This window comes from Phasianus colchicus, chromosome 16 (assembly GCF_987193195.1).
Source record: "Phasianus colchicus chromosome 16, bPhaCol1.hap1.1, whole genome shotgun sequence".
NCBI lineage: Eukaryota > Metazoa > Chordata > Aves > Galliformes > Phasianidae > Phasianus > Phasianus colchicus.
Window position 1 is genome coordinate 4454593 of NC_143451.1, and position 576716 is coordinate 5031308.

The window sequence follows — 576716 nt, forward strand, 5'->3', positions numbered from 1 at the left end:
AGTCCTGGGCTCTGTGGCACACTGCATGTGTACAGTGCTTGCAAACTGGTTCCCCACAGCTTCCAGGATGTGCAGACAGCAGATCAGCATGAAAGCAGAAGAAAGCTTAAGGGAAGATGTCTAAGTTTTCTCCATGTAAGATGCCAAAACTTTCGTGATATTTGTGGAAACAGGATTTCGTGTTCAATTAGAAGGACACATGAAGTCAGTTCCCTGCAGTCACTTGCCATGGCCACATGACTCTCACCAGGATTTGCAAGTCAGCTGCAAAATTTAATGGGCCACCTATTGAAGAATTCTTGTGGATGAAGGAGTTCCAAACAGCATAGGGATTTTATGACATCCACTCCTGGCCTCCCGTGACATCCAGTCTTAGTTGCTGCTGCCTACTTCGCTTCAATTCCCAGTGTGTCTCGTTCAGAGCTATTCCCAGCCAGTGCCTGTTAGAGGTATGTACACATGGTCCTCAAATTAGTACCAGAGCTATCCAGCTACTGGATGGGGGAAAGGCTCATAGCCACTTTGGTATCTCCCACACCCAAGCTGAGCCATGGATCAAATATCTAGTTCTGTGAACCAAGCCCATTCAACTTGTTATGTAAGCAGATGTGTATGTTTTATTCTAAATTTGGTGACATCCATGATGGATGCCATTCCACCCACTTTGTACTCGGAGTGCAAAGAATCCTAGCAAGTGCATTGCATGTAATGGGAAAACAGAATATTAACAGACCTCCTGGGAACCTCAGCTCTGGGCCAGAGAGGGCAAGCAAATCTTATTTAGTAACATATTAATGGATTTTATTGGGTCTCTATTTTTGTTTTGGACACAGGACATTTTGGTTCTCTGACACGACAGAAATGTTTTGCTTTATGGGATCACTCAATGCAGAGAAACAAATAGAAAATAGGCCAGTCTGCTGGGTTTTGGTAGTGTTGATGTGCCTGGAATCTCTCCCAGCTGCATGGGGCAGGACTGGTGGGAAGCTGGAGACAGAAACCAAAAGGTTGGCTGTACTGACTGATTGTTGGGAGACATGAGATGGAGCTGCCACAAGCCAGCAGCCAGGCTTTTCTAAAAACTGCATTTTTTTTTCTGAAGGTGTTAAAGATGGTTTATTCAGTGTTGCCTAAATCAAGAGAAGTCATACTGCATGCTTGACGTATAAATACAGTGGGAAGGAACTGTTTACATATGTATGCATGTGTGTATATATGTTTGTATATAAAGTCAGAGCTTTGCAAGCCTAAGAGCTACCAGCCACCTCCAGCACTGCCCATCTGCTGAGAGTGCCCAGAATGTACTGGATGCAGGGAAAATGTCACTTCCAGTGCTCTTTGCCTCCAGGCACTTATTCTTGTCCCTGTCCTGCAGAGCAGCTTCCCCTCCACTGTGCCAGTACAATAACTTGCAGACTTTTGCTTAAACCAGCTCCTTGAACTGGTTCTTCTGAGGAGAGGAAGTGTGAGAGTGGTGTTATGGTGCAGAGCTTTCTACTTCTGTGAAAGCATGCAAGCGTGTCTGTAATCCCTGGACCAGCAACAGATCACTTTTGGCATACATAGGCTTGAGCAGTAAGAGGAGAAGCAGGCACAAATGAGACGCATCAGCAGAGCTGAGGTCAGGGTAACAAACTGAATAACGCTTTTTCTGCAACCTGTGCAATGTCAGCATGCAATGGCGTGGAGTAGTTCAGGTAAGCTTTAGCACTGTCTCCTAAGAGATGAAAAATGTGCAAACTAAGATGCAGCTGAGCTGCTTCTGAACATTTGTTTTTAGAGGAGTAATCCTTTACCCCTTTAAATACAGAAAAGCTGCAGGGAGTCATTTTGTTTGTGTCCACCAAAGGGAACTTTGCAAAGGTGATATTTGTATTGTGTGAGTGTGCTAGAATAAAGACTGGTCACCTACTGACTGGCTCTCCTGGGGAAACAACAGCATTTTCCAAAAAAGACCAGGTGCTCACCTCTTGAATGGGACTCAGTCTCTCACTGTCCTGGGAACAGTGAACAAAGACTGAAATGGAAGGAGCAGAATCAAAGAGTTCACACACAAGCTGAGGAGCTTTTTTATATAGGGCATTATGGATACAGAAAGTTGTATGGGTTCAAGATGTATGGACTCAAGTTGTATGTTTGAGTAAATGCTTGGTAGGAAGCTCAGTTCAGGGGCATTAAACACAGTCATACCATCTCCAACCCAGGACGTCTCTGAGCTGCAACCTGCTGAGTCTGTGAAATATTTAGGAGAAATATGACAATCTGACCTGGTTTTGTACCATCTGTAAGCTTTGTACTTTGCACTGTTGGAGGCAGATATCTTCTGCTTCGTGGAGTTGTAATCTGACTCATCTGCTTGTAGAGGCATTCTGTGGGAGTCACAATGGTTTTGCTTATCCTGCTTTGTTGGTCCCTCCTGATAAGTCAGAAATCATCCAGGCAATGGTCTGAAGGTATAAGAAAACGTTCAAGAGCAAAAACGCCCCAAATCATCTTCAGTGAAACAGAGCTGCCCAGCCAGACCCTGCTGTTTGCTATCACAGACATCCAAATTTAGGAGATGTGGGCGTAGGCATATTTAGTCATTGACCACAGGCACGACATAGCGCTGGTTGCTAAAACTGACCTGGAGTTGTTTGCCTTGCAGGATATAGGAAGGAGGCCTTGGATTGAATATCGTTGACTAAGGTCAGAAGAGTTAAGCTTGAAATAGCAGAACTTGAGAACATTTGGGGTGTAAACAGGTGACCGGAGGGACGATGTCACAGGCTTTTTGCAAGGGATAATCATTGACCAGAGCTGTTTGTATGTGGGCTGTGATCTGAGAAAGAGTGTGCTGCCTGTGTAGCAGTGCTAGCAGCAAAAAGATGAGCTCTGACTTAAGTGTAAGTTAATGATATTCCCAGTGTTTGGTAACTCCAGCTGCGTGTCCCAGTAGATACAAAAAAGAAAAGATTCTAAAGGCTGCATAAGAGAGACTTATCTCAGGGCTTGTGACAAGAACCAGAGATCCTTCTCTCATGGGTTTTGTGTTTCAAATGTAGTAATTGTGACTAAAATTGCTGTTTCATCTACCTTTAAACGTATCCCAGGTAAGAAATCCTAATGCAGTCACATTGCCTTAATATAGGTGTCCTTCCCTTTTGAATTCTGCAGACTGAATTCCCATAGATTTTATGAAACCCAGTTTCTAGGTAGTGGGTACAGATCTAGAATGACATTTTCCTCTCTGCTGCATTAGAAAAACAAAGTGCTCAGCAATTCCCTGCACTGCTCCAAGTGTTCCAGGCACTCAACATAGGGGGTACTGGCCATCATCCTGTCCCATGCTGCCTATGGGGCATGGGGGGGAGGTAGCATATGGGGAAGTAGAGGTGGGGATGAGGGAGCAGGGGAGCTGATAGCATGATGAGGTCCTCAGGAGGACAGGAGGAGATGGAAAAAAAAGGGAAATCAGACATGGAGGTCTGTCATGCTTTGTTTCACTGCTCAGAGAGCAGCTAAAATGGGAAAGATCTGCTTCTCTCTGAGGTCTCGTTTTTTGGTTTTTTGTTTGTATTTTTTTTTTTTCCTTAAAAAGGCTCTTGAACTGTCAAATCTGAAAGAAAATCATTAGGTTTGATGTGACTATTGCCTGCAGTGGTGTGCAGGCTCTGGGGTGAGAATTCAAGGAACTGGAAAGCAGTGGGGTGCACCCTCTGCATATCAATTTTTCATTTGGCACTGGACTTAGTGTTCCAGTTCCAAGTACTGTCACTGAAAACAAATGTCTTTTTTTTGAAGAGATGGGAACTCGGATATTCCCAGGAAAAAAAGCAGTCCTGAGGCATAACTGCAATATAGGTGAAGTTTGCTTTTGAATGTAAATCACCAAAGCTTTCTGCAGCATTCTCTCATTTTTAACATCTGCTTCAGCCAGGACAGGTCTGTGCTGCAGCTTCGCTGTGGCTTTTACTTAAGGAATGTAAAAAGAAAAAATAAAAGATAAAATAAAAGGAAAATCATACTCTGACCAAGAAAAGAAAATTCATACTCTGACCAATGAAATTCTGTTGGGAAAATCCCAGTGTAGTTTAATTATTAATGAAAAAAGTCCCGTTGCTAAGGGATCTTACCCTGTTTGAGGTGGTAATTCCTCTCTACTGACAAGGAGAAACTTTTGGCACTATAAGAGAAAAGCTCTATGTAAGGGTTTTTAATGGGCTTTGAAGGAAGAATGGAGGTGTTGGCTTTGCCCCTGGAACCTGGCACAGATGGTGGAGGGGCTCTCACTCTTCAGGACTTCCAGCTTTCAGATGGCCTTGTGTGGGTAACCAGGATTAAATAACCAATGCCACATCCTCCTGTCACTTCTGTACAGTCTGGGGTGGTTATACAGAAATGAGCAATCTTCTAAAGCACACCCACCCTAACTAAAGGCCTTAATGCTCATTGAGCAGCAGGGTTAACTAGCACACTGCATCTGATTCTTCCCATCTGCTCACCCTTCCGTGGTCATGGGTGGGCAAAGAAAGACACGCAAGAACTGCAATTGGGAACATTTTGTGCCCTTGTAGTGGAACATATGTACTCCCTTCAGGCTTAGTCCTGGAGCTGGTTAAGATACGAATCACACCTGGATGCAGTGATCTGAAACATTTCTCCCTTTTCCAAGCAGCTATAATGGAGATTTTCTGTGCGTCTAACGTGTACATCGATGGTGCTTTAGTTGGAATATGGATTGCTTTTGGCTGTGTGTTAAAATATGTTGTCACATGGTGAGAAACAGAATTTTTACTGGAAAGTTAGGAACACAGAGCCAATATAAATATGCACTGACAAAATAGGAATGACTTTCAAAATAGCTAAGCTCCCAATTTATTTGTTCCCACTTCCTGAAAATTTATCACATTTACTTAGCTCATGGCTTTTTCCTACTTATCTGTTTTCTCTCTGCAAGTGCAGCAGGAGCTGTGCATTGCTACACGTTGTGGGCTGTGCTAGTTAAACCTTCACATAAAACTTGACATTGTGTCTCCACTGGAATTGTGGGTTGGCCACTTGTAGTCTTAACAAATGTACAGTGATATGGGGTAACAAAAGACACGTTAGAGTTAAGTCAGAATTCCAGAATTCCTCCTTGTGTCGATAAAATGACCAGAGTTGGGCTTTGGGGTTTGCTTTTCTTGGTCTGAGCAGATGTAGAATTTCTCTTTGTGTCTACAGTGAGGAAATAATTTTGAAGAATGCCTTAATGCAGCCGACTTGTTGTGTTCACAGGGGAGGCAGAATAGTTCGATGTGTTTGCTGCAGTCACCAACATCCACATAGCCAAGGTGTTATTTACACATGCTATTTACACATCTTACATGGGCATCACTAAATTCACTCACAAATCAGTTCCTGTTGGAATCAAATTCATTTTTCAGCTGAAAGGGTTAGAACTTGTTGTAGGATCCGTTTTTGGAGTCGGTGCTGTTTCTCTGGAGCAATTTCTGTGGGTAAGATGAGCCCTCAAAATGCTTTCAGGAAAGCAGTTATCTGGACAGTTTGAAGCACTGCCATACTGTTTTTCTCAGGCTGACTGGTTGAAGTAAAAAACAAAGTCTCTTTAAATCAAAGATAAACGAAGTGATCACGAGAAGGGAAATGCTGCAGTGAGTGACTCCTCTGCCTGTCCTGTCAGCTTTCAGCATGCTGTATGCCTGCCCTTTCCCAGGAGAAGGCTGTGCACATTGTTGGACCAACTATTTGGGGATAATGTAGATACCCCAGATTTGGTGCATTGAGGAAAAGGAGAAGCTGAGCTTCCCCATCAGCACGCTCCCATGGTTTCATTCAAGAGGAATCATTTCCCACGGAGTGGCGAGGTGCTCCCAGGGTCTGGCTTCACCCTCCCTGACTTTGGCACCTGGGTCTTTGGTGCCAGGAGAAACTGTACTTGCAGTGGGTGGTCTCTAGAAATGCAAAACATGCAAACTATTTTTGGGACCACTGGAAAGAAAGTCAGGGTGATTTCAGAACTGTGGGGGAAGGAGAGGACACCAGCAGAGTGGGATCAACAGATGTAGGACTGCAGCCTCAGACCTGGGCTATGGAGATGTTCCACAGCAAGAGAGAAATTGATGCTGACATAAAGGGCTTTAGTAGCCAAAATCCTGAGGGATTAAAGAAACTGGTTGTTGAGCAGCATTTTACCTCATTGTCTGTAGGGTGGAGGTGGTGCTCAGGGCAGATTATGAAGTGGCACTGCACTGGCAGACCACAACAAACTAAGCAAAACTTCACATTTTGACTTTAACTCTCCCAGTGCTGTCAAAATTTGTTGGTCCTCGTGATGATGTGTGTGGGGAAAATCCTTCTGTGTCAGAGACCCCTGTGAGCTGTGCACACGAAGGCCGTGGATGGATGGGGAAGGGCACGTTCCAGGTGTGCTGATTGGATTAGCTAGCAGATATTTTTAAGGGATGTATGGAAAACGTGCACTGCAGGCCAACTGGCTGTGCAGTCACCTCTCATACACCCTGAACCTGTCATACTTCTTGAAAGAGATTGCTGCATAAATAAGAGTGATGCCTGGACAAAAAAAAAAAAAAAAAAGCAAACAAAAAAAAAGTCCAAAACTGAAATCTCAGTTTTCTGCAGACAGCTGTGCTCAAGATGATGCAAATTGACAGTCTTTATCCTAGTCAGATGTATGGGAACTTGAAATCTGACTGCTGTGGACAGTTCCAACTGTGTATCCCCAGGGGCTTTTGGCATCCCCAACAACAAAGCCCTTGGGAGAGCCAGGTGCAGGAAAGCAGAAAAGCAGTGTGCTCTGTTGCTTTGGTCTGGACAGTCTTAGAGAATTTATTCAAATAAAGCTGCTCCCACAGCTGGTTTGGGAGCTGAATCTCCAGCTGGTGGTTTGAACTAGGTCCAGTTTTACCCTGTGGGAAGGCAGCTAAAGGGTTGCAGAGTGAAAGACGTGGATAAGGGCAGACAAAGCCCAAATGTCTGAGGATGACGATACTGCACACATCTGCAGGGATACCTGCAGGGAACCAGGACTTGAACCGTCTCTGGCTGTGGGAGATTGCAAGCCAGAGAGAAGCCATTCCAGCAGCCTCTGCCTGCCCCCCACCTGGGGATGGAGATCTCTGCCCAGGCTGTGCTGGGAACCCGGTGTGAAGAGTCCCCTGTGCCAGGGAGCACAGTGGGATGATACTTCATGCTGTTCCTCAGGGGACAGCATAAAGGTTTTAAAGCAGGTGGCAATTCTGTGGCTGTAAAATAAGATCAAACTTGCATATTTGGAGCTGTTTAACTCGAATCTTTCCAAACCTGTGCTCAAGTAATTGAAGGACTGTCAGATTAGGCTGCTATAGCAGAAGCATGTTACATTAGGAATAAGAAGGGATTTTTTTCCCCCAAGAACTTCTGCACGTATCTAGCCCAAGAAGCACGATCCTGATACGAGGTCATACTACATCACCCAGGAGAAAGAAATATGGATCAGTCTCATCAGTGTGTTATAGTTACAGGTCCACAGCTCTCTGCTGAGCTGAGGGCTCAACACCATGGCACAGAGGGACTGTGGAGCGCTCAGGGAGGACTTGGTGCTGCTCCTTCCTGGTCCCAGAGCAAGCTGAGACGAAGCCCAGGATTCTTGTGCTACTCTGGGCACTAAGCCACTGGCCTCCTTCCCATTAGCCATAATCACTGGTTTGCTGGATAATTTACGAGACTTACTGCAGTAATATTCATAAATATAGAAGCTGCTGTAAATATAATTTGTTTCTACAATTTGACAGTGTGTATTCAAGCGACTTCAGGCACCCATCACTCACAGTGGCTAATGACAGTGCTTCTGCAGAACGGAACAAGAGACTTGTGAGCTTCCATCAAGTGTTGCAGATTATTCCCTGACCCTCCTGGTATTCAGCTTGTGCCAAGAAGCATTGCAGTTAGTGACTCTGGTTTAGCGTTATTGCTAGAAATGTTATTGTTAGCCATTAAATTCACTAACCCTATTTTCAGGGTTATTACAGTATTTAACTTGGCTGCTCTAGGGTAATTTTAAAGTTATGCTTCCAACATATGATATGGGCTAAAAATAGCTTGTGTCTAATTAGAATATTCCCTGGAGAAACTCAGATTCCACACCTTCCCAACGAGTTGTTCTCCTCTCAACATGGCAGACACGTTTTAGCTCAGTAATGCCCCCTTCTCCCCAAGGTGGATCAAACTAGATCCCACGAGCAAATTCCTGAGAAGAATCCAGAGATCATTTCACATCTCAGGACGAAGCAGCTTCACCAGGCATCCAGGCCTAAGTAACCCTACCAATAGCTTTACATTTGTATTTAGCTTTTTGTGTTCTGAGTTCCTGTGTGGGTGTGTGAGAAGAATCCCCTGTCTCATCAGTCACTGGAATTTCTGGGAACTGGGCAGGCTCCAGCTATAGCTCTCTGGTTTGGGTTTTAGGCTGGCGATGGTGCCAGAAATAGTGTTCTGCAAGCAGCAGCATGCAGCAGTCTGGTGGGCAGTGAGATTCCACAGCACTATCATTGTCCCCTGAAGCATTCCTGGGGGCTGCAGCAGGACACCAGGGGTGATGACCAGCAGTGGCCTGTGAAAGGAGATATACAAACAAAAATCTAAGGCAGATGCACCAAAATCAGCGAGTTTTTCCCAGGGCTGATGGGCTATCTCCTCCATGCACTCCCCATGGCACTGGGAGATGTCCTCAGCCAGCCAGGATCCCTCATCCTCCAAGTGAACCCTTGGTGCTCAGAGCCATGCTGGGGATAGTGATCTGTGCAGGACATATATTGCCTCCCACCCCCAAACAGATGGAAATATTTCTGTTTTCCAAAATTAGTTTCTAAATGTGATGGAATTTCCTTTCAGTAGGAATTACTGACAATCTGGTCCTCATTGTGAAACTGAATGGCAACTTCTCCCAAAGCCCCTTCTCTGGAATTCCTCTCCCAAAACAAACAGCAAATTTCAAACACTTATGTTTATAGGACAGCTCTCAGTATTACCCTGCTGAGAGGCTGAGGCGAGGGTTCTGAAGGACTCTCCCAAGGCTCACCCTTTGCTACGTGGCTGCTTGGATTTTCTTAAAAACAGTGCTTTAGCTGTTAAAGCTAAAGAAAATCATGGGGATGGTTTGGACAGTGCCTCTCACCTCCTCCAGACGGACTGGACTGCTTGGGTACCCTGGTGCATTGCACTGTGGTTCAACACATGGACACATGCAGCCCTGCACACATCCCTCCTGCTGAGCACAACACCCTGTGTTTGCAAAGGACTGTAAATCCAAGGGTTATGCACTCAAACTACACTAACACAATGACAGTATTTTACTGCAAGGCAGGACGTCAACTATCTTACTTAAGAATGACATATTTTGTTTTCCATGTCTGCTGATACCATCTGGACCTCTGGGGAAGTATCTGGAGCAGCCTGGCAAATTCCCAATCATACATTTGTAAAGAGTTGTTTTCAAAAGGCCAGCAAAGCAACTGTTTGTGAGGGCTGACTTCAGGGTCTGACTTCACTGTGAGCAGTGGCTTCGCATCAGTTTGGTTACCAGGGTTATGATTTTTTTATTGTTTTTAACAAGCTCCAGCTTTAGACAGAAAACACAACTGCCTTTCAGTATTAATGTGGACTCTTTAGCCCCAAACAAGGCAGATAATTTTATTTGAAGCTCCAGTTACAGAAACTCCTTCTTTGAAACTCTTCCACAGAGGCATTATCCCATTGCATCAAACAACCAGCTTCAGAGGGCACCAAGAAAGCATCTATGCTCAAGCCTATTTTGAGACGCTGATTCCAGTGGCACTCTTGCTCAAAAGTAGGTCAGATTTTATTCATTTTCCAGCAGGATAATTAAAAGCAAGTTCAAATGCAAGATTTCCAGGAAACTAGAAGAAATTGCTGCTTCTATTTCTAGAAGTCCTGCCAGAGACAAGCTCCTTTGTGCTAAGGTTAGCTCCAATCCTGACTTTACCGTATGACTGATGACTCAAATTATGAGGTTTCGTTTCCCATTTCTACCTGAGATTTCCTGTTTGGGCTTTTCCCAGATGCAGTGAGAAACATTACCACAAAAACATTTATGGACATATAACTCTAGCTGCTAAATTTGTAATTGCCCAGCCCCAGGGTGGAACATCCTTTCAGCTGAATTCGAAGGCTGTAAGAATATATAATATACCATGGAAAACTGGCCTTGCTTACGGCACCATTCACCTACGGTGTGCCAAAGAAGCTGGCTGCTTTGGTGTGATTACGTGCAACAAAAATATATGAGATATTGTGACTTCGTGTTTGTTGAGCCTAAGTCAGCAGCACCAGATGTCACATTCTGTCTGCCTTGCCAGCTCACCAGTATGGAGGGACTCCTGGGCCCAGTGCTGTGCTGGATCCTCCTGTCCTTCAAACATTTCCTTAAATGTTTCTTTCAAACCCAAAGATAGCTGAGAATTTACATTGCTTCTTTTGGAAACAGTGGCACTTTTCCTTGGAAGTAGCCATTTAGAATCAGTACTAGCTGACTCCGCACACAGCACAGCCTGGCACCCAGAGCCTTACCCTGTGGATCAGCCGAACAAGTCATCAAAGTACTTTTGCTAATCGACAACTCTGGCTGCAGCTAGATTCAAACTTAAGCTGTGTGTAATGGCACAAAAACATTTCTGTTGTGTTCTCCATGGCAATCACATGGAAAGGATGTTGATGTGGATAGGCCCGTTTCCAGAAAGTAGAGATCCACACCTTGCAATCTAAGAGGACTGTAATAGCTCCCATATCCCAGGCTAGGAGGCCCGAACCAGAGGATGCCCAGGCTTGGGTGGCTCAGAGCCAGACAGCTGCAGGGTCAAGAGAGAGCTGAGCAGAAGGGAGAGCACAAACAGCTCAGGGAGAAGAAGGGGAAATGCTGGATGGAGGCTGGCCAGGAGAACTCAGGTCCCAGTGGTGCCATCTGTGTCTGAAAGATGTGAGCACCGACGTGCCTCGGCTCCATGCCTGCAACACCCATATCCTTCATCTCTGGTGTCTGAGCTGCCAAATCCCTCCTCGTTCCTGCTCTAATCCACTCTTGGCAGCAATTGTTGCTCCTTCCAGAGGCACTTCTGATCCTCATCTCAGGACCGCACTGTGGCAGAGCGTGGTGCTGTGCACTCCCATGGGCAGGTCATGCAGCTGAGTGCAGGTGGCAGCAACTGTGGGATCCTCCAACACCATTGCTGCTGTGGAGGCTGTGTAGGCAGGTCCGTGGGGCAGGGGGCTGCCCTGAGAACAAATTCCCAGGTTGGGAGCTTTTTAAGGAAAGGTGTGAGCAGGGACTGCAAAGGGATGTGGAGCTGCTTTGCTGGCCCTGCAGAGATGCTCCAAAAGAGCTGTGGGGCCTTGTGCTTCATGGGGCTGTTTCCCCAGACCCTGCCCCTCCAACATAACTCTTAGCTAATTCTGCATAACTAAGGGCTGGCCTAGAGGGTGTGTGATACAATCATAGATTTCAAATCCAGAAGAAATCATTTGACTTCTCAGTCTGACTTAACGCTATGAAGATCTCATGATTCCTCTGGCTTTTAGATCAAGGACTGAGTTTTCTTTTCACTGCTCTGATGCTGGCTCTCTGACCATATGTAATTGCATACATGTGCACATGCAGGATATGCTTATGAAAGCTAGAAATTCATTGCAGACTTTCTTGATTCATGGCCAAACTCTCTGGGACCTTTCCACAGCCATTAGGAAGCTCAACATTCCTCCATGCCATCTCTTTTCTTGGTATCACAGTAACTGCACACCTCAGTTCTGAGGAAGATCTTCCTGATCTTTATCCCAAATACAGAAGGGTGCCAAACTCTTGGCTCTCTCACTGTCAAAATACCAAGAAAGCACTTGACCTTCAAAGGTCTCTGTATTTCTTGGAAGCAATGGAGCAGTGTTTATGACCCACAGCCAGGGTCAGGTATGACCACTTTCATTCATGTACAAATAACCACAGCTGAAGGGGCAAACACGCAAAGAACAGGAAGGGTTTCCTTGCTTCCTGGAAACCAGGTAGGAGCTCATTTACCACTGAACTGCAACAAATGATCATCTGTGCATCCATTCTACCAGCTTTTGTAGTCAGCATATCAGCATGCTGCTGAGAAAGTAATTCCATCTGAGGACAGCCTGAGCTTCCACTGTGTACAACTGTGAAAGAGCATGGGGCTGCTGATGCAGTCTTGCTGCCTTACATCACCAGCTTGGTGGCCATGAGGAGCCAGCTTGCTCGATTATAAGAAGTGAGCTGTAATGGTGGTGACACTTTAGAAGAAACACACCTATATCTGGTAACAAAAGGAATCTTTCCCATAGGCTGTGACATGCTCTTGGGAAAGCCATCTCTTGTATGAGGCAAGTCATTTACCAGAGACATCAGTGGACTCGCATATGCTCTCAGTTCTCCCCTGCAGCCTGAGCAGCAAGCGTGTGTATGGGACCCAAACAGGCATTTTCCAGCAGAAGGCCATGTTGGAAGCTGAGAGGAGAAACCATGTTGCTGGCAGTCATGCTAAAGCCTCACATGGTGAAGAACCCACATAACCCAAGGCTGCCCTTGAGAAAACCTCGTGGTCACCTCCCCCTGCAAACAGGAGCTACCATCAACACGCTCACAGCAGACACGGGTTTTCCCATGGGCTGTTCACCTTCCTTGAACAGACTGAGGGGTTTTTCTCTTTGGTTAACCAATGGTGACCCCAAAACAGGGACATCCTGCTATCCCAAGCCACTGGGAACAATTGGCCCACCACTGAAGAGAACCTGGACAGTCCTACAGCCTGGCATCTCTGCAATTCCAAAGTGTGATGTAGGTGAGCGGGTACCAGGAAGGATCCAGTGCAAAGATGGCACTGTGTTAAGCTTTGTGCAAAGCTTGTCCATTTTGCCTAATCTCCCTGCTATAAAGGAACCTAAGAGCTAAGGGATAGCTTTGTCCTTGTTCCCATAATGTTTTCCTGTAGGTTTTCAGACAAGACATTCAGTCTCTTGATCCCAGGGAGTATAATAGCTTCCATGGCTATTGGCAAGGGTAGGAGCTGGCTGCCCTCAGTGCTCAGTAGCTTGAGGCTGAGTATTTGCTTCATTCCTTTGGAGACAGCAGGAATTATTTACTGCCGAAAAGATCCTCATTACAGCTGGAACATGTCCCAGGGAGCTGCAACCTCAAGAAAGAGCAAATTTGGTGATGAAACCAAAAGCAAAGGTGAAAAATCCAGTGTGATGATGGGGCCTGTACCCAAACCAAGCCCCACCAGTGATGGCTGGCAGGTTCTCCAGCCTGAGGGCTGTCCGAGGAGCAGTGTCTCCCCATGGCAGCCTGCACAGTGTATGGGCTCGTGCCCTGGCTCCAGCTCCACTGCTTTGCAAACAGGAAGCTGGCGAGCAGCTGCTGAATAAGTCATTTCGGAGAGTTTGTACCAAACTGGCTTTCAACTCCTGAATGTGTAGGAAGGAAAAAGCCGTGAATACGTCTTTGTGACCAAGTTTGGCACCAGCTGCACTCTGCAAGTGGGACAAGAATGTGGCCATTTAGAGGGGAGTCAGCTGCCCTTTAAGAAATGGAATGATCCCTTCCCTTTCCTGCAAGGCTTTATTCAGGGGAGAATAGGATTGAGACAGTGAGCAGCTTCTTTCACTTGCTAGCACTGAGGGCTGCAATCCAAATAGACATCAGAACCTAGGAAAGGCCCCACTGCTGGAAAGATGCACAGAGGGCACAACCCATCTGCTGCAGGAGACTGGGGCAGCGAAGTCGCAAACTTGTCCTTCCCCAGAGAACTGAGTGTGCCCTGTGGGGATTGCAGTGGGATACCAGTAAAACAGCTCTCCATCCCATCCACACGACTGAGAGATCTTGGAAGGGAGCAGTCTGGAAGGCTTTGCCCTTTTCTGAAACAATTCCCCACCCAGTTTTTCAGATGTTTCTGTAGGTTACATTAAAACTGGACTGTGTCGACACGCTGGTGTTTTGGGGTTTATTTTTTGAAAGACTCAGACATTTTGTACAGACGTTTTGTGGACAGCTTGAAATCCTGGGGCTTTGTAGCAATCTGGAATGAAGACATGTTCTCTATTTTTTTTATTTTTTTTTTTCAAATCCTGCAGGATGTTGGCCTAATTTTTTTGTTTTCTGCCTAACTGACTCTTTGACCATATTTACTGGTACGATTGTCATGCCCATTAAAAGAAGTCTCTGGAGCAGATGGTCTGCCTTAGCCAAGGCTCTGAGAAGACCTCTTGGTCACACATAAAACCAAAAGTATTCCAAACAGCAACATGGGACTTTTCTGAATGACTGGCTTTGGGGCTTCACAAGTCCTAGAGCAGTAGGAAGCTCCGTATAATTTCAAAATGCTTCATGTGCCAGAATGTTAGGGGAGGATAAACAAGCAGCATGGATAATTGTAGGCTGGCTGGTGCTAAACCACTCCACTGGGATCAATCCACTGGACTCATCTGCTCCAAGCGAAGACTTTTTGAAATAAATGTTTATAATAAAATGTAATATATGCAGAGGTCTTGGGTAGGAGTCAAGATTTCTACTCAGTTCTGTTGTTGTCTTTTTCAGCTTAGGAATACTCATTCCTTACTTGCCTTCCTCCTGGTTAGCTAGTTGCCTTTTTTCCTTGGTTCCCATTGCAACTTGAAAAATGAGGACTAGTGCAGAAAGACCAATCTAATAAAGGACAAGGAAAGGGTCCTTTCCAGTTGTACCAAGAAACCTCTCCAGTTGTACCTTTTCCTGCTGTCAGGGAAGCACAGGGATCCATTGGTTTAGGCCAGAATCCCTGAAATTGGATTGTCTGAAATAGAATTTACATTAAATATTGCACCTTAACTCTAACTCACTACAGCGTATCTTGCTAGCTTTGATATGGTTACACTGGTTGTTGATGAAGGGTGGATCTAGGCTGTGTTGCAGAAATAGGGAAAAGGATTTCACTTTGAAATTTCAGCCTCTTATTTTGTCTCCAGTTTGCTTATGCCAAAAGTATTTGTCAAGATTTCTGTAAGGATTTGCTGGATTTGTACAAAGCCCTGTTACTTTGGCTTAGGAGGTTCTTCTCAAGTCCTTAGCAGAAGTTGGACATGAAGGTCACCATTTCAAATAGAGGCACTCCAGAATTACAAATCATTAACTCAGAGGTAATTTGTGCCATTTGAATTCTGCTTCTTGTGTTCTTGCATTGTGATAGCAAGGTTTGATCATGGGCTCAGTGAGTCTGCTCCATATTTGACTGCTTTGTAAGAGCCCTTGTGTGCCTCTGGAATAAGTCTGCCTAGTTTCGAAATTCTGGAGCAGTATGATTTAATCTCTTGCCAGCAGTGAATTGGGAAATGATAAGAATCTTTCATGCTGCATAGCAGATATTTTGGGGGTTTCGTCTTGCTTTCCCCATTACATTTTTCTTCTCTCATTGTGAAACATATATGCACATATGTATGTTCTCTTTATGTATATATGTTAAAAACTTTTTTTGTTGTTGTGGGATAAACTGGGGAGAAGGGAGTTACTTTGCTAAGTGGTATTTCCTAAATATTTTGGATATAATGGCCTTCCTCACACATGCTTTTTTATATATATTATTTTTGCCAATTCCCCCAATGGTTGACCAAAATGAAAATTGCCCTTTTGATCTGAATGGCTTTTCTGGGTGAAATGCAGTTCAAAATAAATATTTCTGTAAGGGCTGGCACTGAAATCATAGTTTTATGTTATTTCCACTCTTCCACCTCCTTCTGCCACTGAAAACACACACATTTCCCACAGCCAGAGCTAGGAATCATCAATTGCAATTAATTGGGGCAGGAAATGCCTGGGTAGAGTTTTGATGTGATTTCTTCATGCTCCTGCTGGGCAGCAGCTCCTGTGGCTGTAAGCGGTCGGGGAGACCACCAGCTTCCCACATTCTCAACATTTTGCCTCCTCACCCTCCTTGTCTTCAGGGAGAACTCTGGTTTTGTTCCCCACATCCCACACGGACTCACCAAACGTGCCTCGGATGTGAATGAGTCATCCTGGTCCAGGACAATGGGGCTTGGCTTTATTCTGGGGGCTCTTGCCTGGACCCTAATGCTTGGCTCAACTCCAGTCCCTGCTGTGTGCAGCCCCGCCAGCTCAGCCCCAAGGACACTCATCACTCTGTGAGCTGTGTGAAATTGCCAAGCTGGATCCACTTCCGTGCCCCTCATTGCCACATCATGATCAAACATAATGGTGTTGGCAATCTTTGCTTGTGCCTGAGGCTGACAGAGACTTCAGCCTGACATTAGTTTTTTGAATTTAATGTAAATTGAGTGGATTGTAAGAAATTCAAGTGGTGACAAAGCTACTTGTTAGTGGCCTTTACTGGTATTTATTTTGCATTCTAAAGAGTGTCAATATTATTTTTTTGCCAGTCAGAACCCCTGCTGTTGTATATCTGCCTGTACCAGGAAGGGGGTGGGAAGGTGCTGCAGGCACTTGGGTCAGCCATCACCCATTACTCTCACTTTCTTCTCTTCTGCCTTTTAGTGCCAAGCATACCCTGGCCATCAGGTCACCAGCGCCTAAATTGTGTTCTCACCTCTATTCCAACCACCTGCTAAATCCTTCATAATGGTGAAGGAGCAAAGGCTGTGTGCGCTCCCAGCGTGAGGCTGTGGAAGAAAGCAGATGCACATGCACGTAGCAAGGATGAGCAGGGGACAATTTCTGCAGCAGCCCTGGTGAGCAGATCCCGTAGTACCAGTCCCACTTCTGCTGGCCGTGGGATCTTCCCAGTGCTTGGGATACAAAAGCAAAAACCTTCCTGGCTCGAGTTGAAAACCCAACCTGACGTGGGTGCCCAGGAACCTTACAAGGGGCTGCATGTGACCTTGGAACTGCCATGGCAAAGCATTCTCCAAGGGGAATCCCCATCCTCAAGCTCCTGGCAGTTCCCTCTCTGGCTCCTGACCAGGCCACCTGTGTTTGAAAGTCCATGGGACTTTGCTTGGGTTTCTGTGTTATTAATCCTCCCCGTGAGAAATCCCAGGCTGTTCTGGACCTCTTCCCTCTGTGCTAGGCCAGCTGCCAGGGCTGTGCTGCTGCTTCATGTCAGCACAGGAGGCACTATGAAGCTGGTGTGCTTCCAGGGGGCCAGGGGAGCCCTGTTTTCCCCTTGAAGGCTGCAACCCGATGCTCTCAGCTGTGCTTGCCGTATACTGGGATACTTTTTTGGCCCAAACACTGAATAAAGCAGGTCAAAATCAAACCATCTGTCTAGATAACAAGTGATACAGATAAAAATAGACCTCTGTGTTCCTGATGTGTCCCAGCTGTCCTCATAGAGCTGCTGGGCAGCACACACAGGCTACAGAAAGGTGATGGAAAAAGGACTGTGCTGGCTCTGAGCACTGCGTGGCTCTGCAATGTGCCAACCAAGAGGGCTGTGGCTCTTATGAGCAGTCTCAATCATGTTTTGTGGCAGGAACACAGTTTCTCATGGATTTTAAGCAGAAGAGAGGAAATGCCAGTTTTCAGCAGAGAAGGATGAGGCAAAATCATGTAATCACATGTGCATGTTGACATAACCAGCACCAGAAGAGTGCTGTCCTTCAGCTGGTCCTTGGAGGCCCCATTTGAAACAGAAGCACTCCTTGCAATCTCTCCCCATAACATTCCTTCCCATAGCAGCCCTTTGGATACTGAGTCAGGCAAATCATCTCCCCTTTGCTGGCTGAGACATAAGCTGGGCATTTCCTTTTTCAGAAAAAGACCAAATACTCCTCTTTATTTTCAGGAGATCTCTTCTTCTTTCAGATAAGAAAACCAAAGACCCAAATAGCAAACACAGGAGGTATTTTTTGTCCCCCTCAGAAGTGTGTTTGCATCTGGGAAGCTCTTCTGGTCAGGGTGGGCATGACCAGCCTTGGACTCACACTGACTCTGATTGATTTATTCATGTGAAACGCTGCTGGAGGCAAACACCTGATATCCCATCCCAGTGCAAAGGGAACCATCCTCCCTGCTGGAGAGGGTTGTAGTACAGCCCTGCATCTTGGGGCCAACCTACCCCACCATGTACCAGGTTTGGAGGGGAATTTCCTAAGGCCTTCCTGGGGAGTGACACTCAATGAACGGAGATGAAAATACATTGATAACTCCTGGACCCACACAGGACCACCCAAACCCCCTATCTGAGAGCAGTGTTTGTGACTACTGCCCCGTGTAGCCTGTTCCATGCCCACACATCCTATGGACGTGCCTCATGTCATGACCACAGGCTGATTGTTGCTGCCAGAATCTGGCTTTAAGTCACCTCATTCCGTGTGTTTTAGGCTGATAAGATGTAGTGCACTGAAGAAGGAACACCTTAGTTCGGAGTGATGTGAGGAGTGCTGCAATGGTGTTGTATAAGAGTGAAAAATCATGTTTCAGGGCAAGAACTTTGTTTTCCTCACAAAACAACAGCAGGAGGCTGCTGGCAGGAGGCTGGGAGCAGGGGTGGGTCAGAGCAGCTCTGCCTCCAGTGCGTTCCTTCTGAGGGGCCTGCAAGTTCATCCCTTACGTTACCAGGCGCTCCTTCTCCTTGTTTGTGTGGTGGAAACATATGAAAACAATTTGTGACTGTTAAGTTTCATGAAGCTCTGTGGACAATTGGGGTTCTGCATGCAATTTGGTTTCCATCTTGTCAAAGGCTCTGTGGGCTGCTCTGTGCTGGTTTATCAGAGTGGCTCCCTGGGGACTGTTGAATGCAGCACTGCTGAGCTCCCAGTGCACGCAGCCCTCCCACTTGACTCCATCACCCTTGCATGATGGAGATGGCAATGTAGCAAAAAGATGCTCCCAACAGTGATTTCTGATATAAAAACCAAACGGAGCTGTGGTTTTGGGACTGGATGAAGGTGATGTACATGCTGCTGGCCTTATGGGAGCGTCTGATGGGGCTCTAGCAAACCTCTGTGTGAGCAATGTGTGCTGAGCAATGCTCTGCAAGGGCTGGATGGAGAAAGCGTCAGCAGCAGTCCCAGGACAGAGGCTGAGCAGTGAGATGGAGGGGGAATGGTTGGGCCGGGAGGAAAGAAACAGGGGAAGGGATGATACACTAACCAAATGGCTGGGGGAGAAGGTGTGAAGGACCTGATGGGAAACGCAGGAGTAACGGAGGGGTAGGGGAGACAAGAAAATGAGGCAGGGAGGTCAAGGATAGTGCAACGGCAAGAAAGAGCGAGGGGGCTGACAGCAGCGCAGCCAGTGCCAGCTGCTCTAGGGGCCGGCAGCATACACCTGTGCTGGGGAAGCCTCGAAGGATCCCGGGGTGGCAATGGGACCCCGAGGGCCGGCTGCGGTCTGAACACTGCCGGTCCCTTCCGCCAGCACAGTGCCGGCAATGCAAACTGCCCAACTCCTGATGATGGGCTCTGCAAATGCCCGTCGGGGATCAACTCCGCAGCCCCCGGGCACGGCCGCTCAGGAGAAAGCAGCTCCGGAGCAGCCAAAGGCTCGGAAGTAACGGGACCGGCTTTTCTGACGGCACCGCGGTACCGCGCAGCTCAGCTCGGTGCCAGCGGGGGGTTCCGCCCGCTCTCCGAGGCGGACCCCAGGAGGGGCTCCGAGCCGCAGCCCGCGGGCCCGGCCCGCAACCGGCAGCGGCGGTGCGAGGCGGGGAGCGGGAGGGGGGGCGGCCTCCGCGCATCGGGGGCCGCGGGCGGGGGCCGAGGACCGGCCGCTTCCGCCCGGCGCGGCGCATTCCAGCGCCGTGAGTCAGGCGGCGGCTCGGCGGGATGCGCCCCGCGGCCCCGGGCGCTCGCAGCTCCTCGGCGGGGCGCGCACCGCCGAACCCGGCGCGGCGCCCAGCGGCCATTTGCATGCCGCGGCTGTGAATGGCGTGCCCGGCCGGCCGGCCCCTGGCACGGGGGAGGAGTCTCCGCGCCCTGCTCGGGCCGTGCTCCGCGGCGGCGGCCCCTTAGCCGCACTGGGGCGGCCTGAGTCCGGCGGCTCGCCGAGGCGCTTCCCCGCCTTCCCGGTGAGTGCGGGGCAGGGGGGCGGCGGGGCGGGGGACGCCGGGCGAGGGGCGCTGCCCCGGCCCCGCTGCGCACGTGAGTCGCGGGCTCCGTCCCGCTCCGCGGCCCCGCCGCCTCCGCCGCGGCTCGGCAGCCCCCTGCTGGCGGCACCGCCCGGCCCGGCCCCGGGGGCACCCCTCGGGCTCCCCCCGGACTCTCCCCGGGCTCCGTGCGTCCCGAGCGGCGGCCGCCCGGCGGAGGAACGCCGGCGGGAGAAGGCTTCGCGGTGCTGCGCGCAGGTGCCGGCTCCGAGCGCTGTCCCGAGCGCTGCGGCTGGGCATCTCGTCCTCAGCCCTCGGCCGGCGTCTCTCAAACGGGCACCGGGGCGCCGTCGGGTGCAGCTGTCGGCCTCGGACTGCTGTGGATCCTCGGCTCGTCCCGGTGCCGCAGGGGCAGCCCGGTCCTGTCAGCTCTCGGAGTCCAGCCAAGGGCAGGAGCAGCGGCGCGGGACCCGTTCAGCCTTTAGGACCGGGAGTGACAGGGTCTGCAGCGGTGGTTTGGGGACCCGGTGACCCCTGTGAGTTTGGCTGCAGGGAAACGAGTGTGTTCATGGCTCGCTTCAGTTGAGCCAGGTCCATGCTTGAAAGGCCCTCCCAGCCCCATCTCGCCATGCGTTCCCACCCACTGCTCCCCTGGTGCTGGCACTGATCGTTGGGCAGCTGCCTGGTGAGCTGAGCGGGTTTCGTGGCTTCTGTATGTGAGAGTTTTCCTCTGCATTCAGTCCCACATTGATTTTTTCTCACTGTAAGGAGGGAATCGCAGTATGGTGCTGGTTGAAGCTCTTGCAGAATTGCATCCTTAGAGCCAAGCCCTTTTGGGCTTCTCAGAAAGCCATCCATCCTCTTTCCCCTGGGTACCAAAGGGCCCCCTGAGTGCTTTTTGTCTTGTGCTTTCCTGTCGTGTAACTCAAGTAATGGCAGGGGCACAGATGAGGGTTGCCCAGTGCAACGTTCCCTGTGGTGCTGACTGCTCGTGCTCTCGCAGGTTGGGTTTGTGGTGGTGTTGGTTGGGGATGTCTCCAACAAGCAGGAAGTTGGTTCTTTTCTTCCTGTTTTTGTCCCCTTGGCTGCTGATTTCCTCTGGGAAGAAAGCTGTGCATTCTGCAGTAAAGGAAGAAAAGCTATATGTAATGGGAAGGGACGAGGCTGCAAAAGCTGGAGGAAGGGGTCCGAAGGCGCTTTGAAACAAAGCATGGGCTGAGGAGGGAACACCGTGTTTTTGCTGTGGTAATGCTGATACAAAGACAATAAATGCAGGGCTGGAAGGGCCCACTTGGGGCTAACTGGGGAGCGGACCCTGGGAAGGAGAATCAGGTCTTTGCTCTGTGTGTGGAAATAGAAGAGCTGGAAAGCAACGTGTCTCTGTGATGCAGTGCTTGTGAGAAAGAGGTGATAAGCTGTGTTACATCAGTTGATACAGTTGGAAAGAAGAGGTGAGCTTTTAGGTGCTTCCTTCCTTCAAATTCTGATGAAAGGCTTTCAGCCTTGTGGCTTGTTTGCTGGTTGTCTCTCCAGTCTGTTGGTCACAGCTCAGATTCTCACAGATTCTCCTTCTCCTGCTGCTCTGCACAGAGACCCTCATTGCTACTGAGGTCTTTCCATGGCCAAAAGGGCTCTGCCATCCCTGTGCTGGGTGTGGGAGACCTGGTTTGGGCCGGGGAGAGGGGAGCAAGCTCTGCTGCTGTCCCTGAGCTCACTGTCCTGAGTTTCCTGCCAGGAGCAGCTCTGGTGTGGCCGTGTGTCAGTGCTGTGCCCGCTGCAGTGTGTTCCCATGAAAGGAGGTTAACACTGGGCAGTGTAAAAGCAACTCCCACAAAACTCGTTCTGCTTTGGGACTTCCCATGACAGACCTTTTTTTTTTTTTTTTTTTTTTTTTTTTAAAGCAATCCACTTGAAGGAGATCTGCCTACAAACTGGCTTTTCAGGTTCTGGGGAAAGCCGTGGCCCAGGGCTGAGCAACACCTTGCTCTGTGCAGGGTGGGCCTCAGCCGGGCTGCAGTCCCAAAGCTCGGGGCTTCTCAGGTCGGCCCTGGGGGTGATGCCCCATGGAGGGGAACAGCCCCTGTCGCTGGGCCGACAGCACGTTTCACTTCTGCAGTGGGGACTGAAAGTGCTGCAGCTGAGAGCGAGCACGAGGCAGGAATAGGAATTCCTTTTGGGATCATCAGTCCTGTTCCTCTGGAATCCAGCCCCAGAGAGTAGCCAGCAAGTCCCAGCATGTTGCCCTGAGCCAGGCAGGGTCTGCTGAGTGTAGCATGATAGGACAGTTTATTTCGGGCACGGAGCCCACATGCTTAGATATAAATAGTAAAGATTTGATTCCATTCAGTGTATTGGATCTTTCTGCAGTGTGAGCACATAGCCCACTTAGTCTGAAGGTCTGAGATGGGCAACATGAGCAAGAGTCCCGGGTTGTTTTCCTTTCCTATTCTGTGCACCCAACGACAGGGCTGGCAGAGCACCCTGTGTGCTGCTGGGGCTGCTGCCTGTGGGTGAGATGGGCTGGACATTTCTGTGTCTTCATCTCCAGAACTTTTTACCTGCCTTCCATAATCCTTGTGGCTTCTACCTTTCTTCCTTAGTTCTTTGTGCAGGCTTTGGCATCGTGTGGAGACAGTACACCCTTTGTGGAGATTCCACCCTTACTTGTGACCAAACACAATGATTATTAATGCCCGCAGCCACCTGCCTGTCACCATCATATGGCCCGTTTGTACTTAAAACTCGAGGATGGATTCCTTCTTTTTTTTTCCTCTGAGCTCAGATGGTGGAGCTTTGCAGCTGAGGAGGTGCCAGACCCTTTGTGTAACTTTGTCATCATCTGGTTGGAATGAAGCAGACAGGAACTGTGCAGATCTGGCACTGTTACCGTAAGGTTGCCTCCCTGCTGCTGGGTATATACTTGTTGTTTTAGGTAACCCGTGGAATGTGTGCATTGCCTGCCAGCTCACAGAGCTGTGTTGCATCCTCTCTAGCTACAACTTGCGTTGTGGGAGCTGCAACCTGGATTTAATGGCAATTACTGTGTCTGGCTCATGGGTAGAATGTCCCAGTGCGTCTGGAAAGTAGAACTGTAGATTGAATGGATGTTAGGACTTGTTGCTCAGTCTGTTAGTGTCCAGTAACTCCTCTCACAGGTCAGCACCCACCATGCAAGTGACAGAAGAGTATTTAGGGAGGATGTTCCCAGCCCTTGCAGCAGTCAGACCCCAGAGACAAGGAAGGCAACAGGCGAGTTTTCACCTTGGAAGTGAGTGGATCTATCAGGCACCATTTCCCATGGTTGTGTTCCTGTGTCCCTGAAGAGCCCTGAACGGATTCAGTGTGTGGATCACAACTTGCACTGAGATGCAGAGCCCCTCACTCAGCACAGGGAGGGCAGGGCACAGGGCTTGCCTTGTCTGTCAGACCTCCCTCTGGTTTGCAGGCAGTGCCATCGGGAAGGGCTGGGGCAGCTCTAAGAGTGAGACAGTAGCTGGTGGTGTTGGTGCAGGGTGTGTTGGTGTTGAGGTTACGTGTTGTCATGTCCTGTTAGCTAACTGTAGGGGCTTTTTGGTCCTGCTCATTTGGCTGCTCACCAGGCTAAAGGGAGCCCACTTAAGATCCCTGATGCTTCAATACTTGCAGCAATCCATGCTGCTCTAGGAATGAGGAAGTGGGTTTTAAAAAAATGAACAAAAAAACCCACAAAAAATACAAAAAAAACCCCCAAGTGTTGAGATGATACCACAAAGAACAAATCATTAAAAGAGTTTTTTCACCCAAACTCTGGTCAAATCCTTACGAATAACAAACAGTGGCTGATTGCTGCACGGTGAAAGCTGAGTTTATTCTTCGTATCAACCTCCCCAAATGTTATGTAGTGCAAGTTTATTGGTTGTGTGCTCTGTTTGCAGTAGGGACAATAAATGCCAAATTGACATATGGCTTGCGTGTGCTAAAATTTCCTTTGGGCTTGTTCTTCAGCTCTGTAGATGCACCGTTTGTTTCAAACTTAGCTGAAGCTATTTTGTGTGTGCTGCAGAAACGTTAGACCTATTGCAGTATAGAGCAGTACACGAGGGTACTCTCTGTGAGGTTCTGGGGCTTAGTAGTCAGCAGCTCTAAAACAGTGCTTATTAAAGGAAATTTGACTTCTCAGTGATCTCAGAAGTGTGTTGCAAAAGTCTTCCCAGGGGAGAAGAGATCGGAAGGCATGCCTGATCATGCTTTTCTGGGTAGCCTACCTAGCTGCCTCCTCCCCTTCCTGTTTCCACTTCAGAGCAAGGCAGCCCCTTGCTCTGGTCAGCAGCAGTGTCTGCTTGGAAGGTTTTCCTTTTAGAAGGAACAATCTGGATGAGATCATCCTGAAGCTGCACAAGATGCTGCTTTTACTGTTCTGCAGGTCTGGCGCTCACTCAGCTTTAACTTCGTGCAAGTTGTAGCAGCTTGAATTTTAAAATCTTGGGGACTCAGATGTCTGGGGTTGGTGAATACAGCTTCCATGTTTCAGGTGTTATTGCCCCGCAGCAATTGGCAGATGGGAGATATGTTTCTCCCTCACTTGAATGCAAAGATCAGTACTTTAAAGTGAGCTGCAGAAGACAGCTGGCTCCGAATTGCTTTGCCAAAAGGTGTGAGCATGCCTTCCCTTTCACTGGCTGCCCTGGGACTGGAAGCTCAGAGGGAGCAGTGGGGCAGGAGGTACCTTTCACTCAGACTGGACATTACATTGTAAAAAATGTTTCACTTTTTTTTTCTACTTTGTGAAACAAAGTTAGAATGTTGATCATTTTTCTTTACACTCTAAGTTGGGGCATGGAGCACACATGAATTTACATGAACACACACCTGCAGAGCAAGACCAGCTCTTCCCACAACTGCTTTCCCATTAGACAAGGAAAGAGAAGATGGATGGCCAGCTGTTGAGCCCCAGCAAGAGTAGAAATTGGAGCAGCAGGAGCATCTCCTTTTGCAAGAAGAGCCGTCCTCACTGCTGTGGGCATTGCTGGTGTGTGTGGGCTGGCTTTTCTAGTTGTATTCAGTGGAACAGAACTCCTGTCACGTTGGAGAAAGCAGATGTGTGATGCTTAGTGAGGATGCACTGCATTTCAAAGGAACGTGTAAAAAAATAGCCCGAATGGCTCAAATGCTGCTGCTTCCATCCCTCCTGAATATACAATGTCTTCTAGTGGCGTCTGTGTTTGTTATTTCCTCTAAGAATTTTTTTTTAGATTGCCATTCACTGTGAATCTATGTAACTTTCCATAGGAAATGTTGTCATCTGCAGCAGTTTTGATCTCATTTGCCAGCGAGATATTTTTATTTAGCGCAACAAATAGTGATTCTTAGCTGCTTTTAATGCTGAGGTTGGTGCATGGGCAGCAGCTATTCCAAATGCAGCCAGAGCCAGCAATCTCTCTGCCTTGAAATTCATTCTGGTGCCTTGTTCTTAGCTTTCCGTGTGTTTTGAATTGCAGTACTTGTAATGAATGCTCAGGGTGCTAGAAAATCATAGTTACAAATGCAGAATTTCAATGAATAAGGATATCTTTTTTAAAATACAGGATTTTGTTGTTGTTGCTGTCTTTTGCTTTCTAATGTGGGATTATGGCTGTGCTGACAAAACCATTTTTGAACCTTACCTTACTGCATCATTGAGGCAGTGACTGTGCCCAGGGTACCAGTGGGTGAGCCAGTCCCTCTCTGTGCATACCCTGTGCTACTAATGCAAACCAGTGCAGTGTCTTCTGGAGCCCCAGTGAGTTTTTGCAGTGAGTTAAATATGTACTAAAATAGTTTCTGTGATCACTCTTTCCTGCTTCTTTGTTTTGGTGAGCTCCAGTGACGCCGAAGTACACGGTCCCAGGAGCCTGCTGTGCTGCTGCTGGGGAACCCAGGGCTCTACTGCCTCAGCCTAGGCACTTTTGGGAAGGCTGCAAGAACAAGGCTTGTTTAGGTGAACCTTTCTCTGCATAAACTTCCAGTGTTAGCAGTCGGTTATTTATAATTGGATTTGTTAGTACTTGGGTTGTTAATGTGATTACGCTGTTATCCAGTCTGGCTGCACGCAGTGTGGCACTGGACCAGCAGCAGTGTCCTGATGTCCTGTATAAGCATACAGAGATGTGTCAGCTGTCTGGGGGCTGGTGGTGGATCTAGGTAAAAGCCAGCTCCATTTGGAGGATCAGGCAGTGGTCATTCACCAGGGAAAGGAGGTGCTGCTCGCTGCCAGCTGCTCAGCTACAGTGCTCAATGTGCTGTTGCTGGAGCTATGAGGCAGTCTTGCTATCAGCCCTTGCCCAGGTGCAGCCCATAAGTGGCGTGCTCTGAGCGAGGCATGAGGATGTGGCAGCAGAAGTGTGGCTATCACATGCCGTGCCAGGCTAGCATTCCCTATGCAAAGCTGCAGGGTGTGTTCATGGAGAAACACAAACAGGATGAAGACACCAGAGTGCTCCAGAATGCTTCCTGCTGCTCCCTTCTCTGTGTTGGTTGTGTTTTATGCTCGCTGCTCCCCTTGCTGGTTTCAGGGAAGGCTGTGGGTGGCTCTGTGTTGGGTTTACTCTCAGAGATAGAGCTGGGTGCCTGTTGCTCGCTATCTGGGCTATGTCTGGGCTCTGGAGCACATACTGCGTAGTGCCATGATGTCCTTCTGTCATCTGGGACACATATGCTGTAGGAGAATGGAAAAGGTGGTGCTTCTGCCCAGTCTGCTGTACTTGGCTGCTCTTGCTGGTGCTGCTGGCCTTTGGTTAGCAGGGGAAGCTTGGAAGCCCTTCTGTGGAAGCTCTCCGTGTGTGAGGCTTGGCTGTCAGCTCTGGAGAAGTCTGTGAAGTTGTTTTCCTGTCCAGCAACTCCAGCAAAAATTCACTCTGCCTCTGGTGAAACAGTAGTACTTAATTCCTGCCGCACTCAGCACCTGCACTGAGAAAATAATTTAGGCCTCAAGAGATGCAGAACCTACCACCTCTCCCTTGTGATAACTGCTAGCTTCCCACAGTGCTACAAATGTGAGTTTTTGGCCATGTTTTCACGATCACTTCAAACCGTGCTGCCTGGAGAAGCGATTCCATCATCTGGCTGCAGCTGCTCCTGCTGCTTCCCCTCTCTTTGCACTGCCACAAGTGTTCATGGAGCCACGCGGTGACTTGGAGCAGGGAAGGAGCCTGGGCTGAAACAAACCAATTTCTTTGCTGAGTGATGTGGGTTGGTTTCTACACCAGGCAGCTGCAGGGGTGGCTGTGCCAGCACAGGGCAGCAGCTGGGGACACTGCTGCTGTTGGCTCGCTTCTCCTAGTGGCTGTGGTGTCTTCAGAGCTGGAATTTTAGTGTTTACTTCTGTGTTCTGACTCCTGCTCTGCCTTTTGTATGCTGGAACTAAAGGACCTGGAAGATGAGAGCCTGCTGTTTTGGGAATGTTAGCAGATTGCAGCTGGAGTCATCTTCTAACCTGTTTATGGAGAAGTGCAGCTACTGATCCAGCAGGCACCAGCAGAAATCAGGAGAGCTTTTTGAGCTTTTTTCACCTCTTCTATATGAGGGCATCAGACCTGCATGCCCTCTGCATGTCCTATGCAGAGTTGCTTTGAAAGCCCATAGGAACTCATTTTTAGTTGGTTTCCATCGTGATCCACGTCTTCTGAAAATCAGGGAAATGAGTTGCTCAAAGGGACCTCGGATCTGCTTTCATGGTCATGTGATTGGCTCACGGCCATTTGCACCTCACTGGTAAATGTTCTTACAGCCTGTGTTTAAGACCCTCTGGCTCTGTGTAGCTGAACTTTCTCCAAGATCCCTGGTTCCCAGGTGAGGCTTTGCACTCCTTGCATCTCTTGCATACCAGTATCAGCCTACAGGGCTTTGCATGAAATCCAAAACCTTTTTTTTTTTTTTCCTTCTTTTTTTTTCTAATGCAGCTTTTTATCTCCAGTATTTCCTGTCTATGGGTCTGCCTGATGTCTTCCAAGACAGGAAGTTTCCACTGGTATTTCTCAGCTAATTACATTAAGTGGTTCAAAGTGAGATCCCTCAGTGCTGGCTTGGTTGCTTGTGTAGCCACAGAAATTAAAGAACTTCCCCATGGCTTCTGCATTCAGCCTGCCTTGCTGATTCTCACTGCAGCATCTCAGTAGTACTGCTTATGTTCTGCCTTTACACAGTCTGCTTTTAGAGCCATCTGCTCAAGCACATACCTTTTGTTTGAGCTCCTGCCATTGCCTCTGGATAGTGTGCCCTGAGCTGGGGTGAGGTGGGGCAAGCTGTCCTCCTGCTCTCAGGGTTTGACATCAGCATGAGTTGTCCCTCGCTTTGTGTCCCACGATTACAGCTGCTTCCTGGTCCCTGCTTGCTTTGTAGGCTGCGTTGTTAGCTTGTCCCCACAGCGTCTCAGGATAAATTCACCTGTTTTTCTGACCCCCTGAGGGCATTCGTCAGAGCTACCAGTGGGTCAGTGACAGCATATGTTTCTGGGAGGGAGATGGGGAGATGGTGTGCGGTTCCATTGGAGCCTGTCTGAAAGCTGTTCTAGCTGGGGGGTGTTTTGGGAGGCAGGTGACAAAGGCTCACACTTGGTTTGGTGTTTCAGCTAAGCTGATATCACAGTGAGCCATCACTGAACAGGCAGGTCCTACCCTTCCTGTCTCAGGTTGCTCAGAGCTTATCTGCAATTCTGAGCCTCTTCGCAATGTCAGATCAACAAGAAGTAATTTACTTTTGGATAGGGTTAGTTTTGTGCTGGTGGAACACCTTGAGGCTCACCGGGGTAAATCTGCCCCTTGGGCAGCAGCTCTGTAAAGCCTCACAACATCTCCGAGATCACTGGTGAGGAAAGCAGGAGAGATCCCACCAGGACAAGGTTGGTGCTCTTGCTTTATTTCCAAGGGGGTTTCTTAGTGTGGGATGTAATGCAGGTTGTAATTCAGGTCTCAGCCAAAGCCTTGGTGGTTCCTCAACAGCTTTCTCCTGGCACACAGAGTCACGAGCCTGCTTTGTCTTCTCCATCCCTGCCTGCCCTCAGCCCTGCATCTGGCTTGATTTAAAGGTCTGGCTTGCGCCTGGTGTTTGAGATAATCCTTGTAACTAGTTGGGTCTGATCCATGCTAGATGATGTTGTTGGCAGCACTGAGGCTGACACCCCGCTGCTCCGCTTCTCCTCAGACTCCCTGCCTTCCCCCTGTTAGCTGGGCCCACAGCAATCCTGCTGCCTCCCTGACTGCTGTCTGGAGAGCGTATCGAGGATCCTGACTTCCTTGCTGCTGTTCTGCTCAGAAGCCTGCTGCTTGCCTCAGCCAGGACAGCGAATGTGCCAGCAGTGCAGGCAGGTATAGAGCCCTTCTGCCTCTCTCCAGCTGTTTCTGACAGCCCCGGAGCTTCTGTCCTACCCAGTGTGGTAATCCCAATGTGTGTGCAGAGAGGATGGTAGGAAGAGCCTGGAACAGATCTGTATAGCCAGGATTGGAGTGGAGAAGAGGGTCAGGGAAAAACTATTTGCTCGTCTGGCCCAAGAACTGAGGCATCAAGTGAACACAGGAAGTATTGGGTTTAAAGATAAACTGAGGAGGACAGCTCATCACACAGCATGTGTTTCTGCTCTGCCACAGGCAGTTACGAGTACTAAAAGGCTGCAAAGATTGCATTGGTTTCTAAAGGGAGTTTGATAGATTCTGGAAGGAAAATCATCGGGTGGATATAAAGATGAAAACAGAATGGTTAAATGCAAAGACGTCTCTGGCACGAGAAGTCCCTGAGTTATTCATAGCTCATGTAGTGGCTGTCCAGGAAGACATGACTGTCAAGTGATCCTGTGCTCTGTACTGATTGCCAGGCATCCTCTGGTAATGAGATACTGGATTTAGGCAGACACTTGGCCTGACCTTGCATGGCTATACTGTGTATGATCTTATCCTGCTGCTTTCAGCGATCTCTTGAAAATACTGATTAGGGCAGTACTGAGAAGTAGGGATTGTTTGAGGATATGTGACCATTCAAGTGAAATATGTGTCAATGCAATCAGCTCTGAAACCAAGCCTACTGGTCTGATTAAGTACATGGATACTTTATCCTGGAACACCTCTTGAAAATAGTCATGGGGTCAGTGTGAAACTCAGTGTTTTGTTGCCTGGTACTGAGGTATTTGCTTGCTTTGTTGCTCTTTTAGGTGATGCTTGGGCAAGGGGCAAGTGTGGGCACCAGCAAATCCCTTTCAGAAGTGCACGCGAGCAGGCAGGAGCCCTCCTAATATCCTCGCTATCTGCATCACGTAGGAAGTTGGAACAGATGCTTTTAGGCACCTCTGCAGCTATAAATGGAGGAAAGTAAGGAATTGTGACCTTTTGTTGTGAGGCGTTGCATCTGTGCATGCAGGATGGTGGTGTGTGTACAAAGAGTATGTCTGTACAGGCCAGATTGTGAATTCCCAGACTTTTGGGGGCCTGTGGTATTTGCTGAAACCCAAACCTTCATCCACCTACAGCTGAGTCGTCCCTTCCCCTCGTTCCAGCTCAGCTGAGCCTTGCTCTCCTGGCAGCCAGCCCAGCCTGTGTGACTGCTAGCAGCTGGTCGTCACCCGCTTTTAGATGAGATTCTCCTCTCCTAACCCAGTCCAGGTCACCCTCCTCTCCCTTTTGTTGACCTGCTCCCCCTCTCCACCATGTACTGTTTGCACTGGTAAGCCTCACTGTTTGTGTGGCTCCCTTTCCAGAGCAGTTGGGGTGAGTTGTGGGAACTGGCAGAAGTGCCACAGAAGGCAGGTGGTGTCGGAGAACCAGAGCCTAATTTAGCCTGGAAGGGCCCTTGCAGGCTGTCTGGTTTGTGTGCTGCACTGCTCAGGGCCTTGTTTAGCTGAGTGCTGGATGTCTCTGGACAGACAGAGGTCTCACTGCCTCTCCAGCCCTGCCCATGCTCAAGGAAGAATTCCCACCTTACGTGTTAGATTTGTTGTGCATTCAGAATAAATTGTGTCAATGTTTTAACAGTGCTGAGCTTTAACCCAACGAGAGCTTTCTTCTGCTCCCTCTCCAATTGTGCGTACCTGCAAAGTTACTGGGATGCTCGTTCCATCTGTTTGCTTTGGGGAGAGAATAAGGCTGGCACCCTGCTGGGTTTTGTCTCCTGTGGGATCTGTGGTCTGGGACAGCACGGGGAAGCTGGGAAGGAATTGGATCTGTTGGCCCACTCAGCACATGTGCTTCCCACTGCAAGCCTGCTATTGTGCATGTGCTAGGAAAGGAAGAAAGAAATACGTGCTTGTGGAGTAGCTTAAGTTAGAAGGCACTTCTGGAGGTCTGTGATCTCATTCCTCCAGTGACATCAGTTTTCCTAACCGTTTCTATTAGCGTGTGCAGCAAAGTCATTACTCTCACAGCCTGGAGAAGTTGCTCAGTCTCTGTCTCACTGCATGCTGGAGAAGGTGGAGAGGTCGCAGAGTGGGCAAGGAGTCCCTCTGGTTCTTCAGTGTTTCTGTAACTCAGCTTTATTTAAATACCATATCATCATTATTTATGTATGAAAACCACTCTTAGAAAGCTGGCATTAATGCTGAACTGACATTCATGCTGCATTTGCATTACTCTGTGTGCTACTCTGTATTTCTGGAAAATGATTACATTTTAAAAGAGATTAGAAGAAGCAGTTATAAGTGGCCGCTTGCTAATTTCCAAATAGCAGTTAGTAGGGAAATGGTTCTGCTTGGCTTTGGGTGGGCAAGGGAGCCTGCGTGAGTCACAGGCTGTTTTTAGAGAGAGGTCAGCAGCTTTTAGCACTGCAGTTACTTAGCTGGTTGGACTGGCTCCAGATCTAATTAAGATATAATTATGACTGTTTCTTCTGGAATCTGGATTTCACAGTAGTCCCAGAAAATCTTAATGGGGAGTAACTCTGAAACTTGGAGCTGTGATCTTTGGCACTTGGCGTGATGTCCCCCAGCCTCAGAAACACTGCACGAGCTCTGATTTCTGAACCCTCTCCAACACTTGCAAGTTGTCCCAAGCAAAGCTCAGGTCTGTGAATGGCAGCCGGGAGAAGTTGGCCTGGCCCTACAGCGTGTGCTGCATCAGGGATGTGTCTGACCCTTCCTCACATGTGATCTTTTCCCTCTCCTAGGCCTGAAGACAAACGTGGGACGATGTCGGAGGCACGGCATGACAGCACGAGCAGTTTACAGCGCAAGAAGCCACCATGGTTAAAATTGGACATCCCAGTGCCAGTGCCTGTGCCGGTGCCAGAAGAGCCAGTGCAGGTATGGGGACTGCGGTCATGCAGGGGGTGTGCAGAGCCCTGCTGTGCTGACAGCATGCCTCTGTGTGGTCACCAGCAGCCCTGGCCAAGAGAAAGGCAGTGCTGTGTGTGACAGGTCACTGGGATCAGTAACAGGCTGCCCCTTGAAGGGGATATTGAGGGAAGATGAGTGTGTTTCACTTTAGATCAGTGGATGTGGCCATTTGGGTGCGAGGATTGTAGGGGGTGGATGTGAGAGTGAGGTATCTAAACAAGAATTCCTTAAAGGAACTGAGGAAGTGAAGGGCTTCTAGAGAAACACCAACCTGAAAGTGCTGGAGTTCCTGCTGAAATGAGCAGGGAATTAATCTGACTTATGAGTAGCCAAGATAATGACAAGCTGTCATCAGTAACAGCAAAGAAAGAACAGTTACTGGCAACACAAAGTTGTTAATAGCATGAGTGCAAGAAATTCACATTTGAGGAGAAATAAGTGTTATTGAAGAGTGGTGGACTAGAGATGAAGTGATAGATTATTTGGGACTTCGCAAAACATGAGTAAATCACCCATGTTTCTGCTGGGAATAGGAGGAATAACAGGAATCTCTGCTTCAGAGTGGCAAAACCTCTTACGTGTGGGTGAGATGACTGCTGGCTGCTCATGACCTTGCTGCGGGATAATAGACTGCCTGCACCAAAAGCAGGTCCAGGAGTGGAGTGTGGTGTCTGGGTTCAGAGAAATTGAAGGTTCTGCAGCTTCCCTGGAGGGGTATCGAGGGTGTGCTTGTCTTAAAATGGCATTTGTGCTGTTCTTGGAAGAGTGTGAACTGGCCTCTGCTGTTCTTTGATCCAGGGACAAAAATGGACTTCTGGCAGATACATCTTCGTCTTGGTCTTCCTTTGGAAGGAAAGAGATTGGGGTTCTTTTTGCAAGGATTAAAAGAAAACACAGGGTTTTAACTATGTAGGTTGATTCTGAATTGCTTAAGGCTTAGATGGATGTTCTCTTACCTGAAATCTCTAAATCCAGCTAGGCTTCTTCTGGAGAGGCACTATATTCTTACAGTGGAAGTTGGCATAGGTAATGTTCTCTGAAAGCCCAGTGTGTGGGAGTGCATACATGCTCCCATGGCTTAAATTCTGAGTGTCTAGGAATTGTTTTAACATAAAACTTAAAAAAAAAAAAAATAAGAATTACTGAAAGTTTTTATCTCTCTGGCTGGAAGGACTAGAGTTTCAAGCAATTAGAGATAGTGTCTGACCAGAGAAGCAGTCGGTTCACTGGCAAGTGAAGCAGAGGGGTAATCTGCTCAGTCTGTGTTTTAGAAAGGGGATGGTATCTGCCAAGCTAATGAAAAATTCATGCAGAACAGCCTTGGGGCGGTTAGTAGGATGGGCTGAGAGCAGTCTGGTGATTTGTGTCAGGTTTGGCAGGTGACATTCAGCCAGGAGGTGCTAGGAGCTTTCAGACCTGAGTGCATCCAGACAATTAGGTTATGAACAAAGCTGATGTGGCTTTCCCAGTTTGCTTAGCCTGTGCCAGGCAGCAACTGCAGCACAGACCCACCCACGACTCTCATAGTCTTTTAGTGCAGATGCAGAGCTATTTATAAAGCTAATTTCACTTGGCCCTGCTTGGTGTGCTTTACTTTGCATTGTGCAGTGGTCTAGAAGCTCTTGATCTCTGTTCCTTCTGGCTAGAAAAAAAGCCAGAAGGATGCAGGAGCTCCTATAACACACCCATCTGCAGATGGACATCAGTCTGTGGGCTAGGCTAGAGCCAGTCTGCACTGAAACTAAGAAAAAAAAAAACCTCTGCAGATGCCAAGTTCAAGTGCTGACTGCTCTGTTCTGCAGATCCAGTCCTGTTTCTTCACATTAGCCAGTCATGAACTCAGTCCTTGTTAGGCTGCATGCACCCAGCTTGTGGCTTGGGCTGGGGGCAGAGGGGGGTTGTTGTGCTGCTGACTGAGTGGTTCACACCGTGGCTGGCCCTGTAGATCATAGTTCTAAGAATGCTGACTCCCCTTCTGCTTTCCTTTGCAGCCAACAAGACGCCAGGCCTTTCTACGAAGTGTGAGCATGCCTGCTGACAACAGCCGCGTGCCCTCCTTGCCTCATGAGGTGAGGAGACCGGTGCTACAACGACAGACCTCAATCACCCAGACCATCAAGAGGTGAGCTGCTGAGCTCCTGCAGCCTGGTTTAGTGGATTCTGCCATCCGTTGCTGTCCTTTTTTCATGGTCTTCTCATTCTCCCATTGCCTGGCACTTTAAGGCATGCTGTTAAAATAGTACTGAGTTGTCTTCCTTGTTACCTATCATGAAGTTGAGGTGGAGGGTGGGTGCAGATAGGTTCTCAGTATATGAGTCTGATGGTGCTATATGGCTTGCCTTTAACAAGTGAGGAGCAAGATCCTGAGAGAAAAATAGTGCTGATCAGAACAGTGAATGGTCCTTGCCAATCAGAGATAAGTTTTGATTGCCCTTTGTCTGAAGAAGGTGGCTGTTTCAGGGCCTGATGTGTAGCTAACAACATATGGTGCTGTGTCCACCAGGATCCCCAGGGCTTTTCTCCCAAGCTCCTTTCCAACTGGGTGCCCCCAGCATGTGTTGGTGTCTGGGGATGTTCCTCTCCAGGTGCAGGGCGTTGCACTTCTCTTTGTTGACCTTTGTGAGTTTCCTCCCAGTCCATTTTTTTTTTCTATCTGTCAGGGTCCCTCCAGAAGGGAGCACAAGCCTGGGGAGTATCCTGTGCTCCACAGGTTTGTGTCATCTGCAGACATGCTGAGGGTACACTGTCCCATTGTCCAGATTATTAATGAAGATATTAAATGGGATTGGACCCACAACTAACTCTTGGGATACACTGCTAGTCACTGTCTTTCAGCTAGACTTAGTGCCATTGCTCACCACACTCTGGGCCCAGTCATTGAAGCATTTATTTATCCACTTCATTGCCCATCCAGCCCTCAACATGGCCTGAAATCAGGCCTCTGCAAGTCTTTGTGTCAGGACAATTAGACAAGAGCCTGTTGAGGTTGAGGGGATATCCTGGGAGAGTGCTTTAGGGGCCTTGATAAGAAGCACTGCATGGAAGGGCCAGGACAGCCTTCTCCCCCGTAAGTTCTTACAGACAGGGCACATGGAGCTATAGTAAGCAAAAGAGGGCTGGACAGTGATGGTGAAGCTCCTGGATACCAAGGGAGATGCCAGTGTTCTACTTAGCATCAAGGCTATGGGCAAGCACATGTGACTGATGCACTGACAGACTCTGTGTCATGTCCTCCATGCCTTTATGGCCTGTAATAGCAGTGTTGGGGACCAGCTGGTGGCAGCATCCGTGCCTGTGCCTAACAGTCTGGGTAGCAGTTTTGTAATCCTGAATGCAGGGGGTTGATGCCATTCTGCAGTGCAGAGTTTTCTCACGGAGGCTGTTGTACAACATGAAGAGCAGCCAAGACTCTGTCCAGAAGGAATTGCAGCTTGTACATGGTTTTTGCAGTGCACTGTGGAATGCAGGTAGCAAGGCAGGCGCAGCAGTGGGAAAGGCTGAGAGACAGAATTACAGGAAATGTGTGAGACGTGGAACTAGCAATAAAAGCATGAAATAAATGGATCAGAAGCGAAGACAGGGAATTGGAAATTACTGAGGATAGCCTAAAAACCAGCGGAGGTAGGTGTGCAGTAAAGAACTGCAGACCATATATCCATAAGGGTGTCTTTGGGATTTATTTTGTGAGTCCAGGGAGGCTGTCTTCCAGGTTTGTTGCTTAATGCAACCCCCGTTAAACACAGAATGTGAAACTATTCTAGCAGCAGGACTCCATCCCTTCCTTTTCATGGGGCTTGGAGGACACGGATCAAGTATGAGCCTAAGGTCAACTGTGTGTGGTCCAAAACATAGGGCCATAGGAGTGATTCAGCTGCTTGAGTGTTGGCATCTAACACTGTTTCTGGTCTCCTACAATGTCCAAGATGTCCACACAAGGCAGCAGATGTGGCACAGATCCTTGTGCCTGAGGTGAGACCCTGCCAGGGTCAACCAGAGTGGCATCAAGCACCTGTATCCAAAGAGATCATATCTCAGCTTGCTGACACCTCTGGTGTTTCACTCTGTGGTGTCCAAAGCCATCTTGTGATATCTGAAGTTGTATGTCTGGGCTGAAGAAGGCAGATTAAAGAGGTCTGGGGGTGGAAGGGGATTGAAGCATCTGTGGTGTCATCAAGACCAGTGGGAGATTTACATCAGAGGTGCAGATGCACCAATGGGATTCAGCAACCTCCTGGATCCTGCTGTCACGTGCATGGTGGCACAATTGCTGCTGATGGGGTTAAATAAAGAGATGGGGAAATGTTAGACATAGGTTGCTGCCTGCCTCCACAGCCCAGTGGGCTATTTCCGTTCAGCTTTCTTTTCTTTGCAGCAGACAGGTACGGTTTCAAAGGAGTCAGACCCTGCCTGTTCAGGGGAACCGGGTGGGCAGGAGTTCCCTGAGAAAGCGGCAGTCCCTGCCCCGATCGTTTTTCAGGTACTGGTAGAACTAAGTGTGCAACCCACCCCTGCATGTGTGTGCAAGGGCTATTGTGAACTGCACCGATTCTGGCTGTTGCTGAGACCACATTGCCTTCCAAGGCCTGACCAGGAGGCCTGCAAATGGATGGGAGTGAGAAAGTTCCCGTGTGCATCTAACAGAAAACAAGGTCACTCCTACTAAATACATAGGCAGATGTCAATAAATAGCATGGGACTAACAAACTGCCCACTCTCCAGCCTCACTTCTTTCTGTTTTTCCTAACAAGCTGACAACCTCCTGGTGTTCACCGTAACTGCAGTATTGCTCTGGGGCAGCCGCCGTGCAGCCTGTTCTTGCTAGCTTTAATGCAACATGTGAAATATGCGTATCTTGGTCCCAAAGCCTTCTTGGAGAGAAGAGGAAAGAGGGAAAGTTGCACCAAACAAATGTGGTTTGAATGAAGCTCAGAGCTGGTGAATTCAGTATAGCATCCACCCTTTTCCTGTCGACATCATGAATTTTCTAATCCTAACGTGACTGGCTTCTCTTTGAGGTGGAGACCTTTGGTTACGTAGCACTGAAGAGATGTGCCCTGGACTCTTGGAGTAGCTCAACAGCCCATCAGCCACCACCCCCAGACTAGAACTCAATGAACTTTTGAATGAGACAGACTTTGTGTTTGTCAGGGACTGGACCCAATGCCCAGATGTTCCTTCCCATCCTACCTTCCTCATCACTACCATTGCCAGGTGCCACTTTGATGGTGTGTTTGCATTTACAACTGCTGGTGTTTGGGCTTTAGCTTTCAGGGCTGCTTAGCTTAAGTTGATAGAAGAGCCTGCCCTTGGTACTGATTCATTGCTAGTTAGTTCTGCAGGATCTGTAGCAGATGATGGGGCTCCCTGGCTGGACAGAGCTCTCATTGTTTCTCCAGAGTGCTCCAAATGCTCTAAACTCAGTTCATAAGGTTCTCCTGGACTGTCTTGTGTATGATCAGAGTGGGACAGATTCCTATCCTAGTCCTGGGCCAGCAACGGTCCCTGGCAGTCTGGGAGTGATACTTGCTATGCAGAGCAGCTGTGGCAGTGCTTGTCCTTCCACACTAATGGGAATGCAGTTCCACAGAGCTCTGAGGCACAGCTCTTTGCACAGTGTTCATCAGCAGGCTAATAGTGGCCCCATGTACAGGCTTGTCACCCAGGGCTACCTTGGTGTCCAAATATTGGTTATGAAAGTTGGGAGTTGGGTTATAAGAATGTTTTGTGACGTGTGTTGTGCCTGCACATCTGCACAGCTGGCACATTGTGCCTGTCTGTGGACTTGGTTCAGGTGTAGCAGGCCAGGCTCTGACCTCAGGCCTGTCTGCTCTGAGCTGGGACAAAGATTGCTGTGGGTCAGTGACAGCAGAGCAGTGCTTTGAGATCTCCATAGCCCCTTCTCTGAGGGGTGGCACCCAGTGACTAGCTGAAGAATTCAAAGGTTTGTCTCAGCGAGGGCAGGTAAGGCTTGCAATGGCTCACTTGATTTTGTGCCTGCTGGAGGGCCTGTTCTGGGTCTCTGGGAGAATAAGAGTGCTTTTGGCAATGGTTGGTGGTTTGCATCTGCAAGTGTGAGCTGGAAAGCCTGCTTTGAATTCACAGTTTTTTACATAGTGGCAGGACGTCTTCAGTTGCTGGTTGATGATATGTATCTTTGTTCTGCAGGGTGCAATAAGTAAAACACAGGATTTAGTTTCCTGTCTCTGGTGCTTTGACTCAGTTCACCAGCGTGACCTACTTCTAGATGTAACCCTTGTTTTACATTAGTGTGTGTTTTGATACTCCCTTTGTGATTTGTGAGGTCTTCCTTCTCAGCAACTGGAAATCCTACCTGTAAGCAGTGGCCTGAGGTGAGATTGTTGGGTTTGGCTTGGAAGGGTTTTCAGGTTTCAACGCCTGGGCCAGCTGTAGGCTGATGCAACTCGCCATCTTCTAATGCAGGATTAGCCACAGTGGGAAAGGACTGGCAGGGCTGTGATGAAGCTCTCCTCTCTTTAGCTTCTCCTGCAGTACTTGAAGACTGTTAGTCTAACTTACACCTATCCCTCTGCCTTCCTTAGTGTTCTGCTTCTGACCCAATGCTCTTTCATAGCAGCAGCCACTTGGCAGCAAACCTGCTTTGTGGCTGCAGCCTTGTGCTCCTGCTTCTGCCACCAGCAGCTCAGAGCTGTGTGAGCCTGCTTCAGGAGAGCACAGGACCACAGCAAGCATTTGCCATTGATGTTACTTGTGAGCAGGATGGAGATCCTGCAGCATGAGATGGAGAATTTGGGGATATTCTGGGAGTGTGGTGGGAGGCTGGGAGAGAACAATGGATTCTGCTGGCCATTGGGAGAAGCTACAGAGAAAAACTGCAGCCCCACAATGGGGACCTAGAGCTGGCCTGAAGACGGTAAGTGTTTTCTGTGAGTGTCTTTCAGAGGGGGAAAAAAAAAGCATTTCACCAAGTTCTCTGAATTTCTGTTCTGTCTCCTCTTTTTTCTTTCTAAAAAAAGTCAGAGTTAACTATTCTTCACATACATTGAATTTGTTGTTGTTGTTCTAAGAGGGAAAAGAGTGCTGTTGATGGTTAAACATTTCTGACCAGGTCCTGTTAGGTTGTTAAAACTGGCTGAGGACAGGCTCTGAGATGCTCGTGGGGGAAAAATCTGCCTACGTTTGGATTGGGGTTGGCTGGAAGTGACCACCGTGGGCTTTTATCTTTTCATTTGCATAATCTGAGCGAATGTGATGCTCCTGCTTTACCTATATGTTGGCATTTTTCAGAGGCACAGCTGACTGGTTTGGAGTAAGCAAAGACAGTGATGCTACACAGAAATGGCAGAGAAAGAGCCTTCGCCACTGCAGTCTGCGGTATGGGAAGCTGAAACCTCAGGTCATCCGGGAAATGGACTTGCCCAGTCAGGACAATATTTCTCTAACAAGCACAGAAACCCCACCTCCACTATATGTTGGGCCCTGCCAGCTGGGCATGCAGAAGGTGAGTAGCCTGGGACAGAGTCGAGGCCATCATGAGCTTCCTGCACAGTGTCTTCACCATTTTTAACCCATCTATGGGCTTAGTTCTGCCTGAACGTGTCTTGTCCAATGGGTTACAGTCAGTGATTCAATATGGTGTCTATTGAATCTGTACTGGGACTGGTACTACTTAATATCTTAATCAATGACATAGATAGTAGGGTTGAGTGCAACTTCTGCAAGTTTGCAGATGTCTCCAAGAAGAGCAGTAAAGTTGATAGAAAGATGCCATCCGGAGGGACCTTGAGGTTTTGAGGAGTAGTCTCATGTGAATTTCATGAGGTCCAACAAGGCCAAATACAAGGTGCCGTACCTGAGCTGGGACACTCCTCTGTGTCAATACAGACTGGGTGATGAATGGGTTGAGAGCAGCGCTGCAGAGAAGGACTTTGGGGTACTGGTGAATGAAAAAATCATGGAAGCCAGCAGGGTGTGCTTACAGTCCAAAAAGCCAACTGTATCTTCAGCATCAAAATAAATGTGGCCATCAGAGCAAGAGAGGTCCACTCTGCTCCACTCTTCTGATACCCACCTGGAGTACTGCAGTTCTGTGGCTCTCAGCACGAGACAGACGGGGACTTGCTGGAGAGGGTCCAGAGGATGCCACAAAGGTGTTCAGAGGGCTGAAGCAGCTCTCCTACAAAAACAGGCTGAGAGAGTTGTGGTTATTTGGCCTGGAGAAGAAAAGGCTCCAGGTAGACCTTATTGCTGCCTTTCAACACTTAGAGGGGGCTTGTAAGAAAGATAGAGAAAGTCATTTCTGGAGTCGGTAGTGACACAGGATTTGTACTGACAGAACAAGGAGCAGTGGTTACAAATGGAAAACTTTATTATGTTATGGGACTTGGCAAAACATGTCTTGCATCAGCTGTGCCACAGCTCCGCTCATGAGTCCTCAGAAATTGGTTTGGGTGCCTGCAAAGAGTATCTGGTAGCCCTTCAAGTGTGGTCCTAGGGGACCAGGACCCTGTCAGTCACATTTGGTTACCAACACTTTAAAAGTAACCCATAATATTCCAGCAAAGGAAAGACTCCTTGCTCCACTGAGCACCTTAATCCATACAGTATTAGGGCATCAGTGAACACCACTGCAGTGTGGGCAAGTGTGAAATGAATTCCTTCCAAACCAAGTTGATCTGTGACCCAAAGCCTGTCTGCGTTCCTGAAACAGGAGAATATTATGTCTTTCAATCCAGTCTCAGCTTGTTGAATGCTTTGGTCACAGGATACTGAGAAATGATGTTGGGCTCTATGTGGACTACATTCAGTCAGAACTTGGTTTCAGTAGGTGTAACTCCATAAAGCTTCCTATTGAGTGTGCAACTGTGGATTAAAAAGGCTCATAAAACATTAGGATAAAGTACAGAAGTCATAAAGAAACCACAGCTGTGATGATGTAAGGACAGAGGAAAGGTTTGTAGCTGAAGGCAATGTTTTCATTAGGTTGATTCGTGTGTTTGGCAGCTTTGGTCTGAAGAGTCCCAGAGAAGGGCTTGTAGCTCCTGGAAGCTTGCCTGCTTTATCCAGCTGTTAGGATTAACAGAAACAGATGTAAATATACAGTTAAGCTCCACCAGGATACTGTTTAAATCCAGAGCTGTACACCAACAGAAAGGAAGCTAGCTCTTGAAAGAGCCTGGCTCGATTGAGGGATTTCTCCAAGTCCTGGTCAGATATCACATTCTCTGACTGCAGACTTCTCTGTCACAGGAGATGAATGATTCCAAGAGCTTAGAAAGGGCTGAAGGTGGTTTGAAGCTGTCGTGTGAACATCAGAAATGTTCTGGATGAAAGTAATCAGTACCAACTGAAACCCCCCAAAACAACGACAAACAAAATAAATGAGGAGGGCTTTGAGGACTTGAGCTTGGGACTCGAAAGTTGTTTCCTATCTCCCTAATGTAGAATTGATCGGTGTTTTTTTCAACCTGGCTCTTGTCTGGCCACTGTCCTGGTCTCAAGAGGGAGATGATGGAGGCTTGAAAGGATGAGAGCTTGGTAGGCAAATGTAGGAGGGTGGCTGTACTTACTGATGGGTTTTTCTTTGGCAGATCATAGACCCTTTGGCCCGCGGCCGAGCTTTCCGAATGGCTGACGACAGTGATGGCTACAGCATCCCCCACACACCCATCACGCCAGGTGCCACATCACTCTGCTCCTTCACCAGCTCACGCTCGGGCTTCAATCGCCTCCCGCGACGGCGGAAACGGGAATCTGTTGCCAAAATGAGCTTCCGAGCAGCTGCGGCTCTGGTGAAGGTACTGAATGTGGGAGGGCAGTGATCGGGCTGGCAGCAGGATGCGGCCCTGTCCTGGAAGAGGAGTGGGAGGGAAGGAGCTATCTTTTGTAGGAGAAAGCACTTTCTGTGAGGAGAGAGAGTGAAGGAAAGCAGTGGTGGAGGAGAAGAAACCAGGACAAGTCCTCTCTTATTTCAGCTGTTTGTCTACCAGACAGGATGTGCAAGAAGCAAGGATGCTGGCTGGTTTGTGGTATAGGCCTTGCTTGCTGTTTATCAGCCTTTGATTCCCACAGCCAGCAGCCTTAGAAGATTCCAGCAGGTCTGGTTAAGCTGGGACCTCTGGGTGATCTGTTGCACCGCTCATGGCAGAGTAGAAGTGCCTGAGCCTCTTGCTATGCAAGGTTCTTTTCTGGGTCTCGTAGGGGTCATATATGGGTGACCCTTTTGCTCTGTGACTCCTGTTCAGCCAGATATCATTGTACAATGTGTGGTAGAGGAGCATGCTGCAAGCCTTCATGGGAGATGTGGATCAAGAGGTGGGGTAGCACTAGGATTTATCACCTGGAAAGTGCTGTACATCAGTAGGATTGTTGTGTTTGATGGGTCAGTGTGACAGGGCAGCACTTAGGCTCCCTGTTTGCAGGCCAGGGTGACACTGCATGGGCCTGGGGCTGGGGTGTCTGGCAGTGACTTGATGCCATCCTGTCTGTCTGCAGGGTCGCTCTGTGAAGGACAGCACACTGAGGAGAGCTCAGAGGCGCAGCTTCACCCCAGCAAGTTTCATGGAGGAGGATACAGTGGATTTTCCAGATGAGCTCGACACTTCTTTCTTTGCTCGGGTGAGGGGCAGGGCAGTGGTATGGTACTGGCTCCAGAGACTTTGCAAGACTGCAGCTCTGGTAGGGCTGTATGCTGCAGTGTGGTGTTAGTGTCTCAAATGTGATGCCTCCTCCTTCTGATGGGACTTCTGTGTCTTTGCCCAGGAAGGAGTCCTTCATGAGGAGCTCTCTACTTACCCGGATGAGGTGTTTGAGTCGCCATCAGAAGCTGCAGTCAAAGATACTGAAGTGAAACCTTTAGACCAGACAGATCTCACAGGAGGTGCCTTGGACAAAAATGAGCTTGAAAGAAGCCACTTGCTACTGTAAGTATTTTCTTGTAAGGAGCCAAAGCTTTACATGGGGTGATGGCCTGCCCATTCAGAGTGGAATCTTTGATGCTGGGCAGCTGCTTGGGCAAGACAATTGCTCCTTCATGAGGGAAGTTGGGATCTTAGTGCCACGGGTGTTTGGAGCAGAGATCAAAGAGCAGAGCAGTGATGGAATTTCTTTAAGTCCTGCATGCTTCTCTTGATGTTTTGGGTGAGAGTCCTCCTGCCCCAACAGCCCCTGAAAGGTGGCTCTGAGGGCACCTCTCCAGCAGCTTCCTGATGTGATGTGTTTTTGAGGCTGTGTCATGGCTTAGGGAAACAAAAGACACTTTAAGTCAGCTGTGAGGATGCTGGAGGCCCAGCCTTCAGCTATGGAGAATACAGCAAAGGTAAGAAGGCTGTTGCCATTGCCACAGTCACCAGGAACTGTTGAGAAGAGTGGAGTGAAGCATTGCTGAGTGTCAAGCTGAGCTACATTCCTCACTTGAAACCAGAGAAAGGTGTGGCACGGATGCTGAAAGCCTTGCAAATATGTGGGTGGTACTGTACTGTATGCCTAGATTTTTTCCACCTGAGTAACTGGTACTGAGTAATTGCTCGGTGTCGTTTCCGAGTTAGCTCTGACTTAGCTGGCAGCTCACCCCAGCAGAGAGCAGTGCTGGGTGTGAATATGTAGCAGACAGGGAGGTCCTTGTTGTGGTTCTGCTACTCACAGCCCATCTTGCTGTGTTGGAGTTTTCCCTTCAGGTGTATCCAAGAACTTGACTCAGTCTTAACTGTGAAGTGGGAGCTTGTTGTCTCTCCACTGAGATGGTCTCTGTCTTTTTGGCTCCATGTGGATTTCCTCAAATCTACATTCCCTTCCACTTAGAGAAGTGCTATCAGAATTGCAGTCAGTTGTCCTTTTAGGTGGCCAGGTGTTTATTTTGGCATAGGCTGAGAGTCTAGCAGGAAAATACTGGGATGTCCATTACACGGAAATCACTTGAACCTCATCCTATTGCTTGTCCATACTTCAAAACTCTCTTAACTTCTCCAAGACACTCTAGTTATCTTTCAAAAAAAAAATATGGTTTCTGTGGCCACTTTTGACAACCATTGTCTTTGTGCAGAGTTGGTCACTTAGGAAGCCACAGGAGGTTTCTGTTAACTAGAGACCTGCTGAGGACACGTGCCTACCACAGTTCCAGGCAGTGGGAAAGGGGGAAATAGCAGGCAGTTCTCAGTGCTGTACCTTGCTTGTAGACTGCTTGTTAAGAGTAGTGAAATAAAAAGAACATCTGAAGATGCCCAGAGCAGGTTCTGTTCATCAGTAGCTTGTGCATTGTTCATTCATTTCATACTCTATTTTGGTAAGAAGGCATTCCACTGGATTTTTAGTGTGTTGTTGAAGCCTGGTTTTGTTTTTCTCCTGAGAAATTCATGCATCAGTGCAAATAAAGGGACGAATGGAAGACAAGTTGTGAGAAGTAACTGGCTTGGTTTTAGTTCCTGCTCTTCTTCTCGAAGAGGTTTAATGAGCATGAGGGTTTGACTTGCCAGTCTAATCACAGTAAAGTGCTTCAAGGGTTGGGATTTTCACTGTGGGGCTAAACTGCACTTCCATTTCATAGGAGAGAATGGAGTAAGGGAAATGAAGCAGAGGAAGAAATAGATGTGTATGAGTGTTAGCTGCCTAATAAGGCAGCTGATCCTGGAGACGCTGAGAGTATAGCACATGGCTTCCATTTCTCTCCATTTATTTTGGATCAGAAAAGAATTAAGGCTAAAGTTGAGGTTGTTAGAGGTAGTCACAACCATAGGATGCTGTTCTTGTTCCCTGCTGCAGTGTCAATGCTGGGAGGCTGGAAGTTGTGTCTCCCCAGAATGAGATGCTCAGTGACACCCAGCTGCAGTCTTCCCATTTTAACCCATTGCTGACAAAAAATTCTAACGCTGTGAGAGCATCTCAGCAGTGGGATTCAGTTTGGCAGCTGCCTTGTGCCACTTTCTGCACATAGTCCAGTGCTTTTTTCTTTTTTTGCTGGGGCTTTGTAACACTTGAAAATACAACTTCTATTTCAGAGCACCTTATCTGCCATTAGCTGCTGCTCAGCTTTTGGATACGGTAGGACAGGCACGAGGTCTGCTGCCACCAAAGACCAGAGAAGGGCTGCTCAATATTACCGTGCCATAGAGAAGGAAACCATTGTTATTCCACTTTTTATTCCAGCCCACTGGAGCGAGGCTGGAGGAAACAGAAGGATGGGGGCCTGGCACAACCCAAAGTCCGATTGCGGCAGGAGGTGGTGAGCGTCAGCCCACAGAAGCGTGGGCAGCGCATCGCCGTGCCGGTCAGGAAGCTTTTCGCCAAGGAGAAGCGGCCGTACGGCCTGGGGATGGTGGGGAAGCTGACAAACCGTACCTACCGCAAGCGCATCGACAGCTATGTGAAGCGGCAGATTGAGGACATGGATGATCACAGGTGAGAGCTGCAGTCATAGCTGGGGTTCCAATAAAACAGCGGGCACCGGGAGCACGCCCTGCTCCTCGTGTTGGGTGTCTGCATCTCTTCCCCACCACTGCTGTCTTGTGATGAACATTCCTGTTCAAGCTCTGGTATTCTTGCCTCTGATTGTTTCCATAAACTCGGTATTTCAGATGCATGACACGTTTTGGCATTAGGCTTTTGTATTCATGGGTGCTTTTTTTGGCAAAAAGTGGCTTGCCCAGTGTTTAGGGGAGTCAGTAAACAGAGGCTGTCTGCTGGCAAGATTATTGCTTCCAGTCGTCTATACCCTAGGTGATCTTGGTCCTGTCCCCAGAGTCTGCCAGGGTTCCTAGGGAAAGGAAGCAGCTTTTCTCCTTGCTCTGTGACTAGATGTAACACAGAGTGCTACAAGATGCAGTTTAGTAGCTTAGTTAGTAGTAATGGTGATAGGACAGTTGGACTAGAGGATTTTGCAGGTCCTTTCCAAGCTTGTGATTCTATGATTCTGTGCCTGGATTTCTGCCTCTGATCTTTTCCCTTTCCCTCCATCCAGGCCCTTCTTCACATATTGGGTCACCTTTGTGCATTCGCTCATCACCATCCTTGCTGTGTGCATCTATGGCATTGCCCCTGTGGGGTTCTCACAACATGAAACTGTTGATTCAGTAAGTAAATCACCCTGACTTGCCTGACTTGAAGTGTGATTGTGTCACAGCTCTCAGCACAGTGGCCACTGAGGGCCTTGTTGGCTGGACACCAGTGTCCAGGGCCTGTCTGCAGCATCTGTGAGCCCACGTGCTGCCTGCTTTCCCTCTTGCAGTTTCCCTCTTGCTCTTGACATTGAGCTCTATTGGGCGGGCTTTTGGTACAAAGCACAGTGGGCTCCTGGCAGGTTCTTTTTCTGACTGTGCTGGGAGTCCTTTTTAGCAACTTGTTCCCCTCCTGGTGGGGAACAGAAAGATGTTCATGGTAGGGAAATATTTCAAACCTCAGTTAAGTTTTTGTAACTGCAAGATTTTGCTTCTGCCAGGAGCAAAATGGACCTGTCTGACTTTGTGAGCTGATCTTGAAGCCTGATGGCTTTCACAACACTGTCACCAGCATCTGGATCAGCATCATGTTGCTGACAGCTGCTGCTTGTGTTGCTGAGCTGTGTGAAGCTTTATAGAGGATCTCAGCCATCCTGGGAGAATGTGAAGTAGCCAGGTGGACATTTTCAGAGGAGTCTTTAAATAAAGATGCCCAGACCTGCCCTCCTACAAAAGACCAGTTTGAGAGAGCTGTGTAGCCAGTCACCTGCTGTGGGGATTTCTGCTCCTTCTGGGAGCTGTTTTCAGAGTCCCTGCCCCTTGCTCATGGTACTCTCGCTTCCTCTCCTTGCAGGTTTTGCGAAACAGAGGGGTTTATGAAAATGTCAAATATGTTCAGCAGGAAAACTTCTGGATCGGCCCCAGTTCAGTGAGTGTTATCATCTGGGGCTGGCAGGGGGCAACAGCCAGATCTCCCCAGGGATCTGGGCCCTCCACTGCTTGGGGCTTGGTGCTAGCAGCTCTCATCAGCTGGGCCTCTCACAGGGCTCTGCTGTCCTTGGCAGGGTGCAGCAGTGCTCCTGCCCCAGCTGCCCTGCAGAATGGTTTGCTGGGAGCTGGGGATGAACCTTGGCACTCCTTCTTGCCCATGGTTCTATGAAGCCAAGCGTGAGGCCAGAGAAAATGCAGAAGTTATGTGGAGCATGACAGCTTTCATGATGCCATTTTCCCCAGGAAAGTCTGTAATGTCCTAGAGCTTCCTTCCTCACCACAGAAAAGGCCTTTCTGGGGCCACGGGCAAGCAAATTCTGGATTCTTGTTTTGAGCTCGCTTTTTGAGGACAGAGGCAAATACTAAGAATATGTGTGCCTGGTGTGTTTTGAACATCATCATGCAGTACATGTCTCTGGCCGTGCTGGGGGTACCCCTTGCTGTTCTTCCCAGCCTGTTCTGCCCTGGGCAGTCCTTGTGTACATCTTGACTGAGGTGAGCTTTTCTATCTCTCTCCCAGGAGGCCCTGATCCACCTAGGGGCCAAGTTCTCACCATGCATGAGGCAGGACCAGCAAGTGCATAGCTTCATTAAGGCCAAGCGTGAGAAGGAGAAGCACTCAGCATGCTGTGTACGAAATGACAAGTCCGGTTGCGTACAGACTTCAGAGGAGGAGTGCTCAGTGAGTGTGGTGTTCCCTTTCCTGCTGTTACTGCAGGCTCAGGGCCGCTTCTGTTAATGCTTTCTCCTGCCCTAGGATTCACAGTGACACTTCTCCTCTCCCTTCTCTTGCAGTCCACCCTGGCCGTGTGGGTGAAGTGGCCCTACCACTCCAGCACACCAATGCTGGCAGGAAGCAAGAGGCAGTTTGGGTCTGTTTGTCATCAGGACCCCAGGTATGTCCTGCCTAGCCCACCTGCCATCCTAGGGACACCAGAACTGCTGTGACATTCAAGTCAGAGGCATGGTGTCCCAGGTCAGTTCACTGCAGAGTGTGTGCGTAGTGGTGTCCTTACCTGCCCTTGTGGTGGCAGGAGAGCTGAGGCAGCATTTTCTGGGAGCCTCCCAGATCGCAAACTTATTTGTGTTCCCTGAAGTCTCTGTTGTTGTCTGCCCACGTGCACAGTGGTTTGTTCTCAGCTGTGGGTTCTTTTTCTGTCCTTCTCCTCCTTACCTGCTTACTTTGCTCCCTGCATGGGCCGCTTTCCCATGGGATAGCAGCTACCTTCCCAGCACAACTCTCCTGCAAAGCCCTGGCAGCCACCTTTGTCCTTAGCCACCACAGGCTGAGGGAGGGCTGAAACCAGCTGAAGGTCCATGTTCAGAGTTCCATTATGTTGTTGAGCAGCTGTGTGCTCTTTGTCAGCTGAAGCCGTGATCTCTGGTTGCGGGAAGCAAGCGGTAGCTTTGATCAGCACAGCCTTGACCTGAAGTAGTGTGTCACCAACCCCTTGTCAGGGACAGAGGGGACCTATGGGAGCATAGCATGGGGGCAGGGACAGTGTGGTATGCTAGGAAAAGTCATTTCTCTGGGTGATCTTTGCTTCCTGTTGCTGCAGGGTGTGTGAGCAGCCAGCCTCGATGGAGCCACACGAGTGGCCAGACGACATCACCAAATGGCCGGTGAGCATCACTGGTGGCACAGGGCCTGTGCTGGAAAATGGCATTTCCAACCCACTGTGCAGAGTTGCAGCACTGCCGGTGGAAAGGGGTCTTCAGTGCAGCCTCCTAAAGCCCTCCACAACAAAAATTCCCACTGCACCAGATAAAGCCCTAAGCCCTGCCAGGGTAATAGGATGATGGATACTTAACCACCTAGGGGCTGTTTTAATTGCTTGTGAGGGAGGAGGCATTGGTTTGGGCTCTGGCAGCCCAGGCAGATGGGGTGTCAGGTACCATCTTACCATCAGAAGAAACCCTTGGGAGGCTGTGTCTGTGGGACTGCCTTCCTCCCAAGTGACTATTCTGCCCTTACCCAGGCAGCAAGCCAAACCATGGATCTCTGACTGCAGCCTGTTGTCATTTTCCAGATCTGCACAAAAAACAGTGCTGGGAATTACACAAACCACCTTCACATGGACTGCGTGATTACAGGCAGGCCCTGCTGCATTGGGACCAAAGGAAGGTAATGAGTTTAATCTGTGTGGAGGGGGGCTGGGCATTGGAGTGAGAAATGGAGGGCTGTTTTAAGGTTGTAGGCACAGCCATTTGTCTTCCTTGTCCTTCCTGCATGCAGCCCAGAGCAGTGCTGGGGAGGGGAGTCCAGCAGAGAGCCCTGATGTGTTTCCCAGGCAGAACAGGACTCTGGAAAGAGCACGGGTTAACAGGCAGCTTGAATTTGATGTGGCAGGGTATCTCATTCAACTGATCCTGAAGTTTAATGGGATCTGAAGCCCTGGGGATTAAATGTATCTCTTGGGGAATTCAGTGCTTTTCCTTGGAATGACCAGCTTGTTCCTACCAGGCTACACTGACCCCAGACTGGCTTCTGTGTGTGTTCCAAGAGGAAATGATCTGATCTGGGTTTGCCAAGGGTGATTCTGTTCTTCATGCTGCTCCTCAGCTTGAGTTACTTAGTGCTTGGGCCAGGCTTCCCCTGCCAGGAAGGAAAATCAGTGCTGCTGTCCCTGAAAGTCATGGCAGGACACTTGGCTTAGCCCTACTTTCTGCTCTGTCAGTGTCTGAGGCACAGGGCTCCCCAAGCCCAGAGCCCTACATTCTCCAACCTCCAGTGTTTCATTCTCAGCTGTAAATAGCTCAATTTTATTACTTCTTTTGGAACCTTTGCAGAGGTGCTGTAGCATGTCGAGGGCATCAGTTCTTGTAGACTAAGTTAGAGGCCAGGGAGGGCACAGGATAATCTGCCATGTCTTCCATATGTGACTTGTTCTTCTTTTGATTGCTGTGCCTCTTCCAGGTGTGAAATAACTTCCAGAGAGTATTGTGAATTTATGCGGGGCTATTTCCATGAGGAGGCAACACTTTGCTCTCAGGTAGGTGCAGAGTAGTGGTTTGTAAGGTCATCGTTCTCACTTCTCACTTCTGTTCACCCATCTACTTGGCAGCATCTGCAGCAGTGTGAGTGGGAATGTTGAGTCCTAGAGGAAGTTGCTGATCCAGGATGTAGTGACAAAATTGCATCTATCCTTAGGAGACCAGTTTAGATCTTGGGGCTGGCAGCCACAAAAGTCCAGCATGGGACCATGGGTGGAAGCAGCAGGTGTCTGCAACATTCCTGCTCCGTGGGTGAGCAAATGTACATGTGTTGGGGTGATGAATAAGGGCATAATGCTGCCGTAAGTAATGGGTGGGGACATGTGAAATGGTGCTGCAGGCAAGGGCTGGATAGCAGATAAGTGAATGGAGAACCCCTTTTTCCGAGCTAGCTGCAGCCTCTGCTGTGGCTGTGATAACTGGCTGTGCCCAGTGGTGTTGGCTGGCACATCCCACAGCCCCCATTTTGTTGCCCTAGGTTCACTGCATGGATGATGTCTGTGGACTCCTCCCTTTCCTAAATCCAGAAGTCCCTGACCAGTTCTACCGTCTCTGGCTCTCACTTTTCCTACATGCTGGGTAAGCGTAGGTGCAAAGCTTGCAGCCTCCGGGAGGGAACTGTGGGGTTACATGGAGGGTGGTTCTAGCAGTTTCAGTCCTCAGAACACCGTTGTGGGGATGAGCTGTTGTCCCTGCTGAGGCTTATCAGGCTGAATTTGCTGGGAGGAATATTAGAGGCGTGGGCTGCACCAGCTGCTTTCAACAAGACTCAAAGAAGACAGGAGAGAAGGCAGACAAGCACACTATAGGGAATTTGGTGGATGCTGCTTCAGCTCCTGTACTCTGAACTTGGCAGGATCCTGCACTGTCTGGTTTCAGTCTGTTTCCAAATGACGATCCTGAGGGACCTGGAGAAGCTGGCAGGATGGCATCGCATCTCTATCATCTACCTGCTCAGTGGCATCACCGGGAACCTTGCCAGTGCAATATTTCTACCCTACAGAGCAGAGGTGGGTCTCCTGCACACTAGGGTCCCAGCAGCTTCAGTACAAGTCCCTACATGCTGTGCCTCTCTGGCAGAAAAATCAGAGCTGTGCTTATCTTTGTATTGTGCAGATTTGTAGTTAGCAGTCAACACCACACCATCATCTAGTTGCTGAGCACTAACATCCCCCAGAGCACTCTAGTTGGCTTTCCAGGTGACTGACCCATTCTGGCTGCAGCCCAAGGGCTGCTCCACAACATAAGATGGGGGAGATTCCAGCCACATGCAGGCTGGGAATTCAGGTCTATAGCTGACCTGTATGTCAGTCCCTTCACATGCAAGCAGAAGGTGAGAGCAAGGCTCACCGTTCCCACAGACTGTCCTTGCCCACATTGCACAGCTGGAGAAGCCCAGTGTGCCCGCCCAGCTTCACCTTAGAAGACTGCATGGCAGGACCTAGAGGACCACTTTCCAGATCCTTCAGTAAGGAAGAGTGTGTGGTGGGTGAAGGGACCAAGGAGATTGCCTCTAAGGACCTCTACCTTCTAGTAGTTCAAACCAGATTCATCTCTTTAAAAAGAACATCTGTTCTGGTGAGCTCACACCTACACTGATCCTCATGTCAGACCAGGCCTTGAAACTCATTATCAGGATGAAGTCTCAGGCTGCAGCATCTCTTTCTGAAGTAATACTGAACAGGGAGTTGAAATAACCCTAATGGAGCTGCTTGCAGAAGCCAGGCAGATGTGGGTGTGCCTGATGTTACCTGTAATGTTCTTCTTCTGCAGGTTGGCCCTGCAGGATCCCAGTTTGGGATTCTGGCTTGTCTCTTTGTGGAACTCTTCCAGAGTTGGCAAATCCTGGCACGGCCGTGGAGGGCTTTCTTCAAGCTGCTGGCTGTGGTGCTCTTTCTTTTTGCCTTTGGCCTCCTGCCTTGGATTGATAATTTTGCTCACATTTCAGGATTCATCAGTGGTTTCTTCCTCTCCTTTGCCTTCCTGCCCTACATTAGCTTTGGGAAGTTCGATTTGTATAGGAAGCGATGCCAAATTATTGTTTTCCAGCTCATCTTCATTGCACTCTTCTCAGGACTTGTGATTCTATTCTATTTCTACCCCATCAAGTGCGAGTGGTGTGAGTTCCTTACCTGTATACCATTCACGGACAAATTCTGCGAGAAATACGACCTGGATGCACAGCTTCACTGAAAGGCAAAGACTGGCTTCTCGAGCAGGCACTGGAGATGGACTGTCTTTGCATTTGCTGTGCTAGTTCCACATGGACAAAGCTTCTAATCCAATGACACTTCTAACCAGGGCTGTGGTTAATTTAAACCGTCTCTAGCACTCAGCAGGCGTGGTTTGCCTTATCTCAGAAGACTCTGAACAGAATGTTGGTGCCTTGTTCAATTGTACTGAACCTCTTCTGCTGCCATTATTTTTATTATACTAGTTTCAATACTACATTTTTAACTAGAGTTATTTACTACTGCTAAGGTGGTGATTAAATGGAAAGGTAGCGTTTTAGCTACTGCTAATTGTTTTGCATAGTCTGTGGCTACGTTTGTTACTTTATATCACCGATGCTGTTCCATGCACTAATAGAATCAGTATTCTTCTAGCACCCAAAGTAGCCCAACACACATTTACAGCTGGAAATAAGAGCTTTAAAAGCCTTAAAAGAAAATGAGAGTCTCTTTAATTACAAAAAGCACATTCTGCATACAGCTCAGAGGCAGACGTTTTGAACAGCAAAAACATGTAAGAGCATCTGTTCAACTGGAGTTCGCTTCTCTGTGAAATCTTTCAACCTCTTCCTCTTGGAGAGCACTGAATCCCTTATCTGATCCTGGCAGGAATGGATTCTCTATTCTACCTGTTAAAGAAAAAGAAATATTTGGGAATAGCAGTGTTAACTGCATACTGGGCTCTCCTATCACTGCAGTATAGGGGCTCATCCAGGGCCCCGTGGGGTAAAGCAGAGCTCTGTTGTCCCAGCACATGTCATATTGCACTGAAAGAGAATGAAAGCCTCTGTGGTCACAGTGACAGTTTCTAACCCAGCTAGCTGGAACCACAGAACATCTGGAAAGCATGCAATTACCCCTGCTCTCAGCAACTGATTGTGGTGAGGGAGACAGTTTTAAACCTACTGAGGTTGGGAGTCTTGGCCACACTGTGTGTTTGTACTACAGTTGTGATGTCTACATGGACTACACACAGGTAAATATATATGCTACTAATGCTTCCTGTGCTACAAGTTTTCTTCAGTGCATCAGCTGCACAAAATTACCATGACCAGAAGTTGTCTAGTGGTATTATCCCACCTTCTGGGAACAGCAAATCAGCTGAACTCGTTGTTGTAAACCAGAAAAAAAAGAAAAACTAAACAAAAGCTACAGGGTCCAGAAGCAAAGGTGCCTTTGGTAACTCCTTACAGCTTGCAGTGACTGAGGAAGATGGATCAGAATACACCCAAAGAGGAACAGCAACCTTTGCTGGTTGCATTTGGTTGCATGCAGCGATGGGATGCTTCAGGTGCTCTGAATGGTACAGGAGTGTGAAGAGCAAAGAGGGAGAACAAAGAGTCACTTGGGTACAGTGAGGAGGAGACATACAGGAGGATCAAATGAACTGCATGATGGCAAATCAAAAAAAACTTGTCTTCCTGGGCACTGGACTTCCAGAGTTGCATGAAGCCTAAAACCAAGGTCCAAGAAGCAATCAAAAGGGCAAAGAGAAGAACGGTGCATTTAATGAATCTCAGGGCATTGTGGGAACAAATTCAGAGCCTAAAATGCACAGTAGGGGGAGGGATGCACCACTGCTAGCACTGAGGTATTGCTGCTGCTCCTGCTGTGGTTTGAACCACAGTTCCCTACCCAGAGAGGAGCACAAGCAACACAACCAGGAGGCGGACATGGGAAAGAGCCAGGCTGGAGCCCAGCAGAGAGACAGAAATGCTCACAGAGCTGCACTGCGCTTTAAGCCTGGGTGCTGTGGCCCTGGGAAGGCAAAGCTGAAGAACGGGTATTCATAACAGGTATTCAGGACTTACCTGACAGGTCACTTTCGGAGTTTCTTGATGAAGCTGACCTCATCCCGGTTCCTGATGCCATACCTGAATAGAGTAGTGCTGTTACAGCCAGTTCTCCTCTAACCACAAACTGCAATCCTACAGCTCCCGTTGCCAGGGCCGGATGGACTCCTCATGTGCTCCACTGCCAAACAGGTGGGAGTTCCCACACATGCAGGCAGAACAGGGTCTGCTACTCTGCCTTTGTAAACACACCATCTATCACCCACCCAACCACCCTCTGTAACCCAGCAGAGAGGCTGTGGATGCCCCGTCCATCCCTGGAGGCGTTCAAGGCCAGGTTGGATGGGGCCCTGGGCAGGTATGAAATACAGAGGTTGGTGGCCCTGCATGTGGCAGGGGGTTGGAGATCTGTGATCCTTGAGGTCTCTTCCAACCCGGGCCATTCTGTGATTCTGTGATAAGGCAGTGCTGCCTCGCTATGGGTTCTCCCTCCTCCTGCTAAGATGCATCCCTGCAGACAAGCGTACAACCCCTCGGCGGCCGTTTACTCACTCTCTCAGCTTCTTTCTATCATCCGCCAGCTTCTCCCCGTTGTAAGTCAGGTGGTACGTCCTCCAGATGTACTTCCTGCGAGAGAACAGGGTTGGGAGCGGGGCTGTGCGGTGTCGGTGCTGCAGAGCCGCGCCGTGCCGCTCACCAGCTGAGATGCTGCACGCCGCCACGCCGCGCCTGCCGGAGCTGCACGTGCCGCCGCAGCGCCTTCTTCAGGTCCAGCACCGTCGCGTTCTGCACCACCACCACAGCTGCGGGGAGAAACCCGTTCAGCGCCCGCGGTCCCGCAGCTCCCCGCCCCGCTCCCCGCCCCGCCGCGCTCACGCATGCTCTCGCCGTCCGCCTTGCACACTCGCACCGTCATGGCCTGCCCGTACTCCAGCGCCACTTGAGAGCCGATTTCCTCCGGCGTCACCTGCGGGCGGAACCGCGGGGCTGAGCTGCGCCGAGCCGCCCCCGAACCCCAACCCGAACCCGAACCCCACCTGCGGCGGGAGGTCGCAGAGCAGCGGGTCCTGCACGAGCCGCGCCAGCGCCGCCTGGAACAGCTCGAGCACTTCGGCGTGCGCCAGCTCCTCCTCCGCCTCCGCCATCCCCGGCCGGAAGAGGCGGATCCGACGATGCTGCTTTTCTGCCCGGCGTGCGGCAACGTGCTGGTGGCCGAGGAAGGGCCGCGCTGCCACCGCTTCGCCTGCACCACCTGTCCGTACGTGCGGAACGTCACGAGGAAGGTGCGCGGTACGCGGCGGGCGGGGCTGAGGGGGGGCGATTTTGGGAGGGGGGCTGATCGCTGTGCCCGCAGGTGAGCAGCAGGAAATACCCGCGGCTGAAGGAGGTGGACGACGTGCTGGGCGGGGCGGCGGCGTGGGAGAACGTGGATTCCACCGCAGGTACGGCGGGGAAGGGGTCGCGTGGATGGGGTGAAAGTGGGAGGGGGCGGTTTGGTGCGGATCTCAGCTCACCGCCTCTCCCCGCAGAGCCGTGCCCCAAGTGCGAGCATCCCCGCGCGTACTTCATGCAGATCCAGACGCGCTCGGCCGACGAACCCATGACCACGTTCTATAAGTGCTGCAACGCGCAGTGCGGGCACCGCTGGCGCGACTGAATCCCCCCCTCCCCCCCCAACTCCCTGACCCCCCCACGGATCGCTGTGCCTTCCCGGCTGTCAATAAACGCAGCGCTGGAGCTGAGGCTGCACTGTGAGGTGCGGTGGTTCTGTGGATCTGTGCTTAACCTTTGTTCTCACCTCAAACGTGTGCAAAAGTATCAAAAAGAAAGGATAAAAAACTTCCTTAATCACAGAATGGCCAGGGTTGGAAGGGACCTCAAGGATCACGAAGCTCCAACCCCCTGCCACACACAGGGCCACCAACCTCCTCATTTCATACCAGCCCAGGCTGCCCAGGGCCCCATCCAGCCTGGCCTTGAACACCTCCAGGGATGGACGGGGCATCCACAGCCTCTCTGGGCAGCTGTTCCAGCACCTCACCACTCTCTCTATAAAGAACTTCCCCCTGACATCCAACCTAAATCCTCCCTCCCTCAGCTTCAAACCATTTCCCCTTGTCCTGCTGTTACCTACCCTTTCAAAGAGTTGATTCTCCTTTCAAAGAGTTGATTCCCCAGAAGAACAACCAGAACACGACACGAAAGGGCAACAAGTTACAGCATTTAATCCACGTTAGCATCTAAGGGGTAAACCAATTTAACAACATCCAGCTTTACCTCTACTACACGTGGATAACCTGCACCCATTTGTTCCAGTTCACTGCAGTGGGGAACACCCCCCCCAGGCGCAGGGTGCAGTCCATGGTGGGCTCATAATATGCTACAGAGGCCTCGCTCAGTTTGGGACTGTGCAGCTGCTCTGCTATGAGTGGCTGAGAGAAGAGGGACACTGGGGGTGCCTTCTTCATGTGGAACCTTCTGATACAACCAAGAGCTTCCAGACCCTGCAGAGAAAAATTGCATTTCAGCTTAAGCATCTGCAAAACAAACCAACGTAGGTCACGCGCTGCTGTTCCATGTTCAGTGTTCTGTTCCATGTTCAGTGTTCTCAGGACCTATACTTCAGATTTTGAATTATATTAGGAAAAAAAAACCCAATACCAACAAGGTTTCAATGGAAAATAGCAGTGGTGGTAATCAAATTTCCAGATGTGGAAGGAAAAAAAAAAAACGAAACTCAGAATTTCTCACCATATATTGTGTTAAGGATGTTTGCCTTCAAGTGGGTTTTTTCTAAACAAAATAATCTTAAGTTCAGGGGTTGAAGCAGACGGAGGTCACAGTGCTGCTTATTCACATACCTGCAGGATCTCCAGGACAGCAACGGGTTGCAGTGTCCCTGTGTAATGCTGCAGCAGCATGCCTTCTGTTATGCCTGGCTTTGTCATGATGTGATACAGCACAGCTTCCATCATTCCTTTACACACAGGTTTGTTCAGGTTCCCATCCACAATCCTCCACGGTCTCCCAATGAAGCAGACATTCTCACAGGCCCTGCAAAAGACAGTTTAAAGTCAGCTCTGCCAGCTGCTGATGTGCCCCATGTCCCTCAGTGCCATGGCCACGTGCCTCTTAAATACCTCCAGGACTCAGGACACCATTGCTGCCCTGAGCTTTGTTTCACCTCTTCATTTGCAATAGCCCTAATATCCTCCAGAAGTTGCCCAAGACTTAAATTCAATCTGCAACATGCAGCAACAGTGCTCAGACAGGTGAATTATTTGTAGCATTGTGGAGGGAAAGGATCGACACTGCATGGCAATCCACACTTCTCGTATCGCAGAGATTCTCTAAGGCCTTTCCTGGGCACGTGGAAGATGGGACCTACTGACACTGCACTTGTGAAATACAATTAGTGTCATTTCTCTGATGCTGCAGCTGGTTGTGGTATCAGAGCGTGTATATGACCACATGAGCAACATTAACAAGAGCAATGGGGGGAAATGGGGTTCATCTTCCATGCACTCTGCCTATGGGAATGTACGACTGAGTTCACCAAAGCACTGACTTCAGAAATTACTCTGGCAATGTGGAGCATTCAGTCACACTGCAGACATCTGTTACTCACCCATCTGCAGCTGCCTGGGACAGACCTGGCACAGAATTGCCTGGAAAGAAAAAAACATGCAGTTTTGAAGTTAATTAGCCCAAACTCTTTGGTGGATGTTAACTAACAGGTGGCTAAACTGTAAAAGGCAACAAACTGTGCTGGAAAATAACAGAACCAAGCTGTTGTTCTGGGTTGCATGGGGAGTTCCAAGATTCCACTCAGTCTTTACCCATCTCCAGCACAGCCCTTCTTCCCACACTGTTCTCAAAACCACATCTGGCTGCTCCAGCCACGCTTTTGGTGGTTCTGTTCCCAAATCATAGCAAATCATAAGCCTCATTGCATGACAGAACAGCAGATAGTTCTGGGTTCCAAAGAACAAAGTTTCACAGAGGGTGCAATGCAGGGGCTTTGCATGTAGCACTCACACAGTTCTTCAACTGAGTCCCACTGGCAGTCACAGTGAGGCTGAGATGTCTGAGTAACTGTAGACTCAGGGCTTGAGAATGCAAACTCGAGATTTCAGCAGAATTTGGTTTCAAAATGAAGGCTGCCTCTGCAACTTCCATGATCCTAATGGGTTTTAATTACACAATTACTTAACATTGGTACTTTTACTGCACCCAGAGGCTGACAGCTTTGGCTTAAGCATGTGTAAAACCACCTGGGCATCACCAGTAATGCTGGTAAGAACTCTGTGCTTGGTAAGGGCTACGTTTTTATCCCCTCTATGTTACACACAGGTAGAAGTCAAATCCTCAATAGTAGTTCTTAACATGAATCTGTTAAAGTTTGCCAGCTAGGCAGACCTGAGGTGATGTCCTGCAGGAAGGCTCTAACCAACACCCAACTCCAACTGATTCACATGGCAGGGTAAGGGCAGACTGTGGCCAAATGTCACACTGTGTGATTCAGTCTGAAATCAGAGCTGACAGAAATGAAACTAGAAGAAAATCCCCAACAACCTACTCAGTGTAAATCCTGGCAAGGATTATTAGCTGTTAAAAAAGAAAATTGGCAGTACAAAGGATGGGAAAATGAAGTCAGATTGGGTCACAAATTAGGCTATTAATCTTCTCACTGGCAGGTGCTGCATTCTGGTGAGTGGTTTAATGACTTTACGGCTTTTAGTCATGGGCATTCTAGTTAAAGCACAAGTAGTGCTGTGTTTTCTTGATTTAAAGATGTCAAGCCTTTGGACTGAAGCCAGAGATGGGAAAAGCCATCTAAGTATGTCTTTGGAGAAGATTAAAAGACATGGAAATAGGTTTTTAAGGAAAGCACATTCCCGGACTAGTCCCAAACATTCCAGGAATAGGCACAGGAAGGAATCTTCTGAAACTTCCAATACCTTCCAGACCAATCAGTGCAATGCTATGGTGTCTGTGCAAAACGAAAACCTTCCTCAGTGGCACAGCTTCATGAAAGATCTAGTAAGTGCTTACAAAATACTACCTGGTTGGGTGGTGATGAGCTGGTACTATTCCTTGGATGTAGAGAACTCCTACGTACCTTTAGAGACCTCTGGGTTCTCCTGCAATTGGGAAACATCCTCATGCTGCTCTGTGGCAGAGTGTTCAAGGCTAAGGATATGCTCGTTGTGCTCAGGGCTGAGATCATTGTTCCTTTCTTCAAGCTGCTTGTCCTCAGAATGTGGCATATCGTGATCCTTGGGCACATCCACACTGACAGTGCCTGAAGGGCCTTCAGCTGTATGTTCTGCCTGCCCTCCCAGGGACCCTGTTTCCCCATCTGGGATGGATGATTCCTTCACCGTAACAGGATCAGTAATATCTGCATCCAAGTTACTCTCATTTGCACTTAGCAAACTGCTTTGCAAACCCTGGCAGAGTTGGTCACCATCTTGAAGGCCATCATTTTGAGTCCTGCATCTCTTCCTTGGGGGTTCTCCATCACTGGGATGGTTTGTGTCTTCTCCCAGCTGCTCCTCCTCTCCTGAACATTCCTCACCCTTCTTTGCTGCTGACAGCAGGCAGTCCTGTTGTACCTCTGAGAGAGCTGTGTCTGCACACTGCTGACCAGAATCTTCTGCTTTATTCATTGGACACACTGAATGCAATAGCCACGGCTTGGCAAACACAATTGCAACCAGTCTTATGCTATTGCCTCCTACTTCTAAAACCTGTTGCATTTCAATCAGGTCCTATGGAAAACAAAACAAGAATTATCTCAGGAAGTTACACCGGAAAAACATCAATATAACCAAGTACTGTGGAACTGCCATTCTTAACTAGCAGCAAAGAAAGACAAATTGCTTAGTGGGATATTCAGTTTTATGCTCCGTCGTGTCCCTTAAACTCTTCTGAAATTACAGCCCAAAACATTTTTGTTCAGCTTAAATTAATATAAAATGTAACTGGAAAAGAGTTCTTCCCCTCCAGAGGTGAATGTTGGTACCTCTGGGCTTCTGAAAAAGTTAATTCTTATCTTTGACTAAGTGTTGCTTTAATTTTTGGCCTTCCTAATTATGAGGCAAGACTGCTATCAGACTATTGCTACGTTAACTCTTACCTAACAGGAATAGCTTTGTTCACTTTATATCAGCAAATACAACACACAGTCTAAGAGACTGTTCTGTTCAAGGGGACATGCAGACATTAAGGTATGGAAAGCTGCTGTCTGTTAAACCACCTGAATGTACTGCTGCAGGTTCCTGGTGCGTGCAGGTTCCTCCTCTTCATAGCTGCAGAACTGTTTGCCCAGCTCAGCTTTGCAAACCCCAAAATGGGAAGCAGCCTCTATTGCATTACGGACCTCCAGAACAGCAGCTACATCTCTGGGATTGTAGCCATAGCATTCTGTACACTCACGAAGAAACCGATCAACATTATAATTCTCTTCTTGGATTTTTATCAGCCTGGTAAAAGTTTTGGGAAGGGAGGAGACTCCCACAGCCATGTTATCAAGCGGAGAAGAAACTGAAAAATCAAACGAAAAACAAATGGTTAAGCAGTGATGCACTGTTACCATGCAACACACTATGGAAAGATAAATATTCAGAGACAGATCAGAGGTGTTCTGGACCGTTCTGATTAAAAACAGAGCTCAGCTTTCCATGTTCATTACTGCAGCTTCCTTCCTCCTCACGTATTTGTGGCTGACAAGGCCTGCAGAAGCAGAGCCAGCTGGTTTGAAGGGGTTTACTCTCTTATCAAAGTGAAGTATCACTGAAAGGCAGTGTAACTTGCTGGTTACTTCCCTGACACTGGGCCAGCTGAGCTTTAAGTTAATGAGGGAATCATCTTTTTTGAATGAACAGCCTAAGGAAAGGAAAGGCTATGGAGAACCTTATTGAAAAATCTGAAGCAGCTGATCCATGGCAAAGCTGTTGGCCAAATGTGAGACAGACTACAAATTCACAGTGCCTTAATACATACATTAAGTGTAATGAGAATCTCTGCGTCTGGGGACAGGTCCACCTCTGCATCAAAACTCCCCCCCATACTGAATATTACACAGAGTATTCAGAAGCTGAAGCAACCGAAGACCTTTCATTCTGCCCTGGGTAATTAGAGGTCAGTTTTGGCAGTGTTCTTATCTACTCTCTGCCCTTTTATCTGCAGGCTGCCCTTACATCATGCACTGACAGGCACTTATGTGACAGCTGCGCTTCTTTGACAGCCAAGGAAAAATGAGAACAACTGTAACGAGCTGTTAGCTCAGCAGAGCTGGGAGCCATGCGTGGTAACAGAGATATGAGAAATAATTTCTATTCTATCTCTATCACAATAATAATAGGAACGGACAGGGGACAGCACTATTCCACTATAGAGCCCAACTACTAAAGTCTTTCCTGGATTTGCATTTGCATTACAGCACGAAGGAAGATGATCTTCAAGAAGGAATGGTGTTGATACATTGCAAATATTCAAGCTTTAAATATTTATCAGAATGTTAAATTTCTGGCCTTTCAGCCACAGTAATTAAACACCACTATTTCAGGCACTTCTGAGAGACAAGTCAATGTGAATTTCTGTTCAAGGGGCCCTGGAAAAAGATTTTTTCCCCCTCTTTACACACGTGAAAGTCTGGGTGGGATAGTATTTTCAGTTATAGTATTTTCAGTTATAGCATAGGGACTGGAAAGCTTCCTGGAGGAGGAAAAACAGAGCATGGGACAAAAGAGGTTTTGTTCAAATCAGAGAACTCATGAGCTGAGAAAACATCTGTCCTGCTCCAACACATCTGTGCACATCAGGCCAAACAGAAACCAACCTGGAGAGCTGAGTCTTCCTGGGAGTGGTGTACAGCGCAGCTTCACCTTCACCTGGCAGGAATTGACCACGATATTGTCACTGGGACTCAGATTGCGTGTGCTGACAATTCCAGGGGCATAGTAGCCTCTCATCAGTAAGTAATTGGTATGAGATGCTTGACGAGCTTTTACTTCTATCCTCCGTTTGCCTCCAGAGCTGTCATCTAAGTCATCCTCCTCCTCTTCCTCCTCCTCAAGTCCTTCTTTTCCCAAACTATGGCAAACAGAGGGATTGTTTGGTATTTTTTCCCCCCTCAAAATAAAACAGTGACTCATTACACCGAGCAAAGCCAGAACATGTGCTGTTCTGCATCCCAGCAGTTAGTCACCAGCAGCTGCAGTATGCACAGCACTGAGAGCAAGCAGTGACAGAAAGCAAAGAGCAGCAAAGGTCTGCAGGAAAGAAAATGCTCTCTTCTTTTAAACCTTTTCTTCAGAGGAACCCAAAATAGCTTACAGTGCTGAATCTCTCTGGTTCAGAGGCTTCACCATGAGGGAACACCTGTCAGAGCACAAAGGCTCAGACCATAAAGGTGTCATGCAGGACAGACATGAGATGTGTCTCTCACATCCAGCAGGATTTATTTTTAATGCAAAAAAGGAGAGAACATTGCAGAATAAACACATCAATTACTTGGAAAAAAAAAGAAAAAATTAACTGTAGATGATAGATTTCCCAATAACAAATTTAGTCACATCAACACTACCACATTCCAGGACAGGACAAGAGCCACTCTGGATACAGGTGAAGCAGGTAAGGCTCTGAACAACCTGATGTAACTCTGAGGCTGTCATTGTTTTAAGCAGGTTATGTGAGAGACAACAAAAGTGTCCTTCCAACCTTTTTAAGATGACTTATAACTGTAGTATCTTCTCTTGAAACACATTTTGGGACAAGGCTACAGCCACTGGTCATCTTGGGATGCATGAGCAGGCACACCACCTGCATACCAAAATGTTATGAGCACAGACCTACCAGCCACAGCATGGCATTTGTTTCTTGATGTTACACTTCAGTGCAGAGGAAAGGAATGAGAAAAACACAGAGCTGGGTAGCACACAAGAGGTGCTGCTAACAGAACCAAGGCTGCTTATTTTAAAGAGCAGCAGGTTATGGGAGGAGGACTATGATAAACATCTTCAAAGAGGTAAAAAGCTGCTCTAAAGAGAAGGGGAACAATTTCCCACATATAATGGCAATTTAATAGGAAGCAACAGATTCAACACAGCAAGAGATCTTAGTTGCACTCTGACAAAACACATGATTGTAAGGATAACTATTCACAGGACTGGACTGCCTAAGGAAGGAACTTGATTTTGGTGGTATTCAATTAATGCAGGTTTAAAAAACACAAATAAATCAAAGAAGGAATCACATACAGAACAAATATCACTAAGCCAAGCTTCACTGATAAAACTGAAACCTTGTTGCTGCTAAATCTTTGTCAGTCCTTGAAATGGGAAGTTCCAATATTGATTAAAATACTGAAATGCCACACACTGCTCTCATTGCTGCGTTAGCTCTGATGGCAGGGAAGTGCCTGGCAATTTAAATGTCACACAGGTGAAGGCAAATGTAGTCCAGGGCTGTAATGATGGGCACTAAGTACAGCACCATTAAGTCTTCAGAAAGGTCCCTCAAAAATAGAAATCTAAGCAGTATCACAGTGAAATATGCCACGACACAGAGCAAAAAACAGTAATGCTCCCCAATTTCATTCAAGTTATCCCCAAACCTTATCTGCTAATAAAAGCAACAGTGTTTACCTTTTTATCACTTCATTTTCCACCATAGTGCTGTCCACCACAACTATCTGCTCTGGGATTCTCACATTCACAGATACAAGTCCCAGGGAGAACAAGGAAAGCATTGCCACGCAGTGACCACCAGGTCCATCCATAGGAAAAGTAATCATGCCTTCTGATGCTTTGCTTTCTTGATCCTTAAACAAGAAGCTATCTGGCTGGTCGGATTTTCCTATATCCTTGAGCTTCTGGAGGAACTGAAAGGACTCTGTACAAATGGTACTGGGAAACCGCCAGGTAAAAACCCTGGGGGGGAAACAAACAAACAAAAATCAGAGCATAAATCTGTCATCTCTTCAACTTCAGGTCAAGTTCTTTGCTGCACATACTTCACATGTATTCTCTCTCCCATGCCAGTTCTTCTATGTGCTCACGCATGCACGTGACCTGACACCCACCTGTAGTAACTCTGGGACAGCTGGTAGGACATGGCTACAAAAGGCAGAGCCCGGCTTTTCTTTGGGCCCAGCGTATGGTTTACACGACGACGGTTGACCAGGCTTCTCTTCTGGCACTCCAGGAAAGCCTTCACAAGGATGTCATCCCGGTACTCGCGGTACAAACGAAATGTCTGCAAAAACACCAATGTGAAAGGCAGCGTTAGCTCTGAATCCACTGTTAGGTCTCCTTAGTTGAGGTTTATATTAACTAAGTGAACACGCAGCTACAAGTCAGAATGTAAATGACACGTACAAATTCATTTAACTCATCATTTATTTCTTTTATTGGCTTCCAGGCTTTCGGCAGCAGATGCCAATTAAAATAACTAAATACTAGAGAACACTTGAAAGTCAGAATGGGATCAGTCTCCCACCAAGGAGAGATAGGAAAAATACTCATTTGCACCACGTCTGGATAGATTCTTCCCATCATTTTACCAGGCACACACGCTTCCATGAACTTGACTTCTCAGGCACCCCCTTGTCTGCTGATAAGATATTGAACTCCTTCTGAACTTCTAACTTTATTTTTTGAAATGCTTCAGTGATAGATGATGCATTTCGGTGGCCCTTGGTGCTGGAGGAGAGGCTGACCAAAGCCTGGCAGCTGGATACTGGGACTGCCTTTGTGATATCTCCTCCTGAGCATAATTCCAGCTGCTCAGGTGGGCACTAAATCGTGACCCACTGGAATGCATATGAAGTTCATTTCATACAGCTTTCAACCTCACATCTTGCAATCTCATCCTCTGAATGAAAGCAACATACTGAAAAGCTGCACAGAATGTATAATTTCTTAAAAGCAGAGGAGGACAATCTTCACAGAAAGGATACAAATCTAAGTTTCTGGGTTTCTTGTCTCCCATTTGAAAAAGGTGTACATCAAGTTAAGGAGAAGCTCTTTAGATCTGTATGACCAGTAAAGACTGGTCTAAATTTTGTACCTGAAATGACTGGCAAGATTTCATCTGGTTATCTGAGAGTGCCAAAGTGCTCTGTATAAGGTTCTGCAGCACTAGGAAATGAATGTCATAGACACTGAAAGAAAAAAGCAAGAAAAAGAACCATGGTTTTAATCATGATGATATTTGTGCACGAGGTACTAGACTGTTACATTAGCACAACAGGTGAACTGAATCACCTGCTCCTTTGAAATAGATGCCTAAGGGTCTGAGATCACTCCAGCTGAGAACTATGAATATAAAAGAGCCTATTGCATTTCCCTCAACCTTCCACCCTGAATTTCTGGATCAGCCCTGATATCAAAGTTCTCTTTGATAATATCTCTCCTTAAGGTACAAAAAACTGCTGTCAAAATGGTAACACGACCAGAACTATAGATTACTGTGTAGTTTTAGTTTGGAATATTCAAATGGTAAACATTTATGAGACAAGTATCTCAGGTCTTCAGTGCTGGCTTCATAAAGCACTCCACACAACAGAATCCTAACCCTAGGAGACAGCCTGGGTTCCAGTGAGAGCTACCTGCAACTACTTATTCCCCCTCCTGTGACTCTTTATCAAGCAGTTCCTACTCAAGTCTTATGCTAAGCTTCCAAAAAGTCATGCAATTCTCTGACTGATAAGACTTACACAACTCTCTCTTTCTTCCCAACACAAGTAACAAACATCACCTCAGAGATCAGAGAACAAAACTACTCGTGTAGAAAAAGTCTTTTGGATATAAAATTTTAATTGTTGAGGGCAGGTATAAATACTTAAACATTTCAATCTTAGTTTTCCTTCTCCATGCCTAGTGCTTCTACTTAGGAACAGATGCTGCTTTTTAACAGACTATCTGCATTTGGCTCTGGGAAAGTAATCAGAAGCATTGACCTGTACTGAAAAACTTCCCTTGTGTTCTACAGCTTTCAGGCACCTCTTCTGCACCTTTCTGCAGAGGGTGCTCTGAGAAGTACAGATAATTCTTGAAATGCTTCATGTAACATCAGTACAGTAGAATGATAATACAAGAGATGTAATGGCAAAGGGATCAGCACAACAGGATGATACCACAAAGGAAAAGTGCTCTGAAAATCTAGGCCAGCAGTGAAAACACCACAAGGTAGAGATCTCTAACCAAAGATTCTCCCCCTGTGGCAGTCAGCCCTTAAATGAGGTCTAAGAGAGGTGCAGCCAGTCTCACAGCTGAATTGCCTTCACCTGTGCTCCCAGGGCTGACCAGGTCCTTTCCCAGATGCTCAATCAGTGGCTCAAGCCATACACTTTGCAATGGTCTGACTACTTCCTAAGGTCTGGCAAGGACTGTAAGTGAAATAAATTTCTTTTGAGGAGCAAAGAAGATTGTGAAGATAAAAATCACATAAAAGCTGAAAATTTTATTTTCCTAATGGGGAAATTTTAAGGAGGTCATTCCTGCTGTCAGCTCATTCATTCATCAAATCCATGCTAGAAATCCCTGCAGCCTTGCAACTGTACTTTTCTTCTAAAAAAGTTTTACATTGGAAAAGCAAAAAATCAACCCTAAACAGCTGAAAGACAAATTGAATTAGAAGACTATAGATATGCCTTTGTAGTAGAAATGCTAAGTCATGGCCTGAAGCAGTGATTGAGCACCTGGTGGGAAGGCAGGGCCAACCCAGGGGAGCTCAGGTGCATGCGATGCACTGAGTAACCAGAAAGGATTGAGCCAGGATCCACCACTTCCCAGACCTCATTTAAAGGCTGGCAGTGGAGGTGAGGGTTTCTCACTCAAGATCTCTGTATGCCTGAGACCCTTCAGAGGTAAGCAGATTTTCTTCTTTTGCTTTTCTATCCATAGCTGCTGTACTGGGGCTTGTTCTCATTTACTACAGCCTAGGCTTGTGCCAGCCTGCTATTATTACTGTACTTTCCATCATGTTACAGCATTACAATCTTTCACAGATCTGAGGGCTCAATATCATAGTGGAAAAAAATGGTATTGCTGTTCCTTACCTATTAAGACTGTCTTCTTTTGTAGTCTGGTTTGTGTCTTCTCCAATTGCCATAACTCGAAATCTAGTCAAGGGCAGGGAAAAGAAAGCACTGTAGCAGAAGTGATGTGAAGCAATATGCCTTGTGCTGACTCTGTTATAAGGGGATCTTTATTTTATATCAACTGGGAAATGCAGAAGTTGACCATTGGTCACTGTAACAATACTGCTCTAGTTTCTCTCACTGTGTCAGAGAAAAAATACATGCACTGCAGACAATGCACAACTGTAAACACTTGGTATTTTACTGAGATTGTGGACTTGCAGTTATGATCTACAGCACTTCTGTGACATACAAGGTTAAGAGAGGGTATCAGTAATGCACATATGTGCTCTGAACTGCACACACTGTATGCCTGTGTAGAATCAAAACCACTGTCACTAAAATACCTGGCAAAGAGCTCCTGCAATGTATCAGGAATCTCCAGTTTGGGGTTTCCCAGAGTTGAACTGAATTTTGCTTTCAGTCTTTCCACAAACTGCTTGAACTCTGCTGCACAAACCTTTAAAAACAAGAGGGAAAATGTTACCAACCTCAATTTCTCAGAAATGAGAAAGATGCTCTACTTCTGAAGTGCTCATAGAAGAATGCAGCAGAAATAGCAAAGTGTTGAATTATCAAGTCAGAGAAGCAGTCCAACAGACAATAGTGTGTAAGAGCTTTTCAATTTGAAGTTGGGATTGATTTAAGACATTAGAAGCTCAAAACTTTTAACTAATCAAATCAAACATCATAAAACGTGCCTACAATTCTGCATTCACCCACACATGCAGAGACAACATCTCAGCAGGCAATTGGATTAAAAACATTATGTTACTGAGCAACAATGTTCACTTGCTCAGGTAAGAAGGAGGCAGAGAGGATTAAAAAATAATCAGTGCACATGGATGCTCAGTCGTGGGTACTGAGAAACAAACACACTGAAAAAATGTGGTTTTTTGTTGCCTTGTTGATGTGTCTTTGGAAGGCTGACTGTGTCCACCTCGCTGCAAAAACAGCAATGATGCTGCACTTCTACAATGATGCTATTTTTAAACACAGTAAAGAGTACAAGGGAGAGATAAGAAAGCAAATCACAGTAATTGAAATAGTGCAAGTACTCAGTAACACAAACTACTTCAGCACTCTATGACCTTCCAGATTGTTTCCCTCCTACCTGTGGTTCTTCATAGTTATTTTCTCTATTCATGAATTCATCAATGAGGGCTTTATCTTGGTAAACCTCAGCAAGGCAAACTCTGCAGTAGATAAAATTGAAGGTGTCACTGGTTGAAGCTTTCTCAATTTGATACTGTTCAGAGAAAATAACTTCATTTGAAAAAGAGAATGAATGGAAATATTCTGCCTAACTTGTCAACATCCCATCATTGTCAATGCAATCAAGCCAACTGCTCATTTTGCTACTTCATTACTTACATGCAAGTGTAAGAGAGTCACTTCTCACTGGTCTTTCATATCCCTATACCTCTAGTAAGAGCTATCTGACAATCACATTGATAACCCAAATCAGATTCAACTTGTTCTTCTGCACACATCTGTCTGTCTGAAGATTAGCAGGCAGTAGAACTAGATACTGTTTGATAATATGTTCACTTTTTTTTCCTGGCTTGTGGGGGGGGGGGGGGGAATTATAAACATTTGTAAGGATTTATCAGGACAATCTGGGATTTCTTTTCATGGTTTTGTGGAATTTCTATCTTAAGAACAAAGGTATAATTGCAATGGATCAAGCCAAATTTTCATTTCAGTCAGTGTCCTCTTGTAACAGACACCAACAGAACACAGACAGGAAAGATGGATGAAGAGGTGGTGCACAGAGTAACACCTTGACACTTGTGTCAAGTAGTTCTATACTCAGCTGTGTTGCATTGAAAACTGCTGGCTATAGTTTTTATGTGAAGGACCCAGTTCTTATGTTGGTTTGGTAACTGTTTCCCCTTAATAGCATAAAATAATGTAATATATTCAATGGTTCTTTAATATCTCCCCTCGGTTCTCTTTTTCAGCCACATGAATAAGTTCATTCAGCCAATTTTTTTTACATAATCCATTTCCATCTGATTGTGCCTTTTGCTTCTTTCTGATTTTTCAATTTTATGGCATCATTCTTGGAAGTTATGGGAGAAGGAATAGTAAGTAGACAGCTAAGATCAGAGGTGTGTAGGACTCTAAAGATGCAATTGCACGATGGATTCATATACAGCCACGTGCTATTTCTTGTACTATTCTTTATGCCTTTGATAAACCCTTCCAAGTGAAAGGACAGATTTGATAGCACTCTGCATGCAGAAAATTAGGTGTTTATATTCCCATGAAACAAGACATAGACATGGGAGGAACGTGGCCCTTAATTTCAGGAGAATTTAGTTGATACTGAGAACGTAGACAGAAACCTCCTTACTTGTAGTTAAGATAAGTCTGGGGATTTCTGACAATGTAACGAGCTCTTCGTCCAACAGAGTGGGAAGTTTTATCAAGGGACTCCTCAAAACTGGCATGCATGATATCCCGAACTACTTGCCATGGAACAAAGGGCCCTTTTACCTACAAAGAGCAAAAACATTCAGAGTTAAACTTCAGCTTTTATGGACACGAGTGATGGATAGAACCAGAAGATTTCCAAGCACCAAAGAAATGTGTTCAGTACACAGACATTAAACAGAGATGCTGGTGAATACCTTTGCATTTAGCACATGACTAGCAATTCGGCACAGCATGAGTAAGATGTCTTCCTGCACAGTCCAGGTGACACGCAGACGTGTCATTCTCTGCAGGGCACTCTGGTCAGCTTCATCGTGGTAGCGCAGCCTTTTGCTTTTTTCTACAGATTTTTCTTCTAACAAATCAAGAAAAAGAGAATTAACTCAGCATCACATATTTCAACGCATTCATACTCCTACCACAGGCAATCATAGAATGGCCTGAGTTGAAAAGGACTTGAAAGACCATCTAGTTTCAGCTCCCTCCCTGCTGTGGGTAGGGCTGCCAACCACTAGACCAAGCTGCCCTGAGCCACATCCAGCCTAGCCTTGGATGCCTTCAATATTAAGGCTTATGTGCAGCTCCAAGGACAAAAGCCAAAACTAGAGAATTACTGGGCTAAATATGTCCTCACTGCTTTGAAAATCAGCTTCAATCATGGGAAAAATAGGCTAAAGAATTCCACAAACTTGACTGGTATGTGCATGGTAAATGGTTATAATGTACAACTTGTACAATAAGCAGGTGCTTTGAAAAGAACAACAATTTTCTTTTCCCAGATCTCATCTTGTTTTAATTAACACTGAATTTTTTTTTTTTTTTGGACTAGGTGCTGCTTGAGAATAGGAAATAGAATAACTTGCTTTCAAAAGATATCTGAGGAGTAACCCAAAACATTACAACTGTATGTATAGGTGAAAACAATGGTTCTTGTCACTATAAGCACAATACAGCAAGAATTTTCAAGGTGCAGAAGGAAAAGGTGCTCACCATGACTAGGATGAGAAGGGAAAAGCAACAGCTAGGCTTTCAGTTCTCACCAATAGCTTCCCAGCCAATTCAGATGATAAAAGAGCTTTCTCTACTGTTGCTGTCTTTTTTTATCTCAACCTCATTAAGATTAAAGTAAGATAGAATGTCTGATAGGAAGAAATTTTAACTACAATCTTTGTTTTCTTTCTTTCCTTTTGTACTGCTTTGTCAGCCTTGGTTCTGTCATTCAAAAGTGAAAAACTGATTGTATCAGGGTAGCTTATTGTGAGATACAACCTCTGAAACAAGGAACAGTCTAAATATGCACAGACATGCAATGGATTAAATGATGTTTATCTGTCTGGATGTGAATTCCTAAGAGGACGATGAGGATTATAGAGCTAGGAACAATTCCAAAGTTGAGATTGTAGGAAGGAAAACTCGAAACAAATCAGGAAGAACCACACAGCAGCAGTCGAGGAAGTAAATGCATTAATACCTTGTCCAGAAATGAGAAAACAAGCCTGTAGGTAGCAAACGGATTACCTAGAGGTTCTTAATGATATGATGCTCTAAGCCAGCTGTCTGAGGGTATTACTGAATTGCAATAAGTCCATCTGCCTGAGGCACAATTAGAATTTCTTTAGCATTTACAGTAGTACAATCACATGTGTTAACAAGCTTCTGAACCTCTCCTCTAGAAGTGGCAAACCAGAGAGCTGGGCTGTAAATTTCCATTTTGCATGCTGTCTGTCACATCAGCTTTACTAAAGGAAACCATATTAGGCAGAGGCAGTAAAAAGAATGGTGCTTCTTGGTGGTGTGTGCTAGTTACTTACCTTTCTTCTTCTTCTTTGTTGTCTTTCCTGTGTCTTTCTTAAGCCTCTTCCTCTTTTGGTTCTTTCCACCTCTCACTCGTTTGTTTCGATCCTGGGTAGCTTCTTGACTTAGTTCAATACATTCCTTTTTCTGGACAACAGACTCAGGTCCTACCTTTGGTTCTCCCAGAATGTTAATTTTATTACCTAAGATGACACAGGATTAAGGTAATCAATCTTTATAGCAATTACATTCTCCAATACTAAGGTATAAAAAGCAAGTGCCATTTCTCTGTATTTAAAGGAAGAAGCTCTTTCCAGTGTGCCCTTTTCAGTCATTATGGTATTTCATGCTACTTCTCAGCAGCTTAAACAGAATAAAATCCCGCATAAATATGGAATTATCAAGTAATTAAGTCTTCAGTACAGTGCAAAAGCACAAGGGAACTGAACTGAGCCTTTATATTCAACCTGAAGCATTTTTTCCTACTTAACTTAGATATAAGGTTATGCAATTTTAACAGTACGTTTTCTTTTTGAGTGCCTTTGGACAATCTGCAAACTGCACATCAGAAATTACAAAAGACAAAAAATACTGTTCCTGATATTCAGTAACAGAAAAGGAAATTATTTACTTATATTGATTATATTGATATATAATATCAATATTGATATATACTATATATTGATAATATTATAATGATTATAATGCCCTAGGAAGCATCCTTGATTACTGCAAGGAGATGGAAATAACCCATGTCATCGATATGGGCTGTGACAAAGTCACTCAGTCCATTACAGCCCCACCAGCATCACCACCTTACCTCCAGTACTGAGTGGAAGAGGGTGTTTGGTCAGGAAGGTTTGGAGTCTTACTGTCAGTCTGTTCTCAGAAACTGTATTTTCCTAAAACAATACATCTTTTAAAAAGTTGATATGCAAAAGGAGTGCAGCAGTGTTATCATCACTATAAATAATTCCTTTGAGCAGTATAAATAAGTTTTCAGTATAAACCACAGAAAGATCTATGGCTACAATGAAAAATTCATTTGTCTTCTTACTACCACATGTTTAAATGGCTCTAGTTTTATTCTAAAATGACCACTTGATTATGAAGGTTTGAATTTCAGTAAATCACTTGCTATAATGGTTAGGGAGCTTAAGTCTTTAAGAGGAAGTAGTTGCACATAGTAGGTCTTTGAAACTTTTCACTACATGAAGTTGTGGCTACTAAAGATCTAAACAGGTCCAAAAATCAATTGTACAAGCTAATGCTGGATAGAAAGGCCTCAAGCCCCACTTGCAGTATTCCAGTACTGTCTGCTCAGAACATTAATTTAGGGAGATCATACTATAGATATCCCTTCCTCTTACAACCTTTCCAACCAAACTTTTATTGGCAGCCATCAGAGACAGGACATTAGCCAGAGCTGTGATGGCCATTTTTATGGGCTGGGCTTTCCAATATTATTTTATTATGGACTGAAAACAATCCTGCAGGGGACCTGGGAGCACTGGTGGATGAAAACACAACATAAACTGGCAATGTGTGCTTGTTGCCCAGAATGTAACATTTTGCAATCAGTGTCTCAATCCTTAAGTGAACAAAAATCTGCAACAATCACTGGAGTATGAGATAGTACCTTCTTAGTTTTATTGATGATGTAGCTTGTCCAGATCCAATTGCGTTTTAAATGCCCATAAAAGCTGGAATCCAGACCTGCAGCTCCTAGCCCATCCCCAGGGATAGTTCCATCATCAACCACTTCTCGGCTGCCTCTAAGACACAGTAATAAAACAGTGATTATTTGGTAAAAGCAGCTGAGAAAGCATTGCCCAGGTCATGTACGTGCAGTGTGCAGAGCTCTCCTCTTACCTTCCCTCAGGTTGGGAAAGAAGGGGACAAAAAGCTACTCCCTCCTTTAACTCTCTTACACAAATAGAGTAACAGCAAGGCTTTTCCATTAAGCATTCATGCCTGATATTTAATGTTTAAAAATGATACCTGAATCACTTTTATTATTGTTAACTAAGTTCCAATGGTCACGTTAGATGTAATCATTATCATTCTTAGCACAGAACTACTGGCAATACCTGCTCAGATAAGAAACTTTCTCAGGGCACAAAAGGCTACTGTGAAAATATGGATTCAGTCAACTACTTGTTCATGAAAACTTTACACCATTTGTTAAATCCAAAATCTGGTGTTGCAGTTTTTTCTAGCCAAAACCAAGATATCCCATTGCAAGAGACTGTTACCATGTAATATGCTTAAAAGTGGGCTGGTAACATAAATCACAGAATGGCCAGGGTTGGAAGGGACCTCAAGGATCATGAATCTCCAACCACCTGCTGCATGCAGGGCCACCAACCTCCTCATTTAATGCTAGACCAGGCTGCCCAGGGCCCCATCCAATCTGGTCTTGAACACCTCCAGGGATGGACGGGGCATCCACAGCCTCTCTGGGCAGCTGTTCCAGCACTCTCTGTGAAGAACTTCCCCCAACATAAATACCCATTTGATGGACAAGTTCCTTGTTATCAGTGACACAAGCATGAAGCAGACATACGTGGTATATTCCAACATTGCACACTTCCGTTCCAAATTGTGTTTATCCACTGCTGACTGTTGCTCCATTGCCAGGGCAGCCTCCTCCTCTTGAGGATTACTTCTCTTTGAACGAGGGCAGCGGACAACTCCTACACAACACACAAATGGTTTTGAGTATCAGGATGAGGAGTTAGGCTTCAATCAAACTTTAATCCACTGTGCTATGGCAAAGTACTGCTCCCACTGATGGCCCAAACAGCACTCATGTTTGAACTGCTTCTCAATAACACCTGCCACCTCCTTGCATGGTGCCCCAGCTAATTCTGAGTACTAAGCTCTAAACTAACTTATGGTGTCATCAGGAGCAGAATCTCATCTCTCCATTATGTTTGTGTTACACCTGCTGTAGCTGTATCCTATTGAAAAAGGACTAAACATGAAAACAAACTGAAAAAGCAAGGTGTAAAACTCCCTTTGCTTCCCAGCTCACTCAGGCTGTTTGCTAGAAGGTTTAGCAACACGATTATAAGCAAGAGAAACTCTGTTTGAACTAGATGACTACTATTTTCAAAAAGGTGTTTTTTTGTAGCTGGACTGAAATCTAACGGGGCTGTTATCACATTTGTTACTTCTAATATAACTGCAATAATTTTTCCTCTAACGGTGCTCTGAAAATTTTAAGTGTAGAGTTTGTAGTTCTCAACTTTCACAGAGTTAAAAGGACAGAACTCTAAGTTCCAGCTTTTTTTGGTGCAGCAGGGGAGCAGCCAAAAGAACAAAACACTGGCAATTACAAAACAGAGCCTGTATTAAGTTTAAGGAAAAATAGAGCAATCATGGTATAAGCAGAATAAGCAGCAAAGGTGGTAAGAAGAAGGTACAGTTATCATACCCAATGGTGTGTTAAGGCAGACACACTGCAGATCAAACCAGAAGTTCTCCATGTCCTGCATGGTGTTCAGGACGTACAGACGTCTCTCAAACGGGCGGCTGCTTTGAGCCAAGTTATAGTGGGGGTCACAGATTGTGGTATCAACAATCACAGCATTTCTCTTCATATACACAAACACCTGTTGAATACAGCGTGTTTCAGGCTGAGAGAGATCAGTGAAATAGCATAACTTACAGAACACAGCATTTAATATAGCGTAGGAATTAGGAATGATCAGAATTATCTCAGTCTTTGCTGTTTTGAGCCAATACTCCAATACTGTTTAAAGTATTGCATTGTATTTCCAAACCTCCTTTACCAACGATCCAGGAATTTCTCTTACAGATTTAGAATGATTTCTCTTCCCCATTGTGCTTGTGACTATTCCAAGTTTCCACAGAGAGTGACTACTTCCTACAACCTCTCATTTGGAGGCATATTTATCTATCTTGTAAAATGTACATAGGGACTGCCTCTGCCTTTGCATGTGCTCTTTATTTACAAAAAAGATGCTCACGAATGTTTTTATTTTATTACGATAAAGGACTTTATTCTGTGTGTTAGGCATCCAAGACCTTAATGAACAAGAATGTGGCATACTCATTTCTCATAAAATGCTGCCAGTCTGCAAACTCCCAAGTCATTATTTACTGCAACTTTTCAGCATTATACATCAGAACAGTATCTTTCCAAAGAAAGCCAAAAGATCCAGAGAAAAAGCAACCTAAAATGCTGGCAGTTGAACTGAAGGTCTGCATGTATGTCTGAAACATCAGTAGGTATCTACAATCCCCCAGATCTTTTGTTTGTTTCACTGAGCCATCATTATTAATATATATAATTCTTATCATTAAGAATAATGGTTAAATTTTCAGAAGATTACCTGATCTTTCTCTTGAAACTTCTCTGTTGGGCCAAACTGTATCAGCCCCATATAACACAACCTTTGAAGGTTTTCTACCACTGAAAAGATGTACCTCCTGCAGCAACATTAGAAGCATTACAATTAGCATTCATGAAGACAGAAACAATGATACCAGAAAACATGCAATTTTCATACAGCACCCTCAAGTTTCAGGAGGGAAGCTGCTTTTCTGAAACACCAGGTTTTAGAGTTTCTGAAGCTGTATTTTCTCTGAGTTGTCAGTTCACGGAAAACTTGGCAAGCAGAAAAGTTACAGGCCTTAGCTGAAGACAAGTCTTGACAGTTGATACTGTCCAATACTATTCACTCTCAGATGGCATGCCTGCAGATTTGGGAAACATTGTACAAGTCTCCGACCATCCAAATCCATGCCTTTGGCTGTGATTCTGTGTGATTCTGATTTTGTGTTAACAAATATGCATGGAAACTAACAGTGCTATTAATTCCATGTACCTAAATGAGTTTCCTTTAATGCTGCTTCCCCTTTACATCTGCAACCTCACCTCTATTTCTGAACCTTCTAGATGAGGAATGGCAAACGATGGCAGACATGCCAGTGAGAGCACATAAGCAGAAACTGAATGCTATGTACAAGAGGCATGAGCTAAGTAATGTGGCACCTTTTAAAAGATTTATGAAGGACAGCATCATTTAGACTCTATTAAATTTTGAATTTCACAGCAGTGAGGAGTGTGTTTTGAACAGAAATAACATCCTGCTGATGAGTTATGAAGGACAGTGCCTCCCAGTTCTCAAACACTGCCTGACAGCATGCATGAATGCCATTTATTAGTTTCTTATTACCTTCTATTTGGGAGAGAAAAATAGTTTGGCACACTACCCTTAGAAGATTGATGATCCTTGTCTTGGGTAACAAAGTTCTCTTTGACACAAACAGGAAATAACTGAGAAAACAGTCAACCACTTGTTTCCTCCCTAGAGGCATTTTCTTTGACTCCTCTGCTTACCTTTTGTAGAGAAGCTGCTGTCGGACTGACCTTGGCAGAAATCTGATCAGTGTGTGCTTTTTTACTGGATCGTTTAAAAAGTCCTCCAGACCATCAACCTAAAATTGTTAGTTAACCAAAATATGAAATGTAACTGCACTTTAAAGTATCAAGCTTTGATATCATCAGAGCTGTTTATTCAAATATTTTTTACGCAAAGGTTACTGCTTTTGTGAAATGGTTAAACATTATCCATTCGAGTCTATCAGATGGAAGATTCAGGTTACAGAAAGCTCTTTGTAAAATACAAGTTTCAGGATGTGCAGTGTTACACAGCTATACATATTTCTCACACAGCTGTTTGAACAGCTAGCTTTTTTGGAAAAGAGACTATCAAGAATTAAGATTTCTGCTTTCTAATGGCTGGTTGTGTTCAAATAGCCTAAGATGATACCTGCTACTCATAGGAACAGCTGAATTATCAGACTTGAAATTAAACCAATTATGAAATAACAAAAAAATGAAGCACTATACCTTGTAGCTCACTTGCACTATCTGAACAAAGAGTGAGAGAGGCAAGCAGAGAAGAATGTCACTAACAAGAGCCCATCCAAATCCAAACTCTCTGTGAACTGGCAGAGGAGGGACGTAGCGCATCCATGATGTGTCATCCACATACACTAGGAATGAGACAACTGGCTTAGATACACATAGCATGAACACAATTCTTACACTAGTAATTTTATTGGTAGAAATCTTCTGGCAGTTCATTGTTTAGTTACCTATGAAAATTACCCATCTCATGGATTTTTCATCCTTTTTTGAAGTGGACTTTTATATTTTTCAGTGTTGGGCAGGACTCTTGAAGAGCACATTAAAGTCTATTAACAGTAAGTCTGCTCTTGTTTCCTAGCTTATAGACACTTTAGAGGATGCCTGAAAGCTACTAATGCAATAAATTCCCAATATAATCTGTACCAACACTTAACTATCCTGTAAGTATATTAAAAATCTAAATATCCTATCCAATTCTTCTTCTTTTCTAGTAGTATGAAGTTTATCAACCAACTCTAATACCTGTTTTCCCTTTGAAGACATGCATCCTGTGTGACAATTTCTTTTTACATGAGAAACAGAAGATGGCAACATGCTGTACATTAGTATGAGCACGAATTATGCAACTGTGGCCTCAGTGTAGACCTAATAAAACAAAATCTAAACCATTTCTCCAAATTAAGACGATTTGGAATTCAAAACCTGCAGGTTAGGAATAGCAAACCTTCCAGCTTGTTGTCATCCATAATTTAAGCCTATTTTATTTTGTTATGTAAGTCATTAAGAAATAAGGTAATGCTCCTGTGTGATATCCCTTTCAACTTGAGAACAAGTCTTTAATAATCTCTCAGTACTTTTCCCAAGCGATTGTGTTCCTACCTTAATGTGTTGCCATTGAAATCATACTGCCAAATGGTCATGGAAATACTACACTGAACCTTAACAAAGCCTGTAGTGAAGTTGAGGTAGGCCACTTCTTACCTGTTTGATTAGACAATTCTACTTCTGACTCCTGTGCAGCAGTTTCAGGATTTGTCACAGTTTTCGTGATTTGTACGGTTCCATCTGCCTGGGTTTCATTCACACTCGGCCTTTGTTTGCTGCCTTTTTTCTTACCATCACCATTTCTTTTTCGGTCTGTTCCATTTAAAGGATGTCCATAAATTAAGTACCAGAGGAACATGTGGACTATCCTTAAACGGGGCATTTTGGGAAGAAAGCCAAGAAAACGCCCGAGTCCTGGAACTGGGAGGAAAGATCAAATACCAAGAGAATTAAAAAGTGAATTAAAACAGGAGAAATAGCTATCCCTGCAAAACTGATGTGAAGAAAACTGGAAGGCAAGGTGGGAAATCAAAGAAGATTTAAATCAGATTAGATATAAAAGAAGAAGAAAAACCAACCACTTCTACCTTAGGAGAGCCCAACGTCTGAATCGGATCATTAATAATAAATAGAAAAGTAAAAGATGAGAGCAAACAAAAAGTTTGATGTACCTGTAACAGGGTGATAGTTTTTTAGTTGTGTTATGCCCATTTTTTCATCAGTTTTCTGACTATTATTTTCATCTTTACACGAGCTTTCTTGTGTATCTCCTGACTCAGGAAATGCCTCTTGCCCCAGGTTTTCTTCCTCACCGTGGTCCTGGGATGATGGTGTCTGGGGAACTTTAACCCTGCATTAAAACCATACAGCACTTTGTTAAAACTCAGATAAGATATGATTGTCTGTTTCAGTTGGAGAGATGGCATCACTGCTGTTGTAATTAAAAAAAAATGCAAGTTTCTTTGCAAAAGGAAGACTGCTTTGAACACTTACACTGAATAAGAGCACTTTGATAGAAAAAGAGTTCCTTTTATGGGCTTATTTGAAAAGATAAGCTGGGTGGTGTAATTTAATGTGCACAATACTATGCTCTCTCGATATGAAATTTCTTTTTTTTTGTTTTAATCTTTTCAGACAAAAGGTAAAGGTAATTTTCATTTGAGAATGCATCAACAGTTCCTAAATAACGGACTGGAATATCATCTTAGAGAATTAGTCTCTTTATGAGGTTACTCAGTTGTAGTGGAAATACTAAGTCACAGCCTGAAGCAGTGATTGAGCACCTGGTGGGAAGGCAGGGCCAACCCCGGGGAGCTCAGGTGCAAACAATGTATTGAGTGACTGGAAGGGCTGGAGCCTGGAGGCACCCCTTCCCAGCCCTCATTAAGGGTTGGCAGTGGAGGTGAGGGTTTCTCACTGGAGATCTCTGCATATCTAAGGCCCTGCAAAGGTGAGCAGGTTTCTGTATCTATGGGTATATTCTGCATTTGGGCTTATTCTTGTTTGCAGCAGCCTATGACTTTGTCACTCTGCCATTACTGCTGTGTTTTCCATCACGTTATAACATTACAAGAGTCATATTCCTTTTTTTATGCTTTGTGTCCAAAGTCACGAATCTTATGCTCTCTGCTTAAATCCCAAATGAAACAGAATGGGAATTTCTTCCTCGCTGATCTCTACAATTCCCATATTTCTTTGTCTGTTGTTGCAGTAAGCTCTAAGTTTCCTCTAAATACTGCACCAAGATTATAGGCCTAACTTAGGTCCCAAATCCATTACTAACCTAAAGACATACAATTAAGAAGCTTAGTGTTGCCCATAGGAAAGCCCTGTCCTCTGTGAAGGGCAAAATTCTGTGCGTGATAGCATGCAAAACAAGTCTCTCTAAAATGTAAGCAAAATGAGAATGGAGAAGCCAAGAACTTGAAGTTAAGACAAGGGATTACTGTTCAGTTCCTCTTCTTTCCTGTCTATGGGTGATATTCAGCACCTTGCTTCATCTCTGTGCTTTGATTTCTCTATTATTAAAGAGAAGGCTAATAGTTCTTTTGCTTAATTTGTATTTATTTCCTGTTTGTGCTTTTGGAAGCACCAGTTATAATAAGCCAGTTTCCACAAAAACCATATAAACCATCAATGAAACTTGCCTGCTTGCTGTGCTTGAATTGGAGATCCGGAAACGCACCTGCTCAATGGCACTTCTTACAAGTGGGTCACTAGGACTCACTGAAGGATGAACAACAAACTCTACCTGTTCAAAGAAGAAGAAAACAAGTAAGAGATTTGTGGAGATATTAGCTTTTCTATGTTTCAACACAGAGGCGTACTTAAAGTTTCTCATATAATCTTTGTTGTCAAAATGAGATTAAATATAATTGTGCTGGAGCCTGACCCTGCAGGGAGAGAAGCAACAGAACCTCTCAGAAGGGAAATGCAGAGACATTGATCTAGGGACTCATCATGATTAACTGTAATAGAAGTAACCAATAATCTGGTTTTCACAATAGCTTAGTTTGGGACACTTCCTAAAAGGGCAGCTCACTTGTGGGTTCTTCTACAAAAAGTAAAGTTCTCCTTGTATATCAGTGAAAAGGCCCCAAATACTTTGGTAAATAAAAAAGTTATGAGAAAAGCTGCTTCTGTCACCAGGATTTAAGCTGTCACCTTTTTACTAATGCCATCCTGAATGACTGTAGTACGATAGATTCGGAGGAGTCCTTCTTGTGAAAGCTTCTGTACCAGTCGGATGATGGATTTCTTGCAGCATTTAGTGGAGACACCTTCTTGCTTCTCTTGATCCATGACCATTTTCTGAAGCCTACAAGATACAAAAAATGCAGCACTTTAAGCTGAGAAATACTATAAACTGCCTAAGCAGTTTGCTAGAACTCAGCCTTAAATTTAATCTATATTTTCTCTGTTATTAAGCTTATCCTTTTAGATGAACAATGCTATTCTATGCCAGGCTGGATGTGGCTCTGTGCAGCCTGGTCTGGTGGTTGGGGACCCTGCACATAGCAGGGGGGTTGAAATGAGATGATCACTGTGGTTCTTTTCAAGCCAGGCCGTTCTATGATTCTTATGACAATGCTGTTCTTATGTCAACCCAGGCACTGACATACTATGAAAGGAGAAAAAACTGTTAATCTCTAGAGTAATTCCAATCGATCTCAATAGAAATTCCTGTTCTGTTTATGTAACGTACACCATTCAAAATTTTGCTTTTTGTTTTTTAATGATCATTGTTTAATAATCTGCAAAGCACTATTACTGCTTCTAAACAGCTGACAAATTTTTAAGATTCAGTTTCATTCCTTCCCCCCTTCCCCGTTACAACGTCTGCATCCTTACTGTATATATTACTATTAGGGACAAGAAAAGCCAACAAGAGAAAAGGCAGATGGGACTACTTGTGCTGCCACAGCACGTCAGGCCCCAAGCACACAGCTTTCCATCACTCACGTGAACAAGCTTTCAATCAGCCGGAGGTTTCGCACAGCTTCCACGATGAGATTTCGGCGCTTCAGCAGTCTGTATGTTTCACGAGATCGCTCAGCTGCTGCAGCCCTGGAACGCTTTTCCTTCTTTTGGTCACACATCTTTTAGTGCACAGCATGAAAAATATTTCACGTAAACTATTAAATGTCCTTAGCCTAATGTTTCATCGTATGGTAGCATCTCGGCCACATCAGGGTTTTGATGTATTTATTTGAGGGAAAAAAAAAGTCAGTTGGGGGATTATCTTTTATCTCCCCTTCACAAGTATGGAGCTAAAGCAGAAAATAAGACTTCCATGCAGTTAGATTCACTTTGTCTGCCTATTCTGTATTCTGAGCCAACCTAATTTGAAAGTTTTGGCCTAGAGAGCTGGTAATTGCACTGACATAGTGCTAAGTCCAAGCCAAGTTATCCTGTCCCTCAGAAAAGTTTCTTGTCTCATGCTCTTGCTGAGCTGTAAGGCTATACAGCATTTATGCTGAAGCCCTGTGTTCCTCCTTTAGAGGAGACAAACCAGATAATCTGCACTAATTGTGTGCAGCAGCAGACATGTTAAGTCAAATGGGGAATCTGTAGAAACTCAGGGAACTAACCCAGAATGGTATTTTAGACATCACCCTATCTGCTTGAGTAGTTTTCTTTCAAAATTAACTATAATGCAAGGAAGATACAAATACGCTTTAAAATGAAATTTAATGTAAAAGATGATAATAAATCTTATTAAGTAATTAAAAAAACTATAGTTGGTAGTCTTGTGAACATGCAGGACCTTGCATAGACAGGCGTACTAAAAGGAAAACATTAAGACCTGTCATCTTACCTTAGGATCTTCAAGTCTGACCTCCTCAATCACAGCCACGTCTCCATCTTCATCAGTGATAGCAGGACAAGTAGAAAGACTGGACTCCTGCTTCACAGTTTCCAGAGTAGAACTCTCCCCTGAAAAGTTGTCTGGGAGCTCATCAGGTTCTTCAAGAATTGGAGGGGAAGGCAGCTTCTTCCCTAGGGACTTCACAGCTGTTGGCTTCGAGCCTGGTTTAAAAGCAGTCTTGTTATGCTCTTAATTTCCTCTAAATGTTCAGCTCTCTATAAAAGGCCTTCCCCCCATTCACATGGGTAACTGTACTTAAAAACATTCTGCTACGTTTTTCACACGCCATTTTACTCTGCTGAAAGCTGTGGTTTGATTGTGAATGACTGCAACTCAGTGTACAAAGCAAAGTTGTTTCTTTTTCTTTTTTTTTTTTTTTAAAGTGAACTCTGAAAGTGTGGTCTTCAAATAATCCTCTCCACCTAGAGGAGGCCACAAGGGGCCAGATCAGCTTATCTAGAAAGCTAGATCTGTCTGAAGAAAGAAGAGTCAGGGAGATGCTCAAGTTCTGCCAGAAATCTGAGGGGACTTTTCTGGCCCCAAAGCAGATTTAGGATTGCTCCAGGAACATGCAAATAGGTAAAATAAGCCACCGCATCCTCTTTAAAACATGACCCCAAAAGGCTGGCAGTTTTACATTAGGATATTTCAAATAACTCAAGGAAAAGATGAAGCAATTAGCTTAGGAAGACATTTTCTTTTTAGAATAAACTTAGGGTGATAAGGTTGTGGGTCAAGTCATCCCAAGATAAGATCTCAGACAAGAAATCAGTATTTGCCCATGTGTAGTCATATTACTTGAAGGCTGTGTTCAAATACATTAGTCCACATAACTGATGCAGACACTAGAACTCAATTCCAAACCTTTTCAACTAAAACAACAAACAAAATGTTGCTAAAGGAGAAATACATTTTTTAAAATATTTAACTAAAAAAGGAAGCTAATTTGCTGGTCTGTCAGCTTCTGTTCTTTTTTCTGCACCTAAGATAGCTGCATATCCAATGGAAAGAAATGATGATGCATTTTAATGAGAGTCATTTCTTCTGAGGAAAAAATGAAGCGTTTCAAGAAATGCAAAATCTGTTTAAATCCCTTCTGAAGTCTTCAGAGACTTCAAAAGCTAAAGCTCCACCAAGATGGTTCTCTGATGGGCACAGGCTGAGTTAGCATCAGGTACTCTGAAAAAGAGATTCCGTGACAGACACCTTGTCAGTTCATCAGGGAACATCCAAGGCAAATATAAAATTTACCCAAGGACGATGTTTCTGTGAGCAGCCTAAGCCAACTAGCAAGCATAGTCTCTCCAGCGTGCTCATTCTTAGCCATACAGTTTTGTATCCTCCTTTGTAGTCATTGGGAAATTTGTCTGACCCTCTTCAGAATCATTCCAGCTCTTACACCACCTGAAAAATAACTGAGTATCCAAGGAGCGAGGACCATGAGCCCATTTCATTGCAGGGAGAAATAACACAAGGATAAGGAGAAGCAGATTTATTTTCCCAGTGATTGGTGATAACCAGAAATGTTGTCTGACACACAGACAGCAGAGGACATTTCAACTCCGAGAATCTCCAGAGATCACCACATCAATAATATTATAATCAGTTTGAGGGGAAAAAAAAATTGCAAAAAAGCACAGAAATACTCAAATAAGAATAAATATATGGCCAGAAACCTTAATTGAAGCTAATAGCTTTTCTTTGTGTTTGTTTTTTAATAGAATGATCCTTAAGAAAAATGCAGGGCTCTTTGCAAATCTCAAAATCACAACCTACCTTTAGCTGGTGTCGACTGATGAGTAGCATCTTGGGAACTTGATTTTAACAGAGAACCTGAATTGGCCTTCTGACCTTTTCCTCTCTTCTTGCCATATTTCTCTTCTTCTTCGTTATCAGACTCTGAGACCAAAGTGTCCTCTTCCCCAGGGAAAGCATCTTCTAGTGGTGGGGAATCTTCTGGCACTAGAGCCAAAGTAACTGTAGCTAACTGCTCACTCCTAGCTTTTTCTCTCTCAAACTGACGGTTTAAATCACTCTCCTCTGCAAAAATGTATGAAATATATTTGGTTGTCCTTTGCCGACCTTCATCTTCCATAAAACCCTATGAAAAAAGTTGGAACGTTATTTCACTACCTTACTTCTCCATTTTTGCAGTCTCTTCTCCTGTATCAGTGGTGGAAATTTTTTCTAACAGCTCTCCCCTCATATCAAAACATGTCACTTTTAGTTTTTTTTTCTAAATAACAAAAATGTTTACTAGCCTTAGCATATAGAAAAGAAATACTCTGTTTGAAAAATACATTTATATTATCTGTGTATGAGAATGAAATGTCTAAAATATGTGGGATGTATAAAATTCTAGGGTAGAAAAAATTTCATGTAGTTAGCACAGTTCAGTACCTAAAAGGAGCCTACAGACAGGAGGGGAATTAACTCTTTGAAAGTGTTGATAACTGCAGGATGAGGGGAAATGATTTTAAGCTGAGGGAGGGGAGATTTAGGTTGGATGCCAGGGGGAAGTTCTTTACAGAGAGAGTGGTGAGGTGCTGGAACAGCTGCCCAGAGAGGCTGTGGATGCCCCGTCCATCCCTGGAGGTGTTCGAGGCCAGGTTGGATGGGGCCCTGGGCAGCCTGGTCTAGCATTAGGTGGGAAGGTTGGTGGCCCTGCATGTGGCAGGGGGGTTGGCAATTCATGATCCTTGAGGTCCCTTCCAACCCTGGCAGTTCTGTGATTCTCTGAAATCTTTTCAGAAAGTCATTCTGCAATGTAGAAGTTAATAGAATGAATCATTTTTAGGTAGAACTGCTGCTATTCTGCCACACCAGGTGCTTTAAAGCATCTGGAAACCCAAATGAGCCACCAATGAGGGAAAATTTCTCTGCAGTTTGTTTAGAAAGTGTGCTTACACATTCCTATGATTTACATTGTTCATCTGTCTTTTATTCTACAGAACTTCTTAGTAAATGACAAGATCTTAGCAAACAATTCTCTGCTAAAGGAAGATGGCAATTATCCTGCCTTTGTGGAAAGAAGTGGGTGTTTGCATGCAGGAATTTGTTCATCTGTAAGTCATACTCCTGATAAAATGAGAAAATATTGAAATATTTGGAAATAAGAAGTTTAATTACCACAATCTCCTATATAGAGGAAGGGTATTTTTTGTTCAGATTTTTTTTTTTTTAACAGCATAAATGCTGTTTTAATATGTAAGTAGACTGATGACTTTAAATGCATAGAGGATCTCTGACAAAATCCTACAGTAAAGACCAGGAAAGCAGCCAATCTTGCAAAATAGAAGGTGCCCAATACTCAAAAATGAACCAAAATGGCTATTTAGAGTGAGACATTTATGCTCACCTCCAAAACATATTCCAGAAAATATAGGTTCCCAAATACCAGCAGGTTACCAGGGATTATAGTAAGTGTGCTTTAGTGGTCGAGGCCCATTTGTCTGCCTTGCCACTTTTTGGAGACTATATCTGCCCCATGGTGCTGGGAACTGTGTCACTTTGGAGTACTGTGAAGCTGCATCTGGTACAATCCCACCCATTAGTGTAGATCACCAGAACGTGCTCTCAGTATGGACAGCAAACAGGATGCAAGATACATTTCCTACCCCAGACTTTAAGTTCAAATTTCAACTGAACGCTTTTTGAACACTTCTGCTGTATATCTTTTCCTGAACTGAAGTCATGATTTTCTCAATCTTATCAGAATTATTTCCATGCCAACTCTTAAATCCTGGCTGTTTCTATTGTTTGAGATGCAATATGTTGTAACATATTACCATGGTGACCACAGTTAAATTTTCAGTTTCAATAAGTATTGAAATTATTTTATTTTAACCTTACTTTGACAACTTTGTACCTCTCCAGAAGACGACAGAGCATCCTTGATTCCAGCTTCCCCACATTCATAGCCAACCGAAGTTCTGCCTGAGAAATACCCTTGGTTCCTCTACTTTCAACTGTTTCAGACAAAAGAAAAAACAGAAAATATCTCACAGAGATACTCTGGCCCAATTGCATATGCATACATCTGTATATATGTTCACACTTGTTCTCAATAACCATTACTAAGGCAAACCCATCTTAAGAGCTACCTGGTTTTGAAACAAACATCAGAACATAATCTTTAACAGTCACTGCTAGCAACCATGTAATTTTCAAAGGCATACACAAAATACAGGCAAACATTGTCATAAAATGCACTGCAGCATCCCAGTAGAATGAGATTCAAAATAGTTTCATATTAAAAGCAAGAGCAATGTAGGAGGAAAATATTTTCCTGATACACAGACAACTGAGATGCAAAGAGATTACATGACTGCCCCACCACCTACAGGAAGCCTACAGCTCAGTCTGATCAGAACATAAAGTTCTTTTCAATAAAAAAAATAAACACGTTGATGCATGAAAAGCATCAAACTTCAAGTTAAAAAAAAAAACAAAACAATAACTTTCTTTTATAAATATAAGGAGTATGAAGGCAATGGGAAAAATCTACATTATGTCATATCTGTGATACTGTAAGAGCCTTAGCACACAATACTGTAATTTAGCTTAAGATGAAGTTGAGAACCCTTTTGCACTCCAAAATTAAGCAAATCAAGGGAACAGTTCTGTTAGTCTTTGTAAAAGTAAGATAAACTGCTCTGCACACACAAATATTCTATTTCATCACCTACTTAGCTCGTAAGCCTGGGTGAGCATATCCCTTTCACAAACAATATCCACAGGCTGAACAACTTTTGTGATCTCTTCATCATCATCATCGTGATAATCTTCCATTTTCTTCCGAAATTCTTTTAGTAATTTAAGGCAACGGACCATGACATCAGTACCTGTGGACATATGGGGAAGAAAAGATCAAAGACAACTGCTTATTTCTAGGAAAACGTTTACAACAGCTTTTCCCTATATAAGAACCTGTCAAAACACTGACTAGAAGCATTCTCGATGTGCTCCAAACGTTGATGGCTATGGTAACTTTAGGACTCCCTGGTGCAGTGACTTGTGAGAGCAGTGAAAAACACTGCAATAATGGGAAAACTTTGAACGGTACAAACAAATCAGTGCAATGTGTTTCTGGATATACTGAGCCACAGAATGACACCTTCAGAATATAGATCTGACGGTGAGATCCCTCACCATGTGCAAGCCCTCTTCTTTCCTCCCTCCCTACAGATCCATAGCACCTTTTTACCTTCTATAGATGCAAACTACATAATGACAAACGTGCATGCATGCAGTACAGAAGGAAGTATTTATCAAACACCTAGCATACTGAAGAAAAGGAACAGTCCTACTTCCCCATCAGGATCTTAGAGCATAACTAAAACGTACAGCTGATTTGTACAGTTCCAACATTGCTATGAAAAGAATAAACGCTCGTGGTGTACTATGAATACACACAATGAAAACAGAGACATGAAACCTCAGGTTGTGGTATTTGAGGACAGGACACACTGCTGCCTATGGGTCAGAAGACAACATATATGATTCAGTTAACGTTTAGGTAACTCTTCATCTGAATTACTCTTAACGTGTTCAGATAACGCTCCATCTGCTTTACCCTTCTGGGATATCACAAGAGTGGGGACATGACTTCAGCACAGCATCAGCAGTCCTGTTCCCTCATACAAAGATGAGCCACTATCACCAGAGTCATTTAGCTGCTGCTGAAGCATTCAAGAGATCAGTGTTTAAGATAAACTAGAACTGTGTCACTGTGCAATGCCAGCTGATCAGGTGCAGCACTTCAGTAGCTATGGCAGAAGCAGCCAGTTCATCCTGCAGCAGTGGGTGGGAATATCTACAACCATCTTGACTCCTCTGGCAGAGTCCTGCTGTTATAAATGCAGAGTGAAAAGCTTTAGCTGAAATTATTGAGGTTACAATGAATGAATTCTATCTTATGCTTATATATGATGACTTACTGAAGCCTAGCTGACACCAAGTTAATCCACAGTAACTTAGACATGTGACTGAACTCCAGGCCAGATGATCCCATTGATCCCATTATTTTTCCTCATCTGAATTCCTCCCCTGCCAGATACTGCTAAGGATAGAAATAAAGCTCTGACATTTTGGTAGGGCTGTAGGCACTGTTATCTCATCCTGTTTCTACAGTCCATTAATTTCCACTTGAAAACAACAACAACAAAAAACCCCACATTTTTTTCTTTTACTTCAGCTCCTGCTGCTTGATAACGTGCTTCCCATAGCAGATGCTGTGGCTTCATTTCTATCTGCTTTCCTGCATATCTCCAGAGATTAAAAAATCTTGAACTCTTACAAAAATCAGGTATTATTAATTAATCCTAGTTTAGTATCTAGTGTTTTTAAAAGCATTTTTCTGGATTTTCAGCTTTTACATCCATAAGATGGAATTATCATTCAAGTTAAAGATTCACCAGGTGGCATTTTTCATGGTGAAATGTTAAGAAGTAAACGCAGCTGCTGTCGTACCAATCTGTGACAACACAAAATGTCTACTGCTTTGTGTGCTGCCACATTTATAAATGGATATGTATCTTCTTTCCTTTTAAGTAAATACTCTGGAACTCAGATGTTTAATTAACAATTATACAGTCTATTTCCTTACAGTAGTTCTGGTCTCCCAAGTTTTCTTTGCAGATGTACTGAGCTCATTAGAGCACTGCTGACAATTTAATATGAGAGCATATACATAAATACAGCATAGTACAACTCCAAGACAATGTAAGAGACAATCTATTTTTTTTTACAGTGGCAATACAAAGTGAAGGCTCTGGGGAGACCTCATTGTGGCCTTCCAATACTTGAAGGGAGAGTATGAACAGGAGGGGGAATGGCTGTTTGGGTGGTTTAGGTTGGATATTAGGAGGAAGTTTTTCACATAGAGGGTGGTGATGCACTGGAACAGGTTGCCCAAGGAGGCTGTGGATGCCCCATCCCTAGAGGCATTCAAGGCCAGGCTGGATGTGGCTCTGGGCAGCCTGGTCTGGTGGTTGGCAACCCTGCACATAGCAGGGGGTTGAAACTAGATAATCATTGTGGTCCTTTTCAACCCAGGCCATTCTATGATTCTATGATAAACTGTGTAACCAAAAGTATAATGTCATACAACCCACCCAGATGCTTCCTTAAACCAGAAATGCATGAAGTACAATATATACTCGGTCAAAGTATGATGACAATTTTTCCATGTATCTTATTGAGCATCTTTTGAGTATCTCCACTGTGTTCCTGAAACCCTGAACTACTTGAGTTCTCGTGTATAAAATCTGTGATATTCTTACACCACGAAGATGGACCTTTATATTTTGTGACAATTGATCTTATCAGGGCAAAACTGACAATATCAGAGCTCCTTCAAGCATTTTCTTATTTATTCAGTGCAGTATGGGAAATTTCTCTCTAACCTTTGCTAGATATGGCACCTGCTTTTGGCTATAGCTTCTTTGTTTATAACTCAGTTTCCCTTCACAGAACATCTGCCCGCTTTCTTGTTCAGAGGGATGGAAAGTTCTTGTGCTCTCAGGAAGAAATCCTTGAAGAGTAACCAGCTCTCCTCAACATTTTTGTTTTTAAAGACAGCATCCCAGCGGATCTCGGCCAACGGTCCATTGACAGCTTGAAGTTCACTCTCCCAAAGTTCAGGGTCCTGACGCCAATCTTCACCAGGCCCACATCCCTCAAGATCACAAACTCGACCAGAGCGTGGTCACTGCAACCCAGGCTGCCTACAACCTTAACACCATTAATGATTTCCTCCGCATTGGTGAGCAGCAGGTCCAGCAACGCTTCACCTCTGGTCGGTCTGTCCAACACCTGGACCAGAAAGTTATCATCAACACATTCTAGGAGCCTCCCAGGCCTCTTGCAACTCGCCGTGTGGTCTTTCCAAGAGATAACTGGATGGTTGAGCCTAAATCCATTTCCGTGTAACTGACACATTTGTCCTCTCAGTGTTCTCACATTTTTTTATTGGTTCTTCTCCCTCTTCCTTTACGATCACTCCTGGATGGGAACTGTTGAGTCACGACCTGAACTACTGATAGATAGCACCTGAAGAAAAGACCTGGTCAGCCCTGGGAGCACAGGTGAAGGCAATGTAGCTGTGAGACTGGAAGGGGTAGAGCCTGGCTGCATCTCTTTTCAACTTCATTTAAGGGCTGACTGCCAGCGTGAAAAGACCTCTTTTTGTGGATCCTTTCCTGTGTTGTTTCCTCTGCGAACCTCGATCCTTGAAGACAGGTGAGCAACCCTTTCCCTTTATTTATAATTCTACCCACTGTGCTAGTCTCTCTGTCATTACAACTCTCTATTCACAAGGATTGTTTTATTTGTGCTGTTCAGTTTTGTATTCTAACTATTCTATTCCCCCTGCTCTCAAAGCAGTTCACTGCATCTCTGAAGAAAAAACCTGTTCATCTTTTAGAACTATTTTCCATTTTAACTGGGCAAATCTGCCTCTCAGGATTTCCTGTGATTACGGATTTGATTTTTATTTCCTTCAGCAGTTATATTAATTCTAATGGTGATACTATCCTTCATATTTTGTACCACTGCTTCTTATAGTTACTGCCACCACAAGTTTTATCTGCATCCTTTCCTGAGAGGGTCTGCTCTTGTTTGTTTCCTTTCTTTATGCAGCTATTCTTTTTGTCTTTCCATTATGTGTTTGGAAATTATCAAGTTCTTGCAAACCTACTTAACTTTGAATTCAAAGCAGTTAATACATTAGAAGTATTAGAAGTAGAATATGTTTGGTTTTTTTTAACAGTAGTCATAACCTAGTTTGCTTACTGAAAGAATTCCTAGGTAATGCTGCCAAAGCTTACTTTCATATTCTGAAACAAGGCTTTCCAGAGAAACTGTATTCTCATGCTTTTCATCAAAAATGATAACTAAAGGAAAAGCTATAACTGAATCGACCTGTTTCTGGAGTTCACTATTTAGTTATGGCCATATTTGTTTTGTATATCATTTTAACCTATTCTGTCAAGTTTGAGTTGTTGTTCAAGGTCCAGCCTGAAAGGTATGCAGACTGCTCTTTGCCCCTTTACTCCTCACTGGCTTCAACAGTCGTACTAGAAGATGTGATCCTCTGAAACTACTTATTCTGATATAATACAAACCTGCCTTCATTCACGATGGACATATATCTTACAGAGTTGGAACAAATACTTAATTCAAGTGGGCTGTAGTGTTCTAGCTTTATTAATGCATTCATCTGAGAAGCTTTGTTTGCAATTAAGTACTTAAATGTACTTTAATTTAAGGTTTGAACCCTATACAGAGATTGGAATCGATATAATTACACAGGAAAGCAAAATATGGTTCAGTTACCTTTCTTAGTCTTGTAAGGCCCTCCATTGGGTTGTATTTCTTGCAGTGGGATGGATATTACCTTGGCTAGGCCAGCATTCATCATATATTGATAGAGACGTTTGAAAGTTCTCTCACAGAGGCCCTAATGCAAACAGAAATGGCAAAAAGCAGTGCAGGACAGAACTCTGAATTTCAGGAATTCCACAGAAATACCTGTTGATCTTCACAATGGAAAAAAACAAACAAACCAACAAGACCAAGGAGTTCTCTAATTTTACAGCCTTTGTTATCACAAGCCTCTATCCTCTTGGTGATTAGTATCAAAAACGTTTGTCATATTGCCTGTTTTGAAACAGTGCTTTGTGTTAGGATAGCAAGAATGTGTTAAAAGTCTATTAGCGTGTATGCAAGGCAGAGCCTGAGAGATTCTGCAGGCTGTTCAGTCCTTCCTGCCTTATGCTCAAGCAGAAGTAATCAACTATAAAGAATTGCACAAGTACATTGATTGACTGTATACACAAAAAGTCTATTACTGTAGCAAAGCTTTTCTGAAGTTGCAGACAGAATAGAAATTCTTCCTTACAGCAAGCAGTGACAGTAACTTGATCTAGAGCAGTACAGTAGCAACAAAGTAAAGAGATTTTTAATTCAATGAATGTTAAGATCCTACTTCTTGATATCTTACTCCAAAATACTATGTAACTTTAAAAACAGACTGCCTTTAATATGAGTCATCTATGTTCTTTGAGAGAGAATTTGAAAAAGAATAATGAAATCTCACCAATTCTTCCCTCAAGTTTCCTAATGTTTCTATCTGGTTTGGACGAGCACTTAGCATACTGGAGAGCTTCTCCATCAGAATATCATATTTACTCCTCCTAACAGAGAAAAGAGAACTGACGTATTACCTATAACATCATAAGCACAAATTACAACATTCTAAAGTGTTAGCTATTAGAGAAGGTACACTGAAGTGTTCTTCCATTGTTTTCAAGTGAGAACACTTAAAATTAACAGATGGATTAGAGCTATAATGAGAAGAGATGAATAGGCAAGCAATAGGCACCAAGAATACCATTTTTCACAGTTCAAAGGGAAGTCAAGCATCTTCAAGAGGAGTAAATAAAGAAAATGAGAATAGTCGATAGTTGGGAACTGTGGTGATTTGATGACCACAGCACAAACGTTCATTGTAGTAGAAGGTGACAGCCTACCCAGGACATGCTTTAAACATGTCAGTGGCACATACCTATCAACATGAAAGCGAGTCAGAAGCAGAAGAATTGAATGCTGCTGTGCTCCACTTGGTAGTCTTATCACATGAGACTGCATTGTTATGAGACCATTTCTGTCCAATACTCTTCGGTGATAATGAATTTTTCCAGCATCCACTCTAAAGAAAAGAATGCAAGTTATCTAGGAGCGAAGGAAATTTGCAAATAAATTCTAATTATCCAGTATTCCAATGCCATTAACTAGATTACCCACAGTCTTAGTGATGTCTGTTGTGCTAATTTTCAATGCGACAATCACAAAATTAGGAAGTAACAAAATTTAACTTGTGAAATTGATTGACTGTACAATGCATTTTATATCACTTTCTCTAAAAGCTTGTGCTTCATTCAGTGACCAGGAAAAAGAGTGGCCATACAACAGGAGACCACTTGGGGATCAGGTTCATTTTTTCCATTGTTGTTGTTTCAGAATTATAGATGAGAATGATAGGAGAATAATATGCAGACCCCAAGGAAAGAGAATTGAACACATTGCTGTAAATTCTAAGTCATAATAAATAAGCCACCTAAAACAAAGCTTTTTAGAATAGCTCTTAATTTGGAGTTAAAAAAGTTAAAAAAGAATTTTAGGCATACGGTTTAATGCATCATGACCTACAGTTGTGCCAGAGCAAGAATAGGGAAATGACTTACCTCAGTGTTTTACAATATTTGTAAAATTACAAGTAAAACACAGGCACAACATAGCACTTAGCAAAACGCTACAGAAAGATGACTGTTATAACCTTCCTCTGAACTGCAAAAAACAAGCATTGGAATACAATATATGAAAAACACATTCCTTTTGTCATATGGAACACTCTGCAATGATCTGATCCCTATTTGTGGATACCCAACTCATAGAAGGGAACAACCTCTCAATCTCTGATCTTCCCTACAGAGAACTTAAAGTATTATCTAGCTATTCTGTCACTGAAGCAAAGAAGCTGGGTCGCTGACTGATGATTTTGGCTTTTTTCCTTAAACTCTTTTCTGTTGCAGAAGCATCAGGCTTTATTAGTAGCTTAATTTTTCCTGTTCTCTACATTGTTCAGCTCTGAGAATTGGAATCCTTCAAACTCTGTCTACTGATCCAACAGAGAATCTCTGATTCCATGAAAGAGTATCAGGACGTATAACAAACTCAAGGAAGAGACCAGTACCTAGAATCAAAGAATCATTAAGGTTGGAAAAGACAACTAAGATCACCAAGTCCAACTCCAACCCATTCTGCCATAAACAGTTATCCCTAGAGAATGGCCTGGGTTGACAAGGACCACAATGATCATTTAGTTTCAACCCCCCTGCTATGTGTAGGGTTACCAACCACCAGACCAGGCTGCCCAGAGCCACACCCAGGATTAGCTATGTCTGTTAAGCATGTCCCTCAGTGCTGCCACTTCCCTGGGCAGCCTATGTTAATGTCTCACCACTCCTTCTGAGAAAATTTTTTTCCTAGTATCCAACCTGAACCTCACCTGGAACAGCTTAAGGCTTCACCTCTCATCCTATCGCTGTTACCTGGGAGAACAGGCCTATCTCCACTTCACTATGACCTCCTTTCTGGGAACTGGAGAGAACAATCATGTCTTCCCTGTATCTCCTTTTCTCCAGATGGAACAATCCCATTCCCTCAGCTGCTCTCCACAAGACTTGAGCTCCAGACACCTTGCAGTTCTGCTGTCCTTCTTTGGACTCACTTCAGGGCCTCACTGTCATTCTTGTGGTCGAAATTACAAAGGAGGCTCCAAGAATCAAACACTCCCATTAGTAAGGATAAGGTGCTACCAGTACAGATAAGGGCTTAAACAATACACAGGAATACAAAATTTTTTAAGCTATCAGTAGAAATTCACTCAATTTAATTTAACTTATAGAGCAAAACATAAAATTACTTGAAAGCCCCACTGTGAAGATCTCTCTGGAGCTCTCCTTGCCACCTGGCACGCCCCAGGCGCTCCAAGATGCAGTAGGAGAAGTCGGGGAGCTTTAAGTCAGGATCCCCTTCCCAGCCTATCAGGGCTCTGTAGCGTTGGTCCTGGGAAGCCACGATGACCAGCTTCTCTCCCCATCTAACAGAAGGGAAAGGAACAAAGGATTATTACAGAATTATAGAGGTTGGAAAGGACTTGTGATTGTTATCAAGTCCAACTGCCTGCCAAAGCAGGTTCCCTACAGTAGGCTACACAGGAAAAAGTCCAGGTAGGGTTGAGTACCTCCACGGAAGGAGACTCCCCCACCTTTCTGGGCAGTTCCAGTGCTCTGTCACCCTCACAGTAACAAAGTTCTTCCTTATATTCCTCATATTTGTATGGAATTTAAATCCATAAAAACAGAGAGATCAGTTACATTCCCCCCAAGACCATCATTTTTAGAATTTTTCAAAAACAAAGTTAAAGGATCACAATTCAAAAATTAAGTTAAATATTCTTTAATGCCAGGTTTTGGGATTTCACTCACTTTTCAACAGCTTCTGTGTAGGTACAGCAAGGCTGCAAATCCTTCCTCCTTATCTGATCGGTGATGTCCACTCTCTCTTTAAAATACTGGCAGGAACCCTGCAGGCCATCTTTATCATCCAAAATCATGTGGACAGGGTAGATGTCATCCAACGGCAGAGGATCCCTCTTGGTTTCCAGTATCCCCGTCTCGAGGTCGATCTCCTCATACCTGCAATGAGAGCGGCCGGCACGTCACCGGGCAGCTCCAGGGGGCTGAGGGAAGGGGAGCGGGGCAGGGCGGGGTCCGCTCACCGGTCGTGCAGGCGGAGCGGCGGCCGCGCCCGCGGTAGCAGGTAGAAGCGGAGGTCGGGCTGGGCGCTGAGCGCGGCCCACAACAGCTGTCTCGTGGCGGGCTCCAGCGGCAGCGGGAAGGGCGGTGTGCGGGCGGCCAGGCGCTGCCACAACGCTCCCAGAGTGATGCCATCCAAGCCTTCCAGAGCCACTTCGTCCAGCAGCGCCCACAGCGCCTCCATGCTCCGCGCCGCTCACTTCCGGCACCGTGTGGCGGCGCGCCGGAAGTGACGTCATTATCTGCGACCGTAACCAAGGCAACGCAGAAACAGGACGGTGGCAGCGCGGCCGGGCCTGGCGTTGCCCGGTTACGCGGGCGCTGGGCGCGGCGGGGCCCAAACCGAGTACGTGGGCGGCTGGGCCCTGGCTCGGGCCCCGTTCCGCTGCCCAGCTCCGACGTTGCTCTGCCTCGGTGGAGGCGCGGGTGCGGTGTTGTAACGGCGGTACGGTGTGATTGGTAAGAACCCAAGTACGAAGTTTCAGTTTTTTCATAAGGAAGTAAACGTTTTAGCAATAAGTTTAAACTTCTCAGTATATTGAATATTGGGAAGAAATTATTTTGAGGGTGGTGAGACACTGGAATAGTGTCTAGAGGTTGCCCCTGAGATGTTGTGGATGCCCCATTCTGAGAGGTATTCAAGGCTAGGCTGGGAGAGGCTTTGAGGAGCCTGGTCTGGAGGGAGGTGTCCCTGCCTATAGTAGGGAGGTTGGAACTAGATCTTAAAGGTCCCTTCCAACCCCAACCATTCTATGATATGAGTGCACTCTACCACAACTTGTAGCAGCAACTCTGGAATGCTCAGTAGGAAATGTTTACATTTCCCAAAAGGCAAGCAAGTAAAATCTTCAATTTATACATTTTTAAATGTATACAGGCTCTAAAGTGGATAAGTCATAGATTTAACTGACCCTGTAAATGGTACCAGTACAGGAATAGCATCAGGGAACTGTTAGGTCCCAGTTTGAACTGGTGATTGAGCACCTGGTGAAGGCTGCCCATGGAGCACAGGCAGATGGTTTGCACCTGTGACCAGAAGGGGTGGAACCCTCCCCCCCCCCCCCCCCTTGGCTTATATAAGGCCCAGCTACTGAAGAGAGTGCTTTCCTTGGACCTCTGTTACTTTCTGAGGTGTGTTGTGTCACCAGAGAGGCCTTTCACCAGTGGGGTGAGTTCAACTCTTCTTTCTGTATATGGCTATTGGCCTGTAAATATTTTGCCTCCTGTTGCTGAGAACCTGTCAGAAGCAATTTGCTTCTTTGTGAGCAGGACAAATGGCATGGCCCTTTCAAAGGAATGTCACTTCCTGGATTGAAAACTCGCTGTAGCATCTGTCTTTTAATTCTGGTATTTTGAGAAAAGCAACCAATGTATGCTCTGTTCATCAGGAAACTTGTTAAATAATTTGTTTTATATTCTGTTGAAAGAGGAGCTTCTTTCAGCTTAGAGCATTCGTGGCTATGGATGGTGCTGAACCAGTAATATTCTATAGTGAATAATTTATATACTTCACTGTGACAATTCTATATTCTTTTCAGCTTTATATTAAGGACATGGTGACTAACTTTGATGAAAAACATGATGAATATATCGTAGCACTTCAGCAGAGAAACCGGTAAGCATTGTTCCCACTCTCATTGAGTACATGATATATGTATGGTAACTGTTGAGTCACAGCCTGATTAAGCACTGGGGAAAGGACTCGGTCAGCCCTGGGAGCACAGGTGAAGGCCATTCAGCTGTGTGACCAGAAGGGGTGGAGCCTGGCTGCACCTGTCTTGAACTTCATTTAAGGGCTGACTGCCACTGGGGAGGGATATCTGGTTGGAGGTTCCTCCCTTGTGGAGTTTTCCCTGCTACCTAGCTCTTTAGGGACATGTGAGCACTTTTCCTTTGTAACACCATTCCATTTACTCCGGTCCCTTTGGTGTTACACTTCTGTATCACCCTTCCACCACGTTAATCTTTCCAATTGTAACGTATGGTATCAAATATGAACAGTGGTGAATGTTTGTTCAAAAACTTGGTTGTAATGTGAAATTTGGTTTGCTGTGTTGCAACACCTGGCTTAATGTGTTTGAAACAGCTGAGGTAACTTTGAGACCTCAGAAGGAGCCTTCATTCAGGTGTCAGGCTATTGTGTTGTGCTATCAGTGGTGTTTGTTATGTACTGGGAGGGAGGTGTAGACAGTACCTAAGCAGGTGAGAACTAGAACTTGTGATTCAAACTCCTGCCCCAGGTTATTTTATTGCTGTTTTGAGAGGAGCTCAACTATTTTAAGGTTTGTAAATTTCTAACCAAAACTCTCAGAAGTTCTCAAGAAGAAAATTTAAGCATATAGAATACTAAATGGGGGGGAAAAAAGTGGAATGATAAGCAATCTTGTGGAAGTCTTAGGAGGGGAACACTTGATTGAGCTTAAGTCACAGGGTGTCAGTACTCATACAGGCATTGAAGAACATGAACAGATCCTGGAAGTTGTATCCTGAATTGCTACTTGAGCTATGAAATACTTTTTTCTTTTAACTCTGTCGCACTGTCTTTGTGTTTATTGCTAACTTCACCTGTATTTGTACTGCAGACGGTTGAGTTGTTATTATTCCTACTTTAGGCTACTGAGATGTTTGAAAAGAAAGGATCCTATGCAAATCAAACTGGAGCAGTTAGAGCAAGGGTTTTCTCTGTATATGAATGGAGCGAATTCGGAGCTGAGAAACTACCACAGAAAAATCCACTCATTTGGTTGCTTCAAAAATGAGACACAGCCCTCCACAACAAATGGTGAGCTATACAGAGACAGCAGTCTAGAACTATTTAAAATATTTACTCATCAGAACTGTCATTTGATCAATGAAATTACTTCCCAGGCTGTGCAGCAGAGTACTTCCTAAGCTGGTTGTATCTTACAAAACAGTCTCTGCAACTCCCTATCAATTGTTTAGTTGATCTCTATCTAATTCCAATGCTTAGTTCCCTCACCTTCCTGCTTTTATCTAGAAAATTAGAAATTGCCATTGTAATGCCTTTAATACGTAGCACTGTTCTCAGACTCTAAGAGCTGATGGATTCCCATGTTGTCTAGCATCCCGAAGATAAATAGTATTTGATTAAATAGACTATAGTCAAATTACAGACTTAAATTTTGTTTAAACTATTGTAGTCTTCTTTAAAAGTCAGGTAATCTTTATTTAAATATTTGAAGTAAAGAAAATTTGTCATCTGCTAGTGATTAGCTGGCTTTTCTTGAAATGTGTATTTTAGTTCCAGTTAAGTCTTTCTGTCAAAGTGCAGTACAGTAGTAGGTGTAATTTTGCATGTGTAAAATTATAGAGTGAGCTTAGTGGCCTTCTAATTCATTTAGTTTAATGAAAATAAATGATTTCAGTAAATCCCAGTGTAAAGCAGTTTATCCTCATATTAATATAACCTATCTCATAGAGTATATCTTTTAAATTTGTTGCTATGTAAACAGTGTCTGAGCTTTAATTTTTGCTTGAGAATGAAGACAAACGTAAAAATAATGTGAGAATTTCTGATTGAAAGCTTACTAATCTCAGCAATACTGAAAGCTAACTTCATCCAGTATCCATACTCCAATCTCTTTCAGGGGCTTTTTAGTTTTCCCACTCTCCCTTTTACACTGGGTACTATTTGTTTTAATGCTGAGATCGGATTTAGCTGTCTGTTACATGATTTCCTGCAAGTCACACAACATCGAGATGGGGAACAAGCTCAGCACGTGTCCTGCCTTAGTTGAGTGTAATGGTGCAAATACTCCATGTTCCTGAATACTGGGGAAAAAAAGTAAACTGAGTGCTTCTGTCCAAATTAGGGAGATATGCTTTTAGGTATCCAAAGTATGTATAGACAAATATCTGAGTTTTTGGTCCATATACTGTGCTGGCAATTGTAACAATTCTCTGTCAGGAGAGATTACCTCTCCTCTAAGCTTAACTAAAGAATTTTTTTGTGTTAGCTTGTTGTCCCTTGATTCAGTTCAGGTAGAATACTGATCTTGTCAGAAGGACCTGATGTACTGTGGTGTTTTTTTTAAAGGCATTATGGCAGCCTTTTTTCAACTCTGCCAACTTAAAGAGGTAAAGCCACTGTCTCAAAAACAACCGGTTCTGCTGTTTAACAGCCACCAGGTGTTCTTATCTTAAGCATGTGTAGTGACAAAGAAAGACACCAACTAAATCATCATCCTGTCATTTTCTTCTTCAATTTCATTTTACCACCACAGTCCAGAACAGGTGTCTGTGATCTATGTAGAATTCTTGTCCTAGGGTAGTATCTTAGCAATTCTGTAGTCTGTTTCATTTTTAAGCATTTCTTCTCAGTGATTGAATGTTATTTTACTCACCAAAATGATTTTTGGCTAAGGTACAGTACTGAATTTTTTTTCCCTATCTATCTCTCATGAGCGTTATTGCATTGTTTATTCTAAAGCATCCATCTTTCCAATTAGTCTTCTCTAAAAAAATTAAGAATGTGTGATACCTAGTAGTACAGAAGGGGCCTTTTATGCTTCCTGAAACTGTCCTTATTCATCTTTGTATTCCCACAAAATAATTAATGATAGTGGTTGACACACCTTTTAAGCTTAGGCTTGATAAGTGAATTGATATGATATTGAAGCTGCTCTCCAGGTATGCTGTCATTGATTTGGATATATAACCCAGATACACTTGCACAACAACTATGTCCTTCCAGTGAACGTCAATATAATAAAAATGATGTGGCTTAAGGGTAGTCTGGGATCTCTTCCTAATGTTTTAATGACGTACAATTAAGTTGTTGGCTGCTGGAATACACACTGTCAGCTTGTATTTCCAAACGTACTCCTGCTAGAGAATGACAACACTGGACCTATTTTGTGTGTTGAAACAGGTAATAGTATTCACATGCCATCCATCTTTTGGGAAGAATGTTTTTGTACAGAATGGATGTTTGCCACAGAGGCAACTGAGGTGGCTCAGTTGCATCATCTGCTGCTTGGGAATTGAACTACTGTTTTTAATGACTTACAGAAATGTAGTCACAGGAATCCATCACAAAATAGAAAAGTTGTCTAACTCTGAGGTGGCATGAGTCTTACCACATCCCTTTTCTTACAGACACTTGTATCATACACGATTGACCTTCTGGACAGTTGCTGAGAAAAGATGAATTGCTTAGGGATGAAAACTAAACATCTTTCCGTTTTTGTCCTGAAGCAGTGACTGAGTCAGACATGCTTTTAGCATTGTACTTCTAGGACTGGTCACCCTTGGTGCCTGAAGAGCCCCATATCAGTCTTTGCTGATGGCTGTAAGGCATTCTTGGAGTTACTTAGGAGTAGCCCAATGGAGTAATGGGAGCTGTAGTCAAAAGGGATATTTTGCCCAAGTATCAATTATCTTATTTCCTCCCTAGAATGGTCCATCACCTTTTCCCTCTGTTCTTTGTCCTATTTCATGCCACTGGGAATGAGAAAGATACTTTGGGCTGAGGCAATAGAACAAGTACGTTCTCTCACTCTAGTTTTACTGTCGCCCTAAGTTGACGTAAGCCTGCACTGTTGCCCTAAGAATGGCCTTACCCTCTGGCAGCTTTCTCAATTGTGCTTCTACTAGAAATGACAGGGAACCAGAAAGTGTAAGAAACTACAATTAAAGGCAATCATTTGTCTGTATTTTTCCTCAGTTAAAATTTGCTGTTAGCAAGTTTTTTGAGCTGTTCACTGCATAGATGCATGTAGGGGTTGTCCAGCATTCCAAAGAAAGCATGACATTGGAGGCTGGGATGAGCCAACTGATATAATTTTGAAGTAAGCCCTGCTTTGTATTGAAGTTGCACTAAGTGACCTCCAGAGGTCCTTTTCAATGTAAATCTTTCCTTGGTTCTATGACCTTGGTAGGAAGACTGCTTCTTTTATTGGTTGTACAAGTTCCTGCTGGCTTAAGATGACCATTAAATTATGGCTTAAAGAAGAAAGGTTTTGCATCAGCTATTTTTCTTCACTGAAAAGAAATGGAAGCTGTAAATCTGTCTTGGACATAGGAAATGAGATGCCTTTATTTAGGATGGTATTGAGAATGTTGATTTTGTCCTTGCTCTCTTGGGGATGTTGATGTGACCTGCAGGATGTAGGTCTCTGTGTCTTAGTCAAAGTATCTTCTGAAAAACCCACTGCTTTATTGGGACCATTTCCAGTGCAAGGACTCTTGTTCTTCTTGACCACACATAGAATTTTCACCTAGGTTATGACACTCTTTGTTGCCTTTAGAAAATTAATCATTTTCCCTAGTCTGACTAGTACACAAAGATTACTTCTCTGCACAGTATGTTAAATGTGTCGTACATCCTATTTAATCTGCCAATAACTTGTTTCCTTAATTTGAAAGTAAATACTCAAACGTCCTTTGTAAACTCAGTATAACATCTACTGTTCACCAGGACCTTGTTTATCAAAGTCTGCCTTCAGTTTCTGTGGACTCCTTACTCTCTACCCAGGTAGGAATCAGAAAGATATGCATATCTATGCTAGAACATACTTCAGTACTTTCATATCAATGAATGTGGGGCTTTACAAGTTGTTTATGTAGCTTTAACTAATTTACACTCTTGAACACACAATAGTAGTAATCACCATAGAGAATCAGAACTCTTACCACTAGTACAAAACTAGGCAGTGTTTGGAGTGGAATGCCTTTCTAGTTGTTATTCCTGTTCTTGTATCAGAAACATTCCCTTTTTCCTCATCTGAGGGAGAAAAATAATTATATGTATCTTTAAATATTGTATTTCTCTCTTCTGTCTTCTAATTCTTGCCTTTGTATTCTGGAACAGCATCCCAGCTAAAAGCAAGTGAATTGCAAGAGCACAGTACTCAGACTACACCAAGAAAAATACAGCGCAAAGGATGGCTTCAGGTAAGAAACAGCTTGAAGTAATGCGTCTTTGAACTATTTCTTATGACACAGACTTGTACCTCCTCTTGTTTGTTCCCCGTGTGTTTGTTCTCCATTGGTATGGAGGTATTTCGGAGAGGCACCCAAGTGTGCCAGTTTCCTGAGTAAATTTCAGTGCCTTCCCCATGAGACTATTCTGCAAATACTTCTTTATATTCCTGTGCTTCAAGAGATTTAACTGTAGCTGCTTTGTTGATTGGTATGTTCTTTTTCCTATCTTTTTTTCCCTACTCTGGTGCCATACATATGACTTGTGCTGGATATGACCTCCTCCATGGAACAGCTGAGGAAAAGATTGATCTAGATATTATCTAAAGATGTTTATTGATTATAGTACTGCTGACCAGCAAGAAAAAATAAATGATTTTTGCCTGTTTTAACAGAAAGCTGTGGAGATTAAAACAGAAAGAGGGACCAAACTCTGCGTTAAACCTCCTCTTGAGTACTCTGAGGATTTTGAACCTTATGAAAGCATGAGCATGGAGAGAAATAGTGATGATCCTCTCCATTACTCCCAGGTACGATTAGCGGATGCCCTCTGTTGTTCATGCTTTTGTCAGTCAATTAAAATGTGAATGGGGACAAGTATCAGTATTGACTAGAGCATTCAAATCCAGCATATATTACTTATACTAAGTTCACAACTTCTTTTTTCATGTTGGAAGCGTGACATGAAGGAGAAAATGAGAAGAAAAAGTAAAGATGCTTGAAAATCTATTCTCACTCAGCAACACTAACCTGTTAAGGCCTAATTTATAGAGGCAGACTGTTTCTATTGAACAGAACCAATGAGTCTGTCAGTTTACTTAATGTTTGTCCACATGGACTTCACTCTTCTGCCAGATTAGAGGAATTTAAATAATTTGTTTTCTTTGTAGCTTAGTTTTTGAACAGTCAAGGTGAAATTGTTTTATGTCATAACTTTACCTTACTGACGTCAGAATAAAGTTTTGAGATAATCAATACATTTTTTTTCCATCAAGAGTTATTACTATATTGACTACACTGTTTGGCAATTCAGCCTTCTATTTCATTACTATTTTTTGTTCTAGCACATATTGTAACTATTCTTTTTATAGCAGGGGGGAAAGACCCTGCAACTTCCTAATCTATGAATGACATCACTACTTGGTAGCTTTTGTATAGTTAACATCAGATGAACTTTAGGTGCATTTTCCTAGCTTGCATTTTCAGAGGTTCAGTATCAGCTTTCATTTTGATGTATCCCATGAATTATTTTTACTGGTTAAGTTGCTTGTACTAAATCAACTATCATCTTAATTAACAAACAGATAAATCCAATACCACTGTGACTGCCTTCTCCTTCTGCTACCCCTTTGCCTTTCCTCACTGTGTGCTCTGGTCCAGCACATGCTGTCGTGGAAAGATGAGTTTTCAGTACAGAGATTGCTAAGCTGACTATATTTGGAATGGGAAGTAACACAATATTTAAGAAGTGAGAGTTAACATTATGAACTGGGACATCAAAGCTCCTATAACAGAAGATGTGAATAGAGCAGGTCACGTTGTAAAAGCTTATGAGTCTCTCAGTAGACATGACTTATGGTTTTTCTGTGTTTTTAAACCTTTACCTTTAAGTTAGACATGCACATATAGTCTTAATGCACTGGTGGAGTGTATGTGCATTCCATGTCTTTGTGTTCGAATGGAATGATAGAAAAGCAGACTACCTCCAAAATTCTGCATTTCTACCTTTCCTGTATTGCTTTTGAGTTTATGATTTTATTTGCCACTCTGCAAAGCTGTAACTTGCTTTCGGTGAGAGATTTTTATAATTATTTATGTGTAAGTAACAAGCTTTTAAATTTAATTTTGAAACAAAAGCCCACTTTTTTTTGTATCCCAGCTGGAAGTATGTTTGGTTTTCCTGAAGCTGAAGTTTATTCTCTGAACTGTCTTACATGCAGCTGCTGTGATGTTTTAAACTTAAAAGAAAGCTTATAAAATTCCCTGTCAAATAGAAATATTAGCCTTGCCTGTCATTAAGACATGCTCAGTATTAAGCTTCAGGTTGCTCATAGACCCTTTCTTGAACTTGAATTTGCCTTCTCTTTGTAGTATGTTTCCGTCAACCTGGTTTTCCTAACAAGTCTAATCTGTAACAGGAGGGCAGTGTGCAGCTTTCATTACAGACTAAATGTACACTGTCACAGTTCATTTGTATCTAAGATAGCTCTGAGTTTTTGTTTTACTCATGCAGTTTGCTTGCTTCTCTCAAAGTTGTATCAGCAAAGGTAGAAAAAAATGCATTTAGGATAGACAAGATCTTTTCCTTTAGCAGTCATAAAAATGAAAGGCTCTCCAGCATCTTTTGTGCTATTTGTGGCATTTGCTGAGCGATGCTGGGCAGTTTATTCAGTAGTTAATTAATAGTTGAATTTTTGCAAAAAATCCTGTTACGATAGGTCTAATTAAATTAATTGGACTGTCTTTTCTACTGTTTTTTTTTTTTTTTTTTTTGCTCTTCAAGTATAGATGTCTACAGGAGTATTACCATACATTAAATTATGTTTAAAAAAAAAAAAAAGTTACCTTTGCAAAATCACAGAACAGTTGATGGTGGAGGGGACGTTGGGGTCCCTCTGCTCCAATCCCTGCCCAGCAGGGCTGCCCAGAGCAGGATGCCCATGCCCACATCCAGGCAGCTCTGGAACATCTCCAGGGAAGGGACCCCATAGCCCCTGGGTAGCCTGTGTCAGGACTCCATCACCTCCATAGTAAGGAAATGTTTCCTGATATTAACAGATAAACGCAAAATAAAAAATAAGAGATTCTATTGCCAGGCACTCTTTGCACCTTCCTTTAAATATTTATAGACACTGAGAAAATACCCTTGAATCTTCTCTTCTCCTAAGTGAATAGTCCCAACTCTCAACCTCTCCTGATGGGAGAGGTACTCGAGTCCTTTCATCTCCACGCTTGGACTCTCTCCAGTATGTCCAGTCTCTCCTGTACTGGGGGGGGGAGGGGAGGGGGGTAAGAACTAGACATAGCCTCACCAACACTCAGTACAGGGGAAGAATCCCCTCTCTTGACCTGCTGGTGATATTTAGCCTGATGCAACCAAGAGTGCCATTAGCCTTAGTAGTGAAGGCACATTACTGGAACATTGCATTAGTTTCACAATCTGGGGAAGACATCTGAAAAATCTGGATTGCTGCTAGTCTTGAAATATCAAGCCAAAAGTTGTATTTTTATTTATCTGTGTAAAACTAGAAAAATATATGCTCTTGGCCTTTCAGTTATTTACCTCATGTTTGTAACTTGTTCCTAAATTTCTTGGCCTATAGGATTTTCCTGCAGGGACTCTAATGAGAAAGAACACAGGAGACGTAGGATGTTTTTTCTTTAAATGTCCTCACTAGGGAAGTAAAAATATAACATGGGAATCGGAGTATTTTTAGCTCCATCTCACCTCTTAAAGGAAAAGGCAGTCACACTGGTTTATTTTAAAATAAATATTTGAGTTTTCCTGACAGATCTGTTTGTCTGAATTGTGTCAGAAACTGAAAAGCAGCTTGCAACTCAGTGTAGAAGAGGAAAAGATGGAAGAAGATTCTTCTAGTGAGGATTATGACTTTGTTGAAGAGGAAGTGTTTTCAGAACCATCTCTTACAGAAGAAACAATTACAAGCTTTGGAAGCCTTCAGTTGCAGAGCAGTAGATCATTGCAGAAGGAAGCTTCTGAATGTCAGGATGCTGGAAGACGCTCTAGCCTGGTTTCTGGTACCCTTACTGCATTGGAGTACAAGCAGGATCAAAGTAGTAAGCCTCTGTTGTACATTATTAAAGTTCTCTAATACATCTTTGAGAGTGTTGCTTCTAAGAGAATCACTACAAATCTGTACCATAATTCACAGTACCAGTGTCCACAGTTATGTGCTGGAAAGCTGTCATACGAGGATAAAGTCCTTGCTTTTTAATAATTGTGCATCCTAATCACCTCCTTCCTTGGATAACACAAAGAGAAAACCAAGTTTGTGTTATTGTCTTTGGGTAGGCTTCTGACTGGGGCAATCCTTTTACTGCGTGTCCTTATATAAATAATTCTTCTTGAAGTATATTTGGAATTTAATAGTTATAAGGGACAACCTTCTTGTAGTCCCAGGGTCTGTGTCAGCCTGAATAATTAAAATCATAGGTGCAACATCCAGTTTGTATACATGGATAGACATTGTATAATTTGTCCTTTTTAATGTATAAATAAATACAAAAAATATTGCCGTGGAATGTTTAGAAGGCCAAATACACTCATGGCTTGATTAGTAGATGTTACAAATAACTACCTAGTAAGTTAATTATGCTTTGAATTAAATGCAAACTTCAGCCTTGTGAAGAATGCACTGTATATTTCATATTTTTCCCTGTGCATCTGCTGCTCACTGCTGTCAGAGACAAGATCTTAACCACAGCTGGTTATTTGTTCTGATCCATTAGGGATACTGTTATACCCAAGGGAGCTGTATGCTGGGATTTGCTATGCTGTTTGCTAGAGGAAAGACAACTGAGGCTGTAGGCACAAACAGCTTCTCAGTGTTGACAGCTACATCAGCTTTCAGCTGAGGCTTCAGCTTCCTGGGCTAGCTTTTCCCTCAAGAATTTAGTAACAAGCTTCAACCCCTCTGATAGGCCCCAGGTATGCAGGTTTCAGGTGTGAGATAGGAAAAAAATAACCACCATTAAACTGGTATCTATATTGTATTGAAAGTAATATGCAGGAAGGTTTAACTGGTTTTGACAGATAAATGCTTGCTTCTGATACAGAAGGCAGAAGCACAACAGTGCTGACTGTCTGGCTGCCAGGCTTTAGGTCCAGCTTTGATGTAACCACATAAACAACAGTGAATGACTAAATCACCCAGTCTGAACCTATACAGCACTAGACCCAACACTTCTGCAAATGAATTCTGGGTATTGTTTGGGAAAGTTTCTGTTTGTTTTCAAGTGCTAGCAGTGCATACAACAGAATCATCATATGTGGGCTGCTACTCCAAAGCCAGAGTGTTTCTGGGTTAGTAATATCTGTATGACTACTTTGTGCTTTGCTTCTTTGTGCTACTTTCAGGACACTGTAGGGATGGGCTTTACCCTGTACTATTTCAGTTCTTCTCAGCTACGTTTTCCACTGATTAAAAATCATTGTTTCCCACTCAGAAATTCATATCTTCTATTGCATCCTCATTAGCTCCCATTGTTTCACTTGATGGGTTTTTATTCTTGTTAGCACAAATACTTGTTTTCTACTGTAGCAGAAAAATAGCTCTTTAGCAATGCCACCTAAAACTTGTGCTGGTGTCTAACTTCTGTCTTCATTCATTTTCTTTGTAATATCTCTTCATTTCTATCTGACATCCTTTTCTCAGATTGACTTTCCTTCTGAAACTCCTTTGGGTTGTCTCAGAGAAACAACATCGGACAAAGGTTCTGTTTTTATTTCTGGCATTATATCACAGTGAGGTTAAGGTTACCACAGCTGCTGCTTTCTTCATCTGTCCTGTTAGTAATAGCCACGCATCAGGTGCTTGCCCTGTCTTAAGATGATTCTGTTGTTCCAGGTAAGTGTAGTATTTGTAAGGCACTAAAGTATGATCTCTTTACCTATGCTCAGTATTTCTCAAAATTACCTCCCCACTCATTTCAGGTACGTTTTGTTCTTTTTGTTTTTCCCTTCATCCATACTTAATTGCTCAACTTAAGAGAAACACTCTTTGAATCAATTGAGTAAAGGAGTATTCTTATAGAAATAAGCAGTGTGTATATAGGGAGAGGCAGAAGAATAAGGGGTGTAATGGCAGTGAGAACATGAGTACATGGCTTATTATCCCCCCACCCCAGAAGTAAGAGCAGACAAATACTCCTATGAACTAAATGACCATTTACTTTTAGTCTATGCTTCAGGAATAATTCTGGTACAACTATATTAATGGGTGACTCAGGGTTTCTTGTTTATTTTTGCTCTTCTTGTCATCAATGTTTGAAAATACCTGGCCCCGTCAAGATATATTGGTCCAATATATCTATATTAGGACCTACCTTATAGTGATACATTTCACTGCTAAGTCGGTTGGGCTATGCTTATGAATAGAACATAGAACTGCATCAATAAAAGGGAGGGAGGATGGAGGTTATCACTTTACCAATGCCAGCATAATTAAAGTGGCAAAACTTGAGCATTTAAGGTCCAATAATTCTTCCTGTCTCACTACTTTTGAAGATCTCTGAAGTTGATTTTCTGTTTCCTTATTTTACAGAGTTGAAGCCAGTGCGAGTTCTCTCAGCCAAAAGAAAAGATAATGCTGAAACGTACATTCCTGTCAGACCAGTTGTGGTAAAAAATAAAATCAATCGACCGCTCTCTGCTGAGTCCTTGCAGCAAGATAGGCAGGAAAGAATTTGCTATAGTAAGAAATATGAATATATGTCAATAAAGAAAGTGTTCGTGATTTTGTTTTTCAAGCTGATTCAGGTGTAATTTCATCTGTCATTATGAGACTTCTTTACCTTTCTTTAATTTTTTTTTTAGCACTTCAAGGGTTCTGACTTAAGTAGAGTTGTGAGAAAAATCCAGAGCTTGCACACTTGAGTCTGTGCTGTGTCTCTGTTAATTTCCTTCTCTTTTTGCTTCTATATCCTAAGACTTTCTCCTCACTTTTTGGTCCTTGTGTTTGCTCTATTTTCTGCTTCTCTGATGGATATCTATTCTCTATGGTATTAGCAGAAGTGTGTCTTAATATCAGGAATTCATGCTTAGTTGAAAGTTTTGAACACAATGCGTTTATAGAAGGAAAGGAACAGAATTTTTCCACAGCCAAAGTTGATGCTTTTAGATTTTTTTTTTTTTATGTCTCCTCTCCTTTAAACTTTCTTTCCAGGCTGTGATGTTTCTGTTTTTCTGTCTTGTTTGGGGAGATGGGCACAAGTTCATAAGGTCACTTATTTTATGTTGCAAGAAGCAATGTCTGACTCTCTTGATTTTACCAGAAGAATCTTGGGATTCCTCCAGAATAGCTGAATACTCAAGTTGCATTGAGAAATGTTGGTGTGCTGAAATCATATATATTTCTATTTCAATTAACTGTTGCAAAGCATTCCCATTAAATATCTGAACAAAGCAACTACATTTTTAAAGCATAAAAATCCCATTTCTCACTTTTCAGTTTTGCTTCTCTTGTCATACAGTTTCAGCTGTTGTTTAGGGTAGATGTGACCTGGAATCCTAATGTAAAAACAAATTAGAGCAATTTAGCCTTGCTTTAGTTGGTTACTGATTCGTTAATGTAGCCCTGTGCTAGCAACAGGATGTTTCAGATGAATGCTGTTGAAATATTCCATACTTGTTTGTCTGTACAAATGGATATTCCTTTGTTCTTTTTCATGGCAGGACCATTAAGTCGACCAGAAAGACCGCTTTCAGCAGCTCGAAAGAATGAGTGTGAAAAAGACTCTGAACTCTCCGTTTCAGCCGTGGTTAAAGCTATGCAAATTGAAAATGAAGCCTTGCAGAGAGATTTGCAAAGCCTGTCAGTTTCCACAAGCCCTCAAAAGGTATGGCAAAAAAAAAAAAAGTTTAATCAAGAAGGAGAAAAGACATTTTCCTTAAACACGAATTATAAGTCAATTCTTACACAGTGTTACAATTGTGTAAGAATAAACAGTGATATTTCAATTGTAATTGGATTTGTATTACTTTCATAGGGTGTGTGTGTGTGTGTATGCTCATTTGTTTAAGTCTGGTTCCTCGGATATCATCCCACAGCCTTCTCTTGATTTCAGGGACCACTGAGCATCTGATAGCTCGCTCACGTGATATGTCTACACAGTCATGTGCAAGGTGCAGCTGTAGACCCATTTGAGCCATTTTCATTCTGAAAGCTTCTTAAACAAGATATGTGATTTCCTTGCCAATGTTTCCTACCTTCTTGCAAAACTCATTAATATGAGCACGTTCTCTTGTTAATAATACATACTCAGCATGTGCAGTGTGTATATCTCTTATCTCCAATTAGCATGTTTAAAAGCAATTAAAAACTTACTTAATAAATAAGGCAATAAGCAGAAATCTACTCCTTTCAGGTCAGGCTATTATTCCCTCTTAAGTAAAACAAACAGAAGATTTGTGCAGACAGCCCTTGCTAAATTCTGGACATAATAATTCTATCCTTTTAATAGAAATACAATACATAAGAAATTCAGTCATAAGTTGTTAAGCTTGCAGAGCTATCTGTTTGGGATGGTGTTCATAGATTCAAAATCTGTTTAATCATCATTTCATTAGAAAGAAAAAAAAGAGGTGTATAGACATAATGGTCTGATTATGGTCTGTTGTGGTTTTTTTTTTTTGGGAGGGGAGTAGTCCTGTGTGAAGCCAGGAGTTGGACTTGTTGATCCTTATTGGTCCGTTCCATCTTGGGATATTCTATGATTCCATATCTTCTTGGAGCTAACCGTTTTGAGTTCTGAGAGTTTCCAAGACTGTTTACAGTTCTAACCTAAAATGATGTTCCCTGAGATAGTGAGATATTGCTGTTTTGAATATGTAGACACTGTTATCTCTGAGCCAGCATTAAGTTTTTGGGGAATTTTGATCAGAAGTTGAGGGTAAAATGCTACTTACTGTAGATAAATTTACGTAGTGTTTCCACCGTCTAGGTCAGCTCTTCAGTCTTACTCTTCTTTTTTAGTTACTTACAGTTTTGTGATTGACAGAACGTTTTCAATTGGGTATTCTTGCATAACATGTCTTTGTGCTGACATTGACTAATTTTAATATTGTGCTGCTTTAAGAAAAATATATATATATTTAAAACATGTAATTTTACCTTGACATTTGAAAAGGAGTTTCAAAAGCCCAGTGTGAGTTCTCAGTCTTGAAACTGACCTAAATTATCTAACAGAAGCAACTTAATTCTATGTACTTAACTAAGTAGTAGTAGTGAAATTTTTGCACTTGATATTTAAATGTAAAACAATGCAGAATTTTGTATGCTGGATAAGTAATCCTCTTCTAAGCACTTTCAAATTATCTTAATCTTCAAAAATCATGGAGATGGAAGTGACCTAAGTTCAGAAGGACTGTTGTTCCTCATTTGTGTACTTGTTCACAGTACTAAGTATTCTATCTCTAACAAGAGCTACTAGTAGACTTTTAGGAAAAATAAGAAAGGAAGGGCATGCTTAGAAAGTGGGATGCGAACAGGGAGAGAATCTGTTTTGTCATAAAAACGACAGGACTTGTCCTCTGTGTTTGTTTTTTTTTTCTCCCTTAGGTAATTGGATCATAGAATGGCTTGGGTTGGAAGGGACCTTAAGGGTCATCCAACTCCCTGATGTGGGCAGGGCCACCAACCTCTGCATTTAATACTAGAACTGCCCAGGGGCCCCATCCAACTTGGCCTTGAACACCTCCAGTCTTGAACACCTCCAATTGCTATGACAGTTCTGTTTTTCAGAAAAATTAAGAGTATCTGGATCTTATTATAATAAAACTGATATTTGGGGGGAGATTTAAAAGCCTTTATGCTCCTCCTTTGGAGGAGGGGAATGAGAAAGTCTAGGCAGAACTGTGCCAACGCTTTAGCCAACTCTGTGTCCTACCAAATACATAAGATTTTAGACACATAAAAAACAAACATGTGGTACATATACTATATTTTAATATATATAAATGTTTATACATAGTTATATTCTGTATACATATATAGTCGTTACAGAATGCTTTTGTGTTGCATTTGTTCCAAGAGATCAAGCTCAGCCCTTTCATTGCAAATTAAGACCAACTCTGCTAAATGTGCTCTGTGTATAGAGTTACAGATTAACTAAGCTTAGCAGAGCCCAGAAATTAGCCTGAACTCATCTATTCTGGAGGTGCAGACTGATACTCACTGGTATATAGAGAACAATGTGAATTAAACATGTTTTTTTTCTTACGTAGAAGAAATTTTCTGTTCCATCTGTTCTCTCTGCAATGGCTGAACCTTCAGAAGAAACCCAGGCAAAGACTGCTGTCACAAAAGATGTAGAGAGCATTTGTCCTTTTGGAAACAGGTATCTGTATTTCCTCTAACTTCCTTTCTAAGGGGATATTTTTCCATACTGAGCACCACTTCATCTGATGACCTTTAGATACCCAAGGGTAAGTATTGGCAAAAACATGGAGAAGACTCTAGCCTTGGACCAGTGGCTGTTAATCAGGGAACTGCCAATAGTTTCTGTTAGCTACGTGTTACCTCTGTTCATATTATTTTGAATTACTTTCTCAAACTGCCTCGTATCTAGCAGAGAACTGGAGCATGGTCTTTTAACCAGACCGTGTTTATCTGGGATGGGATGCTGTGACAGCTGTTGTTCAAGATGGGGTACCTAAGTTATTCTGTGGGGTGTATGGGTTCATTCTGTCAGCTGTTCACTTTCACACCAACAAAACTACTTCTTTAAAAATGCGAGAATTAAAAGGAAATAATGTACAAAAGAACATGTGTTTCAGACAACAGGAGAAACTTCCAGAATTTCTTCAGGAGACTGAGAGCAATTCTACCTGTGATAACGACATGCTCCTATCTGATGAAAAATCAGAAGCAGATTGTGTTTTAACAGAGAAGGTCTGTATATACGTGCACTGAAATTGATGCTTCCAAGTACTATTGAAATACAAATGCATTGAATGATCAGCGTTACCCTGTAGCAGGATAAGAGAATTTATTATCCTCATAGATTACAGCCCTCTTGAAAGTGTAAGAAAGCAAGTCTGTCTTATTGGTAGGTTTTTTGGACTACTTAATTCTTGTAGTCTTTGAAGAAGAGAGCATAAAGGGACCTCTTTAGTCCATAATTACTGCTACAGCTGTTTCTGTGTTACATTCTCTTCAATATACTACTAGTTATTACCTTCTTTGTAGTAGTAGTGCTTTGGGAATGTACCACTGAAGTTCTCCTCTAACTTACTCTGCCATTTCTACTCTTGAGAACTGCTTGTCAGTGTTGGATACATTGCTGACTACTTCTTTTGATGATTTTGCAATGTATTTTTTGTGTTTTTCTGGTAAATGTGGTGAAAGTAATGAAAAATTCACATCCATACAGAGGGCCTTAGATATATATATTTGTAAGAGGGTCCATTTCATAAAGCTGTTGCAGAAACCCATGTAACCAGTGTATTTTGTTTACCTGAATCATCTAATTCACTTGCTAGCTTTCATTCTTAGCGGTCAAGGAAGCTGTTTCTTTGGCATATTTGCTGCTCTAGAAGTTATCCTACACTACTTATTTTCTTAGTCAATAGTATCAAAGCAGCTAGTACTTTCAGAAATGTCTCAGTTCTTCATGAGAACATGCTAATGTTTATCAGATTGCTTGAGCTCTATTATGTCTTGGATTAATTAACCATAGCGATCTGATGTACCTCCTTCTAAAATATGTCAGCATTGGGTTGAAGTCTTGTTCTAGTTTAGTGGTCTCTGTTAATTCATGCTTTTAGACCTAATAGACCTAAAAATTTTCATATTAAAACAGATTCTTCTTTGTTAGTAGGGATAAAGATCCTTTATTAATCATCAAGGTGAATGATCTAACATGCAAGAAAGCCCAGATGTTTCAGCAGAAGTTGACCTCTGAGAGACCTTATGTAAATAAATTCCCTCCCCACTTGGTCTGATTCTCTTGGACTGCTTATTGGAAAAGTGATGTAAAAGTTGTGTGGCTGTTTCTGCCCTTTGGGCTCTCACGTGCTGTGGGATCCAAGACATCAAATAGCAGCTTGTGCTGGCTTACCAAAACCCGCATGGTGGTTTGAATTTTTTAAATTTAAGTTGGAACAATTTGGCTGGTGTATCTTAATATTTACAGTCTCTGCAGCACAAATGATAATTAAAAAATATATATCAAATACGTGAATCACCCCCCAAAAGTGTTTAATGAGCAATGTTTGGAAAAATATAAATCAAAAGCTGTACAACTGTAGAGTTCTCTCATGCCTCCTTATTTGGACTCTTACCCCTAAGTTTTATAGTACAGTTTGTAATCACAGTTCACACGTTATTTTGCAAGCAGAAAATAGCTTCTTCTGTTCATCAGAGTTGCAAGGAATAAGACAAAGCTGTTTTCTCCTTAGTGTAGGGGGTGGATGAAACCTAAGGGGGGGGTGTCAAGTTGTCTTATCTTACCCTTTTTCAGTTGGTGTGGGGTAGAATTGATGGAATGCAGAATGATTAAATATCCAGATAGGTCTGAATTTACAGACTTTTTTCTTCTGAATCAATAGCTTTGTAGTCTTAACAGTATATTGCTGCAGATTTTGTTTTGTCACTTATGTGTGTACTGTATTTCACTTGGGTCCAGATAACGACAAATGTGGAAGTACACAATGCCATTTATGTGACTGTGGAACTTCTTTCTAACTGGGGAAATCCAGTAAACATTGGCTTGAGAGAGGTGGAGTTCTTTGATTTATACAACAAAAAGATATTTGTGTCTCCTCATGATGTGGACATTCGAAATGCTGACTACCCAGGGGATTTGTGCTGCTTGGTCAATAAGAACTTAAATGTAAGACAACAGTTTATTCCTGGATATGACAACTTCTGCTTTTAATGTTTAATATTCTGTCACAAAGTTCCTTGTTTGGTTGCATGATTGCATTTTGAATTAACAAATCCAGTTTTCATGCCCAAGATGTTGCTATTCAGTTATGATGTTTTATAATTTGATTAATTTGTTTAACTTCGTTAACTGAGCAACTGGAGGCAGGTGAGTTTAACTGTGTTTCTTATGTGTTAATGCTTTGATATTGTCTTGGGTGAAGGAACACATTTTTTACACTGGAATAGAACTTGGAAGAAAAAAATTACAACCTTAAGGATAAGGAATTTCACATTTTTACAGTATGTGTGCTGTTAATTAGTTCTTGCAATTTGAAGGTACGGAGCATCTCTGCTAACTTCTTGTTTCAGATGCTTAATGTAAGTTTCAGTAAACTCAAGACTGAAATTTACTTCTTTGTTCCTGTTCCCTTGTTATGCTTTTCCCTAGAGAAGGACCATGGAAGAATGGGTAGATAGGTTGTTTTCAACAAAAGATGAAGAGAAGCCTGTAGTGTGGTGGAAGACAATGACTTCATTGTTCTTTTGTCAGATTGTAAGATGAAGTGCTCTTACATACTAGGGACAATGGACTTCAAATTACAAATGAAGTCCCTGAAGAAATTAGCAAATTTACAGAGCCTTTTATGCAGCTATAATTTCAGTTGTGCTGCAGATTCTCTGTATGTCCTCTGGCTGCTCAATACAGAGCATTCAGAAGTCTTCCCAGGACTTCAGAGGTAGGATTCTAATGAAAACTAGTGTGACTGCTGATTTGTGTATGTATAGGTTTTTCAGACCTCAGAATCTCAAGAACAGAGGGCTGCAATAGAAATATCTGTATGTGTGAATGATGTTTCTTCACAATTTTGAACCCGTGTCATTTCTCTTCAGGGCTCAGCCCTTCCTTCCCTGTAAATTGGGCATAGCTGCAGCGATGATACAAAGCAGTGTCTCAGAGGCCAGTCTCCCAGAAAACCAGAAATCAAAGATTCCTGCTCTTTTCTTCATTTGATCCAATGCAAATGTAGTAAATACTTACAGCGTATCATGTTCACTTTGTTGATTCAAAGGACTTTTTCAGTCCTTTCAGATGTTTTTCAGTGCTAGCTGCAATGACAGTAACTCCAGAGCAGGGATACTTCATGTATAACGATGTGAGAAAACATGAGACACCTTCCCAGTCTGAGTTTTGGCAGGGATTCATCAAGGTATCTTGAAATTCTGATGTCAGATCTTTGACATGAGTGTGTTCATTCATAAGCACTTCCACTGATGAACAGCCATCTCCATAGCTGCTTCTCACTGAAGACCAAATGAGTCTTGCTCTGATATGTCTGCTGTTAGTTGGAAGATGATGTGTAACTTTAGAGATCTTCAGGAGAGAAGCACAAACAGGTCTACGCAGTGTCCATTTTAGCTCTGAGTTTGGTGTGAAGGTACCCCTGGAACAGTACAGCCAGAGAACTTATTGCTTTTTCAGGCTGTCAGGTCCTGACTTGGGAGGTGTGGAGATGGATCAGTCATGTTATCAGCCACTGGGAAATGATTTTTTTCATTATCTCTGTTCATAATGTCTCAACTGATCTAGCTTTGACACTGATCATAGAATTGGGTTCACGGTGGCTTGAGGAATATCCTTAACTTCTTCACTGTTAAGAGACTTTTTAATTTTTTTTATGTAGAAAGGAATAAACCTTTCTGGTGCTTGTATGGTTGTTTATGCCCCAACCTGATATTCAAAGCAACAATTATCTCCTAAGACTTCTTGAGTGACTTTTTTGTCAACCATCAGAACTTGGAATGGGTAGATAACCACTCTGAGAAGTGGTTCTGTTCACGTTATAGACTGAACAGAGATCTGTCCTTACCTTATCATCAGGCATACATCTGAATTACCTGATAGGGGAGTTTATTTCCTGTCTTTAGGAAAATCTGGAAGGCTCACTAAGTGAAAAGATGTGGAAAAATAGTGATTTTGTGTACGTAGTGTATGTATGTACTGTGGATCTTTGAAAATAGAAAGAGCTGTAATGTATCTACTAATCTGAGATCACTGAAATGTTGTTTGCATGCATATTTATGTTTTGCCCTCATTTATTTCTGCTGTTGGCTACTATTTGGTGTCAAGTATACTAACATTCAACATCTTGATTCTAAAACTCCTTTCTTCCCTCTTAGTGAGCTGCCACATACTTTTACTTTTTTGCTCTAAATGTGAGTAGATAGCACTTTTTAGCAATGTCCAGAGCTTACTTGGTACTTTAAACTGTCTATAACAACCGTAACTAATTGTCTGTAAAATCTGTGTTCCAAGCTTCTATTTTATCTTGAATTCTAAACGTAGCTCTAAGGAATAGATCTGCAAGTGAAATTAGTTGTCTGTAAAGACTGCAGAAGATAGAGGCGGTGAAATAAAATTGATAAGATTTCCCTTGTTAGATGGCAAGATAGAAGCATAAGCACTCTTAAGAAATTGTGAAATGATTAGACTGTGTCCATTCTGCCCAGTGATCCCCTTTAGCGCTTGCAAAGCTGATTAATTTGATTAAAATAAACTGGGCTTGCACTGACCCTGCAGTTACAAAGCATGGCAGGCTGCCTGTCATTTGTGAGCGTGCAGATGTCTCTCTGGGATGGCAAGCAGCTGACCTTTATCTAATTGTCAGGTTGTGAGCTGTCTTACAAGCAGGAGAGTCAGATTTATTGTTTGGAAATGAGGTTAAGGTTTTGCTTTTAATACAGAAGATTTTATTATATGATTACTTTTCTAATTGATTTTTTCTTTCAGTGGGGTGGTAAATTAATCAAAATATCGTGCTTCAGAAGGCAGAGTATTGGTGACATTCTGCTTGTGTGTGTTTTTAGACGACAAAGGAACGCATCCTTTGGATGTGCCCTTTCCATCCGCCCGTCCAACTTTACTTTGTTATCCGCAATCCCACCCGATCCCATGACTTTGGTGTATCCAAGATCAAGATTTGGAATTACAGCACAACTAGTGTAAGTAGTCTTTTTCTCATCTCCTCTGTATGCGTGCTCTCCTTTTTCTGTACAAACCTCAGTTTGATCTTCACTCTGAAGTATGAAATAAAAGTAGGTGATATTTTCTCTGATAAAATATGGAGCTCGAAGGGGCCCTTGTCTACTGTGGATTTCTGCTGCTGTTGTTGATTGTAAGAGGTAGAATTGTAAGTGCTAACGTTTTCATAGCATTTATATATGTATTACAAGCCTAATAAAAGGCTTGCATCTTCTGTCAGGTAATTCTTTACTGTGGTGAGAAATAGAGACAGGGTGAATGCATTTTAGCGTTCAGCATTTGGAGTTGTTTTGTCATGATATAGGAAAAAAAATCCTTGATTTCTTGTGTATGTAGGTATAAATAGGCTGAATGTTGATCAATTCTGGTTTTATTAATTTAATTAAAAAGTTTACTAACTACGTGTACATAAAATAACTAGTAATCTAGTGTTACTAGAGAGACATCTGATGGCAGATGGTCTCCTGTTTGTGTTTGAATGTTGCCATGGAAATTATTCTTGTTTGTACGCTGCAATGTTGAGGAAAAAAATCCCAGGTACTGGATCAAAGAGGATTTGCTGCTCTGGATTATCAATAAGAGGCTTTATCTCTCTGGTTTTCTTCTCATCTGTGTTCTTATATAAGCATATATGGTAACTTATACATACAGAAATGACTGTGGAATGAACAGCTTAAAGTAGTTTACTATATCATGATGTATATTCATTTTCTGGAATTGTAATAGATTTTTTCTATTAAAATGTGGGCTACAGAACGTTCCATTTCATTTAGAGGGTGTGAAAGGGACTGCTGTTTTTGGAGGTAATAGTGTGAATTTGTTACTGAGCCTATTGAGCGTAATGTGGGAAATACATACGAACATATTTGCAAGTTGCAAGGCAATGATTTTTTTAATAAACCTCTATAAAGCAAAGGGTAAAATCTATTAGGAGCATACCCCACAGATTTCAGTAGCAGTCCTGCAATACACATGGACTAAACATATATCATTTGTATGTGAAAGAATAATATGAAGCAGTTCTGCATAACTCCATAACTTTCCATGAGAAAATTTTGTCTGAGAAGTAGTAAAAACTAAAACATAATTAGATACGTTTTATTCCTGCTAATACAAATCTAGAGCTGTATTTTGTACTTGTTTTGGGTACTCATTCTAGCCAACCTTCCCTCAAAAACCAAGTAAGCAAGAGGTGCCCATGTACTTCTTCAAACAGTGGGTGGAAGAATAATTCAGGCCAGTACTTGTGTATTGTTGAAAATATTTGAGCTTTAGATTTTGAATTGGGAAGTAAAAAAGAATATGTCTGAAGGAATCTGTAAAAGCCAGATGACATTGTCACTGATGTAGTGTGTTCCAAAGAAACTCTCAGGGAATGCTTCACCTTGCATCTTTCATTTACTTCCATTGAAGTCTGTGGAAAACAAGGACAGTTTTAATCTACAGGAGCAGAACAAAAGTAAGGGCAGTCCTTTTTTTTTTTTTTTTTGGAGGTTTCTTCCCAAGTTTATCTGAAATATTGAGGCATTACATAAATGCTTGCCGTGGCCTTGAAATAAAACTTAACTTATGCTAATAAACCTCTTTTCCTGAGAGCTGCCATAGTACCTGTGTTATGTATGTCTTTATAATCTGTGTATGGAATTAATACTTAAATACATGAATATCTTAGTTGCTCTCCAGCTGGATAATTTTACCTTTCAAGTGCTTGTTTGCATTTCATATCCATTGTTGGAGATATTTTTCACCCAAGTTCTTGCAAGAAAATGCATCCCAGTCCAGTTTCACTGTTCTTGCCTAATCTGGAACTTTGTTCTGGTAGAGTTAAGTTTTTATAATTTTTGATTTATTTCCTATTGCTCCTTCTTTTCCTTTTTACTCTGAGAAGTCAGGCAGAGGCAATATTTGCTGTCTGGGTCTAATTCACAGAAAAGCCTCTCAAGTTTTAAGCTCTGTCCTTCATGCACAAATATTACAGGTGTGCCCAGGAATACCCTCCCTGTTGCTTCACTGGGAAGCACTACCCCAGCAAAGGCATTCTGTGAGGGCTGAAGATGCAAGCTGGGAAGGAATGTTAAGAAGAATCTTAAAACTATTTTCACCAAATCTTTTATTTTTCTCTCTGATCATACCTACTTGCTAGTTACGAGACATTGTGTCATTCTAGTAGTTCTGGAAGGAAAAAAAGCTTCCTCAAATGAAATCTTAAGTGTTAGCAGGGTGGCTTTTTGATGAAATTACTTACTAATTATGGACTTCTCTTCCAGCACGAGGAGGTTATAGACTTTTGCATCAGTACTGGAAAACCTAAGTGTTCTGTCAACCTTTCCCATCACATCTGATCACTAAGCAACTCGAAGCTCAGGAGGGGAGAACAGAGAGAATATTAATTCCAACTTAAAGTGAATAATAAAATTAGATTTTTAATGGGTGCCACAGAAAACAATCACATGGAGATTTACTGAGTGGCAGAGCTGTGTCTGACATAAAGGCTTTTTATTTATAAGGCTAGTTAAGTGTTTAAATAGGCTATGAAGGCATAAAGTTGTCTTATTTGAAAACTATTAAAAACAGATTTATTTGCTAAGGTATTGGATATTTTACTTCCTTAAGTGCTAATAGGTGAATGAGAATTTTAATACCCTTTCCAGCCTTGTATTTCTGTAAGTCTTTAGTGGCTTAGATGTGGGTAACTATTCACCCTATAGTGTACATGTGAAATAAGTGGTGATTCTTAAAGATGTTGGAGCAAAATCTACCTCTGGAATTTACATCCTGATCAAAAATAATTATATTTAATCTAGGTGTCTTTGTTTAAGCTTTTTAAACATGTTTATTTCCTAGATGTTAGCCAGAATGATTTGTAGTAGTGTCTAGCAGCATGGTTGATCTTTTTAAATACATCCTTAAATATCTCACAGTAGTTTTCACTTATTTGAGCTATTCATTTAAGACGTAGTTATAGGCATGTTGCCGATACGAGCTTTTTATTGCTTTCATCTCTTGGTCAGAGTTTCAGAACAGTGATATCAAACATTTGAACAGCTTATTTGATATCTCTGTACCTTTATTTTTCCAGGACCTTGATGTTGGAGCAAAGAAGGTGAAGTTATATGTTGATGAGAACCTTGTATTTGATGGTGAACTGGAAAGAGCCTGTGGAGATCTCATTGCTGACCATGGCACTACAATTGATCTTACAGAATGCAAGCAGGGTATAACATGTTCTTCAAATGAAAGTAAAGAAGTAAATGAAACTGCAGTGAAGGACAAGGAAGTGGACCTGTGTTTTGAACACTTACAGAAAAACCATACATCAGTAAGCTTGAAATCTCTGCCAGAAGAAAATCATCTTGAGGATAAGGTGAACTCAGTCAGCTTGACTAAGGAAAACTTATCCGACTTAAAGGATGATCTAGAAGTGTTACCATCTCACGTTCACATAAAAGATACGAAAGAAAGTGTGATAGAAGTTATTGATCATGATCAGTCTGATGATGAACTTCCTTTGAGTGGGCAAATGGAAAAGCTAACAGGAAGAAAATTGCCTGATTCTGCAAGTGCAATTCCTTCTTGGTTACACTCATCTTCCCAAGGAAAAGAGAATCCTCAAGATAGTTCTGGTAAGCAGAAACCTCCCTGGCTTGCTTCAGAACATTGTTTAGGCTTGAAATTTCAAACACACTTGGATGTAATCACAAAGAGCTTCCCTGATCTGACTAATGAAGATGCCAAATGTCACAGAAGTGAGCTGGGAAGATTGAGTAGTAGAAATGCAAATGGAGATGTGAGATCACAAATGCTGACCAGAAAGGACAGTGACATTGGCTTGGATATTTCAGAGCAACTGTCTAACAAGCATGGCTGCAGCTTGGAGTACCCGACAAGTGGAAGGAAGAGTGCAAGAAAGCAGGGATTAAACACCATTAACCTTAGAAATGATTCAGAACTCAAAGGTAAGAGCTCATAATAGCAACCTTAGTGTTGCTTAGTGTGGCTGTTATTTTTTTCATTTTCCAGAAGCACAAAATCACTTTGGTTGGAAGATACTTCTTGACATCGTCTTGTCAACTCCCTTGCTTAAACAGGGAGCTAAAACAGATCATCCAGAACTGTGTCAGTGGTTCAGTGTTTGACTACCCTCTCTGTAAAGGCACCTTCCTGTTTTAACATTGAGTTTCATGGTTTTTAATTTGTGTCCATTGCCTCGTGTTCTGTCGCTGAAGAGAACCTGGCTCCATCACATTCATTCACTCCCACCAGGTATTTATATGCATCAATACAATGCCCCTGAGTTTTCTCTGGGCTGAAGATTCCCAGCTCTCTCAGCATACCCTCATAGGAAAGGTGCTTTTGTCCCTTAATCATCTTTGTGGCCCTGGTATGGACTTGTCCCATTAAGTTTGCTTGAAGCTGCATGCAGTGCTTCCACTTTGGCGTCACTAGTACTGAGTGGATAACAAAGATCAGCTTTTTTATTCACTGATAATTTCTGGGTGTATAAAGAGTGGGATTTTAGTTGTGCTATTTGCAGTATTCAGTTTTTCTCATTTGTACTACAGCCATGCTCAGCCTCACCTTGTTATACACTGAACACGAAATGCTCTTTTTCTGAAAAATTCACCCTTTGGGTTAATGCTTTAAAAATTATTTGGAGAAGATTAAGGACCAAATGTACAGTCTTGTTATTCTGAAAATAGGCAGTCTTGCAGACTGTGGATGTTCACCGATATAAATGAAAATCTGCAAAGTGATGAGGAAGAGCCTGACCTCAAAGTATTGAGTGCAGTTGAGTTTGTGTAGTTAGGTTTCTGTCTTTCTCAGTGACAATATATCCTGTCTACAGGAATTTGTACTATTGCTAGACCTTTCATTTCCTTTGTCCGTGCTTCTATCTCTTTATGTATGCAATATAGAAATCAGAGAGAACCAAGAATCCATTCAGATTCTTCAATCTGAAAATTGTGATCCAGTAGTCCAAAAATGTATGAACTTTAGTATCATACGCTGTCTCATTCTTGGGACTCTAGAAGCAGGATGTCTGGACAAATCATGTTGAAAGAAGGTAAAATGTTTTGCTAGAAGCATGTCACGTTTTGCTATGTAAGCAAAACAGGTTATTTTTCTTTTAACTGAATTTCCAAAGAAAAAACTGTAGTTTTCCGTGCTTGCAATTTTGCTCAGGTGTATATTTAAAGAAGGGAATTAAAAAAAAAAAATACACTGGTTGTTGTTGTTATCGATCTGTGTTTTAATCAAACTTATGTTCCTGGATTCTCAGTTTGCTCTCTGTGACGTGGGCAGGTATACAATATATAGGCTAATCCATGAGCCAGGTAATGCAGCTCTGTATTTGATAGACCTATAGGTCTAAATTTCTCTCATTTCTATATAGGTAAGTATATAATTCAACAGAATCTGTAACAAATAGAATGAGAGATTTCCCTGCACTAAAAGCAAAAGATTTGCCCATATCATAAGATAGTACAGAAAGCCCCTCTCACTGTTACATTCTTTTAACCTTTGTTTTGATGCATGCCTAGATTAAGTGGGAAACTAATACTGAGGAACAATACAGTGACCTTATAGCAACTTGGCTTGGCTTTTGACTTTTAAAATTCAGACTCTTTCTAGTTAGTACTTGCCTTCATTAAAGAAATTATGTACAAATAAATCCCACTCTAATAATTTCTGTTGAGCTATAAATATAGTAACAAATTAGGAGTTATGATGTCAACTATCATGATTCTTGTTAGAGCATCCTCTAATTTTGCCCAGAGCAGCTTTAATTATCTAGTACTTAGAACTCTTAGCAGGAAAAAAGTGACAAGAAAGCTCTCAGTATGTGGTTGTCACTGGGGAAAATCACATCTTGCAACTTCTGTTCTCCTTAGTATAAGATGGGGAAAAAGTCATTTTCAGAGAGTGTTAACAATAGTGAGATGGCTTTACATGTTTCCTTAAGAGTGATGAATTTAAACTTCTACAGGGTTATGGGAACTTCACTTTCCCAACAGAAGCATGCAACAGGGGGATTGCTGCATGCATCCCTACGCAACGTCGTGGCTCTTCTTTGGTCATTAAATGAGGAATAATGAGAAGAACGGAAATTAGAAATAGCACGTACAGGCACACTTGGCTTGAGTTACTGTTGCTATAAAAACATACATTTTTATCTTCAGTAACTGCTTCAGTGTGCAAAGCAGATGATAGAAGTATGTTGATAAAATTTGCGAATAACATAATTTGGGGTGTTATGAGTTGAGAGGATTGAAGAACTGCACGGCAAGATGAACTTGAGAACTGGAGTAATAGGAGTGGAATGTAGTGCAGAAGTACTGCTTGCAAGGGCATTTGGGGACTAATAGAGAATTAAGTTGTAAGCTGAGTAATCATCAATTGCAAATGATTGAGGAAGAGAAGGATCCTGGCTGAGTAGCTGATCACAGATTGACTATGAAGTGCTGGTGTGACGCAGGCATGATTATAGCGAGGCACTCGAAGGATGTATCAGCAGAGGCTTTTCTGCTAGTTAGGGAAATGTTAATATCTCAGCACAGGCACTTGTGAGACTTCAGTTGGAAAACTGCTGTTCTGATCATCCGTTTTCAGGAAAGTTGATTGCAAAGTGGAACAGAAGAGAGCATTTAAAATGATTTGGGAGATGAAGCGTGTGATTGCAGCATGGAAATATATTGCTATTTTTAGCTGCAGGGAATAGGCATGAGATTAATACAACAGAGGAGAGAAGAGGAAAGATGTTGTTTTCAAGCTTGTGTTGCCCCCAAAATGTAGTTTATTGAAGTTCTGAGAGGAGTTGCATGGTGTGTGTTGCTGGCAGAAGTAGGACATGAGATTTGGTGATTGAAGGCACTCATCCAACGCTCACAGGGGAGATGCATGTTAGTGGGATTGTTATTTCTGGATTCCCTTGGATGGCATCCATCCGTCACACAATCAGGCAGAAGATTAGGGATGTGTCTAACATCTGCAAGTGGATATTCTTTATCAAAGATGATGGCAGTAATACTGTGACTTGTTCATGAGACTCCAATAAAAGCAATATATTTTAGTTGCTAAGAGGAATGCCAGACCCTGTAAATGTTCAGCCATTGACCTCTGCTTTCTTTTCAGAACTCCTCTTTTCCTGGTGTTGCTCTTTAATATAGCTAGCAAATTTCTTAACCTTCCATTGAAAATCACTCCTATTGAACTCTTGTAGAAGCTGTAATCTCTGCAGTGCTTGGAGTACTTAAAAAAATAAAAAAAAAAACCCTCAAAACCAGGAAAAGCCAATGGATATCAAATACACTTCCATACTTCCCTATCCTGAAATTTTTAAGCTTTGCTATTTTGAAGTGGTAAAGAAATATATGGTATCTTTTAAATTCTGAGAATCTGGGAAGTACTGTTTGTGATCACCCACCCCAGAAGTAGATGTACAGGCATAGATTTCAACAACAAAGTGATTTGCAAATGACTACTTTTCTCTGAAATCACTCTCTGAAATTTGCTTCCTATTTGTATTTCGCTTGTGGAATGGGGGAGAGTGGCCAGGTTGGTCTCCAGACTTTCATGCTTATGCATATGGAACACAATGCTCTTTCAGGTAGTTTCCCATCTGCTTTCGAATTCTTATTTTTATCTCAGTTGTCCCCTGTGTAAATGATTATTGGCCATAGACAGATTAGGAACATTGCCTCTTTCCCCGTGATTCCAAAAACAAAGTTAAAAATTAGTCTTAAAAAGTCTTCTGGGAAAACATTATTTTGCATTTTATTGCAATTGGCATTTATTCTTGAAAACCATTTGTTTTACTGCACACTCAAGGACATTGAACAGAACTGAAATCTAGCCCGTGGGCCTGTAATTGTTCAGTACTACATTTGCTTTTCTTCATTTATTTGAAAAAAATACAAAAATGACAACTTTATTGAAAATCATAATTACCTGCTCTTAATTGTGCTGAGATGGAAATTAAGCAGCTCCCTGGTGAGGTCATGAGGAGAGCACTGCTCCTACACAGCTCCTCTGTGCTGACCCCACTGCATTCCCATGAGATCCATGGTTATCCCCCATCTGCATCTTACTGTTGTTGAAGTGAGAAAAGCATTTGGGTCCTACTTCTTTTCTCACCACCTTTCTTCTTGTGCACGTGGCTGAGGATTCTTTCCCTTTTGCTGATTAAATATTTGTATTTCCTTTGAGTGCTGTCAGTTTAACAGTTGCCTTTGGACCACCTTAGCACTCTGTATCATCCTTTTGCCAGATGTGAGAATAGGACCAAACTGTTCTGCCTCTCCCACAGTCTCTTCTGTGTTCAGTATAGAGTTGTAGTATTTTACTGTACCTAGCAGAAGTCGAGCAAATGCAGTTCATTTGTTTCGTAGTCTCTTCTGTTTCTCATCTTTCTCTCTTATATGGTTCTTCCTCATCTCTTCTCTTCCCAATTCCTGTCCTTACCTTTCCTCCATCGAGCTCTTTCCTTCTTCGTCTTTCTCTTGTATTTAAATAGTGCTCAGCAGTGAGGATTGCAATACAGGTGTAACGGCTTGAGTGTCTGAGATGGAGGAAATCTGCACGGAAGACATCTCCTGTGCAGGATGGTGGCAGCAGAAACTGAAGTTGAAGATAGACTATAGAGGATGGTGGCAACAGCTGAAGAGAAAAGGGCCTGCAGTTGTGTACATTTGATGCTAAATTTATAGAAGTTACTGTGCTCAGTTTAAGCCGTAATTATGCTTTCTTTCCTCAGGCCTGCTAAAAAGCATACTTTAGGTTTGTATCTCTCCAACCATCATTTTGAGGGTTTCTCAAATGTATTTTTTGCTTTGAATATCAAGGCTGTTATGGAACCCACTGTACCTAAGGTGCTCGATTGATATTTCATAAAGTTAAAGTGTTACACATGTAAGAATTCTGATTTCCATCAACATTAAAGCTTGTATCTGCAGCAGAGGAGTTGTCTTCCTCCAGCTGTTATATGAATAATTATGTTTCCATCTTTCACTTTGCTTCTCCGACCCCTTTTCTGGTGGTCCATTTCCCCCATGGAATGGACATGATATCTTATTTCTTCCTATTTTACTGAAAAAGGAAGCACTGGATTTTCTCAGTAATGCTTTAGGAACTTAAACAGTTTAGCTCCAACTGCTTCACAGACCTCCTGCAGAAATGCAGACAGATGGTACGTTTTGATACTCACCCAATGAGCATCTCTGGGACTTGTTTCCAGAGGTTTTGCCCAAGGTCTTAAATTATGAGATTTGCATAAACATGAATTTCTTGAAGTGTTAAGTCAAGAATTGCCAGTCCAAAACTGTAGTTTGTTTATTGTTATATGTTGCTTTTTAATGTTAAAGTGATTATTTTCATTATGTCTAAATGGAAAGGCAAGTTGTGACATATAGCCTTTATAACAGGGAGGTGATTAAAAAATGCTAATATAACTGATATAAATGTGACCTGCATAGTTTTGGAACATTTACTGTAGCTTGCTTCCAGTTGTGTCAGTATGCTAAATGCATATGTAATGTTATTTTCAGATGAGGACTTGTCTATCAAGGAAGTTGGCACCTCTAGAGCAAAGTGGCACAATGAACAAGAACACACTCTGCAGGAGTCCTGGAACTCATTGGTGAAGTTTAATTACTCCCATCGTGGCCGAATCTCTAACATGGATTTTCAAGGGGATATCTTCGATGAGTTTCTCCATCAGCAGAAAATCAACCGGCCTGGAGAACATCATCTCATGAGGAAAGAGGGAGTACAAACACTACTGAAAAAGCGAGAAGAAAATTCTGTGGAGGCATATGATGGAAATGATTTTAAAATACCCGTTTTACCTTATGGGCAGCACTTAGTAATAGACATTCAAACAACGTGGGGAGACAGACATTATGTTGGTCTTAATGGAATTGAAGTTTTTAGTTCTAAAGGAGAGCCTGTTCAGATTTCAAAAATAACAGCTGAACCACCTGATATAAATATTTTACCAGCTTATGGCAAAGATCCCAGAGTAATAACCAATCTAATTGATGGGGTAAATCTGACGCAGGATGATATGCATCTCTGGCTAGCACCGTTTACCCCTGGAAAACCTCACTTTATCTTTATTGACTTTGTGAATCCCTGTCAAGTAGCTATGATTAGGATTTGGAATTATAATAAATCTCGCATACACTCTTTTAGGGGTGTGAAAGACATTATAATGATGTTAGATGAACAATGCATCTTTAAAGGAGAAATTGCTAAAGCTTCGGGTACCTTGTCTGGAGGTATGCTATCATTTCTTTCTTACTTTGTGGAAGCAGCAGCAGCACAATATAAACAAATACATTTATCTTGTTTGTTATCTCTTTACTCTTCAATGCGGTTTGGGACTTTTATATAGTACTTAATCCTTTTAATTTCAAAATGTAATGCAAAACTATCTAATGCATTCTCTAATGATGTTGTGAATTTTAGTAGCATATAGAGCTAATTTTTATTCATAATGATGTCTTATAAACAAGATCATATTTCAGTAGCCTCAGTCACTAGATACTTATAAGTTGCAGATTTTTAGCTTTCACAGATACAATATTTTGGAAAAAAATAAGCTTTTTCTCATCTTCTTTATGTACTTACAATTTGACTGGGTCTTCAAGGTTCGTCTGCTAGGCAGTTAAGGTTGAAATTGGACGTAACTGTATTGGTAGTCAGTACCTATTCCCCATATATTATCTTTAACCACCGCTGTAGATTAAATGCAAAGGACTAAATAGCATTTTTTAGTACTCTAAATATTCTTCTACATAGCTTCTCAACTTAATTCCATATGTTGCTTTCAGCTCCAGAGCACTTTGGGGATACAATACTGTTCAGTACCGATGATGATATTCTTGAAGCTATATACTGTTATGATGAGACATATGATGGAGAAATGGAGAATGCCAGCTCTCTGAGATATGAAGAAGAGCTAAAGAGGCCAACAACTGCTGACGGGGATGGAGATGAAAGACCTTTTACACAAGCAGGGTTAAGAACAGAGGATCAAGAGGTAGGGATCTCTGCATTCAGTACTCTTATAAATGTGTCTTTCTGAAATATGATGTAGAAATAGGTGGTGCTGATTTCTATGGTAGTGTAAAGCTCCGTAGAACAACTAATAAAGCTATCTGTGTTTTGAAGATTTTTTTTTCATCAGCTTAATAATTCATGGGAGTTTTTTAAGCCCAAAAGTTCTTCCGCAGGTTGCTTTCTCTGGTTAATGAGACACCAGGAAAGCTTTAAGGAGTCGTATATACATTTTTTTTTCTTCACTTGCTTGAGCAGAGAGTACAGGGGTTTCTTTTTTTTTTTTGTTTAGGTACTCCTGAAGACTTATACCACTGTCAATGATTTTTACCTTACATTTATTCATGTAATGAGTAGTTCTGTTCTCCATCACTCCAAATATTGTTTTTCCCTGTTTTCCACACAGAGTATGCGCTTGCTTATTTCTTTCTCTTCAGATAAAATAGCTGAGGTGGGATTGGATCTAGCGTAATGTCATTTTATATCTTCCCAAGTTCTCCTTTATTTTTTCTCTTTTCTTTTCTAACTAGCAGCTTCACAAATCTGTATCCCTTTTGCAGCATTAAGGTGTTCCTTTCTATTCCATAGAGTGGATATTTTACTGCTGGAGGAGGGCTGTATTTTCATGCACTGCAGTCTTGCTTCACTTCATCCTAATGGTCCAGTGACTGAGCAACAGTCCTGCTTGATTTTTCAGCTTAAAGTGGTATGGTGTAGTCTTTGAACTGCTTTCTGTCTTCTTGCAATGTTGATGAGCACCTGCTCTTTCTTCAGTGAGGACATCTTTTTCAGTGGGACACTCTTGCACAACTATGAGGAGATACTTCAACTGAACCAGCTAGAATTTTTGATTCAGTTTTGTACTCCTAACCTGTTTTCAGGTCTGGGTGCTTTATCTTGACTTATTCTGGTGGCTTACATGACATAGGGAAATGCTCTGACACTGGAATTTGGTCTTGCTGTCTGGAGTCAGAGAGTAACCCTTTGACTTCTCCAGTGCTAGTTAATAGTGGCACCAGTAACTCTGTTTCCATCCTCACTTGCAGCACCTTAAACTGGTTGGACACTTCGTGTAATGCAGGATTTCGCCAACACAAATTGAGGTTCACTTTCATTTATTGATCACTTGTTCATTGTTAGCATTCACCCAGGACCTCTTTCATTACAAAAGTTTAGGCATGGACTCCCTGGTCCTTACTTAGATCCTCTGCTTCTCTTTTCACTGTTCTGTGATGCTTTTCTTATTCCTTTTCTAACTCTGAAACGTGCTGTATCAGCAGTGGAGTAGCAATAGCTATTGCAAACGAACCACTGATTTCTCTGTCATTCAGTATGTGCTAGGACCATCAAGATTTTCTGGATGTGTATGCTATCAGAATGATATGAATCCAGATCATTTGTCTTCCCCAGCATAACATCATCATCCAAACTTGTATGGGGTTTGAGAAGTCTCTGCCTGTTGATCACTAACCCTTTCCAGCTGTTACATCTTCAATGGATGAGAAAGTATATTTACTGCACTGACTTACAGCTCTTAGCAAAGCATCTTATGTTAATTGTCAGTATTATCCATGGTTATCTGTCTTTCATCTCCTTACCCATGATTTCATTTAAGGGAACCATTTCAGAATGATCATGTTTAGGAGCTTGGTAATGATTTCTACTTTTACTATTTATCCATTAACTCCCATACAGTGATGATATTTTGCTCTACTGTAAGGATCTAAGAATATAAGTAGGTCAGTGTTCACAAGGAACACTGTTCCTTGAAATAGTAGAAATAGTAGAAAATTAGGCTATATCTGAAAGAGAAGATAAAGGATAGTAATGGAACGGAAGGAACTGAGTGGCCAAGAAATGAGGAATAGGGAGAAAAGAGGTGATAAGCCACCTTTTATGGTCTGCAAGAGAAGGCTCAATAAAACCAGTACCTTTATTAAGTCAACAGATTTTGATATCTTACTAGAGTTTTAAATTGTAATTACCAGATCGGTCTTCAAAAGTTGTTCTGAGAAAAAAGCATGAGGCATCAAAGATGGAGCCAGTGTTTTATGACATGGTACCCTCAGTAGCAGAGTTATTTTCCATCTTTCCATCTTTTGTGGATGTATTGCAGTATGCAATGGAGAGACTGAAATTGTGTGATGGCACTCAGTGAGGGCTTAACTTTCATCTGCAATTCCATCTGCAATTCTTGTCTCTGTGACCCATTTGCAACGTATTGGAAATGCTACATGTCATTTGCTAATGGCAGTCTGCAGGTAAGAAAGAGTGCCTTAATTTCAGACTTTCCAGGAAAAAATCAGCCCACATTAGGGAGTCTCCTATTTACCATTCCCATATATGCTAACAAAAAATCCCACAAGAACAAAGTATATTGTATAGACAATATGTCTCTAAAATATAGATGATCTGCATGTTCATTGCACCTCTTGGTTTATTTTTTAGGTTCAAAAGCAGGTAGTTCTGCTAGATTCTCTCTCTGCTTGTACACCCAAGGAACCAGGAATATTCACTGGGAAGTGTAAGTTTGTTCTCTTTCACTTTTTGCGTATGCTGCTTCCTACCACCACTAATGTTATCAAGGAGGATCTGATTTGTCATTTGTACAGACCTTTGTGGCAGATGTCAGGTCTGGAATAAAGAAGAGTAATTGAGTAGTTAAGGCAGAAGGTTTTTTTTTGTTTTTTTACTGTGGAATTTAGAACACTACATTGTAACAGATGGCATTTAATCTTAGAAAATAACACTAGCCATTTGCCTAGTCCTTGAATGGGATTTGTGGTAGCTATGTCCATTACCAAGTAATTCTCTTCCAATCCTACATATTTATTTAGACTGATTTTCTCAGATCAGATTGACAATAGAAAACCTAGAGTGAAACTAGACCAGAATGTTGCATCTGTACTGAAAGTACCTGGTTTGTTGATACTGCTCAAAAAACCCCACCCTTTCTGGGACTTCAGATTATTTTTAAGAGAGCACAGAAGTACCAATTCCTGCTTCTCTCTCCCAGCAGAGGAGTAATTGGCTTGTTGGGCATCGTGTATATAAAGCATTTGACAACCTGTGATGTTTGCTCTGTAAACATACACAATGCTGTTATTCAGCCACATATCTATGGACTATTCCTATAATCTATGAAGTTCATCCAGAGCTTATAGATGGATATACACGTCTGTCATCAATTTATATTTTTGTGAACTTTAGATGCCTTTCCCTCCTCCCACTTCTCAAAGTGGGTGAAGAAGATAGTGAGGATGCAATCCAGAGCTCAGCAGATGCCATTTCTCATACTGTCAAGATACTGTTAACCAGCTGATTGGGCTAACTTGTCTCTACCAAAGAAATCCTGATTCCCACTGAGTTCTTGCAGGGAAAGAGCTGGAGAAGGTCCCAGCTGTGGTTAAAGAGAAGCTTCCTTTTTACCTTGAAGGCGACACAGGGATTGACAGAATTTTTGAGATCTGAGGGCCTGGAGCATTCACACCTCTGCTGAATGGCTCCTGGGAGACCTGATCTAACAGGCAGGAGTTAGGTCTCCAGAGGTCACTTCCACTCTGCATTAGCCTACGTGGAATTTGCCTATGTGCTGTTCAGAATGTGAATACTAACCTTGTGTGGATAGCTGCTTGATCCTATCTTTTCCCAATCTGTTTGGAAAAAAAAAATAGTATACATGCCTATATATTTTTGCCTGAGAACTGTTGCATATTTCTGTAATAAGAAATGGCCTTGGGAATAGTAGCTAATATCACTGTAGCCATGGTTCTAAGCTTGTCAGTTAATAGAACTATTTATTTCTTAGTGTCCTTGCAAATATGAAGAGATCTCAACACCCAAGTGAATTTATGTGTACTTAGTCTCATGCAAATTGCTACTGCTATTTATAGGTAATTGGGCTGGATGGCTTAACAGCTCTAATGCTGTTTGTTTTACAGTGCATCATGACTATCGGTGCTTCATTAGACATTGTCCAACTTGATTCTCTCTGGGCTATGTTTAATGTATGAAATGAAATATTTTAAATTTACAGTGGTGAATTTTTTGGAACCTGATCAGACTGGAATATTGCTTGTCGTATCTGTATATGCTCTTTATATTTTTGGAAAGCGTGAAACAGGTGGAGCTGAAGATAATTTTATGTTGGTGCAATATTTCTTTTTTAATTTCTGGAAATGCAGGGAAATCAACAGTGCTGTTTTTCAGTGGTGCTGTGCCATTAAAATGCTTCCACGTGGACATGAATTTAGTGCATTAAATACAATGGTAAACCACATCTCTTCTTTCAGTGTAACTATGAATTGGTGCTCTCTAAGCAATCATGGGATTTATGAGAGACTGAATTTAGATAAGTCCACATAGTCACCTAGATGGCAAAAGATAACAGATAGCCTTCAGATTAATAGGTCTTCTGTTTCTGCATAATCTCAAAATCTGTCATGTCACTACTTAAATGTACTATTGAATTACTGTCACTCTGCAATCTGAGTAATGAGACACTTGATAACACGGTTGATTGGAAGCAGTACAGTTACAAGTGAACAAGATGTCAGCAGCCCACTAAAGGTCTAACACAGATTTACGACAGTTACTGCACTATTTTGTGGAGGTAGGCAAGCAAACCAGGAACTATCCGAATGCAGGATATACAGGATATTTAAACAAATCACAAGTGGTGCTAATTAAAGGGAACTGCACTTATCTAGTATATATATGGAGTATAGAATAAATATTTAGCTCAATAGAAGTTGTGTAATAGAAAGTAGTAATTGATTGGACAATACAGAGTACAGAATGGAAAGAGTTTTGGCTTAAATTCAAACTGTTGGCAAGTAGGCAGCCATGAATGTATAATATTCTTGCTCACTAGAAAACAGCGATGCACGTATTATCTACCACACTCTATTTAGCTTTATTTAGGATAGAGAGATCATGTGGCTGGCCAGTGCTAATTGAGTCTGATCCTTGAATGAAGTGGGTTCAGAAGCAGACTATGAGCTGTTGTTTGTGTCAGAGTATGAGCAGTTGGACTTAGTGCATTAGAGGGTCACAAAGTGGAGAGTAAGTAGATCCAATAGCGCTGCTAATGGCAGTGACAGACCCCACTCAGAGCAAATTGCTAGGTTTTTGGCTCACTTAGGAGTGATAAGAGAAGCCTTCTGCCCCCAACAACGTAGGTAAACGCTACAGCATTTTACTGTGCTTTTATCCATATTCTCTTGAGCATTCTGTATTAACCCGTGGCATGAAGAGCAGCTTTTGGAGTGTTTGAGATGTGGATTTGTAAGTAGCAGTGTTGCATTGTTGTTCTGCTTTTTGGTTTCTTTTTTCTTAATCTGCTTTGTACCAGTGAAAGTGTCTTCTAGTTGATACTGATTACTCTGTTTTGGAGGCTTGGGCCTGTACTTTAAACTGGTATGCATGTATGTATCTATATATATTGCATGTATATTCTTTTACATAGGCCTGCAACTGAATTTTACCATGACTTGGGGAGATCCTCATTACCTTGGACTGACTGGACTGGAAGTAATAGGAAAGAATGGCCAAGCATTAAAAATAAGTACGGAACAGATTTCTGCTTCACCCCAAGACTTAAATGATCTTCCAGAGTATACAGGAGATTCTAGAACATTAGAAAAGTAAGTAGTGAAAGGGGTAGCATAGGTAGAATTACAAGTGATTTCTTCAGATGTTTTTTGTGTGTGTGTTCTGTAGCATCTGTCTATGCATATGCAGTAATGTTTATGCAGCATTTTGGATGATTGCAAGGAAAACTTTCAAGTTAGCAAAGAGTAAGAATGTATCAGGGAATTGCAAGTGTAGGTGCTGCTCTCAAATTCTGCAGCTTTTGTTTTTATAATTTTAATGAAGTCTTATGCATTGGCAAATATGCTTCCTCAAATTATGAAATGTACAGAAAATCTCTTCTGTAGGCGTCAAGATCAAAGAAATCTTCCCATGAGAAACCCTGTGATGAAAAGGCTCTGGTGGTGTAGTCTGGAGAGGCTTTGATGGACCCAGATGCAAAGAATTGATTTAACTTTCCTTTCGGTGTCTTCTCTGGTGCTCCTTTTACAGCTTAGTCATCTGTTGATCCTACAGAATTTCTGGCAAGCTTTTTGCTCCTGATATGTTTGATGGATTTTTATTTATAGTGCCTTTTGCTTGCTAGCCTACATATTCTTTCTTGGCATGTGCATATACATTTAGCCGTCCAGAGTTTATGATCCTGTTGATTTAGTTTGTTTGATCATGACTTTTGGTGAAAGATGATTTGTAATAACTTTCCTTATCCTGCCACTAAGCCAGGCTGGCTTCTATTTTGATTTTTTTAATTTTTTTTTAAGTCCTTGCTTTTTCTTATGTCTGTCTTAGAGAGATAGATTTGTTCTATGTTTCAAATACAACATCCATAATATCCTGTCTGATACATGCAGTGATTTTATTTTGTTGCTTTCTTGCTTTTTTTCTTTTGACAGACTTCATTTTTACTTGAGAGCTTTTCTGAGCATAAGACAAAGGGGCTTAATTTTTTTTTTTGGCTTTTGATATTTCCATAAGCATGCTGAGCACTTCAGAGCTCTTCAACTTAGCATTTGGAATGGGTCCTATGTAATATTGACTGTTCAGGACTAAGTCAAGTTTTGTCTCTTTCTTATAGGCTCTCTAATCAATTCCTCTGTGAAAGACACATTATTCATATCTATTTCTTTAAGAAACTGCCAAATCTGGTACTTGTTTTTCTATTACACTTTAAGATAGTATGCACATAGGGCAGTGTATAAAAGTAATTACAGCAGGGCAATTGAATTATCTTCTCCTTAATTCTTTGTATATCATACTTTGTGGTAAAAGTCAGGATTCCAAAATGGGGAAATAACAGAATTGAACTTAGTTAGTCTGAAGTCTGCTGTTATGAGAAGACATTGTCTTGTTGAAGATATTGTAGAATGGTGGGGAAAAGGGCTGTTCCTAATGAGCCTAGTGAGAGCTGATAAAGTATGTGAACAAATTCTGCTCCATCTCTGGGATCTCTGGATACAATCTCAGTCATGCTCAGTGTAGTATAGTGTTTGTATAGTAATATCTGCTGAGTGCCAGATAAACTAGTTTAGGCATGGGTCTATATTAATAAGTTATAAAATGTCTTGGACTGAGAATTTTGCCTTTAGTGATTTTGGTACAGAGGTACCAAATGAGCTTTTCTCTGCATGTTTGCTCAGGGAAGAAAACCAAAGGATTTTTCTGTTTTTCTTCAAACAGAGCCAACTAAAGGAAATGTTGTTCCCCCCAGCCACTCCATCTTTAATTCAACAGTTCTGTATTACTTTTTATGTTTAATATGCTTTTTAGTTGCATGCACATAGGTATAATAATGGAATTGGTAAGTGGAAATAAGAAGAAAATTGACGCCTAGTAAAACACCTGTTTTCACGAGAAGAGCAGGCGTTTCCTTTCTGTTGCTAATGGATTTTTCTCCTTGTAGGTTAATAGATGGGACTAATATTACAGCTGAGGATGACCATATGTGGCTCATTCCTTTCTCTTTTGGAGAAAATCATCTACTCACAATCCATTTTGATAAAAGTGAAAGTATTTCAGGGCTTCGTTTCTGGAACTATAATAAATCTCCAGAGGATACCTATAGAGGGGTAAGTAAAAGAAAAGGAGCACTGCCAGCAAAAATATACAGCGGTGCATTGGAAAATTGGTACTGTGATAAATGAATATAGCTGCCTTAATGGAACACCATAAATCTTTCTAGATTGTCTGAGTCTGAGTTTTGTGGCAGGTATAATGCATTTCTGTCTCTGCAAACAGCAAATATTGAAAAAAAGCCAGAGACAGTTTAAAGAAAACTTCACAGATGATTTTTCTAAGAGACACATAGTAGCACATATTATTTTCAAGATATATGATTCCAAAGTGGTATCTTCTCACTATCCAGTATTTAAGCCTCCCATATGATTCTTTATTTCCTCCAGCACGAGGAATGATAGAACAGAGGGCACTTCAACAGCAATCTGGTGTAGATAAGTTGAAGAAAGCAGTGTCTGTGTATAAACTTGTGTTTTCTCTGTGGGGATCCTTTTGTTTTTGAGCATCTTCCTTTTCTGAAGTTTGCCACTTAAAATAAAATTAATATTTAGTAAATTGACTGTAAATGGTATTGAACTATTTGCTTAACTAGTAACATTTGGTAACATGGTAAATAGAGATTTGGTAAGTCTATAAAATTAGGAATATAATGAAAAGTCTTTAAACGTGCACGATGAAACCCCCAGGCTCTATCTTTGTGGGCATGCAGTGCAATTTTCAAATTTGCTTTCAGTCTTCAATTATGTACTGTGATAGATTGAATGATACCTGAAATCTGTGTACTTCCCAGGCAATTCAATGGAAAGCAGTAGGTGATGGCAACGTTATACTTGGCTGACATGGATGAATTTAGTTAAGCTCATTAATCAGTTATCAAGAAGCAAGATACTCTGGGACAAAACATTTGTTTTGGAAAGTTGATATCTTCAAACAGTTTGGCTGATGTAGGTTAGTTAAAATCACATAGTGTACTTACTTTTTTTCCAAATTGCTTTTTTAAATTTTGTTAGTAGACAAGAAAATTGTTCCTATGTGTGAAACTAGAGAGAGACAATACAAAAAATTCTAGGAAGTTCCTAGAATTGAAGTTGGAGGCCTGGATCATTCATAATACTTTGCAAGAGGCTTTTCAGCTTGGAGAAGTCTGTGAGGTGACCTGATAGCAGCCTTTCAGTATCTACAGGGGAGCTACAAGAAAGAACTCTTTAAGGACTTCTCAAAGGACGGACTCTTTAGCAGGTTCTGTGGTGATAGAACAAGGGGATATGGTTTCAAGCCCAAGGAGTGTAGATTTATTTTGGATATAAGGGAAAGATGTTTTGCAGCAAGGTTGATAAGGCACTGTAGCAGGTTGCCCAGTGATGTGGCTGATGCCCTGTCCCTGGAGATTTCCAAGGTGAGGCTGGATCAGGCCCTGGACAAACCTGATCTAGCTGTGCTGTCCCTGTTCACTGAGGGGAGCTGAACTAGATCGCCTTCAGAGGTCCCTACCAACTCTGAGGATTCTATGATTTTAGATAGTAATAAATATTGGGGAACTACTTTTCTGTGCAAATTTACCTTTCACAAATGAATGTTCCCTCTCTGAAGTTTAGCCCTGGCCTCTTTTAGTTTAAGCACGGGGTGTTGCAAAATGCTGAAGACTGGACAAAGACTCACAGAGGTTCAGTGTGAGTTCTTTCATTTTAGCCTCAACTCCTTTAGAGGCTTTAACATTTGACATCTAATTTTTGTAATACAGTGCAGTAACCCAAGGTGTTTGACTTAAGGGAGGGTTCATGAGCATGTTGAGTTTATCATATAAAAATACCCCTGAGTAACCAGGTCTTATTTTGTTTGTTTTTTAGTAATATTGCTTAGTTAATTTGTATGATTGGGCTTAAAGGGCTTTTTCCCCTTTATCCCCTTGAGAGTGATATGGCACTGGGGCAGCATACAGTGATGGGATGAGTCAATCTGAGAGACCCAAAACAGCCTGATTTAATTTTGCAGGCTTCTCTGAGCAGGAGTTGTGACTGGAGACATGCACAAGTCCCTTCTGATTTAAATCTTACTGTGGTTCTGTGTGCATAATGCAATATGAAGAACAGCCTATGTAGTGATGGGGAATATTTTGCTTTCCTGTTATAAGAGCAGGTTTTCCCAAGGCAGAACAGGGGGGAGAAATGTTTGTACATGAATTTTCAAACCAAGTCAAGTTTGAGCGTGTTTGTGTCTGAGCTATTGAAGGGGCTAAAAGATTTCAAGGATTTGGCTATTTAACATACAATTTGGTCTTTGGAGATAAACCAAGACAAGAAGAAAGGTGTATTTTTACAGTTTATTTTGCAAGGTAGCAAAGGAGGTGAGTCTGACAAAGTATGTGTGCAGGCAGCTCACCTCTAAGTCCCCCAGTTAGGTGTGATTAAAAAGCTGTAAAAGATGAATCCTGTAAAAGAATGCATAAAATAACGTACTTGAAAAACTGAGGATGCAGGTATTTGCTGGGCCACAGTTAAGAGGCTTTAGACCATAGACCTGGGATATCATGGCATCTGTTTTTCAAAGTATTGCTGTTCTTCTAAGAAACGGTCTCTGGACATGAGATATAATGATTTGCTAGGCAGCTGTAGACTGGTGGATTCTATTCACAGCTTTAGAATGAAAGGGTAATGGCAGTAAACTGTCAAAATGAAGGCTTGTATGCTATTTCCAGCTCTATGAAAAATTACCTTATGAAAGCTTTGTTATGTGATTTGTAAAATGCTATGTGTGATGGTTGAGTGCCTCCTCAGATGATGAAAATTACTTAGAAATGAGGGCTGTAAAGGGCACATAAATATAAGCAGCTGTGGTGTAATAGGTAAGATTTCATCTCTAAGTCTCCAGACTTCCCATTCAATACATGTTCTCTAAACTAAAGTATATTTCAGTGGTTTTTTCACTTCCTCTCCCTAGTCTGGCAGCTTGATTCAACTGGGAAGTACCATGCAGAAAAATTTCTTGCACACAAAATGTATTTCCTTTTATTTTCTCCCAAGCTTATTAAGGATGAAACCTGCAATAGTTATTTCCCTCTGCTTGCTGCTTTCACTCCTAATTTATCTTCATGCTCTTTGGAAGTGAAGCAAGCACCTTGCACAGTCCAGTACCTCAAGTTTTCAAATTGAGAAATGCTTTTGTAAACAAGCAAACAGAAAACACCAACAAAATGCACAAAAAAAAACTCCAAACAAAAACTTTCTGAAAAAGATTTACTTCTGATTTATTGCACTTGCAACTCCCTGAAATGGTAATTGACTAAAAAATTAATGGCAAATAGCAAAAATAGGAAAGCTGTTGTGAATATCAGGCTTTATAGGAAACCTGAAGTGTTAAGTTGTTCTCAGATTGACATCTCAAAGTAAATATTGCTTATGTTTTAATAAAAATACTAATAACAGATCATGAGAACTACATATTTCCCTACAAAACTATTCTCAAATAGTCATATATTCATCAGTAAGTATAAAATCTAAAGATGACAGAACTGACTCACATTACCTTAAGACTAAATTAAGTCTTTTTTGCTAGCTAAATGAATCTATTCTCATTCAGTCCATTAATCAGCAGGCTGCAATCATAGGGCCAGTTATAAGGCTATCCTGTTCTATTTTCCAGGTATTATTCTTTCCTTAAGCATTAATTAGTGACATACTCAGTGCAATACTTGTGATTAACATGAGACTGTATTTAACATACCTTAGGGCAAAATGCAGTGATAATTGTTGCTGCATGATGGAATTGCTGTGTGACTGTGATCATGCATGCAGCTCCAGATGATGTTAACGGGGGAGGATGAAGGGGCCTGAACTCCTTCATCTTCTGATCAGGTATGGCTGAATTATTTGGTTTAATCTTCAGAGTTTATATCAGATGTGCACGCATCTGTGACACAGTTGTGGCTTGATCCTTTTTTGCCTGGTAGAGGTACCTTTTCTTTATTCACATGCCCTTAGGTTATATACAGCACTGCTTGGTAGATGAGTGGGCATGATCCTGGAAAAGTCCAAACGCTGCCTGCCATACAGATGAGTAGAATGGTGAAACAGAGGTTTATATAAATATGGTAGAGACAGAATAGGGCCTGCTCATGAGAGATCACCAGGTTACGTGATCTCTTCAGCCAGGGTTGAGCAGTCAGGCCTGATCTACCATTGCATTCAGGTGGATGATGAGTGACTAACCATCTCCTCAAATCACCTTTGCAACAGTGCTGACTTAAAAGCTGAGTCTGATACGTGTCCTGCAGCCCACAGATTTTCAGTTTACTGAGGTCTCTGGGGGTGCAGTAATTGAAGGAGCTCTTCCAATCATTTGTATTTTATTTTTTATCTTTTTTTTTTTTCCTCCAAAATCCTAAGCTCTGCCACTTGCATCAGTCTCGACAGGTAGTGTCAGCTGTGATGTATTGAGCTGCACTGGGTTGCAGACTGGGTTCTGCTGGTCTAGGCTTCCTTTTGCCAAGGGATGTTACACTATAGAAGAATGGAATAAGTACTGCAAAATTACAGGAACAATTATTTCAGTCTCTGAAGTGAATGCAGTTGCATTGGATTTATGTCATAATTTTTCTTTTTTAAACAAGGCAAAGGTAGTCCACGTAATGCTGGATGGTCACAACATCTCCCCACCAGAGGGCTTTCTTATCCGCAAGGGACCGGGCAACTGCCACTTTGACTTTGCCCAAGAAATTCTCTTCCTTGATTATCTGCAGCCTCAGCTGATGAACAGGGTACAAAAGAGGTAAAGTAGGATGTTTTTACAGTCTGAACCACTCTTATTTGTTCAGTGTTTGTATTCTCTTCTTGAACCAAATCTGTATGAGACACCTGGATAAAACTGAATGTTTTATTGAGATCAGAAGACAATCTGCTACGTAATCTGGAGGGGAAAGGTGTGTGTGGTGGCTTAGGTTTTTTTTTTAGTTTCTGTTCTTTCCTCAATGAGCCAAGAGTATGTAAGTAAACTATTTTGTCTTGGTTATTTTGGCAGGACTGGTTCAAAGAGAATGGAACAAGCTAGTATGGACTACGAAGCACCGCTCATGCCATGTGGTTGTATCCTCCTCTGTCATTTTGTTGCTTAGTACATAACTGAGGTATTCTGCACAATGTAGTTACGAATTCCAATAGTTCCAAATACAACTTCCAATGCTATAAGAAATGAATGAGATGTGAAGAATATGATGAGAGAGGCATTTGTTAAATATGACTTGAGAATAAATAAATGAAACAAAATATATGAAGGTGTGACCTGTAGTCAGATGCTCTGGTAGCACTTCTTCCCACCTTTTAGAATTCATGACAACTGGAGCCAGAAGCCCATTAGCACGCTATCCTGCCAGCCTATCAAAGCTAGTAATAATCTGTAGTTTTGCATATCTTTGACTGTTCTCGGTGCTGTTCTTTGAAATTTGTCTCATTTTACATCTTTGTTAAGACTGTGTTGACCAGAACTGTGTAATATTTTGCCATTTTTCTTAATGTTTCTGGCTCTTTAATCTTATGTTTTCCTAAATAAGCGTAGCCTTCTGCAGTAATACTTACTGTTGTGCCATCCATCTACCTGACAGCCCTCTTAAATCCATTAGGCTGTCCTAACCATGTTTGGAGTCAATGAGATCTCAGCATTACTAAGTTCCTGACAGTTTCATGAAAGTCAGTGTCTTTTCAGAGATAAAAATAGGTGCTCTACTAGAAAAACAAACAGCACATGCTCTTATTATATTCTCTGCCATTCAGTTAAGGGAAATATTTTCTGGCCAATTATCATTCATGTAATTCAAAACTGAGCAGAGGCATAATCAGATGTAGGATGGTAATAAAGGCTCTGGGTAGGAGCTGTGGTATTAATAGGTAGCAGAATAGGGAGGTAGGATGTGCTCTCATAAAAAATAAATAAATATATATATATATGTGTGTTCTTCTGGCAGCTGAAGATGTTATATGAGCATACATACATGTAAACAACATGTAGAGACTTTTGCCTAGTTATTTCAACTGTAGCGCTTCATTTCTGTGTGTGCTATCAGTAACAGAAATGACAAACTTCTTGTCTAATGTAGCTTATTCAGAGAATATCAGTACCAAATTTTCCTTAATAGCTCCTTCCTTTTTAGTTGTTTTCCAGTTTCAGCTTCTGACAAGTTGGGGTGATCCGTACTACATTGGTTTGACTGGTCTGGAGTTTTTTGATGAACATGGAGACCAAATCCTACTAACTGAAAACAGTATCCTTTTGAATTTGATTCAGTGTTCATGGGTAACCAGTAGAGGGAATGCAGGACACATTTGAAAGATTCGTAGTAATCAGAGTTATTGAGGAGTAGCACTTCAGTCTTCTGTATCAGCTAAACTAAGTGTAAAAAGCATGGATGCTGTGTGAACTGTATATCTCAAGGGATCCTCATTGTTTAATTAATAGAGATTACAATGAAAAAAGGAAAAGCTCTTTTCTGAGTGACGTTTTTATTCATGTTTTGTATGGTGCATGATGAAAGCATGATGGAGAAGAAACATTTGGAGATGGATAAGTGTTAACAGATAATTTTTAAAAGCAGGAGATCATTAGCTTATATTATTCTTCATGTCTTTACAGTACAATACAATGCCAAGTAAAGATAATTCAGTAAGTTTTGGATAGACATCTGTATCTGCTTGTACAGCAGTGCCTCCTAGATATATCAGGATCCCAGAAAGCACATTTGTCCAAGTGCTGTACTAAATGTGATAATTCAGCTACCAAGTCTGAAGCAAGCTTTTCCTAAGCTGCTGAATCATCTGTGTCGTTCCTTAAATTCTTTATAAGTACATACAGATTTTAGCCTCTAAGGAGGCAAAACAAGGGAGAGTTATTGTCCCTCAAACTGGATTGCTGGGGACTTACAATTCTGAAGACAATGCCATTCATCCCTATTTCTATATGTGCCTTTAATGTACATATATTTTTAAACATAAGCATTTCCTTATGGAAAAAAATCTTACCTAGAAAGCCTTTTCAATAGAAGGCTTAATCTTCCTGCTTGAAGAAATGAAAGAAGGTCATATTAGACAGTTAATTTTAATCACAAGCGTTGAGGAACTTAAGGAAAAAAAAATCCTGGTCAGAAAGGTGACTTTTGTCTACAGGGATGCTTTTCTTAAGATATGTTTCATGTGAGTTTCCACAACTGCACCAAAAATTCTCTAGGCAGTGCTTCTTTTTCTGATAAGGAAACTTTATTGATGAAGTCATAAAAGTGGGCTTTAAAATAAGTGGAATGCTGCTAGTTAATTTCTTCCTATTTTAAAAATAATCTTGTGTGCCAGAATCTCTAAGGGCATTCTGCTTTTAAAAATGTGCTCTCAAAGTTCTTCAGCTATCTTAAATAAAGTACTTGGCGTATTCTGTAACTTTTATTGCTGTATTGGAGAATACTTGCTCATGGAATCCGAAAGGAGAGGCACAAACTCTTACATCTGGTATTTTGGAAATATCCCTCTTGGTTATTTAAGCTGAAATTATTTTTCAGATATTGCTGCTTTTCCAGATAGTGTCAACGTTTTAGAAGATGTATCTGGAGATATCCGAACCCCAGACAAACTCATTGACAGAGTAAATAACACAACTGATGGCAGACATATGTGGCTTGCACCACTTCTTCCTGGTTTGGTACATTTTCCCTTATCATCCCATTCTACTGATGTGCACAGATATGGCTGGAAGTGTAATGGAAAGGGGAAGAATACATAACTTTGAGGTCAATTTGATATTAGTAAGCTATGCTGAATGACTGCCTGTCAGGAGGAGTTCTTTATTCTGCTTTCTCTTTACTGCACTGCACAGATCACAGCAGTATAGATATAGGTTTCCCAGCTTTGTAACCTCCTTGTATCTCCATGGTGCAACTGGTGAATTTCTAGTGTGTGTTCAGTTACTATGAAAAGATTACTGACCAAGGAGTTTAATCTGTGTGTTGTGCAATAAAGACCTGTCAAGTGGGAATGAACTGAGATCTTAAATTAATTCTTACAAAAGCCAGTATGTTTTTTTTTACAGTAGAGTTTTTTAACTTATCTTGAATTTAAATTCATAAATTGGATGAGACTGCTTTATATTTTGTAAGCTAAGGGTCCAAGTGATTGAGCCCTTCTAGAAGCAGCATGTTTTTAAAATAATGGGGACTAAATATCTAAACAGAAAAAGTAGATAAACGTAGATGAGTTTTGACTTCATTTCTGGGAGAACATTTTTTTCATGGACTTGTTTTGGGTATCATTAAGATGCGTTCATTTCCTAGAAGATGGATTATGAAAGTGACAAAATGTAAAGCTGAGGTGTGATATTCTGCAGCTTATTGTTGGAAAAACTACTGCATAGTTACAGTTATTAATTAGACTATTAAAAACGAGGAAGTCAATTTTGAAAATAATTCACGTTGTAATGCATTGGAGTATAGTTAAGATTAAAATTTTAATTATGCTTGGGAGTACTGACCCTTTGCATTTTGTAAGAAAATGGAAGGTCTCTGTAATGCTTAAGATTCCTGCAGCCTGCGTTCAACATCTTCAGTCCTACATGTTGGCTGGATGTGAAGATATCCATTGAAACATCAGGAATGGGTGATTTGACAGCTGAATTTGTGTTTGGCATATGTTAATGTCTTTATGGAAACACTGTCAGAGAGGTTACTTCATTCTGATAAAAGGAAAATAATGCCTGATTCTAGCACAGTTCCATGCGTTGTTTTGTGTCAAATCTGACACCAAACTGTAGGTAAAATATTGGTATTAAAAGGGTAAGTGGATAGTATGTGAAATGTAGGAGGGATGAGGAAGCAATGGACCCTTCTGTCTGTAAACTGTAACAAATGATACCTTTTCAAAATCCATATAATTCTGCCATCTTCCATGCTTTTGTTGCAAAGCCAGGCTGCTTAGAGACGTTCCAGTTGCTTAGAAAGCTGTGTAAACTCTGCTACATTGGAAAATTTGAATGCTTTAAGAAAGTTCTTTATAATGGACTTCCTTTTCCCTTCTAATATTGAAGTATTTTTGTCTTTTGCAGATTTATTACTAATGTAAGCGTGGTTAGAGTTCTTTGTCGCTCTATCACTGATTGTCACTTTGTTTACCTGCTTGAATGGATTTTCCATCAAATTTTCAATTATTTATGGCACCAACAATTGTCACTAGACATCATAGTCCAGATTTTCTTCTGGGAAAGAAGAGAGATGCAAGCAGTTCCATTGATCACATCTGCCTCTCTTTCTTCAGTGCAAAAAGTAAAATGAGCAATATCTCAAGCAAGCATCAGGAGAGTTGTCTGTGTGCCTGTTTGTGTACCTCACAGAAGTTGCAGGTTTTATGGTAGAGCTTTGTTAGGGGATATGAGAGGAATGCTAATGTTGCAAAATAAGGTGTATTCCATTCATGTGCCAGCTTGTCTCATGCTGAAGCACATCTGTATTTTGTTAATGTAACACTCATTAAGAGTATTGCTCTGCTCCTCCCCTAACTGATTAGCAGTCCAAGACGACAAGCTGAGATGCAAATATCCTCTTCTGATGACTTGTATGCACATTTGAGAGGGCAACTATGGAGAAGAGTAACATCTGTGAATTATCAGCAGAAATGATAGCCGAATTGAAATCCTTAGCATCAGTTATCTGCCCTATAGCTATATCTCTTCAAACACAGCCCAAATTGATGAAATGCGTATGAGATTCTTTTTCTCTTTGGGGATTTATCCTCTAACATATAAATGAATTCTCTTTTACAGGTGAATAGAGTATATGTTATTTTTGATGCGCCTACCACTGTGTCGATGATCAAGTTGTGGAATTATGCCAAAACACCCCAGAGAGGTGTGAGGGAATTTGGTGTAAGTAATTTTTGTATGCATTTTGTATCTTTTGCTGTACTTTTTCACAGATTACCGAAGTGTGATTTTATATGATCTGAATGGATAGTATTCATCTCATTAACCCTGCATTTAATGTTAAAATGCTTAACCTGTGCTAGTCATAGTCCTTTGTTTCTTGCCCAAGGAAAGAACAGTTTTTCAGATAATAGCCTTAACAGAGTAATGCTTTCCTTTCTCCACTGGTTATGGGACCAGATCTGTAACACCTGTTCAAACTAAAAACCAAAGTTTTAAATAGCTGAAGTGGGATGAGATTCACTAATTCCAAAATCTAACAGTGATTTACTCCAGTTGATAGAAGGGTAATTACATAAAGCATGACATACTTTTTTTAATTACCTACTTGAAAACTTCTTAAGCAACATCAATGAGAAGACAAAATGGGAGGAGAAAGATTGAAGGTTTAGGGACAAAAGCTAAACTGAGGACTGAAGTTGTGGTCCAAAATGATTTCTAGTTAATTGACTAAAAGGACTGTTGAAAGCAGCACTTGATTCCTAGATTTTTTTAATTATTAAGTTTCTTTATTATCTGTAGCTTCTGGTGGATGACTTGCTTGTGTACAATGGGATTCTGGATATGGTGAACCATGTAGTTTCAGGCATCCTACCTACCTGTGATCCAGTAGTTCCATATCATACCATTCTCTTTACGGATGATGAGAAGATTTGCCATCAGAAGAGAACTGTAATCAGGTATGTGAGTAGATCTTAACTGAAAGTGTCTTGTTTTTTGGAAAATGTTGTCATGTGACTGATGTCAGGAATGTGCACGTTGCTATGAAGAATTCCCCTCTAAAGCATACTCAGTGTCACTTAATGGTAAATAACCAGTAGCTTTTTAAATGCTGGGATAAAAGTACTAGCTTGATTTCTAACTACTTTTTAACACTATTAGGATTATTGATTCATATTTGAAAGTATTTTCTTGTCAGACTGCAATAATAAGCACAGAGGAAAGACTTCTCTTTTTCTTAGAGAATAATTGATGAACTGCAGTGAGATTACATGGTGGGGGAAAAACCCAAAAATTTTTGAAGAAGCATCAGATATCAGAGAAAAGAAAGTCCTTTAAATGAAAAATGAGTTTGGTTCTCAGGATTAACCCACTGAAGCCACCAAGTTGGCAACCTCACAGAGAATATGATGGAAATGCAGTGAAAAATATGTTCAGAAGATCAGGATTGATAGGATCTAAGAAACAGTCCATAGCATGGAGAATAAAGATTGAAAGACAAATGTATTTTAAATGAGATGGAAAAACTGAAAAACTGATGTGTTCTAGAAATAAGCACTTTTATACATTGCACAGTTAAAAATAGAATGTCTTAAACATGCATTACTTGAAAGAAAGGTGACAGTTTTGCATTCAAAAAATGCAAAGCAATTACTTCAGGAACAATAGTAGAAAATTTAAAAAATAAGTGGAAGGAATGGAAGCTATCCTGACTCAGAATAGAAATTCACATTTGTTTATAGGGATTTCCTCTGCTTTTCCGAAGCATTGGCTGTTGGCCACTGAATACTGTCAGATGTTGAAATAGATGATTACTGTTTGAAAGTACCGTGTTAGGCTTATGTTTTTTACAAGAAGCTGTGTTGTCATGGTGAAATTGGGAGGTAGATGGTTTTTCAAGTGAAAAAGTTATTGGAATGAAAACACGAATTTTGAGAAATTTTTCAGGGGGATACAGAAAGGAGAAGGAGAAATGAACGTCTACTTCATTCAGTCTAACATCTTTGTTCAAGGGAGGTTATTGTACTGGAAGCAGAGAAACTTCAGCTGCAGTTGTAGAGCTGTTTCACGTGACTTCCTTTGCACGTACTCGTATAAAGCACGGGTGTGTTGGCTTAGTTTTGGGAGGTATCCTTTCTTGGTCATACACACTGCAGCATCTGTTTTCCAGTAAAAATTATGCAGTCTTCTCTTCTACAATTCCCGTGCAGGAATGTTCTTTGTCTTCTATTCCCTTCCTCTCTCATTCTAACCCTCTGAAGGATAGGGTTCTTTGGCAGTGGAGGACACATCTCTTACTATCTGCTGGAATAACACCCCTACTTTTAAAAATGTTCTTGAACTTTTGCATGGTGGTACCTCTAACCTTGACCTATTGTCTTTCATGTATCACGATTCAGTATTTCATGAACCCTCTCATATTATCATCAATGATGTAAATACTGATTTACTTCAGTATTGGTTTTACAGTTGCACTGTGTCTGTTGGAGAGGCATTCCATTTTCTACAACAATAGAAGCCTATTGTGTGCAGTATTTGTAGAGAAAAGGAAGAATTCAGACTGCTTTTTGTCTGAATAGTATTTTCTGTAACTCCCAATTCAGCTCACAGCTTCTTCTGTAATGGGTTTAATTTAAGTTTGAGGTTATTATTTCTTTATGAGAAAGAAATTATTAAAATTATGTGGCCTGCAAACAAAACTTGTCACAGTAAATGAATTTTGTTTAGTTCATAAATTTTTCATGAATAATTGCTGTATCAACATTACAAAATAGTGCAAAGTTCTTTGCAGGGCTTTTAGACTCTTTGTATGGAGCTACTGTAAAATTTCACTTTGGGTAATGTGGTTCAAACTGTGTAGGCAGGTGAGGAAATTGTAGAGTGAATATGATGTTGATATTTGAACGTGTGCCTGCTGCAACCTACGCCACTCATTAGACTGGTAAAAAATACTTCAGGTAGATGCAGAATGCCTTTCCTTTTTAGATAGTCTCATATTATGTTCCTAAGCTTAACAGATAGGAACGTTACATAAGTCTGTATATATATATATTTCATAGGGGTGTGTGTAGCCTCCTGAACTGAATAACTTGGTAATCTTTTTCTATAATTCTTGTAACTTTTCAAAATGATTATTTTGGTTATTATACTGATTTTAATCTTTTCAGCAATCACGTGGAAGATCAGGATGTACGAATGATGAATGAAAATCAGGTTGTCACCAACAGCAAAAAGAAGCAGGTTGTGGCTGATCCAGGTTAGTTGTATCTTCTACAGTTTTCTTCTGCTCATGTTCCAAAAAAGCAGTATGAATAGTAAACATTGTTATAGACCTAGCTGGGAAAAGAAGGGAGATTTGCACCCCTCTTTTAATTTAGTTCTTCCATAGGAAGGCAAACATGGAACATCACGCTCTGGATTTTTATTCTGTATCTAAATCTGAAAGTGGATCATATAAATCAAAGATTTATGTGACATGTAATCGTAGCTCATACCAACACATGCACACAGGTCTTCAGGAAACAAACTGGCTCAAGACCAATTGAAAACCAGTGTGATTATATAGGTCCAAAGATAGCTTTTGGAGTAATAAGCTTGTTGCATCCCCACTGGCTTTTTAAGCAGCTTTAGAGATGCACGTGTCTCAGAATTACCTGCTTGGTGCTCCTCAAGCAAATCAAAAATCATGATATACAAAACTAGGATGAAAATCCCAGATGTCTGTCTTGTTGGTCTCTTCTCTCTTACAAGTGATAATTAAAAAGACAGCCTGTTTATTTTCTTTTTCCCAAGGAGAAATAGTAGATTGTATTTATAGTCTGAAATGTCCCAGTCATTCACTGTAAATTCCTCAGGATAGCTCCCTAAATACATTACATATTCTCAGCCAAGCTGGTATATTCATGATTGTTTTTCTTCCCCAAGCATGACAATTTCTCTAGTTCGTTTCTCTGGAAAGTGCTACAGAAATTATTTGATGGCTTTTAATAACACTTCTGTAGGAGAAGGATTTCAAATGCCATTACCTGTGCAAATATAGCTTGAGCATAAATACATTAGCACTAGCTGTGTCAAAAGTATCCTACACATCTCTGTGCCTGTTGTAATGACATGTTGAGTTGCAGTGCAGACATGCCCTGTATCTAGTGCAGAATGCTTTCTTTTGTCACTTAAAGATGGGTAAGCTCTCATTTCTTACTGTGAGGTTTTCAGCTGAGGATTTGTTGGTTTTTGATATTTGCCCAGGGTCTTCTCCCAAATACTTATTGCTATCAGCAGCAGAGGTTGATGGAATGATTTGGGTTGGAGAGCAGACCTCAGGAGGTCTCTAGTCCAAACCCTTAACCAGAGCAGAGTTGACTCTGAGTTCAGACCAGGTTTCCCAGTGAAGTGATTCCACAGAATTGTCTTCATGGGGAAAAAAGTTTTTGTCTCTTTGGAGTCAGTCCATCTTCTTTATTGAAAGATGGAATTAATTACGCTATCGTTCCTTTCAGATTTTGCTTTTCTTCCTCCCCTTGTTGCCTCATACTTTATTATCCATTTTCTTCTATATCCATACTGTTCTCTAAATGTAATCCCAAACCTGTGATGATACACCTAGTCTCTGAAGCCAGATGGTTCATGTGAAATCGTAAATCAAAATGTCAAGGAAAGGATGGACCGCAAGAAACAGCAAGTGTCAGTGCTTTGGTGTGAAATGGCACAGCAGTCATTGGTTCCCATGTGACCCAGTTCAGCTTCTGCCTTCTTTCTGAGCACCTGTGCTGTGGACATAAACTTGTGTATCTCATGTAAATGCTCCTCTTTGTCCATTGAGAGATGGAGTAACAGATTATAGAGTTACTTCCTTGCACTGATTTACTTGTTTGTTGTCCTGCAGTCTGGCACTCTGAAATCTTTTCTTCTACAAGGAAGTAGTTAGTATTGCTTGCTGTCAGTGTAGGATATGGTACTGAGAAGTGTAACCTTCACTCTGGGATAGAAATAGAAATGAGAATGTTTCTTCCTCTTTTTAGTCTGTGACTTTGTTGTTGATGTAGGAGCATTTTTAAAACAGCACTCAATTTTCCTTAACAGCTTTGCGTCCAAAAACCTGTCTATGTGAAAAAGGACTGCAGAGGAGGAAAAGATAACAAGGGCTTGACTGCAAAGTCCTGAATACATCCAGCTCTGGACACTTGCATCTTGGAGAGCTAGATGACTTATCATCCAAATGGAATTTACTCCACACTTGCTGCTGAACCACCTCTTGTCTTATGAGAGGAAGTTGCCTTTGCTACAGGAAAACTTCCTCAGTAATGAAATTTAAAGCGTGAATTATTTAGTTTTCTGGTTCTTTTATTGTCATTATCTGCAATGACAGATCAGAAAGTGAGTTTATTGAGGTTTAATGAGTAAGCTTCAGCTTTCACTTAGCTTTTTTTTTTTTCCAGTGAAAAAATGATTTCTTTCATTATTTCACGACTATGTAAAAGCACTGTACACATCCCTCAGATCCTCCTGCTGCCCTCCACTACAGCCTGCATTTGGATCTGCAGACAAGGAGGCCATCCCTCTGGGCTGCACCAACCAGCTCTGCTGCCAGCAATGTACCATCCCTTTTCAGAAGTGGTAAAGGCATTTTAATGAGCAGATGGTAAGGAGTGAGTGGCATTTTTAAAACACTGAGTATCCTGAATGTCTGCCTGTTTAACCAGAAATTCTAACCAAATAATTGTGCTGCAGGATTTGTAGCTATGCAAATGTACTTTTCAATGAATATTTGTCAGTGGTGACAACCTGTAAATCTCTTACGAGATCTCATAGAACATTCTTCCTTTCTCATTTAGAACTTAATATTTTCAAATAGAGCTGAAAGTTCTGAAATGCTTTTGTGTGTGAAACAAAGATACATGCTATTGCAGCTCCTGATACAGATTCAAAATGTGCTGCTTTACTTGCTGTAAAGTCAAGAGCTGCAGTAGTGTTTGTATTCGTTTACGAAATACTTAGCTGTTGTTGGCTGAGCTGTCAATACCCAAGATAGCAATACATTTCCTGGATTTATCTATTGATGGAGCAACAAAATGTATTTTTTACTAAATGCAAAACACTTCTATATGTAAAATAGATGCTTATTTGTTTATAATAGAATTTGTTATGGAATTTAATTATTGCTATTGTTATTAACATAAGTGCTCATGCTAAAAAAAAAAAAAAAGCATATGAATAAAAGACATTTTCACAAAGCTTGCTTAAGAGCTTTGCTTTCTGTAAATAGCTGTCTGTGTGTAAGTGCCTGTTGGCCACAATGGCATTTGTACTAGTTATTAAACTCATGGACATCTTCCTGTACTGGTGCTTCCTTCCCCATAATTGCTACAGTACGTAAGAGAGTGAAGTTCTTTGAAATATTTAAAAAAAAAAAAAAAAGAAGTTGTGGAATGTTCTCCTCTGCAGTGTGTCTGGCTGAAAGGGGGGTTTGCTCTGGGATGATATATGGCACTAAGGCAAGGCCTGACAAAGTCCTTGATCCTGGGCAGCCATATGTAGAAAGTAATGTAACGTTTAAAAAGTACTTCATTCATCTCTATAGTGTAGGAGATATCAGCATTTGTCCTCCTGATGAGTTGAGATGCGATACGTAACAAAGGTATGTTTGTGTCCTAATCAGTCCTATGTAGTTCAGCTACTAAAATCATTTCCCGAGTGAATTGGGGAAAAAATAACGATCGTTTTTCACTTATTTTAACTTGTTACAGGTACATTCTTGTCAGAGAAGCATCGAAGGAGGGAAAAGAAGAGCAAGCATGCAATTAAGAAAATCCTCACAAAGTACGTTAGCTAGTGTCAAGTAATGTCAGAATTCCAGAAGAAGTAATTTTTCAAGCAGCAGTAACACATCTTTCCAAATTATTTAAAGCATGACAAAGGAAACAGGACAGTTAACATAAACTTTGATTGAATTCTTGAATAGGAATTATGAAACTTCAGCCACTCAAACCTCTGAGGCATAATTGCTGACTTTTTACCTGCTTGCTTACTTTCTAGGGTTTAGATCAAAATGGTGAGTTTGTCCCACAAGGGCAGAAGATAAAGGAATAATCTGTGGGGAAATAAGTTTTAATGCTGCATAATTTGAGATCTTTAAAAAAGTATTTCCATCAGTCTGAAATGCAAGCCTTCCAAGTCATCCTTGGTTTCAGATTTCAACTTCAGTTTTTCAATTTCTGCCTTTCTTGTTATGGTGTAATCCAGCAGAATTTAATTTCTGCTGCTGAGAAGCACCCATCTGTGAGCAGGGGAGCAAGCAGTGAAGCAGACCATGTAAGAAGACAACATGTGATACATGGAAGCTCCAGTACTACTGAGTCAGGAGAGTCATCCTTATTTTGGAGGATGAAACCAGAGAAGCTCCATGAGAAGCTGATTGTGAAATTACACCTCCACATTCTGCTTAGTTGGTGCTGTTTTCTGCAGGATTTCCTGATCCTGTGGAAATTTTGCCAGGCCCTGGTGTGTTAGTGAGTCTCAAAACCAGCACCGGTTTGGGCAGACGCTGATGTGTCTCTTCCAAAGAGAAGAGAGGGAAGCAGTGGGGAATGGAAATCCTGCAGGAGTGTTTGCTTCCTTTTGAATGCTGTGGTCTTTGTATTCAGATCAAAAGAAGGGCTCCTGGCTCAGTGGTCTCTTCACCCATTTCTGTGACTGTTTGCTTGTTTGCTGAGAAATGACTTACAGCCCATGTGAGACACAAACATCCCTTTATCACGCAGCTTGTATCACCCTAATGGAATTCTGTCAGCTGAGGATAAAATGTGGACTAAAAAAGCAATTATAGAGTGAATCTCCTAGCTGCAGGAAGAGCTGAGAGATGGGGACAGAGTGCCCATCTGGAGTAATTTCCTGTCTGACTGGCCTCTAAATCTTGCTGGGAAGAGATCAATTTTCCACCCCTGTCTAACAGCATCAGCTCCATTCACCCTGGCTCAGGACCCTGGGAAGTGCTGCAGTGTTCAGAGCCAGGCATAAAAGGAAACATTTGCAGACTTCCTTCTTACTGACCTAGAAATTACTGGAAAAGAGAGGAAAAAAGGCTACAAGCATTGTACTTGATGGGGCTCTAGTGATCTGTTTCATACCTCCCAGTTGAAGGAGTGGACTGACTATCCCAATGACCAGCAGCACAGGAGGACTACTGCTTCCAGCAGTGCTTGGTTCTGCACTTAGAGCTCACTGCTCTGACTCTGATTAGGAGAAAAATGACCTAATGATCTGCTAGCAGCTTTCTCCAGGTATGCTGGTGGTTATTTTTTCCTGGAAAGTCCAAATTGTTCACTGAAGTCTTGCCTTTAGGTTCTGACTCCCTCAAGGTGTGTTTGGTGTGGCTAAAATCAGTTTGGCTGTTTCTTACTTCATTGGACTTATAAAAATATTAGCATATGTAGATTTTGTGTAGTTTTTCCAAGAGAACAGAGATTCTGGGAGAGACACAGGCACAATTCTTTTTCTGCTTTTTCCTCTTGCTCATACATGAACTGTTGTTTCAGAGTATCCCTCAGCTCACCTAGTTCTAATTGGAAAAGGCATTTCCCAGTATTTTTTTGGAAGTTCTACATGATGCATTAAGCGTGTACAGGAGGTGAGTGTCAGAATGCTTAAGAAACTCAGAAATAAGAAATAGCCAAGTATTGGTCTTCTCATCTAAGAAGCCAATTCCTGTAAGAATTCCGGCCCTGGAAGAGGCAGTATGTGCAGTGCTAAACAGAAATGCTTTATTTCAGGTTCTATATCTAGCCACTGTGTAAGGAGAGGGAAGAGGCTGTGGCTCAGCTTCTGCCAGCTGAGAGCACAAACCCTACTGCGTGTTAGAGGCTGAACAGATCTCCAAGTTGTAGAGAAGGTCATAAAGAAATCATGAGTGGTGAGCATAAGAATAGGGGAAAACAGAAGATGTCCTGGCTGTGACGTCCTGGATGTGACTCTTCATCCAAGAGGAGCGTTATGTTTGGGAGAAGAGATGGTCCCTGCTGTAAAGGTAACAAACTGAGAGCAGTTGAGCCCTTTCATATTTTTCACTAAGATTTCTCTGCTTGATAGCAGTGTCAGGGGTAGCCAGGACAGACACTGTTGTCTGTTTCTGAGGGAAGAACTTTCATCTTGAGGAAGAAGAGTGTTCAAAGAGGACAGGGGCTGAGGCAGCACCGGTACAGTTTTACAGAGGGTTGGCAGGAGTCAGCCAGCATGCTGAGCTGAGATCAGACACCAACGACTGCCATCCCTTCTTGCTTACATGTGTGGATTAGCAAGTATAGTGCCTGTTATTCATGGCTCTGTGCTCCTATTCATCACTAATGTTTTGGGCTTCTTTCTGCAATTGCACAATTTTAAACCTTACAAAAGGCAGTTGGTTCCCTTCTTTTGAAATCGTTACTGTTAGTTATCTTTGCCAGGCTGGACCTTACAGGGCTTTCAAGATGTTGATTGTCAACACTGTGTGGGAAGGAGGGTAATGTGGCAGTCTGAAAACGGATGGGCAGAGAGATGGGTTGTTCATTCTTTCCTTCAATGCAGAGTAGGAATCAGGTCTGGAACATGGAAGAGTTAGGTCCTTATGTAGCAGATGGCTGAGGATGCCTTTACCAACAGATGCTCACTGTTGCTAAAAGTTAACAGCTTCATGGGGACACCCAACAAACAAAAATCTACCAGAATCATTAACGCATAATAGATGCTGTCTTAGTTCCCGAGTTTAAAAATGTTTGAATGTAGGAAGATCCTTAGTTAAAAATACATGTGCTGCTTAATTCTTGTGTTTTCTTCTAACCATCTGGCTTAGAGATGTGATGCTGGGCAAGGTGGAATCTGTCTGACCCGGTGCAGCATGTTCTTACCATCAGGGTGCCGTGTAGGAGTTGCCATGTGTGATCCAGAGGAAAGTTCTTGGTGAAGGAACACAGAGCTGTGCTTTGCACTCTTAAAGCAGCAGAGCTCCTAGAAAAGCTGATCCTTTGATGCTGCTCCAGTTTTGACCAGTGTACAGGGATCAGGTCACAGCATGGAGCACAGACTGAGCTGTAGTGTGCTCTTGCAGTGCTTCAGTGATTTGCATGCCTCTTTTTGAATCTTCTGTTTTGATCTGTTGACTTTAAAACTGAACGTGATCTGCTGTGGGCCCTACTGCCATGTAGTGAGAGGTGGAACTGTTCTCCTAGCTGAGTTTCCCATTTATGCATTGAAGGCTGAAACAAGACAACGATCTGCAGGACCATTTAGCCAGCTGTCCCCTTATTCAGGCTTTCTCAGAACCAGTCCAGTTCCAAGCTATAGGCCCCTGTTTCCATCCTGCATCTTAGACTATTACAGTCTTTTTCTGTATGCAGTCATACTGACGTTTGCTGTTTGTTGGTGCAGAGCTCTCTGTGTAAGTAGTGTAGGCAGAATCTCATCTCTGTGGGAGTCACAAATACATATACATCATTAAATTTACTGTGTATTAAGTTTTAATCCAGCTGATACGGGTCATGTAGAATGTAAGTCCTTTCATCTGGTTTTGTTACCAAAGTATTTTTGAGATTTTTTTTTTGAGGATTTAAGGCATTTGCACACACACAAAAATATTCCAAATATGTGAATTCATTCAACACTTATATTCCTAAAAACCTACACATTGTCTTGACACATGGGCACAGAACCCAGCCTTTTAGAAAAGCAATGCAAAGCTGAAGTCAGATGTGACAGTGTCACAAAATCAGAGTTATTGGGGCTGGGGGGGACCTTCGAATGTCTGCAGTCCAATCTACTGCTCAAAGCTGGGACAGCTGGGAGATCGGATGGGTCACAGGGGGCTGCATCCCATTCAGCCCTAAAAGCTTCTAGGAATGGAGACACAGCCTCTCTGGGCAGCCTGCTTTAATACTTGGCTATGAATAGTGTGCTTTTTTTTTTCCGTGACACATGGTAATTTATACTTTCTCCCACTGATTAAAGGCCTTGGTCAGCATGGATAAGACATCTGGCACTGCAGAAAGGTCATCTCTTCTGTCATCATCTAGCTGTACAATAATAAATTCGGTCTTCCAATGATAATTTTAGATTTGCAAATTAGCAGAAGTCTTATGATCTCTCTTGTGCTCTACTGGAGTCGCTGCTAAAAAGAAAGTAAGCAGCAAAGCTCTCTGAAATGTTTTAAGCCTAAACAGTGGTAAAATCTAATCTACAATGAATGTCACTTCTGGCTTGTTTCCAAAATAGCATTTTTGGATCACTTGCTATATACTGGAAATTATTTGGTAAGGATTGGCTGGCGAACAGATGAATCAAAGTGACATTTCCATTACCAACGGGAGATCTATCTGTGGTCAGAATTCATGGAGAAGGATGCGGGATGGTTGTAAGCCTATTCATTATGTTTAATATTGTCAGAGAAATGAAATAGCTTCTATTATTCATCTCTCTGGGATGGTAATGTATCTGAATATTAATACAAAAATGGGAATCTGATCAAAACCCACTGACCCAGCAAGACATTGATATGTATTTTAATCACTCTCTTTGGGACGCTGGAAAAAAATGTATTCTTCACAATAAATCTGCAAGAAATCAAGATCTTCTGTGTTTCTCAGTGGGATACTTGGGTATGGCAGTGTATATTCTGTCCTTGTGTCTGAGGTCTTTCCGGATTTCTGGATCTTGTTTCCCTCCATAGCCCTTCTACTGTCTGTCAGACCCCAATAGGGGTGGGATTCATCTCGTGGTGAAAAATAACCCCCTATAGGGATGCATGAACACAAAAAATGGAAAGAGATCTCCAGGGCTGGTTTCACCTTGGGATGTGGAGATTGTAGGCTTAATGTGAAAGTTACTAAAGTCAGGTTGTACTGGATTGTGCAAAGGGAGGTAGGTATGTAAATGCATAGAGATCACATAAGGAGAGCAGAATGGAGGAGGGATTAATGGTAATGAATGGTACTGCCCGAGAACTGTGACTCATATTTCAGGAAAGATGATGCTGATAATGAATATTAAAGAAGCTGACATTCCCTAGAACTAGTTCTGCTATATTTTAAGGCACAAACCAGAAGGGCTGTTGGACTTCGCAGAAAGCATTCACATTATGCAGGAGTATTATTATTAACAGAACAAAGGGGTAAGCATGAGGTCATAAAATGTATGATTTAATGACTGAATTTGACTGTAATTATGCATTAGAAATATTCATGAGAAGTCTAAAAAGTGAATGGGCAGTGCATGATCTAACCATGGTAAGCGGCCCTCCAAAACAGTGCCGCATGAACTTTGCCATTTATCTTCTTTATTCACTGATGCAGATGTAAATGAGGTTTCTACACCTTGGTGATCTCTCAGTGCAGTGCTTCTGGAAGAATAAAACTCCTTGGGATTTCGTATTGCAGATCTGATCTACCAGTGGCTCGAGTACAGGTTGGTTGTATTATTGCTTAAATGAAGTTTACTGTATTGCAATGGCTTACTTTTTGCAGCACGTCTTTTATAACTTAGTTTCTTTTATAGAATACTGTCTGATAGAGCATCGGACCTGCTGACCTCCAGTCAACCAGAGGCCTAAATTATTCTCTGATTCTATAAGCAGCATGGGTCAGGAACTTCTGCGTAGCATAACTTATCTGCTGTAGGATCTGTTCTGCCAACTGAATTCTACTGAGCTATAGCATGGTGAATATTAATAGATTGCTTAATTAACTCAATCAATCAGTGCAAATAAAAGATTGCCTAAGGCTGAGAACAGTATTCATGTCCTCGTGGTTCTGACCAGGCTTCTAGGGAAGGCAGATTTCTGGTCTAAGCTGTGTGTGCAGTACTCTCAGGTCCTCAGGTTGCACACAGGGATGAATGCATAACAGTGTGTGCTGCTTGGATAAGGGTAATACTAATGAATCCCTGAGTCTGGATATGGCTGGAGAATAGGAAATGAAATGTCTAGAGTTAAGAAAGGGAAGAAAAATAATTCGGCTCAGTATTGGCTCTTCAGACTTGAAAGTATGTACTAAATGAAAAAAATGATGCTCTATAGTTTGATGGAGAAGAGGATAAAGCACAACATGGGTTTACAGACTGGTTTCTCCCTATGTATCTGATTGCCTTTTCTGTCTATCTCTATGCAGGCGGAGGTGACAAAATTTTGGAGAGAAGGCTTATTCAAACTAAGGACCAAGGTAGGCACAGTGCAGATCAGGATGAGTTGTCCAAAAAGAACAATGGATGATTATTTTTTAACTCTCGGAGTAATTATACAATCCTATTGCTTTTCTGTCTGAGTACAAGGCAGCGAGACCTAAATTCTTAAGGCCTGTATTAGGGCACTCTTCAGGCCAGAGTAGGATGTTAGGAGTGAAAGCTGACAACTGCTTTCAGGCCCATGCACTTAAGATACTGCTATCTTATTTTTATTGTGCTGACTCAGTTTTGTTATCCTCCAAAGAGGACTTTCTGCAGGTGTAGGCCCTCACCCTTCTGTTGTGTTAGGAGCAGGTGGCCAGAGAGAAAATAAAGGAGATGCTGAAAATTTCACGTGGGAGGATAGCTGTGCTTATTTCTCCAGAGAGGCCAGGTAAGCACAGCCAGCAAGCATGCCTCTCCCCAGCAAAACTTAGGCACATCTTACAAGGAAAGCTTGTGGCTGCTCACCCAGTCTAACTTCCAGACATGGTCTGCTTTATCCCAACCCACAAGTTCTTGCAAGTTTCCCTTTCCAATTTTTTTTGCCCATCCCTATAGGATGTGAGAGGTGATGCTCCATGGCCCAAGCAGTGCTGTTGGTACATTGTTGAAGTAGGACATGTAGAAATAAGATTTGTTTACAGGTAAGCAACAACTCCAGACTTAGTTTATGGTCTTGGGGCATGTGTAGAGTCCCCATGGGCAAATACAGCAAAGCAGAAAATTAAAGCCACATCTAAAGGAGGGCAGAGGAGGTAGATGCTGCCCAGTTACATTTGATTTATTTTAAAGGATGGACAAAATGCAGAAAAATGAGCTGGGAATGGTTGGGGCTTCCCCTCAGCCACATATTCCTCCCACTTTCATCAGCTGGGTCAGTGTTGGGAGCAGGCTCACAGGGTTTTTGAGGTTCTGAATGGAAGAGTATAGGCTGGGAAGAAGGAATGAAAGGCAGTGTGATGGCAAGGGTGAATCTCAGTGAGTGAGCCCAGAGTCTTCTTGTTATGTGTGCAACGTTTAGTTGTGAGATGGGGCTGTTAGGGCATCCTGTGAAGCCACAGCCTGGAAGGTTGGCAAGAATGCAGAAATATTAGAAGAAAGTAGAAAGCCTCAACCCTTGTTTCCCTTGTTTGTTATAGCAAGGATTTATGGAGCATATGTGCTCCTTTTCCTTCAGTCAAGACTGTGCAATTCAGATCTGAAACAGCTTTTTCAATACACAATTTGTTGCTCATACACAGCAGTGAGAGTTAGTGTTGTTATAATGCATGTTGAGAATTATGAAAGCAGAACTGTTCCCAAGTGTTGCTGCCCCTGATCTCACACAAACATGTACTGTCCTCTGTAAAGCACAAGGTCCTGGGCTTGTGTCACAGGTGCTGGATTGCTATATGGCAAATAGCATGAGCAACCAGCACCAAATGGGGAAGACATGCACCAGAGATGCATCACTGCCATGTGAAGGCAAAGCAGAGTTGTGAACTATTTGGTCAGCACAGTTGTCAGAGGGTGAGAAAGTAGAGGTCACAGACTCCTAGCTTCACCTGTTTTGCTGGTGGATTGTTTCTTCTATCATGCATGAGCTGACATAGGGACTTTCTGCTCGCTTCTATGTCTTGGCTTACCAATTAAGTACAGTGGGGACCAGGTTGCTGTGCCTTGGTTTTCTTCCCATGTAACCCAGGATGCTGCTGCAGGTGGAAGGTGGTTTGCTATGTGGCTCATGTTCCATACCATTGTGTATTCAAATTGTGACTGGTGATTGATTTTGATACGCAAAGTATTTTTAGACAAAAAAGAAAAAAAAAAAAAGGACAAGCACGATTTTCTAACAAGTAATGTCATTTAATGAATGGTGTAGTCTAGAAAATAGAAACTACCCAGATGCTGGTTGGTTGGTAGGTTTGTTTGGGGTTGGGGAGGCCCTTGCTTGAGCACACGATGCCTTGTTTCAATTCTTTTGGCAGCATTTGTAGTTTCTGGAAACAAGGAAACATCCATGTATTGAAAGATAGAAAGAGACACTAAGGGGGCATTTTTCTCTAAAATGTGGTAAGTATGCAGAATGTCTTCCCACCCTGTCTCATCAGGTGATGTGAAGGGCTCAGAGCTCACCAAGGTGTTACGGATGATTTGTTCCTAGAAGGGATAGACTCAACCAGCAGTACACACCACAGTCCACTGCTCAAAAGTCATAAGGGACTTCTCGCTTTGCGGAAGGTTTTGTGGGCTCTGATGTTATTGCGCTTCGTTCTGGGTGCTTTTCTGCATGTGTTGTGTCTGTTCCCTCAAGGTCTGGCTGCTAATTCCAGGGAATATGCTTTTCAGAATGTCACAATACACTGTGTACAACTCTGGGTCTATTTTGGGTCTGGGCAGAGATCTGGCATTGCTTGCCTGTTCGGTGACCGAGTGCTGCAGCAAGTACACATCGCTGAAGAGTGCAGTCAGGATTTTGTGTGCAGCTTTGTAAGGATCTTCCTCAGACTGCACCATTGCCTTGAGCTCCGTCAGGGTGTAGCCGTTGTAGCGCTTGCTGTCTTCTGCCAGGGGCTGCACAGTCTCACCAATGTGTCTCACTTTCCACTTCAAGCATTTCAGTTCGTCTTTTACATCTTCTAGTTCTTTCTCCATGGCTTGGAATTCCTCTGTGGTTACAAATCTCCTGCCAAGAGAAGTGGTGGACACAGTGTGGAACTCAGAGGCTCAGTGGGGTGAAATGAGTCTGACTTGCATGGGGCCAGAGTATGGAACGTGAGGTTTGGGATGGGAGGCACCTACCGTGTCACTGAATGCCATCTCCAGCCCCTATTTCTCAGACTTCCCAAGAGCAGTGTATTTTCTATGTTGCTGCAGGGGTTGAGGTCCTGATCATGCACTTTAGAATGAGAGGTAATTGGTCTCACATTGCATTAGGGTGAGGTTCAGGTTGGATATTAGGGACGGTTTCTTCTAAGAAACAGCAGTGATGTGCTGGCACTGCTGCACAGAGAGGTGGGGGAGTCACCGTCCCTGGAGGTGTTCCAGAAATGCTGGGATGTGGCACTGAGGGATGTGGTCAGTGAGCATGGTAGGGTGGGCTGGGGTTGGATATGGTGAGCTGAGAAGTCTTTTCCTACCTTACTGATTCTATGGCTCAACTGTAATGATGCCACTGAACTGTGTTTGTGGTAGTTTTGCTTCCTAGGTGGCTGAGAAGAGTGGGGGGAGAGGTGATTTCTCAATTGAAAGGAAATGAAGCCACATTTAAACTGCTCTGTGCAAAGAGCTGAGCCTGAACATGATCTTCATTCACATCCAGCTAGCTAAATAAATGAATGGAAAACATGTTTTTTTTGCAGGACATCGTGGAAGTATAGGGTAATTATAGCAAAAAAACCCCTAAACCACTGGAAACATGTAAATATAAAAACTATGTAAATTGTTTGATAATCATTTGAGGACTTAAACATGTGTAGTCTGGATACGTACCTTTCGTGATCAGGATCTTCCAGATGTGATTGAAACCCCTTTCCTATAGTTCTTAATCCAGTTTTAGAAGAGCCAGGAGATTGGGAACTATCTTCAGGAGTCGTTGTTGGAGGCCTTGTGCTTTTCCTGGTTGGGGTCAATGTGTAATCTGATGCTGAAGCTTCCAAGCTGTGTGCTGTTTGAGGACAGAGGGCATAGAAGGAAGCAGCATTGGTCCCTGGACTGGCCGGAGAGGAGTCCGAGTATTGCTGAGGCTTGGCTGAGCTGGGTGTTAGACTGAGCCTGGGGCTGGCTGGGCAAGATGCTGGAGGAGTCCTTGTACCGAGTTGGCTGGAACATGATATTGCTAAGCTTTTATTTCTTTGCTCAAATGGTTGAGGGCTTGGTGATTCTCCTGGGGCCAACCTAGAGATGGAAACAATGTCCAGCTGGGCTTGATCCTGAACCATGGAGACCTGGCAGGTTGGTTCTGATGAAAGTGAAGAGCTGCTTGATATGTTGCTAGAAGAGCTTGACGTAGCAAATGGGGGTATTTTCTGAGCATTATGGTCACTCCTGTTCTTCTGTGTGCTAGTGACATTTAGAGCTGGGTGTTGTGAAGCCCTGAGGAAAGACAAAAACACACTTTTTCATCTGGACAGGGCTAATCGCTTAGAGCAATTTCAGTTCTATTCTGAGACAATCCTAGGTCTATTTCTCATAACCACGTTTTCCCATAGCCTGATTTGCTTCTCAGTATAAAACCCTTTGTTTCTGATAACCAAGAGTTTTGAGAACATTTAAGAATAAGGCACATAAATTGAGGACCAGTTCCTCCTGGGTGCCAGCTAAGCTATCGTCAGCTATCATCAGAGTAATCGCTGGCACATCAGTGTCCTCCTTTTCAAAGTCGTACAGCTCTGTGAGAAGCAAGCATTTGGTATTTGGGAAAGGACAAGGAAAGCAGAAAGTTGCTGGGATGTTGATTGTGTCAATTTCCAGTAAGAATGCAAGGGGATGAAGCCTGGCTTGCAGCCTGCCACATTGCCTGCCCTTCATCATCCCTACGAAGAGTGAAGAGAAGCCTTCACCTTGGTCCCGTGCGCTTTACCCTCCTGGTAGCTCTGCATGGTTGCCCAGTGAATTACAGGATGAATAAACAGAGAAGATAAAAATAGAAGAACTGCACAGAGTGACATCATTGTTCCTGTAGTGACATTATAGGACACTTACAGAGCTCGGAGTGCTAAGAACTTGTCTTTCCACCCTGAACTGTACACTGTATGTCAGGCTTTCAGGTGCTCGAAATGCCAATGGCATGGGATGCCAGATCTCTTCTCCTGAATATTGTTTCCTGTGCTTCTCTCCTGGCTGCTGTGAAGAAGTCTTTTTTTTTCCACTAGGACCAGTGGTCTGAACTATGCGCTCACTTCTGCCTACACGTTTCTCAGCGTTGGATGCAACTGAACCCTAACTTTTTAAGACCCTAAAGAGCACACCTCACACCTACTGGCTTCACTAGGGCTACTGAAACAATTAAGACGTTTGCTAGATCACAGCATAATAACAATTTTAAATCAAATTTAGATTTTTTTTTTTATAACTGGAACAGCAGAGGGTAATAGAGCAACTAAATAAAAACAGAGCCCCCAAAAGGCAGAATAATATGACTTGTATAAAAGGCATGGGGGAAAAATGGACTGCTCATATCAGGAGGAGCATCCTTCTGCAGAAGGCTTTGCTTTCAAAAACTGGCTGAACAGGGGTTGGAAAGATGTTCTCAGTGGGGTAATTAAAGATGCTGAAGACACAAAATGGCAGCAGCTGGGTGGTACAGCAGGATCCCTCCTGCTAGGGCCAGCCCTCATCCAGCACAGCAGAGGAGAGAGTGGTGGGAACTCCTGCTGCACGTGAGTGGCCATTCAGATGTCAATGGAGAACGTGGCATGTTCAGAACAGGGTGCTGGAGGTGAACTGGCAAAGCTCTGAATGGGCCACAGATGTCAGGAAAAAAAATAAGCCTTGATGTAGCTGGAAGAAATGTGAATCTGGGGGAACATGGATGCTTTTGCAGGCTCTCTGTCCCCCACCCACCACTGTCCTACCCCTTGATGTATACCCTTCGACCCCTTTCCTTATATAAAATGTTATGTGGTTGGCTAATGGAGCATTTTTTCTGGGGCTAGCTCCTGCCCACAAGCTGTATATAGCATAAAAGGGCTGGAATCCTTACTAGAGAAGCTCAGCCAAGGGCCTGGGGCTGAAATCAGTCCTGGGGTCTTGCCATTACTTAGACACCATCAACGACATCATTCCTTTTCTCAAAGGAATTACGACTTAGGTAAAATGGAGAAACCAGAAAAGAACAGCTTTTCCTGTTCTTGTGGTTGATGTACCATCATAAACACCATCATAAACAGGCAGACCCTTCCAACAGCTTCAAAACTGTCTTCTCCAAAATCAAACTTGAAAGGAAGACTTCCCAACTTCACAGGTGGGTTCCAACGCTTAGTTCCTCCTTTCTACTTGTCGTGGATCTTTTTTGAGACAGCCCAGGGTGTCCCTCTAGGTTCCTTACTCATGTGTAAACACGTTTTACAAGTGCTGTGATAGATAATTCCTAAAAGTGACCACCTTTTACCAATTCTAAAGTTGGGGTTTATTTGCTATCAAAGTTAAAGCATTTTTAGCAGTTGGACTTGCTTGAACAAATTCTCTTAAGGGCAGCGTTAAAGAGAATATATTAATTTTGGCCTTCAGTGTTTGGGTGTTCTGAATAGCTCCATCCTTTAACAACTATCTGAGGATCTGAAATGTCTTAGAAACCTTATCAGGTGCTTTTGAAGAACCCTACATTTTTCTATACTGCTCCACTGCTCGTTTTCTGAGAGGGCTGAGGAAGACGTCTCTTAAGATCTCCTAACTTTGGAGTTAATACTTTCATGCCTTATTCAGCTGGAAAGGTATCTCAGCTGAAACGTGTTATGATACACAGCAACTCTGACAATGCTGTGAGTTCAAAGGATAATTCCAGTCATTTTACGGAATAAACTCCAGGACAGGTTTTTCAAATGTGTTGACTCATGGCTTTGATTCAGGTCACTGACACTTTACTTTCTTCACTGCAAAACCCCATGATCAGAAAATACGTTTTGCTGTGGAAAAGTGAAAGAAACTTATTCTGAAAATAGCAAACGTTTTAAGCCAACTGACATACGTGCTGCAGCTTTCTTTGTTGTGTATTTGTCCTCAAATATGGTGTAAAACTGTCTGAATGTGAAATGAACCTTTGCCTACACGTTATGAGAAATACAATATGCACTGTAGTTGAAATGCTGTTTGGGTGCCTATATGGTCTGAAATACTTCATCTCATTTTTAGCAGTATTAGGCAGGGCTGATTGGACCTTATGCATCCCTTCCAACTTTGGATATTCTCTGATTTTATCACTGTTTTTTCTTTTGCTTTGTTTCTTTTTTTTTTTTTCTTAAGTCCTGCATTAGCTGTAGGAGATGGCATGTTTATGGAAGGACACTAGAGTGATAGAAAGCAAGTTTTGTAACTAATTTCATGGATTTTTCTACAAGAAACTAGCTCCTTTCACTGGAGCAATGCAGGAAAGAGCAGGTATTACAAACTATCCCCCAGTTTCACTTTGACATCCTTCAATTTCCCCTGGCCCCAGCACTAAACATGGAACTGAATTTGCATTTACCATCGTGCTGATCATGGAAACAGAATCATGGCCTGGGAAGAAATCTGAAGTTTGTTATAGCAAAATGTCAGTCTGAATTTTGGTGGAGGCAGATGAGGACAGAACTGAGACCTCTAACTTGGGAGCTTCCTGGTGGACACGGGTTTGTCTGTAGACAGGAGTGAAATTCCCTTTGCTTTCAGCACAGCAAGCCCAAATCATAGCTCTATAACCATAGTGCTTTATCAGAGGGGATTTTTTTCATGTAGTGAATCACTATGAACTGAATAAATTACAGGAACAATTGCAGGACTCAGAGCTGAAATCAATGCTGACATGAAATAGGAGGGTGATTGCAGCTGTCATGTGCCTCCACAAGGATAATCCTTGACTCAACTTTGAGCAACATTTCAAACGCATCAAGCCCTTGTTGTCTGCCTTCTCCCAGCCCTGTGCTGCTCAGCATATCAAGCATGTTCCCTGTTGTTAGAGTGACCTTGCCTGCCGTCTGTGCCTTGCCCTCTCCAGCTGAGCTTGTGCAATGTACTTTTTTGCAGCACTGAATTTGGAGATGTACTGAAGTTTCCTGCAACCCCAGCACTATCTCCCTCCTGTGGCTCTCGCAACTAAGAAAAAGCAACAGATTTTTGTGAATCGTTTCCACCATATTTTCAATTTAGAGTTGTGGTGGCCTTATTTAATTGGAAAAAAAAGACTATTTGCTGTATGGTGAAGCTGGTTTGTGCAAAGCTTACTGTAGACAGGGGTGGGAGGATGGTGGAAGAGCTGTGGGTTGGACCCTGGGGATGTGGCTGCAGGGTGGTGGTAGGAGAACAAACTGCTTTTTTTTTTTTTTTAAGGCCTTCTATCAGTCAGGTGTCCCTCTAAAAACACCCACGCTGCCAAAACAGTGACTAGATTGTATTTTCTTTTTTTAATGCCAATTTGATTTTGAACAGGCTTTCAGTTTTCTACCAGAAAAGGTGCTGTTCTGGGCCCTGGGTTAATCTACCTCAAATAACAACCAAGGCTTTCAATCACAAACAGTGAGCAGCAAAATGGAAAATATTCTCCCTCCTGCAAAGCTCGTGGCTTTTCTGAGCTACTTGACTCCTCCCCAGCTCTGCCAGCATACAGACCCTCCTTGTCCTCTGTGACATTTCTCCTGCCTCTTCTTGCTCTCTGTACCTCGCCTGCCTTCCCTGCAGACCCCAAGCAGCAGGCTTGTTGTTTTAATGCCCAGTGCTTTGTGGGGAGGCCGAAGGAGAGAGTGAAAGTGGAGCAAACATAGAGATGTCAGAAATCAGGTATAGGTGATGCCTGGAGTGCAATAACTGAGCCTTTTTTGGTGACAACTGCAGGACGACAACAAAATATTCTGATGTGAAATTATCTTTTTTGATAGTGACTGTGCATCTGACAGGGGAAGTTGAGGCTTGGAAGGTCAAAATGAACAACAAATAGGCAAAAAGAGTGTAAAGGCATTTGCAGTAGAAAGAGTAAGTCTGTTATGAGCAAGATATGACTGGGGATACTTAGATGAGTAAGTGCCAGTGCTGAATGTTTGCAGAAGAAGTAGAAGAACAGAGGATACCAGTTTACAGATCAACTCCCTAGCATTGTTCTTAGCACATCTCTGGATCTCTTAAACCCTTTTAAGGGAATCTTACAGTGTAGTGCTGGACGTTACATGGTTTAATGTGTAGTTTTCAAGACTGGCTGTTGCACTACCCTGATCAAGGCTTCTCTGAGCTGCTGAGAGATGAATAGCTGATGGCCACTTGCCCAAACTTCCAGCCCCACCGGCAGGGCAGCCTGAGCTCTTGCTGCAGCCAGAAGCCCTTTGTGCTACTGCTCTGCTCGTGGGCTGCTCTCAGCCCTTAATATTTCTCTTCTGAAGTCTCCTGTCCAGCAGCTGTTTGTCTTCTGCGACTGCTCAGCCTTGTCCTTTCAATCTTTTATGTGTATGCTCTCGTGTTTTGCTCTAGAGTGGCCCTCAGTAAAAAGCCCTTATCTCTCAAGAAGGACCAGATGTTTTATTTTGTCATCATGGAAGGACAGGAGAAAGAATGGGATCTGAGGATGTGTGAATGTCCTTAATATGCAGTTTGGTCCAAATAAGAACAGCCTTGGAGCATTTCTGAGTGAGGCCAGCTGGCAAGTCCTCCAGGGAATGCTAGGTGAAGGGAACAGCAGGAAGTAACTCCTGGTTCTACCTTTCTGTACTGGGACAGGACAACCTTTGTGTCAAGAGTTGGAATATCAGATGTTGCTGACATTTCCTCTGCTAGTGCAATGCAGGTTGTCCTGTGCAGAAGACTTGGCCAAAGTGAGATGTCCTCTTCCTAAATATAGGCAGGCTTCTGTGGCTAGTGTGGCTTTAGCAAGGCATTTCTTGTGTTGTACTTCTGACATTAATATTCTTTGCTGGCCGTGAGTCCTTTGCAATGCTGCCTTCTCACCAAAGCAACAGGCCTGTCCTTGGAGTACCCTGACACTGTACTGATTCTGATGCATTTGTCTTTTGTCAAATATTAGTAAGTAAAGTTAGCAATAAATACTCATTCTCCTGTTTTCTCTTTGTATTTTGTGGCCTGACCGTCTACCTTTGGATTTAGTGCTTCCTTGTTCACAAAGTACATACAAAGGTACATTTTCTTCAAGCACAGAACTCGTCCCAGACTGCAGTTCAGAAACTCAAATTCCATGATGGTCCACTTACCAAGGCTAAAGAAGAGTGTCTAGAAAGGTAAGTGTGATGCTGGGGTATCTCCTGTTTGTGACACTGGAGATGTCATCTCATTGCTGCCTGTCTATCAATGGAAATTATGATGCTTGCCTATCTCGAGGGGGTTGCAAGCCTCATCACTGATGCATTTGCTGCAGTGCTGCATGGTACCTCTTATGCAGATAATATAATGAGCTCGATTGGATATCTGCAGCTCATTAGTAACCAGAAAGATGCACTTTGGAGAAGAAAAAAAAAAAAAGTACTCCTGCCAATCAAAGGAAGGAGTGAGTCTGAAGTTTATCTTGAAGTGTCATTCAGAAACAGGGAACTGGGATATTCTGCGGAAATACTTGAGGGTCAGGTAGTAGGAGGAAAGAAAGGGAACTTGTAGTGGCTTGGGAATGATGTTGGATTTGTATCTACTCCTATATTACGAGGGTGTGATGATGGGCAAAAAAAAGAAGAGAATTTCTGCCTGGATTTCACATCAACTTTTCTGTCTGGGTTTTGCTCTATTCTGTGTCTCCTTTAACTGAAATGCTGTGATGATCTTTACACATAAGAGCAAAGCATTGTCTGGTTAGCTAATAGTTTTTTTTTTTTTTTAAACATTTTGTATTATGTTGCCTTTGAAGTATTAAGCAATAGTAGCAGCAGTAAATGTAATTTTTCATGTTTGCTCTCAGTAGTAATTGGCTGTAGTTCAGGACACTGGCACGATCACATTGAGTGAAGCACACCAGATGATGAGGTACCTGCCTTCTCATATACATTTTGCTTTTATAAGCAGTCGGTACACCTGCTGAGGTAGCTGTGTGTACTGTAAGGGAAGCACCAGGGCAGGGCTGGGCGTAGAACCAGTTGGTTCTATTCTTTGGAACACCTCATGAGATCAAGGGTTGTTAGTTGTTGTTTATAAAAATCAAAACCGAAAGCAAAACCAACCCACCTTTGGACAATCTCCTTAATGAAATGAGCACATTTGAGCACTAGTTGGTAGCTTGGTAGGTAGAGAATTTTCTTAAGAAATATGGCTCGTCAATTCCAAATGGATTTTTTCAGGCCTGTGAAAATGAAGGATGTGGATCTGCCTATGGAAAGGTTTACAACTGCCATGATATCTTAAGGAGCAAGAGTTACCAACTGTGCTGGTGGCAAAACAAGCTTAAGAGAAGTGCTAATGTGAGCGTGCCTGTGTGAAGATCGCTGGAGAGCTGTTCCAGCAGGTCTGATACAAAGCAGCACCATCAATTACTAAGGTTGTGAACACCTAACTTATGTACGTGGCTGAGATGTGCATCTCAGAAAGCCAGGAGCAACAAAATGCCACGAGCTTTCTAATTTTTATTGGTTCAGAGTTAATCTTAGAGCTCAGCTAAGCAAGTCACTTTCCCAAACTCGCCCTCCTGCTGTATGAAGAATCACTTGCTTTCTTTGCAAGGAAATTGATGGAGACACAGCACATCTTTCCTGGAGAGTAAAGGCAAAATATAATATTCAGAGTAGGACTGGAACCATCCACCAATATTGCTCCATGCATTGAACCACTGATTTCTGGTGCTTAAAGTAAGATTATTTTTTTGTGAATGCTAGATAAAAAGCATAACAATCTTCAGAATAAAGATTAATAGAAGTGCAAAAAAAAAAAAAAAGGTTTTTTTTATACTTTTTATACTAGTGTTATTGTCTATTAAAGCTGCTTTCAGTTACTTTTAAATTCAATAGCATGCATCATCATGAATTTGTGATAAATATAGATGAAAAGGGGTAGTGATAATGAAAGCTATACAGGTGTAAATTACAGCATATTTTTAAAACTACTATGAAATCGCAGCTTCTTGAGACAGCATAAAATTATAGGGTATAGATACATCTTAAATTGAATCCTTGAGAATTTGGTACTGTTCACATACTAGTTGATTATCGTTTGGGCAGCACTGTCTGGGAAAATTACGAACCTCTGTTTACAGAGCTTCCTACTGCAAACCTTGTTCTCAAACCCAAGAAACCAGTTGTGGGGACAGTACAAGCCATTGTGCATCGGGTATATCCAGAGCCATGGTCACTTACTATTTGGGGAGCAGCTATGGAGGCACTGTAACCTCAGGTCCCCAGCCTCAGCCCTCTCTTCCTCAGTCCTGGAAAAGAGAATATAGAAGTAGCACCTTTAACAGAAACAAAGGCTGCTCCCAAATTTACAGAAATGGAAAGAATGGAAGGGTCAAAATAAATAAGGGGACAACATACCTGGGCTCCTCCATCTATAGCCAGCCAGGCCCACTATGGAGATTGCAATGGTCTCAGGAAGGACTCAGTTCCATCAGCTTTGCCCCTCTATGGGGAAAGCATATGTAAAGAGGCCATGGGGAATAGAAATGAGGGGCTCAGGGCTGCTTCTCTCCCATTCTTTTACTTTTTAGGATGCATCTAAGTGTCACGGGCTAACAACATTGTGTTGTGTACATATGTGTTGAAGTGGATAGGTTGCTAGTGCTTCACCATTTAAATGCTAGTCTGGGTAATTTTCCAGAGGGAACAGCTCTGCAGATAAACCTTTCTGTGCTGCAGAATAAAGTGCAGTGTAAATCTAAGGCAGAATGTTACACTTATCCTTGTGTGCTAATCAAAGGTGAATAGCTAATTTGAAATTCTTATTGATGTCCATAGGAAAAGATACTGACAATGTGAAGGGGAGGTGCTGTAGGTCAGTAGCTTAAAACTTGTTGAAATATGTAGGTGACCCAGTTAGAAATCAGAGCAAGAGGTGAGCGTGTCTTTGGACAGCATTTTTATGTGAGCACAATGAAGTTAGAGAAAGAAAGGTCTGATTAAGGTGCATGAAAGAAATGAACAGAAAGGAAAAAATAGCGCCTACAAATGATGAGTGGACAAGTTCTGATTCTCAGAGCTAGGAACAGTCCTGATTTATTACTTCTGCAGTAGTAGTTTTGGTTCTGGCATCTGTTTCAAACTACTCCTAGTATTTCAAAGCTGCATTTTCTAGCCCTGCGGAGACAAGATTTCTGCACTGGAATCAGTGTCTGTGCTCAGCTCAAGTTAGAATGTCACCAGCAGCATCTGCCTGAAGTTTCACTGGTTTTGCAGATCAGAATAAAGGCTCAGATAGCAAGGAAAATACTGTGAGACCAGCTCAGTGCCACAGAGGGTGTTGATGGACAGCTGCAAGTTGGCAATTAGAGTGCTATGAATATGGAAGGCTGGACTTTCCAGATTTACCTGGTCAATTTGTACGTTGGCTTAGATCATTAGTAAGTGAGATTTGCAATGCTTCACAGGAGCAGAAGGTTGGATGGCAGACTGGGGCCTTTCTGCCATGCTGCCAGGATGGCTGACTCTGCAGTGGCTGCACTGCCAGTGGGACTCAGCACCTCTCCCACAGCCTGACCAGGCCTGGATGTGTTTCAAAAGCTGCTCCTCTTCTTCCTCATGTCAACGGTAGAAGAGGTCAGTGGCTCATTCATGTTTATTCATATCATTTCAATAACTTCTTATTCCTTGCTTTGGGTAGTGCTTGTCCTGCTTCATGAAGAATCATCACCTGAATTTGGTTTTCACCCTTTCAGCCCCCCCACCCCTCACTCTAGGCTCCAGTTCTTCCATACTCTCATCTAAAAGCCTCTGCTGGTCCTTTGCTTCTGATCTTCCTTCCTGGAGCTTTAAAGGTCTGCGCTGTGTGCATCGTAGCTGAGGTGGATCAGGTGTCAGAGCCATGTGTTGATGTGTCTTATCCCCTGTGTGGGGGAGAATGTGTGCATGCTTCTTGAGTTAGGAGCTCTCAAGGGGAACATCACAGCTCTTTCATCTAATGTGTTGCTGGTGATTCCTCTGGTGGTGTTTTAGGGGGTCCTCTTGAGAAGGCACTGCAGTTATATATGGTAAAAATCAAATGCGATGCAGTGATGCTGTGATTGACAAAGCACTTGCAAGATTGGTGCTGTTTTATTGTTAATTATCTTTTGTAATACAGACTTCTTCATATCTGGGAGCAGGGGCCTATAAATATATGTTCCAGCAAATCGTCATAGAATCATAGAATGGCTTGGGTTGGAAGGGACCCCAAGCCAAAATGGGGGTAACTTTTTTTTTCCTGTCTCCCAAATGATGAATTGCAGCTGTGGAGACTAACATTAAGACTTGAACTTTCACAAAAAAATAATTTCCTCTTAGAAAACTGTCCATTGCACTGAGTCATTTCAATGTGGGGGCTAACTGTGTGTGTATGTAGGGTGCTGAATGTGAACTGAGGCAGAGAAACATGCGAGGAAGAGGGAAGTGATATGCACAAATGGAAGGGAGAAGGGCTGCAGGGCTTTATTTATAAGGTTTGAAAAGGAACATGGAGATGCAGGAGTAGGAGGGAAGGAAAAATATGCCTGGATATATGCCCAGGAAGGAAGGAGAATCTAAGTTAATTTCTGTTTGTGCAAAGAAAGATCAAAGCTAGAGGAAGTCACGTCCTTGCTGGAGCTGCCAGCACTTCCCTGGTGACACAAAGAATCCAGAAACACTGTGCTGCTAATTGGTGCTGCAGCACTGCTGCATTCACAGTACACCCTGGTCACAGTGCTGGTGCTAACTCTAAGTGTTCTAGCATTTAAAAAACAAATGCCTGTATTGCTGCCCAGCTCTAGATCTCTGGGATGATTCCATGCTAATGCTCTCTGCATTTCTTGTTACATGTTCAGATACAACAGATATAATGCAAAAAAAAAAAAAAAACCAACAACCCAAACATCGTAATCACGAAGCACATTAGTTGACAGGGAATCTGAGCTCAAGTATCAACAACTTGCTAATTAAAAACATTGCAAGAATGCTGTAATTACCAGTACAGAAATGTAAGGCATCAGCAGCTGAGATGGGTTTGCGGAGGGGTCTGTGAGGTTTCACTGCAGTGTGAGTAGGGATGTGGCAGGGATATTCATTCTGAATGAGAGGTGACAGCCAGACTGAGGGCTGCATGCGTGGTCTGGGCACGTATGTGTCCCTGCCATGGATGGGAAGAGGATGGATGCCATGCATGTGTGTGTTCGGCTATATTAGAAAAGCAGCAGCTTCATTTCGGGAGTCCATTGAGGGACCTTCAGTTGTCTGCTGCAGCTGTTATTGCACGTGGTGTGATTTCACTTTGGAAACACGCCGTGCTTGGGCTGTGTTTGCCACACTTGTGCAAAGGAGAATGGAGATGAGCAACAAGTGAATTGTTCACACAGACTCAAAATGAGCAAAGAAGCTGGGAGGGGTGAAGAAAATATACAGTCCTGCCATAGAGCAAGTGGTAGAGACAAAAACATGAAATTCAGGGCATCCCTGACCAATACACAGAGCAACCACAAGGAACAGACTGTTCCTACATCTGTTGCCTAGTATGGAGCTCGTTTTGAGTGACATATGTAAAACATGGATTTATACTGGCTAAGGTAGCACCTTTCTCTTTTTTTTCTTGGCTGTGTGTGTTAAATACCTACTAGTTGCATAGGTAAAATGAAACCTTGCTCCCAAGAGGAGACAAACCTGTAGTGCTGCATTCAGCTTACTGCCTCTGTGGACTAAGACCTGCTCCTCTGGTGTCTTGGTGTGAGTGCAGGAAGAATCCAAGTCAAACCACACAATGCAGATGTGGGATGAAAAAGGTTACTTAGTTAACGTCTTTAGTTCTTGTTCCAGAAATGGCAGTGGTAATATTTTATCAAGTTTCCTTAGCACCTCTCAATATGACAAAATACACTCTGTTGCTTACGATCCTGCTGGTCTCACATCTGTAATTCTCAGTTCAGTCATTCTGCTGACCATTTCCCCTCACTTGGTGCTCCCCAAAGGCACACGGTGATCCCTTCTCCATCCCTGTGTACATTCATTTCATGCAAAGAGTTTTTAAAAGTTAATTGCCATCTCTAAATGCAGAATTAAGAAAGTCACGGTTGGTTGGGTCATTTTTATGATCCTTCCAAGATTGTTTGAAAGGTAGAGTGAAAACTCAAAATTTGACAGAGGAATAATTGTATCAGCACAGACTATTTAAGGTTGACTAACCAAAGCAATGTTATAAGCAACAAGGTCTCTCTTTCTTCCTGCTCAGGAGAACTCCTCGATTTGCTACTGAGATGTCTGATCCTGCCAGCTTTCCTGTCTCCTGAAAGCTTCCCAGCGATGTTCTTCCACTTCTGAGAACCTGCTGCTTTGGTCAGAAGAACAACAAATGCTTATTAGGTATGTTTTACCCAAAATACTTCTATGTTGCTTCCAGCAACAGGCTTTTGGTGAGGATTCTCTGAATTTAGTAGCTCCTTGTTCCATGGAGGTTCCCTAAGGAGCCTCTCACACCTTCCTGTTGTCTGAGGTCAGTGTTTTTGTGTTCTTCACATCCTTCTGTTTTAAGTAAAGCCTTAAGCTTCTTGTCAAAGAAGGACAGCAGGTATCTCAGAGCAGCCATTTCAGCTAACAAGAAAGTTACAGAACTCACAATAAATTAGCCTACTTTCTAACATGGCATACCTGTGCCCTAGTTGTGAACCCCCAGTGCCCTTCAGAGGGATCCTACAAAGTCTGAGGCCTTTTCTATGCTTTTTATCAAATAATTATTCCATAGGCAAAAAGATAAGTTATGTGACGTATGTCAGCACCCTCAGAGTGGTTGATCTGCTTCCAGCAAGTGGAATTGCTCCAGTGGCTCACATGGGCTGTGTTCTCAGGCACAACCCCACCAGCGACAAGCACAAGGTGTGACTGACTGCACTGGTAAAAGCAAGAAAAGCAAGCTGGGTAGCAGTGGTTCAGGGCACAGGGCTTGGCTGACAGTAGACTGACCAGAGTATTGTTTGGAAAGGAGAATGATGTTTGTCACAGATGGTTGTGATGAGCAAGCAGTGAGGTGAAGGTTGTTGCTGATAGGTGTGTATGTGTGTGTGGGGAAAGTCTTTGTGTATATATGGAAGTACAGGGGAAGGGGAAGGGATGATTAGTGTGTCATGGACCAAGCATGGAATCACATAGGAGGCCAAAGAGTGTGCGAGAGGCCAGTCTTGTATGAGAAGGGAAGAGCAGTGCATATGCCAAGATTGACTGTAGGCTGTGTTTGTACCTCTGCCCTGTAGCCCTCTTGCTGCTGGGGAGGAGGTGGCACTGCTGGGGTTCAGCAGAAATAGACAGGGGTGAAATGCAGAGCTGGAAGTAGCTGTTAGGAAGTGGAAAATGCCTGTGAGAGGTGTTGCTGGTAGCATTCCTCTTGTCATACTGGTCAAGAAAAGAACTGAATATGGAACTTAGATCTCTGTGGTCAAGACCAGCTGGCTACTGAGCAGTTGGCTCTAAAGAGCCACCCGAGTCTGCAGATGTGTGCAGTGTGTGCCAATGGGCCATGCATGATGATGGGCCCAGTGTGCAGGGACAGCAGTGTGGGGTGGGCAGTACACAGGGACAGGCTGTGCTCAGAGGCAGAGCAAAGGAGCATTTGTGGGTTTTCAGAGCCTAGCCAGGATCTGAAGTGAATCCAGGACCCTGGCAGCAGTGTGGGTGGAAATGTGGGTGTTTCTGCAGAGGAGCATAGCACTGCAATGTGACAGATGCATGATTTTGTGAGGAGGAGTTCAGGATGAGTTGTAGCATGTGAGTATGGAAGATGGCAACTCCAGTGGTGATTGGAATATATCTCAGTAGCTATTAGGGATTTTAAGGCATTACCCATTACACACTCTGAGAAAGGACAGCTGTAACATTTGCTAAACCCCCCCTCCCCCAATTTCACCTTGTTCAGGGAAGGAATATCTGCTTGCATTTGCAATATAGCTTCATATGAATTTCTGTGAATTAGATGCATGCTGTAAGGACTGGTCAGCCTTGTGTCTTAACGAGTAGAAGAGAACAAGCAGGCACTGGGACATCACAAAATTTAAGAAAAAAACAGACCATGTAGGATCTCTTGTCTCTTTAACACGCATCTTCACCAGGTATCTCTGGGACTTTGCCCACGTGCCTGGATTTTCTGAGACTAGCAGAGTCCGTGAAAACCTCCACTGAGCATAGAGAGGCTGTCTGCACTGACCTTTCTCTGAAGTACTTGATGGCTTCCTGGTCTAGGAAGTTCTGTTCTTCTCGAAAGCCCTGCTCAAAGATTTTGCGCTTGTGTCTGAACTCAATGACAGTCTTAGTGTAAGAGTTCAAGGTAGTAACGGAGGCCGCCATGCAGCAGGTGAAAGAACCCCACGCCAGACTGTGGAGAGAGAAACCAGCAGACAGCTGGGTTAAGACAGTAGCTCATGTTATATTTCTGAAGCCAAGAGACACACATACACAGGATGTGACCGGGCAGGTAAGTCAGCAATGACAAACCCATTCTCCTCATCTTACCTCCAGCGACCTCTGGCACTTGCTCAGGCACGCTGGCAGGATGCTGAGCTAAGGGCTGGGCACAGCTTCAATCCCATGGGGAACCATATGGAAGAGTGCTAATCTTAACACTCTGGGCACTGTGACAAAATTCCAGCATGTCTTGATTTCTCTTTGCAGTGTTTCAGATCCTAGCAGGCAAGTGCTAAATGCAGTATGGAATTCCTGGAAGGAGCCATGCAGAAAACTATAATTCCTCAGAGAGCATCCATGGGATACTAACTGCCAACACAACCTGATGGATGGTTTCTATTCCATTTTACTTTCATCAGATTAATATCTTTATGCTTTTCCTGTTTCAGGGTTGTTTCTAGCATTCCTGGCTTACATCCAGTCTCCGAAAGCCCAACCAGAGCAGAAGACAACAGTTCCATTTTGTAGAGAGCCCCAACCTGAGGGCCATGGCCCAAGCACGCAGGCAGTGCTAGCCAGCCTTGGGCAGCCCATGGTGTGCATATGCAAGTGACAACCAGGAGCACGGGGAGACAGCAGGAGAAGGAAGTGGGAATAAAGTGACCGTGGCAGTGCCAGGCTGGAGCAGCAATGTTAGCACGGGGCTCCCAGCATGAAGAACTCCTTTTGTTTGCAGAAATTATCCATGTTCAGGCTCCCCTGGCCATTGCATTCAGCCCATCAGCTCCAGCTATGTGTTATTCACACTGAATTTTTAACTAACTTAGATTAACTTAATTGTCTGTCAGCTACACACTTAACCTGCTCCTTTCTTTCATCTTTTCTATAACCAATTTTAACACTGTTATAAATTATGCAGGACAGAAAAAACAGCACAATAGCATTACCTCATAAATAAACATTATAAACAGAGCCCTCAGCATGAACTGTTTTCCCATTCTGCAAATGTTCTGCAGACAAGGAAACAGTTCTTCATTGAAAATTAAGTGAAGAACACGTATTCGTGAACTGAAAAATCTGGGGAAAAAATGGTTCAAGTAAACAGAAATGGCTCATTTCAGTGACTTCAAAATTCAATGCATAACAACAGTCCTTCAGGGACTCCCATGGCAATGAAGTGTGTAGAGGCAGCCTTTTCCTTGGGCTTTTTGAACCTGTCTGCCAGATGCAACCAGATGAGAAGGAAGTGCAGAGAACCCTAGGGGGATGAAGCTTTGATAGGGTTCCTGTGGTTGGGTTGAGAAGTGGGAAGGAAACTTGTGCTGTGTGTGTCCAGGCACAGGGAAGCCTTGCAAGTGTCTTCAAACAGTGTGTGGAGAAGCTCTAACATCCCCAAATATTTCCAGCTGGTCTCCTAATTGATTTCAAGGAAAACGCCAGCTGAAACCACACGCTTCACTGTGCCTGCTTACTGCCTGGTGGATAATATTTGGAGACATTTTTTGTTCTTAAATGCTTGTGATAATTCCTAATTATTAACTCAGAAATACTGAAAGGTTCGGAGAAGGAAATGCAGAACAAAGACTCTGGTTGTGCCCTCAAGTTTGGCATGTAGCAAATCATCATCGCAAGACAATTATGACTGATATATTTTAGCTTGTATGGACCCTGGTTAAATTTAATTTTAAGTGTAAAGGCTGCTGAGTTGCATCCTACCTTAGTGGAGACCTCTTTAGCAGCAGTGCCTCTGTGCCAGCTGTGGATCAAGTGTAGTGGGATTGCATCTGCACTGCCTCTGGTGGCTCAGCTGAGGCTCAGTTTGTGGCTCAAACAGCTCCGACCTGTGCATTTGTTTTCTTTCTGGAGGGGCCACGCTTGGACATCCACTGATCCTCTGGCTGCTGAAATTCACTGCCTGGAGGACCTCCTGCTCCACTCCTGACTTGTGCCAGGCTTTGTCAAGGGCTTGGGAAAATGGGGTAAGGTAACATGGACCAAAGGCTGCACTGCGAACCCTGTGACACAAGCAACTATTCCTCATTTTGGGAAGCGTAATTATCATTCCCATTTGATAGAGCAGAAATGAAGTTATGGGAGAAATAGTTTTCCCATTGTTACGTGGGAAGTGAATGACAGCCTGGATCTCCATTCGTGCCCTTTGGCTCTTAGCCATGGCACTGATCCCTGGCACTCCTTCCTGTGCTGTTTTAATTCTCTGTGCTCTAGCAGGTGGTCTACCAGGATGCCATACAGGACCTATGAGCCTCTGATGGCATGATGGCTCTCGTCTTACACAGGATGAAATGAACTCTAATGACTGGTTTGTCATGCAAGACGTTTAGCAACATTCTGAATGTTTAGTTATGTGGTAAATCATGAAAGAGATTACTAAAAACAGATAGCAAGCATTACTATTTAATTATATTAATAAATATCCAGTGATTATTATTACATACTTTATAAACACTTATAATAATTTTATAAGCTCATCATTGTATGCAATAATGAATATTTACCATTAATACAGATAATAAGGTGCACTTTTAAAATAATGTTGTTTATATTTAATGATATGTTCCTAAAATGTTTATAAGTCCTCTCATGAAACACACTCTACTGAGGAGAGGAGAGACTAATAACTCCCTGCAGTGCTGTGCATAAGATGTATTTGCATTCATTTATTGTTGTTTGCAAAGATTGTTGTCTGAGCTTTGAGGTGGAATTAAAATGATGCAATATATTCAGAAATGAAAGAAAAACTAAAGTATTTTCCCCATTCGCCATACAAAGAGGCTGATGCTTCTGGAGGGATGTGAATGTTGTCTGCAGAGTTTGTCTTTTTATTCTCTGCATTCTCCTTTTCTTATCAAGTTTCTTAGAAAGTTGCAAATGATGTAAGGCAGTTGGTGCATCTTGACCAAGCTATTTTTGTGTAATTTTCAAAGATAATGGGAAAGTTTCAAAAAAATATATATATATAACAATAATTCTCCTAAATGTCCATTGTCCCAAACCTCCCCATGCCTCACAGGGAATGACCATGGTGCTAGGAGTGCTATGCATTCCTCTGCAGCTGTGTTAAAAATTGCACTGTAGGGTTCAACGAAGACATTAATTATAACAACAACAAAACCCCCCTAAAACTCTTTGAAATGCCGCGGTAATTATGTACCTAAATTGAACTTTAATGAGAGTGCTCAATCTGTGTTGGTAATTGTGGCTGCTATTTATTCAGAAATGCTATGTACCTGCTGATATGCACAGCTGCTGCTGCACAGTTACTGATAACTGTCCTCTAACACTTCAGTGATAGTATGGCCACAGTGGAGTTTTGCTCGTAGTGTTTTGGCAGCTGGAAATTCACATGCATGTTCCTGGCAATTTGGGATGATACGTACAATCACCCAACAGGCTGATGGACCAACTCAGAAATGAAAAGATATTAAGAGGTGGTGACACTTACCAGAAGGACCATCCATAGTCCCATGAATGTGGCCTCCAGTCCTCTGGCCCGAGGCTGACTGTCACTTGGAACACTTGAGTATACATCATGTGTGCCACCATCCCCAGGAGACCTGAGAAGCAAAGGGCAGAACAGCTGAAATTTTTTTTTTTTACAGTTCTTGAGACAGCTGCTGCTGGGAGTGCTCTGAAAGCTCTGCTGCAGGCTTTGCTGTATTTTCACGTCTCCTGTTCTCCTGTGGAGGTGTGTGCTGAGGAAAGGTGTGACTGAGAGCTTGCTATTTTACATCGTACTGAAACCTCAATTAAGAGAAAAGTTAAAGAAAACCACTGAAGAAAATTCGGCACCATCAGCATCACCACCAACCTCGCTGCTGCAAAACAAGGGTATGCCAGCCAGAAGGCATCTCACAGCCTGACCCAGACAGGCCTCAGGTAAGAGAACAAGAAGAGACTCTTCTGTAGGCAATGCTAGGGTGGATGTGTTGGTTCCAAACAGAACTATATTTTAGCTGAATAATTGACAGATATGTAAATTTGTGCACTTAGAAAAAACACTTGGATGTTACCCAAGAAAGTTAACAGCATTCTTAGTAATGTGTGATGAGATAATCATAGGAAGACTTCTGACGATGCTTGCTTTGTGGCACAACTGTATTTTGCTGAGATAAGTGCAACTGGAAGATCAGGCAGTTGTATTACAGGCACTGTGCTCCCTGTGATGCTAAAGAGCAGAGCTGCAGTCAAGTCACAGGGTACATTACCACCAGTGTGGCTCCTCAGCTTCAGCAGAAAAATCTGCCTGTATTTTTTTTTACATCTAGACATCCCACTGAGGAAAAGCAAACCTCACTTTTCAAAAAATGGTGGCAAAAAGCAGCTCTGATGCTTAGAGAACTTTGCAGCTACAATAGTGAGATACAGCTGCTTAAGTAAGCATCAATCACCTGATGTCTCAGACCATTCATGTTTTTTCACTGGTGCCTTTCCTCCAAGTGGCAAATCCCAATTTTCTCTCCCCGAGACCCAAATTTTGACTCTTCTAAACTTGACTCCTGCTTACTTCCAGAATCAAAAGCACTTCATTAGTCTCACATCACACCTGTGGAATGACGTAGGGCAATTCTGGGGGAGGAAGCCAGGGGAATGATGTGTTTCTGTTGCAGGTATGGTAAGCAGGACCTTCAGCAAGGCAAAATTTATATTTGCTACAAACTGCTGCACAGGCTGAAGGAAGATATTTTATTACAGGGAACTGCAGGGAATTGCTCAGCTGCTTCATGTCAGTGTGACACACTGGGTAGTCAGGAGGAGGAAAGAGCAGATCCCACAGGCAGAACTGGGATTTCAGGAGGGTGGGAGGCCTCGCAGGAGCATGGCTTCACCTTCCTTGTCTCTGGCTACATTTCATTTCCAGAATTCATTGAAAGCTTGCTATACTTCTTAAGTAAATGGATTTTTCTCCAGCTGATGGTTATGATATCGATGTTAAGAATTTGTGCTTTCTGTTCCTATAATTTCTGCCAGTAGCCTTTCAGCCTTAATAAAACATTACAGACTACCCTGAGGCATGTCATTGTCACTCAGAGTCATTAGGAGGTTTGACACAGCCAGGACTAACTTCAGCAAGGCTGTTCTGTTTTTCTTGCCTACAGAACTTAGAGGGATGTTTCAGCAGTGTTCAGCCCATTTGCTGAGTGGGAGGCCAAGATGACAGTCCATTGACTCAGGTGAGTAGGAGGTCGTGAACAAGGGCTGCTGGAACACAGGGATGAAATTGAAGCTGGCACTTATTACTTTTTCTGCCTAATGGGAAGAGGGTTGGGAGTGACATCTGAACCAGAAAATTATGCTTTGGTAGTTTTTAGCAGACGTTTTTTTTTGTCCTCTCAGATTCACTTCTGATCAAAGTTGTATATCGCTAGCTGTATTTCAGTTTGAGGAGGTCCCTGAAGATTGACACTCCTTCACAAAAATGTGCATTGCATGTTATGATGTCTTTCAGCTTGAAACACAGCAGAACAAAATTCTCTTAATTCAGATGTTCTATCTTCCAGAGAAATCCATCCAGTTGTGCTCACAAAAGCCAGCTGTGGCTGGTTGCTTGTTAAAACCTGGGAAGGGGAGCTCTGAGCCAGCGTAGAGGTGAAGTGGTCCTTCCTTACGCGGTTAGATCTGATAACTTTTAGACCAGTGAATTCCTTAAGTTCATACACTGAGAGGCTCCAAGTACAGACAGAGCATGAAAACAGTCTGAACCAGTTGTTCTGAAGGATATACATGTCCCAAACTTACTCTTGGGATTTCTCCTAAGTGTGATTACTGGAATCTTTTTCATTCTCAGTCTTGCTAAAGAACAAGATAAACATCTTTCTTTGGTTTGGAGTGTCAAGCCTTCATATGTTCTTAGGATTAACACAGAAAAAAGAATTTTCAACACAATATATTTCTCATTTCCTATTGCATTATCAAAATGATGTTGCTGAAAAAGGAGGCTGAGACTCTGGTAGTGGCTGGGCAGGGTATGGGAGAGCCTAATTACTGCACTGCTGTTGTGAAATCAGAACTGTGCTTTTTTTTCTTCTCCCTGTCAAGAGGTGACTTTATTATGCTGCTCCAGCTCCCAGTGGAAGTGTGATAGTTCAATGGAGATAAGAGTCTTGTAGCCCCCATTTTTTATCCCTTCAGAGTTTTAGCATTTTGATTTGTCCCATTCTTAAGGCAAAAAAGGGAAAGGAACACTCATACCTGAAAGCACAGTGAAGACAGCAGCAAAGGCATTTAACTTGAGCCCATCTATTACACTGCTTGAATGAAAGAGCTCGAGGCACATAAGGCTGAATCCGACGACTAACAGCATGATGTATAACACCTCAGATACTACTGACAACCATAGGACACCTGCAATGTACAAGAGAAGCAACTGGTCACTTACTTGCTAAATACTTCCATGAGGTCAAAGGTAGTAAAAAATGATTAGGAAATCAGGAACAGCGGTAACTGGATATTCAAAAAGCTTAAATTTAGTAGAAAAAGCTTAAATTTAGTAGACAACCACCTAAACTCTGAAAAATAGAAAAGGTGATGAATGGAGATCTGAAGAATGGAAGGGTGATAAAGATATTAGAGAAAGAACAAGCTGTTGCTTAGGATCCCAGCTTGGCTAGAGAACCTCTTTTTGAGAACCTAGAGCATCTCAACTCCTGTGACCCAAAGCATAGCATATGGAGTCTATTTTCCCCCCACTGTACCATGACTTAAATAAACAGAATCTAGAATGCATGATGGTGATGGCACACATAATTTAAAAGTATGGTTAGTGGGAGATGTCCAGTCTTGGACTTCTTTTTGGCAAGGCTGTTCAAAGAAAATATTTCCTGTCCAGGTTTGAAATACATAATACTTGGGCTTTATTCTTAGAAACTCCCTTTTGCAGAAGTTAGTGTTTTGCAGAATGATTGTACTGCTGTGGGTTTTTGGAGATCCAATCATGTATCTGCTGCTGGGCTGAATATGAAAGCTGCCAAAATACTGGTGGGGTGAAGCCAAGTATTTATAATCAGTTGAAAAGCTGCAGGTAAAAATAATAATTGTGCAGCCTTCTGTGTCCTCAGCCCCTAGGTACAATCCCTCAGGTGAAGGGAAGAGTTGATGTGCCCCATCTGAACCTTGTTTTGCAGCTCTTTGGGGTTGTCCACAGATACGTGGTTCTGGTTGCATTGTGGTAGTGGCCATGTGAGGCTGATGCATTTGCTGTAGATGTTACACTTGGAAATTTCAGTACAAAACCTCTAGCAGGATCTGCTGAGTCTTTAAAAGTCAGCAAGCCATGGGGTAAATGTGAGAGGATGGTAATGATAATAGTAAGTCCCTGCCAGATTCCCAATTGCTGTTTCAGCATTGAGGACCTGCTAGAATTCTTCTGTACATTTGCTAGTGTAACTGCTAGAGAATTGACCTGGAAACAACAAGCAGCGATGGAAAATTTCAGCCTAAGCAATTGAAACATGGAAAATTAAGCATTTGAAGACAATGGTGTATATTAGAAAAATGCTAGTTGTAACCATAGAGACTACCACAGAATTCACTTATATTTATACATTCTCTCCTCACTGTAAGAACATGTATGATAATGTATGTAGTTGAGCTTAGTGAATCAGATACCCAGTCTCACTTTCATCAAATATTTGAGTCTTATCAGTGACCAGGATGATCCCAGCTCACATTTTGTCTGAGAAACTGCATCTGATTAATACGTGTGATTATTTGTCACCATATCTGATTTTTTGAGTTCTTAAACAGTGCTGCAAAGATAGCTGTAAACAAGCCTTTTAATTTCTTACACTGACTTTGTGTAATGCTGCATCTATCAACAGCAAACAGCTGCTTTTTTCACGTCTATTAGTCAATTTGGAATCAAGGCAACTGGCAACACTTCTCTGAAAAGAAATAGAGAGAGAGACACAGCCAAGGTATTGTTCTGAGATACTGCAGGATTAAGGAGAGATTTTACCTCATTTTCTTAAAACCCTAAGTTTCTATAGCAAGAAAATGATGAAATGAGTCGGAATGAGTCAGATTATGTAAACCTGATTGTAACCTGAGGCAGCTGTAAGTCCTGAATAACTAGTTCAAATTCAGAAATTCCTCTACCCAACCTTGATAGAATAACACAGAGCGTGTCTGCCCCAATGTTTGTTTATTCCCCATTTTAACTTCTGGGGATACTCACTGCTGATACCTACAGACCAGAGTAGTGCTGTAGCAGTGATTGTAGTTCAAGGCTGTGGTGTGGCTCTGTCCTCTATTTCACTGGATATGTAATCTATCCTCTTGTTTCAACCCCTCTTCTTGCAAGGTTTCCTTTGTCTCCACCTGACCTATGCACTGGTGGGTGACCCCTACCCTCACCCTGCTCAGACTCACATCTCTCAAATAATCATATGCATGCATTTGCTCTGATCATCTCCAGCATCTTTCCAGGGCATTAAAGGTCAATCTCCTTGGGCTGTGCACAACAGTGCTGAGCACAGCATCTCCCAGCACCACTGTAATATTAGTGTTTACTAGTATTAGTAACACAGACATTTCTAAGAAAAGTGCTTCAATCTGCCTCGCATGCACTGTACCAATCTCTGGCTTGCTTCCAAATTAAATGCAGATTTGAGATTCTGGGAATTGAAGGGGCCTCAATACTAAGTCCTGATGCTGAACATTGTTTGATGTAAGCTTATAAAGTAATCATGATTCATTTTCTGAGCAGATGAAAAAGTTATTTTCACCTGAGAGCCAGACCTAGATTTATTTGGTAAATAAAACATGTCACCCATTGTCTGTTTTGTTCAGAGTTATATACAACCAAAAATACTAACTTCACCTTCAAAGTTCTGGTGATTCTTTTTGCTCTGTCTCTCTCCAGCCTGATTGCTATTGCTTCCTCCCCAGCTTCCAGTGCAAAGCTTATCAACCTCAACACCCTGTTCCAAATGATGAACTGCAGTTGTCATTCACTCACCTTTCGGTTTGTAAATTTCATTTTGCCCAAAGAAACCAAGAGCTTGGAGATTTTCTAAGCTTCCAGAAGCACAGACAATTCATTAATATTTGTACGCTGTCACTGCGTTCCATCATCACACTATTAAATAAGCGATCTGATGCAGTTTATAAGGAGTAGGAGAGAAAGGCAAGCTTCAATGTAAATGTCATCAAGAAGTAATCTGAGCCAATTGCTTTAAAAAGTTAGGAAAGCCAGTGTGGTTTTACTGACCGTATCAGGATTCCTACATTTTGGCTTCTGGAGTTTACTTCAAGTATGTAAACTGCATGTAGGCTGCCTATTGCACACCTAGGAACAGGTGCTTGAAACTGGATGCTACAGACACAACCGTAATGAGTTTGAGAAATGCTGGGGGACTACAGAGATGCACAGTTTGTCTCTATGGAAGGGCCCAGAGGGCAAAGCTGCAGCTCCCGGAGCCCAGCACATGGGGACACAACATTTAGCACAGCACTAAGAGGCAGAAGGGGGAGGAGAAATTCTGCTCAGGTCAGTGTGGTACTGCTTGGGGACTGTATGTTGATGCACTGAAAGAATTGTGACAGAGCTGGGAATGAGGGTGGTGGTTATCAGAGGCTGTCCTCGATAGGGGATGGAGATGCTTATCTATCAACATGACTTGCTGTTTTGCGTTGTTTACTGCATGCCAGGGGCTGTGATGCTGCAGAGGACTTGCCTAGGCTCATCTGACCCTCACACTATTTATTGCATCTTGCAGCTCATGCGTTATGTGGGATACTGCTAGAAGTAGCCTTGATTGTCTTCAAAGTGACTGTAGAGTTCAGAGAGGTAAGAGTGAAGGGCACAGTAACCCTGTTGGTCAAAGAGAAAGCGACAGGAGGAAGGAAAGCAGTGACTGGTTGGTGTCACAGGAAGTGCTTTGAGTTCTCTAACCGTAGGTGTCTGAGTAATAAGAGTAGTAAGTGCTGCTGAGAGAAATAGGTTCCATCTGGTCAAACAGGAGGAGGAACTTTTTTCCAGTACGGTACAGAGAGAGTTTGTTGTGGAAGGTATGGACATCTCTTCCTTCTTTGAGTCCTGGTCCTACCCAGAAGGCAGGATCAGGACCCTCACATCTTACTGTACATCGAATATCTGCTTTGTACCTTTTAAAAAGAATCTGTAATACAGGGAGAAGGTAAGTAGCACACATGGAATTTACACAGTTGTATGTCCTTTCCTGCCTGTTTTGAGTTTGAATTTCATCTGAAAGAATAACATCCTGCAAATGCAAGCTGTATCTGCGTTCTGCATCTTCATGTAGAAGATGATCAGAAGCAGAACAGTTCTTCTTTCTCGAGAGAATGTCTCCTTGTTCTGTGCTTATGTTGAAGTGATCTCCCAATGCACTGCTCCCAACCTGAGATTTATCAAGCAGTCCCTTGCCAGGACTTAACTCCACTTCCAGCCTCAGAAGCCTCCTTCCTGCAAAGCAAAGAGCTCCATCTCTAGGGGAGACCTCAGTTGTTCCATGTGACAGGCAAGAAGCTCTCTGGAGGATTTTTCTCTTCTTTCTCTGTCTTCTCTTGTTGCCTTTACTATCTCAGTACCTATTAGCCTCTGTCCCCTGCCACCGTGGTTTGTCTGACTTAACTCAGCCTTTAAGAAAATATTTCCTTCGGAGTAGTCAGCACTTGGTTCATTAGGAGTCTCCCACCTGGATGGCCTTCACCTCCAAGGGTCTGTATTCTTCTCAACATTTGGTCTTTGTCCTGTGTATGCTTTCGGCTTGCTTCTTCACTAAACTGTTATGTGAGAACAGAGCATTGCCATGAGCTCATGTACAGAGCTCGACAAAGATGTGTGTGTTAAGCCAAGGACGTTCCTTGTAAATGCAGAGAGGTTCCAGCTCCTGACTGCCTCTTCCTCACAATGTGCAGCATTAGTCAGGCAGTGTCTCATCCCTGCTCACCTTGCAGTGCTATGGCAGCAATGTATGACTTCCTAACAAAGAATGGTCTTCTACTTTAAAACAAAATTAAAGCAGAACTGTTTCCCTTACACTCCCATATGTGTATTCTCACAAGCAAAATATATTCAGACAGTATTTTCAGGATTCCCTGAAATGATACTGGGTAAGAGGAATACTGCCTGTCAAGTCCACCTCACACCTCCTGAGCTTTTAGCAGGTTATCAGCAATGTGCTATGCTCTTGTCTCAGACAGGAGCTGACAGCAGTCTCACTGTTATGTCTCTATTACACATCACAATTTACTTGGTGTCCTGTGTCTCCCAGCATGGTGTCATGAGAAGCTACATGTAGATAGGAGGATTTTGATGACTTAGTAATCTCATTACCATCAACACCTGCTGTTCTGATATGCCTTATCTTGCCATTTCTTCCCTAGGTGTCTCTACACTAACCAGCCTAGCACATCCTCAACAGTCTAGCTGGCAATGATAGAAATCTGTGTATTGTGGGTCACTTTGGCTCTTTGCTCCTGTTCTGTGAGTGTTGTGTGGGGATATGTTGCAGGTGGGATTGTTCTGGAGCTGAACACCACAAATTGTGGAGCTGCTCCTGGAGGGAATGGGTCTTAATCTTCAGGACAACCCTGGAAAAGCTAAAGCCTTGTAAGTATGTGACTTGGGACGAGTTACCAGGAACGTGGGATGATGGAGCTGGGGCAAACTGAAAAAGTCCATCTATGTTGACTTAAATCATAGGATTCTTCCTTCAGAAGGCCCTTTTTATAGTCTGATTTCAAGGCAGATTGTCCTGTGATAATCTCTGCCTAAGATGAAAATATAGTGCTGCTGAAAGCATACTTTTTCTTTCTTCTGTTGTTTAGAGATTATTAGATCAACAAATTAGCCAGGACATTAGTGAATTTGTTTGCATCCCTGAGCATTGCACTACTGTTGTTTCCTTAGCAGCGTGTTGTCTTTGTGGAGTTCCTGGTGCAAACCATCAGTGCTGCCTCTTCACAGGACTGAATTCTGCCTTTCGGATCACCCCAGGAAAAGACTCAGCCTCTGAATCAGCAGAATTGGATGCAAAGGAAATGTATTTCCCTGCAACTATAAACAAATGAACATACTGCTCATTGTGATTGAAAAGGTAATTGTTATTCACAGGATTGCTGAAACTTGAGGAACTCGAGTACATGATAACCATCTGACAAGATCAGTCCCTTGTTCTTCTGGCAGATAGTGGAGGGCAGCATCAAACAGATTCGTAGATACTAAGTGCATATCTTCAAAAGTGGTGATCATGTTGAGTGCAACTGCTGCACAGTGACAACATGCTAACAAAAGGATGCTGCAGGCAATTCTGGAATGGAAAAATGAGGCAAGCAGAATTTATTTTTGACAATGAGATAAAGAGGCTTTACCTCCGCCTGTAATGAGTCTCAAGGATGAAAAATTCTTCACTAAACTTGAATTTATTCAAGTATGTCAACCCTGAGCATCAGGCAAGGCACTGTAAATGAACACACTATTACCTCTCAGCAAGGAGCATCCTGAATCAGAAGTTTTCAATGCTGAGTTTCCTTTGAAAAAGGAATCCTGAAAAATGTCACAGAAATTATACTTAAAAGAACTCCAGGCATCATGCCACATTTTGATGAATTCCTGATTAAGCAGTCCAAAGAACAGTGTGGTTAATGACTTCTAGAAGTGTTGAGCAGGTTTAGGCTGTACAGTACCCAACTGAAGAAGTATAAATACGAAACTGCAATCACTGCTGCTGTCTTTGTAGGGTATTCTGCTGGTTTGCATCTCTGGCCTTTTTCATTTGGAGAAAGAAAAACTAAGGGCTGTTCAGAATGCTCTGAGCAGAAGTACAAATCAAAGCACCAAGTACTCTTTGTTCAAACCCACTGCAATTTCCTGTCCTGAAAAATAAGCAACGGTTGTGACCATACCTTTTATATGAGAGCGAGCTCTGGTTAAATTGACCTCAAGAATGGGAAGAAATTATTGATATATGCTTCAGTGCTTTTTCCTTACAAGACGATTCCTGGCTGTCTTATGTTAGTAAAGCCATTCCCAGACTTGTTTGCAATTGGAGCTGAAATAGCCAGAATTCAATGCTGTCTGAATGAGACCGTGCTGATAAAGAAGCCTTTGCCTCTGTTTGTGGTATCACAAAGTTCCATAACTTCATCTACTGTTGTGCTTCTGAGAATAACGCAGCTGGCAAACCAGTTCTAGAGAATATAAAAACACATCTATGCCTTCTATTACATGCAGATACAACCACGCCCAGTGTGTATGATTACGTTATTTGTTGAAAATTCAGAAAGTTGATTTGTGATGCCAGCTCCTTGTGCCAACAGCTTCCGATGCCAGATTGCAAGGCCCGTCTCCAGATGAAATAACGATACTGAAATCCCATCCTGGCCCGTTTCTCCAGGTGGTCAGGTCACGAAATTGACTGTCAAAAATCCAGCATTAGTGCCTGTTCTCAAGGCAACACTAAAGAGGCGGCTGACAGTGGAATTGCTGTTAAGAGTTCAAAGCATTTTTAATCCATAAACATGAGCTGTTTGCTCATAAAGAATCTCTTCTGGGAAAATCGTACCGCTATTCCTGAAGGAGACTGCTGAGTCATGTTAACTGTGTTGTACGTGGTGCAGGCAGGAATGGTGTGCACGGAGATATTAGTCATACATTTTTGGCTGGTGGCTTGAAAATGTGTGCTGCCTGCCAAACCAGTGACACGGCCTCCTGAATGCCCCGCTATTCCGTGAGCGATGCGCGGGGAGCCACGGCCTGAGGTCTGTATTGATTCCTGTGGGCCTTTTCCAACAGAAATACAGTTTCCTTATTATGGTAAACTTATATTCAGAATATCGCAGTGGGATTTTATCCTCCTTGGAAACAACTCCTGCCTCTGTCTGTGCTCCCCACTGAAGGTAGAATGTGGTGACTGCTCACCAGATGTTCTATTGGGAGAGCTGCCCTCCTGGCTGATGGATTCAAGGATCTGACCAAAGCGGTCTCATTTTAGCTGTGCCACTGTGCCACGCTGTCCCTGTGCAAGTCATAATACTGGGCCAGTGTTAGGACAGCTGAAGAGATTTCAAAAAGCTTTATACTTGCCAGATTCCTTGTAATTCACTGCTAAATATCTGCTCTGACAGTCAGAAGGAATTCTTCTGAGCTATGATGTGACATCATCTCAAATCACTCCTCTGTCACCTCAAGCTTGATCTGTCTGGAAGTTTCTGATACAAGCAGTGTGTTTTCGACATCACATTTCATATGATAAAAAGTCTCTATGTGATAGAAACAGTGGGACTGAGCAATGTGTCTGCCGCATCAGTGGAAATCTAGTTATTTCTTTAACATTATTTTCTTTAATATTCCATTCCAGAATGAGTAGCACAGTGCTGCTAGTGCACTGACAGCTCCTTCAACGTTCACAGAATAGATCCTGCTTTTTCTGATGAGTGCTACATAGACTTAATGGTTATACGGTTTTCTTGCTCTACTGACTTTTAAGATGTTAAGTGACATTTTCTCTGCATTTCTGGTCCTCTCCCTCTCATTTCTTCTGATTTGGGTTTTCTTCCCCCTATGTTTCTAAGCACTCCGTCAGAGCTCTGCTTTTCCAGACTTGTCTTCTGTGTTGGAACTGACACCTGGATCTCACATTAATTGCTCCACTTCACATTCATTGGAAGAGAAAAGAGAGGAAAAATATACAAACAGGTACGCATTGTGAAATGTTGTACATCTTGTTTGGGAAAAGCATTAATGTAATCTTAAATTGGTCGTGTAAATCTCGTGCTTTCTCTTCCAGTTGCTTTCTGATGGTTTGAGTCATTTGCTCATGTCTGCTGCTTCAAGACTGGAATTAAAAGCCAGAAATGTTGGAATGATCAATAAAAATTGGTGAAAGGAATAAACCTTGAGCATGCTGTTGTGGCTGGCATAGGGACTCAGCTCTGAGCAGTCAGTCCATCTGTTGGTTAATGCAGCCTCATAATATCAGACCATCTGCCTGCTCCTCTTGTGCTGCAGTGTAGAAAAAGTGGAATGAGAGAGACAGACCACAGAACTCAGTAAAACTTCCCTCTAAAGCAAAGAAAGCTTCATAATCCTAAGAGCCATTGGATATATCTAAAACTATCTGCTCTTGTAAAACAACTAAGGCAGTCAAAAAAAGCTCCCAGAGAAGAGACTGCAGTCTCAGAACTTGAAAGACCATTTGACAAATGTAATCACCAGGATCTGTGTAGCTGATAGAAGAAATGCCAGCGGTTTTGTTTAGCTGTAGTTCTTCATGGGTTTCTGTGTTTTGGAAGGTGAGGTTGTGCTGTGAGCTAAACAAAAAGATTCTCTTTGCCATGCTGATGTGGTTGCTGTGTCTTTTTGTGGTTTTGACTTTGTACTTGGTTCTGAATTTAATCCTGTATGTGACATTGAACAGACTGAGGAATATCTTAGTTCTGTGTTCTTTTTCCTACTGCGCGTTCGGTTGAGTAACATAACGTGAAAGATCATGAAAAATACTCTAAAGACTCAGAACTGTCCCATAAGCATTAATGAGTATATTTTGGCTAAATGTTCCCTCTGTAGAGCTGCAGTTCAGGCTTGGTCATGTACTTCCTCAGTACTGGGCTGAGGGATGAATTATACTCAGACCTTGCAGCTAGCATTCCCCACGGCAGAGATGCAATATTCTCCAGACCTTTTGCATTATCAGCATGAAAAGCAAGCTTACTGCTTGCAAATTTAGCTGGAATTCTGCTCTTAAGCATGATTTCTTCTTATATTTGCCTGGCTTTTAAAAATAACTTATGATTCATAATAGATGTGTAATAAACAAACAAACAAACAAAAAGTGAAAAACCCCATGGATAAAAGTTAAGCAACAAGGTAAGTAACATATTGTTTCCTCCTGTGTACTTAACTCTCCTACTACAAGTGCACAGGTACTGGTCTGCATGAGTGTGTATGCATATATATATATATATATATATATACACACATATACTCTATTACAGTTCTATTAAAACTAATGTAAGCAAAATGTAAAATATATCAGAAGACAATGGGAACCGTTTGGAAAAGTGTACAATTCCTTAGGGAGAACCAATCATTTCTTTTCACTGGATGGAGATCTCTAGGCAGTCGAAGCCCTTTCAGAAAAGCTACCCTCTTTTTCTTCACTTCCACAGTACATAACCAAAAAGTTGTGTTGGTTTTTTATTGTATCTTAGCTATTCTGAATTTCATTTGTTTTCCAGCCTGAAATCCACTTCGTGCTCTCCTTCCCATGCAAAAGAGCATTCCCTATCTTTGAGTATCACTGTCATTCTCCTCTCTGTCTCTTTAAATATTATTATATCCTTTTTTGAGCTGGGGGTGGCAAGGGAGGGCTGAGGAGTGCACGCAGTGCTGTGGGTGGGTACATCATGAATACATGTGGTGTTATGGAGATTTTTTTTTGTTTTGTTCTTCATTTCCTACAATGATCCTAATATTTATTTTCATCTTTTCTTAAGCTCTGCAGAGCAGTGAATTGATGTTTTCATAGAAGTGTCTGTCATCACCCCAAGAACTCTATCCTGAGTGGTTAAAATTAATTCAGAACCCATCACTATATATGCAAAGGTAGGATTATTTGCATTTATCAACATAGAATATTGTCTGTTGATATTTTCTCAGTAATTGCAATCACATTTTCCTGCAATCCCCTTTTTTTCAGCGCCATGAACAGCCCATTATCAGCAATAAGCTGTTTGTCCATTTTTTCAAGCAGTTCTGACTGTGTGGGAGAGCACAGGCCTCTGTGCTGTTGCCTGTGGAGAGGTTTTAGCTGAGCCATTGGTTTCTTTTCATCAGCTTTTGTTTTTGTTACATCCCCTCCTTCCCAAGGTTTTTTTTTTTGACTTACTGCTTTTGCAAGGATGCTAAATGTGTATTTATTAGTCACAGATGTGAAGCATCTCCTGGTAACACTTTGAACCAAGCTTTCTGCTCAGGAAAAAAGCGAAGAGCTACAAGTTTCTCAACTCATTTCTCCATGTCCATTAAGTTTCTTCAAATTTTAGCCTCTGCATCATATCTAGAGTGATGTTTTCTCAGCCTGTGTGTCCAGAGTTTTGAAGTTTTCTCCTGATATTTTCTTTTTTGTCCTCATACCATCCCTGCTCCCAAATCTGACCCTGCTATTGATAGCTAACCCACTTCTTTAATTCTGTACTTTTTGTCTGAGCATGGAATCGTCTGAGATTTGTGTTGTTTGTTAATGATGTTACTCTGTTGTTCTTGTTCAACTTCAGTACAAGACATCTGCTTTGACTTTCGGTGCAATCAGTGCCATGACGTTATTGTCCTTCTAGTTATCTTTCTCTTGTCAAATTTCTGATACACCAGTTATGTCAGTACCCATTAAAATCAGGCATCTTGTTTTTCTTCTCATTAGCTGCTATTGTAGCACTGGCTTAAAAGCTTGTATAGTTTTGGCTAAGCTTTCTCTTTTTTCTGTGCTTTGTTTAGGTGAGACTTTATTTACTTCTTGTTTGTCATCCTAGTTTTGCCAGCTGCTTTTCAGACAGCACAGATTTTTATTTTTCATCTCTACAGGATGCATCATCACGAGCTGTGTAGAGGACATACAGGAGTCATTTTCTATCTCTGCCAGTGCAGTCTATAATTTAAAAAGTCCCCTGTAACATTTTTGAGCGTTAAATACTCACCAGCAATGAACATTTTCCTTCTGTAAGATTTTATGCTGCCTCAATTTTCATGGTGTCTAAAAGGTCTTGTTTATTTTATGCATGTGAATTTCCCTGTGAATAAGTAAAAAGCAGTGCTGTGCAGACAGTTGCTGATGACCTGCCATTTTGCTATTTTTTGTGGGTATTGTTCCACGGATTTGACTGTTGAAGCAAGTGAGGTCTTACAGAACACTAGAGTAGTTTACCATCCTTGTATGTACCATCCTTGTAAAGAGATTGTCCAGTGAACCTATATGTGAATCTTGCCCTATGTTGGTGCAAAGATCTCAGTTTTGAGTGAACAATGATCTTTTAGCTTGCTCTGAAGCAACTTCCCAACAGGACTCCTCAGGTCAGAGCAAATCATTCTCCTTCTGCCCTCACTGTCGTTGTGGTTAACAGCTGACATTTATGTTATTTAGAGAAGGATGAGGGAGTTCAAACCTCCATGCTGCTCTAAGCATGGGGAGGAACAGGCCTGTATTTGTGTATACTTGTCATTCATCAGGTCACTTGATGGGACTTATTGCCACCTTTTGTTTTACACCATGGTGCCCCAGTTTCCGGACATGATATTCAGCCATGGTTTCTTCCATGTCAATGTATTCTCTACGGCCCTGTGGATGTTCTTTTGGGCACAGATCTGCAGGGATGGGAGAGGGGAGATAGAAAGTGAGCCCAGAAGGGCTGGTGAGAGATGGAGGATGATGGAGCATGTCGCAGCCCAGTGTGCTGGGTGGGCACTGATGGAAAGAAAGTTGTGTTGAACAAGCAAGGTCTTGAGCAGCCCATAGGCAGAGGAAAGGCTGGGAGGTGCATTAAAAGATGCACCAAGTAGTTAAAAACTGGATGTGCTTTTCAGTGTAACAGATCGGCGCCCCTTACTAAACCAGCTACCCTTTTTTTTTGATGTCAACATAATCAGCAAGAATGAAATTTTAATTTGCATTGTTGAGAAAATCCCAGGGACGATTCAGAACTTGAAGATCACGTGGCAGCTTTCTTCCAGCTCCTTTTGGAAATAGTTGCTATCTTATTATTCATTTCTGTAATGAGAATTAGAAAATAGAAGCCTCCATGGGACCCAAAACCAACTGCTCCTTGAGAGCCCTCTAAAAGTCCTGGCCAAAGTAACCTTGTTAGTAACCTGTTATCCTACCTTCCTTCACCATTAGTGAATGAATAATGTCATAATAAATGCAGACACAGAAAATATTTCTTTCTCATTATATCTACCATCACAAAGCTGATTTTGCTAAGCAGATTTAGCGCTAACAACCAGCAATAGCTAATAAATTCAATGTTAGGCTTACAGGGTTCTGACAGATTGTTGGCAGCTGTCTTAAGAGCAGGGAAGGGCTCTCCAAGTGTAGGTTGGAAGTGTTTATTTATACCACACTGTGGGTCTGTTTGCCCCAAATCCTGCTGCTCAGATCTGCCTCCTTTTAGTAGGTGGCACTGGTGCAATATATACAAAAGCTGTAATAGCTGAACAGAAATACAATATCCAGATCAGCATGAGTGGACTAAAGATAGGGAGCTCAAAATCGTAGATCCTTATGCTTAAACAGTGAAAATAAGAAACAGGTTTTCATTTACGAAAGTCAGATCTGTGGTAAGGATGCACCTGGGCCTCACCATGTATTTTTAAAATTTTCCCGTAGATGTTTCAGCGACCAACTTTTCTCTATTAAAAAAGTTTTTAAATATTCTGATGGGGTTTTACTCTGACTTGTTGCTCATCGGTGATGGACTGTAGAAAAACTTGTTACACAACGAGACTATGTCTGTGCTTAGGCTTCCTTCTAGCATGCCTTCAAAGGGAGAGATGATGTGCTTGGAAGTATTTTGACAGTCTCCAACAAGCTGTACTTAGCCAAGAAGTTGGTGAGACACAGGCCTGATTTGGAGCAGAGAAAGCCAACTTGAAAGAAAACTCTGGAAAGCTGAGTCCCCAGTTGCAGTAATTGAGCATGCATACCTAGAGACATTTTGGATATTAAAAAAACCTTGAACAACCACTTTTTAGTGGTAATTCATGCTAAGAATGTGTATAGAAAACGAGCAGAAGTCTCATTGTAAAGACAAGTTGTGTTCCCAGTTACACAATGTTCTGTGAAAACCAAAGCATGGTAGTACAGCTGAGCTCAGAAAAACGCCCTCAATTTTTATGTATTTGCTGCATTTTTATCATATCTTATTTACTTGGAAGAAGAATCAAATATCTGGCCCAGCACCACTACTGAATAGCTGCAAGCTTCTGCCCAGTGTGCATGCTCACAAGAATCTGGAGGTGTACGCAGGTTTTTCAGGGCTTCAGAGGTGGGAAAATCTGTCTCCTGCCCCTTGCCAGCAGCTGAGCACAGTTATCCAGCTACATACCTTTCCTAAACAGGTTTTCACTTTGGAATTTGGATGATCCTCTGCAATCATCTGCTCTGAATACCTTCATTGCTCTGCTTGAGAAACACATGTTAAAACGCTGATTTCTCTGATTTCTTTTGGAATATTATCACAGCACAATGGATAGTTGTCAAGTCAATGCTGAGTGACAGAATGAAGAAATTAAAGAAATAAAGAAATTAATTAAAGAAATTAAAAATTAAAGTTCTTTCTATTTACAAAAGAACAGAATAGGTCTATAAGTTAAATAATTTGCAGTGAAAGCAAGCTGGGCATCATTGAACACAGCTTTCTTTTCACGTGTGATGGAAGTATCTCATGACAATACAAGGCTGATGGTGAAGAAATCAGGTTGGCAACATTTCAGTTGATACACAATTGCAGAATCTTTTCTGTTTTTCTTTATAAGTCAGGTAGTTGGTATTTTCTACTTCCAGCTGAGCATTCCCCTCACTTTATGTGAACATGTCATACAACTGCATGGAATAGCTTCAGAAATAGAAGTAATTTTGTTCACTAAAACTGCACCAAAAGAGCTTGACTTCTTTGAAAACAAAAAATAAAGTAGCCTAGAAATATACGCTGATACCATGCAGCAACTCTAAAAGTGCTATGGAAAAAAAACTGCTGACAGCGTTTAGCAGCACCAAAAAAAAATAAAATAAAATACTTTAAGTACTAAGTGCTGTTTTTGAATGAGCGTGGGTGATGCATTATGAACCCTAATGAACTTGCACAGAAAATGGATGAAGCACAAAACCATCCTCGTGCCTTTCTAACAGACAGGCTGTGCTTGTCTCGAGTCCTTCTCAAATCATGCAGTGTCTGCTTGGCCTTGTGCTTTTGTTGCCTTTTCTGCTCCTTTTACGTCTTTATCAATGTCCTTTATATCTCCTTTCACATTTCTCTCCTTCGGGCTAAAGAATCTTAGTCTTTCTTGTACAGAATCTTCTAGAACTCTGAATACTCTTGCTGCCTTTCTGTGAACTGGACTAGAAGGGAAAAAAAATACCACTGTGTATTCTGTATATGGGAGAGGCTCTTGGTCACGTACAGTCATTGTGCAACAGGATATTCTCTGCTCTGTTCTCAGGCCCTTTCCTTGGGATTCCTAAAGTCCTGTTTGCTTTTTGCTGTCTACTGAATGTGGAGATAATAGTTTCAAATCTGTTCAGTCCCAAGGTCACATTTCTGTATGTAAGGTTTAGCTCACAGCTCATCAGTGTTAGTAATCCCAGGATTGTTTTTCCCTTATGTTTGCTTACAAGTTTGCTTACAATGACCTTCATAGAGACTGTTAGTATTTCTCTCACTGAATACCCGACTAGTTTATTAGCAGTAATCATCCTTCTCTTTCAAGCTGTCCAGCTTATCAGCAATTCAGACTGAGAACAATTGTTCCTTACACCACTCACTGCCACTGTCAGACTTCAGGAAGGTACCATTTGCTCAGAAGGCTTTGGGACTGTCTCACGTGATCTAAAACATGGTGTGTGTGTACAAATGTGGGTTTTCACATCCTTTGGATTCTCCAGAAGTTCATGAGGAGCACGGAGGGCAGCACAAGGATCGTCTGCCTCTGTGGCTGTGGGCAGAGTGCTTGGCTTTCAGCTGGAAGCAGGATGTGATCAGCTTCCCAACTTAGTTAATTGAATTCTACCTTTTATTTTATATTTCTGATGATGAATACTATTGAGAAATATGGACTAAATTGCTATGGGGGGATGTGCACGTACAGTACAGGGGTAAAGGAAAGCTTTGCAGCCTGCCCTTCCTTTGCACCAGATTATTTTCCCTCTCTTCTTTCCTTGATGTTAGGTCACACAAGCAGTTACATGATTCCCCCTCACAAAGAGACGTTTGGGACCTGAAAGTAAGTGTCACTGCAATTTTCTGACTATAAATGTCTCCATGGCCTGAGGAAACTATGCAGTGTCCTTCCTTACTAGAGGAGGCAGGGAAATGTCTGTATTACAATATAAATCTTAATTTACGTTGAAAAAAAAAAAAACACCAAACAGCTGAATGAAAAAGGAATGCATCAGAGAAATGACAGGTCTGCAGGAACTGAGTAAACAGCTGTCTTAACCCCTCAGCTGAAAGTAATCTGGATGACATGTAAGTTCTTGTATGCTTAGGAAGTAATGTTTCCCCTGGCACTGAAGTATGACAAGAAACAGTACTGGTGCAATTTGTAAAAAGGGAAGAAACCTTAAATGTATTGTCTTACCTTTCTCAGAAGCCGGAGCGAGGTCAATAAAACTTCGACATTTTTCACCTTTAAAAGAAAAGGATTATTTTAGGAGACAGAAGATGTTTGGTTTTGCTCTGCCTTCTCTTTCTGCTGGTGTTCCTGCCATCGCTCCCACCTGAGACTCTATGGGACCACCTCATGTTCTCAGCCACAGAGCAGACATTTACTGTGCCTCCTTCCTAGACAAGTTATCCTCACAAGGCCAGAGTCCCCTTCAATCAAGAATATGAAAAAGCCCTTCTAGGTTCTGGTTGTGAAAAAAGGACGTTCCTGTGCCTCTTATCAGGAGAAAACAACTTGATAGCAGAGAAGGAGCCACATAATGCAAAGCTCACCAACACTGGACTGTCATTTACAAGCATGGATGAGCAGGACTCTACATATTCTGCATATGATAGGTATCTGTTATGCAAAAATAATCAGTTTTATAATGCTTATCTAAAGCTGTTTATCAAAAAACAAACAAACAAACAAACAAACAAAAAAACAAAAAAACCAACCCAAAACATTAACAGCAAGTTTTGAGTCCCAGTTATAATATTTTTTGTTAAGACTGCAGCCGAACAGCCAGAATCCCATATAATTACTCAAGGATAAAGAAAGTTATTCAAAATTCAAATTCATTTGGACAACTTTTCCGTGCTACGTTTTGAAGAATTTTGATAGATTTGATTCCGACCAACTTGAGGGCCCTTGAGGGGACACTCACTTGGCTCTCTTGAATGGGACCCAATATTCAAGCTGCTGCTGCACTTTCTCAGTGTCCCAAGCCACATATTCTTCTCTGAAGGGAGAATGTGAGTGAGCCACGGAATGGTTGACTTCATTTTATAGGGCATAGCATGAAAGCATATTCTCAGGGAACAGACTAAGCAGAATAAAAATCATGCTGATGCTACTTGTAGACATTACTAGACTCACGTTGTCAGCAGACTGTCATTAAAGACTTTGAGAATCAATGTGGAATTCCAGTTGGGCACTTGATTTTACAGCAGAAAGCAAAGAAGCAGTCATTTTCTACAAGAATCTGACATTTAGTACTACTCACTGGAGAGATGGAGAACTTCATCTTTCTGGAAGGGCTGAACAAAGTATTTGTCCAGCTCTGGCTACCTGGATGCAGAAGTCAAAGCTTCACTCACCCCAGTTTTCCAAATTGGGAAAATCAGGCCCTGATTTAGGTATGAAATGTGGTTATGAAAGACAAGCTGAAGCACAAAGCAAGCTAAAAAAATTGCATAGCATTTCCAAGTCTTTTAAAACCCATTGTTATCAAGCAGGCTAATGTGTTGCCTGACAGTCGCTCAGCCCTGTGTCACTCCCTCTGCCTTGTGGCTGCTTCATCCTTTTATCACTGTAAATTAAAGCTTCTCTCTTTAGGACTCCACCTCAGCAAATGTAACCGAAACAGCAAATGTCTCTTAAGGATGGATGCTTTGACTTTTTTCTGTATTACTTCTTCAGGCAATTGAAGAAACTATAAAAAAATTCCTGTGTTTAGGTGCATCCGTCCAATGAATACATGTGGTTTTTACAATAAGATACTCTACAAAGTGGCCAATAGCTTCTCTGCTCTGCCCTGAGTAATCAGAGCACGGCATGCCTTCCACAGATAACAGAGAAGAATCCATTTTGCCTATTAATACTTTAATTTGTGGAATAACAGCTGAAGTTTTTATTAGTTTTGTTTAATTATCGTTGCGCAGTCAAAAGACTGATTTAGAAAATGTGAGCAATTAAAAAGAATACATGGTGAAATGCAGGAAAGATGTTCAAGTCTGCATTTTTTTTTTTTTTTCTTAAAGGCAATTAATTATTAATATTAATGTACGAATCCTTGTTCACTGCAGGAGAGCTGGACTAAGATGGCCATCAGAGGTCCCTTCCAACTCCAAGGATTCCACGATCACTATATAATATTAATCCTTTTGATGTCTTTGTTGGTACAATTGAGACAAAAGAAAACATTCATAACAGATTGCTAATATTACTTTTTATTTGCTACATATGCTACAAAGTGCTGTGTATGTAATCTATGTGTAAGTTGCTATAAAAGTTGCACTTGATATCGAAACGAATGTTTCTGTAACCCCCTGTTCTCAGCAAAGGATTTGTCCTCTGTGAATTCAGGCATTACGAGGACATTTTAGAAAAGAAAACAACTTATCAAAGCAACATCTCTATTTCCAAAAGAGGTCCGTATCTGAGCAGAGGGAATGTCAGGTGAACAAATTTTGTTACGAAACAGACTGAAAGATACTTGGTGGTGTATCACAGAAACCACAGCATCTCAGAAGCTCTGTGTTGACAGGACCTCGCTGGTCTCTTTTCAGCCTTGTGCTCAGAGTAGGACTAATGCTGGGGCCTGATCAGGTCACCTGAGACTTTACCAAGTCTTGCAATACCTGATGAATGGTGGTGCACCTTCTGTAGTGCCTCCCAGGGCTGCACTTCTGGAGAAGTGCTTCCAACTAGAATTTCTCTAGCTGCTCTTTGTAGCCATTCTTCCTATATTTGCAGGGATATGAGAAAGGCCAGCTACCCTTTTTTTCACGCATGGTGTTCTTAGGGACCTGATCAAGAAATTCAGGCAAGCAGGTGGGCTATAAAAGATACTGTGCTGTAAGTAGGAATCATTCTCAGCCAGATTGCATTATAAGGCATGACGTCTGTCAGGAATGCACTGATATCAAGTTAATATAGGGAGAGTGACCTTTAGATTTGAATTTGATATAAGCAGATTAAGTTGGATTTTTCATTCTAGCCATATGGATCAGCATTTTTTGTTTGTTTTCAGGCATAATCTATTAATTTTATCTCTCTATTACTTTAACCTGACTTCTCAGAGTCATGTCTCCCCCAGGGCTGCAGTGAACCTGAAGCCATATTACTGGAAACCTTTAAAAATTGCCTGACTCTTCCCCATGTTATCCCAAGAAAGCTAACTATGAATGGCATTTGCTACTAGAGAAATGACATCTGTCATTCTGAGAGCTGGAGATGCACAGTGCCTCTCAGATACATGGTAAAGTACTGACAAAGCCATTCTAGTTCATCGGGGTCGTGATGAAGCTAGTGGTGCCATCATGTTTGGCTCTAGATGCTTTGTCCAGAGGGTGATCGCATGCTGCTTGGAGGAATGTGCATCCATACCTTCCATTTAATCAGCTTGCCCAGTGTTGTCTCTCCCAGGAAATCTCTCTGTGACAAAATCTCTAGCTTAAATAACAAGGACAGAAAACGCTGGAGTGACCAGAAAAAGGCCTGTTGGGGCCATGATGCAAAGATTGGTTGCAGACTGGAGACTGAGAAAAAGAAAAGCGTGGAGGGTGAAGTCACTTTATTTTCAACTGCTGATTTCCAGATTGTGATGACCTTAGTGCTAAAGGTGGTGCTCAGAACTACGTAAGAAGTTCTTGATGAGGACTCTTCCCTCTGTTGTTCCTACTTCTGGACATAGGAGTTTCTTCTGTTGTCAGAGGTAACCACTGGTGGCATTTATAGACCGTGTTTGTACTTGGACATGCAGACATGCATTTCTCTGAGAACTGAAGATGTCAGCAGTGTTTTCACTGCTCCTCTTAGGATTTATTCTAAGTTATTTTTGGATATCTTGTATAACCGATCTCTTAAGCCCTCTTAAGTTTAATTTTAGACTTTGCAGAGTTTATCCTGCTGTGCCGCCCTTTTCCAGATGCATCGTCACCTAATAACTAGGTCCTGCAGAGTCTTTGGAGAATACAGAAAAGGCTGTCATTTCGTGCTGCAACAAGAACAGTGTCTAAGGTTCCTTCCCTTGATAGTCCTCACCCACTTGTCTCACTGATTCTAACAGAGGAAAAAGCCAAGGAGTGGTCTGTCCTGTACATAACACTCTTGCAGAGGCAGAGGAGGCACAACCTGGCTTGAACACTGCTGCACGGTGTGCAGAGCTCTCTGGAACTCAGCAGCATCACGGAGTTGCTGCAGGTTGAGGAGAAAGGACTGACTACCCAGACATCAACAGGAGGAAACTACATGGTGCCAATTCCTTCTAGGGCTTCCCAAGGATGAGGTAGAAATCTGTGACGCCATCTGTGCGAGCCCTGGCGAATGCATTCCATCCTAAGCATGCTGGCTGTGCACAGGCTCACTGGACTTCCTTAGAAGGTCATAGTGACCTACAGGTCTAGGTACCAGCGACTGAAAACACTGAGATTTGTGTTTTTTCTTCAGTTAATATTATTTAATTGTACAGATATGCATGTATTTGTAATTTAGTATGGATCTTCAGACTGAACCAGCTAGAGACTAGAAGACATATCTGGAAATACTCATAGTCTGAGCTGGTGCCTGGGTGAGCATCCTGCGGTCTTAGTATGGATAGCAGACCTAGAGCCCATGACAGTATCTGAGACCAATGGTGTGATGTTGTGCATCTACAGAGAGAAGAGGTGGGCAGTTTATCACTGGTGACCTTGACACTTAATCAGATGGAGAGGAAGAGGAGCTGGTGGGGTGCTGCTGGTGTTTCTTTGGGTGCTGCTACAGGCACAGCTCTCTACGTTGATCTGTGTGGCCAGCAGGTAAGTGTCACAGAGGCATCTGTGTGCATGTACACGTGTGTGTGCACCTGCATCTTGACTACCTGCTCAGGCTGAACTGGGAAGCGGCAAACAGGCAAGAGAGGAGAAATCCCCTGGGTCTTAAAGTCCCTTGGGCTCAGCTTCTGTTCCCAGGAGCACACACAGCATTTTCTCACACAGGCTCATCGGAACTTTTCCCATTTCACGGTTCTGTAGCTGTGCAAGCACCCGTAGCTCAGAAGTCAAATGACTGCCAGCTCCTCAGTGGTTTCTACTGTGGAAAGCTTGGCTTTGGGCTTCTGTTCTGAGGAAATGGTGTATGGTAAGAAGTGCTGGACTCAGGGAATGAGAGAGAGTTGTGGCAGCATCATATGAACTCTGTCTAACTTGCCCATGATCTTTCCACAGTTCTTTGCCTTCTCCTGCTCCTAATGCAGTCAGAATTCCCGAGTTTCCAGCAAATAATTGTCATCAAAATTTTCTCATGTCTGAGAATCACTTCAGGAAAAAAGGAAAGTTGCTATTCCAAATCCTAAAAATTCAACTCTCCCAGAGAATTGAGAAAAGCAAGGTCCTGCAGAGCCATAAGACTGCACCATATATCAGCTTCATGGCAGTGAGCTGCTTTTCCCTTTATGCTGTGCACATCTTGTCACTGGCACAGTGCAGCAGCTCAGGTTGAGATCCTTTTGTGGGGAAGTTGTAGACACTAGAAAGCAAGTGCACAGCTATATAAAACAGCTGGAAATGCAGCTGTGCACATAGATTGCATCGAAACTGTAGCATACAGATGTACTTTTTCTTCTATGAGTTCCCTAAAATGTATGGTTTCTTCATTCCTTTCCCACTCCACAGATGGAGAATTCAGATTTCTACCCTCCCCTGGAACATTTTCAATCACTGTCTTCAGGACAGCACAACAGTGGCTGAACTGGTCCAGAATACACCTCAGAATATAAACTGGTGGTTTGGGCTAGAAATCAGGAAGAGGGCAGAAAACACACAAAAAAGCACAGGCTTTAAGACAATATGCTGGGGGTATAACACACCTGTTGCAATAGCAAGGACAAGAAGTTGGTGTCTGGGATCACATTTATTGGTCCTGTGTTCCTTCTTTAGAGGCCAGTGCTAAATGCCTCATTAAGGCAATAAAATAAAAGGTAACTCTGTGAAATCCTAATTGGTATGTCTTCCAACTACACTGTTTCGAAATATTCTATTAAATAATTTGACTTTAAGAAAAATGTAGTAGTTCTGAGTGAAAGGAGGAGCTCCATTGTAACTCTGCTTTTCATCCTGGGGGGAAAAAAAAGAAAGAAAAAGCTGTCTGTGTTCACTTACCCTGCATAAAATTTCATGAGTTCAGAAGTACAGTTCTGAACAGTTAAATGATTAAATTTCATTTAAACAGCATTCCCTTTTAGAAACACATTGGCTCCCAGCCTATGAAAGACAAGGTCCCTTTTTTCCCCAATAGGCCCTAGCAGGTCTTTGTCTCTCCAACTATATCTGGAGCCACGTGATTCTAATGAGATTCCATGTCATCTACAGAGAGTAAAATCATTGTGTGTGTCTGAAAAAATGATATAACCCTCCAGGGGTCCGAAGGAGTGGATGAGGATTGAATCACCACTTCCGTGAATTAAAATACTACATGAGGAAAAATACAGGTTAATGAGCTCACGTAAACTAAGTTAATCAAGTTAATTAACGAGTGAAACATTCCACTTTTGATTAAACTTATCCCAGACAAAGCACTTAACTGATTTTTTTTCCCTAATGAAAATAAAGCCTTAATCTCCCAACAAAACCAACTGTTGAAAGTGTTGATTTTGCTGGAACAATATTTTCTGCTGGAAAACAAACGAGTTTTTACAGAGTTGCACTCAAATATGTATTGAGCTATGCAAATAGCTGTTTTCTATCACTCCAACAGCTTTCATTTATAGCTGCTGCCCATCAACATTTCTCTTGCTTCCAAGTAACGTGAGAATTTGCTCCAGTTCTCATTTCTCTCTGTTTCTTTCAGTGAACTCAAACTCTTAAACCTTTCTACATTTTAAAGCAGAAGACCACTTCTTTAAGCTTTTTTTTTTCATTTCAGTCATGCGTTTTTTCCTCAATTCACATATTCCAAATGAAATGCTAATAGTCTTATCAGAGAGGGGATGTGCGCACTGCAAAGTTTCCCTTTTGCTTCCTCGGAGCAGCAGATAGCTGTGCAGGGGCACTGGGTGCAGGCAGAGATGGGAACGTGCTGCATGCTGTGCTAAGTCAGACTGTGTGCCATGGCAACTGTGTTCTCTGCACCAAAACTCTGACTGGTGAGAAAATTCTTCACAGAAAGCAAACTTCTTCACGCTGACATCTAATTGAAACACACGAAGTCACAAAGGCTCATCTGACTATCTTTGTAAGGCCCAACGGGTTGACAGGCCCTTTGTGTACACACATATAGGTGGGCATACGTTTGAGGAGATGGAAAACAGAATTGAGAGAACAATGGTGCTGAGAGAGGCTTTCAGTGACTCTGATGTCAAATTATATCTGACTTTATCGGATGGAAAACGTGAAATCGGGCACAGTTCTGATTAAGCACTTCAAATAATGGAAGGGAAAGATGAGAAGTTGTACCTGTCCATCGCAGAGGTGACAACTTTGACCCACTGTGCTTACTCTGTGGTCAGAAACACTGCACTTTGCTTGAAGCCTCACTGGCTCTACAAAATTCATCTCTTTCCAGATGCCGAGGTGCCACTCCAGACAGCTAATGGGAAGGCAGAGTTGTTTCCCACTCACTGGCTCCACAGGCACCTCAGGGCACCGAGCCGCCATTTTGTCCACTTCCCATTTGCTGTCTAAGTGCTGTAAAAAGAAGAGTAATCTTGCTAATGTAAATATGCCAAACATACTAGTTATCAGGGAATCCATAGGGGGACTATCAGGTTTCCAGGAAACCATGAAAGACCAGAAATAGTGCTTCTGACAGAATGTGTAGTTGATATATACGTCACTGTATATATATGCGTGATGTCTTCTACAGTTTCTCATGTGACTGCATTAGCAGTTCCCTTCAGGCTGGTGATTAGCAAAGATCAAAGGAGTATCTTCCACTCTTTCCAATTAGTAGCTGTGGGTCAGCATGGATCCTCTTTTAACCATGCCAGCACTTCTCTCCAGATAACGCCCAACCAGAGTATTCGTATTGGATCTGTGCCCTAGCTGCAGAAATACATAAGCAGAGCAAGCAGAGATGAAAGTCTCTGAGAGCAAAGAAAGAAACTCTGTTTCACGGTTAGGATTACTCCAGAAAATGAAAACATCAAAAGCTAATGTGCGCTAAAAATGGAGGAAAGGACAAAAATCAGAGTATTACTACAATGGCATGGCATGTTGCTGTGAACATGAGTCACGGAAAAGAACCAAAGAAGATCCTAATTTGGAAGGGACCCACACTTGGTGATTGCCCAGCCCTCACTTTTGTCAAGATCTCTCTGCAAGGCCTCTCTATCCTTGAGGGAGTCACCTTCTCCTCCTTGAACTTGGCATATGCTTGAGTTCTGCATCTAGGACCGTCTCCAGATCAAGCCTTTCCTTGACAGATTAAGTATTTGATCCTGTAGAGAGAGTTGTGATTTAAAAGGCTTAAAGTACGTTGCTCTTTTGGTTAGCTTGGTTTCTAAATTTCTGAAATATCTACTAAAAGCATAGAAACCAAAGAGGGGTTACACATCTTCTGTTTACTCCATCAGCAAAATGGACTTAGTATCTTTTTCTAGTTGGGTCTACAGAAATAGAAGATGTTTCTGATCCATGTAACTAAATTTTAATTTTTTGTCTGTTTTTGATCTAGAGAAACAGGTTGAATCCTCAGGCTCTCCTTCTCCTGATCCTCCAGCACAGGATCCAGAAACAGCTTGTGATGCTACTCTAGCACGGGTAAGAGAAGAAGAGGATTCACTAACTTCTTCTGATGAAGAGGAAACCAAATGTTTACCTCACGTTTCTTCTGGGAAGAGCAAAGGCAGTATCTTCTCAGCCCTCAGCTTTCTACAGAAACTCTGGCTACTCATTGTAAGTGATCAGTTTAAGATGATATGGTGGAATCAAGGTGGAAATTATGTTGTAATCAATGAAGAAATGTTCAAGGTTGAAGTACAACAAAGTAAAGGACCTTTCAGTTTTTCAGACTGAAAACATGAGAAGCTTCATCTGTTAACTTAATCTGTTTGGGCTCACTGAAAAATCTCCCTCAGTTGCTGAATTTCCAGCAGAGGAAGAAGCAGTTGCTGCTCACAGAAAGGTACATCAATTGCTCCACACATAAACCAGCTCTCATAATATCCTGGTGAGGGAGATGGAGGTTCCAGTAAAATAAGCCTTGGCAATAGAGGAGATAAGGATGATGGTAAATGTTCTGATCTTCATTTCTTTCTCTGGCTGATTCCAGGTATTTTAGAAGCAGCATTACTGAGTAGTAGAAATATAGGCAAGCTAGTTTGGGTTTATATCTGAGTCTGAACCCATGCAATGGGAAAGTAAATAAATCAGGAGATGATGAGTCTATTTATTTCAATATAATTGCAACATTGTCTTGTTTTAGTTAGCCTACGCTGTAGAATTAACCTGACTGATAGATATTTTTGTCTTCAGCAATTAAGAGTCTTCCAGTATCATGCTATCTTTCAGTCTCAAATATCTAGCAACTAACCCATCTCTTTTTCTTTGAGTTAAGAGGTCATAGATAGATAGTTCTCGAAAGATTTGAGTAATAAGCCTTCTCCATTCTCAGGTCTTTTTATTTATTTATCTATTTAATGGTTCTGAAAATAAAATGTTTGAATAAGAAACCTTTTCAGTTTTCATGCTCTTTTAGTCGTTCATTCATTTATTTAATGGTGAAATCTCAGATTGATTCTGCATTTTGTCTCTCAAAAGGAAGCAGAAGCAATACTTCTTACACCAATCTCATGGTTTTCTGTAAGAATCAAGCTCTAGATTCTTAGTTGTAGAGATATATAAATAGTAAGAATAACAAAATACTTTCAAGTCTAAGGTTGAAGCTTGAAACACATGCAAGTGCCTGTAGGTTAAGAGGTAAAGTGGTTGCTGGAGGAGTGGGAACCTTGAATTTTACATCAACTTGTTCTTCTTCTTTATACTTGATACTCTAACAGTATTTCTTCCCTAGCTTGCCCATCTGTCTGCTCTGATCTGCTTAGCTGATGTGAGTCAAGCTGCTTGCTTCAAAGCGAACTCCAGAAACTTCTCCCAGTTTCCCAACCCTTGTTTTTTGGGTTGAGGCATCCTGAGTTTCCAAGCGGGAGCACCTGACTCAGAGCATGGAAACAGACAACCTCAAACTTCCAGCTATGGACGTTTTAACAAAGAGAAGGAAAAGAACAGCAAAAAACACAGAGTATACTGCAAAAAAATATCCAGTGTTTGAAATCAGGTGGAAAAAATGTATTTATTTTTGTGAACCTTATTCCTAAGCTTGGACCTAAAGAACAACAAAGTCTCACTTTTCTTTGGTCTGGTCAGAAAATGCAGAATGAAATCAGTCTGAATGACAGTATGATAAGGTGTTTTTGTCTCCAAATCTAATGAGTCTGAACATTGTGGAGTGAACCTGATTCCCAGCAATCATGGCTTATATCCTTCCCTCCCCCTGTCCCATGGGGTAGCCGAGTGCAAGGTGGAACAGCTTAAAGCAAATTTTTGTTTGACTGTGACTGTTCATACAGGCCTTGTCATTCCATAGTAATAACATCTGCTTCTCATTATTTACTACCATCTGTAGTCTTTAAGTCATTGGCAAGTTAGATCAGTGAAGATTTATATTACCATTTAGATTACCAACAAGAATACCGAATAACATTACAGCAAAGCATGATTAACAGAGGATCATGCTAGAAGTGACCCTACGCCCTGATAATTCCTTATTTTGAGATCTGTCAGGTAAGTCAATTTTTAATTTTACCTATTTTAGCTCTGCTAATTCCACATAAAGGAAAACTTAAAATCAGGAGTAAGTACGGTGTAATATCAATCCAGGAGGATACTGGGATGATTGATATTCCATCCTACCTATAGTCCTGACTGCATCTGATCATATTTTGCAGTAACTGGCACTGAGGTAACAGTCTCAATTATCCATCCGGATGATCATTTGTATCTCTTTGAAATACAGGACCTATGTGTTTATCTTCTACTTCTTTGAAGTTTATTCCATCTACAAGCAACCAGGAAAGCCCTTCAGACAGCAGCTCCTTCAAGACTGCTGGGTTAAGTAGCTGAGGATGGACTCATGCAAAGAGAAAGTGATATAGTTTTGTAGTTTTTGTTTGTGAGATGGAGAAATTTGGCAAGGAAGGAGTGGTGCCTTGCCCTGTCTCTTTGCTCTGTTACCAGTCTCAGTACAATACAAGTCTCATTGCAATTTATGATACATGTTCATACAGCTATCCTGTCTCTAGCAGGATCAGGAAGACCTCAAATCCAGAATTCCCAGTGCATCACGGACACAAAACATCCCCGTTACTCTACAGAAACCTGAAGGTCTGTAATAAACCAATGACCACAGAAACTACAGCTGTCATGTACCACAGGAGAAGAAGAACAAGAATCATTGTGAGGACTCCTATTAGTTAAATTCCTATGGCCAGGACTATCCTATCTTAGAAGCAAAACCTCAGGATTTGTTATGAGGAATCACAGTTGCTTTCCTGAGATGGACCTTTTCCCTTGTTCTAAAAGAAGGCAAAAATCCATTACCATCCTTGTTATCTAACCTGGAGGAGGTTTCTCTTCTGATCGCAAATTAGATCATCAATTTAATGTTCAGTGCATGAACAGACATACCAATTAGATCCTGAGAAGCTGTAATAATGTGGAGAGCAGCAAAGCACCCTTGCACAGTCTCCATCTGTAGCCAATTTCTGATGCTTTAGAGAAGGCATAAAACCCTTCAGAAAATACGATGTGCATCAAGCCAGCAGCTATTTTTTTCTTGGCTCCTATCAATGACCACTGGAAACCCTGAAGCATGGATTCTATGTAATTTAATACAATATAAACATGGTGTGACAAAAGGCAGTCAGACCAAGATGGCTTCTTTCAGACCTCCTCAAGATACCAACAAATCAGTTATGCAGGATTCAGTCCAAGCTTCCTCGTGCCAGAAACATTGCTCTTTTGTCATACGGCTCATTCTGCGAATTTGAAACTATCAGTATTTCAGTCATTTCCTTTGCTCACACTGCCCTCTGTGGCAGTGAATGCCAGGCACTCATTTTCTGAGAGCCCCTCCTTGCATCTTCATTTTTCTTCTCAGTGATAAGTAACTTAAATAATGCTCTTTCGTTGATATTTGAATATATATGTATGTAAGTGTGTCTATATGGTACTATCATAGCCCCTCTTGATATCTGATTTGTTCTACTTTTTTCTTTTCTTTTCTTGTCTTGAAGGAAATTCTCTTCTCCTCAACTACCTTCGAAATCCCACAGTGCATCTATTTTGCCCCCCCGTTTTCTTACCCTAATTATTCATGATGGTGCTAACAAAATGCACAGTGGTGCTGATTCACCCACAGAATAACACTTTTCCTTTCTATTGCAGCACTCTGGCAGCTGGCAGTCACCTCACAGACAAATGCTGGCCCACACCTTCTTTCTTATCTTTTTCCTACCATTGAGTTCTTGTGACCTCACAGAATTGCGTAATTTATGCTTTTAAATTTATTTATTTATAAAATATTCTTACTGCTCTGTGATGTCAGCTCACATTTTTAGTTATGGAGATAAATCTTTACTCCGTAATAGCAATAGTTCCAGACTTTGTGAGACGGTATACATAAGGAGTGCATTCAAAGTAAGATTCTTCTCTTCAAATTAAGATTCCCATGTTAGAATGACAACTTCTTGGACAGATTGCTCTTCTGGCCAACGAGGAGAACAGGTCATCACAGGGCTTTGTTCATTCCACTCCAGGAAGACTGCAACCTCCCCTCGAAGTATTCATTACTCTCTACTGACTGATGATGTTGATCAGTAGAGGCACATACATCTGCTTTGTTAATGTCCACTGGTTTGCTGTGGGTTTTGTGTTGATTTTGATTTCTTTTTTTAATTTTAATTTTATTTCAAGAAACTTGGATAATGTTAATTGTGTCTCTGGTTCTTTTTTGTAGATTGTTAATCTCAGCAATAATCACATCAGTCTCAAGACTAAACTTGAGGACTGCTAGATGTATCTGATCTCCACTGTGTTCTTTACTCTTTTTATATTAATTGCCTGAGTCTCATTGTAAGACTGTTCTCTAATCAGCTTGCAGCCTCTCCATTTATCCCAATAATAATAAATAATGTAAAATCTGCACCACAGTTTCCAGCAAAATTTCTACCTACTTCACTATCTTTGTACCATCATAAATAACTGATATTTAGGGAAGACGTGTGTATGCAGTACGGAGTGATTCTGTTCCTGTGATATCAGTACTGCATCATTAGTCTGGGGACTTCCTGGTCAGAGGCTGCTCTCAAATCATCACGTCAGTGATGGATATTTCCTTCCTGGATGCATGCAGTCCTCAGTTTTCACCTTCACATCGTTCTATGGCAGGGAACTCTCCAGGAGGAAATATTTCTATTTATCTGTTATGCCTCTTGTTCTTAAATTGTAGAAGAAGTCAATGATATTTTTTGTTTGAACCCTGTCATTCCCCATCAATGTCATTGTCATAGTTCTCTGAGCTTTCTGCCTTTTTTCCAGTTCCAAGAGGCTCTGGCTGTTTTCCACTGTGGAAATATGTGGATACCTAGCAACCTGCTGTTACCATTCCCTCTGCAGTCTGCAGTTTTCTGTGAAGAATTTTCAGTGGGACATTCCATCAGATGCTTTATGAAAATCCACAGAGACTTGGTCTAATGCATTACTCTTGTCTAGTTCTACCTTTGATAAAACTCTATCTTTGATATATCCAGTCGTTGCCCTGTACTGACTGCTTTCACTAAAACCTGTCCTAATGTTGCTGGGTCAGTTGGTCTCTATTATTTTTACCCATCTTACTCTCTGAATACAGAAATGTGAAGATTCATACATGATTCTTGCTACCAAAACTGCATTTTCATGTGCCAATTATTTCAGCATTCTTGGATGGAAACTATCCATGCCCCCTGAGTTCAGTTCCTCTATCTCTGCAAATTATCTCTTTAATACAAAGCTAAACCTCCTCAATTTCTTTTACCCACTCTTTCCTTCCTAAGCAATTTGTAACTAGCAATTTTTACGTTCCAGTTGTGAATAAACCCACCAGGTTTCAGTTATGCCAATTATATTACATTTTTTCGTAATGCAATAAGATTTCCCAATTCCTCTTGCTTGTTAATTATTTATTCACAGGTGCTTCTGCCCTGTCCCTCTCCCTGGACAGCTGCCTATGGTGAGTCACATATTCTTATTATCACGTTGTTGGAGAGAGAAAAAGGTGAAGCAGTACTGTTTCTATACTTCACACTGCAAAAATATATATATAGTAATATAATGAAGCTTTTGTTTTCATATGTTAGAGATTTATTCAATACTGCAGGATGCACCTCTCTAGTTCTCTGGCTCCTTCTGCAGATGTGCTTTTAGTGTCTATATTTGTGGTCCACTGTGGTGCATGTTTGCATATCAGGTAAGTTCTACTCTCCCATGCTCCAGCCCTGGAGGTGTTCAAGGCTAGGCTGGATGGGGTCCCAGGCAGCCTGATCTCATGTCTTATAGAGCTGCTGGCAACCCTATCTGTGGCAGTGGGGTTAAAATTAGGTGATCCCAAGCCATTCGATCATTTACTCCTTGAAGAGTGCTAATAAATATGTGGTGGCACAGAGAATACAGAGATGCCTTGCTTTAGAAACAGTATTCCAATAATGCAAAACGAGCCTAGATATACAGTTTTCTTATTTCTCTGGCTTTTGTGGAGTGTGGTGAGCAACACAAAAAAGCCATTTTTTTTTAATTGGAAGGGGCAGTACTCTTAAAGTGCATCTATGCAAGAGCTGCTTTTCTCTCTGAAATACAGATCTGATTACCGATATTGCCTGCTCATTAGCCACTTAAACAAGATCCGAGTTATGGTTTATTTCTATTAAAATCAAATAAATGCTTTAATGAGCAAAAATGGCTAAGATTTTATCACTTTCCAGTTCTGCAAAAGGATAAGGTAGGCTGCCTTACCTACTTCACGTGTTGATTGTTTTTTTAATATCATATTGTTGAGTCAGAAAATCCACCCATCAGTTTACCACTGGATCTTTTCCATCCATGCTGCTGTTAGCATATCGCTAGGTTAGTATCTTGTGACATATCCAGTAGTGGACCAAGCACAGACTTAGACAGCAGGTGTGAAATAAGATATGCATGCAAGGTCATACTCGAAAAGAAATAAAATGATAGGCAGCTCAGCTCTGAGTCACCTGGCTATAGCCAAGGAATTCACAACCTGGAACGAGGCAGCAAACACTTTGTGCTGTGTCTAAGTGCAGAACTTAGGACTTGTGACCAGCATGAGCTACAGAGCTTTAGATTCATGCTCTTTGGGAAATGAGATGTATCGTTCTTATGGATGGTACCTTCACCTGTTTGGTATCCAAAGCATTGAACCTACTCTGGAAAGGAGAGCCTCCATCCTCCTTCAAGCAGGTTGGAATTCAGCATACTTTTGAGTCAGAAGCTGTGCTAAATAGTTACAGGATTCAACTACAGAAGGAATATATATGCTCAAGTGCCTCTTTTCCCAGAGGGAATTCAAAATTTTATTTCTCAGATGCAAAATATTTTTCAGATTCTTTAGCAGACTTAGGCATACTGGATGAAAATAAACTTCAGATACACAAAATATTTCAGAAATAATCACAACATTCAACATCTGTTGATGTTAGTGAAATCTTGGAACAAGAGGAGGGCTCACTTTGCTGGACTTTGCATGGTATGTCTTTGCACCCTACACCTGAAATTTAAGCAGATGTTTCAAATAAGCAGTGGAAAGAAACTCGAAACATTTTTGCTTTGACAGCATCACAACAACACAAACAGTTACTGGCACTGGCAGTGGGATTCATTCAGACATCTGCAGTGAGTGTTGAGGGAAAGGTCAGGAACTGTAGGAATGGTGCTCCCTGTTGTCTGTGGCCATATGTACTGGTCATACTGTATGCTGACTAGTGTGAAGTTATGGAGTGGTTACTAAAAGGACTCTGCCTAGATGATGGCTGTTGATGACATCAGGTGTGGGCTAAAAGAAGACTGATAAGCAAGCATTATGTTTATGAGAATGTCCTGTGTGGGTTGTTCAGAACAGTGCTTTGTGTATAGAGTATGTGGTATTGAGACCCAGGGCGAGGGGTTTCCAAAACACTGGATAACATTGTTAGCAGCACAGTAGGTTTACAAGAACTGTTAGGAACAGCACTTTGGCTAAATGAAATGGCTAAATGCTGGTAATTATGCATTCAGTATGTGGATTGTGTGAGAATCTTGGACATCCTGCCATTCAAAAAGACCTATAATTGGATGGAGAACTGAGTGGAAATGAACTTTCTGATGTTCAACACAGGCAAGTACAGAGTCTTACACCTGGGGAGGAATAACCACGTGCATTAGTATAGGTTAGAGTCTGAGAGAGTTCTGCTGGAGAGGAGTTCTGTAGAGAAGGACTTGGGTTTACTAGAGGACAGCAGGTTGACCATTAGCCAACAGTGTGCTCTTGAGTCCAAGAAGGCCAGTGATATCCTAGGAAGCATTAAAAAGAGCGTGGCCAGCAGGTCAAGGGAGGTGATTCTCCCCCTCTACTCTGCCCTGGTGAGGCTGCATTGGAGCACTGTGTCCTAGGCTCTTCACTTCAAGAAAGACAGGGATCTTTCAAAGAGAGCCAGCAGAGGACCTCAAAGACGATTAGGGGCTGATAAATTTCCTAAACAGTCATTTTCAGTATTGTATTTGTAAAGCTTTAAGAAAAGCGTTATCAAAAGTATGTGGTGCCTTTTAGGTACTGATTTTGATGGATTTAATACTCTACTTTCTGTATGCTAAGTGGTAAATTTTTGGCATTCTCCTGGCATCCTAAGGTGTTTATTAATGACATGGTGACCATATGACTTGCAATACTTAGATAATTGTGGTCAATAAATGTACTGCAAGCAGTGCAATAAGCCTGGAATTGCTTACTTGTAGATGCATTGAGCAGAGGGGCTGCATGTATAAGCAGTGACCACAGGCCAAGACCATGTGCTCACAAACCACTAAGTCTGGATGAAGAGCTTTCACGTGCTGACACTCTCATGGGCCAAATTCAGACTTGTGTTCATTACACCATTCCTGTCCTTATCAGAAAATCTATTGTAAAACCCAAACAAAACAACTGTCTGAGCCAATATAACCTTATACCTGCTTGGATTCTAAAGGTTGGCTGCTCCTTATCTGCTAATTGAAAAGTTCTTTTCACCAAGTTAGTGTTTTAAGATAAAACACATGTGATGAGGCTGCTGTGGTGGCATGCTGGAGAGGAGTAACAACCCTCTCTCCCGCTTTCACCACAACTTTCTAAAGCTGGCTTTCAGCCACCTCCTAAAATCACTCACTACAGCAAGGCTTTGTTTACTCAGCACGGAACTGATCACCATATTTCTCTTTGATAATTTTGGTTTCAGATTAGAGCCACACAGTCACAAGTTATGCTAAACATAAAGATTGGCTTGGAAAGCTTGCAATATCTGCAAGGAATTCAGGCACATTTGTTTGTGCCAATCCCAAATAAGATGCTTACAATGTTGGAGGGTCTTAAACTACTCGCTTAGTTTGCTGTGGCCTGAGTTTATTTCCAAATCAATAAGAAAAGTGTTCCTCTTTCTACTTTTTTCCCCCCTAATGTCAAGTGTGTTACCTTGGTGCTCTTATTTTAGCATGGGGCCACTTGTTGACACTCTGAAGGCTAGAGTTGATCAGCTTCTCTTTTCTTACATCAAATCGAGTTGTAATGACCAACTTGAAGCACTATCCCCGAAATTACCAGCAAGTGTGCACACCACCTAGGGATGGACTATGAGCTGCTTTCTAAGTTTGCCCCACTTTATAGCACATGCACCCAGGGTAGTTAAACAAATTCTGTGAACTTCCCACTACCAGGGAGGTTGTGTCCTAGGAGACACAACACATGGGATGATCAGCTGTCCTCCTCTGCCCACAGTGGTGAGCAGCCCTTGATTCACTCCTTGGGCAGTGGCAGCTCTTTCACATCTGAGTTGGGATGTGAGCTCTATTTGACAACTCTGGAAGCAGGACTGCCTTCTATCCAACCTCCAGTGTTTTATATTTGTTGGTAAATTCCAGGGTACAGAAAGGGAAATGAATTCACTGATAAACTGAAGCAGTCTTCTCTAGTGGTTCTCAGTAAGTAAATGGCTGAGCAGGGAACAGGAATGAGCTTTCCTGTGCTCAGTTCTACCCTTTAACTACCTTTTCTCTACCTCAGTATATACCATGTATAATCTAGCCACCAGAAAGCATCTGAGTGCTCATTTACTTAGAAAAGAGAAACTCTAGGCTACAGCCTGATAAAAATCGGGAGCGCTGCGCTTTTCCCGTCATTCAGACCACTGCCCTTTGGGTTATTCAGGGGGCAATCGCAATCCGATAGGGTAAATGTCAGAATCTCCATAACAACTAACAGGCAGTGCCTTTTGTGCGCTGCATGGAGCAGCTCTGGGAGGCGAAGCGCCGAGCAGCGCCCAGCTGCAGTGCCCGCCGAGGGGTAGCGCGCACCGCTTAGCCGGGGTTCGGCTGCCTTCAGAGCACAGACCCTGCATCAGCCAGCAGGTAAACAAACAAATTTCTGCTCTCGTTGGGAACAGGTTGCGTTTCAACGAACAACTGTTCAAATTCTGCCTCTCTCTGCAGGGCAAATCTGCGTTAGCTACAGCACAGAACAGCTTGTCTGTGTGTTCATTACGCTGAGCCAAACACAAAACAACACAAGCTGGAAGGAAGTTGTTTTACACTTACCAGCAGCATTGATATTTTCCTCACAGGAGTACCAGATCCCAGTGTGGAAATACCTGAAAAGGAAGCGGTCATCTCCCGTCTCCCAGCTGTAATGAACCACATTCTGGTTTGTCTCATTGGCAGTCTCATTCCCACTGTAGTTGAGGCAGTTTGTCTTCTTCTCTTTCCCACAGCTCGGCTTGGGGACCCTCTGCGTGCCCTCACACCAGTGGGTCGTGATAAAAGCTGTTGTAGAGAAGAGGAGAGCCATCAGATTCAGACTCACTGCTAGCAGGGCTCTGCATCTTCGATTTGTCTTCATGGTAAATCCGCCCTCCCTCCCCCTCCTGCTGAGAGAAGAAGTCAAAGGTTTTTGTTTTATTTGGGGGGCGGGGGTGGTGTTTCAAAGCCTCTCACGATTCAGAATCCAGTTTTCCAGGCACCAAAACTCTCAGCTTCTTCCAATCTGCTGTTGTAGCAGTGAAGGAAACGCTGCAGCCAGACTCCCATTCTTCTCTTCACTTGAAATCCTGCCTTTGTATGTTAAAGGAGCAGCTGCAGGCGCGGGAGTGCGGCCGTCCTCTTGCAGGCGGTGAGAGGATCAGAGAGGGTCTGTCTCACCAAGAGCACCAAGAGCAAGTCAACATCTGCTCGGGTACCACACATGATCCCCAGGGGCTCTGCAGCTTCCTCTGCTGGGAGACACCTGCAGGCTGCAGGACTCGCTGTTCTCTCCCAGCACGGAGAGACAGGGGAGGCTCGGCAGGAGCCGGGCGACAGGGACAGCTGCTGTGCCACCGCGCTCCTGAGCAGCCCTCGGAGGCGCCTGCATCATGCTGACGGCTGAGCGGGACTGGGGCAGTCACACCTTCCTCCCCAAAGGGATCAGCGTGGCTGCGAAATGCGCTGGTCGTGTACCAGCGGGCAGGGATGTGACCAGGAGAAGGAGGGATGGAACAGTGCTTCAGCTTTTCTATTCTAAGCTCACGAGGAACAAACTGAAGGGCTGGTTTTGCTATCGGTACAGCAGTGTGATTCTCTGCCTGCAAGGGTTTGCTCTGGAGGTCAGCAAAGCCCCAGAGGGATTCAAATTTTAAAGTCTGTAATAAGTAGAACTGGTGTCTGTCACAGTGAAGTGGGTCTGTAGGACACTGCTGGTTGGTGTGCTGTGAGGGGATGGTGCTGACAGCACGGTCTGCATGCAGAGCTGCTGTGTGTGCAGGGTACAGACCGTGTACCTGAACACTGGCAGTGTTTGTCACGCAGTGGTTGTGTACTTCACCGATGAGCACAATTTTCTGTGGTAAATTGCATTTACTCGCTGGGCTTTGGACTGAGTGACTGTTTATTCCTTCCACCCTGCAAGGACCCTGGGGCCACCCGCAGCCCCTCAGAGCAGTCTGGGGGAAGGGAACAAAGTGAGCCCTGGAAACAGCCACACAGGCTCACAGTAACAGTGGGGCTTACGCCCTGTGCTCTGTTAAATCAGCACGCTGGCCAACATAAAACCTCACTCCATGCCTCACTGCCCACAGCCATGGAATATGGCGGTACTTCTCCAGGTCCTACAAGAAAGGAATTGCTGGTGGAGCTTCTCCTTGGTAAGCACCACAGCAGAATGGAGGGTCCCAGCCCTGCCTTCCTCACAGGCAGTTGTGAGAATCCATTATGCTCCTTGCCAGTGCCTGGCCTACACGCCTGCTTCCAATATCTGTGAGATTTTCCATTGTTTATACAGAATCGCTTGACTACAGCCTTGTTCTTTTAAAAATAATTTAGGAAGTCCTTAAGAGATGCTGCTCTGTGTGAGAACAGTTACGACATCAGATCTGCAAAGGTAATGCTTGGTAGAGCAGATAATTCCCTGCCTTAGCGGACTTCACTTTGCCCTCTCTTGCCATCTTGTCATCTACAACTGCCTCCTCAGCATCAGATTTTTTTTTTTTTCAGTGGCCTGTGGTGGGGGAATGCTTCTGTGCAGCTGTAATTTTGGGCCCCTGACTGCAAGAAAGACATTGAGGCCTTGGAGTGTGTCCACAATGGAGCTGTGAGGGGCCTGAAGCACAAGTGTGATGGGGAGAAGCTGAGGGAATGGGTTCAGTCTGCAGGGAGCTCAGCAGAGACCTTATTGCTCCCTACAACTCCTGAAGGGAGGCTGTGGTGAGGTGGGGGTTGGTCTGTGCTCCTGGGTAGCTGGTAGGATGAGAGCTGATAGCCTTAAGTTGTGCCCAGGGTGGTGGTGGAGTCATCGTCCCTGGAGGTGTTCAAGAAGAGGGTAAGTGTGTTGCACTGAGGGACGTGGTGGGGTGGGGTTGGTTTTAGTGGTCTTTTCCAACCTTAACATTTCTGTGATTGTATGATAATTGCACTGTGCCCCTCCAGCCCTTTGAGTATGTCATCACAAAGCCAAATAACCAACATCATTTGCTTGGTTTTAACTGCGTGTAAGAAATACAAGTGATGGTTATTTAGATGACCACAGGATTATCACTTCAGTTATTTTTATATTGCAGGGCATTTCATTTAGCAATGGATTTAGATGTTTCTGTGTTCTGAGGCATGCCAGCTGCTTAGAGAAATAGAGAGTGTACTTGAAACGTTGACAGCACACCTTCATAGCATCACTAGTGCTCTGCAGGATTATCTTCCAGGTGGTGGAAGACTGATTCATCACGCTTTTCCAAGTATGAACACACATCTTTACAGTCCTTTTCTCACCAATCTCCTCTGTCTGCTGCTCTATCACTTGTGTTTTCTGATCCCAGCATCAACTTTTGGACGCTGTTCCTTTTCCCAGGGAGCTGGGCATCCAAGAGTTTGGTTTATTGTGGTAACTTTGTTCTAAATGCTTTCAAGATTTTGTTTTTTTACTCCTAATCCTAACAGATATTTCTGTTTCTGTTCTTATCTTTATTCTTGTTTTTGGGCTGACAGGTGTGTTGAGAACAAACACAGGGGCAGTATGAAGAAAAAAGGAAAGCAAAATAAAGAAGAGGTTTGGTTTCTTTTGTGATTTGTGATAGAGAGCTTTTAAAGCCTTGAGAACTTAAAGTATTCAGCACAAAGTAAAGCATGCTCAAAGTCAGAGCATCTTCTAACGTGATTTTTCTTTTTCCTAACAGAAGTCAGAAGTCAGTTCCTCACTAATTGTTAGACTCCACTGGATGTTAGGATCACCTAAAAAAGGGGAAAACAATCTCTGCTATACTCATGTGGTAAAGCTCAAATGATTCCTCTTTATATAATCTCTGTTTATCAGATCTGGTGTGTATAAAAATGGAAAGGTCATACATATGTTACAGAAAGCAGTTCAGATGCCTGGATTAAATTGTATTTATGTGGTATTATCTTGCATAGTAAAGCAGAAGGGTTTGAATGCTATGGAGAAGTAGTTTTCATATTGTGGCTACAAGAACTTTAAAAATCCTTTTTGCAGCAATAGCTCTTATCTGATGTAAAAAAACTACCTTTGTGAGTTATAGATATCCTCCTATTGCTTTACTATTTCCTACAGAATCAGTGCAAATTGTTCTTGCTTAATATTTTCTTGAGCACGAAAAGAATTTTGCAGAGAATTTAAATTAATTATAGTGTTTTTGAAGGAAATCTTTCAGTGAGGGTATGTTTTTCACTAGTTGAAAGCAAAAGAAACGTTCAATAAAATGAGAGGATTTTTGGGTCCCCTAATGAAGGAGGCGGGCTTGATGTGCTTAGTTTAGTTGTTTATTTGACCAGCAGTGTCAGCTGCATGGGATTATATGCTGCTTTTAAATCAAAAGTTTAAAAAAGCTATAGCTTTTCATCAAATTCTCATTTCTTACAAGTCCGTTTGTCTGAGCTTTCCCATGTGTTTGTAAATGTCTTTTTCAGCAGTCACTGGACTGGGCTTCTCAGTTCCCCTTTCCACCTTGGGATGGACCCCTCCTAGTTGCTGATCTCCTTTCCTCTGGGTCAAATTCTCCTTTTCTTCCTTTAGCATAGATATCAGCATAACTCGTCTTTTTCCTGCTCTTTTAATGTGGCAAAAAGTGTTATCTTAATCTTCAGTTTAACTTTTGACTTCTCACTAAGTGTGAGTCTCTCATGCACTTTGGGGCTCTGAGTCAAGCCCAATAAGGCTGCTCAGGAACTTTATACTGATCTGACCAGGTAAAAATCATTTCTGACAGTATGGCAGCAAAGACCTTCAGTAGTCTCGACAGAAAGGTCTCATAAAAAACCAAACAGCATAATCAACAGGTTTTCTTTTAATTGCTTTCCAACTAGAATTGCCTTGATCCAGTGTCACTGGTTGGTAGACAAGACATACCTAAGTACCAGTTTCAGAGTAGCCAGTTTGGATGTTTTAACCAGTTTTGACTGTAGCTCATCCTTTCTTGGATACAAGGTGCCACTCTGAAACTAGATCTAAAGGCACTCTTTCTCTTGAAAAAACAGAGTCCTCTGTGAGAAGAGGACCATTATCTCCTGGAATGTCTTGGTATCTGGTTTTTCCCAGACATCTCCTTCATGTCAGAGAGTAGATGATACCTTCTATCCTCTTTCATTGGAGGATGATGTGTTTGCATGGTAGCACATCCACTTTGCCATTTCATAATGTGCCTCTGCTTGTGTGTCAGGTTTAGAAGAGGTAGACTATGCACAAAGACATCAGCACACAATGACATAGCAATGCAAATCATGCTGCATTTGGTTGAACAGGACAGGTTTACCAGCATCTGTCCCAAAGCCAGGGCAGCCAGCCACCACGTAGGAGCATGCTGGAAAATAGGAGGGCTGCAGCTTCTGTATTCCCCAGAGCAGGCAGCTTTCACATTACTGAGCAGTTTGGCAGAAAACAGGCTGGGCAGCCTCAGGTTGTGGTTTTGCAGGTGGCACAAGCAGAGCTACAACAGAGCAGTGTCAATGCAGCTGTAGTGATTATCCGTTCCAAGTGCTTTTGTTATGGCATAGAGTAGAGCTGAAAGTTGATGCCAACAGTTGCCTCATAAAAAGGGACTGGACGTGGCTGGGTTTGGGTTGGAGATGTGACCAGGGTTAAATCCTCCAAAACAGTCCAGTGAAAAGATGCACTCCTGCTCTGTATCACACTGAGTAATTTTATATCCCTCCATTTCTTGTGTTGCACTTTTTGTTAAATTACTTTATAGATATTTTGATCTCAGACTTACTGGGTAAAAAGGAAGCCTTTCTTCATTCTCAGAAGAAATATTTCCAACATAAAGCATGCTTGCTTCTCAGCTACATCTTTCTTTAATTTGCTGCAAGAGATTTTGGTATCCATTTCCAACCCTAAATTATAAATTCTTCTGTGTCTGAATTAGAAGTATTGTTTCCTCACAGTCAAGATGCTGGCAGTTAGGTTGGGTAAGATAAACATTTAACTAATTTTGTTAACTTTTCCAATGCTAACTTTGCTTGCTAACTTATTACAAGAAGTTACAGTTCACTTAAGTGGAACTCTTAAAGCAGAATTCATGTTCTTCGCTGCTAAAATTAAAGAAGCATTCTTGCACATCCAGGCCTTATTGGTAAGTTTTAAGCCTTCCAATATTCATAGACTCCTTGGCCTCACAAAACAGTTGCCCCAAAACAAAAGATCCCACAACAAATGTAGCAGTGCTGACAAACGTCAAAGGGCCATTGCACAAATATGCTCTTTCAAAACCTAGACATCTGATTTCCAAATTCATAAAAAGTTGATACGTTCATATCCCCCTGTGTCTTTGGAAGCGTCTAAAACACTAATTACCATAGAATCATAGAATGGCTCAGATTGGGGGGGACCTTAAAAATCATCTGGTTCCAACACCCTGCCATGGGCAGGGTTGCCAGCCACTAGACCAGGCTGCTCCAGATCCCACCCATCCTGGCCTTGAATGCCTCCAGAAATGGGGCATCCATGACCTCTCTGGGTAACCTGCTTCAGCACCTCACTTCTCTCTTGAGAATTTCTTCCTAACAACTCATCTAAATCTCCCCTCTTTTAGTTTAAAGCAATTCCCCCTTGTCCTGTCACCATCAGACCATGTAAAATGTTGGTTCTCTCCTCCTGCTTGTAAGCTCCCTTCAAGTACTGGAAGGCTGCAATGAGGTCTCCCTGGAGCCTTCTCTTCAGGATGAACACCCCCAGCTCCCTCAGCCTGTCTCCATAAACAGTGCAATAGCTCAGTAGTCTTTTGAAATCGAATAGATCTTATAAATGTTGCATGCCAGTCCTTGTAGCTAGACAATCAAATCTGAGTTGGATTTAATGAGAATTTGACTTCTTCCTCAAAATAAGTATTTTGGCTTAAACTCTGAAATAGCATTTTAACTCCTGTCAAGAACCATCTTCCCTTTTCTTGTTTGAGGTACATTTTTTTATTTCATTATCAATATATTTTTATGGACAGAAGCTAGAAAGTTTAAATGATGTAGCTTTCTGATTCCGTCTGGCATGTACATTTGGTAGCATTTGTGGGAAGAACAACAATGTTGTTTAATCATATGTAGTTGTATTTTACTGCAATAACTAGGATTCATCCATATGCCCCAACACCGTGATTGGTAGATGCAGGGGAACTGTTACGTCATGACCTGAACTGATGATTGAGCACCTGGTGAAGAGGGTGGCTGGCCCAGGGAGCACAGATGTAATCAATTCACCAGTGCTTCCCACCTGAGGGGAAGGGTCACCCTTCCCTGGGCTCATTTAAGGGTTAGCCTCCAAAAGGAGAATGTTTTCTGAGTGAAGGCTGTTTGCTGGGAAGGTTTGTTCTACAGCCGGGAAGACTCTCATCACTGGTTGGGTGAGTCAACTTTTCTTATGTATGGTTATTGATATTTCTGATGATGCTTTGCCTGATCTCTTTATCACAAAGAACTTATCAGAAGCAATTTTAGTGCTTCTAAGGACCAATGGTAGGATATGATTTGGCAATGAGATTTTAAAAGGGCAAACTTGTTTGAACAAGATTTGTACCTGAAATATATCAGCAGTACTTAACTGCTGCTTGTCACTGTGCACTGTAAAGAGGGGATTATGCTGTAGCATGTGCATTTTCTTAGCTACTTCATTGATTCTGTTGATGAGGGAAATGGGCTTATGAATGTGCAGCTGTAATGAAGCTGTGGAGGTGTGCAAACCGACTTAGGTCTATGAGCTCTTGAGGGGAAAGAAAATGGATGGCAGGAAGTGTTTGTGACTAAAACCAGGTTCTTGTTTTGACTTTGAGGTGATTTAGGCATATCCTTTATATGATACAACACTAAGTCACTACTAGCTCACAATTCTGATGGAACATGAAGGACTATTCCAAACCAATGGGTTGAGAGCACTGAGGCTGTGGTCACGATCACAAGTAGTCGTGCTGGTTCAGAGACAAATGGGAGCTGGGTAGTTATCCTGAAGCTAAGTGCTAAGCTTGGCAGCCACAGGAAGGCAGGATGGTCAGGTTGGATGTAGAAGCTGAAGCTGATTTTCACAAAATACTGCGTGCAGTTTACATTGAGAGAGGAGCTGTAGGACATAATAAATTTATTGATACGGCAAGCAGATTTTAAATGTTTCAGTGCCAAATCTCAATTTGAGCAGAAGTCCTTCCCTCTGGGAAGATGGAGGAAAGCAAAGAAACAAAAGGAAAAACTAAGAGACTGGTAGTAAATGCAAAACGGAGAGAAAAAGATATTGTGAACTTTGTGGAACAGTTGTATAGTTGCATAACTGTTCCAAGTGGAAGGGAATAGGTCAATGGGAGGATAACAGACTGATGCACAGAAAGCTTGTGCCTGGCAGACGACAATATATCACAGTGCTTTGGAAGGAAAGCAAATGCCTGTGCAGTAGTGGCTATGAAAATGCCAAATTATATGAGTATGGGAAGCTGAGAAGGCTTGGGTAAGACTATTCCAACATAACATACAGTGATGGTGAGAGACATATGCTAAAATGGTTTAGTTTGGTAATATATTGGAAGTAGCATCAAACTCAGTGATATGATGAGAACAACGTGGAAATTAACAATAAAGAAGTACCAGGTGGCAGGAGAGAGAGTCAGGACCAAACTTGGCAAAGAGAGGGAAAAACGTTAGCCATCCACCTGTCTGGACAGCAGCAGGAGGGATGAGATGTATGAGCAACCTGGAGGACAAACAGGATGCTATTTAAAAGAATGAAAGCACAGCAGATAGAGGTTATACATCTAAAAAGCAGGAGGTAGGATTGAAGACCACAACATGAGGAAAAACTATAGAGATTAAGCTGGTTTGTATCAAAGGCCACTTTCACAGGACTGTATGAACACTGACCTCAGCAGGGGTGCAAAATGAAAGAGGAATTGTTCAAAAGAAAAATGTATTAAATCTTCTGGGAACTTGAATACAGCGAAGCTTGCGGGGGGGAAAAAGCTCAGCAGTAGCAGAACTGTCTGTACAGCTTGGGATCCTGGGGTAGAATTTGTGGGCTCACAGCTGATCCCAAACGAGTTCTTGGTAACCTCTTCCTCCATTGAGGTTTTGTATCAGGAAAATTCCTTTCTATTCTGTTTCCTGGAATGCCTGAAGCAGGGTACAGGCTGCCAGTCTGCTTGGCCTCTAAGGCCACGTGCATCTTTGAAGAGATCCCCATTTCTCCTCAGTGTGCTTTACTAGGAGGCTGTGTATTGTTCAGGTTTCGCAGAAGTCTATTATTCTCCATTTGTTAATATAATTCCCATAAAACAGACTGCATAATTTGATATAGACATAAGAGCATTCCATTAAATTAGCTCTGCCAAAAGTGAATTGCAGAATATTTTTAATTGAAATGGATCTCTGGAGGTCATCTAATCCAACCCTAAGCTCCCCGCTAACGTGGAGTTAACTAAATATAGCTATCCTATAGTGAAACTACTGAGCCTTGGGAAGTTCAGTATTATGGCCAAAATAATGGGGAGTTTCTGTCCAGATCTAAGGAGTCACTTTTTTTTCCACTGAGAGGACACGAAGGTGAGCGTGTTGCTGGGAGAGGTTTTGCAGTCTGTATTTCTGGAGATTTCCATGCCCAGAATGAATAAACCTCTGAGCAGCTTGCGCTGACAGCAGTTGGCCCTGCTATGAGCAGGAGGTTGGATTAAAGACCTTCTGAATTCTGTCACAGCCTAAATTCTCCTGGGATCACATGAAGAGCCATGCACCACAGCTAGTACTCAAATCTCCCACCCACATGCTGTAACTCCAGACTCAATACTATCCAGATTGTGTAATTTATTAATTTTCTTCCTAATGAACAAACAATCCAAGCACGCCCACTTGTGAAAGGTAATCCTGTGTTTTCAGGCATACAGATTCAGCATAGAAACCTTAATAAAATCCTTCACAGCAAACAGAGTTGCTAAAGGTTCAGTTTCTTTGTCTGCTATTAAATGTGTTCTCAACAGAAGGAGGACCAGGGAGGATGTTTTCTATTGATCAGAACGGTCACCTTACAAATAGAGGCATAGACAAAGCAGTGATGTTTAATGCCTTTTTTGCTTCTGTCTTCAACACCAGTGATGGGCTCTTGGACCCCACGTGCCCTGATTTAGAGGGTGGTGACTGTGGTAAACTCCCAGCCAGTTTGAACTTGTGTGGGATTTGCTGCTCCACCTGGACATGTATAAGTCCATGAAGCCTGATGGGATTTGTTTCAGGGTACTCAGAATTGGCCGAGGTTGTTGTGAGACCTCTCTCAATTATTATCATAGAAAGGTCCTTCACTGTGAGGGTGGTTGATCTGGGCATGGAATGGTCTCCTTAGAGAGTCATGGCACTGTGTTTGCTAGAATTAAAGAAGTATCTAGACAACACTCTCAGTCATATGATCTGATTTTTTTGAATGGTCCAGGATTTGGACTCTATGATCTTTATGGGTCCCTTCCAACTTGGGATAGTCTACGATTCTATCGTTCTAACTCCTCTGAGAGCTGTGTGGTAACACCACCATCTGTTGGCCCTGTAGACTACTTGGCAAGCATCCCATTTCTAATGTAATTGGAAAAGGATTTATTATTAGTTGAGATGTTTTTAAGAAGTTGTATCTCAAATTCTTTTTGTCTTGATTTACTGTGTGGTTACTTTTAATCAGAATGAAGCTATGATCCCTCTTTTTTTTTCCTCACTTGGACATAACTTCAGGTTTCTGAAGGTTGCCTTGTTGCTTCTGTCATTTTCCCTCACCTTGCTATTTCGCCATACCAGGTTTCCTCTGCTCTTAAGGTTTTCTTTTCTGACAGGTAGAATACATTTTCTTTAAATGAATTCTGTCTGTGTCTTTAAAAAGACCTCAATCTACTTGCTAAGATTTTCCTTTTGTTTTTCCCTTCCCTTTTGTTTTTAGTGAACTGTCTAATTTTCCTGTGATACCATTGCTTGAAGTCAACACAACAAAATCTGATTTTTTTTTTTCGTCTTTATTTCTACTATGGGTGTTGAGACTGTTTTTGTCCAGTTAGAATGCCATGCCATGCAATTAGAGGTGGCTGGTGGTAGCAGTGTCACAGACCTGAGGCTGACCCCTGGTGAATGATGTGAGTTCATCCCAAACTGGTCAATCAGGGCAGTTCTCTTGTTTCCGATTTCTAGTGAATCAAAGGATATTGTAGAGATGTGTGGCTTGGGGGGAAAAAAACAAACAAACAAACACGAAATGCTGCTTGTATCCCAAGGGATACAAATGAAATAAAGACTTCAGCTTGCTTATAAAGGAGGCTAAGAACATGTGAAATTCAGTAGGTCGTGGGCCTGTGACCAAGGCCAGTTCTGATATGATGCACCTGTATTTTCTGTGGTCAGACTGCTGTGTGAGAGCTGTGATGAGGCTTATGACCATTTTCCCTCCTGTAGGGAAATATATTTGAGCTTGTGTCCTAGCCCTCATTCATTGCCATTGATTATTCCATGTATCTGGTCCCAGTCACAGCCTCTGGATCCATTCCTCTCTTCTTGTGCAGAGCTCAGGGAGGTCAGTGCCTTGCTGGGGGATGTCCCTGCTGCTCACAGCCACCTCACAGAGCTGAGAGCTGTCAATCTCCTCCTGGCTCCACACTAAGGAAGCACCAACCAGTTGGGTGTACAGCAGGGGGAGGCACAGCAGGCTCTAGCCTGAGCCCAGCACCTCTCTAGTTGGCACATAGTTGGCTTTTACTACTGTGAAGTGCAGGTGCACCAGGAAAGCTCAGGCCAGCAGGTTCTTAATTCTTCTACTTTATTCCAGCTCCCTGTCAGACCTCGCTCTGGGGCCAACATCTGTGGGGATGAGCAGGATGCCTACCTGCTGGTCTGTGCTGTGGGAGCATGTCCTCAGCTGTACGTGTAGGTCAGTGAATCAGGTGCATGCACTCTCAGAAACAGCCACTTCTAAGCCACGAGCTGACTTATAGCCCATATAATGAAAGAAACCAAATTAGAGCTCCGTGTGCAGTACTTATTTGGACAATTTCACTTAACCTTGCCATCGTTTAAGTCCACTTATACTTTGATTTAGAGATTTCTGAATACTTTTATAGTTCTGTTTATTGAGAAGCCCACAAGTCTGAACTGAGCTCTTTCCTGTTTCTGCAGTTGTGTTCTGATAGCGATAGGTTTTTCTACGTAGGTCTTTAAATAACAAACATCTTTATGTGCAACCTTTTAAATATTTTTGATCTTTGTAGCACTTCATTTGCAGTATATCACCTTCACAAGAAACTGAAATCAATTTATAGTCCTGAAAAAGCAGTGATCTTGGGTTCTTTTTGATTTTTTTTTTTAATAGAAAATGACAGTCTATCAAATTAAAGATCTCAAGGGGAGAGTGAAATGCTGGGTTGTTTATTAATGTCAGCAGCCCTTAAAAATTGCCAGCAGTAATGTACTTCTAAGGAAATATACTTAGAGGAAAAATTAAACCATATTCTAGCCAGTTAGTCTTATGGAACAGGTAATTGAATTTCTCGCCTTCTTGTCAATTGAGTAATATTGTGTAACCCTTTTAAAAGTTCATGTAATCAACACTTGATGCTGATCTGTGTTCCACGGACTGGATGGTTTTTCTTTGAGGAAAAAGGTCTTACTGACATTTCTTCTGTTTTGCTCTTGGGAAGTCTGCAGGAAAAGGTTGTACTGAAGAATTGCATCCCACAGGTTATATGCAGCTTAAGAATCAAATGCAGTGACAAGGTGATGCAAGTTTGTACTTTATTTCCATGTGACGCTTTATGAGGAAAGTAACAAAGCAATTTGTATTTAGAAAGAAATGGAGTCACTTACCACCACCCTAATGGAAATGAACAAAGTTCATCATGGCTTTTTGCTGCGATTACTTGTCTGATCCTGTCTTTGAAATGTGGCATTATGGTCGTGGGAGCAAAATCAGTTATCAAAGGCAGCCGTTGCCATGACTGCTAAGGCACTGTTAACTCTTTCAGTGCATGGAAATGAACGGAAGGAGTGACTGACGGCAGCTCCCTAACGTGGTGCCACTGTTTCTACATGCAGGGATGGCAAAACAATTGCTATTGTTCTATCCCCTAATTTTCAGGCGCAGCAAAATGCAGTGTGTACTTCGAAGCTGGAAACTTTCCAGGCTCTTTCGGTCAGCATCTCAGATTTGGTTTCACGTCTCCACAGACACAAACAGGAATATCCTGATGTAAATGGAGCACAGTCTTGCTAAGATGGCAGCAACACGTAAACAATTCCCTCCTGTCTCTCTGCTGTCAGATTTTTTTTTTCTTCCCAGATGTGTCTTTTAAAATTGCTTGGGCATTATTGTGCAATTGTTAAGCCACTTTATTGGCAGTGAGGAAGGTCATAAAATCTGTTTTTGCAGTAAGAAAGAAACATATTCACTATGCTTAATACACTGCTGGAAAATATGCATTTAAATAATTTTCCGAAGCCATTCCTGTTCAAATTAACAAAGCCTTCTCCTGCTTTTTTCTGTTTCCCTAAACACTGGCTGATAGTGCTGTAATGCAACAGTGTTGGAAGGAGAAGAGAGAGAGGATGTTAGGCTTTTCAGATAATAGCCATGGGCTGGACAAGCAACAGGACAATTTCCTTTATGGGAACACCCTTGTAGGGCGCACTAGAAACTAAAACACAGAACTCATCCAAACCCATGGAAATAAAATCAGGACAGATGTGAAGCATGGGAGCTCACTAAACCAGCTTCACCACCAAGGTCACTGACTGTAAGACAGATCTGGGCAATGCTATTCAAGGAGGCATTTGACAAAGAGCCCACACCATCTATGCGCTGACTTCCCTCCTTGCCCATAGCTCCCCACATCACCCAGCTGCTGCTTGTCCCCTGCTGCAGCCCCCAGCTCAGCTCGAGCAGCAGGGACTTGCTGCAACAGTTGTCTGGAGCTGCTATTATATGTATGCTTGTAACTCACCATTTTCCAATTCATTGGTGATAACCCGAGCATCCATGCTGTGCCAGTGCTCAGGCTCGCACAGGTTTTCTTACCCTATATTCTGTTACAAACCCATCAGAGCCATCCTAATGGTTACTTAATTCCTAGTGACTAGATTCTTGCGTTGTCCAGACAGAAGCAGGTAAGATAGGAACAAAGCGAGCGCCTGTGCTGCTCGGAGCGAGATGCCAGCCGGGCTGCGGGGGGTTCGGAAGGGGCTGCCTCGGCAGAAGAGCGCAGAGCTCCGCTCCGTCAGTTCTGCTACCCTCGCGGTGCTTTGCTGCCACCTGGTGGCTTCGGCTGACTTTGCAAGAATGGAAGTCTAGGCACAGCTCTGCTGTGTTTCATTAGTTCCGCTGGTAGTTTTAAAAGCAGCTCCTCAGATCAAAGCCTTCCCGTGCCCTCCCAGCATAAGTCTCCGCTGAGCAGGTGTTAAATGACTTATCCTTGCAGCAACCGCCATCACTGCAGTATATGCAAAAGAACTCTATCTTATTTCTGTTTAGCAGGACTTTCTCTTTTTAGATTTCCTTCCTGAAGGCAGAAATGATAATAAGCTATCTGGAACAAAATAGTGCCATCAGGTCTGAAACAGGCTGTGATGTGGTCGTGCTGGGGTGCTTGATGCATTCTTCCTGATATTTCCCCTCTATATAAACATTCCTGTTCATTTCTTCCAGCCGTCCTGTCCACAGAATCAGGTTTGCTGTGCATGATGCAGTCAGCAGCCTGCTTCAGCTGTGATGCTGAACCATGGAGCTGCCCAGCATGCACCCCAGATGGCCCTGGGGTGCATGACTGCATGATCTGCATATCTTTCTATTCTTCAGTTTCTTTCCCCCCTTTCTTGAGTCTACTTTTCTCTTGCTTTTTCAGCTCCAGTCACCTCCCACTTAAACAACTCATCCTTAACAATCTTTCTCCTCTATGATATCATTTGTTGGTATCTGTCACATGGAACGCATTCTTATTTCATATCTGGGGCCTGCCCTGACAGCATTTTATCTCTGTTCATTTCAGCTGTTTTAGCCATGCAAGGAACTCTTACTGGCAGGTTCATTTCTTTAAAAAAAAAAAAAAAAAAAAAAGCAAAAAACACCTGAGGCAAAATTACTGACAGTGAAGTGGGTTGGGGCTCGGGGTTTGAGCTTTACATACATTGTTCTGGTGAAATGCTGGTGGCTCAAGTGTAGGCTTTGCTTTGGGACTATCAATCTGATCATGAAGGAAATCAAGTTAACCCATGTCTGCTCATAGGTATGGATATGAAGAAGTATAGAAACTGGCAGTTGTCACCTGTGGTCCTTTCCAGCTTTTCTGTGAATGGATGAAGTTAAGAAGAGGATGAGAGCTGGCCATGTATTCATACAGAACACTTCCTTGCAGCAGATTTGGCACAAAGAACAGAGTTCTTGTTGGCACTCTGAAGACACTGAAGCACATTCTGTCTGGTCTGTAGAAGTTTTGTTTTCTTAATAGGATGCTCTAAAGTGTTTCTTGAATCCACAGGCAGAGAACCTCTTCTGAGGGGATCACGCGCACCATCAGATCACATTGCTCAGCTTCTTCCTTCTCGCACCATATCAGCTGGGTGGGGGACTCTGGTACTTTCTGTAAAGCAAATACATTCATTCAAACCTTCTCAGAATGATGAGCCTGGCCTCTTACTTCTGCCTTTCCCCACAGGCCTCCTCTCATCCTGCCTGCTGCAACCAGCCAGAGACCTGGGGCTCAGACCATGACCACAAAATGTGCTGCCTTACATTCTCACTTAAGACAGACAACACATTAAAGTTACTGACTTAAATATACTCCTCCTGCATGAGGAAGAGAAGAGGGTGTTTTAATTACTGGTTGCTCCTCACCAAGGAATTCAGAGCTCATTGCTGGTGCCAGAGGACACGGAGCTGTGTTGCCAGTGACACAGCTGTTTTGTTTGAGGAGCAGCTGGTCAGCTCATGCTTCCCAAGCTGCTTTCCCACAAGCAGCAGGAGCACTGTCCCTGTTCAGTGCTCTAGGCAGAAGGCAATGGCAGCCATGCAGCTACCCCATGTGGGCTGCCTGATCCTCCAGTTCAGCTGTCTGCTCACATGAACTCTTTGCTGCCGGTTTATGGAGCTGTGTTGAAAGATTTGCTTGCTCTTTTCCCTAAATACTAGCTCTTCCATTACAGTGCAATAAGCAAGTCTTCCTATGTATTTGTCTGCTTTTTCTGCTTGTGCCATGATTCAGTGAATATCCAGCACCCTAAAAACAAAGTGAAAATGTTACCAGTGTGTCTGGCAGGACAGCAGTGGGGCAGCAGAAATCCTGGAAGGTTTTTCTTGTTTTCCAGACAAGGAAAGGCAGAGTCAAGGTAGCAACAGCAAAGCCAGCAAAGGACATAAGGACATTGATTGGCCACATGGATCTGCTGCCTAAAAACAAGTGAAGCAACAAATTTCTTAGCTCGTGAGAACATGAGTTACTCAGTGTAATCAGACTCAGCCCTCTGTGGCTGCCCTTCCAATCTGCTCTGGTGAGATTTTTTTGTCACCACACTCCAGAAAGGGACACCTATGCCACTGCAGGGGGCTGCACTCTAGATTTTCCTTGGAGAACACATGGGTGGCACATTTACAAACAAGACAGGAAATCTTAGATCACAGAATTGTGCAATTGTTTGAGTTGGAAGCTTAAATGTCATCTAGTCCAACTCCTCTGCAATGAATAGGGACATCTGCAGCTTGTCAGGTTGTTCAGAGCCTAGTCCAGCTTGACCTTGAAATGCTGGCTGCAAACCAAAGAAGTGCTGCTGGGGTATCCTATGGGGCTTGACTACAGGACTGGAAGATGCAGAAAGGCTGGCTGTTACCTTGTGCCCTCACACACTGTGGTTGGCTGAAGCTACTGCTTCTGTTGATTGTCTCAACATATGTCTGGGCTTTTACGCAGTATTCAGCTGCTGCCTCCATGGTAGCCAGATGAACTGTGGAGCTGATCTCCTTCACCATCTTCTGTTGCATCTGCCATAGGCCCGGGAAAGAGAACACCAGAATGTTGGACAAGGACCTAAATGAGAGCAGGAGTTCTAATGTGATGCTAGCCCAGACTTTGCTGGGGGAGAAGAGAGGAGAATAACAGGAGCAGGTGGTGTCAGAGAGGACTGTGTGAATAGGAAGAGACAATAAAAAGGAGCACAGTGGAGTGCAGATCATACATGCCAGGAAAAATAGGAGGGGATGCAAAGAAAGAGCCATGAGCTTATTGATGGCGTTCAGCTACAATACTAGCCCATGACCTAATCTCTCCGTTTGATGTGGGGTCTGAGTTATTCTGGGGATGCCAATATCCTGCTCGTTCTAGTATGTGATAGGGGTGCAAGAGCTGTGCTGTGCTCTGAAGTACAGAGAGAGACTGGGCTAGTAAGGAGCAAATGAACTTGGAGTGTGCAACTGTCACAATTCTGCACGTTTCAAATAGCAGATGAACCAATCTCTCTTTTTTTTTTTTATTTATTTTAATAAATAGGACTCTGTTCGCTGGTAGCAAGATGAAGTTGCTATTCCCAATCTGCCAAGACATGAGAGGAGAGAGAACAATTAGTTGTTCATAAATCTTGCTGTATTGCAGAGGCAAAGCCTTAGCTCACAGTAGGCCTGATGAGCCTCCACCATCACACACATATGGATATCTCCAAAAAGCCAGCAGGGCTTTTCTGGCAGGGCCAGTCCTCTCTATCAATGTACTTCATGAATATGTGACCTTGAGAGCTGATGGTTTGAAAAGATTTCAGGGAAACAAATCAGGTCAATGACTGCCTGCGGTTTGTGATATCTTGTGAAATAAGATGTCCAATGTGACAACTAGTAAAAAGTGAACAGAATCCTGCTGGAGATCTGGATGTGTACTGACGAGTAAACCTGGTGTTTGTGACAGTTCAGAAACTATTATGAAGTTTGGAATTAATGTTTAGGTCATTAAGATCTTTTATATCAAAGAGTTAGCATTTCATTTGTGAAAGGAAATCAGACACAAGCTTATAGGATTCTTTCTAACCTATGGACTAGGTTCATCTCATTTACTTGGATTTCCAAAAAGGAAGGAAATCAATTTCAGAAGCCCATTAAGCTAATGGCTGTGGAGTAGTAAAGCACCAGCCTGCAGTGCAGAGGAGCGTGGCACACGCTGACACCAGACAGGTGCTCCAGCCTTGCAGCGGCAGTTTGAACTTGAAAAACAGTGCCTGGGAAGTGTTTCTATGCTTTTGCTCTAAGACACATGGGTTCCCTTTCCGTGCCAAAATCCAAGGGTAAACTCACCTTGCTCTCCTGGCCCTTCTCCCAGTAGAGAACAAAGAACTGAAAGGCAGGTCCCATGTCTTCTAGCTCCACTAGTAAATGATACCCATCTGCTATGGCCTTCATCAGAGGTGGGGTCAGAAAAGCTGCCAAAGGAGAGAGAGCACTGTTATCACATCAGAAGCAAATCTTCAAAAAAGTCTGTCTGGGCCCAGCTAGGAAAACGAGAGGCTCCTGCTATGGCTGTCCTCCAGCTGCCATGATGAGCACACTAACAATTATCTGGAATAATAGCTGGTTTCTTCGATGGAGGAGAAACCTCTCTGCCCTGCTTCCCAGCTTGTCTGGATTTTGCAGCAGATTTTGAGCAGGAGGAGGTCTGTGACTGGCATTCTGAATGGGAATTTGGCAATAGCTGACTAGCACGGACTTGAAAGGTTTTGAATTTTCTCCAGTGGATGAAGCATCTGGCCTGAGGGTCCCATGTGATCAGCAGCAGAACCAGCTGGGCAACCAGAAGTTTTGACACCACACCAGGCCAGTTCTGCTTTTGGGCATTAGCTTAGTGCTAGCACACAGAACAGGAGCTGTGAAACCACTGCTCTTCATGTGAATTTTGGCAGTTATTCAAAGGTGGAAGAGAAAGCAAATAAAGCCCTAGGATAATTCAGTCTCTTCACATGAATCTTCATTATGTTTCAGTATCTGTATGCTTTTAGAATGACTTGGGTGTGCTGATGACCTGCTGCCTGCTGTGACATGTTTTTGTAGCTAGTATGCAAGTAAATCTGTTGGTGATATGCTTAATGCTTACTTTCATATTCAAAGCTTGGTTTGGTCTGGGACTCTGCTGTGAGGAACAATCAGAATCAATCAAGCATGGATGAAACTATGCACTGTACATTCATGAATTTGGAATCAAGGGAATACAAAGATCATATTTGCACTACTTACCAATGCCATTCCTTACCACTCTCTTGTAGCTGAAATTGGTTTCAGCCCTCTTGCTTTCAAGAAAGGAAGCAGAGCATACAGAACATACAGAAGAGATGTTCTTAATAGAATTTGCTCTTGCACAAAGTGAATTGCTATTGATACTGAACAATATGAAAATATGAAATCAAAGTATGTTTATGATGAATATGCCACAAAAGTGAGGCTTAGAAAACTACTTCGTACTTTTAAATTGAAAGCTGATAGTATGCTTAACATGATGATGTAACGAGAAAAAAAAAAAAACAAAACTAACACCATTCAGAGGTTAAAAATAATACTGGGGATTAACAGATGAATATTGTAAGACACAAATACTAACCAGACATGAGTGTTTAACATTTATCTCTTGTGCTGGGGAACTGGATACCAACTAACTATCGGAACTATGACAGATGAAGAACTGAAATCAACTACATTGTTAGTTCCACAGCTTAGTGAGAGGGTTGCCCAGAGGTCTCTAAGACACAAGACCAAGCTGTCAAATACTTTACAGTACTGTGAAGCCTCTGCGATGCCTTATCACTTAGAAAAGGTGTGAATGGGATTCCAGGAGGTCACTCTAGAGGTCTTGCAAATAGATCTTGATGCAGGCTATCTTTATTCTTTACCGTGAATGTGAAAGGGCAGGTGAGTTCCCTCAATGGACTCATTTAAATGTAAAGGCAAAGTGTACTTGCTCTGTGAGGTGACTTCTGGGTACTGAGAAGAGCTACCACCAACTGAACATGGTCAGATTGGTCACAGCAGTGCGTGGGATCTTTCCTTCCTGAGTTCAGAGATAGCTCTGACCACATAGATGGGCTCTGGCTGAAAATGAGTCCTAACATGGCCTACAGACTGTACCTGCCTGAGATCCCACCTGGCAACTAGGTGCCAAGGTTGCCTAAGCCTAAAGCCAAGTAGACTCTGGGTAGCCTGTTCTCAAAGAAAGAGGAATCATAGGCAGAATCGTAGGCAAGAGAATCATAGGCAGGAAAGGAAGTACCTCGTTGTGCCATGTCTTCCTCAGTGCTGTTCTAAACTTGATACCAGACTACAGAAGAGGTAATGAAGAGCTGAAAGAAACAGGTTATGAAACAAAGCTGGTGAGGAGCTGGAGGGAGGAGGGAGCTTGGATGCTGATAAACAGATGTGCAGCATACCAACTGCCTTTTGGTGACCAGAAAGGGAACTGCCCAAAGCCACAGTTAAAATCTTAGGAGATGCTGATGGCTCCAGCAGTTTGGGGAATGAAAAATTCTGGACTTTACAAGGTCCTCCATAGTCTGCCATGAGTCTTTCAGTAATACTGTAGCTGGCAGGAGCTGCTTACAGAAAGGCAAGATGCTCCAGTCAGGAGCAGACCGATGGGGCTAATCTAAAATCCTGAATTGTTTGAAACAACTTCTGTCTGATAATCTGCTGTGGACCTGATAATTTGCCGTGGAAGACTGTAAGGTCCTTGAATGATTGGGGGTCTGTTGCATTATGATCAAAGCTGTAGAAAGCCTCAGAAGCCTGATTATCATCTTTCCTGAACACTTGTGAGATAATCCACTCTCTCAGTCAGGGCATGACAAAAGAACAGATTTTCCAATTATATTAGCTAGCTTTTAAATACGTTCGATGGGGAGTTTTGATTGAACTGAAGAAGGAAGCTGTATAACTACCAGTGCATGAACAGTTCGAATCTCAGGATAAATACAATCTCTGGCACATTAGTATCCTATTTCATGATAACTAGAAAAGATCTGATGCCAATTGTAGCTGCCGTGTCAAAATCATAATTTATCCCCTGATAAAAAGACTGCTCCGTTCTGAGATCTGCTTGGGAAAAGGGATAACAAGGAAAGTGAGAAAGTTGCTGTTCTTGTCCATTATGAGAGTTAAGCTAAGGAATATCCTTCCTCTGTCTCTGCTTGAAAGCATGGTCTGCACTCGATTCTGTGCTAACAGCTCCTGGAAAAGGGAAAAATTTGTCATCCAAAGCACCACCTAGAAATCACTGCTGCACCAGCAGACACGCTCGGTGTTTCATGTGGTATTTCTGAGGGGGCTGCTTTGACTAAATGCTCTCTGTGGGTGAGGGCTGCTCACTCATGAGTCAGTAACTTCCAGTGATCCATGAACGTTTAAGGTCACCTCCAGCTTCAGACAGGCAGCTTCATCTGACACATGGTTGGAAATAATTGAAGGGAAACAATTGAAGGGAACTGGATTTCCAGAGCAGTGCAAAGCAGACAGAGGATGACATGGGTGTTTTCTAGAGTATCTGCTTCTCTAGGATCAGGTTCTGGACCCTAGAAATGAGTAGGTTAAATGGATTAGATAGAGCATTGACAACAACCCCACTTGATCAGTACTCCTTGAAATCAGTGGCAGGACTGGTCAGCCTGCTAAGAGGAATGCTTGGAGTCTTCTTAGCTTTCTTTCAAGCCCTTGAAATTCAAGCCCTGGTAAGTATTGCCATGCTTATGGAGGGACTGATATCCAAGACTACAACGTGGCTAAGAATGAAGCGTCCCAACTCAGCATGAGAAGAGTTGAGAAACAGGATGTGCTCTGTGCATTTATGGGCTTCAAGTCAAATGCACAATACACAGACGTGCACGAGAGCTAACCCTTATTATCAGACATCAAGAAATGAATGTAACTGATGCAGCTTAACACAAATGTCAGGACTTACTTGTATTTCGAATGAAGAAACCTTTCAAGGTGCCCCACTCTGATCTTCGAGCACCACTGTCTGCCCTTACGCGCAGGTTATAGGCCACGGTGGCTGAGATATCCTCTGTGATATTACATACAGTGACTGTGATGAGGGAACACTCACAGATGGGGATCCAGCTCTCGTTAGCGTACTCTCGTTCATACTCCCTGGGGAAAAGAAAGTAAACAGGCAGCATTCTGATAGGAGGTACCCTTGTCACATCTCCTATGGGCTAAGGCTGCTTGCTAGTTCCTTCCAAGTAAGACCAGTAGTAGAATACAGTGGGTTGGATTATTGGGAGTTTATGAAATCAGCACGAATGTATTTTAGATTTTATCTAGAGAAATTCTCCTAGAGTTAGCTTGCTCATCAGCCAAAAGCATTATGGGGAATAGCAACCCAGAGCTGATGCCACAGAAGCTGCCCAGTTGCTTGATTATCCCTGGTGAATCACATTTCAGGCCAAACTATGACACAAGTCACAGCTTGAGATCAATCAGAAATAAATGTATATAATGTGTTTAAAGGAATAACACTGAAAAGAATTCAAGCCTTTTCTCTTTCCTTTTCTAAATAAACTTTTGCTAATCTTCCTAAGTCTTTAGACAGAGGCAGTTTGCATACATGGGTTAGTGCATGCCTTAGATTATGCAGCTATCTCTTAACAACCAGCAGTTGATAAGGCCTGGTCTGTAAACAATCTCAGAATTAGACCAAATGTGAGTATTCTTCCTACTCACTATTAACAGTGCTGGAGCATCAAACTTCTCCTACACTTGTGAGCTGAATAGTATTCAAGAAATCTAAGCAGTATGGGATTGTAATTGGTGTTCAGAAAGCAAAGAAGGAAAAAACCATAACTAAAACAAAACAGAAACCAGAAGTTACCCCTGAAACTCAACGGAGTATCTCACAGTTTCTCCCTGGACAGTCACAGGACTCCACATTAAGAAATGTTTCATGTTGGTAGAAAGAATAGAGATATTCTGAGGTGCTGGCAGTGGAGCATCTTCACCTAGAAGTCCTACCAAAAAATGAAACAAAGAAAAGAAACGTATATGAACGTACTAGAAAAAAAAAAAGTAAAAGAACTGTGCAAAACTGTGCTTTGCATCAGAAAAACTCTGCATTTTGACACTGTCATTTAAGTGTTTGTAGGTATTTTACAAAGAAGAATGACAACCAAAGAGCAAATGACAGAACACTTAGCTGCCTCTGCTCACAGAAAGGCAAAGCATGTCTTTTTGTTATTTCAGAGGTTTTAAATATATGCAGTAGTGAGAAAAGGCAAAGCTTTTAGAAAGCTATCCAATTTATTTTAATGAAGCCAAATAACAGATACTCTGTTATGCTCCACAGTCTGTTCCAATGAACAATTCCCATCATGGTTAGAAATGTACAATTTATTTCCAGACTTGGCTGGACTGGTCATTTGACGATTCTGGCTTTAGTACAGATTTTTTCATGTTTCAGGATTCTAACAATATAAGTGCTTGTAGGCTGTAATCAAATTACCTCATTAATTTCTTGGATAAACTTATTTAAAGGACTAATGAAGTTAAAATGTTTCTCCTGAAGATCAGCAAAGCCTAAGTTTGGGATGATGCCTACGGCACGGTTTATAGATTTTATCCTTTCACTTATCCTTTTTATCTTAATGTAAAATCCTTAGCAGAGTTTGACAAGAGCACAAGAGGAAGGCTGCCCCATGAGTACGCCCTTCACAACATGATAATTACGGTCATATCTCTGTTCTGCTGTTTACCAGTCCCAAGAAAATTGTTTCCCTTATAAGTCTCTCTCTTTTCCCTTATAAGTCTCTCTCTTTTTATTTTTTCTTTTAATTTTTAAAGTTACTTTTAAAATGTAATATAACTTGCAAAAAAGGGTGCTTTTTTAAAGCTGTGATTATAAAGCTAACCAGTTAATGTCAGTTGTTCTACCCAAGATCAAAACCGAGTTGACAAGTCCATCAGCAATGTTGTTGTGGTGATTATTCTTTTAAAGCACTGCAAAAACATATTTTTCCCCTTATAATATTGCCCATATTCGTAGCTTATGATGTGATACTTTGCAAGATGTTATTTGAATCTGTTGACATAATGCTTGGCCTTTCTTTAAACTGAATGACAGAGATCTCTGGGATGAGATGATTTCTTCCTTGGCATTCAGATAGTGAAAGACTTGCTGTCTGCTATATCAGCAGTTCTGTCACTTCTGTCTGGTTGGGGCTCTGTACTATTGTCAAGACACTTTTCATCTACAACAACAACAACAAAACCCAGATTTTTTTGTTTCTTTTTTATGTCTTTATTGCCTTTCACTTTGCAGCTCAGAGACTCATTTGGTCTCTTGTTCAATTCTCTGTGCTTCTTGACGCTTAGACTGTTTGCTACTACTATTCCTTGTACTCTTGGTTCCCACGTGAATTTCTGTACTTGGAATATCTAGGTGTGCGAATTACATAACAGACTTTAATTACATGACCAAGCACCAGTTTTTCCATATGACTCACACACACAATATGATGTTCCAGGTCTGAACAGAGGTGGTTTGCACTGGAGATATATAATCTGCTGTGTTCAGAGATATGGAACTTGTTCTTACTATGTTGTATAGAAAATAATTTTGAAAGGAGAGAATAGTTCTGAATTGGGATATTTACCTTTTGATGGCCCTTAAACTATTTTTTGTCTAATTGAGACCAGTCTTCATTTCCTGACTGCACTTAGCTTACTACACTGTGTTACTACTTTGTTGACAATATCTGTGATTGTTCTTCCATTGGCACAGTGAAACCTGTAAACAAATACGTTTAAAAGTGGGAGGAAAGATGATTGTAGGCTGTACAAACAGGGAAGGCACGAAGTATGAACAGGGAAGTATGTTGTGTCAGTACTAACATGCTCCATTATCTTTAGTTATTTTAAGGGAAAAGAAACAACAGCCACACAATGCACAGGAGACAACTGGCAAAGAAAGCCAGCAGGACCCAGAGAGCTGTTAGCTTACTGCTTCCATTTGATTTTGTATTCACAAGCAATACCAATAGCAAGTAGCTGCGAATAGCAATAACAAACACAAAAGCTTTATAGGAAAAGGCAGGTTACAGTCTTTCAAGCCAGGGTACTTTTGGACAGACATCTCCAGTCATGCCATGGAAAAGACATTTCCATATTACCCTGTAAATACCATTTTTGCCTACTACCCTATCAGTAGTATATTCTGTTTGTTGTATGATTTCCATTTACAATAGCGATGATTTCCTTAAACTTCATTTGTAACATTTTTCTCCTTTTATGCTCAACTTAGGGAATCTGTGGTTAAAAGAAAGCAGTTTCACTCTGGAATCCAGTACATTTATCTTTCTTGATTTTCATTTTAAAATGCCTTAAATAATGCTGACAAATTTCCTTTGCTCTGCTGTAGATTTTGATACTCTTCTCTGTTTGTTTGCTTGTTTGTTTGTTTGTTTGTTTTTAAAGGAAAGAGTGTTCTTTGCTCAAAAAATACATTAGGAGATTTAAGTTTTCATGTTTTACTCTGAGGCCAATGGAACAGGAGACATAGTGTGAAATTATTCCACCTTTCCCCCTCTCTGCCTCTCACAGTATGCACATGGGTACCAGCCTGGGCATGGCTGGCTGACACTACAGATGCAAAAAAGCAGTAAAAATTAAAATGGATTACTTGAAGAATAGTTGCCCAGCTTTGTCATCTTTTAAAAATATGTTTGTCACAATCCTCCTTATTCCACAGAATAAAACTGCAGAGAACACACCACGTGGAGCTGAGGTAGTGTTTTTCCATATTAAGAAACCAAGAATTATAAATAATGATTCAAAGTGTTCTGCTGGCCAAGCAAGCTGTAAGATTACTTTTTCTGGCAGAGAACTTGAATTCGGGAGCAAAGAAGGAAGTTTTCAAAGACATCACTGAGCAAAATCTGAGCACACCTGCAAGCTGTGCTTCCTTTCTGGAGGACTGACCATTGCAAGAGCACTGAAGTGTAATTAGGAGACCAAGCATATCCAAGCTTGGAGACAAGCATCTACTTGGAGAAGCAAATTGAAAAATGCACAACCATCTTCCAGGGCAAAGGAGATTCTCAGTGACCATAATTGAGCCAGTAATTAAAACTTTCTAACTCCCTGACCCTGCATCCACAGTACAGGCAGTGTGTTCCCCTGTGCTCAGAGATAACAGCAGCTAAAGAGGACTTGTAAGTACAGCTTCTCACAGAACAGCAAAAAGCAGAGGCAGGTACAGTATTAATATGTCAATTTCCTTTAGACTGAAACTTCCCCTTAAATTACAGAATCACCTTGTAGAATGTAAAATATATGGATTGTCTTCTACTTTTACTTCTTCTAGTAATTAAAATTCAGGGTCACCTGACTGCGTGCTGCGTTGCTTTGCAAAGACAGGTTTAACAGAAGGACAAAAGACTTCTAGTTCCTCACAACCCCTTGGTCATTTGGCTTCTGTTAACTGAAGCTTTTTCAGAGGTTTACCTGTGAGATCAGGTGCAATCAGAGTGCAGAGGACGAAGCAGATGAGTTTTAGTGGCATTTTGCTCATGCCTGTTGCCTTTTCCCATATTCACACCCAGCTGTGCAGCTCAGAACTTTCCGAATGGAGAGCCGTGCCAGCCCCAGACATGGTGAACTGCGGAGTATTGCAGACACTGCTTCTCTGCCTGCCTGAGCCCATGCTGAAGACACACGTGCATGGTTTGTGAGGGTGTAGTCAAGGGAGGGGCAGGTAATTGGGTGCCAGCATTTCTTTACAGGTCCCTGCAACCACTCACCTAGACAGCACAGCACTGTTTCACCTTATGATTATATGCGTTAAATCTCACTGTGAGGAGGAGGAGATGGGATTAATTGGATATTTCTCTATAGTTTATACAGCTGTACATGCTCAGCCTCCAAGCTGGGTAAATCCAGATGCTTTCAAGCACCTGGAAAGTTTCCCAGTGCTTCCCACAGTGAGGCACGGCTGTAGGCTTTGCACAACCTGTGGGCTGGCAGGAAGGAGGTTTTTTCTCTGCTTTATCTTCCAATGCTGTTTTGAAGGCAGCTGCCTTGGGCTGTGCTGAGGAGGGTGTTATTTGGTGCAGGAATCCCAAGGTTTTCCCATCTTCCAGTGCCCACCGTGTTCCATTTCAGCTTGAGCAAAGCAAGCCTCTCAGCCAGAGCACACTGAAGTCTTATGTCCTCAGGCTGACATGATGTAAAAATAAGGGGAATGCTACTCACCTCTCGCTTATATCATAATCTGATGAGAAAATATTTCACAAATGGTGTCATCAGAAAAGTAAGCTATTTCTGTGATTTGTCATTTAGATGACAAAAGACTGTTCAGGAGAAGATTCAAAATAAATCCTGTGTCGTGCTCATCTTTTCACAAAATGACCAAATGGAGAAATTAGAAACTGAATCAAGGTAGTGGTTACCCATGTACCAATCTTACCAAGAGAAATTAAAACTTTCATCACTTCACAGGCAGCTCCACTGCTGTGTTGATCTACACAGACTGATGAGGTCTGGGCTTTTATCTGTGTGCTATGCAGATGAGTTAACTCATTTACAGAGCAGAGAGGTAGCTGTGAATGAATTTTTGGGCCCTAACTGAGAGAGAGATGCTATCTACAAAAAGAGCTCGTTAGGTCCTTCAGTGACTGTTAGCTGAAGTACCCCTGCTTTTTCCAGCTCAGCTTGTCACTGGGCTGAAGGTTTATCTTGTTCTTCTCACTGCTGTACCTGCCCTTGGTGCAGATTGGCGATGGCTTCTGTAGATGGCAGCAGAAGCTAAATAAAATGCAGAGATTTTGAAAATTAATTCAACCCCTCTCTGCTGCTATCCCAGATATGTTTTTTTCTCTCAGTGTCAGCCAGCTGTTGTTGAGGATTGAACAAATTCTAGGCAACAGGAGCCAAATTTCATACATTATACACCGAATTAATGCTTTACTTATAAAAAGTATGTTACTTGTTGTAGTCTGTGTCTACAGCAAATGATAAAAGCAAGTTTGGAAGCTCTCCTGATAACCTCTGATTTCCCCCTACTTGCTTCTGTATAAGAAAAGACCAATAGTAATTCTGACATGATTTCTAATACTGATTTTTCTTTCAGGAGTATCTATTTCCTCCCATTATAAATGCTGCTGCTTTCTTTCATGGCAGCTAATCTGTAATGCAAAACACAATTCTAAACAGTTGTCTTATTCATTCCCCTTTGTTTTATTTTCTAAATAAGTAGTAAGACTGGCATGTGTAGTACGTGCTATTGCATGTGTTACAGCCTTGAACTTTAAAGCTGTTCACTCACTTCTGTAAAAACAAGAACTTGCTTGCTTTTCATACATCTGTTTCTGAATGCATGCTAATTGCTGCTAAGTTACCCTGTGCATTTTGTTAAACCTTTGTATCAATGGGTTTTGCTTTTGCACTCAGGAAGTTTGGTTGGTTGGTTTGGCCTTTTGTTTATGACCATGTTTATCTGCACTGCAGGATGACTGCATCATCTCTCTGCACTGCCACATCTGATCTGCAAAGAGAGGAAGACCTGGATCCAGTTCTCCAGATTTTGCCTATGGTGATATGCTTTAACGTTAAGACTGTTGAGTGATCTACTCCAAAATAGCAAAATCCCACCAGAGACCTAAGTGATTCTAAACCACTTTGTCCAGCACGTGAAAAAAAAAGTCCTTTTGTGTTGTTCTACCCTGTTGATAATGATATTTAATTCACATATACACAAGAGCAGGCAATTCCCTGCCTGTGATGACGTAACGTGAAAAAGCCTTCAGGTTCAATCAGTGTTCCCACTGTGAAGTACCTAAATATTGCATATATTGGGAGTCCATGTCAGAGATGAAGCTTGCATTTAGTTCTTCTGCAATATTAGCTCTTGAATTGATTTTCTAGTGGAAGCAGGCTCCTTATTCCCCTTTCTATCTTACTCTTCTGTCTTCATCTCTTTTCTTTCAACAAGCTTCAGTAAATTAATTTCCTTTTCCTTTTTTTTAAAGTCTCCTTCCTTAATTATGTGCCATCATGCTAATTAGCTTCTTGATAAGACATCTTATTTCCTCTTCCAATACCTTAGCATGAACAAGAAGCGTAGGGGATTCTTCTAACAAGTACCTGCCTCTTAGAAGTATTTAGAGCATTTGCAATAGTGGGATGATCTTTAATTGAAAATGTCTCCCATCATTAAGATGACTTTTAAATAATGAAAAAGCATAAAAACAAATAATTATTTGTTAACGTGAAAGCAGGCTTTGGAGGAAAGCAGTAAATAACAAACACGTTAGAAGTTCCATGTATGGTTAGAAAAATAGTTTGAAAAGAATGAACTGTGAGAGCAAGGGAGTCTGCGTTCTTTGTTTTTGTGTTTAAAACCATAATGCTCAATTTTCAACATGACAGACATTTAAAATTAGGGAAAATATGGGTATCAAAATGACTGTGCTTTTGAAATATTTCTGAAATCTCCTTATTATTAAAAAGATCTACAGAAAAGTATGGAACTGCTCCTTAACAATTGTGTTCAATATATAGTGAAGATGGCACAAAGCTGAAGGTGTTAAAGTTTATGAATCTATTAATGCACTGCTTTGGGGGAATTAAAGTTTAATAGTGATGATAAACCTTCCATAATAAAATATGGGGAGAGCAAGAGTAAGTATCTTCTGTGATGCAAGAACTGTAAGCTGCAGGATCTCCTGTGGTACAAATGAACTTCTATATAATCATATGTATCTAAATGGATGTTGTGCATAATTTTTTTTTATTTTTTTTTATTTTTAGAAGTGTTGTGTCCTGCTCCAAGAGTACCTTGTGCTTCTGATTTTGCTATCCATCATAGAGAAGAAATTTTGAAAGTCAATATAGGTAAGAGCAGCAAGCACCTACAGAACGAAAAAACAGGAAGAAGTTGTTCTGCTTTTTGTTTGTTTGTTTGTTTGTTTAGTTTTTTTTGTTAACTACTCTGACAAGTTGCAACAGAGGATGAATTCTGTTTCTTCAGTCATACAGGTTTGAAATGGGAAACAACCATGATCACTCATGTAAGAGGGATCTTATCACTCTGGCCTTTAACTGGAACCTAAGGCAATATTAGTACTGAAGTTGTTCTCTGTATGCACTGGTCTTCATATCTGATTTTAGAGAGAAGCAGTGGAAGTTATTAGGAGGATTCTTGGAGACAAGGAAAAAGAAATTGTGTTCTCATTTCTTCCATGCTTAACCAAACAGGTTCTTAATTATCAGCATTAAAAAGTTCGATTTTGCAAGCTGTTTTGTATCTCTTTGCACTGCTTTCACAAAGACTGTATTACATTTTTCCAGGGATTTTTAAAGGCCAGAATGAAACAAATGCAGCCATGAAGCCTAAGTGAAAGAATTAGTATCTGTACTATTTTAAATAGACATTTCCTTTAAGAGTTGGATTCTGCTCATGGGTCATCTGGCTTTAGTGAGAAATATATGATTATGGCTAAAAGTTCTGATTAAATATTGAAAAATAATTATAAGAAATCAAAAAAGAACGTTACTGGCTCTAATAAGCCATCAGTTTGGAAATGCAGAAATGCATTTTTGCCTGTAAGGAGGGTTCTTAAAATTTTGATGTATGCTCACTGATGCAATTGATCTTTGTTTTGTTTGGTGACTTTGCATGTTTTTATTAGCAATGTAATCTTTTACCTTTATGTAGTTCTTCCTTACTGGAAAGTACATAATCCTTTTGAACTTAAGATGTTAAAATTAAAATTCTCCATTTTCTCCAGAAAAAAAGTGTGGATTTGCAGCATCTGCAAAAATCTACAATTCCAAAGAGGTAAAATATTTCCAATTTGATAATGAGATGCAAATCAGACTGACAGAATGCTTTCTGAAGATGTTTATTTGACACAATAATGCAGCATTGAAGCATCCTGTGGTACCTTTTATTCCCAAAGCTTTGCCTATATGTTTCTAATTTGATTCTTTGGTTTGTTGTGCTGGGTTCTTGTTAGTGTTTTGTAGTTTCTACTTCCTACAAGCATGGTAACTCTGGTACCTGTAACAAGATGAGCCATGCAACCTATGAAGGACACTGCTGTGAATATGTTGACTCAGAAAAAATTATCATTGTGTTTAGATCACCCATTTGGAACACATGTCCTAATGACCTTCCAAGTCAACAAAATGGGTAGTGGAGCACTGAATTTTTTTCATTTATACCTTTGCAAAGAAGGAGGCACTTCTTAATTGTGATACTGGAAGAAATATGTCTTTAATTTCTGCTTAATAGGAAATCCTTATGTCTGATCAATTCAGGACATTCTGAAGCAGTCACTGCTATTACTAAAGTTAATCAAAACTTACTGCTATGTAAGAAAAATCGATAGAGAACAGATTGAGATCATTTAAGTCAGGATAATTTTGCTGCAGGGCTCCTATATTTTGTCCCATCAATAAACAGAAACCTGAGGGAAACAAGTTTCATATGCCCTGCCAGTGTCTTTATTATTAGTCAGCCAAGTTGACTAAAGTTACTAAACATCATGGATCTGTTTTCACTTTCTTGGTGTTTGTTTGTTTGTTTGTTTTGTCTTTCTCCTCTTTGATGAATGATTTCATCCAATTTTGATGACTGCACCAAACAAAGTGTATAAAACTTCCCCATAGGAACTTTCAGAAATTTCAAGATGCTTTAAATGCAAGTGCCATGTAGTGAGTTACAATTAGAGCTGGTTTGAAAAGTCACTTTCACTGACATTTCACTCTGGGCAAAAAGTAAAGGAAAACTGCATTCCCACTTATATGAAAAAAATGAAGATTAAGTGTTTCAGTGTTTCATTTGGACATGCTATTCATTTTAAGCTTCATTTTCTATTGCATTATAGATCAGTATTATTTACAAAACAGTTGAAAATAAGTTGAAATGGAAACAATAATTTTCTTTACTTAAAAATATGTTTCTGAGTATAAAGAGAAAATGGAATTATAAGCGGAAAAAGAATTCTTCTGATTCTTCTAAAGAATCACATTGAAATCTTGTTTTGGGAAGAAGAGGAAGCAGAGTTTTCAGTCTTAGGCTTTAGTTCTATGAGTACATACTGATAGCATGCTTAGAGAGGGAAAAGTAATTAGCATTGTGAAAAGGATTCCTCAGCAAATAAGTAAAAGTTGGTAAAAGCCAAGGGATAAACACAATAGAGCAAGAACAGAATATTTTGAAAGAGTAAGGTATTTGGGTGAAGATATCAACAACTTAAACGCTGGCATGTTACCAGAACTATTTTCATTGCTTATCCAAAACATAGCATCATACAAGCTACTATGAAGAAAATAAACTATGTCCCAACACAGGGGTGAAAACAGAAACAAAAAAGATTATTATTACTATTATTTCCGTCAGAACAAAAAGGCCTTCTAGGCTTTCTTACCAACCCCAGTGTAGACAGGAGGAAATAGAGATGATGTAGGATAGTGTCCCTGATCAAACAGTGCTATGGCACGTGGCACAAATAAGGCAAATTCCATTTGTAGGCCTCTCCAGCACCTTATAAAACAGATGAATAGTGTTTCAACATAAGTTCAAACTACAGAATGAATGATGGTTATTAGAAAGACTAGGGAATATCTGCATTGTCCTAATTCCTGCTGGTGTTCATGCCACAGTTGTCACAATAGGCAAATAACTGGCAATACCACCTGGTGGTTTACTGTTGCAGAAAAGGAGAATTATCCTATCTGCAGTCTGACTCTGGGCAGAGTTAAACAGTCATTGACTTGAGGAAATGTTTTAAAATAGTATTTGCTTAATATACAAATTATTATTAGATTATTTCCTGGTGTTACTGACCCTTTATTCTACTTCTTCCCATATTGGTATGCATGCTACACTGAAATTTAAATAAACATATAATGGCAGACTGTGAAATTCCTCATTAGTACTCAATGTGTTTGTGTTTTCATCCTGAGGGCTTTTTAGTAGCTATTCTGTACATGCAGTGGACATGGATCACATGCCAGTAAGAAATATCTTATTGGTTTGATTCTGACATTTTTCTCCTTTACACTTCATAATATGTCTCATTTGATCAGGCTGTGAATAGACTAGATTTCTGGCTTGATTTTTTTAAATGAGAAATTTCAATGATCCAAGTAACTTCTTTGGATTTCTTTTATTTCTGCTCATGACAGTCAGCAGGTTGTTCAGGGTTGTTCAGCAGGTCTGTGCACAATTACTGCTCAGTCCTAATCCAGCTACTCCTTTTCTTTTTTTCTTTGGGAACTGCTGATGCTCTACTTAGTTATGTGATTCACCTGTTTGTGTCTCTGTAGCTACATTGGTCATGTTGCTGCTTTTCTTCTTCTAAATGTTCTAGGGCTTCTTTCAGTACCTAGTTAACTGTGTATCATGAGAGGGCTCGAGTTCAACGTCTTATCTTCATGTTGTTCTGTGTGAGCCACTGGAAGTTTGGAGACCCGCAGAAAGAACCTTCATTGATGCCAGAGCCTGTATGGTTGTTTCAGCATCTACTAAAAACCAATGGATTGCCAGGTGGATTGAACTCTAATTAACCTGTGTTCCTTGAAGGTTCTGCTTGAGTTGGCCTTTTGCTGGAAATAAACAATCAGGAAATCATGGGACAGATTTCCAACTGAGGCTGGAATGGGAATTCTGCTTGTCAAGGTAATTTTATTCTGGAGCTGTTATTTTTCTCCAAATGTTTGTAAAGTATCTTTCCTGATGTTAATGCAGTTCAGAGCTTACTCAACAGAAGTGGTGTGCCTGTTGGTTGGCCTTCACAGTGGTGTGCCAGGTGAAAAGGGATCCTAGTTGATCAATGTTTTTGTGGATTTATAATAGGAAGAAGTGAACACACACACACACACACAAAACCCAACGACAACCAGTTCATCTCTAACTGCATGTGTGTTTGAATTTAACTATTTAATTGGTCAAACACCATGGCATACAATGTAGGTGAAGTGTTAGGTAACGGCTGGAAGCGCTGACTGAGCAGCTGGTGAAGCAGTGTGATGAAGCAAATGAGTGGAAGGAATAATGCAGGTGCTTTCAGCTCTGTTACCCCACTCCACTCTGTGCTGGTGCATCGTCACCTCGATCGCTGCATGTGGTTTCGGGCACCGCGGTGTAAAACAAATAACACCACGAGTGAGTGCCCAGAGGAGGGCTGAGAAAGGTCAGGAAGGTGAAGGATCGTTGGAGATCCCTGGGTTTGTTCGGCCCAGAGCAGGGCAGGACGAGGGGAGGCCTCGTGGCGGCCGCGGCTCCTCCCAGGGCGCGGAGGGCAGCGCGGAGTTCGGCTCTGTGGTGACAGCAGCAGGGCGCGAGGGAACGGCGTTAGGGACCGCGGAACGGCAGCCCTTGTGCCCCGCGTGCAGGAACAGCGGCCGCCGGTCCTGGCAGCGCCCGCGGGCCGTGCGCTGAGCTCCGAGTAGGATGAGACAGACCACGTCTTTTATTACCAAGATGGATGCAGCCCTGCTACTGGTGCCGCGGGGGCGGCCTCTTGCAGGGCTGCGAAGTGCCCCGGGCGCTGCGGGCCCTCCTCCTGCCGGGGCGGCGGGACCCCCGGGCTGAGCGGTCCCTGCCCCGCTCGGCGCTGCCGGGGCTGCGGCCGCGGCCCTGGGCGGAAGGTCCCGCTGCTGGCTCCCGCCGGGGCTCCTCGGCGTCCCCGGGGCCGGGCGTGCCGGCGGGCCGGGCGGCCGCGTCCCCGGGAGCCGCGTGGGACGTGTCGGGGAGCTCCTCGTGTGCGCGCCCCGCGGGGCTGCCCGATGGAGCGGGGCGCGGGGCGGCGATGTCCCACAGGGCGGCTGCGTCGTGGCTTTCTGCCTCGTACTCGGATGGCAGCGTGATGACGCAGGGCAGAGAGCCGTCTGCCCGCACTGAAAAGCGGATGGTGCACGTGAGCCTCCTGCAGAGCGGGCAGGTGAACTTTCTCAAGGTCCGCTGCAGGATGCAGCGGAGGCAGAAGTGGTGCTCGCAGGGCACCACGCAGGCGTCAGGCCTTGTGTCGCGGCAGATGGCACAGAACTGCTCCTCCATGGCCGCGTTCTGGGCCGCGGAGCTGGAGATGGAAGCCCGCTCCCCTTGCTGCACTCCTGCACTGGTTTCTGAGTGCTGCGAGAAGGAGAGGCCGCAGTCAGTGTGCGTCCTGGGGCGGGCAGCAGCTGTGCCCCGGTCCCTCGGCAGGAAGCCCTCCCCAGCCCGTTCCCTGCTGGCCCCGGGTCGGGCTGCAGATGCAGCCCTAGCAGCTCCTGAGCCCCACGGCCGCCTCAGGGATGCATCCCCCCACCCCTCACCTCTGCTGCCTGGAGCGCTTCTCGGGACCCGGCTGCCTGATCCAGGCAGGGCTGGGGCAATACGGGCAATGTTGTGGGATGGGCGCTGAGAACAGCTCCCAGAGCCGCACAGCACAAGCCAAGAAAGCCTCGCTGGGTCTCTAGACCTCGCCAACGTGCTCAGCCAGACACCAGGAACGAGCTCGACTGGGCCAGGCTCTGCTGCGCCCCAGTATGAGCATGGAGGCCTGTGAGGTCGCAGTCCGTTCTCCATTGATGTCATGCTCCGTGACTTTGTTGAGTGGCTGGACCTAGATGAGCTCTAAGCTTCTTTCCAATCCGCTTTGTGATTCTACCTCTAATCTGTTGGAAATGAATAAAAATCTCGTAGAATAAGCCTAGTTACTGGTGTTCCAGGTCTCTTCTTGTGTTGCTCCTGTTCTTCATCTTCCAGAAGTCTCTCCATATTCCTTCCAGTTCTCCATTGTTTGGTGTTTTGGAGCTTCTTGTAAAGGCGATTTCCTGTTGAGAAAAGCATTCCAATGTGCATCTGTAATGGTGGCATTGCTTTGGGTTCCTTTGGGCTCCAGAAATACACTGCTTCTATTGTGTCCCTTTATCTCTGTCCATGGCCACTCTGCTGGGCTCTTGAATGGTCTTCCCTCGCTTCTGTTTATTTTTCTGCTTGATTCTCTTGCTTTTAGGACCAGCCCACCTCAAAATGAATATTTATAATTTTATTGGATATATATGATACTGCCTTTTACATGGAGTAAATGTTGTCTGTCAGTATATTGGCAGCTCCTAATATGTCATCACCACCTTTGTTCCTGGTAACTTTTGTTGTTGGCTCCCTGGCACCTTGGAATTATTTCATCCGGTTGATTTTGTTTAAACAAGTGTCAACTCTGCTTTGAATTGTTATTGGAGTAGGAGAATTCCTTATCTTAAGTTTGTGTGAATGAATTGTAATTCTGGGAGAAATACATTAACCAGTTCACAAATCTTGTTTTCATTTTAACTTTTCTATTAACATGCAGAATGTTGAAGAGTTCAAGGCAAATTTTTCTGGATAGGTTTTGTGAATGTACAGAATCTGTGGAGTCATCAAATGCAGTCTTCTGCTCCCATGGAAACTATTAAGAGTAGTTAGAAGAGAAATTGAGCTCTTTCTGAAAAAGACCAACTCTTTTTCTTCAATTAATAGGTTTCCCTTTTTGCAGGAAGGAGGGAAACCGTCAAATGTTTTCCTTTCTGGTGTTATTAGTTTTGGAAGTAAGCTTTCCAGTAGAAAACATTTCTTGTTGATTCTTACATTTTTGTGCTTCAAAAAAAAAAAAAAAAAAAAAAAAAAGTATGTTGAGCCCATCCTTTGTGGATCTGAACCCTTCCTGCTTGTCAATCCCTAGGTGTCAGCAATCTTGAAAGAGAAGAGCTTCTTGCAGATTCAGACCCTTATTCACACAAGAGCTTCGTGCTCATGTTCAAGTTCTGTGATGACAAGTGATCTGTTCTGAATCTCTGGTAAGCCTCAGATGTACAGTTAAAATAGTCTATCCTGTGTATGTGTTACATTGATTTATGTGAAACATCACATATTGATGCCTTTATAGACAGTAACTTAGTGTTTCAGAGGAGTCTGCATGTTACAAAAAGGGCAGCAGGTGTTATTTAGACTAAATTGACCTTGAAATTGATTTCTTTATTTTATGACTTACTGAGGGGAGATTAATACTTTTTTTCCTTCAGCCTGAAACAATTTACATGGTAATGGAAGGCACAGTCAGTCAAATAAATTGCTGGAAGTAGTTGTGTTCCAAGGGGGAAAAAAAAAAAAAAAGCATCTTACTTGCATTGACTCTTTTCATCCCCTGAGGAGTTGCTGAGATTTCAAACATGGGGAGAGACTGCCAAAATTTATTTTTCACATTAAAGGCAGAAGAATGGATAGTAATGTCTGTGAATTGATGTTCGCTTTTAACTTTCATCTGGAAGATTGGGGAGGAAGGTGTGTTCTGAATTTTGTGTAGAGTGTTTTTAATGCTATTTCATGATCCCTGTAAGTGCAGAGGGAAGTCTAAAACTTCAGGTAGGACTGATGTGTTGGCAGCATAGCTGCCTGTTGTAACACAGTTGGCCTCGATAACAGCCTGTAAATGGCTGATGCAATTCCATCTTTGAGTGCCAAATGGAAATAATCTCAAATACAGATGTTCATGAAAATATGGAACTACAAAGAATTACCTGTAAAAAGCACCGAAAGGATCATTAACACTAATTCTATGAGAGAGTTTTTCTTTTATTGTGCAATCAGGATACTGTAATGCTGAAACAAAATTATTTCCATTTCCTGTAAATTCCTAGGCAAGTGTATATAGCTAAATGATTTGTTGGTGGCCTAATACTTTGCAGAAGTTGCACATATGAGCTATTATTATCTCACATTGCATGAGAGCAAATCCACAATTTTTTTTGTGCTTTATTTGTTTTGAATAGAGTACAGGGAGATGTCACGTATATGAAAATTATTGTGATCATCCTGAAATTGTGAGAGGGGAATTAATCTCTTTGGCCATCAGAAATCTGCACCTGAATGCCATTAATGCAGCTGTAGAGAATGAGCAATTTTCTCAGCCTTCCTGACAGAAGAGGAGGAGATTGGTGTTTGGCAGACTCTGGTGGGTCCAGGCCAGGTGTCTGGCTCTGCTGGGGAAGGGACTCCAGCCCCAGTTAGTAGGCTCAGGTTAGTTTTGGCTCAGTTGGAATTCTGTTTCCATAAAAATCATCTTTGCCTTTGCTAATTTTTCCTTCTGTTTTCTGAGTCGATGCGTCCTGGATTATTGCAGGTGACTAGAGTATTATTTATGTGTAACATGTTGCAAGTTTGAGAGAGTTTGTAAATTTCAGGTACCTTTTTGGGTGCGAACATGGGATGTAGAAGAGTGAATTTGCTGTTGAACTTGCTTAAATGCTCTTTAGTATTATAGCTGAGATCTGTATTAGCAAACGGAGTTATGCTGATTTGAGTTATGAAATGTAAGTTCACTGACAGCTCTGTCAGTCTATCTGGTGTGCTCCTGCCAGCATCATAAGAGAATGCAGACATGGCTTCAGGTTGTGTTTTGCTGCTGTGCTGAGGAGGGAAGTATCTGAATAAGTTGTAGGGTGTGGTACACCTGCCCCCCATTTTGTAATTATGTTCCCTACTGAGGATATACATGGAGTTAAAAAGCAGAAGCTGAGACAAGCTTGCTGGCATGCAAGACCATAGAGTTTTCAACAGTAATGCTGCTGTTTTCTTGAAAACGGTGCAGAATTGAAGCCAGAAGTACTTTATATTGACTGAATTGATACAGCTAATGTAGTCTGTCTCTGTGTTGCACTTAGTCTTTTCATTTATCACGCTACTAGTTGGCAGGAAATAGGTGTACCATAATATATGTTTTTGCTGAGAAATTCCAAGCCTGATTCTCAAAGGCATATGATATGGTATGCTGAGGTCATGAATTGCAGTCAAGTTTCAGTCTGTAAGTATATAGTCTGCATTGCATACTGCATTTAGGGGGTTTTGGTTTCTCTGGTTTTGACAGATATGTAGTCAGAATTGTGACTTAAAAAGTGATGGAATTCAGTGTTCCTTTTCTCATTTTGTCTCTAAAAACACTGATGTAATGCCATAGGCTTTTCCTAGTGGAAAGGCTGGAGATGGTGCTAGTTACTGACATGACCTCACTTGTACGCTTTCCTTTATTTTTTGCTCTGTGTCTGTATGGTACGCCTTCAGACCTGAGGTTGCTGGGATGTGGATTTGTGTCAGAATAAGGAAATGCGCAAAGTTGTTGTTGGCAAGCCTGTGTTTTTCTTCCTTATTTGTGGGCATGATTTATGTAATTTGAAAAATGAATTTGAACATCGTGGCATGGAAAAAAAAAAAATCAAAAACATCTTGAAAGAAGGAGGTAGTTGGACTTCCTTTCAAGCTGTCTTTCAGCTTGAAAGGTCTGCCTTCTGAAAATGACGTTTGCTCACGTTAACGTAAGTGTAGAAATATCTTAAAAGACTGAAACACGAAGAAAAAGCTTTTCACTTATCTGAATGATTTGATTGAATCTTTTTTTTTCTTCCCCTTATATGAAGTTTGGAAGAATAGCTTATTTCATTAAGTCCTTCTGATCTGATACTTCCTCTTACTAGGACTGCTTTGGTAAGCTTTAATAGCAACTGAAAAGTTACAGCCTTCTTTTTACAAGCTAACTTCTGACAAGCTCTAAAATAATACTGTGAGACACAAAGGCTTATTTCGTTGGAACTGCTGTGCTCATTGTCTTAGCATTGAAATTGGGTTCATATCTATGGAAAGCAAATCTTTTAAAGAAGTATTCTGTGGTGTGTTTTTCATCTAAATGTATTTTTGGAAAGAGAGTATGATCTGATTACCAGTGCAGGACAAGTCTCTTTAGACATCTGTCATTTTAAATTGAAAATCTCTTGCTTCCCTTTAAAAAGACAGAGAAGGGAAAGGCTTTATAGAATTTCTTGGCCATACTGAAGCTGGAAGGTCTGCTGCTTTTTTTTTTTTTTTTTTTTTTTTTTTTTAACTTCATGATTCAATCTTTTGCTGTTGCAGATTTGAAAGTATCTATAAAACAGAATTTCAGTTGCCTTGCGTGGGCCTTAGTAATTTACAAACCTTTAATTGTGATTTTTTTTTTTCCTAATTATTGATTTAGAGGTAGATTTGAGCACCACGCTGTGATGAGTGGGGGTGTGATGGAAGGACAAAGGAGCTTCGTGTTTTCCATGGTATTTCTGATGCCATACAATCATGGCATCAAAAATAATGAGTTAAGCGTTAAGTGTATTTCTCTTGAAATCACAGTGTCTCTCTCATAGCTTGGGAAATTGTTTGTTGTGATGGATGAGAGGGAATACAAAGATTTTTCAAGTGTGTTGCATGATCATTACTTACAGAACAATCTGGTAATAAAAGGAGAGTTGACAGATAAGAATTCAAATGGAGCTGAGAACGAATTATTGAATAATTCCCCAGTTCCAGAGCTAGGAAGGCTGATTTCCAGACCTATTTCTTTATTCTTTTCTTTTTCTTTTTTTTCCCTTGTAATTATTGATTGCTTTTTTCTGCTCTTGATGACAGAACTGCATGGGAATCTAATACAGCTGAAACTTATATGCTAAATTCACTTCTCTGTTATGAAATGGAGACTTCAATGGGATGACTGGAGTTAGTGGTGCAGAACAGTGGGAACTCAGTGGTGAATAATCAGACCTATCCAATATGGCATTTCATGATAGGTATACCTGCTCGATAGATATTGGACTGTTTAAACTATATGTGGAAGCCAAGTTTGCCTTTTAAAGTCTTTGGCTGTTAAGTCTCGTCAAGCAATCAGTTATGACTGTGGAGCTAAGAAACATGGCTGTTGGGAAGCTTTTGGAGATCTTTCACCTATTAACTGCCAGACTCTAGAGTTATATACTTGGGCTTGGCTTCTGTAATGTTTTTTTCTTTTTTTTTTGGTACCTTATATATATACTTTTTCCAAGTAATGTACTCTTCATGTGTATTTGGTTTTATACTCCAAGCTACTGTAGAATTTTAAGCTGATACAGAGGTTTGCCTTTTACTAAGGTTTTGCTTTATCCCCAGTCTCCATCTCTTAAAATTTGTGCCTGTATATTGATATTTGGTAAGAATGTTTTTAATCATGAAATGTTGAGAAAAGATACTGTGTGTCAAATAAGACTCTTCAGGGTAATTCAATAGGGACAATAATGATTTTTGTTGAGAAATAAAATTGCTGCAAGAATTGCTGCATGTGATTGGAATAGAAATGTGCTAGCTACCTGAAGTTACCTTATCTATATTGCTTCTTTGGGGAAAGATCTCTATTAGCTGAAGATAATGGCATGTGGGGAGAGGGGGAGAGGGGGAGAAATGGAGATTTTAGTTTTCTTTAAAACTAAATGCATCTAAGAGCCTTTTCTGTGGAAAACAAAAGAGAAATACAAAGGAAAGAAAGAACAAATGAAAGCTCAATAAGCTGCTAAGATCTGTCACTATCAGGGACAGACATAAAACTGAAAGAAACCCAAACCAGAACCACTCCTTAAAAATCATCATAGACTGTTTGGAAAGGCTTCTGCACAGGAGAGAAGGGGGGAAATACACTGCAGGAATCTCCTGATATTATAAAACTGATCTCACTTGATTTTATTTTCTTAACCTGATGTATAGAATTGCTGTGATATTGCAGGAGTTTTTTTTACCTATCATGTGGTTGGAAGGGTATTTTCATAGTTAAAGTAAGTGCACCTTGCATTCGGAATTGGGTCAAGACTTTACCTAAGATGGCTACTGTAGGAAGATTTTTTGCTGTGTTTTCCATTTTCTGAGTCTCTATTGCTGTGTTGATAAACAAACCCAAGCTATGCAGTGGTTGTGGTAGGACAGTCCAGCCAAGACTGTTACTGTGCTCCTGGGATTCTGACTGGGGCCTGGAGCTCTCATAGTGCAAGAGGAAGGTGGTCATCTTCTCTGGCCTAACAGTGAATTTGGAGCCTTCAGCTTTGTCAGTATTGCAGTGTAGTTTCTGACATTGTCTACTAATATAACATAGGAGGCATTATTTTCAGAGCAGCCCATGTGTTCTCTTCCATTGGGTGCACTGTTTTTAATTGTGGTGCAAACTGTACTGAATCATGATTTCAGTTTGGTCAATAGCAGCAAGTTGTAGCTATTCTTAAAAAAGCAGTTCTCTGTGATATGTTGACAGGCATTGATGTTTTAATTTTTTTCATTGTTTTATAAACTTCAGTGGTTTTTTGGTAGTAGAGCTAAGCTATGCACTGTTCTCTTAGCAGCCTTCTTTTCGCTGTCCTGTGCTTTAGTCATGGGTTTAAATGTCAGTAAATAAATAAAGGGAAGCAATCAGCTACTAACTAGCTGGAAATTAAAATACCAACAGTTATATGAATCTAGAAAGCTGATGTCAGTTGAAGTTGGATAGAAGTTCATTTTGAGTTTGTGAATATTTATGGTTGTGGTGTGAAAAGAGAAACTGGGGGTGGACAGTGGCTCAAAACGCAAAGGGAAGACAAGGAATGAAAGCATCTATGGAGTGAACTTCAAAGAAGGTTTTGTTTGCATTGCTCCTCTAAATATAAGCTGATATGGGAAGGCTCTCAATGAGCTGTGGTCTCACATGTCTTTTACTTGAAAATCAAGGAAGCCACCCTATGGGAGCTGAAGAAAATGCAGTGGGGGAAATAAAATCTTTTGCTTTGGTTTTATTTAGTTTCGGTAGTTCTACACACTGGAATTCAGCAAACGTACACAAGGAAGTTGTGTAGTGTATCCACAATCTAAGTTTGCATTTTAAGTACAATTACAAAATAAAGAAGTCTTTTTAATTCACATTCATATTTTTGCTAACTTTCAAATATCTATGTACCTGTGTTGATAAGCAACTTGTGAATATGGATTTTCTTTGATCTTAAGTGACTTGCAGTAGGACTGTACATAGAACATAACAGTAAAGACAGTATTTCAAGAGTTACAGTAAATTGATATGTCTTCAGAACATTTTCTGTTTAGTGTTTTGTCATGAAGGAATGACAGTCGTGATGAACTCAGTTTGAAGTGTGATGACAAGATGCCATCTAGTGACACTTTGCAGGAAATCTTAGTTCACAATCTTTATTCAGTGAAATGTGTTCTCTCACTTAGGATCCAAAGAATTTCCTATGGAGCAGAAGTTTGACCATCATCATTAGTCAACAGTTTTTCTGGACTTTTGGTATTAGATTTAACTTGTGATAAATTAAATGAAGGACGCTGGTTGACAGTGGTAGTACTGTGTTTTCCTCTAGTTTTGCACTATAAAGCCTAATACTGTTACAAATACGCCTCTGCTGGTCTGTCTGGTAAGCATGAAATGTATTTAGTGGTGAGTTTCATCAAGATGAATTTTTGCAGCTCTTCTTTTATCTGGCAGAGAGTATCTGTGATAAAGGATAAAGAAGCTGCTTGGAATATAGAACATTGCCTGAACAGAAGAGAGATCTGTTAATAATGACACTTCCTGATTCTGTACTGTCCTGAAAGAGAAAAGCTTTAACGGTCTGCTTGACTCCTGTCTGGGTGTTCTTAATCAGCTTGGAAAGATCTAGTGACAGTAGGAATGAGGTCATCTTTTTTTTCCTTGTACCACTTGAAAACCTTTTATTTCCCATCTGTGTGGTATGTTATATGATGAAAACAGGAGACAGTAAATGCTCATAGATTTATTCATAACTTCTAAGTGATGGAACTGAGCAAGTGGCTCAGCATCATCTCACATCCCTGTGGGATGGAGATGAGAACAGTCAACTGTGTTGAGTACAAGGTTCTGTGTTGCTACTGTTTTGTTTTAATTTCATACAAAACAGTGAAACAAATTATTTCTATACGTGTATGCATATAGAAATTCATGGGCCAATAGTTAAGAGTTACAATATGTATCTGAATATTTGTTTAATGCCAACATTTTCAATAATTTAAAAGCTACCGAAGATCTCACATTGGTAACCTTGCCAGCTTAATTTTTATAGTGACATATAGCTGTTGCTGATGACTCATGTTGTCAGCCCAAGTGAGATTAAATATTTCTGTAATTGTTATCAAGGCCTCAAGCACCTGAAATTGGTTTTTAAAAAGATGTGTAAAAGTAAAGGTGAAGAGCACAGTAAAACTGTGAGACCCAAAAGGAATTTGCCAAAGGGTGGTGCTTGTTACTCAATGTGTAGTACCAAAGCACCTTCCATGTGCAGCAATAAATTGAGTCAGTGGAATAAGTGCCAAGAACTTTAACATGCTTGTAGCAGCCAATAATGGTGATCTTGTGTTCCCTTGTCTCCACGGAAGCTTAAAATACCTGTTTTGAGATGCTTGTTTTGCTTAATAGAATGATGAATCTAACACTGCTGGAGAATTTGTTTCCTAGGACTAGGCAATGGAATGAAAACAAAAAGGAAAACTGAAAAAAAAAAATCAGCTAGTGGAAAAAAAAATTATTAATGCAGGATTTTTTGAAGGTACTTTAGACCAGTGAAATGAGTTTGGAATAGCCACTCAAAGGGGCAGTGTCTTGGTAAGTCAGGCTTACAATGAATCCAGCCTATAAAGTAAGCAGTTCTAGGTCAGATACAGTAAGATGAAAGTTTTGAGATGAAAAGCAGTAGTGTAGAAGAGAAATACTTAAGGAAAAGAATGACAGCATGCTGCACCACAGTTAAGGACGTCTGTTAGCTTCTGCTAGCTCTGTATCTACATTGAAAATCTGTTCTGTTATTCATAGTGACTGTTTGCTTGTTAAATAGATTCCTGCAGAATGCTGAAATAAATAGTAAATGTTAATAATGGTATTGTTTTAAACTCCAATTAGAGCTGTATGCTGTAGCTAATCTTAGCTTTTGGTTCATTGGTTGCATGGGATTTTGAAATTAAAGTCAACTTGTTTTTTTAAGCTCATGAGACAAGTTTTTCCTCTTTCATGTCTTATTTTCTTTTCTTGAATTGTTGTAAAGTAAAAAGCAAACGTTTTTGTTTTTTTTAATAAATATTTCATATTTTTTTAGTTAGGGAGGTCCTGCTGTTTCAAATCAAACGCCGTATGGAAATACAGAGTTCAGACTGGTGTTAAAAGGTGGGAAGTCAGATGACCTTTCGTCTGTGTCTTTTAAAGTGTGTTTTGCTATTTAACTTTTATAGGTACATAACCACGTGATGAGATTATTTCTCCTAATATCAGAGTTTTTGTGTCCTGACCCACGTGGGCTGTTTAACAGCTGCAGAACTGCAGCAGGGTGAGGAGGTGAAAGGTGGGCTTTCAGCTTGGTGAAATATGTTAGCTTTGAGAGATTGTTTGGTGAATTGTCAGCCAATGACAGACAGCATGGATGTTCTCAAGATGACAACAGAGTGGTTAAATCACTGAATTTCCATAGGTACTGGGATTTCTAGTGCTGCTCCTCTAGTTGCTTTTTGAGAGAACTGCTTTGTGTGCTCTGAGCGTAGTTACATGACTTCTATTAAATTCTAAGCATCATGTATTGAAAAGGCTTAATTTCTTGGTGATTTGTGCAGAGTTTGTTACTCAGCTCTCACCTGCTTACGTGAAAATGTAGGAGTTGAGAGGAGGTTTTGGTGAGAAGTATCCATGACAGCTCAGTCTTTGTTTTTGCATGCAGGGTCTAAATAAGCTAATTGCTATTCTACTTCCATTGTGGAAAATGTAAGTGAAAATGAATATTATGAATGAAGCGTGATCACGAGTTCTGTTCTCAGTGGTGGTGGCCCTTTCATCTGATTACTTCTGCCTTTGATTTATCTATTTATTTATTGATAAGGATTTATCTGAGGACTTTTTGATCCCTGATTGTTTCGGAGGAACTGTGCAGGATGTGGGTTAGTTGAAATTCAAGTTCCAAAAGTGAAAATATACAGTATTATCTGTAACAGAGCATCTCCATATTGTCAAGGAATTTCTGCAGTCAAAGCCTCTTAAGTCTCCTTTATTTTTCCAGTGGGGTTCAGATTTCTCCAAGCAAGATCTTTATTCAGCTCATGCTGCTAGAGTGATTTTTGGTCCCTTTAGCTGAGTTAGACTGTGCACTGTCATCCTATATAACACACTCTTTAGAATGAACAAATCTGAAAACCCTGGTAATTATAGTAAAGTTCTGTGACCTGACCTCGACTTTCCAGAGCGTGACTTGATGTTGGCAAGTTTCTGATTAGCTGCATTAGCAGGTTAGCATAATTTCTAAAGGCAAATTCACTGTGCCGGTGTCACAACTGAAGCTGCTACCAATGGATTAGCAGATAACTTCCAGGGGACTGTTCTGGTATTAACAGTGCTTTGAAAAATTGCTGCAGAACCCCTAAGGGCAGGGAAGTACACTCATTCATATTTCATTTGTCTACTGGAAACTTGTCCAACTGACTTCCATAGATTTCAGATGAAACTTATTTCTTGTACTCTACATATACACGTAGCATATTACTTGGAATAAAGGAATGGGAAACTGAATATCTTTTCCAATCACATCATGGCTTCCAAGTTCTATCTCTGCAAGCCACATTGCCTGGTCTTTGTCTAAACTTAAGCTTAAGATCACTGCTTTGTCTTTATCTCTGGATTGTTTTCATTAATAAATTAAATAAAAATAAATGCAGGACTTCATGCTTTCTTTAAAAAAAAAAAAAAGTTAACAAGCTCTATGTTATACCACTGACCCTAATGTAACTTCTTACGTTCTTAACTTTTCAAGGCATCCTACTGTTCTCCAGTGTAAAATGCAACCTTTGTAACAAAAATATGCAAACTGTGTTGTACATGGAGGACCTTGTAAGGCTGGTAATTTCCATGATGCAAATTTCAGAGCAAAATGAATCCATTAACCGAATTAGCAATTCAAAAAGGCAAAAGGTCATGGTAAGGAAACAATCAAAGCTTTTCAAAAGGTGCAATTTTATATTATTGTAGTAAAACTGCATGCATTGATTGTTTTCTTTTGTTTCTTTTATTTCCTTTAGAATAAATTGACATGTGACACAAGAATACTATTTATCTAAAATAAATCAGCATTTTAGGAGAGGAAATAATGCCATATTAAAACGTGCAGCTCCAGATTTGTGTGAGTAAGAGCATTTGTAATTACAGAGGGTGGTTTTTTTAAATACAAGGGGAGAATGTGCTGAGGGGAGAGAATCCCAGCCTGCAAAATCTGAACGGTTTTCAGGAAGGACAGTTATGCCTTAATTTACATCCAATATCATCCTTATTATGAGTTCTTATGAGCTCTTTACACACTGCACCTTCAGTTTTTTTTCTTCAGTCATTGCTGAAGTCTGGTTCTGAAAACACGTTTTTACACAGAACTTCATTCTTTTAAAGATGCATCAACGTATAGAAAGGATTACTGAATTTCTGGATAACGCAATGAATTAATTATGAGGTGTAGGATATGATGTTAAAATGTAATGTAACTGCTCCTAGAGTCTCTGTTCAGAGCAATTTGCTTGTTAAATCTGCTTTTTCTCCCTATTTTTTTACCAGTGCCACTGTAAGTTTGCATTTTATAATGCAGCTCAGGGTGATGGACTTCATGGATTTTTGGAGTTTAGCACAATTGGATTTTGATTCTTGACTGCAATGGGAAGATGAATATTATATTTCCTCAGTGCTACATTTATTTATAGATTAAGATGTTCAAATATGTGAAGGTGGGAAGATTAAGAAGTTATCAATTCAGTGTTCTGTGTAGATAGGGGCTTCTTAGTCTCATTAACATAAAGGTTGTACCCATATGCGTAGTGAACTAGCTTTGTAGTATTTTGTGCATGGGCAATTGAATGTTGGATCTCAAAGCCAATGTTTTATTCTTCAGAGAGTTTTCTAATAGCATACGAAACACTTCAGTGTATTTAATATAGGCTTGAGATACTATTTTTAATGTTTTGTAATAAAGGAACAAAATTACTGAGGACAATTCATCCTTAGAGACAGGAGATGTTGATTTGGTGCGGTGACGGTACTCTGTATTTGATTCTTTTTGATGAAGTTGTGTTAAATAAGTACCTTCTAGCTCAGAAAAACACACTGATACCACTAACAATACATAAAACAATACACAGTGTTTTCTTTAAGGAAATCCAGGTTTAAATTATTATATGTCTTGTTAGGTTTCCAAAGGAAACACAACTATTCCCAACTGCTTCAATTCTGAATAATTACTCCCAAAACTTTGTGGCTGCTAATGTGAAGTAGCTCTCAGCCCTCACACATTTCTTTTACAGCAGAACATGTAGTTTATCACTATTGTTTACATACATATTATGGAAGCGGTGCTACAGAATGTTCCAGTATTGTTGATGTTAAAGTGTAGTGTATCAAAAATGGAAAAAAAAAAAAAACAAAACCTGTTCATTAAATGGTAAGACTCGTGTCCTTGTATTATTTATGAAATCTTACCATGAAAGGCTTATAGCTGTAGAGAAGGGAACACAATCATCATTTCTCTTCTCTCCCTGTCAAAAAGTGCTTAACAAAAACCAGAAGTTTCTCAGATCAAAATACGGAGTTCTTAATATCTTCTCAGCAATTTTTTACTCTCACTTTATAATTTATAGAGATTTTCTCTCAAATGCTTATTTGACGGACTGCAGCCCAGCTGACCCCTGCTATCTCATACCCATACAGAAGCTTTCCTTGCACCAGCAGGATGTTTGGCTGTGCTTGTTAAACCATAGCAATTATTTTTTTTTACCATCCTGTCTTTTCTCTTGAGTTTCTTCTTTAAAACTCAAGAGCAGCCACTTTGCTAATCTTGAGGAAGAGATGCAGTATGGTAGAACTTGCTTTATGAAGTGAGAAGGCCAGGAGCAGATATTTTATCATTCTGATGCCATGGGGTTTGCTAACTCTGCCTCCAGCAGAAGACGAAAGGAAGCAGAATTAAGCTGCTATTTTGCAAGCATGGAGTTGAGAAAAAACCAGCAACTTCCTCCAATTAGGTGTGGAGTAATTAATTATAGTCAGGAGAAATCAATTCATCCTTAAATTTTAGGAATGATTTTTAAGTGTGAAAAAGGATGTTAATCACCACAGTAATGATACTAGGAAAACCTTATTTAGTGCTTCAAGATCCTTGAATAAACAATAATGCACAATGTTTATCCCTCAGTCCATCATTCAGTTCTTTCTCCTTTTTTTTTTCCCAGTGTGATATTTTTCCTTTTCAAAACAAAGGCTTGCACTCCTTTCAGTTTCAGAATCTAAAGTATATTGTATGCAAATACAACCCCAAATGTCAGCCAGCCTAGTGAATATCTCAATTTTTTTCAGAGCAGAATGGTACTGTAACGTTTTCTAGAAAGCCCATAAAAATACAACTAAACTATCTTATTTCTCATGAAATTAAGATTTTATACTACCAAGTTTTACGTTACAAACATTAACAGGAGGGGAGTTAACTCTTTACAAGGGTAGGTAATGGTAGGACGGAGGGAAATGGTTTGAAGTTGAAGACGGGGAAGATTTAAGTTGAGTATCGGGGAAGTTGTCCACTAAGAGTGGTGAGGTGCTGGAACAGGATGCCTGGAGAGGTTGTGGATGCTCTGTCTCTGGAGGTTTATAAGGCTGGGTTGGATGGGGCCTGGTCTAGTATTAAATCTGGAGGCCCCCCACACGATAGGGGGTTTGGAGCCTGATGACCCTTGAGGTCCCTTCCAACCCAAACTGTTCTGTGATTCTATGAACTCTGTTACGTTCTCAGTTTATTTGTGTTGTGTTCTCCAGATTTAATTGTAATTCGTCTCGGTGTGTTAATATTTGTTCTCTAACTTCTTGACCCCAAACCTTCAACTTTCAGACTCTAGCATTCTAAATGTCAGTGAATCCGACTCTCAAGGCTTGATATTCTACTATAGTTCAGAACTCTACATGCTGTGTTAGCTATCCTATTTTTGAGATGCTGTCATCTATACTGTGAATTAATTCTTCTTTAAAAATTGGATTTGTTGTGTATGGATAGAATTTGTGACCAAGATCTATCTTTATCAAGTGGTAAGCCAAGACTATTTCCTCAGAAAACTCCCTGTTGTCCTTTCATACTTTAGAACATATCAGGAGGAAGTCATTGAGCTCAGAAGAATACAGATAGAAGCAGTGCCTATGAGTAATCTTATTTCACAAGGAGCCATAGGAGAGAGAAAAACTAACTGGGAATTATGAAACTAGCAATAGTTTTCAGCGTGGTTTTTTTTGTTGTTTCTAGTGTGGGATTTATTCAATTGGCAGAATCAGTGGTTTGGCAGCGTTTTACCCATCAAATTCAGTAGTGCTAACCTGTCTAAGCAGTGTATTGCTGTCCTGTTTAAACAAGTCACCTGTGTATGCACCGGCTTTGGTTTCCCTTAAAATTTCTTTTATTTACTCTTTATTTCAAATTGTAAGAAGGAGACATTTATGATCCTGGGCATCTCTACAAATGCATATAAAAATAATGTACTATATAAGGGAACAATTACTTGGCATTTTCTTTTTAAAATGTCTGTCAGTCTCCAGACACTAATTTGGTAAATTCTTAAGACCTGAATACTATTTCTTCAAGCACTTAAAAAGTCCAGGAAACACAATAGCAAGATCTAGGCCATTAAAATCATTAACTCAATGTCTCAGTATTTGAATGATAGACTCTACCCTTTTGCACAGTTAAGGTAGGAGTAAATTTCTTATATAATTTCAAAACGTAAACGTCCCATTCTCCTTTGCAGGCTCATGCAGGTGCTAATCAATCATGTTATTTTATAGGACTTCAGAAAGTTTAAAGGTTATTTAGTTGGTGAAAGTGTTCGGGTTGATTACTTCTACTTTGCCTATTCTGCACTTTTTAAAATAAAACAATAACATTATATGCCTAGTAAGCTCTATTACTCCTCATTTGTTTGCAATGCTTCACTTCACATGCAGGTGCCAGGTACCTGGGTTATTATTCATTTTTGAAAAATGCTTAGCACTGTTTCTTCCATTAGCTTCTGCAACAAATAGACTCTGATTAATCACAGCCTAACCTGAAGCTGCAAGTGGAATGTGTCACAGCAGCTGAACAATGACCATGATGCTACTGATGCTTATGGTATTCCATGGCTCAAGTAGGAGCCTTCTGGTTAGGAGCGTGGGGAGAAAGTGACTGGCATCTGGGTATTATAGGTGTGTTACTCTGTAGGAAGACTTGGTATATTTATTTTTCTGTCTTTCAGTCATCGTCATCTATGGTGAAAACAATTTTATAAAAAGAAATGATGAGAGTTATTTGAAGCACAAGCATGTTTATTACATCAGAGAACATGTTTTATGTGTTGTAACATTTAAAAAAAAAAAAAAAATAGACCTCATGGTAGCTTGTAAAACCACAATGGAGGTTTTAATCTCAAGAACATATAGTTCACTGTATAGGTATTTCTTATTTAAACATGCAAAAAATGGGCAGCGGAGGTTGGTGATAACTGAACTTGGGTGTTGCCATCTTTTTTTTTTCTTCACTGTTGCATTGGCTGTCATTGCAGGTCTGTGAAATAACCTTGGCAGTGTCTGGTTTTGATCTCTTTAGAGAAAGGAGCTCCTGCACTTGCCTGGAAAAAGCAGTATAGTCTCGAAGATTAAGGACGGGCCTGAGGTGCCTTCAGTTTCTGATTCTTAGGCTTCCTTTGTGATACTGAGAAAGTTGTGTGACCTCTTAAGGAAAGTGCTTCTTGTTGTGATCCAGGAGAAGCACTATTTTTCTCAATAAATTAGCATCTGGGAGTTGCTAACAAGTCTTTTGGTTTTCATACAGACTCAGGACAAGGGATAAAACCAATCCTACCTAACTGTATCAAGCAGTCCAAGTGGAGACTGAGAGCTGGGAAGTATGTGTGTTGTCAGAGTGCTTGTGATAGATGCAGACACTTGAGAGCTGGGGCTGAGGCCCCACTGATGGGTGATTTAGGAATGTTAGGTAATAATCTTATTTACTTATTTATGTATTTGGCAAGGTAGCTGTTTTTGGAGGGAGTTCTGAAGCCTTTTTTAGCATTCTTGAGGAAAAGTACTGCAGGTGCTGTTTGTGTCTGTACAGCCTGTCCTCCTAACGTAAAGGCACCTGTTGTTAAATCTGCAGTGCTGAATTCATTAGACCTCATTAGGAAGGTAGAATGCTTTGAAGAAAATCAGGTTCAATTATCTCTGTATTTTCAGATGCTGAGAAAGGTGATGCTTTAAACTCCATTTCTTTATTAAAGCTGTTATTATAGTGGTGCGAGGCTGGTTGGTCAGGTGGTGTCTTACATGGCCGTGCTCTATTGTAATTTGAAAGTTAAAAGGCTGCTGACAGTTTAAAATAGATTATTGTGAGATGAAATAAATCTTGTATTCAACTCCTCTCTTGTTTAATTCTAGTTATGTTAATTTTCCTATAAACTCAATTAAAAGTTATTACTAGGATGCTTTATGTCTTTATTGTGGCTTATTATCAGGATAGAATAATAAAGTCTGATACTTAAGCAAATCTGCTGACTTTCTTGAGGATGCAGTTGATTGCCTGTGCTTGAATCCTTGGCTGTTCTATCATCTGGGTGCTCTGATACTTTCTCGCATCCATACTGTAATATCTGGGAAGGAAGGAGCAACAAGGGGAATTAGCATGGGCTGGCTGCAGCCTCCATGCTCCTGTTTTGATTTCCTTTTTTTGATTTCCTTTCTTTGATGCAGGGTTAAGTATTTTTATTTATTTATTTTTTTTTTGTTACTACATTTTGTTTTAAAAGTAGACTTTGGGCTTATTTCAGTTAGAATCATACAGATGAAATCCTCACCTGTGAGAAATCATCACTGGGGTAAACCAATGTGTCAGGAGCAATAGAATCTCATTAAGTCACTTATGTCCAAAGTCTGGATTTTGGACTCTGGAAGTCTGTACAACTCTGTGGTTCTATAGCTATCTCATCTGTTAGATATAATTGAGGTTTTTATGAAAACATCTGGCAGGAAATGACATCTGAACCAGCAGCTGGCAATCAATGAGGGAAAAACAAAAGGAATAAAAGAGGCTGAGAAAAGATGAAGATGGGTGGGGTGCTGAATTGTGAGTTATAATTATTTGCAATGTTTTCCTGAATTTGGCATGATCCCATTAACAAACTGAATAGATTAACAACCATTTGTGATTATTTACTGGGCGATGCATGAGCAAGAGAGCAGAAATGTTGTTCTTTAATTTCAAAGCATTTCTACCATATTATGATGTATTTTTTTTTTTAAGATGTACTGTGGAAAAAGAAAAGCAAACGGTAACATTGTGAAATCTGGTTCCTGAGTGGGGATAGATGCACATTTATGTACCCTAATATAAATGCCCTACTTTCCAGGATCGACGAGTATCGCAAATTAAATTTAAAAGGTTGTTTTAATGTTTGTAGGTGAAAATTAAATATGGTGCTCTTTTGAAGTGCTATCTGACTGCAGTGCAGCAGCACGGGCAGTGAGCTGAAGCCTCTTGCAGTCTTTGTGGGATAGGACATGTTAAAATAAGCCAACTGCAGTAAAATGATCGAGGCTGTGATCCAATTGCTAATGGTTGTGGTCCTGATTTCACACACAATTCTGCAGTTAGAAGAAGAAGAATCCTAACTAGGGTGCTCCTAACTGGTTTACTTTTTCCAAATGGAGATTAGGAGCTATATCTCATTGATCTCTCTTCTTGAATTCAGTACTACAAACATGCATTTTTTTTCCTTCCTCTCAGGGTAGTCAAGCTGCTGAACCCTTTGGGTCTTATGGTCCCCTCTCATGAGAAGAGAGAGCTGTGCTGCTGCTCTCCTTGTGCTCAGCCATGAGGAACTAGAATTCCTATGACAGCACTGATTTCAGTGGTGTTGAAGACAGAAAAAATGATCCCTATCAACACAATTCTCTCTAGGTTTTATGGAACAGTTACTTTCAAAGGGACGTATTAAATGAATCATTCTTAAAAGCCCATTCCTTCCCCAAAGCGCCATTATTATGAGTGCAGAGTGTTGAACTGTCATATCACACAATGGAACCTTCTAAGGGAAACGTTGTTGAAAGCAATGACAGTTCAGACCTGACCATCAGCCTGTATTATCATAACTGACATTCACACAGGAACCTTGGATCTAAAATAAAAATGAAATAACGGCTCCCGTGTCCAAGGGACATAATTATCTGAAGGGTGGATGCAGCATTGCATACTTGCACAATTTTGTAGTTGTTGTTTATGTTTTTACAGTTTGTTATTTCCTCATTATATCATTTTTTTCCTGGGTTTTGTTTTGTTTCCTTCAGACCGCAGAGTGAACTTGGATTCATTGCAAGTCTTTTGTATTCAGAAATAACTGTGGTTCATTATTTTTTACATATGCAATGGGAAAAAATATGCTCAAATTAACTACTTGAAGCTAAACTGATAGGGCAAGCATCTGTAAATTGTTGTGAATTATCCCTCGATGTATGAACAATGCTTGTAAGGGTGGATGAGACTGAGATGAGGCAGTTATGGCACTGCTCATCTGGAGGGACATATTTTTTTTATGCTTCATTGCTTTCTGCTGGTGATTTTGTTTGCAGTGTCCCTGCATAAAAGTGCTAGTCACCGTGCCATAGTTATCTGTAAGTACGTCAGTCAGATATGTATATTAGAATTTGCCATTTCGATGTCTTGAAGACCTATTGCCAATAGCCTGGGGTGCAGAATTTGGGTTTCTATCTAACAACCAAATCAAACAAAAACTCTTTTGAATTACAAATATTTTCCCCAGAACCCTCTGAAAATGTTTTTGTCCCTGGTGTCACATCTGTCATTCTTCTTGTGATCCAGTCACCATAGACAGCTTAAAGGACGATCTGTCTCTGCCTCCTGGAAGTGCATCTCCCAGAGCGTATCCAAAAAACATAAGAGGAGAGGCTGCTGTCAACTGCACTGAGTTTTTTCAGAGAAATTTGCCAAAAATGGGGCTGTGGATGTGGCAATATTGAGAGAGATATAAGGATAGGAGGTGTCACAAGGTGAAAAGGGTAAGACGAAGGTCAATAGAACTGCCACATGCTCAAGCCTGTCAAAGTTCTAAAAGAGAAATATTCAAGCTGATGTTTCTAGGACTGTATTGATACTAAAGCAGAGAACTTGAAGGGCTTCATAAAGACATTTTGTGACACTTTTCCTGATAAAAGCATTTCTTTTAAACCACAAAACATGAAACACAAGGCTACCAGGAGACTGCAGCCTCTTCCAAGCTCTTTGCAGGCTTTGATGAAGAGGACATTACAGATGAAAAAAGACACATGACACACACCAGCTTTTGAACTTTAAATGTTGTGTTCAAATAAAGAATTACCAACTGAATAACCTTGTAATAAATGCGTTCAAGGCAAAATCTGTAGATAGACACCTTGCTGGATATTGGCAAGGTTATCAATAACTCAGTTATTAGGATTAAGTCTATGTGATGCTCCTTGCTTTCCTGTGCGACTTAAAAGTGAAGTTAAAAAACGTATTTTGAAACTTTATAAGGTCATTTAAACAGAAAATAACTTGCAGAACTTAAGTTCTCTATTGTCAGTAGTTTTGTTCTTGTAATCATCCCAACTCCTAACATGTAAAAAGGAGGAAAAATGTGAAGTTGTGAAAGCATTTACAGTATTTTCTATATGCTTTCCAATGGCACACTTTTCCTCTTCAACTTGATTTAATAATTCTATTTTAAAACTCCAGTTCAATTTAGACATTTTAAAGAAAAATTGAAATTTAAGTCAAAAGCATATCGAAGCTATTCAACAATTCAGTGCATTGAGAATTTTGACATTTTACTGCAATTCTGATATTTTTAACATATTCATGGGCTAGAAATACACGTTTTTCTACTCGATCTCTGAAAGAACAGATTTTGCAATCAATCATACATATATTAGTTTCACTGAAAAGTATGGTAGAACAGACTCCAACAGTTGCATCCATTTCTGAATACCGCTTCCAGATCGCACTGTTGTTGGTACTCATCTAAGTGAGAAATTTGGGAGCAGTCTGCAGAGTTTAAAAGACAGTAAGATTTCCATCCATCCATCCATCATCCAGAGACTTAAGCTTAAGTCTCTGAGCCTATATTTGAGTGCTTAAAAGTCCTTTTAGGTTCATGATAGTTAAAAATGTATTTACCTCTTGAGATCCTTATCTCAAGGAGACATAAAAATTCTAGCAAATTTCTTTTACTGGGAGATCTGCCAGGGATCCAGTATGAAAAAGCACATGTTATGTGTATCATCTATATCATCTACATGTTTCTTTATGCTGACAGTGGCAGTTGATAAAATTCATGTTTAGAGAATTCTAATTTAAATATTTTTATGTTTTTCATTGTTTATGTTATGTTTATGTTCTTTAGGGTCTTCACTCTGTGATTTGGATCATGAAGTTATCTGGCATGCTGAAAGTCTATGTGGGAAATCAAATCTAATTTTGCTGATTTCCAGTCAGACCTTGGCCATCACAATGGTGTCCAAATCTCGGCAGGGTGAATTTGTTTTATCCAATCTAGGGACTTCATGTACTCGAAGGGTGCTTTAGGTTCTACCTGAATATTTTAAGGTACCAGTTTGTGAGGCCACATCGATACAGCATTTACAAAGTTTTCACCTGTAAGAATCTGTTTGCTTTTTTTTTCCTCTTCTTACTTCCATTTGTTCTTTTTTCTGTTCCATCAGAAATGCTATTTCAAAATGGAAAGTTAAAAAAAAAAAAAAAGTTAGTGTTTCTAAAATGTAATTATATTTGATTAATTATTTTGGTATCTCTCCATACAGTCTCTGGCTCTGAAATCAATAGCAGTTAATATTCTTAATGATGCTGTTATGTCCACGTTGTTCAGTATGGAGCCGTGCAGAAATAGAAACCAGCTCTGCTGATAAATGAAGTGTGGGCAGTTGTCAGCTGGGTGTTGATGTTGCATTCAAATATGCTAATTCTGCTTCTGGAGTTACTTTGGGATACCCTGGAGATTTCTGAGCTCTACTGTGCAGCAGAGATGTGCCCACAGTGAGCTAGCATGAACCAAATACATATCCACATGAATTTTCCTGGCCTTAGAATTACTGAAAAGTACAGAGAAGAGAAACTTGGCATCAGGATTAATCAAGAATTAACACACAGAGCATTTCACTCCTTTGACCGTTTGTCATTTGACCATTTTTCTTCTCTCTTTTGAAAGGTTTGCTCATTTTCAGATTTCAAAGCAATGTGACAAGATGAGCTGGTAGTGCACTTTAGCCAATGCAGCACTGAAATTCAAAGGCAAGGACACAGGAGGAGAAAGATTATCATCTTATTAGCGTAGGAGGGTAAAGATTATCAGACTGCAACGATCCATTATTTATAGGAATGCTGTCCTTTTCGGTGCACTTCACTGAGGCATTTGATGTATTTGTGCTAGAGATTAACATTGATGTTATTTTCTTTAATGTCTGTTTATTGTGTATGCTATGCATGTTGGCACTCAGAAAATTCAGCCAGAGGAGAAAAACAATAGTATTAATTAGGAATGTCAGTCATGGGTGTTATGAAATTCAAAACTGCCAAGTTTCCAGTGCAGTTTGGTGGTAATTATAATAGGATGTGGAGACAAGCTGTTCTTTGTTCCCTCTAAAGAAATGCACAGTTTGATGGGCTTGTTATCAAAGTGCTAATGCAAATCCCGGTGAATGGGATACAGTTTCTAGAGAAAGTTTTGGATGTTTAAAATTTTGTTTTCAAAGATCTGTTGCCACAACTAATTCATCAATAGTAGTGCCTGCCTCCTTTTCAGTGCTGTTCACTGCAGGGTCTTTGCAAGTTCTCCTTTCACAAATGGCAATTTTGGCATGATGAAGCAAAATTAATTTAATGGAGTTTACCCAGTCACTGACTGAGCTGGATGCTGGTGTTGTTGTCTTCCACCTGTGTATTGCTTTTTTTTTTTTTTTTTTTTCCCCTGGAGAGTTAGAAATCAAAGTTGCATGCTGCTGAATTTCTGAGTAATGGTTTTCAAACTGATCTGCAGGCTTGTGTGAGGCATGTATGATAAAAACTACATAAACTATATTCATGGCCACTTAAATTTGCTCTGCAGGGATTTCCTCTCGACCAGAAAAATTATGATATCACACAAATTGCAAAGGTTGTAAACCATGAGGGAGGAAAGGTGGTACTGTGACACCATTAGCAGCCCTGCAGGCAGTACTGAGCTATGTGCAGGATTGGGCTTTGAACCTGAAGTGGTTAAAAAAAACCACCAACAAACACAACAAAACCACCCCATTTCACTAAGTACACCTAAAATTTGTTGCCATCTTTCATAACCAAGAGAAGTCCTCACAAAGTCATGCAAATTCAAAAAATCTGAGATTTTTCTTTTGCAAAAGGAAAGCATCAGGTTTGAGCTGTATTTGCACTTGAGTAATGCTTTAGAAATCAGTTAAATTCCATTTGAATAATTGAGGTAAATTAGTGGTATGAAACTGAGATGTCCTGACTGAGGATGCAATTAACTTCTGATTAGGTAACTGTAGAATAACTAGAAACAACACATGTACTTCAGCTTGTAAACATTTTATCTGAGCGTGGTTGGGAGCAGAAATAGTTTGGTTGGACTGAATCTAGAATTGAATTCTAGGAACATCTGGAAAATAAACTAGGGAAAGAAGAATATTCTTAGGTTTTATGTGAATGAAATGGAAATAATGAAGTGTCTTGTTGCATTTACAGAGCTTTGCTGAAGTGCTTTGAAATTCTCATCTAAAACCTTAGATCTAGCACTAATGATATGAACAGTAAAAATTCCATTGGCCTGAAACTCCTTGGCTGTATGACATGGACTGGGACATCTTGTGTGTCCCTTCCTGCTCAGGGTCTTCTGTGATCTACAGCAGTGCGTGTGTTAGGTGCTGCAAATGAATGAAATAGCTAAGCAAAGTCAAGAAGTTTCAAAGTCTCTCATGTCTATATTTAGTATTTAGTGTTAAGCTGAGTACTGTGAGGTAATTACAGACTCTTGACTGTCACGGGCTATGGAATTGCAATTTTCTTGTTTGTACAGACTTTCCTTATAAGCAGTTACTTCACTGTAAAATGCCAGTATGGTCTGGCATCTGGTACTGTTCTATACATCGTGTTTCAAAAACTAGTTTTTAATTGTATTTGATTTAAGATTCTCTTGTTCTTTCATCATACCACAAGGTTGCTGAATGAAGTTATCGTAAGTCAGCGTCCTGTTGTGTATCTCAGGGAATGTTAATAAAGCATTTGTCGTCACATACTGTCACTTACTGATCTGCAAGAAAAGTTGCAATTTAGAAAAAACTGAGTATGTGTCTTGCATTAGAGAGACAGTTGGTGTCAAGGCACATCCGTTTCATGAAAGGCATGACCGTGCTGAAACCTATGCAGAAAAGTGCAAAGGGAATTAGTCACATCCTGCAAAATTATGGATAGAAGCAAGTAATTTAAGAAATGGTCTGTTTTAGTTTATGTATGGCTTCCCGAGATGAACTGGTTGTTGCCTTCGAAAACATCTATAAAGAGATTCTTCTAATCCAGCAGGGACAATGCGATGGTCAGAGGCAACAAGAGGAAAAGTAAAGCTTGAATTCAGGCAATTCAAAAGATGTACGTATTATAAGAGGAAGAGTAGCGAGAGAGATTTGTGAAGAAGCTTCCTGCTGTTACATTCATTGCTCTTAGATAAAAATGGCTCCATTGACATTGACACAATCACAGTGCTTCAGAGAAGGTTTTCTAGGAATATTGTATAACGACTCAGCTACTCAAATGGAGAAGAAATTGTTGCTTAGCAACATTTTTTCCCATGAATGAATATGTCAATATGTACCTCAAGAGCAACCTACCTAACCCTGACCCTATCTCTTGTCACATCTTTAACTTTCATCCCACTGATTTCACTTGAACTCTATATCCCATTAAGATAATATTTACCATAGGTAGGAAAATGTAATTCAGCCCTCTGCAACCGTGATTATTTTAAAAAGCATGTGAGCATATTGTTTTCATTAGAAAGCAACTACCAAATGCATCCATTTATCTCGCTGGCTGCTGCTGCTGTTCGCTAGATAATATCAAATATCCATCTTCTGAAAACAGTGTCTATTCCAATGACTTGTATATAACATTGCATACTGGAAATCAAAACAAAGCCTGCCATATGGAGAATCAAAATGAGGAAATGTGTTCTCATGCTGCATGAAATGGTGTTATCTGAATTAAATGCAGCAGTCGCAGGTCGATTCATGTTACTCTGTTAATATTAGAAGGTTGAGAATTTTAAGGTAAATCATCACTCAACGCGGCTCAAAATTAGCCAACGTGTTAAATATTTGATGGCTTCTGTAAAACTTTTGTCAATAGATAGGTTCTGTGTTATTGTGACTATCATTTGCCAGGAGAAAATGTTTATCCTGATTACAGATGTAGATTTCTTGCGGAATGTTGACAATATTTTAATCTTGAAATGTTGATTAGAATTAGGCGTTTACAATCCGATGGAAAAATATTTATTTAATACATCTTGTCTGGGAAAGAAGCTTTATTAAGCGCTGTCTTTTGTTGTTGGTTTAAAACTGATAGCAAATTATAAGAAATATTTCCCAATAATCAGTATTTCATTTGGAACACTGGAGTAAGATCATTTGTCACTTCATCACAAAAAATCAACTGAATTGTATGTCTGTGTCGTGGCATGTAAAAATCACATTTCAGGCAGGCCCAAGTAGGTTGAGCTTTTTTTTATTTGAGCCCCAGCATTTTTGGGAAGGTAGACTGCAAGCAAAGGTTCAAGCAATATATGTAATATCTTTATCATAGTCACTGTAGGATTAGCTTTATGCATGTTAACGAGTCTGGAAAGGACTGTGTCAGAAGTGAAGGTTCACCCCAAAGCAGATCAGTAGAGAGCACACATGCCTTTGCTTTGTAACTAGAATGTGAGGCTGACTTACACACAGTTATTCTAGAGATGCTCCATGTGCAGAATGCTTCCCAATGGATAACTAGACAAAGCAGAGAGAGTGTGGAGTGAGGAAAGCATGAACCAAATGAAATTTAGAGACTGAACACTTATAATTGGAAGTTAATGACTGTTGTAGATGTTAACCACGCTTCCATGTGAGACTTCTTCGTAGTGATTTTTAGAAAGGCATAAAGTTCATGAGGATAATGTCACTTCACAATATGTATATTCAATTTAATATGATTTATTGTGATACAATTATTCCATCTCTATTTTTACTTCAAAAAACTCCTTATGAGAACGATCCATCAGTTGCCGTCAGGCAAGATAATGAGGACTCTCTCTGAAATTATTCTCTAATTGTAAACTCGGTGCCTCTGAAAAGCAATTTTTGCCACTCTTTGGCAAATTACTCTGTTACTATAGTTTGCTGTTGGCGCATCTTGCTCTCTGTTAATTATGCACTTATAGGTTTTTAGAGATTCAAAATGCAAATAGTTGCGGAGTGAACTCTTACTTCTAGCTCTTCAGAGTATTTTTTTTTTTTTTTTTTTTTTTTTTTTACTTAGGCACTACAGCAAACCACACTGAGAGCTATTAATGTAAATTAATTATTTCTCCTGCTGGCTTCTTTACAGCTTACTCAGATGAGGGATTATTAAATGCATCATGCCTTGCAAATTTGCATGCATTAAAAGCCTTATCATTGACTGTGAACTATTGACCTCTATCAGGGGTCCAAGAATTGAAAAATATTGTTCAGCCATTTCAGCTGGTGAACGCTGGTCTCTGTCCATACAGCCCTGAAATATGAGAGTAGTTGTCCCATTGCTTGGAGTAGTCTTGGTGGGTGGAACTGTATTTCTCTGGAAGAAGTTGAATAGATTCCTATTGTTACCGAGGCCTTCTCATGAGAACTTCCCAGGGTATACATATCAAAATTGAATAGGGTGGATGTGGAATATGTTATTAGAGTCAGGATTTGGTTTGTATCCCTTTTTGTTAGATAAGTGAAAAGTTGAGACTTGGGGATGTTTCCCCGTGGTGAAAACAAACTGCATCTTTAAGAGTTCATTGCAATAACACACTTCAATCAATTTTAAGTGAATCCTTAGAGATTTTCTACGTCTGAGTTAATCTTTTCTGTCTAATAAAGTAACACTAAACAGCTAATAAATATATCAGAAAGCTTTCCACCGCACTTTGTTTCTTTGATAGCAGCACGTGTTGTGTCTGCAGCTACAGCGTTCTGTGGGGTTAAGATAAATGGATTTCATAATCTCACACAGGAGAAAACCAAGACTAGAAAAATAGGAGCTGCACGAGCTGGATAACATAACATTATAGCTCTGAGAGACAGAGCTCTGAAAAAAAAACCAACAACGAGGACATTACTTTCTTGATTGGAGATTCAGATATTGATGCACTGCTTTCGGTCCTGTAATATTTCCAAACTTTTATTAACTTTTTATCATCTTTCACCTGGCCCTCATAAATTGCTGCTTTGAAAATAAATCATTTGTCATAGTTGTCAGTTATGAGTAGATTCATCTTCAGAACAATGTTATCATTTCCTAAAGACTGGTATTAAATCCATCAGCAAGAATATAAGCTAAAGTGCATTGCATTATTTTGACATATTATTCATTGAGATAATTTCCTTCTGGGTTTGTGCTTAATATGTTGAATTATCACAGAGAAGGAGAATGATTGATCCATTATTAGCTTTAAGAAATACCACAGTTGGTGATTACAACTCTTAAAAAAAAAAAAAAAAAAAAAAAAAAAAAAGTGAAATAAAATGTCCTTCTATCAAGTAGAAGGCTTTTTTTTTTCCCCTTTGCTTGAAAGAATGAGCGTCTGATCACTGTTGGTAAATGTTACCATTACGAAAAGCTTTCATGTGGATAGGGAAAATCTGTTGTACAGAACTTAGTGGTTAGTGAGATATGTCCTGTTGGCCAATTTTCTGCTCAATGGCCTGGCATATCCAGAGAAATATAGAGGCATTTGAAATTGTCAGGTATAGGCAGCCATCCCGGAAAAAATACCTATCAGCTTTAATAGTTTTTAAAAGTAGTGAATAGTACTTTTTTATTATATATTCATCACTGTGATTGCTTTTCTTACTCTAAAACCTGAAGCTTGTGCAAATCTGTATAGAAACATTGTTTGCATAGTGAAAATAGGTGAATATCTTACACTGATTTAATGGTAACAAGTGGCTTCGTTGCCCCAGCATCGTGTGTGTTTGTGTGTACCAATTATAACTCAAGAAATCAATACAAAGCATGTTGGTGTCTGCAGGAACTGATGTGAACATGCTGTTTGATCATAACTTCACAGAGGAAACAGTTGCTTTACTACAGTGTGTTTTAACGTTGAGCAGGGGAACTATTGCCAGCGTTGCTGGTGATGTAAAATCCACAGCTCGAGGTTGAGCTTCATGTATGTTCATGTATCCAGGGAGGAAATAATTACACTCCCTCGGTCTGTGTGAGCAGTGCGAGAACTTAATGACAGTGCTGACACAGGTCATTATTCTGACAAAAATAAATAGCAAACTTTGGTGAGCTGCTCAGTGTAGAAAATGTCAGGCAGAAAATGGGGAAGTAATGGCTTGAGTAAAAAAACTAAACAAACCCTTTTTCAATATCTTAAACTTCTTGTGTGATATTGGTGGTACTGATGTCTTTTCAAATACTGCAGTTACCTGCAGATTTCTGTGAGAATTTTGGTCTATCTTGGTCTATGGTTAAGAGCCAACTTGTTATCACAGTTAATTTTATCCAATTGATTAGTGTTAGTTTATCTAATTAAGATATTTATATATGACGAAAAATCATTTACCTTGGTGTTGGTGATGGTGATGTCCTGACCTGAAGTGATTTACAGGGATCTTATATTTTTCACAGTAATGAAGCATGAGGCAAATAAGATATTAGTAAACACAGGAGATTAAATTGAATGTAAAATCTGGGGGAGCTGTGTTGTAAATGGGTCACCCAGAGAAAAAGAACTTTGTGAATCGTCTGCAACATAAAATACATAGATTTAAATATCACATGTCAAGATCATAAACAGATTTGATGTTGAAGAGATAAGAATCACATCTGAGTTTTACAATAAAGCGAAGTTTTATTGAAAAGTGTCTACACAAATGAGCTTTTTACATGAAAAACTGTGAAGAATAAAGTCTTATTCTAAATATAAACTGCAGCTGGTGTGCAGGAATTTCAAGTGATCTGATCTTAATTGAAACACCAAATATACTCTTGACACGATGCGAGACTCTGACAACACAAAATTACGTTCTTAGAGAAACATCGGCACACGTCTTGGCTTAGAAAGAAACTTTGCTGAGAGTCTTTACTGCAAAAGGAGCAAAGCCCTCCTCTGAAACCCTAAATTTTTTTGCCAGAGGATCTGATTGCCTGGTGGAATAGATGCCAGCAATTTGATAAATCTGATAAACTGCTTCATTATTTATCCTCGTTCTTACCTTCAGATTTCGAGACCAAGGGATGGCTTAATCTTGACCCTTAGAATACTTGGTTAAATAGGAACATATGAAACTGCGATATTAGAAACTTAAACCCACAGTCCAAAAAAAATGAACTATAATCAGCCTGCCCTACAGCTGCTGTTTTTCTAAACTTTCTGGTGTGTAAAAGATCTATGTGACATGGTCTGTCTTATTACAATACTGAGTAAAGCCTCTTCAGCTGTGTGATCAAATCCACGATGACTTAAAAATAAATTTCAACAATTTAAGTAATCCTTCTGGCATTGCAACCCAGGATATATCAAACTGGAAGTCCTATTAAGAACAAGTGTCTGTATTTATAGGGCCAGGAAGTTCAAAAAGTGCAATTGAAGCTGTTAAGCTGTTAGATTCAACAGGGCATGAAAAGCTAGTTAAAAATAATTGTAACTGGGGAGTTCACTGCACATACTGAGAATTTTTACAATTATGGAAGGAATCTCCACAGAAGCAGGGGATGGAAAAATAGTGTTTTCTGAAAATGAAAAGTACAGGTAGAAATGAATTCAAGTTGCTAGTGTGCTTGCTGTGTTGGCATACATGCAATAAGTAATCCAAGTACAAAAAAAGGTGGTCAGAAACTAGACCAGGCTGCTGGGATAGTCTGAGGTGAGGGAGTGGGAAGGATGTGCAGCTCTTGCATATGGTCAGATAGTCCTGGACCCATGAGTGGTCAGATGCATAGAGGTTGGGTGGACTCTTTCCAGAAGTGTCCTCCAAGCTACGTTCTGCAAATGCACGTCTGTAAGGAGCACAAGATAGTAGATTGTAGAAACTGGAAGCCAACTGTCTAATTCTGTTCTCTCTGTAGGCAAAAGATAAATGAGACTGATTGGGAGAACAGCATGAGTGGCCAATCTTGCTGACAGGCTGGGGAAGCCAGCTCTCTTTCATTTTTGTTGCAAAAGGTGCACTGCCAGAAGCATCTCTTGGGTCAGGTGCTAACGCTCTATCAAGATGTTTCCAAGATTGGTTTTGTTTCTTTAAACTTGCTGAGACAGTGAGTAACTCATCTTGCAGGCACAGCAGGATGTGTATCCCTCGAGGTTCCCCTTAGTCTGACAGGCTGCAGATTTGTAGTGTGGCTAGTAGTTCTGTGAGATGTGCTGCCTGTTAATATATAAAGAAACTACACTTTGAGCATCTTGAAGCATCTGAGCAGTTTGCAAGGTTTCCTTGAGGTGACTGCAAGCAATTACTTTTTTTTTTTTTTAAATATTCATTTAGCATTATTTTTCATAGAGAAAATATAAATATTGAATTGCTAGCTCCCTTTCCAGCTGTCATGGTTTGATTTAACAGCTAATTTTTTTAATAGCAGAGGGTCTATGGCATTATTTAAACTGCTCATTTTATTTTCGTGATGCGTCATGTTGCTTCGTGCCCTGTTAGAGCTGATCATTATAAACAACAGTGCATATCTCCAGACTGATCATTTTATGAAAAAAAAAATCTTGTTTATTGCAACTACTGGGAAATCTGGCTGAGCCTTGTTTTGCACTCGGTGCCCAATTTTTGATGGTGCTTAGCCCAGTGGGGCCCTGATTTAAATCACTGCCCCTAGCAGCTCGTGCAGTGTAACTGAAGTCTTCCTATTTCAGTTGCTGTTGCAGACAAATCCGAGGATGGTAACATAGGGTCTGTTAAATGGTCCATCTAACATAGTGTTCTAAGATGGTGATAAAGAGTGGCCTTCGTATAATTAAGATGGTATAAGAAAAGGGCATGGACTTGTTATCCTTCCAAAAAAAAAAAAAAAAAAAGAGGGAAGGAGGGTAGGCACAATGCTACAAACTTTGTAGTTTGACTTGCTGAGACAAATACAGTTTTAATGTCTTCAGAAACCACTGGTGGTTTCAGCCTGTTGTTCAACTACGTGAACTTCTAGTTTTGATTACTTCTGCTGTATCAGGAGTGACCTGCTGCTCTTTCTGAATCTGCCACAGCCTGGCTTCCTTTGATGACCTTAGCTCTCACCCTGGGAAAGATTCAGTATCAGCCCCTCTCTGCCTTCCACACCACACTTCAGACTTGTATAGTCATCCTTCTTTACAGACTGAGGCATCTTGGGCAGCTTAGTCACTCCTTTATGGAAGATCTTCTCTATATAGGAAACTTTTAAAAATGCCTCAAAAATGTTTTTTCCGTCTGTTATTTCATTTATTTCTTCTGTGCATTTGTGTTTATATGCATAAGCACAAAGTAATTAACAGCATTGGCTTTTCATACTGACACGGATGCCTGTGATTTTTTTTTAACTTGTTATTTATCAGAGAAAACAGTGCTGCTCCTGTGAAAACAGAAACTAGGAAGCAGCGAAAGAACTAAAATGTCAAGGGGACCATAAAAGGAAAATAACACAGTTTGTTTTAGAAATTGTTCTATGACAAGTTCTGTAATCATTTTGACAAAACTTCTGTAAACGGAAACCTTTCTACTTTTTCAACTGAATACGCTCCGAGGGCACAATGCATCAGTGGAAGTGTAAGTTAAACAGACTCCATTCTCAGGAAGAAGCTCTGCATTCTGTGCCTCCAGAGTAAAGATATTCGCTGAAACAAATGGGGAATTTTGTGTGTGATTTATTATAATGTGTACCACTTTCTTATCATTTTATCCTTAGAGCTGCTCTGGAAGTAAAACAGATCTAGCTTCTTTGCATAGTGATAAAGATTGGTGCTTGTAATTATTCAATGGTTACAGCAATATTCCTTTGAGATAAATTGTTGCTTCCTTATTTACTTTTCTTTGTTTAAATTATTTTAAACCTTCAGTTCATCTATGAAACACAACTTTACTTCTTGGGTTGATGCATATTGCCTTTATATTTTTCCATTTATATTACAAGGATTGAAGCAGTTGCTTTGGACTAGATGCTCAGGAACCATTCACTTTCTACCATTTTGCAAAGAAAATTTATATGCATGGTGTAAAGAAGACATTTGTCTACTTCTGCGTCCTCTTCAGTAGCTCTAGTCAAAGATGAGTCTCTTATGCAGGCATAGATCAGAGAATTAACATTACTTTCAAGCCACCACAAGTCTATCTCTCCCCTCTGCTGAGCCTGAAGCTGCTGGCTCCCTGCAGCATAAAGCATACTTTTTATTTCCCTGGTGTATTCCTCAGGTTGTTCACAAGCTTATAAAGAATGATTCATATAACAAAGGAATAACTTAAAATATAGTTTTCATAGAATTTCTTCATTAAAGATGTATTTTCCCAAGGAGTTTGTTTAGATCACCATTTTGACTGGAATATTCTACAAGAAAGAACAAGTTTTAATAATTGAAACTTGCATTGCTTTAATTGTCTCTGGAGTTTTCATCAAGTGGAAAGCCAAGTTGAAAACTCAATACTATTTTCACTTTGGATCATTAACTGCCAGATTAATTACCTACTTAATTAATTAAATTACCTACTTTTCAGGTAGTTGTGTTTTTCCCATAAGGGATTATTTCTGTAGTTTTTCATTGTCTCTCTAGAATTATAACGCTTCTTCAGCTGATTTTTGAGATAAGAGAAGTAATGAGGCCAAACCAGATATTTCAAATGGAAAACTACATATTTTGTATCACCTGTGATATTCAAAGCTACACTTTTTTCCCCCGTAGGAAGTGAGAATGTAGTAAGAATGTTTTACAGTTTTTTTTCTCTGTGAGACTACTGCATTACTTTATAAAAAAAAGTAGGTTTCTAAATGCAATTTCTCACCATTGTTGCATGTCACAGGGATAAGAGAATCAGATATAAAACATCATTTTCAACAGGCTTGGGGATGTTCTCTATTAAATTGTAATCTTGACCCTGATTCTTATGTTTCGTCAAAAGTGTATACAGATAAAAATCCTTAATGCCAATGGGACGTCATGAGTAAAGGCCGATATGTGACAAGAGATTTTTGGGAACTATGATTAAGTTAAATGAAAATTCAGCTTCTTGACTTTCCAACTCTATCCAAGAAGGAATGGTGGTTATTCTCAGTGCGTGTGTGGATGTACCACTGCCCCCAGCACATGGGTTGAACGCAGAGTGCTCCAGCCTAGGTTAAGTTAGTTCCATCTGTGATGGTGTGTTAACGCTTGCGTGCACTTGTAGAAATTTGTATGTGATTTGGGATGTGATATATGAAATAGTTCTAATGGATTGATGGACGAATTATGTGTAGCATTTACAATTTTTTAATAATCCTGTGTTTTTACTGTATCTGTGATCCTTTTCATGGTGTACATCAAATTTTCATTTGACGATGCCGAAACCGGAACTGATTTCACACCAGGTTTAAATTCAGATGAAATTACTTTTTTTGCATGTATGATACCAGTTGTGTTCTCAAACAGTTGCAGAAGTAATGATTAAAAAAAAAAAAAAAAAAAGCCAAATAATAATACTAAGATTTGATGAAAAACTGTCATTCAGGATAAAGAATTCAATTCACATTCTTTAAATCAATCATACCCAGAGTAGTTTATTGATTTATTAATGACTTGTGATTAACTTGCAATCACTGAATCACGCATTCAAACTCAGTCTGTGAAATCATCGATAAAACACCGACCAGATGTTAAGAAGTACCTGCAAATCTCTGCGCACTATTCTATGGCCATTCCCAGTGGAGGCTGTGATGCTGTTGGGATGCCTTCAGGCAAATAACAAGCTCATCTCTGCAGTTGTAAATGTCCATGCCTCCTGTGTATTTCCTTTCAATCTGACTCCTGTTTTTTCCTCGTGCTATCTCCCTGCTTGCTGGTTTACCTGCTTGTTGTCTTTAGGGTCACCAGCTTGGAGGCAAACGCTCTTTCAGTTGCGGGTGTTTGGGCTCTTGTTTCTTTGCAGCTGTAGTTCTGTAGGCCTTTTGCCTAGAGGAGGAGCCATGTGCGCTCCCCCACAGAAGCAACAAAAGCACAGCTCAGATCCAGCTGAAGAAATGAGCAGAGGTTAGCGCAAATGACTGTTGTTTTTTTCTCCCCGAACTGCTGTTTTTCATCTTTAATTTTCACTTTACAAAAGGATTTGACTTGCTCTGACATCCGCGGAAGCGTAGTATTTGTTACTTCTACAGACCGCGTTGATAGGCAACAGCTTTCTTGGTTTTGTTGAAGATTAAATTTCTTTTAATGAAGATACATTCACTGAAGGCATTGGCAGGGGGTGAACAGCTGAGTAGTCAGCTCTATTCCATCAGCATCTGTTTCTTCTGCCTTTAGTGCTCTTTCTGTGTACTCTTCTCGTGAATAGACCCTGGAATACAAACAATTGCTGATCGTACTGCTGGCTCCGATAACATAACTCATAATGTTGCCCTAATTACTTACATTATAAAACTGTCAGGTCTGGAACGTTTGGTCTCTGAAGGCAGCTCTCCAATTAATCTTTTCCTTTTTTATTAGAGATCTTGCTATGTGATTGTCTTTTGGGAAGAAATAAGACAGCCTTTACGATATAGCGGTGCTCTAAAGCTTTCAGTAATAATAGATAGAGTAAGAAGTCTTCAGGGTTAACCGGAATGCAATGTTAGACTTTTTTTTTTCCTTTCTTTCTATTGTAGCATCTGAAAGAAGCTCCTACAATGTTGGCTTCCAAGGGAAAAAGATTTCCTTGATAGCAATGTTCGTTAAATAGAAAGCATCAGTCTTAGTAGGGTGCTAGTTAAATTACTATAGAACACAACATAAACAAGGAATAAATTCTATTGAGTACAATTTTGTTTTGATTTTTGGAATGTGCTTCCTTGATGGATTCTGCAACCCGTGTGACCATGCAGTAGAACAATGAACATCTAACACGTGGAGTGTTTTATAAATATTCTACCTTCAATGGGCAGTACTGCAGTGGTGTTTCTTAGAATTGTGAAATATTTCTTGTAGCTTGCCTTGGAACTTGAGCACTTGAGCATGGTGGCTCAGCACCTTCTCCAGTTCGATTGAGCAAAAGGTGCCTCACCATTCCATTGGTTCCTTGGTAAGAACCAACAACTCCGTCACACGCACATGAAATCCTGTGCCACTTTTTTTCTTTTTTGCTTTAAACTTTGTGTGTAAGGGATCCTCTAGGTGTCAGCAGAATGAATGTAATAGGCAGAGATCATGATAATACTTTGTTCTTGGAGTGCTCTCACACAAATGGTAAATACTATGCTTAGTAGTTTTAAACTTAGTAAAGACATCAAACGAGGTGGATTACATCAAGAAACGCTGTTTGTACAGTGATACATAGGAAATTCTTTCCTGGTGTAGTAGTTATGACTGGGATATTTTCTCCATATCCCACAGCACGTGGCAATGCTTGAGACCTCTTTGTTTCCCAGACTGCTGTACTCGTTGTGCTTAAGATGCTGGAAGAGCTGCACAGATACATGCTTGTCTTCTTGGATCAGTGCATTTCCTCGTGCTTAAGTGTTCATAACCACCATGAAGTCTATATACATAATGCCTGTGCCTCTAGTTCTTAAGTAGAGTTTCATGACTGATCTTTTTTTTCTCCTTCTGAAAGTGTTGATATTCTTAAGAATATTTTGCAGGAAAAAAAAACAAAACAAAACAACAAAACAAATCTTGCTAGTCTTATACAATGAAAATAAGTGTTTTTTTTTCTTTGTATAAATCTGAAGCTTATAAAGGATGATAACGATATCTAAGCAACTAGATATATTAAATTTGTTCACCTTCATAACTAATCCTTATATATATGCTGTATATTTCCGAGATCGCTCGGCAGAAATGTTCTTGTTCTGCCTGAGGTGCATTTCGTAGTGCTTATGGTTTATCAGATGTACAGAAAATGATCTTCAAGGAAACAGCCACATATCATTTGAACTTCAGTACTTACTCCGTTGTTTTAATGGAAAAATGTTACAAATGAATGAGTTTTATTCTCTGCAACACTTACATATTTCAGCTTGGCTTTCTCAACACCTCCATTCTGTTCTATGAGGACACAAACTTTTTGTGAATTTATTCTGAACAAAAAATCTAAAATCGAAGTAATTAAAGCAAATTATTTACCTTACATTTAGCACTGTAGTTGCATGAGGAATGTAGGTTGCTGCGAAAGTAATGCCTCCTAATTATTTCCACAGCATTACTCTCAGAGCTGCTCTTGTATATGGAAATTTTTAAAATGAGGTTTGCTTTTCTGCCCTAATTGTTATTTATTGTAATCTATGTGAAAATACCTGCAATTATTAGACTAGAGTTCATTAAATAAAAATAGCTATGGCTCATAAACATATAGAAGATTCCCAAGATAGCAATGCTTCAGTGTTTGTTGATCTTTGCAGAGCTGCTTTCCTCTGACTCCTCGCCGAACTCATTTCTGTGACGCTGACCTCTGAGTTCTGCTGCTGAAGATGCCTGGCTTTCCATGCCATGTATCACCTACTTGTTCTAGATCCGATTGCATTTCCAATATCTGACCAAATTCTGAAACCCCTCTTCAGGCAATAATCCCCAGGTGACCATGCTATAGATACGTCTTTACCTACGGAATTATTTTGTGTGTTTTCCCTTGTCCTCTGGGATGCAGTGCTCCTGCTCTTCATCCTGCCCCAAGGCAGCAGTACTGCAGGCATGGAGCAATGTTCTCAGTGCATATGATGGGATCTTCTGATCTGTGAATATCACTCTCTGCCTACAACAGCAACGCTTTGTAGCAAACACAGCCTTGTGGAACTTTATATCTTTGGCAAATGCCGTGACACAAACAGATGGATGTTTGCACATCATTTCAAAAGGGCTGTGTAGTTCACTGAAAAGGGAAAACGTGCACGCTCACCATTTTTGCTATGTTTTAGCTGCAGTGTGTTGTCCAAACTGGCGATCCACCCAAAGGAATGACCCACTGCTGGCACTATGGCCCGAACTGGGACAGAAACAAATCAAAGCAGTGCTCTTCCTGTTTCTCCCCTGTCATGTGTTAAAGGGATGAGGATGTTTGTTACGCCCCCATCCAGGGAACTATCCTTCGTTTGCCTTTTAGTTATTTGCACTCGAAAATATTGGGTATAAAAATAAAATAAGGCTTGAAATAGGGTTTTTTAATTACAGTGTTTAACTGTTGTGGTTATTGTTTCCTAGAAGATTAATGAGGTGAATTACTGTAACCTAATTAAACTACAGTATATCTAATCCTTTTGGTTTACTGTAACTCAAGTACCTCTTGAAGGTTAATTTCACTTTAGCTGGGATGTATTTAACTTTGGCAAAAGAGTTTATATCCAAATATGCTCTTCACTTTATTTGAAAGTCATTGGGTAACACCTTTGCCAAAATTAACACAGTAGGCTTTAGTAGTGAAGGTAAGGACGTAATGCGTAGTGCAATCAGCAGCTTCGTGTATTTGCAATCTGAATATTCATATGAAAGCAGAAGGTAACATCTGCTGCCACTTGGATGCTAATGGCATCTCCTGAAGGTTATGCCTTTCCTTCTGATTGTCCACTCTGAGACGTGACAATTATTGAGCAACTCAAAATTGAGTGGCATAAGGGTTTGATTAAAATGAAGGACATAATTACAGGTGCTAAGTTACATATGCAATAACTCAAACCTCCCCTAAAAAGTTTTTGACTGAAACCTTTTAGTAAAAGGTTTCTGTTGATCCATTTGATGAATTCCTCATTTCACCATCAGGGGCAGTGCCTCATGCTGTAGAAATCAGCAAAATGGTTTTTATGTGTGGTACTTTGGCAGGAAATCCTATTGTCTTGCTGTATTAAAAATAGAAACATACAATATTCTCTCTATAGGAAAAAATATGTCTATAAATTCATCGACATGCCTTTTTGTTTCCTCAGAGCAACACGTCACTTTATACGCTTTCCTTCTGTCTTAATCCCCAAAATGAAGCCTCCTCCTCCAGCCACAAACAGTCAGGTGGGCTTTATATTTTCTATGAGGAGGGTAACATTAAAAAGAAGTCCTGTAAATTTCTCTGCCCTGAACTCCTTTTTCTATATATTCAGCCCGCTGTCATGATCTTCATCACGCACTTCTAAATTTGCTTTAATAATTTTCTGTCCCCTGCACAGTTACATTAACTGTTACTCCAATTCTCTTATAGTCCCTTCCATCCTGAGTAACTTATCAGAGACCTGCCAAAGGCTTTCCTTTTCCCCTTACCACTTTTATACAGATTTTTTGGTTGTAATTCACCTGAAGCTTTGTCAGTGTTTAATAGTTAGAATAGTTACACTTATTTAATATTTATAGAATCATAGAATGGTTTAGGTTGGAATGGACGTTAGAGATCATCTAGTTCCAACCCTCTTGCCATGGGCTGTAATTGCCCCATTAATGTATCAGCCTTGATAGACCAGAAACTTTCTTTATCCACCGTTTCCGGTTTTTATTGTTATAGCTAAGCACTTATCTGTGTCATATGTGTTGCTTATTCAGTATTGGGTATCCATCTGTGGTTAGAAGGGAGCTGGTTAGAAGGCTTCCGTATAGGTCTGCATAGTGGGAAATGTACTTTTAGAGTTTTTGTGGATGAAATGTGTGGTCAGTCGTTTAAATGTCAACACAAACATTATGATCACAGAATGCCTCTTTCTCTGCTCAAACCCTGCAGTTTGTTTGTTTTGCAGAACTTGACTGCACAAAACAAGCTCAAATATTATTTTAACGACTGATAAGCTGAGGTTTTTCAGCTCAGAGTGATGTATGCTTCTTGAGTTCTTTTGCAACCTAATAGAGGATTAAAACAATTTCCTACTTAGAGAGTTTAGAAAGACTTACTCAGTGGGCGTGTTACTCTGTAATTAAGGACGTAGGGGGTGTGCATCCCAAAGGCAGATCTTGCAGAGCTCTCTGAGAGCATCTGACTGCCTGCAGCAGAAGCAGGGAAGTGAACTGCTGTTCTGCTCCTCTGTGATGTGATTTGCTATCTGTGAATCGATGCGCTTGCATCAGGCTTCATGTTAGCTTAACATTTATTTCTGTAAACATGTTAATGTTTGCTTTCAGAGAAAATGGTTAAAATCCTGTAGAGGATTTGTACATGGCTGCTTTTTCAGGTTCTAACACTTGTGGCCTTTATACGGACGTCTGAACATTTCCTCTCTTGCAGTGAAAATATCATTCTGTCAAAATCTTCATCTCACAAACACCTACTGCATTAAACGGATGGTGATAAATAACCTTTGCACCACTTAAACCTGGTCATTGCAAAAATAGCATATTAATGGTGCCCCACGTGCACAGTGGCTTCACAGAGCAGTGGATCAGGAGGAGCTGTGGTGTGTTATATGCAGTACAATTTTTGCAAGTGTTGTTTTCTAGGATTTGCTTTTTCTAGCTGATGCTAGGGAAATGCCCTTATCAGAATAAGGGATGTAAACTGCATTAATGCCACCTATCAAAAATACAAAGGGAATAAATCTTACTAGGACCGACTGCAGTGGAATTTGAGGCTCATAGAAAGTTATAGTACCAACTAAATTCCCATAAAAACAAAGGAAGGGGGGTGAATTCACCAGCACAGTGTGTTCTAGGCAGAAGGCAAATGGAGCCACACCAGTGCCAAAGGCAAGGGGAGAATTCAGAGAAAGACAATGGTTACAGCACAGGAGAGGCAGGAGCAGGTTTCTAGCTCAGCCATACTCATCTTGTTTCCAACATTTTCAGCTCGCTGTATTAGTTTCCCAGCATAAAGGTGGGTTTGGAATCAGGGCTTTCTAATGAAAGGGGAAAAGTTAAGGAAAAAAGCTAACAGGATAAATAGAAAGGTATGGGAAAGCCACTTTTGGCCACTGCCTCTTTGCTTCCCTCTCAGGTTTTTCAAATCAGAGCTACCAAGAATGGTAAGCGGTTGTAGCATCGATTTGTTTTTCAATCTCTCAAGATTTAATGACAGTATCTGTAAATGTTTCAGGGGAAAAATGCTTATACAGGGATGCTGAGAAACAATTAACTTAAAATACTTAAAATAATATTTTTAAAAATTCTAAAGCAACCCCTCCATTTTGAAAAAATACATCTTGCCCCTTAGAACAAAGATAATATACCGGTTTCATCAGATGCAGATATTATCATCTTTATACATTTGTTGGATAATCAACATTCCCATTTGTTATTTATCTGCTTCTTGAATTTTAACAAGTAATTCTGCTTATAATTATGACACTTCATGATTCTGTAGAAAATTGGCACCTGCCGTGTGTAGGATAATAGCACAATTCAGCGTTCGCTGTAGGAAGAACTGATTCTCTGCTTATTTTATCTAGAAATGTCTGAATTATAAGTGGAGTTGCCCTTTTGTTAAAATTCAAAATGACTGTGGAGACTGATAAAAGGCAGTAGAAAACTCTTCTAAGATGAAAATCATGCTTGCTTTGGGTTTTCTTCTCTTTGTTATGAATGCAGGAAAGAAAGACTTAGGAAGAAATTAGAAAAGGAAAAATATGAGTTTTACTCTATTTTCTCAGTGATTGCAATCTGGTTTGGATGAATTTGGGGTAAGAACTCTGAGCAAGTGTAGTGTGTCCTCTCCACCTACAATGGCATTTGCCCTTTGGATGGAAGAAAAGAAACAGATAGCAGTTAATCGTCTGGTTAGCAAAACAATGTGACCTTGGTAATTCTGTGTCCACACAGCAGGCCATACTTCTTACTTCTTAAGATGACAGGTGGATTCCAAGTTCCTTGATCTGGCGGGGAGCTGGCAAGCAAAGAGCAGAAGGGTTAATAGTTATTTCTGCAGTTTCTTATGGTTGGCCTCTATTGCGGGCAGACAAGTACGCCTCTAAACCTGTATTCTGCATTATCACTGCAAACGTAGGGCTTAGAATGGGAGCACTGGCAGAGTAATTCTGTCTGCTTTCTTCAACGGGCAAGTAAAAGTTGTCATCCCATGTAAGGGGTCCCTTCCAATTCATTCTTAAGGACAGTTGTAGGGCATGGGGTGAGCACAGAGGTGGGGGAGCCTTCCCTTTCCTTTTGTTCCTTGTGAGGCAATTCTTTGCCACTTTTCCTAAGGGGCCAGTTGAGAATCCAGGACTGTGTAGAGCCTCAGCAGGCAGGTTAGCCTTGGAAAAAGGGATTTCCTTACTGCATTGCTTCAGAGATTTTCAATAGATTCTTCTGTTGGAATCCCTTCTCTCTCCAGAGGAACTGACAGTGGTGAAAATGCGTAATACCAGCCGCCGTGCTCAGGGTATGCTGCAAAAGAAAAGCCAAACAAATGTATACCTTGACATTGCCAGCCCCAGTTCTGGGCAAGCAGTTTATTGCCATGGAGCAGTCAGGAGAACGAAGAAATTTTCCAGTAAGTGTTAAAATGAACAAAACCACAGCAAATTTTGTTGTTGAATATTTACTGCTTATCTGCTTGAGACTTAGGCAAATTAACAGTGCCCACCTCATTTTTGTTTCTTGCAGATTATTTTCCTGTGACTTTTAATTAAAACTTGCTTTAGGCACAGGGGAACCATTGGTGAACCATTTCTACTTTTGAATTTTTTTTTTTCTGAACTGTCTCAGCTTTAATTACCTTTAAGGATTTCAAATAAGCCTCCTGTTTCCCCATGATCGTGTTTACTATAGAAAGAAGTAGCAAAGAGATCAGCAAGAACATTTTCTATAAAATCAAAATTTCACATGGAATACATTTTAAATGTAGCCAAGCAGGCATTCCCTTCCCCCTCCTGAAAAGCTCTATGGCCAGGTTTAATATTGTTTCATATATTTTGAACCGAATAACTTGTGTCAAATCATCCATTCCAGCACTATTCAGTTTTTACTGGGAATATGATTACATTGAAATGAGAATCCATCAGAGAAATAAGATATTGGATGGGCAGTAGAGCAAGGTGAATTTCTGAACAGTCTGTATAACTGTTTTTCCAACCATAATAGCAGCTTCAGAACTTGAGCAAAAGAGCTTACCTGTCAGATTGCAAATTCTATTTATTTTTGCTTGAAATGCCTTATTTGTCAGAGATTCATCAGGTTTGTTTTGTGTTTACCTGCAGATAAATTTGATCTAAAAGAGCTCAAATGCATATAATAATGTCATTCCAAAAGTGAAGGGAGGGGAGGTTTTAACCCCCAGTAGGCTTGTGTCTATAGGTCAGTCTATTCAGGTGCTGTTTGAGCCTCCCAGGACGTGCTATCAGAGCAGTCAGCATGCAGCATGGACAGGAGCGTGTGGTGCCAGGCGAATAAAGCAATCCCAGTAATTTCCTGTTGTTGACTGCAGCAGCACTGGCAGGTCTGTTAAAAAAGGAGTCAAATTGCAGTTGTTTTTAGAATAGGGAATTGTGTAAAGCTCAGAAGAAGAAACATTTTTTGAAAATTATCTTTCAACTGAGAAGAACCCTTTATGCTATCCATACCAATGAGATCCTTATGTAAGTGCCGCTCTGTGGCTGGAGCTGGCACTTGGAGTTGTACTTTAGAAGTTCTGGGTCACGGTCAAAGTATATTTTATTACTGTTTTTGGTGAGTGCATGCATACCCTATCTTCCCATATCTGGGGTCAAATTTTCACTGGCACCCAACACCAAAATTTGAAACTTGATTGCTTCATGGTCACTATGGCCAAGGTGGCCATCAGTCACCGCTTCTCTCGTTAGACCCTGTTCTCTTTGCAAGGAACAAACCCAGGAGGGCAGCGTTCCTAGTTGGCTTTAGTACCTATACCAGGATGTTGGTTTCAGTGTGCCTCGGGAAATTCTTGCACCTATTTGTTCTACTGTGTGGTTTTGCCAGTTAGCAGTTGGGAAGGCAGTCACCTACAAGGGCAAGAGCAGCTGATCTAGAGATATTCCCTTACTCGTTATTTAGAGTATATAAAGAAAAAATAAAGACTTTTTAAACAAATGGCATAAAATGAAATGGTGTGCTTCGGTTTACCCTTTCTAACAGTATAAAAAACCAAGGACATTAACTTAGAAGCAAGGTTGTAACTGATTAAGAGAAATAGTATGCAATGCATAATTAACATGTCTTGCTGCTTCCCAGAAGTTTAGTGCCAACAAATTAATGATTCAGAATAAGATTTGACATTTATGTGGATAATAAAATATTGACAGTTACTTTAGAGATTTTTAAGAATTATTTTATGAAAGAAACTCTTTTAAAAGTGTATACCAACTATCATTAGCATAAGTCATCTCCTACTGGCAAGCTGTTCCATAATAATTCAGTGCAACTCAGGCAATTAAATACCTTTTAAAACAATCTGGCATTAAGTTACTGAGAACTCTCACAGTATTCTATATTAAAAAAAAAAAAAATCACTAAATTAAACTGTTCCTTCCATTCTATTTAATGGACTGCTTACATTCATGTAAATGATCCTTGAGTTTGAATATATGGTTACCAGATTGTTAAGAATTAGTTAACCCAGCTCTGACCAATATTGTTCCCTCTGTCCCACTTGCTGCTACGGTTGTGTACACATCTCACTGCACATTTTAATTAGAAAACCTCTGTATGACTCTGTTAGGATTCTGAGATTATCCACGAGACATAACACACAGTGATCCCTACATTCTTTTATACACGCCTGATAAAACGTAGGCAGATCTGTGATTAATTACCATAGAGCCTGTAGGAAAGCTCGAAGAGGAAGGCTTCCTTTTCTTTTTCTCTTGATTGCTGGCTGCTTAAAGGAAAAGCGTCACATGAAAATCACAGCTCTGCCTGAAATTCTTGCACTTGTTATTGCTACAAATAACGTTAAAATCAATGAAACTGAAAGGAGCTGATAAGTGGGAAAAGGCTTTTTCTTGCTGTGTTTTCTTCACTTTGGTTACCTTGCATAACTGGTAGTATTTCCTGTAGTGTCCTGCAGTAAAGGAGGAACTCACAGAAAAGACTCTGAAGAACATCCACAGCTGGACAGATGGAAATTCCAGAGAAGTTTAGGACAATTTTCTAACTGTTCTTTGATATATCAAGAAAACTGGTCAACTCTTTTTGAGAATTTACTCTTTAAAGTTCTTATTTCAAGAAACGATCTTGAAATTCTGTTTTGTAATAATTTGAAGGAATGTGTGTCAGCAAATTGAAATGCTTGAAAGAGGTTTATTTCATATGGAGTATTTTGAAATTGTGCTGAGTGTCTCAGGTAGTGTGCCTGAAGGATGATCCTGTTGCCATGGTTTCAGCCTGAGATTTGGGTTACCGTGGTGTCAGCCTTTAGTTCTCACTGTGCAGGAAAGTATTAAGTGACCGGGGCAAGGTCAGGGAGACTAAAATCCTCAGGTAGGCTAAACTGGAGCAAAATAAATGAACCACCACAGTGGTTTAAGGAGAGACTGGAGCCAAAAGCATGTCGTCTCATACAGCCAGGCCATTCTGTTCCTACCTAGGGAAGCTAGCACTGTGATCTGAGGGACCGACTGGCATTTTATTGTAAAGCACGGTCCTTTTGTGCTGTTCTGATCTCACTATCCAGTTAAGAGGAGTGTGTATTCTGCTCTTACTGAGATGAACGGCAGGCTTTAAGAGCCATGGTGGAAGCATGGGGCTGCAGAGAAAGCTGAATGAGGAAAGGCAGGAGCTGAGTGGGAGGTGGAGGTAGAGCAGTCTGCAAAGAGGAAGAGTTGAGCGTGCAGACCCTGCTCCAAAGGCCATGTATGCATTCCATGCAGTTGATGGATACAACGCATAAGCAGCCTTCTGAGCAAGAGCTATTATCAGGAAATTTGCTTTCTTTTATAGCACATTATGTCTTGGTTACAAAGAGCTTTTATTGGCCTGGCTTGCTAAAATGGTGTGCTCAAGTTGGGATGCTCAAACCTAGAGCAGGTATCCCAGGATTAGGCCAAGGCTCTTCTTCTGGTAGCAGCATACGTAGAAAACACAGACTGTGGATGAAAATAGGTGTAAGATTTGGGATGGAACACAATCTGTTTTGCACTAAGAAATGAGCCAAACCACTGCCCAGGACAGGAGAATCCTATAGTAAAGATGTAGACAGTAACAGTTTATTTTTTCATTTGTTCTTTAATTGCTTTGTTACATTTTTGTTGGTCTGGTTTTCCTTTTAGGTAGAGCTTTCAAGTTTCCATCCTCAGATTTAAGTGTATAAATCCCATTAAATCTTATTCTTGGTTCTTAAATCCTAGTGCAGTTTTTGGATTTTGTGTTTTGATTTCATTTTTCCCTGGAAATGCATCTATGGAATGGGAAGTGTAGTAGCTGGAGCACTGATCAATATCCATGATGGATTACTTTCTTTCCTTGACACCTAATGGATACAATCAAACCCTTGAGTCACCTTAGGATCTACCTAGGTGGAAGTGCAGGCTGCTCAGAGAACTTGGATGTGAACATATCTTTTGTGTGGGCCGTGTCAGAACAGGCATTTTCAAAGCTCAGGTAATAGTAGGTTTAGGCTGAGGGAGAGGGTTAGCACCGACAGAAGCTGTACAATCATTAGTTTTACTTTCTCTCTGAATAAAGAAGATTATTTTCTGAAAAATCAGAAGAATCCTGTGTTAAATGGCAATCTTGATTATTCTCTTTCCATGACGAAGTTTAGAATTTGTCGGAGAGAAGGGAATCAAAGATGATTAAATGTGTAATGGATGAAAACCAGCTCTGATTGACAAGAACAGACTAATGAATGCACTTTTATTCTCATGATCATTGTCATCTCAAGTGTAACCATTTAATAATCTGAGATTATTAATAATGTATTGGGTAATAATCTGAGAGAAAAGAGATGTATATGGTCAGGCCATTCTACCGGAATGAGGAAGGTAAACATACAATTATATAATTTTTTAAGTTGAAAAGTTGCTTTCTTTTTTCTTACCTGATAGATGATAAAAACAAACTTGTAAGTTTAAAGAATAGAAAATGTGCTCACTCAGTTTCAGCTTAGGAACCCAGCTGACGATAAGTAGATTTATAGTAACACTCAGCAAACAGAACACTACTGTTTGTGAAGTCAGTGAGCCTGAAAACGTTTGTCTTGGTATTTAAGCATACAATTTAACAATAGTTTAAATCATTAAGATACGCTTGCAGGAAACAAATTGGAGGCTGATCCTAAATATGCCAGTAACTTCTGTAAGTTGACCTCAAACTCTCTCTCTTGTGTAAGCAAGTCAAGGGGCACCATCTGCAGTTTGCCTTTGAAGCTGTTCTGGGTCATCTGTAGTTTAGCACTGAATACCAAGGTGCTAGTTATGGAAGAAAAATAGAAATTTTAAATGCCTATCTTTAAAATGAATGATTGTGTTGATGGGTTATGTGATAGTTGTACAAGCAATATCCCACTCCTTTTCAAATAAACACTTAGTTCTGTGATTACTTGATGTATCAATCTAGATTGTAGTACAAGCTTAAGTGTTTGCTAGCTAACATGCATAGAAGTGTGTTTCTGTACTTCAGTAATTAGATGGTCTTTGCTACAACTGCTTTGGGAGGAATAATAGCTTAAAAAATGCAACTAGTGCAAATAATATCCAGGACTGAATGCTCAGCAAATAGATGTTCGTAGAATCTTCTAATTGTGTGGGTTTTTAAAAATGATTTGAATTTTTGGTTGAGGGTTTTCACGGTGGGTTTTATTTTGTTATAGTAAAAGTAAAAAGGTGCTTTATAAAGGCGTTTTGGGGAATGGTGTCATCTAATCTGGGAAGTGATTTTTGAAGAGATCTATTCTAAACAAAGCTGAATTTACTTTGCTGACTTCTGGGGGTTTATATTATATAACTCAATCATCTTGCTAGAAGGAATTTTTAGAGAACTGAAATGAGTCAGTAACATAAATAGTCTCCTTGTTTTCACAGGCAGGGATTCATCATCCTCCTTTCAGTTCATTATCACAGAGGGCTTTGCACAGGCACTGTGTAACTCAGGGAGTCACCAGAAGAGAACAGTGGATAGTAGATATGGATGATGTCGTGTACTGCTAGGTGCTAGGTCAGCTCTTGGAGTCATTAATGTCAGCAAAGGACTCGTAGTCATTCCTTGGGAGAGTGCTGTTTGCCTGGCCTCAGCTGGCTGCCAGAATTAACCAGATTTTAATACTAACATGTGAATTACCAAGGCCTACGAAAACTCTTGAGAATCGGGTTATTAACTAATCTTCACTTTAAGGAAAAAAGGAAACCTTTTCAATAATTAGGCTTAAGTAAAAGCCTAATGAAGTGCTCTGCTTTGGAAGCAGTTATCAGTAATCGTCAGAGGTGGAACGCTGGACTGGGTGGATTGTTCCTTTGGAGGCAGGGGTTTATGAGAGGAACTCTGACTCCCCCCCTCCTTACTCACACCTGTCCAATGCTCCCAGATATGGGATCAAACACCAGATGGGTTTTGCAGACTCTTCAAGTGGGATTAGGGCTGCGTGCCACCCTCTTGTATGTACTGCAGTGGGAAAATATAACCATTACATATCATCATTTCTGTATGCTGGTTAACTTGGGTATGCAATAGTCACTGAATCCTGCAGGTCTTAATTCTTTTAATTGCATTTTGGTTTCTGGTTTGTCTTTGATATCAGTTGTGCCATGTAGTACAGCACAGTGAGTAGGGGCACAGAGTTGTAGACCTGCTGTAAGCATTTGCAGACTTCAAAAAAATGGATGTAGTACTGGGGCCATCTCTAATTGTTTTACAGTCATCCCAGTGTTTCAGTCATGCCTCTCTCACCGTTTTATTTTAATCACCAAAGCTTTCTACTACTTTGTCCTCCTGTAAAACAGTACCACTTTCCCTTATTTATGCATTTAATTTTCAATGTATATTCCTATCTACTGCTTACTCTTTTCTGTGGCTTGTACGATGGCTAACTTTACATCAGTTATGCTTGTTAGGCCATTGTCTAAAAGGGAGATAAGTTGTTTAGGGATCAGGAGCTGTATTATCATTCGTGTCTATTTGGATTGAGAGCTCTTTTGTGAAAAGGATTTCTCATGAAACAAGCAGTGCCAAACACAGTTGGGCTGTAACATGAGGATCTACCACAGTACAGGCATTCAAGTAAGAAATCTTTATTTCATTAGTTATTCCATCTTTAGTTCATTAATCTAAGTAATATGACTCCATTTTTTACTTTGTGCATATATTCTAGATTAAGGGTTTACTTTTCAAAATGGCCTTAATGCAGAAATCCCACAGCGCAGGACTGAGAAGATGGGGATTCAGATTATTCTGTAGTGCATTTAGTTATATATTGAACAACCATGATTTTCATTAGTCCAAAGTGATTTGCTTTTTATGTTTTTTTTTTTTTTTTTTTTCTGAAAGACAGAAACCCCAAAAGTGAGGCACAAAACTTTACAGTTACTTTGAGGGATGTTGAGGGGATGGGAAAGCAGATGTGATATTGCTAAAAGCAGAGTGCTGTAATTAATCTCATTTTCCACTGTAATGAGTGGCTTCCAGTCATCTCAAAACATAGGCGAAAGGCAAAGCATCGTGCACGTGAACCTCCTGTTATGAACATCACCCCCTCATTCACACTTACTGTTTCTTCCTTTTCTCAGATAAGCACACATGAGCAAACATATGTGGATAATTGCAATTCTTGTATCTAGGTTGGTCAGAGACTGTTGCAGTGTAACCTTTCCTTACTTGCATGATTTGGAAGCTGTTAATCCCTCAGCTCTTTCTTCTTGAACTGACTACTCAGGTTGTTCTTGCAGAAAGGTTAATTGAAGGAAACTGTTATCCTGTGTAAGCATCTATGCAGTCTGATTGGGTTCTTTTAGATATTCCATATGTGGAGGGTGTAATGGACTTACTGAAAGGTACTTGATATTACACAGGGTTTTGACTTAGAAAGGTGATACAGCAAGGTATAGAAATCCCTCTACAAGCACAATATAGCAATAGCAATATGCAGCTGTGTCACAGTATAAAGGTGACTTCCATTCCTGTTCTGAAGTCAGCTACAACCTGTGCTACTCCTTGAGCTCTATGGGCATGAGACCCCCATCATTTCACCCCTGAATTTTTGGTTAACATCCTGATGTTAACATCTGGATTATGTCAGTCTGACCAACACAATACCAGATGAAATTTAAATATCGTTTCCCTTGTAGCTTGTTATTTTAGAGCTGAAGAGAAGCTTTACTACAGAGAATACAGAAATTGACTTTAAAATTGGTGTTGGAAAAAAATCTAACAGCAGATCATTATACTTCGGCAGTAAATGTATTCTTTATTATATCAGACTAAATTCTTAGAATACTTTTAAAGAATAAAATGGGAATAATAGTATTCAGCTACGGGTAATTAAAAAAATACCCACATTTCATAGCTGTGACTAAATCACTCATCAGACCAGAATTCACTGAGCTACCATCACAGATAATCCTGGGTGATTTGTATGCTGTGGTAACACCACTGTATTATTAAGCATTGACTGTCCTCATAGGTTTATCATTACTCAACTCACAGGTTTTGAGCATTACACAAAGGAGAAAAGAACAACCTGAACAACCTGTGTGTTGGAAGCCATCTGAGCACAGCTGCTTTGAAACAGGATGTACAATGCAAAAGTTTTGTGTTAGTAAAGGAAATCGTTTAGAATATCTTGTGCGTAATGAAAGATTAGCTGACTAATAGTAATGAACTAACCCAGATTGCATGTCAGTACAGCTGCAGGCTGACAGGTGTATTTGTGGCACCTATCCTCAACAGCACCCAAAACAAAGCCATAAGCTGAGTCTGAACTTCTTAATTTTAAGGACCTTGAATCCTGTCATAAAAGTGGGAGGAGTTTTCCCTTGTGCATTTGCAGTTCACTGCTAAATGGTACTTGCATTCCTGTAGCATCCTCACAGAATTAGCTTGAGGCATGTCAATGCTCAGATACCTTTGGTACCTGTTGGGATGTGGAATGATGCTAATATAGCAGCATTTTCTTTCAGAAGTAGAGCACCTCTTTTCTTTGGTCCCATTTCTACTTACCTCTTATAACTTGCCAGAAGCTTCTCTGTGTTCCTCTATTCATTCATTTCTTCTGCATCTGGTTTAGCTACAACTACATACACTGAGACATACATACTGACCTGTCACTAAGCTGATAGAGACCTCATGGCTGCAGCAGCATGGCATGCTTAGTTATCCTCTCCAGTTTATGTCATTCATAGAATCATAGAATCACTAAGGTTGGAAATACAGTCTTCCAGTCACTCTGCCCCAAGCCTGTAGCATTGCCTGGGGTTATTATAGCCAAAGTGCAGGACCTGGCATTTGGTCTTGTTGAATCTCATTCCATTGGCTTCAGCCCAGCTATCCAGATCCCTCTGTAGGGCCTTGCTACCCTCAGGCAGATCGACACTTCCAGCCAGCTTGGTGTCATCTGCAAACTTACTGAGGGTGCACTCAGTGCCCTCATCCAGGTCATCATTCCTGACAATACACTGCTTCTTGGTATTAATGACAAGCTTAGGAAGGAACTTAACCTAGAATTTCTTTTTTCAGGTCTTTTCAGAGAAAAACCGCAGAGCTGAGAGCACTGAACCCAACGTGCTTCGGTTATCTATGTGTAGAGTAGAGAAAGGAGCAGGGCAATTTCTCTCCAAGTCAATATTTTGATGTCTCTGTGACTTCTGACCGAGAGTGCATGCTAGTTTGTTTCAGAACTGCAAACAGTTCTCACCATGGTCATATGCTTTGGTCATGTGCCCTCCAAAAATTCGATTTTCAAATTGCCGCTTAGGAATTTCTATTTCAGACACCGCTGAAAACAGCAGTCCGAAAGCATCTATATATAGCTGTCATCAAACAGTGCCTTGAAATGCTGAAATTTTATCCTGTTGAATACATTTTAAGAAAACAATAAGAAAAAAAAATCCCGAATCAGTGGGAGCGCTGCTCAGTGTAACAGATGAATAACTCTGTGGATAATTCTGACGTTTCTATATTTAGGGAGACAAGGCCTTGTGGTGGTAATAGCAAAACTTGATCTGTGTGAAGTACCAGATGGTGTTCTATAAATGCGGATCTTAGGGCAAGCATCCGTAGAACTCTTATGCTGTGTGAGTACCACAGAAATTATAACAACTGTCATCAAATGGGTCACTTTATGTATTTTGAGTCTGTAGCATAACTGATGAGAGAGATTTTCTTTTGTTAATCAGACAGAAAGGGAAAGCTTCATCTGGAAACAATTCCCCAATTGAAAGCCTTACAGGCTCTTGTAGGAGAACTCTTTCTAGAGATACCTCTCCATTCAGCCATGAGATTTTATTGCTCAAAGCTCTCTTCTGTGCTGTCCCTGTTTTGCCAGAATAAATGCTTGAGCGTGAGGCAACTGAATATTAGTTAACTAATTTAAGGTCGGGTAGAATGAGATGGTATTGACAAAACTGATAAACACGTCTGTGCCAGTGGCTTTTTGGAAGTTTGGAATCCATTGTCAGTTATGAATTGAACGTGCTGAAAACTGCAGATAGTTACCCTGTTTATGTTCAATATCCTTTATGGGTTAGGTTGCACAAGCAGTAATTTTAGGAAATCAGCCTGCCTAAATTGGCACCTACCTATTCATACAGAATAGAGTTCTTTCTTCCCCAAGGATTCTTGCCAGGATTTTAATATCATTAACAGCACTGGGGCATTGATTTGGAAAATCTGCTACCTGCCTTTTTTAAAGTAAGCAGACAGCAGTGAAGACTTTACCTTTTTCCTTTTAAAGCACAGGCCAACGTGAAAGGGAGATGAATCATGCCAAATGTAGTCAAATGCAGAATACTTCTGTCCAAAATAAGAGAGAAACTGGCAATCAGACAGAAAAAAATATATCTAGATATCTGGTCTTCTCTTCATGCAAATACATGAACAGACACTTTCGACCTGATTGGAATTCTGCTGCTGAGCGCTGCTTTCTAGCAACTGCAAGAGCACTGTCACAGCTCCTACTTCTAACGTTAATTAAAATGTTTAAGTAATGGCCAAAGATGATAATGAAAGGGAGAAAAAGTTCAGGTGTTTCTCACGCTACTGTTAAAAAAAGAAAACAGGCTCTGTCAGCTGTATTTTTATGTAAGGAATACATCCGTTAACAAGTTCAGAGTCTGATGGAAGCAGGGAAGCCGTGCCAGTTTTCTGAAAGCTGAGTCGCAGAAGGCTAAGCAGGCAAGGGGTGACCTTTCCTTCTTGCTTTCCATTTCCATCCCCAGAGAGTGTGTATTGTTGATTCCCACTGCACGCCTGAGTATCAGTGACAATGTCCAGGACGATGAAATGCACCGTATACTTGATAAACTTTCTACAGACGTCTTGGTTGCATGAGTCTTGAAGTGATATGGTTGCATTCCTTTTTGTGCAAGGGATGGAAAAGAAATGAGGCACAAGAAGCGACAGGATTGATGTGGAAAATGAGTATGTAGTTTTACATATACTATACTCTTTCTAATGCAATCAAGTTTCAGAAAGGATGTGATACCAGATGGCAATATATGAATCAAGAATATGCAGTGCAAATAACAGTAATTTGTACTCAGTATCACAGATAAGCCCTCAACTTTCCTTTTACTAGATAGTTAGAACAGCTTGATTTGCTAGAAAACTTGTTTTTCTTTGAACCTCTATTTTATTTTCTTTATGCATCTGTAATTGGTATCTTTATACATCTTAGGTCAGCAATGTTCTCCCTTTTGACACTGACCCTCTCATAAACTGTTTGAAAGCCTTCACGTCTCTTTCAATTTTTAGAGATAGAAACAAGAAGATGGGATTTTAAAAAGCACTTAGCATTGCTTTCCTTATTTCCTTAAAATTGAAATTAAATATAAAATTCAACAATACTGAATAACAAATTCTTGGGAGTCCTGACAGTGTTTTTCAGGATCCTATCCCACTCCAACGCAGACTATACAGAGGTTTCTCACTGCTATATTGCTGTAATTCCCCTTTTCCCTGACGGTGGATTGAGTTAGGAGGAGACAGAAATCATAGCTGAGGTTTTTAGAACACCTTTTATTGATTAAGCAGTTAATATCTTTAAGCTGTAATTATTAATAGTAGGTATATCAGCTCTCACAATATATTTCCCTATTCCTGCAGACAGGTAGTCACAAGCACAGTCATTCACAGCTGCCTGGTTGGAACTGTAGCTGGGATTCCAATACCAGCTGGATACTCAAAAGAAGAGGATCAGACCAGTGTCACGCCAGTGGCTTGCAAGTGGGTGTTCAGAAAGTCCCTCAGAGCATCCTTTGTTCCATCAGATGCATGTATAATCTCGTTGCCTTTGCTTGCATATAGCTGCTGCTGTCTTGGACATGGTCCAAGCTCTACAATCTGTTGTTGATGCTAGTGTATACTGGTGGCCTTGGGCAGTTTTGGCAGATGCTTGGTGTTCTCAGTTTATCAGTTCTTGCAGGTCCAGCAACATTACTAATCTCTGGAGCTTATCTGCTCTTGGGAGACCTTCACACATCTTTTTGTTCTGAATCCTGCTGTTTGCTGGCAACTATTTTTCGATGAACATCCGCAGGTATCTACAGAATTCACTTGCACGTAAGGAGCTTTTATAATACCATGAGGTAAGCACAGTTCCTACTCTAAAATTCTTACATCTTCAGCATTATAGCTCTGATTTCTGCATGGCAGGAATACCTTCTACAATGATTTTTGAAACCCTGTACATGGCAACAGCTGGCAATACTGTCAGGTTATAGAGTTCTCATTTGCAGCTGTTTATTTAGCTGGCAACATCTAGTCTAATTATTCACTTAAGTTTTGCTTAAGGCAGGTAGAAATGTTGATAATAAGCAACTCATTATCAGCCCTTGATTTTTTTTTTTCTTAGAATGAAGGGAAAAGTAGAGTAAACATGATGGTTTTTGAATCTCATGGTTTAAAACGTGCTCTGTTGCAATTATTGATACCCCAGTATCACTTCCTACCTCAACTCTCCTTGTCTGAAATGAGTGTAATACATGGACTCAGCTTTATCCAGTCATCACAATTCTCTATGCACATAAATTGCAGCAACGTTGTTCAATCTTCCAGGTCATTTTCCATCTCTCAGAGGCTTTGATGAATTCTTAGGACAAAATTCTACTGCAATTTAGAGAGAAACCCGTTTCTTGCATTTCAACTGATTGTAGTGTATGTAAAAAAAACAAAAACAAACACAAAAACCACCGAATTACTTCTCCCTCCCCACCTCCCTTCCTCAGCGTGGAGCGTTTATTGGGATTCCAGTTGTTTGCTTTGCCTATCTAATATCCTCCCCTTACCAAGCAATATTTGGTTCTTATTTTTCCCATTGACACTCCTGGAGTTGTAGGTTTTATTGACGTCAGCATCAGTGACTGTCAAGAAACCATCTCAATTTTCAGCTGCCCCTGTTTTAAGAAAATAGATGAAGGACATAAAGGCAGTGAATTAATGGAAGTGCTGACTGATCATTCATTATATAAAGCTCTACTTTTGAGGTACACAGAGAAAATCTGTATATTCTTCTGCATGTATTCCTTATCTTTATGTTTTCCTTTCATCATTTTGTGAATATACCTCTGTCCTGTGAACACTTCATTTTCAGCTAGACTGAGATGAGAGAGAGTGAATAATGGGAAGGTGGGTGGTGGAAGGGAGCAGGCAGGGAGAATTACCAACTATTTATAACTTTGTTTTCCATAGCAGGCATGGTTTTGGTGATGAGGGTCATTCATATCAGAATTTCCATGCTCCTTAATGACAGTAAGTTTTGTTCAAGTCAATAACAAAAGAATCACCTGGACCGTCTTCATTAAAGTTAATGCCTTTCTGACCAAAGAATAGTATCTCTGTGTTATATGTGGAAAACAGCATGTAAAATATAACAGCAGTTTTCAGTGATTTATAACCTCTAGTTTTCTATGATTTTTAATCATTAAAGAGTATGTAAAAACATATTTTATACACAATCTTTTATCTTACATTTATTTTTATATTTCTCCATAGCAATTTATTGCTACAGATATATCACCATTACTATAGACATTTATAGTGCCATTAAAATTCAATGCCACCATAAATTCATGCTCCTTAAAGTGTTGACATTTGTAACAGCTTCCACAAGGGCATATTTTATACTGAAAGTGAAACTTGGAGTAAAAACTTTTTTAAAATTTAAGATGTAGGTGAAGAAAAAGTGTCTTTTATCTGCTCTCAATAAATCCAGTCACTTGAATGAGACATACTGTGTTACCCCTTGCTTTTGGGCTTTATTTGCTCAGGCCACTTCAAGCAGGTTCAAAGGGAAGCAGACTATACAACACTTGAAATTATAAAGCAATTATTTTCTGAATGGCACAAAAAAATCTAGACAGAATATAATGAGCTATTAGTGTAATAATTAACATCCTAAGGCACCTGAAGGGTCTTTGCTGTCTCAACAAACATCAGTCAGGAGAGGAATGCTTGGCCTTCACACACAGCTCTCACTATTGCCCAGTTGTTATCTTCCATAAGGTCACTTGAAACTAATGGCAGTGACAGATCAGTACGATCACCCAGCTGTCCTAACTCAACTGGCTGCTCTTCATCATTTCTTTTTTTCTTTGCCCTGTTGGGATCTTACTATATGCTGATGTTTTCCCCCTTGATTCTGCCCCAATAGTCCTATCTCTACATCTCCATCTGTAATTTTTACCTTTCTTGCTTTGCTACAAACTTCCCACGGCTCTTTCTCAGCAGCCTCAGTAGAAGTTAGGAACCTGTGGAGGCTGAGAGGTGAACCATGGATTCATGGTACACTGCTGAACTGGCTGTGGTGCGAGGAAGCTCACAGCAGAGGTTACACAGAAAGGGTTACAGCTGATGACTTGTTTTTCTAATGTGTTACTAAGTGTTTCAATATTACATTTCAAGGAGTGGGAGTGTATAATTTAACTAAACAACTTAAGAAAAGAGAGGACAGTTTTGTATCCTTCTGAGTACTGAAAACTATTTAAAGATCATTTAGTCTTTATCTTTCTCCATGTAGATTGAAACAGCATTGCCAGTTATTTTTAAATGGCAGCTGTCACCTATGGGACATAAATCGTTGTTAGTAATTGATTTACGAAATAGAGCCTGCAGACTTCACCCAGGAAAGCTGTCAGAGTACAGTGCCAAAATATCTCTTGCTGTAAGTGCACAGGATTTTTTAAAACCAATGCATCCATTACTTATTATAATTCACCCAAACTACTTCTTGGATTGGGAGAATTTGATCTAGATTCTCTAAATAGGGAATACAAGCACCTAACCTAATTTATTGTGATAGGTTGTCTCTCCCTTCTAAATTGGGAACCTTATGTTTCTGTCTTTTGCACTGCTTTGTCACAGGGAGTGAGCACAAGGCAAGTTACATCTTTTTCTTGTCCCTCTGCACACAGAATCAGAAAAGAACTCGTCCATAGTGTAGCAGTGCATCGTTCCACACTTACTGAGAAGAGCTGTTTGGAAAATAGGGATTGCAGTGTTGTGATAGAGCGTGGTGCAAAGCTACAAATGTAATATCAAGCTACTTTAAGATTAATTTCGGTGTTGTAGTATTGAGTATGTCATCATTTAGTTCAACTGCATTTTTTAACACGCACCCAGCTACACAGCTAGAAGTTTCACAGGCTGAAGAGACAGGAGTATCAGCCAAGTGCTCCTGGCAAAGTCAAAAATAAAGTGAGAAAAAGAAAGATGACTTTTTCTCACAAAATTAGAGACTAATATACCTGTGCCTCAGCACAGTTCACAGGGGTGCTGCTCTACTCAAAGCCCTCTTTAAAGTAAAAATTGAGAGACTTAGAGAGGGCTTGTGGTCATTAGTGATGCCACAGGACTTTCCACACAAAGTGCCTTGTTAGCACTATGGATCTGACTAACTCATGTAATTACTTTCAACCAACTTAAATTACCCTTCAATTTCAATTGCAGTGAGACATTCTGGGAGCACAATCTGATGAGGTTAACCAGGAGAAGGTGATGGGATCACAAATTATGAGTGCTCACATCATGAACAAAACTTTGCTAATGGAGTTTTTAAGGTCTGCTAGAAAAAAAAAAAAATCACAAAACGTGCTGACAGGAAGTTGAAACTTGGAGGAATTCATTTTGGGAAAGTTGTAAATGTGATTTGCTATTTGGGATGATCTCCCAGGGAAGGCTATAGAAAGTTCTATCTTGGTAGCAGTGTTAAAACCAAGTTTGGAGATTCTTTAAAGGGTAGTATTTTTATTACCTTCTGTTTTATTAATGATAGCGTTTACCTGCACTCTTGCACCTTAAATCCTGATGTGCTGATGGGCCAGCAGACATAACCTTTCCAGCTGAGGCAGTGTGGATGTAGCTGTGGCCATGGATGCTTTGGGGTGAACCTGTTTTCCTGTGGCTTTATCTGCAGGTCAGATTCTCTTCAACTCAAGTTCACAAGGTGGATCCAGCCTGTCCTGTAGAGCAGAACAGAAATGCTCTGACCATCTGCCAGCCCAGGCACATCCCGCTGCAGTTATCATAATGTTTCCAGGCACAGCAGAGCAAGATGATAAGGAGCACAGCAAACAGCAGAAGCAAAAAGCTGCCACTAACAAGCAATAGACACTAATATACAGTAAGGCGAGCAAACACATGAGCCTGCCAGTTAGTAGCTAAACAGACATAATAGCTATAAATTTGGTTTAGCACACTCTAATTAAATTTGCTGTTATATCAAACCCTTTGAGCCTCTGGCTGCCAAAAAAGACTGCTGTGGGTTAACACCAGTAGGCAGCTGAACATCGCCCAGCCACTTGCTCACTCCTCGCCAGAAGGATGGGGAACACAATTGGAAGTAAGTGAGAAAACTCGTGTGTTGAGATAAAAACAATTTAACATATAAAACAAAGCTTCACGTGCAATCAAAGCAAAATGTGGAATTCATAGAATCATAGAATGAATGGTGAATTCATAGAATTCATTCACCATTCCCATTGGTATGGGGACCTTCCTGGGAAGCAGGGTTCCATCACACATTACTTGGGAAGATAAACTCCCTATTGCTTACTGAGAGAAGTACCTTCACTGCACTCTTTTAGAGTTTCCAATAAATCCTGCCACTGCTTTTTAGAGAAACGTAGTATAAAAACTGAGAACAAACCTTTGTTGCTGGCAGAAACAGACCTGGTAAATTTAATCAGATGAAAATTCCTATCTGTTAGTGAGATGTTTGTGGGCAAATTGCTCTCCTGGTGCTCTGGCAGTAGAACTTCTTATCATCCCTCCTTCCCTCAACTTGTTGCTCTAGGGCCACACCTTTCTACACAAAGCTGGGCATCAGTGAGTTCTTGTCTTCTGCACAGGATTTCCATATGAGTAATTGCCAAGCAGTTCCTGTGTCCTTGCAGCAATGCCCTGTTGTGGTGCCTTGGCCTTGTGCGGTGGAAAAGGGAAAAATCCTGCAGCTGTCAATGAAGCAGAGTCCCCAGGGGTGACCAGGGTAGGTTTTGCCAAGGTTGCTTTCTGCCGGGTTGAGACTTACGTAGGTTGTTGTTCTTTCTGCTGACCGAATGCTTCTGGAAGCATAATGCTGCGTCTCGGTGGGATTGTTTTATCTGAAGAGGTCTTGATGGAAAATACAATGGTGCTTTGGGAGCAGTTATTGTGGCTCAGACAGAATTTAAATGAAGATTCCTACAGCACGCCCTCATACGAGTTGCATTTTTTTTCTTTCTTTTTTTCTTTTAATCATTGAAAGTTGGATTTAAGGATTAGCTGAAAAGGGGGGCAGGGAACCATGTTTATGTAAACAAATGGAAATTGCTTTCTACATGCTAATTGCAATTACACAATTCTGTTTTCCCATTTCATTAATACCAAACTGTTTATTTTCACAGCTAATATGAAATAAATCACAATTGTTTTTAGCTGTTCTACATAAAGAACAAAAATATGACTGCTGTTGGCGTTTGCACAAGGAATTACATTTTTGCCCAATAAACAGATAATTCCTACTGTTTGTAGTCTAGAGGAAAACTGTTGTGCTGTTGAAGAACATCTCAGTGTAGTACGATAGAGATTTTATGCTTGGTTCTACATTTACCACACAAGTAGTGGAAAATTTGGTACTGCAAGAATTACTTAGGTGTAGTGTTTTGTGGAAGTTTCTGTAATTATAAATGAAAAAGAAAAAAAGCTGAAAATAATGAAATGTGTTTCAGAATATTCAAGAATAGAACGGTGCCGATGCACTGAAATTCCTACCACAAGTCTGTGCATCTACTTAAGTATCACATTTCTAAAAACATCATTCTTTGTGTAATCCTATTCGTTTTTTTTTTTGTAGTAACTGAATTAACGGAGGTCATTTCATGTATCAGAGTATTTTAACAGGCATAATGAGGCAAATTTGGAGACTGTTTCTGCATATTGTATGTCTGCGTGAGCTACGAGAATCATGACTGAGTGCATTTTACACGGCTGTGTTCATAGTACAAAATGCCTGCATACTCCACAGTAAAAACTTTTAATGCATTTTCAGATCTATTTCCATCATAATACTACAGGTTATAATATAATATAAGCTTTATGTATTTCAGATGGCAGCCCAGAGTTACTTGCATTAGCTACAAATCTACCTAAAGTTCCTTATACCACAAAGCATTAATGTCTGATCTGCAGCAATATTAAGTTATATTAAAAATTTTCCAGCAGCTATCTTGCTTATTTATCTTCTTCACAAGCAGAACTAGGACGTTTAGAATTAGACATGGAAGCTAATGTGTTTTTCATTTCCAATCCACGTACTCTATTTTTTGTAACTTGCCTTTTGTCAGTAGGTTACTTTTGTTTGTCTTAGCTTTAGGACGTTGATCTAGTTCCAACTACAAGTGTAAAAACTGACAAAGATTTTGGTTGTAGTGCTTCTGCCTTTTTTATTTTTTAAAGTAGAGTTGTTTTAATGCTCCAAAAGTCAGCATTCTTTTGTTTCTTGTAAAAAGAGCATCAGCCTGGAATTCAATTTTGGAGTGCTTTAACAAGGACTAAAACTGTGCAGCACGCATGTATATATGGTACTCCTGGCATTTATATTTCTGGTGATTTTGATCAGACCTTTCACTTTCGCTTTCAAGTACTGCCCTTTCAAGAGTTTTCTTCTTGCATAGAATGAACTGGATCTAGCTGGATAACAAGCTATTTTAGATATTATCAGGATATTAAGAGTACAGCACTATTTAATAGTAGCAGCAATTAGAGATAGTAAGATCCGTGTTATAGCAGCAATGGTATTACAGGTTCAACAGAACTTACCGATAACAGTATGACAGTGAATGCACTCATTATGCATTGCAACCATCAATACTGTAACAGCAAATATACTAACAATGGGTTATAGTTATCAAGACTGTACTTATGACAGATTACATAAATCTTTGTGCATCGGTATATTTATTAAATCATCATTGCAAACCAGTTACCAAAGTGGGTGGTCAAGGTCACGGCAACCTCATAGGTTACCTAATGGGTAATTGACCTATAACCTAATAGGAAAACTGACCTCAGTAGAGACCGACCCTCCCAGAAGCAGGCCCAGAAATGAAGCAAAGCAACTGTCAGATCTCACTTTGGGGCTGGTCTGCATCACAGGGTGTGGAGCACCATAGAATTTAAGAGACAACCCAATGCTTGGGAGTCAACCTGACATCCCAGAGACACTTTAAACAGCTTAAAATAACAGAGGGAAAATACAGGCAGCATAGGAAGCTTCTTGGAGAGCAAGAAGCTCAATTTTAGATAGAAATTAAGTTGGTTTTGTCTCATAGAGACATAAGAGGGCATAGGACACCAACCACATCAGTAACTAAGGGATGCTGTTAATTTTTATCTTCCTCTTGAGACAGCTAATAAATGATAATGTTTTTTACTTTATCTTATTTACTTAAACTTTATTTCCCCAAACTGATTCCAACTGCTAACAGTATGTTGTTTTTCATTTCTTGTTTTGCTCTTATCAATGGTACCTTCAGGATGTCTCCATTTCTCAGGGTGCCAAATGAGTCAATGAAGAACATCCCGAGTTCCTGGACTGAGTTCTTAAACACCAAGAGAAGAACATACCTGCTGGCTGAGCTCCCAGGCTGGCAGACATTTTCCCCTGTCAGTGTTTGGCAGCCATTTTACATCAGCATTTTCTCATTGTCGTCTGGTTGCCTCCATAACACCAACATGTTTCAGGGCGAGCTGCTTACCTATGAGTTTTGGTTCAGCTGTCTTTGTCTCCCATGCAAGTTCACAACTTCCTTTCTTCCCCTTGTGGCTTGCAATTTTCACTTTCATACTATAGGCAGCCTTCCAGTGGGTTGTAACTTCAATATATGGAAAAGGTATTTTCATGCCTTCCAGAATTGTTCTAATGTCCTTGCATTGCTTACTGTGAGCAGCAGACCCAATTCAATCACCAGGGGAACCTTTTTCAGTCCTTCATTGCAATCTATGGCTAACCATCCAGGCCCAGTGTGTTATATTCAATATGTGATTGCATTCAGTTAATGGTCACATTCAGTCCATGATCATTTTCACTAAGAACTCATTGCAGAATCCTCGGTGGTTTTAATGTGGCCGTCTGTAGTGTTTATTCATGGTCTTAATGTGATTTTTTTCAGTCTATTGCTGTATATATAAGCAGAGAGGATTTGCTGCAGAAAAATATGCAAACAGACCTTAACACCTGGTCTTCTCAAAAGTTATGTATGAGATTAGCTAATGATTCTTTGCTTATTTTTGTGAAAAAGCTTGATATTTGAAAAGTGCAGTAGTTTTTCGACCATAGTGAATCTGATGTCTGTCAGTGCACTCTCTTATGTGGAAAAGCAGTAACATTTTTTCATGGATCTGGAGTTGGCCTTAGGGTGAAACTCACCTCTTGTCACAGGATTAAGAGTGATTAAACCTGACAAGACAAATGCAGACAAACCTAAAAAAAAAAACAAAAAACCAAACACCAACAAACCCATAATTAGTGAATTACTGGAAGACTTAAATGTGAGCAGTGGCCATTTTGTATAATTTGTACCACCAGTACGGTGAGGATAGCCTCGACTGCATAATAGCTGATGATTCTTCCATGGTGCTCCAAAGTACAGCTGTGATGTCTGATATATAACCTCCATTTATTATTGCTTTGAGATCCTTCAGTAAATATCCTTCTAAACTAAATTTCAGTTAAACACTGCCAAAAAAGGAATGTGTTGTCTCCAGCATGCCAGTGCTATTTAAATTTTGCTTTATGGGAAAGTGTGTCGGGAGCCATGGTATTTATACTGAGTGACATACAAGGACAAAGTTAGGTTGGTCCTATAGGGGCAGTTAGGGGCAGCTGGGCGTTGGGGTTTTTGCTTTGTGCACACCAAGAGCTCTCAAGTCCCCAGTTCTTTGTGTGGTCAGGAATCTCCCAGCTGCTGCCTGCAGGAGAGAAACGGAGCGTTTGAGGGAGTGGGACTGAATGATTGACTGAAGTGCCTGGGGCCTGCACAGCGAACCAAATGACTAACTGCTACTGGAGCTGTCATACTGGGAGTTGTAAAACAGCATCACATTCCCTCAAGGCTTTTCCAGCTGTGCATACACCAATTCATGTGTGTCAGTGTGCCTGTGAATTTGCTGGGTGAAGAATCCTAGTCCCAGACTGTCCCCAGGAGACCTCCCAGGCCGCTGCTGCTGCAGAAGGGACCTGGCTGTGCCTCTAGAAGGGGCTGGTAGGCAATCAGCAGAACCTCATTGTGCCAGTGCAGGTATAGTAACACAGGACGGTCTTTTGAGGACAGTTAGGCTAGTTGGATGTTTTCCAATTTACGTAAGATCAAAAATGCATCATGCATTTATTGGAGTGGTCGCAAAGGGCCGTGGATCTAGCAGCAGGTAAGAATTGCTCAGAACAGTGCTTTGTGGAGTCCTTCCCTTTCCCCAGGAGATGCTGTTGGTAGCACACTTGCAACAGAGGCTGCTCTTGTGATGTGGTCACGTGCTGGTGAGCCTGTTGGAGAGATCTGGCTCTCCGTGCAAGCATGCCCTATACAGAGCTCTTAACAACTGGTTGTTCAGTTTTGTTATCCTGTTTGCAGGGACAAGGCCTGAGCTTGGTGGCAGCTCCTGTCCCAGGACAGGGAGCTCAGAGCCATGAAAGCCTACTGATGTCCTCAAAGCATGGAGCATGTTTTCACTTGAATTCAGGACTGTCACTTGTGGCATTCTGACAAATGAGGCGATAACGCCATTGCAGTAAGAGTATCTTGTTTATTTCATGTATTCCTGATTACGTGGAGAATATGCTGAACCAAAACTAACTGAGGTTTTGAATATAAATAATGATGTATGAAGACTTGTAAGTAAATTATGCCATTAATCCAGGTTGTGCTCAATTTTTTTTTTTTTATTCGTTGAAAGGAATCAGAAGCATGATTGTGTTATTTATTACTAGAGCAACGTTGCTATAGTAACCGTTACACCTTATCATTAGATGTATGCAGGAGTTGTAAAGTTACTTGGGGGGAGGCAAGAAATTTGTCCAATAATTGGGCATTTTCAGTAAAAGAGGTGTTTGCCTTCCTTGAAAGGCTGTGTATGGTGAGAGATCTGAGAGAGCTTTACAAAGTGCAGGAGGAGGGATGAAAGGAGGAAAAAAATGTTAGATGTGCAGGGACTTGTATTATGCTAAGTTGGCTCATTTTTATCATTGTCTTAGCATGGCAGTTCTGAAACGTGGACTGTGCGGGTAACCATAGAAACAGAAACTCTGCAATACAGGCACCTAAACACAGAGTATTTTAAGAAAACTTGAGATGTGATTAAGTAGATTATTAGAGATAAAATGCCACACAAATGTCTCATCCAGGGTAGGGAAAACTGGTGTTTCAGTGTGATTTCCCAAACCCAAAGTTTTATGGATGGATAGCATCGTGCACAGTCTGTCTGTGGTGTGGTTTGTGGGGATGTCCCTGAAGGGCTCTGGGAGTCGTTCCATTTGCTGGAGACAACCCAAAAACTTTGGGAGGTGACTTCCTTCACCTCTTCAGTCCTCACGGGATTGTTGCAAAGATGACATTCCCCTCCTCCAACCCTCCGTCCTGCTGTTAGTTTAACAAGGTTATGAGCAGCTACGACCTTGTTAGTAGAGCTGAGAAGAATCTACATTTTTGCCCTTTTCGTTAAAAACAAAAGAACCCCAACAACACAAAGCAGTGCAGTGAATGCAGCACTACAAAATATTTCGTTATATGCTCCCCCCAGTCCCCTTTAGCAGAATTATATTCGTGCCATTTGCTAATTGCAAAACTGGAAAAACAGCAGAATAAAGCTTACTATGGAGTAATTAGGATAGTGGTTGGTTGTTTTTTTTTCTGTTTCTTCCAAATCCTTATGTAGTGTTCAAGAGTAATTCTGATTAAAAAATGAGAAGCCTGAGGCATTCAGAAAGGGCCAGCGGCGTACTGAATGTGGCAGGTTAGTTGGCCATGTGAGAGAGGATTATGAAAACAATTTAGAAACATTCATACACTTCACTGAAACTTTTTGTAGTCAATGATTGTGCCCTTTTCCCATCAGCAGAGACCTGGTCCCTGATTACTTTTAAAGCACTGCAGTAAGTAATACGCAAATCAGTTATTACCTTAGATTCAAATCTGTGTCATTCTGAATTATTAAAGCAATTATAATTCATCATTCAAAGGACTGAAGGAAATAATATATATTTGAAATTTCATTGAATGCTGTACTCAGGACAATCAGCAGTGATGCTAAGAGTGATATTAATGTGTGTAAGATTTTTAGATGTTCTGATACTAAAATGTCATGAAGTGAAAATTTGCTTTATGAATAAAATTTTGAATCTGTACACTTTAGGATATAATGCAGTACTTACATTAAAATGGCATTGTATGTAATACCTATATTATTCATTCAGCTATTTCAAATGAATTTTACAGTAAAAATTGGAATGGAGCATACATACCTTTGAACTTTTGAATTCAAATAATCTACTTCTGTATGTAGGAATGAGCGCTGTCAGTATTTTCACCAAGAACAGCTCCTGTTAACATATGACCACCATGTTTTGTATATGATAGACACCTTAAAAAGTAGAAATAAGAAAAATAACCTTCGCAATTTGAATTCAATTCTGGACTAATTAACACGATTCAGAGATAAAAATGCATGAAGCTAAATGCGGAAGAAGTCAAAATTATTGAATTCCATTTGTAATAGATCAGTTTTGCAAAGAGGTTTAGGGCTGGTTCCCCAGAATTTTAAAAACATTGAAGTAAATATTTTTATTGAAAGAAATCAAACATAAATTATATTGTTTGCAGTTGTACCAAAGTAGTTAAATGGCACTAAGAAAGAAAGTAACAGAATTGTCCATGCATTTGTGTCCCAAGTAGATGGTTTTCTCATCAGCCTGTTTAGAAAAAATATATGTAAAAAAAATAAATGGCAGCAAATAGCAGTAAGTGGTAGCACTGTTTTGTTGGTTTGGTAATTGCTTACCACTGTGGTGCAGGTCTGTTATCGTGTGTTTTTTGTTCCACAAGTCTGCACAATTCACAATCAGCCTGATTTAATAATAGTCATGTAGCTGATGGCTAATAGTGGTATCAATCACATGAAGTGAACATCTACTTTGGAATTGTAATTAAATGTAGAGATACAAGGGAATGTAGAAGTTTCCCCAAATTGCCATTTGACTTCTACAACTACTTTCCTCCAGTGGCTGACTTGAAACTGAATATAGAAAGTGCATTCTAAGGCACACAGGCCTTTCATTCTCCTTCAGCTACACTGCTCACCCCTGAAGGTAAAACTTCCTACACCGTATGATAATCCAGTCCTAAAACAAATAACGGAGTGTGCAAACACTATAATTAATCTGACAAAGTTCTAACTAAGACGAGTGTATTGCTGGAAGATTTTGTTTGCAGAATGTCACTTCCAACGGCCAACACTACGCAGGTGTATTTGTATTCTCAGCTACAGGCATGGATAATTCTTCTCATTGTTAGAGGTGACTGCACCGCAGCTGCAAAATACACTGCAGAAATAATGGTCGTCACTGAAAAGCTTCCTGTGTGCTGTCAATACAAATGGCTTGCAGATAGTCTTTCAATTGCCTCTCATTATGACATTGCAGTTCCTAAGCTGTTGAAATCGGCATGCAATGGTCTACCCACCAGGGCAACTTTTGTCCTACACCTAACCCTGGCAGCAAGGCTAATAGCTGTTCAAGAGGCCAATGGATCTTAATAAAAAATGGAAATGGTTTTGCCCCTTCATTTTAATTAACATTATGTCTACATTTCTACGATAATGGATAATTAAGTGAGTTACTTTGACATTGGAATGTTCTTGGAAATAATTTACTGTGCGATTTCATTAAGTTGAAGACATTTGTCTGTTTTATTTTGAATGGGAGTTTCATCGTGAGTACTTCTGAATATGATTTATACATCAACTCGTTATTATGCACAGAGGAAGGGTTCTAGGAATGGCAAAAATAATTATTTGCATTTTAAAACCCTTTTTGTCATCACACGTGGTCTATCTCCTCTGTTTCTTCAAAGAACTATTCTTTTTTTTTCTTTTTTGTGGAGCATCCAATCATCTGTTCGTTCTGAAAACACATGAGGTGCAGATAGGTATTCTCATGGAATATTATTATTTTGGGAATAGCAAAGCCAAAAGGTCTTCTCTATCGAGGCTGGTTTGTCATCCTTCAGTGAAAAAAAGTTAATTGAAAGTGTCCTTCAGTAAAATTTGGAAGAATTACAGAGGCAGTTTTGACCTATGTTGTGCGCATTTCAAGCGAACCATGATATTCCCTAGAAGCATCCTTGTTCAAACACAGTTATGCGCTTTCTAGATCTAGTAAGGATCATGTTTTGATCTTAAATCTTCTTGCATATCTACTGGTAAAGAAATGGAAGATGTATTCACCATTATACACTTTTTGCTGGAATATACAACCAGAAAAATATATTGGAAGCAGTTCTGTCCCTCAGCTTCTTACACGATCACGGTTTTGATTCGAGGAAATGCTTGTCTGTGTTTTGTTTGTGCTATGGAGATATTGTAAATTCTACTGCAGAACTTTCTATTTGGAGAGGTGCCCATAGCTCACATCAGTGAAATGTTGCACTATTTTTGATTTAGTAGAGATAACTATTGAAATCATGCATTTCAAATATGCCAGGGAAAATGATCATTAAAATTTAACTTATTCATTGTTTTTAATATACCTGTCTACTGTGTGAGAGCTACCGGGGCCCTTCTTGTAAGGGTGTTGTCAGTGAGATTAGTCTTCAAAGATAATGACAAAGAAAATTTTCAGTGCTAGATGTGGTGAAGAATTTTTGAGGTATTTACTACTTTTGTGATGCAAATTACCAACTGCATCATGAAAACAAATTATGCATTTGTTCATTTTAAAGTATAATAAACTATCTTATTGCAGCACCGCTAGTTTGCCTACACGGGCAAGAGGAGGGGCAGATGGTGAAAGGAGAGGGAAGTGAATTGTATTTTAAGAACAAGTAGTTTAGTAGTTTTAGTTTATATTAATGTACGATGAAATGTGATACTGTCATTTGTGGAAAACATTGCAGAAAACCTCTCACAGTAATAATCGGGTTCCATTAAACATTACAGGACTGCAGTTGGAATAACTATGGAGTTTTAGTTAGCAACGTTTTTCTGTCTGTGATATTGCCTCTGATCCCTACCTCTGTATTTGGTTCCGTCAGTGAAACTGGAAATTCAAGACCTAGGGTTGGTTGGGCTACACTTCGCCATCGATTGACTCATCTGTTGTGTCCATTGGAACAAAAGGGCAATTTAAGTTTTCATAAAGCAAATGAATTCATCCGTTAACTTCTGAGATGGGGCAATCTGTAATATTCAGTGACATAGTTATATTTTTCTGAGTCTCTAAGGTACAATCTGGATATAATGTCTATTTAGTTCTTTGTTATTTTCACTCAGCAAAATGCATTTTGAATTGCAAATGAGAATGCTATACACTTAAGTGTTCCTTTTTAGGCTTATATTGTGGGTTGAAGAACCATTTTCAGCTTCCAGCTCTTTCATTGTTTTGAACGTGATGCAAAAAAATGATGCTCATTCAACAGACAGAGCAAATCTGCATATTCTTTAGAAATATTATTTTCAGATACAGTGCCAGAAATAGATTAAGAAGCGGAAAGTATTCCTGGAAGAAGAGGATATATCTGTCTCAGAAATTCCCAAGCCAGCCAATACTCCACTTGTACGGCTTTTAGATTTCCATGTTAATTCTAAGACAGCAAATAGGTTTTTTGATCGTTAATTTGTTTTTGTAATGCAAATGCAGATTTTTGATTTTTTTTCTTCATATTCCTAAATATAGCACATGATTCCAAGTCAGTGTAGGCAACTAGAATCTAATCTTGGTGAACCTATTTTCTGTACCAGAGAAGGTGACCCACAGCTGCTGTTGCCACTGCTGAAATGCACCATCGACCCCTCGCTGTGCTCACATTTGAAGTGCATGTTGCAATAATATAAATAGGTATCATACTTTTACGATCTGTTTTTTTTACACATTTTGCTTTATATTCAGCAGCTCATATGATGTATATAAAGATTGTCTGTGACTTTCAGATCAATTTAAAGATATTTCTAGCTTTAATTCTTGCAGAATGTTCTTCCTCCATATAAAATACGTAAAATAAAAATTAATCTTGAGTTCTTGAAAGTCAGTTTAGATTTTTTGGAGGGGAAAAAGTTTGTTGATTTAACCTCTCTGAACATGTGGATGACACAAAACACAGTTTTCCTTCTATTTCTGAAGCAAAAGGAAATTCATGAAGCTTGTCTGCTTTTTAAGGGAATTCTGTCTGTGCTCTTTCTGTCTGTCTCCATAATAGAGTCCTCATTTTTTGAGCTTGCGCTCCCAGTACAGCTTCTTTGAAAATGTCAGTGTTGGCAGCTGACAAGGTATTCGACTGTGGGTCTAACATTAATGTGGTAGACAAGACTGTCATGCTAAGAAAAAGTTGATCAGAGTCCTAGAGTCCTTGTACAAAGGAGTCTTTTTTTTTTTTTTTCTTTCCCTCTTCCCTTTTTTTTTTTTTTTAATTCGAACACAAAGTATGAAGGCTCATCTAAGTAGGAAAGATTCTTCAAAATCTCTAATTAAATACATGACAGCTGGTGAATTAGAGCATTTTGTCTTAGCGCTGCCATCCTGTAATACTTCATAATCCTGAGAGTCCAAAGCATGAATTAATTATGCTTATAACTATCCTGATACTCAACTAAAGGGGAAAAATAATCAAAAGCAACCCTAAAAGGCCTCTGAGAAAGCAGGTAGTGCTGCTTGTAACGAATAACTACAATGCAATTTATTTTCCACATTTCCAGAATTTACTCTGGTGAAGCTTTGGTTTAGAAAGTGCTTGTAGTACCAGATTGATTGGTTAAAGAAACTACTTATTTTCAAAATAACATTTTAAAAAAGCATTTTTGAAAGCGATGCATTAAATATTAATTCCTAAATGCTAGTGCACAAAAAAACCCCCAACAACTCACGATCTTCACTCTTGCAAAGTCAGATAACCAAAATTACTGTTGTAGAGTGTCCTTTGGTATTCAAGAAATGGAAGTTTAGAGACAAGGTTTTGTAGATCCCTACATGGTGTACATTTGCTGAGATTTGCTGATTTTGAAAGATTTTGATTGTTTTTGTTAATTAGGAAGAAATGGAATGTAACCAAAGTAGGATTTTTTTATTTTATTTTTTTCTGCAGTGGTCAGGCAGTGATGAATATTGCTATATTGAAACATTCCAGTTTTTGAGCATTTAATTTTTGGACATCAATTACCAAATACTAAATATTCTAAATTGTTGCTGTAGATCCAGGAAAGATATTTCTAAGGAAAAACTTACAAGCAGCCCTAATGATTGGTATGACTCTTGCTACTAGTTTGATTTTTTCCTAACAGCACAGTAGGGCTTTTTTTCTTAATCTTTCTGACCTAAAATCTTGTAGTTATAATATGCTTTAAAAAATCTGAAATATTATAATATGCTTTAAAAAATCTGAAATATTATTGTATATTCTCATGCATTTTGAACAAAATTCAACTTGTACAAGATGTCTTCAGCAGTTGTCTGTTGCAAATACAGTTCTGTGGAGAAGGGTGCTGTTCAGTGATACGCTTGAATTGAGAAGGAACCACTGAGTATCTTTAAGCTCAATTGCAATTTCTCTCTTGATGAATTTTGCTTTTTTCCTTAATCAGTCTGTTAATCTGCCATTTTAATGGAAGAAATTGTGTAAAAGCACGCTGGCCTTGGATCACTTTACACAAGAAAGACTTTTCAACATTCCGGTGGGCAGAGGAATAACTTTGTGCAGTCCTGAGAAATGCCTGGCCAGAGATTTGCACTGCATTCTCCAGTTATTACTGGCCAGAAAATTATTCCTTTTCCTGAACATCAGAATGAATTGTTCCTGTGTTTGGAGGCTTTTGTCCTTAAACACCTGCCTGTTGCTTTGAGCTCCTTTGTGCTTCAGAAGTGCTTCATAAAACGCAGTCAATTCCCCGAATAAGGCAAATATTATTTATCTTGGTATTTGTTCACGTGGGCTGTTATTTCTACTGTTCAGCTCCTCAGCCTCCTGGGTTGTGCTTTAAAAGAAACAGCTGACAGACTATCTCCTGAATGTCTCGTTTTGACACATCACGGAATACATGGACCATATGGAGAACTGTTGCTTATATAAGAGGATGGGCATATATGTCACCTCCTGATGGCACCACATCAGTTCAGCCAGACATGTTTCAACCTCAAACTAAGTCTAAGTGAAACATTTCAATTCATTTTGACACTGAGAAGTATGTCTGGACAGACAGCGTCACAACATTTCAAGTGAAAACACCAAAATAAAAAAAAATAAAAAAAAAGGATCCATTATATTTCCTCTGAACATCATGTTATGCAATAAGGATCAATGAGGCAGAAAGTCATCCCAAAGTGGAAAAAATATATGGATATATGAAGGAGTATTTGGTAGGGAACTTAGCAAAGTGAAGTTTAGTCAACAGTTACAGTGCCAGTAGATGGCACTCAGGAATCTATTATGTTGTTCCATATGGGGCTTCCTATGGACACTGCAACCAGGTGCCTCTGAGTGCTGTATGCAGCTCTTACCATGCAGAAGAGCCTTTGTGACTTCTGGATGGAAATAGTCGTATGTAATGAGAACAGCTGATGGATACAAGAGGCGACTGACGCGGTATGATGTCGTAGGCATAAATGATTGGGAAGGTGCTGAGGTCTGGTTCAAACGTTCTGAACTGTTTGCACTGGAGAGAGAAAGAATGAGATTGTCCATTGAGAATTTCTAACAGTAGTTGCATTATTTATTTTTGACAATTCCAGATGAAGCACGTGAGAAGGCCTGAGTTAAACATGGGGGTTTCACCATTTTTAAAGATTGTCCTAAGGAGAAATGAGTAGATTTTTAAAATTATTTATTATGCTGATGATGATTTGCCTGAAATATTCTGAATCGTCAGCTTGGAAGGATCTTTGTACACTTTTGTTAGCTAATCTAAGACAGATTGCAGTCAGAAACCATATCTAAATTTATTAAGAAAATTAATAGGCCATTTAAATTTTACTAGAATTGGGCTGAGATACAATAAGCATTTACACCAGCAGATATTCATTATCTGTAACATTGACCCGGAGCCTGTGTGCATAATGAGAAATTGACATCTAGATTCAAACTGAGACAATAGTACTAATAGCACCAGTCAAAATCATTAGGAAAAAAAGGCATCTGTCATATTTTAGTTTTCATATGAATCCCTTTATGAATGTTATACACCGTGAAGTCAAAGTTTGGGGTTTTCTTCCATCTCTATTCTGTAAGCTTCTGTACTTCTGCTATTAGAAGGAATTTTATTTTTATTTTTCTTTACGTGGCATCTTTGGAAAGTGATCTGCATCGTTCAGATGGGAGAAGCTAACTGTGTTTTTCCTTAAATGTATCAGACTTTCTGAGTTAGATTTCCATGAAAATAGATCTTGTTTCAGGTCATTGTCGGTAGAGTTTAGCACCATTAAGGCTTCACGAGAGAATAATTTGTGTCTATCTTGTGTTTAGCTTTTTAATTCTAATGAAAATTTGCCTTTGTAGAGCTTATGGTTGGATTTGATGTTTGCTTGAGGTTAGCTTTCTTCTAGAGAAACTGTCTTAGGAATCCTTGCTAGGATAAATAAAAGTTTGCAGTTGGGATAAGTTCACTCAGGAGTACTATTTAGCATTCAAAAGATTTTATAACTGGAGATGGGTTATTTTTGAACTATTTCTCGTGTTTTTGAAATGCAAGCATCATCAACACTTAGTTCCATATAGGACTTGCAAGATACAATAATTCTGCAGAGAGGAAAAGAAGATAACCTATATTTGAAAACCTGCTTATTAGCATTATTCACAAATGTATGCAAGGCTAAATTTATAAGCAGTTTTAGAAATGGCATTGGTTATTTGTTGTTTTCTGGTCTGGGTACAAGAATAAGGATTAACAGCGTTCTCAGTACTGTCCACGTTTATTGTTACACTTGGTAAAATGAACATGCATGTTTGAAAGAAGAATGTTCCTTGTCATTTTAGAAGAAAAATGACCAAGCACTTGCAAATAACTTTCACAGTGCTGAGAAATGTTGAGGTGATGGAAGAAATTGTCATTCATTTTTACGTAAGTTTTAGGCTACTTATTCTATATACAAAAAGACTTATTTTCTTTCCCATTTTCAGGTCAGTAAACAGTGATCACAGACGCTGCCCAAACTTTCTGGCAGGTGAGAAGCGTGAATCTTTTTCAGAATATCAATCTCAGGAGGAGCAATCAGTCCTCACACGTTTTTTTCTTCCTGTTAAATGCTGAGGTAACTCTTCTTCTGTTGCAAACAGAGCTGATATTTCAGGAATTCATAATTGCAGTGGCTATTCTGAAACGTGAAAGTTTCGTTACCAATACACAAAGCCAGCCTGGCAGGGCAGTATATATCAGTAACAACAAAGTGTGCAGTCCTTTCGTTTTGTTTCCATAAGTCTTCACTCACTTCCCTACCAGAAGTGTGTGTGCAACTCGGTGAGGCAGAGATCTCTAATCCTTCTGAGCAATTATTCCATTGCCAGAAGAATGTTAATGATGTTTTACCACCTAAGAGGGTGATGAAAGGAAAGCATTGCAACACCTGAGCATGTGTAATTTAAACGTAATAAAATCACAATATGAGTTCTAAGTAGAGAAATTAGCACCACTAATTAGAGCTTGCTGATTTTTGCTGAAAGCTTTTCTTTATTTATTTTTACTTTTTCTTTCTTTCTTTCTTTTTTCTTACTTTTTTTCTTTTTTTTCCAAATACATGCATCTAGGAGATTCAAATGTCAGAAGAAATGCCTCATGGCACACACAGTCAAATTTCTGGCTGGTACCAACTTCAGATCTATCTCTGCCCATCAACTTTTTGTTGTGTAGTTTGACTCAAGACAGCTAAGAGGAAAAGACTGGGCAGCACGTGGGCATCTAAGAGTTTTTATTATAAAGAAATTGTACCCATTTTTGCTTCTTTGTCTCTCTTGAAAAAATGTGCAATGTGGAATGGACCAAACCATCCTAATCAGTGTTGTACAGGTTGGGTGAGATATTAGAATTATATGTGCTGCTCTCATACAAACATATATATAAATATAAGTATATATATATATATATTAAGGAAAAGCTTATCAATTAATATAAAAATCTCCTTTGCTGCTATAGGAAGTGCTCAAGGTTACTGACTGCATGTGTGACACAAATGCTGTAGAGCATTTTAATTAGATCCTTTCACCAGAACTCCTGACCTTCTGTGTAGCACATTAATGTATTTTACTAATTATAAATGCAATTAAAAAGTACTGAAATAAAATTAGGCTGATATATCTAGTTTACGTTAAACACTTTCAGATTATGCAGATTTTAAAAGTTTCTTTTTCTTTTTTTTCTCTGTCTTTCATTCCTTCATTCTTTTTTGTTTCATTCATTCTTTCTGTCTTTTTTTCTTCTTCCTTTCTCTTTCAAATTTGAGTATCAGGAAAAGATAGTCTATATTATAATAACAGCTGGAAAACATCCCTGTAGAAATGGGAATTTCTTTTATTCACAGTGTATGAGTTAATTTTCTAGGCAGTAATATGCTTAGCTACCATTAGGATGACTCATGCCCTAGAACCCATATGTGCATTGCATGCAGTGGTGGTTTATGCAGTAGCTGTGCATTTCTTGATTTTTTCTTATGGCAGGCATGTCCAGCATATGGGCTGCGTGAGGTCAGGCCCAGCTTGCATTGTGGACACCCCCTGCCTCATAACATCATCTTGCTGCTGAGTGGCCCAGCCCTGGGTGCACAACCATCACTTGGCACCAACCGAATATCAGTGCACTATTAACTCCACCTGAGCTGAAACCAGGGCATGATGAGGGTGCATTGCAGTGCTAACTCAAGTTATGACAAATAAGTTGATGCATTTTAATGCTTTGGCTGAAGACAGTCCTGTGAACAGCGAAAAATATGCAGCCGTGCTTTGTGTTTGGAGAAAGGAATTTGAGGATAGGTTTCAAGAGTGCTGAAAAAATCATCAGTTTTTTTGGTTTATTGCAATAAGAAACATGATCATATCTCTTTACCAGGCTTTTGTGAGCCCTCTTTTAAGAGAGAAATATCCCCCACCTCCCAGTCACACCTTACTCATGTCATTGCTTTTGGCAGTACGCACATTTGTGAACAACAGTTTTCAAGCACAGGAAGAGTAAAATTTCATCAAAAATCTCTGATGAACACCTTAAGAGCTCACTGCAAATTGCAGTCACTGCCATTGAACTGGACTGATGCACTAGTTTCACAAAAACAGGGTCACAAGTCCCACTAGATTTATGCTGTTGTTGCTTATATACATCAACTATATTTTCTGGGGGCTGCTCTGAAAGTGATACCTCCTGTATTATGATGTGGGCCCATGACATCAGAGGCAGATGTTGGTGGGTTGTTAGCAGAGGTTGAACCTTCCCACCAATATCACGTCATTCTGGTGCAATCAGACAGATGGCAGCAGAGGGGCACTCTGACAGAACGGTGTCAAGACTTGAGAGCGCAGTCAAATATGTATCATTGAATTCCTTCATGAGCTAAAAATGGCACCTAGTGACCTTCATCAATGCTTGCTGAAAGTTTATGGAGACCAGACAGTGGCTGTGAGCACAATGAGGCAGCAGTGGTGCGTGTCAGCAGCAACAGTGGGTCATTGCTGGTGCAGAGGCAAGATGTGTTTGTCATTAAAATGGGTTGCCTGTGTTGTCTTTTTCATCTCTGTTGTTTTGCTAATATTATGAAGAGACTTTTAGATACAATTTTTTTTTTTTAATTTCCATTATTACCTTTGATTGCTTGCCAAGCATCTAAAATGGCTGCAGACAATGTGCAGAGAATATAAAAAACACAATCCTTACCTGAAGGGATTTGATCTAATGTTAGATGGTTGCAGAAATGGAGCCTAGCGCTAAGCCATGAAGTGAGATAGAGAGGAAGAGTCTTAAAGTAGGAAAAAATGTCGAGCTAGAGTGAGATTTTAGTTCATGTTGTTTATCCTTAAAATGTTTTCTATAAAAAAGGATTAAGTTCTAGCAAATGTGAATTTTAATGCAAATTCACTATTTTTATTCACTGAAAAATGAAACAAAAGTGCTTCAGCTTTTTGTCCTATCATATCCTTTGCCTAAAGAAGCAATAACAAGTAATTGAGGGGAAATAAAAATAAATTCTGAATATATTACAGCCTTAGAATAACTGAACAAATTTCGTGTTCCTTTCATGTCCAATATCCTGCACTAAGAGCTTGCTGTTTTTTCTTCATTTGTTTTGTTTATTTTTTCTGCACGCGTCTGCTCTGTTTGAGTCTAATACACAGGATATGAAAGTAGAAAACTGAGCATAATGCTTTGCACTTTATTATTTCTTAAAAATCTAGAAGGTGGTACTAAAGGAAGCACTATGATGCTCCTTTGGTTATTTCTCAGATTTGCAAGAGTCTGAGAATTAAAAGGAACAACATTTGGAATTGTAATAATAACATTTTGTTGCTGATCACATAGAAAGTTTTCCCTTATTTTTTTTTGGTAGCAGCAAGCACTGTGATAACATAAAACAATGGTCTCTCAGTTATTCTTTTACCTTTTAATGGGATGCGATCTACTTATCTCTGTTTCCATGAGGACCATGGATGGTTTCCAGGAGTAATTTCTGTCACTAAAACTCTAAGCATCTCCCCTTGCTATAGCAACAAAAATATCATCGTTCAGGATGTAACAGATCTTTTGAAGTCAAGTAAATAGCTTTCAATGGTAGAGTTGAACTACACGAATTCGGACATTTTTCTAAAATTTGTTTTATTTTATGGCACAGACCAAAAATAGTTTGCCTTTTTATTTACCCCCCCCCCCCCCCCCAAAAAAAAAAAAGTGGTTGAAATTTTTTTTATAATGTTGACATTCGCAAGACTTCAAAATCCAATTCTCCCTCCAGAACTACAGGCCAGTGTGCAAAAAAGATGGAGAGGACACTGTGATCCTATTGGAGACACCGTTGAATTTGCTGGCAAAGAAACAAGGAAGATTAGATTTTAAATAATCAAAATTAAGTTTATTTAAAAGCAGAGTTTTTGTTTTCTCTTGGAAAAGTGTCACGTACAAATGCTTAAAAAGCACCAAAGCACCAAACAAAACAGTGAGTTTTATTCTTTGTAAGCTCTGGTAGATCTGCAGATAAATATAACAGCCAAAATGTTCTTGGTAATACCTCACATATGGCCATGATCATGGAATCTTTCACTGAGAGAACCAGCATTGGTTAAGATACTGGAATTATCCTTCAGTTTCTCTAAAATACATACCTGATTATTAAGTCTTGCTTGGTGGAAAGGCAGAGAGGATTTTGGTAGTTTGTACGAGACAGAAAACTGCAGTAATAGCTGCACTGGAAGTTAACTTACACTTTGCTAGAATTTGGACCCTTGGGACCTGGTTATCAGCTAGTATAAATTGGCACAACTCTATTCATTTCAATTAGGTCACACAATTTACACAAACTGAAGATATGGACCATTATTTCTTCATGCCTTCCCTGTCAGTGACTCAAGGTATGTGATTATGAATACAAGAATGCTCATTAAAGTTAATGCTGTGTGCTTAAAACCATGAGCCTAATGTTAAACTGGTATTTAAGTGCTTTGTGGTATCAACATCAGAATGTAGAGCTGCCTGGTGACAGCTAAAATGTTGTTATAGCAATTTTTTTGAAATGAATCTTCATTTATAGTGAGCACCCTTCCTGTCGGTCAACATATGGCCAGCTGGATTAACTGTTGTTCACAATTTCTTCCTCTGTCTCAAAATATTTCTTAACTTGTGTTATGGATGTAGAAATAAGGAGGGAATTCAACTAACAGTTTCTTTATCAGCAGCATGTCTTACTTAATTGGATTTGTCTTAATTCAAAGCAGAACTCTGAAATTCTCTTTCAAAGCCTGTCTTACTGAATCTCAGTAAGACCTTTCAAAAAAAATATCACCTTGGTAGCTCACATAATCCCATACATATAATGTTTATATATAAAAATATGTAGATAAATGACAGCAGTCTCTATCTTCACTTTGTTAGTAGATAGACAAGAATATACACTGCAGTGAAGCATAGGATAAATTTGTTCTTCTCGTGTTATTAAAGCAGAGCACATCATGCAGTGCTCAATGAGTCGGGCAGCAGCAGCAATGTGTCCTGAGATTCAGTGAAGGTTGAAAGACTTTTCTAGAAATGTGTGTGTGTCTGTGATGGTTATGGGGGCAATTTAGTGGACCTGAACTCCATGTTGCTGTAGTGCTCCTGGTATCTGTAGCCTGACTAACTGGCTTAAATCAAGCTTTCGTGTGCCCTTAGGACTACAGTCATATTTTGACCAGCATCCACAGCATAACATGAACTGTATGGTACTTCTCATTATGACTGGAATTTGCAAAGCAAATCCATGACCAAGAGCCCATTCTCTTCAAACACACAATTCTACAAGCAATTATGATTATTGTTATCTAATAAATTAGATTCATATTATCTTTTGTGAATTATCTGCATTATCTGCAGCTTACTGTTACCAGATCTAGCTTGAGATAGACTTTTTGTCCTTAAGTAAGGGGAAAAAAAGGCTTCAGCTCTTCTTTGCTCACTAATCTGAGTGGCATTCACCCTCATTTCTGTGACTGAGCCTCGCTTTGCCAGAAACATACTCTTAGCAGGTGTTTTCATCGTGACATTAATAATAAGAATTGACACGCTCTAAATGAGGAATCCCTTGTTGTGCCTGGTAGCACTGATGGATATTTGGGGAAATTGACAGCTTCTGAAAAATGCTTCTGCCATTACCAGCACTTCTCTGACAGTTTTTTAATGGCTCTCATAGAACTCTGAATAACTTGAGTACTTTTGCAGATGAAGTGGAAAGTGTTGAAATGTGCTGCTTTAACACTTGTGAAAGTTAGAGAAGAAATATGGACCAATTCCTAATTTTGCTTCTATATCACGATCGTTTTTCTTTTCCCCAGAGAATAGTTTTTCCCCTACAAAAACTGAAAGATAGGGATGGATTAAATAAGAAGGCAAGCATTTGTTGTGGTACACCAGAACTGAGCTACACAGCTCCTGCTAACCCTAATGGGAATCAAAAAGCTATGTCTCTTCTAATCTAGATGGAAATATCCCTCTTCTTGCCAGAGATCAATTGCACTGTGTATGAACTGATTTCACAGTGTCTCGTTGAGAATAGGAGTCATTTTAATGAATTGAACTATGAGAAAGGAAGAACAGATACAATTAGACCCTGAGAAAAAAATAAATAAATCAAAAATATTAGCTAAAAAAGGGAGATAAAAGAGAGAAGTAAAGTTATACAGGTTGGTACGTAACTCACATTGGGAGTTCCAGTGAAATGTAATTGCAGTTAAATCACAAGTGCCTTCAGAAGTTCAAGGTGATGCTGCAGAAAAAAATCACTACGAAGACAATAACATCTAGATTCAAGTTCTGAGAATTCTTAAAATTTAAATAATTTTACAATAAGAATATGCTAACTCATTTTCAAACTCTGTTAAAGGGGAAAGGAATAAGATAACCATTTTTATATATTCCTAATAGTATTTTATTTTCTTAACAAAGCCACACATTATATACATAAACCCGAGATTCTGAGGAGATGGTGATATCATATGGTGATGATGGTGATATTTTTCTGAATGTTAGTTACACCTGTGTGCCTAAAGCACGTTCATGTTTTAATACCAGTCAATAATTTCACTGAACGAAATCCCTGGTTGCTTTTTCAAGTAATGGGAGGGTATGAAAAGTGTGGTGAAAGCTCGATTCTATGCTGATCACAGAATCACAGAATCACAGAATCGTAGGGGTTGGAAGGGACCTCCAGAGATCATCGAGTCCAACCCCCCTGCCAAAGCAGGATGATGTCTCTTATCAATTGATGTCTCTTATCAATTGCTGATGAAAATAACTGACATTTTTTTTCCACCAAAAGTATTATACAGTAAAGAAGGGAGACCAGAGAGGAAACAATGAAGATAGTTTTATGGAAAGAATATTTTTATTGTGTAAATTTCTTAAGTATATATTTATGATTCGAGGCTGTCCAGTGCAGATAGTAAAAGAGCTGTAAATTAAATTTCAAACAAATGTTGTGTTGCTGTAGGCATGGCTTCCACTAATTACAATCTGCGTCATTAAAACAAAAATAAGAACTCCATGTTGACATTCTGTGCTGAGTATAGCAGTCTTAAAGGTAACAAGGGAGAAGCAGGACTTGTTTCCAAACATCTCACACAGCCAGAAGGTTACAACAAAACTACAGATAGGATCTGTGAAATTTGTTTCTCAGTCTCTTAATTTTCACTCCTGGGATTAATCAGATTTTTCAGCTCATCATAAGATTTGGCAACTCTAAATATGCAATAGTGTCACTCAGAAGAGAACTTTGTTTCCTCTTTCCACAAAGTAGGGTTTTTCCTGACTTCCTCCAGTAGCCAGTATTAAATGTATTCAATGCATGATGAAGAATAAAGTGTCCCAATCTTTAGGGTACAGATAACAGTGATAAGCAAGAGAAAAAGCATCTACATGAAATTTCCAGTTCTTTATTCTAACAAGAAGACACAATTGGTGTTGTATCTCCAATAGTGTCTGTTGTGAGATTATGTCATTTTTCATCCAGTTCCTATCATGGTGGTTGAAGGTACACATACACCATTTTCATTTATGCCAGTCTCTTCTCACTGCAAAGACAGATCAGCTAGAAGCATATGAAAGACATTGACATCAATCCAGTTTATCAGGCTGCCACCCAGTCCTGCGTTAGGATGACTTCTGAATCAATTTATCCTTGCAGTTATATAAGCAGGTGTTTTAAGTTTGGCCTCATTGCAAACAAACAGCTTATTGATGCAAGAAACAAAGCCAATATTCCTGAATGTCTGCATGCCAGAGTTGCATATCTCATTGATGGCAAACACTCAATCCAGACTGTAGCGAAAGTCCCCAGTTTGGGGGTGAAGAACCATTGTCTGCTGAAGGAGTTGGATTTAGACAAGATTTTTAGCAAAATATTTAACACTGCGTTGAGCAAATTTAGCAGGGAATGGCATCAGTGCTATAGAGCCAAATTCTACAGCAGTAACCACTGCAAGGCCCAAGTTACCACAAGTGAATTATCAGTGTTTATGTTTTTCCATCTTAAATTAGTGAGGCTTTTCTGTGAGCGCTGAAGACATTTTATTTCTAAAATGCAGTAGAAGTACCAGTTGCTGGCGTGTAATCAGATCTGAATTCCTAATTTTCTGCTTTTGCTGTGATATTTTGGGACCTTATTTGGAAGATTTTAGCTCTAATAATTTCTCCTGTGGATATTAATTGGGATTTTACTTTACTGACAAGTGGAATGCAGCAACACGTAAAGAAAAACGTTTTCCATACGTTTAGTTATTTCCCTTCAGAATATTTTCCAGAACTAGGCTTATCATAGCTCTTTCTTGCTTTCCTTCCAGTCATAAATAACTGCTAAAGACTGATGTGTTTATTTTGTTAAACCATGGCCGTTGTGTTGAGGACACGTTAAATCATCCTTAGATTCTTATTTGCAGCCAATTCTGAAAGTAAGAGAGCAGTGACATAAAATTACTTCATACTGCAAAGCTTTTATATTGGCCTGAGTCTCTGAAGTCTCTACTACTTTTTAGCATTAATGTCCTGATATAACAGTGACAGCAGTGATGAAAGTCCACGTTGAACTGCTTCACAGACAGCTCAAGGTTTGCTTAAGGTGTTAAGGTATAAAAAAAGGGAGAATATTTTCCTCCCAGGTTTTCCATCTGTTTATTTAGATTTAAAGCCTATTCGTATTTTACTAATAGTATTCAAATAATTTGTTGTGATTAAAAGGGGAAAATAATTGTGGCAATTTCTATGAATACAGCCTGTGCGTGCATATTTGTGTTGCTTCTTTGCTGCTGTTAAATAATTCGACCTTTTTTTTTTTTTTAATTATATGCAAACAGATTTCACTGTTTGTAATTATCTACTGTCATCAAAAGCGAGAGCTGCTTTGAAATGTAAGCTTCTGTTATTATACGTGATGTATTACACAGAAGTGATACATCTCCAGTCAGTAGCACATCAGCCCAGTATTTGCAATGTATCCCCTTCTATTAATACATTGACGAGGCTGCATCACTGATTTATTGTATGTAATTAGCAGTGACTTACTGATACGTGTCTAAGAATTAAATCTCTGTGAATTACAAGCAAGGTATGTTCCAGTAATGTTTAGTGCTCACTCTGATGTGACCTGCAGAAATCAATCTGTAATTCTCACCTCTCTTCTTTCTCAGATGTCTGAAGAATAAGATGAGCTTTCTCCAGTGGTTTAAAAAGTCTGAGCTCAATTATATCATGTTTGGAATGAACTGCAGAACATTTATGGAAATCACTTAGTCTCCAGCTAATACTACAGTCCTTAAGTCGAACTGTTTTTAGGCCAAGAATCATCTCCTGAGGGATGAATGCATTGCAGGTGCTGGAGAGCCATTCATCTAGAGGTCTGAAAACAGGAAAAGATGATATGCTGCAAATTCTTTTTGTTGTATATAAATAATACATTTAAGTTATCTTTCTTACCATGGTTTCAATCTCTTCTTTCAAGGCAAGTAACTAAAATTTTATGGATCTTGTTTAGTAATGCTGGTGGGAATAATAGTAATTATGCTCTGGTATTTCTTGTGGGAAGTGGGACTGAAAAAGCAGAAATAGGAAATTAAGCATTGTGAACACTGCAGTCAGTGTAATCTTGTTAGAAAACTTATCCTTTATCCACTTGTGATAGAGAAGCCAAAGCAATGGACAGTTCATTCTGCATTTCAGTTTGGTGAATTACTTTGAGCCATGAAATATGAAATATAACAGCAGCGTAAAAATGAAATTTTGATGTGAAGAAGCAATCAGTAACTATATGAGCAAATGTCATGTTTATAAGTTTAGGAAGTGGTTGAATTTCTAAGTTTGGAGGTGGTTTGCTTTGTAGAGTTTGAAGCTCTCTTTTCTTTTTTTCTTAATGCACACGAATTGTAGATTAAAACACACAAAAAGAGAGGAGCATATGTGCTACTACAAACTTTAAGTAATTAAAGAAGGTGAAAATGATAGCTGTTATGATGATGAATGTGGGGCATTTACAAGCAGTTTGCAAAGTATTTGTGCAATGCTTTGAAAAATAATTCAGGAAAATCGTGTGCTTAGTATTTTTATTAATATCATAGTACTGAAGAATCAGAAACAGCGAATGCTGTCTGATGAGATGGTCAGTACAAATAAAAAAAATTCTGCTCCTTATTGAAACTCTATCTGGTTCTGATATAAAAGAATGTTTTTAATCTCATGGACTTCCCACAGAAGCTAAAGCACAGGATTCACGCAAAACGTAGCTTAGTGAAATAAAGGAGAAAAGTTAAACTTATAATGATGGAAATATACAAATCTGTTGTTTTGGACCCAAGTAAATTAAAATACGGATAAGATTTAAAACTCTTCAGAAACTTTAGAATATGCACTCCCTTTAGCTGCCTTCAGAAGTTTAAAGTTCTACATCTTAGAATTTATCTCCAGATACAGGACTACAGTAATCAGAAACAGTACATATTTGTGAACTTTTAAAGGAGTCTCTTATTACAACATCTCATTATACATCTCATTTGAATATGATTGAAATGAAATTGATTATCTTCAATGCTATTCACTATAATTAATTTTATAGTAAATTCATCTAGGGATTACGAAGGAAAAAATACAAAAAGAGAAAAAAAGAACTGATTAATATACTGATTGTGAAAGTAAAACAAACCTTCCCTATTGTATCTTAGAGATAAAAAAAAATCACTTTTTTCATAAATTGATTTTTGGAATACTTTGGTGCCTTACATTTTGTAGTGGAAATGCTAAATCATGGCCTGAAGCAGTGACTGAGCACCTGGTGGGAAGACAGGGCCAACCCAGGTGCAAGCAATGTACTGAGTGACTGGAAGGGCTGGAGCCAGGATCCACGCCTTCCCAGGTGGATCCCTTCATTAAGGGTTGGCAGTGGAGGTAAGAGTTTCTCACTGGAGATGTCTGCCTACCTGAGGTCTTCCAAAGGTAAGGAGATTCTTTCCTTTGTTTTTGTATTTGGGCATATTCTCACTTGTTGTAGCCTTGGACTGTGTTGTTCTGCTGTCACTGTTGTGCTTTCCATCGCATCATGGAGTTACACCTGTCTAGAGCAGTTATTAGAAACATTCACAAATTCAGAGAGAAAGGAAAAGAAAAACGTTGATAAGATTTGCTGTTATTTTTAATTTTGGCCCCAATGATAGACGTCACTGCTTCCTCTTCCTTTAAATAATATTAAAACTTCACTTGAAAGAATGTGAAATTAACCAGATTAGTTAATCATATTGATAGCGTGCTGCCTCCAGACTTTGAGTTTGCCCCCTTCTTTTTGTGACTGTGTCAGAGGTGAGCAGTAGGAACGCAGAAACCTTTATTCGTACTGTGCGCAATATTCTGAATTTTTGAATACTTTTATTATTATTATTTTTTTATGCAAGCACTTGGAATGTGGAGATAACTTTTTCTTTTGTCTCTTGCTGGTTCATTTTTCTTTTTAATGTTCTCTTGCAAAGTGTTGGCAGGTCTACAAATGCAACTATCCTACCTATTTATGTACCCACAAGAAATTAGGCAGACTTTCTGCATCGGAGAAATGTTAGGGAAATGTTAAAGACAGAGGTAAAAAGAAATTTGTATTTATATGTATCTTTACTTGCAAGATTCTTATCTTCTAGAAAACCAATAGAAACATTAAATTTCCCATAGATATAAAGAACAGATAGTATAGCAGGGCGAATGAATTGAGAACTCCTGACTCAGTCTGTCAGAACTTATTGTTGCTGTATATGTGACTCATGTTCATCCCCAAAGGTAAAACAGTCACTGCAGCAACCAGGGAGCAGCAGTGCTAGTGCTCAGTGCACAGGGAGGGCCAAATAATCCCTTAATATCAAATAATCATTAACACTTGTATGGGAACTGTTGAGTCCTGGCCTGAGCCACTGATTGAGCACCTGGGAAAGGACCTGGTGAGCCCTGGGAGCACAGGTGAAGGCAATTCAGCTGAGTCTGAAGGGGTGGAGCCTGGCTGCATCTCTCTTAGACCTCGTTTATGGGCTGATTGCCACTGAGGATCTCTAGTTGGAGCTCCCTCCCTTATGGAGTCTTTCCTGTGAGCCTGTGTCTTTGGAGATGGGTGAGCATCTATACTTTCCCTTTGAAATACCATTCTATCCCCGCTGGTCCCTTTGCTGTTAAACACTCCTGTGTTGCCCTTCCACTGCGTTGATCTTTCAGATTTTAAGAACGCTCTTCTAAGTATTTGATTGGCTATAGAAAGGTGTCTTTTTGAGAAAATAGATTTGGATGTCTTTTTTTTTTGCAAGAATTGTGCAGAAAGCTGTTTTGTGAGGATGACATTGCAGTCCACCAATGCACTTGATGCAGCCAGCTGGTTTTCATTTGGTGACAGAAGGGCTGTAGTCAAACCATGATCCTGTGGTATGCTCAGCAGCGTGGTACCAAATCTCACTGAGTTGTCAAATTCTTATTCAGGGGTCACTGTTAGTTTTGTGAATCATACTGAATGGAGTGGGAATGCTTAAAATGAGTGTTTTATGATAGGGGGAAAAAAACAAAGCAAATGAGAAGTCATTTCAGCACCAGTTAATTCATTAAACTGTTTATTCTAAATGTTCTGAAAACAAAGAGAAATTGAGAAGGGTTTTTAGCTCCTTTTTCAGATAGTAGAAATTTTAATTTAGGAAAGCATAAAAATAATTTTCTAGGAGAATAGTAGCTGCTGTCCTACTAAATCGTTGTTTGTTGGGTACTGAAATCATCCTGAGTGACACAGTGCCCCTTTCTGCCTGGAACTGCCTCAGAGGGGCTTAAGTGGATCAGACAGGTAGACGAGCCAGTCTAGATCCATCACTTATCTGACATCAGTCTCTTACTCAGAGAAAACCTTGATCTCATTTACAGCAGTTAAGCTTTATCCCATAGCTCAAGTTTTTCTGACTGACAATTTTAACAAAACCACCATAAAAATTCTGGAAGTGTGTGATCCATCATCACTGAAATCATAGAATCACAGGATGGCTTTGGTTGGAAGGGACCTTATTAAGGGCCATCTGGTTCCACTGCCCTGCCGTGGGCAAGGAGGCACCTCTGCAAGTAAGTGCCAAATAAATTTGAGTTTCATTGGACTTTTAAGCCCATTTACAACTTCTGCAGTCATCTGCTTTGGGAATGACTTTTAAAATGAATTTTGCCTTTCTGAATGATTCAGATAAAGCTGTGCAATTGTGTAAAAGCACTTAAATGTTGCTCAGCTTCTTGTGGAAGCTGGCATGCACCTACAAGCATTTATTTGCTACAGCTCTTGTACACTCTGCTTGTCAGATAATTTTAAGTAGAAACGTATCCTTAAATGTGCAGAAGCTTCTGTCTGTCCTGTCACCAAAAGAAATGCTTTTGTGTGATGGATGGCGTTGGGTTGCTATGTACACTATGCTTTCATTGCAAGCCTCTTGGTGGTTCAGCTCTGTGGCTCCCCTGCTATGGCCAAAGCCGTGGCCCCATGCCATCTTGGCAGATGGGCAGGAATACAAGTAGCCAAGAATCTGTGGTGCCACCACACGGGTCTCAGAGCGTGCAGCTGCACCTGAACCAGCTAAACAGATTCTTGCCCAGAATTTATGAGCAGCAAGTTGTGATTGCACCATGGCCATTCTTAATCTCTCCCGTGGGGTGACCTTAGGGATGTGGGAGTGATGCTGTGGCAAAGAGTTTGCAACTCAGTGCCTAATTGCAGACATCTGTGCTACTCATCTTGCAACTAACTGTTTTTATTTTTTTTAAGTGTTCTTTTATTTTTTTCATTGTATTTTTAACCTGTCTTGTGACTCAAGAACTTATTGTTCACAGCTCAGGAGTTTAAAATTAAAATCCTGGATGCTGCTTTATTTTCTATTTATCTCACAGCTGTGCGCTCAAATATGAATCAGTGGCCTGGAAAAGAGGAGGCTCAGGGGGATCTCATCAATGTCCATCAATACCTGAAGGGAGGGTGCTAAGAGAAGGGAACCAGGCTCCTTTTAGCAGCTCCTCTGGTCTGGTTCTGGGTACAACCCAGAGCACAGCAGTTCCCTCTGCCCATCAGGCAGCACTGCTGTGCTGTGCTGGAGTGCTGACACAGGCTGCCCAGAGGCTGTGGGGTCTCTCCTTGGAGCTGCCCATGGGGCTGAGCCCTGGTGTGGGTGGCTCTGCTGGGGGTGGAGGGATCCAAGGTGCCTCTGACTTCATCCATTCCATAACCTGTGATTCTGTCAAAGAAAGTTATGTATAGGATATACTGCGTGTGAATGGGGGGAGTGAGTATTTGCCATAGTGTCTTCCAATTCCATGAAAGTGATGCTGAATGCAGAAAAGAATTCAGATAACAGGTCAGCCTTTTTCAAACTTTGAGTAATTTGTTTGTTTCTGTGTTAGTGTACTTGTTTTAGATTTTGGTAAAGAAATATTGTATGAACTGAGATGGACGCAAGGTCGTCTCACTTATTATGTATACACCAAAATTTATTGGAAAGAATGTGTTCTGGTTTCAAGGGTTAAGAGAATATTTCAGCTCTGGCCTAGAATGGTAGTCCACGTGAGTTTGGGGAATAAATAGCAGTTAATGCAAATCTATGTTTCTGGCTGTGACAAATGCAGATGTTACACGTTCCAGATTTAAGATAATTCTCTAAGGCTTATTTGGCACATCACGTGCCTAACCCCTTGCAAAGTTTTGGATTTCAACATGAGCTGTTGCCATACTTCGCAGTAGATGACTGTTCATCCATGTCTATGTCATTACATTGCACCCAATAGTTATTAAATAGAACCGATTTATTTCTCTTACACCACTTTCACTATAGTTTCTACTAAAACGATGGGTGCAATATTTGTTGAGTAATTATGTGGAAGACTATTTATCGTAACCAATTTATAGTTGCAACTATTTTCTAACTCTTAATTATGCACTGTTACAAGGGAAATGCAGCAAGTGAAAGGGTACTGACATTCAACAACATACAATCCCAAGTACTTGCAGAAATATTTCAGTTCTTTCATGCTGTGTGCTTCTGGTAGAGTTCAGAGCTCTTTGGTTTTAGGGAGGCTGACATTGTCCATGAGAGCTTGAAGATGTTTATATAAAGCGACAGAAGCTGCAGCACTTAAATAATCAGGAGAGAGGAAGAGAGATTAAGTTAAATTCTAACAAGATTTTTTTTCTTATGTTGCATCACTTCCTATTTTCATCATAACAACTTATTCAGATTAAAAAAAAAAAAGTCCCTGCGAGCGATCACACTTACTAGCTTTTACTGCTCTACTACTTCTTGTTTATGCTGGATTTTATTGAAAAAATATTTGGAAAGTAAGAAACGTCAAGTCATTGTTTTCTACTCAGCTTGGTTACTCCTTGTATTTGTGCTTTTAATCTCTGCTTCTGAGAACCTTTTCTCTGGAGGATCATTCCCATCCTTATTTATCTTTACAAGAGGTTGGAGTTTCTGCCTCAGTTCCTGTTTGTTGGCTTGTTTTTTCCAAGTATTCACTTCAAGTAAAAATTTCTCAGTCTAACAGTATTCTGTACTTCCTAGTAGAAACCCCCTCCATTACTAGTTAGGTTTACTGCTACCTTTTGGTTGTAAAGCTGAGCAAGAGGTTATGTGACCAGGCATTGCTATTCTTAAGTCATCATTTTCCTCCGTGAAGCCCAGGAGATCGGTGTGAGTGATGGGATTCTCCAGGCTCTGATTTCCCATTTGGATGCCTATTGCATTATGCTGAAATAATTTTCTTTCATATAGCCCTACTTTCCAGTCTGTGCCTAGATGCCCTTCAGGGAGAGGGCGACTACAAAGCTGAAGAAGCAAAAAGAGCTTAGCTTCTAGAGGATCTGCGTCATCAGTGGGATAGGGGAAGCCACTTGTTGCATTAATAATAATCACAATGATGAGAAGAGGCAATATGAATCTAGCAACAACGTTTAGTGATTTTGCTAATGAAAAATCTTGAAGCTTTACAATTGTGTCAGACAAAAATATACGTAGATTCCTTACATCCAGAGTTAGCCAGAGCATAAAATATTCGTCATACTGAGAACTGTGAAGTTTTGGATAAAAATTCTCATGAAAATGAATGTATGCAGAATATTTTTAGGAAAAAAAAAATATCAAAGCTCTATATAAAAAAGTTTGATTTCACTTGTAACAGCATTTTAAATCATCAGCTTTGGTTAAGGCGCAGTCCAGTTTGGCTTGCAGAAGAGCTGTGCGTTATGGACTGCATTAACTGCAGTACTCTTCCAGATTATTCATGAAATATCAAACAAGTTCAACTGCTATGAAATCATTCAAAGCAGCAAAACATTGACTTGCAAGTCAGATTCAGGTCCTGTATTTTGTGATATGGTTGGTGTGATTTATTACAAATGCTCCAGCCCTGGGAATGCTCAAGACCAGGCTGGGTGGGCAAACTGTAGAGGAAAGTATTGATCCTTTGTTAATTGGTAGATGTGAAACATTCTCTTTCAAGATGGCCGAGAAGGAGGCAAAATAAAATTGGTGTCAGAATATGTCCTAAGACAAACTCATTTTCTGCGTTCTTGCAAACTGCATAATTTATTCATGTATTTTTGAAGGGTAAGTGAATGAATTGATGCATTTTGCAGATTTATTCTTTGTCTTCATTGTATTTCTTTTTCAAGGCATGCAGAATGTACACCGGATCTTTGATCGTGCTACACCTTTAATTTTTAAGAGCCTACGTAAGATTGTGTTTTACATTATGCATTAAGACACTTGTAATTAGGAACTTGTGGTAATGACCCATTCTCACACAAAGTAGCTCTGATCCTTGTTTTCCATTAACTGCGTTCAGAGTTTATTTGCTGAGAATTGGGTTTAATTCTATTAGCAGGAATTGTGAGACATTTGCAAGACAAGGTATATTAGCATAGCACTTTGCTTTTAATGAGAGCCAAAAAGCATTTAGGGGAAGAGCTAATTATTGGAGATTTTCCTTTTAATAAGAAAAGTTTAGCTAAATTTTAGTACTCTGCTCTCAAAGTCCCTTAAGTTTTAATTACTGGCTAAGAGAAAATAAACTGGATTGCAAAAATTCTGTGGATGTTTTATGAAAGTTTGTACACTGTGTTTCTGAGGGCAAACTGTGGGTAGAGGAGCATCTTGTCTTGCTGGTAAACAAAATGAAATCAAAACAGGGTGACGGCTGTATTAGGATTTGTACGAATCCTTCTGTTTTTCTTTTTTTCCTCTGTGGATTTTAATTATAGCAGCTGCTCTACCAGAGATGTTTCATGGGTGGAAGAGGAAACAAACTGAAGTCAAAAGAAGTACTTTCTATATAGGAATGCCCCAATGAAGGCCCCATCTCATTTCTCTGTAATTTCTGGTCTGTTGAATTTCCTGCTTGCAGCCTCTTCATATGATGGACCCTTTCTCTTTGGATGCTGGGAGACTGGTTGTGCATTGGTTGCAGGCCATCCTATGGGACGGAAGATCAGCATGTAAATCCCAGCAAGGGAGTGGAATTAGCATCACCCCATTACTGGAGTTTTAGCTGTTTAGTGTTATCTCAGTGTTAACAAACAATATCAGAGAGAAAATGAGAGAAATACGTAGACCCCAGTGTCACTTGGCTTACAGGTGTAATTCACTTTGCTTTAGTTACATCAGTCAGGCTTTTGTCTCCTTCATCTGTGGAACTTCAGAAACCCAAGTGCAGGATTAATGTTTGTTTATTGCTCTGTCTTCCAGTCTCATGACTTCTGAACAACCCTGGGTGTGTTCATCACTGCTGTTTTTTCTGTTATTACCATCCCTCCTTCTGGTTATTTTGTTGATCTGGCATTTTCGGTGCCTTTTGTGTTTTTTTCCCAGACTTCTAATTGTTGATGCTGCTACCACGCACACTGCAATCAGTGTAAGAGTGCTTTTTCTAAGTTTTTCTCATGGTATTTAAGAACAGAATACATATTTTGATGCTTTACAATTCCTTAGTCCTGTTGAATTGACTTAAGGTGCTGTACTGAGTATTGTTGATGACTATGTACTATTAGTCTTCAATGACACAGAGCTATGATGAGGATGGCAGAGCTCATACTGGCATGTGAGCATTTCTCCCTAGAGTCACCATTAAGTTAAACAGAAATAATTAACAAACAGAAACAATACTATGTCATCCTGTCCAGAAAAGACGAGTGACAGAGAGCCTGCAGTTCTTAAAGCATATCATTTCCTTGAAGACTAATGCCTGTAACCTTATTTTCTAGCCAGTTCATGGAAAGCAATTGTAAAAACAAAATAAATTTACTGAAGTGGCAACTCTGACAAATACGAAAGTGCACTGAAGTTGTTCTGCTGAGCTGTTACCAACTTCAGCTGTCTCTCACCAATAGAAACTATCACTGTTTAAGATAAAGACTTTGCTGAACTAGTTTTAGATGGTGTGCACTGAATAACTTAAATACACTGGGCTGCTGACTCAGGAAAGCACAAGGGCAGGAAGCTGTGCAAGGAGACTGGCTCTCAGAGGGAAAGACTGCAGATGTGCTTCAGAGGACTTGCAAAGAGTAGTAAACCTTATGCATAATATGCGTAAGAGATGCAGATGGATAGATTTCATTTTCTAAAAGCTCATTGTAAAGTGGGTTTGCAGAATCCCCCTTTCTGCACTCTGGTTTCTTGTTGCTGCATTTGACCCTTCATACTGAGTTCTGGGCAGAATCTCTCTGAGAAGTCAGGATGTGTTTGTGGAGGGGGACAGAAAGCATGTCACAGATAGCACAGCATCCTCTGCCAAGTAATTAGAATAACGGCATGGCAGCTGATTGATGTGCAAGTGCTTCTGTTGAAGATGGTGCAAACTGTACAGATGAAAAAACAGCAATTCAACAGAGCTAGGAGGAAAGCTCATACAAGACTCGTGGTGGAAAAAAGCTGATTCTTTACTTCTTCAATTCCAGAAATCATTCAAAGAAGTGAGTAACTTTATATCTTAGCTTAGTTACTCTGTTGAATCACTACAGCTGATTTCCCTCAGCATATAAACCTGTTTATACCAGTGCAGGATTAGCTATTGGTGCTATGATGTGACTGTGATTTCAAGACTGAGTCGAATGATTTAGTTGTAATTCATGGCCTTTAGTTGTAATTCATTGCCATCTCGGAATCAGCCACGCACCTACCTCCCCTCTCACCCTTCAGTCACACTAGGACCATCTTCTGATTGTTCTCTGGATTAAGCTGGATTTAAGAGTAGAAAAGAAACAACACGTAAAGCAGAGCTAATTGAGTCCTTTTTGGGCAAGGTTGGATTTGTAACATTCAATAGTTTTGATTTAAGTGATGTTTGAAGAAAGAAAGTGAGGGGTTGAATTTAAGCATGTTTCTCAAGACAGATCGGTATGTCATTGGATTCATTGATGTAATCAAAACTTACATCACAATGTTTGTATAAGGTGGCAAAAGTTACTGCGTTCTACAAAGAGTTTCATTTCAATAGTCATTTTAGAGTAATATGCTGGTAACTCGGATTTAATTATCATCTAAGAATTCATTTAAAAATAGTGATTATAATGATGAAAAGTTTTGACCCATCATATATAGAGTGACATGCGGATCTGCAAATCAGAAAATAGAAGTCTAATAATTTTGCCTGTGAATCAGATATTAAGGAAAAAAAAAGGCATTAAAAGCTTTTGAATGATTTCTGTTGCTGATACTGATGTGTTCATCCAATGATATCGTTACAAGAGCAAAAGAAATCCAGCAATCTTGGAGAATCAAGCCAGGTTTCTCTAAATCAGAACTCAAAAAAATCCTCAAGATAACGGAATTGTCAACACTCAATAAAATGCTTTTCCTACAGTATGGGCCCAAATGATCAAATATATTAAAGACAATATTGTTAATTACATATAAAATTTGATTGATTATAGAGAACAATCCCAATAGGTTCAAATATTCTCAGATTAATGGAAGGGCAAAGCATGCAAAGAAAAGATTTGCTGAGGTCTGTGTGCTGGCACTTTTATCCTTTCTGCTAAGAGGAGTTTGTCACTTCTATGCCTTTTTTTAGCGCAAATTCAAAACTAGACAGCAATAACCTTTGAACTGTACCAACAATGAATCTTACGTTTGACTTCAATGAAGGATAATCTAGTGTGAAATTCTTTTGGTCACGTTTCAAAGATAAATTCAAACTATATGAGGTTTACCAAGAATGAAGGATAAAAGATGATGTTTTTAGGACCCATAGGCTTAAGCATGTCATTTTAAGACTGTGACTGGATGCACGCATAGAAATGAAAACTGAAAATAGTCTTTACAACAGACAAATTCTTATGTACTTTGTTAAGGGATGACTTCAGAGAGGCAAATAAAGAGAAATATGTTCAGTGAATTTAGTAGGTCAGCTGCTCAAAAGCGGCTTGAGATTGAGCTTTCTTTATCTCAGTAGTATGTCCTCAAAATACTATGGAATAAATGTGTTGGGAGAAATACGTTCAAAGTCATATAATGGATATTTTGTTCATAAGCTTCACAGACAAAGATATTTATCTTCCTGCTAATTAATTATGAGATGTTTGCAATTTCCTAAGAAGTTCTGCAAGACATTAAGGTAGCTAATGGTCTTCGTCACATCTCATGAAACATCATCAGCGTGATGTATCTGAACTAGCATTTCTTGTAACAGCATTACTGGGGGTAAACAAAGTTCAAGGATTTTTCAAATAACGTTTTCTGTTCGTGCTTAAGAGAAATTTAAAGCAATGCTTATTGTCAGGAATGAAAAAAGGGTCCTTAGAATGTAAGCTGCCAGGATCTCCAAAATGCAGACTGTAAACATTTCACTTCTACAGTGACAGCTAAGTGAAGTTGCCTTGCTCATTATCCATAAAGAAAATGTGGTACAGATGAGCTCAGAATATAAATTCATAAGGAAATAGAGAAAACTTAACTCACTTCCAGGAAGAAATGTGGTTTTTTTATGTTGAAAAATTGAAAGAAAATTTACTAAGGAATGTTTAGCAAATATCTTTCCCAGGACAAAGACATAGAATGTTTTCTACATCAGCGCATATTATTGTACATCTGTGCGGTGCCGGGTTCAGGTTGGCTGTGAGTCGATGCATTTTGTTGCTTCTTAAGATGCACTGAAAAAAATAGAAGTGGTAACGTAACACTGCAGTGTGTGTGCCCTTTTAGTGAAAGAGAACTTACATTTGTTTTATATTGATGTGAATACAGAATCTGGTTGTTGTTGTTTTTCCTGGGTTATCATTTTGAACTGATGGAGCCCTATATTGTTCCCTTGGTCTAAAAAGACGGAAGGGTCTCATTCAAGACTCATCTAAAAGCAGGAGAACTTTGACCTGTTTTCTAAGAATCTTCTCTGGATTGAGATCAGCACACAGGTCAAACAGATGCAGTTTAATCAAATAAAATGTTCATTTGTCTGCTAGAGTTTTGTTTATATAAGAATGTGCTTTGGAAGAAAAAACAGACAAGCTGAAATGCACACAGGTCACGTTTGGTATTAGTATTACTTCAGGAACTTTTTGTTTTTAATAACAAGTGTATTTTGGTCAAAATAAAACCTGATTGTCTGAAGATCCTATTCCATGACCCTTAGTTTTCTCTGGATAAAACAGAACTGAATGCACTTAAATGCTGCTTTTCTGATCTGTTAGAAGTTTTTAACGAGGCCTGACTTCTGATCTTTTACACACAGTATCTACTACTGATGTTCAAGGGAGTTTTAAGAGGAATATTGTAATTCTTTCACATGGACTTTTTTTAATCATTCATGCATTAACTCTGGATTGTGGGGCAGAGAGCTTGTATAGAAATCTAATTATTCTGAATACACCATGTGTTGAAAATTTCCTTTGTGGAGGAGGAACTATTTAAAATTCCCACATACTTAAGTGCTGGATTTTATCAGTTTTCTTGATGCGTTTACAAAGTTTGTTCAGGCCTTTTGGTGCTGTATTAGAGAAAAAATAAAAGAAAACTTGGAAAAAAAATGGACTTATAAGTTTGGACATCAAAAACAGGTTTCCTTCTATTTAACCCTTCTATTGTTCAAATCAGCTACCATCATTTTGCTCCCATTTTCTCTTCAGGAAGATTGAGTATGAGAAGTGGTAAAACTTAAAATAGCAATATTACTGAACACAAAATTCACAATTTGAAAGTATGTTTTGCTAAACTCACTGAAATCTGAAAAATTACTCATTTTCTACTTTCTGTATCATAACTTTTTCCTGGTTGCTTCTACCTGCAGACTGTGGCTCCAAGCCTGCATGTAATGTATAAACTGACTCTGGTTCTTGGAGAGAAATAAAGTAGGAAGGGAGCAAAAAGTTCTTATGCATGTTCTCTTAGATATTCTTTCTGTAAGTTGGTGAATATGCTTTGCTTGTCTAATGGTTTTGTAAGGACCAAGCTTTCCTGTTTGTCTTACCTACCTTCTTACACTTGTATTGAAATGCAATTATACTGAACCAAGAACTGCATCTTGGTTCACATCACAAAATGAGAGGCAACAATTCTTTCATACAGTTAAGTTTCCGGCTTTAGGAGGTCACAATTATTATTTCCTCAAATAAAGATTATTTACATAGGTAAGAGCTTGTGAGATGGAGCTTAAGTGTTAAGCACAGAACCTCACAGAAGCAAGCATTCGAAGTAGTACAAATGACAGCGATTAGTACAAGCAGTCTGTTGGCTGATTCAGGTCATTTCATGTCTCCTTTAATAACTTCAAGATTGATTTAGAAAGCTAGGCATTTCAGCCCGATGCTATCAATTTCCCAGTGCAAGTGACTGCCTTTTGTCTGATGTTTAAAAGTATGACTCAAAATTTTGAATTTTCTGATACATTGAAGCTGTGTTCACTGTAGCTTAAGGTACTACTGTATTTTAAATAATGTGTGTTCTAGCAATGTCCCTCAAAAATAGTAAAGCTACTTAAAAGAAAATACTTTAGATAATTAACTCTTAACCAACAGCGACCAAAAATCTTAAGCGTCCTTTTGAAGTAAAGCTCCTGTATATTGCTTTATCTTAGTGCATTACTTACTTCATGGCTTCATCACACTGAGGTACACTCAGCCCTATTTTTAATGCAATGTCAAAGGTGTGGTTGTTACAAGATGATTAAGGAAGTGTTTATTTGAGTTTCCACCTATTTCAATCCTCCATAAACAAGCTACTGCGTCCTGCACATCCTGCCTTTGGAAGCATTCGTGTTTTACTCCTCTAAAGGCTTCACCACAATAATCTCATACAGGTTTAACAAAGCTAAGCATAACCATGACAAGCTTGGAATACTCTTAGGAAAAAAAAAAAGATGGAAAAATATACGACTGCTTCTACCTCAGTGTAACAGAGAATGTGAACCACATATATACCAAAGCTGTCAATATCAGGAATAAATAGTAGCTTATAAATGACTTTGAAAATATACTGCATAGAGGAACGAAGACTTCTTTTTATTTTTCTGCTAGGTTTGATTTGATGAAAATACCTGACTTATGTGTTTTGATGAGGATGTGAATAATGGAATTTAAAATTGCAGTAGCTCTTCTCTTCCAATGTTTGCGTTTTCGACTGAATGTATTAGACAGGGCTTTTCTGTTTGTCTGGTTTTGCCTCACCTCGTACAATGACAACCAGAAGCAGCTCTAGTTTAGCACAGTACTGGAATGTGGCACTAATATGGTAACATCTGTTCACTGCAGCAGAGGTACTGTGACCTTGGTGTATCACCATTAATTTCTTGAAAACAAACCATCCAGAACTATTGCTAGTAGAAACAATTTGAAGAACATCAGCATCTAGTCAAACTTATTTAGGCTTTGACATTGATAGAAGGGTTGTTGCTTTTCTGACTGAAATTTATCAAGACAAAAAAGGAAGGGCCTTTGCTTACCTAAGTATTGCAAAAGTGCTTGGCGCACTGGGGATGCTTTTACTCACACCTGTGAAAGGTGTAAATGAGTGTAAAGACTTTAGAAAACCTTGGCAACTTCACAGGTTTCCTTTTTATTCGGAACACACACACACATTGACCAAGAACTTTGTCTTCATTTTTGCGTGTTACAGACTCTAACCACAAGCATATCAGTTATGTAAGTGGCAGTATGTTCCCTCAGAATATGGGCATCTATGCACGTACCAGGCCAGTTCTTCAACAGATAGAAATCAGCAAAGCTCAGCTGGTTACAGCACAGCAGTGCAGAGGTAGGGGATGTTGCTCAGGGCCTTGTCTGGAGGAGTGATGAAAGTCTCCAAGGATGGTTCTGGTGGGTCCAACTGTGGGCAATCTTTTCCTGTCTGTTTCCCACCAGTTTGTCTACAAGAGATCGTACCAAAACCATTGAAAATGAAGATAAATAGTGTGCTCTACTCTCCCAATGTCCTGGATACTACTGATTTCATCACAGAAGGCAATCTGTGTTTTTTTTTTTTAAACAGGATTTGCCTGTTGTAAACCTGTTCTGGCTCGTTCTGATCATTTCTTGTCTTTTCTGTGGCCAGAATTAGCTTCCAAAAAGACGTTCTCCTTTATTTCCTGGGGACCGAGGTAAGGCTTAGCAACGCAATCCAGCTCCCTTAGCACCCAACTTGTCCCATGTCCGTATTTCCAGTGTACTTCAGAGGACCCACATGCAGTCTCCCTGTACCGTGAGCTTTGTTGATGCCCCAATTGAGCTGGGAGACCCAAGAGTGGGCCCTGGCAATAATGGCAGGGAGGCTGAGTCAGTGAGCTGTAGGGTTATTATTGAGATAACTTGGGAGAACCTTTCAGACTGTTCAAAGGAAAGAATTCATGTCATGTGTTGGTGTAACTGTCACCACTGTTATTTATAACCCCTATTTTGCCCTGTGATGCTTGGAATTTTTCCTTGCTAAGGTATCTTTTATACAACTTTTGTTTTCTAAATAATCTGTTCTTGTTTGTTGCGTGATTTCAGAGAGATGCTGAGATATGCTTCAGGCAATTAAAAGGTTATTCTCATCAAGAGTATTGGTTACTGGCACTTTGCTAATCATCTTTACGGTCCTTTATTTAACAAACAAACTTTACCTTACTAATCATCTGCAACTGAATTCCAAAGCAACCACAGAGACAGAAAAGGTGAGGGCAAAGGGAGGCTATTGAAATTCATTAAGCTCCTGAAAGTTTCCAGAGATGTGGACTTCCTTGGAGTTCTGAGCCACGCAGTTCATTGTTAATGGGTTACTGGGTTAAGTTCATCATAATGTTTGACCTGTTTAGGAGCCTGATGATGTGTGAAAACCTTGCTGTCAAAGAGGAGTGATAGTGGTGCAATTGTAGGGGCTAATGATTCTGCTGACCTAATGTCCTCATACAGCTGCTTTCTATTACTGTCGCTTAACTGGGATGTTGTAGGCTCAAGGGACTAACTTTCTATAATGAGCTGGCTATGCAATTATTGCAGCTACTGCAGGACATTGGAGTTAAGTCTACCTTCTTTTTTTGCTTCATCGTTTGTTTTTGTGTTATTCTGGCATAATGTGAATATTTAAAAAAGAATTGAGCTTACTGCTTGGAGGTGAAATGGATGGTGCTGGTTCTGCTTCTGAGCTATTGTGAAGCAGAGATGGGAGAAGAGTAGTTTCATTTCCTTACTACTCTCTCACCTGTGTTCTGTATAATGGCACAAAATTATTGTTGTGAAAAGTAAAATTTGCTAGGTCTTTCTGTCTGTTTTCATTCTAATTAATTTTCTTCTTGCTAAGTTAAGAAGCTGAGCAGGGAGCACCAAGGCAATTTTTATGGGAATCCGTGTAAAAGCTCTCAGTGGCTTAACAGTTTACTTAAAGATGTTTTGCTTATCCTGGATTCCAGATATGGCTTATTGCATATCGCTCTGAATTGTTCATGAACTTCAGCTATCTAAGAAGCAGGAAATCCTGCTTTTGGTTAAATTATGGAAATTGAAAAGATTGCCACAGGTTGTAATGCAGGAGTATATGTGGATATTTAGTTAGCAGTATGGATAAATCAGGCTTAGATTTACTTCTAGGACAGCTAACAATTTTCAAACGTTTTCATTGTTAACAAAAGCTTTGTACTTCTTATGGTCAACTAATTATGTGCTGCTGTTTTCCTTTATTATAAGTAGTGAGATTTATTCCCAATACTGAAGGGGGAAAAGTTGGAAGCTCTATCCAGTGTAGCTTCTTCTGTAAACGTGCAGTTAAATTTTGAAAAAAAAAAAAAAAAATCTTTTTATGTCTGCTTTGTAACAGACACGCGAACATGCAGCATCCTTTGTGACGGGCAAAAAGAAATGTTTGAGGATCTGTTTTCCATCAGTTGACTTAGATTACCCAACAGAAATAACAAAAGCTTTTGGAGCAAATGGGAGGCTCTCAGTCCCAGTCAGAGCAGAGATGCGTGAGTGGAATGATGGCAGCTCCTGGAACCTGGTCAGGGCTGTGGACTCGTGCTGTGCTAAGCTGCTGGAGCCAATGCTGGGAGAGCCAAAGCTCTTTGGTTCTAGCAAAGATCCTACAGATATCCTGTCCAGAGTGCACAACCCTGGTGTGCACAGGATGTGTGTGTATTCAGTTGTGAGCTTCAAGCTGGACCAGCTGGTAGGGGATACAAGCTTGAGATCTGACCCTAAGTGTCAGTCAGGCAGGAGCCATGCCATGGGGATAGAAAGCAGTTGGCACATCCCCCAGCCTGGGTCTTGCCTAACAATGAACAAAAGTCTTCATAGTGGTGAATTATACATAACAGCTCCACACTTTGTCTTCTGTTTATATGGCAAAATTAGTTGAAGTATCTTATGCTGTCAGCCAGTATTAACTGAGCATCATAACTACTCCTATAACGTAGCTGAGGGCAGATGTGTTTTTCATCAGCTGCTTACTCATTTTCTGTATACTGACTGAGCTTCCATATGCTTGGAGTGATCTAATGCTGTTGTCCATAGCAGTAAGTAAACTGAGCAAAATTTAATTAAAGATACGTATCTAGAAATACGATTCTTGATCCTACCTGTTCTCTATTCCACTCGTGTATGTCTTTAATATATTGAATCCCTTTAATGGGCAGTCATGTGCAACTGATATAGACAGAATATTCTGTCTGGTGTTGCGCAAGATCTGGTGAGAAAGCCTTAAGGTATATCCAGAGAGCTTTTTGGATGGGTTTTCAGGAGCAATTGCCTACAAAGAGCATTTTACCCACCCAGTTTTCTGTAATGATGATTTGTTAGTTTTGAGTCAGACGAGTTCCCCACGTGGCATCGTGTGTATCCATACAATGGCTTATTCAAGTAGTTAAAATTTAACATTCTGGTTTGTCTATGTGCTTTTATGTGGGTGCTCACATGAGTTTTCTTAGCTGGCTTAATTTGCACATGACATTTTGAAGTTAAACTTCAGCTTTTAAACATATAACTATTTATTTTCAGCGCTTAGATGACACCATACCAATTTTCTCCTTTTCTACAGGCTATCAGTTTGGCTTGCTTGCTTACTGCTGTGAGGGGAAGAGCTGCTACGTAAATGCCTCTTCAAGTCTTCCCAGCCAGTTTAACATAAATAAGTCCAAGTCTGTAATTACCAAATATTATTTAGTTCAGAGTTTTATCTTAGCATTAATCACAATATTAAGAACACAGACAACAAAAGAAACCCTTACGTGGGTGATTGTTAGATCGAATCTCACCTTCCTGGTAAAAACTAGGTTTTTAACTTGGTGTAGTGTTTCCTGGTAGTCCAAAGAATGTAGAGGTAAAACTTTAATTTCAGATCGCTTTTTAAAAGCGACATTGGAAAGCATGAAGGCAGTGATTAGAACCTAATGAATCCTAACTGGCTTAGCAGGGAGGTAATAGCTCTTGCATGCCTATTTATGTATGCTTATGGCAAAGGAGATATTTAAATGTGTTAAATGAACAGTTTAGATATATAGCTCTATTTATCACGATTACTTCACTAAATTTGACTAGCTGCAGTTTCATGTTTCATAGACATGGTGCTTTAGGAAGTAATACAACATGGATTTGCTTATTTTCTTAAATTTGATCAACATTAAATTGTCAGACCTTACATTTTGATGTTATTAAAGGGACAGATTTTTATGTTGGCTTTTTTTTTTTTTTCAGCTTGCTTCACTGCTGAATGTTTATCAGCATTCACATAATGAAATGCAGAAGTAGGGAGGGATAATCAGCATAAGGCCAGTTTCTCATACACCTGTTACAAGATAGCTCCAACAACTCAAATTCTGTTCAGCAGCATGGAGTGTGAATCACAATTAGAAGTATGTGCTGAATGCTCAGGAAGCAGACTAAGGGCTGCTCCGGGCGAATGAAAGAGGGAAAAAAACAGTGGGCAATCAATCTTGCTTGTCTGTCCCAACTCACAGTGAATTCACATATTAAGAAAAGGCTGCTGCACAGCTATTATCAAATCATAAATTTACAAATTTACAAATTTCCTAAACCTAGTAAGATGAATTAAAGTAGTATTTCACATTTTTGTATAAATACCAAGCCATTCATAAAGCCCTGTTGCTTTCCTGCCCTTGAGGAAATCATAGCTGTGTTACAAGTGTGTCTGTGTACTGCACAGTTCTGGGGAATCAGAGCTATGGATGCATGCTTCTTCAGGCACCCTAAGAAAAAACCTTTTGAAATGCTGAAGCAAGCAAACAAACCTAGCAGTTTAAACCTAGCAGTTTAAAAGAAATCTTATCTTATTTGCAATGTTATCCATTTGCAGCAGTAGTCACAGGATTCCTTATGCAGAATGGGAAGTAACTGAGTGTGTACAACACTTATGAGTAGTAGACATTTTTAAAAATATTTTTAATGATGATTTTTCTCACGTGTCTTCCACTGCACGTACACACAAATCTATAGTTTCCCTGTGAAAGTGGCATATGACCATGTTTTCTATGCCACACAGGGTTTTCTAGGGGAAAGGGAGGAGTCCCTCACCCAAGCTACAGTTTCTCGTGCTGAAATTGCCTCATTATTTAGTAGTATAAAAAATATCAGAGAGACAGCAAAAGAAAGTAAAAGAACATTACACTTAATACAAATCACTGCTAAGAACAATAAGCTATGGCAGGTAGAATGAAGCCACCTGCCTTAGAAAGCAAGATCCAGCAGTTGCGACAGGCACGTTGCTTACACTCCAGTTCTCTTTATTCTCTCCATGGCTCATCCTCATCCCCACCTGTCTGTGAGAATGAGCTTGACATGTCAGAAACCAAAAAGTGGGAAAGCAGGGAGAAGGAAGACAAGAGGAAGAAATTTCATGATGTTAATTTAGATGTGAATACTTGTAATATCATAAATTATTAGCAGATTTTGTCACTGTCTCCTGTTGAGGCTAAGAGTCAGGTAGCCATTGGTATGCCAGGTAGGATGGTAAGCACTTATTGCCCTGGGGGGAATAAATAAAGCAGTTCAGTGTTTCAGGCTATGGATCTCTGTGTGTGTTCTGCTTAAGGAGCAGGATATCTGGCAGTGCTTTCCTGGAGGATTTAATTGAGCAATCACACTGTGACATACAGACAGTTTTTGTGAAAGCCTACAGCAAAAAGTGAGTTCCAGGCTGCTATTCTTTCCCAACCACACACGTCTGTACTCTCATGTCTTCATTTGCTTGTTTCTCAAGTGTGACAGAAGGTACGGCTGCTGGTTAGAAATCAGAAGTTTGAGGAACTCTGGGAGGGGAGCAGGGCTGGTGGGAAGAAGAAATCAGTTACACAAATAGAGCAGTAAATATCTGTGTTAAGACACGTAAGCAAAAAATAAAAATCTTTTAAAACTTTTAGGTAATTTTCAAGTTTTCACAGACTGACAGTTCAGTGCTTTCGTGTATGTAATTTGACATACAGTACTAAATTAATGTTTCACAAACTAGCTTGAGGAATGTCATTACTTTAAATAGAAATGCTCCATCGCTGCCTTCACTTATACAAAGATGAGTATCCATCTAGTCTGAGAATCACTGCAGAATTTCCAGAAATAACTCTGTACCACTCTGCCCTGTAGCTTGTCCTGGTGAATGTTTCACTCATGTATAGCAGAGAAGGTTGCAGTGCATTCATACCGGATACAAGTGTCAGTATGGTGCTGCATTGTGCCAAATAATGCTTTTCTTAGCAGTGTCACTATACTGGCATTGCTGTATTGAGTTATTTTTCATTTCATCTGATAATTTTTCAACAGTATGCTTGGCATAACAATGTGCTAATGAAATTTGATTATAAAGAGAAGCTGCAAGGAACTGCTAATATAGAAAAGCCTGGTGTGTTATCCAGGAAGAGATGGATGGTTTAGAAGATTGGTAAAAAAGAAGTGAATTAATGTTAGTAATACCAAGTAAAAGGTCATACTTCTAGGAATTAACAAGAATTCAACTGCTGAGCAGGGATTTATGAGATAATAACTTGGTGAAGAAAGATCTGGACATAATAATATATCCAGTGATCCAGTTGACCACTGCGGGGCTATAAAGCAATGGAAAAATATGACTGTATAAAAGAGAAATACAATCTTTGGACACAGAAGGTGAATTATCAAAATGGAAGAGAATTTAATTACTTTGGAAGGCAACAGAGTCCTTGGTTGGAATAGTTATATTGTTCACTTGTAGTCACATTTCTTACGTATTTGATAGAGAGATAAGCCACTCTAAAAGATGGTTTAGAGTAAAATTCTTGTGAGTATCAAGAAACTCGCTTCAAATTCTAGCATTTTAGGTTAGATTTTGGGTACATCCTCTACAGCATATGTGTCTAGTCATTTCCTCCAAGAAAGATTAAATTGTAGTAAACAGAGTGAAGCTCTACTTTATCAGTAGAGTTTCTTGTGAGGACGTGCTAACAGTGTGATGGTTAAGCCTACTGGATTGATAGCAGTGGATGGATGTGATGACTTTCAGACCTCGTCCTGGCCTTGTTGAAATTGATGAGGTTCATTTAAGCCCGCTTTTTAAGTCTCTTGTCCCTTTTTCCTAGACCATCAGCTGCCCCATTCAACTCTGTGTCATCTGCAGACTCGCTGAGGCTGTGCTCAATCCCATTTTGTCGCTAATAAAGATACAAAGTGATACTGTTTCCCAAAATGGGTCTGTGTGAGATATCACTTTTCACTGATAGCCGCCTGAATGATAAGCCATTGACTACAACTGTTTGAATGTGGCCATCCAGATAATGTCTTATTCACCAGTCTACCATTCAAATCCATCTCTCTGTGATTTAGAGACAAGGATGATGTATGGGACTGTCTTTTTGGCTACGTACACCAAGTCCCATTCAAAAAACACCAAGCTCTTCTTCCTCCCTGCCAACTGGATGATGTTTGGTCAGTTTCTTTTCTACTCCTTAAAGCTGAGTAGAAACTGTGATATTCGTGAGAGGTGATTATTAATACTAATGTAAGGAGAGATATTCTCACATAGGTAGACTTACAGCTAGCTAGGTATCAGTCTTGATGTTCTGAAGAGATTATTAAGGGTTTGTCAATGTAGTAAAATGGTGACAATGTTGTAACATGAACATCTAACATTTTTTAGAAATGCAGTTTAACAAGCTTCACAGCATAACAACATCATCATGCATGCTATTGAACCTGTATTTTTTATTAATCTATGTCTATTTTAAGTGGTTTAAGAGCTCAAGTTACTCTAATATCAGTGAAAACTATGTCTATTGCTAGAACAGATTTTTGTGCAAGTTTGTGATAGTAACTAAACCTGTATTTTTCTGTGGTTGACTTCAATTTAGTTCCCTGATTGGCAAAGACAAATTGTTGCTGCAATTCCTTGGCTGTTCAGGTGATACTAAGCACAGCCTTGGTTGCAGTAAGTCAGAATTAAGTAGCGATTGTGTGATAATTTCAGTAAAGAAGTTGAAGCTTGTATGTTCCTGAATGAAACTGGTATATGTGGTGCACTGAACTTGCACCTCAGTCCATCTTCTGAATAAGAGAGAGAAAGAAAATAAGGTTTTAAGGCTGAAATAAAGACAGGGACGTCACTTTCCGGTTGCTGCCGTGGGCAAAACAACCTCAGCTTGTGCTTGTAGCACCTGAGAATGTGATAACTGTACAAAGCTGTGCCATGGGAACTTCAGAGTAGACATTAGGGGAAAATTCCTTAAGCTGAGGGTGCTCAAACACTAGAGAGATGGTTGATGCCTCACAGTGGTCAGTGCTCAAGAGAAATTTGGACCGTGTTGTTATTAATATGCTTTAACTTTGGGTTAGTCTTGAGGCTGCAATTAGACTCATGATTTTTGTTGGTCCCTTCCAACTGAACTGTTCTAAATTGTAGAACAAAGGCGGCTTGTTTTTAAAAACACATCCTGGAGAGTGTCTTGATTTGTTCAAGGAACTTGAAGCTGTGTTATTCTTACTTTGTTCAGGAAAAAAAAACGAAAATATATTTTTCTAATTCTGTTTTGTTACATTTTTAACTTTTTTACTTTATCATAATTTTTCTGTTCTTATGCACATGACGTAAATAGTTAAGTCACAGTATAAAAGTGAAAAAATGTTCTCTTCAGTTTAGTTTTTTCAATTCATTACAAAGAAAACCTAAAAAGCAAATAATCTCATTATTGTTTCGTCGAATAGGTACTAATGCTTTTTTTTTCCTGTAATTTTCCGGTTTTGATGGTACTGGCTGAGGTAGGAAATCTTGTCTTATACTGAAGGAAGGTGAAATGCTAAATAGTTATCTGTGGTTTTGATGGTGTGGGTAACTTTCTTATGGTTTCTGGGTGAAGAATTTCTTATGAGACTTCATTTTGGCACTTGCGCTGCTTATAGTATTTAACGAGCCATTCCTGGGGGTTTTGTCTTGTTATAAAAATGATGAATTTAACATGGCCTTCAGGAAAGTTTTGTGGTTATGTTCCTTTTTTTCTCAAGATGACCGCGGCATTGAAACCACCTACTTAAGAGAAACCACCTACTTAAGAGCTTGGTAAGCTTGTGTTATAATTTCCAACAACAGAAGGAGGATATCTGACCTTTTCCTTATGCCCTTCTTCAATTTTATTTCTACTTTGCTTCTCAAAAATGCATTGTATTGGTTCTAAAATTGATTCTGATGGTTGTCATGGATTCCTTCCAAGTCCAAATCAACCTTGCCTTACTTATCGAGTGGCATATCAAATAAGCTTTTTGAACACCTTGTGAAACAATGGAGATGTCTATTTTTATTACACAATTATATCAGCTGAATTTTTACTAAATTCTATAATGACATTGATTGTATTTGGTGTTGCTTACGCTGGGTGCTTTCCATTGCTATAGTTTAGATTGATCTTAGTTGTATTCACATTTATTTTGTTAGCTTAATATTCATATAACCAATTAACTACTACTACACTAGTTGGAGAAGAATTGCATTACACAGAATGTGTAGGTTCTCCATATGCTGAACTTAAATTAAAATCTGTACTGAAATCTGCCATTTGTTATGGTAAGTGCTTAAATTTTTGAAAGAGTTCGTTGATTCTCAAACGCTGGCTAGAGCATTTATTGACTTTGTTCTATAAGACGTAGAATCCATTTTACTACTATTTTCCACCAAATCAATTCATTTTCTGCAGTTCATGTGTTCATTTAAAATGTTTTCTTGCCTATACCCACATCACTGTGTGATTGTTGTCATGATCAAGTTCTGCCTTCATTCCTGAACGTGAGAGCACATTTGTGATAAATGTTGAAATGTCCTGTTGAAAACTGTTTTAGTCAAAGAATGTGGAAGTCCACACAAATTTCTCTCCTAGCATTTCAAATGGCGCTTTTTTCTTCTTTAGACTGATATCCATTAGTTACAGCCCAAAGAATTCCGTAGCAATTATTTCACCACAGACCAACTGTACTGAAAGCAAGCTGTAATGCAAGTTGTGAGAATATTTTTAAGTAAATAGTTACTGAAATTTATTTACCAGTCACATTACAGGTTTATTTTCATTTGCTTGCTCTGTGGTGATGTGTTAAGTGTGTTAATGTCACTAACACCATTCTTAGAAGTGAAAATATTACAGTTAGTAGAACTCGTTTTGGTTATTTGATTGCTGAAGCAAAATTGGCAGTGCTTTGTGACCACTGTTTATTACACTGCATTTGTCTTTTTTGAACCTTCTTGTTGAATATGTCACTGCACTTTTAATAAGTGACTGGGATTTTTATTCAGTGCACAGATACTGATTCATTTAAATGTAATGTTTGGAAGCTCAGAATTTTTCTGTCTGAAACTGGTTTTGAACTCACAGTAGGGAACTTTGTGAAGAACTCTAAAGCTAATAGTTTACTATAACAAAATGTCTAGGTGACTTCATCAGCTGTAATCAAATACATTTTTAATACTACCCTTTGGTAAAGTAAATTGTATTGTAATGAAGCTAGGTAAACTGTTGGTACCTTAAAGTGCAAGGACACAAGTTCACTTATACTGTAAAAGAATAAAAATTCATTTGCATTTAGATTAAGGTGTAATGTTAGTGTTTAACCCTGTTGGTCTGAATCAGTGTCACAATATGTCTTGTTTCAGGGGGTTTCACAAGGAAGTTTGTACATGATTTTTCGCTGTGGCGTTGGTTTAGAATCCCATTGTTTTCATATCAATTGGGTCCACTAATAAATTATCACCTTTAGTTTCCTGTTTCGTGTTGGGATTTTTTTTAGCTCAGGTTTGTGAATGTGCAGGTGCTACCACTGTTTTTTCCTTCCAAAGGCTGTTTTCTCATATTTTTAAAGTATGTCCACAGAATCCATTTCTTTTGTATATGTGAAATTATAGAAACATCACAAGTGTCACGGTTTGTTGGCTTGTTAGTTAGTGCTTTCATCATTTTAAAACCTTAAGGAGTTTAACACATTTGGTGGCTGTTCTTAAAATTGCTTATCATCTGTCCTTTGTGCTTCAACCCAGGGAGCATCAGACTTGGCAGGCACAAGTGATGTTTTCATTAGTCATTGTCTTACTTGCTTATGAATTGGTGTTGACTTCAGACTTTCTAGCGCTGCTCACTTGTTGCTGTGTCTCAGCTTTTAAGCCCAATCCATTGCTGAGTTATCCTGGTCAACCACTGTATCAACTACATCTAAATGCTTCTAGCATAGAACTATTTCCATTTATTTTTTCCAAAAATCAAAAATTAAGGCAATACTTTCTAAGGTGTTCTTGCTAGTTTTTGTGTCAAGCCTTTCAGCTTTCTGCTCTTCTATTTAAAGAATATATTGAAATTCAGCACCATTCTAAATCAAAAAGCTTTGTACCGTATCTGAAGATTCCTGTGTTTCTTGTGCTTTATTGTAAAATTCCCGTAGATTAAATGCTTAAATGTGTGCCACTTGCTATACTTGAAGTCTTCATCCCTGTTGAACTTGGAGTAGTTTTACACCTTTCTTAAAGTTTCTGAAGTTACGAGCACAAAGGTGAAGTGATGTGGCAAAGAAATCCCATCTATACTTAGGGGAATGCACCCTTCCTTTCCCTCTTTCTGAAAAAAGAGTTGTTACCAAAACAGGGAACAGAAAACTGCTTATGTTTTCTGTTTTCCTTCCCTGGCGTGTGAATAAATGATTTGATGAAGTTCAAAACCATCTTCTTGTGAGAATTTAGTGGCGGTGTCTGAGTTGAAATATACATTTAGTATAATTATCATTAATTCTCAGTCGCTTTTGTGCAAGGTATGTCAAGGCAGCCTTTTTTTACTGTCATAAAGAAGGAGCTGCCAATGTCTCAATGTAACTGGAAATCAAAATCAGTTCAAACCAATGAGGTTATTAAACCAGAGTGTAAAGAAAACCTCCAAATAGCAAGCAGAATAATATGGCTCTAACAACAACAAAAACCTGTGGCTGATTTATGCTGCAATCCTTAAGGTACTTGGTTATCAGGAAATGTCATTGCTAAGCCCCCTACTTTCCGTGCATTGAATGAATAGGTCAGGCCTAGTGAGTAACACGTTTCTGAAAAGGCCAATAAATGTATTACACTTCAGTCGCCCTTTTGCTTCTCTGTATGTGTGGTGGGGAGAAAAATCCTCTGACAGCACTGACAAATGTTTCATTTTTTTTCTTTCTTCATAAAATGTTTATGAAAAATCACGGATGCTCACGGTGCTGTGGAAATATGTTTGTGTGAATGGTGTAAGAGATGCGTATGCAAGGTGTCTTAAGCAGATATGGTCTGAAAGCGGTTCAGAGCATTCGTGGTTGCTGATATAATTGTTTGTTTGCATGACACTACTGTCTAGAGGCCTTAGTTGGAATCCTAGCCTTTCAGGTTTCGTACAGGCACGTGTTACGTAGCCACTATGTGGGAAGGTCTTAAATAGTTAATGCACAAAACAGCTAGAAATGGAGAAAACCGCATAGAAGGTCAGTGGCAGAATCGTGGGATTTCATTGATAGCAGGACCATGGTATGTTTTTGTTGCCCAAAATGTTTTTAAGGAGTCAGTGGAAGAGTATACGTAAACAGGTAACAGCTTTCTAAGAAAATGTGCGTCAACATTTTTCTACTACTACTGTTGTTTCAGTAGCTTACAGTGAGCTATGCACCTAGCAGTCCCACAAATCATTTTGCTACGATATGAGTAATTTTTAAATCCTCTTGGCTTTGATTCATTTCTATGGAATAACGTCAACGGAAAGTTCCTCTGGGGAAACATGAATGCTTGGTTGGATGCTCTTAGGATAAATGGCAGGTGTTGCATTAAAAATTCACCGTAGATAAAACGTAGTTTTCCTATGCTCTACTTTCTTCTCCAAATTACATGCAAAGTCCTGGTCTGCTATCATTCCAGATAGGTACATACTCATGGCACGAGATGTTTCCATTTCTGTTTTTTTTTTTTTTTTGTGGAATGAATTAATGGGTTATATCCTCCCATTTCTGATGCATCAGTTCTTTGAATCAGCTGACGATGAAGGCATTGAGTCTTGATAAGTAATAAATAATTTGCATTGGTATTAGGTTTGATTTAATGTTTATACTTGAAGTTATTTAGAGCAAGAAGATGCTTGCATCTTAAAGAGCAGTAGCAATTTGTATAAAACTGAACGTACAGAAAGTATTAGGCTACATAGCAGTGATTATTTTAAGGATTTAATCAACTTCATTGTTTGCAAAGAGGACTTCAGAATTTACGAAGGAAGTAATGACTACAGTAAGGTGGTCTTTGTTGCTTTATGTGACTGTCATAAGCTGTCACCAGTACTTGAACTGGGATGTATCACTAACAAAATACGTACATACACAGATAATTGCAGTAAATTATTAGTTGATTGTATTGTCATACTGTTACTTATCATTTTAAGTGTAAATTTAAGAATTATGTGTGAAGGTTGATTTTACTTGTCAGATTTATAAAACTGAACTGGAACTGCAGGAGCTGTGATTTTAATGTTTACTTGTAAGCAATTTCCACTGAGAAGTATTTTACAAGCATGTAAGCTGAGTAAGGGTCTGAACTCCCACTGAAAGGTGTCTGCAGCTAATTCAATGTCACATATAAATCCTGCTGAGCACATTCCTGTGCCTTCAGATACCTAATAAACTCTCAGTTGCCAGTCATGGGAGCTCCCAACTGTAGCAATTATCTTGACAAGTTAATATTGGCATTCCAAACGTGGCAGAAAAGAAATTCATAGCAGCGCATGCCTGGTAGGTGACCTTTGAATGTGATCTGAGTGCAACTCCCTCTGAACAGTTGAAATATCTGCCTTCATTTGAAGTTGCTAGCTTCCCTCCAACTTTTATTATCAAAGGCAGAATCCTGAATGTCTTCTAATACTTGAAAGGTTTAATGATGTTGGTTACATATATATATGTATTAAAAAAAAAAACTTACAAAATGGATGGGAAGGAATTGTAGAAAGTTCTCATCCATTTTTTAAATTGAATATGAATTTATAGGATCATTCTCCTTCAATATGAAATCCTCTACAGTAATTTTAAGCTGTGCAGTGAGAGAATGTCTTGCTGTAGCTGCTACTGTAAAGTCTAATTTGCTGCATAAAGTATGAGAGTTATAATGAAATACGAGCCTGGAGAGCAACTCTTTTGATCTTGAGTAGTCAGAAGGTTGGCGTGTATAGTGCTGTGAAAATAAATGATGTCAAAACTGTAGAATATAATTTATGGTTTGGGGACTTTACTGATGTAAGTGGAAGCTTCTTCCGTTGGAAAGCAAATAGTTCAATGAAACTAATGAATTGAATAGTAAATGAATAGAAATGACAACATTTTGTAAATTAAATTTTGCAATGCATCACTTTGGACATATCCAGTTGACTAATAATTTGTTGATTATGAATTATGAAAAAGATAATTTATAAGAGATAATTAGGACTTCAGCCCTCCATTTCTATTTCTTTAAGTACCAGGCGTTATCTGTCAGCTGGTTTGCTAAATACTTGCTTATGTAAATTATATTTACTTACATCCTAGGCATCCTGACCTAGCTGTGGTCCAGGGAAGTTGGACTAGATGGTCCTTTCCAGCTCTAAGGATTCTATGTTTCTATGAATATGTGATCAGACTCCTATAGAGGCTGCTTAAGATTTAATATTAAAAAAAGGGAAAAGTAATCCGTCATCTATGTGTTCCACGTACATGTATGTCTTTTATAAATATACGTATATAAAGCCCACATATTTAGAACTGGTCTTTACCAGAGAAAATGGTTTCCAAGATGTTTCAGCATTGTATGTCAGCAATTTGATGGCAAGAGAAGTGAATATAGCCTGGGCCTGCTAAAGAATCAGTACTGACTTGAACGGGTGCTTTCTTTATTGTTCCTGTTGGTTGGGCTACTTTGGTGCCTCCTTGCTAGATGTTGTAAGTTTTCCCTGCTTATGAAAGATTTGTAACATGTTTTGATGAAGATTCTGAAGATGCTGTATTAATCACACCTTCTCCTGTCCTTTTGCTGAGCCTTTTAAGAGCATCATCCTGTCAGAACTGTAGATGCGTCGTACTGATCTCGATGATTATATCAACCAAAGCAAACTTGATTTCGAAGGAAAAACTTAATATTCTCAAAGCTCAAATGTCTCCTAAATATTTATAAGCTACAAAAGTTCATTAAACGCCTTTGTTCTGTGATTATTAAACCGAAGGGTGACAGTTCATATTCTTGTCATGTTAATGTGAAGTAGTAATATCCAAATTCATCTGTATGTGTTTTCAATCATATGAATACGCAGAGGTAACTTTTTTTTATATCTTGGCAAGGCAAGAAGATAAATAGGTGAAAATGTGCGTGTGTTTGAGCGATAAAGTTGGTTTAATGATTCTTGGGGAAATGTTTCCTGTGGTACATATGCTAGTGACTTGATTGAACAGGACAGACTCATGCAGTTCAATTAATGTGCAAATATGTGTTCACTGAACTTTCATTCCATTTATCACATGGACGTGGAAATAGGGTCATTTTTTATCTTCATATTATGCATATGACATCTTAGTTTGCTTCTTGCACGTTGCTATGTGAAAAAATAGTAATGTGGCACACCATAGGCAATAGGAATTGGAGATAAATTCCTCAGCTGTCAGAAACATCTTTAAGCAGATCTTTGTTTGAAGATAAACCTCTTCCTTCTGCAGGGATTAACATTAAGAAAGCACGCTCTACCTATTAAAATTGTATGCTTCTCTTGGCCATATGCTGTGAGAAATCATTGGCAACAATCGACATATTTCTAAAGTACAAAGTGTACGAAAACAGAGTGTAACTCACAGGAAAAAACTCAGAAGGCAGTTTCAATTGAAAGTACATTAGTATTTACTGTTGATTAGTTGAAATAAGTCACCTATTGCAAGGCTTTTTCTGGTGCTTGTAAAGGTTTCCTTTCAGACCTACTGAAGTTCTTTGGGAACTGTTCTCTTGGCAAACTTTGTATTGCCTTGGACATTACTGAGTAGGCTTAAATTCTGGGCTGACTTTTTCTGTTGCTGTGGCCCATGCAGGCAGTAAAGCACAAGGCAGATGCAGTGTCTTTTCACCAGCTGAAATCTCTTAGGGCCTGTAATAACAAAGGGAAGTATCGATGATATCCGATCCAATGTTTGTGTTAAAGGTTTCATAGAAGTAGCAGAGGAATCCCCAAAATCTGGCCTTCTGTTCTGACTGACAGTTCCAAATCAGATGATCAAGGTTACAGCTGGTTGGTCAGTTTGCACACTGAAAGCTTACACAGGAAATTGTTGGAAGTGTAGTGGATGAAATTTTTTCTTTCATTTGTTTTCTATAATTGAAAAGAAAAAACCCAAACCATTTTTTTGTCTATATTGAGCAAAAATAATTCATAACTGTGGAAAATTTCATAGGTACAGTGTAGAATAATATGGTATAAAAATTCTTTTTCTAGTTGCGTATAAGGATGTAGGAATGCATTTAGAACTTTCATTGCTGTATTTCATTGATGGTCTAAAGACCTTTTGGCTGATACAGGCGGCCATACAAATCAAAGACTGGCTGAATTCTCCATGGAATTGTAATCTTCCCAGGCAAAGCTTATAACCTTTAAACAAACCACAGGGCAAATTTCCTACCATGTAAATTGGCAGAGCCTCATAGAATTTAATGGAACTGTGCCAGGTTTTAAGAGCAGTGAATTTCATCATAGGTGGAGGGTGGCAGAACCTTAAAGAGTCTACACTGTTAATTATCATACCAACACACCTTGTTAAGCAGGGAACAGTCCTGTTGGCTTGGGGTCTGAAATATCTAGTAAAAAGTATACTATTTCAGCAGCTATTTAGTTTTGCAACTTAATGCTTTAATTAATGTAATCTGTCCATTTCTTCACCTCTATGTTAAAAGCTCCTGAGAAGAGCTGTCAGTCTGAGGCACAACTATCAGTGAACTGCAGTTACATTTTGGGCTGTCACCTGTTGATATTGAAGTATCAGATGTGGTCAGTTTCCTCATTTTCTGTCTGGGAGCTGAGGTAACAGTTATAGCAATGACTGCAAGGTATGCAAAATGCATGAAAACACAAATACTTCAGTTTTTCTTTTTCTTTGTTCAGAGAAGAGATACAGACCCACTGATGTTTGAAGTATGCAGTGCTTGCTGATATGCAAAGAAATAAACCTGTCCCATCACTGAAAGGACAAGCCATGGAAAATCTAAGATGACTACTGTACTGAAGTGACTATATCACATGTTATTAGAGCCTGTGTTATGTGGTAACTTAGAATTTTAGAAAGAAGCATGTTTATTTTTAATGAAGCCACATTACTGTTGCTCATCGTGCATGAAATGGGCAAAACAAGTATTCTCACAAAGGTTTGTGAGCAAAATGTCAATGGTTTGGAGAAAACAATCGCTGAAGTGCAATAGGAATGTAGTTTTCCATCAGTATATTGATCAAAACATTGGTTGCGGAAGTGATGGAGAATTAGGGTTTTATATTTAGGAGAAACAATGAATTTGTATCTTGTGCATTAGTTATTTCACAGAAGAAGAGATTGAGCCACACAGCATCTTGTTGTGGGATGTATCTCCCTCGCTTGGAGGCTCTGGAAGGGTGTTGCTGACCATTATGTTGTACATGGGGGAAAAAACAAAAGGCTTTTCTTGTTAGCAGTGCTCACTGCAAAAGTGAATAGATAGAGTTGTGAGATGTTTTGGGGTTGTTCCCTCCCCCCCTTTTTTGACTGATATATTAAAATAGCGTGCTTTCCATTTGCAGTTTGGTTTACTATCTTGCGTTGACTTAATGCAAGAAGTCAATCTGAGATTGCTGGCACATTAGTTTTGAAGTCTACTTTTCAGAAGGAGAATCACAGTAGCAGACAAATGCATATCCTAATATTAACTGAAAGCCAAACCAACCAGACAAATTGATTTATTCCTCTATCTGTTAAACTCTTCAGTATGTGTTTACTTCATGGAAGTTGCATTTAGTTGTGATTCCCTGCTGCTCAACAATGGTTTAGGAGAGAAGTTACAAAGGCCCAAGGAAAGTGAGAAAAAAGGCAATAACAAGCACTTCTGATTGTGGCTGTATCTGGCAGAAAGTTGGGTTTGCAGCTCTTTGGTGAATAACTTAAATACTAAATCAGAGATACAGCCTAGTCAAATGTGTCACTTCTAATTAATAGAAGTACTTTATGGTAGAGGGAATGCGAAAGATTAAGAACCATATGAGACTCTAATTGAGCTGCTTTTCCCACAGGTGATTTGGCATTTAATTCCTTATCACCAATGCTTGTCTCGCTCAGCTGCTCTACTGTAAATAGGTGGCTTCACATCAGTTCTAGATTGGCAAAATTTCTTCTGAAAATTCTTTGATCTCTTGGTCTCTCTACTGTCACTTCCCTCCTCCTTTCTCCCTCATCTCTGCTTTGTCTCAACTCTATTTTTCTTTTCTCTGAAGTGTTCCATTAGCCCATATGTAGCTGACTAAGAACCATTATTTGTAGCTATAGTGGCAGAGTCGAGATACAGGACATACTGAAGTAATTATTTTCTTAATGTTTACTTGTGGTCTGCAACTTGTGCAGAATTCATTTTTATTGGCTAAAATGAAACAGGGAAATACAGAGTGAAGTCATTTGAGAAACAAATGATATAAAGCAATGTACTATGGAAGGAGAAAGTATAAAGGAGAAAGTCATCAGCTGGGAATGACAAGTCTTAAAGGTCATATTTGGCTGGTGACCTTAAAATAACAATCAGAAATGATCATTGTTAGTCAGGCTTCTCTCCCTCTGAGTTATATAATAATTAAAGGCTGTGATTTTTTTTTCCCCTAAGAATTTCTATTACACTGTTTTGTTTAAAATATGAATAACAATAGAAGACATTATAATATATACAACTGTCGAAATAATGATGAGCAGAAACTATTGGAACACTTAAATGTTCCAGCACTGTCATTTTACTGTTTGCAGTAAAATAGACTTGCAATTAGTTTGCAAGTCTGTTAATTAGTATCAGAGCAAACACCTAACACATTCTCCCTGTTGATTTGGTGTATTGTAGTCGTGTTCCTTCTCCAGCTCTCACTGTTGAGTCACTGCATGTCTTTTCTGTGCTGTGTCTCCACCATGTTATGTCAAACTGGTACTGAGCAACTCTGACTTTTTGCTGTAGAGGTTCCAGCCACGGCCATTGAAGTAAACAGCTAGCTGGTTTGGAGACTCAGAGTTTAACACTTAATGAAGTTTATTGTTGTAGAATGGAAGAGTAACTCATAACGTGATGGTTAAGTATTGATTTCCAACAGCAAGTCTGTGCTCGTTTCTGCTGTTGTGGGTGGGCTCTGAGAACTGATGGATCTGTGGGTGTCCCTGTGCATTGCAGGGAATTGGACTGAATGATCTTTAAAGGTCCCTTTCAGCACGAACAGATCTGTGATTCTGTGTTCCTGTTCTCAGCCCAGAGTTCAAACATTTTGAATTTTTTTTTTTTAAACCTTATTTATTTGCACGCTGAGTTACCAGAGATAAAACAACCTCAGCAATCTTTTGTTAGCAGGACAAAGACTTGGTTGCTGGAGTTTTCAGAGTGCTGTGTGACCTGATGAAAGCCAGATAAAATCTCAGAATCCTCAGTGCTGTGGATGCAGATTTTTTAATGCGATTTAGCGCTGTCTTTAAATTCATAATTTTAGCCAAATGGCAACTGGGCCTTTAGGAAAGATATAATTACACACATTTCTACAAAATATTGATTATTCACATTCATGGGATATGGCTTGCTGCCTTGCCAGTCTTACAAATTATTTTTAAATACATTTTTAATAAATTTTTGTAGTAATTTCCAGGGGCATAATACAAATAACTCTGCACAGTACAGCTGCTTTTGTCATGAAGTGATTGTTTGTTTTAAACCACAGAATCCTTCACTAGAATTTCCTTTCAAAATAAAACCTCTTCCTAGAACAGGGACATTTTTTAGCAAATTTGTGATTTAAAAAAAATAGAAATAGTGGAATTATCAAGAAAAGGAACCAGAATTCTCTTTAATGTAGGATAGCTTCCATTTTCAGTTAGTTTTGTCTGGGGGCTGCAAGAATGGAAGGCGTTACATTGGGTGAGCTGTGGCCTTTACCATGGAGACACAGCTTCCAATGGTCAGCTGTAGCTCAGTGTTCTGTTTTGTTGAGCTTTACTCTGAAGAGTAACACTCCTAAAACTCATTTTTCTTTTTGCAGAGCTCGATGTGTTTTTATTTTGCTTTGGGTTTTTTGTTTTTTTTTTTAAGCACCCCAAGTTCAGCTGTATAAGAAGCCCATGTCCACTCAATGGCAACATTTGATGTGCTTGGCAGATACTCAGCTGTCCCTTTCCCATGTTCTGGTTCTGCCCTGTGACTGACAGGCGTAAACCAGAGCTGCATCAGCTGCGTGCTCCCAAGCAGGGACTGCTGGTGTGGAGATCTGAAGTGTTTAAATTATGTCACCGAGCTCTCTAAAAAAATAAAAACAATAAAAAAAAAATATTCCCCCTCTTTGTGAAATGTTTTAAAGTGAAGACATGATTGCATTCTGATTAAAAGTAATTACAAGTGACCTTAATTAGCTCCTGATCCCATGAGTCTAGAGGAATGCTCTATTTAAAATGAACTAAGATGAAAAATGAATATGACTGTAGTGAAAAAGACCTTTTTCCCCATGTGTTTTCCTGGTGTTTAATAGTAAAGAACTCTGAATCAACAGATCGAATGTAAAACACTCAGAACAGGAATATAGACATAAAGTCACCAGCAATCTTTTTGTAATCGTTCCCATAACTGATTTTAAACATTGGATTTTCATGGGTAGGTAACCATTTACTTTCAACATGAGTTGCTGTGATAAGAATTTATTACAGGACCTCAGGGAAATGTTGTTACATCTATTAAAAAAAAGTTACCATTAATTTTGTGGAATTAGAACATCGATTTAATTTGGCCTTTTTTAATTGATGTTAGGTAGCTTGGGAACTGATGTCCTCACTTTGTAAATGCATTTAATCACTTCTTGCTGCAAAACCTTGAACATAATTTTTCCAATCACAGCTGACAGTTCTAGGGTTAAAGCTCAGAGCTAATGAATTCACATAGACTGGGTACTGCACTACCTTGGCATCCTTTAAAATTGTTTACATTACAAAGCAAGTCTGAGTAATTTTAATTAGATAAGCCCACTAAGTTTTCTTTTTCTAAATAAATTTTATCTGCTCTTGTTAGCACAGTAATTCAATTTGATGCTGTTCTCCTTCGTGGGTGAATATTCTCATGCTTGTAGGGTTGTCAGCTAGCAAGCAGTAGAACACTTAAATATATGGTCATATAGAGTGCTTGGGGTGATGCAGCACTTTGGTGGTTGTTTCTGAAGGCGAAGGGTTTTAGCAGCATCAGGGCAGACAGTGTCTGATTAGAAGTTGAGCATTTCACAAGAGCAAATGTCAACACGCTCAGATGAATAACGGCGCTTCAGATGAATGATGTGGCAGTAATTGTGTTAAAAATTAGTCTGCTTATTCTCATGTGTGGTTTTTCTTCAACATTTTATACTTCATTTGAGAATAGAAATAGATTGAGATGCTTAAATGACTTATGCCTGTTGAATAGTCCTTGTTGCAACTGTTGTTCTTGCTGTCCATAAAGAGCGTGCCCCCACCCAGCCCTCAAAAAAAAAAAAGAGAAAAGAATGGGGAAAGAAATAAGAAATCCAGAAGTTCTTTTACTATTGAATATCACTTTTCGTTTATTTCTGCTCTTGTTATTAACTTAGTTTACAACCTCTCAGGCACCTGGTGGGAACAGTAGGATAGGAAAAGAAAACAACTGTGTTTCAGAAAGACTCCCAACAGCAGTCAGAAAAGTCAAGATGTCTCTCCCTGCATGGAATTGAGGGCTGGTTTAAAAAAAAAAAAAAAAAAAAAAAAAAAAAAAATATATATATATATATATATATATATATACACACAAATAAAACCCAGTGGAGCCTTTCAGGATGCTACTAGGTTTGATAGGTTGTTTCTATGCTGCCAGTGAAGAAAACTCTGATTATCCCTAATGGAACCTGCATAGATGTAACAGTGCAGGAATCAGCATAGCATGCTGAAGCCATGGCCTTTTCTCTTTGTTCGTAGGGAAGGACGTAATTTTATTTGTACTTAACCTAATGTGTACTGCCCAGAACTCTTAAAAATCAGTTATAAGTAAATTCCTGTATTGATCTGACTTAGTACAGAAGTACACAGAAACACTTGTGGGATATCATTACTATAGAGTCTGCCCTAGACATTTTATTTAATTGGATTTGCAAAGTACACATTTCTTTGAACTGATGTTCCTATTTTTATTTTAAATATTTGTCTTTCAAGTTGGTATCTTGCCATTTCATTGATAAAACTGAGGACAGCTTGGGATCTTGTTATTGACATTTGTGTTTAACCTGTGCCTTAGAAGCAAATTTGTTATGAAATACACAGTTTCCAGTATTTTATTTTGCTTTTTTTTTTTTACTCACACAGTAGTGTCACTTCACCTAGACCTAAAACCAACTGCTTATTTAATTTATTTAATGAGTTGCAACAGCTTTAGGGAAGCTTAAAATGAGGACCGGATTTAGGCACAGGTGAAGCAATTAGTTTCCAAGGACTGCAGCAAAAGCAGTGAAATCCCAGTTTTAGGCTATACAGAACTTCACTGCATCTCTCAGCAGCAGCTGTGGCTCCCTGCCTTGGTTTCGCTCACCCTGAGGTGATGGCAAAGCAACTCAGTTGATAACCATGAGCTGGCTGTAGGTGCTAAGGTGGGATGTGGCACATCCAGCCCTTGTTTCTACCTCTTATCCTTAATCCTTCTCCTTCTGAGAACAGGAAGTGGCACAGATAAGGTGTGATGTGATGCAGGGCTTGTTGGCTGATGCTGCTGAGCATCCATGCATCCTTTGTTGCGTGTCTTCTGCAACCTCTGTTGTGCACATCCATGCATTTCACATGGGCAGCACATCATTCCCACCCGCAGGCACCTACAGTTTTATGAGTCTGAATTTCCTCAGCTGATTTGTGAGTGAGCCTTACAGGAATGAAGGTGAACTGCAGTCAGGCTCCAATCTTAGATGGGAAATGGGGTTGTTAATTGCTTTCCTCTAAATGACACGCTTATATGTCTGTGAATATATTACTGTGCTATTAGTCTCATCAGGCCACAATTCTGGACTTGAACCAGGTCTTAACATGACATGCAAAAATAGCTTTTTTAGCTCCAAGAAATCTAGAGATCTGGGAATTCAATGGCAAAGTCTTAGATCCTGGCTACCCCTGCAGAGCCCCTGAAGAGTGACTTTCCTGGAGTCCTCTTCCCATAGCTCTCTGAAGAGGAGTGCAAGACAGCTGGGCGCTCTGCATTAATTAGACTAAGGAATTATTATAAAAGATGAGAAAACAGACCAGAAATCCACCAATCCCCCTGGTGGAAATGCTGCTTGAATAGTACTGGATTGGTCTATGCTTAGGAAACTTCAGCAGGCCAAACTGCTGTCAGCTTTTCACCCACCCTTAAAATTTCTGCGGTAAGAGTTGGGTGAGTCGATCAGTCAGAGCCTGGCTGCATTTATGTGGTTGAAAAAAAAATGATGCTTTGTGGATATTTCATAGATATGTGACGTATTTTCCCTGTGGTGGTTCAGTAAGTTTTGGATTATTGTTGGGAAAATATTTGTAAAATGGCATCTTTTCATCACGAAATGTTCACTTCAGAATCCTTCTTAGGACTGTGTTGTTCATTGCTCACCTGGTCTTCTCCTTAGATAAATGCTCCAGTCACCATGTCAGAATGCTGAGTCGGTGGCTGTACCAGTGGGGACAGGTGACAAATTGTATATAATGAAATCAGCCCTGACGAAGCAGCTGGGAGAAATAGCAATAGCTATTGTATTCACAAAAGTTAAAACTGATACTCTTTCTGGCTGAATGAGGGAGTGGAATTATGATAAATAAGGGCAGAAATGAAGAAAATATGGTCCCAAATGTTTCTTCCAGCAAGCTAATTAAAATATATATATACATCTGCGATGTTTGAGAAGGAAATTATAGAGTATTTTATGGGAGAAGCTCTTAAAAGTTAAATTCTCCCTGCTGAAGTTTAGAGCTGCAAAGTGTAAATACATCAGATGTTGATACTTGAGCCACTAAGTCTGGAAAGGAGCAATATTTTCATTATGGATATTCCTGTTATTGTGTAGTGATTGTCCCTATAAATTGCTTATGGTAACTGGAAAGACTCTGGAGATGGAGTATGTTACCAGTTAATGCAATTCCTTTCCCAGTGGAAACAATTCGGGACCAGAGGAGATAGGATTACAGCACGTATTCAGCTGCCTGCATTTCCCAAAGCATTCTGCCCTAGGCAGGCTGTGTGGTTACCCCTCCTAAAGACCTGTGCTGTGTGATGGCAGAGTCACAGTGGGTCGTACATTAAACCTAAATTACCCACCAGGGACTTAAAAATAGAGCAACAAAGCAATCTCTGTTTATAATGAACAGTATCTATTTACTACACTCAAATTAGAAAGCAAATGCAGACTTGCTTTTTAAAAACAAGCAAACAACAAACTTTAGGAGGCTGGGGGAGGGGGGGTTGTCTTTTTTCTTGTGAATTCTTTGATAGAACTCACTCCTAAACTAAGAGAATCTGGCTATTAGCAAGTAATCTGTTGTATAATCCGTTTGAAAGTTAATGATCAGCTTTATTCTGCTTTGTAATTTCTGTGTGGTGAATGAACTGGTTGTCTCTTTTCCCCGTGTCACTGAGTTCAGTCAGGTAACAGGCAACGTTTACTCATTTGTCTGGTATGTTTTGTACTACATAATGAAAATTCTAAAAATGATGTGGCAAAAAATTGTCCAGCGCCAAGCAAGGCAATCATGGAAGGAAGAGGCTAATGTGTGTGTAACCAAAGGATTTGTATTTCCTTTCTTTTTTTAATGATATTGTCTGCTACTATAGAGAAGGGTGAGTGAACAACAAAATAAATCATGTTATTGTTTTATATAGGAAATACTCCAACCACCTATAGCTGCTCTGAATTCAGTCTAAAATTGACAGTAGATCATTTGCTTCAATATTATCTGATTATGACATGCTCAGTGAAACCTTTTGTGATTGATTATAAGAAAGCCAGGTCTAGATTGTTCTCCTTCCTGAAATTATTTACTTCTGGATTCATGGCACTGTGCAGCCTTTGCTTTGGGCTTTATGAGTACATAAATACATCAGCCTAGTTCTGTGGGGCACGCTGCACTCGGTTCTATCACAGGACTCTCATATCTTTCAGAGCTGACTTATAAGAACTGTGAGCTACAGACACCTCCCTTTGTAGCTTCTAACAGCTGAATTGTTTTAAAAGATTGTTTTTTGGAAGAAAGAAGGAATGCCTTCTCATCATACCTAATTTCGGATCTGTCTTTGATGTGTGGTGTCTGTCATATGCTCAGGTCAGCCCTCTGTGCCTCAATCTTAATTTTCCAGTTCAGTCATCAAAGTATGCAGAAGTGTACTCTGTTAGCAGTTATTGTACGCAGCCAATGCCAAGCCCACTCTGGAAGTAGGTGAAGCACCCTGTTTTAGTAATAATCTAATAGATATAGGAAAACATCTGCAGGAAATTCAGGTCATCTTTAATTGCTTGTAGAACACCAAACTTGCATAGACAAAAGAATTCATTTTCAGAATTCTTACATGGACAGTAAGAAAAATATATGTATAGCAAATGATTACTTTTGCTTCCATAATAAAAAGCAAATTTTCTTTATAAAATAAATGACTATTCTGTCTTCCCCGAACAAAAGCAGCTGCACCCATTTCATGTGCAGTGTGTTGGGTTTGGTTGGGTGGTGTCAAGTTTTGTTTTCCATATTTACTCATTTGCAGTGCACTCTGTAGGTCGTTGTAGGAAAACTACTGCACAAATCATTGCAGTCTTACTGTGTTTCTGTTAATGGTACTGGTCCAAACTTAACCCTAGTTCACGTGAGAGGAAAACTTTTCATTTCTAAGTGTTTACTGGGCCAGGCTTTGTAATGTGTTTGAACGGGTGTTTCCTTTGTAAGGTGACAATGCAGCAGATGAGTGGATGTTCCCCCACAGAATCCTGTTTTCTGTTTTTCCAGGCCTCATGTTTAACATTCAGTGTGATCAACTTATCGGTAGGATATAATATTAAGTAGATACTGTGCAGATTTTTTATTTATACTTTTTTTTCAGACGAACAGACAAAATACATAGGACTGACTCTTTTCTTTTAAGATGTGGACTTCTAGATTTATAGAGGTAATTTCTAAGGACAGATGATACTTAGAGGGCTAGATCAGCTGGTTCTTGGCACAGTGGCCATCACAGTTTGAATTGCAGTGGTAGTTTGCAGCTGCAGGAAAAATTGCACAGCTTTTACCGGACTCCTTAAGAGAAGAAACTTAAATTCATGGAATATTCAGTACTTCAGCACTTTTCTCCCAATTGTAAATATTTTCCATTCTCTTTGGAGAGACTCGTCATGAGGACAATTGCATATTATTAACGGCCTTGAAAAATAAATAATGCATTCTTTTGTTGCTAAGAGAGTACGTGCATCTTATCCTTCTGTCCTCCTTCTGTATTATTATTCTACAAACTCTATTCTTCCAGAGAATCTATTTGATTCTTTTTTCCCCCTTGTAAGAAGCTTACAGGATACAAAGCAATAGAAATTCACCTGAATATTGTTCTTGAAGAGTTATTTTCTTACTACCTTGAACAAACTGCTTGTATTAAAAATGAAAGAGATGGAAAACATAATAACATCTGCCTTTTATCTCTCATTTAATGAAGCAAAATTTTCCCTAAGAGTGCCTTGGAGTATTTAAAAGCATTAGTGATACAGTAATTACAGTCTCAAGAAAATGTCACTGCTTTGTGTGGCACTCTGGATGAACCTTTGCAGGAGTAATGAAGATGAGTTTTGCCAACAGCCTATTGGTGGAAGTTAGGGATTCTAGAGGCATGAGAGCAGTTTCTGATGAAGGAGTGTATGAGAGTCCCTGGTGACATGGCACACAGATGTAGTGCTAAGCAGTGCTGTTGGCCTGCCTGGCTGCCCTTGACTCGTAGGAGAGGTTACAACAGTGATGACAATTTAAGAGAGATATTAAAGAGAAACTAGAGGGTTTTCTGTAAAGCCACAAGCGCTCTATAATAAGTCCTATTAATCATGAGTAATATTTCATACTCATAGCTGTTACTTGGTTACGTGTGTACCACATCATCTCGAGCCAGTAATGCTGTCACTTTGGTTAATGATGAGCTCCAAGATTAATGGCTTGACACAGCGATGCCTTTTGATACTTTCAAAGTCCTTTGTTATTCTCCTCTCCTTGCCTATGTGCAGCATTGCTTAAGGTCATGCGTTTTTTAGAAGAGCGGGCACTTTATGTAAATGCCTTTATGGTTGGAATTTTAAAAAAGTGTGATTTATCACCATTTTTCTAGGCTGAAAATTAAAAAAAAAAAAAAAAGTAACTGCCGGTTAGGCCTGCAACCAAATACGATAGGTTTTGCTTGAGTTGCTATGTATTTGAGGATCAGAAATATACAGAGAAAGTGTTGGTGGCTTTTATGAGTTGAGGTGATGTCATGGTTTAACCCCTGCTCAGCCCCTGGGTAGGATGGGGAAGAGAACTGGGTTAGAGGAAGTATGAGAACTCATGAGTTGATACGAAAGCAGTTTACTAAGTAAGGCAAAAGTTTCCTATTCAAGCAAAGTGAAACCAGGAATTCCTTCCCTGTTTCCCATCAACAGGCAGGTGTTCCAGGTGAGCTGGGGTCATCGTACATAATGGTTTCCAAGGAAGGGAATAGTCACCACTACAGGTATTTCCTTCTTCTCCTTCTACAAATACTTCTTTCTCCTTCCACAGTTTGCTGAGCGCAGCACCATGTGGTATGGGACATACTTTTGGTAGCTGTGGTCAGCTGTCCAGACTGTGTGACCCCAGCTCCTCGTGTGACAGAAGTCCTTGATTCTGTGCAAACGCTGTTCAGCAGCAGCCAAATGTTGGTGTTATCGGCACTATTTCCATCTGAAATCCAAAACACAGCACTGTGTGAGACACTATGAAGAAAATTAACTCTGTCTCAGCTGAACCATGACAGGTGGCTATATGAAATCCTGTCAGATATTTAAGAGGCTTCCATAGGTTGTTATTCTTAAAAGAAAGCTGCTAGAAAACTTAGGCAGTAAGCTTTTTGTAATGAAACAGAAGAAAACTTTTAACATGATGTTTTCCAGGTAGCTGTGATCCAAGATTCTGTCAGTAAAGTTTCAATATAGCAAAATCTGAGTCTGCAGTCACAAAAAAAAAAAGCTGCATTTCCTAAAATAATCCTCACAAAATAGGAGACCCAACAGCCAATACTCTAAATGCTGATATACCACAAATGATCTTGCCTATGTCCATCCTTTTTTTTTTCCCCTTTTGCCATTCACAAAGTATAAAAGTGAGTAATTAATGCTGCTGCTTTTATCAAACAGACTCTTTTCCTTTTTATGGGAAGTAGGCTTCTAGTTTCTTCTTCTAGTGTCTGAAAAATTCATAGCTATTTAATGTGTAACTGTATCCAGCTTGAGAACTAATGCCTTCTGTTTGCATCGCTGAGCAACTATTCTGCATCACGTGTGGCGGAAAGTTGACTTAGGCAATTTTCCCTATAGATTTGTGCATATGTCACCTTTGGGCAAAAGATGAGCTAATAGAATTGAAGTTAATGCAATTGACAGAAGGTCAACCAGGGAGCCTTATAAGTCTAGAGCTTCCAGAAAAGCCAGCCTTGTTTCATGTTGCATATTGCTTGATTAGTATGCAGGTAAGGTGATTGTGCCTCAACAGAATAATTGGATCATTCAAATATCTGCAAGCCCTGGTGTATCTACAAAGCCAGAACAGTGATTAGATCCTGCCTGTTCATTGCAGCGAGCCTTGAATTTCTTCCCACTGTGAAAAACTAATTTTCTGTGGGAATTTATTAAATAAGAAATCTGCATGCCACTTTACCTTGTAAGCATTACCCGCAGAATACAGAGATTTCCCTTGACTTTGATGTATGAATTTTATGGCTGCTTTTATATCATTGTTTGGTTATTTTTCTGCATTCAGTAGAAATTTGAGTATTTCTTTGTTCCCTAGATTTCTAGAGAAGAGTTGCATGTCCAGTCAGTGATAAAGAAGTGGTTCATTTAAAGAAGAGAGACGGGGGGCAGGAATGTGCTGTGGGAAAGGGGGGCACAACTGAAGAGTATCAGTGCACTGGGTTTGTAATATTGAGGGAAGTAGAACAAATAGGTTTTTTTCTTTTTATTCCGTGTGTTTCTATGCAGTAGCTGACTGCTGCCTCATCAGTAAACAAATGTTATAATCTTGTCTGACTTGTCTGAAAAACAGGGAACTATAATCTGTGTCAGTAAGGAGCAACTGTTATTGCAGTGTAAGATTTCTCCACTGCCCAGCAGATTATAAATAATTATTTAAAAAAAAAAGAGGCAGAATAAGGAATACGAGGTCCACAAGAGTGTATTCAGTTCATATGTGAAAGTGCTCTAAAGCAAAAAATAACAAGCTCTTTTCTATACCTGCAAAGTAAAACCGTGCTGTACCTTGAATGCCCTGCAGCCAGTGTCTCACTCAAAACATCTTTTCAGTTAGAGAATGTAGGATGCAACTTGTCTTCTGATCTCAGCTGATGGCAGTCAGCTCGGTTGTAGAGGAACAGCATGGTCTGAACTTGGGCCCCATTTCTCTCTCTTCCTTTTAATGCTGCAGTACTACTGGTGGAAACCAGTCTGGAGCTCTAAACACAGTATGACTTCAGCTGCATTGTAACAGAACCACAGTAGAGGATAATTGCCTGCTAAGGGTTAATCCTCTTCGGTTAAGGAAAAGAGTTATGTGCAGAGCTAAATGAATCATTCGCTATAAACAAGTATATTTTCCAGCTTGCAGAAAAGCTTGAGATTCTCTTAACTGTGTATTAATCATTCAAATGCTTTTTAAAAATGATGTTCTTTAAACTTTATTTGAGCAGAATTTGAGCTGCTTTGTTGCTGTGATTGATTTAGGACACTGTGTGGACTTACCAGACCGCAGCTGGCTGGCACACAAGTGCCTGCACAAGTATGTTTGGTGTAGGTTTAAAACTTATTTCCAATAGAATCTTCATCTAATGGAACTTAGAAACATCCTCTGCACAAACTTTGTTTTCTAAGTATATCATAACAGCTTTAGTGCTTGTTACAAAATTGCTCATCTAGGGTTGTGTAAAATGACTGAAAGTAATTCATTTGGAAGTTCAAATGGTTCTTAAAATATTTTTTCCTCCGTAATTTACACTGCTGAACTCATGTGATACGGATCATTGCTTAGTAGTGTTGAAGTTGTAGTAGGCAGCAGGGAAACATTGCTCTGCTCTTTCTGTTCTGAGTTGCAACTGTCCCTCTGCTACATCTGATATCCATGTGGTTGAGGGATGCTATGTGGAACATACATGCATCTGTGTAATGTGACATGAATTGTTTTTTTTGCACGGCTGTGCAGGATGGATGTTAACATAAGGGCACAGAAGGTGCAGGCATTAGGTGTATTAATGGTCACCTACTCTGCTTTCTGTTACTAAAATAGGAATTAAAGTCATGCTAATGATCTCATATAGTGCTTCAAATGTACCCGAATTGAAGGCCCACCTAAAGACTGGGCGGTGGACCTGGGGATACAGTTCCAGAGACAGCAGTGGGCTGGAAGGACACGCTGCATTGAGTTAAACACAGCAGAGTGATTGTGCTCTGCCAGCTTCCAGCTCTGCTGAGAACTTATAACGAGTAATTGAAAATTCTTATTAACTCATTTCTGGAAGAGAGCAAAATCTCCCAGAGATGTTTTAAATTTAATTGTTTGTGAAGCACATCAGGACCCAGCACAGCAGTTTAAAAGGAACAGCTTTCAATTTACCTTGCAGCCTATTACGATCCCACGCTGCTGATGCAGGAACTTCTCACATCTGTGGGGAAACACAATGGCAAGACGTAACTGTGTCTGTTAGTGCAAAGCATTCACAGGCACCAGCAGGAGGTGGGAAACTGGGGGGGCACCTTGTCACCTCTGAATGGAGCACCTCATGCACACTCACCTTGTACCTCCAAATGTGCTTGTGACACCCTTAAAATTGGTTAAGCATAAGATATTAAGGCAGTGGTGAGTGTCTAAGGAACAAAAATAGTTTAATGTGTCTTCTATTCTAGAGACTGCTAAGCAGGTTAAAATGCAAAACAAACCAAATCAACCAACTAGCCCCCAAATGGAAAAGAGGCCAGAATTGCATTAGTCTCAGAGAAGAAACAGAGAGCTGAGCAGTATGAAACGCTTCTTTCCTAAAAAAGGTGAACTCATTTACCTTGCTTCTTACATCCCAATAAGGTAGACTGCAAATAGACAAATGATGTAGTGTCTTGTTCATATGTATAATGTGAGTCTTGGACGACTCACAGTTCAGAATTGCTTTGAAGCTGTGGTTTTAAGAACTGTAATCTTGTTTTAGTGGAAATTTTTCATAAATGTTCAAGCTCCAATGGAAGTTGGATAGATCAGAGTTGCTGAGCACAAGGGATGCTTGCAAAAATTGTGATGGCTGGTCACAAAGTGGTGGCATTTGTTGCATTGTTTTACTTATCCCAGCTGTAACAACTGTGTACTTCTATTTCAATGTAATGTATGGTACTTAAGGAGTCTTAATGCTTAATAGCCACAATTATTACTTATATCTCAGCAGAAGTTATATCAGTGAGTCTATTTCGTATATCGTGTTGTATCCATGCTGAATTTTCAAGTGTGTTTTTGAGCCACATTAGCAGTAGTGCAGTTTAATCGCTTTTGCAGGTGTGGTTTTATGCTTGGGCTCTGACCATGATACTTCAGTCTTTGTGTGGCCAGGGCCTCCTTCCCATCTTTCTGCATTGGATATTTCTCTGCTGTGAGCTTTTTTCAGTCCGAGAGGCTGCTCCAGATCTTGGTGCATTTTATGCTACTGATGTGATAGAATCCTATCTGATACAGGGGACAGAAGTGTTGGAGAATAAATATTTGTTACTTAAAGGAAGAGGTTTTCCATACTGCTCAGTAATTCTTGGTACATTTGGTACAAAACTTAAATAGTAAAAGATTACCAAACTAGTTTTTTTTTTGGATGTCTGGGGGAAGTTCTTTACAGAGAGAGTGGTGAGGTGCTGGAACAGCTGCCCAGAGAGGCTGTGGATGCCCCGTCCATCCCTGGAGGTGTTCAAGGCCAGGTTGGATGGGGCCCTGGGCAGCCTGGGCTGGTATGAAATGGGGAGGTTGGTGGCCCTGCATGTGGCAGGGGGTTGGAGCTTTGTGATCCTTGAGGTCCCTTCCAACCCTGGCCATTCTGTGATTCTGTGATAGTTTTCATGAAACAGCGAGGAGGGTTATGATGGGTCCTGCTTGTGCCTTATTTGAGGTTAGAAATGTTGTCAGAGACTTTCTGAATTGCAGGCTCAATCATTTATAGCTTGGTCAAAATTCCTAACTCCAATTTCTTCCTTGTTGAAAATCAGTGAAAATCAAAGTTGTGCTGGAAGCTGCAGTTTTTCAGAGGACTTAAAAACATAAACTCGTGAATTCTGCCTTATTCAGCTAGGCAGTGTTTCCTGATTTATCCTCTCATCAGTTAAGGAAGGAGACAGAATACAGTGCATTTTTGTGAAGAGAATGACAAGCTATGCTTTGTCCTTGCATTTTAAGACAGAAATGAAATCTATATTTGATCAGTAGATAGTTAAAAACTTAAGTCTTATTTGTTGCACTACCGTAGAAAGTATGCGTGATTATTACATAAAAACAAATTGATATCAAATTAGGGAATAATTTTATAATGTATTCACCTTGAATTTTATTAATAAATTAATGATAGTATTGATACATTCTTAATGTTATAATGGTGTAGACCCAATTTACCAACGCACTCTTGTTCTGCATGCGTTTATTTGCGATGCTGTACAGCAGCCCCGATGTACTTAAACAGGTATTTAACTACTTTGCTAAATGAGTCTTACTGCACGGCTTCCGCAGCCAGAATGAAATGTGCCTTATTAAGAAAACTCTGGAGGGAATCTCAAGATTAGTCTCTTAATGACTCTTATAATTTTAAAAATGAGATTAAAAAGTTAAAGAAATAATTTAAGAAATGAAGCACCTTACAATGTGGGGCTTTGAATAAATGAAATCTGAGAAGGGATGACCCATGAATAATTGTCAGTTCATTTTAAGACTTTCAGCCTTTCGATCTTGCTGTTCGGTCTCATTGAACTTTGAAAGTAATTAATTAAAAAGGGATTGGACCCAATTTTCAAAATCACGCTGTAGACTTGGAATGCTGGAATAGAACAAGTTATGGAACAAGCGCTTTGTTCTGAAAATGTAGAAAATCCACTCAAAAATATATTTTTTAGAAGAGGTCATCTTTATTGGGAATCCTCATTGGTGTTTGTGAGGAATGACAGCCAATGTTTCCAGTTTCCTGGGCAAAACTTTGGGTTGAAAAAGTTTTTCACTGATCTATGCTAATGAGGCAATGATAAGGAAAATGCATGTATGAAAGTAATCTAGGTAGAATTAATTATTTCCTGTTTTCTGGGATTTGTTGAAAAATTCAATGACAAACAATTGATTTACACATCAACGTCTCAGTGCAGATGTTGTGACAAAGGTCATTTGGTGGCCAAATTCTATTTTTCCACATGAGTTTAAAGGTCATTTTCATGAATGTTTTGCCTTAGTACCTCTTCCTTCACATTTGAAAAAAAAAAAAAGTGGGAATATGAAATACTAAAATGCTTACTCATAGACTGGGGTACCTGTACTTAGTGAGTATTTTCTAAGGCTCAGGATTAGTGGAAGGCTTCCAGCTACAAACAGAACATATCTAGGTAAAACTATCAATCAGGATCTTCTCAAATAAACCACCAGCACTTTGCTGAAAACATTACATCGTTGCTTAACTTTGTTTTGATGCAGCACTTTATCCCAACTCATTTTTTATGCAGCCAGCAGTAGGCAGCTTGGCATGCTGGTATTTGGAAAGCACATGTGAGTGTTCTTGTATTAGTGTTTTGTAAGGAAAAGAAGTGCCTTCTGAATCACACGTAATACTACAGAGTACACGAGACCCCATAAGCCATTGAAAGTGACTTTTCCTTTGCACTTCAGAATGTGGTAAATGTCAAGCACGTGTAAAAATCTTACTGAATTACAGGGGCCTAAATTCTGGTAGTGGGATCTGTATGAAAAAAAAAGGATTAATAACAAACTTTGTAACACAACGAATTTATTGCTTTATTTCTGAAAGATTAAAAAGTTTCACAGTAAGATTCTGGTTTCATAATCTATCTTAATTTATTTGTACCATTCAGCTGTGATTTTTCTATTGGGTATCTGGTAGGTCTAAAATGTGTAGGTGTACAGAAATGTGTACACATCTGGTGTTGTCCTACTGTTTTATCTTCTCTTAGGTATTTTGTTCAGCTCTGATCAAAGCTATCAAGCAGCTCATACATCCTCAGTGCCCTTCTCAAACCCCTAGGAGTGCCTGAGGACCTCCCATAGCAGAATATTTTTTCCTGTAGAAGAGCCTATACTTGGTAACCAGGGAAGATTTCCAGAATGATTCTTATCCTTCTCCTGCTGCTACCATGTCTCTGTATAAGAATGTGCTCAATTTTATTTCTAAATCATGCTGTTGTTCTTTATCCCATGAAAAATTTCCATTGCATTCCTCAGTGGTGGGTGGAAGTCTTATGTCCTTGAGTTCCATTGCATTTGATGTCATTAAGAGAATATACTCCTGGGAAACTATCTCACAGTTAATATTAAGGGTCTGAAGGTTATATTGTCTCTCCTTGATGAAATCAGTCAACATGACTGTGCATTTCTTATTTCTAGTAGAACTAGCTGAGACGTTTCCTTTTTAATGGGAATTTTGATTTTTGAGTTAGAAAATGTTGAGAAAATTTTCTGAGATTGTGGATACAAAAAGAAAAGAAATTTTGAAAGAAGTTCACCCGAGAATACTGAGGTAGTTACTGTATTTGTATTCAGTGTCCATGAAATCAATGAAAAACTGTACTGCTGGCCTTCTCTTGTGGAAATGGGTACTTCATGGAACAAAACTTAATTTATTGGTCCAGGTGTACAATTGTACTAAGTAATAAGTGTACATTGTGCTGCAAAGAGTAATAGGCGAAGCAACAGAAGCCTGTTGATATTCCTGCAAAAACAGGACAGGGAATAATTCACTTTTTGAAAAGTGGTGCTTAATTCTGCCCTAAATTTCTAATTAATCTTCTTCTGTTTGCTTTACATCATGACTTGTTAAAGCAGTATGTAGAAATTGCCATACTTGTAGACTAATAATTTAAAGGTTCAGAGTGCTGTCACTTGTAAGAATGACTTCCAGGGATGCTGTGATGTGCAGTGTTATGTAAAGGATGATAAATGTAATTTTAATGCTGAATTCTTTATCTTCTGAAACATGCAGTCTGAAAGATCCATCTTGTTTTAACTAGTCAGCAGATGCTTATTTCTGGTAGAGCAATGAGAGAATGATTTCTGCAATCTTCCTGATCTGCAAAGATTTAGGAAAAAATAGCTTAAGAAAAAGAGAGGGATTTGGTTTCACTTAGTTGGCATTTCAAAACAAAAGAAAGCCTACTAAAGCTATTAGAGACCTTAATTTCTAAAAAGGAGTTTTCTCTATACGATTCTTTTACAAGAGAAAGCAAAATGCCATCGGCACCAGAGCACCATATAGGCTTCACACCAGTTATACAACTGGTCATTATGTGCCCCAGAGGTTGCAAAGGAGGAGTGAAATGAAGCAGTAACATGCCTTGAGTCCTTTCCTCTGCAAGAACCAAGGTCACTGCAGTGGCTTAGAGAGCGATATCTGATATCTCTCCATCCTTCTTGCTCTGACTGTTCCTTAATCCACTGACTGTAGTGTTCTGTCTTTTTTTTTTTTTTGGAGTGCAGAGGAAATGAAAGCAACCTAAAGAAATGCATATTTATGTGCATATTTCTGTAATTTAAATTTTCTCATTGAATTTAACTAGTATGCAGACCTGCCACCAGTGGGAGGACTGAAATCTGTAGAAGTGCAAACAGTGCTGATGAGCTCTCTGTAATACAAGAAAAAGGAATGGAAGCCTACCCTATGGTTAATGATGATGAATATCATCAAAATGAGCAAATTTTGAGGGAAAAATGTACTCTTAAATACCCTGTATGTATTTTCCGAATGTTTTTCTTTTACAGCAGAACAGATAAGCAAAGAAATATTATTAATGCTTTCAAATGTATACATATATATCCTAGAAATGCTGTGTCTGTTCTGTAACTGTCATTACTTAACTGTAAGAAAGAAAGGACAAACCTACTTGCTTACCTGGGAGAAGCTAGAGACACGGTAAAGGAAAAGATGTATTCTATACCAGCTTCTCTGTCTTTAGTCTGTAAGTGGTGATGTAAACCTCATTTATTTGTTTTTAAATGGAAAAACAGGGCACTGGGACATCACTCTATAACCCACGAGGTAATCTTCATTAAAACCATGAATCAAAACTGAGTTGGGCCCACAGTCAGTGGAATAAAAAAGCCTGACTGCTGATCTGGGGATACCTGCCCTATCACACCCACAGCATTGCTGACAAAGGGGAATAGCGCTCTCCTCGTGCTCAGAAAGCAGAGAGGTTCCAAAGGGTGATTATCAAAGGAGAACTGGGAGCTCTGCTGAGCTTACATTGATGTCTTGAACATTTATCTTTCTCATTTTTTTTTATTTATTGTCAGCTTATTTACTCTAATGAGCAACCCCAGTATGTAACCTCATAATGAAGACATTACAGAATATCTCATGCTTAGTTGAATTTATCTCTTTAACCAAGAAATGCATTGTGATGGTTATGAGAAAATAATGCACCCAATTGGTAGTTTAAAATAATTGCTTGACATGCTGATTTTCGAACTAGGAAAATTATTAGAGAATAGCAGTACTTTTGGTAATTCATACACATTGTTTTAACTACTGACACTTCCCTTATTAGTGACGATTGCTAGGAGCCATGGATGTAAGTGTATACATTAGCTGCAGTGTAAAATCAAACCAAACCCTGTTCTTACTTGACAAAGCTCATGACCTAAGTAAGCATAAAACAAGAGATGACAACAAGAAGTGGCAACAGCCATAATATATCAACAATCTAAGCTTTATTAACTCAAGGGAAGGAGCAGGGCGTTATGACAGAGGTGAACTTTAAGGGGAAAAAGGAGTGAGGTTGATAGGCTTTATTTTTCATTATTGCAGGCATGAAAGACATTGTAATAGGGTTCCTTCTGGGACAGTGACCGTTGATACCATTCACTGATCTGACATAGGTCACCTACCATCTACTAAGCTATAAATATTGTTAGAGTTTTTGAGCTCTGAGATCTCAGGGATCTTTCTGGTGACTGGCATAAGCAGCTTATTAAAAGTGAGTTGTTGGCAGCCATGGTGGAGATGTCTGGTGATGCATCTGAACAGCGTGACCAGAGAACGGCACTGTACTCAGTAATTATCAAATGTTTTGAATAGCCTTGTAATCCTTAATGTAACATAGACTGTACAAGATACTTAGCACGTACAAAGTAAAAGTCTGTAGTATCTGTCAGCTACATCTCTGACCTTTTCTGGAAAGGTGGGGCTCATTAAAATAGAGATTTACATAAACTAATGATGTGGTCACAGAAATCTGCTACTAAAATGGGTTATAAACAGTGTTACAAATGATTATTTCAAGCCCCAGACAGCGTGATTTGCCCTAACAAACGTGGCAATCTTTCTGTCCTCAGGTGGTATATTTGCAAAAGTATGTTCATACCTATGTTGTAAGGAGTCATGAGGGATCTGTGACACAAACCTGCACTCCTTGTAGAGTCAGCTCTCTGTGACCCTAAAATTTGACTGCCTTGCCAAAGCACAGTTTGCATTCCAGATATCTCCCCATTCCTACTTGGAGTCAACGTATGTTTTTGGGATGATGTTCCGTTGTGCCTTAGGAAACAACAGCAAGCTAAGTGCTTCATTTGGCCCTTGTCTTCACCATATCTCTCAGTGAATGGTGTTGTGGGCCAAGTTACTCATTTGGAAAGAAGGGCAGGAAAAACCAGCACAGTGGATTCTGAAAGATAAAGTCACCTTTGTAAAAGTCCTAAATAGTTGCTTCTGAATGTAGGTAAGAGCTGTCTTCATGAGGGTGCTATTTTTTTAAATCACTCAGTAAAGTATCTTAGTTTGTAAGGATTTTGGAAGAAAATGTCCTGAAAATCTGCAAAATGAAAAACATGAATAACTTTTGATTTAATTGAATGTAAGTATGCTTGGCATAGAACCAAGGGGGTGATGATTTGATCAGAAAAAAAGTAAACAGAAAAAAAGAAGAAATAAATATATTTAAAGCAGTCTGTTTGTATTTTTCACTTCTGTTATAAAGTTTGGATTACAGTAGTTAAAAGGGTCTGTTATATCACAAGCTAGAAGGCTCAGTGGGTATGTGTGAATCACTTGGTAAGAAACTAAAGACAGAATAGATTTAAAAAAAAAAAAGGAATTGTGTTCAAGCCACTTCTGTCCAAGCTGCTGTGCTGTCACAGGCTTCCATTGGGCCTGAAGTCCCGTGAGGCTTTCAGGCTTCAACTGAAGTGAAATTGAGGTAGAGGTGTTCAGAAGGGCTTTTAAGCTTTCAGGAGAGCCCTGTTCTTACATATTATGATTCCTGCCAGCTGTTGCAGAGAACAGTCTGTCCTCTGATTTAGTTTACCTGTCTGAGACAACAACAATTCAGTAAATCAGCAGCAAGTCATTATGCGTACTTTGTTTCCTTTTAAAATATTTCTCATTTTTGCTAAGTAGAAAGGTATGAACTTTTCATCGAGGAAAATCAACATGACCTTTTGTGAAAATCAGGTGCAAGCAGTTCAGCATTTGGATGTTCTGGCATTGTTGTAAGAAAGCACCTGAGCTTAACGCATAATGGCTCTTGAAATGTAAATAGAAATGCAAATTGTTTTCTCTCGCTTGGCTTGAAATTTGTCTGTGTGTTTTGAACTGACCGTGGGAGATCAAGGAAATAATAACTGAAACTTAACAAAACTGAATAATAATAGCTGAAACTTGACAAAATGAGGAACCAAACCTGCGAAAACTTAAGCAAACTCCTTTTAAAGCTCTTTAGCAGCACTTCTGAGAAGCATTTTTATTTGTTATGTGAGAAAAGTTTCTCCTAATATGGAATCCCAAGTGTGTCACTAGCTTTGCAGTACTTGGGGCTTTGAAGCTGATGTGATGGGCAGAGCATTAGAAATGCTGCTTAGTGCACATCTCTTATGTGCAGAGAACATGAAGCAGAGAAGAACCATTGCAGGTTGTTCTTGCTGTGTAGATCTCTGATTTACCCCAAGAGTAGCAGCCACTAACAACTGGGCAGCACCAAGCCTGCCTTGCTGTAACAAGACAGCTACCTCCCTCTCCCCATCTCACCCAGGAGATTCTTCCTTTGTATTTCCTCTCTATTTCCTGATGAGGGGCTTGTGTGAGTGTAGCTGGCCCAGGTCTCTCCACTGCAGGCACTGATAAAGCCTCAGCATGTTGTGATTGTCCTTATGCTGCAGGGATTGCGTGTACGTTTGTGGCAAGCCTACCCAGAGGACGTGCTGCAAGGCAGTGAGTCCCCAGTGGGATGTAATAGAATGGAAGCAGATGGTGAGCTGAAGGAAATTTCAGGGGAGGATTACATTTTCCAGTTACTGTCTTTTTGATTTCACTGTTATTGTCTGATGAATTGTGTCAAATTTGATCCTTCAGATTGAGAAGCTGCTTCTCAATGTGCTCCCAAATGAACAGATACAGTAAATGGCTGCTGCCAATGTACTCTTCCAGAAAATTAATTTCTAAATGCATGTTAAGAAGGGAGTCTCATTTTGTCATGTCTGCTTTGTGATTTTTGCCTTCAGCTATGTAATTTTCATCTGCTATTAAACAATCATGGACTGAATCTATTCTTCTTCTAACCACGATTCCGTGCTACAGATGCAATAATAGCCAACACAGATTATTGAACGCACAGACATTATCTACATCCATCTTATCAATAAATGTGTCATCAGCCAATTTGATGCACTTACGTAGAGGTGCCCTTTCTACAGTAATGGTAGATCACTTTGATGTGCAATTTAAAGAGTACTTTAAAATACCTATGAAGAGCAGGAAATCCTAGCTTATTTTCTGTGAAATCATATTCTCTAGGTATTCATTAAAGAGAAGGCTGATAGTTTAATTAAAAATAAAATATTAATAATAAAAAAAAAAAACAGAAAACAACAGTATATAGTCTTTAATATAAATGCTGTAGAATCAGGACTTAAATCTTGGATATACTTAAACCCATCCTCTATCTCTGGCCACAATGTGTTGTGCCTAACCCCACATCGGATGCTGCTGGAATTAATAATTAACATTTCTTTTTCCAAAATGGTCATTCAGACTTCGATGGCTGCACCAAATGGAAGTACAAAGAGCAACAGGCTCTTTATCATTCCTTTTCGTACACTTACATCGTGTTCAGTCTTATTTTTCTCTTTTCTAAGTTAAATGTTGATTTATCCCATTGTGGAAGACAAGTTTTCAAAGAGTTTCAATTTCCTGAAGTGAGCGCAAGGAGTGGGTAACTCTAAATTTTTCCTGTGCAGTTGATGCTTGTAGTAGGTCATAATGACAGCTTTCTGAGTGCTTCCTTTTATTTATTGTTGCTTTAGTTGCTCAGGCTTATAAACTCCCAGAGATTGTAAATAAACATGTACATATAATGGATTTATTTCCTAGGCTTCTTGGCCTCACCTTCCTTTGGTATGTTTAAAAAAAGTGTAATTTTGTACTGACATGGCAGATAACTTGGATATTTGAGCAGTTTCATCTATCTGGCTTAGGGCAGTTGTTTTTGTGGGTTGATATAGTAGCCTAGATTGGCTACTATAATTGTATATCTCATTTTCTGGGTGCCAGTTCTGCATTCATGCAAAGTTCTATGAATGCTGTTTGATATTTGCATGCACTTTGGCTGTAACGAAGTGATTCCATGGGAAACATCAACAAAAAAAAAAAGCCAGTAAGGAGGAGATGAATTTGATAGTCACTGTGCATCTCATTCAACTTGGGATGTTCTTTAACTTCAATCATCAGAATTTAACAGCAATTAAACTAAAATGTGTGTTTACTTTAAATTTACATGCTTGTCTTCGTTAGAGCACAAACAGTTGGCTGTGTTTCACCTGATTTGCAGTTTTCCCAAGGGATGGAATTCATGAAGAAATGTCTCGAGTTTACTCTCTGCGAAGGGAATTTGGGCTGCATAAGGCCCATTTCAGAACTCTTAAGTATTTCTATGTTTCAAAAAGCTCTATGCTTAGAAGGCCACTTAGGATTTTAGGTAGTATTTTTTCTAGTTCTTGATGAAGCTATAACAAGGTATCAGATCTCTCAGTTATTCTTCTAAAAAGGAGTACAAAACCCATGCTGTGTTGCACTGTCGCAGTACTGTCAGCGTTATGTGTTAAAGTAGTATAAATACAAATTTTAGCAGCAACGGTATTTTCTGCTCAGAAATAGGAAATGCTACTTTTCTATGCAGGGAGGCTGGAACTAGATGATCCTTAAAGGTCCCTTCAAACCCAAATGAATCTGTGATTCCACAATTTGGATTTAAATGTAACTGCTGATTGAACCACAGCAGCTGTGGGCATTATTTTCAATGAATGCCAGGAACAGTACAGTAGCAACTGAGCTGCATCAGCTAACTCTTATGAAGTTAATGGCAGGAGGAAAGGCAGGCATCTGAGAACATTTGGGAAAGTATTGGAAAATGAAATTGAATTGCTTAGGATAGAATGGTTGGGGCAGAAGAATGTCCCAGAGTCTCTGCTGGGAATTCAGTGAGTGAGTAAATCCTCCAGCTCAGGATTGTGGCTATTTAATTTAGTATTTCTACCATAATCAATAGCCTTATCAAAGTGTACTCATTATCCTTTCCCATTCTTGGTGCCCATAGAACAGATGGGACTCACTTTTCCAAGCTACTGTGTGCAAGTCAAGGCGATAGACGTTTCTTTCCATCTCACTTTGAAAAATAAGGTTATTTCAAAATGACTAGGTAATGATATTGCTCTAAAAGAGCTACCTAATATTTTAGCAGCATGACTTCTCTTCTTAGTGATTAAATGAATGTGGAAATATGGGATTTAAAGTGATTGTGGTTTATAATATTGCAGATAAATGCTACTTCTACTTGCCTCGTGAAAATTGCTTCTCACTGAAACTTCTAAATTGCTTTCAAACAAAGTGAGTGGACAGAAAGATGTTTAACATTTTCATATTTGCTTTTTAACCAAACATGTAAATTATGTACATTTGCCTTTCTTATCCTAATGTACATAAATTGTCTAAAAAAAAAAACACAACCCCACAAATTTCATTGTAACTGCTGTTATTTCTTCTGGCTTATTAAGGAACCAATACTCTATACAACATAAAACCAAAGGCAAAAAACAGGCATTGGCATAAATAAATACTTAATGACTTTGCGGGAGTCTATGAGTCTATATCAGGATCAACTTATTTAGCATCAGTAATAATCCGTAATCTAAATTCCTTAAAATATTTCTCTAATCTCTCTAAGTGTGAGATAACACTGACTGCAATTAATACAGTTGTGTTCTTGAAGCATGGAATACGTCCATGCGTAATACTTTGCATACTTCTCTCCTCTCCCTAATTCATCATTCTCCTTTTTGTTTTACCAGGCTCACACAACTTCATATTTGTCTAACTTTGTTCAGTTTAATTACAGGTTTATATTTGTTATAAATAACAGCGTTTCAGAATAATCTTTTATTCTCCCTTGTGAAATGTCAGTTTGAAGTATATGTTGCCATGAGTGAAAGCACTCAAAGTAGCAGACAAGTATCAGCAGATGTAGGTCAGTAAATTAACATCCCGGAACACGTTCTTATTACTCTGCAAATCAAAGTCAAAACTGTGAGAAAAACTGAGAAATCTCGACTTCATTGTTCACTATGCTTGGTGAATACAAAAATCTGCTGTTTTGCAGCTTAGATTCTGTGCGTGATAAAATCCACAGGCTTGTTTTTCAATAGGCTCTATTTTTCACTTGTTTTTTAATCACTGTAGCACTGTGAAGGGCTTTAGTGTAAAGGCAAAACAGTTCTGCATGTAAACATAATTTTAAATGAATGAAAAACACCTTCGGATGCCCATATTGAAACACCTTGGAGTAAAGGACTGAAAATATGGAAAAAATAATAACCCTGCTTAAACCTCAGGAAATGAAAGACGAGATATAATTTAATTTCAGTCATGTATTGTGGGAAAGCCTTTGAAATTACCGTTGTTTATGACTACACTGGAAAATGAAACAGGGTGGTGAAGATATACAATTTAGTGATAAAATAGAACAGATGACGTTACTCTTCCCTAGAACAGTGGTCATCTCCATATCTGGAAAAAATTAATGTAGCTCATTGGAAACTCGTTTGTGACTTGTATTGAATAAGGCACTGGGTATGTTGGATTGCTGATAAATGGAACAAATGCCAGAGTACGTAGGTGTGAATGATATGAGTGACTGAATTCCTGGGCTTGGTGCAGGTGCTGTCCTGCTGCTCTCGGTCCCTCTGCTGAACCACCAAGGAAGCTGCTCTACTTGTATGTGTCTGGAGGCGTTTCCTTGGCAGTAAATCTCAGTTTTCAGATAGGAAGAGACAACCTACCACCTGTAGCCATTATTTGCATGGATGAGAGCATCAGAGAGGTTGCATGTATGTATGTGGTCATGATAAACGGTGGAAGTAAGATTGTATAGACTTGCTATTCTGTGCTAAGCCCTTACGTTTGGCTTAAGTTAGAACTCTGGGGAAGAGGTGTGAATACTTACGTGATACTTCTCCAGAGTCATTGCATTGGGAGCAGCATCAAGATGGCTCCAATTTTGTCCTTTCTCTGCAGCACAAGAAATACGTTTTTCTAGCAAGGTGAAACAATGTTCTGGTTGAGTCTCTAATATTATGCATAGCTAAGATGAAGGTAGCAAATCTACTGTCATGATTTTAGGGAGAACCAAGACAGTGTGTGCCAAGAGGAATTAAATTTCATCATGAGGTAACTTCCAAGTCTGAAGCCTTCAAAGATCCACATGTGTACATGCACATATGTGCACTTACACACAGGAAAAGGAACCGGAAAAGGTGAAAAAGGAGGGAAAAAAAAAAAGGGAGGAAGAGAAAGGGAAACAAAAAGGAAGGTATACGAGCTACCTGTTAGATGTCGATAGGTAGGAGCTATTTGTTACTGGAAAGGACAGAGAAAAGAAGCACATTGACTCCAGGCAATAAAGTCTTAGGTGGTCTTGTGAGGAAGGTAGAGATAGTAGATAGCCACTCCTGCTCTCTGTTAATAACAGGAATGAGCGAAATGGTATTTGTGTTATAAGACTGAAGGAGGTCCTTGAGTAATGTGCATCTGTCATTAAAAGAGAACATATTTTTCTTTGCCTTTAGAGAGAGCTGAGGTCAAGACAAAAATAGATCCTCCTTCATCTTTTCAGTGACCACGTATTCAGCACTACGTAGTTTATTCTATTTCTTAATATACTTGATGACTGTAGAAGTTGGCGTGTTCTCTTCAGCTTGTTCCCGACCGTACAGTTTTCTGTTTTCTGCAGTTTTACTGGAAAAAAAGTGAAAATCCCAAGTCTAAAAAGCATTGAACCTTAATTAGAAATGCATTATTTAGATTTAGAGGGCTTCTATCATGGGTGTGGGAATTCACTTGTATAAAATATGCTCTTACAAAGATGCAAAGCTTGGTTAGTATTAGAAAGCTGAGTGAACTAAAGTAGTTGTCCTCTCCTTCAAGTTCAGATGACTCAGTGAAATAATGCTTTTCACTGCTGTGCTGGTATTGAATCTCTGATTTTTAAATTGGGTGTTAATTACTACAATGGAAAGCACTAGATTTCATAGTTTTGGCGATGTAGGAGCACTCTTCTGCAGTATGCTTTAGTAAGATGTTGGTAGGCCTTTGGTTTACTTGTATTCACAAACGTGTGCATGGAGGAAGCAAGAGGAGACCCGGGATTTGGGAAAATGTAGTTCGGTGCACTCGGTCCTCTCTCAAAGCTTCCTTCATGTGGCAGCCTGGCTCCTGTTGTCCCAGCAGATACGGGAGTTGGACCCCACCATTGTAGCACTGGGACGGTCTTAGGCCTTTGTGGAAGAAAGGCTTTGGAATCAGATATCTGAAAAATGTTGGTATTTAAAAATGGGTTAATTATAAATGTAGCTTTAGGAGATTGAACAGACTGTTTCCTATAGGAAATAGAAAGTATCCCCAGATTGGATACTTTCTGGGAAACTTCATTTATTCTGTTCTGAAGAGCTGATTCACTACTTGTTGCATCAGAGGGCAATGTGGTGTTAATTGAATTTCTAAGGACACTGAATGAAATCTTGGTAAACTAGGGGGTAAACTAAGGAAGGAAGTTTCAGAAGAATTTGGTGGAACGCTTTATGGGAAAAGGTAACACCAAATATTCAAGCATCAGAACACAATCTAGTGGCCACATCAGTGTATTGATTTAGAGGAGGGACACACCAGCAATTGAATTTGTTTTACTGATGGGCATCTAATGTACAATTCATTATTTACATACAGTTGGAATTTCGTAGAGTCTGACCTGCATTGAGATGCTCCTCAGTGTTGCATCACAATGAACTGAGCTCATGGAATATATGTTTTTCTGTGTACTTCAGTTATACATATTTTGTTTTTAGCGTATTTTTTTTTACTAACCACAGAACAAACAAAATGATGTCCCCGAAATTGCAGCTTCTCCAACTTAAATATTTCCAGTGATGCTTAATTTTTCAAAGACAGTTTTCACAACATGTAATCATGCTTTTTTAGCTGCGGACTGCTAATTTTTCAATCACAGAGAGCTAAATCTAAAGTGTGCTCTATTTCTTTCACTTTTGTTACCTTTTTTAAAAAATAAGACATAAAATGTTCTTAAACTAGGTTACACGTATTAAAATGAGAACATCTCTCGTATTGTTCTCCACGGCACCTGGTGCACATAATGAAAAAAGAAAAGCAAAACTGTAGGTAGGCATAAACCTATTTTTTTGTTAGTGACAAGTGCACACAGAGACTTCTTTGGTGCTGCACAGTTTTTGCATTGTAAATTTTCCCAAATTGTTCACTGCATCCATTCTTCAAGAACACTTTAACCTGTAAGGCATATAAACTGTGACTTTCTTGTTGACTGACATAGCGTGAAACACAGAAGTGAGTTAATGTCATTTTTTCCCAATGGCAAGCGTCTGTAATTTCCCTGCCACTTGTTGGTGTTTGGATGCACCTGTCTGTTGCTGTGTTTCATGATAGTAGATTTAACTGAAATTGTATTTGGAACTTGCTAATAGCGCTCCTTGTAATTACCATGTAATACTTAGTTGGAATTCATGTAATTATTATGATAAACTAGTTTACACATTCTGATTTGAATTTTTAATTTAGAAAACATGTAGTCAGATCCTTGATCTGCTTACCTTTGGATCACTGAGGAAGAAGCATACATTTTCATGTCTCGGATTATTGGTATGCAACAGAATTTCCCAAACTTTTTAGTGCATGCTGGTATTTACACGTGCACAGTTACAGTCAACTGTAACTGTCCATGTTCAGTCTCTCAGTAAAATATTTTAGATTTGAGATTCCTTAAGAAAATAGTTTGTGTAGAATACATTTTCTTAGAAATACAACTGCAAGTTGCACGTCTATGCCTTTTTTGCACGCACATTTTTAATACAAATACCTAGCTGTGCTTATGCATTTATTATTTCAAGGAAATGAACGCTTTTACGTCAGCTTATGAAGTCATTCTGCAGAGTTACAAAGTGAACTGGGGTATAGCTGCTAGAAAAGGGCTTAAAAATGTGTGGCTCAAAGAGGTCTGGAGGAACTTCCTAATTATGGTCAATATATAAGCTCAAAAGTTTCATTCAGTTAGTTAATCCCAATTAAAAGAAAAAAATTGCCTTTCATACACCCTACTGGTATCCCAGAATAGCACATAGGTTGTATGGTTGGTTTTTTGGTGGTTTTTTTTTTTTTTTGGAGTATTTTAATGCTGGGTACTGTGAGAAGGTATTAAGATACTACTTGGAGCAGGGCAAAGAAAATGTGGTGAGTGCCTGCAGGTTGTCCAGTGCTGAAAGACACGTGAGCTGCAACAGCACCACACTGCTGTGAGTGACCTCCCTGCTCAGAGGGTTCTTCTGGATGTCTCTATCTTATGGTTGGTGCTTCATATACAACTTAAAGGCCAGCGTTAACATTTTAAAACTGAAACTTACGCACAGCTAAGCATGAGTCTTGTTATGTGCACGCATCTCTTGTGCTTATTGTTGCTGCTTAACCTGTCCAACGTTCCACCATGAGGCCCTGTGCACTTCTTGATTGCTGCTGCTGCTTCCCATGCATTTATCCATAGAACAAAGTTTTCCATTTTTACTTTTCTGCCAGCTATGCTGCGTGGTCTGTATCTCAGTGCCTAAGCTTGCTTTTTCCTTGACTGATAATGACTGATAGAGCGAGAATAACAATGGCACAGTTTATGTGTCCTGACAGCCTCCACTTCTGCTAGGGCTGTCTGGAGGGACTGGGAGAAGTGTGAGCTCTGTGAAGGAATTTAGATCCCGAGCAATAGAGTGAGAAGCCAAGTGGCATTTTAGAACTCGTGCTGTAGTCCAGATACCTCTTAAAAAACAGCAAGCCCAGAGTGTTCTCTTGACTTTTGTGTCACACAGTAATTTGAAGAGAAATAATTGTTTTTCTGCACAGATGGTATAATTTTGGCAGTTGAACTACGGTATTGTTAAATACAAGTGTACATAGTTCCACTTGTTTCAAATGTTGAAAGATTATGTAGAAGACTGCAGATATGCAGACTGCAGACTGCATGTTCACAAATATTCACTCTTCATACATCTGCATACATGTTTTGATGAATATGCTATGTAATTCTATTGTGCTTCAATAAGATTATTACCAGTATAATGCTATTATCATTTAAGTGCATTTTTTCCCTTAGCATGTTCCCCATGCATTTTTGGTCTTAAAGTGAATGTAAAGATGACCATTTTGACAGATCGTCTTGTGGAATTAGTTACGCTTTTAAACATAATGAGCTCTGAAGGCCAGATTTTCTAGTTGTACAGCAGTGTGTCTTCAGTGAGATCCAGGGATTTGTGCTGACTTCTGAAAATCTGGATGTAAAACTGAAAACAATTGTTTATGTTAATTTTTATGTCTAAATTTCAGCAGAGAGGGAAAACATCAAGAAGTCGCTCAGATAAAACAGGTGTCTAAGGAATATTGGCTTTTGCATGCTTCTAAGTCATGAAGACTGATGAGAATTTTGCATGTAGATCTCTAGATACAATTGTGTTTGGTGAAGTTAATGGCTTTGAAAATATAACACTGAAGTACAGTAATATCCTTGAAAATGCTGACTTCATATGTCAACATATAAATGCAAGTCTGTCTTCCTACCGGATAGCTTTTCAAGTCCTTTCTTATCATAATAGTCCTTAATTAAAGTGGTTCAGTTCAAAGGAATTGGGTCATAAAACTTCATTGTTTTGTTGTGCTAAAGTAAATTTCTGCGCTCAGCAAGACTTCATCAGTTTTCATAACTCAGCAGTTGATTCAATAATCTTTTCACTATGGTGAGCCGCACATTGAAAATGCTGTAAGCAATTATTTAATCTTTGTATCTCAGGTTTAGTTCAGGACCGCAGTGGTCTAATTAAAAAGTTCTTCAGTTTATCATTGATTTCTTGGTACGATGACGAAGTCCTACTTCATTCTGCATTACTTTGAAGCCAGTAAAACTGACAGCCAACCTTTATACATAAAGAATGAGGGGTAGGGAAAGAAACACTGATGTCCAGTTGGTGGAGAAGAAAGGCAAGGAAAGAATCGAGAAAGATCAGAAAAGTGAGAGAATAATTCAACTTGTAGGGGAGAAGCAAGGTCAGTGATATTGGTTAAAAATACTTGTTCAATCATCCAATCTAAATTCTGTGAAGGAAGGCTTGTTGTTGTTTTCTTAAGATAAAGCTTTGCAGAAAATGCTGCATTGCTTGCATCAGGCGTTGGACCTGAGTGATCTATTCGCTTGTCAAAACATCAACATCACAGATTCATTGCATTGCCTTACGGATGACCTCCTCTTAGCCCTGCTTTCTGTAGTTTAGAGTTTCATTCATTTGTCATGTTGCAATCCTATTTCTGGTTTAAATTTCCACTTCTGTTGAAGACATAAGTCCAAGTAGTAGGGTAAAAAAGCTCATAACCTCATTCATAACTGTCATGACCTTTAATTTGGAAGTCATCGCTCCAGAATAGATGCAGTTAATAGTCTTCAAGAACAGTATTTTCAGTCCTTGACTAAAAATTTACGTGGTGATGTTGATTGGGAAATCATATAACTCATGCAAAGGGTGAGTTGGAAAATGGAGTTTTTCTTCTTTTCTAAGAGAAAAAAAAAAACCTCAAAATACGGTTGTTTTTCCCCTTAATTCAGCAGTCCTACCAGTGTGATTCTTGTTCCCATTCTGCCCTGTAGTTTTCTGCTTTATTGCATTTTTACAGTACATGAAGGCAAAAATGTTATAGAATACGGTGTCATGAGATGAGGCTGTGTACTTAACTAAGTTCAAAGAAAGAATAAAATACAAAGAAATTGAGTTGTAACAACAGTGTTGGGCTAATCATATGAAATATCATGCTATTTGAACATCTGAATTTCCAAAAAATAAAATCTTTACATAAATTTGCTGCTCAGTTGAAAACTGTTCACGCTTACAACTGTTCAAAAACAAGCAATAGAGACCCACCAACAACTGTAAATATCTGCCTTGCTAACTTCAATGAAAAATAAGGTGGTGTAACTTAGATTCATTTATGATAAACAACTGTGAGCAATTGTTAAAGGAAAGCCAGTTTTATTGGCTCTGCAAGTATGGAACTCTGTAATTACAGTACCAGCTTTCATAGAAGAGAATTTTCCTGTTCTTTGGAGTTAATTCTGCATTTGCCCGTTAGAAAACAAAGTAGGTATCTTCCATAAGATAGAAGAAACTCCAAGTTTTTCATTTTGCAGATTTTCAGAGAGCTGAGTTATGAGAAGGGCTAAAAAAAAAAAAAGTTGTAATACTAAATGAAGAGCTCAAGTCCACTGTCTTCTCCAGACTCCTCTCCTGTTATTTAGAATTCTGCTTCCACCCAAATCAGCTCTGCTACTGTCAAAAGAATGGCATCTGTCAAAGTCAGAGCAGTCAATGTGACGTGCCAGAAATCCTTTATATTTTTGAATCTTTTCCCACATATCTGGAATTGCCTTGACATGTTGAAGCGAATGCCACCAAGCTCATTTTCACATAGTTTGGATATGCTCAAATTCTTAGCATTCTTCAGCTTCGTGTCTGTACTGTAATAATGCAGTGCATTTATCATCACATCTATAGTGACAGTGGATTATCCTACTTATATAAAGTCTAAATCAGAGCATCATCTTGTTCACGGCAAATTCAGGATCATGCAGTGTGTATTTCCTCCCTCTCTGACTATTTTAATACTCTTGTATGGTTGGACTTCTTGTGGGAGTTAACTGAGAGCCGTTTGTAATGTCAAATGCTTTTGAGTTATGTTAAAATAAAAGTTGCATTCTCATAGCCTTCCTATTTGCTCAGACTTTAATCTTTACAGTGAAAAAGAAAAAGAAAAAAAAAAAAGAAAAGAAAAGCTTGGCATGGCTTGTGTGAAGAACTTTCCCATATTTCCAGAGAATTGATTCGAGGATTTTAACAGCTCCTTTCCTGCACTCTGCTCACCTTGTCAAGCTGCTTAACCCCACAGGACTGTGCAGCCTCTTATCATTTCTCAGCCCCAAGGACTCTGACAGCGAACTGCTGGCAGCGTCACACCAGCAGTGCCTGAAGTCACCGCCACCCTCACATTCTGCCCTCTGATGGCTTCTCACTGAGCTCTATGAGAAAAAAACAAATCTCGTTATTTTCTTGCTAAGTCCATAGTGTTTAAATTGTACTGACTCAGTGGTCAGAGTTCAGCGCAGTGAACTATAAGGAATGTATTTTGACTGAGATGAAGTTTTAGGGGACGTATTTCTCATTGTGTTCAATTTTGAAATGTGGCCAGTGCTGTAAGATGCTTTTCCCTGAGCTAACTCAAAGCTGTGGCTAGTGAGCTTGTTGCATTTAAAGTACCTTGCCTTCTTGGTGGAGCTGAAAATACATTTAGAGGAGTCTTTTCGTTGAATTTCGGCTTTAAAATCAATGTCTACATGTACAAGTTACTTGAGATGTGTCTCTGGCACCAAAATTTGGGAACATTGGAGTTTGCTATGTTAGTGAGCATTAAAATACAGAGCATTTTTTTATCTTAAAAGCCTACAAAGCTAGCTCTGCTAGTTATATACATTTTGAACTCAGGAAGTGTGTCTTTATGTATGTGAGTATATGTGCTATTTACATCTGAGATTCACACGTCTGAAGTATCGTTGGCAGCTGTCATGGGTGGCTCCAGCAGGGATCTGGGCCCCATCAGCTGCTCATCCCTCCTCTCTGAAGGGATGGGAGAGAGAATTGGAAGGGCAGAAGTATGAGGGAGCTCAGGGGTTGAGTTAAAGACAGTTAAGTAAACAAAGCAAAAGCTTGGAATGTGAGCAAAGCAAAGTAAAGAATTTGCTCACTGCTGCCTATCTGCAGGCAGGTGCCTCTCTGTTTCAGGTGATTCACTTGAATATAGAAGACTATTATTCATGTGTCCATCTGCATCAGAACTTAAAGGTTGTCTCTGCTCCACGTACTGGATTTTCATGTAGATATGAAAGACAAAGGATTCTGTGCCCTAAATTGAAAGATTTGACAGCAGTCTGACCTGCAGCGATTCATGAACAGTGCTTAGAAAAAAGTAGCCTCCTTCTTAGATTATGGCTTTATCCAACTTGTGTTCTAATGTACCCTTCTTGGATGGCAGAAATAAAGTCTGCCACATCCCTCTTCAGAAAAATCAGGTTTTTGATCGTGTGAGATTTACAGAGCAGTGTAATATGTTTTCCTTAAAGCTGAGAACGTTTCTAGATCTGGACTACTTAAAGATGGATTTATTTCTTAGAGGAATTGTGCTGGCTTAAGTTTGTGTGCGACTTTATAGCTTACCTTGGATTTCATGCAGGAAGCTATCACGGGAAGAAGTCGTCTTCCTTTCAACTCTTCATAGAACTCAATTTCTGAAATGGCGAGATTTTGTGGGGGACAGAAATTGAGGGAAATGCGATGAATTTGATACAGTGGGTTGTTCAGCAAACTGGATCCAGCTATTATTTTCTGATTGAAAACAAGGAGAATATTGAAGGAATAAGCTGTCTGTGACTTCTAAACATATACATAGTAATTCATTATGACTGCATTTCAGGAAGTTGAAAGGAATATGTACAGCACGCTGATAAAATAATTCCTTGTAGTGCACTGAAAATCAGCTATTTCAGAGGTGCATTACTCAACGGGTTCCTCATCATCTCAGTAAAGAACGCACTCCTCATTCACTCATTCATTCACTTTCTTTGTGTTTTGTTATTCCAGTTTAATACAGAATCTTCTTTGTTTCCTACCCCACAGAAATTATTTTTGGTGCGAGGGGAGAAGTGCACAACGTTTTTCTGTGCCTCCAAATGCAAATACCTGACTTGAGTGATACAAAGAAATGTAATTGTTCTATAGGCTTGCATGGATTATTCTTCTAAGGCCCATCTATGTAATACCTTTCTAAATTTCTACCATTCCTCCCTGTAAATGTATATTTTGCTTATAGTGATATTTGCTGGGATAACAATCCATTGACCCTGTTTATGGCCATATGAGGGACTGGACTATTTAACTCTCACCAGGTAAATTAAAAACTATGTAATGCTGAGGATTTTTTGATTTTTTTTTTTTTTTTAATAAATAACCAAAGCATTAACTTCATTCTAGCACTATAAACATACCCTCTTCTCCGTGCACTGTTCTTTTAACCACATCATTGATCTTTCATCATTCTTTACACCATATTCAAAAGTTTTGTTGTTGCCACAAAGGATATAAATAGATTCTAAACTCTGCTCGTAAAAGCATGAAAAACTATAAGGAAATGTTTAAAAAAAAAAAAAAAGCAGAATGAATATTTTGCAGTTGCCTATCATTAATTATATGTAGTTGTGCTTATGATTTTATTCCTCAGGTGCTTACACAAGCTGTGGATCTTCAGAGCATGCATTATTTATATATATATCACTTATCACATGGTAGAAACCAGCATTTAGCTAGACTTCAATCTGCCTTTCACTTAGCTGTCCTAAAAGTGAACTGCAGGTGTGCAGTTACAACTGCTCTGTGCAAGTATTGCTCACTTTTAAGAGGAAAGGTACTGTGCTACAAAAAGTCCATCACCTTCAGCAATGAGAGTCTTCTCATTGACTTTAATGGGCATTAATCAGGCCTGGTGCCAGTGACTGTTCATGTATATATTTATATTTAAGCAGTAAACACCGCAAGCAGTCATTAAGCTCAACAGTAAAAGTGGTTGACCTTTTAGCATCAAAAACAGTCACATGCAAATAGTAAATTAAATCGGGCATTAATCAAAACTGTAAAATAGCCTGTTTAATCCTTTCAGGAACAACACACCCTCAACCTTCCCCCAAACCCTTGTCAAACAAATGGTTTTTGCAGCATATCTGGAAGGTCATCAAGTCCTGAGCTATTTCAGGAGCAAGTTCCAGATGGTCTCTAACATGCTGAATAATGTATGTCTATATGGGAGTGGGGAGAGAGGGGCTCGAAGGAGTTATTATACCAATATGGGAAAAGTCATGTGTTTTATATCCATACCTAACGATATAGGTGTTATAATTAAAAAGCTCTCTCATCCTTTCTTTCAAGAGGTAAAAATAATTTGTTTTGAGGATCTGTACTGATAATATTGATTTTGAAATTTCATTAAATTGCATTAAAGTCTACATTGTGCAAAAGCTTTTTCGGACAGTGTTTCATTTTGACAATAGGAGTACCAATATATTCATTGCATGTGGTATTCATTGCTTGGCATTCTATGAATAGTAATCTTTTCTCTCGTCATTCTTAGTATGTTATAAAATGAAATTCTAGCAGCACTGAGAAGTTATGCATTATTATACATAATTTTATTACATTGTGTAAAGCAAACATGTATGTTTAATATTATTTTGCATTAATTTATTTTAAATGCACTGAAAATCACTAAATGTTTATTGAGCAATACATGTAAAACTCCAGCTCTCTGTATTCTCAAATCTCATCACCATCTTGAATGAGGTTGTTCTGAAGCTACCTGTCTGCCCAAATTATGTGTGGTAGGGAAAAACACTGACTAGATATTATGTTAAGAACAAAAGCAGTCAGGCAGTTTTTTCCCCTTGGGCAGAGCTGAAAATGGAATTCTTTAACCAATGGTCCTTTTCAGCATTGGAGCTCTTAGGCCTGATGTTACGTTCAGACCAATGTTACTATATAAGGTGAAGGACATAGAGTAAATATACTTTTTGTGGCTTCATTTCTGGATGTACAAAGAGAGAGATGAAACTTTTGGTATCAATCATAGAATAAAAATGAAATATCACCAAATACCATACAATGATGTTAAATAATAGTAAGGATATTAATTATATGATAGAATGAAAGGTTCCTTTTCCCATTACCGTCTTGTGAATTCTCTTCTGGTCACAGCTGTAAATCCATGATCGTGGCTGAATTCTATTCAGATATAAAGAGATGGGGGTATGGATGAAAGTGCACATAGATAAATCAGTACAACATTTCTGTCCTATGGTAATAGTATTTCAAAGCACTTCAATTCTTGTCGTTTTCAGAATAACCATTTGAAGTGAATTGTTGGCCTTGGACAAACTCCTCGAGGAGAGAGTGACATCTGTGTCACAAAAGAAGCCATTGTTATGGGCACAGCTAATGGTAGTGCGTGGCGTAGACAAACAGTAAGTTGACATAAAGCCTAACATTTGATTACTGGCATAAAGAAGTCTCCTCTAAGACAAGATTAAATGCATGTCCTATGGCACCTCAAGTTTGAACAATAAAGCAATTGTGTTAAATTGACAAGAATAGCAGTGATACAGTAAAAGAAAAATTTAAGTCTTTAATCTTTATCCTGTGCACGTTCAGTGAGTTAATAAAAATATTTAATTTCCTGTACATTTGGTGTTTAATATTTGTATTTTCGGAATTATTTATGCATAACTGAAAATGCATTTCTGATTTGACGTTGACTCTTAAGATATGTGATATTTCTCAATTTCATTATAGTTGTCTCCTCCAAATCTGTCAGTGTTCATGAGCTCCATTGATGTTGCTTAGCCGATCAACTTATACAAAACAATACACAAATCCATTCACAACTGCCGATTATCTCATGGAATGTGTAGCTCAATGAAGTCAGTGGGCTATTGACAACACGTTATTTAGAAGAAAAGTAAATAGAACCAAAATAAAAATCATTCTCAAATGCCTCTAATTGCTATAGCATAAAATAATTATCTGGCTTAACAGTACGTGACCGAAGAAAACTAACTGCAAAAACTCTCCAATATTATGTCCTTCAACTCAAAATCTAACAAAAAAGCAAGGAAAACTTGAGTTTCCCATTGATGACTAGCAACAGGCAGGTAGGTAGTTTAAAGGAAATAGATATGAATGAAAGAGAATTACTGAATTTATTACGTCACGGTCATGATTAACAGACATGATTTTGAAAGCAGACAGTAGTATGGACAGGTAAGTCTTCAGTTACCATACATATCCTGAAGTCTTAAAAGAAATAAGTAATGTTCCAGTAATGTGAAGATTTCTTCTGCTGCTGCATGGGCCAGTGTTACCTCATTGCCCGCTACTGTAGAGATGTTGATGCGTGTCTCTGCTTTGGAATTAATTAGAAATTTTTAAATGCTCCCTTTTTACAACAGAAATTCTATAAAAGAGGAGGAAGGGGAACTAATGATATTATTATTTATGGAACTTTTAATTTAAAAGACAAAAAAAAAAAAAAAAAGGAAGAAGAAGAAATAACCAGATCATTAATTTAAGCTATTTGATTGTCTCTGTCCAAAACCAGATAGTAACACTCTAACAAATTTTGCAGAAGCATATCTGTCCTTGAGATGACTTTTACCTATAGCTTCCTGCTTGCAGTGAATGCTCATCATCAGGGTTTAAACATTCCTGGTGTTCTTTTTCAAAGATTAATCAACCATATATAAGAAACGAAATGATTTATGAAAATAATTCAAATCTGTTGTATGTTTTCTGGTTCACAAATGGAGAGGTTTATGTTGTGTTTTTGTCTTTCTTTTCTTTTTCTTTTCCCCTCATTGTAATGCTGAATTTGTGATAAACAAGAGCTTTATCCTTCTGGGCCAGGTATTTAAACAGCACCTAGAATCTAAATGTAGAAATCCTCTATGCATTTTTGCTTGTTTAAGATATTTATTTACTTTGTGTGCAAGATAATCTATGAATAATGAGGAACTACAAGAAACAATGGGACTTTCTACTTCACTTGTCCAATACACAACAACTGAACAGTCAGTTTTACTAACAACACCAACAACAGGTTTATTATGGTGAAAAATGGGAATTAAAACCTACATAATGTAATAGAAAATGTGGCCTTATTTGAACTCCATTGAAGCATTGCTCTAAAATTTGGCTGTATCAGACTTTGTAGGTTTTAACATGTTTTTTTTTACCTTAAAATCTCTCACAAATTTTCATACAGCAAATGTAGCTCATCTCAGATTTCCTAGTCTGCATGCCTACATGTATGGGGAAGGAGTTTGATTCCAGAACATTTAATATTTTACAAACAGTTGAACAAGAAATCTTCCTTTTTTTTTTAATAAAAGAAGTTCAAAGATTGATTTTAAGTCAAAAGACTACTTCCCAACACTCCACAAGAGAATTGTGATGGATTAACTGAGTGCATAACTGATATTGTTTTAGTGCATTAGCCCTTATTTCCTGTTCAAAGTGATTGATTGTGCCTCAGTCAAGGCAGTGTCCACAGCAAATATTAAGCAAACTTAGCCAGACACTATCAATCACTCTTATCAAAGGATCACCACTTCAGTGCAAGAAATAAAAAAATAAAAACTAGAGCAGGGCTATCTGCTTTTCACTGAATTCATCCAGTTGAATACATTTTTTCTTAAAAGCACAGAAAAAAATGATTGCCTTCGTAAACTACTGTTTGCTTCAGTGTGTTTCTTCAGGCTGGTCAGTTTAAATGCGGAGTTGTCGTTTACTTATGTTTCAACTTGTTAAGTATTTCAAAAATGATCTGGCTCAAAGGTGGGCAAAGCATCATGTGCCAGCTGGAGCATTCATAAAATCACTTGACAGCAAGAAAGATCGTTCATCTATAAAAGATCACCTCGGTGGCTTCGACCGTCACACTTTACCAACAGCAGTGCTGTTTTCTTCCTGTCTCTGGGATCTGAATTTCTGTTTAACTGTTACATTAATTCTGCTGGTATTTCACTTTATTTAATAACTATGGGAACACCGATAAATATTATTTAGACATAGCCATCTACAGGAGAAGTTATAGAATTAGATGGGGATTTCTGTGTGGCCCACGACTTCCCCACTATGCAGCAGCACGTGCTTATAACCTCCTGCACTGGTTTGGAAGCTATGAAACAGTGATTTCAGACGTATTTCCCTGAAGGAATTCTCCCCATGAATCTCTGTATCACCTTTATGGACACTACATGCCATCAATGTGCTAGAAAGCAATTGAGTGAGTTTGTGTCAGTTTAATATCAGTACCCTTTTATAGGACAATTGCTGGTAGCTCAAGGCACCACTACTGAATGTTTCACCTTTCACTTTTATTTTTTTTGCAGATGAGCTATTAAGATCACTTCCTGAGAGCAAACACTACTTTCTGGCAAAGGGTTTTCTACACTCTTGTTGATATTCTAGATAAAAATAAGAGTTTTCCCCAGTTTTATGATACGAGATTTAATTCCATGCACAGTTAGGCAGGTTTCAATTACCTTCCATCTGAATAACTCATTGGAGGGACTGTCTAGAGTCTAATGTTCCATCAACTTCTAATAATTCTGGTTAGTTGGGTTTTATGGTACCAGCAAAGTAAAACAACTTCTCACAAATCAGACAAGAAAACAAATGCTTGTCCTGTTTACATCCAAAGGAGCATCTGCAACAGACTTTAATTCTGTCAGAGCATGTAGTGGGAATGCCTTCAAATGAATTTAAATTGCAAGCTTGGTCAACTAAAATGCTTTTAATTGCACGTTGGCAGCCATTCAACCCAATTTTTACACTGATTATAGTGCATAGCTACTTTGGTGTGTATGTGTTAATAATACACAGATAACTCCATCTAGAAAACATCATCCAAATGCACGTATCAGATTCTTAAAAAAAGTGCAGTCATAGAAAATATACAGGATCCACCTACTAAGCAATTACTTTCCCTTTTCTATGTATTCATTTTCTTCCTTCGCTATAATGTGAGAGTGGAAGGAGGGGAAGTGGAACTACTGCTTTTAGCAAATGGTTCTGCTCCTCTCTTATCTTCTTCCTTCGATCTCCTCCTCCATCATATGCTTCTAAGCCTCTCCAGAGTACACAGATGATGTCTGATGTCTCCTTCCCCGCTCTTCTCCCAGGGAATCTCTTTCCCCTGCATGTGGTAGCAGGAGTCTAAGTATAGGAAGAAATGCAAACAGCAGAAAGTGTCAGCACGCAGAAAACTGCACTGGCCATCTCTGGATGGTTTTGTTTTCTGTTATGCAAGTCCCAGAGAATCAAGCCTGAAAAGTTTATCATAAAAGTATATTTTTTGACATGTTGTCCAATTTGGCCTCATCGTAATTCTAGAGTTCCTTCCCTTGAGGCAACTTCACTTTTCTTGTACTAAAATACTCAATAAATCCATTGTAGTAGTTCTTGTTTATGAGGTATCAGTGAAATCCATGTTTCCTTTTTCTTAGGCCTCATCAGTTGAAAAATTCAAGCTACTGGTGGAAGTTGCCTTTCTGCACTACCGATCCAGTTATAGCAACATGTAGTAGATGATTTATGTGATTAAAGGATTTCTTATTAACCTCATTGAGGCCCTCAATGAAAACCTCAGTAATTTTTTTCTGTTATATGCTGTCCGTGTGAAATATATTCTCTGCAGTATTGCAGAGTTGTCATTATGATTTGTGAAAGCTTTGCCAAGGTATTCAAAGTGACTGACTGGCTCTAGCATTTGATTATCTAATATGGTATTTATGGAGTCATCCATTCCATTGGAGTATAGAATTTTGCTTTTCTGGATTCTTGCCTAATCTTCCTTTTATGTCTATGTATGCGTGTCGTCTTTCGTTGTATTTAGAGCGTTCTTGTTGATACCAAGCAGGATAGCATTATGTGAAGCATAACGTAAAGCCGTGAGTCAAATTTAGAGAAAATTTCTACAGATTGTGTGCTTCAATAATCTCTATCAAATTGTTGTTTTTATACAAGACCATCTAGAAGGATAAAAGTGTAGTGATAGCAAAATTGTTCTTTTGTGTAAGGTGATGGTTCTTATTGCAACCATTAACACTTAATATTGAAGTGAAGCACTTACAACAACTTTTTTGGAGTTAATTAATGTAAGTTAAATTTTTTTCACTGATAACTCCCTGAATTTTGGTAAAATTCAAAATTATTTCCTTGAAAACAATTGGTTGAATCAATAATGAATTAAATCAAGGTTAAAAGGCATATAGTAGCTCATTAAAGAAGGTTGAGAACCCACATCCAACCTTTATTTTCTGCAGTTTTAAGGTTGCTGAAAATGTACTACTGCTTCTACACTGTGGTGGTGTATTTTTGCACTATGCAAACTCTTTAGAGTAGTGATGTGTCTGTCTGTGTTCATATAACCTGTAAAATAAGATTGTGCAAATTACAGTGCACGTAGAGATTACGGTATGAGAGTTCCTCTGAAAATAATGTTTCCTATTTTATTGTGTTGGCCCTGATGTCAGAGACAGATACTGGTGGGATGGCAGTAGAGGTTGAACCTTGCCCTCAGTATTTTATTATGTTTTGATGCTGTGTGACAGATGGCAGCAGAGGGGGTGTCTGACATGGAAGTGTGTGTAAAGCAAAGGTGCGTCGTCATAGTTCTCCATGGGGAAAAAATGGCACCCATTGACATTCATTGATGCTTGTAGAACACTTACAGAGACCAAAGAGTGGATGTGAGCACAGTGAGGCAGTGGTGGTGTGCTTCAGCAGTGGTGGCAGTGGGACACTGGTACAAATTTACAAGCATGGTATGCAGACTCCTGTTTATCACTGGAGAAAAAGCATAGCTAGTGGTGGTGACTGTGCTGAAAAATAGTGGTTTGTAGCTGAGAATTTGCTCTATCAGCTGGTGTTATTTTGCCCTTTGTTTCTGTTGTAGTTTACATGGAAATAAATAGGAGGCATTACTTGCAAAGCAACTTATGTATTTTATGTTCTAGGGTTTTGTCAAAATAGTCAAACACAGAATTATATCAACATCAGGAAAAATAGACTTCAGAGGCAGCATAAAAAAACCTGTGAGACTGCAGTGATGGCTGTTGTGGGGGCTCTGAAGAATATCATGGATTGGATAAGTATTATTTTTACAGTGAATTTAGTGGTCTTGGATAAAGACTTGTCCTATAAAGTCGTTCAAGCTGTAAAATATTTCTTAATATTCAAATCAATTAGGGTTTTAAAAAATTATTTAAAATGAAGATATTTTAGGAACTTCCCAAAATGTGATCGGTTAATTTTCTTTCTTTAATGGACTAATCCAAGTTAAACCATTGGAGATCAGTGATCTTTCAATGAAATGTCCTCCTCAGCCAGAGATTAAATTAGGTTACTCTGATAACTTGATTCAGTGGTCCAAATTGATATGTGATAGTACTTCCCTTGAGTTTTGGATTATAAATAGTGAAGTAATAAAAGAAAGTATCTAAAAGGAATTTTGCATCTCGATGGATGCTTTTCCTTTCAGCAAAATGTCTCATTTTGTAATTGAAATATAGCTTGCCTTTAATTCTGTATATAACTTGAGAGCTTTCCTCCAGTGGAATAAAATCATTCGAAAACTAAGAATGAGAATTAAAATTTCGGTCCTCATTCATCACTGCCCTGCAGTTCCTTTGTTTTCTTGAAGAAGTGCAAAGAAGAAATAAAGAAAATGGAAGAACACTTCGGAGAATAATATTACTGCTCAGTGCTAAAATTGTGCCAGGTCCGCCTAAGAGCTCCTTAATGCAAAAAAGGCACACTCTGTGGTGGCTAACAGAAGAATGAGGGACATTAGCAATATGCCAGAGCAGGGTAGGAGGAAGAGCGACCGAAATAAGTGGTTTCACAGAGAATCTGCATTTACATTAAGTGAGTGAATTGATGGTGAAGGTCAGATCTGTGCAAGTTAGCCTGCATTTAAACTGACGGTGCTGTATTTTCTAGCTCTCAAGTACGGTAACAAAAATAATAAAAAAGAAAACAAAAAAGTGATGGATGGTAGTGAAAGGAAGAAGATGAGGCATCGGAACATTAGACAGAAGAGCCTGTTTCTTCAGAGATCTGAGCAGAACTGTTTAGTGCATTGATCCCAGCTGGCTTCTCAGCTCCAACCCAGCTGCTTGCTCACTCCCCACAGAAGGATGGGGGAGAAGACTGGGAGGACAAAAGCAAAGAAAATCCAACGCGTGAGTCAAAGTAAAGAAAGTTAAGTTGAGCAAAGTGCCACTTGCTAGCAAAGCAAGATAAGCAATTCATTCACTCTTTCACACGAGCAGGCAGATGTTTACCCATTTCCAAGAAAGCGAATCTTTGCCTTATATGTTACTGGGAAGACAAAAACAGTAACTCAGATGTCCCAGCCATCTCCAGCTGTCCTGCTGAGGAATGATAGAGCAGCTGGGGGATGTCTTGAGGCTGGCCATTGTCACCCACCATAACCATTAACTGGAGACATCTTCCTTCTCTGCCACATGAAGACGTCTACAGGTGTGGCTCCATTACTCTTCTCTGCCTGACCTCCGTTTGTAATTTTCAGTTTTCCTTTTTTTAAATCAGAAAGAAATAACATAATCTCAAGCTTCAGTCAGTCAGAGCTCACTTTTATTTAGTAGAATGATTTTCAGCTAGAAGTATTCAGGCTTTTTTTCACATTCAGTTATTTTCTTTGCAGTTAATGGGCTCATAAATCTGTCAAAACAAGAACTGAAGAAATGACGCGTATGAGTTAATATTCACCTTTTTGGAGGAGATGTCTTTTCTGAGTACAGGAGGAGGATTTAGGGCTGAATGCTAACACTCAGAAGTTTAGCAAGGACAGCTGTATCTTTTAACCCTGAGGACTGCTCTGTGTCCCTGGATCTAAAGTAAGGCTCCATCTTTGGAAATCTGTCTTTGTGGTCATATTTTGAATTTATGAAGGAGGCACCTATCCAGGTACCAGAATGGTCTGTCTAATGTGAAGGCGTTTTTTCCTAGGAGGGCTTTTTGTCATTTTCCTGTTAGGGCATCCTGCTAGGTAGGTTTTATTATAAAGTCATTTTTGCCATTCAATGATAGGAGAAGATGTGATCATTGTATGGAACAGATGGCAAGTGTGTTAGAGCAAGGCTGAATCTCAGGAACAGTCCTCTGAAAAGAATCTAAACCATGATGCTATTTAACATATCTCATATATATGTACTATATTTCAATGATTACATATCTTAGAAATATAGTGAATACTTTTCTCATCTATTTTCGCTCTCATATTATTCAAAATTTTGGGGGACAATTGGGAAAATTACAGGAAATTGTTGTGAAAACATTGTAAGCATTTGCACAAAGGCTTTTTTATTTCTTACCCCTTCCTGGGTGTCCATCTGCACTATTAAGGCTTTGATGTTTTTTTTGTGGTTTTTTTTTTTGTTGTTGTTTTCCTTCCTACTTGTCCTACGTGCCAGGCAAGATAGGAGAAATCCTTTAGCTGTTTGTACTCTCATGTCATGCTCTTCTCAGGATTCAGTTATTTCCAGTCTTCCTCTTTCTTAGTTCTTGATGTTCTGATATTCAGATGAGTCACCAATGCTTTTTTTTTTTTTTTTTTTTTTTGGTTCCTAGATTGATTTCACGTGTGAATTTCATTTCAAATGCCTGTTCTGAATATATTTGTCTACCTTCAATTTGCCTGGCATATTGAACGAAATCCGATTGGATGTGTTTATAAAAATGACTTATCTTCCAGGCCTGCAAATCAGCTGAAAGTGTGCAGTGACTGGGAAATTCATAGCTTGCAAGCTTCAATTGCTGGAACATACTGAGTCATCAAATGCATATTCCTTTGTAGATGGTAAGCTAAGCAAGTTTCATCTTAGGTATTTAATTACAGCACACAGCGAGGTAGCATGGGTGTTATTTAAGTCAGCTAAGTCTAGAGCAGTACCTAAACAGCCTTGTTTTACCTATCAGACTACATCTGTTGTCTATTCAGATATATCTAGCAGTCTGTATCTGGGTTCAGTTCCCTAACGTGTAACTTGTATTTGAAAGTGATGTGACAAAGCATAAAATTCCTTGCACAAAACTCAGCCATAACGTGCAAAAATATTTGTGACGCATTTCTATTTTTAATATTTGCTCCTAAATATTTTCAGCATTTGTCTAGCAGGATGCTTCCTTCAAATCAATTGTAAAAACTTGATTTCTCTCTATAGCATCGTATTAGTTTATCTTCTTGATATTTATAAGAGATTATTGTAATTGTTGTTTTAGGCTTCTTTCCAACATTACCTTGAAAAACAGTTGTGATTGCATGCTGCAAACTAGAATAATCATCATGTTCACGGGCATTTATAGTATGCTGTGATAATAGAAAATAAACAGAAACAATTTAGTGCTATGAAAAGTGGTATGTGTTATGACAGTAGCCGTGACCAAGTATCTGACGGGAGGAAATGAATATTGAAGTGATTTCTCTGTCTTATCAGAGCAGGAATGTTGCTCTACCTATATATTAACACTTCGCTCTTCTCTATCACTAGCAATGATACACTATTTCTTCTTTCCCAAGAGTAAAAAAGCAGTCACTTCTCAGCCCCGATATGTAGGAGTAAAATTTAGCAAATAATTGCGTAATAAACTGTACAAGCTACAGATTTAGTGTGCATTTGTACATAATTCTTGTACCTGATTCTGTTAAGGTGTCAGAAGATATTTCTGAAGGATTTCTAACATGAATTTCTGCATGCAGCAAGCTGTGTTTGCTGTTATGTCAGTCATAATTCTGTTTGACTTTACTGATGCTCTCGGGTTGGTATGTTTAAGATTAATGAGGCATTAGCCCTCAATCAAGGAACTGCTTGAGAATATCCATTCAATTTCAGTGAATTGTGTAGCTGTTCTAATTAATACCATTTGACCTTCGTATTTGTGTGGAAAGACATATAGCATTTTTTTCCATAAGCAATGTCATGAAATTGAATTGATAGCTGGAATATTGTTCTCTATGTCGCCCATCAATTAATATAAGTTGCATCCTGTGTTTTAATGCGGATTTGAGAATATATTTCTGTAGTAAAAGAAAGAACTCAGTCGTTTGGGAAACTTGGAAGGCAAATGGCTGTTCTTAAGCTTTTTTCTTTTGTTTAGGGCATGGTGAAATAGAGGTATTTGAGAAAACAATGCATAAAAATTCCTCCAAGTTAATACCTTATTTCATTTAAAATGTGGTGTGTCAATATTTCTGCTTACGTGGATGTTTTGTGCTTGTGTACAGTTGGCACTGTGTGCTAGAGAAATAAAATATTTAAATGAATGAAGACATATTTAAATATGTCAAAGCAAGTAAAAGCTTCAAAGATAGAAAATAAAGCTCATCAGCATTGTTTCATCATAATTCAAAAGGCTGCTCAGATGTTTTTTTCATTAAATGGCTGCTTCCTGCACAGCTGCTGGCTTACTCCCAGTAAGGTGTAAATGTAAATGAGCATTTCTAGTTAAGAAAGTTACAAAGGTAAAGTAACCACAAAGGGCAGGAAAAGCTTCCAATGAAAAGGAGATCTTGCCAAAACCAACTCTTAAAGACACCCAGGGAAATAGATAAACTTTTGTCCATGCGATGCCAAATGGTGGCTCTGCCGGGAGCTCAGTGGATGAATTTAATACTTTGTCTATATGTAGAATTTGATCCTAAACACAAACTAACTGAAATGAATTCGGAAATCAAATATTTCATGACTTTGATATCCTTTCCTCTCTAAGCTGTGCTGTGGTGTGAGAGCTCCATGGGCCATGCAGTGGGAGTTTGGCTGCTGCCTGAGCTTGGTCATTGTTCTGCATGTCTGCACATCTTATTTCAGACATTAAAAGGAAAGGTACAAGAGGTGCAAGCAGAGGTAAGTGATGCAGACGTGTAGAGCCTTTCCAGGTTATGGTTAGGAAAGCTAAAGCTGACCTGTAGTTGAATCTGGTAATAGATGGGAAGGACAACAGGGAAGTATATAGGCAGCATTCACTACTGAATACAGGATTTTGAAGTCCCTCACTGTTTTTTTTTTTCCTTGGATCTTTTAACATCCATGGCAGAAATCAAAGATAAATTATTTAAATATGAATAATGAAAAAAGTGAAGTAATAATTTACCTATATATTTATAAGAATGAATAAGCAGTTCATAGTCATGATAGAGATTTAGCTTTTAAAGGATTAAATTGCACATTGTGCATCTTTGTATAGCAGTGTGCCTGCAAAGTGCATTTATTATTATGAAAGCGTGTAGAATATATATTGGAAGAATGTGACATGAATAAATTTTATCCAACTTCCAGCCATTACTAGAAATGTGAACCTTGCTGAAATATTGACAAAATATATCTTACAAGAATTTTTTTCCTCTATATTATGATGTAGGTTATTTGAAGAAGTACTTTACATGACTATATATATCTAATGTTTGCCCTTCTGTGTTGTTAGCGAGTTATTCTGTTTCCAGCTGCCCACCTTTAAAACAAAGGTGTGCAATCTGTTTTGTAAAGGAGTGAACAAATGAAAAGCTAATAAGAATGAAGGCTCCAGTCTGGGAGGACCCACCAATTCCCAGCCTCTTGTTGCCTCTCCCTTTCTGTCTGTCATCTTTCTTCCTTGTCTGCCTTCTTTCCTCCCTTGAAGGACAGGTATGTATATGAACAAAAAGGAATGCCAGTTCTGTACGAGAAGAGTCACCTGTGGACCTTCTGAAAAGAAGTATTGGGTCAAACTGATCAGATTCTCACACCACAGTGTTAACAAATTGGGCTCCTTTTTCCCTGTATGAGCCAGCAGCTATTTCATCTCTTGTTTCCATATAGTACGCCTTTCTCCTAAGTAATCTCCCACCACTCTGTTTTTTATGTAAATCTAAAAGCAAGTTAAACCAGTAAGAATACTCTACCAGCAGACAGATATTAGAATGGCTGAGGGATATTACAGTAGCTGATGTAATGCATGATTTAATGAATCTCAGTCTCATTTTAGCCAGCACCTAATCTTATCCTTTAAAAATGTAGCATCACGGAATATTTATCTATGATGCTATATAATTTGAGGCTTAATACGTTTTCCAAACCTTCTTTTTGACAGAGGTTAGTGGCTGGATAAGCAGTGCATACTGAAGCTGTCTCAGTTGGCAGTGAAAACCCAACAGAGGTGACTCTTTTGTCATTGATTCTCGGGGAGTTTTTATCCAGCTGGATGCCTTCTGCATGGCCACCATAAATTAGTTTTGTGTCACTGCCTCTAACAACCACAATACACTGATAGTCTTTAAGTGATGGTTTATATGACCTGAGACAAGATCTAGCCTTATTTTTCTGCTCTGTTACTTTCAAACGGGTCTTTCTATTATTAACATGCTGTAGTAAAATAAACATAATTTTTAACTCCTTTAAAACTTATAGCAGTATTTTTTCCTTGCGTCTCACAAATGCAATCCTTAGAGGAGGTGTAAACTGTTAACGAGCAGATCCAAAGCACTGCATTGTACAAAGCTCTATGAAGAAAATTAATTCTATTCCAGCAACAAAGATGACAAGAACCAAAAATGTCAACAAACCTTATTCACATCAAACTGTTGTTCATTTACTGTAGTAAAGTCTGGTGTTCTAGTAAGATGATCCTTTTGTTAAAAACACTGGAATTCTTTGACTTAAGAGAGTTTCTCTGAAAGTAATGCCTCCTGTTTTATTATGTTGTCCCCCAATGTTAGAAGTAGATGTCGGTGGGATGGCGGTAGAGGTTGAATCTTCCCTCCCATCAATATTCCATTGCATTTTCTTGCTGGGCAACAGATGGCAGCAGAGGGGCAGCCTGACAGAATGGTGTCTGATATGGAAGTGCATTTAGACAAAGGTATGTCATTGAATTCCTCCATAGGGAAGAAGTGCACCCACTTACATTCATTGATGCTTGATAGATGTTTATGTAGACCAAGGAGTGGGTGTGAGCACAGTGAGGCAGTGGTGGTGTGCTTCAGCAGCAGTGATATGGACAGTGGGTCACCTCTACTAGTGCAGATTTTTATAAGCAGGCAGGCTCTTGTTCATCACTGATGCAAATGCATAGCTAATGTGTTGAAAAACAGTGGTTTGTAGCTGAGAATCTGCTCTCTCAACTAGTGTTATTGTGCTCCTTGCTTCTGTTGTAATTTCCATGGAAATAAATAGGAGGCATTACTTTCAGAGCAACCTACCTAACACAGAATACAAAGAGGATTTGTACGTGCACTGTTGTAGCACAGTATATCATGGCCTTTCACTTGCTGTTTCACAGACATTTCAGGTGAAAGTGAAGAATGGCAAATGAGAATACATAAATCATGAGACCCATCCAGACCTTCCTGTCCCCTTTGCTGCTCTGAAGTGCTGAAGTGGTGGAGCTTTTGCTCACTCTTAGCACTCACATCACCAGTGGTTGTTGTATTAAAGGAAAAATATAAAATAGATTATAATACAAGAAAATAAAGATAATGCTATGAAATGGGGAAAAGTGTAGATACTGGAATGACAGCAGGAGGACGAGCGTGAGAATTCTATATTTAAAACACTAAAAGATGAATTGTAAACAAAAGGGTAAAGGGGGGGGTATTTTGTCAAAGTTTTGGATTATTTATATTTTCCACATAGATTTTTGATTGCAATGGATAAATGCTTTTGATTGTGAAATTTCTTTTACTTTTTTGGTATGCTATCAAGTGTATTTTCCAAACACAGATTTAGTACCTCAATAAAGTACAGGATCAGAACATAAAATTGTTCAAAACGTATCAGTGTTTACATAAAGAGCTGTAGTCGAATGAACTGTGTTTGGTTCTAGGCAACAAAGAGGTGAAGGAGGGTCTGTATGTCATAGTTTTGTGCCAGTTCCAGTTGGGCAACAGAGAAGCAGATAAGTGACAGACAGGAGCAAAGGTGTCTTGTTTATCCATAGCCAAAGGACAACTGAAGTTCCACTGTGGGTGATAAACACAGTGGATAGTGTACATACTGCAGAAAGTGTCAATAAAGGATGAGCTTTCTGTGTCTGTTTTAATTAGTTCACGCACTTTACATTTATCCCAAAGGACTGCAGCCTATGGAGGGAGAGCCTGTGAAGGAGCAGAGAAGTAAGGAGTGGAATAAGAAACTACTGTGTATTGACCTCACCTCCTGTGCCATTAGGGCTGAAAGACTCCACAGTGAAGCTGAGATGGGAAAGGGAGGAATACATGTGCTGCTGGTAAGTGATCTTCATGTCACTGTCTGGACTCATGAGCTTTGGTTTTCCTGTCCAGTGGGAGGCAGGGAATGAAGAGCTGAGTGGATATTTAACTTATAGCCAGGAGTAGCTTACCACAAAGGCACGGAATTTTTCAACAGGTCTGATCTTCAGAAATAGATATTTTATCTCTGAAAAAACATTGGGGTCTGATATGCTCTTTCCACTTCCCTTCATGTAGCCATTTATGCTGATAACAACAATGCCCATGTAAAACAGGGATGCCCTGCCTTGGGTTTCATGTGCTTTATGCAGTATTTTGGGGCAGGTGGAAAGAAGTATATAATGCACAGAGCAACAAGAGATCAGGCCTTGTACTGTCAGTTTTCACAGCTTTGCCAAGAGGCTGGAGAACCTGGCCACTCAAGTTTCTGCTATTGATTACCTGCAGGAAGCCGTAATAACCATCCATAGATAAATGAAGTTTTCCAGTTTTTCTGAGCTTTAACGTGGGAATTTAGATATAGTACTTAGATAACGGTGTTAATTGACCTGCTAATGACCAATTCAGGGAAAAAATCTCACACAAAAAATTGTGTACTTTCTACATACTAAAGCATTTTCAATGCCTTTATCGCTGTTTTCTACTTAATTAAATCAATGGTTTTACTGCTGACTTTCAAAGGAAACTGATGCAAAGTCCCCAAAACGTGCAGAAACCAATGGATTTAGGAAAGATCTGTTTTCCTCACACACACTTAAGATGTGTCACATCTGCTTTTATACTGAACTGCATTTTTACACCATCGTGTCCCCAAAGTTACCAAATCACACCAAGTGGGTATTTTCCATTACTATTATGGAAGCACGAGCCCAACAGTATGCAATAAGGGAAAGAGAAATCGTGTTGCAGATATGTACTGCTCTCCAGTTACAAGGAAAATATTATCTACCTATTGAGCATTTACATTTTTCCTTCTGCTGGAAGACATTAACTGCATTTGGTGTAAAAATAGAACACACCCAGTTCTATAGGTTTCTTTTATCTAGAAATCCCTACAGTCAGAATCTTGCCCATGAAAAATAAAATTGTGAAATGCTTTTCTTTTTTTTTTTTTCAAGAGAGCATTCTTTTAAAGATAGGATTAAAAAAAATAAGAAAGTATGTAAAAGGTATTATCATACTTGGCAGTAGTACATAATTTTTTTACAATAACACATTAATTCAAGAGCCACTAGAAATATTTTCAAGGGATTAATGTTAATTGAGAAACAAGTTATCATGCTACAAAATGTATAGAATCTCAAGTGTTTTAGGATCATCCCTCCTTTTGAAGAGGACCAGACCCCCTCTAGAAGCCTTGCTCTCACTGCCATGGCAGATTTTTAAAGTTTGTTTCCTCGAGGAATAAATTGTAACCCATGGGGTTTCTCTAAAGTTGTAGCTGCTGAGTTTATCTCCCACTGACATGGATGTCACTGATACTTTTATTGGCCTACTGCAATCCTTCTTATCGTCAGTGTAAAATTACTGTAGGTTGGTTAACACTTGAATTCATGATTCAATGTATGCAGTAGGTTGAAAGTATAGTTGTTGTTTTTTTTTTTTAATTGACCCTAGCCTATAAAATCCATACTTTCTTAATCTGTTACAATATTTAAGGCAGTCCTCCAGTACACATGTGGTCTTCCTTTGCAAAGAGGCAGTTTGCACATGTGATTTGCATTAAGCTTCTTTTTCAGATGTGCACTGATATGGGATTTTTATATCCAAAATCTGGCTGTAAATACACGTTAGAAAATCTTTGGCATGTATTAAAGTATTGAAGTGACTGACATGTTGTTGTAGTACGACTATCATCACTTCTAGCTGGTAATTTCAGTGCCATTCCTACTAAAAAAAGTCCTTATTAAGACGAGTATGGCTGAAACAGAGTTACATAATAGTATCTGATGTGGTATATTTTTGTGTTGACTTTTGGAAGCACAGGTGTCTCTGAAGGAGAGGCGTGGGCTACAGATGGGGATGAGTTTTCAAATCTTTTTTCTTTCACTTAGTGGATTACCTGTGTTCCTTCTTAACCCTTTCAAAGAAACAATGATCTTCTGAACTCAGGACGCAAGCAAAATGGTGAATTATTTCTGATGCCTAAATAATCCTCTATGGTAAACCAGAGGCTAAAACCAAATGGTAGGAAAAGGGCATAAAGAAGGGCTGATTCTCCTACCAGTGCCACTGCAACCCACCATAACAGCAGTATCAAGATTGGCATGTGCAATGCTATGAAAATAACTACTCAAGAACATCAGTATGAGAGCACCATAGGAAAAATACTGCCATGGAGGCTGTGAAAATCATTGCCATGGCACGTCTGGGGACAAACAGGGAGTTGCAAGCTGAAGGCAAGTAGGATTGTTGCAGGTAGAAAGGCTTTTTGCAATGCAACCAAAGTATTGCTCGCCATCGTCAGCCATTGCATCACAAAGGTAAAATACTCTGAAGAGGTTGGGTTTTGTTTTGTTTTGTTTTTGCAAAAGTGTTCATGGAAAGTTGTGACTTGTTTTAATGATAACCATCTCACAATATTCAGATTCAAAGGGAAGGAATTTAAAGCCATTTTAGAAATAGTGAACGTCCAGTACAGTCTCCTCCCAAATTCCCTTGTAGATGTTCACATTAATATTATTATTGTCCTTCAATGTACAGACGTCTTTCTTTTTTTAATATTAAAAAAATAACAGGCATTTGGCAAATATAAGCCTTAAAAGAACAGTACAGGAAGTTAAGAAATGCACAAATTAAAATTTGCACCTTAATCTTCTGGGGGAAAAAATATCCTTTAAAAAATATCCTATTACTGCATCTGGAAAAAAAAAATCACTTGCTCTAAGAAGAGCAGTCGAAATTTATGGGTCAGTTGTCATTTTCAGTTTTGAAAAATATGAATGTAGTATAATGAATGGTGTCTAATGGAAGGCACTGGGCACAGCTCCCCAGCACCATTCTGTGTTGGTCAAGTACAAATTAAACATCCGTTTTGCTTGAGTTCAAGATAATGATATAATCAGCTCTGTAAGAAAAAAACTAAACACCTACTCTCAATTGCTTTCTCATGACAACTCTTCTAAGAGACTAAGCATGGGCAAAGCATTTACATTTGCGTAAAATCTTATAAAATTTGGGTTTATTTTACACTCTTGTGTCATTGATGTGTGCATTTACAGAAATAATGAATGTACACTTTTTATTACAGGCTCTATTAGTGGCCTTCAGTATCTCTTCATCTCAGACAACATTGGAGAGAAGTTGCACTGCACTACAAAGACTGAAAGTGCTATGATAGTAATTGCTTCAAGAATACTATTTGCCTTCTGCCTAGAGAAAGGTAGGGATCAATCTGCAAGTCTTCTCTCTCATGTGTATTAAAAAAAATGTTTGAGATTCCACACATCATCACATTCCATTAATAGTCCCATTAATCTAACCCACGCTACAAGACATGAAAAACCTAAAATAAAGAGCGGTGTGTCCCTTTTTCTTTCAAGTTTGACTCTGAAGTGCTCCCATCTAACAACAGAAGGTAGAAATTAGTCGGTTTAGAAGCTTTTTTCTCCTTCAGTCGCATCGTCAAAAGTCCCTGATGAGAAGGCTTTCCTAATCATTGTCCAATAATGAACATAAAAACCTCAAAGGTGGTATTGTCAGAAGGGGATATGATTAGAAATAACTAATATTTGAGGAGCTTTATTTAAAATTAAAGAAAAAAAAAGTACAAGAACTCCTTTGTATCAAGTTTGACGTAAAGTTTAGGAGAAGGCTAGACAGTTAGCTCGTATGTGCTGTCTTATACATTCGGATGGATGAAGGAGGCTTTGCATTTCTCAACTTATTTCTGACAAGTTCTGAATTCTAGTCAATTATGTATGCAGCCACTTATCCAAAAAAGATTGAGCTGATGGTACAGACTGGGCTCACAAATGCTTCCAGAAAGCTTTCAGGTGATAAGATAAAAGCGGATCTTGGTCACTGCTGATTTGAAACCAGGACTTGAATTTGTGGCCTATAGTTGAATGGTGCTGTGTCGTCTATTCTTCATCCTTAACTTGTGAATTTTTGCTGTTCATGAACAATTCATGAACTTCTATTTATCTTCAGCAATTGCATTATGAATTGAGGATTTAACTGGAATAAGATAATCCAGGAAATAGTAAATTTCAATTCATTTTTATGAATCTAATATATATTCAGCATACGAGAGCAGAGATGTGAATACATTAGAGATAAAAATACTAGTAAGAAACGAACTCTTTCTGTAACTTCAGTTTAATTCTCAAAGACGTTGAGCCAGAAATGGTGGCAGATCTGACTTTTTGCAGCTCTTGGATTTTCTGGGGCTTTCTCCCCTCAGGAGTGAGTGAATACATCTCTGCAGATTTTTGCTCTGTGATTTCTTATTTATAGTGGGCTATTTTTTCAGCTTGATTCTATTTCTAGAGCAATATGGATCCACAGCTAAATGTTTTGGAAAATATTTCATTATTTCCAGGGGATTTCTTTCTCTCTCTTGGCTTTAAAAAAAAAAAAAAAAAAAAAAAAAAAGCTTCTCCATATTTGTTGCTGATAAAGCTATTTTAAATCGTTTCTCTCCTTTCAAACATAGAATGCAGTGTGATGTTGGGTAAGTTGTTGTCAATTACACTAGTGCACACTCCAGGGTTTGCTGTCTTTGGTTGTAGAGTAATGCCAAACCATATTGCTAGGCTGAGGGCAGGTGATAATTTTAAGATCCAGTATGTCATAAACTACAAAGGCTAGCTAGAAAATGATGCTTTGGAGCACTGAGAGTCAAGCAGTTTTCCAAAAGATTTTTTCAAATTCTGTTTTTGAGCTCAAGCATTTACATAAGATTTTTTTTATTTTAATAAGTTTTTATTTAAATTCAAATGGCTTTAAGTATCTTTAAATAAGTACTTCCAGCTCGACTTGTATGTTTCTATGTATTAGCTCCCTGGGTGGAAGAAGTCAGAGGATGTGATGAAAAATCTTCACATTCTGAAGATTTCATAGATGCCAGCTTGTTTGGACAGCTCTGGAAAGAGTAAACTGCATAATCTGTGAGTGTAGAAACAGGACTTCCAAACTCGTACAGATGACTCTACAGTAAAGATGCATAACAACAAGAAGTTATACTTCAGGAAGTCACAAAAACTGTCAGTCCTTCAATTGCTCTGAACTCTGCCGTGGCAATACAAGAATTGAAGACAACATATCACAACACCAGACACATCTTGAATATATTTCAAGATTTCTTAACTAGACTCTCTGGTTCCAATACTTTTCACATGAATTTCTGAGTGTTGAGAAGATGAGGATGCCCTCTGCTAAGGTATTTATGGTATTTATGATGAGAATTACAAGGCACCTGCAGTATATATTTTGCATAAAAAAGTGTGTGTTCCTTGAACCAATGGCAGCACAAGGCTAATATTGGATTCTACGTGCTTACACCTAAATGGTTTGGTAGCTTTTGGAGTTTTACAAAGAAAGTCAGGGAAGAAAATCTTTTGAGAGCTGAAGAGAAAAGGGAAGTCGCTTGTGGCAGTGCTGTCATCGGGAGCCAGATGGTGATGGGATTGAATGAAAATTTCCTGGGTGTGCTTCCTCCTTTAGAAATGCCTCAAACTAAAAATAACATTAAAAAAAAAAAAAAAAAAGCTTAAATCATTGCTTTTAACAATTATTTTCCACACCTCTGTAGCCCTGCTGACGTATAAATGGAAGTGGAAAGGGAAGCACAGAACTCACGTGCTAATGTTTAACCTGTGAACCAATTCATCCATGCAGGACAACAAAAAGGCAACGCACAAACCCCTAATTTCCCTGCAAGGGAGATAATTTAAACCAGCTTGACCTTTTTCCATATATAAAGCAAATAAACTATCAGCCTTATCTGAAGTCTCCAATCTCGAGACCATTAAAATAAAGATCGGAGATAAAACCCAGTGGATGCTGATGAGTTGGGCATGCAGTTGTTTCTGCAAGATGTACCAAGAGAAAATTTACATATGCCATAAGTTAAAGTAAGGAGAGAAAAAAAATGTTACTGCAGAGTAACTATTCCCTGGATAAGTGAAAATTAATATGTTATCAAAGACTAATAAATTGGACATCTTCTCATTTATAGATATTTAGACATAAATGCATCAAGATACTGCTGTGAGGCCATTAAAAATAAGACTTTTAGCCTTCTGCTTAAAGACTGTACTAAATAACAACATATTGCTAATTGAACAGATGTTAAAACTGTACGATAGCACAGTTCATTTTGTTCTGTGGGGCTGAAGTCTGAAACCTAAATGTCATAACAACTTAAAACTGTGAGACAAATATTCCAGAATTATTTTCCTAAACAGAACTTTGAACAAAACCAGTGGTCATGGGGCACCCTTAGCTTCGTGCTGCCTTCTGATATCAAGACAAAACTATTAAAAATAGTATTAATTACAAGTACTTGATGCAAACCAAATAGTCCTTTCTCTCCGAAGAATGAGCAAATGACAAATCCAATCTATCCAGAACTCTACAGCTATAATCATTATCCTTATTCAGCTCAACACCTTATCCGGAAAACAAGTGCTGAAGTTGCTATAAATTGTCAAGAAGTAAAAAGTGCTGAAGAAACCTGAGGTTAAACAAATCTACAACAGCAAAAACAGCCACATCAGAATGGTACATGTCCAGAATGGTCAACTTCTTTTTTCCATGTCTTTTTATGTGGAAGTTGATTCATCAATTCCTTTATGACCTGTGGCAGGAATTCAGTGTTTTGTCATAAAGGATCATTCACAGCTGCCCTTCCTGATGTTTGAAGGGTTAGCTATCAACAGATTATTACCAAAGAAGGCGGTAATGCATAATTGTTTTCGAGTTGAAGATGATTCATGAAGTGTTTGTGGCACCAAAATTTATAATACATCAGCAACCACCACAAATGTGTTAGTATTTCACTGCAAACAGCTAGTATGTTCTCGTACCCACTGGTAGTGAAATGAACAGCCCTTAAAATAAAGCAATAAATTCACAGTGGTGGTTGTTGTGTTGTAGATGTCCTTTGCTGCGAGCACATGATGAATTCATAAAGCACTGAATGTATGTATATTAATATAATTCTTCTACAAATACGCAGGATTTTTATGTTTTTGAGGGCATAAAAAATAATTTTACAGTTTTTTTCTTGAATTTTATCCCCTTTCTGACAGCATTGAGGCACTTCATTGTTCCAAACAATTCTTTTATCCAAGAAATGACCTTTTTTGACCTCTAGTTCCTCACCCACGTACTGTAGACCTGCTATGTTATCAATCATGTTGCCTTTTTTTTTGATTAGCAATGAAACCACTTCATCTTCTACAGCAATAATCCTACTTATCTGTTTACCCCATGTAATTGCAGTGTTGAAGAACAAATTAGCTGTGAAGACGTGGCACCAGGCACTGAGTCTAATGATCCTTCATTGTACGTAGATGACCATTTTGGTCTTGTATTACAAATGGGATGGCGTTCCCAGTCTGAAATACAGCTTAGGTAATGCTGAGTGATTGTTGACACATGTTCTGTTGTGAGTAACACTGCCCTTACTCAGCAGGCAGTCAGTGATAATCTGCTTCACCCTTAGATTTCATGAGTTATACAGAGGAGAAAGACTGTCTTCTTGCCTTCTGGTGATGCTCAGATCAGCAGCAAATCACTCTCATGACTGTGCTCTTCCCAAATGTTTTTAGGTACCAAATTGTCTCCTGCACCATTTACAGTTGTTTTATTTCCTCCCACTGAAGATGGATTCGTGAGGAGGATGCTCAGTGATCGGGGTGGTTGGAAGTAAGGATGCCACGTGTCTGTTTTGAAAAAAAAAAAAAATGGCAGAAAGGCCAGTAGAAGTCTGAGGTGTACATCCACAAATGAGTTTGAAGACACTGAAGACACCAAAGCAGGCTGAAAGCAGGCAAAACAAATGGCCTGGGTGGAAGCTGGAGGAACCTTCATTGCTGCAAATTCAGAAGATCAAAGTGGCGCCTGGTAGAAGAGGCAGGAAGACCGAAATATTTTGGTACAGTTTGGGAAATTTCTTCTCTTTGAATAATTTCCTTAAGTAATCTCATCTCTAACTATATGTCTTTAGTCCAGAAACTTCCAACAGCTGATTAGATTGACTAAGTGTTACACGGCCTCGCTGACCTCTTTGATCTGCTTCTTGTGACCAGCTCTATGGATCCCCAGGATAAACCAGCTCTACCACAACCTTTGGCAGTGTAATTTTTCTCCCAGACATTCCCTCTATTCCAGAGTTCAGCAGCCAACAGTTTATCTTCTGCTGACCAACTCATTTCTTCCAAAAATGCAGAAGCTGTTGCATTTCATAAGTATATCTGAGTGCAGAGATTCATAGTTTAAATCTAGTGCATGCACTAAATACCTAGCTAAATTCTAGAACTAGGAGTACAGCCTTGGAGAGATCAAAATTAAGCTATCCCCTTATCAGTGTTGTCAGAGCCTCTGATGGATGTATTGTTTCCTGGGTTGGTCACTGTGTTTCAAAAGAAGATGGGAGAGAATCTTCAGAAAAGAGCAGAATAAGGCAACGATCAGAAATGGAGAAAAGCTGAGGAAATTTTTTAAAAAAGAACTGAGGAATTGCATAGAGGAGAAAGAAATACTTTTCAGGGAAGGAAGAGGAAAAAGGATGACATGATAACTTGTTTTCTTTTCATTAAAGAATCTTGCAAATGGGAATGAAACAACTGTTCTCTGTACCTGAGGGACAGAACAGATGGAAACGAGCTTAAAAGACATAAGAAAGGCTCACATTAGAAGATAAACTCTCTGAACAATAGGAAGTACATTGCTTTCTGAGTTGCTGAATCTTCATTACCAAAGATCTTCAGGAATGAATTAAGAATGGCACAGTCACAGTCTGGAGCACGAAGGGACAAGGTGACATCTCAAGAACACACCGAGGTTTTGCTGTGAACCTCCCATGCCATTCCTGAGCTTTGTGTTGAATTGAGATTTCCTCGACTTGTGTAATTCTGCTTTCTCACATGCATATTAGCAAATATGGATTTAGATATCTTCTACTGCCAAGAATAATGGTGAAACCATTTTGTAGTAGCTTAAAGGACTTCAGGCTACAATTTTGGTCTCCAACTTCCATGAGTTGGACGCATGAGTTTTGTTTTGACTTTAGATTGAATTAGAAGGGTGAGATAAGAAACACGGGAAACCCACAGAGGTGGATTTAAAGATCCATTTTGAGGTCTTCAAATGAAATAAATAGGGATCAGCCTGCTTGGGTCACAGAGCGGGGCATACATTATGAGAGAAGCTGTAGTAATAACTTGATATTACATTTTGATCCTGAAAATGTGCATGACTAATTCTATATACATCTGGGTAATCTGACAGACTAAACAATGTGGAGCTAAAGGTTTCCAGCCATTAGTGTAACACTGTCGATGATGAGCAATAAAACATGCTGAGCCTGTCAGTGAAAGCAACCCTGCTCCATAAATTAATGTGATGTGGCACCTTTCTTCAGCAGCTCCACCGAGTTTGGTGTGTAGGGGACCCAAGAGCACAGCCTGAGCCTTGAGACAGCAAAAGAAACAGGCTGAGCACCCAAGGCACACACAGGTAGAAGCATTGGGTTATGGATGTTTGCATTGGAGGCCCTTCTGTGTGGGATGTATGTGCAATTGACAGTTGAGCTCAGAAATACCGTGGCTGCATTTATTTTCTGTGCAGATGAAAGAATTCATAAGGGTATTATTCATGGAAAGCTTTTCTTAAAGAACCATATGCATAGGATTTAAAGCTTGCTTCCTTTCATCACCTGTTCTGTTGTTACTGTTTTCCATTTTAAATCCATGTATTTAAAACAGCTCGCTATCTGTCTTGCCCTCAGAGTATCCATCTATGACTGACACTGGTTTACATGTTGAATTTAATCCCAATGGCATTAATTTATCAACTGGAGGTCGAGCAGCGCAAAAAATATTTAATCATTACAGAATTAATGTACTGAAAAGAACAAGGCAGTGCTCTGGCAGGTCCCGGTGGTTTGTTTTCTTTCGAACTTTCTTACAAGGAGCTGCCATCAGCGTGGTGCGAGAGCAATCCCTGCGTGCGGGGCTGTGCGCTGCTCTTCTCATTAGCTGAGCGGAGGATTCGAGTAAGACTTGGTTTCCTACGGGCAGGAGGAAGGGGAGGAAGCAAGCAGAGATGCTCGAGTAACGCTAAGGGCACGGTTTTAACCAGCGGATTCCCAAGTGCCGCTTGGTGTCTATTTATTCAGTTACCATCGGCTTCTCGCACGCAGCACTGACAGCCCGTGCCCCGCTCTCCCATCGATACCCACAGCTTTCTGGGACGAGCCCCGTGGCCGTGCAACCGCGGACCAAAAGTTGGGACCGCGCGGCGCTCCGGCTGCCGGCACTGCGGGGCGGCGCCGGGTGGGGGGCGATGCCGGGCGGGGGGCGACGCTCGGCGGGGCGCTGCGGGCCGCGCTTCGGAGCCCCGCGGGGCAGCCGGGCGCCGCCGCGCGGCCGCCAATCCCGGGCTCGGGCGTGCCGCGGAGCCCCGCTCCCCCGCCCGGCGCTGCCCGGGCTCCGCGCCGCCGCCGCCGTGCCGCCCGCCTCCGCCGCCGCTCCCGTGCGGCCCCGAGTGCCGCCGCCGCCGCCGCCTCCCTCGGCGCACCGACCCACGCCGCTCTGCCCCCAGCTCAGCCCACCCCGCCGGGCTTGAAGGTCACCTCTGCCCGCTCCCGGAGCCACTTAGGGCGCGCTACAGAGCGGCATCGCCTCAGCCCGCTCCGCGAAGGTCCCGGTCCGAGCGGTGCGGGGCTCCCGCTGGCCGCGGCGGAGCGGAGCGGGAAGGGAAGAAAGGCGGCCGCTCGCCCCCTCCACCGCCCGCTGCGGCGGGGACGGCCCCGGGGTCCCGGAGCTCGGGGGCGGGCGGCGAGCCCGAGGGGAGCCGGGCGGCGGCGGCGGGGGCGCGGCGTGCGGCCGTGAGGGCGGGGAAGGGCTGCGGCGGCGGCGGGGAGCCGCGTCCCGCTGCGACTTGCCCGGCGTGCCCGCTGCCTTCGGACGGGAGAGGCGCCGCGTCCTTCGGCCGCCGCCCGCCTCTTTATGGTGAGTTTGGCCGGGGCCGGTAGGGGGGCGGCGGCGGCGGGGCGTCCCGGAGCGGCGGATGGAGGGATGGAGGGATGGAGGGATGGAGGCGGCGCTCCCGCCGCGGCCGGGAAGTTCCCGGGACCGCCCGAGGGCTGCGGGGCCGGGGGCGGCGGGGCGGCGGGGAGCCCTCAGGGCGCTGAGCTGCGGGCGCGGGGCTCCGGTTCGGCTCTGCCGAGCGCCGCGGGAGGAGTGACGGGCAGAGCGGCACCGCGGAGACTCGGGAAACCGTAAGGAAGGACGAGGAAAATGGCCAAGCGGGGGTCAGCCGAGTTACTGGCTGAGAGAGTGGAGATGTTTAGCTGCTGGAGAACTACTTGCCTGTAAGTCGTCGCTATTTACTTCCATGGTAGGCTATTCATCATTTCATTTTCTCCTGCACGTTTCTATCAGTGAACAGGGATGCGCGTTCCCTGGCTGCGCGCTCTCCTCAGGTGAGGCAGCGCTGAGCGCGGTTTGCGTGTCCGGGTGGTTCCACCTGGAGCTGCCGCCCTCCGCCAGAGGTCCGGTTTGGCCGTGTGACAGCGGCACATTTCCTCGCGTTTCCAAAATTTGTAATATGGCTGTTGGTGAAGATCGCGCTGCCAACGTGACATGGTTCACACAGATGGTGAAACAAATGCGGGCTAATGTTTGAAGTGATTCACAGCGCTGAGGTGTGAAAGATCTTGTCCTAACTTCTATTGTTCTGCTCCCTGGCTCGCAGATGGGGCATAAGGTGTTTGATTCTTATGTACTTCTGTACAGAAATCCAGTTTGTTCAATTGTGAATTGAATTTTAAAATACAGTGGATGATGTCCCGAGATGTAAAGTCCCTTCTCTCACTTCTCACTCTGCACGTGATAATGAAGAGAACACAGGCACTGTAGGTTACGTTCATCATGGTATATGTGGGATACAGCAGTAGAAGCAAGGTTTTTGCGTTCTGTGGTGGAGATTGATGATTGTGGATGGATTGCAATCTAAAATGAAAATTGTATTTGCTTCACAGTCAAATAACTCTTTTTTTATAGACCAAAAAGTCACAGCAGCCACTTGGCAAAATATATGTTGAGAATGGTGATGAGCTGGAGGAAAAGTAGATTTCCAATGCGTATCTCAACTGATCACTTGGCTTTTAGGACAGCATATGGCACCACGTGCTCCAGTTGCCAGGGCTGTAGCAGTGGCTTAGTATAGCTCAGACTATGGCAGCTTTACCTTGATGTTCTTTCACTTGAACAGCTTTGAGTTCCTAAGGTTTTGGGAAGCTCTGTGGTATTTCTGATTATAGGTCCAGAATCACCAAGATTATTGTGTCACGGTGACTTTGGAGGCTTGGCTGCTCAGGTTGCATTTGCAATTCATTCTTTGGTTGATACGTTAGACAAAGGATTTGGCATTTCCTGAAATGGAGTTTCTGTTTATAGTTGTCAGGGCTGTATTTCCTTTTTTCTATTGGTACTTAGCTGTCGGTACTTAGCTGACAAATGGAATGAATGAAATTTGCAGAATGCTGATGATTTTTATAGTTCTTGTAATTGCGGTACTTGTGTCCTTGAGGTGACGAGAATGCTCTTCTGGCTTCATAAAAACATCCTGAAGTGACAGAATACTGGCAGGAGCCAAGTGTTGAGGAAGAGCGTGGAATTGTTAATTCCTGGATGCATAATGTGATGCTTTCCCTGCCTGAAGTGTGAGTACAAACGTAGGGCTACACGTCTGATCCCCAGCACAGAGCACTGTTGCGGTGACACCTACACACTGCCTGCACACTGCCTGGCATGCACTGCTTCCTGCTGCCAAGGAGAACGTGATGGCCTTAGGCCACGGCTGCCAGGAGGTGGGTTTTGAAGTTTCTTCTTGCTTCACAAGCTGCAGCCCTCCACAAAGCCCCTTTGAAGTTAAACATGGAATAGCAAAACTGAAGGGGGCTCAGCCCTCGCACAGCCAGCCCTGCGCCCCGGGCAGGATCACTTTGTACCCGTGTCATCTCTGATGGATGTTTGTGTAGCTTTTCTTATTCCCCTCTCTCTGCTTTTGCTACTCCTGCTTTTGCTATTTGCTTGTTTATTTCATCTCGTGTTTTTTTTTTTTTTTTTTTTTTTCCCTCACTATATGCTCTTCCTTCATTTTTTTTTTCTCATTCCCTCCAAATGGTCTCTCCCCTGCTGTGCCCAGTTAATCCCTCTGTCAGCTCTTCTTGCTGCTCTCTGTGGGACCTCGTGCTTCTCTGACAGTGCCACGCACTCCCTGCCTTTGCACTGTGCCCCACACCTGGCACTGCTGCCTCTGTACCAGCACAGCAGCAGTCCTGGGATGAGCTGTGATGGCACTGAGGAAGGCTGGGGAATTCCTTCTTCAAAAACGTTGTTTTGCTTTCATCTCCCCACGCTTTTGTGTTCCCCAGAGGTTGGTGAGGATGCAGTAAATGTATGTGGTGTGGACATTCATATTACCAATAATTTCTTTGTAAATGTTGATTATTATTGCTATAATTTTAGGAATAGTGTAGTGGAAGAAATGGTAGAACCATATCTAGCTATTTTTGGATTTAGTGTCGTTGGGTTTGGGTGAGATCACAAAATTGGCTCTAATGAGAAATAAACTGAGTGGATGTGCACTTCAAGACCTTTGGAGAGACTTCTTTAAAATAAAAAAGCACTTAATTCATTATTGTAGGTACATTTGAGAGGCACTGCAGCAATGAAGTGTTTACGTTTGTGTATAACAATATTTACTAACTCTGCTAATAAAATGGGAAAAATGCAGTGGTCTTGCAGTTGCTGCCAGCAAGTGACCGACCTGAGAGCAGATCCGTGTGTGCACTGAGATGGGAGTTCCTGCAGTCACTGAGCTGGGGTGCATGGTGGTGGAGGGGCTGTACTGGAGCATCCTCAGGCTGTATCACCAACGCTCACTTTAACGTGACATTGCAGTCAGAGCACGGACAGTGTAGTGGTGATGTATGCCTGAAATGTGTTTTCTGTATTTAGCCAACCTCTGCTTTAATATTTGGATTAAGTATGGCTGGTTAATGCATTCCTAACTCAAAAGGTAAGTTAGCATTCCTTTTCTTGTCTGTGAATGACTTGAACCACGGCATGTGACATGGCCCCAAAGGCTCACTGCAGTTCTGTGGGGCTTAATGTTGTGGTAGAGGTAAAAATACTAGGGCCAGAATAGAACAATTAATAAGAAAAAATTACTATAAGCATCTTCAGGAATTATATACTTGGATAATTTTTAGAAGGGTTTAATGGAAATTCTGTCCTTAGTCTCACTTTGTGCTTACAAATATATATCATTTAAATACAAAAGAGCTGTTGTTTGGTATTCTTTTATAGTGGGGGAAGTTGAGCTGTTTGGAAATAGAGGATGGAAGAGACCAAGGGCTAAGTTAAATAATTCATATTACCAATAGCTGTAGCTTTGAAATGGCAGTATTTGATTCTTAGATCTAATTGTTGCAATATATACCCTAACAACACAGCTCTGAGCACTGACCACGAGAAGATGTATTATTATTTAGTTATGGAAGGCATGGGTGTGTTTAACATACGTTTTTCCAAAAGCTGTAATAGACTGAATAAGATGGACCTACCTTAACTGAGACTGATATACAATACTACAGCTTGAGAGAATACAGCAGTATTTTCCTTTTAACCATTTTGTGCACCTGGCAGAACTCTGATCTACTTTTTTTCTGGGGTGTTTACTTGTTCTATTCCATGTAGAAATCTGGAGATGCTGTTGTCTCGTGTGTTTGTAAATGTAGCATGTGCGTAAAACTGAAGAGTATGGAGAGCAGTGAACAGACAGGTCTTATAATAGCAAACACAGTATTAGGTAGCCTGACTATCTGTGGGTTTGAGTGCAAAATCAATGATGTCAGTGGCAGATCTGTGGACTTGATTGCGCAGAATTTGTGCAGGTAAGAACTGCAATGATCCTTGAGAACAGAAAGCTCCCACCTCTGAGGATCTTTTTGTAAGTAATTAATGAGAACTCTTATTTTTTGTTGTTGTTGCTGCTTGTTTTTAATTATTTAACTAAGGACTAGATATTTTTAGTGCCCATAATTATTTTGCTATACAAATCCTCCTTGAAAGCATAATGCTGTCTCTGAAACTTCACATTCTGTATTCTTGAATATGTTATTAGTAGATAGATGCTGCTTTTATCACCTGTTCTGAATGTTTGCAGGTGACGAAATGGGAAATTGCTTATGAAGTTGCTTGGCTAAATTGTAAGATAGCAAAAAGACAACAACTTACTGTAAATGAGATCACTGTACTTGTGTCCTTTAAGTTGATGTGCTGGAAAATGAATGTAAACTGAAAGGAAATCTCACTTGACGTGGGAAACCACTTTGGGGATGCTGGGATTTCACAGTGGTAAATAGCAGCAGCAGTGAAGCACATGTAACATGCTGAAGAGCACAACAAAGCAGTAGCGTTTGATGCACAGTATGGATTACAATTAGATAGCAAGCAGCATCGAATGCCACAAATGTGCTTGTCAAACCTTAAAAGTTTTTATCACGTAGGTTTAATTTCTTCAGAAATTTCTGAGTTGGAAGGGAGCCGCATGGACTGTTGAACCCGACCCCTGGCTCAACACAGGGCAACTTATGAGTTTATCCAACTTCATGCACTCCAACAGCCTGGGGCCATGACCGATGCCCTGGGTTCCATGCCTGACCACCCTCTGGGGAAGAACCTTTCTTGATACCCAATCTGAAATTCCTCTCTTCTGTTCCAGTAATTCGCAGAGAACCTGTCCAGAAACAAGAATAACTGGAGTTCTTTACACATATTTCTTGATTGTTTCTGAAATTTGTTGTGACTTTGGATGCAGTTCTAAAATCCTGTCTATCCAAATAGCAAGAGAAGGGGTTGCAGCTCATTCTTGGAAAGAAACAAGGTAAAGAAGCTGAACAAGGTGAAGTTAGATGGACGGGTGCCCTCGCGCCCATCTCTGCAATGCACTGCCTGAGAGTGGGAAGCACCGCACCTCCGACTGGGAGGTGTGTCTGTGTGAGACTGACTGCAGTCACTCAAGATTTTATGAAAACGGCTGAGCAAACTCATACCTATTAAAGTAATTGCCATTCTGCTTCAGATGGAGAGGCACGAGGGAGTATTGTTATGGCAGGTAGAGCTGAAGGTCTTGGATTGCGTTAAAGGGCAAACGTGCAAAATGAAGTCGGCACGTGTTGTAGGATGGCTGTAGGGCCAGGCGCAGCTGATCCTGGCCAATTGTACAAGTGCTCTGAAAGATGCAAACTTTCTTGGTTGGCAAAGCAGCTGTATACAGCCCCTCCCCAAGAAAACATAGGCTACAAAAAGCAGTTGTTGCAATAAAAATTAAAAAAAAAAAAAAAAAACAATAATATATTTTAAGCAATTGCTGTTTATAAAGGTTCTCATCACTGAGCAAGTAGTAGCGAGAGCTGGAGTTAGTGAATGCCCTCTTCCTGCTGTGTTTTGTAGTTCACTGATCTTGAGTCTATCAGGATGCTTGTTGTGACTGATAACTCTTCCTTTGCTTCTTGGCATTTATTAATAACTTTTCTGCTGGATTTTTTTTTAGCATCAGATAAAAGTGTGAATACATTTTTATGTGCTCTTCACAGAATCTTGCTCTTCTACTCATTGGCAAGTTCCATAGCATTTCTATGAATTTTATTCTCTCTGCATTCAGGTGCCCTATTAGACATGAGTGAATACTGTATGATCAGAATAATAAGAAGCCAGTCTGAAAATACCTATAGTTTGTTTCTTGAATTTCTCATGAAAACTTGTGGTAGAAACTTTTCATCTCTAACTGGGCACTATTTTGGAGGCATGCCTATGTGAAAATTTAAGAGGTTTAACTGAGGAAGTATTCTTGTTGAATTCAAAGTATTCTTATAGATAGAGCAGTTACAGAGAAAGATACAAGTGTAACAAAATCCGGTCTTACTGACCAGTTGTTCTAAAAACAAAAGGACAAAAGATTTGTTTCATCGAGATCAAAGCCATCATCAGCTGAGATAAAACAGCAGAGAATTTATGTGTTTTGCCCTGGTGAGAAAGCCTAATGTGGTTGCAGTTGGCTGCTTTGAACCTTTGCTGCCCTCTAGTCTGTCTTTGGGGGTGTTTTGTGGCTTCTTTACAAAATTTTACAAAACCTGACAATATCATTTAATCATATAGAATGGCCTGGGTTGAAAAGGACCACAATGATCATCTGGTTTCACCCCCCCTGCTATTGCAGGGTCACCAACCAGCAGACCAGGCTGCCCAGAGCCACATCCAGCCTGGCCTTGAATGCCTGCAGGGATGGGGCATCCACAGCCTCCTTGGGCAACCTGTTCCAGTGCCTCACCACCCTCCGAGTGAAATATATTGTGAAGTTTCTTATTTTATTAGCAAAATTCATGTCAAGCCTTTCACAACCTTAACCGGCTCTAGATCTCAAAGTGAAACGTGTCTTACTTTGGTCTAGAAAAAGACCCTTACCTTCTGTATTCCTGTCCATTGTACAAAGACAGTCTTCTTTCACAAAACTATCGTTACTGTTCTGCTGCACCGCCAGTTCTGTGGCTTCTGCTTTTATCCCTTAAATTTGTTGTTTTATTAAATAGGTCTTAAATGTCTGTATTTTTGTGTTCCCCCTCCCCCCACCATATGTTGTAAGGGATCAACATTTTAAGTTTGGGAAGACAGAAATAGTCAAAATTGAATGGTACTGTGCCAGTGAAAAGGCTTGGTGTTCTGCGAGAGAGCCAATATTGATATCTTTGTCTGCCCTGGCACAAAAAAAACCCCAAAAACAAAAAAACAAACTCTTTCATCCCAAGTATTGGTTTTTGATATAGTAGAGCCTAAAATTCATAGATTTCTTTTTTGGCCACTAATTGAAAATATGGCATAATAATCGCAGTGGGTAGCAAAATAAACACTTCATATAAAACTTGCAATCTTTCTTACTAAAATAAGGATTATGCAATCGTAATGCAGTTATTTCATTGAGCAAACGAAGATCCTGTCAACAATCTCTGTAGGGAAATATGGAATACAATATAAAACACCCGTTGCAGAATAATCTTTCATCTTCAGATTTATGCGGTTGTGTGAGCACTTTGGGAATGCACTCTCTGCATTCCTTGGGCACAGAACTTGCTTTTTTGTTGGGTGAAGCCTCAGTTTCAAGTCATGCTACTGGGTTGCTGTCTTTGATCAGTGGCACAGGAAATAATATGATGAAATCTGCTGTTACGATGAAACTCCACCGGGAAGCACTGGGATAAAAAAAATTCTCCCTGCACTGCAGACAGTCCACTCTGTGTGTGAGTAGTTACCTAAATGTCCTTTCCTCCAGCTCCGAAGATGAACTACCTAAAATGTCATCAACCACATGGTGATATCCATTTTAAGACCGCAACAATATAAATGCTAAGGAAGTCCCAGAGTGCAATTTGAATTGAGCGACACAGAGTTACCCAGCAGGAAGATTAATGGATCTAGATAGCCTCCTGATCTTTCGATGGCGTTAGACCGTCTTTTCCCACTTCTTAATTTAGGACAGACTCCAAATGGCTTCTTCACTTCATGATGACCTCTTCTGTATTGCCATCGTGATAATGTGGTTGTCTGCAGCTGCCTCCACAGGAGACGATTGGGTTTCCCCTGGTTGTTGCAAGTAATGAGCTCTCGCCAAATACCCAGTTTTGCCTGTTGTGCACACTTGCTTCATTCTGCATGTCCTCAACTTACATATAGATTCTTTCATTATTACTGTTTTCCAGTTCCCTATACCTACCCATAAGCTTTTATGTTTTCATTTCGCTGTTTATCTTTTACAGTGGTTCTTTCATTTCTTTCATTTTGATTCAGTCCCAAATCTGTTCTGCATCACTTAAAGATTTTAACTGGTGATTTTGTGCATTATGGGAAACACCACCATGAAAGCCCTGCGGTCGGGTGGAGCAGGTCAGCACTTATGTGGTGGCTGAATGCAAAGAGCACTTGGTTCTGCAAGACCAAGAGATTATTTTGCTTTTTATGAGCCTTATTCAAAAATCATACGTCCTTTAGTATTGAAGGCCCATTTTACTCCTCCCATTGCAAAATGCCTTTAAATCAGTCAGCTTTGGGGCCAGTGTGATCTTTCCTCCTCTCCTTGGGAGCTGACGCATCCAATCAACAGGTGATTAATTACTTAATTACACTGTTGGGGCACAGTGGTTTGGTTGCACGGAATCATACAAGTTGCTTGGCCTCTATCACTTTGGGGATAGTTTTATTTTCAGTAGGTGTTATTTTACTGTAGCAAAAGTAAGGAATCTACTTTTGTGATAACACACATTCATTTTCCTCGCAGTTCTCTTGACATGACTTTTCCTGTTTGCCTTGTTTCATTCCTCATGGTTGTATTCTTGCCCTTGAAGTAACCCAACCTGCCATTTCACCGTAGCCAGGGAGCTCTCCTTAAGCTCTGTATGTTTATTGGGAGGTGGAAATCCCATTTGATACCAACCAATTCAGTTTATCCAAGTGTGTGGCATCACAAACTCCGTGGTACCGTGGTGCAGACTTCTGCAGAGCTGTGATTTTTCTGAGCGCTGCCTCTTGAGAAAAGCAGTAATTTGTGTTTGTGCTTAACAGTTGTTCTTCTTTTAAAATATTTTAAAGCAATCAAATTTAGGAAAATAAAATTTCCTTACGAATTCTATAAACAACATGTAATTTACCACTGGTACATGCTACGGAGCAAGAGAGTAAAAGCATAAAATAAAAAGAAATAGTCGTAATTAGGCACAGCTGAGCCATAAGAATGCCTTGTTACAACACGTCATCCTCAGCTCCCTATCTTTTCTGTTGTGGGCATCCATCTTACTGTTCCCATTTAAGAGTCAGATCCTTTTGCTTTTGCATTTCTTAGCATCACATTCTTACATGAAGAGCTCTGTCAGTTTTGCTGCTACAATCAAGAGAAATGAAAGGCTTTACTGGTCAGTTTAAAGATTTTTCTTTGTTCTTCTAAAAAGTGCGGTAGTGTTGCACTAGCCATATGTTATGCTCTCTCTTTGAATCTAGTTGAATTATTTCTACTTATAGAAGAAAAAAGGAGAAGGATTTCTGCAGACGTGTCATGCTAGCCTTTTCAATGTGCCTATTTCCTAAACGTGGCACTTTGCCAGTTCTGATTTTCTTATTTGTTCTTATCTGCTGGTTCTGGAACTACCAACCAAGGTAAAAGTAGCAATTAGGAGTCTTATTTCTGCTAGTCTTGCGGCTGTCTCGTTATGCTAAAACTGCTATTTAGCAAAGGGGTAGGAAGGGAAGGTTTGCATGAGGTATTGTAATAACATTGAGGTGTGACAGAGCTATTGTTCTGAGAACACGAGAATTCAGAACGCTTTGGACTTCTGTAGCTTTCTTTTTCATGGTTTGTTTTTCTCAGTTTGCCCGCGACAGAAATTGCAGGGGAAGGGCTATACCCACAAATCACAGATGTGTGCAGTACATGATGGACTGACTTTGAGAAGCATTTTTATTTTTTATTTTTTAGGCTTTAGCAGTACTTTTATAGCAGAAAATAAAAGATGAAGGATAATAGAACCCACAGTTTGACATGCAAGGCTAAATCCCTCCAGAAAGGACATCAGTGCAGTGCCCACGAGCATGATTTGCACATGGTGGTAACATCATAGAATCATATCATACAATCATAGAATGTCCTGGGTTGAAAAAGGACAACAGTGCTCATCTAATTCCAACCCCCTGCTATTGCAGGTCACCAACCAGCAGACCAGGCTGCCCAGAGCCACATCCAGCCTGGCCTCGAATGCCTGCAGGGATGGGGCACCCACAGCCTCCTTGGGCAACCTGTTCCAGTGCATCACCACCCTCTGGGTGAAAATATCATATGGTGCTGTGGTTGCATGCACGCACCAACACGAGCACAAAGCACCAACAGGTTGTCTGTATATTGTGCCAAATGTTGTGTCCTTTCTGCAGAATGTCCAGCGTCCATTCCAACACCACTTCATTATTCTAACCAGAACCGTTAACTGGACTGGAGTAGTGAATTTATTTTACAGTGGTCACCACAGAGATTAAATGCTGGTTATCTTGTCAGTGTCTGCCTGACACGGGATGCCTGACGTGCTCCTCCATTGGCCTGGTCAGTTTTTGTTGTTGTTCGGAACTTGATTAAAATACAAATTAGATGGAAATTTGGATTGGTGTAGTCCTCAGAATAGTTTTGTGATTTTTCATGGTACATGGTAGTACTGACCACAAGAAAATAATACATGCAAGTAAAGCAGAACCTGAGAACAAGTGAGATGAGTGATACCTTCTTCATTTCTACTTATATCTGACTTCTGTTCACGGAAATCAAACTATTCAGCACTTACAGTCTGCACTTTGCTATCAGAGGGTTATGCTTTGCCTATAAATGAATGAACTCTTTCAGTTGCATAAGTAATGCATCCTTATTGGAACTGAGGTAAATCTTCTCCAGTAAGTTGGCTTTGTTATTCCTTTTCACGTGTTTAAATCGCTGCACTTATCCTACTAATAGTTGTTAGGGTTATGGCATTGCTGCCTTCTAACATGGACTTACCCATGGCCCTAAGGAAGGCTTCCCGCGTTGTGTAGAAGCGACACCTCCCCCTGCAGTCCCTCTTTATTTTGCCCTTTACAAAACTGTAGTTTGGTCTCAATTTTAATCTTCTTTGAAGGTCTCCAAAGTGTCCATAGATAATGCTCGAGGCAGCTGAAGAACTCCAGACCTTTTCTTCTTTAAACAAATGGAAATAATATTGATTGTAACAGGAAAGAGGAACACTGTTGGTGTCTCTTAATGTTGCATTATTTGGAGTCCTCTTGTCACCTCCCTCCTTAAGTCTTCCAGTATTCATAAGAGCAGTTTGTAGTGAGCTGGAACCATCAAATATTGGTTTAGATCATTTTAAAGAGTAGGAGTTACCACGTTCCCCTTTGTTTCTTTTCTTTGTTTCTTCTATTTTTTTTCTTTTTAATAATCTGTTCTGCTGATGTTTAATATATTAGAAGTTTAAATAATTTAATAAAACTGTCTCAAATGAGGAAATTGAAAGGGAATTCCAAATGAATGTTATAATGCAGTGCTATTAAAGCTTGACACTTCAGGCTGGGTGGTCCTTCTGCACAAGGTGCTGCCACAGCGAGAAGTGCCTCATCTCAGGATGTGGAATCTGCACTCCTGCAGAAGATGGGCAGGCTGGAGGGGAAGGAATGACTGATGTCCCGAGCTGACCTGTTGCTGCTTTTTGTGATAGCTGGACGTGTGAATTGGACAGCATCTGCTGCTGAGAGTGTGAGTAGTTTGGTTCTGAAGATTATGAATGATTGCTCCCATACTGATGCTGTGTGGTGCATTAATGGCCACATCTCTGGGTCCCTCTGTGTGTCAGTGGGGCTGTCAGCTCTGTTCCCTGGCAAGCTATGGGGTCCCTGAGTTTTGGTTTTGCATTGCTGTGTGTTTGCTTTGCTTCAGAGGTTGGTGCATACTGACTTCCTGCTGCAGGCAGAAAGTTGCAGGACCTATTGCTCCATGGCTGCCACACGCAGATGTGAGCAAGCTGGCACTGCTGCTGCTTCTCCTCATCAGGATCACGTGTTTGTTCTCTAATGGGCTGTAAGGTTAATCAAACATTCGCAAGGGTGAGATTTGTGTATATTTTCATGTTTAAAGACTGCTGCCACTGGTAGTATGTCTAGCCTAGGAGATGAAGATGGTGGTTTGGGCATGCAGTAAAATACCTGATTGCATACAGTGAAAATACACACAAGTAATGGTTTAGAGATGTGAATTTGGTGTTTTCATTCGTTCTTTCACATCTCTGAAATTCAATAAGTACGTAGCTAATTAGCTGATAAAAGGAAGTGACCTTGCAGCTGATGGTTGATTTGGAAACACAAAATATTAAGGACAGTATATATCATTTCCACTGAGCACAGCTTAGCAATTGTTCAGTGCTGTGTATCACTGTTTCTAATACTAAATCTTTGCCTCAGTATGGATCTGTGACACATCTGAGTTGTTCAGTCAATACGAACCATAATTCTGAATTTCTTCTATTTTCCATTTAAATTATTAACCATAACTTTGCATTATAGCACGCGTGAGGGAGGAAACTTTAAGCTGTGATTCCAACAGCAAGCATTAAAGGAATAAACGGCAAATATTTCAGATAATACATTCAAAAGTATGTGATGATTTACAGAGTATTCCATATTCACAGTGATGCCAAGTTACAGCTGCTTTAGGAACTGCATTAACTGGAAGTTCTGGCTTTCACGTGCAGTTCTGAAACCTGCTCAGTCCTGGTTGTGAGAATACCCATAGGGATGGTGGTGAGCGACGTGGGTAATGGACCTTATCCAGTATGTTTAGGTGCCACTCTGAGGATGTGATTTGCTAATCTGTGTCCAGCACAAGAAAGGAGGGGAGCTGTTGGAGCAGGTCCATAGGATGATCGGGGGACGGGAGCACCTCTGCTACAAAGAAAAGCTGAGGGAGCTGGGGGTGTTCAGCCTGGGGACACTTTTTGGAGCCTTCCCAGGGAGCTCATAAACAGGTGGGAAATAAACTTTTTTCATTGGCAGGCAGTGATAGGGCCAAGTGGGAGATTTGGGTGAGATGTCAGGGGTACATTTTTCTCTGAGGGGCGGTGAGGGGCTGGCACTGCTGCCTGGAGCTGTGGCTGCCCCATCCCTGGAGGTGCCTGAGGCCACTGAGGGGCTCTGTGCAGCCTGAGCTGGGGGGCAGCCAGCCTACGGCAGGGCTGGGGCTGGGGGGCTGGGAGGGCCCTTCCAACCCAACCATGCTGTGATTCTGTGCTGAGTGTGTTATGTATGTTCCTATCTTTTGTTACGGTGCTGATACAAATAGAATCTGTTCTCTTAATTTGCTAGCTGCTACTGTGAAACAGCATGTACTGTTGTGAGACCTGCCCGAACGATGGCTGTGGTTACATGCTTGGATAGTGAATTGGTAACACCAGTCTTTTGTTGAGGAAGAAATTAGGGAAATAATTATTAGAATGTAAATTTTCAGGCTTATCGCTGAGCATTTTTATACAACATGGGCACAAATTATTTCCTGTGGTACTTTAGAGAATCAAATGTGGAAGAGAAGCACGTTTATGTGCACTGCAGAACTGCAGATGTCAGGCATGCTTCAGCATTTGGAAGTATAGAATATTTTATTCATTTACTATATTAAAATATGGACAATATAAATTTATTATGCAGCACTGTTAAATAAGAATAAGGGGGAGGACATTAAATCCTCACCTCCTAGTGAAATGCTCTTCTAGCGTGCCAGCAGATGTCAGTATGTTCTTGTTACATAGGCCTTTTATTTTTTATTTTTTAAACAATAACTATCTTTCAGTTTCATAAAATGGGAGGAAACGATGAGTGCTACACCACCACCTTTATGCAGGTCTATTTAATTCCCATATTTTACTTAAAAGAGGTTGGGTTTTTTTAATTGTTTTTCTTTTTTTAGCATTTTCTGCTGGCACACAAGACTGTGTAAGAACATGTCTAAGAACACAGTTTAAACGCTTTGCCAAATGGAGATGTATTACTGATAGTGTAGCACCTTTGTTTCCAACTGAACATTTCTTTTTCTGTAGGACTTGAATAATTTCCTTCCTATATTCAGAAGCATTTTGAAAGCTGCAGCACACTTTCTTTCTGTTTGTGCAGCTAGTGAGTGTATTTGAAGTCTGCGTTTAATCAAATCTCTCTCTCTAATTTGGAGATTATTTTGTTTTGTCACTGTTTATACATGGTAATCAAAACCAGCTGAGCTGCTTCTTGCATTTCAAAAATCAATACCGTTGTGGCAAAGTGATGCTATATAGTAGGAAAGGATAACATTCGCAGGCTGCAGTACTCACCACGTTCAGCTGACTTGTTTTTATAGCAGTGATCATAAGGGAATGTTGTAAGGTTCCTCTGTTAGGGCAGAGGGTGGTGGTGTGAGAAGCTGGAGAGCTGAAGCCTATTGCCAGATAACCCAAATTGAATCCTGCTGGAGGTCGTGGACACTGGTAGCACAGAGATGGTATGAAAGTTATTTTTGCAGATTTGCAGCTGTAATGTGCTGTAGCTGTTGCTTCAAGATTCTTCATTACATTTCCAAGATGAAAATTATTTCACATTTCATCTTTCTTTAACCCTCTTTTTGAGGTCTGTCTTTTCAGGCTTTGTTTTATAAGCAGTATCTGTTCACTGTGATTGATTCCTTCCTTCTCATCTCAGGCTGTTTGGGTGATTTTTGGATCACACAAATGAGAGTTGAGGCAGGCAAAACAGATAAGAAGGATACCAACCTCTACAGTAAAAAACATACGGTGCTGCTGAGGTGGCAGTTCTGGAAATAAGGCTCTTTTCTTTTCAAAGAGTAGTTTTATTGCATTTTCCCATAAGACTATTTCTAAAGATATTGATAAATACCCCAAATCCTGTTAAATGTCACAGCTGAATGAGTTCTAAGTGACTTTTTGTGTGATGTAGTAATATGGTTTAATCTGAAGTTGGGCTTAATCACATGAAGCTGCATCAAAGAAGTTATAAAATAGCTCTAATAGCTTCATTTTTCATATTATTAAGGAAATGTAGATATTTGAGGGTTTGAACATGTAATGTTTGGAAAGCTATTTGTCATTTCTTTTTAGTAAACAAACAAACAAACAAACAAAAAAACACCCACTTTTCTCCACTGAATAAAAACTAAGAAGTACCAAGCAGTATCATTAATTGTTTTGATGTACTGTCTGCTATATGGCAATGTAAGCACTGTCTGATAGTAGTTGCTTATTAGCAGGCTCCTGAGTATGTCTTTCTCAAATGTGCAAAATAATATGTAAATAATTCAGTACTTCCATAGCTGGCAGTGGTATTGCACATTGGACACCAGAAAATCAGATTTTTTATCAGAAATGGATGGGATATCTACAGTGCTTACCAATATAGTTAACATCTCTAAAAAAACATCTGTATTTGGCAGAAATACACTGTCAACTTGAAAGACTCGTACTACAACATAGGTTGTATTGAATCCAGAGGAGTTATTTATGAACATGTAGGCATTGCAAATGAGAAAGCAGCTGAAGGGAGCTGCATTTCTTATTATGAGATAGACATATGTCAAGCTGAAAGTAGATGAATGACAGAGTTGTTTCTTTTGTCCACATTCTTCATATATAAATGTTTAAAACGTGATCTTTTTGTGAGATAAGCTTTAAGCTTTATTTATTTATTTTTTTTCTTGGAAATACAACTTCCATTGGAGTTTAACCTTTCCTGTGTGTCTTTGTGGAAGAGTTTCATGGGAAAACCATTCCAAAACCAGGGAACAAAGCTTTTGAAAAGACTCCATGTCCCAGATAAGCTCTTAGTTAATGAGGGAAGCAGCTGTCAAAGAGTATTTTCAAGTAATTTTCGTGTTCATGCACACATGTGTGAGTAGTCCAATTGTGTGTTTGTGTTTTGTTCAGGTAAAAGCTACTGCTGTAGATCATTCTGGGTGTTATGTAAATATCTGCTTCTGGACCTCAACTGTTTGGTCTGAAATAGAGTTGTGACTATGGTTTACAAATGAAGCTGAACATTTCTAGGAAAATTGCAGCTGTTATAATAATTATACACCTACATTTCTTAAATCCTAGTCTTTTATATAAATCTAAACTCTAAAATGAACTAAAAAGCATATGAAACTTGTTGGAAGCACATACAAGTCTAGATGGCCCTGGCCAGCAATAGCACCAAAAATTGATGCAATTTCTTATCTTCTGCCACTTTTGATAGTTATAATGGCATCACTTCCTTAATTTTGGCTTTAGTAGTTTTATAAACCCTATGACATTATTCAGGGAGAGGTTTGCTGGGATATTTTTCACATCCTTTAAATTAATAAGCGTAGTAACAAATACCTACCATCAAATACATTTGCGTTTGTTTTATAGCAACTTCACGTTTTTACTTCAACTCATTAAAAACATTTCTAGCAATAGAGTTCTATTGAAACAAAATCATATTAGGGGTTACTTGGTGTAGTGGAGATGCTGAGTCATCCAGTGATGGAGCACCTGGTGGGAAGGCAGGGCCAACCCAAGGGAGCTCAGGTGCATGCAATGCAGCTGAATGACCGGAAGGTCTGGAGCCAGGATCCACACCTTCCCAAACCTCATTTAAGGGTTGGCAGTGGAGGCGAGGGCATTTTGCTGGAGATCCTTGCATAGCTGAAGCTATTCTAAAGGTAAGCAGCTTCTTTCCTTTATTTCTGTGCCACGGCTGTTGCATTTGAGCAAATCCTCACTCGCTGCAGCTTGGGATCTTGCTGTTCTGTTATTATTGCTGTGCTTTCTGTTGCGTTGCACTTGGGTAATCAGACATCTGTGTGCTTTGCTGTAAGAACAGTACTAAAAACTTTTTCTGTCTCTTTGATTGTTTTCACTGAGGGGGTTGCCGGGCAGAACAGTGAAACGTTTGGTCTGCAGAAGTGCTGAGCAATGAGTGGTGGGTGCTCTGGTGGAAATGGATGAGTCGCCCTTTGAGAGATAGCTGCCTAACACAGTAACTGCTGAACAGATGCAGGGAGCTGTGCTAAAAATGCACCTCAATATGTATTTCTTCTCCCGAAAGTAAGAGAGTAAAATATGATCCTTCCTATGGGAATAAAATGAGGCATTGTAAAGGTGATTTGTCATGGGAAGACAGAAGCGATAACTCCCTGGGAAGCATCCACGAATGTCATACTTCTCTTTCCTTGGCAGAAGCCCTGCAGTTGAAAGTCTGTTTCCAGATATTTCCAGTCAAAATTAAAAAACGTCCTTCTTTAAAATTTGTATTTATAAGACGTTCATTTGGGAGAAGGACTTGCAATGAGTCTAGGGATTTCCTTTGGTTTTCACAGGAGTAGAATTACTATGAAGTCCTCGAAGTAACACAGGCATTGTGAGATGTTCTAGCAGTAAGATCTGATCACAATCAATTTTAACAGCATCTAGCAGTAACTTTTATATGAGGATTAAAATGCTGATTTTTCTCTTCCTTTTTTTTTTTTTTCTTTTTTTTCCCCTCTCAATGTGTCAGTTGTGTGCACTGTCTAATTTCTGAGAATTTCCTTTAGTGAGATTTTCCAGAACACCAGGCATCATCTGTGTTCTCTCTTCTTTTGCCATCTGGTTCTGTAACAACCCTCTCTCAGGCTACTCTGGGAAAGGGGAAGCAACCAACTAGATATTGGTTGGCTCTCTTGTTATCTGATTGTGAGACCCAGTATCTCTCTTGAAAGGTAGCTTCCTTCCTGCCCTTAAATTACTATTATTATTATTATTATTATTATGTCCACTACAGTCTTTCTGACTTGGGAAATATCTGGCAAAGCATTGCAGCTGCCCCACCAGAGTGCTGTGTATACTCAGCTGTGCAGCTGTGCAGCTTTGCAGCTGTGTGCCTTGTCATTCTGCTAGAGTCCAGGTGCTCGTTGTGTGTTCAGTAGCTTTTACTGCAGAAAAGAAGACCACCAAGTGGACAGGCTCTAAATGCTGTAGCATGAATGAAGTCGTGCTCTAATCAGAGTTGATCTATTGGTGTGAACAAGCAATAGAGACTCCGATTGTGGAATTCCAGGTTCTCTGTAAATGAAAACCATTTTCTTTCTGAGCACAGATGTATACGTGCTCTTTTACTTGTTCCCAACAAAGTTCATAGAATTCCTGAAGACCCCAAAGCCAACAGAAAAATGAAGTTTCACTCCTACTCCTTCGTATGTGAGATGCCAAGGCTGCACGATGATAGTGCAGCTGTGACTCACTACCCCTGGGAGCTGCACAGCACTGGGAGCTGGTGACACATCTTGCAATATGCATAGTCCTAATGCCTTTTTTGCTTACATTAAGTGCATGGAATGGCTGCAAGGTAGAAAAAACTGATAGGATTACTTGTTCTTGAAGCTATAAAAATGCAAGTTTCTTGTAAGAGAACAGATAGCTCGCATGCTTTTTATTTGTATGTAAGCTAAGTGTCACTGGTAACATCATTGCTGCAGCAGATCTGTAACTAGCTCTCTTGTTCCCCACTGACATAAACAACACATAGCCGCCGATGTTTCTCTATTAGTAGGTGCTTTTGTTGCTTGGAGATAAGAGCCAGGGTCAACAACATAACATAATGTGAGTATTTGGAGAAGTGCTGTTGTCTAAAAAATCAATTGTTTCAAGAGATTCCCTCAAAATTTGGTCATTTTCCTACCAAGTCAGTTGATGGCATCAAGGTAGCTGACAGGCTGGCATGCTGAGGCTGTCCCTGTGCTTGCTGCCCAAAGACCAGCCGGTCAGCTTGCTGCCCCTTCCTCAAGCAGTGTAGAGGGAGAAAATAAGGTGAAGAAGCCCATGGGCTGAAATAACAACAGAGAAATCACTTATCTGCCACTTCACAGGCAAGCAGGCCCAACTTGAGGGAAATTGTTTAACTTGCCACCAATTAAAATAGACAGTGAGAGACACAAAACCCACGACAGCTCCCTCACCCACCCCAACCTCATTCCTTTGATCCTGACACCACTGAGCAGGGCAGAAGAATGCAGGATGGCAGGCAGGCTATAACAATTAACGTCTCTAACCTGATGACAAAACCAGCCCAGGATAGCCATTTACACGTGTGTAAGAGATCTGCCCCTCATTTCTCCGTGACTGCAGTAACAAAAGATTTCTGACAATTATTTCATGCTCTGGCAACGTCCATTTCAAGTTTTGCTTGTTACCAATGTTCTGTCTATGCTTCAGGTTACCAGAGCCCCGTGATGGTCTACAAATGGGCTGCAGAGGCTTTGGGGCTTCTCTTGCTGCCAGTCTAGAGCTGTTCCCACTGTTGCTCAGCAGCACAGGTGGAAGAGAAGAGATGCAATGGAGAGCCTCATTGGCTGAGATAAGGGCAGGAGGTTACTTAACAGTTACCATCAGCGGCAAAAAAAGACTTAACTTGTAGAAGTCTCAATTTTGGCATACTGGAATGAAAGTTTAGCTGTTTGTTGTGCTGGGCTTCTACTCTGCTGATCGGGGAGGATGGCTGTGCCACCTTCAACCTGAACTCTCTTCTTTCTGACAGTGCCATAATGAGAACCTGAAAGTGACTGTGTGAGACTGCTTGTTTTGGGAAAACATTTGTTAATTTCTGAAATTGTCTCTTTCCTGATAGATATGTGCTAGGTGAAAGAAGAGACTGCTGAAAGAGGTGGCTGATTTCAGTGTCTCATTTTGAGGAGTTCTGTCTTCTCTTGTTTCCTTCCTGCAGGGCAGGTTTTGCATCTCCCAGATCAGGAGTTCATTGGTTATAAAAGACGTGGAGTGAATGGATCTGTAGCTCAGGGAGCCGTAATGGTCAGGACTGCTGTAATGCAAAGCCCCATGGTTACTCTGATTTTGAGCCACAGTTTTCCAGTTATATGTGCTCAGACATGCTGACATGTTGAAGACCGAAATGGGAGGTGCTGAAAACAATCTCTGTTTTATTTCTTTATAAGCTAAGAATAGACTGCTACTGAGGATGCTTTGCTTAGCTAGGTAGTATAGGAAAGCAATCTTTTTTTCTTTTTGTACTGATGGTTTAGCTGCTGTGTTCCAGAATCATAGAATCATTAAGGTTGGAAAAAGCCTCTAAGATCATCTAGTCCAACTGTCCACCCACCACCAATATCACTCACTCAATGCGAAGAGATTTCTGTTCTGCCATGCTTTCTTCTCTGCTTTTTTTTTTTTCAGAAGAATGATTTCAATCACTCTGAACAAAGCAGAAAAATGTGATTTGCTGACTGGTTTGCTTCATCCCAGGAAGAGATCTGAGATGTATTCAGCCTTATTGCAAACGAGGCAGTGTTGTTAATGAGAGATTTAATTTTAAATAGTTAAACACCTGCAGAAATGTCTGTAAGCAGCTACTGATTAAAAAAAAAAAAAATGAAAATTGACAGCTCATAGTATTTATAGTTTTGTCCTGCTTTGTATTGTAGTGGGAAATAAGGGATGGTTTTTCACATAGCTGATGGCAAACTGATTTTTCTGTAGACTGTGCTGTTAGGTATTTTATGTGTTGTACGTTAGGCTTTTCTCTGTCCTGGGTTAATTTCTTGTTCAATTACTTTTTGATGTTCTGTCTTCAATTCTTTTTTCTAAAGGAGGACAGAAAAGGTAAAAAGAAGGGGGGGGGGGGGGAGGGGAGGGTGGAGGGAAAAAGCAGCTGTTTTTTTTTTTTTTTTCTGAATGAGAAGAATGTTGCTTGTAAGACACATGTGCACAGGAATTGTGTGCCCATGGAGGGATTCCTTTTGAGAGAGAAACTGATTCAAGATGGGCGCACGGATCCTTGATGTAACGATGCTCCATGGATGGCGATCCTGCCCAGCAAGCTGGAAATGAAGGGTCAGGAGCTGGGGCTGTAGGACTGGTGTGTGTTGGTGTCAGGAAGCAGAGTCAAGCCTATTGCCTTCAGTTCAACTCCTTGAAGGCATCACATGGTGGTACCCTGATCACACATCTGCTTATCTGTGGTTCAGCAGCTTGGTTGCCTCAATAACAAAAGGATGTGCACCAAGGCTGCAGGGCAGCTCGGCTGTCCAAATGTGATGGAACTCCATTCTGGAGTCCAAATTGTTATGTGTGTTAACATGGCTTATGTGTATCAAAAGTACAGGAGGGGTGTTTTTAGCTGCTGTTGGTAGTAGAATGATTCACTCTTAACAGTAGCGAAATAAAGGAGAGAGATGAAAAGCTTTTCAATACTGTAGTAATATCACTCTTTGATAGAGGCTAGGAAGAAGATAATATGGCTCCTTCATTTAGGATATGTCTCATTAGGACTGTGACTGTCCCAGAAATCCTAAGAAATTTGTTATTTGGTCTGGCACATATAAGGAGACTATTAAAACAGATAGTAGCTTGCTTAATTAAAACAAGTTATCTGTGCCGTTTTATGGCCTTCATTACTGCAGTGTGACTGCATTCTCTCCCTGTGTACAAAAGCAGAAAAATGACCATCTTCTTTCACTTGATCTGTAGTTGATATTTACCAGCTTTCGTGGGATTATCTGCACCAAGCTGCAGCTCTACACCTCGCTGTAGCAGGGTATTGGTTGCTTGTATATATATATATATATATATATTTTTTTTTTTTTGGCAGCCAGTTTTGTGAAGGTTCAATTTTGCATCTGCTTCCCTGGGACACAGGTGAGCCAGCAGCGGAGCCTGCAGCGGAACGTGGGCTAAGGCACAGTGGGGAGGGCAAGGGGAGGGGGGTGAATGGAGATCTGCTATGCAAAGCTTTGAAAGTCAGCAAACTGACCTAGAACTGAGCTGTGTATTAGTAAAGAGCAGTGTTTTGCATTGCTGAGCAGGTAGGTTGCTGAATTGGCAATGAGCCGGAGCGTCCTCAGGGTCTGGCAGCCAGTGATAGTCTGGTTTGCATGTTGCACACGTGGTGCCCAGAATGGTCGCATTTGCATTTAGTGAGCTGCAGAGGGTAGTGTGAGCTCCCCATGAGATGGGCTGGATATTCAAAATAGCTATTTTTTCTTCTTTTCCAGCAGTAACCCCTAGGATCTGAAACAATGTTTGATACGTTCTTTGTGGTATTGGACCAAAAAGTAGATGAATGCTTTAGGGAGCAGCTAAAACAAGACTTTTTTTTTTTTCTCCCTATTTTTCAATATGTGCTTTTTGAGATGTTTTTGAGATACTGAGAAGGAAATAATTGAAGATTTGTTAATACTCTCTGGCTTCTGGCTTTCTGGCTTGTAAAATAGTGAGGTTCGTCCTATGCTGTGTAACTGACATTCTTACAAACTGAATATAACTCCAAGTTTGGGTCATCAGTTTCCTGCCCTATGGTATTTACACTGATTTAGTAGTGCTTTTATGGTGACTTTAAGCATGGGGAAGTGATTGGGTTAGCAGCAATTTGTTTCAGCTGTCTGTATCTGAACTTTCCTTGGGAAGTTTCATTAACAAACCATCACGGTTTAAAAATAGAACTTGACAGAACCTCGTCGGCTTTAATTATGTAATACAACGCATCAAGAAGCTTTTCATTTTATGTTGCAGTTATTTCAAAACAATTCAAACCATCTACTTTTCCGTCGTGAGGAGAGTTCTGCACTGCTTTTATTGGAAATAATCAATCCCTGAAGCTCTGCGTGTAGATTTACCTGCAGTGCTCCTGTTCTTACATTTAGTAAGCTCCTAAATGAGTTCTGTGTTGTTGCTCTCTGCATTTGCAGCAGTTAAGAGCAGACTGGAGCAGCTGGAGGACGTGCAGAGCTGCGGATGCGCTGCATGACATGGGTGATTTCTCACTCCCAGGAGCTCACAGCGGGGTGCTTTGCAACACCCAGCTCCATTAGTATTCTGTAGAGGAGAAGATAGTTTCTCTCCACCCACACTAAGAAGAAATATAAGTTCTTGATAGGTGTTGTCATCTGGACTGCTGTCTCTGTGGAAACGGTATCAATAATCCCACCAAAATGTGTTGATGCTTTAAGCACAAAAGAAATAGAAAACCATTTCTTTGCTCCTATATTACTCTAGTGACATGTTAGCAGTCTCTTTAGTAACTGGGTTATGAAGATTTTTCCGTTGGCTTGTTAAATGAACTGTGCTTGGAAACCAGAATTCACTTGCTGAGTTGCCTGTTTGGATATGTGAAATATTTATTTCAGGGGCCAGATTAATATTTTCCTTCTGTGTACGTGTGTTTTAACGTACCTGTGTGTGTTTGTATACACTGAGCATCAGAAGGGCTGAGGTTGGAGGCACCTCAGGATCCCTCTGCCCCAGCAGAACCTTGCAGAGCAGAGCGCAGCCCCTCGGACAGGCAGCTTTGGGAGAGCTCCAAGGAGGAGACCGCACAGCCTCTGGGCAGCCTGTGCCAGGGCTTTGGCAACGCACAGCAGTGCTGCCTGATGGGCAGAGGGAACTGCTGTGCTCCGGGTTGTGCCCAGTGCTGGAACCTTCTTACTTTGAAGTTCAGGTGCAGCTTTACATGCGGTTCTGTTTCTCCAAAACCTATTGGTACTGTGAGTACTTTAGAATTTAACGCCTGGATTTTTCATCTCTTTGTCCAATAACACGTCTTTCAGCCCTGTCCTAACTGCAAGTGTGATTCTGTATTTGTTATCCCACTGTTTCTTCTTGGACTCTCAGTAAAAGAGTAAGACAGACACATGAAACAAACCCATTACTTTCGAAGATAAACTTATTATTATTTTAATTTAATAAACAACGGTCATCTTATAACCTTATATTTAGGCATCTGGGTGATAGGGTAGAACAGAGCTACTGAATGCTGGGGAAATCCACAGCCATGAGAAACAGCAGTAACATTGGCAAACCAGTCAAATAACCCTCAGAAAGGTTGCAGCTGAAGGACACCACTGCTGGATAGATAGATGAAGATATATTCTTCAACTCAAGAAAGAAACAGAGGATGCATTGTTGTATGGGATGATTAGATGACTGACTAATGAGCCTTGAGGTGCAAGGAAATTGGCTACAAAAGCAATTAAATAAGTCCCTGATGTTCTAATGTACTCTGTATAAGTACTAAACTCTTACTATGCTTAGTTTTCTTCATAGTATACCACTAAATGTTTGTAAACATACCAAGTTAGAGATATCAGTGTTTGTTATTTTAATGTCAAGGCAGATCAGGAGGTGTTACTTGGGGCCAATCTGGTTAAGTCTTATGCAATTCTGATAACATGAAAGATGTAAGGATCTCACCTGTTTTTGCACTGGCATGGGAAACTTCTCTTGCAAGAGGAAATGAACCGAAAGATTTGACCTGGGTTTCCTGTTTAGAGTGTATATCCGAGTTTTTTTGGGATTTAAAAGCATTAAATGTGTAGTTCCATCCAGTGAAATTCAGTTGTTAGATCATTCTGGGCAAGCCTGTCAAGATAAGGTAGTAATTGCAATGTTGAAGTGCGCTTAATATTTTAGGAACTAAGTTAGGTTTGCTGAAAATATTGCTAGAGGTGATCTTCAGCTTCCTCCCTTTCCCCAGTATACCCCTAGCAACCCATGTCTGTGTAGATGTGTCACCAGTTCCATTTTTTTCTGATAAACGTGCAACTGAGGCTTGTTTAATAAAAAGGTGACTTGCAATCCTCAATTGTGGCTGTAACCGTGTACTGGGAGGACAAGCTAGGTGTTTGAAGTGGTTTATCTCCTTTGTAACCAGCTGGAGGCAAAGAAATGAGAGTGTGTGTGTGTGTGTGTGTGTGTTTCAAGAACTAGCAGTTAGTGCTGGATGATGACAATCATGTTTGGTCTATAAAGACAAGATTAAATTAATCATGTATTCATTTCTGATTTACCTCATTAAAATTAGTATCAAAGAGCCCCCTGCACTTGGACTTTACAATATGTACTGCTGAACCCCAAAAATGTCACAAGTCCTATTTTCTTAAGAGTTCTGGATTGCTGATATGAAAGAGCTTTATAAAAAAAGTGACTTATCTGGCTTGAGAGACAGAGATGGAATTGGTGCATCTGAAATGAATGAATAATATATAAGGACTGATACTAGCTTTTCCTCATGGGTTGGCCTTGCTTTTGCTTGTGGCTAAATAGTAAGAAACAACAACAAAAGATTGTTGAGGTGGAAAGGTAAATATTTAATATTAACCTCTGTGCAGTACATTCTCCTTCTGTCGTGTTCATGGAAATATGTTTTGGAGCTGAAGGAAAACTTCACTTGGATTACAGCAGTGGCTAAAAGTGCATGTTTGAGGCATCCAAGTGCTAGACTTCATTCAAAGGCACAGGAGAAAATTCCTGGATTAGTGCTGAAATGTAGTGTGGTTTCACTGACTTTCTTGGAACGCTACTGCCTATATGAAGGAACCAGCTTTTTGCATCTTTTTCTTGAGATGGAGTTTATCAAGAGCTCTATGCAGGCGTTGTAGGTAAGAGTGATGAAAGAAATAAGCATGGAGCTTGAGGAAGACTTTGTAAATTAACTTTTTTCTACTTTTTTTGCTGAATGCGTGGTTAAACTTCTTAAGAAAGCCTACTTACAGTGGATTGTGCGAGAAGGTAAAAGAGATGGAAAAGTATCAATGTTAGAGGATATGTTCTGATATGGTTTGTGTTTTGATTTATGTATATGGCTTCCTTGCTCATAAGCAAAGTTTTGCAAGTTAACATGATGCCTTGCTTTATGTGGAAAGGATTGCTGTTCTGGACCAATATCCTGACATAAAACAGAGAACTCACAATTAAGTAATGTGTTTTAATCTTTAAACAGTACTCAAAGGCCCAGCAGAAGGCAGTGTGAATAGAACATTGGAAAACATGTACCTTCCATCTCTCCTATTAGGCTTATATAAAATCAAAGTAACCCTAAGGAGTGTACTCTCGTGTTCTGTAAGCTGTCAGTTGATGGACTTGGAGGACAACTTTGTATTCCTTTTTTTTATTCAAGTGTTTACTGAATAGAGGTTGTGTGTGTGCATGTATATGTAGAACTGCTCATGAAACTTGGTATTATTCTTTAGAATAAAATGTGTGTCTTGCAAGGCACAAGTTAGAGATGTTTTCAAGAAAACTGGTGTTGAGATAAGATAAATGTAGGTAATGCCAGAGGTACAGGGCACTGCTTGTTAGTACAGCTCTGAACTGTGTCTCCTATTGAAATGCTTTCCCCTCTGATATTTTGTTTGCATTAAGATGCTTTTTGTGGCTAACTGATGTCACAATTAGGAATGCACCAACGTGGTATGGTATGGTGGTATGGTAACTGTTGTCTGAACGGTGTGTTTCATAAATGGAGTTGACTTGGAGGTCGTTTTTCCCCTCTTGAAGGACAGTTAACAGTAATTTTAGAACTGAGAAGTGCCCTGTATGGCACAATACCCTGATGATCAGAATAAATGATTGTTGTGCAGCGGATTTAAAACTTTAACTACTTTCCTTTGTGTTTACTGCTGTAGAACTACGTAGTTCTCAGGGTGGACTGATTCTCCCCATCTCTGATATAAGTTGTGCTGCACTTCCCTGCACTATTTATTGTTTTAGTAGTGAGCGCTATTCTGGAGCTGCATAAAACAAGTTAAGGTGGCAAATTTCCACTTTGAACAATAGATGAAAATTATTAAAAATGGAAATGTTTCTATGATTCATTTTAAAAGAACAATGGGGCATATGGTATGCTATAATATTTATTTCTTAAATTTTTTGGTATTTTCTCAGCTAAGGATCCAGATCTCCTTAAACAAGCCTAAGGCTAATAATAAGTTACTTCTAAGAGCTGCTGCATTTTAATGTTTGCATGTTTTCTGTCTGTGCTCAGCTGGGAGGAAAAATCTAGGTAACTTTCCAAGAGTTCAGGTAGGTGGGTTGAGGCACAGCCAGAACTACAGCACTGGGTTGCTCAGAAGATACTTGGATGCTCTTGGGTGTTCTTGTTTATGTGTGCCTGAATGGAAGAAGTAGGTGTGACGTCTGCAGTCCTTGTTCCTAGTGTGACCTGCTAGTGTTCAGTTAGAATATTTGGGCAGGGATGGAAGGTGCATGTTTTGTTAACTTCCTGGTGGGGGGAAAAAAAAAAAAAAGAAACCCATATCTTAATTCTTCATGGAGAGGCCCTAAATGATTCAGTCTGGTAGCAAAGCTGGTACTCTTCCTTCCTCATGTTGAAGACGTGCTAGCTTTGGTTGGTTGTGCTTTGTTTTCTTTTATATGGTAGATGTTGGGAGGTTTGGATTGCTCCTCGTAGGGCAGGTTTTTGATCTCTGTCCCGAGGATAAAGCCGTGTATCTTAAGGCTTTATTCTGAACAAAATAAGAGATGGAAACTACAGTGTAGTACTCTAAGGCAGTAGCATGTTCTGTGGTATCTGTCTTGTCTTTTGCAATTAATCTTGGAGAAAGCTTTCTTTTCTCCTTGCCAAGAAGGATGCTGTAAAAAGAAAGGTGCCAGAGAGTTCTCCCCAGAATATCTTGCTAGCCTGCTTTTAGAGCTGTCTCATGAAAAAAGACTGCAGGTACTTTGTTTTTTCTTCCACTCAGTTGGAGAAGAGAATTCAGCTTGGGCTTCCTATTTGCTGTATGAGTGCTCTAACCCCTGCTGAGGTACAGGTGTTCTGGGACTGTTGAGTTTTGAAAGCTCCAAACAATCTTGGACTCTTCAACTGGAGAAAAATGTGGATCAGAGAACGGGAGGCTGTAGGAGTATTGGAGTGTCTCTGCAAGCTCACAAAAGGGAGTGCAGTAGGCAAATAATATGGTGCAGATAAATATAAGTCATTCTATTTAATGTAACCTATACATAGAAGGACTATATTTCTATAGCTGCTATTTAGCATACTGTCATAACAACATTGGAGAAGGATGAAGTTATGTGACTTAATTTACTTAATTTTACTTATCGTTAGAATATGGATAAATTTCATATGAATGATACTGAGCATGTTAATATTGAATTTTCTTTATTTTTCCTCCAATTTATATTATTAAAATGTACGGAGGAGGACAGACTGAATTCAGATTTTAAAGAAAAAAAAAACAAAACTGTTTGAGTAAACAAGTTGAGATAGAGGTGAAAGACATAGAAAAGCTACGTGTTCCTTAATAGATGTTAATGGTTTCCAAAGCTTCCTAATTCCTTTTTGACTCAGTCATCTGTAGCAGTTGTATAAATCACTTCTAATGATGCAGTAGTGCTGAAGAATGCTGTTGTGCCTCTGCAATGTGTCATTATTACTTTGAAGGAGAGGGGGAAAACACCTGTATTGTTTGGCCATATAAAGGATATTTAAGAAAAGGATTGAAACCAAATGAGGAGGGAACTTAAACCTTTGCCACAGATGTTTCCTTTCTAAAGGAAACGAAATTGTAAGATGTAGCTGTGCAAAGTGAACTAAATGGAACATCTGTGAGTTCTTGTTTTCATTCTTTAAGACTTGATTCTTTTTGTTTCTGCTTCTCTTAGAGATGCATATTTGCCTTGATCCCGCTTCCATTGCCTGGATACTTCAGTGATGCTGAGCTCAGCCTCCTCGTGAGAAGAGAAAAAACTGATCTCAATATGCTCTAAACACGACTGGATTCTGCAGGTTGGGCACTTGCTGTGTAAACATCAGCGGAGTCCAAATGTCAGTGTGAGGTGGTGATGTGCAGACAACCTGTGTTCTGTTTGTAGTAAATGAAAGGAAGAACTGTAGAGGAAAGGCCGTTATGCTTTATTTTTTATTATTGATTTTGTACAATAAGTGAACCTTTAGCAATGGATAGTCAGGTTTGTACTGAAGTTTCCAAAACCTGCAGCTCAGAAAGAAAGAGCTTATAGTGACTGAATTTGGTACTTCGTTGTTTTGATTCTAAAATAATTGGTGCTTTTAGAATAATTTGTGTTACTCTTGAATGCTCATAGCCAACAGGTGTCTGTGCACACTTTGATGCATCTGCAGCACTGCACGGCCTGACGTGGCTGTGGTGTTTCCTCCTGGGTGAACTCCTAAAGGCATGGGAGTATATCGCATAGAATGTAGATGTTGTGCTCCCTGCTATAGGCAGCCAGCTCCATTGGCCTGACCTGGGGATTTGCAATGCTGACCTTGCAGTGCAATATATGTTCTTTCTTCAGTAACAAAATGTGTTTTCTCAACACATATTGAATTTTAAAAAGCAATCGAATATCACTTCCAGGTGGAGTAATTGAGATATTGCGCAGCTGTTTTTGAAGGGTCTAGAATGGACCCTTGACCTCTGAATACAGGCACGAGGCTCATACCCAGCCAGCAGGAGGGATGTGCTGCATCACTCATGTCTGGCTGTATTGTCTCATTTCCATCTGGGGATCCCATTCAAGGCAGGAGTCATCACTGTTAATATTCAGCTGCTGTCTGGTTACATTAGCCACTTGGGAAATTTGTTTCGTGGTTCCATCTTGCTGATTTTCTTCACAGTGGATAAAGGATGCTGTCACGTATTTATGCCTTGTCTTTGAGCAGTTGAGGTCTGTGCAGTGACCGTAAAGGTACTGAATTTAAACCTTGTTAATCACAGTGTTTGTTGTCCATATGGTTCTGCTTTGTACAGATTTATTAAATGTCACTTCCTAGATTCCCTTAGTTCTAATGTAGAAGAATTTTAATGTTACATTTTAGAACAAAACGTGTGAACTTAACCTTTTTTTTTTTTTTTAGCTTTTGTGTTTTTTCTCCTTGATTTTGCTTCTGGAGGTTGCAAAGTGATCGTGAACAATGCTGGCATAGTGACAGTGAAGCTGAGCCAGAACTTGGGCCTGCATGGTTTGCTTTTTTTTTTCTCCTCAAACAAGGGCACTCTACCTTTTTGGCATCACTTCATAATACTAATTTGACTTGCAGGGAGCAGTCCTAAGTCATGAAAAGAAGAGATGGCTGAGCCCCACTAGGCAGAATATGTATTTTTAGGATATTATGTTATGTAGCTGGGAGTAGAATTAGGTTTTTTTTTCTGTTACTCAGTCTTTTAAGATACTTAACAGCCAGTCAAGTCTTAGAAACTCTCTTTACATGTTGATCTGTAAGTAATACAATAGGCTATTTCAGTCAATTTGACATAACGCTGTTATAATCTTTTAGTGCAAAATCAGTACTTCACTCCTATCTAAATTGAATATTCTGTTCTTAATATATTGCACATGTTGCATTCTTAACAAGTTTGAATTCCAGCAAGATAATTGTCCTGCTTCTACTGGAATAGCTGAGTTTTCTTTGTAGTTGCTGTCGTGGTGCTGTGTTTTGGATTTATGTGTGTTGTCAACATCTGTGCTCATCCTATATGTAGCTGTTGCAGAGTAGTGCCTACACAGAGTCAGGGATTTCTCTGCTGCCCCACCAGCGAGGAGATGGGGACGCATAAATGGCCAGGACAGCTGACCCTGACCACCAAAGGAATGTCCCATACCAAAGAGCATTTATGATCAGCTATAAAACTGAGGGAGCTTGGCTGAGATGGTTGCTGCTGCTCTGCATCACTTGTGTTCTCACTCTTCTATCTCTTCTATCTCTTCCCCTATTCCACCGGGGTTGGGAATGACCACAACAGCCATATACTGCTGAGCTGCCACAACATTACAGCACTTGGGTCGCTGGTTTGGGTGTAGACACATACATGCCCATGCTCATGTTTGCTGCTGGTAGTCTGTATTAAAGAAGAGGTTGCTGAACAGCCTCACTCTAATGCATATCCCCCTCTAGTTTTTGGAAAATGGTGTATTGTCAGTGAGCTGCAGGGAGCCCTACATCACACAGCTAGCATCGTACCTACTCTGTGAATAAACTGACTTCATCTTTTGTTATTGATCCATCAGCTTTCATGCAAGCGCTAAATTAATCCTTAAAAAATAATTAGCTCCAGTGTCTTGGCAAAATTCCAAGTAGGCAATTACGTTCTGCCTACTTAAAAACTACCCCCTGCAGTTACAATTGGATAAGTTGCAGTGACAGATGATTGTGGGTTTTGTGATGGGTTGTGTGGCTTTTCATTCCTGTGAAGTCTGCTGTAATGCCGTGTGTATCTTGCCTTGAAAGAACCTACTGACCAAGAGAGCTTATTAGGAAGACAAAGAAAAGTATCTAATGAAAATATTTGTCTAATGCTGTGAAGACAAAAGAGGGAAGATGTAGAGGGTCCTCGTGAATTTCAGGATTCAAAATTTGGAAGGCATTATTTGTAAATTGGCTTTAGGAACATATGTTTATAATTATACGTAACAGAAAGCGAAACTGAATGGTGCTTGTCTTGTGTCACTGCAATTATGGAGCCAGGACTGAAGTTCCAGAGTAGCAGCAAAATTGGGAAGATGCTGATTTTGTTTGGCTGTTGTACTTTGGATATGGTGTAGGCCTTGTATTGGTTTATGCTCTCCTTTCCAAGTATGGTGAAACACTGAAGACTATAGCTTGCAAAGGCAGCTCAGATGGTTACGTTACGTTTAGGGTTTGGTTATTGCCTATTTACTTCTGTTTTTCAGTTGTTATTTGTGCTGCTTTAATCAATAAAATCCTTCTGTCTGGAAACTGTAAGGGCAGTTTTATGGCATTACATTGTTCTCGTCCTGAACGTTACTTAGAAGTGATCAGAACAGTTGTTTTATAATTCTGATGTGTTTCTGCAGTATAAATCCTTTAAAAAAGCAAACATGGAGAAGTGTGCATTTGGTAGTTCTGCCCCAACTTGTTTTACTTACTGTGTTGCATCTTTCTGCGTGTGCACACCTTTCTGTGCATGTTCTTCTAATTTAATTAACTCTGCCTGCATTTAGAGTAAGACTGGTCCAACTGCAGCAGTGTGACTTAATGCAATAATTATTCATTCAACACTTGTTTTAGATGTGAAATAGCGATTGTCCATTCCTTTTTCTCAGGGAAATACATGCATTTAAACTACTACATGGCTCAGTGTCCTCAGTGTGGTTCTGCTGGGGGTTGCCATTGAGAATGATATTGGGGTCATTTTTGTTTCCTATGGCTGGCCCATGAATGAGAAGCATCTAATGAACAGTCAGCAGGGCTAGGCTGTTGCTGCAATCAGGTGTTGATAAACTCCATCGCGTCCATCAAGTTTGTATCAATCTGTTTTCCATAACTTAAGGGACAAGGAGAAGAAGGCATGGAATGGTGAATATCATAAGAATTCTTTCCCTTCTTCTCAGAATTAAACTGTCAGATGTCCCGTTGTGGTAATATCAGAGCTTTTTTTTTTTTTTTTTGAGAAAAGTAGGATCTGTTATTTCAGGTAACTTGTGCATCATATCACTAAGCATTTTTTCTTCTTGCAGTCAACAAATCAGCTGTTTCCTCACTGTAAATGCACTTTGCCAAGGCAGAGTATGCGATACTAGCTTTGGGAAGCAGGCAGCCCATGGTATATCTAGGTCTGTCACTTAAAGTAGTACCTCTTCCTTTTTCAATAGTATGCGTTTCACATGATAGCTGACTTGGAGACTGGTTTTGGGGATTGGCACAAGAAGGTGTTGATTGGTAGATGCCAAAAATTACTTATTTTTTTATTTTCAAGGGCCATCATGCTTTATAGATGCTTGTCATGGATCCATTCCCATCTTTCTCGATAAGTGTTTTTACAGCACAATAATAGCAATTCTGTGTATTTTGACAGTGGCTTCTGCTATTCTACTGGTTCTTCTTTAGAAAACTGAGAAGGGATCTTATTAATGTTTATAAATACCGTAAGTGTGGGAGTCAAAGGGATGCGGCCAACCTCTTTTCAGTGGTCTGTGGGGACAGACCAAGGGGGAGTGGGCTTAAAAAGTTCTGCACCAATTTGTGAAGGAACTTTTTCACAGTGAGAGTGATGGAGCACTGGAACGGGCCGCCCAGGGAGGGTGTGGAGTCTCCTTCTCTGGAGATATTAAAGATCTGCCCAGATGCCAACCTGTGCAACCTGCTGTAGGGGCCTGCGCAGACAGGAGGGTTGGATTTGGTCTCTAGAGGTTCCTTCCAACCCCTACAGTTCTGTGATTGCCGTTACTGGGGTGCCCCTGAAGCACTGTCTTTTGCAGTGAAGGTTGTGAAGGTGGGCTCTGGTTGCCATACCATTTCTTCTGTATGTGGACTTGAAGTAAATGTGTAGACCTACGTTTCCATTCTGATATACCAAGGCACATACCTACTGTAGAATCTGTACTGGATGTGTAATTCAGAAGAAACATGGTTATGTTGCTGCTGTACTACATGCTCTTTCCCGGCAAGATTTTTTTTTGCCTATTGTTATTACAAAACTTCTTCAAGCTCCATTTCAGATTTAGGAAAGAACTTAGTGAGTATGGAGCAGGCATTCTGGTGCCGTGGGTTTTCCAAAAGCTTTCAGGAACCTAAGGGCTAAGGTTGAAAATTTTAGTCCTAAAGTGATGCATTAATTGCACTAGGCCTATTGGATGCCTGGGGCATCACTGCCACATGGAAATAAGGGGTTGACTTTTAACTGAAAGAACACAAAGTAGGGAATATCAATTAGCAGAGTGAACTACATATGACTAATGACTAATGGTGAATGATAACTAGAAATTCTAACTTCTGAGTATACACCCACCTGCAGAGATGGATAAAATTCATGATGGATGTTAAGACAACATTATTTAGAAGAGGATTAAAGCCCCAGGCATTGATGTTGGATTTTTCTTTTTATTTCTGTTAGTATAAATTTATGGTACTGCCACTGAAACAGCAGAGTTGCTATAGGTGTGAAACTGGAGAGAGTGAGAAGAAACATCTGCAGTTTGAGAATTTTTTGGTAAACCTTTCTGGAGAAATCATGGGAGTTGCTTACATAATGGAAACATCCTATAATTTTTACTGTGCCTTTTCCCTTGTTGCCACACATTTCTGCTACCATGGTAACCCATCATGAATTGTTCATAGTAAGTGACCTTGTCATTCCTTTTATATATGCCATGAGTTATTGTGCAGGAGGTATTTATAGAATTAGGAAGGTGATAGTGACTGCCTGAAGACAAGCAGGTTATGTTTCATTTATTTTTTATTTTTTTTCTTTAAGTAGAATAAGGGGCTAAAAACCATAGGAGGATAATGCTAGTGTTTGTCTGCAGAGTAGCTCTTGGTGTTATTCAGATAGGGACAGATACAGCTACTAAGTCATGAAGTAGCTGGATGGGAAGTGGTTAGCTCAGCCTCCTCTATGCAGTTCTCAGCTGACATTCTTCTGGCCCGGTCATGAATATATTTAGATTTACTTTTTTCATACCCGATACTTCTGTGAGGTAACAGAATAGCCAGCATTTCTGTTTAGCTAGGTCAAAGAGACTGCGCTGATGCGTGTGTGCTAATTCAAAATATGAAAAACATTGTTTTCTCAACCTTTTAGAATGTGGGAGTTAGCCCGTGATCTTTTTATTCTCACATTTTATAAACTTAAGATTAAACCGACAAAAACAACAAAAAACTTTGCGATCATTTTATGTAGGCTGATATTAAACACAGAACTAGTAAGCTTGACAGGAGGGGAAAAAAATAACAGCAAAACCAACACTATTTTATTCCCAAAATATAGAACACATCAACTCCAGAAAAGAAAACTTAGTGATCGTGTACAGCCTAAAATAAGAACACTGAATATAGTTCAAAGATACGCAGTCTGTTAACTTGGAACATATTAGTTTGAATGCTTAAGCTTTGTAATTTTCATCACGATGCTTAACTTTCTGGTTGTTATGCTGTGTAGGAGATAACTGAACTAGCATTATTCATTTAGGAAAAGAATATGAAGAGCATCTGACAGCCAAGGAAAGCTTCTTAGCCATTTTGTGCATTCAAGAAGAAAATAAGATTTTAATGCACAATAACCCTATTAATTCTCTACCAAGTTATTTTGTTACTATTCTTTGAATGTTGGGGAAGATGTGGTTAAAATCTCTAGAATTCAATTTTTAGTTGTGATACAAGGATGAAATTCATGTTTGCCATATAGCTGTAATTGTGGTACACCTGGATATCAGAGCTGTGCCCACACTCATCCTGAGTGATGTAGGAGTCCTGCTTGATCTGTGATCTGTGTGCAGAGCAGTCAAGGTGTCTGAGCCCCAGCTCCCTGCCCAGCAAAACTTCACTGTTTTGAGGACTCTTCAGGTATGGAATTGGATCAGTCTCATGGAGCTCCTACTGCATGAAGATCAGTTTATAGACATTACCTGTAGGTGTCAGATGTGTTGATTAGTGTTGATTAGTTCCTTGGGGCAGAGCACGTGTATTCTCAGAAACCTCTATACGTCATAGAATGGCCAGAGTTGGAAGGGACCTCAAAGATAATGAATCTCCACATGCAGGGCCACCAACCTCCCCATTTAATACCAGACCAGACTGCCCAGAGCCCCATCCAACCTGGCCTTGAACATCTCCAGGTATGGGGCATCCACAGCCTCTCTGGGCAGCTGTTCCAGCACCTCACCACTCTCTCTGTAAAGAATTTCCCACTGACATCCAACCTCAATCTTCCCTCCCTCAACTTCAAACCATTTCCCCTCGTCCTGCAGTTATCTAACCTTTCAAAGAGTTGATTCTCCTCCTGTCTGTAGGCTCCCTTCAGGTACTGAAAGGCTGCAATGAGGTCACCCTGCAGCCTTCTTTTCTCCAGGCTGAACAAGCCCAGCTCCCTCAGCCTGTCTTTGTGGGGAGGTGCTCCAGTCCCCTGATCATCTTTGTGGCCCTCCTCTGGACCCTCTCCAACAGCTCCCTGTCTTTGTCCTGGGGGCTCCAGACCTGGACACAGTACTCCAGATGGGGCTTCACAAGAGCGGAGTAGAGGGGGACAATCACATCCCTGTCCCTGCTGGCCATCTGTTTTCTAATGGAGCCGAGGATACCATTTGCTTTCCAAACTGCAGGAGCACACTGCTGGCTCACATTAAGCTTTTCGTCCATCAAGACCCCCAGGTCCTTCTCTGCAGGGCTGCTCTCAAGGACTGCTCCTTCCAGTCTGTATAAATACCTGGGATTCCTCCAGCCCAAGTGCCAAACCTTGCTCTTTGCTGTGTTGAACCTCATTAGGTTCACCTGGGCCCACCTTTCAACTCTGAGGTCCCTCTGAATGGCATCCCTTCTTTCCACCGTGTCAACCACACCACTCAGCTTGTTATCATCAGCAGACTTGCTGAGGGTGCAAGTGATTCCTTGTGTAGGGTTTACTGTGCTGTACAAAGGTGCTTTTAAACAGTCACTAGAAACTGCTTTTGCAGATGGAGGAGCAGTCATGTAGGGCAGTTAAGGTGACTGAGAGATGTTGTATAGGCTGCTTAAGATGGTGCATAGGAATGATTCATTCAAATGTTGGAGTGGTCCCTGTTGGACTGTTGACTAGCTGGATTGTAGAAATTCAGCAAAAGTGTGACTCAGGGAGCCTTACCTGATCCAACTCCAGATGTCACTGCAGAAACCCTTATGATGCCCAGACGGGCTGCAACTGACTGTTGTGTTCCAGGGATTCAGTTTCCTGCATGAACATGATACGAAAGATCCCAGGAGTGTCTTTGTGGCAACAGAAATGGGTTTATTTCCATATAGCAGCCAGCAGCAGTTTTTCGATCAATTAATGATGTCATAAGACATTTGTTATGCCTTTGAAATTAGCTATTAATAACAGAACGTGTATTTTACAAATTACATATTGACTTATCTCCAGATTAACAGTGGTGTAGCACCGAGTCCATCGGTGGAAGAGCTCAGTGTTTTATGTAACGCAGGAAAACAGCGAGCAAGAATGCGGGAGAGATTGCCTTAGGAATTTTGCATGCTAAGCATCAAGGGTTCAATTGGACTAAATGATATAACAGTACAGTCATTTAAACTGTCATTTCTTTAATGGCTGGGAATGGTAATCTCATGGGGGAGTTGGTCTAATATGACCCATTTATTATTCTCTTCCAGTGTTTTTCTCTTTGTCCTAGGTATGTTATAATTAGATTAAGCTGACCAGCTGGAAACTCAATAAATACATAAACATTTCTCCTGAATGTAGTTTCACTTAATTAGCTATCAAGCTGGTCTAACCTTATGCAAATACTGCTGAGCTTATATTTGGAGTGTCAGATTACTCTGTTTTGGTGCTTCCAGAATTCATTTCTTCCTTGAGATCCGGCCTGTGGTGGACGTATAGTTATGTAAGTTAAACAAGCACTGGATCTTTGGAGAGAATGGTCCAACTTTGTAAGATTTGCTTATGTGGAGATGGGGACAGGTGACAGAAACCAAGCTCTTCTGGGTAAATGTGAAGGCCTCCAGAATACTTTAAGAAATATTCTAAATTTTTGCTTTGGAAGACTTGTTTGACGTTAATTATCTGTGGGTTACACAAGTGCTCTGAATTTCCTGTATAATCTTTCCTTGTTGCCTTGCTTAGCTCAGAGGTACACTTCTTGTTTCTGCAAGTCTCCAGTGAAACATAATGAACCTGAATGTGTAGGTAGCTCATGACAAACTTGGTACACTTTGTCCGTTTGCTGAAGGTCAACCCAGATTTAGACATAATCAGGCAAATAATATATGTATACTTGGGGAAAATTGAACTTAAAACTAATGAATGGGTTACATATATGCTGTATCTTATGAATGGATTAAGTAGAAAGTGTATCACTGCTTTCCTGTGTATTTGATCTCCTGTATTCTGTACTGCAGGCTGTGAATATTGAGATCTACGATAGAAGGTTTTCCATCCATTGCTAAGAATGTAACATGCTCATATTGAGTTTCTCTCTTCCAAACTCAACTTCTCAAAATGGAACAGTTTGTATGGGTTATTTGGAAAGGCACCCAGGCTCTGTTTGCTGTTCTCCTATTGCATGTTCAGAAGGTGCAAATGTGGGTAATGGCTAAAGACTCTAAAGCAATGGAGAAACCAAAGTACCTTACTGCATACTAACTAAAAAAAAATAACCCATGTTAATGCTTCAAATCTATGCTTAAGATTTCTGTGATCACTGCTGTATGTTTACCTTTTTGATAGTTGGCATTGTGTGAGTGCTGATTAACTGTAAATTGTTTCCAGTTTTGGAGAACCGTATTTTATCGTGGTTATTAAAAGAAACTTGTGAGTTTTCTCATTTTGACACTGGAGTATCTCAGTTCTCTTCCACTCATTTGACTTCTATTATAATCTCTAAGCCAAGTATTAGTAATGTTCTGTACAAGCAGGTACTCTGGCACAGGTTCATTCAAATTCCAGCTCCGGACTTATAAATAGGAAATGAAGCTTAGGAGTCTCTCCAGAGATTTCTAAGAGAATATACAATACAGTTTAACCTGTCAGACCAGAGGATGACACTGCTGTTTCACACTGATAAAGGTGTTTGAGAATGAAATTTCACTCCTCAAAATTATGGTTTAACTGTAAGACCTTCAGCTACTTAAAATGTTGTTTCTGAATTAGTTGCTGGAGAGGGCAGCTGTGAAGCCTTGCATAGCACTGCATGCAAACTCTGTTCTGCAATGATAGCGCCTTCCCATTTGCTGTAGTGGTGATACTGAAATGGAAGCACAAAGGCTCATTTTCTCATTGCATGGTACATTATATTCTACTTTATTTAGTTACAGGAAAAAAAAAATTGTCCAACAAATGATATTGCTTCTATGTATAAGTCTCCTTTTCTTTCTTCCTTCCTTGGCCCCTATCAAAAGAAAAACTACATTAGAATTCAGTCAACACAAGAAATGGTATCTAATGGTATCTGAAATCAGTGGTGAGGCTTTATTTTGTTGCTGTAGTACTTTAACAACAGCAAGTGACTTCCAGAAATAGCGTAAGAAATATATACTAGTTCTTTTCCTTCTGGAAAAAAAAAAAAAAAAAATTAATTGCTCTGTGAAGGCAGAGCAGACAAGCATTGGGGTGTTCTTTTCCTATCTCAAGATGTCTTACGTTTTCTTAGGCATTTACCTTGGGAATCACTTGACCCATTCTTCTAAATAATTTGTGAAACGCTGTTTCTATTTCAAGCTATGAAACTTTTGCGACCATTTTCTTCAAAAAATATCTCCGGAGAATGCTTTTAAGAAACTGGAAATTTAATTGTGGGTGCCTGCTCTGAACTTTAACAAGATTCCCTTTTTTTGCTTGGGAGTTCTGTTTCCCATCATAGCAGTGTACAGGATGAGCTAATTAAAACACAGTAGAATTTCCCCAAGTAATGTGGGTGATTACATCATACCGAGGTAAGGAAATATTAGCAGGCCTTTCTGCATAATGACTTGAGTTTTTTTTTTCTGTTCTTTCTTTCTGACTACTCTGTTTCCTGCCCCACAAGTCACTATCTGCAGCAAGAACCTCAATTTTACCTGAGTTAACTTGATGATTAAAAGTTCTCTGGAATTGTTTTATTCCCCCTCTTTCACAGAAGGAGACGAGCCCAGTTTTCTAACAACTGGAACTGCTGGCTTTCAGACAGTAGTTAAAAATACCTTCAGGGATGTTATTTGGCAGTCTTTGAGGCAGCTCCTAAAATACTTAATGCTTTTGAAAGTCAAATTAAAGGTTTGTTTCATTTAAGTTGTATCGCTGGATGAGATTAAATAAAGTGCCCTACTTGCACATAGCAATCTGTATGAAATGGTTTTTTGATCGCCTTCATGCATATCTGAAATGCACCTCCAATTTCTTTTCAGTATCCTGGCTTATTCAGCTTTTTACCATAATGGTTCATTAGCCTCTTAGGCTTTTTCTTCAGAGTTGCAGTCAATTTTCCATCTCTGCTCTTTTACATTAAATCACTTCGATTCCCCTAAATGTAGTAACGGGGGACAGCAAGCAAGAGTCATGGAAAGAAGAGTAATGTGGTGTGGATCCATCATCTCTATTTCAAAGCATACTTCTAGTATTGCAAAGGCTTTGCCCCTGGCTGCAATGCTGCTGAATTTATCAAGTATTCCCAATTCTCAAAGGATGATTTAAGTATATGCTACTGCTGTCGCTTGTTGGTGCTTATTTATTTTGAGATCATTGGGAGTTTGTGTAGGTAGAACCTCAGCGTTTACCTCACTGGAGCACGTTGCAGTGTTCAACTCTAAATCACTTTGAAAAGCCAATAGTCACTCATTCAAACGCGTCACCAAATGCATTTAACTGAGATTGAAAAATAGCTGTTCTGTGGCACGCGGATCAGTACAGCCTGCTTTCTAGCCCTTTCCTGCTGTGGTGGGTGTTGTTTTTGGCTCTGCCTGCAGGTGCAGACAGTTTACATTTATTTGAACCGCGTTTGTAAGCGGGCTGAGATTTTTGTGGTCAGCTTCCATCCTCAGTAAATTCAAGGGAGTAATTGCAGCCCGCTGAGCTCCGCTTTTCTCTTTGGCTTCAAGCAACTGAAGTTCTGTGTTGCCTCCAGTGTCCCTGTGCTTTGATCCCAAAGATGAGGCTGTGAAGGGGTCACTGCCAGCACCGCTCCCTGGGGCAGCCACAAACCCCAAGCAGAGCACTGGGGGCTGCTGAGGTGGAAATCACCTCCTTCTGGCCACAGCAGCAACTTAAAGAGGGGTGTTGAAGTGATCCAGTGTCTTTCCTTGGAAGTGTGATTTGCTTTTTATGCTTACCATTTTACCAGTCTGTGATTTTGGTAATTTTGTCAGAAGGACTGTTGTATTCAAGAAACTCGGGGATCCGCTGGTGTTACCTAGCTAGGCAAAGCGAAAATGAGCAAAATTACAATTTTTGAAAACTATCTTCTATTTTAACGAGTTTACCAGTTAAATGGGGTGACAGATTATTTCAAAAAAATCTCTATAAAAACAACGTAAATGTATAAGGATATTGCTGACCTCTTAATTAACCACCTCCATAAAATCTGTTATTAATTCTGCTCTGGAAATTTTTAATAGCATTATGCTGAAATGCACTTTAATGAAAAGCAAGGCTTATTTCTGCTAACTGATCTGTAATCTTTCTAATACTTTCTTGGCAACTCTATTTTTAAACTAACAAGCAGCTCCAGGCTATAGGACTTTTGCACCTTTGCAGTACCCGCTGATCCATACCCCTGAGATAGGCAGGATATCTTTGTTCGCAGGATCTTTGATGGGAGACTTGACCAAATACTAGGTATGCAATAATACAAATCGTAGGGAATAAAGGCAGCAAATTGGTTAGAAGGGTGATAAAATGTTTTCTGTATTTCGTGACGTGTTTTCTTGGCAATCTATGGCAGCAGAAAATAATTTACTTGTAGCATATCCTACCGTGAAATGCTGGCTGCTGAGATCTGGAATAATTTATTTCTTATAGCTTGAGGGTTTGCCAGAAGGATATTTTTGCTCTGCTGAAGTGGACTGGTTAATTACTGGTAGCCTGCTGCACTTCATTGTTTGTCTCAAATTAGTAAAAACTTGAGTTCGATTTGCAGTATGTATTTTGTATGGCTGATTGTCTTGCAATTACTTAATCATCAGTGTAAGTAAGAGTAGAACAAGTTACACTCCACATCATCAGAGTATAACCATAAAATTGGTTCGTGTTTTTTGAAAACATGTTCTTAAGTATCTCTTTCACAGTGTACGAAAACCAGGGTGGTGCTGGTTTGTGCGGAGTGGTCCTTTGAGAAACCAACAGCTTCCTTTGTGCGTAGTGACGAGCAAATGTTTGGGTTTGGAAAAGTGCTTATTGATACTTTCAAGTTAATCAGTATCTTGTTCTCTTCTTTTTCCTGTTTGTGTAGTGTTACAAAAACACATGCACAAAAAATGTAACTGATAGGAAGCCAGTTCTTTTGCTATTGAGTTTAATCTGCATCTCTTTTTAATTCCTATTCCTTTGATGGATCAGTTTTTCAGAACTGTGAGTCATAAAGATGAAGAGATGACAGTTGAATGGGACGCAAAAGAATGTATTGCTGTTGAAATTAAATAATCATTTTTATGGAAACTTCCTCTACAATAGGAAATGGAGATGAATGAGCGCAGAATCTTTTTTATTAACAAATTAACTTTCTAGTCTGTCCATATTAGTCAGCTTTTTACGGGAGGCAACAGTTAAATAGTTTCTAATCTGTCTTCATGATGTCTCTACAGGTCATTTAGGGAAGAATACTGAAATATGAAATTTAAATCCTTCACATATTTTTTTTCTTGTCGAGAAAAAATAGATATACTCTCTGCCCATTCTTTCTTCTTCACAAATAGAAGTATCCAAATTGGAGTTCATGAGAGATAAAATATAGGAATGATTAAAACCACAGTAGCGCTTCTCAGGTTTTTCATAGTCATGTTTATTTTAGGAGGAGACGGTGAATGGAAAATCTTGAAGTTAAACACTAGGTAAGAGTTGAAATATGCTGAAAACAATTCAAGGAAAAAGAGTGATTACTGAATGCTAAAGTAATGTACAGGTATGCTTTGCCTTCAGCCTCTGCCGTTGTAAAAAGTCTTCATTTACTTTATGTACTTGAGGAGTTGCCTAGGCAATGCATGAAAGTATGAATCTGGATTCAAAATAGCTTTTGCTATTTGGTAAGCAGATGCATATACTTTTAAATCAGCCATCATCACCTTGCTTTTAGCAAGCGTTTATTGTTTCTGATTGTCTGGGAAGTGTTCTATGAGCACGTAGTAAAAAAGAGTTCCCTTTCGAAAAAGCTCTCGAGAGGTTACAGAATGGGGCCCAGTGGTGCACGTGGCCGTGTTGCATGAAGCAGAAAAATTTGAGTGCTGATATTAGTATGCTGGCAACCTTGCCTAGCATGCGTGAGGGAGTTTTGGGTGTTTTGTCCTGGAGATAGCACGGCTGTGTGATTTGAAAGCGGTCAGAAGAGGCCAATATCCATTTCTTTAAGTCTTTCTTCTGCATCCAGCTAGGCAGCATGGAGTAAGTGCGTGGTCTTTTGTAAATGGTTTCTTTTGAGAATGTAACCAGCAGGAGACAGAAGCTGACATTGCCTGTTGGCAGAGCAGAGTTCACTTCTTTGTAACGATCAGAAAGGAAGCCCAGGGTGAGGGTCAGCCAAAAATAATTCCTTTTCGCTGTCGTTTGGAGCCACAACAGAGAGCCGGACACAGAAAATGGTTGTGTTTTAAGGAACTTAGTTCTGTGGAAAAGTTTATGCTTTCTAAGTAAATGATAAAAAGAGTAGAATAAGTACAGCATCAAATGTCACGTTGAAATTTTCAACGGAGCGAAGGAAGAAATTAATAGAATTTAATGGTATACATATGAGTAATTGTTGATACTTTTGCACCACTGTGAAGGAGTGAGATCCATGCTCAGGGTTTTCATTACCTAGAATTGTAAGAGGATGTTGTTAATTGATTTGAACTTAAATCTCCGGTGTACACCTCAATTTCTGACTAATTGCTACACAGTGCTACACAAAGCTCTGCTGCTCAATTTGATGAATGAGGGAGCGTGTCAAGCTCTGAGCTCAGCAGGTGCCATCCCCTCAGGCTGGAGGCAGCGAGGCGAGGAGCAGTTTTCCGTGAGGTAGGACTACATGAAAGACCTGGTTGTCTTGTAGGTGAATCTGTTTTTCTGCAGTAATCCTTGTGGGACTGGGGTGGTGGAAGTACTCATGGAGCAGAACACAGAGGCGAGTTGCTTGAAGAGCTTATTCTGAAGGACTGGGGAGAAAGAGGGAGAACGTGAAGTGGTCTGTGAGGGCACAACATATTTGATTGCAAGTAAGAAGTCTTTCTTGTTCTGCAGGGCCAGTTAGAATAGTAGGAATCTGAAGCTGAGAGATTGTGAGCAGGGAATCTGTGTGTAGACAGGATGCTCCCAGACATCAGTGCTCAAACCTAAGAGATCAAATTCTCTTCCTACGCAAAGGTGCCCATTCTGATAGCCAGTGCAGGACACCCATTGTGACTGAATTACTCTTCAGTGATTGTCAGTGCAATAAAGACGTATTTCATTTCCCAGAGAAATAGCTCAGAAAAGTTGTGTCCTACTCTCCTGTTAAAACTGTCTGAGCAAGGCATAATACTGGGTCGTGCTGGATGAAAAGGAGACAAAGTGACTCTGTCCTATGAAAAAAGTGCAGTGCAGAAAATGGGCAGATGATGGGCATGTTCACCTCATTTCCTTCAGTATTTACCATACTCCCAGAGAAGCTGTGGTGTCTTTTGATTACACTGTCTGTGAGGGGAAGTTTGGCACTGTGGATGGTTGCTTTGCAAGTGCATAGGGGTTGTTGCCATATTCTTCCTTAGTAAGAGACTTAAAGAAAGACAGACATCGTTATGATGATGTCTGAGAAGACTTGTACAGAGTAGGTAAAAGCCATTTGCAAACATTCCCTGTTATGAGTGCAAGGGAGGCCAGTAGGGTTGTTCAGAGCAGGATGTCGTGGCCAACAGGAAATGCAGAATTTTGATTATGCTTCTCTTTTCATGATGCCTTCTTTTGTGCAATCTGTATCCTGTCACTGAAGGGGCTGCAATGAAGAAATTTGCAAGGCAATAAACCTTTAAGTTTATTTTAGTTTCACAAAGTGTGTGCTTGAAAGGGCTTATTTGCATAATGCATTTTTGGTTGTTTTAAGATAAAAACACAATTAAACTGAAAATATAATTATCCTAGAAGAACAGAAGAGACTTTTGAGTTGGGAGTGCAGCTATTGGCAGGACGTCTGTGTTGGGTTACAACATCAAATTAGTTGAGCTTGTGAGAGTTAAAGGACTTTCTCATCTCAAAGATATATTTGCAATGTAAATGTATGAGATGCATATGAAAGGCAATAGATCTAAACTAGGAAGCGCAGCCTTTTCTTGCTGTCCTGTGTTCTTTCATGCAGGTATAAGAAGTTTTATAAAAAAATGTGCAAGAAGTGCTGTGGGATCATGAGAGAAAAGTCTATCAAAGCATGGCAATCTTACAAAACAGAGGAGAAAAATAGCTGCCTCTTGTTCTCAGCAGATCAGGAAAATTGAACCATAATTTTAAGTAGTCAAGAAACCTTTCCTGTCTGATGTGATTCAGTGTCATCAATGTGCCTTGCAGTAGTTGATATTTGAGTCATCTCTTAACCCTCATGGTGCACGGAAGAGGTGAGTAATATTAAAAAAAAACAAAAACAAAAAAGCAAAAAAAAACAAGAATAAGACTTTGCCCTTGATATTCAGGGGACAGAAAAATTCGAAGGATTCACTGACACAACAGGGCAAATTTCAGCATTTCTATGGTGAAGAATAATTGTGTCTGTAGGCTTTTTGGTTTTGACAGCATTGTAGCAATAGTTAAGTGCAAACTGCAGAGTACACTAGGAGCTGTTGGGTTTTAATTGATAAAATTAAGGAAGCAGTAGCTGAAGTTCATAACCAGACTGGGATAGAGTGAACAGTTAAGCATAAGGACTCAGTAAATTGGGCTATTTCTGGAGCGTATGTACTTGCTCAGCTTTCAAATGCAGATTTTTTTTTAAATCTCCTTTGAAAAAGCTCCAGGAACCTAAAGATAAAGAAGACATCTTAATTATTTCATCTCCTAGTTTTGCACGAGCGTGATGTTTTCATCATATATTTGGAGAGAGTGCTGCTTGCACTGTGTGGCATTCATCGTGAGAAATGGATTAAATTTTGAAAACCTACCTGCTTTTCAATGTTTTGACCCATGACACCTCTCATGCTGGCTTCCATTATTTAGTAGGCTTCAGGCTGTGACCTGGGTTGGAAGCTCAGCCCGTACAAACATGGCAGGTCTGAAAGTTATGGAAGGCAGAATAAACAAGTGGACCAAGCTGATAAGTTCTCTTTTCTTCTTTTGTGACCATTGATATCTGTTGTTTACTGTTACAGGCATTAATATATTTTGGAGGTGGTATTGTTTTTAAAGTGGCTTATTGATCTTTGCATATAGGTTAGGGAGGACAAACTGGAAAAGGAAACAGACTTCCTGCAATACAAAATAGCAATTAAATAAAGAATGGCAATTTCTCTATTTAGGAAGATTTTAAGTATTTTATTTGGCTGATATCAATGCTACAATTTCTTTTTTTAATCATGTCATGTTTTACATAATAGCGTGGTTGGAAAGTAACAGCTCAAGAAGATAAATAATTCGTTCAAATATTTTGATTAATTTAAATACCTTCCATGATATGTCTGAAAACTATGTTTTGTGAAAAGTAAGAGTCCACCATTCTGCATTCAGGGGGCATAAAACCACTTATCTAGACAGGGCAGTGCAGTTGAATTGCTATTTTGGTTCCTTTGGAAATAGGGAAATGGAGCACTGAGGAAGTGTTGCTGTTAATCACAGAAATGTCCGAAGCAATACTAAAGCCATGCGAGTGCAACTTCAAGGATGATGTCTTGATGTCTGGGAATTTATGTAGAAGTCTTCTATTTCCTCCTCCTATGAATCAATATGTTATGAAGTTGTAAATAATAGCCAAGTGACTTTCAGTTTTGGGAACAGAAGTCTCATTCTGCAATTTGAAAACTATTTTGCTGTGTTTAATCGTAGTAGTAGGAATACACAGGGATACCACAGTCGTGTTACTGGCTAAGGTGAGCAGTTCTTATACATCTTTGGCATTGAAGGTGGTGAGTTTGTGCTGCTCCAGAAGTGAGATGCTGGGTGCTGCAGTGCCTCAAGGCAGGGCCAGCTCCAGTCCTCCACTGTCTGGATATGTGAGGTTGTGGTGCTTCCCATGTAGGAACTTGGTCAGAGGAGCTACTATGCCACTGAATGCTTGAGCAATTGAGAGAAGCAGTTACAGGTATAGCTGTTGGAGGGAGTGAAACAAATAAGACAGAGAAGCGTACTGTGTTTAGATATCTTTTTTGTAAACTTTAAAAATCTGGTTTGTATTTACTGCTAACTTCTTGTAATCCATCTATGATGTCAAACACAAATGCTTTAAGTTTCTTGGAAGTTCATAAGAGATGTAGTTAATTTGGAAGAAAAAATAGCACTTTGCCTTTAGAGGATCCTGGAAACTTGCATAACAACGGCAGCAGAGTTGACCTTCTGGGATCAAGTCTGACTTGTTAAACAAACTTAGCAATAAGACTTTTTTGTATTTTTCTTTGAAGTAGATAATAGATATTTTAGGAAATCTACTAGTTTCAAAGCTATCCCTTTAATCTGCTTGCTGTAAGATGAGCAGAGCAGCTAGATAATAAAGGAGGTACAACTTCTTCCCCCTGAAATCCTGATTTTTGTGGCAAGTCAGTGAGCTTGACTAAAGAAGGTACTGCTTCTATCCATTAAATGCGTCGTTGTTACTTTCAGTTTTTTTTATTTGGGACGAATGGTAGTAGTTATACTTGTAAAAATAACAGGGGTCATGGGAAGATGCAGATGAATTTCACTACATCTTACAAGTTGAATTCTGCAACCCCAAAACTACTGAAGTTGTCTTGAGCAATTTGAGATGAACGGACTTCATCAAATGTTCCTTTTAAGAGTTTTTAAAAAGTTTCTTTCTAAAGTAGCAATATTTTAATTGTTTTGGAAGGTAATGGGGAGGAAAAGATCTAAGCACACCAATAAAATCCTTAACTGTAGCTAATGTTTGCCATGCTAAAGGAGTCTTTCACGATGCTAACATATTAACATCTATTGTATGGAATTATTTGAATTTTCTTCATGCAAAATTTATTTGCGTGGCTTAGTTTATGAAGCTGCTGTTGATCTTGCTGCTGCTTTTTAAAGTCTGCTTTGCCATCAGAAAATCTGCTTTCCAGCCAGTAGTTGTTGACACTTGATACCACAGTGTTTCTGCTCAGGTAACCTTTGGGCTGTTTTTATAATTAACATTTAAATTCTATCTGTGTTTCAGTGTAGAAATGATCCTTTGCATTCTCCTCCCCCTCCCCCCCCTTTTTTTTTTGTTTTTCAAATCGTGGCATTTTCATATTCTTTGTATTTGTCTGTGCTTAACTAAATTCTTGTTTGAGATCTGTAAGCGTTAAGCTGAATCTGATAATGACTTCTGGTGAGATTTTATTCTACATTTCAGTTAAAAAGGTAATCAATATTTCCATATCTTTATTGGATGAGGAATAAAACCAGTTATATCCTTGAGTATTTCTCGTTCTATCTTCCTTTACTCTCCCAGTAATGAATTCATCAGATGAGTATGATATTTCATACCGAACGATCAATATTAATTTTAAAATGTTTCTTTTCCTGCAGTGGCAGGGAGATCAATTCCTATATGGCTGTCTGTTTTTGGATGTTGATGTGTTTCTGTTACTGTGTCGGAGAGGACTGAGATGTTATCAACACCAACTGAATGAGCTGTCTTCTCATTTAAAGCTTTTCCCTTAAGACAAATGAGGCTTTCGAAAAATTAAAAACTAGCTCCATGTATCATGTATAGAGTTTTAAATGCATAGAATGTAATTTCAGAAGTCGTTTCAATCATTAAATAACAAAGTAGAAGCAGCAGGTTTTGTAAGTCAGCAGCACCATTAAATTTATCAGTGGAAATTTGTTAGGAATACCTTTATTGATAAATTTTCCCTTTAAGTCTTTGAATAGCAAGAGTTACTGAATCAGTATGGTTGTGAATGTGGCGCTGGCTGTTGCAAGGGCTACAGCTGCCATTCTTCCAAGCCTACATGGTGTCATCTCAACACCACAAGGAACAACAGGATTAACTCTTGTCAGTTGGGCGGATAACTTCATTTATCACTTCCTAGAGGGACAGTATGTATTAACAAAATATATTTATTAAAAATAATTGGTTTTATTAAGGATTCTTGTTAAGAAATATGGAATGTATTTTTGTTTTGAGGAGGTTGATATTGAAAAGAAGGCTTGTAGTGAGCTTTAACAATGTCTTGGCATGCTCCTCATGATACAGGCGGAGGTTTTTCTGCGGCTTATTAGAATTCCCAATTTTATGGTCATAGTTTGTAAAACCAAAAAAATACATTACTAACTGCATACTACAATGTCAAACTTGCAGGTTTGTAAGCTTTCTTTGTTATTTGATGCCTTCTCTCAAAAATGTATAGAACTACACTGTACTTGCTGCACCAGCATGATACATTTTACAACCCATTATCCAAGGCATTGTCCTCAAGATGGAATCCCCATGTCAGAGATGCTACAGCTACCCAGTGTCTAAGCAGGGCTGCTGAATTTTTCTTTATCTGCTAGGTGGTTGAAAGCTGGTAGTTATCTGCGTAGAAGTCTGGCTCAGTCCGTAATCTATGTAAATATTTACCTCTCAAATTCTGTCTACTCAAGGAAGTGAATTATTTCACTCAATAATGATGTTAGATTTGAATGGGAAATGCTTATGGAGTTCTCCATTATGTTACTATTATAAGCATGTCACAAAAGCAATATGGTTTATATATTAAATTTTCACTTCAGATCTCGTAGAAGGAGGCTGCTGACATGATGCATCACATTGCCAGTGATATTAATATCCAAGTATGCTAATAATAAGTAAGGAGAAAAAACAGGAAAAATATAACTTCTGAGCTTCAGATTACCAACTGGAAATAATGAAAAGCCATCTTATAATGAAGTTTTATCTGTGACTTATCTCTTTGTCAGCAGTACACATTAATTTGTTTCCATAGTTTTGCAGATAAGTTGCTTGTCTTGCTAAATAATCTGCTTTAGTGCAGAAACCCATGTCAGTTTTCTGCTGAGAAAGTCTCTCTGCAGTTACTGGAATTGCTCTGAAAGCTTTTAAAACCAAGTATTTATTTAAAAACAACCGAAAACAAAATACATTATCCAGTTGTTTTGTTTTTGTCTAAGTAAAATTGAGTACAGTGGATATAGAATCATAGAATCACAAGGTTGGAAATGACCTGCAAGATCATCTAGTCCAACCGCCTTCCCACTCCTATTAGTACCACAAGCTACTAACCCATATCTCGTAGCTCCTCATCCAGGCGCCTCTTGAACAGTGCCAGGTGACTCCACCACCTCCCTGGGCCGTTCCAGTGCCTGACCACTCTCTGAGAGAAGTTTCTCCTAATGTCCAACCTAAATCTCCTCTGGTACAACTTGTGGCCATTTCCTCAGGTCCTACTATTTGCCTGGGAGAAGAGGCCAGACCCTTTTTTACCACAACCTCCCTTCAGGGAGTTGTAGAGTGCAATTTGGTCTCCCCTGAGCCTCTTCTTCTCCAGACTGAACAATCCCAGCTCCCTCAGCTGCTCCTCATAAGATCTGTGCTCCAGACCCCTCACCAGTTTCGTTGCCCTTCTCTGGACACGCTCCAGGGCCTCAATGTCCCTCTTGTAGTGAGGGACAAAAACTGAACACAGTACATGGTATGAATTTCTTGGTTTATTAAATCAGTGTTCACCTTCTTTTAAAAATTTTTAGTGATGAATGAGGAATTTTTTTCATGAATCACATGCAGTCTTTTCCAATGAAATTCCCTATTGTTTCCCACTAAAGCACAGTTACTACTTTGTCTCACTCCTGCTGTTGGAAGGCACCTCCAGAAACAAGACATCTAATTTTCATTACAAAAATATGTTTTTAAATAGGAACATCTTTCCAGTAATTTGTAATGAATCGGTAATTTGGGTTTTATGGGAAGGAAGAAATGTATACAGGAAATCTTATTGTCATTTCACAGTACAATAGTAATTTCAGTGTTCGTAGCGTCAGATAATTCTCATCATAAACTCTCGCAGTTTAAGTCTCAGATAAGTGCACTAAACATCCTGCTCTGCTGACTGATGTCATTGCGGAAGAGAACGTGAAACATCTGTAAGAAGGCCACGGTGGTTTTCTTGTATATGTGTTTTAATTTTGCTAAATCTGAGTTTTGGAAAAGCTACAACCCTCAACAGGGTGATGCTTTTCATCTGTGAAGATGAGGGAAAAGGATAGATCTTCACATCAAGTGGAAATTGAGGCATTATACATTAAGCTTACCTGTAAATGTAAGTAGCGTGTGTTCTGCTTACCTTAACCATACAGCTTTTGTAACAAAACCTGTTGTCTAGATAGCATATGCAGCATGTGCCTTTTCATCAGTGTAGGCTTTTCTTAGTTTTTCACCTGGACAGATTTCTGGCAGGAAAGTGGAGATCAGAAAGGAGATGCCTCATTATTCAAAAAACACTTTGGATTGAAAAATAGGTAATGCTGAATTCAGTCTATTGTTTCGGAGACTCTGACTTTCTCTCTTAATTTCCTGCTTCTTGTTTTAGTTGACGCCAGCTGTTAATATTGTCCTATTTAACTGCATTTTTTTTCTCCCACCGCATACAATCCAGTATTTTTTCTTGTGGAGAAAAAACCTGTAAAGGGATTATCAGTACAAAAATACTGTAATCTTAGAAAAATAAACTTAAAAAATGAAAGGCGGCAATATGCAAAAATCCCAGTGATATAAGGTGCTGTTTGCATGGCTAGAGTAAATGCGTGCTTCCCTTTATATGAGCTTCAGGAGAAGAAAAGTTTTGAAGGAGCTTGAAGCTCTCTTCACTTATTTTACTATTGTGAGTTCAAAAACAACCCTCCTCCCCAACCTTGCATTCTCAATTATCACTACTGCAATGATGGATATGGAATTGCCTATTAACAGACTGACTTCAAGATGGCATATGATCTCTTTTTAACAGTAGCGTATTATTTGTACATCAGTATTGTTTGTGACTACTGTTAGGAGTTTTTTTATTCTGAGAAGTTAGCAAAACACAGACTTAAAGACCCTTAAACTCTGAAGGAGCAGTTCAGAAGGTGTCCAAATACATATAAAGCTCTTTGAAAACCTGCAAATCGGGATCGTAGTGCAGATCCGTTGGCAGCCTGACACAACATCCTCAATGAACAAACTGTTAGTGTAAAACTTGTCTGTCATTATCCCAATCTTCAAAACTGTCAGTATTTCCAAAGTTTGAATATGTCAAGCTCTGGTTAATTTTGATGCTAAGAAGAATGTAATTCATTTTGGCAAGCTGCAGAACTGGTTATTCCTTCTTAAAAATATGTGGCTATGTAAAAATTTCCCCTGTCACAAAAGTGGAGTGTATTTTTTTGGTATAAAAGGTTGAAGAGAAAAACATACTATAAATACACAAATATATATAGCACATCTGTGCTACTGATCTTTCAGTTAGAATATTGGATCTTTTTAAAACAAAATTTTTATGGTGTTTTTATTAAGTTGAAAAACAGCTAGTATTTCAGTCTTCTAGAACAATCATTCTTAATCATTTGCCTAGCAAAACAATTTATTAAGCAATGAAGGATAACGAACCATAAAGTTTAATTTGCCTTTTTTAATTGAGTTGTTAATTAGTACCCCTCCACTGTTGGTAACTCCCAACTTGCTTTATGCTGCTTCTGTATCCAGGACGCTTCAAAGAACCTAATCTATCTTCGTTATTTCAAAAAGGCAGTTCCATGAATCAAATCTATAGGTGATTATGTTCTAACTGTTCTGGGGCTTCTATGAGTGCATATTAATTATGTCAGTGGTTAATGATCAGGGAAGAAATATGTGAATGCCAGCAATGATTGTTTAACAGAAATGGAATAAATATCCTCTGTTCTCTGCAATTTTAACTCCTGGCATCTCACTAAGGATAGAAACTTGAGGTCGTACAATCCTATCACAGCTTTGGCAAGGGCTTTGGTTGACATTTTTGATGTATGAGCACTGCTGAGGGCTTGTTATCTATAACAATGAGTATCGAAGCCTCTACTTCATCATGCTGCAGCCTGTTCATAAATGTCATTTTACTGAAATTTTAAGTTGTAACTGCTAATTATGAATTTAAGAGCTCTCAAATCCTGTTGTTATGAGTGTCAAGGAGTTAAACTGCCATGTTATCAGATCGTACAAGCTGTTTTCGTTGAATAGAAATGCCAACACAAGGGTTAAATATACCTGCATTGCCTGTGAAGTGTTGTGTACGGTGCGGAATTGATTGTACTGTTCTTGATTTCTGGGATGCACGACTATAAGCCCTCAGCTCATCCTCTGAGTAACAAATCTGGGCTTCCAGCTTCTGCATGTATTCTGAATTACTTTATGTACTGTAGATGCTTTGTGTGTTCTGTCCTTTACCTAGAGAAATGGCTGTTCTAACAGAGGACAGAAGATGCAATGTGAATTTTCTCATTGAAAACAGTGAGGGCAGATTTCCTAAGATATTCAACACCAGTTTACAGTGTTTCAGATTCCTTTAAGTCCTTTTTGGTTGTCTTAGAATAACTGTGCTTAAACAACAACACAAAGAACCAAGGCCTATCTGTAAGTGACAGCATGGTTTTGAATTAGTGAAATGTAAATAGCAGTGGATATATAGTGAAGGGAAGCATTACTTGTTGGCTGTTGCCCAGCGAGAAAATCAGAGCCAGAATTGTTGTTCGCTGACCTTTTTGTTTTTTTTTAACCCAAACCCTGTTTGTAATGGGGTAGAGATGGGACTGGAGAGGTTGTAGAAGAGAATTATTTAACTTCCTGAGCATCTGAAGGCCTTTCACCCCTATCCAAACTTGCACTATAGGCAGCAGCAGATGACTAATTTACAACATCAGGTTATTGTGCCTAAGGGAACATATGCCAAGCTTGAGTTGATGAGACAGTCTGGTGAGTTATGAGAGGCAAGATTGATTTATATGCAGTATTTCAGATTTCTAGACTGCAGTGTGCCTTCCTATCACTTAGATACCTGTCAGCTTAGATGGGGCTATTGAAGAAAATGCAAGGGCTTAAATTTAAAAAATTTAGCCCATAATAATGGAGAGATTCTTTTTTCACATATGTACATGCATGTATGAGGAGAAGGTACTCAGATGCTGGAAGTGCTGGATCCTACCAAGAAGTTAGGAAATTATTTCCCTTCTCTTTTTCAGCAAAACCAGAAAGCCGGACGTTGACATGTTTATGAGGTGTAATAGCTACAATATTCTTACAATTGACAAAAATGTACAGTTGCTATAGCAGTAAATGATAACAGTATTAACTGGTTTCTTGAAGTGCTCTGTTGAGCGATTGCTTTTCTGCTCAGCAAGCTTCCTCTCCTTATTTTCAGTGTTCTGGCTGCCTGTGTTTCCTTCAGGGATTTGTTCTCCCCCAGAGTCCCAGCTTGCTTGTACCTTCCCAGCATGGAAAACTCTGTGTAGCGTTAAGAAGTGGAAATTTTCCACACAGAGGGTGGTGATGCACTGGAACAGGCTGCCCAAGGAGGCTGTGGGTGCGCCATCCCTGGAAGCATTCAAGGCCAGGCTGGATGTGGCTCTGGGCAGCCTGGCCTGGTGGTTGGCAACCCTACACACAGCAGGGGGGTTGAAACTAGATGATCGATCATTGTGGTCCTTTTTCAACCCAGGCCATTCTATGACTCTATGATGTGATTCTATGATACCGCCTTAGTGCTGCTGTTCCTGATCTGATCTGGAACTGATCTGATGGCACAGTTGGGAGGCCTGCACATTGATCAGGGTAAGAGGGTTGAAGGTGCACGACCTGGTGATGAGCAGGCTGGTGAGGTGCTGCAGGCTCCTCGCTCACATCTGCAGCCAGGAGCTGCCAGGAGGGCACAGCAGGTCTGGTGGCATCTGCAGTGTGTACATTGTGTGCGACTGTACCACACTGCAGGTTCAGCATATACAGAGTGAGCTTTAGTCAGGTACCAGGCACCTGAGTCCCTTGGACACTGCCTGCTTTCTGGTGCTCAGAGAAGCTTTCAGGCTGCTGGTTATTTCCAACCTTGTCAGCCATTTGCTTTAGCAGCAAAGCTAGAATTCAGTGGCAAAACAATGCAATTCAAATCTGCAAAACTCAGTGGAGATGCTGGCATATTCTCTCTGTTACGCTTCATGTTGTCTTTTCGTACAGATGCTCATGCTGACAACTCGTCTTAGTTCAGTGGGATGTTTTAAGTGAGTGTCGTACATAGCTTCACACGGTACTTCCTAAGTCTTTAAAGTTTATATTACCTTAAACCTTAGGTGATTTTAGTGGTATGAGTGTTATCTGGAGGCGATCTAGTGAAAAACATTTGGAATCAGTGCTAACAAAACATGTAACGCGAGCTACTAGGAAGTTTCCTTGATATTCATAAGTCATTTTCAAGAACTGATTTGTATACGCAAAATGTGATTGAAATGCTTACAGCTGTGAATAAAGCATTTACAATATTGGTGCAATGTAAACCAAACCTCCTTCCTGTTGTTGCTACTGTTTTACTCTAGTGAAATGGAAGAGGTTCTAGAGGTTCAGTGGAGTATCTTGGATAGTACTCAAACCAGGCGTGAGTATGGAGGCAGCCTATGTAGTTCTCCTGCAGTAATCTTAATAGGAAATAACCCAGTAAGACTATTAAAAGCATAATGAAAACCTCATTCGGTTTCCTGTCAGTTTTCAGAGCTGTAAGTGGCTTCTAATTTGCACAAGATTGGAATAGCATTGAAGAATTACAGTAACTAAGTGAAACACTCATTGGTTTTGCAATTTTCTGATAGCGTCCCTTGTAATTTCTTGTAATGCATTTGTAGCTAAGTATAATGACAAATGTCAAGGCTCATTGTACTGGTTTTACGCACATCAGCACTAGGCTGGGAGGTGTAATGTCAGTGTCTGTCTTGGGAAAAGCTGGTGTAACTGCTGGATGCGTTCATGTTATATTGTAGAAAGAATTATTGTTTTAGGTGGGGGAGGAGAGGAGAAAATCATTGCTTTCCGCATCTTTTTATTACTTTCAGGATTTCTATCCTGTAGAAATCGCAACAATAAGAAGTAAGCCTCAGAGGCCTATTAAAAATTTAGTTTGACATTAGTGAGTGAGTTCTGGGTATCCATCAGCTATGTACCATTACAAATTATAGAAAAGTAAAGTTATTACCTAAACAAAAGACATTATGTCCTTTAGTTATATATTACAGCTGTGTGTGTGTATATATATACATATGTATATATATATATACACACACACATGCACTTTTAAATTGACATTGTGTACTTAAAATATTTTGTGGAAGATTATGATAATATCCTCATAGTAATGTGGTAACAAATGCTGATTTGAATTAAAGATGAATACAAATGGGTGATAGAGTTTAGTAAATGCTTGGGAAACTGATTACATAAAATGCAGTTCATCTAAAGCAAATAAAATCATGTCTTACTGTTGATCTCTTACTCTTCAGCAGCATGTTTTGTCTCTTCTATAAAGCTGAGGGGAGGTTAATGTGATTGTGAACCAAGATTTATGAACATAGATAAATGCTTGGAGCTAATTTCTGTCTGCTATGGCAATTGCAACTTGAATGGAAGCAACCATATTGATTTCAGTTTTTTTTTTTTTAAGAACTTCTTGTAAACCTGTAATAACATTAGATTTATATTATTTAAAGGATTGTATCTGATTTAGTTATAACTATCCTGAATGGCAAGCAACTGGAAAAACACGTGCAAACATTTGCTTGTCAAAGCGTCAGTGGTGCTGTCAGCGCATCAGCCCCAAGTTCACAGTGCTGCACTTGTCCTGCTGCTGCTTTCTGTTCTGTGCTGGGCCTGCTTCGTGCCAAACACGCAGCCAGTCTCCTCTGTATTCTCCCACTTCTTAATTTGCCATTTTGGAGGCCTTACTGTGAGCATCCTTACATTATTGCTTTTCATTGCTTGCATCATCTCCTGGTTTTATCCTGCTCATTTCCCTCTCAAGTCCTATGTGAAGATGAGTAGATTCAGTTTTATAACTGCCAAGAGGAAAAGATAAATCTGGGTTTTGGATTTGATGGATGGCTGAGCCACCTGTGTGTGACGTGGTTCGTATGTGACCTGGCAGTTTGCTGTGTCCTGCATATAGCTCATATGTCATATATTCACTGTGGGGAAAAGAAGAGCTCTGTCTCTTCAGTAGAGAAGCAAGCAGCATTGCTACTTTCTCAGCTGTGGTCTGGCCACTAAAAATGATGGGATATTACACTATTTTTAAGCTTCCAATAAACTAAGTATTAATCATCAGCCTGAACCTGAGAGGAGAGACTTCTACCTGGAAAGAGGGAAGGCATTTTGATGTGACCTTTAGAAACGTGTCAAATATCACTCCCAACATTCTTTCTGCTCAGGGAAAGCCTTATCTTAGTGATTTTTTTTTTTTCTCCCAAGTGTTGATTAAAAAATATAAGCCCTCTGCAATGCTGTCTGGTCAGAATTTATTTCTGACCTATCCTCCTCACAGTCACGTTGGCTGGAGAGATTTTGCAGAGTGCAGTGGGTCAGGATGTCTTGTCTCTGATAGGTCTATTTCTACAGCAAAGAACTTTAACTTTGAATTTCGCGAGGAAAGGGTTTAATTTTTAGTTAGCTATATAAATCTTCTACAAACAAAATCAGTATCTTAAGTCTTTGTGTGTCCTGTAACTACTAGGAAGGTTATGTTTTTTTTCTGATATTTTTCTTCTGGAAGAGTTTATTTTGGAATATTCTGCCTGTGAACAGAATGATTCTGTAGCAATAGTATAACTTATATATGCAGACAAGGCTGTAATGTCTAATTTAGACAGGTTGAATGCAATTGCACTTAATGTAATATCTTTAGTCATCTTAAAGCTAATTATTTTTTAACGCTGTTTTGCGTGTTGTGAAATTGTGAGTTTAGGAGTTAGGCAAATTCTGTCTAAAAACACTGATGCATCTGGATTGTTTTGGCACTAAAGCACATTACAGAAAATTAGAAGGAATGCACTTAGAAGTCACATTATGTATTTTTTCAAGGTATGCTGAAATGTATCCCAGTCTGAGAAATGTTCATTTTAAGCACAGTTGTTCTTTTTTAACCTCTGAAACACAATGGTGTAGATCTTCATCAGTCAGGGTTCATTTTGCAGAGTTGTGCCTATGTTCTCAGTGCAAGGACAAGCAAAAGATATGAGGTAAGTGGTTATTAGATGCATTCAAAAATAATTCTCAGAAATAAATCTTTCCCTTAATTATTTTCTAGCTAATATTTAGAAAAAAGAGAAGCTGTCATCACGCTGCAGAAAGGAAAACAAAGAGAAATAAAGCCATTAATGATGTCATCACACACAGATTTCACTGACCAGGCCATTAGTTGCTTCTGCTTGGTGAAACAGGGCTATGCTAATCTGATTTGCTGTCAGCAGGCATACGTGTCTCTTAAATGAGACTTGCAATGAGTAGATTTTAAGATTTAAGGAGAATACTATATGAAGGAATTACTGGAACTTCATTTCTAACACACTCAGCGTGGAGTTAAATTTAAACTAAAGCACTTGATATTTATAATTAATCCTTATTCAGAAATATGGAAAAACGTAGTGTCAGGTTAAGAAGTCATCGCTAGGCTTCAGTTCAGGTTTCATAACAATACTGCATTATTGATGATGATGCTTTGGACCTTAAAACACAACAAGGCCCTTCTGCGGTGTTGGCTTTTTGAAGATTCAGCACAGCCCTGGGTGGCACTGCTGATGGCTGGGCTCCTGCCCCTCACCCTGCCATGCAGGTGCTGTGTGCTGTGCCCCAAGTGCTCTGCAAGTTTCAGAACAGACTTGGTGCAGGATCCCAATGCTCTCCCTCCCCGTACTCCTGCCAGCAGTTTCTCTTGTCACTGCCACTGCGCACAGCGGCAGCCTTGCTTCAGCTCTCAGTATGTTTCATTAAAGTTAGGAGAGTCACCAACCTTGCACGGTTCTGTTGTCTGTTGTGCTCCTGAGGAGTACTGCTAGCTCTGCTGCTCATGGCTGTGGCCTGAATTGAGGTGATTTTTCATTTCCTGCTGATCTGATTTGCACTCGACTAAGCACGATGTTTGATTTAAATGTGAAGACCGGGAGGACAGCGGGAGAGGCAGCGAGTGGTGCCAGGGCAGGGGCTGGGGGAGCTGAAATGAGCAGGGAGGAGGTGATGATAGATGGCTCCCACCTCTGTCCAACAGGGATGGGGCCGTGCAAGCGGAGGATCAGGGAAGCCCGCTGAGTGATGACAAACTGCCTCCTTGGCCAGCTTTCTTAGGTCAAAACTGCAGTGCTTCCAAAGAAAAGGCTTCAGCCCTTTGTTTACATAGCAGATGGAGTGCTTATTTATTAGCATCGAACCTCACTTTTATCTAACCTTGCTGCAAAGAAAAGATCCAGAAACGAAATGCCTTTTTGTTTCTTCAGTGCAGTTGCCTTGAGTTATATGTTCCTTGAGATTCATTTTTCAATGCGTGATAAAGGAAAGTGCAAGTTACCGTAAAGTGAAACTGATGTGTGTTCCATTGTATCACAATTTAAATATTTTTTTTATCACTTGGTACAGTTTTTGAATTTGTTAATGTAATCAGCTTTTAGCAATTTCTTCCTGCTTAATGATTCACACACCATGAAATTTTTTCATTAAACCACTCCCAGGCTCACCAAGTAAAGAATATAAAGGACCCCAGATACCTTCCCAGCATAATCAGTTCACTTCATATTGGCTTCTGGCCGTAATTTTACTGTGTAGATCACTTAAATGAATGGCTGGATTTAAAAAAAATCATCTTTCTTTTTAGAAAATAAAGCAGGAATGCATATTTAGTTGATGCATGGGACATAATTCCTTCAGATGTTGCTGCTGTAGTTTCTCCTAATATTGTCATGAATTTAAAGGAGCGTGCAGTAACAGCAAGTCTGCATGAATTAAGCCTTTTAGACTTCTGTAGCATGCATGTAACAACTTAGCATGCTCACTAGTGTGGGTAGTATCAGTGTGAATGATACCGTCCCCAGGAGTGAACGTATGTCCAGCTCTGAGGGGGGGCAGTGCTGGAGTATTTGCTGCTGTGAATTATGCTGCAAAGCCACGACTGTGCAGCCACTGAAGTCCATAGGCATATTTAGTCTAATTCATTAGTGTTTAAGAAAGGCTGTAATATGCCTAGGTATGTTTGCAGATTGTCTGGTCCTCCTTGTTGTTCCTGATTCAGTTGTTTCTAAACACAAAGGCAATGAGCCAAGTACGCAGTTCTACATTTCTTTCCCAGTTTCGGTCTTGCAAGTAAAGTATGGGCTTAATTTCTTTTTTTTTTTTTTTTTTTTTTTTTGCGTTTGGTTTTTAGGAGCTGGGTGGAAAGCTATTTCATAAAATGAACAAAAAGCTTTAATCTAGTTAACTATCGGCCCACTAATGAACTACTGCTGAGAAATATGTACAGCCATTACTTTGGTGTCTAAATTATCCTCACTCTCAAGTCTTATTTAAATTTTTAATAACTTTTGTTAGATAGAGGAGAAAAAGATTCCAACCCTGAAGCCTTCAGCCTCCATTAAATCTGATGGAATACACTAATAAAATAATGTGCTGAATTAACCGTAAATTATAAACTAGTATAATATCATCTGAACTGAACTAGTAAGTAATTAATAGAGTTTTTGATAATTAATTGGTAGGAAAAAGAATCTGAAAACTGATTATTTTAAAGAATTCTATTGGCTATATGTTTTTCATCAGGATGTACCTAGAGAATTCTTAAATGACCACTGCTGATACCAATGGAGATATTATACGATATGCTGGTAGATTATGCTGCCTTCCATCCTTTCCTTTAAAATAAATATGTAAAGGCGATGTATCCTTGGGGATGTGACATATTAATGCTGCTCTTAATTCCTCTAAAACCAAAGGTAGTATTTCTGTTTGTTGCTTAAGCAAGCTATTCTAGAAATTCTTCAGAAATTGCACCCTCTTTAGCTTTACACATGGTAGAGGAAATTTCTGTTCATGGTGGTAATTATCAAGCTATTTGATTAAAAGTAATGGAAAGGTGTAAAGCAATAAGGCATTAAAAACTAGGCTTTTCCAAGTTTGTAGAAGGAAATCTGTTAGAACACACACTGAAGAAAAAAACTTCATTTTGAAGACAAATCTTCTTGGTGTCAGGCACTTCTATAAATCGTGTGGTCTCACCCTTCAACTTAGACAAATTCTATTTGTAGTTTTTGAAAGTGCATAAAAACAACAATTGTGCCATCTACTGGATCTAGTTTTGTGAAGAACTTGCTTGTAGGAGAGGACCTGCAGTATCATGATATAGTACAAGAGCATAATTAAGCCTACTGAATTTAATTCCCACCTAGATCCTACAGTCATTTATAGTACTTGAGTATCTTCAAAAGAAATTGGAAAAACAAAACAAAGGAAAACACAAAAAATCAAAACAAAACCAACTGTACTGCTTTTCTCGTGCCTTTGGTTTGAATGTTATTGAGGCAGTATGTTTTTAGACCAAATGTTTAGAGTTTAAGTAGCTTAGACAGAAGCATTTGTAGGAAGCATGGAAGCAAATTAAGATCACAGGGTTCTTTAAACCTGGCAGTATTTGGTGCTGAAGGCAGCTTACAAGGGGATGCATGTGAAAAAGCTAGGTTACTGTTATTTAACAATCCTAGCATAGGCAATGATAAGAATTTGGGGCAGGCTCTGTGGAAGGGATGTCTGATAATGCAGCTGTGAACTAGCATTGTCCCATACATGTATGGTAATAGTTGTGTGTTCTTTTATGTGATTTCACATTTCCTTATATTGTTTTTTTCTAAAGGCAGCCTAGGTTTATAGTGACAATAATATGGCAAAAGGAAGTATAAATTTGGGTAATGTTTACAGGACAGGCAGCAGCAGCGATGGTCAGTCCTGCCAAAGCTGCCTTGTGCCCACACCTCTGTGGGGTGGGGGAGGGAGAGGTGGGATGAGGGTGCTGGGCAGAGCGGAGACTTGATCACTCACCCGTTCTTGTGGTAAACCAAACATGCAACTTACAGAAAATTAATTTACTGTCAAAGGACTGGACGGCAGCCTTTGCTCCTTGCCTTGATGGCACAGGAGTTTTGGGGCTGTGCTGCTGTGCCCCCACAGTGCAGTGGGTGTCAGCTTTGGTGCTAGGGGAACTTCTCTCTCCTTGGGGCTCCTTTGCTGGTTCTCACTCTGCTCCCTCACCTCCCTATGGAATCCGCTTCCCAGAGGCATTTCAGGTGTCACTGAGGGGCCCAGCTGAGGCCTGTGCTGGATGCGGCCACGTCTGCCATGGAGCAGGCCTGCATCTCCTCACAGAGCTCCAGTAAATAATTGGAAGAGTGGAAAAACTGTGACTGTGGTTAGATAAAGCAGCCTGCATTTTGGGAGAGCCCTGCTGATTTCCACTGCCACATGGGCTGGCACTTGCAGGGCTTGTCTTTTCAGCACTTGCCTTTTTCAGTGTTTCGGGAGCGCTTGTGGAAATCATGCACGTGCCTGTACTTCTTTTGTGTGTTTTTTTTTTTTTAGGATGGTAACGCAACTTAAGAAACTCAGTTTGTAGTGATGGTTTAGTTCTTGCACACTCTGTGTGCTGCTCTCTTTTATTGCTGAACGTTCTGATATGAGAAATCCATACCTCTCCTCATTTTGCTGGGAGAGCTCTCCATCCCCCTCCAGCTGCAGACTCAGCCAGGGAGCTGAAAATCCTTTCATTCCTGGATAGCAATAAAAGTTCAACACATCAAATTATCTCCTCATTTATTACTGTGCCACCTCATCAAAAGGCTACTGCAGGAAAACTTGTGAGATATGATATATCCTGCAGATATAACTGAGCCAAGACATAGCCCAGGGTCTGTTAAAAAAAAAAAAAGTTGTTTTTAGCTGGATTAGTTCCGCTCTCTGTTTTGTCCTATTTTTCACCTTCCCCCCAGAATTGTCCTTTGTTTTCTACTGAGCCTTTCTGTCACTCTTTTCCTCTGTCCTCCATTCATCCCTGTCTTAGTCCACAATGGGTATCCAAAGATGATTTGCCAAGTTGATCAAACTGGAAAATTCCCCTAGTTACATGCAGTGGAAATGGGGCATCAGCAGATCTGGTTTGAAAACCAGAGGGCTTGGAAGCCCTGTGAGACCCTCGGGGCCTCATGAAGAAGGGCAGCGGTGACACTAAAATGGAGGATGTACAAAAACACTTCTCGTAGGTTCAGGCTCTGTTACTGAAGCTCCCGACTCACAGGAATAGGTTACTTTTGTTCAGCTCTTTGTAGATAAGCTATGTAGTAATGAAGCAACTTGAGGCTCAAGTCAGATACTTCAGTTCTAATATTTGGTCTGCATTTGCAGTGTGGGAGAAGGGGCTTTATGTGCCCTCTTCAGTATTGAAGTGATCTTTTGGAAGTTGTAGACAAAAAGAAAAATTCCTCTGCTCTCTTTAGGTAGAACATGTTTTTATATGCTGAGAGAAGAGGCTTAGGGTACTTTGTCACCACAACTTTTTTCTACGTAGGGACTAAGTAGTTATGTCTGACATCTCACCTGAAACTGGTGAATGGAATGGATTTCCATGGGACAGAAAAAAATACTGAGCCAATAAAACATTTTTAACTGGGAATGAATGGAGAGTAATTCTGAACATGTAAATGAAGCTTTACATTTGTCTAGTTTTTTTTCCTTGAAGTATTTATCTAATATTTATCCACCATTGTTAGCAATTGTAATAAATAATATAATGGCCTTTGCAGTAGCCAGAGTTGCACCCTGCTTTTGCTCTAGTTATTTTTTTCAACTGTTAAGACTCCTATGTTTCTTAACTTTGGCTGTAAGTCTTCCCTCTTCTTTTTTAAAGCTTCCTTCTTAATAAGACAAGATTACGTGGAGTACAGCATGTGTCTGTACTTATCTGAGGTGTATGTTTTTAAAGATTTGTATCTGTGGGTATTGTTTTCAGCTTTGTAAAGGAAGATTTATCATAAAGCATTGTAAGCTGCTGAAATTTTTACCAAATGTTGTTTATGTATACCCTGGAATATTCATGAATTCTAATAGTCTGAAAGTTTAAGCAACAGTTTTCTGCTATTGGCTTTGGTTGCTTTTAAATGAGCAAGAAATTGTGCTTATATATTTGTTTAAAGTTTCTTTTACCCTTTTAGAATAAAATTTTGATTTGCATATGGCATTTTGTCACCATTAATCTTTTCATCCGCCTTCCTACTTATCAACTGGTTTTGATTTTAATTTTAAGTATTTCTATCTATTCTGCTCCTACCTGACATACAGAGCAGTGTGAGTAAATGCTTTGTGAAAACACTTGACAAAAATTTGAGGTAACACAGAATAGCATTTCTAAATATGGGTGATTTTTTTGGGGTGTGTGTGTGTGTAGGTAATTCAAATTATTTATTGGAAGAGCTAGGTTGTCTACCTTGAATCTAAACACTGTATTTGTGGCATATTGCTCATAGCATTTATTGCAAGTCGATGAGCAGATCAGAAGTTAGAAATAAAAGCAGAAATTGAGCACTTGATTTCCTGCTCATGGAATCCCTTATCTTGAACTTGATTTGGATCTATTGTATGAGGCAAGAGTGTAACATATAGTACTGTGGCCCCTTCCAAGCGTGAGTACTGTTTATTGATTAACTTGCTTGCAGTAAGCCACAGGTAATCCATAGGAATCAAGGAAAAATAATTGTGTTAATTTCCTTCTATTCGCTTGCTTTAGGAAGAAAATGAGAAAACAGTCATTAGAATACACATTTAAAAAAATAAAGGTAGACTTTACAGAGCTTGTACGTGTATGAGTTTGTGTAAAAGCTTCTGTGTCCCACTTTGTGCAAAGCAATGACTCATCAATGGTCATCAGTTAAATTTACGATGATCAAAAGTTTGCTGATGGAAAGTGGGAGAATTCAGGCCATTGGAAGCTTAACAGTGACCATAAAATGTTTTAAACATTTATTTTTAATATGTTTAAATCACTGGAGAAAGACAAAATACAGTTAAGCTCGTTCTTGGGTTAAATTTGAAAACCACGCTGCTCAAAAATGATTCTGTTTTTCTGCACAATACAGTTCATATGCAGTATTGATCTCTTAGGGGGGACATGAATGATTTCACATGTTTTGGGTTGCTGAGGTAGTACATAGTGGCTAACAGACAATGTAATGAAATGCATCGTTCAGTAATATTTTGGATGTTTTCTGGTAAGAGGGGTAAACTTAAAATTAAGCCTGGGACTCGTTTTTAATACATAGAAATGGTTGTGTGCATTAAAAGTGTTTTTTCTGCCTCAGAATCAGTGAGTCAGGATTTCATAGTTTCTGTTTACCGTCCTCTTTGTCCTCTCAAGTTTGAGCAAATACAAATGAAAGTAAATGTCTAAATTCTCTAATAAAACCATTTGTTACAGTATCTTAATTCTTTCTTGAAGAAACAGTGGTTTATATCAGGTCATGATAAAAACAAAATATTTTGGTTGGCTTTATAATTACATGTTCAAGAATTTCAGAGAAATTAGGTATATTTCCTAGTGAGAGTACTTGCAAACTAGAGCAAGTAACTTATTCATAATGTGAGTTATTCTGCATCTGCTGGATTAAAGCCTTTTGGCTGATTTACTTTGAACATGAGAGAGCCTGTGCCAGGAACCAGGTGCTCCTGACCAACTATTGAGATGTATGTAGTATAAAATATTCTTAAGAGTTTTGCAAAGCTGCCTGGATTTTGGAATAAACTACCATCACATTTATAATTGTTAGATCAATTTGTATTTATGCAACTGCTGAGGTAATGAAGCGTTACGGATCTCACTCTTACAAAGAGATAGCAGTTTTCTTGCTGCTCCTAATTTTTATGTTATGTATCAAGCGTGACCAGTTTAAAAGTTGTCAAAATAATTTTTGTGAGTTTTTTTTTTTTTGAGAAAATAAGAATTGAAAAAATCCTTTCTCTTACGTTGGAAGAAGATCATGGTAATGAGCATCTCCATGACCTTGTTTCACGTACACTGTTCAGGTAATTCTGTATGGAGACAGAAGTGATTGTTGTCTTATGCACTGATGTTTGTGGCATGTTTCTTGGTGCATTAGTTAACAAAGAAGTACAAAACCAAGTCTGTTTAGTGAAAAGGACACTTTAAACTTTAATAGAAAGGAACCACTTAAAGTAATAATGACTAATAAATATAGTACAATATTTCACATCCTGTACCGTATTCTACATCCAGCTGGCCTATCAATTATAACCTATACTCTGCAGATGGTGCAATATATCAGAATTAAGTCAGTTAGTTTGTCCCCAATTAACTGTTAATACTCCCCGTGGAGAATGTTACCCTGGGTCTGAGTTCAGTGCCTCTCCACTAATATCTGTTTATAGTCTTATTTTCTGAGTTTTAGAGATGCGTTGTTTGTAGGACAGAACTTTGTATGGTTTGTTTTTTCTAAGTGCTGTCTGCATCGCATCCCTCATTTTTATTGTAACTTAAATATGAGTTTTGGGATCTGAGGGGTGGGAATAAAGAGGTGTCACGAAAAATAATGTGAAGAAAGGCAGCCATACAATGTATATTTCTTTATACTATATGCTTCTGTGTGTGGGTGTGCTTGCCATTATAAAATTGTAATGCTTGGTAAGATGGTGCATTGTTGGCAAGACATGGGTATTGTAATGCCCACCCCCTCCTTCTGTAGATTAGAAGCTTAATGAACTTGTTTCCCAAGGCTTACTAGAATTACAGGACTTGCTTTTTTCAATGACTTTCTAGACAGATTACTTGAGCTTGTGTTCTACTTGCTACATCTATCCTCTTTTACTCGATGTTACATGCCAAATCAATGTTGCTGCTAATAGGTGGGTTGATATCCAATTTCATCTCACGCCTTTTTGCTTTTAGGTCCTAGTCTTTGCCCAGTTAAGGGCTGGTTAATTTTCTGACACCTTTCTTCCCGTGCTTCTAAATGTCAGACTGATGGTGGATTTGGTCACTTGATCTAATGGACTTGCTGTCTCCCTCTGTTAAGTCTTTAAGATGGCCCTTCATTGAGAGAAAACCCTTTGACAGAATTTGTTTTCTGAAGTGACTCCAGAGAGTCCAGGCAATTACACGAGCTTCTGAATATCTTTATTTAGAGGTTTAAAAGGCATGCTCTTCCAGTGCCACTTAAATTGCCCTTGTGGATTTGTTGCCACGCTATGGGAAATCTCCATTATAGTACACTCACTGAATCACAGTTGCTTCATGATGTCTTAGTTATGCAGAGATGTGTACGAATGTGACCAGTTTTACTGCGCCTTTTCAACCCTGACAAACTAATATAGTTTTTTATTGTTTAGATGGGTCATTTCTGAAACATGCTGTGATCATGAAAATAGATGCATTGATTTTTATTTGCATCGAAATAAAATATTACCCTCATTTTTATTTTAAATTTATCAAGTAAACTGAAGTAAAAAATAAATGATTACACATTGTATACCCTCAGGAATCCTAACAGTTCTGCAGAGGATGGCATTCTTTAGTTACCTTGCATTGGTTGGGATTCTTTAGTTGCCTTGCATTGGTTAGTTTGTTCTACGGATCAACAGATCTCATGTGGAAAGCTCCTTTTCTGGAGCTCTGAGAAGCAAAGCCATTGTGAATGTGGGGGGATTGCTGCTGTGCCCTGAGCACGGCTGGCTGACAGCACGGCATGGAGTGCCACATATATAGGTATTAGTGGTAGTAGTTGGTAAACGAGCACTGCAAGGATGAAAATGGAGTGCTTTCCGTGCATTGACTGTATTTTACTGGCATATGTGCTTCCTGCTAAAATTTCATTTATTAATTCTTTGCGAATAATCAGAATGTTTTAGGTAACTTAGTTGCTTTAACACCTCATTGAAACTTCTCAGGATTTAGCAGTTGTAAATAATGGGACTATGTAGATGCCTTCCCCTTCATTAATGCTGTAGAAGTAAAGGAAGGTTTGTGCAGCTGTAGATGGTTGAATTTTGGGAACACAAGTTCGAATTTGAAAAAGAAAAAAATGAGTGGTATTTTAGTGCAAAAAGGTAATAACTTAAATATATAATAGAGATTAATTCAGAAAATTATGCTGAATGACATACTGAATCTTCAGCATAAAAATGAGGTTAAATACTTGAGATGCAAATAGTCATCTGTTCCAAGATGGCAATAGACATGGATAATGTAAATTCTTGTTTATGTTAAACATATTACTGAATAGTTTTAAACAACAGTGAGTAATAACTAAAAATATGTAAAATTGATGTGAGATAGTTATTTAACACTTGATAAAATTCCGTAAAAACTGAAAAATGAAAGGATTGGAACAAGAAAAAGATTCTCAAAATGAGATAAGAGGGGAAAATGTAACTAATGTATTAAAGGCTGGATGTGGCTCTGGACAGCCTGATCTGGTGGTTGGTGACCCTGCACATAGCAGGGGGTTGAAAGTAGATGATCATTGTGGTTCTTTTCAGCTAGGCCATTCTGTGGTCTGTGTTGTATTTCCTTGAAAAGAATTGTCCTAAAATCAAGAAGATACAAAGCTTTACACAACTGGCCCTTATGAAAGATGCATAAATAGATATTTTCCTTGTTAGAGAAGTTCCTCTCTGAACATTCATTTCTTATACACAAGGCTAATGGAGTGGATCATCCCCTGTTCACATGTAGATACCTTTACCATGCACATATTGTCTAGAAAGATGTCTAACACCATTAACTGGAATTGGTAGAGGGCCATCATCCATCTTCTGATAAACTGCATAAAGCAAGAGCGTAGACTGTGATAATAGGGCACAGAACCATGTCAAGTCAAATAGCTGTTTATATCTGACTAATGACTGGGGTGGAGATAGATGTTGTATTTCTTTTTCCAAAGGAACTTGTGATAAGATTAGAAACGTCCTTCACAATCACTGCTTTGTCCTTTTAGCTACTCGCTATCCCTAGCCAGTCCCAGTAATTAAGGTGGGACTGTTAAGCGTAGTTATAAAATCCATGAGGCTAAAGGTAGGGGAACCACCTGGTGGTGGGATCAACAAGAAAGATCTTCAGTACTTCTTTTCAGTAAACCTTCAGAACAGTTGAAGTGCAGTTGGAGCTGAACACCATGACTTTACTTGTACATTCTGTAGTCTAAACGATTTATATTAATAATAGAACAAAAATATAGACATTTTCAGAGATCCTGGGAAGCACTAAGCTCCTTCCAAGAATCCCAGTGCTGCATGGGCTTGTCTGCACAGGGGGGGCTCTCCATGGGCTGTACCTCCTTCGGGCCACATCTGCTGCTGCACCGTGGGCTCCTCCATGCTGCATGTAGAGATCTGCTCTGTGTCGTGCCCAGGGGCTGCAGGGGAGTTGCCTGCTGCACTGTAGCCCATCCAGCTCACCTGCCTAAACCTTGCCAGGTAGATCCATGTTGCTGACATTAACAACTACAAAATGATTCCCTTGTAGGATTTAAGACAGACGTAATTCTTAAGTTTGCCTATTTTTTTTGTTTTTTTTTTTGGATACTGTTGAAGACATGATCAGGTTGGTCTTTCCAGTGCAAGAATAGTGCTGTATGTAGTGTCTGTAGGCTGGGGTCAGTTGTGTACAAAGAGGTAGTGGGTGAGCACTGCTGTCAGCCAGTGCCTAGAGGGGATTAGAGAGAGTGGAAGTTTAGGACTTCTCTGGCACAGCAAAACAACAAGCAATGGCTGCAAGTAGCCCCGAGGCAAATGCTCATTGTAAGCAGGAGAACAAATGATCACACTAGTTTGGGACTAGTTTGGTACTGGAGCAGGTTTCTCTGAAAAGCTGTGGGTCTTCTTTGTTTGGGGATGCTGAAGACAGGACCAGGCAAAACCAGGAGAAACAGTTTCATTTTGAAGGCAACTCTGATTTGAGCATGAGGGAGGACTGGCTGATCTCACACATCCTTCCATCAGTTATTCTGCAGTTGTGTTTATCTTGGCAGGTTTTATAAATATGTGTACAGGTGTTTGCATTTCTTTTAGTAGGGAGTATGAGCTGCCTGGCTCATATTCACTAACTGAAAGGTGTGGAATTAACAATTAAAAAAAAAAGTGATGTAAATAATATGTGACTATTACATTAAACAGTGTGTATGTGTATATATTTTTATATATATATATCAATGCAATACGATTACTTGCCACCTGCCAACCACCACCCTGCCAGCAAAATGAAGTCCCACTACCTAGTGACCCCCAGGCTATTGGCTTTCTGAGCGCTGTGATGCGGTGTGTGCTGCTGCACCGTAGAGGCAGTGGATCTTCCCCACCGAGTGGCACAGCCTGACCCCATATGTGCTCCCACTGCTCAGCAGCAACCAAAACATCTGTGTGAATGTTGATGCTGTCTTGGCTGGAACCGGGACATCGTATTTCACTGGTGGCTGGATTATTTACATTACAGTTTGCAGTGTATTTTTAATGATCGTACAAAGTAAGTGCTTGAGTAGATGAGGCTATTTGATAAGTGGAGTGAACGTCCTGAAATATATTTTTAAAAGTAATGTTGAAAATGTAGCCCTCAAATATACAATTTTGGACAATAAGAGTTGACAGATTTTTGTCCTGCAGTAATGTTTGTGAGGAATAAATGTGGTGGCTCTTGAATTTCTAGCTGAAGAAGAACACGGACAGCAGTGTTGCTTCATTTTGTTAACCTTATTATTCTACCTCTGGGGAGGAGAAAGTCCTTGGGGGAAAAAAAAATACCTTTCAGCCCTTGCCTATCAATTTACTATTTTGATACTGTTAGGAAGATACATTTGCAGTGATAATTTTCACGATGCAGATATTTGTGCACTGTCCTTAGTTAAAATTCATTCTATATCTGCTCTTGAAAGTTACTAAATGGAAGTAGTTTTCAGCATTCTGACTAAAACATGAGGTGTGTCTGTTTAGATTGATCAGTGGTGAATGGAACATAAAACATCTTTGTATTAGATTGCAATCTGATTGCCAACACAATGCTAGGCACTTGGTACAGACTGTTTTTGAAAGCAGGGAGAAAGATGATGTAGTGGCTTAAATTTGTCAGTCTAATACGTTGAAACACTGGTGTTGGATTTAATCTTTATTGTGAGTGATAACGTGATCCTGTTTTGCATTGTCAGGAATCCACAGTATTTCCTCTAAACCATCCAACAGTTGAAATGTAGGATAGAGAAGTATTGTCTGTTGTATGCAGTAGGTGGGACGTTATAGCAACAGTGTAAGAAGTAGTACAACACTACCTGTGTTATGCAATGGATGTAGAAAAGAACTAAAATCAAAGAGGCCAAACCAGGACTGAAACAGCTGCTTGTAGTGAAAGTCTTGGAGTCACTGTGAAGCAGCACATAGTATGAATCACCAGCACGATTATTTTCACTTTTCTGATGTCAGTGTGTTGTTTGCAACATTTCGCAGAATAATAAGATTGATTAAAGCAATTTGCCTGTAATGTACGTAGTGTAAATAGTTTGTTATGCTTATATATCATATTAACAATGTTTGATTTGTGCTATTTTTTGGTACAAATTGGAAACATTGATTTTTCTTTTCTAGTTCTGATTTTGCATTTAGATAAATGCATTCAGATCACATTTTAGGTTTTGCACTTAGAAATAAGTAGATTTCCCATAAGATTTGTTCTTTTCTAACAAGGTATACAAGTGCCTTATTACCTTTTTTAACTATTGTTTCTTTTGAAAAAAGATAATGTCTTCAAAATGTAACTTTTGGTTATAATCATTTTGCTTTAAAAAGAGCACTAGTAGTTTTCTTCCCTTTCCTTTCTTTAGGGCACAAACCTGCTAGTCTTGATCTCAGGTGATATTCACCTTGGGTTTTATTGTTTTAATTCTCCATGTTTTTTCTACTTGGTGTCAGCAATAGCGTACCAAACCATAACTGTCTGTCTCTTGAGATGAGTATCAAAGGTTTCCCCAGAACTGCTGATTCTGAGTAAACTTCTTGTGCTTATAGAACCTTTAGCTTGATTCTTTGTTGCTTGCTAATTCAAATTCCCAGTCTTAGTTTGTCCATTAACAAAATTTGCATTAATTTATTCATTACTTCCTGCTTAATTGGTCAAGATGCCTTTGGAATCTGTTGATCCATCAGTCGTACCATATATCTTTAGTCCTTATTTTCTGGACTCAGCCTGTAGGTTTCAGCCCTATTGAGGCTTTTGAAGTTTTAATCTGAGTTTTGAATAAATCTAAGTCTTTCCTTCTTCATATAGAATATTTCACGAGCTGGTGGCCAAAGTGGGAATCTGTAGATAAGTTGGTCCTTGATTTTATTTCATCTCATCTCGTTTTCCGTAAGATTGAGGTAGTCTGGAGGAAAAATAGATAGATCCAGGAATGTTTGACATCTTTGTTAGAAAGCAGCCATTTTCAAAACCTCAAATCATCTTCAGTTAGTATGGAATCCTTTCGCACGATGAAAAGCAGAACGAAGAGGAAAAGAATCTGTCTCAGGCTTCTATTTCCTTTCTTTTTTTCCTATTCATTGTCCACCTTCTGTCCCACTTTGCTTTCTTGGTGATTTGGGTGTATCTCACAATTCAGGTATGTGCTCTATTTGTTACTGTGCCTCTAGTAGAAAATAATAACTTGCCAGTTATATTCCATTTTCTTAGGTGTCTCTCTGAATTTCTTTGCTTTTTGTTAACATAAGGATACATCCTTTGTAGTACTTGCCTTTTTGACTGTTAATATCTGACTGCAAAGATTAAAAATGTGTATGTATTCCTGCCAAGAGTTGTGTTTTCCATTGTTCTTCATAGGTACATCTACAAAAGTGGATTTCATCTATCATTCAGATAATTGCAAGTAAATTTGCAGCAAATAAAGTCTGAGCAGTAAAAGCCTGTTTAGGAAAACTTCGTAACTTGTCAGTGATTACTTTTAACGTTTCACAAAGCAAAATATGAAAGCTGCAGCCATATACCTACAAGGATACATGAAAACATAGGCAGCTGTATGATTGGCATCGTGTGTGTGTATTGCTGTTAATTCAAATTCATTGTAATGTTATGAAGATTGAAGACCTTTAGTTGAACGTGCTATAAAAGTGATAAATCTGAGTTAGATCTACTTTTTGGTCTCTTGGGATTAGACCTTTTGAAGAGATCTATTAATGTGCTTTAAATCTATTGATTCATAGTAGAAACACAAAATTTAAACTCAGAAGTCACCGAGTGAACTTTCCATTAAGTTAGGGAGGCTGTGGTCACAGCTCATTTGATCTTTATGAAGTAGAAAATGTGATGTAGGCCACACTGGCATTCTATTAGAGGAAATCATGCATTTAACCATGTAGCGAAATACTGTAGACCGATTATGTGAACATATACCTATTTTACACATGGCTAATCTTCAGAGCATAACATATTAACAGTGTACCTACTATCTTGTTTTTAGGGCTATTTATTTTTCAACATTTTAAAAGATATGAGATAACGTTAGAATTAAAAAAAAAAATAAAAAAAAATTAAAACTTATATCAGTTTTCTACCTGGAAATCAGGCTCCGATAGAAGGTGAGTAGAATTCCTTCGGTTGACATCAGCTGGCATTGTTCCTTTCAATGCGCCTCAGAGTACCACAGGTCTTCTTGGCCACAAGGGCACACTGCTGGCTCGTGGCCAGCCTGTTGTCTACCAGGACCTCCAGGTCCTTCTCTGCAGAGCTCCTCTCCAGCAGTCAGCCCCTGCCCTTCACTGATGGATGCAGTTATTTGTCCCCAGGTTTAAGACTCTATGCCTGCTCTTGTTAAATTTTGTCAGGCTGCTTCCTGCCCAACTCTCCAGTCTTTCCGGGTCTTGTTGAATGGCAGCGCAGCCTTCTGGTGTGTCAGCCACTCCTCCCCGCTTTGTATCATCAGAAAACTTGCTGAGGGTGGAACCTATCCTTTCATCCGGGTTGTTGATTAAGATATTCAACAGAACTGGACCCAGCACTGACCCCTGTGGAACGCCGCTAGTTCCTGGCCTCCAACCAGGCTGCGCCTTAATGACAGCCCTCTGAGCAGTGTTAGTCAGCCAATTCTCAAACCTTTATACAGTTTAGTCTTAATACAATTTAGTCATAATAGATGCTTCCACGCTGTCAGGAAATCAAGTAATGTTGAAAGATGATATAAAATTTGTATAGAAGTTCTAAACATCAGTGTTAAGATATTGTGTGTGTAACTTGAGGGTAGCTATGGTAGGTAGCTGTATTTTTTTAATTCATTTTTCTATTTCCATTCAGATGTCACTGCACCAGCTGTTTAGTCTCTGGACGTCTTGACTGGCAGATTTTTTTTCATATATCTCTTGGCCTTCATGGTAAAAATGCTTCTGGGAGGAAAGAAAATCTTTACAATCTAATTCATGATGACATGAACTCTTTTCACCAATAGTTTTGACTTATTCCCTTGCCAGAAATAAATTATGAGCTGGGAAGTTGCAACCTCTATCATTATGAGCTTATTGTGTATATTGGCACAGGAAAATTGGAATGGACATATGAAGATTAATGTGTTGTATGCCAACATGTCCTTTCCTATACAAAACATTTAGTGAATATTGAGGTGATTTGTACAAGAATTTTTCAGAGAATGCCAAAGCTAAGTCAAAGCAAATTAAATGTCCCCATCTGGCTTTGCTATCTTGCAAATGGATGCAGCTATACAGTCTAATTCAAATTACTCCATTATAGCTCTTATTTACAGTGCAGTTTTTCTGAAGTGCTGCTATATGACTCATAGGTCATGATTTTTTCAGAAGGATTTCTGGATCTAGGAGATGTCTGAGCTGAGGAATTAAGAAATCTCAACGTGCAAGGTAGCCAGTGTATTCTTAAAACCTGACATCAGGTTATTAATACTGCACTGGATTTGAGTGACAGGAAAACAGAGGCTTTTTGTTGCTGAAATAAAAAATCAAGAAAAATGATAACCTGTAGCTCAGTTCTTTGACATGGGACCAGGGAGCAAAACTGAAATCATTGTATTTGGCAGTGAAGCTCCATAGTTAAAGTAGCATTTGTCCTGGGAGCTCTGGGCTGACCCACCTACCTACCAACCCTGTAGACTGAAATGATCTTCAACAACATCAAGTACCTGGGAAGTGGCAGAGATCTTGTTTAAGAATGAAACTTAAATGAAGAACTGCTACCAAATACATGATGGCATTTGTGTATATATGCAGACCCATACGTACATACATGTACCCAGGTATAAAAAAAAAAAAACCAAAAAAAAACAACCCAAAAACCTGTCATGTTTTGGCCTCTAATGTAGACTTACTTGGTTTTCTGCACTTAGTGCTTTGAAGAAGGGGAGTATTGGTGCTTGATAATACTTTGGAAAACTGTTTGAGTTTTCTTTATTTACTTCTGAGGAAAGAGTTGAGCCAGAGCTGTTTAGAATTAAATGCTATTCATCTTTGAACCTTTCTGCACTAGCTCTGACACCATGAGGAAGGAAGCTAGTAGAAAATATTATGATGGAAAGTGTGTATGAAGTCCCATTCAGGTAAATATTTTTCTGCTTATTTAAACATTTTTTGACAGGAAAACTTATGTTATGCTGGTTATAGAGACCGCTCTGTTTCCAGCTGGTGATCAGTATAATTTGTTTTATGTGCAGGTATTTGAGAATGTGCAAGTGTGCTTTTATGAACGAAATATCTTTCTAATTTGCTAACTAGAGGATAATTTTCCATCACTAAGACATGCATGAATTTGGAGATGACCTATACTGAAGAAAAGATGAGCTAAAAGTAACAAGAATGTGATTCTAGCTTCTTATCAGCAAATGTTCACATTTCCCTTTTCTACTGCCACCTGACCAGCATTACATCTCATGGGAAAGTAATTACAGATAGTTCTAATCCCATATTCCTAAATGTCAAGGATTAGTCCAGCTAGTAGGTTTCACAAAAACTTTACTGTAAATACTCTGCATCGTATCTGCTGGAATTTCCATTTTAGTACAGGGGATGGTACTGACTTGGGGGCTGATACCAATGGCTGGACAGTTTTGTAGGGTAAAAATAAATATTGTAGCTGAACAGTATTTGTTAAATGATGCAATGTTGTGTTTTTTGTATTTTCTTCAGCTGTAGAACTACAATATAAGAAAAAATACAGGTCAGCTAGCAAAATGTAAATTCATACCCATTTCATTTCAATAGATAATACTTAAGGTGAAGAGATCCAGTATTTGGCACAATCCTGTCTTCTGAGTACTTAAGTAGGTGTCAAGGATTATAGATCTCAATCTGATCTCTAAAAGCATCCCTGGTTTCCTCAGGCAAAATTGCTTGATGGCTGCATCAGAATTCTTCACTTTGTAGGGCAGGAATCCATGCTGCTTCGCCACTGTGGTCAGTACAGGGCTCTCTGAAATTGATGCTGTGTTCTGCTGACCTGAGGACTTTGAGGACTTTGATCTTAGTCAGAGTGTGATGGTCTTGATTTAAAAAAAAAAAAAAAAAAAAAAAAAAAAAGCATGCTAATAATCTTGATAAAGTTTATCAAGGCATATCACCAATACCAAGTGTGACTTCACTGATCAGATCATAACACCTGTGCCAACAATTTATAGGATGAAGAAAGCTGAAAATGAATAAATCTATATTGATGGTGAGAAAGAACGTCGCAAAGAAAAAACAAGTAGGAAGTCTTGTATTTAAAGCTTTACAGAACAAAAATGAGACATAATAAAAATGATTGTGGCCTGTGAAACTGTGTGCAGATAGGCTGTTTTTGTGCCACGCCAAGGGCAAAGCAGAAATTGTTTCTGCCCTACCGTACCCTATTCACCCCAAAGTAGGTGGAAAAGATGAGTTTCTGATTCAGCACATTTTCTGTTTTATGGCTTCAATCTTTTTTTCTTGTTGTCAGCTATACGGTGAACTCGTTTTTCTTGCTTCATTTCTGATCTTCTTTCAAATATGAAAAATATTCGCTTAGATGATGTTATGGTTTAAGCCTGCAGGTGTAAGCAGTGCATAGTCATTTGCTTCTTCCCTCTCCCATTCCCAGAGGGATGGGGGACAGAATAGGGGAAAAAAAGACAGCAAAGTAGAAATTGTGGGTTGAGATAAAATTATTTACTAAGAGAAAAGGTGTCTTGAGCAGGTAAAGCAGGAATGCATGGGCAGTTTTGTATGCAGAGTGTATCTAAAGTTTGGTATTTTTTTTAATCATCTTTACCTGCTCCACAGAATGTAGGAAAGGAATATGCCATGATCTTCAAGCCGAGTATTTTCCAAATAGAATTTCTGTGCCTCAAGAACCAAAACTGTAAATTTTCTGGAAGTTAATCAGATTGTTTGGTTCTTAATAAAGTGATGTAAGCTTTTTTTAAGATTAAGGTGGAAACTGTGTATTTGAACACACACAGTTCATAGTAATCTGTACAATAAATAGTCTTTATCTGCTTGAAAACTTCAAAAACAAATGAACAGAATAAAACTTGTGTTTGTGCTGGGGTCACAGGATTTAGGATGAATTACTTGTTTGTTGTGCAGTTGTTTTTTATGAGCAGGGCAGAGAGATTACTGTGTATAAGTAGAAATCAATTTTAGTGATGAAATCAGTGCCCAGAACTACAGAAAGTTCATGGATATTTATTTCTCTGTCCATCCAGTTTCTGAAATTTGATAATTGGAGTTATAGGGAAATGAGTATTCTTAAATAGCTTGGAAAACAAATGGTATCCTGGGCTCAATCAAAAGAGGGGTGGCCAGCAGGGACAGGGAGGCGATTATCTCCCTCTACTCCGCTCTTGTGAAGCACCATCTGGAGTATTGTGTCCAGGTCTGGAGCCCCCAGTACAAGAAAGACAGGGAGCTGTTGGAGAGGGTCCAGAGGAGAGCCACAGAGATGTTCAGGGGACTGGAGCACCTCCCCACAAAGACAGGCTGAGGGAGCTGGGCTTGTTCAGCCTGGAGAAAAGAAGGCTGCGGGGTGACCTCATTGCAGCCTTTCAGTACCTGAAGGGAGCCTACAAACAGGAGGGGAATCAACTCTTGGAAAGGGCAGATAACAGCAGGACAAGGGGAAATGGTTTGAAGTTGAGGGAGGGGAGATTGAGGTTGGATGTCGGTGGGAAGTTCTTTACAGAGAGTGGTGAGGTGCTGGAACAGCTGCCCAGAGAGGCTGTGGATGCCCCGTCCATCCCTGGGAGGTGTTCAAGGCCAGGTTGGATGGGGCCCTGGGCAGCCTGGGCTGGTATGAAATGTGGAGGTTGGTGGCCCTGCATATGTCAGGGGGTTGGAGATTCGTGATCCTTGAGGTCCCTTCCAACCCTGGCCATTTTGTGACTCTGTGAAATTTCTGAAGTAAAAAGAAATCTGGTGCTCTGGGCACATGAATACAGCCATCCTGGAATCTTGGATTTATTGCATGGCATCTTATATTATCTAACATATGTTTAACCAAACCACTTACAGCTGAATGCAATTATAATAGAATGTAGTTGTAGGAACAGGTTGGAAATTTCTAATTTCTAGATAAGTATAAAAAGTAGATTATACCACTGCTTGGGTAGTGATGAAACTGCCTTTATTGTTTTGAGCATAGTGAACTCAGATCTTACTTTTTTCATCTAGCGCATTTAAATTTTTATAACAAAAAGACTTCAAGGAGGAGAGATTAAAAAAAGAAAAAAGAAAAAAGTAAATAAAATGTAAAAATGTAATTAAGCCTTGACCCCTTAAATTGCTAACCTTCAAAGCTAATGCTGGAGAAGCACGAGATTATTAGCAATAAAAAGAATTTACTTTGCCCTTTCAAAATTACCATAAACCAAGTGACTGAGATGGAATGATGTTAATATTTAAGAAGTAGGACGCTAGATTCTATTATCTCAGAAGCTCTGTCACCTGGTACACTCTGTAGTCGTGTTATCTAATTATTGCCCATGAATTACATTAGTGTGCCAGCAATTTGTCTACTATTGGAAAAGTAATTGACATTTGGGCTACTGCTTCGCATTTGGAAGACTCCTAGGTAGTTCCAGAGTCCTCTTCTGTTAAGGGAGATTAGTTTAATTTTATGTATAAAAAAAAATCTGTGTTTTAGCTTATTGCTTATATGTGCTGTTATAGTCAACAGAGAATATTTTTTTCTTTTCTTTTTTTTTTTTTTTCCAGAAACAAGTGGGTTTCTGTGGAAAACTGACAAACTACTAAATGACTCTTCTGAGTTTAAACTGACTTCAGGGCATCCTACTGTTCCTTCACTGGCTGTGCAATCAGTCATATACTGATACAAAGAGCCAAAGTAAATATTGCAATGAAGTGGATAGAAGGAAATGTTTGTTTCTTGCCATCTGCTGCACTTGTTTAAATCTACACGTGTTTGGTTAGTAGATGGATCTAGTCATGGAGTCATGGTCAAATACACTTCAGTGACCTTTTCTGCTTTCAAAAAGTGAGCCATCACAGAGAAGCTGAAAGGCTTACCTGATGGAGGAACTGAACTGAAATTTGCTTAGTACACACGTGATATTGTGATATTTGTCTCTTTTAGATGGGGTCAAGAAACAGATTAAAGACTTCTTTGTAAGTACTGATGCTGTTCATGCCTTGCTGGATAGGTAATGCTAACTCCTGCTTGGCTTCTTTCAGCAATTACACTGCACCAAATATGTTCCATGTCTCTGGGAAGGGTTTGGTTCGTGACTGTGTATGGTTAAATGCTTGAAACTTTCCAGACCGATGCAATTTGGGACCTAAAGTTGATTAGAGATGCACAATTACCAGATGTACGTAACAATTTATGTGACAACTGGAATTAAATTCCAAAGATATGTTAAATTGCAGTGAGGAATGCAGTTGTCTAGTAGTGGTGATAACTTTTCTAATATGATATGTTTAGGAACTTTATCAGTCCGTACTTGAAAAGATTTAAGACTTTCTTGTCTTCAGTTTGCTCTTTTTAATGCAGCGCTGCTGCATAAGCTAATTTTTAATGCTCAAACTTGTAGGTGATATCCATATAATATATGGATGATCCATATAATATAAATGACTGTTTTTAGGAACGATTAGCTAAAATAGATTTTTTTTTTAAGCTAAAACTTGGAGGGAAAAAATCAGTTTAAGCCACTGATTATGCATCTGTAAATGTCTTTGCCAATGTGTCTTTATTTCCATCATTGGAAAATGAAGACTTTTGAGGATCAATCCTTGATGGATTACTTACTTAGTCACCTTTCTTCAATTGTTTTTACCATTTTATTCTGGCCTTCTTTTGTTGTGGACTGTTTTGCATAAAATACACTTTCTCTTCCACCTCCCTGTTTATAATGGAAGTCTGCACTTCAGAAAAGCTCTTGCTCGTGCTGTCTTGGTGTCCAACAGCTGGATTTCAGAACAGCTGACTGTGGTGAACTCAAATGAAACCAGAGTTGTGTTTTGAATACGTAACGTGTTCTGTGGTTTTGATTATCTTCTGACCACAGGTATCTCAATTGGGGTAGCCTAAATGACTGGACTTTTCATTGCTATATTCCTCCGTTAGATAAGTTGGAGTGAAGGAGAATGTGGAGAAATAGTGATGACTGCGTTGAAAAGTAATTTTGTAGCTTGAAACTTGTTCAATCAAATAGTGTTGTTGTGCTCTTTGTATCTGTTGTTACCATGGAGATAATGATGTGGCAGTATTTTTGGAGCAATGTATGTGCATAGGACTTTCTGTTAAATACAGAAGCAAGAGGTATGTGTGTGCATGGTGTACGCACATCAACTAAACAGCACGCTTTACATTCTTGCAAGCTTATAAGCTTTGACAAAACTGTAATCCAGTTTGATATAACTAACTGATCACAATCTGGGAATCTGGAGGTAAACCAGGCTTCTTGGCTTATCTGTATTATTCCCTTTACAGGCAGATTAGTGAAGCGTAGCAGTAGCGGTGTATTTCAGGTGTACCGGTGAGCTCCCTCCAGTTGTGTTTCTGAGATCTGATTATTTTGTCACGCTTAAAGTCATTATCTGGAGCGCTCATTCTTTGCCATAACGTTTCTGCTTACACAGGGTGCGTTTTCTGGGCTAGTAGTGCTGCTTTGAGTGAGAGCTGCTTGGCACTGTGCCGCGGTGTATGTGGAGCTGCAGCTTTCACAGGTCAGCATCAGCATGATGGCAGAGCGGGAATGGAAACCATGGTTTAGGATTATTTGCATGTTTTATTTAACAAAAGCATTGCTGAACTGCTGTTTCTCAGGAAAAAAATCTGCCATGGTGTAGAGCTCAGCTTATCCAAATATATACAGACCACGTAACAGGAGTGAAGGACTTGATTGAATGCTCAGTGCAACATAAACAGTTTTGGAATGAAGGACGGTATGATTCTCTGAGGTGGAAGCTGGCAGTCCAATTCCCTAGCTTTTATTCATTTTGAAGTTAATGTTTCAGTCTCATGTTTTGGTCTTATTTCTCTCTCATCAGCAATTAGAGGAGGTCACCTCAGAGCAGTAATTCTTCCCATCCTAAAATAGCTGTCCGAGATGGTTCCAATGAGCTGCCACTGGAAATACGGATAAAATATATATATATATATTTTTTTTTAATCTTAGAATTTCATTTTAAGTATATCTATTAGAACTGCAATAAGGGGTGTTGAGAGATGCCTCTATGTATTATAGACTTGAGGTTGTACCTGGAGAGGGGCACGTGGCTCATGGTGACCAGGGGGTTACATTAGCATAACTCTGTGCATCTCCTGAGTCAAATGCTGGGCATTATTTTTGCTTCAAAATTTTAATAGTACCAATAATGAGGCAACTTCACTGTTAAATCAGGGGAAAAAGAACAAAACAAAATCTTTTTGCCTTAAATATTGGGTTGAAAAGGTCACAACTGTATGCAGAAGCTGAGAGATGCCTGGCAATAATGTCTGTGTGTATAACAATGGTAATCCAAAGTTCCTCAAATGCAGTAAAAATGAAAGCACTGAGTGGGAAAGTCTACTGCAGAAGAAACAGTCATTTCTTAGTGTTTAGAATTCTTGTTTAAAATGCTGTTAAGAAAGTTAGGTAAGGCCAGACATGGAGCTGATGACCAGAATGTCATGTTTGCAGCCTACACAGCAGCTGCTAGGTTTTCAAAATAGCTCCAATCTTAACAGCTCCTGTTCTGTGAGGCACAGAGCTCCTGCAGAAGCCTGCCTCTCATTTGGATGCCAAAATGAGATCTGAACTCTCCTGGGAGTCAGATCTTCATGACAATCTGTGAGGATACAAAAGTTTTGCTTTTTTTCCATGCGTAATTGCTGAACTGTTTTCATAAGCTTTTCCGTGGCATTCTTTCCTGAGAGACAATGGTTTTCAGCTATTTGTGGAGTAAAACGTTACTCTTAGCATTTCTTAAGCTGCCTGTTCACTTCCGTACTTGCTAATGCTAGCAAGCACAATTTGTCATCAATATACATTTTTATCACTGAATGAATACTAAAAGGTATTATGATGTATATCTGCATGTATGCTTTTATTGCATATACCTGCACACGTACATGCACATGGTAGAAATGTCTGTGCACGTGGAACATAAGTGTTGCTGTATGCCTTTCCCATCTCTTCTATCTTGGTGTAATAGTTCAAACTTTTGAAAAAATTCCATTCATATCTAAAGATGTTTTCCGAAAGGACGCACGCATCAACCTACGCTTCCTGAATTTCAGGAATGTTTCCTGATATTAAAAGAAAGCTGTGTATTCAGGCAAAAATATATATACCAGGAGCACTAATATGTTCTTCAGGAGCATTTATAAAGATTGAGAAAGAAGTTCACTGCCCCCAGGAGAATATATTTATTTTTTCCCTTTTGTAACGTCTCCATTCAAACAAATATACTGAGAAAGCAAATTCAGCAGCGGATGTGTAAGCAAACAAATTAATTTTAATGGCAGTTCTTCAGTTGAATTATTCTGCTGTTTTAGCATAGGCACCATTAATGTAAATATGTATAGAATTCATATTACGTCATATGTATATTGTATTCTAAAGCATGAGTTCTTTATAGAAAAAAGAAGGTAATGCAAAGTATTTTCTTTTATCCTTCCATTTCAAAACTGCCTTTTGGCATGTTTGAAATGTATGCATATTTTTCCTCCATTAATTTGTTGGCATATGGGAAGGCTTAGCTGTATTTTTTCTGCATTTATCTACAAGTACTGAGCCCTGGAGTAGCTTTGATTTGCAAATGAAAGGATGACATTACCATTGTCCAGTTGCAGATAAATATTTGCTTCCGAGGTTTATGAAACTTTTGCTGCAAGAAACTGCAGCTCAATTTATTAACACCTCTGACAAGATGTCTCCATAAGTCATAGGATAAACTGACAGCCCTGTAGTAGCCTGTATGATGCACACTTGGAGTGATTCTGTTCTAAAATATGCAACCTGGCTGACATTAACCGCCAGGCGAAGGTAGTGAGCAGAGATGATGTCCTTAAGCGTTCCCCATCTCTGTATGAATGACTTGGAGCTTTCTTGAACTGAGCCTAAGGCTGACCTCAGGAGTTCATGGCTTTGACATGACAGTGACTATGGAGGAGTTCAGAGAACTCCTGTTATTCCCCATTATTTTTTTTAAAGGCGGTAGTGGCACCTTTTTGCCTTTTAAATAGACTTAGTCGTGCAAAATGAATATGGGTCTTACTCTGTAAGAAGATAAAAATCATTATTTTTAGACTGAACTGCTGAGATGAATACATTTTTAAAGGTGACTTTCTTTGTGGAAACTTTGATGCTTGCCGCGTGGGGGGGGGCATCTAATTATTGCAAGGAGTTGATAATGCAGTATTTTTGTTGCATGCAATAAAACTACAGACAACTAAATTAGCAGACAAACATGTCGGGATAAATGAAACATTGGAAATCACAACTAAAATAAGTCAGTTACAAATATTAAGATTTAGTGTCTTAACTTGAAGACTAAGTTCTCTTTAAAAAAAACCCTACTGATTATATAAAGTGTATCTAAACATTTTGTAATGTGCTTGCTGGCTAAATAATTAGCACGACAGCTCTTGTCTGGGTGCTGAGATGTGACAGGACTGCTGTTCAATACATTAACTCCTACGGAGGTAACATTTCTCCAGCTTTCTGCTTACAACCTGGAGATGTCAGGATGTGAGTTACCGGTGCTCTTTGCAGTCCAGCTAAAAAATGCTGCCTTATGTATCCTTGAATAAAATTTGACAGAAGATGATAATGAAACAAGAAGTTATGATTTTCTAATGTCTTAAAAGGTCATTTGCAAATACATCTTATTCCTTATCCTTTCATCCTTGCATACTCAGTTTTCAGAAGGATTTCTTACCTCTCACTCAGAATGCAGAAAGATCTCAAAGCTGAAAGATTGTTTACCAGTGTGAAGTGGACCTGAGATTTCTTTAATAGATGTTTTCCTTAAAGAGAATAGGAGAACCTGGTAATTTACTGTATGTCAGTTTAGTGTCTCAACAGAGGAGAAAAATGAGGCTTTGTTCTCTTTAAATGCAACTTCTGATGATGATCCCTGACTCACAACTCAGACCTCTCTTCAAGGAATGCTGTTCCTGAGCTAGTAATGCTTGAGCTGATGTACTGAGTGCCTTTTGGGCAGGTTGACTTACAGAGTAATCTGTGTTGCGTTGGTGGTTCCTTACAATGGTAGTTGGACTTATGGTGCTAGATGTACTTTTTGATTCACCATTATAATGTGAACTAACTAACAGAAGTGTTGAAGTGGAATGTTTAAAAAAAATTTTTTTTGCTAGCACGTTGCTTGTGGAGATAATCTGGGTTTGCATTTCATGTAATTTCTGTGCTTGGTAATGAGCACTTCATAGCCTTCTGTGAGTTAACTCTACAACTTTGCTCTTCTATGAATTAGTACCTGTGTTGTTCCTATTTTGCATACTGAAAGAAAAGCATTTAAGTATTAATGAGTGTGTCTAAAGTCGCTTCAAACATAACGATTGACTTGAAGCTAAACTGTTGATCCATTGCTTGAAGTGCTTCAAGCACCTTTATGAGTTATCTTTCAAAATGATGATTGGGATCTTACAGCATCAGACAGAGACTCTGTAGGTTAACTAACTACCCTGAAGAGCTTGCAGTCTGAGAAGAGAAAATGGAAGGTACACAGAATTACAGACAGATAGTTACCTGCCTGAAGTCCTGCACAGCTGTAGGCAAAAGAAGGGAGCGTTATCTACTATTCAAAATAATTTCCTCGATACAATTTTCACTGGGTATTTCTACGTTCCTTATTTGTCTCATAGCTCAAAGACTTTTCTGTATTTCAGGAGCTTTTTTAAAGTGATGTACTCTAATGGGAATGGGTTAGTTGGGAGTTCATTTTAAATGTAACTTTAAAGGATGAGGAGTATATCCAAAGATGAATGAATATTGTAAGTCAAACTGTTGATGCAGCCTGTCTGCTGGGCAGGGAGCATTTACGTGAACAGTAGGGAAATGCTAAGTACTTTGTGTTCCTATGGGTTCTCTAAGATCTATAAACAAAACCTGTATAATAGAAAACATGTTGGATTTGTAATAAGTTTCTGTGTTATGATTTTTATTATTTTTTAAATCTATCGTACCAGCCACATTAACTAGCCAACAGGAACATAGCACTATAGCACTGAAGCGGCCTTCATCTTCATATTAAAACAAGCTTAGACATGTGGTATGTTGGTATTAGGAAGAGGACCTCAATTTATTTTTTTTTTTAAACCGCATCTAATGTATTTCTGTGCGTTTGCTATAAAAACTTTCAAGTTGTTTTTCGTGAAGGAAATTAGTTTTCAGGTCTGTGAAATACTGGAGGCTGAGAGGACTAATAGAAAATCCAACTTGTCTGTATGAAGACAAGGTGTTAGGAAATCACGCTCTAAACTCTAGAGTTTGCTGAGTCTGTGTGAGCCACAGTCAGTATTCGTGCTCTGACCCTGGTAGGAATCTGTGAAGAAAGGAGTGATTGCTGAAAGCATCAGATAAAAGGGTAAAGTTGTATAGCTTTCTCCAAAACTGTTGTGATTTACATAGCATAAAGAAAAAGTTTGTAATCTAGATAAATGGATAAAATTATGATATAAAATCTTCAAATGTAGTCTCTATTGAAACAGAGCCCATCTATTTTCATTGCACTAATTGCACTAATGTATTCTTATATTTATATGAATATTACAGGCTTGATTGCTTCTTGAATTTGATGCATAGCTGTGTGACTCTATGGTCCCCTTAATTCAGCGCTCTTAATTCTCAAAGATTATTAAAAAAAATTGTGGATGCTAATCAATATTATGTGGGAGTGTTCTTTAGGAAGGGGAGGGATAAGAGGAACAGCTAAATACGGAGTATGGAAATTCAGTCTTTTTTGAGATCACTAGAGAAAGACTTATTCAGTCTATAACTGTGGGAATTCAGAGATTAAAAAGAAAAGGGAGAACCATAATATATTATCAAGAATCTGATAGAAAAATTGAAGCTTACGTGGTGACCAAGGAAACTGTACCTTAATGTCAGAAAAAATGTTTTTAATGCTAGGCTGAGGTTGGAAACAATTCATTATATCAATGACATCTTGTTAGGTTGAGCCCTGTTTCCTTACCCTAGGCTAATGCTGATTTTTTTTTTTTTTTTTTTTTAAACAATTGACTGAGGACCAAAGCAATTGTTTCCTATGGACAATATAATTTGAAACAGAGAGACTCGCACAAAATTTTTCTATTCGTTTCTTTGGAAACTAGAATTGCTGCATGGATTGCTTTAGATGCTCCCCAGCACGTCAGACACGGTGTGCCAGCTCACGATGTCACCTCACGGGTTTTAAAGGCTTATTGTGGAGGTAGTTTTGAGATAGGGAAAATGGTTTGGTGAAGAACTGTGGCCTATTCTGAATTGTAAAAGGAATTTCTTGTTTCCTTCGAATAATGGCTCTAAATGTGAATGGAATATTTCAGTTTATTGTTCTGATGACAGGTCACTTGGGGTGCGAGCGCCTCTGTGCTTGGCATTATCTTTGTGAAATATCAAGTAGGAGAAGGAGAGAGAGAATGCCTGTATCTGTGTGCTTCAAGCAAGTGTTATTAGATGAGGTCTAGGTTGTCAGTGACAGTCCCTGGGAAGTGGGAAAGCTGCTTTTACTGTTTTGCTCAGGGAATGAATAGTGCTCTTAAAGCACACGGCTTGAATCTCCTTCTGCACATAACAATAAAAATGCAGGTTGTGCTTTGAGTGGGGGTACAATTAGCATAAAATGAAAAAAAAAAAAAAAGTGGTATTGTACAAGTTTTCTGCAGTACTCAGTGTCAGAGGACTTTTTTCAGCAGTTGTTAAAGTGTGACTAATGTTTCCATGTTCCCCTTGAAGATACGATGCGTTTGAAAATTGCTATTGCAAAGCTCCGAGTCAGGCAGAGGTGCTGTTCTCTGTTAACAAGCAATCTTAATTGTTTTTGCTCTTGTAACATCTCCATCTCGACACATGTTCAGATGTTTATCCCATTTTTAAACAGTAAAAATCTGAAAGTTTTCCCTGATGATAAACCACCTCTTTTTTGCCTGGTTTGGTTTTGTGCTGTGCAACGTTCTGAGCAAAAGGTGTTATATTTCTGAAGTCAGTACCACAGTTATGTTCATAAGGTGTGGGAATAGGAATTTATGTTAAATCCCTTTGAAAAATCAAGGGCATTTTTTTGTCATCATTGCTGGAAGAAATTTTTCTCCTCTCCAGTTGGAGTTGAGGCTAAAAAGTGAATTTATAAGGTTACTTATCTGCTAGTGACCTTAAGAATAATGTTTTTTGTCTTTCAGTGTTCCAATCATGGTTTTTTTTTGTGGTTAATATTAATTCTTTATACTGCGTTCTCTAATCATTCTTTTTGAAGTTTACAACAGGAGCTGTAACTTCTGCCTTGCACTCCTGAAGTGAGTTTGCTGATGTCCTTCTATAGTGATACTTCAACGTTGTTATGTTTTAGCTACCTTATTACTTTGCTGAACCATTCTTATACTAAAATTAAGTATTTCTAAATATATTACTAGGAAAAATGCTCAAACTTCCTCTATTTTAAAAACCTGTGCATTTGAAGTACTTATACCAAAATAGCTTTAATGAAACTAAATGGGAAAAAGGACATGATTACTTGAAAAACAGCATATCTGACAGAACTCCAAGATAAACACACAAAATCCCTGGGACGAAGTGGGCTTTCTCATTAACCACAGTGATCTGGGATAGAATCCACAGGAAGAGAAGCAGTCACAGTAATGGTATGTAAAGGTGGGTATATGAATGGTTGCTAATAAGCATTCTATGGAGGTTTTTTTTCAGTAGTGAAGTGGTTGTGCTGGGATGAGTGAACTCCTAGTATGCAGTGCAGTATAATGGTCATTGGAAGCAGTACTTCTCCAGATGACCTTCATACTATTTCAAGCAAGCCATTTACTTCCAAGGGATAAAATTAGTTTATGGAAGCTAATTTGAAGGAGTGTTGGATTAGACTAGTGAAGAAACGTAGCAAAATTGATTTTTGTTCTTAAAAAGTATCAGTGCATTAACTGGGAATCATCCCGCAATGTGGAAAAATGTTTAGGAAGAGAAAATGGGGCAGTGTTTTTTCAGGTGACGCTTTCATACTTCAGATTTTTTTGTTGCATAAAAAGCACTGAGCGTGTTTTTGCATTACTGATTGATGTGGTTGCTGAAAGGTGCGGAGTGCCGCGTTTACATTTCTAATTATAAGTTTTATTAGTTGCAGGGAAGTTGCATTGATTTTTTTGGTACGTTCTCAGATGGAAGAGTAGTTCTGAAAACTATGACTCTAACTAAAGAACTAAAAACACAGGTTGAAAGCACTGCTGGGAACATCACTTGGAAAATTTGGATTAGAGACTTTAAATAGCATGGGAGGCTACAATCCGTCTGAATTAGAGACAAATTATAACTTAGAATGCTAGTCTATGGCCTGACTGTCATGAATTGTTTGTGAAGGTGCTTGAAGTTGGAAACATGTTTGTGACTGATAAACAACTGCAGGCTGCTTTTAATGCAACTATAAACTGTGCTACAAACAGAAATGGGGAGAAAATGATTACATCTAATAGGGTAGCAGCTGTAAGGGTACTGTTGTATTAAGTGACTTAATGAATACCAATCTTGAAGCAATAAATCAACATGCAAACAGTCTACGCTAATCAAGCAAGCAGAATTTTTCAGAGACTTAAAATATTTTAAATGAGCACTTCAGGCAAGAAGTACCACACGTTTTCTTCTTTGATCAGGTTATTATTTCTGTAGCAGCACACTAATCTATTTCTCTTCTGTATTTTCTCTTTTTTTTGTTGTTGTCTGTTTGCTTTAAGTAAAGAACTTGTGGAATTGTGAACAATCAGTGTTAAATTCTGTGCCACTGCTTGAGGGAGGATTTTCTGTAAGATCACTGACAAGAAGGTTATTGTGAGAGCTGTGACTGGGGAATGGCAGAGTTCTGCAAGTAAGCAGCAGCTGTGTGTGGGTATGTACAAGTGAATATGGGGGTATATAGGTCTGCATTTATATATTCATGTGCACGTGCTTGTGTGTACGGGTCACACTAGTGCAGAAAAACAGAGAAAAAGGAAAAAGGGAGTCATATCTCTACATCTTGAGAGTATTACTGATTTCTTAGAGACGAGTATCTGTTTGATACTGTAAATATTTAATAGAGAAACTACCATTTGTATGCCACAGGTGTAATTCTGGTATTACTTTTTGCAGGATTATGAAAGTGCTCTTTCACAGTCCAAATGCCATTGGGTCAGTTTAGGCCCTGAGCTTACAGACGTTCACAGGCATATAGACAGGTGTAATTTCAGGAGATCATTTACAATGCAGAGAATAGAACAAAAAACCACTTGCCCACACCTTTGCAAGGTGCAGATCTTAACTTATTCCATACATATTTGCACACCTTGGCTTTCTCCTATTTACTTCAGTTTGCACAACTGTTTCATCTTTTTTTTTTTTTTCTCTTAAAGATTTATGGTCCATCTAGTTTACTTACAGATGAGATTGGTAAACCTCCAGATCAAAGGGAGGTGATGTGTGTTGGGGCATTTTTGGGCCACGCTTGCATTTCTGTTTGAGTTGCTTGAGAATCCATCACTGAAGAATCAATAGCTACCTTTTACGTTTCTCAATTTATACTTGCCTTTTTTCAGATGTGGAAAATAATACCAGTGAGACTTCTGTAGCTGATTAAAGTATTCAGAGGTCTTCAGTATTTGACTCTTCCCTTTATTTTGGGAATAGATGGATGCTTTCGCATCATGAATCATTCAGCTCTGCTTCTGCAGTCTCTGTACTTTTTCTGAGATCAGAAACATGCCGTTGACCTGCTTCTTGATAGTTCCACAACAGCAAACTTGATTCGTAACAGCAGAAGTGGGGGGAAAAAAAATAAAAAGAGCTACCTCAGTTTTTCAGGCTGCTTGTCAAAGCTGTGAGTAGCAGGTGAAGGTCTGCATTGTCTGCTGGCAGAATGAGGAGGATGGAAACATATTCATCTTGATGGTGACTCAGAGATGGACAGTCTTTGCATTAACGAAGTAAAAGGATGGGATATAGCTGCAAGGAGTAATTATGCCATGCAGCTCAACCGCCTGGCTTTTCAGAATGTGCAAGATGTAAGAAACCATCAGGAAGAAATCCAGTACAACAAAAGCCTTACTGCTGACAAGTATCTCCTTCAGTGTCTTGACTGGGCTGCTTTACTGAGAGTCCAGCAGTAAAATTCACAGATCAAATTGGTACAAGCCTCGTATTTGGCTGTTGCTATCTCTGACTGTAAGATGCTCAGGGAATGCCTTAAGGTAGGCGAGGATTGATGTAAAGAGTTCTGGCATTAATTTTCTTCAGTTAAACAACATACTGAAAAAAAAAACCACAAAACAGTGCAGTGAAGCAGCACTGAACTAATTTTTGTGTTAACCCAGTCCTATTTATATTAAGAAATAGACACGTGCAATAGGATTATCCTGCATTATTGTGGGTTTTTTTTAGTTCTGATTTATCAGTGTCAATTAAAGCTTTTATATGCAGGATTACTGCTAGGTAACAACTTAAAAGCAGAGCTGATCTTCAGTTGCCCAGGCTGCACATTCAGTTAGCTCAAATTGCATGCCAGTAGAAACGCATCCGAATTTTAACTATAGCTTGCAATAAATAAAGGACAAACCTTGTTGGTTGCAAGTTCCAGCGCTGTAGAGTCTGATAGTAACTTAAATTTAAACCTGTAAACGTTGCACTTTTCTACTTTCCAAAGAACAAAAAATGGTTTTATTTCTTTAAAAATTATGTTGCTGGGGAAAGAAAGCCATAAGCAGTTAATAGAGCAAGAATTGTTCATACTGAGACTATCAGTCTTTTGCGCAGTGACATTGATGTTAGTGTCAGTTGACAGTGAGCTTTTATAGTCAATCTATTGAAGTACAAAGGGCCATGTTTTGAAAACTGTCATTAAAATGCCTCTGGTTTGTAGAGCAGCACATCCTTTATTCGCTTATAATGGAATTCGCCATAACAGATGAGACAGGGCAAATGTTGAAAATGTTAGCATAAGAGAAAAAATGGGATGAAGTGCCTTCATTCCTGTTAATCCTTTTGTTCTTTCCAAATTAGAAGCTCATCTTAAAAAACAATGGTTCGCTCAGTTTGGTTAATTCATTTCTATGATTTCTATGATCAGAAGTTGTACTGCTTTCCAGCCTGGTCTTTCAAATGGGTTTCAAGCAAAGTAAAGTTATCTGTTAGTTTTTGGCTGCATTACTCAAATTAATCACTTTGAAACTGCATGCTACTGCTGCTTTGCTAATTGCCACAGCATATTGATTGGCCTCATTAATTGCACCAAATAATCTTGAGAAGTAAGCCCTTTTTGTTGTCCCCCACAGTACTGTCCAGATTAAACTCTAGTTGAAATTTAGCTGCCTAAGTTTTCTCTACGATGGCATCTCTGTAGTTGTTCTGTGTTGCCTGACTTCATTTCCAGTCCCTGTATGCTTCTGTTTTCTGCCGAAGCCACACAGACTCTTTAGCCAAGCCTAACTTGTACCCTACCTGCCTGATACTCCGGAATCACCTGCTCTGCTCTCTTATGAAATGGCTCTTAAAGAGTGACAAATGCAGGTGGACCCCAAAGCTTCAAAAGCAGGTTCTCAGGGGACCTTTCTAACTAGTTCAATAAGCAACCTGAGGTCTGTTTTTCTCTTATCTAATGCTGAAGTTCTGTTGGCAGTTTTCTTCTGTCAGGTTTTTAATCTCAAGTACCTTATGGTCATTATGGCCAAGACAGCCACCAGTTGTCATTTCATCTGTAAGACCATCTCTGTTTTCAAGCAACAAGTCCAGGAGGGCACCTTTCCTAGGAAGCTCTGTTATAGTACCTGTACCAAGAAGTTAGCTTCACCATGACTAAGGAATTTCCTGGACCTGTTTGTTCTGCTGTGTGGTATTCCGAGTTAAACTGAAGTTTAAAGTTGCCTAAAAGAGGAGCTGATCTAGTGAGATCCTTTATGCTTCATAGCTCCTTTTTTTCCTTTTATTATTTTTGGCATTTTCTTCACAGATGTACTAGTTAGGATGGCAGAAGTTGAAAACAAAAAGATACTATGAACGCTGACCAGTTACAGCTTGCTTAAGTTGAATTTAAATTGTTGATTCAGTAGTAGAGGATTTCTTTTTTTTCTCAAGGTGTTTCTTCAGTTCCTCAACAGAATTGTTGTGCTTGATGTGAAGTATCCATACATTTTACTAAGAGCATGATGTGAGCCTTTTAAAGTGCAAAGCACATGCAAGTCTTAAAGGCTTGTTTTCTTATCTTTTTTAAAGACATGCCTGTTTTCCAAAAGCTAACTTAGTTTCTTTGTTCTTTTGTTTGACTTTTATCTTCCTACATTTTCTTGAGTTAGAAAAATAGGTTGGCTTTCAAACTACTACGGTCAGTTACTTCAGTATGGATTACTGACTTTCATATGTAGAACGTTTTTATACACTGTTAAGGATATATAAATTTGGAGAGGTATGAGGTTAATTCTTTTTCTTTTTGTTTTTGTTCTTTTTTTAAAATTCATTTGTAAATGATCTTGGTACAGTTGGATGGAGAAAAAAAACTTCACAAAGTGGAAAAAAAAAAAATTCAGTTTGTGCAAGAAGTCACCAAACTTGTCAGTCCCAAGGTTGTTATGTGTACCTGAAGCAGATTTATGGCATGGTGACAAAAAGAAAAGATAAGAAGACTGAATTTTGGAAATTTGTATTCTAAAGTCTCTTAACCTTGACTATTTAGTGGATGCATGAAGGACCACAGATGGATAATAAGGTGGGGACTGGGGGAGCAATGTCCCTCCCCCACTGTAAGAGCGCAGGTTTGTGACTGCCTGAGGAATGTGAACGTTTGTAAGTCTGTGGGTCCCAATGAGATGCATCCCAGAGTCCTGAGGGAATTGGCTGATGTAGTCATCAAGCCACTCTCAATGAAATTTTAAGAGTCGTGGCAGTCAAGTGAAGTCCATGGTGACTGGAAAAAGACAATGTTATACCCGTTTTTAAGAAGACTAAAAAGGGTGATCCAGGGGACTTCTGACCTGTCAGCAGCATCTATGTGCTGGGGAAGATTGTGGAATATCTTTAGTTTATTCTGGATCCGTACTAGGTGCATGGAAGACAGAGGTGATGCAAGACAACCAATATGGCTTCACCAAGGACAATTTCTGCCTGACCAACCTAGTGGCCTTCTATAATGGTGTAACTGCATTGGTGGACAAGAAAAAAGCCACTGGTGACATCTGTCTGGACTTCAGTAAGGTCTTTGATGTGGTCCTCCATGATGTTCTTCTCCCCCATTTGCAAAGATATGGATTTAGTGGGTGGACTGTTCAACAGGACAAGGAATTTCTTGTGAGATCGTATCCAGAGAATGGTGGCTAATGGCTCATGGGATGGAGATCAGTGACTAGTGGTCACAAGCTGTCCTGAAATCAGCTTGACTAAGAAGAAAAGTAGTGCAAAACGAATGTAGGCAGTGTTTCGCTTTCACCATCTATGAGCTTGGGGGAGGCAAAGAAAGGCTTCCAATGCCATTGCATGCTTTTCATTTCTATGCAGCTGTGCAAAGACACCCATAGGGTCAGCCCCAGTCAAAATAGGCTCTTGGGGGCCAGCTAGGCATAAAACAAAAGCAAGTAAACTGTCTGTTAACCAATAAGAAAGCCTAGTAGGCCTATACTTGAATATAGAACATGCATCTCCTTCATTATATTAATCTGGAGGTCAGTCTGAGTTTGTTAGTTCATTGCAACTTCCAATGTAAATTAAAGCTCCACACAAACTAGACTAGAACTGTTTGCTTTTTGAATTGTTTAGAAATAACTTTGGTATACATAGAAATAAAGCCTTATCTCTTACATGACATGCCCTTCAGAAGAAATGCTATTTAATGTCAGTCATAACTGACTTAGTGGTGATATCTAAGCATGTTTACTTGGATTTATATAGATTATAAAATGCTTCAACACAACATGAATTAAAGACAGAATGCTTATGCTTCTTGATCCTGGTTGGTTTTATAGCTCATTGAATCAGTAGGTTGGCATTCGTCATGTGTCTGCAAGGAAAGTGAATGCAAGTCTCTCACTCAGCTTGCCCTAGAACGAATCTGGGAATTGAATACTTGTTCAGCTGCAAAAGGGTATTGGTGTGTAGGCTGCTGTGTTCACGTCCACCATCTGTCGAGTCTTTTCTCTGCCTTCCAGTGCTGCTTTTTGCTACAGAACTTACTGAAATGGGTCGTAGTGCTTGGTTTTTGACTAGGTAGACCTTACTGCTCTAAGTTGACATTCGAATTTGAGAAGATGATACGTTCAGCCTCTAAAGCTCCAGCATTATTTTCATTATTCTGACCAAGAACTGGGAAATCAGTTATCATTTTACTCCATTTGCAGAGAAATTACTGCCTGTAGTTCTGAATTCTTGCAAATGATAGTTCATTTTCAGACTCAAAATTATAGTAAAAGCATTGAGATGTAAAATTTGGCCCATTTTCAACTCAGTCCTTTTCATATCTTCATATTTTCTAATTGGTGTAGTTGAGGGCTTCTGAAAACGTTCCATGCTTTTGTGGCTGCAGAAATGGCTGCTGTGTGCATTTCGTTTGGACTTAAATGCCAAATGTTTTGTTTTGCTGTGCAGTGGATTACTGTTTGAAGATTAAAAAAAAAATATTAGGAATTTATTAATATTATCTGTTTCAAAGACTTAGCAAGTATATGCCAAAATGTCATTAAAAATCTGTGAGCTGTGAGTTCACTACAGATCTTTTAAAAATGTTTAGGTTTTGGAATTTGGAAATTATTGATAAGGTATTGATTTGGGACTAAGGATGTGTACCACATCTATTAATATTGATTTGGTCAATTTTTATCAGTGACTGGATTACTTGTTTATTAAATACTGTGTATTCATGTCTGTCAGCTGTGGGCAGTTTTCTGTTTGTGAACCTTTTTAAGCTGTCATGTCACATGTTTTCCATTTTCTGTATATTGAGACAAAAATCTATAGATCAGGTTCCTTTCCAGGTCCCATAATACAGAGGGGAAAAGGTATTGCTTGCTGACACCTATCTGGCTGAGAACATAGCAAAAATCATTGTCTGAGTTACAGGGCCGTGAGCAAAATGCATTTTGTACTGTTACCAAACTGGCTGCTATTGACATCTCCATCTAAAAATGTAATACTGTAGGAGATAAAGATGCTATTTCTGAGAGAGAGAAGTCTAATCTTAGTTCTCAAATGACACCTATCCATTAAAGAAGTGAAGGAAGTCAGCTGCTTTGTTAGCTTTAATATTTTAATTCAAGTTGCTTGTCTGGTCTGACCTCTGTCCTTCACCACAAATAAAGCTTCACTGATGAAGAGAGTCTCAAAGCCCAAGTAACTCTGACTTCAGATACTAGGGGTTCGTTTTTATTGAAGTCCCAAGCATGAATTTTCACATTTTAAAATGTTTTTGTAAACTGGATTGTATAGTAGACAAACTGTGGTCAGTACGTCTACTTTATTTTAGCATTCACGCTGCAGTTCAACATTAGGCTGTCATGACAGCTATCTTTTTGCTATCTTTTCACCTTCTTTCCTTTTCTTTCTTCTCCAATAAAGTAACTTGTTCGTGCTTCAAATTTAGGACAAGAACTTGTATATTGACCAGGGCTTCTTAAGTATTGCTTGGGATTTCTTTCTTGTTTGAAATTGAAAATATCCTTGAACTTCATTATTCACATTTCAAGGGGATTCTGCACCAAAGAGGTGTTGGGTATATGATGATGCCTTTTTTTTCCCTAAGGAACAACTTTTTGGTTTAAAAGTGAAACTTTTCTCTCTCTTTCTCAGTGAGGGATCAACTTTGTGAGATACAGAGCAGATAATTTTTATAGTGTAGGCGTTCACTTAGCAGGTAGTAAAAATGAGTTACTCTTGCTTTGCATTGCCGTGTCTATTTCAAAGTTCTGAATTTCACTTGAAGCGACTCAGAAGCTCTGGGTCTGGCCAAGGTGTGCTCAACGTGCAACAACTCACTTGGTGCAATTGCTGGAGCTGCTCTGTAATTCTCAGCCATAGCAGCACACCCTGTGACACACACTTAAACCACTCGATTTGATGGAAGGCTTCTGTGTGTCATTTTGGTTTTAAGACTGCTGCTCTCAGTCCTCTGGGGAAATTGCAGGTCAACACTTGATGGCGAATGGTCAAAGTAACTCTGTTTCAAAGCACTAACTACAGCTTCTATCCTATGAGGATCTTCATGGACTTCAGGCATCAATTTTGTGAATAAATGAAACGTAAAGCAAAATGTAATGCAACTGCCCAAAACTTACATCCTGTTTGGAACATTGACAGTGCTCAAAGGGTTTTCTAACTTGGTCCACCAGAGAAAGGTATTAATGCCTGGAATAATTCCTTGATGAAGATAAACTTATCTGCTTGATTTTTACTGGGGAAAAAAAAAAAAAAACAAAACACTCAAATCTTTATAATGCAGAAATACTGTGCCATTTATTATGATAAAATAATTCTTTAAACAAGCACAGTAGTGAATTGATAAAATAATGGTCTTCAGAGCTCGTTGAAAGTCTGGTAAAAGGATTAGAATATCAAAACTACATAGTCAAAGATTCCTGTTTATAAATTGGATTTATGTCTTATTCTGTAATAGAAATTTTGATGAAAATTTCTGTACATGTTACTGTGCGTAGACATACACCATTTAAATTACCTACATAACAACTGTATCTTGCAAGTGCCTGCATTTTTTTCTTTGCTTTTCACATTTTCTTTTTAAAAGCTGTAGGAACAGATTAGGTTTTTTGTTCCCAGATAGAAATAAACATGTCAGATGTTGCAGTATCAATCCATATAAATAATTCGAGCTCACATTATATGCATTTGCATGCAGGATAGAACTATGATGACTATTTTTTGCTTCTATAATAAAAGGGTTTATTCTAGCTGATTTTTACAAATCATCCATTTTTAATATATTTAATTTATTCTCATTTAATATTGCTTACAGATTTTCAGCTCTGCTGCTGTTGCTGATAAGCAGCTGCTTGAGACTGGGGAGTGGTTGCATCAGCAAAAACTGTGAAATTCGTTATACACATAACTAAAATGAAATTGGAAAGTATGGACTTTTATGTTGGTTGCAGGAACTGGAGCATTTACATGAGCATTATTTTAAAATGATTTTTTATATAAGATGCAGTGACTTAGAAAAAACCTGTTCTTTCCTTGAAACAGCTGTAACTGTTTTTCTTGACATATGAATACATTAATGAAAAATAGGACAAACAAAACTTGAAACTTATGGAGGGGAAAGAATAGAGTGATTCGAGACTGTAATTATTCTGGGGCTGATCTTTAAGAACCTTGTATGTCTGGGGAAAGAACTTGCTTCTAGATCCGAAACTAAAATGTTTCATCCAATTCTAAAATCTGTTTCTTGGTGGTACCAATTCAGTTCTTAATGTTTCAGTGGGAATGCAACCGTGCTTCCAACAGTGTTTATCAGTGATAATGTTTCTAAAATGCCAGTGTGATTCTGAACTTCTTACTTACAGCAGTGTCTTTTGTCCTGGATTCAGTGTGTTGTGACAACTGGTGTATTGTTTCTGAATGGTATGTAGCTTTTCCCATTGCTTTAGGATGGAGGTGAATTTTGTTTGCAGCTGTTCCAGAACACTTGTATCAAATTCCTTTTCTTGATGGAAACGCGTTTTCAGCTAATGACTTTTGTTAATTATCTGCCTGATACAGATCTTGATCATCTGACCAGAATATCTTATTAAAATAGCACAAAAGTGAAAACAAAGCTCTTCTACCAACAGTTACTTTGCAAGTTTCTTAATGCTATTGAACTACTCAGGCACAAACTAATTGCTTCTGTGCTGAATAACGTGATATGCTGAACCAAATTAGTCCCTTCTATAGCTTCCATTAACAGTGAAATTACACTCCATTGAACCTGCTTGGGTGCAACTGGAGTTAGAAGTTAAGATCTACCTTTTTTTAGGAATGTATTAAGGGCTTATGTTGGTCTCAGCAAAAAGATTTGAGTTGCTCTACTTTCAGATGAGGCATCAAATAATTTTTACAGGGAGTTCTCTTGGTATTTCTTGTTTTCAGCATTTTAGGTGCCCTCCTTTGCTGTTGGATCATCGTGTTAAGCTGGCTACTTCAGCACATAAGAGTTTATCTGTAGAAGTGCGGAGCTGTATGTGGGAAATGCTTGGAATGTATGCAGGAGGAATAATATTGGACACCACTGCAGTTTCTGTTCTGTTTGCTTTGAGCAGCATGTGGTCAGGTTACCACTATGTCAGAACGCAGGCTTTTGTTTAGGTCTTTTAATGCTGTGGATCTATCAGTTGAAATTCAATGCAAATAAAAATGAGAGGAAAAAACTTGTCTTTCTGTACAAATTAAACTAATGGCAATGCTACTGGAAGTCATGTCCAGTGCAATAGCAGAAATGAGACAGCAAACACTTTCTGTTCTTTCCTGTGCTTCATCTGTTTTCATTTAAGGTTGTTTTTGCTGACTCATTCTGTAACAGGAGCACATCCAAATATACAACAGTGCACCTGGGTAATAGCTATAATAGTACACAGCATTGCAGAGGTTAATCTATGTTCAGTGTTGACATTCAAGTCAAGCCTCCTTTGTGAAATGGATCAGGGAACTGACAAAGCACATTTATTCCTTCCCCTGTCTCAATACAGTCTGTGGTAGTGCCCTTTGCCCACAGATTAACAGAATGGCCAAGGTTGGAAGGGACCTCAAGGATCATGAATCTCCAACCTCCCTGTCACATGCAGGGCCACCAACCTCCACATTTAATACCAGCCCAGGCTGCCCAGGGCCCCATCCAGGCTGGGCCCAACAGCAGGCCAAGCCAGAAATCCATTTCCAGCCGCAGGCAGGCAGCGGTGAGGATCCAGATGACATCAATGGGATTTGCCTGACAGTATGTGGGTCCTGAATTCTGTCACCTTTGCTGAAAATGCAGCAATTAATTTGCTTTGTGAATAGAGCTGTGACAGTTAATGGGACAAGTAAAAGCACAAAAGCTGACAAAATCTGATGAAGTACCAGTCAGTACATTAAACCTCATCTCTATGAAGAGTGAGAAGGGAGAGAAATTCCTTCTGCAATATGGAAGGATGTTACAGAAGGCAGATGCCAAGGGGCTATTTCATAAAACTTGTATATTTAATGTATTTTTCTAGTCAAACTGCAATTTCTGTCTACCCTTCCTTGTGACAGCTGCAGCATGTCAAAGACCTTAAATCAACAAGAAGCAGTAGAGCACCTTATTCTGTTTGGCAAAGCTTCTGTTAAAGTCACTTGTTTAGAGATGGATTCCCCATCAGACCATCTGGCAGGACTGTGCTGAGACTTCTATTTTTGTTTGCAAATTTTGTGACAGAACAAAACACACCAGTAGGAAATTAAGTCAGTGCTTATGTGGAAGTTTTGTAGGTATGATGAAAAGGAAAAAAGGACTGGAAAAATTGGAAGCATGAAAGGAAAATAAGATCCAAGTAGAACATGGGAATGGTGAGCACTGAGTACTGAGGATAACACACAGAAGTGGAGCGAGTGTGTCGTGGCACAGTGAGCCCAAATGACTTTATTTGGAATGTTGATAAAGGTGCCTTTGTAAAAGGTGCAAAACAGTAATTAATACTCTTTGTGAATAGAACTTACTATTGGAAAGCAGTGCAAAGTTAATTTTCCCTCAGAGTTTTCAGAAATGATTTATTTTCCCTTTTTGTGTCTCTACCCCTGCTTACCTGTCACCTGTTGTGAGTCTGGAGAGCAGATGTGCAAACTCTTAGATACCATCAGTATACTGTTCTGTAATCAGCAGAAATGAGGCTTATTTGAGAAATACAGGCTAATGTTTTGTTCTTTTGTTCTTTTCCAAGATACGTATTCACAAAGATGTCGTTTCTTTTTAACCCTTCATTAGTAGCAGAAGAAAAAAGTCTCAGAACTTTTCTTCAGTACTGCTCATTTTCATTTCAAAATTGCATCAGCGTCTTGTCGTCTTAATGTAAAGCTTATAATCACTTGGGTGCAGGACTTCTGAACTCATCTTTGAAAAATGAGGACATATTTCAGCTGCTGTTTTCGTATCATTTCATATGCCTTTATTCATCTCTGACACTTGTTCGTGCAGTGCTACTATTTTTCTTATGCTTGAATAATAGCACATCATTTCTGTTTTGCTTCAGCGTGCCACATAAAATGTGGAAAGATGAAGTATGCTGCTGTCACACCATGAAAAGAATATTTTGATTCCAAGGAAGCACAAGCAATACATTGCCTTCGCAATAAAAATGCGTCCTACCTCAAAATAGCTAATTAGTTTTATAGCGTGTTAACAGAATGTGTAACGGGGTAAGGATGCAACAGTAAATCAGATAAAGTAATTATATAAATCGAAGCATCTTCTTGAGAAGAAGACAAGAAGTTGTCTGAGTGTTGTTTATTTAATACCGGCTTACTATTACAAGAGCAAACAGTAAGATAGGTAAAGTATATCATAATATTAATTATATGGATTCATCTGAAGGTCTGTAATAAACGTTCACTTACTGCTTCTCTTCAAGGAAATTGCTGAAATAAGTTAAAGCATAACATTTTGAATTATTCAGAAGTATCTGAATTATGATGGGCAGATCGAAGTGATACCCGGAACAGCTTTGATATTCAAACAGCACAGAGCCATCAATTCTCTAAAAGTTGTTCTTTAATTTTAAAAAATACTTAGTGGACTTGAGATTTCAATTATTCCTTCACGCGCGTGTTTTTAAAACTAGAAAACTATTATGCTATGCTTTTTAGAACAGAAAGAAAATACTCATGCTTTGTGTTCAGTGATGCGTGATTGTTTTTAAAAATAGAAATAGAACCCCACAACAAATAAAGTCAGAGAATCTCCAAAATATTTGAAATGAGGAAAAATGACCGAGTACAAAAGTTTCTACATCTCCTTTAGACCAAGTGTTATCCAACAGCAACCTGTATCTGATGCGTTCAAGGCAATGGGTTTCCATAACATTGAGTTGACCTATTTTCTAATTTGATTTAGTACAATTCTGTTTAAGCAAGCAGTAATCTTTGAACAATTTTTCTGAACCTCTGTAAAAGTTACTGTTAGTAAAATACAACAGTGTTAAATCTTAAGATGATGATATTCAGATTTTTTTCACGAAATTGGCAAATACCAGTTATTCCTAGGATCTATTGCCTACTGATCTTCATAGCTATTCAGACTACTTAAAGCATAGCTACATATACCTTCTACATGCCAAAGCCTTGAAGGAGAGTTTGCAGATTAACATAAATGAGAGCACTGAAGCAGAATACGTGAAAATAATAGTAACACAAAGAATTCCTCCAGCTGCTGTTCCTTCTCCCCAGTTCCTGTAGAAGAGCTCCAGTAGCTGGAGCAAAGACATGTTCCCAGCACCACTGGGTTAATTTTGCTGAGCACCTAATCTGTATAAATTAGCTTGGAGAACATTCTATCTTAAAGTTAATAGTACTGCAGAGTGTGTTAAAATAGCAGTAAGAGTTGTTCAGTGTTCTTGTTGTGAATCAACGTTGAGAGGAACCTTGACAAGCATGCATTTTTAGAATTGTTTTAGCGACTTCATCCTCAATTTCAGTTCATGCTACAGCACTTGTCTGTGTGCCTGCTAAAGAAAAAACACTGATCTGTTGCTTGGCGATGGAGGAGATTTTTTTCCCTGATGCTCAATCAAGAAATCTCCGAAGAAAAGGATTTCATTTTTCTGGGATTAGGGAATTTATTGTTTCATTTATGTAAAAGATACAGTTTTATTTTTGTGGTGCTAGCTGAGTGTGTGTAAGGAATTGGAATGAAACAGGTGAAATTAAATGCAAATTTTGGATTGTTTTGGCTAGCAGCTTGGCAGGAAAACTTGCAGGTACACAAAAAATGATAGTGTTAATGCTGGAAGTGATGTGAGGTTGAATTATAAACAATCATTGCACCAAGTGAGTCTCATCATTTTCAAAGGCTATATGAGGAATAGGAGAAGAAATAAGGTAATTTAAATATGAAAGGCAATGAAATGAAATGAATCAAAGTATGACTAACAAGGTGTTTAAGCGAGATGTAGTTAAGCTGGATGCAGTGTGCTTTTAAAAGAAAGATTTAGTAATAGAAATGTAGGTGTTCAAAACTACATACAAAATAAGCAAAAGCTAATGTTTGGTAACAATATCTTCAATGTTAAAACTATTAGGCATTTAATTATAATTAATTTTAACCTGCTTCCTTCATACATAAACTCTAACATACTTTAAAAGAAAAAAGGAGAGGGGGGGAGAGCGAATTGCCAGGCTATTGTAGTGCAAAATAAACATGGAGACGTAGAAAAAATAAATGGGTCGTGACATTACACCGCCATTGTAATATCAATAATGCATTTGCTGACTGTGAGCTAAGCGATGTTGAATAAAATAAGCAATGGATGAGCCTGAGAGGTGGAAAAATTAAAAGGAAGCTCAAATTCCACATAGAAGCCAGAAGCTTGTTCTGTATGATGGGCAGAAAATAATCTGGAGGTCAACGAAGGATGTTAGCAATTGCCACTTGTTGGTGATCTAGTATTAGTGGCTTGATATTAAGCTGAACTGTAGATGCGATGTCTGGGCAGCATGGATTAAGCCTTCGGGATTCTATCTGAAGATCCATCAAGATTTAGAGCTTTTCCTGTGACTTTGACTTTCACAAATGGCATGCTAGGTACAAGCTGTAAATCTGAAATTTGGGCAGTTCTTTTTTCTGGTTTACAGCAGTGGATTTCTGGATTAAAAGATCTGGCTTTATGAAATCAACATGTATGCATTACTTGATGCATCCCTATGTCTCATTAGCAGGATGAGGATTTCATACGGTGTATCTATACTGCAGTGAGATATAATGGTTTTAAGGCACGCTTCTTTACCAGCGTCTAAACACAGACTGAAGCTTTATTTTCTCATTGTGTTGTTTCTCTAACTAGATGGGAAGAATTGATGCTTCATTTAAAAAATAATATTCCTGAACTCCCTTTAGATTAAAAAAAGAAAGTATTCAAAATGGACTCTGTGCTGAGAATTTGTATGCTGAGCTTGTCAGACCATGAATCTTTATTATTACTGAGCTTTATCCTTGAGTACATCGCTTGCAATTCAGTTTGAATATTAAGTGTCAGGCTCAAACGAGCTGGTGAGAGATTTGCAGCAAGCAGCAGGTTCCTGTTCCAACCTTAGAAGCCTTTGACCTCTCCCTTCTTTGATAAGTGGTCTTATTTCACGTGTGTCAGCTTACTGGTGTGAAGCTCCTGATGCCATAAGTGATTGAGAAGGGACCCTTACTTGCAGCTTGTGATTTTCTCAGTACGCTGTGGAAGGTTACAGATAAAGAAAAAGGTGGTGTGGAGCTGGTTATTCAGCAAGGCGGATGGAAACCTGCGATGCTTACAAATCCAGTGCTTTTTCTCAGTGGACATGGTGCAAATTGAAAGAACTGTAGATTAAAAAGAGGGGGAAAAAATCATCTTTTGTTGCTTGCAAGTAGCAAATCTGGGCCAACTGGTTCTGCAGAGATGTTTTCTGTGTGCTTGTGCTCTGGGTTTCATAATTTATATAAGTGCTTGTCCCTTCTTACGGTGAAAACCAGCTTAAGTCACTACTTAATCTAGAAAGAGAAGTAAAGCTTCAGTGTTAAGATCCCTGGCAGTGTCCCATTTGGGTTGCAGACATAACTTCACCTGTACTCTGAAGTATTTTACAAGATGATTATTTCAATTAAGAGCTAAGGATAGCCAAATTCTGTATACTCTTCGTTTGAGCAGGAGTAAACACTTTTTCTTTTATTTCTGTATGACTAAATATATTGCAGTACTAACGGAAAAGGTATATTAGCTCTTCTTAAAAATAAGCTGCTTTTAAGGCACAGAGGCATTTTCTTCCTTGATTTAAATTACAGGATTATGTTCATTCAATTTATAGCATAGTGATTAACTGAATGAAAATGAGCTATCAAAAATAATTCTGAGTCAGCGAGATTAACATTAAATGCTTTATCAGGATGCGATATCTAAACAAGATAAGAGAGATTGGGCTGACTGGTTCAGAGGAGCTCCACAAGATAAGGGAAATGGGGAGGGATTGCTCTGGGAGAGTGAACGTGCTTGGATCTATGTGAGTGGCTACCAGCCTGCACACTCAGACCCATCATGGTTTGGGACATCAAGTGAAAGGGCCAGACCCTTTCAAGACCTTATAACCTTATGAAAACTGCTCTTCCTGAAAATTGATAAATGTCAACCAACCCATTCTATACCCTTCCCATCTAGGGTGCAGAAGGATACTCGTATTTCCATGGTTTACAAATTTTCTTGAGTTCAGGAAATGGGGAACGTGTGCTTACCTTAGATTTTTGTCCACAAGAATCATGATTCAGTCAGGGGAAACTGCTGTTATTCTTTAACTACACTATTGCTGTTAGGGCTGCTAGCTGCTCTGCTCTTACATTTTCCCAGTGCAGGTGCATCCTATAGCTGGGCTCTTTCAGTTATAGTGAGAGCATCCATATCATGTTTGCAAAACTGTTGGATAAACTGCCTTTGTTTTCCTTTTTACAACTATCCCTTCTTCTAGTCATTAATTTCAGATTATGTTTATTAACACTGAAAATGCAATGTCAAAATTGTCATTTAAAAAAAAGGAAAAAGTAAGTGAATTTAGCATTATTTTCTCTACACCTGAAATTTCTTTCAAAGCAACATTGCTTTGTACAGCTGTGATTCATTTCTTGACCCGTGACAGATGAGAGAACTATTAGTTTCAAAATGGAAAATGTAAAAACCCCATTCTCTAAGTATAATGCTGCAACTTCTTGGTCTTTGTCAGCATCACAGCATTCAGTGCTAAAAGCTCACGACTGATAGGAGAACTCTACAGTTCTGATAACAATTCAGCCTTCTTCACGTTATTTCATCGTATGCCCTCTTCACTTGAATTTGTGGTAATCTTCTAATCTAGCGGGCATGTAAGTATATTATTATGTGGAATTGTGTGATTAATCTTACTGATGTTCGTGGGACTGTTCTTCCTGCTTAAGAGCTTTGGTAGAACAGCCTCTTCATGCAGAAGAATGAGGGAGAAAAGCAAAAATTCTGAAGGAAAGCTTAAAAGCAATTATTTGTTAAGTAGTAGTTATGATACCTATGTTAATAGAGAAATGTTGATGCTTTCTGTGTGAGAAGAAATTAGTTACGAACTGATTTTTCCAGCGTTGTAGGCTTCTGCACATTAAGAGAGCTTTCTGAGCATCAGAAGTTTAGAGATGCTTTTTAGAGGACCTTTGAGGGGCTGTTCAAGATCTTACACGAGTAAAACAACTGACATACGTCGCGTACTTGGTTGTGCTTTTCCCTTCTAAATGGTGCTTTACTTTTGATGTTATATCAAGAGTTTTTCTAATCCTCAAGTTTCTTCTCTGTCTCCTTCAGAGTCCGGTCTGTGTTGGGTGTTCATTCTTCTCCTGATGCTTTTCCTTTAAGGGTTACGCAGGGCATACTGTCTGTTGGTCACCCTTCTATCATAGGTCTCTGAGCAGCAACACTCCTAAGAGGAAATGTGAATCAATGACAATCTTAACATGAATTATCATTAAGCTGGTGACTATGATTGCATCATACTCTTACTGCCAGGTTTAAGCAGTGCTGTCTTAAATACATAAGGTCTGGGGCCAGCTGGCTGTTCCTGAAGGGAAGCTGGAGCTGAAGGCACCCCATGCAACCGAGGGACTTCCCTGTGGTTGTGGGTCCATTGGGCCTCAGTGGGGAGAGCAGAACCAGGCCCTAGAAGTGGAGGGGGCACTGACAACTTTAGGCAAGGCCCGGAGCCAAATCCAGGAGCAGCAGTAGTGAGCTGGGACAGAGATGAGGTGGTAACATGGGTCCGAAGTCCCTGAAGGAATTCGAATTGGAAGAAACGTTCAATACATAGTTTCAGTTTATCAGTTCTGCAGCTAAAAGAATGAATGACATTCTCCGTCTGCGTGGTATAAAATACAATTTATCATATTCTAGTTGCCTTTTTTTCTCCTTTCCATTTTTTTTTTTTATTTTTAACCTGATGTTCTGAGGATTTCCTTTTAGTGCCGACGAACATCTCCTTTTGACAGACAGTGCAAATTAAAAGATATGGCGAGGCAAAGGAAACTGGAACCCAAATATGCCCCCTGGGTTTTCATTTACAGTTAGGAGCTACAGATACAATTACTGCTGACAGAAATTCAGAAGCCAGTGGCAGAGTGCATGTGGCAGTAGACTCATGCCAGGCAGTAATTGGGAAGATTATTTTTAATCAGAGCATATCCTACAGCCCAAACATTAGCAATCTCTTGTAAGGCTGACAGGAAATTAAACTGATACCAAACAAAAAAGCCTCAAAATAGAAGTAATGTGGTTAGAAGTCTAATGATGGCAAAGATTGCTCCTTGTTGTATTTTGCTGTTATCTAAAGGGAATCACTTTTAACTTAAAGCAACAAATATCATTGTTTAGTGGTAATTTAGAACAGAATTAAAGGTGTCAGATTAGGGTAATTTATACATAGGCTTTTTGATAAAGTTGTGAATGTGTAAATCAAACCCAGAATCTGTGTGTAGGTAATAATATTATTGCCCTCGGACCTTTATTTATATTAATTTTATATATATACATATATATATATTTATATACATATATATAAAATACGTAAGGGAACTGCTCATAAGGAAAAGCACTGTAATGGCTGGGATGCTCCTGGAATGCACAAGTATGGTAACATTATAAGCCTGCATGGCCTGGAGCTCTCTGTGGCAATGACCCTGCAGGAGAATCTCTACTGGTCTGACTGCATGACCTGACTGCCCTGTGGGAGCTGAGGTATTCTCACCTGAAAACCCAACTCTTCCATTTTTAAGGGGTTATTAACATTTCTCAGCCTGGCTTCTTCCTAGATGCTTGGTAAGATTTCTTTTAATTGACTCAAATCTTCCTTTTATTTACATTCTCAGAAAACAAGGACTTGAGCCCCGCAGAATGTTTGTTCTGCTGTTGACAAATGTTGTAGCATCATGTGCTAAATGGATGCAGAGCAAGAACCTGCTTCTTGTTTTTCTGTGCTATATGACAGTTATTGAAAACAAAATTTAGCATTATAAAACCAGACAAGTTTCCTTTCAGTGGTGTGTACCATCTTAACGATATCTCATGTCAGTCTGAAGCATAACATGAACATCTGTGAGGTTCAGCTGGGTTATCTTGGGGCTTGTGAATGTGACATTGTCAAAATGCAGGTTTTCGCACCAAATCATTAGCATTTTCTCTCTGTTTACTTACATTGAAAATTGCTTTGTAGAATCATGTGAATATGATTGCAGAATAATCCATCTTGTTTAGCTATTGTCTGATTGGATAAGCAAAGTATGGCTCCTAATATATGGATAACTTGTAAGTGCAAATGTTACTACCTGACATGTTATAGAAGTGTACTTTGGTGGTTTCTATTCCTCCTCAGCTACACTGGGGATAATCACTACTGAATTTTGATTCATATATATATATATAAATATAAATATATATATATATATTATTATGAATAAATAAATAACAAATTTTGTTAGAAAAATATTCAGTCTGTTTACTGTTTGGAATTATTTCTGTTGGTAAGACATGATAAAATTTATCTGTTTTAGTAATACAGGGACTTTTTGCTGTGTGTTTTCTTTGTAGACTCAAAATATGTACAGTTTTTCTATCATCTGTTTGTATGAGGGAATGTATACTACCATGTGCACATGGAAATGAAAATGCATTTAGGCTGAATTTGTTATGAAAAACATGCTTGAGCTTACTGTAACTGCTGAAATTCAATGAATAATTCAGTAAAATATTAGATGTCACCAGCTGCTCATCGATTTAAACAAAAAGAATAGTATGGGATAGAATGTTATTCTATTTTAATTCAAAGCTCTGGGCATGTATAATATATTTTGGATGCTTCCTTCTGTTTATATATTTTATTATAATTATTCTTTTGCAAAATTGCATGAAGTTTACAATTGAAAAACACACAAGCAAATTGTAGTTCTGTATTCCTATTGAAACAGAAACCTGAGGACAATTTTGAATTACAGCATTGCATTGCATTTAGTGAGTTTCTAATGCAAGCAAAGAATGTAGATTTCAAATAAATTGAAAAATGTCTGGCTAGTTTTCTGTCTTTTAATTATCTATTACTTAAGAAATAAAATATTTATTAGTTTTTATGAATGTCTGTATTCTGCTGGGTTTTTTTGTTCTGAAGTAACAATGCTATTACGTCCCTACAATGTATGGTACGTTTCTTTCTTGTGAAAGCCCTACTCACTGCAATATTTTCCTTATATTTTTTATTATTATATATTTATTTATCGTAAAGCTTGCCTTGGGCTTTCAATGTTTGGAAAGCCAAAATATTATCTCCTATGAATCTACCTTGAGCAGTAAGAATCCATTTTCCTTTGCTTAGGAAACTACACAGAAGCCCCATGCAAGTGGTGCCTATTGTTTTCATGATCGAAGCCTTCTTTCTGTAAGTACGCTGATTTTTTTTGTTGTTGTTTTTTTTTTTTTGCTGTTGTTGATTTCATTTTTTTCCTGGGAATGTGGTTTGAAATGTCTGTTGTGCAGTTATAATGTATAAGGTAATACGTTGGCCTTCACAGCTTGCCTTGCTGTTGCTGGATCTCGAGACTCATAGGCCGTTCTTACAAGGTCAATTGTCTTTTACTCTTCAATGAATAACAACTTGTTTGTGGCTTGCAACAGAACATCTTCCCTGTTTCTGTCCGTAGGTTAAAATAAACTGCTCATCCCTCTTATTTCCCTTTTGCATGTCGGGGTTGTGTTGCTATGTTTATTTTACTTTTGACTGATTCTGTCAGAAAGAAATTTTGTATATTTATTAGTTGGTTCAAACAGTCTTCCCCTTAGAACAGCCACGAATAATTCATTATGCTTTGTTGTTCAAGCGCATAAATTTATAAAACTTGTGATGCGGTGGTTGTGTTAGTGCATTTTTCACTTTTTTCCTTCCTGAAAGCTATTTTGCATTAGATTCGAGCAGATGTTTTATTATCCAAACTTTTTGTTGCTGTTTCATACAGAATTTTTTTTTTTTTTTGTGAAGCATTTTAACCCATGTTTGGAAACAGTATTGACTAACACTTTTTATTAGGATATAATTTTAGACTCAGTTGAATAATAGTTGCAAAATAACAGAAAAGCTACACAAAGTGAATGATTCTTGATGTGTGTATTTGGTACTTTGCAAAAAATTTTTTACCAATCTTCTACTTAAAAAAAATAAAATGCAGAGCTCCATCTTTGTACTGTGTGATAGGCATGGCTTGTCCTGCAGCAATAGCAGTTACACATGTGGCTACAGTTAGTTCTGTATGCAGCTTACTGAATAATAGGAATATACTTGAAATTAGTCCTATCTCTGTTCTTTGTGTAGTAAGTTGCACGTGTACTGACAAATTAGTGGAGTAGGCTCACTTTGTGTGTAGGCTCACACAAATATGTTAGTGTTAGTACTTGAATTCTGCCCCAACAAACAGTTTTGAGTCAGTGAAAGAATTTAGCGTGCAGTCCTTGTTAGGGATAAAAAGTGTCTTACACTTATTCTCCTATACTGTACACAATCTACTTCTAAAGGTCTTGGAAACAAAATTTTATTGTTTCAAGAAAACTGCCTGGTTTACAGGATAAAAACAAGAAAAAGGTTTGTTCATCTTGAAGGCAGATTTAAATCAGTTCTATAGTGCTCAGCATGCTTGTTGCTTTTGGCTTTTCCTCTCATTAATACTGCTTTCTATCACAAAATAACCTTGCAATTCTGAGCAGAATTTGACACAATTGACAGCTTTTATTAGAGAAATTGTAATAAAGAATGTAAGAATGAGGTTGGGGTTTCCAACCTGTGGGAGAAGGTGGTCCCCAAGATAATTCCAGCATGTTTTTAGGAAGCTGGCATTAATTTAACTGTGAATATACTGCTTCATATCTAGAAACGTACTTAAAGGAAAAGATATTCATGTTCTTTCAAGAAGATAAATCAGTGATTTGAGGTATATGACAAGAAAGAAGAAGAAAATACTCATTTGGAATTTGGGAAGGTCTAATGCCTCCAAATCTCCATGTGCATAATTGATTTTATTATTTTCCCTTGTGATCATAACCTAACCAGCACAATGAATATCAATCAACTTCTGGGGCTAAGAGGTCATTTTTTTCATACCAGGCTGAGACTGAAGTCCAGCATGTTGCCTGGTAACAGGCAATGCAGATGAGTTGGCTCTTAAGTGTACCATATGGCTGGGCGTTGTGCCCTGGTCACCCATGACATGGTGTACACATGTAGTACATTACTGATTATGGAATGGTTTGTCCCGTCCTCTTATTTAGCACATTTAAAAATAGCAAGAAGAATCCAACGCAGATTTGTTAAGATTATGGAATGCTGTATTAATGAAATAAATTTCAAAGAAAGAAGCTGTTCACGAATAGCAGTAAATTTTGTTCAGCACGTTCAGTATAGTTGAAGAATAGTTTCTACCTTTGACTTGATTGCAGTGCTTTCATTTTGATAAATATAGGTAAGTATAATCTTAACAGTTCCATTATAGAGAAATTCTGACTTTTAAAATTTAACTTTTTAAATTTTGAAATGTAGTTCCTTGATTCTAACAGCCTGTGGGTTTATTTGGTATTTGAACTTTTATTAATTGTGTGATAGTGTCTATGCTACCAAAGAAAAGGGTGATCAAAATTGTACTGCCTTGAGCAAACCAATAAAACAATCACAGACACTTCTGGAAAACAACTAAAAATAAACATGAGAGGCAAAAGCAAATTGTTCCAAACTTACAATCGGGAACCGAGCACAAATTGTGACCGGATAGGAATTTTTAGTAGAAATGAATATAAAGCCTTGATCAGCAGAGTTCTTGTTCAGTTCCTTAACTAGAATGTTTCTCCTGTTCTTCTGTCAAACTTGATGTCATTATGAAAGAAATACCGTGGAGAGTGGAATTAGACAGTAACACTTGCTATGATCTCTGTGCTCTGGCTGTCCAAGCCTGTATAAAGTGAAAGACGGGGAATAGGACTGATTTTGTATGTGTTGTCAAATGTATATCCACGCATGTGAAATGGAAGATCATTAACTGGTATCCCAATTCAGAAGGCCGGACAGTTAAGCAGCAGTTATTTTGCATTTTTGTATTGTCTGATTTACTTAGAAAGATGAATTGCTGTCTGTAGTCCTCCCCTACGCAGCTACTTACCTAAAGCTGTGTTATGTGGCAAGTAAGCTGTCTGTCTGAGGCATTTCAGCTGAAGTTCTGTGAAAGCATTTCAGAAAAAAATGTGGAAAGCTGTGTCATCCACATCCACATTGTGCAAGATGTTTTTAGCTTAGAGAGAATTTCTGTATACTTGCTGTCGCAATCAGGTTTTTCAGTCTTTGTGTTGTGCATAGTTGCTGTTGGTAAATGTACTGTAATGGTGGTCCAGTTTTATTACTGGCACTTTTCCTTGGCTATGATTTTTTAAGGTAATGGGATGAAAAGCAGGTGGTACTCCTTGTAAATCTAATAGGCGTATCCATTGGAAGATCTGCCATTGTGATCCCCATTTTAAACCCTGATGGATATAGATACAAGTATTCTGTCCATCCCAAGTCTCATCTTTCCTTCAGTGTTAGGGGCTGTTGTCTTCCTGCAAAAGCCTATAGTCATTAAATGAAAGGCATTTCAAGTGCTTTTCTGTCATTAGAAAGCTGTGTTTCACTTTCACTTGTTATCATGTTAAAATAATTAATGGATAAATACTCATAGATACTATTGCAATGAAAATAAATTCTCCCATTTTTCTCTCTCATTAAACACGTCTTTTAAAAATGCAAAATAAAGCAAATCAGTGTTTCAAACCAGCATAGCATACCATAAGGATCTGGTGAATTGAGGATGATTGAGGGATTTCTATCTGAGAGGCATGAACAAAATGCTAACAAAATATTGTGAAGGACAAGCTTTTTTGGCTTTGTGCAAGCTACAAATGAAAATATCAAACTGTCTACTTTCCACTTAGCAGGTGGATGTGCTGCTCATTTTATTTAAATCTTGATCTTCCTACATAAAGGATGGAAAATACTATCCTGCAGATAATGCTTAATAACTGTTTCATCACACACAACAGTTACTTGAGAGGGAGACATATCACAAACAAGAACGTACCCTGTTTCTCCCTTCTCTGGGCATTTATTGCAGAGAACATCGTGTGATAGGAACATCCTTTGATCAGTTCAAAGCTGCTATCCTGGCTGGGGAGACAGAATGGAGGGGGGAAAAACAAGCAAACAAAAACAGCAACACAAAACCACTGCTCAGCAATAGACTGACAGCAGCGATAACGCTGGTGTGGTGCTGGCAAGGTTTTAGTCACAAATCCAAAACATAGCACCATATAGGCTACACTGAAAAAAATTAATTCTATTCCAGCCAGACCCAATACGCCATAAAGCTGCTGCTTTTCCCCATTCCTCACTACGGTTCTCTTTGCTTCATCTACACCCCCATGGAAAAAACATTATGAGCACATCTGGAAGAAAGGAAAAAGTGGTGGGGTATTTTTTACCTTATCTTGAGAGAGATTTTGCACTGCTAAATGACACAGTAAAATAAAGCCCTGTGAAAAGATTGATCTGAAATTCTTCTCAAATTATGCTTTTATCTAGACCAAGTTGTTGTGTGGTATTGATTTTTAGATCTGAACAGTCTACAAGTAATAAAAGTTTCAGAGCCAAAATAATTGAAGGTGGTTTTCTGTCTTTTGTATAAGCCAGGTTAGGATATTGAAGCACAAATCAATTACTTTGTCACTCAGGGTCCTTGGAACTCAAAAAAAAAAATTTAGTGTGATGTATGGCTTCCAGATGCTTTGGTTACTTGAGTCTTATCATACAGGCAGGAAGGTTTGCTTTTCTTCACAAGGTTGTTAGCAGCTTGGTCAGTATTAGTCCAACGTGTAGCTATCAAGAAAAGCAGGAGATAGAATGATAAAATTATGATGAGAGGATTATTTAAGATAGACAAAACTAAAACTGACTGAGAAAGTGCCAAAGGATTAAGTGACAGCATAAAATCCACTTCTGGAATTTCATAATGGCTGAAAATTTGTTCTTGAGGAGGCAGTAAATGACCGCTATTGCTCAGAATCCTTTCCTGGAAACATCAGATGGCGTTCTGAGAAGCAGTATTTCAATGCTTGACAGCTGTCAGAAAAAGCAAATGGAATATTTAGTAATTTTCAGGAAATGCCATCAGTGCAGAAAATAAAGGACTGTGTCTGCTAGGAGTTGCATTGGTCATACATGTGCTCACTGTAAGAAGCTGTTGGTTACCCTGTATCCCAAAATGGTGTCGTACAGAGAAATGAAAGGAAGGCTTGGAGGTATTGAAGTTTCTATGCAGGGGAGACATTAGCTCCAGCTCTTTATCTTGGAGAAGGCGACACCTGAGCAAAATGTGAGAAAAGTGATGGACTGAAATTGTTATTGATATGAATATTGCTGTAATAATGATATGACTCATAAGACAAGGATCACAGACTCAATGAAATGATGAGAGAAACTTTTCTTGCTATATACTGCTATACTGCGTAGCTTTGCCACTCAGTGTTTCAGATGCCACATATATAAATAAGAGTAGTTGTATGATGGACAGTGAGTGCCTCGCAAAAAATTGTTTTTTCTAAACTTAAATGCTACAGTTTTAAAATTTGGGTTTTTTTTTCCATATGAAATATGCTTGAAAGTATCCAATTTGAACCTGGAAATTGACTATGAAATGCTTTTTAGTTTTGTTCTTAGTATTTCTTGTTATGAACTGCTAAGGTTCAACAGGTAATTAGCTCAGTATTATCATCTTAAAGCCAAGAAATATTTGTGAGATTTTATTGATTCAAAGATCTTGTGAGTTCTTTATATATTTTACAGATATACACTAGAAAGGATTTGGAGATGGTAGACTTTTTTTTTTCCCTTTCTTTTTGCTATTCCAGCAAACGTGCCTGACATCAAATTGCTGGACTAAGGTGGTATTTAAATATGTCATTAAGTGATGTGTTATTGTTCATGTTACGTTTATGGCACTGAGATGTTCTCTTTTATTTTATTCCAAAGGAATATCTGTAACAGACCAAGAAAAACAAAATGTAGTGTGGACATTTCATCTGCGAGTAATGTCTGCTGTATTGCTTTTGATCCAGTGTAAAAAGCAGCTTTAATACTCTTAGTATCATAAATAGCAGAATAATAGTAAAACACAAACTGAGAAATTATCTTCTGTACATTTTCTCAGTATGTGTGTGTGATTGGCATATGAAAATGAAATATTCTACAATGAAATATTTGTTTTCTCCAGTGGCCCTGAGTCCCTCTTGAGAGAGAGAACAAGATATAAGGGCTTCTGCTATGAAAAAATAGAAATTCCTTTTGTTGAGCTGCAGCCTGAGTGTAGCAGAGCACTTGTTTGCATCCGAAGCTGCTGGCTGTTGTGTGAGAGGCACTCCTAAGTGTATTCTGTTAGCACGGGTGCAGTGGTTAGGGTGTGAGTGCAGAAATTACGTGCACTTAGATCTGAAATGTGGAACACTGTGGGACTGCGGGTCTGTGCTCCGAGCCAAGCCGTGCAGATGAGGAAGAAGAGCAGAAGGGTGACCTGTATGAGCAAGTTTGTAGAGGTTCCTTTTTCAGTCAGGTGAATTCCTGAGACTCCAAAACATTTCAAAACCTGTTTGCCTATCCTTAAAAACGGTTTATTTGTCGGACTGATACAATCAAAATGGCATTTTAGCAAACTATCCTGTAGTATACCTGAGTATTAGTATACCTGAGGTATTAGTGATTACCTCTGTATTCACAAATTAGTCCATTATTAGACCATTTATTAGAAACAGAAGTTCTTCCAGTTTGTGGTTCAGAGAAAGAAGTGCCTATAAATAATATTCTGTTGGTCTGAAGAATCCAGGTGGGATTAAATTAACTGTACAGTTTCAGTGTCATGCCTACTCTTGCAGGCTTTATCTGCGATTTCATTGTCTGCATTTCTTTACCTGTCCATGGCTGAGCTGTTGAAATCCTTGCAATCTCCCCTGTCACCATCTCCCTTCACCCCAGGCCACAGGTTGCAACCCTGCCAGTTCTCTGCATTGTGCAAGCAGTACCACAGCCTGTATGTATGAAGGTCTACACCACACGAATAACCAGCCATGAAATGAGTTGTCCGTAGCCACCTGGCTATGAGGATAGCGGCTGTTAGAGCTAAATCAGGCAAAAGCAAGCTTTCAGAACTCTGATGGGAAGCTCCTATCAAGCCAGTCTGAGGAGGCTCAGCCCTGAGGCCTTGCAAACTCAGCGCAGTGTCTGGAGCCAGTTACTTGCAGTGTGACTGTGTTCTCAGTCACAGGACTGTGCTCTGCACGGGTAAATTTGGCTGTGTTCCTTAGATTTTAGTTAGCTTTTCTAGGAGATAGCCTAGCTGCAGTTCAGATCAGAACTGGTTAGATACGTGTTTACACAAAATCAGAGCCTTGATTGTACAGCAAACATCATCTCTGTCTACAACAGGGTGGGATGCAATTTCACTCAGGTCTGATACTAAACTACTCAATCTTTTTTTTCTTTTTTTAATTACCATGAAGAAATTAACTGTATTTGATATCAGTAACTCCTAATTATGCTGAAAGACAATAGATTTTACTGGATCAGGACTACCTAGTAATGTTTTTGAAGTGATTTTTGTTGTTGTTGTTGTTAGCAGTTCACTTGTCTTCGATAGAAAATCTATTATTGTGGGTTCTTTTAGTTCTGGCTTTGCATTCCTGCAAACGGAGTATAGTTTCATGAGCTCAGTTATATCTCTAAGTTAGGCAAAAACATTCAAATTTATTGTCAGAAAATGCTTCAGATGAATTGAACGTGTGTGTTTTGATGATCTTGTGATTTTCTTGTTTCCTATATTCAGAGGGAGCCTCGCATGCTCTTGTTTGTGTCCGCTGCCTCTGGTCCTGGCACTGGGCACTGCTGACAAGAATCTGGTTTCGTCCTCTTTGCACCCTCCCTCTGGGTGCTTATAGATATTGATGAGCTCCCTCTCTTCTCCAGCTGAACAGCCCCAGCTCTGTCAACCTCTCCTCACATGAGAGATGCTCCAGACTTCTCAGTATCTTGTCCAGCACATCCACGTCCTTTTGTACTGAGGACCTCAGCACTGGGCACAGGATGCCAGGTGCAGCCTCACCAGTGCTGAGTGCAGGTGAGGAATCACTTCCCTCCACCTGCTGGCAACCACTGATTGTTGCTGTAACATTAACAGTGAGCTGTAAAATGGAGGAGGCTGACACTCTGTGGTGGATACCATTAATATCATAGCATCAGTGACACATATGGATAGATTTTATTAATATAAATGCTACCATGCTTTACTTTTTAGCATCAGCATGACTAAGTTCAACAAAATATGTGAGGAATCATGTTTTATATATGAGGAAGCTTTGTTGGCTTTTTTTTTTTTTTTCAAGTAGATGTGAAGTAAATTCTAAAATGGAGAAAAATGGGAGAAAAAAATTCATGAAGATTCAGGAGCAAAACACGAGTAAAATCAAGACATTGGCATCATCATTATTATGTTTGAATGCAACTTCTTAATGAACTTTGATTTTATAAAGACCTTGGTTCCTAAGTAAGCATACTTGGCAATGTCATCATAATCTGTGATGTGTTGTTGGACCAACAGAAGTAAATTTCCTGTCATTAGCAAGTTATACTTAAGTCTGATGAAATCTAATGACTATTTTAAGAGTAAATAACTGAAGCTAGCAAGTAACTATCCAAGTACTTGAGGCAGGATCACAAGGAAATGGCTCAGAGGAGTGAAAATGGATACTGACCCTTATTGGAGGAAAAATGTATGAGATACTGAGGTACCATTTATCACCATTACCAATATATTTTAGGGCAAACCGTTTGTCCCCAGGCAGATAATGGTGGTTTTGTTTATGTTAAATTTCTTTAAAACTCTGCTGCTTTGTCAGAACATCTGTCTGAATTGAACTCGGAGCCTTTGATATCTCAGGTTTGCCAGTGGTTATTGCTGCATCTGTGACTGCTGAAATTATCTACAGCTGGGCCGGCTGGAGCTTAGCAGTAGCCAACTCTCAGCAATTTGGCTGGTGTGCTGGCTTTTAGTGGAGCATTCTGGGGCTAGAAATAGATTCCCATAAGGTAAAATAACCTTTTCTGATGGGGGGCTGGGGGAAGGAAATTAAATTAACTTCCTGAAAGACACTTGTCAACTGTAGATGAATAACAGCTATTTTGAATGTCAATTGATTAATCCCTTAATTAAAATAATTTCCTTTTTGTAGTCAGAATACTCAGATGAATATAGAAAAATGTGATAATGTAGAAGATGCATTTGAAATGTATTTCTATCAATCTAGGTTGAGATAGATGCTTCTGTAATTGAGTTTGTCAGAGAAAACCAAGTCCGCAGGCATCCTCTCATAGGTGTATGCAGAAAGCTATCTTCATGCATCATTTTTCGTCCTGTTACTCCTAAAAATATGGGAGATGCAGGTGTTACAGGTGTTGTTAATGGTACCAATATAAAATCAGCCAAGAGAGCTCCTGCCAATGGGAAATCAGGCTTTGTATTGCAAGGGAAAATTCTAGGTGGAATTAAATTTGCTGTCAATATCTGTGATTTCACAGTTTATTATAAACTGAATCTTCCATTTCATTATGGATTACATATGACTTTCAATATCAGCAAGATTTTATGAAATTTCACCCTGTATCTATTGTAAGTAATTGTAAAATGAAAGGTCGTTTAAATAATACAGACCCTTGTGTTATATAACAGGTAATAGATATCCTTGCATTAAATAATGGACTCCTTGCAATGAAGGCTTACCAAAGCAAAGAAACAAAACTGGAAAAGATGGAGCTTCTACCATAGTCCTGCTTTCCCCTCAGGAATTATAATCAGAAGAAAAAACCTAGGTAGGAGCTCTGAAATACCTGGCAACCAGAGATGTATTTGGGTTATAATAAATTTACCTGGGCTGTGATAAACAGTTACTGGATAAATGCATACGTTCTGCAATAGGCTGAAATATTTCAGAGGGACTGTATTTTACCCATTAAGCGTGCATGATTTGTGGAGATGTTTCACGTGCATCTTCGTGGAGTAGAACCAAATTGTTTCCTTATGGTAATCCTCTGCATTAAGTAGTTTTCTACTATTAAAGTGAAGGTTTCTTAATGGAATAACTCTTAAGTTAAATATCAGTTTGAAATCCTCTGTGTGCTTGCAGCTCGTTGCAGTTCATCCTGTGTTATATTTAGAACATAAGGCTTCTACATTTTTTACTCATGCTTTGGTTGTTCTCATATATATTTTTACTTGACTTTTTCTGTAGTGTTTTCTAAAGTTTGTTTAGAAAGTCCATTCTATATTTTCCATTGAAAATTGCTACGTAAGGATTATGCAGAAGAGCGTGTTTGCAAACCAAGTTGGAGGGTAACTAAACACAGGCTAATATTTGTTTTCTTTTAATGAAAGTAAATAATCCAGCTGTATCCAGCCATCGGTTCCCCTGCTTTGCAGGACAGCCGGGAGATTGCAGAGGTGCAGTGATTTGCCACGTGGCTGGGCCTTAAGCAGTCCGTTTGGTGATGTGTCTTTGGAACGGGGACTTTTCCTTTTTCATAACTCTGTGTTCCTCTCCATGTATGCCTGGAGTTGAACCACGGATGTATTTAAAGCTCAGGTGAAAATTTCTGTCATAGTGGCTACTTAGGAAGAATTAAAATGCTTGGTAATAGATACTAAAGGTAAAGATTGCAGAGCTTTCTTGCTCTTCTCTAGTGTTAGCAGTTTTATAGTGTGATAGATACTGAGATCTATGTGGTGGCTTGTATTTATCTTCTCATTTTAATGGCTTTTTTGTTGCTTATGCTTTTGCTTAAAAGGTAAATTAAGCAGTGATGCAGTTCGCATAGCTGCATTTGCCTTTCTCCCAGTTGTACAAAGTTTATTTCTTAAAAAGTTGAGCCTCTCTACTCACAAATGACAGACTTCCAATTCTGCAAGTACACCAAAGAGAAAATGTTGCACAGATTTCTTCTGAAAGCTTTTGAAAGTTGATTAATGTTTCATAGACGTTATTTACGATATGTATAATAAAATTTTGCATAATTTGAAAGCACACATTTTGATAGTGCAGCATTTATTGAACTAAGAGGTTTTTATACAATGTATAAACAAATATATCAAACGAATGGTAGAAGTACTCCAGGGTAAAATCAATTTTTGTGGGAACTCTGCTCTAAGATACAACTCCAGATTTTTGGCTGGTGTGATATCAAATACACAACGAGCTTTTTACAAACAATTTTCACCTTTTGATCAACCCCCCTCTATTCTGTGGTTGAAAAACGTTTTTTGACTTTATGAAGACATGGACTGCTAGACACCATACAAAGGTACGAGTTAGACCCTAGAAAAGAGTGTTTTCTGGAATGGTTGCTGCAGACAAAGATTAAATCATCTGGGAGTCCCTTTGCATTCCCCCACATGAGGGACTGGGGGAGAAATGTCATGTAATGCATTGAAAAAATGGCTAAAATAAAGAATAAAAATAATAATAATAATAATAAAAAAGCTTAAAGCAGGGCTAGTTTTTAAAAAGCTTTAAGAAAGCTGAGTAGTTGGTTCCTTTGAAGCTCCAGGGAGGACAGGGTGCTGAATTCCCCCAGATGCAGTGAAATCTTCTGCTCACAGTGCATTGCATAGGAGTGCCGGCTGTGTGGCTTAGTGCTTGGGCTGAATCTCACCTGACAGCCATGACGAGAGCAGATAAACATCCTCAGCTGAGGGGAGTTCGTGTGCATGTTCAGAGTTTGACTGAACTCCACTATATACTTCTCAAAGGTATTTACACTTTCTCTGTTTGATTTTTTCCTCAATTGGCGTTCTCCCATGTTTTTCTTGACTAAGTGGGAAGGATTTAGAAGGAGAGAGCATTTACTCACACAAAAATAATTATTTTGCCAGTGTTTTTCACTATTTCCTTTGCTATTAGTATTTATGATTTGTCTTGGTTTTCCTGGCTCTTTTGGGGGTAGTGGGTGAACCTCACATAAAGGGGCTGTGAAAAGAGCCTGCAGCAAAAGCATCTACAAAGACAGTAAGCAGAGGGCATAATAACAGTAAAATATAAGTTCAGACACTTTTTTTTTTACTGTTCCATTTTTTTTTTATTTCAGAATTTTCTTTCTTTAATAACACGTAATCTTTCCAGCAGCCTGTGGAAGAAAGCATTGTAACATATGCATATTATACACAAGTCTTCATTACTGCATGTAAAAGAGAAAAGTATCACCCAGTGACTTCTCCCACTCCAGTCTATTCATACCATTGGCATATTGATGTTGGGACAAGAGAGTGAAGGAATAGAAAGCAACCTTAGAACAATTCATAATGTCATCTTAGATACATTAGTACTCTTATTAATTTCACTAACTTCAGCTGATTGCTAGCTGCTGTTCGTAAGAGTTTTGAGGGTAAGAATTTGTGTCTACCCATGAATCCCATATCCTTCACTTTTTCTGTGACAGACCTCTACCTCTATTTGCTGTGGACATGAATTAACCAGCCTGGATGTGAAAATCAAGACGAGTAGAGATTCAAGAAGAGAAAAATAGAGTGTTACTTTTCTGAGGATGGTAGATGACATAATTAAATTAGCTGATAGTCATAGCCGTTCACTTATAGCAGCAGGTTCTGCTCTTCTTGGTGTGATCTTGCAGCGTTCCCAGTATTAAATGTTGGAAATGGTCAGTAACATGTAATATGAAGTTTATTCTTGTCCTTTTGTTACGAATGATTTTTGATTTCATTGCCTTGAAAATGAATTGAAATGAGAAGAAAATATCCTACAAGCAAGACAACGAATACAATGAGTGGGATTGGAACTCTATTAAAATGTAATAGTCTTATTAAAAATAAAAAACCAACAAAACAGAAATAAAGCACTGAGTGCTGTAGTCTACCGTAGCCAACTCGATTATTTTTCCTTAGCTTTCCCTTCTACCTACGCTGCTTGCAAGCAATACTTATCTGAAAAAGAATTCTCACTCTGCTGCTTTCCTTGCTGTGCTAATCACCTGTATCTTGAAATACATCTTCAGAATTGTTTTATTGTGACAGGTCAGCAGATAGAAGCTGAATGCTGGGGGGTAAATGGCACAGACTAACAGGCTTTCTTTCTATAGCCTAAGCACTATTCTAGAAAAAAAAGTTGGTTCATCATTGCTGTCGGGTCTGAAAGCATTACTGGAAAATAGAGTCCTATACTCAGTTGCTGGAGGTGAGATTTTTGTCTTACATTCTAGTTTTCCTGTCTTTCAGTAAATTTATGTGATAATTGTCACCACAGTTGTCTGACCAAAATCTTTAATGATAAAACTGTAGGAGCCTAGGCACCATGGTGAGGGTTGAGCTATTAGTATTTTTATGTGTAAGAGACTCAGAGAGTGCTTTGCCTCATAATTTCTTTTTCATTCTCACGCAGCACGAAGATAAACAAGAGGAATGTGAGTAGCATGCAGTGTTTGTGCTCCTTGGTTCTAGGTAGTGGATGTTTTCTATACCAAAGTGGATCATGTCTCTGTACTGCTGATTTCATCAGATTCCTGTCTCCTCTCAGAGCTGTAGGAATGGGTGCTGTTCTGCTGTATCCTTATACCAGAACTTTCTGCATGAGCTGAGGTCTTGAATACAGCGAGGCTGAAGGAACAAGTGGCAATTTTGTTCATTTGTGTTGATGTGCACAAAACGCAGGGCTGGCCTTATTCACTCTTTCTTTTCCATGCTTGATGGCTTATGATCGTATGCTGTACATTATCTATAAAATGATTTCTCTGGTTGAGGTGAAAATAACTAATTAATATATTTTAAACGTGCATTAATGGCTTGATTGTGAGTGCCTATATTTAAGTTAACTACTTACAAACTGGGCTGCCTTACGATGGAATGTGGTCAGTTATTTTTCCCACTGTCTCATGTTTGTTTCAGCACAAACATGATTTGTCATAATGTTCTTTATTGCAGTATAGTTTTTGAAGTATAGTAAAACATTGTGTATGTTAATTTCTGTGACCTCTGTTGGATTCAAATCCAAATGTTATCCTTGTTAATCACTGAATGCTTGTAGATTTTTTTTTTTTTTTTTAAGATAATCTATGAAAGCACTGGGCCATCAGTTAGTTGGTTCTTCAGAAAAGTAATATTACAGCCTCAATTAAAACATCACTCACTGTGGATTCTGCATGTCCAGTTCCTTAGTATTTTCTCCTGGAGTTTAAATAATGCACTTGGAAATAGTATCCTGGAATACTTATGAATATAATTCCTTTTCAGGGTTGATTATGTCAAGCAGCTAATTGGACTGTGAAAATGAGGTGTGAAGTTAGATTTTGATTGCTTTAACTTGCCCCTATGCAGTTGACAGCTGTGGGATCGCTGACACCAACATAGGGATACAGAACCAACACTGTGAGGGCAGCTCTGCCTAAACCACAGCACAGTGCTATGAAATTCAGCAAAAAACACTGCTGCATTCTCTCTTCTCCCCATTCCAAGATTCTTATGTACCACTACCGAAAAAACCTTGAAATCAACAGCCAGCCAGGGGCTTAGAAATTGGTGGTCAAAACTGGCATCAATTAAAGACTGCAGTCTATTTGCGATGGCTTGCCTGTGACAGCGGTCATATTCACAAGCCATCAAATGACAAGTTTTCTGTAGGTGCCATAAAGCTTTTCTTGAGAATAGGGTGTGTGTTTCCCTCCAGCCTGGCATTCTGGCTGGTTACTCTGGCAGGCAGGCAGTTAAATAATACAAAGTGTTTCTCTGCAAACTTAACCTGTCTTACATTGCGTTTACCTTATAGGTGCACCCTGATACACTTAACTCTATTTAGTTTTGTGACTTCTATTTCTCCTGTTTACAAAAATGGCACCCTACTGTCAGTGAAATCACCATCTGCTGGTGAGGATGGGATGTTGACTTATGCTGCTAGGCTTTGGTGTGCAAAATAAGGGGACTAGAGAGCAGAATTCACTTAACTACTCTCAGGGTGTTGGCTGTGGGTAATAAAACTCAGAGCAGTATTATTCTGGAGAAGAAAAGAAACCAAAGCATCTTTACTTCTGAAAGCCACCAGCAGTGGTTATAAGTGTGCTCAGTCTCTTCTGTGGAGATGCTCTGACTTATGTTGGAATTTGTTGGCTAGTTTCTAGTTTAAAAGCAAAACAACCAACGCCACCAAACTCCCAACTACCCGCGTGCCTCAACAAGCCATTCCATTGCAGCTACCAGCATCTGATGTAAGGTATTTCTCAACTATAAAATCCATTGTTCAGGTCCAGTGTTCCTATTAAACTTCAGAAAAGGACACCTATATTTCATGGATCACCTTCTGCTAACACAGAAACAACTGAAGTGTAATCTGTAACAAGATGGACATTTGGTGCCTCAGAAAAACTTCATAGTGAAGAGTTGTTTCTGATACGTTCTGTTCTCACTGCAAATGGCTGCTTTTAGTGCAACTTTTGAAAATTATCAAAGCCTGAAGAAGGAAACGAAGAAAAAGGGAGAGAATGAGCTCAATATTGTTAGAGCTGACTTCTTGAGGCTGTTCTCACACTTCCTCAGGCAGTAAGATTAAAAACAAGTTAAAAAGTAGTCTTCAGCATCAAACTCCCTACTTTGGACTGATAGATAAATGTGGGCATGCCAGGAAGTCCTTATTTCTCAACAAAGTTATTGGTTCACATCTCATGCTTATAGATTGGAGTAGAAATTGATCTTTGTCTTCAGAGGAAGAACTTTTACCATTCTGTTAAGCATGGTTTAATTGACTTAGTTCTTTTTTGGTGGTTTTTTTTTTTTTTTTTTTTAATTTTTGTCCAGGTTTTTACTAAACTTTCCTTAGTTTTGCTCAGAATGGTTTCCCGAGAGCGTACTCTCCATTCGTATGCAGGCACTTTTCAGCTATGCAGGCACTAATCTAATCTTACCACTTTAATTTGTGTGATAATGTATTTCTCTCTCAGTACCGGATTTGGACTTACTTTGGAAATGAGTATAAAGGGAAAAAAAAAAGGACTTCATGATGTTGATGCTGAAAGAACACAGAGGATTTTTCCTTTTCTTCATTTTCATAGACATGTAAGTGGGGACAAAGTGCAGGCATACATATCCAAGTGATCTGGCTACTAAAATGAACGTGTGCTTTCTGCAACTTAGAAATGTGGTGCCTGTGCTAGTACAATTGACTTTTCCAGACTGTGGAAGAGCAGTTAATGTTGAAAAGCTGTCATAGCATTTACACCAGCTAAAAGAGGACCCATCTTTTTATTGCAACTTTGTGTTAAAAGTTTGAGACAGAACAAAACATGACTTAAACACCCCCAAATTCAGCACACTTGCTGAATTTGTTACGCAATGTATAATTTAAAATGACAGTGCCAGTAAATGCCACGGTGTATTCCAAGATGAGAACTATTTTGCATCAGATTTTCCTTGGAGAAGCAGCGCTGTATTTTTGTAAAATATGACCTGTGCGTTCTGTTCCATGTTCTCATCTTTGGTGTTGAGGCCTTCTCCCACAAGGTATGGTAACTAGAATGTACCTATTTCTCTTAGATCCAGTAGTATCCTCCACAGGCACAGCAAAACTTGGGCTTCTATTAGGTTTAAGTGGCCAGGCTTTGGTAGCCAGGAGTCACAAAGAGTGATGCTGTTTGTGCTCTCAGTGGTAACTTATTTAAGAAAGGATAAGAAGTGCTCTGTGACATGTGAGAGACAGACGAGAGAAAAATGTGAAAGAAACAGCACTGCAGACTCCCAGGTTTGAGGATGAGGAGGGCAGGGAGCACTCCAGGCGCTGGAGCAGAGATTCCCAATCAACCCTGACAGACCTGATGGAGCACTCCATGCTGCAGCAGGTGGATTTGGCTTGGAGGATGCTGCAGCCTAGGTAGGGACAGGCTCTTTTCAGGGGTTGCAGCCGATGGAGAGGAGCCAAGGATGCAGTAGGCTACCTGGATGGGGAGCTGTGTGGGACCCATGCTGGAACAGCCTGTTCCTGCAGGACTGCACTCTGAGGAGTGGACCCGTGTTGGAGCAGTTCTTGAACTGCTGCCTGTGTAGGGTCAGTTCGTGAAGGATGGTATCCTGTGGGAGGAACCCCAGAGCACAGGCTGGAGCAGGGGAAAAGCGTGAGGAAGGAGTGGGAGAGACTTAACGTTACAGACCTCTGTTCTCCTGCACCACTTAGGGGAGTGAGGTTAAAAAAAAAAAAAAAATCAGCATTGAAGATGAGCCTGGAGGAAAAAGGGGGGAGTGGAGGGGAAGGTGTTTTTAATTTTGTTTTTAGTTCTCATTATTCTGCTCTCTTATTAATGGGCAATACGTTAAACTAATCTTCTCCAAACCAAGTCTATTTTGCCTGTGGCAGTAAGTGGAGAGCAATCTCCTTATCAATCTCAGCCTATGAGTTTTTTCACTGCATTTTCTTACTGCCCTCTGCTGAGGATGGGGGGGTAGGAGAGCAGATTGGTGGTACCTGTGGTCAGCCCCAGTCACCCACCACACAGGTGCAGATACAGCCTCTTTACTGTCCAGCCATGTAGGTTCTCTGTGCTTTAGTTTTTTTCAATATGTGAGCAGGGCTTCCATTTTAGAGTGGGGTCTTATTATTTAAAAGCAGCTGGGATGTGGGCTGGACTAACACAGCACTGCTCTGTTCAGAAGCTCCAGCAGTTGCAGGGATGTCTGCTCACAGCTCCCATCCAGTGCTGGCTCCCATCCCTCAGGGCTCACGCTGGCTGCAGTGCTGGGGCATCTCCACTGCTATTGTGCCTGCCTAGATTAAGGCTGATCAAAACAGCTGGGAGACCTCTTCAATATTTATCATACCGTACATATAATGAAACTCTCATATCAGTAATTGCTAGGAGATTAAACCTTTTCAAAGATACATTTGGTGAATACTAATGCTCTGCTCTCAAAAAGAAAAGATGTTACAAGAACTGGGAAAGAGAGAGGGGAAAAAAAAAAGGAGGAAGGGAAATTCTTTGTCTTCATGGACCAAGAACAAACTTTTTGTGTTGAAGGAGCCCGGAAAGGGATTTTCTTTAGGCTAGAGGCCTACTGGTTCCTTCATTAAAAATAAATAATAAATAAATGTTATTATTTCATGACAGTTGATGTGTGACAGTTCAGTCCTGGGCCCTGATCCATTCTGGAAAAGCCTCAATTTGAGCTTTTATTTATTTGAATACTTCTTGTGGAGTGGAACTCCTGAACTGATGAGTGGCTGAAATTGCTATATGTTAATATTATTTCTTAAAGCTGATCTTAACCTCTATGCTCTAGAGATGTTTTCCTGCTCTGTGGTTCAGTGTATATGTGAACTTCAGTAGAATATGCACAGTAAGTGAGCAACACAGAAATCCCTTTGCTTATAGCAGTATATGCCAGGTAAGTGGCTTGGATCATCCCCTCTGGTAGACAGGAAGAAGAGGAGTGGATATTTCCTGACCTTTTGTGCTGTGAGCTAACATGTCTCACATGGCCATCTCTCTCTTTGGCTTTGTTTACGAGGCATTTTTCTTTTCCTTGCAGTCCTCTTAGGGAAATGACAGGCAAGTTGATTGAGAAAAGCTATCAATTACTTCATTGTCAGTGGGATTGGTGCCAGGTGGAGGATACCACCAACAGAGTGGTGTGATGGGGAGTGGAAGCTGTGGGCAATCACAGCTGTTCCTCCTCAAGGTGGATGACATCAGGGCAGTGTGATAACTGGATTTTGTTGTTCTGCACACGAGGTGTATGAAGTGCAGGTTAAGTGACAAACTTTCTCCAGTCTGTTATGCTGCAGTGTAAACTTCAGCATAGCCCAAACCCCACGTGTCACTAAATATTTTTTGCCTAGCTAAGGAAAATATCTGGCATAGACAAGAACAAGTAGGAGGCCACAGACAGTTTGCATGGCAAGATACCAGTTTCTTAAATAATAAAAGTTAACTTTTATAGTTGTATATTCAGGCAAAAGTATACCCATACATAAAGTCATTTGCTTTTGCAGATGATATTAAAATGAAGAAGAAATCGGGAAAATAGATAATTCAGGAAATCTTTGCCAAAACTCACTGAGGAGAGATGAAATTTCTGTGGGCTTTACTTTTAAGTTAATGTCCATTAGGAACTTGTAGCTGCCTTCTAAATTAACTATGTCCTGTGAGACTTTGAAAAGTTAAAAAAAAAAAAAAAAAAAAAAAAAAAAGCAAGCTCTCCTCTGCATATTAAAATTATAACTGAGATCCATGGTGTCATTAAAGAATCTCATCCCATTAAAATAAACCTTTAAATATTCTTGTAGGAAAAAAAGTTATGCGGTATATACTTGCAGTTTATGTTGTGTGTGCAACAGCTACCCAAAGAGCAAACAAACCTCTGGGAAATGGGGAAAAAAGAACAGGATAGGAAGCAGTTCTGAAGATTTACTATGTTATGAACTCAGTTTAGAAAATATTTTTCTAGCATAGGATGCTAACAAACTGTCATTCAGTTAAATCGGATGATAGCAGATGTACAACTGAGAAAAGATGCACTTTGGGACATAGCATGAAACGATTCCATAGCACTCAGTACAACAGGAGATCACTGTGGGCGACCACGTGTGCAGGATAAAAGGGGGTTGTGTTTTCCAAGCTGCCTCAGCAGGATAGGGAAATGGAGTGAAAAGAAGACGTGTTATACAGGAAGGAAATGTAGTGAGTTTGGGCTGCTGAGTGACCTCTTGAGTTGTTCGGTTTCTTGCAGCTCTGGGCCTGCTCAGTATTGCTGAGGTATCTTGTACATCTGTCTTGGTGAGTCTGATGCAGACTGGGGCTTGGTGTAGCCTTTGTTTTATATCTGCCTCCATATCGCATTCCTCCTGCTTGCTGCCTTTGCTTTAAGACAAAGCTCAGCATCCTGAGTGTCTTGCAGCAGCACATTACTTCACAGCTCCATGCCTTGGCTGTGCCTACAGCTAGCCCTGGGTGTTATGTTGTAAGGATACCATTGAAGTATTTTGCTCTATAAAAAGCTATTCCATGTGTATATAAAAATGTAGATGTGTGTTTTGTACGTCTTTATGAAAAGTGAAAAATGCTTAATGAAAAAGGAATGTCCTGGTTCTGACAGTATGCCAGCTGACAGGCAGTTGGAAGGAATGTTGCTACAGGGAATGTAAGTATTCTTCAGGTTTTCTGTATGCTATCAGCTGCCGATGTACAAGAATGACTGTTATGATATCGTGAGTGCTATCGGTGTTTCAGATGTCTTGTCCTGTGCTATTTCCATTTCAAACTGCTGGGAACTGGCTGGTGAGCATTTCTACTATGGAAAGAGGACTGGAAGATTGTGGTGCAAATAGTATGGCTGTGTGGTATTGCAGAATGAGTCGACAAATGAAAGCAGGTTTTCTTGTGTGCTGTTCTTTGTATTTCTGGCTGACCTCTAAATATTCTGAGAAATGTTTCTTAAAGTAATTTAGGGATTATCTAAATAGGATATAAGGAAATTTTGCTATGAAGTGCTCAGGAAATCCTGATGTAATTAATCTCTGCCTGTACTCGACCTTTGTGTTCCCATGCAATGACCCCGTGTTTTCCCTTGGTTAAAGAACCCCTGGAGAAGACAGCAAAAATACTCCTAAAATGGACATTTAGTCTTGTTTTTGTGCTGTAGTTAAACTCATTTTTCTAATAGCCAATTAGATTCTGTAACAGTTTTATAGACAGTTTTATTACTTGAATAATGAGTAAGTAACAGAAAAATTCAGGTGACTGTTAAGTCCTAAATTTTGTGATGCTAGAGGGAGAATTGGAAAGTGAGTCTATAAGGAACTGGTCATTCCCTCTTCGTGGAAAGAAGCTGTGTTTGTGAAGGCAGTAAAACATAACAGGTCTGTAACTAGCCTAGCTGGACAACTTGTCCAACTGACTGTTATGCAATTCCTTTAGTGTAATGGTAATGTAGTTCACGCTGTTTTATCCTTTGGACTGAAATGCCTGTCAGTCAAGAAAGACAAAAGACAAAACAACACAGGATGGAAACAAAATATGACAGCAATGATTTATATGGTTTATATGGAGAGAATACATGCTGCTGATCTCAGAGGAACTGTAAAGGGCACCAGCGACCCACACTGGTACCAAGGAGCTGCTTACCTGACCTCAGCACGATGTGTTGGCAAGGTGTAAGTGTCTTTCTTAAGCACGGAGTTAGAATTTAGCCAAGGTTTGGAATTAAATCTGGACATAAATATAAAAACTGAATCTGGACATAGATATAAAAAATGAATAGGCAGCAAATGAAGGTGAGACAGCGAGAAAAGAGAGGAGAAAGGTTAGACAGAGTTTCTTCAACATCAGAAATGCACTGTAGATTAAAGGAAAAAATAAAATATAGTTAACTCAGAGGGAGGTGTTTGAGAGGGAGAATTACTTAGTTTGTTGTTTTTTTTATTTTTTAACTTATATACTGAAAATCTTTTTCAAAAATGGTTGTGCAGTTGAGGAGGGAATGTAATATCTGAAGCTTAGCTGATGGTGACCTCTGTGAACAAACACGAGTTACAGCTTGAGAGGAAGAACAGTATAATGTGATCTGAGCTGCAAGGTGCTGAAACTGTGGGCTTAGACTATGGAAACAAGAAATACTTTATTTCTAATAAATAAGGCCATTTCCAGTGGAAAGATGAAAAGAGAAGTAGTTCCTACTGCTCAGCATATGAAGATGAAAAGAGAAGTAGGTTCTGCAGCTCTGAGGTGAGTCTGGGGCTGCAGGAGACTACAGGTCAATACTTGACTTTGAATTGGACTGGTGTTTGCATCATTTCAGAAGAAAATCTCTCCTATGCTCATGCTCCCTATTTAAATGTTCCTTAAAACAGCATTTCATATTTCTACCTGTGCTGCTGAGTTTTTAATACATCTATTTAAATGCAAATTTTGACTTTTGGTCTGTAATCATAAAAATGTTTGTCACTAAAATTTATGTCAGAAATGCAATTTCATATAGAAGCAGCAGTGGCGTGGCGGGTCACAAATAACAGAATTATTTCTCAGTGCAGGGAAGTGCTTAGTATCATCTGAAGAGCATGATTTTTTTCTGAAACTCCAACTTACTTTAATATGTGTGCTACTAATGTAGTTTTATGCTGTGCTTTAAGTGTTTGCTTTTGCACCGACTGCTCCCTTATTACCTTTTTTTCCTTTCTAACCTCTGAATTACTAGGATGGCAATCCTGACAAAGTGTCTAACCTGTGCGTTCAGGAAATGAAGGCTCTCTTCCAGCATAACGTTTTTCCTTTTCTTCACAAGTAGGCTTAATAAAAGAGACTTGACTGGATGGCAGGAAGTTTTGCCAGGGTGATATTGAATCAGCGACAGATTACTCTGTAGATGCTGCTGAGTGTGTCATTTGTATTTCATTTTTTCCCCACTCACGGAAACTGCTGGCCCTCATTAGTCTGACTGTCTGGGTTTCCATGGCCAGCAGCCCCGTGTCTGCCAGGACCACAGCTGCTGAGCAGGGCCACAGCTGCTCGTGGTGACTGAGCTCCAGATGCAGCAGGCGAGGTCGTATTTGCCAGAATCGTTTTCCTGTCCGTCTCATTTTGATTGATGTGGTAGTGCTTAGTGATGAACAGATGAGTCGTCGCAGCTTCAGACCAGTAGTACCTCTGGCTCATGGTTTGGCACAGCTCCTCGGCGGCATTGCAGCTCCTGATACCACTAAGCCATGATGTTTGCAAGTCCCTATTTGCCATATAAGCAGGGAGAACAACCTTACCTGCTTGTACAGAAGAACCAGCCTTTGGCCTGGTCAGCTGTAGGGGGCAGAGCAGAACCTGGGATGGGGAATCAAGAGCGCGAGATCCAACTTTCTGAGGGATGAAGAGTTCAGTACGTCTCAAGATGCCTCTGTTTCAAAGAAATACCATACAGGCACTGAGCAAACTCTGTGCTTAATTTCAGTAATTACTATTTATTTCTTGAATTTGGTTGGCACACACTGTGTGTTGAGCAGTGAGATTCCTGGCTGTTTATAAGAGAAGGAAGTCTTAGCATTAAGCCAAAAGTTGCTTCACTGTATTGAGATTCTGGAGAAATTTTTGTCCGCAGTCTGTTTGGTGAGTTCATTGCTGTTTTACCTGCTTGCTGAGTGATCAAGGGTAGTGTTTCATTGCAGTTCATCTCTTTTGATCGGTTTTGCTTTGCTGTGATATCATCTGTTTGTTCACTGATGCTAAAGTTGAAGTGTGCTGGATGACTAAGCTAACTGTGGAAGGTTAACCAACTTCTAATGTTGAAGTGGCCTTTTATAGAAGGCATGCTAAGGTTTGAAAGTGCTGGGCATTCTGATATTCCAAAAAAGTATGACTTGAATTCATTTATGGTTTATTGGGGGAGGTTAAGATGTTGCTCTCTTTTTCTGGCATTCTCCCTCTAGGTACCTCACAACAGGCAAACAGGCATTGCTTCCTTTTATAAACCACTGCCTCGTCCCCGTTGGGTTTATTCACACACAAGGTCAACAAATGTCATTTGATTGCATCTGTGCACTTAATTTTTAAAGTGCTTATGTGATTTGTATAAATTTTAATAAAAAATAATATTATATGTTCAAAAATACTACGCTAGTGTTTTCCATCCAAATTCCAGTCAGTCTTTTTTTTTAGCAAGTTTCTTATGCAAATTTCATCCTGTAATCATGCATTATGTTCTAATACATTTACCACTAAGTTATTTTTAAACTTCATCAAGACATATGTTCCACGTGACATGTGCACATGTCAAATCTCCTGTGGAAACCTATGATGAGTGTCAGGAAGCTCTTAGGACGTTCCCCTTTATTTGTGCTACCTCTTTGTGCTTTCATCAAGGTTAGGAGGAAGTTTTTCACACAGAGGGTGGTGAGGCACTGGAACAGGTTGCCCAAGGAGGCTGTGGATGCCCCATCCCTGCAGGCATTCAAGGCCAGGCTGGATGTGGCTCTGGGCAGCCTGGTCTGCTGGTTGGTGACCCTGCAATAGCAGGGGGGGTGAAACCAGATGATCATTGTGGTCCTTTTCAACCCAGGCCATTGTATGATTCTGTAATGTATATGTTGTCACCAAGCCTAATTTTCCAAATGCTGTCTTCTCCAGTCTGGATGTTGAAAGTTTCCATATTCTCCAAGTCACTAACAAGCCAGCTGGGACCTGTGTCCCATAACTGGAGGTGCAGGAGGTACCAGCAGCCCCAGCATCTTGTAATGTCTGAAAGGATTTTTAGATCACACGTGGTTACCTATGCCACTCCTGCGCACCAGGTGATTAGTACAGGTAGCCTTCTTGATCCTCCTTGTCACGTTTTACCTTTGAAATTAGTTAAATTCTCCGCTTGACAAGTGAAAATTTATTAAAAGTTGTTTAGGTCATCATATATCTGTTAGCAGCAGTGGGAGTGAAGAAGATGGGATAACAGCAGTTAAAGTCAATCCAAGGTCATAGCCCAGATGAAATCCAGAAGAAGAGACATCCTAGGGGGAAGATGACTATTTTTATAAGCACTTTATCCCCTTACAGTGACCTAGATACCTATGCTGATACTGGGGAAAAGAGAAGCATGGTATTACCAGTAGTGAGGGAAGTTATTTGTGCTGGTCTTAGGTTTCAGGGGAAGCAGAGGCCAAAATGAAATGCACTTTAAATTGGCAACATGAAAAGGGAGCTTGTATATAAAAGCTTCAAGCTTGCAGTTTTTTAAGTCTTAAGGATATTTCCTATATATTTGATCTCGTGCACTTCTTTCTAAGGAGTTGTCAGTATTTTATTGCAGAGGAGAAAGTATTGGCAAAAAGATGATTAGTGGTAAAACATCTATCACCTGCTGGGTGAAAGGAGACAGCCAGCACATGACAACTGAGAAGGTTTGGATGCAAATTTGTGGTGCTCGGTTCTATGCCAAGATACTGTTCACTTTTAGCTGTGTGAAGGCACGTGTACATATGTATAATTACTTAGTGCTTAACACAATCCAGACGTCAGGTTCCTTAAGGTAGGTGGCACACTGGCCAGAAGTATGGGACAGATTTGGTGCATTCCTGATGTCCATGTACTGCTGAAAAGTTAGGCTTAGTATCTGTACAGATTTAAAATAGTTTGTGAACTCCACCTAAAGGCGTACCATCAGTCTGAAAGTAGCCCAAGAGAAAACTGGGGAGGCAAAGATGTTTGGTTATAGAAAAGAAAGCAGCAAGAGGGCAGGGTAAAACCAAGCATTCTAGTGTCTTATCCAGATAGCACCTGTGGGAAAAGAAACATAAGAGGTATGTAAACAAACTTTGACTATATGTATACTAACAGGCCATTTTGTTGTTTAAATTTAAAAGATCATTTGTTCTTCTAGATGTAATAGGCATATGTTTTTGTCACGAGTGCTGCTAAACAAAAATGATACTGTTGAAGTTAGAAGAAATAATAAACAAAAAGGGTTAGGATAGGATTTTGCTTCGGTTGTAGGTTATAAGGGTTTAGTTTAACCAAAACTGAAAGAATATGACAAAATATAATGAAAAATACAACAGCAAGCAAATTCTATTTAGCTTTCAGTAATTGTGGTAACTGTATGAGATGTGTGCTTAGCTTCTATTTTTTGAGGGTAGCTAAGATTACGGTTTAGAAACTTGAATTTCCTTATGTTTACAAGCACATAAGAACACATTTGTGAAATCACTGTAGAATGAGCAGTTGTGCCTTCTCTGTCTGAACTCTTTCATTTGTCATGAAATTCTGAAGGGCTCATAGTAGCTCATCATAGTAAGGTAATTCTGAAAACAAAAGTGATCTCCTTTCTGTATTCAATGATTGGGTTTGAATATTGTATTTTTTTAAAAAAGTATAATTTTGAGGATGCTAATTTTATGGACACTGGATTGACCACCCGAGTTCATCTGAATATTCATATTTCTTTTGTATTGTTGCATGCCATTCGTTTCCCTTCCTCATAACCATACTCAGAAAGGTTGAGAGAACTTGAAGCCATGTGTTCACCCTCCAACAAGTATAATATAGTGACGAATGGGTGTGAGATGCATGTTGTGAATCAGAAAGCCTCGAGTCAGCAGTGCATCTTTAATCTTTTGGAAGGTAAGCTTGCAAGTTAATTGCTGGATTTCATAGATTGTAGGAGTACATCAATATAATTGATTTTTGACACACAGGGAGAGCAGTAAACACTCAGTTTTGAATTTTAACAAGTGTCATACCTGATAATTTATCTGCTTTGGAATTAGGAGGTCTAGAGCTGGCTCCTAGGTAATTCACACTCATTCACACACATTAGTACACTGTTATCTGCATAATTCTGTGACATCAGTGACTGGGTGTTTCGCTCGCTTTAAATTAGATAAATAATGCATAAATGTGCTGCGTTTAATGAAAATTGCAAGTAAAAGCAGAAGGGCGAAAGATATCTTCTTTTGATGTCTTGGAATTTGTTCCATTGATTCTTGATCATTTCAGCTAAAATTTTTGTGATGATGATAGTAGTAGACCTCAGTGATATTCCAGATGTGATGTGCAACTTGTTCTATTTGTAGAGGTAGGTATTTTGAGTCTGAAAACTGTCACAAAACTGTCGTGTTGTGCCTGGATCTCAGCATTGACATCTCAGTAATACGCCCTTCTGGTGATGCAGTTCACAGCCCCCAGCACACGCATTTCATAGACGTGTTTCTCGTGCAGTCACACTGTGCACCCTGCTTCTATTGTAGAATGCAAAAGTTAACCACATGTATTAGCTTAGCTTAGACGTATAATAGCCAAATGATCAATATACTTCATATAAAAAATGCACCAAGAATATTTTTATTTTTTATTTTATTGCAGTTAGGATTGTTGATCACTGTCTAGTCTAGCATGTAATGCATTGCAGACTAGAGTTTGTATTTGGAATGGTGGAGACTTTTAAAGTCATTCTGTCCTAGCCTGTACCTGACAAACTAGTATGAAGTGCTGTTTCAGAAAGTTCTGTCTGCATTTTTCATCCATCCTGGATTTCGCAAAGTTGCTGCTTTTGTTTCAAGGAAAGAGCTCAAAACCAAGAGAGAGAGAGAGAGAAAGAGAACGAGTAGCTATAGCTCTCTGAATAAAGATACAGAACCAGTCCTGCCTGATAAATAGTGCTGATCTTTGTAGAGGGAGCATTTGGAACAGATTTAGTTGATAAGGCTGCTGGAATCAGTATTTCTCCTATACAAATCTAATGCTGGTAGTGGCAGTACTGCAAGAGGCTTAAACAAAGTCAGGGCCGCAGTGTTCTGTCTGCTTATCCAGAAGGCAGCTGCTGCATCTCTTGCTGTCATTTGTTCAGGTGCTCTCTGATCAAAAGGAAGCACTGACCATCCTACAGCATCTGTAGATGCATCTTCCTTTAACCTCTGCTCTTCGGCTGCACCATGAAAGTAGAGGAAGATTTCTGTAGAAAGACACTGTTGTTTTGTTGGGCTTTTTGTCTCATCTATCCTTAAACTGAAGCGCTGTGTTTAAAGGATTCAAATTTCTTCAAATCAAAATTTGTTTCTGATCTCGGATCTGCAAACTATGCTTGGGGAATTAATCTATCTTTGAATCAGATAATTATCACAATAATGACTCGGTGAACTCCCTGGGAAAATGGATGCTGGTTGGCATTGATATTTGTGAGTTAGATAAAGGAGCAATCTGAAGAGGGAATAATGAAATAGCAGGAAGTCAGAGAAGTTGGAGGAGCGTAACTGGTGCCTATGCCCATGATTGTTGCAGTTTTCTGACACTTTAAGTGGTTTGCAAGTCTTCTCTTATTAGAGTTAATGTGAGACAATCAGTCACCTAAGCATAGCAATGCTGTGTCTGTTAGAAATGCTGCTGATAATTGATGTGCAGTAGCAGAACTTATAAATGAAATTAGCTCCCCAAAGTTAAAGCGTGGCGGTGATTGAAGCAGTAATGATAGGGTTCATGCAAGTACATTTGCCATCTATCTGAATGTATCATTACTGACAGAGCTATTTTGTTAACATATTGTTATGCTTATTTGTGTCATTGTTATAATGTCCCCTTAGATATCTGCAAATTATATTTGCTTGTACTCTGTTCTGATCCGACCGCCTGTGCCCACTTCTTTGGAGTTCACTTGTGCAACATTTGATTTCTAACTTGAAGAGCATCTTCAGAGGAAAGTGCTGGGCACACAGATGGAGGATAGTGTTGGTTTTCTCATAGACAAAGGATGTTTTGTGTTTCATCAGAAAAGCACGGTATTGCCTTTTTCATTCAAAATTAAAGAAGTTGTCTTTTACCTACAAATGAATAGAATTTCTAGCAATACAACATTCTGTGATACTTGGAATTCAAAATGAAGAGTCCCAGCTCGCGATCGATTTGGTGATACATGTAGCTGAAGTTGGGAGACTTTTAAAACTCTTCGGGAAAAGTAATGAAGGAGTAATAATTTGAAGATTCTGTGATAATCTAAAAATACATTGATAGAAGAAGGTTAGGCAAATTGGTTCTAGAAAAGACAAGAAAATCCAATAGCTGTTTTCTGAATCTTCTGAAATATGACTTGATTTTCTCATTTTGTGATTTTTGTTGTTGTTTGTGTCTTACTAGTGGATACAGAAATGTTAAAGGGCTGTAGGACAGAAGGTTTTCAGCAACAAGTTTTCAATATTAATGAATTATAAAAAAAAAAAAAAAAAAAAAAGGAAAAATCTCTAAGACTTTGTTTTAAGAAGGTAGGCATCTCTGTGCTTTTTTACCAGGACAACGTGCTTTTCAGTAGTGTTAGAACTGTTTGAATTATCTGATATGCTTTAAACATAGGTAAGCGTATGCATTTATTCCCTTTTCTTTTCTTTTTCTTCTTTTTAAGACCAATTGCTTTTTACTGGGGATCTGTATTGAGATCTGAAAAGGGAAAGCTTATACTTGAGTTTACCAGAGGCATTTTTTCCCCAAAATTTCATTAAAAAGGAGGGAAAAAATACCAGTGAATTGAATGAGTCAATGTGTATGAATTCCTAGGCATGCTTGTTTTTAGCAACTCATCCAACTCTAAACGCTGACTTAATTTCAGATCTCAGAACTGAAACAGATTTAAAATTAGCTTATAATTCAATTCCTTTCCAACTACAAATTAAACTAGCAAAAATATTTCAAAATATTACCATAATGTTTGCACCTCTTTTATGTGTCCCACGAAGCTTCCAATGACATCTCAGCTTACAGCACGTTCTCGTGAATGAGTTCTGAAGGCAGCCATTGCAGACAGCAGTTACGATGAGGAGGAGCACGAGGAGGCAAGATGAAACTGAAAGACATGTTAAGTGTTGTACCCTATTATACAGGAGGAACAAATGCAGAAATCTATATCACAAGTGATTTGCAGTCTGTTTTGTGGTCTACATTGCAGTTGTGTATAGATAGATATATCCATACGTATGCATCTTCATAAATCTATGTACACAAACCTGTATCTCTGTCTCTATACCTGTATATGAGATGCTGACAGCTGGGAAAATATTTCAGAAGAGGCAGAAAGCAGTGCTGGGAGCTGCAGTCCCACCTGGCCATCCTGCTGGGTTCTGCTGGCCTTTGCTGCCTTCCTCCACAAGACAGAGGTATGCCAAGGCTCAGCCATACTGCCAGAAGTCTTCCTAGCATGATATACTGTTATATTTGTGAGGGTTCTCTGAATATGGGTTAGATCCTGGTTAATTACTTGTAAGTCTTGTTATTGCGGTGGTTAGAGGAGCTCCCACAGTATTTGGCTGTTTGCCTGCTTTATGGCCCAGCCAGGAATCTTTCCTGTGGAAAACTGCCCCTCTGCTGACTTGTTAGGTGTCTGAGGAAGATGGAAGGGACATACGCTCACATACGTGGTCTTGGCATCATGACAGCAATTGAAAATTAGTACCCAAAGTAGCTAAAAGAGCTGTTGCTTGGATTCGGTTATTAAGATCTTTGCACAGTTAGCATTTTAGCATTAAGACAGTGAATGGAAGTTTTAAATCTGGTACAATATCCTGTGCACCTTTATTTTGAAGAGGCCTCTTTAGTAATGTGACACGAGGTTTTAGTTGCTTCGTTGCGTGCGATTTATTCTTTTAGTGCTTTATGTTTAATTAGTAATGCCATTTAATACCTGGCTTTTTTTAAAGCCATTACTCATTTCCAGTTCTACCTTTCTGTCTCTAGAGATGCGCTCTATGCAAATTAAGAGAAATAGGATTTTTGGAGGCTGCTTTAGTGTTCTAATAGCAGAGATCCGACGTCAGGTGGGGGTTGTGGAAGAAAGCTGTCTGTGCTCCCTCCTAACGGTGTCGGTTTTTATGCTGATGTAACCGGGGGCTGCAGTCTCAGATACCTTTCTGTGAAATTTTCAGAATACCAAAGGATTTCCCTTCACGTTTCTTTCTGTGGGATCTTTGACCTCTCATGATAAATGCAGAGGAGCCAAAGTGTTGAGCTGAAGCCCAGCATTTAAGGCGATGCTCAGGAACTGGCAGCGAGGGAAGTGCCCCCATCCATGCAGAATGCTGAAACCAAGGGACTCTTTGTAATTTGACTTCTCTTTTGTTTGCTTGCTTAAAGGACTCTATAAACAATCTCTTTAACACAGTTCTGAAACTAGTTAAAAAAGAATCTCACAGCAGTAATTTCTCTCCTTGCAACAGTAAGGACAGCCTTTTCAGAGGAGTTAATCTGCCTAAGCAAACAATTTCAGATCTGTAGGTTCCATCCTCTGCTGCTTTTTAATAGTATTGCTCTTTTAATATCGCTTCTTTTCTAACAAGATCATACCCCACTCCCTCAGGCCATGTTAAAAAGGTCAGTCACTGAATGGTATTTTAATTTAAACAAAGAGTGAAAGACAAACTGTTTTTGCTGGACTACTAAAAGATCACCTGTTTAAATCTTCCTTTTAATGTCTCTTTAACTATCTTTTTTTTTTTGAGGCTTTTTCTATGACCTTCAAATAATTTAAACACTTTTTTTTATTCATTATTGACGCCATTAAATAGCGATACAGGTTTCTTTCTGCAGTTTATTTCTCCATTATGTGTTGCATATTTTTCAGTTCAGTTCAGTGATGGTTTATACTGACGTATTACAGAAGAGTGCCAACTTTGAGAAGTGGGGGGGGGGGGATCTGTGTGTGTATTTGAATTGCCTTAGCAACATTCTTTAAGATTAAGTAAAGTGGGAAAGGAAAGAGCTCAAACCAGGGCCTCTTCCCATGGTGTGCAGTCCCTGGGCATGGCACTGGTCCCACACTGCTTGGGCACTGGTGACTGCTGGGGTTGCCCTGCAGTTCTGAAGCTCTTCAGCTGTGCCACAACTGTGGCTGTTCTACTGGCACGCTTACCCAGCTCTACATCATTGTCTTGGCTTTTCTTTTTTTTTTTCCTCGCTTAGTAATTGAGTTTCATGACTTCATGCAAAAGATGGGATGAACTCCAGATAGTTACATTATTACAGATTGGCCCCAGTGATGCTGTGGTTTGTGGAGACTTGATATACTGCAGAAAAGCACTGAAAACTGATAATATTGAATAAAGGGAATAAATTAAGCCCTTAAAATGATGTATTTTCATGGCCAGGGTCCAGCTTTTGAACCTCTCCTCAAACTAATGAGCTGGTATCTCACTTGTTGTTCCTAAATAAAGATCACACCCTTTGAAGCAGTGTCAAGGTGCAGAGATGCTCATTACTGCAAAACATATGCACCGTAATTTTGTGTTGCCTGTCAACATTCAATTACTTTGGTAATATAAATTACTTAGACACCTTTCTGCAGTTGATTCAGTGGTCTTAAATACAGCACATTCATGAGTGGTTTCACTAAATGAATGTGAAAATCCAGTATTTTCTTACCTGTTCTTTCCAGAGTTGTTGTCTGGTGATCATCTGAAGTACAAATGAATTTAAAATTTTAAGGACGCTGCAATGTAATGAATAGGTTGGGTTGGGTTGGAAGGGATCTTGTTCTGACCCCCCTTCTATAGTCAGGGGGCTGTGAGAAACCTTGGCCATCCAGCCTGGCCTTGAGAGCCTCCTGCCTGCTGCCCACCCTGAGCCACATCCAGTACCAGGAAACGTGGGATAGTGAGCGCTCCAAGTGATTAACTCAACGTGCCACAACTCCCTGTCCTGTCTCTTGATAACAGTATTAAAGTCAAAACATCAGTAAGGTTATTTTCCTGTCCTAAGGTGCACTTCAAGTAACTTTTTGTACAGCAGAAACCAGCCCCATAAGCAGTATTATCAATTTCATTAACTTTCCATAGTAACCCCAATGGATTCTCTCCAAAGGGCTGTTCTGTTCACGTCCCATTTCCCAAAGAAACACCAGCATCACCCCTGCTTAGCAGCTTGGTTACCTGTACAAATTAATAGACTCCATGGCGATATATTTCATCAGTGGAATGCATTTGTTTTACACCTGGATGTATGAAATTATTTCTCCTTGCATTGCTCTTGGGGAAGAGTTATTGTACCAATAAGATGATTTTTTCCCTGAAGATATAAGTCAATTTCTTTTTTTTTTTTTTTAATTCCCCCACCCTCCCACCTTTCTTTCCCACAGTCTCTTTTTACAGTTTTGAAGGAGGGTTCCAATTTATGTCAAGGTTAGATTTTTATACTGTTTCTTGAAACACTGCATCCCGTTAGGCAGTAATTTTAACAACAGTAATAAAGCAACGATTTTATAGTGTGTCATTATCAGTTCTGTTTGGCAAACTGACATCTTGCTATTACAACAGATAGACCGCCTGTCTTGGGCTGTATGGCTGTTTGTATGGACGGGCTGGGTTATTAGATTGCAGTTATGCTTTTTTTTTTGTTATTTACCTTGGAGATTGTGGGTATTACGTACAAAGAGTTCTGTTCTTCCCATATTCTTCATTATGAACATTTTAACTGTGAGGTATTGGTAGATATAGGCTAGATAAATGTTATGTCAAGCTTTATGTGAAATATATCTGAGGATTGTTGATTGGTGGAAAAATAAAAAAAGCCATGGTGCTGTTTGTTACATAGTTAGAGTTTATTTTTGCTTTGGCAGTGTAATAGCAATCATTTTGGTTTTGCTAAATGATATCATACACACTTTCCCAGTTTAAACACAAATGGTATTTATGGAAAGCTGAAGATCAAAAATATCTCTGTATTCTTCAGAGAAATAAGACTTTCTTTTTTTTCCAGAAAACCAAGGCAGATAATCTGGAGCTTGTAAAGGGTTTCATTTGAATTCAGTCTTCACAGAATTTTTGTGAATTGATGAGCTGATCTTTCCTACTAGACAAAAAAGAGGGAAAAAAAAAAGGATTATGTGAAGATAACTTCTTTGTTTTTCCAAGACTTGAAGCTTTTTGTTTGATAAATTACAGGACTTGAGATTTGCAGCACAGAATTTCAGATCTGGAGTCATTTTGCATCTCATTGACGGTACACTGATTTGCTTTATTGTGTTTGACAAGCAGAGCTCTCTCCCTGGCAGAGCAGCCATGTGGCGTGGATCCACAGACCTCATGTAAAACTGTGATTTGTTAACTGTTCGGATTTTGCCTCAGAAATGGGATTGCACTCTGCTATTGATATTCAGTATACACGCTGTTATTAAATAATATTTTAGTGGTTTTTTTTTAAACTTTGGAGAGGCATATTTGAAAGTGTTTCTTTACCACCAACGCTCAGCACTGTGCTTTGTGGCAGCACTGAATCCCAGCAACGTGAAGTTCTGTGCAGTGAGACAGGCCTGTGTTTCGAAGTGCCAGCTAATTCAATTTGGGCAGATCTAAACACATGTGGCCAGCTCTTCAGCACAGTTAACTTTACCAACATCACCTGGCAGGACATTTAAAAGATGAGGTTTAAGTGACTAATTTTTACATCTAGTGGTGTTTTGAGTGCATGCAAATGGACTCAAAATTTCACGTCTCTATGGCATAAGAAATGTACCTTTGTACTCAATTAATAAAGGAGTCATTCTGCTGCAAATTCTTATGTGCTTTTATTTATTGTTCTGAATATATATATATAATAACTTAGAAGTGTGTAATGTACTGTACCCTAAGCTCATAGGCTCACCAGCTTCCCATTTCTTCCCACGAGAACAATTTTCTTTCCCTTCAACTTAGATGGAAACAGTCTGTAGCATTCTTTTTGGCCCTAGATGCTTTATTTAAGGGATATATTTCATGTGATCCTTTGCACCTGCAGAGGGTTTTGTTCCCTGAACAAACTCAAACAAACAGCACGTGGGTATAGAACCTAGTATTTTCTTAGCAGGGTGCTAAAGTTTGCTCATCTCCTCTTACAGACCCCAAACACCGAGCAGGTGAATGAGCTGCAGCTCTAGTCACTGGGGGTCAGCACTTCATCTCCAGCTGGGAAATTCTTCCCCCATTTTAAAGAAGCTTTGCTCTGGAGACCTGGCCATTTCATGCTGCAAATAACCGCTGTGTCTAGTGAGCAGAAATCAGAAGACTGCTCAATTTTTTTTTTTTTCAAACAAACACAATTTCTGCCTGCATTGCATACCTGTTCTTAAAACAGGGCCTGGCTCTTGATTCTGTTTTGAGATCCATTCTGAAAGGGATTATTAAGTAAGCCATTTCAGACACCCCCCACCACTCCTCCCTCTGTGACTCCGTTGGCACGTCGTCAAAGGCAGAAGGAGGAAGTCCAAGTCTATCAATATGAAAAGGTATTTCTTAGTGCAGAAGAGGATTTAGTGAATTGGTTAACACAGTGTATCATAAGTTATTCATAAGGGTAGATTATGCTGATAAAACCTCCCATTCCCTGCTTCTGTTGTTTTTATTTTTTTTTCCAACTGTATAAACATATACAAATACATAAAATGAAAAATTCATTAGTGGTGATTTGAAATTTAGAAGACTTCAGAAAATGAGAACTATATTGGAGAATATGTAGGTTGATGAATAAATTAGCACAGGGTGATCACGTGTAACAGAATAGCATCCCTTTGAAAAGACCATGCTACATACATACAAATTTCCATCATAAGGTTTGACTCAGCAAGTTACTTGAGCATGATTCTGATGTTACTTGAATATTGCCACCAAAAAAGCCTTAAAATTAGTAGTTACAGCATGTACTGAAAAATAAAACTCAAAGAAATGGCATTAGGTGCTAATATTGTGTTTATCATTTCGTAATCTCTCTTATATGGCATTTAATTCCCTGTTAATTGCAGATGTGGAAATCCATATTAGCTTTTAGACATGTGATACAGGTTGTCCTGATATGGATTTCTTCCTTTTTGCTGAACTTGGATTTTCTCCACCTTGCTGTTCATTCCTCTTTGTTTGCAGTTATGGTTGTGATTTGCCTTCTTCACAGCTGACGGTGCTGCTTACAGTTCTCCTGGATGGGAAATGTTTTCCTAGCACTTGCTCTTTTTACTCTGTAGTAGCTATATGTGGCTTATGTCAGACTCTTACGTCAGACTTAAAAATTCCTGTGTTGCTTTTGTTCAGCACCTGAAGCTGCCACTTCTCAACTGGGCACATCTGTGGCTTTGACTAGATAAGCCATCTTCTGTTCTTCACTGATAGTATAAGATGAACTACATAACTAGTCTTCTTACTGCTGCAATTAACTTCAGTAGTTTCTGAGAAAAAAAGAAACATGTTTAACAAGATCTAAAATAGAGGTGATCTGTTTACTTGAAGTGTTGAGATGCAATATTCAGATCTGTGAATACCACAGGTACCTTTGTTGGTGTATTAATGAAGGACTGTGGGAATATAGCAGTTTTAATCAAGTACTTTAATGGAGAAATTTTGAGTATTTTATGTTTATTATACTCCTTTTGTTCTGAGCAAATGAAAAATAAAGCAGGAGATTGATTTTATTTATATTGTAGAGTGAAAGATGAATTTACCAGAATACCCATTACAACATGAAATGATAAATGATAAAACACATTTTTTAATGAGAAATAAAAATGTCATGACATCACCCAAATATATTGCAGAACAGGCAGAGAAACACTTCTTGCCCAGCATACTGATAAGCAGTGTTTCTTTGCTTTTTCTCCTTCAGGAATGAAGAATGCATTTTTTTTTTCTTTTTGTCATATATATATATAGAGAGAGAGAATAAGATACGTAATGCAAAATAAGTTTTCTCATCAGGGATCTTTGAAAACTACATACTGGGCTGTGAACTGTTGATATTTATTCATTAGAACTTTATGGTCTGATGACCTTTTTTCCATAAAGCACTGTATTTTTTTTATCTGCTTTGCATGACAGATTGCTCAGCGTATTTCTTGTATGGAAGGGCGGCTCTGCATGCCACAAAAGCGTTGTTTAGCACTTGCAGATGTAAGCAGGAGTTGTTTGAAAACGTTGCTGTGCTCTCTAGTGGATAATTTGGTTATAAGGGTCTAAGAAAGCAGTGTCATCAACAGTTGTAAATTTAGTTGCATTTAACCGGAAGACCTCGAGTAAGAGAATTAAGAGTTACTAGAAGCTGAAGCACAGGAGTGTATCTATATGGAACAGCTCTCAGATTTTGGTACACACATTAAATTTTAGCGGTACTAAGGGAATGTCCACATTCTTCAGCTGCTTTTTTTTATAGACTCCAATATTCACCGGCACAGGCAGTGAGACTGTTTTGTCCTCAAGTTGCTCAGCAGATGAGTGATGTCTGCAGTGCCCACCCCCACCCCCCTCCGTAAGGCAGCCTCTTTTTTCTGTAAACTGTTAAAAAAAACAGCTTACTCCATCTTGGCTAGCACAATCCCCAAAATGCTTTCATTTACCAAGCTGAGTGGTGCGGTTGACACAGAAGAAGGAAGGGATGCTGTTCAGAGGGACCTCAACAGGCTTGAAAGGTGGGCCCGGGTGAACCTGATGAGGTTCAACACAGAAAATGTAAGGTTTGGCACTTGGGCCAGAGGAATCCCAGGTATCTATACAGACTCTGGAAGGAGCAGTCCTTGAGAGCAGCCCTGCAGAGAAGGACCTGGAGGTCCTGGTGGATGAAAAGCTTAATGTGAGCCAGCAGCATGCTCTTGCAGGTTGGAAAGCAAATGGTATCCAGGGCTCCATCAGAAGAGGGGTGTCCAGCAGGGACAGGGAGGTGATTGTCCCCCTCCTCCGCTCTTGTGAGGTCCTAGCTGCAGTACTGTGTCCAGGTCTGGAGCCCCCAGTACAAGAAAGACAGGGAGCTGTTGGAGAGGATCCAGAGGAGCCACAAAGATGATCAGGGGACTGGAGCACCTCCCCTATGAGGACAGGCTGTGGGAGCTGGGCTTGTTCAGCCTGGAGAAAAGAAGGCTGCAGGGTGACCTCATTGCAGCCTTTCAGTACCTAAAGGGAGCCTACAAACAGGAGGGGA

At 40.2% G+C, this 576716-nt stretch overlaps 8 protein-coding genes and 4 long non-coding RNA genes across 39 annotated transcripts in view; 8 read left to right on the forward strand and 4 right to left on the reverse strand.

The window, feature by feature from the left end:
• Positions 1–346: 346 nt before the first annotated feature.
• Positions 347–52778, forward strand: RHBDF1 (rhomboid 5 homolog 1). 6 transcript variants are annotated; one of them, XM_090151457.1, is made up of 19 exons: positions 347–449; positions 32145–32280; positions 34305–34435; positions 36686–36790; positions 39580–39793; positions 41883–42089; positions 42787–42909; positions 43054–43214; positions 45433–45684; positions 46244–46355; positions 47074–47148; positions 47731–47892; positions 48006–48106; positions 48770–48833; positions 49241–49335; positions 50128–50203; positions 50683–50783; positions 51061–51214; positions 51978–52778. In XM_090151457.1, the coding sequence occupies exons 2-19, from the start codon at positions 32167–32169 to the stop codon at positions 52395–52397; spliced, it is 2667 nt and encodes an 888-aa protein (XP_090007583.1). In that variant the 5' UTR covers positions 347–449; positions 32145–32166; the 3' UTR covers positions 52398–52778. The 6 variants fall into 6 exon arrangements, with proteins under 6 accessions (XP_090007583.1, XP_090007580.1, XP_090007581.1 ...); XM_090151454.1 differs by lacking the exon at positions 347–449 and adding an exon at positions 19864–20027; XM_090151455.1 differs by lacking the exon at positions 347–449 and adding an exon at positions 31842–32041.
• Positions 52779–52864: 86 nt separating this feature from the next.
• SNRNP25 (small nuclear ribonucleoprotein U11/U12 subunit 25) lies at positions 52865–55397 on the reverse strand. The gene is made up of 6 exons (XM_031595181.2): positions 55266–55397; positions 55105–55195; positions 54926–55031; positions 54781–54855; positions 54247–54309; positions 52865–53064 (listed from the first exon to the last, which is right to left on the reverse strand). The coding sequence occupies exons 1-5, from the start codon at positions 55371–55373 to the stop codon at positions 54255–54257; spliced, it is 435 nt and encodes a 144-aa protein (XP_031451041.2). The 5' UTR covers positions 55374–55397; the 3' UTR covers positions 52865–53064; positions 54247–54254.
• Positions 55382–55983, forward strand: POLR3K (RNA polymerase III subunit K). The gene is made up of 3 exons (XM_031595213.2): positions 55382–55511; positions 55583–55670; positions 55758–55983. The coding sequence occupies exons 1-3, from the start codon at positions 55401–55403 to the stop codon at positions 55883–55885; spliced, it is 327 nt and encodes a 108-aa protein (XP_031451073.1). The 5' UTR covers positions 55382–55400; the 3' UTR covers positions 55886–55983.
• A 453-nt stretch (positions 55984–56436) lies between these two features.
• Positions 56437–96304, reverse strand: GTF3C1 (general transcription factor IIIC subunit 1). Of its 3 annotated transcripts, none has more exons than XM_090151451.1 (37): positions 96056–96304; positions 95763–95972; positions 95198–95374; positions 93278–93421; positions 92810–92906; positions 92047–92170; positions 87399–87554; positions 86563–86678; positions 84487–84811; positions 82660–82871; positions 81804–81925; positions 81006–81159; positions 80489–80592; positions 79013–79191; positions 78498–78761; positions 77496–77641; positions 76983–77080; positions 75973–76069; positions 75051–75228; positions 74178–74307; positions 73251–73386; positions 72432–72513; positions 71629–71814; positions 70015–70172; positions 69738–69880; positions 68493–68574; positions 67726–67838; positions 67298–67360; positions 65305–65398; positions 64319–64491; positions 63882–64166; positions 62075–62328; positions 60491–60777; positions 59351–60002; positions 57857–57896; positions 57090–57282; positions 56437–56732 (listed from the first exon to the last, which is right to left on the reverse strand). In XM_090151451.1, the coding sequence occupies exons 1-37, from the start codon at positions 96274–96276 to the stop codon at positions 56511–56513; spliced, it is 6417 nt and encodes a 2138-aa protein (XP_090007577.1). In that variant the 5' UTR covers positions 96277–96304; the 3' UTR covers positions 56437–56510. The 3 variants fall into 3 exon arrangements, with proteins under 3 accessions (XP_090007577.1, XP_031451060.2, XP_090007578.1); XM_031595200.2 differs by having other exon boundaries at positions 81804–81940; XM_090151452.1 differs by lacking the exons at positions 92047–92170; positions 92810–92906; positions 93278–93421; ... (1 more) ...; positions 95763–95972; positions 96056–96304 and having other exon boundaries at positions 81804–81940; positions 86579–86678; positions 87399–87415.
• A 46-nt stretch (positions 96305–96350) lies between these two features.
• On the forward strand, positions 96351–152450 carry KATNIP (katanin interacting protein). Of its 4 annotated transcripts, none has more exons than XM_031595197.2 (26): positions 96351–96563; positions 97631–97707; positions 98705–98874; positions 102925–103007; positions 103430–103564; positions 106571–106832; positions 109319–109468; positions 110449–110612; positions 112999–113111; positions 113551–113665; positions 115401–115607; positions 118508–118642; positions 121762–122638; positions 128228–128959; positions 129515–129723; positions 132189–132264; positions 135208–135385; positions 137233–137398; positions 141952–142109; positions 142359–142423; positions 143485–143595; positions 144877–145016; positions 147126–147227; positions 147807–147964; positions 150173–150261; positions 152085–152450. In XM_031595197.2, exons 2-26 carry the CDS (start codon positions 97646–97648, stop codon positions 152138–152140), a joined length of 4713 nt encoding a protein of 1570 aa, XP_031451057.2. In that variant the 5' UTR covers positions 96351–96563; positions 97631–97645; the 3' UTR covers positions 152141–152450. The 4 variants fall into 4 exon arrangements, with proteins under 4 accessions (XP_031451057.2, XP_031451055.2, XP_031451058.2 ...); XM_031595195.2 differs by having other exon boundaries at positions 96351–96551; XM_031595196.2 differs by lacking the exon at positions 96351–96563 and adding an exon at positions 97192–97260.
• Positions 152451–152626: 176 nt separating this feature from the next.
• On the forward strand, positions 152627–166040 carry LOC149915733 (uncharacterized). 4 transcript variants are annotated; one of them, XR_016471799.1, is made up of 10 exons: positions 153582–153639; positions 153749–153821; positions 155537–155628; positions 155771–156024; positions 159317–159428; positions 159519–159680; positions 160130–160180; positions 160491–160575; positions 160743–160828; positions 165962–166040. It is a non-coding gene; the product is annotated as an uncharacterized LOC149915733 (long non-coding RNA). The 4 variants fall into 4 exon arrangements; XR_016471800.1 differs by lacking the exons at positions 153582–153639; positions 159519–159680 and adding an exon at positions 152627–152643; XR_016471798.1 differs by lacking the exon at positions 159519–159680.
• GSG1L (GSG1 like) lies at positions 161599–245898 on the reverse strand. Of its 3 annotated transcripts, XM_090151858.1 has the most exons (11): positions 245142–245898; positions 241516–241642; positions 240604–240794; positions 236964–237088; positions 235517–235667; positions 200649–200696; positions 184529–184681; positions 181782–181893; positions 178122–178289; positions 163656–164258; positions 161599–162849 (listed from the first exon to the last, which is right to left on the reverse strand). In XM_090151858.1, exons 1-11 carry the CDS (start codon positions 245206–245208, stop codon positions 162423–162425), a joined length of 2172 nt encoding a protein of 723 aa, XP_090007984.1. In that variant the 5' UTR covers positions 245209–245898; the 3' UTR covers positions 161599–162422. The 3 variants fall into 3 exon arrangements, with proteins under 3 accessions (XP_090007984.1, XP_090007985.1, XP_090007986.1); XM_090151859.1 differs by lacking the exons at positions 235517–235667; positions 236964–237088; positions 240604–240794; positions 241516–241642; positions 245142–245898 and adding an exon at positions 219284–220480; XM_090151860.1 differs by lacking the exons at positions 161599–162849; positions 163656–164258; positions 178122–178289; ... (1 more) ...; positions 184529–184681; positions 200649–200696 and adding exons at positions 234124–234273; positions 234934–235079 and having other exon boundaries at positions 245142–245223.
• LOC149915734 (uncharacterized) lies at positions 181894–200369 on the forward strand. Its single transcript, XR_016471802.1, has 6 exons — positions 181894–182215; positions 183436–183510; positions 189814–189911; positions 192875–192998; positions 194798–194906; positions 200237–200369. It is a non-coding gene; the product is annotated as an uncharacterized LOC149915734 (long non-coding RNA).
• On the forward strand, positions 200610–210770 carry LOC149915735 (uncharacterized). 2 transcript variants are annotated; one of them, XR_016471804.1, is made up of 6 exons: positions 200610–201070; positions 202523–202615; positions 203536–204153; positions 205097–205237; positions 209091–209540; positions 210429–210770. It is a non-coding gene; the product is annotated as an uncharacterized LOC149915735 (long non-coding RNA). The 2 variants fall into 2 exon arrangements; XR_016471803.1 differs by lacking the exon at positions 210429–210770 and having other exon boundaries at positions 209091–209966.
• Positions 245899–252454: 6556 nt separating the features above from the next.
• On the reverse strand, positions 252455–255077 carry LOC149915736 (uncharacterized). 2 transcript variants are annotated; one of them, XM_090151559.1, is made up of 2 exons: positions 253959–254017; positions 252455–253776 (listed from the first exon to the last, which is right to left on the reverse strand). In XM_090151559.1, the coding sequence occupies exon 2, from the start codon at positions 253699–253701 to the stop codon at positions 253141–253143; it is 561 nt and encodes a 186-aa protein (XP_090007685.1). In that variant the 5' UTR covers positions 253702–253776; positions 253959–254017; the 3' UTR covers positions 252455–253140. The 2 variants fall into 2 exon arrangements, with proteins under 2 accessions (XP_090007685.1, XP_090007684.1); XM_090151558.1 differs by having other exon boundaries at positions 252455–255077.
• Positions 255078–337781: 82704 nt separating this feature from the next.
• LOC149915737 (uncharacterized) lies at positions 337782–425701 on the forward strand. Its single transcript, XR_016471578.1, has 5 exons — positions 337782–337815; positions 406060–406182; positions 419847–420001; positions 423235–423366; positions 424986–425701. It is a non-coding gene; the product is annotated as an uncharacterized LOC149915737 (long non-coding RNA).
• Positions 425702–431015: 5314 nt separating this feature from the next.
• The window catches only part of RBFOX1 (RNA binding fox-1 homolog 1), a 751763-nt gene continuing 606062 nt past the window's right edge, over positions 431016–576716 (forward strand). For 3 of the 11 annotated variants that reach the window (XM_090151332.1, XM_090151334.1, XM_090151331.1), the window contains exon 1: positions 539610–539645. Coding sequence is in view for 2 of the 11 variants with exons in the window: in XM_090151326.1 (XP_090007452.1) it covers positions 431165–431167; positions 539583–539645 (66 nt within the window). In the remaining 9 variants the exon portion in view is untranslated. Of the gene's footprint in view, positions 431168–539582; positions 539646–576716 lie in introns of those variants that run through there. The other 8 variants (XM_090151326.1, XM_090151330.1, XM_090151342.1 and 5 more) reach the window with 6 other exon arrangements.

What these genes read in the sequence shown, in the direction of transcription:
- GTF3C1 (XM_031595200.2), bottom strand. Translation starts at nt 96,276, where the DNA reads ATGGAGGCGCTGTGGGCGCTGCTGGACGAAGTGGCTCTGGAAGGCTTG. An exon ending in GCCTTACAAGACTAAGAAAG is followed by an intron (nt 87,555 to 92,046) that starts GTAACTGAACCA and finishes ATATGTCCACAG; the next exon opens with GTACTGATGTCATGGTCCGT. An exon ending in TTGCAGGAGCTCTTTGCCAG is followed by an intron (nt 67,361 to 67,725) that starts GTATTTTAGTGA and finishes GCCCTTGACTAG; the next exon opens with ATTTCGAGTTATGGCAATTG.
- SNRNP25 (XM_031595181.2), bottom strand. Translation starts at nt 55,373, where the DNA reads ATGGCGGAGGCGGAGGAGGAGCTGGCGCACGCCGAAGTGCTCGAGCTG. An exon ending in TCTGCGACCTCCCGCCGCAG is followed by an intron (nt 55,196 to 55,265) that starts GTGGGGTTCGGG and finishes TTCCGCCCGCAG; the next exon opens with GTGACGCCGGAGGAAATCGG. An exon ending in GATAGAAAGAAGCTGAGAGA is followed by an intron (nt 54,310 to 54,780) that starts GTGAGTAAACGG and finishes TACTCTATTCAG; the next exon opens with GTATGGCATCAGGAACCGGG.
- POLR3K (XM_031595213.2), top strand. Translation starts at nt 55,401, where the DNA reads ATGCTGCTTTTCTGCCCGGCGTGCGGCAACGTGCTGGTGGCCGAGGAA. An exon ending in TGCGGAACGTCACGAGGAAG is followed by an intron (nt 55,512 to 55,582) that starts GTGCGCGGTACG and finishes CTGTGCCCGCAG; the next exon opens with GTGAGCAGCAGGAAATACCC. An exon ending in GAACGTGGATTCCACCGCAG is followed by an intron (nt 55,671 to 55,757) that starts GTACGGCGGGGA and finishes CTCTCCCCGCAG; the next exon opens with AGCCGTGCCCCAAGTGCGAG.
- GSG1L (XM_090151858.1), bottom strand. Translation starts at nt 245,208, where the DNA reads ATGAGCAAAATGCCACTAAAACTCATCTGCTTCGTCCTCTGCACTCTG. An exon ending in TGTCTTCACTGTGCTTTCAG is followed by an intron (nt 181,894 to 184,528) that starts GTATGAGTGTTC and finishes TTTGCTTCTCAG; the next exon opens with GTCTCCTGGGGATGGTGGCA. An exon ending in ATCAAGTACTTCAGAGAAAG is followed by an intron (nt 164,259 to 178,121) that starts GTCAGTGCAGAC and finishes GTCTTTCCTCAG; the next exon opens with GGCTTCACAACACCCAGCTC.
- LOC149915736 (XM_090151558.1), bottom strand. Translation starts at nt 254,220, where the DNA reads ATGACATCAATGGAGAACGGACTGCGACCTCACAGGCCTCCATGCTCA.
- RHBDF1 (XM_090151457.1), top strand. Translation starts at nt 32,167, where the DNA reads ATGTCGGAGGCACGGCATGACAGCACGAGCAGTTTACAGCGCAAGAAG. An exon ending in TGCCAGAAGAGCCAGTGCAG is followed by an intron (nt 32,281 to 34,304) that starts GTATGGGGACTG and finishes TTTCCTTTGCAG; the next exon opens with CCAACAAGACGCCAGGCCTT. An exon ending in GAGGACATGGATGATCACAG is followed by an intron (nt 45,685 to 46,243) that starts GTGAGAGCTGCA and finishes CCCTCCATCCAG; the next exon opens with GCCCTTCTTCACATATTGGG.
- KATNIP (XM_031595197.2), top strand. Translation starts at nt 97,646, where the DNA reads ATGGTGACTAACTTTGATGAAAAACATGATGAATATATCGTAGCACTT. An exon ending in ATGAACAGGGTACAAAAGAG is followed by an intron (nt 142,110 to 142,358) that starts GTAAAGTAGGAT and finishes TTATTTTGGCAG; the next exon opens with GACTGGTTCAAAGAGAATGG. An exon ending in CACCACTTCTTCCTGGTTTG is followed by an intron (nt 145,017 to 147,125) that starts GTACATTTTCCC and finishes TCTCTTTTACAG; the next exon opens with GTGAATAGAGTATATGTTAT.